Source organism: Amphiura filiformis, chromosome 2 (assembly GCF_039555335.1).
Source record: "Amphiura filiformis chromosome 2, Afil_fr2py, whole genome shotgun sequence".
Classification (NCBI taxonomy): domain Eukaryota; kingdom Metazoa; phylum Echinodermata; class Ophiuroidea; order Amphilepidida; family Amphiuridae; genus Amphiura; species Amphiura filiformis.
Genome location: NC_092629.1, coordinates 26,443,531 through 26,940,774, shown reverse-complemented (window position 1 = coordinate 26,940,774; position 497,244 = coordinate 26,443,531). Strand labels below are relative to the sequence as shown.

At 37.8% G+C, this 497,244-nt stretch overlaps 6 protein-coding genes and 2 pseudogenes across 6 annotated transcripts; all 8 read right to left on the bottom strand.

Moving 5' to 3' along the window:
- Positions 1 to 1,942: 1,942 nt before the first annotated feature.
- Positions 1,943 to 9,885, bottom strand: LOC140146037 (uncharacterized). The gene has a single exon (XM_072167779.1). It carries the CDS (start codon positions 8,747 to 8,749, stop codon positions 7,364 to 7,366), a length of 1,386 nt encoding a protein of 461 aa, XP_072023880.1. The 5' UTR covers positions 8,750 to 9,885; the 3' UTR covers positions 1,943 to 7,363.
- A 47,683-nt stretch (positions 9,886 to 57,568) lies between these two features.
- On the bottom strand, positions 57,569 to 249,432 carry LOC140146039 (zinc-regulated GTPase metalloprotein activator 1-like). Its single transcript, XM_072167781.1, has 13 exons — positions 248,857 to 249,432; positions 219,461 to 219,547; positions 217,614 to 217,710; positions 215,397 to 215,488; positions 214,450 to 214,509; positions 213,606 to 213,690; positions 212,417 to 212,503; positions 211,597 to 211,641; positions 209,945 to 210,001; positions 201,698 to 201,839; positions 192,665 to 192,730; positions 86,534 to 86,660; positions 57,569 to 58,697 (listed from the first exon to the last, which is right to left on the bottom strand). The coding sequence occupies exons 3-13, from the start codon at positions 217,688 to 217,690 to the stop codon at positions 58,630 to 58,632; spliced, it is 906 nt and encodes a 301-aa protein (XP_072023882.1). The 5' UTR covers positions 217,691 to 217,710; positions 219,461 to 219,547; positions 248,857 to 249,432; the 3' UTR covers positions 57,569 to 58,629.
- LOC140139484 (uncharacterized) lies at positions 248,803 to 305,929 on the bottom strand. Its single transcript, XM_072161223.1, has 16 exons — positions 305,723 to 305,929; positions 304,115 to 304,212; positions 303,322 to 303,414; positions 301,309 to 301,642; positions 297,977 to 298,261; positions 297,053 to 297,166; positions 296,390 to 296,437; positions 293,037 to 293,087; positions 291,758 to 292,126; positions 290,961 to 291,133; positions 289,203 to 289,353; positions 287,928 to 288,094; positions 262,941 to 263,067; positions 261,284 to 261,307; positions 249,393 to 249,598; positions 248,803 to 249,150 (listed from the first exon to the last, which is right to left on the bottom strand). Exons 1-16 carry the CDS (start codon positions 305,820 to 305,822, stop codon positions 248,803 to 248,805), a joined length of 2,688 nt encoding a protein of 895 aa, XP_072017324.1. The 5' UTR covers positions 305,823 to 305,929.
- A 12,794-nt stretch (positions 305,930 to 318,723) lies between these two features.
- LOC140139472 (zinc-regulated GTPase metalloprotein activator 1-like) lies at positions 318,724 to 351,178 on the bottom strand (annotated as a pseudogene).
- A 30,961-nt stretch (positions 351,179 to 382,139) lies between these two features.
- Positions 382,140 to 402,680, bottom strand: LOC140139459 (uncharacterized). Its single transcript, XM_072161209.1, has 3 exons — positions 402,638 to 402,680; positions 394,073 to 394,123; positions 382,140 to 382,951 (listed from the first exon to the last, which is right to left on the bottom strand). Exon 3 carries the CDS (start codon positions 382,926 to 382,928, stop codon positions 382,140 to 382,142), a length of 789 nt encoding a protein of 262 aa, XP_072017310.1. The 5' UTR covers positions 382,929 to 382,951; positions 394,073 to 394,123; positions 402,638 to 402,680.
- A 24,059-nt stretch (positions 402,681 to 426,739) lies between these two features.
- On the bottom strand, positions 426,740 to 427,663 carry LOC140139446 (uncharacterized). The gene has a single exon (XM_072161203.1). It carries the CDS (start codon positions 427,661 to 427,663, stop codon positions 426,740 to 426,742), a length of 924 nt encoding a protein of 307 aa, XP_072017304.1.
- A 7,983-nt stretch (positions 427,664 to 435,646) lies between these two features.
- On the bottom strand, positions 435,647 to 445,528 carry LOC140139413 (filamin-A-like). Its single transcript, XM_072161178.1, has 8 exons — positions 445,234 to 445,528; positions 443,675 to 443,693; positions 442,698 to 442,757; positions 441,966 to 442,123; positions 440,218 to 440,347; positions 440,109 to 440,179; positions 437,184 to 437,281; positions 435,647 to 435,805 (listed from the first exon to the last, which is right to left on the bottom strand). The coding sequence occupies exons 1-8, from the start codon at positions 445,526 to 445,528 to the stop codon at positions 435,647 to 435,649; spliced, it is 990 nt and encodes a 329-aa protein (XP_072017279.1).
- Positions 445,529 to 449,459: 3,931 nt separating this feature from the next.
- LOC140139403 (zinc-regulated GTPase metalloprotein activator 1-like) lies at positions 449,460 to 476,567 on the bottom strand (annotated as a pseudogene).
- Between the last annotated feature and the right edge of the window lie 20,677 nt (positions 476,568 to 497,244).

Genomic DNA, 497,244 nt, shown 5'->3' with positions numbered 1-497,244 from the left:
CCACCACCAGCTAACAGCACCACCAACACCACCACCAGCAGCAGCACCATCACAACCAACACCGCCACCACCAGCAACAGCACCACAAATACCACCACCATCAGCACCACCACCACCACAACCAACACCACCACCAGCAACAGCACCACCAACATTACAACCACCACCAGCACCACCAGCACCCCCGGGGCAGCACCACCACCACCATCATTATCACTAACATCACCATCACCACCACCATCGTCGTCGTAGGTTCTATGAAATTGCAAGAACCCCAAAATGGTTCTTTCTGGATTTTAAAGAACCTTTCTTATGTCTTCTTTCTGGTCTTTGCAGAACGTTTTTTGAGCTCTTTGTAGAACGTTACTATTTTTAAATAGTAACGTTTTAAAATGTTCTACATAATTAATAGGACAACTTAAGGACCTTTTTTAAGTTCTACTTGGAACTTTTTTTCTAACAGTGTCATATTATGAACTTGGACCTTATCTCTGTGTGGAATCAAAATGATGAGAAATATGTTTTTATACACCATCCACAACATGCTCATTTATCAGGGCACAGTTCTTTAACCCCAATACATTGGCACGTTCACTGAATGACCTTTGAAAATTTGGGTACAAAAACTCATACTCTGCAACTTGTAGTTAAATTTTGTACTATATGATTGTTTAATTGCGGTTATTGAACAATGCCATTGGGATGAGGCCATTGTGGTCCATAGTGGTAGCTAGGACTATGAGCAAACACATGCATGTCATTGTACAAAGGGGCAAGGGTAATTTTGACTGAAACAATCGAGGCGCATCACTAGGATCCAGAACATTCTCATCTATCAGGGCACGGTTCTTTAACCTTAATACATCTGTACATTCATTGAATGACCTCTGAAAATTGGAGTACAAAAACTCATACCCTGCAACTCGTGGTCAAATTTTGCACTATGATTGTTTAAAAATTAAGGTTATTGGACTATGCAATTGGAATGAGGCCATTGTGGTCCATAGTGCATGCAACTATAATATACTTTAATTACATCAGGTCAATAGTCCGAATGGTCATAGTTCGAATCCCTAACCTAGAACCTATAAGCTCTAATCCGGATACAAACACTGTAAAAACAACGGATAACACTTTATGAGGCGTTGCATACGATTAACACACCACACTGTACGATTATCACTATAACACGTTTATAGAGGGCTATTATTGATAGATTATCAATACTTTAACATATTTATATCGTTGCTATAAACCGGAGTGTTTATATTTTTATCACAAAAACCTCTATAAACGTGTTAATCGTAGCCTATGCAACGCCACATATACTTTTACGTTAAGTGTAAAATATAAAAAATAAACGTGTTTTAGTGTTTATTAAGTGTTATCAGTTGTTTTCTACAGTGTATAGCCTATAATCCCTGTCAACACTAACCTTAAATGCCCTACACCCTAACTTTAACCCTTTCAGAAAATGACTCCTAATGGCTGGTTCCAATATTTCAACACCATGTTGCCATACTTAGCCCTACTGTAGGACATTTTAGCTCTATTGTAGGACCTTTTGAGCGTGACAATCCCCCCAATAAGCGCGTTGTATCATCAGAGAACTGCTAAACCCCACAGTGACGCTGCTAAACCCAGTGACGGTCACTGGGTTTAGCAGCGTCACTGCGGGGTTTAGCAGTTCTCTGATGAATACAACGCGCTTGGGGGGATTGTCACGGTCAAAAGGTCCTACAATAGGGCTAAGTATGGCCACTGACCGCCCCACCCGACAAAAAGTACAGCAGTCGAGTCACTATCTTTTTAACGGTTCTCGGAGAACAGCGTGTTTAAAATGCCTTATGGTAGGGCTAGCTATACTTGGCTTTATCAAGGAAATAAGTAGAGAATTCAACATGCAAACAAAAAGAAAGACATCAAGACACGTATTTTTCCATACAAATTCTTGTTGTATTCATTGTACATGTACATCCATTTTTTTCATCAATTAATCATCAACAATAATTAATTAATATAACAATACAATAAGGGCCACAGAAACATTCATAATTGCACGATCATTTACATATATCGCTGTAGCCCAACTTTGTGTAATTGTTTTCACAGATTTGTGAAAACATATAGTTTGTATACAATATACCTATCCCGTCACATGTAAAAAATCTTATTTTATGACTACTTTCCTTTCACCATGGATCACAATAACCTCATCCCAATGGCATAGTCCAATAACCTCAATTAAACAATCATAGTGCAAAAATATGACCTCAAGTTGCAGAGTATGAGTTTTTGTACTCAAATTTTCAAAGGTCATTCAATGAATGCACAAAGTATTGGGGTTAAAGAACTGTGCCCTGATAGATGTTGTGGATTTCAATTCTCCTGAAAATTTTGAATTGAAAAAAAAACACTTGTCGTCGACACCTATGTGAAGATAATTAATTATTCATGTACCGATATTTAAATCGCATTAAGGTATGTAAAAGGTGGGCTAAATTGGCCAAGCCAGTAATAGTGATGGGCGAGTAGAGATGGCGTTAAGTTGTGTGCGAAAGTAGAGGGTTTTGTCTCTTTGAAATAAAATCTTTTTCACGACATTCAGAAATGGATTTAGGGAGTGGAAATATACCACGAATTTTAGACCATAATATGGTAAAACACAATACATGGGATAATGTGCAAAAAAAGGTCTAGCAGTTCTTAAGATGCGGGTCAAAGTATGAAACACATTGAATTTTGGGACACTTTTCACCATAGTTCTTAAGAACTACCAAAACTTAATGACATAATTTAGCCCATGAATATTCACATATTCATAATGAATATTCATTAATTAAGCCTATGTGAATATAAGGAAAGTAGTCAGAAGATACATTCTTTTACCATAAAAATGACTTGAAAATAAACACTTTCTATACGGATCCAGTGGGCTATTCTAAATGAAATCCACACTCCCCCGTGGAAATACCTTCCACAAGGGGAGTAGGCCTATGTTTTTCAAATATAATTCAGGGTAAATCATTTTGAAACCCATACTCCTCCCGTGTTATGGTTTTACCAATATCTTTCACAACTGGAGTGAGTATTTCAAAATGGAAGTTACCCAATTGTCTATTTCTACATGCATTCTATTCGAAACTTATACTCCCTCTGTGGAAGACTTTACCTAAAGCTTCCACAGGGGTAGTGTGGATTTTAAATGGAATAGCCCATATATGACCCTGTGTTGTCACCAAGTAGCAAATTGTCACTATTAGTATTATATTTTTCTTTGTTTTCTTTTGTTTTCATTGTAAAAGAAATACATTTGTAAAAAAAAAACATGCACTGACGACTCAACCAGACGTTACGTAACACAGAGCAATAAAAACGAATTTGAGCAGATTTTGTATCGTTTTTGTTTAAAATTATTTATAAAATGTACATTTGTAATTTTAGCCAAATCAATTTTGAGGGACATAATATAGCCGTACTTTGACCATAGCATGTCAGTACTGTTATTAAAGCCAATGCTATTATGCATTTGAATCTGTGCATACACAAGTGACGTGTCGCATACCATCTGGGGCTTTGTCAGCATAGTGCTTTCTTGATCTTGCCATTCTCTATATAAATCATGCTTAACAACAAACAATGCCTAAGAAACAATACGTTTTTGTCTTTAAATTTTAATTAAAGGGTGGTTTTATATTTGCAACTTGAATCTTTGCAACTTGCCATAATCGCTGTTTTAATAATTTGCACGTATAGGGCCTAAATGTACGGTTTTCAACAGTCAAATTTACTTTAGTATTGGTCCATGTCTTGAGATCATTGATATTATAAATTATTATTAATTAATCACATTTTGTGATGTCATTGTGTTTATAAAATTACCCCACCAAACAGTTAATCATTAGCCAAGAATTACAATAACCACTTAATGTACAGCATTAATGAATCCACGCTTAGAGGAAATCGACTGTTCACTTCCACAAGTGGCGGGTGAATGCCATGAATTAAGATATTATAGAACGGGTTTGTGACCCTTAACACGCCAGACTCATGCACTGTGCTCCATAACATGCGGATGCACGTATGACTGAGTGATGTGCATTTAAATATTCAACATGTTCAAAGAGCCTAGCTGGTGATTTTAGCATTGTCTCAAAGCATAGAAAGTACACTGTAAAACAGGGCTTACAAAATAATAAAACTCGGTATTTTTATATGCCAAAACAAAGTCTTCGATCTAAAAACTTCCGAAACATTATGAGAGCTATTATTGTCTTTGTGAAAAACGTAGATTTGTATTTCAAACCTCAGCGAAACGTTGTGTTTTTTGTTATACATATGTTATATTCTAAAACGGCCGTTTTACAAACAATTATAGAGTACGACTTGCTTTTTTATTATATTGTGTCTAGATTTGACATAAATCGTTGCGGAGCAACCACTCAAGTTTTTGTAAACATCGGTTTACCATCCATGTTTACACGAAAGAGCTCAACACCATATGATGATTTAGTTGTCTTTGCAATATTGGAGCTATGACAAAATGCTGTCATAACAAAGCCACATCACTTGATCTTTTATTTTTATCCATTTCATCTTCCTCAGTATTTTGTTTTCAAGATGCTTTTAATGTTATTTGATGTTCGTAGTATATGCCCCAAAACAAAACTTAACAAGATATTTTTAGACTAAAAATGTGGCAAAATCAAATTAAAATAGAAATATATAAAGATGATTACTGAATGATGGACTTTTTCTGTAGGTATATATATCTGTATATATATATACACTACATGTATTATAATGTATATTAATATGTAAGACCAGAATGGTGTTAAACAATAGTAGTAAAACACATTTTAGCCTCTATATCCTCTATTATAAACATTATCTCGAATTAACCAAGTGCTACGACTTTGAGAATTATACATTTTCATAACCAACATGTTTTAAAGACCATCAGTCCATCATTAAGTAACATTTTATTGAAAAAAGTGTTGTAAGATTGTTAATGATCCAATCTTGTGGCAAGTTATTAAGATTGAGATGGCGTTCAACACTAACTATAAAGTACGGATGATTGCGTTCAATACAATTGCATAAATCCACTGTCTTAATCTGTTTTAATTAAACACATCTGTCAGAACAGTAGCCGGCGACAAACTTGGGATGGTGTTAATACACATATCTTTTATCTCTTCCTTTTACAATAAAGCATCTTGTTACAACCATTTGAATTTATTTATATGACGGTCCTGACCGGGGTCCTAAGTGCAACATGATTAATACAATTCGAGAACAAGCCAAAAATGCAAGTGTTGACTATATCTCTTCTCCGCAAAACCCCGGCGGCTCGTGAGCAATACATCGCCCAAGGCAATTAAGGTTAAACATCACCAATATTAGGGTGGAGAAGGTGTTAGAATTAGCTCGCCAAGTGTGAGGTTACATGAAGAAAACCACAAGTATTATGTTTAAAGTGAAATGATATCATTATACCTTGAATATTATGTACTATACCGTCGTTTTTTTTATAAATTAATAATTAGTACTTTTAATTTAAATTTGATGTGTGCACATTAAGACATTGTAGACGTACGGGACATCTTTATAAAACATGTCTGACAACGCATTGGGGTGTTTGCTTACAAGTCGCTATACATAAACCCACGCTCGAGTATTTGAACATGTTGAATTGAAATAGTGTTGGCATACAAAGACAAGAGTGTCCAGTTTTATGTACGAACAGACGAGAATTGTTACTGTTTATCAGTGGGTATGCTTCACGTGTATGCCGTGTTCGGGAAATCACCAGTAATTGCTCAACGCTGTACAGTGAACTTTAGTTTAGCCTTAAAATGTTTAACAAAACCCGCTCTCTCATTGACATAGCAAATTTGCAAGCATAAAAACTATTGTACTTTTTGTACTAAACATACATTTTAAAATACAAAATCAAATCTGTTTTTAAATTGATAAAGTAGATGAATAAAATATGGAAAACTTCAAGTCATCATCTTTATAGTGCTCGTATGTACGTGAATTCCGGTTGGTCCAGCACAATACAAACGAAACAAAAAAAAAACAATGATGAGAAATTCTTGATTTCTCTTCAACTTTCATAATATATATATTGAAAACATTATCCACTTTGAGCTTTGCTAAAATGGTTTTGTCAAAATGTTATTACAAATCTAATAATTTTTCACTTCTTATTTTGTCATACTTCACAATCTTTTTATATTATAAAAACTCCGAATGGAACACCAACTATATAATACATAGAAGTGAAACATCGACGACTAATTTCTCGACACCTCGACACCACTACATTTAATAGACATTAAAGTCAGAATATATATATATATAGACCCATTTTCTTCCAAAACTTGCCACCGTTTTGTTTAAATAAAATACCTGTATAACTTATAAAAGATTTTTTTCTTTTGTTTTAACATCAACTTTGGCAAAGGTATTATCAATTTACTAAATTCCCATGTTTTTTCGTACGCTACGTTCAATCTTTTTACCAATCTATTATCTACAATCTCTAGAGTTGTAAGAAATTTGGCCAAATCGGAACAAAAGCATTTTTACTTTAAATGATAATTAATAATAATAACAACATCATCAGATATTTTGTCAATTCTATTCTGGTAAACTTGAACTATACATTACGGTGAAAACATTTTTGGCTAAAATGTTATAAAAAACAACAACAAGTTCATCCTTACAAGAAATGAGAATAATTTGAAGTTACAGTGACTGAGTTTTAGACATAAATAAAAATTATAAGTTTTGGTAAAACTTACATTTGACTTAATGTACGGTTCTACACACACATGTAAGAACACACAGGTCTTGTGTCAAGTTCATAAGTTGTTGACCCCATAGTAGTTGAGCTGTTGATAGCGAAACATGATGTTACACCAGAATAGTCAGGTACTTTGGTATCACATTCGATCAGAGTCAAAGAAGTCAGAATCTCTGTGCGGTTGAACTTATATTGTTCTGATTAATGTTACTTCAGCAATTTGGCAAGGTACGAGTTCTTTGCAAGAAGATGCTGCGTTTCGCTTTGCACAATGACTCGGCGAGTTCATCAGTTTTGTGGGATGTTTCAATCTTGTGCTAGATGTAGTTCTTGTTGTTTGTAGTTTCGTATAACTTCTGAACCCGTTATTTATTGAATCATGAAGATAATTTAGTAAGCTGCCATTTTACTAATGTTATATATACCACATGACTTCACCATACACTGTCTGGTAAGTTTGTGTTAGTTAATTTGGTTGGTAACTTGTTGAGCAAAGTCTTTTAGTTCAAGTCTCACAAGTTAGAAATCAGTGGTATAATAACAATTCTATTAGCGCCATGTACATGTTGTGGGAACTCCGTTACATTGTAGACATTGTCTATATTTTTCTAAGTCTAAAGATAATGTTGAAGGCACGGGCGCGGTAAATGCGCTCGTAGCACCGCCGGACGCTATGTGCGAGTGCAGCCCTGGAATGGGTGCTCTCAACCCAAGCAAATTACTCATGGGGGACGTAACAGTTACTGATGTCGTTGGGGTGACTCCTCCCGTGCTACTACTACTACTACTGCTGTTGTTGCCTATAAGAGATTCAATAGAAAACCCTGATCGAACTGGGGTGTTCGTTGCACCAGCTGAGATGAGAGAGCTTAACGCGCTACCTTGGAGACTGGGTGATGCGGATGCGGGGAGAGGAAGAGGCACGGGAGGGGGAAGCGGTGACATATATGGGTACGGGAGCATGGCGTGTGTAGAGAAAGCAGGATGACCAACTCCAATACCGTGGATACCATACGCACCTGCAAAGTGATGTCCATACGGACTTGCCATGAAAGATGAAGCCTCACGCAACATCATCTCGTGTTGGGCGAAAAGTTGTTGTCTCTTGTAGCGTTTTCTTCTCCTCAAGAAAGACCCGTTATCGAACATGTCCTCACTTGCCGGGTCTAATGTCCAGTAGTTTCCCTTGCCGGGATTGCCTGGTTCACGGGGAATTTTCACGAAACAGTCATTCAATGATAAATTATGTCTGATGCTGTTCTGCCACACGGGAAATTTCTCTCTATAGTACGGGAATCGGTTTATGATGAACTCGCATATTCCGCTCAGAGTTAGTCGTTTTTGCGGTGATTGTAAAATTGACATTGTAATCAGCGCAATGTAGGAATATGGCGGTTTGACTAAAGAGTTCGACTTTGGTTTTTTCTCGGGATCCGTTTCATCATCGTGGACCGTGAGTCCATTACTGTCCGTCTTAAGGCGATTTTCGCCCGTTTTTGAGTCAGGCGAATGTTCGCCATCATGAAAACCCGAGACTGTGTCTGTATGTATTGCACTATCGTCATCATCACCAAACTCGGAGTTATTTTTCAAGTCACTATCATCACAGTCAATGATGATATCGTTTTCAGAATTCGCTACTGTCGCAGCCGCAGCCAATCTTTTTGCTTCTGCGTGAAGGGGATTAATACGTTCATGTCGGTCCCCACTTCTGTACACATCAACATGTGCATGGTGATGGGACACAATGTCTTTTACACGGATATGATCTGGTCCTGTACCATTTACGGTGATGTGATGATGAGCAACGGGCCGAGCGTCAACTTCTCCCCCGCCTCCGCCTGCCGGTGCGGATCTCACTGCGCCTCCGTTACCGTGTTCAACAGGAGCCGAAACCTTAGTTTCTTCCATTCCTTCAGCTGAGCTGACAGTCATAGTTGAATCAATTGTAAGGGGTAAAAGGAAGACAACTAGAAGTTGCTGTCCCCCTCACCCAAATCCACTTAGTAAAAAAAAGTCACAAGTCGCTGCAGCTTGCAGGTAGCAAATGAATAGTTAAGTCCACACACCACTGCCGCCGACTTAACACTGATTGATTGAACTGCCACACAAATTTCACTACCACACACACGGCTATGTATAATCAGCACGGAGCGTTACACGAGCGTGTCGTCTCACTGCCACTGTTCACTTTGTTATGACTGGCGGAGTGTAGGTAGCTCTAGTAGCAGGCTTCTGCTGTGACGGTGACTTGCAGCTTCCCATTCATAGAGTTGATGAGATAAGTTCTGACGGCCGGTATTGAGGTCGCTGTTGGCTACACTGCTAAAAATGTAGGACGCGCGGTGATACTGGTAACGTCACTTGGGCTAGGATTGAACCTATTCACGTAACACAATTGTATTGTGAAGTGAATTCGGCACGGTAAAGTCCAGGGATAGTGGGTTTGAAGCAATTGTGATAGTAAATTAAAGTCAATGAAAAACTTAAGCTAGAAGTTGATCACAAAGAAATTGTCATGTAGAAGCCTCGAAGATCCTTAGCGTAGATATATAGATAGATATATATACCGCGTAGATATATAGATAGATATATATACCGACTTAACAGCAGTACAATAGATGACGATAGTAGATATGTTGTGAAGATGCACTCAGGTGAACGTTGTGGCAACAACTGATAAAGCAGATACAGAGTGATCGCTTCTTCACTCAAATTTAAATCCAGGACGGGTTCAAAGTGTGTACTACTACTACTATTATGCTACCAATACAACAGCGGTGGCGGTCTTCACTTAAAAAATAAGATTTAGTCACGTGGTTTACAAATGTTATCATTTGTCGGTTGGCTATCCGCTCATTAGCATATCATTGAATTTTTCACGACTTGGTGCTATACTAATAATTTACACGATTTTTCAGTTGAGCTGGTACGATGTACTTATCTTGATCAGTTGCTGAGAAAAATGTGCAAGAATTCTTCTAGTTTATCCGCAAGAAACGAAAGATCGGAGCAAAAAATCTACGCTTCTTGTCAGTAAATTGGACGGCTGTCGCTTTCCATAGAGTTATTGTACCGAACGATAACAAAATCAGCTAAATATCTCAGTGCGAGCATGTGTATGCTGTGTGGCGTTAAACGGTAAAGTAGGTGGGGTCACAAGAGCGTAAGCAGTGACAACTTTACGGTCTCGTGATATACTGCCGCCTAGTGTCATAAAGTGGAATTGGTATTTTCTGGTAACCAACAATAGACGGCGCTCTTCCCCTCCCTATTACGGTATTTTTTATTGCGTAGGTTGTTTGGTTTCGACTGAACAGAAATTGTAGTTGCTGAAGGTATGGTGTATACCTACCCGGTATACCTGTCTCATTGTGGCTTCATTTTTGCCGTTAATTCTTGTGTAGTCCCAAGTAAGTTTACATGACAAGTTTTATTTTAAGAATTTTAGGAAAACCAAATTCATTAATACCGTGTCATTATCATTAAGGATAGCCCTATAGTGCCTGTATATCGAATGCCTTCGTATAATTGGGGCATGGAAAACGAGGGCTAAGAGCAAATCGTTCACTTGATTGCTATGGGGTGGCCTTTATTTTTCTGGTTCTTTTTAATACTTCAATTCTATTTGTCCTCTTTCCTATACAGGTCAGCATGAAGTAAGACATGTCCCATTCTGATCCTATAATTAAGACATGACTTAAGGCAAGCTACATAGGCCTACTTTGTTGATGTCTTGTAGCTAGTCATGTCTTGGATAAGGACATAGCTCAAAGTCCTGTCTTTCCACAAGCCATGTCTCCATGCAAGACATGACTTGCATAAGGACATGGCTAAAAAGTGGCTTCAAAGTCGCGTCTTAAAATAGTGTCCTCAGGTAAGACACAATTTTTGCAGTGTAGGTACGAAAAGCCAAAAATACACGTCTGGCAATAATGGACTCGTGGAATTAGGCGGGTAATGCTGCGGGATGAACTTGTGTTATACGAAAAGAAATATAGGCACTACCGGGGGAAAAATAATGGTTTTGTTCTGGTGCCGAATCACAATGATATTTCGATGGAATAGGGACGGGAAGCCAATTTTATCCCAATAAGTTCCACGAGTCTTTAAAAAAAATGGAACAACCAAAATCTTTATAATTTCGAATCCTTCATATTCTGTCAAATTACCTAGAAATGGGAAAGGATTCATTATTGTGTTTGGCGACGTACATAAAAAATATGGACCAACAAATTCACCGGGCAAATTCACTTCTACACAGTCCCGTATATCCGATACATGATATATCTATCATGCAGACAAGTCTAAATCGACTTCTTCGCATGTCACAAATAGCAACATTAATTTTTTTTTATAGATGATATGATTCTATTTTAAAATAATTATGATAATAATGGGATACTTTTTAGTAAATAAAAGCTATCAAAATGCCACGTACTGCGCTTTTCATTACGGTGTTACATACCATGCATACGAGCCATTTACAAAATCCAATGCTGATATCGTTTTAGCAAGTCATATTTTGATTGAGTGAATACCCGGGGTCGGGAATATACCTCTTTCATAGTGAGGGCGCTAGACCATTTTGATCGCCAGCGCTTTCGCTGAAGACATTCCCACAACCCAATGGGGTTTCTGACCTTGTATGTCTGGCTTTTGTACACATGTTGCATAGTTGACCATACCTTGCATTGAGATTGTGTGCAAATATCTGGCGTTTTTATCCTATTATTTAACATTCAAAACATCGAGACTTAGGAATAAAATTAATGTAGTGGGACAATATGAATGTTTCCTGCAAGAAAATCAAATATCATTCCTAAGTCTCAACTATTAGCTCGTTGGCTGCAGTTTTAAAATTACCATTTTGTGTGTGTGGCAATGGGGACTTTGCCTTTAAAATTAGGTTATATTGATCAAATTTCCCAATCATAGTGCATTGTAGGAATGCCTTTAAGCCTCCTCTGCTGACGTTCGGTATATGACATTAAGGTGACAATGACCATGTTTTCTTTCTTGGCTTTTTCCTCCTATTTTCTTTTCTCATATTTTTGCTGGACCTTGATCGAGGCTACATCAAGCGCTCCTCACGTCACTATACTAACTCACTTATTTTGAAAGGATTTCGTAATTTTTTTTTATTATTAGGCCTATTATTTTGTATAAAAATGTACTTAATATTTTTTTATATTAAACATATCTAGAGATTTGATGATTTGTGTTTACGAATTCAACATTGTGATGTCAGGTAATTTTTAGGTTTTAAACTCAACAAATTGGTGTTTGGGTGTTTACAAACGATTACATCGAAAGTCGAAAGTTTTTAATCTTTAAACACTCTTTTTTGGGTTATCGAAAGAGGGGTTCAAAGTCAACCTGGACATGCTGGATCGTCAATGATCTGGCGGGGAGGGAAGGGAAGGGGGATCTAGAAGGAATATTGATATTCTCATGTCCGCACTCCGATGAGGTTCTTATGTCAGTGGCAGTGCCACGGGGCGGGGGCATCAGACAGAACTTTTACCCCAGATGCCCCCTCTTTGCCCCCAGGTTAAACCCAAAATTACGAAATTTCAAAATTTGGTGACCCCCTCTGAAATTATCTTTACCCCCCCCCCCCCTACACACACCCCACAAGAAGATTTGAAGCCTAATAAACCTGAAAGATGAACTGCGTCATTGAAATGATAACAATTGTAATTATGAATCCCTTTGTTATTAATTAATCTAATTTAATAATATAAATATTTAGATCGTGGGATCGTTTTTATGAAATAGTATTATGTTTTTAAAATAAATAATTTAGGCCTAATACAGAAAATATAATTAACAACTTGTAAAAACTATCCTTCAAAATGTGTGAATTCACATAATTATAGTCTATTGTGTTAGGGCCATCATATCTAATTACGCTTCAAAAATAACGCATGGTACATGTAGTGACAACATTTATAAATGTCGAGCGGGGTAGGGTGGCTCAAAAATGTTTCGGCTCGTTTCGCTCGCAGAAATTGATTTGTTTGTCTGTTTATTCATGTTATTTGCTTGTTTAAACGATCGCTTCGTGCGGATATGTACACTTGGGTCCTGATTGGACCAGGCTAAAGCAAAATGCATGCTAGCATAATGGAGGGAACATAATTGAAGCTGACCCATATTGTGCATGCATGGTCACTCTAGGAGGAACTTGAAGCCCTCGGATGATCGATTATTTTGAAAAAAATCCGCACTCACTCACTCACTCACTCACACCCCCCACTCACTCACTCACTCACTCACTCACTCACTCACTTAATCAGTCACTCACTCACTCACTCACTCACTCACTCACTCACTCACTTAATCAGTCACTCACTCACTTACTCACTCACTCACTCACTTAATCAGTCACTCACTCACTCACTCACTCACTCACTTAATCAGTCAATCACTCACTTACTTAATCAATCACTCCACATTCATCGATCATTAACTCTATCAATCGATCGATGTATAATCAGTCAATCGAAGGATATATCAATCGATCAATCAATCAATCAATCAATCGCTAAATCAATCAATCAATCATTCATTCAATCAATCAAAGCAACTAGTAAATGTTAGATTGATTAATTCATGATAATAGTAGACCTAATCAGTGGCGGCACAAGAATTTTTTTTGTTTTAACTGGGGGCATCTGGGGCCAAGAGTTCTAACTGGGCCCCATGCCCACCCCGTGGCGCCGCTATATTGGATATAATTTATAAGACTAGTGTATATAATGGCTGTTTGTTTGTTGTTTTTTGTCTACATGTTCTAAGAATGGCAAAAACAAACAAAGGAGTATTTTGTGATCATATCATCCTCCTTTTATGACATATTTAAATAGATATTCACGGAAAAAGCTTATTCCTACAATTTCAATTGATTCATATTTTGCGTTTGCGAGTTAATCACGATACACCGCTCCATATGCCGCTGTGTTGAATTACGTTCTGGTACAATTCAAATTTGGCGATATATTTGCAAAACTAATTTAAATTCAAATTTGCAAGAATTTTTTGTACATAAACATTATATTAGCTAGAGGTTCCAGTGGTATAAAAATCTCAACTTTTTTTGGACAAAAGTGTGTGTGCGTGGGGGGGGGGGGGGTGATCATGAAATGCTATAAATAGGCCTATGATATGCTATTTAATTTCACAGTTACTTGCAGTGAAAAGTAGCCCTACTATAGGGCCTTTAACTGCTAGTGAAAAGAGGGGTCACCATAAAATTTACTGCCGAATTATAAAGAAGCTTTTCGACACAAGATCGCCGATGTCCTGTCACAAAATTTAAATCCTAATACTTATATTTTACATTTACTGATATAATACTTCAGTAGGTACTATAAGAAACGGTATGAATTGCGATTATTGTGCGCCAAATAAGCACGTTTTAGTGGCAAAATTCTGTATGAATGTAACACTCCAGCACGTACAGTCACCCACGGAGAGGACTCGGGTTGAGAGTCGGTATATTTTCAACAGAGGCTTTTAGTTTTAAAACGAAAAGTTATTCTGTTGAATCACTTTTGTCTAATGCACTTAAAACGGCAGATCTTTTGTCCATGATTATTTTTATTTGATTTTCCCATATAGAAAGAACTCTGGTCGAATAATGTTTTTGTTCTGTGGAAATTGCATTTAATTAACATAATACATGTAATATGTCAGCAGACTATGGCCGGCTAAGGAGACAAGAGAGAGAGAGGAAAAGAGAGAAAAGGAGAAGCTAGATGGAGAGGAAGGGACAGAGGAACAAGTGAGAGGGGAGAGAGCAAGAAAGACAGTAGCGTAGCCCCGGGGAGCAGGGGGGCAGAGTGCCCCCTGACAAAAAATTAAAGAAAAATGTGCCTCTCTGACAAAAAATGAAAGAGAAAATCTGGAAGGCAAAGGAAAAAAAAAGGGGCAAGGAGCCCTTTATCCACCAAATTCACCCCATGGGCCAAAATAGTGCAAAATACAAAATTTTGTCACACATTGTCACGATAAAGCCCCCTTTATCCTGATAATGGGCGAAAATAGTGTAAAATAAAGCCTTTTATGGAAGCTCGAAAAACAAAACCGGTATTATGTATTGTGCAATTTTTTTCTTCTGTGCCCCGAAATGTTATTTTGCCCCCCCACCAAGAAAACTGGCTACGCCCCTGAAGAGAGAGAGAAGTGAGAATTAGGAGTGATATACTTAGTAGATGGAAAGCATACAGTGGCCGGCTGAAACGGGGCATCGAGAATTTCCCCAGTCCGAGTTCTTTCCCAGTTGCCCACCTCCCTTAAACATAAAATCAATTTACAATTTTTGCGGCAATTTTGCAAAAACTCCATGATTTTTGATCCCCTGAAATTCACTTTTTACCTCATGCCCCCGGAAAATTAAAAGTGTCTGATGCCGCCACTGCGGACAGAGACAGAGCAATACTTGGAAAAGACGAATCGTTTTAATTTGTATCACTTATTGTATCAATGGGTATTCCCGCGGGAGGTTAAAAAGAAAAGCAAGCAGTCATTTTTATGTTATTTTAGAAATTAAAATAATTAACTAGCCTTTTCTAAACAAATTAGGCGTCTGTATTAATAATTAGCCTATTTTAAACCAATTAGATGAATTAATCATGATATTCATGACGTAAACCGCTGACCTTCTGGTATCATCTGCGACACATGTGATCACAAAATCACATGTCACCGTCATAATCAAGCATGTTTTGGGTATTGTGACTCGTTTAGGATGATTAGGGTTATGTGGTTAAAAGCACAATCAGAAGATTGCCTATCGAGAAGGCGCTTGAGTTGACACGGGGTAACGAGTTCGAGTCTTGACAGTGTCGTTAGTTTGTTCACCTGGTCAAAGAACTCACTGCTAAATGTTGCAACCCGTACGAAACTCGTGGAACTGATTCTGGATGGAAGGGTTTATTGTGGTATGCATAGGGTGTGCGCTTCTTAGCTATACTTCCACAAATCAAGAAGTAAGAACTACCACGATCCCTTCTTCTCATGGAGCACCGCTCAGGAAGACAGGGGCGTAAGACCGTATATCCATTCTTTACATAACCCCCTCGCCCTCCAAGCGAGGTCCCCCGAGCCTTTGTTATATTTGTTTTAAAAAAGTCCATGAGTTGTTGCATAGTTTATGGAATAAATGGGGTCATTTATTATTTTTATAGCATACTTAAGGAGTCGGTCACCCACTTTTGCACAGTATTTTTGTGGAGCCTGCATGAGAGCACATCAGACACGTCAAATTGCATTCTGAATACGAGGAATGTCCTTTTGATATCAAATAATTTTAATTTTTCGAATAGGCCCAGCCTGCCATAGCATGGCAGAGTTGGCAGTATATTTTATTCTTATTATTTCACAGAGAATAAAACTTGTTCAGTTAAATTTCAAGGAGTTCAGTCAGAAATGTACAATATATTCTTACAGTGTATATATACACAGCAGCGATTTCCAACATCTCTGCCATCTTGCGCTCATTAAATTCAGTTGATTATAAGATACAAAATTGAAGCTTAGCAGACAGAGTCACAAGAAGGATGCATAAATAATATCTGAAAAAATGACATTATATATTTTGTTGTACCATCACAAAATTAATGCGGTTCATTTGCTACATGTAACCTTATGAGACACCTTATAATGTATGTTTTCAGGTTCTCGGCACTCCACACAAAATGCTCGATTTTCCGACCAACCCACCCTCCACACCTACATCGCCCGGTTAATAATTACATTATACAGCAGATACACTGAAATGAATACCCAGGATTGATACACGTGAATGTGCTATGCACGATTTTATATTAGACGATAAATCTTTGAATATACCGGGGTAGAAAATGATGAATATCTCCTGTAATTGATTTAGTCTAAAGAAGCCAGATTTGGTTCCTTGCACTTGAATATACATGTTCATTGGATATGATAGTCGTTAGCTAGCGTCTTGAGAAAGAAGCGTGCGTCTTGAACTCAAACACTGACAAAAATATTCTGATTTTATATGTGCCGAACTATAGTGCAGCGTAGGCTAGCTGCACTCACTCGTGCAAGCAGTCTAAAAGCATATGACCATTGACCTCATAATGGCGTATACATGCTCACTCACACACAGAGAGGCCAATTACCAGGATATTGTCAGTAGCCTTAGTCGGAGTCCCTCGGTTCATTATGCGTCTCAAAGGTCGGAACAAAATGGCCATGCGTGGCTGTGGATTCAACCTACCATGGCGATTTCTGCCATGAAGATATCAGGGCGATGACACTGCGCCCTCCTCTTCCTCAATCCTTTTTTCTTCTGTTCCACTTCGCCTCTCCTTTGATTTACCTTCCTTATCAGCACCAATTTCCTCCAATACCTCCTCTTTTTTTTTTTTTTTTTTTCCCTATACTCCCTGTTATTATTATTTATCTCTATTTCTCGTTCTTCTTCTTGCTGTTCCTGTTTTCTTCTTTTTCGTTCGCCTAGCTGTCGTCTCATTCTCGTCCTTTTCCTCCTTCGTTTTCCTTCTTTGTCAACTTTTTTACCTGTACTTGCTTCTTCGCCTTTCCTCTGCTCCTGCTTCTCCTCCCCCTCCTCCTCCTTTTTTCTCTCCCTCTTCTCTTTTCCTCCTTCCTCTTTTTAGTTTTTTTTTAAATTTTAGATTTTTATTTATCATCTAAATCTTTTCATCTAATGGACTAAATTGACCAACGAATACTTGAATTTGCACAATTCTGGCAAGGACTTATTATATGAGAAACGCAATGATAGCTAGCACGACATTCCCCCTTTTAAAATTTTTTATACACAAAAGTACTTTCCCAATCCTGTAGGCCTTTTTGGTGGTTTTCATTGTGGTCCTATCACTAATTAGGTGCAATGGCTCGCAGTGTTTAGAGACTCGCATAGGAGTATTAAAAAGAAGTATACACAGGCTTAAAAATACACCGGGAGTCATTTATGACGCTTTGACAACTTTGCGATGTTCACTTCTTGTTTTGTTGTTGTCATATAACCTGAGGATGCGCCCTTTATATCTTGTCCACATTTTAATGCTCTGCATGCTAGCCATAGGTTTCAACATAAAAACTCCCAGTTTTAAAAGAGCTATCTCAAGAACCACTGAACCAATACTAGGCTTGTTTGTACTCATTTGAATGCATTTTTCATGCTGATTCCAAATATGGTCATGAAAATGTACAATTCTGAAATTTTTGAATTTTTGTAAAAAAATTGTAACTTGTCGTCTGCAGTCCACACCTGTGTGGAAAGGGGTAATTCCCATAGTATGTTTGGTTTTTATTCATAGTCTATATCGACAAATTAATTTGCTACCTCTTCAATGTTCTTTGGGATGAGTATGAGCATAGACGTTTTCACAACATCTTTTGGGAATGTGAGAGAGGGGGAAATATTCGTCTGTCATTTTGTGTCGTACGTGCTTGAAGGAATTAAAGGGAATGTATTGTACATGTACATGGTAGTACTGTCAATGCAATGCAGGCTTCTTATCTTACCAGTTTGTCTTTGCGGGTCCGCGACGGCTGCAAAGTTAGTTAAGTTTGAATGACCGGCAAAATCGTTAATTTTTATCAACATTATAGCGTTTGTGGAAAATGGAGGAAGGGAAGAAAGAGCGTCACAATCCGTACCAAACTTGGGGTGCTGATCTGGCTGCGATGGTAATTTTATATGTAAGCTGATTGAGGTTCTGCGAAGATGAAGAAGAAAAAGAAGAAGAAGACGACGAAGAAGACGGGAGGAGGGGGAAGGAAGAGAAGGAAGACGGAGATTATATAAAAAGGAAAGATCAGTAGAAGAAGTGGAAGAGGCGGGAGACGAAGGAGGAGATAATGAGAGAAAGGAGGAGGACGACGAGATAAAGGAGGAGAAGGAGGACAATCGGATGAAGGAGGAGAGACGGACACGAGAGGAAAGATAGAGATTTGTTGTCCAGCCTTCAAAGAAGGGGAGGCCAAATGATAGGCAAGGAAAGGAATGAAGAAGATAAAAAAAGGGAGAAGGATGGTCCTCCTGGAGGAGGATCATCGAGGATGAGAAGAAGGGGAAGAGGAGGACACATAGAGGAAAGATGGTGAGTTTTGGTTCAGCCTTTAAACATGTTAAAGAAGGGAAGGAAAATGAGAAGGAAGGGAAAAATTATGAAGAAGATGAAAAGGAGAAAGGAGGAGGGTCCTCCTGGAGGACGATGAGAAGAAGGAGAAGAGGAGGATACATAGATTAAAGATGGTGAGTTTTGGTTCAGCCTTCAAAGAACATGAAGAAGGCAAGGAAAATGAGAAGGAAATTTATAAAGAAGATCAAAAGCTGAAAAGGAGAAGGAGGGTCCTCCTGGAGGACGATGAGAAGATTAAGAAGAAGGAGGAGGAGGAGGAAAGGAGGACATAATAAGACAAAAGATAGAGAGTTTTAGTCCAGCCTTTAAGGAAGGGGAGGAAAATGGGAAAGGGAAATGAATGAAGAAGATGAAAAGGAGAAAAGAGTCCTCCTCCTCCTGAAGGACGTTGAGAAGAAGAAGGAGGAGGGGTGGAGGACATTATAGAGGATAGATCATGTAGATATAGAGACTTGATGGGCCAGGTAATCCAAGCAATTTATGAGTCTATTCAACATGTTTAATACCAATAAACATGATAAAACGGACACTTCAATTATTTGCAACTCGTCCAAAAGTTGCCCTGGGAAAAATCCAATAATTTTGTATCATCTCCGCAGCACTCGTTGATCAATTATGAAATTAAGTTTTTCTCCCCCTTGAAGATTAAGAAAAATATAGTGATAAAAGGTAGAAAGATTGACGATATTGAAAAATAGGCCCCTAAAGGGTATTGATTGAATCTTGATTCGTATAGAGCCGTCGTTATGACCCGATGTCGGGGCGGAAAAACGTGCGCCAACAATGGAGTCTTTTCACTGCTACGCTGAATCGGGCAAATTGCCGATGTGAACAAATTTTGAGATGTACAATTTTGAGATTTATTTTCTTCTTCGTCTTGTGGCTTGAGAAAACTGTTGCTGAATACTAATCAATTCTCATGCGAAGTGTGGATACAAGTATAGCCCATTCACTGCTGCATGATGTTCATGGTAAAGAGAGGTCCCCAAAACTGAAAACGGCGTGTGAGCAAAATGAGTAACCTGCTTGGTGTTTGGAAAGTTGTTTTTGCAATAGCTCTTTCATATTTTCAGAGACCTGTTGAATCTTTTAAATTTCAATAATAATGCTCTGCGTGCTAGTCATACAGGCTGCAAATCTGTGCTGCAACATAAAAAGTCCTAAGTTTTGAGACATTTTCTCAACATATCAAGGCCTATCTTAAGAACCACTGAACCAATATTAGGCTTGTTTGTACTCATTTTAATGCATTTTTCATGCTGATTCCAAATATGGTCATGAAAATTTACAATTCTGAAATTTTTGAATTTTGATTTTTTTTAAAAACTTGTGTCGACACCCGCATGGAGGGAGTTAACATTATCTTCTCGTAGACAAACCCATAAAAGGATGATTTCGAAGGGATTTTGTCTCCCACGGGCAATGTCTTTGCCGAGAGGACAAAAACACTCAGCTACACCAATTTACATGTTTTTGTCAAATATGTTTACTCTCTTTTCTACTACTATATTCCCTCATCTTCCCATGTTTGTTAAAGATGAAATTGGTTTATCTCCAAACCCGATTCGTCAATTTTAACTTTTTTGTCACATTTGTTTATCTTTCGTTGGACTACTATTTTTCCTTTCATCCCCAAGTGAGAATATATTCACCTCAAACCCCTTTTCAAACTTTTCATTGTTGAAAAAGAAATTACTTTCTCACCAAACCTTCTTCGTCAATTGTAACTTTTAATCAAAGTGGTTTACCTTTCTTTGGACTAGTATTTTTTCTTTCCCTCTCTCGGTTGTTACAAATGAGAATAGTTTCATCTCAAAATAGCCCCTGCACCTTTAAGTGGCCCTGATACCCAAACCAGTGGCGTAGCCGGGGCAGCTGCTCCCTGCGGTCTTTCCCCCTTCTCCCCCCCCCCCAGTGGCGTGCGCAGCACATTGAAAGTGGGGCAGGCTGTTCGGGTCCCCGAATGGAATCTGATTATGCGTGCAAGGTGCGGGCGAAATCAGTCATTTCGGGGGAAATGACTGATTTCCCCCGAATGACCAACAAAAGTGCCCCCCCCCTTTGCGCACGCCACCTCCCCGTGGGAGGCCTTTTTGTAACTTTTAGCCCATTTTTGGCCCCTGGAAACTTGCCTTGCCCCCTCCCCTCTGAAAAAGTCATGGCTATGCCACTGATCCCAACCAGTGGCGGCAGTGTCATAGGGGCGGGGGACACGCGCCTCCATTGAAAATTTAAAACACCCGATAGGAAAATTGCCAAAAAACCCGGCTTCACATTATAAATCAGTGCGCTTGTTTAAAAACCAATTTGAAACACCCTGTATATTTTTGATCAGCTCGTAATCGGCGGGCCTTATAACATCGCGGATTAATATCAATTATTTTATTTTGAGCATTGTCTAGTGAGTAGTGACATCTCGCCAGAAGCATCTCAAATTATTAATTCAAGTCCTATAATTTGTCTATACTTCAACACGTAAAATAAAGACCAGACATGCCAACTCTAGTACTCTTAACGTGGATCTACTTTTCGGCGTAGTGTATATAAAAAGCCGTACAATTCCCGCCGATACTATAGCTGATCAAAGTAGGCCTATAGTCTGCCATCCTAAGGCTGCGTTCACATAGAAGTATACTATTCGGGTATACGGTGCACGTTTTGCAGGTACACGCGTAGGCCTATATAGTTAAATCGAGCAAGGCAATTTCATAGTACCGGGTCACATAAGGCTACGATCGCATAGAAGTATACTATTCGGGTATACAATGCACGTTTTGCAGGTGCACGCGTATAGATTAAATCGAGCAAGGTAATTTCATAGTACCGGGTCACATAAGAGCTATTCGAAAAGGCCGTATACCTGCGTATAGTATAGTATAGTGGGAATCGCGCGTGTTCGATTTTAGTGCAGCGTATACCGTCCAAATTTTAAAAACCTAAACCATATGTGGGCAAATTCATTTTTAATAGATGCAATCTAATTCTGCACATTATGACACCTCATTGAATGCAATGTGAACTCAAGAAGTAAAGTTACAAGCATTTGATAAGACGAAGAAAATGGGTAAACTGACATACTCGTATTCGCTATACGAAATACGCTCATTCGATCAGGCTGAGTTCACATAGTATACTCCTATATGAACTCAGCCTGAACGAATGAGCGTATTTCGTATAGCGAATACCGTATACCGTATACTTCTATGTGAACTCAGCCTTAAGCCACTAAAATCATCACCTTCATGTTATGAAACAGGGCATGACGTTTTTGTAAATAAAGAAACTGTGACTATATCTATAATCTTGTATTTGTCTGATTTTTGAGCTTGCTAGTTTAACAATGGTCTATCAGACATAAACAAAAACATTTCTGGGGAATATCTATCAGCATATCAACACTAGACATTGCCAATGATAACCGAATTTTAGGGCAAAAAATTGAATTTGGTCCATAATTAACACTGAATAATTCCCTGTTATCAAACTGTCTGTGTATCGCCTTTAAGCATTTAATGTCATATGACAAATATGGTTTGCAAATAGACTTATATAGGCCAAGATTCGCTTTTCAGCTGCGACCGTCGAAAAATGCATGAACAGGGTATAAAACATTTTAATGACATTTAGGCCTAGCAAACATTTTTGAAAACTTGATGGTAAAACATTCTAACAATATGTTATTAAGTGTTGAAAAAATATTTTGCACAAAATAATGTTTGCCAACAACTATTTTACAATAACCATGATAACATTTTGACAATTTTAAAAATGTTGTTGCATATAATGTTTTTCATATAAACGTTTTCAATGTTTACGACCTTTATACCCGACAGTTAAGTTATGAAAACGGTTTGACCAAAACCAAAATGCGTTTATAACACGTTTATATCGTTTTAAACACATTTTTGTGTTTGCTGAGTATATCATTATTTGGCATATTAATGTTCTTTTGTTTTACTTGAATCACCACGGTATTAACCCCATGAGAACTACCTGCCGATTGGCCAAAATGAATATTGTGTCCAATTTTGAACCAATCAAGGAGGGTATTAATAAAATCTTCTGTAAATACAAGTTTGATCGTAAATAGTTTAAGCCTATAGTCATAATTAGCAATTGAAATGAGCATTTCAAGTTATTAACCAATCAGAAATGCTGTTATATGACCAGTAGTGTCCAGGGGGTTAATATCATCACTGTAGAAATAATAATATTAAACTGCAATATATAATATTTATTATTCCCACAACAAATGACGCCCATACCATATCCAATAATGCAATGCGTTATGTAAATACATGATGTTTCTTTTGGGAAATCTTAAGGAAACTCGTACAGACGAGTATTTCCTTAATACCTGTGAGGGAGATGATCAGGTCATTGATCCATGGGATATGGTTAGCTTACGAACTCATAGGCGTAGATCCCGGGGGTCGGGGGGGGTAAATCCCCACACTTTTGCCAGGGGTGGTCCATACAACCATCCCGCCCCCAATGTTGACACCTGAATATGCGTTGTAAACGGCTGTCAAGTTAAATTAGGGTAAAACCGAATAGAAATGACATAATTTCTAAGTTATGTGACCAGGGCGTGTATACTGCCATTGTGGAGCACTCCCTTTTAAAGGAATTTTTATTAATATTATTCTTGCTTGGAGCGTATTACATGTAGGCCTATTACCGCTCGGGTTACCGCTATCGAAATAGGTACGATATCTTCCAAAAACGGTTTGCTGAAAAAAGTAAAAGGACACACATTAAAACATTAACACCTGATATAGGCCTACTAACCGGGAAATTGCATGAATGGAAAAGATAATAAAATGTTTCAATAATGGAAATGGACAAAAGACTTTTCAACAAGCATGCCTTTGAAGACATATTTTCAAAGGTCTGCTTGAACATATCTAGGCCTACTTCACTTCAATAATCTACAGATGTCGAGTAAAGAGTATTTGCTCAAGATATACGGATTTGTCATTTCAATGTTTTAATAAAATAACTCGAGGTATAATAAATAAGGACAGTAATTCTTAAAGCTGGCGTGAGTAAGCTTCTTGATGTTATGAGAAAATTGAATTTAAAGGACAGATGGCGTGTATATACCTAGAATTACCCCCACTTACGTTACACGGGTCGTATTTAGATATGATTTATGTATTAATTTCAAACTGGAATATATTATTATAGTCGTCAAATTGAGGCTATATAGAACATGATAAATCAAGATTGGAAAAGTTCGGAAAATCGCTATATTTATTTTACTAGTAACCTAGGGGGTCAAATTGGCGGACACGAAATGTTAAGAATTTAGGTACCCTTTCGCGTGAAAATAGGGTCATCGGTTGAAACAATTTTTTGCTCTTCACTTTTTCAAATCACCGAAAAAAAATTGGGTCAACCTTTTCGGGCTGTTGAGGATGGGGCAGCAAAATTGAATTTCCTTCAGGCCCCCGGGGTAGGAGCGGCCACGGTACGCCACTGGTCAGTGATGATCGTGTGAGCCAACGCGGAGTGTGACCGCACTGAAAACGCATCACTGATTTAAAAAAAAACAACAAAAAAAACGCCTACGTTGATCCACAAGCCTCAGCACACTTTAGAGATTGTCGCTGACCACTACGGCCCCACATCATTCCACAAACCACATGGACTTACAGCTAAGAAGCGCACACCCTAGACATTCCACAATTGACCTTCGCAGCCAGGATCAGCTCCGCGAGTTTCGGACGGGTTACAAAGTTGAAACAACTGTATGCTATAGGCTATGATAAACACTTATTTGCTCAATTTGGGCGAAAAACAATGTGTCGTACAAAATGAAACACTTTGTTATAAAAAAAAAAAATATAAAGAGCAGGAATAATAACGTTTAATATTTAAAATCAAATTATCTGTTTAATTGACTGAATGCTGGTAAAATTAAGTTGCAATACTACTATAACGGCATATAACTTCAAACAAACTCATGATATCATCTTTGGCGACATCCTCTCTCTCCCCCTCCACTCTCTCTTACACACCCTCTATCCCTCTCCTCGATTTTCCGGTGGATTTCCACAGAAAAGGATTCATTAAATACAAATAATACGACTGGAAATCAAAGACAAATAATTGCGTGTCGGAGCAAATTGCTTACCACTCGGGAGCAAACACCCCCGGGTCGCAATATAAGCCGTAAATATTTTCGCAAGCCTAACGTACCGTAAGTCCAACTCTTAATACCGTGAATTTTCTTGTTTTTTGATCGCAACTCGATGTATTCTGACTAAATCCTGCCATATTGAGCCGCGTGAGTATATGACTTTAGCTTTCTACCCTTATGGGTAAATCCTCCGCGTAATGAAGATGAGATCTTAAATTTATCGGAAAAACAAAAAGCGCGCGAAATCCACGTCGTGTTTTGTCACCTCATGTTGTTCTTTTTATTTTTTCGAGCTTCAAACCCGCGCGCGAAATTGTGATCGTCTGTTTTGGATGGCTTAATTGCAATAGGATAATTAATCGCTTAAATGTTGTTTTGTCCCGAGGTCGACCTATAAATTGTTTTGCTTGGACGAAGTATGTACTTCATAATGACGATGTTTAAATCTCTAGGCCTTTAGCTAAATTAGTTGATTTTGACTAGGCAAATACGTAATTAATAAGATGATACATGGTATATAATGCGCAGAACAATAATAATTATACAGGGTGTGTCAAAAAACACCAACCAAGTTCGAATTGATCAAACTCTTCAAGAACTTTATTATTATTATTATCCGTTGTGTGCAATAGGTAAATTTACCTTTTAGTGTTGCTTCATACATATAAATGATTATTTCATCTGGCCTTTTGGGTGAGCATATGCTCTGCATGTTGGGCATAGGCTTCAACATAAAAAGTCCAAGTTTTGAGATATCTCAAAATACCAAGAGCTAACTTGCTGCTGAACCAATACCGTATCTTAAGGGCTGGGGTATGAACGTTTGGACAGTATTTATTGTGGGACATTAGAGCACATCAGACATATCGAATTGCATTCTGAATACGAAGAATGTCATTCTGATATCAAATAATTTTGATTTTTGAAATTCGCAATTTAATACACATTTGATGGCAAATCATTAAAAATTGATATTTTTGATATTTAACAGTACTTGAAGTAAACTTTATATATCTGATGATTTATACTTAAAGTGTATGTAGGTGGGATGAAAAGCCGACGATCAAATGAAAATTTTGACCTTTCGTATTGAAGATATGGATTTTTTTCCCAAAACACCAAAAAAATTAGGTCTTTTGGGAAAAAAATCCATATCTTCAATATGAAAGGTCAAAATTTTCAATTGACCGTCGGCTTTTCCTCCCTGCTACATACACTTTAAGAATATGTCATTAGATTTATATAATTTACTTCGAGGACTGTTATATATCAAAAATTTGAAAAATATCAAATTTTTATAATTTGTCATAAAATTTGTATTATATTGTGATTTTCAAAAATGAAAATTATTTGATATCAGAAAGACATGCTTCGTATTCAGAATGCAATTCGATAGGTCTGAGGTGCTCTCATGTCCCACAAAAATACTGTCGAAACGCAATAAATGCTCATTTTAGATCCCTTAAGCATTTTAAATCGATAACCATATACCAATTCAATCAATTCTGAAGAGTTTTCTCCATACTCTAGAAATTACTTTCCGCTAAATATATATTTCCATAGTTCCATAATCCGTATTAGTAAACATAACTGAATACATACTTAAAGTACTCCAAAACAAGTGGTTTAATATAACGGTTTAACTGACAATTGAAAAATGTATACAACAAAGGCGTGGTTGACAAGAGCTCCACCAATTACCCTTTGTCCATCCCCATTATTGGCTCCTTGAAACCTTTTATTGTATCTTCTATTGTTATCTATTGTTATAATTTGTCAGTTATTGTAGCAGGTGTGAACCAATAATGGGGGTTTATTGTACTAATCCCCTATTATAAAACCGTTAGTTAATTTGGATATAACAGTTCGGTTAATCTGGGTTTAATATGCCTTATCGGTTAACCGCTACAATGATCGACAGTCGTGACTATGTAGGGATTTTTACACGACCAAATTCTAGACCGTGATATGATTCTGTGTGGGACCAGAGACGGGACAACAGGGCCGTAGCAAGATTGAAAATTGTGGGCGACCATCAAAATGTTGGGCGGCCAAAATACATAATACGTCAAAATTAGAAACCTATAAAGAAAAACATAACAAATTTCTCAAAATGTGGGGCGGCCAAGGGGACAGCATTGTTTTCTTAGAACTCAGTAAGAAAATCATTTTAATTAACGCGATCAAAAATTAATTAAAAATCATCAAGTTTTCAGTATCTTTCATCTTACAACATGTACAAGGCAGATAAAAATCCATTTAAAATTTAACCGCTCACAAAGTTTCCCACCAGCAATAATCCTAGAAATCCCTCTTTTCAATGTTAACATGTTAAAGTTTCACGGTCGTCGACCGAGTGGTTCTCCACGCCTCACATGAGGCGAAATTAGCCGATGCGTACCCGTATCATACAATCCTAGGTTGATGTTGTTATGCCATGTATGAAATTATTTTCCTACACTTATCAGCTCCCGGGGAAACTGACACTTTACGCAAGAAAAACTAAGTGAAAAACCACGAGTCTTATAGAGTGTATACAATCAAAACATGGGGTGTATTGGACTCTTCCCGTTGAAATCCACACACCCCCTATGGAAGACAAGACCTTAATATATCTCACAGGGAGTGTGAATTTCAAATGGAGTCACCCATTCAGGGTCGTCTGCTCCAAAATGGGCTATTCCAGTTGAAATCCATACACCCCCCCCCTATGGAAGACGCGTGACCTTAATCTCCTACACAGGGAGTGTGGGTTTCAAACGGGGTTACCGGAATGGGTGATGACTCCATTTGAAATCTACACCCCCTGTATGAGAGATTAAGATCATGTCTTCCATAGGGGGTGTATGGATTTCAACTAGAATAGCACATTGATAGCTATAACCGCTAGGATCCACAATATGCTCATCTATCAGAACACAGTTCTTTAACACCAATAATAGGCCTACATGTGTACATTCATTGCATGACCTTTGAAAATTTGAGTATCTTTCATTCATGCATATATCGTTTCTTTTCTGTTGATAATTATTTATTTTTTTCCTTTCATTTTTTCATCGTTGTCTCTATTTCCTTTCTTTCTTTTATACTTGTCCTTCTTTCTTGCAATCATTGTTATTCTTTCTTCCCTGCCTACCTTCTTTATATGTTCACTTTTCTTTCTTTCTTTCTCTCTGTCTGTCTGTCTGTCTGTCTGTCTGTCTTTCTTTCTTTCTATTTTCTTTCTTTCTTTCTTTCTTTTTTTCTTTCTTTCTTTCTTTCTTTCTTTCTTTCTTTCTTTCTTTCTTTCTTTCTTTCTTTCTTTCTTTCTTTCTTTCTTTCTTTCTTTCTTTCTTTCTTTCTTTCTTTCTTTCTTTCTTCTTTCTTTCTTTCTTTCATTCTTTTTTTTTTCTTTCATTCTTTCTTTATCTACAGTGTTCATTTTCTCTCAAGAAAGTGGGTTAATTTGGTTACACACGAATGCACACCCCCATACACAGTTACACACCGGGGGGTGTCCAGGTTGTGTGAAAAAACACACCAGCTTTTAATTTTCGTATAAATTACATTTACCAATGTTTATGAAATACACTAACTTTCAAAATTTATTAAAATAAGTCTAACATACCGAGTATTAATTAATTCAGTGGCTCTTTAGATAGACATGATAATTATAGACCCTAAGACAATGAAGAAAATATTTTATCTTAAGCATTGAATGGCATTTGGTACGGTGTACCTGCAGCAACAAATCGCGCGTATATACATGTACAAGCTCGATGTCAACAAAATAACATTTCTCACCAATGGAGTATCCAATCATCCATATTGCGATATCTCTTCCAACTTAAATATTGAATATTTCAGTTCTCCCATCTTAAATACTTAACTCAAATGAAACAAAACCAGATGTGGTAATGGGGTACGTTGTTTTCATTTGTTGAATGGTTTTATCTTCCACGAATAAATTCTTAAGTTTGGAAAAACAGAAATGTTTGAGATGATGTGATACGCCGGAGGGCGAAATGCCTCGGCATCTGCTCAGCCAATCGAAGGCGTGAAGATTTTCTACCCCGTAAGGTTTTTTGTATCTCTTACTTTATAAGGGGGATAGGTTGAAGGGGGTCAAAGGTGACGGGTCAAATAGGGGACACATTTGGACGTGAAGATATGATATGAAGTGGTTACAAATCCCATTTGGATTAAAAATATGCTTTTGTTCATTTTTTGGCGGAGAAATGATGCGGTCGTTCGCTTTTGTAATGTTACGTTACACAAGCGTTTTTTCCTCGAACAGTCATGACAGTATGGGTCAACTTAGGCCCGATGTATCTCACACTTTTTAGACATGTTAGAAGGGGCTATCGAATTGATAGATTTCCAGTAAATAACATCTCACAAGATTTCTAGTAATTTCAAATTTGTCAAATTGACACCATTTGGGTCGGTCCAATTTGACATGATTTCTGCATGTCAAAGTTGACAATTAGCGCCAATCCGGCTTGAAATGTGGGGGGGGGGGGGGGGACAACCATGCAGCCAAAATTGTTCAAAAGTGGCAAATGGGTAGTTTTGCCGAAATATGGGGGGGGGGGGGGACGTTCCCCGGATTGACGCCCATGGCTGTGTCACACGACGTTGAAGGTGTTTCTTTCGACAACAGTCGTGGATGTTTGCAAACAACAACAACTACAACAAGTTAAGCTGAGGTTACAATGTATCGAAACATTTCTATAAACCCGAAAAGATATTAACATCAAAACATTTGGCATCTGTAATAATCACACCACTACAACGAGGAATTCTTTCGCATGATGACTCTTTGCGTAAATTAGTCTCTCCATTCAGCCGTAATGTTTTTCTAGGCCTTCTACAACAGTTTGGGTTTCAGTCACTGAATTGTTAATAGTATAGAAACATTATCCAGACTCTGATCAACTGTTTTACCAGCTGATCCATACATGGATGGGTAGATAGCAATTCCATAACCCGGTTGTGAACTTGCGATGGCATTTTTTAATTCATTTGTCACTGATTTTTATAGAAGTTTCTTGTTTTTCATATCATGTCCATCTGTTATCGTGGTCATTGTCATTGTGGTCATTGTCATCGTGGTCACCGTCATCGTGGTCATTGTCATCGTGGTCATTGTCATCGTGGTCATTGTCATCGTGGTCATCGTCATCGTGGTCATTGTGTCATCGTGGTCATTGTCATCGTCATCGTGGTCATTGTCATCGTGGTCATTGTTATCGTGGTCATTGTCATCGTGGTCATTGTCATCGTGGTCATTGTCATCATGCTCATCGTCATCGTGGTCATTGTCATCGTGGTCATTGTCATCGTGGTCATTGTCATCGTGGTCATTGTCATCGTGGTCATTGTCATCGTGGTCATTGTCATCGTGGTCATTGTTATCGTGGTCATTGTTATCGTGGTCATTGTCATCGTGGTCATTGTCATCGTGGTCATTGTCATCGTGGTCATTGTCATCGTGGTCATCGTCATCGTGGTCATTGTCATCGTGGTCATTGTCATCATGGTCATTGTCATCGTGGTCATTGTTATCGTGGTCATTGTCATCGTGGACATTGTCATCGTGGACATTGTCATCGTGGTCATTGTCATCGTGGTCATTGTTATCGTGGACATTGTCATCGTGGTCATTATGGTCATCACGTCTGAATCATGAAGTTGGTGCTGTGGTAATGCATAATGGTGATTAATTATAATAAAAATACAAATACAGGATTTATAAAAGTGATAAAAGATTAACACTACTTGAGTAACACTTTTTAAACACGTTAAACCGTTAATGAGTTAAGATTAACACTACTTGAGTAACACTCTTTAAACACGTTGTGTTAAAATATTAACATTTGTGTTAAAATATTAACAATAATGTGTGTTTAGTTTAAATATTAACAATTTCACACTTTTATTAACACATTAACACTAAATTTGTTTGTTTGTTTGTTTAAACGGTCGCTCCGTGTGGAGACACGCTTGGGTCCTGATGGGACCAGGCTCAAACAAAATGCTCAAGCCAGGTTAAAATTATAAGAATGATTTGAAAGTTCGTTGTCACGATCAAAAGTTTGTTGTCACTATCGAAAGTTAGCTAATAATGAAATACAATAAAGAAGAGGGAAAATACTAACTTGTTAAATTGGGTTAAATTATCTTGTTATGTAATAAGGATGATAAAAGTGGAAACATTAGTAATAGTGATCATGATCAAAATAATGGCGGGAAATAATACGCCAATATTAACTCTATCCAGACGGGTGTATAGACTGCATGATAAGTTTCAAATGCAAATATTTCAGAATTGTAAATTTTCATGACCATATTTGGAATCAGAATAAAAAATGCATTAAAATGAGTACAAACAAGCCTAGTATTGGTTCAGTGGTTCTTAACATAGCTCTTGGTCTTTTGAGATATCTAAAAATTTTTATGTTGAAGCCTATGGCCAGCAGGCAGAGCATAATGAAATCACACCCGAGATCTTCGGCTGTCATTGTCATCATTATTCCCACACCATCCTCAATAATCATAATAATATGATATTTGTAATAAACACGATAAACCCTTGCTCTCAGCCTCGAATAAGTCTATGTTTTATCTTTCGCGAAATCTAAACATTTGAAAAGCCATTTTGTATCATCCAAAGATCTTAATTCAACATAATCCAAAAGTTCTTCAGTTTTTGGCGGCTTTTAACAACGCGCGATACAGATCTAATTCCTCAAAGTGAGCTCAAACGTCCCCTTTAGAATCAAAACTAATTTCCCCTTGAGTTGGGCGGCTTTTGACAATGATACCAATCTTGTTGCCTAAAACCAGTTAAAAAGCACTTGTCTTGTCCCCCTAGATGATTGAAAATCAGCAAATTTTAAATATTAATAAATCCCTGTGTTGACTACAGATGGCATGTAAAAATTGTCAGATTGTAAGAAACTATCAGATTCGGCAAAAATGTAAATGTGCATGATAATATTTGGTATTTACACTCAATTTGGTACAAACATGCCTAGTTAATAGTTTGTAGATATCCATAGCCGTGAGATATTTAGGATTTTCTGAAATACTGTGTGATTAGGAGTAGCCTATGTTCAATTCGAACGTTATCAAAATGTATAATACTGTGAAAATGGCGCCTTTGGTGTCGTATCATAATGTTGTTCTGTAAAGGGCTCTTCTATTTGAAATCCATACACCCCCTGTAGATTTCAAATAGACTTACCAATTTAGGTAACCCATTTGAAATTCACACCCACTGTATGGAAGATTAAGGTCATGTCTTCTATAGGGGGTGTATGGATTTTAACTGGAATAGACCATTTTGGAGCAGACGACACAATGGGTTATTCTATTTGAAATTCACACCCCCTGTGTGGGAGATTAAGGTCATGTCTTCCATAGGGGGTGTATGGCTTTCAACTGGAATAGCCCATTTTGTAGCAGACGACACTGAATGGGTGATTCCATTTGAAATTCACACTCCCTGTGTGGGAGATTAAGGTCATGTCTTCCACAGGGGTATATAAATTCAAATGGAACAGCACAAAGCCCATACGACTGACTCTACTATTATATCTTTTCATCTCTAAGCACAAATGTTCATCCCATAATGATGAGAAAGAAACAAAAATCACTTGATCCGCTGAAGACGTTTTTCAAATATTTACGAACGTCTTTTCTCAACATTCCTTGTGTTAAGTATATCTCGAGGCGTGATAGAAAAGGAAAGAAAAGCAAATATAATAATTTTCGATGGCAATTTTGAAGGCGGATGGGAGTTTGAGATTATAGCGGATAAGTAGTCAAGTACATTATTGACGAAAGAGACATGTAAGCTGGATTTCATCTTTTACACATATTTTCTGATTAATATCGTTATTTTGTGTCCCAATTGGATATTGCTGTATCTGAGTGCACTTCAGAAACACGTGATGTACTTGAAATAATTATAAACGGTTTAAGCGCGGTATTTCAAGTTTTGTAAGTGTTTTAAATTGCAATCAATTAATAGTTGTTCCTTATTTATTATTAGTATTATTTTAGTATTAAGATGGAAACTTAGACGGCTGTGAAATCTTTGTCACAAGTGACGTCATCATAATCCTTCCATCATCCATCGTCGACATCAAAAACCAAATTATCATCATCATCATCATCATCATCATCATCATCATTATCATCATCATCATCATATAATCATCATCATCATCATCCGACCATCATCCGTCACTGTCGTCGTCATCATCAAAATTATCAACCTCACCATCTGTCGTCCTCGTCGCTGTCATCATCATCATGATCATCATCTCCTTCATCATCATCAATATCATTATCATCATCGTCGTTGTCATCATCATTATCATCATCATTATCATTATCATCATCATCATCATCGTCGTCGCATCATAATCATTATCATCGCCATTATCACCATCATCATCATTGTCGTCGTCATCATTATCACCATCACCATCGTCATCATCATCATCATCATCGTCGTCGTCGTCATCGTCATCATTATCAACATCACCATCATCATCATCATCATCATCATCATCATCATCATTATCACCATCACCATCGTCATCATCATCATCATCATCATCATCATTATCACCATCACCATCGTCATCATCATCATCATCATCATCATCATCATCATCATCACCATCGTCATCATCATCATCATCGTCATCATCATTATCATCATCATCATCATCATTATCACCATCACCATCGTCATCATCATCATCATCGTCATCATCATCATCATCATCATCATCACCATCGTCATCATCATCATCATCATCATCGTCATCATCATCATCATCGTCATCATCATCCTCATCATCGTCGTCGTCATCGTCATCATCATCATCATCATCATCATCGTCGTCGTCATCGTCATCATTATCACCATCACCATCGTCATCATCATCATCATCATCATCATCACCATCACCATCGTCATCATCATCATCATCACCATCACCATCACCATCGTCATCATCATCATCATCATTATCACCATCACCATCGTCATCATCATCGTCATCATCATCATCATCATCATCATCACCATCGTCATCATCATCATCATCATCATTATCCCATCCTTCCTCTTCACATTTATATCGTGATGCCACAAATAAGCACGCACATCTGAGAGAATTACCTTTATTGAAGTGCACAAAAAACTTAATGAAAAAACAATATTTCTCTAGTTTTCATCAACTGAAAGCAACAAAGCAGATTGGACATATTCTGCCAACTATGTCAAGTGGAAATACCTAAACCATTCTCCGATTATTTCACACAGCAGTAGTCACCATGGTCACGATGCTGAAAATGAGTTAGATAAAAGGAAGGATGATAATATTGGGCTATTCCATTTAAAATCCACACTACCCCTGTGGAAGATTTAGCTAAAGTGTTCCACAGGGGAGTATGAGTATCAAATAGAATAGATAGTTGGGTAACTTCCATTTGAAATACTCACTCCAGTTGTGGAAGATATAGGTAAAGCCATAATACAGGGGGAGTGTGGGTTTCAAAATGATTTACCCTGACCAGTTACATTTAAAAAACCCTACTCCCTCTGTGGAAGACATTTCCAAAATCTTCCACAGGGGTAGTGTGGATTTCAACTGGAAAAGCCCATTGAAATAGTTCATAAAAATAAAACATTTCAAAATCGTTCATTTTCATCGTATTTTTATAATTATAGTCATAAATTGTCATGTTACCATGGTTACCTACCAAATACGACAGGTTGTAATGGACTATTCCAGTTGAAATACACACTCCATACGGAAGACATGACCTTAATCTTCCACAGAGGAAGTGTAAATTTTAAATGTGGTGACTCCATTTGAAAGCTACACTCCTTGTGTGGGAGAATCTCAAGGACATGCCTTCCATAGGAGGTGTATGGATTTCCACTGAAATCGTCCAATAGTTGATCTCTATGAAGACAAATCACAATTGTTATCTACTGAAGAGGGCAGCTTATAATTACCGTGTCAGCTGAAGATAACAGCTTATTTCTGACATGTTATGTATAAAGATAACATCATTTTATTATCCCATTATCTACCGAAGACTAACATTAATAATAATATTACTAAAGACCAAAATTTATTACTGTCCATTATCTACTGAAGAAATAATTTATTACTGTCCCATGATCTACTGAAGACAGCAGCTTATATTGTTACGTTATCTACTATTTTAATTATCACACGATCTACTGAATACATCATGTTATCTACAGATACCACATTGTAATGTTATCTTCTGTAGACAGCAGTTTGTAATTGTCATGCTATCTACTGAAGATAGCAGTTTTATTATTGTCATGCTATCTACTGATGATAGCAGTTTTATTATTGTCATGCTATCTACTGAAGATAGCAGTTTTATTATTGTCATGCTATCTACTAAAGATATCAGTCTTATTATTGTCATGCTATCTACTGAAGACAGCAGTTTTATTATTGTCATAGTATGTGCTGAAGATAGCAGTTTTATTATTGTCATGCTATCTACTGAAGATAGCAATTTTATTATTGTCATGATATCTACTGAAGATAGCAATTTTATTATTGTCATGCCATCTACTGAAGATAGCAATTTTACTATTGTCATGCTATCTACTGAAGATAGCAGTTTTATTATTGTCATGATATCTACTGAAGATAGCAGTTTTATTACTGTCATGCTATATACTGAAGATAGCAGTTTGATTATTGCCATGCTATCTACTGAAGATAGCAGTTTTATTATTGTCATGCTATCTACTGAAGATAGCAGTTTTATTACTGTTATGCTATCTACTGAAGATAGCAGTTTTATTATTGTCATGCTATCTACTGAAGATAGCAGTTTTATTATTGTCATGCCATCTACTGAAGATAGCAATTTTATTATTGTCGTGCTATCTACTGAAGATAGCAGTTTTATTATTGTTATGCTATCTACTGATGATAGCAGTTTTATTATTGTCATGCTATCTTCAGAAGATTGCAGTTTTATTATTGTCATGCTATCTACTGAAGATAGCAGTTTTATTATTGTCATGCCATCTACTGAAGATAGCAATTTTATTATTGTCGTGCTATCTACTGAAGATAGCAGTTTTATTATTGTTATGCTATCTACTGAAGATTGCAGTTTTATTATTGTCATGCCATCTACTGAAGATAGCAATTTTATTATTGTCGTGCTATCTACTGAAGATAGCAATTTTATTATTGTCGTGCTATCTACTGAAGATAGCAATTTTATTATTGTCATGCTATCTACTGATGATAGCAGTTTTATTACTGTCATGCTATCTTCAGAAGATTGCAGTTTTATTATTGTCATGCTATCTGCTGAAGATAGCAGTTTTATTATTGTCATGCTATCTACTGAAGATAGCAGTCTTATTATTGTCATGCTATCTACTGAAGACAGCAGTTTTATTATTGTCATAGTATCTGCTGAAGATAGCAGTTTTATTATTGTCATGCTATCTACTGAAGATAGCAGTTTTATTATTGTCATGCTATCTACTGAAGATAGCAATTTTATTATTGTCATACTATCTACTGAAGATAGCAATTTTACTATTGTCATGCTATCTACGGAAGATAGCAGTTTTATTATTGTCATGCTATCTACTGAAGATAGCAGTTTTATTATTGTCATGCTATCTACTAAAGATATCAGTCTTATTATTGTCATGCTATCTACCGAAGACAGCAGTTTTATTATTGTCATAGTATCTGCTGAAGATAGCAGTTTTATTATTGTCATGCTATCTACTGAAGATAGCAGTTTTATTATTATCATGATATCTACTGAAGATAGCAATTTTATTATTGTCATGCCATCTACTGAAGATAGCAATTTTACTATTGTCATGCTATCTACTGAAGATAGCCGTTTTATTACTGCCATGCTATCTACTGAAGATAGCAGTTTGATTATTGCCATGCTATCTACTGAGGATAGCAGTTTTATTACTGTCATGATATCCACTGAAGATAGCAGTTTTATTACTGTCATGCTATCTACTGAAGATAGCAGTTTTATTATTGTCATGCCATCTACTGAAGATAGCAATTTTATTATTGTCATGCTATCTACTGAAGATAGCAGTTTTATTATTGTTATGCTATCTACTGAAGATAGCAGTTTTATTACTGTCATGCTATCTACTGAAGATAGCAATTTGATTATTGTCATGCTATCTACTGAAGATAGCAGTCTTATTATTGTCATGATATCTACTGAAGATAGCAGTTTTATTACTGTCATGCTATCTACTGAAGATAGCAGTTTTATTATTGTCATGCCATCTACTGAAGATAGCAATTTTATTATTGTCATGCTATCTACTGAAGATAGCAGTTTTATTATTGTCATGCTATCTACTGAAGATAGCAGTTTTACTATTGTCATGCTATCTACTGAAGATAGCAATTTTATTATTGTCATGCTATCTACTGAAGATAGCAGTTTTATTATTGTCATGCTATCTACTGAAGATAGCAATTTTACTATTGTCATGCTATGTACTGAAGATAGCAGTTGATAATTGTCATATCAGCCGACGATACCAGCTTATTTTGTTATATTATCTACTGATGATGATGATGATGATAATGATGATGATGATGGTGATAATGATGATGGTAATGATGGTGATGATAGTGATGATGATGATGATAATGATGATGATGATGATGGTGACGATGATGATGATAATGATGATGGTGATAATGATGATGGTAATGATGATAATGATGGTGATGATGGTGATGATGATGATGATGACGATGATAATGATGATGCTAAAATCGCCGAAAATCACCAAAATATCTGTTAAGAACTTAAAATCTACAAAATGGCGATAAATTTAGCAAAAAATAATGTGCGATTTACCGCGTTTTCCAATGTGACATGTGGCCTTACTAGCGTAAAATCATTATACGCGTGTGCATCGAAGCAATATGCAGTAGTACTATCATAACTATCCAAACATGTTCGGTCTAATGCTTATGTCTTTTCAAGCTAGAGAAACAATTTACTTGAATGTGTAATAAATAGGTGTAATAACAACGTATCATGTTTAGCTGGTACCATTAATCTTTTAGATCTGATTTAATTTGTGCCACCCTATACTATCCAAACATTTTCGGTCGAATGGTTATATCTTTTCAAGCTAAAGAAACATTTGGCTAGAAATGCGTAATAAATGCGAGTAATGAGAGCAAATCAAGTTTGGCTGCAAATCAACTTCCTAAACCCTATTAATTTGATGTCACTGATATCATCAGATGACTGAACACGTTTATGTATAAGGTATTGAAAAGGAGTGTGTTACGATCAGGATTCAAACATTTTGAACAATTTTTTGATATAAATAAGCAAGAAAAATTCTTAACATTTGGATATTTTCAGAACGTCACAAAGTGGCGTTTTTGTTCAACAGCGAGACAGGTAAACTACACTGTGCAAATCGTGATACATGGTTACGGTTACTATCTACGGTAGATAGCACTTATGAAGCAGTGACGTAGATTTCTTCTTGACATTGGGGGATGGGGTTAGGAAAAAAATATCTTAAAGTATAGTGAATCTAGCACCTTTTGGCGACAGAATAGAAAATGTTTGCCTCATTCAAGCTAAACTGATGAAATATCATGGTACGCCTATGTTTTATGTATGTAGATTTTTCTCTGGTAAACGTAACAAACAAATGGCTGCTATCTACTGTAGATAGCACTAGCGTCAGTAACATTTTAATATCAAATTTTATTGAAAACTTTATGTAAAATATTCTAACATAATGTTATTAGTGGTGACAAAATATCGTCCAAACCTGTTTGCCAAAAAATATTTTACGATAACATTTTCACAGCATTTTAAAAATGTTCTTACAGTGTTTTGTCATATAAAACATTTAAAAATGTTTTCATGACCTTTTATATAACCAGACATTAAATGTTTAAAAAACCGTTTTGTCCAAAACCGAAACGCGTTTATAACATGTGTATAATGTTTAAAAACATTTTTGTGTTTGCTACCTACTGACTGCACGCGGATAGCTTGGAATCTCGCTGTAAGTATAAAACCACAGGAGCATCAAGCTTTTTTACGGGCCGTTGCCTTACCTAAGCTTACTCCTATCTTTCCTTGTATATTAATTTACTATATTTATACACTGGATATATTTTGCCAATGAATTCGGATAATCAAGCGAAAACATGTATTATTACTATGGATGAAGTAAATCACCGTACGCGAGAGTTGGAACGCTTGAGACAAAGCCGGCTTAGGGTGGTATTTTCTTCATAGTTATAATGCCTATGGTGGTGTTCACACTGGCGTGAACCACTAAGGTATTTCATGTCCACATGTGGAAGTTTAAAACTTCCACATGTGGACATGAAATATGAAGTCACTATGGTCCGATTTCTCGAAACTTGGCTAGTGGACAGGCTTCCTAAGCCAGCAGTCAAGCCATACCAATGTTGATCCAGTTTATTGATTTATCTTTCTAGTTGATGTACGATGTGAAATTGTAAGCACTGGTATATAGGACTAATTGGGCTTAAGCCTGATTGTTCAGGAATCCTGACCACTAGCCATGCTTCGAGAAACCGGCCCTATGAGTCCACGTGGTGCTTTTGCCAGATGAAATGAGCTATCCCATGTGAAATCCATACACCCCCTATGGAAGACATGACTTCAATCTTCCACACAGGGGGTATAGATTTCAAATGCAGTCACCCATTCAAGTAATTTCATTTGAAATTCACACTCCTGTGTAAGAGATTAAGGTCATGTCTTCCATTGGTGGGGTGTGTATGGATTTCAACGGGAATAGCACAATCTCTGAGCCCTCACCAGCAAACACAAAACGTTTTCGACAATCACATTATTTGCAAAAGGTTAGAAAAAGTTACCAGAAAACGTTTAAATGTCGGGTTATATAAACATGATAAAGGCTATGAAACGTTTTCATAACATCCATTTTTTTTAAAAACTTACTGCAAAAATATTCTAACATAATGTTATCTACGTGTTGACACAATGTTTGGCAAAAACGTTTGTAAAAACTAAAGAAACAGGAATTCTTCAAAATTTCCTCTGAGTGTACTTGGAGTTTAGGTTCAATGCAGTGGCATCAATCCGTCTTGAAATATGGGGAGGGGTGAAGTTGACCTAAATTGTCAAAAAGTAGCTGAAAATAGTCACCCCCTCCCCCCCAAAAGGGGGAAATGAAGCCCATAATGCTCTGCGTGCATAAGCTTCAACATAAAAAGTCCAAGTTTTGAGATATTTTCTCAAACTATCAACTTGGAGCTCTTTCAAGAAGCACTGAACCAATGCTTGTTTGTACTCATTGTAATGCTTTTTCATGCTGATTCCAAATATGGTCATGAAAATGTAGGCCTACAATTCTGAAATTATTTTAATCTTTTAAAAAGTTTCACTCAGAGCTGGAAGCCCTAGCTGAACCATCAAGGATTACGATCCTTTGAGTATCGGCATTTCCGTGTGAATACAACTATTGATAATGCTTATGTTTTGTACAAAATCCTCACTGTTTTATCGCCACAATATTATTACTACGGCACCCATAATTTTCGCGTAAATATATGTTTGCGTTGAATTGATTACAGATGATTTTGCTTTGCTTTTAAATTAATTGTATTAACAGTTTCATATAATTGTGTTTATATTTAACATATAGTTTATGAGGTTTAAATTTTTCTAGTAGTAAGCTAATGTCCGGAAAGTATGAAATTAAAATAGCGGGAAAATATCTACTTTTGTTGATTATGGTTGAGACATAATATTGATAAAGTAAGGAAAATTGGGAAGTGAAAAGATTTAGAGAAAATCGAGGAGTTAGCGCTATAAAGTCTCGTCTGCAATAGCTGCCATTTGTCATATTCTTACACGTGCACAATATAGAATACAGAAATGGTCAATTGTCTATAGGGCAGCTATTGCAGGTAGGGCAAACGTAGGACAAATGTAGAAAAGGACGTGAGGAGTTGATGACCGCACGAATATATTATGAGTTCTGTTCACTTTAGCTTCTTTCGTTTTCGGTTGTACAGGCTGTATCAAAATGATTGGTACCCATCGGTTTGAGTGCTTATTGAAAAGCATGAATCTACAACCTAGAAGGATCTTACAGGGGACGTGGATATGACTTTTATCCCTTCAAACTTGTAATTTACTTGTCCGGATTGATATTGCCTTACAACATCATAGCAATATTAGTCCTTAAATATGCCAAAATTTGGTTACTCCTTCATGTAATTTTACGCGAAATTAGGGTTGGGGTTAAGGTTAGGATGAAGGTTAGTTTAGGGTTAGGATTAGGGTTAACATTAGGGTTATGATAGGATTAGGCTTAGGGTTAGGATTAGCTTAAAGTATTACATGAAGGATCGACCCAAAATTGAGTGAATTTGGAACGGAAGACATTAGGGACGCACCATTAGATATTATCGGGGGGCTAGGGAGTTTGGGTCAGGCAGAATGGGTTTTTTTTGCCGCCGACGGTGCATGATTTCTGGACCGGCACCGGCTATCGGCCGCCACTGTTGTGACTAGTTCTGTCCATAATTATTACTAGAAAGTGCCGGGTACCAATCCCCGGTACCAATCATTTTGATATAGCCTGTATACGAACAAATGGTAACCGCTTCAAATGAATCAAAACGTACAGGTTATTTACACCAACAGAGTCTATGATCAAAACCATAGAACATGTTCAAAACAATACAAATGTCATAACCGGATTTCCATATCAAATATTAAAGTCATTTTAAATTGAATTTAACGACCAAATGCATTGTAGTGCGTATTAACATGTATGCATTTTAATCATTAAATGGAATGCAAGTATTTCAGCATGCTCAGTGACAGTATATTGAAAATTCGAAAATAACTTGAACTCAAGAAACAACCGGTTTAGGAGAAGTAAACTCGTAACGATATCACGGACTATGAACAGAGTGTATGTTAACAAAAATAAATGTGAAAATAAATTTAAAAAGAAACAATAAAATTATGTCCATATAAACAAACTCAGACTGCAAAATATTAACTTGGTGGATGAAAATAAAAGTATACGGTCGTACGTTTATTTTGTTGAATATAAAGTACATTTTACTTTCTGTTGAGACGATCAGAAACCGAATTAATATGAATCGAGCCAAGATGTTTAGGTCCGATTTCTCGAAGCTTGGCTTAGTGGTCAGGCTTTTTTAGCCAGCAAGCTAGCCCTACCATTAAGGGACGCACCATTAGATTCTCAGGGGGGGGGCATGGGAGTTTGGGTCAGGCAGAATTTTTTTTTTTCGCCCCCGAAGGCGGCGGAATTTTTTTTTTTTCGCCTCCAAGAGCACCAAATTTTTTTTTTTCGCCGCCTTTGGCGGCGAAGTTATTTTTTTTCAATTTTAATGTACATTTGTATACAAAGTTGGGTGGGGGAAATTTTTTTTTTTTACTCATCAGTGAGGCAAAATTTTTTTTTTTTTTTCTCACTAGTGGGTAAAGTTTTTTTTTTTTTTTCTCACTAGTGGGCAAAGTTTTTTTTTTCAAAAAACTCCCATGCCCCCCTGGAAATCTAATGGTGCGCCCCTAACGTGGATCCATTTTATGTTTCTAGATGATACGATGTGAAAATAAGCACTGGTATATATATGACTAATTGGCCTTAATTAAGCCTGATGGCTTAGGAAGCCTGTCCACTAGCCATGTTTCGAGAAACCGGCCATTAGAGAGAGAGAGAGAGAGCTTATACTAGTAAATAATAATGTGACTCATGATATGTCAGAATATATAATAACTTCTTGATTCTATATCATAAATCCGGCATCTCCCCAAACATCGCGATAATATCTAAATTAAATGCAATTATTGGTGTGACTGTTGTTTTAATTTTACGCGAGATTTACGAATAGGATTTAGTAGTTTTCAATTAGTAAGCGTAGTGGCAATTGTGACTTGCGGCTTTGCACTTTCATTTCCTACATTTGAGTCTCTTGATTTTATATGAAGTCCCCGGATGAAGTCGCATTGCAGACCAGTGCATATTCGCGAATCACTAAATTGTATTAAAAATACACATATTTCTTTCAAATCAGTCGGCATAATGTTAATTTGTTAGGCCCTATCTAGTGTTTTAGCCAGCACTTTTCAGAGCGGGGGGGGGGGGGGACAAGGAACCTTTCAAGGGGTAAACTTTGATGAAAATGGTCAAAATGGGCTAAACGGTACAAAGAAGATCTGGAAATCTTAAATATCAGGGCGGCTTGCTTCCAATTGTGTGGGTGTGTGTGTGGGGGGACTTAATAAAATACTCCAAATTAAAATTGCATTTAATGTATAAATACTAAAATAGAAACCGCTGTATTTTGTTTTGTAAAAATGTGGATACTGCGTTCTGTTTTTACGTGGGCAAATTGGGCTAGTCCAGTTGAATTCCATACACCCCCATGGAAGACATGACCTTAATCTCCCATACAGGGAGTTTGAATTTGTAGCCTATATTTGCTGTATAAGAAAGCAAAACAACACAACAAATTCGTTTTTCTCGTTCAACTGTGATGGATGGGATAGCCTAAGTCTTATTAACGTTAATGTGTTATTGAGCATTTGCTGAGTGGTGGTTACAAATGTTGTTATCGCATTACTGGTGGTCCCTCAAATCTCCCTTATGGAAGAATTAGACCAATATTGATGGAATACAACTCGGCACATTGCTTAGTTTATTCAATTTAAAATGCTAAATCAAAAACTAACGATTTGTCCGTCGTTAATGCCGTGCACAGTATTTAACTTAATGAAGACTTTTGAAGATAGGCCTATTTCTAAGGTGAATTGAACCAAAACAAAATAAAGTAAAGGCGTGGGTATAAGGCGACGAAAAAAAGAAAACCCTCAGGCTACGGGCCAGACCGACCCAGACTTTGAACAAATTGGGAAAAAAAATTTCCTGTACAATTGAATGCCGACCCAAATTTTGGAAATTTCAGGAACAATTTTTTTTTGTATTTCCTCAAATTGCAAATTATTTACAGATTTTGGTAATTTTTTTGGATTATTTCAAAAAAAGAATAAAATAAAATAAAAAGGCCGACCGACCGACCCTACTTGAAGGTCCGCCCGCCCGTAGAACAGGGTTTCTTTTTTTCGTCGCCTAAAGGTACATTTATGGCTGAAAAATACTCATAAGGCCAGTGGCGTAGTTGGGATTATTTCAGGGGGAGGGGGCGTGGAAGGGGGCAATGGGACTTTCAAAGGGGGGGGGATCATTTAATGAAAATGGTCAATAAAGAAATTGAAACCAGATGCCAGAAAGCAAACAACATCACCTTCATGCTTGGGCCTATACTTTCCCACCCAGCTGTGCCAATGGATGCAAAAAAGAACAATCATCAACGCAATCTATACTCCGACTCTCTGCTACCAGGCACAAACATGGGCTATGAACAAAGACTGAACGGAAGATCACCACCTGTGAAATGAAATGCCTACGAAAAGCTGTAAACAAGACACGACGGGACAGAATTAGAAATGAAGTCATCAGAGACATGGTTGGCACCAAGCCTATGCTAGACCAGATTGAAAGCCATCGCATCAAATGGTTTGGTCACCTTATGCGCATGCCCACAAATCAACCAGCCCTGCGGACCTACAACAGCAAACTGTCCGGTACCAAGCCTGTAGGAAGACCAAGAAGAAGATGGATTGAGGGGGGCAAGAAAATCCTGACAAGGCACAATACCAACCTGACAGATGCTACCCATGCAGCCCAAGACAGACGTCCCATCATTTCCCCGCGACTCTGAGAGGAACAAGCGGAGGACAAAAGTAAAGTAAAGTAAAGTAGGTCAATAAAGGCCTGAAAATCTAAAATATCACGACGGCCAGCATCGGAGGTGGGGTGGGTGGGGGAGGGGGGGGGGAGGGGAGGGGAGGGAGCAAGAAGTTGCACAGGTTTTGCCCCGTCCCCACTGCACAAATGTCTAGATAATAATTATGGTGCGTTTGGGTGAGATGAAGAAAGACAGTATAGAGACAGAGAGCGACACAGAGACGTAGAGAGATAGTGACGCAGAGAGAAAAGTGGATACTTAGAGGGAGAGTGCAGTAGCATACCATGATATTTACAGGGGAGGGAGGTGACTGGGAGCCAAGATTGAACGAAAATGGTTAAAAATGCCGCAAAATCTTTAACATTCCGGCGACGAGCCTGCCACCGCGGGGATACAGCGAGGGCGAGGTGTTTGGGGGGCAGCTGTCCCCTCACTGGGCTACGAGAGACAGGGCGATGGAATGGAAGACCATATACACACTTAAAACTACGGGGTCAAAAAATGACCCAAACGGGGTCATTTTTGACCCCAGCATAGTTATCAACTAAACACCATACCACTAACGGGGTCATTTTGACCCCATTGGTCGGGGGTCATTGCAATGACTACGTATTTGGGTCAAATAGTAACCCCATTGGGGTCAAAATATTACCACATTTCGGGGTTAAATGAAATTACCCCTTCAAAAGGGTTGCCTTATTGGGTTACTTAATGACCTCATTTCGGGGTCAAATGAAATGACCCATTTGAAAGGGTTGTTTTATAGGGTTACTCAATAACCACATTTAGGGGTTGTTTGGATTTTTTAGTAGGCCTATGGTCATGCTGGTCCCACCAGGACATAAGTGTGTTTCTGCACAGAGAAAGCATTACATAAACAGCAAACTGCAAAATGCATCTGTGTATCACACTCACACGCAGTCAGTCATCGCCTATGACAGTTCACGTATTATAAGCTTACATGATATAAGCTTATAACAACTGCAGCCAAGACACCGGCCACGACAGCATGAAATTGGAATGAATCTGTGTGCATAGACAAGGGTCTATGCATCCTTGCAGTCTCACTTTTCAACTAACTTTTCATATTCCATCATGCAGACAAGCACACACGACAATCCGCTGAGCTGCACAATCAGAACAAATATGGCGCTGATGTGACCACGTGGGAAGCCGATGCACACCGTGTGTGCAAATAGTTCCGAAATGCAAGTCATTATAAAGTTGACAAATTGGGTAACTTCGGTCAAAAATTAGTTTTATTTATTAATCAACAAACATTAATTGCAGCTCATGTTTAAACTCATTTATGAATTGAGATTTTCAAAGCGGAAGATTGAAACTGATATCAATGCGCGACGGTATCGGCAAAATGACCACTAAGTTTTTGACCACGTTCGTCGTGGCTAAAATGACCTCGTGAATGTGGTCAAATTAAAACAGTACAACCCCCTTGAAGGGTCAAAACAACCCCAAACGGGGTCAATTCAAAATGACCACGGAAAATATAACCCCGTAGTTTTTAGTGTGTAGACATGATAGAGTAGACCGTTCATTTGTACGGTTTATATTGGGATGACAAAAGGCTGAAAAGGGGAAGATATAGCGTAGAAAAGAACGATTTGTGACCACCATAGTTGCTAGTAATTCCCGATATAACCATCACCATACACTGAGGTTAATAATGTTAACACGTTTCGGATGATTTCCATATTGAAAAATGTCGAAACAATCTTTATCGAAAAAGCTCGTCACAAAAGTAATCCTTGTTTTGACAATCGGAGATGACTTTGCATTGCTTTGGCACACGGGTCACTGGGGTTAACCATGAGCTTGGGGAGGGGTAAAGGCTGGACTTGACAAATACAACTACAGACCTATTACTGATTACTTGTGACGGATTTCAACCATTAATGAACAAAACAGACGTGTTCTTGTCAAAGGATACATTAAGCGAACACCCGTAAGATATGATTTTCGTTTTTGATAGACAGATGAAAAATTGCCTTGCAATGTAAATTTTGAAATTTTTGTATAACCCCAGCAATTTACCATGTTTACGATGAATATTAAAATCACTTCACTTCCAAATATAGAACTCGAGTTTTCAGTAGACATATGCATGCAGATATGGCTATATTTAAATTGCAATCGGGATGACCGGCAGATAAACCCTCCACCATGCCCAAAATATAAGTACACCCCACCGAAAGACGGAACAATCCCATAATGGCATTTGCACAGCTCTATTTAAGTTAATATCTTTTCAGTCATAACTTGAAATATCTCCAAACAAATGATCCCGCATTGTCTTCAAGCTACGTTTTTCTCTCCTTCACCTAGTCTCACTTAGCCCTATAGCTCAGTTCGGACAGTTCCTGTATCATTCTCCACTCTGAACAAACTGATAGCCCCAATAATGAGTTATCAGTCTGAGCAACCTCGGACTAACTTAGCCCCGGCACTCTGCTTTAGTATCCCGGTATTATAACGATTTGAACAAGCCTTAATTTCTTATTGACTTGCATGACTTTCTAGGTCTTTCTTACCCTCTTCTCCTCTTCTGCATGTTTCTTATCATTTTCGTCATCTTGTTTCTCCACCTATTCTCCTTCTCGGATCCAATCATTGACGCTCTTTTCGGCGGGAACAGTTATAAAGGAAACCATAAAAAAATTACAATTATTGGAAACATAACAGACGTGAGAGCTAAAATTTTAAAATTTATCTACTTTAAGAATTACTATTAAGTTTGACATATAATGAAAACAAAGACCTCGTAGGTTCTATTTTCAAGTTCATCGCCTATGATTTCGCTGCAGGCTCTTGGTGGCCCATCACTACAGAAGTAACCGGTCGCCAATGCATGGAATTTTATGGAGTAAAACACTTTGCGGATTTTCTTCACCAATGACCTGATTTAGCTCTACCATGTCTATGGTTTTCCTAAAACTTTCACTTCCATGACGGGACATTTTAACAATGACAAGCCACTCACTTTTAACCGCAACTATTAATTTATTATAAGGGACAATGTATTAAATCTTACAAAAGTCACCCAAAAGGCGTAAAATCCGAGGTATTGGCAACATAGCTTCTTGGGTGTCTCCCAACGATGATGATGGGTTAATGGCAGTGCCACAATATTTTGTTTCTTTTGAAGTGATTCCTCCTAATGATGCGGAACCGCTGCAACATGGAAGAATTCATTTACAAAAACAATCTATTCTTGAGTTGAACACCTCGTGAACATTTCCCACGATTTCTTACCGCTAACAAGACATTTCGAAACTTTTTTTTGATAAAACAACAATGTTTTCAAACCAGATGTGGTGTACGCAAAGGGTGCGCTTTTAACTCTTTATTGTTATGTATCTATGCAGGGAAAGACCTGGAAAAAGTAGACCACTACATTTATCCAGGGAAGAAGATCAGCCTCAACAATGAAACCGGTGTGGAAATAAGAATCCAGCTGGTTGGATGAAGTCTGGCTCACCATGCTCGCTCAGCTACATCTTTCGAGAAACTTCTCTTCCTATATCCTGGAAGAGACCAGAGCATTATACCTGTTCTCTCTGGGAGAAGGGGACACATCATCATTTTTTGGTGAGAATGCTCCCCCGAAATTCGGAGATGGTGGGTCTTTGGGAGCTGACGATGTACATGTCTTTCGGAGCTGAGAGCGATCAAAATCAAGGGTCTGTTCTGGCTTTCTGCGCCATGAATTTTTTTCGGGGGGGTGAATTTCGGGGAGGTAAAAATCAACAAATATAATTGCCGCAAAAAGTGGAAATTTTGGTAATTTTGGGTTTTACTGGGGGGGGGGGGGGCAACTGGGATAAAAAGTTATACCATACGGACATGATACACAATTAATAAAGCTGATGTCAGAGTATGATTGTTCGACTTTCCGTTCGACTGCAAGTTGTTACACCTTGTCATTCGGTATATGGAGTTGTATTTGATATGGCACGTATGGGGCTAATCGAGTAATTTGTTCTTTCTAAACGATCAAAAAGCTTTTTTTTGGCAGAATTCCCTGTGAGAAATTATAGACATTCAATATATTTGAGCGGTTCTATACAAAGAAATAGTTTGTTTCTATAATAGTACCATTTTGTTTTGTTACCAAATCCATTTGATCATGTTTATAAAGGCGTCCAATAGATTGCCCTCATCATGCTCATCCACTATCAAAAGTTGAACTAAGAACTGACGCTATGAATCAATCGCATCTCCAAAGGCACATGTCATTGACCTCAATTCAACAATCATATCTCAACATCTGACCTCAAGTTGCAAAGTACCCAGTGTATATTTAGAGAGGGTGTCGACTGCAGACGACAAGTTTCAATTTTTTTTTAATTCAAAAACTTCAGAATTGTAAATTGTCATGACCATATTTAGAATCAGAATGAAAAATGCAATAAAATAAGTACAAACAAGCCTAGTATTGGTTCAGTGGTTCTTAAGAAAGCTCTTGATATTTTGAGAAAATATCGAAAAAACTTCGGACTTTTTATGTTGAAACCTATGGCTAGCATGCAGAGCATTAATATGAACGTACAACATAATTGGGGTTAAAGAACGTTGCCTTAGCATATGAGGATACATTATGGACCACAATGGCCTCATCCCAATGGCATAGTTCAATAACCTCAATTAAACAATCATAGTGCAAAATTTGACCTGAAATTTTTAAGTATGAGTTTTTGTACCCAAATTTTCAAAGGTCATGTGCAAATGTATTGGGGTTAAAGAACTGTGCCTTGATAGATGCGCATGTTGTGGATCCTTGTGATATGAGATGAAATCAACACTTCTGTCACTAAGTTTCACACATGTTCGTAATCTTTGGACTAGATTTAACATTTTTAAGTGTAACAAGTTGAGAACGCGCGGGCGGGCTTATTTAGGAGATCCTCTGGAGGATACCACTATGCTTAGGGGGTTCTTATGTTCGGCTTTTTGTCCAGGGTAGATGTTTGTTTTAACAGCACAATTCCCAAACACTTGGTATGACCCTAAAATTACCTAGCGATGACCCAGAAGGGATTTCGTTTAGATGTTTCACAGTTTAGATTTCTAAACTGAGTCCGTATGTTCAAAAAACTTGGATTGCCGCGAGCCATTTTAAAACTTTGCGGACTGATACCAGGTAGTGGATGGTCCACACTCTAAGAAATAAAGGTTCTAAAAAGGTTCAATGGTTGTCATCTCATGAGATCCCTTAGAGGTTCTCTAGAGAACCAAAAATTGTTCCAAAACCATCGAAAATGGCCCAAAATGTGATATAGAACCGTTTTCGGTTCTTTAGAGAACCTTTAAAGGTTCTCCAAAATTAAAGAACATTTTTTAGAGGACAAAAAAGTTCCATCTATAACCTTTATTTCTTAGAGTGTAGAATCTGAAAAAAGGTCTAATTAACTGTGGGGGTGTGTGTGTGGGGTGGGGTGGGTGGGTCCGAGCTGTAGAGTCATTGTATCCACGAAAAGCAAATGGGCTTTTTCAGTTGAAACCCATACACCTCATATGGAAGAAGAAGCTGGAAAAAAGTGGCCATGAGAAACCCGCTATCAACTAAATTGATATTAAGGGCGTTGTTCCTTGTTATGCAAATGAGACAGTTTACGCTTAATTCCGTAGCTTCTACACGGAGATTTCGGGGCTATCTTTTTGTTATTTCCCTGTTTCACGTGCATCAAGACCGTTTCTATACAGTTGAATGAGCATGAAAAGAAGGCTTCCGCACGACTATACAGTGCGAAGTAAATATCGTGTTTGTATACTCTTGATATGCAATGTAGAAATAATGACAAAGACGAATGAGCTTAGGAGGCAGAAGAAGCTCACATCCTCACTCTGGTAAAGATCAGCCTCTACCCCTGATGGAAGACATGACCTTAATCTTCCACGTAGGGAGTGTGAATTTTAAATGGGGTACCGGGTTACCTGAATGGGTGACTCCATTTGAAATCTACATTACCCCTAGTTCCAATGTTGGATGATGTTTTCATCGGAATTTGGCTTCTATTAAACATGACATTCGTGCTGGCTTCAACATGAAAAGTCCGAAGTTCTAATATAATTTTCTTAAAATATCAAGAGCTATATCTCAAGATCCACCGAACCAATACTATGCTTGTTTGTACTCATTTTAATGCATTTTTCATGCTGATTCCAAATATGGTCATAGTAATAGTGAAATAATAGTGAAATTTCTGAATATTTAAAGAAAATTTGAAACTTGTCGTCTGCAGTGGACACCAGCGTGGAGAGGGTTAAAGATGAGAAAGTTTCAATTTGGACAGATCTGGGACAATGATGTTCCCATCTCGGGATAACATCAACACATGGTTATATGATAACACAGCCGGCCACGCAGCGCGTTTTGGATCGGTCAAGTTGAAATGCGTTTGATCACTTTATGGGTGTTGTTTTAGCTATAGGCAAATCGATGAGGGCAAATAGGGGGCAATGTGGGGTAAATGATGTCCTGGAAAATTGGTCAGATACAAAATGTATACGATGTGTCCTGTAGATGACCTTTGGTAATGGGATGAATGATCCACAAGTGGTTAGTGGACGCAGAGATATGGTAGAAGCATGAGTGGACGAAATGGAGAGGAGATAGATCTCCTCTGAGGAGATCCATAGATTTTATAAGTAGCAAGATGAAAAACAAATGGCACTTGGGCATAACTGAGGTAGGAGACCACTGGTATCAGTAGCGTAGCCAGCGGGAGGGCAGGTGCAGAGTGCCCCCCCTGACAAAAAATCAAAGAAAAAGTGCCCCTCTGACAAAAAATGAAACAGAAAATCAGGAGGGCAAAGGAAAAGAAAAAGGGCAAGGAGCCCCTTTTCTAGCAAAATTCAGGGCCAAAATACAAAATAGTGTAAAATACAAAAAAAATTTCGCGCTACGCGCAAACATTGTAACAATTAAGCCCTTTTCAGCTGGATAATGGGCGAAAATAGTGTAAAATACCATTTTTTTTCGCGCTACGCGCGCAAATCATCCAAATAAAGCCTTTTCTGGGAAGCTCGAAGACGTAGTATTGTATAATGCAACTGCAATTTTTTTCGTCTGTGCCCCCGAAATTTTATTTTGCCCCCCTGACCAAGAAAGCTGGCTACGCCCCTGACTGGTATACAGCGTATGATGAAAGGGAGAAATTATTAGGGTTTCTTACAGAAGATAGATGAAGAGCTCTTAGAGGAAGTAGGGATGATGAAGTCATGACGTGTCGAGAAAGATGGGAGATACTGAAGGAAGAAATAAGACGTTGGATATTCAAAGAGAGGGATGAAAGGAGGTAGAAGTAATTCTTGGCGTTCATGTCATGTTTTATTGCTCTGTGTGCTAGCCACATAGGTTTCAACATAAAAAGTCCACAAGTTTTCACATATTTTGTACTCATTTTAATGCAATTTATTGTTGATTCCAAATATGGTCATGAAAATGTACAAATCTAAAATTTGTGAAATTTTGACTTTTTCAAGACAATCTGAAACTTGTCGTCTGCAGTCAACACCCGCGTGGAAGGCAAGAGAAGGTATAAAACAATCTGAAGAAGAAGGTTTAAGGCGGAGGTGGGATGAAGTAGTGACGAACTGCGTATGGTAGGTGATAAACCAAGTAATTGGTCAGATCCGATGCCTACATTGTCGATATGCCCTGCAGATGACCTCAGCAATTAGATGACTGCTCTACAAGTGGTTCTATCGATGTATACAAGAAGATTCGCTGATGATACAGAGCCGCAGGGTAGCTTAACTCCCCGATTTGAGGAATTCACCATTGGCTGTCCACAATGCCATCAAACCAGATAGCTTTAGGGACGCACCATTTGATACTCAGGGGGGGGGGTAGGAAGTTGGGGTCGGGGAAGAAATTTTTTTTCTCCGCCGAAGGCGGCGAAGTTTTTTTTTTTCACCGCCGAAGGCGGAAGTTTTTTTTTTTTAATTTCATGCATTATACACAGTTAGGTGGGGAAGGGTTTTTTTTTTTTTTTCAGTGTTGGTGGGGAAAGTTTTTTTTTTGCTCATGTAGTGGGTGAAGTTTTTTTTTTTTTAAACTTCCTACCCCCACCCTGAGAATCTAATGGTGCGTCCCTTAGTGACATATTGATACTAGCATGGTTATCACTGCTCACCCAAAGGTGTTCATCCTTTGCCCTTCAGATGACCCCCGTATAAGCTTTAACATAAAAAAGGCCCAAATTCTGAGATATTTTCTGAAAATATCAAAAGCTATCTTAAGAACCACTGAAACAACATACTAGGCTTGTTTGTACTCAATTTAATGCATTTTCATGCCGATTTCAAATTAAATTTACAATTCTGAAAGTTTTGAATTATGAATTTTGTTTTTGAAACTTGCTGTCTGCAGTCGACACTTGCGTGGAGAGTTAAAAAGGTGTTCATCCTTTGCCCTTCAGATGACCCCGACCATGCCAAATTTCAAACCGTTTCAGTCATTTTACGCTTCTCAATCCTGATACAAGAGCCCTTGTCCTCCTCCTTCTCGAAACGTCGCTAAAGGTGAACGCCACAGACCAATCTCTAGTCTTCCTCCTGGCTTATCAAAACTCCTTAATTCGTTGATTATTTTTGCTGTGGTAACAAACCGTAAACCCCAATCATTAGCACATCATCGCCCCGGAATGAGGCTGTCGTCTTTCACCGCAAATTCTGTCAGGGTCTGCTTGACCACTGAGGTCCACGATAATGTGTCAGTTACCACCGAGGTCCCCGATAATTTGTCAGCTCATATCCCTGGTGTAAGTTACCGCTGTGGTACGATTCCGGTTACCTCTATGGTCTACCACTGAGGTCCCGATGTGTCAGTTACAACTGAGGTCCCCGATGTGTCAGTTACCACTGAGATCCCAATGTGTCAGTTACCACTGAGATCCCTGATAATGTGTCAGTTACTGGTCTCCGGTAAAATACCACCGAGGTCCCGATGTGTCAGTTACCACCGAGGTCCCGATGTGTCAGTTACCACCGAGGGCCCGATGTGTCAGTTACCACCGAGGTCCCCGATAATTTGTCAGCTCATATCCCTGGTGTAAGTTACCGCTGTGGTACGATTCCGGTTACCTCTATGGTCTACCACTGAGGTCCCGATGTGTCAGTTACAACTGAGGTCCCCGATGTGTCAGTTACCACTGAGATCCCAATGTGTCAGTTACCACTGAGATCCCTGATAATGTGTCAGTTACTGGTCTCCGGTAAAATACCACTGAGGTCCCGATGTGTCAGTAACCACCGAGGTCCCGATGTGTCAGTTACCACCGAGGTCCCCGATGTGTCAGTTACCACCGAGGTCCCCGATAATTTGTCAGCTCATATCCCTGGTGTAAGTTACCGCTGTGGTACGATTCCGGTTACCTCTATGGTCTACCACTGAGGTCCCGATGTGTCAGTTACAACTGAGGTCCCCGATGTGTCAGTTACCACTGAGATCCCAATGTGTCAGTTACCACTGAGATCCCTGATAATGTGTCAGTTACTGGTCTCCGGTAAAATACCACTGAGGTCCCGATGTGTCAGTTACCACCGAGGTCCCGATGTGTCAGTTACCACCGAGGTCCCCGATGTGTCAGTTACCACCGAGGTCCTGATGTGTCAGTTACCACTGTGGTCCCCGATATGTTAGTTACCACCGTAGTCCGATGTGTCAGTTACCACTGAGGTCCCCGATAATGTCAGTTACCACTGAGGTCCCCGATGTGTCAGTTACCACTGAGGTCCCAATGTGTCAGTTACCACTGAGGTCCCGATGTGTTAGTTACCACCGAGGTCCCCGATGTGTCAATTACCACCGAGGTCCCGATGTGTCAGTTACCACCGAGGTCCCCGATGTGTCAGTTACCACTTAGGTCCCCGATGTGTCAATTACCACTGTGGTCCCGATGTGTCAGTTACCACTGAGGACCCCGATATGTCAGTTATCACTGAGGTCCCCGATGTGTCAGTTACCGCTAAGGTCCCCGATTTGTCAGTTACCACTGACGTCCCCGATTTGTCAGTTACCACTGAGGTCCCGATAATGTGTCAGTTACCACTGAGGTCCCCGATGTGTCAGTTACCACTGAGGTCCCAATGTGTCAGTTACCACTGAGGTCCCGATGTGTTAGTTACCACCGAGGTCCCCGATGTGTCAATTACCGCCGAGGTCCCGATGTGTCAGTTGCCACCGAGGTCCCCGATGTGTCAGTGACCACTGAGGTCCCCGATGTGTCAATTACCACTGTGGTCCCGATGTGTCAGTTACCACTGAGGACCCCGATATGTCAGTTATCACTGAGGTCCCCGATGTGTCAGTTACCGCTAAGGTCCCCGATTTGTCAGTTACCACTGACGTCCCCGATTTGTCAGTTACCACTGAGGTCCCGATAATGTGTCAGTTACCACTGAGGTCCCCGATAATGTGTCAGTTACCACTGCGGTCCCCGATAATGTGTCAGTTATCACCGTGGTCCCGCCCCGATAATATGTAAGTTTAGGAGATACACAGAATCTTTCAAACATTAAAGCCATACATATTGCAGTTATGTCCACGGCAAATTCACCGTGACCTTTCCAGCCATAAACCCGCTTAGTGAAGATTAAACCGAGATATGCAGTTAAATATGCAGCACTAAACCATTATATTAATCGATTGTCCAATGCAAATTTATTACCACGTGCTAATATTAATCCAATGAGCGATCGAATTGTCCGCTACGGTCGACTAATCCAATCGATAATGACGCTATTGACATGTACGGGCGGAGCTCCACTGACCGAGTTTTGGGGTATTTTTCAATGGTTTGCTGTCATTTACTCATCAAGGCGGTCCCCGTTATATTATAAGGACTATGCTAATGATTTAAAGATTGACATGTAGAGAATAAACCATACTTGATTGACAGAAAGTACTAAATGTGTACCTATTACGGTTTCGTGACAACCCTCTTCCAAATGCGACCAAGCCAGGGCGGCACGGTGAAGCAAAATGTGCATTGGAATAACACGGATATAACGGTAGGATTTCTTTCTCATACAAATGTATGGTCCCCCGTTATTAAAGCTTGTACCGGATTAAAAATGCAGATATTTTGAAAAGAATAGGCAATTGAAACACAGAGAAAGTACTAAAATCATAGCTTTTATACCTTTTGATATATGACGCTAACTAGTTCATCTCCTATATCTACAACACAGCGCTACCAGTAGCGGCCAATTGCCTATTGTGAGTGCCCCTGTGTTGTGTGCATACATATAGGCAACAATAACTGCATGATGAATGTACGATTTCAATTAAATTTTAATTCTGAACCCAAAATGCTGAAATAATATCTTTAGTAATAACTGTCAGGAAAAGTATGTGACCATTTTAAGCGGATATAACAAGGTAAAGTGAAAGAAACCCCACTTTCTGTTTTGGACGTTTAACGTGCAGTTCTATGGGGAACATAACCTATGACTACGACACTATATCAAAATCGCTCTGTTAACAAAAAACAACGAACTTCGATGATTCCATTCAGGGACATGTGTAAGCATTTCAAATATGCCGTTAAAACTAATTTCATCGCGAACATAGTCGATATGACAGTCTTAAAGTGTTGGACAACATCGTATGTAAAAAGAAACTACGCATTTGGACGTTAAAGTTGGTTATATCACCTGATGTAAAGAAAAATTCTAAGTCATGCCTGTAGATGATCAAAATGGTTTATAAAGTACTAAGCCTACCCATCTCCGGAGATCATTCGATGTCTATAGGGCCTATCAAGGAGTGATTTTTCCTAATCTTAATCAAATAAATAGTTGACTTAACACCGGTAGGAAGTTTTGAGTAAGAAACTAATATTGACCAGTGATATATCCAACTTAATTCTTGCATCAACATTATGTATTTCCCATCCTAGTTGTCTATAAAGCTGAATCTATACTTCATCGCTGAGTGACGAGCGATTGGTATTTGACCAATAAGGTAACGCGCTTTTCCCAACGCAATAAAAAGCGAGCTACCTCACTGGATAGAAACCATTCAGCGATGGGTATGAATTCGGCTTAATAGGTCTAGACGCGAAATTATTCGGAACTTGAGAGTGGCAATGTCCCTGATCAGGCTGATCTTGGGTGGGAATAAACATTGAAAGAAGAACGCATGGTTATTAAACGTTTTGATCAACTTGCCCACTAATCTCCCCGGACTAATCCTAATTGGACGAGTTACCGTCTGGATATTTTTTAACAACTTGTCCGGATATTTTTTCAGTATTATCTTTGGTATTATGAGGCAGTGTGACGCCGCATGGGGGAGCCCCCCCCCCCCCAACTTGGCCCTCGCCGTGTTCACCGTTTTCCTTTCCCTATAGTCAGAACAAAAATCACTGAAAATTCCATTATTTGGGCAAAAAGGCCAAATATAGGTAAACCTTTAGAATTTGCCCTATCAAAAGCTTTAGAAATACCGGGGCAAATAAAACCACACCAATGATACAGTGACGAAAAAAAAAGAAAAAAAAAGAGAAAAAAAGAAAGAAACGAGACCAGTTTTCATTCTGCATGTTCAGTACATTTTTTTTATTATGATAATAATTAACTAAAAACCTAGTTTGTTGATGAATTGATGCTACGTCAAAGAACTTGCAATAGACCATTAGACCATTTCGAAAAATCCCGAAATCCTTTTCGAATTAAACCCCGATGACGTATATCATCAATGCGCACATCTTCACTGCGCAAATTCAATAGCTTTTCGGTAATTCCATAATTCGTCGTGACGTCAAGTGACGAGATCTCGGGTCTAACCGCAAGGAATTATGGAATAATACAGAAAGGGTCAATTACTCGGTAAAGAAGAGAGTAGAGAAATCCATGCACCCTATGGAAGACATGATAATCTCCTACACTGGGGGGTGTAGATTTCAAATGAAGTCAAACATTCAGGCAACCCCATTTGAAATCTACACCCCTGTGTGGGAGATTAAGGCCATGTTTTCCATAGAGGTATATGGATTTCTCAACTGAATGAACATGATGTATGATTTGCATTAATTTGGTACACACGACTTTGTAAAATCGTGAAAAGTGGTGCAAATTACATTATCTTAATACATTAACTAGGACCTATACATGCAAAATATAACTTTTTTGTCTCATATACAGCACCCTAAGAAAAGTTCTATTAAGAACCTTAAAGATTTAAATAGGCCTAGGAACTTTCTTATTCATTAATTCAGAGATTCATCGCAGAGTTAAGAAAAGCGAAAAACAATTCATTTTCTTGGAAAAAGAGCCCTTTCTTTATATAAGGATTCTTTAAGGGTTCTTCAAGGTTAAGGTTCTATTTTCTTGGCAAAAGAACTTTTTTGAATCTACAAAGAACCCCATTGGTTTTCCATGGCGCACATTTGATTAATTAATTAGAAAGTCCCTAGGTCTATTGAAATCGTTAAGGTTCTTCATTAAAAATCAAGACGAAACTTTCAAAAATTGTGCTACAGAATGAAACCAATTTTGGTCGAATAAACTAACTGGACATGATTTTTTTTAAATTATAGAAAAATGTTGAATTCATTCAGGATGGTTACGCATCTGCTTCCATGTTAACCCACGTGATTACGATGATTCGTCGCACATCAAATGACGAAAAGTCGTCTCCAGCACCGTCTTGTCCAAATTTCGACCTAAAAATACACATAAGTAAAAAATGGTAAGTAAGTATTCTGTATCATCATCATCGTCGTCATCCTCCTACTCTTCTCCTCCTCCTCCTCCTCATCTGCCATCAATGTCTTTATCCTATGCAGCAAACACAAAAATATTCTTAAAATGTTTATTCAGAACGTTTTAATAACGGGTTGCATAAAGGTCGTGAAAACGTTTTTAAAACGTTATTGTAAAATATTTTGGGCAAACATTTTTGATTTTTGCAAAATATTTTTTCAACATTTCTTTTGCATCAAGTTTTTAAAAATGATTTTGAATGTTATTTTAAAAAACGTTTTTATACCCTTTATATAATCTTCTAGCAAAACGATTAGCAGAGGAGGAGGAAGAAGCAGATTGGACACTTCAACAGTATATCAGTCGACAAAATCGCCTGATATAAAAAGATATCTATATCTAGACAGATAACTGGACAAATTCTGCCGATTTATTGTGACCTACTTCACATAACCTATGTCCGCGTCATGCAAACCAAACCAATCATATGGATATAAAAATTCATTAATGTGTACGATATTAGATAACAATATCATTTGTAAGTACAGCTGTATTAGCGGTGTGGATGATTTGCAAATTTTATGACGCCACAATTTATTATCTTTTTCGGTCAATTGTAGCACATTGTTTAAAATATACAATTAATTTGACACATTTGGGACTTCAGAATTCGGTAGTGTATAAGAGCCAGTTTCTCGCAGCATGGCTAGTGGTCAGGTTTCCTAAGCCATCCGGCCTAAGCCCAATAGTCCTATACCAGTGCTTACAATTTCACATCATACATCACCATTAAGAAAGATAAATCAATCAAATGAATCCGCATGGCAATGTTGGTAGGGCTAGCTTGCTGGCTTTGGAAGCCCAGCTTTGAGAAATCGGACCTAAGTGTTCTGTTACCTAAGCATTACTGAATAAAATGAACCCTATGTGATTATTAATGTTAATGCTGCCTTTGAAAAATGCTAATAACATACACGATGCATCGCTAGTTCAGCACCAATGCTTTCTTCAGTAGATAGCAGTGACCGTAATCTTCGGTATATGTGCTGTTTTCAGTTTATTTATCACTAAAGAATGTAAAGTGTATACAATATTATAGGACATAACAGGGGCGTACCCAGCTATTTAGTGTGAGGGGGCTAAGCCAATTTTTCGTCCCCATTTGTAAATTTTGTGTCCCATTTTAGTTATTTTAAGGACACTTCACTCTTTGCCGTCCCCATTTTCGTGCGGGTCAGAGAAATAGGGCACTTCGACCTTCAGAAAAAGGGTACTTTGACCTTTGGCCTAGATCTGGTACTACCTTAAAATGTTATGTATTATAAGGAAATTGATAACTATATTAATATTTTAATGATTCTGATATTAATTTCAGACGCATTAATCACCTACCCAATACCCATCCGTGGGAATAATATTTAATTATACTTGCTTTTTAATCAAATGTCTAGGTCATTACATTAAATGTCATATAATTATAATGTTTACGAAACAAAAACGGGGGTATCTTAACAATATTATTAACAAGATAATCAATTATTATACACTCAGTTCTTTGGGTTGATGGGACTAATTACTACAGATACAGGGAGAGCAAGTTATAGGGGAGTTAAAAACAGGTGAGTTAGAAAAAGCCGAGTTGAAATGACGGGCGAGTTGTGAATTTGTTTCCACAATTTATAGCCCTTCATGACTTTGACTGATGACTATGCTTGCTGGTATATGGTCCATGTTTCTGTAACTCGTCCGGTAGTGTTTCTGCATGTAACTCACCATTAGGACTAACAGGTAACTCATGTTTCGCGATGGGACTTGCTACATAGTGCTACCAGTACTTTTTTCTGACTCACTATTTTTCTGACTCGCCTGTTATGTAACTCGTTCATAACCTGCTCTCCAAATGCAGGTGTGCAACATTTACGTGACAAATATGGAGGCATGTATCTAAACAATATCAGACTGTATTCATAATCATCCCTAGACTATGCCATAACCGATTTTTTGATAAATAAAAATATGTTATTAATCATGATGAACTCATTCAGTAGATCTCGAAACTTTACTGATGTTTATTAGGAAATTGTTACATCAAAATACTAGTAAATGATTGTAAAAAAGTTTATATAATTAGTGCAGTAAAAGTAAAGTATACGTATAGGTCATAATATATTATTGAATGCAGCATATCATATAATGGCATAATTATAATGGCTCACTTCAATACTGAACAATTCTGATTTGAGAATCTACCAGTTTCGAAAAAGCCCGAGTAAAAAATCACTTGAGAAGCTAACTATCAGATGGAGTACGGTGACTGAAAAGATCAGATGTGAAATTCTATCAATGTGCACAAATTGATACAAATCAGAGTTTTATGCTTAAATGTAACAGCTAGAGTATGCACAATGGACATGTGGATAATACGGAGAAGTCCAGACCTTTGAAAGCGTGAACATTTCTGCACACCAAATATGAAGTTTCTACTCCATTTAGTTTTAAAGAAATAGCCATAATGTGACATAATTATTGGGTTATATAATACAAATCCTTGAATAGCGTGACCGTTACCATGGAAACGGAATAGAACTCGCGGGTTACAAATTTGACAACATGGCCGAATAGATTCTCCAGACTCTTCTGAACATTTCGATATATGATTTGTCCATTTGAAATATTTGTCCTACGAAACCACCTTGAAATAGAGCACTTTTGGCTGCATGGCCTCTATACTGTATCAGACCTGCCAATCTACCGAAGTCGGAAAGAGGGACATTGAGGCCAAAACCTTGTGCACTCTTTTTCGCCAGCCCATCGGGCTGGTACCTATTTCTGGGATGGGGTCAGTTTGCTCAAGAGATTAATTTTTATTGGTATTGGAATGACCTTTGTTTAAAACTTTTTGTGGTTGAATTTTTTTAAAAATATTTTAATTCGATTTGTAAGGAAAAGTAAGTATGTTTTGCCGTTTCAACGAACGAAAACGAGTGAGTATTACCAAAGTTATGTTTGAACTAATTATGACTTTAAAAGTTCTAGGTATAGGCCTAAATGTAACAATAATAGTTAATATATAGCATCATATGGTCAGCAGAAGAAAATCTGACATCAAGTTCAAGTTCAAGTTCAAGTTTATTTCACCATCATATCATAATAATATTATATACAGTAACAAAAGGTTGAGAAAACGATGGTAGGACAATCACAAGAGCAAAGCTCGAAAGACGTGATTGCCCTCAGTGACAAAAAAAAAAAGACGCCTACAGACAACAGACAAGGACGGGGGTGAAAAACGACAGACTGACAGGACTAGTGCAGACAGACAAAGACGTTGGCAATGACAATCATGACATATAAAAAGTCAATGAGAAATGTAAAAGTAAGTGTCTTAACTTACAGTACAATGATACAATTTTATGATAAATGACATTATTGAATACAATAAATTTATGAGTATAAAGAAATCAAGTAATCTTTGTAACTGCGTTTAAAAGAATTAGGAGACAAGGCAATTTTGATATCATCGGGGATGGCATTCCAGAGCAATGGACCTTGCCTTCTAATGGTATTTCTAGCCAAATCATATTTGAATATTGAAGGACGAAACAAACTCGATGAACGAGTGGAATAATTGTGGATGGCCATATTTTTAACAAAATAATTGGCAAAATTACAAGGCATGTTGTTAATACTGAAATTATACATAAATAAAGCTTTGATAAGTTTATGAATATCAAAAATATTCAAGGCATTTAGCTGAGAAAATAAAGGTGATGTGTGGGCCAGCCACGTAGAGTTGGTACATAATCTGATAATTCTCTTTTGTTTAACAAAAATAGAGTTCAAATTACAGTTGTTAGGATCTGCCCAAATTATATTGCAGTAGTTTAAATGAGGTAGAACTAATGTATTGTACAAGGTAAATAACGTATTACACGAAAGAATATGCTTAAGACGATACAGAATTCCACTATACCTTGAAACAATATTGGTAACATAAGAATTATGATCATACCAAGTCAGAGATTCGTCAAGAATAACACCCAAAAATTTAGTACGAGTTACTTTCATAAGTTCATTGGCATCAATAAATATATGTGTATTGTGATATGTGCGATTGCTATGACGGTTTTTAAACATAATATAATTCGTTTTTTGAACATTAAGGGACAACTTGTTAGCTTTGAACCAGACAGAAATATTAATTAATTCATTATTAACAGAACAGATAAGTTCATCAAGGTTCGGATTGGACATAATAGCATTTGTATCATCTGCATAGATAAAAAAGACAAATCTTTCGAAGAATATACAATATCATTGAGGAAAATAATAAAAAGAAGGGGACCCAATACAGAACCTTGGGGAACACCGCAATGAACAGTACTTAAATGAGATTTACAATTATTGAACACAACATATTGTTTTCTGTTTGTAAGGTAACTCATGAACCACTCCAAGGCCTTTCCACGTACTCCATAATGGCGAAGTTTCTCAATGAGAATATCATGATTGATCGTATCGAAAGCCTTGGAGAGGTCCAGGAATATACCCAATGTATGGTGACCTTTATCAAGATGAGAAACGATCATATTGTATGCCTCTAAGACAGCCATGTAGGAAGAATAATTTGTTCTAAAACCAAATTGACTTTGATGAAGTAATAAATGATATGTTAGAAAATTATAAAGTCTCTTATGAATAATACGCTCAAATATCTTTGAAAACACAGGAAGGATTGAAATTGGGCGATAATTGTTACATAAATTGGAGTCGCCAGCTTTAAAAATAGGAACCACTTTAGCGTGCTTAAGCTCATCTGGAAAAATTCCAGTAGAAATGGACAAATTAAATATGTGAACCAACGGAGAAGCAATCAGGTGCTTAACAGCTTTAACAATATCAGGTCTAATTTCATCATAGCCAGGACTAGCACCAGATCTAAGAGAAGCACAGATTTTGATAACTTCATTTGTATCCGTAGGTGTGAGAAATAGTGAATTCTGTGGAGAAGGAATTTTATTCAAAAATTGATCAAAAGGAACGTGTGTAGAAGGAATATTTTTAGCTAACTTAGGACCAATGTTGGTGAAGAAATCATTAAAACCATTGGCAATCATGCTAGGATCAGTTGTTGGAATGTTATTTATATTAAAACAATCTGGAAAAGGTTGCTTACGCTTCCTTCCTAAAAGATCATTTAAAATTTTCCATGTTTGTTTGAGATCATGCTTGTGTTCACTGAGTAGATTACAATAATACATTTTCTTAGAATTACGAATTAGACTGGTAAGAGTATTTCTATAATTTACTAGTAAACGCTTATTAGCATCTGTTGGAGAAGATTTGAATTTACGATACAGCTTGTCCTTACGTTTGATGGATGTTAAAATGGCAGTTGTGATCCATGGTTTATGAGGAATACGATTGTAACTTTGCTTCACTTGTTTATCCCTAATGGGAAAACAACGATTATATAATACAGACAGTTTATCAATAAATAACTTATACGCTTGGCTAACAGATTCCTCATTAAGAACATGATTCCAATTTGTTAATTCCAGGTGATTTGTAAAAGAATGCATATTACGTTGAGTAAATGAACGACCATGAGTGGATCCAACAAAATTATATTTCATTGAAATAGAATCAGTAAATTGAAAAATAGGATAATGATCCGTGATATCAGACACACATATACCAGACTTAATTTTCTTATCAAAGACATTAGTGAAGATATTATCAAGAATTGTGGCAGAATGTGACGTAATCCTGGTGGGGCGATCTATAAGCGGAAACATATTATGATCAAAGAAACTTGTGAGGAAATTCTGAATTTTTGAATCAGTCTCGTGCTGTAAAAGGTCTAAGTTAAAATCACCCGAAATATAACAATGTTTGTTTTCATTAGCAATAACATCAAGACAACGGCTTAAATCAGAGTTAAATAAATCAACATCAGTTCTATGAGCACGATAAACATTACCAATAATGATATTCTTACACTTTGAATTCAAAATTTCAATGAAGATAGACTCGGAGTGATCAATGACATTAACAGAAGAGTCATGCTGAACTAAATCAAGATCCTTTCTTAATTTAAAAGAAAGCGAATTGTGAATATACAAAGAAGCACCACCACTTTTCCTGTTTTTCCGTGGTACACTAATTAAATTATAATTGGGAATATCGATTAAATTAGATTGATCCTCCTTAAACCAGGTTTCTGACATTGCAATTACAGAAAAAGTGTGTTTCAAATTGGATAAGAAAATTTCTATGTAGTCACGGTTTTTGTTAAAACTACGAGAATTTAAATGTAAAATTGAAAAACTGTCACTAAACGATGCATCAATATCCAGTGAATTATCAAAGTAATAGTTACAAGAGTTAACACAGTTGGGTTTAAACAGATTCTTTGGCATAGCATTATCAACAATATCATCATATAAGAAAGGATTCAGTTTCAAACTTAGCAGCTTATTATATTCAATGGAGTTATTAAAATAAAAAGATTAAATTTAAATTCATTATCATCAAGAATGTGATTGAATGGAAATAAATTACCGGTACAACTAAAACACATCCAGTTATTAACACCAGTATTACCATAAACACATCTTTTATGATAGAAACAATTACAGTATTTACAAGTTATCTTAACATTTTCATGAACAATATTCTTGAAACATTTATTACAATTTGCCATACAAACCAACGTCAACACGAAAATACACAAAAATTACACTAAACAAAAGGGGTATGAAAAATTAAAACAGTAAGGCCACAAAACATGAAAGCCATAGAGAGCCCCGGCAAAACCACCAGGGAAAACAAAATCATGTAAAAGGAAAAATAGATAATATAAACAGAAAATTAATAAATACCAAATCAAATTATTTGGATAAATGAATAAATAAATTAATCAATTAATTAACCAATCAATTAACTAATCAATTAATTAATCAATCAATTAATCAATCAATTAATTAATAATCAACCAATTAACCAATAACTAAATGATAAATGGATGAGTTAAATAAATTAAACAATTCAAGTGAAGTTCAATCCAACGCATCAGAGATCAAATGGGAAAAAGAAATTAATGAGATTAGAAATCTAAAATAAGAAATAGATTACGACATGAACATATCGTTTTCACAAACTGAGCGAAGAGCGAGCAGGAGAAGGAGCAATGGTGAATAGGAGAAAAGGATTCACCCGCTGACTCAACAAAGCTCAACCATGAACGAATAGAACTGGAGCACACAATATGTCATGTCTTGAGTTAGAAAAAAAAATTAATATTAAAATAATAATAGTATATAATATAAAGTATAAACAAATTAAATTAATAAAAATAATTTAAAAGGGGATTAAAATAGAGAGAGGAGTGCAAATAAATTAACTGATCCATGGATAAGCAGTGTAATAAACAACATGGTAAAAAAGAAGATGGTCCCAACCATCGAGCTACAATTAATAACTCGATGGTCCCACAAACAGATGCACTGATAAAAACCAGTGAATGGATGGGATAGCTAAACAGCGAAAAGGGCATTGAGACCAAGCAAAAGAGGTACCAATCGAACTATGGCAGCTGTGAAATGTGGGAATCATCTTCAATAAATAAAAACATGAATGAAAAAAAAAAAAAAAAAAATTGTATAACTCTTTGCCGTCGTAGTGAGACGTCAAAATCGATCGAAAACCAAGTTAACTGGTCTACTCACGAACAACAGTGCTCACGAACCATGAACAAAATGAACACAACACAAAGCCAATGGGTCGCCAACAGGTGAGCAGACAAGGCGTGAACCATTAACTGAGCTGTGACGTATACACTACGACAACAAAGATAATTACAGAGCATAATATATGGATAATAATAAACAAACCATCGAGCTAATAATAGATCGATGAATAAACACTATAATTTTTTAATTATTAGAAACATATTAAGAAAGTAACTTTACGGTACCAGCAAAAGCTATAGTCCAGACACAAAAATCAGTAATGATGTCATATCAGTGTCCTTGACCGGGGGTCCTTACTCCTTGACCACTGAACAGCGTGATATCATGTTGATAACAGATCTATAGAATCAAAATCTTCATCATATCCCCGGATCATATCACAGATTCTCAACAATCTGTGATCATATGGACCATATTGATGTGAAAGTAGTTATCTATCATATCCTGTGTCGTTTTATGGATAAAAATGACTCAAAATGTTATTGATGAAATGGTTGCTATCATAAACATCAGTTTTGTCTTTTCAACGGGAAAAATCCGATGCAAAATAAAGTTTTTAGGGCCTAGCTATAATATGGGCATAATTTATGCATGTAGGCCTATAGTATTGAACAATGTACCCCATTTGACATGCACTTATAGATAAATAAATTGTCTTACTTTATTAATTTAATAACTTCTTTATTATAAATAAAATGACACATAACTATTTGATTCATAAAATTACATTCAACAAAATGATTGAAGAGAAAACACACAAGGCACTAGGCAGACTGTTATAGAATGGAGTATGTAAGATGCCATGTCCATAGCTTCGCATGAGTTTCCGACTAGCAATCAACATGATCAGCACATTCAGAAAAACACAGTTTAAGAGTGAAGATTGTAGTGAGTAACCAGTCCTTAATAAATGTGCTGGCCACTATCTATTATAATATAGTAGGCTTAAACTATACATTGCGAATTAATTAAGTTATTTTAAAATAAAATGTACATGTAAGTTAACTCAAACCGGCAGTGTATTTGTGAAGTGGTATATCGAAAGCAGTGAAATCGGACATTCCTAAGCGAAGATATTGAGTTCGTAAGTTCTGGTATTACAAAATTGGAAATTGAGATATCGTGGGTAAAAAGCTGAAAAGACAAAAACAACAACAACAACAACAACAACAACAACAACAAAAACAAAAAAAAAAAACAAACAGACCAGAACAATTTGGAGTAATGAATTAAAAGAGTTGACATGAGATTAGGAATTAATGTTTTCTGCTGTTTCAGTGTGCATGTTCTCATCGTTGATGGTTTGGTGGACTGTCATGTAGATGTAAGCGTGATCTTAAAAATGCCTTTCACATTGACCAAAACTAATTACAAGACCTCTTCTACATTGAGGCTGGCTTTCCCTTTTAAAGGGAATTTTTATCACCTTTAATGTGAACACATTCTTAATGAATTCTAAAAAGATTTAAAAAAATATTATAGCCGTTTAAAACTATCTTTTCACTTAAAAAACATAGGCCAAGTCTCAAAACGCACTTCAAGAAGACTGCTACGTGACCGCCTCATGACCTTTAGAATTTCTGATATACACGATCTGAATGATGGAGGTAATGATCCCAATTTTAACATTACACCATGTAATTGTATCCAAAATAAAATTAATAACTCAAACACCACGAGCTCATCAGATCATCATCAACCAATTTAATTTTATCAATTTTTCCAAATTATTACTACAAATCCTATTATGTTTCTCGGGTTATGTTTTAAATGCAATCAAGTTCATTACAGTAATTAGATGTGAACGCAAATTAATCTAAACGTTGTTAGGCCGTATAAAATTAATGTTTTGGTTCTCGTCCAGAGGATTTTCATGAATTGATGAGGGAGGGAGGTGTTTTTTTTTTTTTTTTTTTCAATGTAAAATTAGCATTGTCAGTAGTTTTCGGTCTTCTCCAACAGTGCTCGAGGAAACGATGAGGCCCTTTTTTTTTTCAAATTTGACATTCTGAGGGATAAAACCCCTAGAGTACCACAAAAAGACTTGGAAGTGATGCTTGTTCTCTAATAAACTTATTTACATGTATGAAGATTTCATAAATCATTCCAAAGTCTAAAAAAATTGAAAAATCTATAAAAAAAAAAAAAAAAATCTGACAAATCCCAGAAATTGAGGAGGGAGGGACGAGAACCAAAATATTAATTTTACACGGCCTTATTAATCATTATACACACTGTGTCATAGTTTACACAGACATGTAGACAAGCCCATAGCCTCCGGCACAGTCTGATATGATGAAGTACAAAGAATCAAAAGGCTTCGGTTACTCAGTTTTTTGTCATAGACTAAACCCTCTCTGTGCGATATGTTAGGTACATTACACAATCATGAAGAAGTGGTATGTATTAAACATGTTAAAGAAAATTAAAAAGAAGAAAATTAAACCACAACAAAACAAACATTAAACAAAGCAAAGCAAAATAAAAGAAAAGACAAAATATAGTAAAGACTTCCAATTTTACTGTCCTTCGTTCGTTGAAAAAGTTAAACTAACCATTCAGCAGTGCTTGTGGCGGTCAACTCGCCAAAGGCATCGATGCTGTAACTAATTACCGCTTGTTAAAAACGCCCTACCTTTAACGACATATTCACGGACCTAATCGAGATATTACATAGCTATAGGGGCTATACAGAGCTTTAATCAAGATATTGATTTGGTTACGTTATTTTTCGCCTGGTTTAAAAAGTATCAAACCTAATGAATTGTAAAATTAGTAGAGTCGTGATAATAGAAACGATCCGGCCAACAAAAAGTTCAATAAAAAAGAACATCGCCATAAATGAGTCCCTTGTCCCCAAAGGACGTATTGAGTAGATATTTCCAGTTCATTGAACACTCTAATTAACGATCGAGTGCAATCATGATTCTAAATGAGTAAACTCACTAGCCTATACTCTATACTCATGAATAATTCATACATTGACAAAAATTACAATTTGTTCATTTTTTTCAATCATTTTCCCAAGATATGGATAAAAAAATATAAAGTGGGTGTCTTCTGTGGGTGGGTGCTTGTGATTTATTGGCGCTGATCGGTTACTCAGGCTATTTGCACCGTTTCCAATCATATTTCGATACTTTATTTAATATCATATTCAATATACGGTATACACAAGTCGAATCAATATACTCCGGGACAAAAGCTCAATTTCAGATGCAGAAGGAACACTAGAAAACCCGAAGAAAACCTGTGAGAGCGAGTACGGACTGGAAACCAAATGCACGTAAAGCTGACCGGGACTCGAACCCATGACCTCAATGGTGCCTATAACGCAAGGTCAGTACCGATACGCTAACGTGCTTCTCCTTGATGTTTTCTGTGACCGGTAGGCCGCCAATGGGCTATTCCAGTTGATATCCATACTCCCTCGTCTCACACACAGGGAGTGTGACTGTGAATTTCAAATGGGGTCACCCATTCAGGGAACCCCTTTGAAATGTCACACTCCCTGTGTGGAAGATTAAGTTCATCTCTTTCGTATAGATGTATAGGCCTAGATATCAATTGGAATATTTACTTCTGTCCTGGACTTATTATAAAGGACGGTTTAGCCATGGTTTAGCCAATAGAAATAGCCAGATTTCGGAGTTTACAGGGCACATTCACGCACAAAAATGACTATTTAAGGGACGTCACCCCCATCCCCGCGAAGACTACCTGAGGGACAGCCCCTCCGGAGGCGCGGGTACCTGTAAAGGCATACAAAGGGCACCGGTATGATCACCTCTAGAAGGTATCGCTGCGTGGTGAAAGCAGCGTCTGGCTAGGCAGGAAAACACTAATTCTCACTCTGGTAGTTATTAATTTACTTGCGGTATAATTATCACTACTTTGTGCTTGTTAATTCGTTTGTGTCACACACTAGTCGCGTGTTTAGACGTGCAACCCCCTCTGGGAGTTTAGGAGTGGCCGATGCCCAAGGGGTGTGTTGACGGGTGCATGCCCTTACCCCTCGCGGGGATTTACTGCCGCGTAATGCATGCGGAGTGGTGCGTAGGCCAGTTAATCGCCCATCAATATGTCGGAACTTTCAAATTAAGAGTGTTGTAAAAGCTGTGCATGGTTCATGGGTTTTTTTAATTGTGGGGAATTATTCAGAAATGAAGCAGGGCGTGACAGTGGCGTGACTGTGACAATTTATTGCACTGATGAATATCGGAGCAGTTATAATGAATGAAAATGATCGGTAAGGTGACAAAAAGGCTAATGATGACTAATGATGACCATTTTGGTAGTAAAATGTGATTTGCAAAGTATCAAATCAAATTTAATACAAGTAAGCTATATCAATATAGGAAGGGAGTGAGAGAAATAGAAAGAAAAACAAAAACAGAGAGGAGAGAAAGAAAAGAAAAAGAAAAAAAAAAGAAAGAAGGAGAGAAGGAAAGAAGAAGAGAAGGAAAGAAGGAGAGAAGGAAGGAAGCAAAGAAATAAAGATAGAAAAAGAAAGAAAGAAAAAGAAATAAGGAGAGAAGGAAAGAAATAAGAAAAATAAGGAAAGAAAACCAAAGAAAGCCAAAGAAAGAAAGAAGGAGAGAAAGAAGGAAGAAAAAGAAGGAAAAAACCAACAACAAAAAGAAAGAAAGAAAAAGAAAGAAACAAAGGAAGAAAGAATCAAAGAAAGAAAGAAAGAAAGAAAGAAAGAAAGAAAGAAAGAAAGAAAGAAAGAAAGAAAGAAAGAAAGAACGAACGAACGAAAGAAAGAAAGAAAGAAAGAAAGAAAGAAAGAAAGAAAGAAAGAAAGAAAGAAAAAAGAAAAAAAAAAAAAAAAAAAAAAAAAAGAAAGAAAGAAAGAAAGAAAGAAAGAAAGAAAGAAAAGAAAACATGCGAATCAAACACAAAATCATAACCAGTAAATTTCGATCAAAACTATACTGTTCAATACAAAGTGCGAAGCCTTTTAGAGAAGCATTCTTCCCAATCATCCGTTTAAATCTCAGCAAACTTAATCCTTGAAACAAATTGTTCATGACACGATCATCCCCAGAACTCTCAAAGTCAACATTAACTTCATTGTGCATTTCATAAAGTGACGTTAAATAATGAAATTAATAATGTTATAACAAGTACAGTTAGTAATCATCATGTCGATAAGCCGAAGAGGTGTTTAGAACAAATTGAAGACGGGAATTAGCACAAAACCCCATGTTATATTTGTTTTTGGCGCGATGTAAGATTTACTCATTATCTGTCGCTTGGCTGCTTCCATCAAAGCTCGCTTCGGATTCTCAGCAACGGTCATACAGGCCTTTATGAATCCACATTACTACACTTGTCCAAAATCGGGATTATATGACGTGACGCATTGCAAGTGCGTTCCGCCGGATACGCAATGCGCATCCGCCGTAGAGGCTTATCAAATTTAGCCTTTTTCGAATCGTCATCATCGTGTGAACGCATCATGGATGACGTGAATCTACGGTCCGAACCAATTTGGATTGAATGTATCATGTTGATACCCCCAATCGTTCATAGCCTCAGTACGGATTTATGAACGCTTGATTTCATCAGTTGATAACATTGCTGTAAGCGCATTGGGATAACGTAATGGAAGCCAGCAAGCATCACAGATTGCGAGGCTATAATCTGATAGGCTTTATTACAGTTTTACATCATTATTATCATTGTGGTATATTTTGTAACTTAGACTGCCTGATGATATAATATTTGAGTATAGGGTGTCAGCAATGAGCACAAAATTACATAATTTGTAAGTCGTCTGGGACGATTCCATAGAGGGACATGAATGCATTGGGAGAGAATTAAGCATAAAATACGTTCTTCTGCCGACCGTACTTGTGATCAAATTTTATTTGCAAGTGGGTGATATTCGATGTATCTTTCAATTCAAAAGGCACACCACGCTGTAAACAAATGTACAAAAACATAAACCGCGCAAATAGACAGCTCAAACACCCAGATATGCAGCGCGATATATATAGAAAACCTACAAAGAATGGGAGAGGAGAGTTCGAGCGAGCGACAGAGCATTGACGCAGGTTTTTTCAGGAGGGGGAAAGGGAAGGGAGGGGTTGCAAGGGGGAAATTTAAACGCAAATGGTCAAAATAGGATCAAGGTCTAAAAATCTGACATATCAGGGTGGCAAGCGTCCGGGTGGAGGGTGGTGGTGGGGTAGGGGAAGATTTCTCACAAGGGCGAAGCTGTCTCTCCTTGCCCGCTCCTGGGCTAGAGGGAGGAGAGAGAGAGAGCGAGAAACGGAAAGAAACGGAGCGAGACACGGACCATGCGGACAATCACCCCACAAACAGAAAAACACAGACTGCAGGACAGGATGACAAAGACAGAGTCAAAGTCCGTCGAGATTGAGGGTGTGATCATAAGCTTTTATACCGTACTAATAATCAATCAGCACTTTTTCAAAACATTGACCTCTCATATAAGCATGATAAGCCCCTTGCTATCATTGCAATTGCTATCGCCTCTTCTCCGTTTATTTTGGCTAAGTTAACAATTTTGTGCGCAGAAAAATTAAGCAAAAACAAAAAGCATTATTAGTAGGGATAAAAACTCGTCTAATTTGCACTTCCCCCGTTCTCATAATATTTGGCCTCATGAGGTGACAAGCCCTACAGGTAAAATTACACGTCCAACTATAGGATTTAACATGCACACAAACATTCGAATTGATATACTTTTTTTCGAGAAGATAAAGTATTATTAAAAAGAACTTTTGAACCAAAATTAATGCATGTTGGTACTTATTCCATATGGAAATATCCCGCACATTCCAAAAGATGTTAGAAAAATGTAAAAATACAATTTGTTTTGACATTTTGTAATTTTTTTCACTACCCGTCCGCAGACGATAATATTTGGCGCGCGCGGGAAAAGGGCTAATATTTCGATGGGCAATGTTTGCAGTGATTAAGGCAGGTTTATTTCGAAATGGTGCTTTCTATGTAAACAAATCCAAGGGAAACTCGCTGATGAGTTATTTCATCAACAATATTGGCATTTAAACACAAATTGGGCACCTAGTATATAAACTTATTCTTACCACACGATAATACGCTGTCTACATGACATGATTGAAGAATGATGTACATCATTGTACATGAAGTATTGCCTCCATCAACGCCGCTGTCTTTGTTTTCAGCAACTTTCATCATGTTCATTATGTTTTTGTTTGTTCTTTACTATACGTATTAATCTCGAATGATATACGGTTTCAATTTGCAATCTATACACGTTTATTGAATGATACAATCTTAATATAAATAATAGTATCTTATATTAAATAGGCATCCGTGCCACAAAATTGCTGTCCAAATGAATGGGCCCTTTTGGATGCAGCAAATTGGGCTATTCCAGTTGTTCCCTCCGAATGACGGAGAACACTGTGGTTCATTTTCGTTAATACCAAAATGCAGGCGGGATAGCGAATAGTGATAACTAATTCAGATTTAATTAATCATTTGCAGATACTTCAATGACATCAAACGCCTTTTTAAAATCAATTCTTGTCGTGTTAAGTATAAAACGGTTTAACAACAGCACGTTGTCCATCTGTTTTTAATTAAATACAAACAACTAAACACCAACGTAAAAATCAAATCAAGACCCTGTGTGCCGACCGACACTTCACACCAAAAGTACCTGCAGTGTCTTTTTTCAAAGCAATTCTTGTCGTTTTAAGTAGAAAAGAACAGGATTCAACGGCACGTCGCGTCTTTTGGTTTTGATTAAATACAAACAACTGAACACCACGTAAAAACCAAGACCCTGAGTGTCGACCAGAACTTCACACCAAAATTACCCGCGGTGTCTTTTTTAAAATCAATTCTTGTCGTTTTAAGTACAAAATGAAGAAGGTTTCAACGGCACGTCGGTTCATATGTTGTAATCAAAATAATACAAACAACTGAACACCAACGTGGGGTGATGAGTGTCGACCAGAACTTCACACCAAAAGTACGCCTACTCGCAGTCTCGCAGTGTCTTTTTTCAAAGCAATTCTTGTCGTTTTAAGTATAAAAAGAACAGGTTTCAACGGCACGTCGCGTCATTTGTTTTAATCAAAAACAAACAATACCAAAGTAAACTATAACCCTAAAGTGGGTGCTCTCGTCACCCTGAACCAGTAATAACCCAGACAAGAAGAGCTACAACTAAACAAAACATACACCACTATTCCTTTTGGCAAAGTTTCAACGGCTGGGCTGGGGGAAATAGGGGAAACTGAAGCTTGTTTCGACAGACGTACATCCATCAATAACGGCTCAATATTCACCGCGGTACCCAGGGTGTAAACTATCGCCTCGGTTTGTTGCCCTTCCTACTCATAACCATGTTGTACACCAGAGTAACAACTTGCTGATCAAAAACACGCATGTTAACTCTTTACTAGTGAACAAAAAAACACCGTCATGCACAGCATATTTTAGAGTGTACATATGGGCGGCCGTGAGGGCCAAAAGGGTCTCAAAACTACACAAGGGTCTCAAAAGTACAATAAGGTCTCAAAAACACACAAAGGTCTCAGAAATAAACATACAGTAATGTCTCAATAGCACAATAGGTCTCAAAAACAGAGAAAGGTCTCAGAAACAAACACACAACAATGTCTCAATAGTATAATAAGGTCTCAGAAACAGGGAAAGGTCTCAAATACAGAGAGGTCTCAAAAACAGAGAAAGGTCTCAAATACAGAGAAAGGTCTCAAAAACAGAGAAAGGTCTCAAAAACAGAGAAAGGTCTCAAAAACAGAGAAAGGTCTCAAATACAGAGAAAGGTATCAAAAACAGAGAAAGGTCTCAAAAACAGAGAAAGGTCTCAAAAACAGAGAAAGGTCTCAAACACAGAGAAAGGTCTCAAAAAAGAGAAAGGTCTCAACTGAAACAGAAAAAGGTCTCAAAAACACGTTATGGTCTCAAAAACACGTTATGGTCTCAAAAACACGTTATGGTCTCAAAAACACGTTATGGTCTCAAAAACACGTTATGGTCTCAAAACACGTTATGGTCTCAAAAACACGTTATGGTCTCAAAAACACGTTATGGTCTCAAAACACGTTATGGTCTCAAAAACACGTTATGGTCTCAAAAACACATTATGGTCTCAAAAACACGTTATGGTCTCAAAAACACGTTATGGTCTCAAAACACATTATGGTCTCAAAAACACGTTATGGTCTCAAAAACACGTTATGGTCTCAAAACACATTATGGTCTCAAAAACACATGGTCTCAAAAAACACGTTATGATCTCAAAAACACGTTATGGTCTCAAAAACACGTTATGGTCTCAAAAACACGTTATGGTCTCAAAAACACATTATGGTCTCAAAAACACGTTATGGTCTCAAAAACACGTTATGGTCTCAAAAATACGTCAAGGTCTCAAACCAGGTATTACAACCGACCGTTATATGTGCAGTACCACATGCAGTACTATACTGCACACATCAGAAGGCGAAACTACACATTCCGTCACGCACTTCCACATGAGGAACTACATATCCCAACTTGCATTTCCGCATGCGGTTATGCAGGTCAGGATGTGCAGTTCCGCATGGGGAACTGCAATATTTTTGGTGTATTTCCGCATGGGGAATTTCGGTATAGGCCTATGGATGGGTCATTTTGTTTTCAAAATTTTCTTAATTTCTTTTGGAAAATAGACCAACTTTGCATCACTGCAGCCAAAATGTTTCTCATATTGCTTGCGGTTGTAAGTTGTAAAAACTAAGACAATTTGTGTTAGACAATTTGTGTTAGATTTGGCCAAAACTTGTGTCCAAATTTCTTACAAAATTACAAGTTGGACTTAAACAGTCTTATCATATAATGCGATTGAAAAGAAATTTTGCATATTTGAACACGTTCCTAACGTTTTCTTACACCTTTTAGGGTGTAATATAGAAACGTTGCTCAAAATATATGTGCCAAAAATTGCTTGCTCCCCCCCCCCCCCCCTTTCGACTTGCCAAAAATTACTTGACCCGCCCTTTCGCCCTGCCAAAAAAATGCCCCCCCCCCTTTGACATGCCAACAAATCTTTGCGTCCCCCCCCCCCTATAATTCACCATCCCGGCCCCGGGGATACAATTTATTGCACCACCCCTAACAAGTTCAGGCGCCTATAGGTGTAAATTATGAATTGAATAGAAATTTAGTATGAAATGGGTCTATTGAGAAGATTTATCAATTTTGTCCAGGTATTTGGAACATGGGATCACTCAGGGTCCACCCCATATCCATGTTGGTATATCACTGTGGAGGATGAATCTTATTCAAAAATTGAGTTTTATTGAATTCAGCAGCAGGCATTGCATTCACTAATTTGGACACTTTCAAAACAACTTGCACCTCCCTCATCAAAACAAAACTTCACTGAAACCCTCAGTTTTTGGCAAAAATCAATGCCTGTTTTACACCACAGAAAAAAGGTCTTCTTTGTGCAAGGGGTAAATGTGAAAGATAAAAAGCATCACAAAGATAATATTTTGAGGCAATTTATGAATTGTTTTCAGCTCAAAAACATTGACATATTTTGCTTAAAATTGTTTTCCTTATAAATTTGGGTTTTTTTCTTGTTTCACCCAATAAAATTAAAAAAGCTCAACAATTAACTTGTCTAATATTGATCAGCCCTTACACCAGTCACCATGAAAACAAACACATAGATACATGTTAAATTGTATTCTTATTTATAGTCACTTTTATTTTTCTAAACACACACAAGTATTCCAACATGTGGTCAGTATACATGTATGATTCAAACAAAAATACACAAAGTTGTAAAACCTAAAGCATGTGTTACATTTTTAGAATTATTAATAAATTTGTTGTTTAAAATTATCAAATTTTACTAGCAGTGCCCGTATTATTTTGAATATGCATAATTAACATTAAAAGTTTGGTTGTTTGTCTGTCACTTTTTAATTGATTTAAGGAATGTCAACAAGGAATTACAAGAATCATAACAAAGCAGTCATGAAAGTGAAAATTTTAGCTCTTTTGACCTTGGGAACTCAGGCCTGTACATGGGGAGTGGGGAGGGTGCGACCACACCTTCACCCCCAAATTTGTATATACAAGTATACACAAAGTACCAAAATATCGCATTTTTGTGAGCATAGCAAGCAAAAAAATCAGGTTTTTTTAACGCTTTTTGGTCAAAAAAGGTGAAAATTCCACTTTTCACAATATCACCCCCCTGAAAAAAGTGCACTTTCTCAAAATCAGCACCTCCAAAAAAATCCTGCGTACTACGGGCCTGAGGGAACTGTGACAAGCCCTCTAAACTAAAGAGCATTACTTCTTGTCATTTATATAAAGCACTTATGTTTTAGAGCTAATAATTCTGTTTATACTGAATTTATTCCTAAAAATCACGGAATTCACCTTTAATGCCAAATTTGAGTACTTTCTATGAAAGTACATAAAAGATTCTGAATCAGCACCCCAAAATTGACTAAGAACACTTCTCAAACCTTGTATTGTATAGCTCTCTGTGTAGACCCCAGTCCGAAACCCCGTCAGTCCGACACCAGCGCCTTATCCGCTCGGCTATCAAGGCTTGATGGTGTCATGATGAAAATTTTAAAATATAATCGCAACTTCATTACTTCAACATACCACGTGACAAGCAAATACAGAAAACGTACCATATTTTGGAATTTTATTTGTTTAAAAACATTAATGTGTGTTAATAGCGCTAAATTGTTGATAACTGCGTGTTTTATATACAGAAATAGGAATGAGGCTATACACGCACAATAGTATAATCGATTTTGATTCACACGTGCGCTACGAACTCGTCGTATACTAAAAGCATAGATTATCAATGTGGCGTGGCCTACCATTTTGCTTGTAGCTTCTTTTATACACGTCGATGTTTTCATCAATTACACAATTAATCCACATTAGACCCATAATTTTATTTCAGGAAATAAAAGATTAGATTACCATAAAAACGAAACAGTTATCATTGGTTGGGTCTAATGTAATTTATACATGGAATTTTCAACGTTTTTCTATCGCCATTCTCGCTCAATTAAAAAATATTTTGGCGTATATAAAATTGAAATAAAATTTTCTGCCTCATAAACGACATCAAATGTGCCACAATTGGGTATCACGAATCGTTATATATGATGTGCAGTTAATATTCATATTTTCTTTTATACAGAGGATGCTTCAGTTTTGACAGGAAAAATATTTTCTTGAAAACCCTCTCACTCGGTTATTTTAAAAGGTAACCACGCTTCCCTAGAATGTGCAATAATTACAATTAAAATTTTTCTTATTCTAACAGCAAGCGTTTCTAAAATGCAGTATGGCGAAATGTGGTGTAGATATTAACAAACCATCTAACCCAATAAGTATGATAGGGCCTATATTGTGACGAGTTTAGTAACTTAATTTAGCATGTGATCCTAGCATCCTTTTTTATGACATTTTTCAGTAGATATCCACGAAAAAAGCTTATTCACAAAATTTCAATCCGATTTTGCGTTTGTGAGTTATGCATGATTATGTGTATTATTCCATAGGCCATTGTAATTTCGATCTGGTATACCGGTACCAGAACAAAATTCAAATTTTTCATGTCACGATATTTTTGCTAAATGAATTAATCTGCAAGAAATATTTAGTACATAAACATTATGTAGCCAAAAGTTCCCAATGGTATAAAAATCTCAACTTTCTTTTTTGAAAAAGTGGGGGATGAGGCTGTGGATCACGAAATGCCCTTTTAACTGCATGTCAAAGCACGTAGCCATTTGACTTAAACTTCTGATTAATACATCCAATTCGGAAATGTACCAAAAATTGCATTTCCCCATGCGGAAATACACCAAACATATTGCAGTTCCCCATACGGAAATACACCAAAAATATTGCAGTTCCCCATGCGGGACTGCAAGCGGATCAGTACTGTATGCGGTACTGCATATATACGGTCGGTTGTAATACCTGATTTGAGACCTAGACGTGTTTTTGAGACCAAGATGGGGTTTTGAGACCAAGACGTACTTTTGAGACCCTTTTGGCACTCACGGCGCGGCCGCCGGGGTCAAAAGGGTCAACGCCGAGGAATACTATGGGCGGCCGTGTGTGTCAAAAGGGTGTAAAAACACGTTCATGTCTCAAAAACACGTCTAGATCTCAAATCAGGTATTACAAAGTCAACCGACCGTTATGTGCAGTCTATGTCTCTGAGGTATATGTCTCTGAGACCTTTCTCTATTTTTGAGACCTTTCTCTGTTTTTGAGACCTTTCTCTGTTTTTGAGACCTTTTTCTGTTTGTGAGACCTTTCACTGTTTTTGAGACCTTTTTGTTTTAGAGACCTTTCTCTGTTTTTGAGACCTTTCTCTGTTTTTGAGACCTTTCCCTGTTTTTGAGACCTTTCTCTGTTTTTGAGACCTTCCTCTGTTTTTGAAACCTTGACGTATTTTTGAGACCATAACGTGTTTTTGAGACCATAACGTGTTTTTGAGACCATAATGTGTTTTTGAGACCATAACATGTTTTTGAGACCATAACGTGTTTTGAGACCATAACGTGTTTTTGAGACCATAACGTGTTTTTGAGACCATAATGTGTTTTTGAGACCATAATGTGTTTTGAGACCATAACGTGTTTTTGAGACCATAACGTGTTTTTGAGACCATAACGTGTTTTTGAGACCATAACGTGTTTTTGAGACCATAATGTGTTTTTGAGACCATAACGTGTTTTTGAGACCATAACGTGTTTTGAGACCATAACGTGGTTTTGAGACCATAACGTGTTTTTGAGACCATAATGTGTTTTGAGACCGTAACGTGTTTTTGAGACCATAACGTGTTTTTGAGACCATAATGTGTTTTTGAGACCATAATGTGTTTTTGAGACCATAACGTGTTTTGAGACCATAACGTGTTTTTGAGACCATAACGTGTTTTTGAGACCATAACGTGTTTTTGAGACCATAACGTGTTTTTGAGACCATAACGTGTTTTTGAGACCTTTTTCTGTTTCAGTTGAGACCTTTCTCTGTTTTTGAGACCTTTCTCTGTATTTGAGACCTTTCTCTATTTTTGAGACCTTATTGTACTATTGAGACCTTGTTGTGTGTTTGTTTCTGAGACCTTTCTCTGTTTTTGAGACCTTATTATACTTTTGAGACCTTATTGTGTGTTTATTTCTGAGACCTTTATGTGTTTTTGAGACCTTATTATACGTTTGAGACCTTATTGTGTGTTTAGTTCTGAGACCTTTGTGTGTTTTTGAGACCTTATTGTACTTTTGAGACCCGTGTGTGATTTTGAGACCCTTTTGGCCCTCATGGCCGCCCATATGTACATGCATGGCGTATACTATTATGTGCGTACATTAAGACCATTGGCAGCACTGGGATTTCTAAGGGTAAAATTCTCGCCAAAGAATCGTCGAACATTGACAATTTTTGCCCCAAAATACGAGTTCCAAAATTGTTGCTGTCCTGACTGGGCTATTTTTGTGAGGGGGGTGTCCCATACCCCCCCCCCCCGTTGTACCGTCATCATCATTGATTACAATTTAACAAAATATAGCGAATAAAGTAGTAAATGGGTAACATGAATAAGACGGTGGATGAACGCGGCCTTGTACGCATGACGCGTGTGATGACGTAATATTGACGTCACTACTCCGTGTTGTTATATCTGCAAAATACAAGTATTGTATACCAGCGCGAAATGTTTATAAACAAATAAGAAAGCAAACACACAAACAAACAAACAAACGAGTTTGGAGACATGTTGGTTCTTTAGATTTCCAAATGGGAGGCTTGAAGTGCTAAATGAGCAACAACAACAATAAAATTTAAATAAAAAAACACTTTATCTATTGTCACTATAACTGTGGATTCAGTAAATCGCTTATATTGTATTTTATCATTGGGCTATTCCGCACCCGCCCCTGTGGAAGATTTTGGAAATATCTTCCACAGGGGAAGCATGTTTTTCAAATGTAATTGGTCAGAGTTATTAATTTTGAAACCCATACTCCCCCTGTATTGTGGCTTTACCTATATCTTCCACAACTGGAGTAAGTATTTCAAATGGAAACTACCCAATTATTGTGTATTCTATTCAAAATTTATACTCCCTCTGTGGCAGAGCTAAATCTTCCACAGGGGGGGGGGGTGGATATTAAATGGAATCATGGACTGTAGAAATAATAGCCCATTACAGCTCCTCATTTGCACCTGGGTGGAATGAGGCAAGCATAATGAAGCGCTTTGTTAAAGTGCACACCACGATCATGACGATCGTGCTGTAAGGATTCGAACCCACGACCATGCACAGACTACCTCATAATCATGAGTTGAATTAGATTTTGGCCACGTACCCTCATTCAACGCATATAAGGGTTAACTTTGCATACACGTAAAGCCTGCTTAAGGCAAGAGATGTGATATTGAAGTTGCAGCTTGAGAGATGCGTAAAAGCTACTGTGATAAGTGTAATGAAATACAAACACTAAGTTGTCGGCGCTTCTGCACAGGTGTGACTGTACGGGAGTGATGCCGCGAAGGGGTCGCGAAAGGGTCGTGCAAAGGGTCTTGGCAAAGAGTTACGGGTGGGGTGGAGTTAAGTCGCCGGTAGCCGCTCCCATCAGACAGGTAAGAAGATGGCGTGTTGTCAGCGGATTTCCCCTGTTGGTACCTGTCCCATGTTCAAGTGATTATAGCTTATTAAATGGTGGTCAATTTTGGACTTGTCTTGTCTAAAGATTAGCAAATGAGTGAAGATTGATTGGGTGCGTGACATCGCACAAAGGGGTTGACCAACGTGACCCCGGTGTTATAAAGAAATAAAAAGAAGAATGAAGGTAAAGAGAGAAAAAGGAAAGAAATACAGAAAAGAAGGAGATTGACCAACATAACCTCGATATTTATTTAAAGAAATGAATAAAAAGCATGAAAAGGGTAGGGTAGGGTAGGGTAGGGGAGGGTAGGGTAGGGTAGGGGAGGGGAGGGGAGGGAGGGAGGGGAGGGAGAGGAGAGGAGAGGAGAGGAGAGGAGAGGAGAGGAGAGGAGAGGAGAGGAGAGGAGGAGGAGGGAGAGGAGAGAGAGAGAGGAGAGGAGAGGAGAGGAGGAGAGAGAGAATAAAGAGAAAAGGAAGAAGATGAAAGAATAAAGGAAGGACAAAGAAAGAAAATGAAAAGAAAGAAAGAAATACATAATTATGAACACATGAGATATGCAGCAAAAACAAAAATTAATGTATTTAAAACGTTAAAAAGGTGTTGTAAATGCGTTTTGGTTTTGGTCAAAACATGTCAGGTTATATAAAGGTCATGAAAATGTTCTTAATACGTTTCATATGAACAAACATTACAATAACATTTTATAAATGATGTTAAACTGTTCTCGCAAATGTTTTGGCAAACATCTCTGAAAAAATATTTTGGCAATACTTAATAACATTATGTTAGTATGTTTTGCAGCAATTTTTCACAAATCAATGCTTTCTGAATGTCATTTTATATGTTAATATACCCTTTAGGCCTATATAACCCAGCATTTAAACGTTTTAGGTTTGCTGGGTAAGCAACAACACAAAAACGAGTCACAAATGGAGTCGAGTTATTGAAGTCGACTCACCAAGTGGTCAAGTCGAGTCAACAAGTGGTCAAGTCGAGTCGCCAAGTGGCCAAGTCGAGTCACCAAGTGGTCAAGTCGAGTCACAAAAGTGGTCAAGTCGAGTCACCAAGTGGTCAAGTCGAGTCAACAAGTGGTTAAGTCGAGTCACCAAATGACCAAGTCGAGTCACCAAGTGGTCAAGTCGAGTCACCAAGTCGAGTCACCAAGTGGTCAAGTCGAGTCACCAAGTGGCCAAGTCGAGTCACCAAGTGGTCAAGTCGAGTCACCAAGTCGAGTCACCAAGTGGTCAAGTCGAGTCACCAAGTGGCCAAGTCGAGTCACCAAGTGGTCAAGTCGAGTCACCAAGTGGCCAAGTCGAGTCACCATATGGTCAAGTCGAGTCACCAAGTGGCCAAGTCGAGTCACGAAGTGGTTAAGTCGAGTCACCAAGTGGTCAAGTCGAGTCACCAAGTGGTCAAGTCGAATCACCAGTAGTCAAGTCGAGTCACCAAGTGGTTAAGTCGAGTCACCAAGTGGTCAAGTCGAGTCACCAAGTGGTCAAGTCGAATCACCAGTAGTCAAGTCGAGTCACCAAGTGGTTAAGTCGAGTCACCAAGTGGTCAAGTCGAGTCACCAAGTGGTTAAGTCGAGTCACCAAGTGGTTAAGTCGAGTCACCAAGTGGTCAAGTCGAGTCACAAAGTGGTCAAGTCGAGTCACCAAGTGGTCAAGTCGAGTCACCAAGTGGTTAAGTCGAGTCACCAAATGACCAAGTCGAGTCACCAAGTGGTCAAGTCGAGTCACCAAGTCGAGTCGAGTCACCAAGTGGGGTCAAGTCGAGTCACCAAGTGGGGTCAAGTCGAGTCACCAAGTGGTCAAGTCGAGTCAACAAGTGGTCAAGTCGAGTCACCAAGTGGTCAAGTCGAGTCAACAAGTGGTTAAGTCGAGTCACCAAGTGGTCAAGTCGAGTCACCAAGAGGTCAAGTCGAGTCACCATGAGGTTAAGTCGAGTCACCAGTAGTCAAGTCGAGTCACCAAGTGGTTAAGTCGAGTCAACAAGTGGTCAAGTCGAGTCACAAAGTGGTTAAGTCGAGTCACCAAGAGGTCAAGTCGAGTCACCAAGTGGTCAAGTCGAGTCACCAAGTGGTCAAGTCGAGTAGCCAAGTGGTCAAGTCGAGTCTCCAAGTGGTTAAGTCGAGTCACCAAGTGGTCAAGTCGAGTCACCAAGTGGTCAAGTCGAGTCAACAAGTGATCAAGTCGAGTCACCAAGTGGTCAAGTCGAGTCACCAAGTGGTCAAGTCGAGTAGCCAAGTGGTCAAGTCGAGTCTCCAAGTGGTTAAGTCGAGTCACCAAGTGGTCAAGACGAGTCACCAAGTGGTCAAGTCGAGTCACCAAGAGGTCAAGCCGAGTCACCAAGTGATCAAGTCGAGTCAAGAGATCATCAAGCTCGAGTCGAGTCATTTGAGGTTCGAGTCAGGAATCGAGTCACAAATCACCAAATGCCAAGTCGAGTTATTCGAGTCCACAGTCAAAAACCTGCTTGTAAAATGACAAGAGACTAGTGGGCAGTGGCGTAGCCAGCACTTTTTCAGAGATTGGGCAAAGGGGGGCAAAGCAACTTTCAAGGGGGAAAAACTTTGACGAAAATGGGTTAAAAATTACAAAAAAACAAAACTAAAAATCTTTAATATCAGGGCGGTCAGCATCCCACGGGCGGGTGGGTGGGGGGGATTCTTACAGGAGGGCCTTTGCCCTCCTGGCTATGCCACTGCAAGAGACACCGGCACCGCGAAATAAAGAACGAAGAGGGTAATAAATTCGAAATGCTACCAATAAGAAGTTGTGACAATGGATCATTACAGTTAACAGATACACCCCTAATGAAGGAAGACACGACCTTAATCTCCCACACAGGGGTGTAGGTTTCAAACAGAAACTCACACTCCCTGCTTGGAAGATTAAGGTCGTGTCTTCCATAAGGGTGTATGGATTTCACCCTTAGAACCGATAGAATAGACTAGACCGACAGACGACAAGAAAAACAAGCTAGAAATGCTCCGTCTAACATTATTAATGGCAATATCAACATGATAGGTCTTTTTCGCCTCCTGGTTAAAACTGCAAAATGTGTAATACGAACGCCTCGAACGATTTGAAAATTCCATATAATGTCGAAATAACTCCGTCTTTCAATACCTTGCGTGTTTAGACTCAAATACACAATACAATATAACTAAAAGCTGCACAAGTTGAAACTATTTTCAACACTTCATCGTGTTGAGATTGCAATTTGAAGCTTGTCCAAAAAAGATATCTCGTCCAGTTCCCAACGGTGCCATCAGAAACCATCAGATTTAACCTTTGCATGACACAGATGGTAGCACGGTGACTGAATAATGTTTGACTAAACTTTAGACTACCAAGGGATTCTTTATCTTTTAAAAGTATTTGGGTTTGGTGGATCACAAATTATTGCTTGGGGTTGATACATGCCTTTGTCAAGCTGTTGATTACATATCTTTCATAGATAGCACATCTGTAAATGTCCTTTATGTTATACATTTAACGCGTTCATCGTGTATTTTCAAGAGTGTTTGGTTGTTGGTGAAGATAGGTAATAACACCAAAGCACACTCTCACTATATGTATCAAGCGAGCAATTGTAGGATATAAACAAGGTAAACAAACAAATAAACAAACAAATAACACACCCCAACAACAAAGTTTATACATAATATAACAACTTCACATCTGCACATATCCACCGTTTGTGACTCACTGGAAAAAAGACTTTAAGGTGGTATACACCCCCTGATCAATTTTGTGACTAATTTTGCATGTTTCTCAAAAAATAACTACGCACTGGTAACAAAATTTATGTATATTATAGGGCAAGGAATCCAACTACTTCACTGAAATTTCGGTGATTCAAGACAAGTGGTTCATTATATTTGTTAAGAAATGAGGTACATTCTAGCGGTACCTCTTTTTTTTAATCATAAATAACGTATACCGCTAGTCTCGAGTCACTGAAATTCCAGTTAAGTAACTGGATTCCTTGCCCCTATACTTTTGTTACCAGTGTGTTATTAGTTTTTGAAAAAAATGCAAAAATAGTCACAAATTTATCAAGGGGTGTAGTACCACCTTAAAGCAAAGCAAAAAGGTAAAAATAGATAAAAACGCTATAGTATAGGTAATGTTTGAATGTTTCTATGTTCCAGTGTACGATGTGTAAGCCTCTTCCCTAAAATAAAAAAAAACACCAAAAAAACAAATGTGGCGATTTAAGCACGTGTCCTACTTTATCTGTTTTATTTTATCATTGCGTACAATGCAAAAAGGTAAATAAATCAACAAACAGACACTCGTCCACCACAAAACAAACAAACAAACAAACCTATAAACACCATGGTGCACGTTCTCCGAGTTGTCGACTCCCAAGTTGTGGTAAAATCCTGGTCATATAATTCATGCACGGCCTGTACAACAAGTCTATTTGGGTTGTCTTGTATTGAGATCTCGCCCTGAAAAATACAACAACACAAATAAAACAAAAGATATAAAATATTAAAATTATTATAAACATGATAATCCTATATATAAGTTGACTTCTGATGTCAATGCCTGGCAGTATTCGCACGCATCATCACAATTTCTAATTTTTGTTTTTTGCCTGTCAGTATGCGCGCGCATCATATTTGTTCAGGGCTCGTGTTTTTAAAACTCCCGCCACATCACAATAAGGCAATTGAACAGTGTAGTGGTTGCATGGGATTCACTCAAGCATATCAATATACCAGTCCCTTGCCTTTGTTGATAAATATTGAGGTCAACTCATCTACAGCCTTTATACTTAGATAGCGAATGTCGTGAATTATGTTGTGTGGACAAAATGTTTTTGTAACATTAAAAAGGTTGTCAAAAAACGTGCAATATCGGGTTGTATGGAGGTTATAAAAACATACAAGGTCGTGTGTCTTGAGCTCGCCACCAAAAAAAGGTGGCGACGTTACATTTTGCCAAAGTCGACTCAAAGCAAATGATGATATCTCTGTCAAGCAAGAAGGTATTGTCATGCTGGTGGTCTCATTTTATTGCTAAATAAAATGCACTTTCAACCCTGTAAAAAGAAATACTTGAATTTTTTAATACTGACACTGTGCTTCATAGAATTCAGAATGGGCAGGGTGGCCCTGGCGGTGGTGGGGGATGTGGTGGTGGGGGATGTGGTACACACAAACTCTATGGGATTGGTATTTTTAGTGCGTAATCTGCTTCTGTAAAGGCTGTAAATTGGATTTGGACTCTATTTAGCATCTAAAACACTCATGGCCTTACAGCTAAACAATTCTACTAATTGTTTTTAATAATTTATGATTGGTTTAGTATAGAAAATACAAACTTTTCCATACAAAACTACCCGTTGTCATATTAAACACTGTAGTAAGTAATGCAGATGTCTTCAAAATCTAAAAGTTACTGTAAAATTTTAATTACTTATCATATCATAGTCAAAGTATAGATTTTCTGAAGAGAAAATTCACGAGGAATCTAAATATAGACATATTTTTTCTGTATGGGTTAGGGGAAAATGTTTAGGTTCAAAATATGTTGAATTGTAAAAAAATCTAACATACTTTGGGACACCCTATATTCCGAGATTACCAAACAGCTGTGATTTTGGTTTCTTCCAAAGTCAGTTGGCTCTCCATATCCTCTAACCAAATGAATGTTGTTTACTTCCAGTTTATTACTGTAAGTTGGTGATAAGCAATGCATTGAGTGACCCATTTTTATCAAAATCTTTTTATTCCACCCTGTATAACTTGCAGGTCACACTGTATAATGAGTTGAAATGTATATATTTGAATTGCTGATGCCTTCAGCTTTCCAAAAATGTATACTTTTGCTAGTTTAGGGTTGATGATTATTGAGATAATCTAATTAGAAACCGGGTTGGTGTAAAAATTCATAATATTTGTCATGTAACGCTAAGGGTGGCGAGTTCAGGACACACGGCCACAAAACGTTTTAAAAGTGGGCACAAAACATAATTGGCAATATAAATGTTATTATATGTTATGTAGAATGTCTGATAGAAATATATTATAGATTTTATGTCATCAAACATTCGTTAGAAGTTAATAGAATGGGAATAGATTGAATAACGAAGACATAATAACATTCTACATCCACTTAAGGGATCTAAAATGAGCGTTTATTGCTGTTTCGACAGTATTTTTTGTGGGACATGAGAGCACCTCAGACCTATCGAATTGCATTCTGAATACGAAGCATGTCTTTCTGATATCAAATAATTTTCAGTTTTTGAAATTCACGATATAATACAAATTTTATGACAAATTATTAAAATTTGATATTTTTCAAATGTTTGATATATAACAGTCCTCGAAGTAAATTATATAAATCTAATGATATAGTCTTAAAGTGTATGTAGCAGGGAGGAAAAGCCGACGGTCAATTGAAAATTTTGACCTTTTATATTGAAGATATGGATTTTTTCCCAAAAGACCTAATTTTTTTGGTGTTTTGGGAAAAAAATCCATATCTTCAATACGAAAGGTCAAAATTTTCAATTGATCGTCGGCTTTTCATCCCACCTACATACACTTTAAGTATAAATCATCAGATTTATAAAGTTTACTTCAAGTATTGTTAAATATCAAAAATATCAATTTTTAATGATTTGCCATAAAATTTGTATTAAATTGCGAATTTCAAAAATCAAAATTATTTGATATCAGAATGACATTCTTCGTATTCAGAATGCAATTCGATATGTCTGATGTGCTCTAATGTCCCAAAATAAATACTGTCCAAACGTTCATACCCCAGCCCTTAAAAGTCTGTAGCGGCCCTAATAGACATGATATAGGCAAAATGTTACTATGAACGTACGCCCGCTATTCAAATTGCTAGGATGAATGTTGGAAACAAGTCATATCTTTCAAATAATGAAAAATAGGGGAGTGGGGTCGTCCCAAAAAATCCCCCATATGCGTAGTTTTTGGCCGGCACTGTCTCATTTTTCAACCGAGTTTTTAAAGGTGTCATAATGCTGAGGAAGTGCATGCTTCAATCTAGCTGGTATCCTAAGCTTTTGGAAACATTCATGCCTGGAGGGGGGGGGGGGGGCAGTACAGCCAAACACTATTACTATATGAATTTTGGAAACAAGCCATGAAATTTTCAAAATAAAATGTCAGAATCCTTAGAATTGAATTCTTATAAAACGACCTTCCAATACCACTCAAAATGTCCTCGGGATCAATATCCAAAAATGCTTTTATTTACTTTATCATGAACAACAAACTAATGTTGTGGTTACTAACTCTACAAATGTTGAATAATATCACTCAAGTATCATCACTTTATCAAACTCAATGATTTTAATCGTTTCTTCATTCTTAACAAGCCTGTATTCATGTATTCATATCATGAAAACCGTTTTATTGAATTAATAAGAATACAATTTTTCCCACACCCTTCTTTTTGATATCCACCGCTTCTCCTTTCAAGTTAGGGGTAAATCTTTGTATTAGCAATTGTCGGGGGTAAATTATAGAATAAACAATAATGATAAAACGTTTACAATTGATAAAACGGTTCCTTCTGTCAAACACTTCTTGAGTTTGTAAACCCTCTATATGCGAAGATGAACGTATCACTAGATTATTAATGCTCTGCGTGCTAGCCATGGGTTTCAACATAAAAAGTCAATGTTTTGAGATATTTCACAAAATATCAAGAGCTATCTTAAGAACCACTGAACCAATACTAGGCTTGTTTGTACTCATTTTAATGCATTTTCCATGCTGATTACAAGTATGGTCATCAAAATGTACAATTCGAAATTTTAGAAATTTCAAAGAAAATTTGAAACTTGTCGTCTGCAGTCAACACCCGCGTGAAGAGAGTTTAAGTGCAATAAGTTGTTAAAAGAAATCTATTTAAAATAAAAGTGCAAACATACCAATGCTTAGGTCAGCTGATCTTGAAATATATTTTTCGAAACGCTTATCAAATTTCCCGACTCTTGCACGTTAAAAATATATCTATTCTTGAAGCTACTTGGAGTGGTGGGTTAAACGAATTCCAATATTGGTTCAATATATGGGGATCACTCGAGTACGTCCTTAACGCAGAAACAGATTACATAATTTTGTTTTAGGCTCCATAACTTTTTAATTTCTATGTGTTTTTTACCTCCGAAAATTCCCAAACTTATAGAATCAGTTCATATTATGTAAGCCTATATGGTACGTTTATTGTAAAGATAAAATCACTGGCGATAGAAAATATTCTTTAATAGTTAAAATTGCCGTATTTGAGATCTGTGTTCGGCGCTATAGGGTTAATAATACATGATAAAGCAAATTTCAATATTAGTTCGATCCTGGAATGATGTAAGTATCCTCCTTAAGCACGTACAGGTGCGCGGACTAAACGTCCCTATCCACCGTCGATAAAGACACAGTAGAGATAAGCACCACTTGAGAGCGTAAAAATTGACTCACATTTAAGACGGTCCATTAGCTTTTGTCACAACAAATGTTATGCTAAACTGTTTAAAAAGGTATCTAGCCAAAGACAATAATAGCGTGATGGACAAATTTGTCAGAGGTCCAAGTGACTGCTTCAGGGGGTGTCAGTCAGCCTATGTGGGATGACATCGGTGCCGAAAGGGGTCTCCCCGTCAATCCGAACCTCCGTCAGTCCGAAAATCTAATTGAAGTTAGGGTTAGGATTAGGGCTATAGGGTTAGGGTTGACGTCTTTTTCAATTAGATTTTCGTACAGACGGGGTTCGGATTGACGGTGTTTCGGACACACGAACTTAACCGCCGAGGTAAGAACGATTCGTACCAAACAATTAATGTTCTACTTTACAACACTTTAAAGTTGTGTCTTAGCAATGTCTTCAAATTAGGCATGTCTTGATCAATAATAAAAAAAAACACAAGACACAAAACCATGTGTCCTGTCCTGCGAAGCCGGTGTTAAGACACATCTCCAGAAAGACGTGACTCAAGACGTCTCGCAGTCATGTCTTGATGCAGGACATGTCTAAAATGTATAAGACATGTCTTTACAGCCGGTCTTGATGTTGTGTCTTCTTGTTATACATGAAATGCTGAAAGACATGTCTCAGTAGAGTATGGGTCTTAGCTTGTCTTTACCCTTAAACCCGAACAAATCGAGTTTGAACAGATTTGGGTAATTTTTTTTAAATGTGTACTTTTTCCGTTGCCAAGAAGTATATGTCTAGGCATAATATAGTTTTATTATAATTGAAATACATTTTGTACCCCGTGCAATGCATGGATACCATCCCTGATATCCAAATCGAGAGCACCCCCGATATGTCAACATTTGTGAAGCAAGTTGAAGCTTTCGATTAAACACACGCAGGTGCTCGCTCTTCATCACTGACATACAGGACTCATAGGACTGTCTTTTCATTGTTAGCCACTTGAAGATACTTGAAGACCCATCTATAAGCTTACGGTGAGGCTCTTCACTTCTTGATATCGATGGGGAACTAACCCTCTGTCCGCTGTAGAAAATATGGTTCTATTTTACCATTAAACATAAAAAGCGTGTGATTGAAAGAATAGAATAATAAACCTGCATCAAGTGATATGTTTTTTTTTAATTTAAAACTCAGTGTCGTACATAACACAGTGTTTGCTCATTTAAAGTCCCAACACAATCGTAAAAAAGTGAAATTGTTTATAAATTGCTTAAAAGTGAAGGATAAGTCATTCAAATTGTCATTTTATACTTTTGGAATGAAATATTTGGAAAAACCAAAAAAAAAAAAAAAACCACCCAGCAGTATTGATGAAGTTGAATGCCTTATTTTGTTCTAAATACACGGCTTTCGGCTGAACCACTAGCAGGCTATGTTATAGCATATGACACAATGACAAAGGTACCAAAATTTTAATTTTTTACCAATTCACGACCTTTATGCGAATCCGCCAGCAGAGTAGGTAACTTTTAGTGTGAAGGGGCAAAGCCTAATTTTTCGTCCTACTTTTCGACTTTTTAGTCATTTTAATGACAATGACTCATTACTTTTGCCGTCTCCATTTTATCCCTGAAAATTTTATGTGGGGGAATCCCCCCGGCTACAACCTTTACTATTATAATCATCAGAAAGCGTTACTTACTATCTGATGACATTCGGTTGCAATATACCCGTTAAAACTTCTGAAGGGTCAAACCCATAGGCGTAGATCCGGGGCGGATGGGGTGGGGATAAATACCCCAATATTTTCCCAGGGATGGTCCATACAATCATCTCCTAATGTTGACGCCTGTATCTGGGTTTCTGACCAAATTAACCTCATATTTTGCCATTTTAGCTCCCAAAGTGCCCATTTTTACGCGCTTCGCGCGAATATATTAAACTTTTGCACCATATTTCATCATTTTAGCTTCAATATGGCAAAAATTTGGCGCATTAGTACCATAAACTTATTTGGTGGCCAAAAGGTGCCGGATTCACTATACTTGTACTTCAAGCTTGAATTTTTTCCAACCCCACCCCCCCCCCCCATGTCAAAAAGAAATCTACGTCACTGGTCAAACCCTCGATTAAAACATTCGAAACGTCATGAACACGAGCGTATATATTAACTCTCTTCACGCGGGTGTCGACTGCAGACGACATGTTTCAAAAAAAAAATTAAAAATTCAAAAATTTCAGAAATTTAAATGTTCATGACCATATTTGAAATCACCATGAAAAATGCATTAAAATGAGTACAAACAAGCCTAGTATTGGTTCAGTAGTTCTTAAGATAGCTCTTGATATTTTAAGAAAATATTTCAACTTTTTCCGTTCAAGCGCATGGCTAGCACGGAGAGCATTAAGAAAGATAAAATAAAGGTTAATAATAATAGATTGTTGGTGTGTACTCTAGATATATTCAATATTAACAAGAGGTTTGAAAGCTGCTATAGAATTTGTAAAAATAGATTGAGTGTGTTTGTTTTTGAATTTAAAATACCAATCTGTCACTTGAAGCCAGTAATAGAAATAAAGCATTGTAAATTATAGATCAGATTATAATATTTGACTTTCACAAAGCAAACTATAAAATGTGGTTGAATTTTGTATATTTTTCAATCGAATTATGATTATGTGATATTGAGTCATCAAAGCTGAAATTAAATATTTTTTCAATTTTCTTTTCAATTGAATTCAATTTTTATTTCCATAATTAAGAACAAGTAAAATACCTAAAAATTACACATCAAGAACTGTCTTAAAAGACAACGCCATAGATGGGGGCAAAGCCAAATTTTCGTCCCCATTTGCCAATTTTTTGTCTAATTTTTAGTCATTTTAAGGACACTTTACTCTTTACCGTCCCCATTTTACCCCTGAAAATTTTCGGGGGCGGGCGGACAGCTTGCGACCCCCCCAAAAAATTCTCACTGGCTACGCTCCTGAATTTATTACTTTTTTTTTCAAATTCTCACCTTCTTCTTTCTGAATGTTTTACTTTCTTCCTTCCTTCTCTCATTGTGTTTTCCATTCGTCTTCTTTTTCACGTCATTTCCTTCTTTTTTCGTTTTTGCCATCCTTATTTCCCTTCTTTCCTTCATTACAAGCCGACGACGAACGTCGGCTTGTTCTGTCTTCTTCCAATTCTTTCTTTCTTCTTCTTCTTCTTTCTTCTGGCAACCAATCAAAATGCTCTAGCTCCGCCAGGCATTGACAGATTTCAACCATATTTGACCCAAATGACCACTGGGTTAGGAAAAACCTTCCATTTGACTTTGACCTGGCTGTGACCTTTGACCTTGACCTTATGGTCAAAAATGTTGATTTCACAAAAAATGCTACTCCTTCCACAAATTACATGCAATGATCACGTGACTCATGCATATGAATCAACGTTAACCAGTGCTCAAAACTTGTAAACAGATTTGAGGTCAAAGTTCATTAAAGGGTCATTTCCGGTAAAAGTCTGAAAAATTTGTAAAAATATTCAAAAATCACTGTCTTTACAAATTACATAGCAGAGAGTCGCCATTAGCACACATGCATCGCTAATAGCCAGGGTCTTTAGGATGCCTACAGTTTTGGGGTCAAAGGTCATTAAGGGGTCACTTCCAGTCAAAAACCAAAATTATCAAAAATGTTCAAAAAAATTTTATCTCAAAAGATAAACAGACCAGAATAATATAACCATCATACATGAATCAGTGTTTCCTGATGTATGCATGGTATTTTTATTTTGGGGTCAAAGGTCATTAAGGGGTCACTTCCTGTTTTTAGCTGAATAACTTCAAGAATTTTTATCTCAAGAACTAAACATGTTAGAATTTTTTAATTAAAATTGGAACAATGCATTTTATCGTTGTACATAAAGGTTTTTTTTCATTGAGGTCAAAGGTCATTAAGGGGTCAAAAGGTCAATCAAAATTTTAAAAAATCAAAATCCATGTATAAGTTCCGATTAAGCTGAAATTCACCAGGAATCTTTCTTATGACATCCTAAGCACAATGTAAGAGCAGTTGATTCCCATCCGTGACCCAAGGGTCAAGTTATAGGGGTCAAAGGTCAAATTTCGAAATTGGTCCAATCGAGCTCAAATTCAACAGGAATTATTCTTACGACATTCTAAATATGTTAAAAATATTTATGACCCCAAAGGTCAAAGTTTAGGGGTCAAAGGTCAAATTTCTAAATTGCTCAAACTTGACCCATTAACAGGTCGGCTTGTGTGTCATGTCTCGCATGACTTTCTATATAGCTCTTGTTCTTTCTTCCTTCCGTTCTTTCTTTCTTTCTTTTTTCTTTCCTCATTATTTCTTCCTTCCGTTCTTTTTCTTTCCTCCTTTCTTTCTATCTTTCCATACCCATAAATTGTAAATAAAATTGATATTGTTTTATGTAAGGAAAACCCAGGAAGTGGAAAGCACACTCTTGTATCAAATTTTTCTCTTTCTCCGCTCAGTGTACTTTTCCAAGTTCTTAGCTTGAACTTTTCTCATTGTTTACTTTGTTCTTTCATTTTCATTTATAATCTTTCTCTCATTGTCTTTTTCAAGTTTTCCATTCCTTCCTTATATTCCAACTTCTACATAGTTTTGTTTCCTACATTTTCTGTTTTATTCTTTACCTGCGTACTTTTCTTGTTTTTTTTCATTAACTTTTATCTTCCCATCCTATCCTTTCGTTTAGTTTTCATCCTTTTATATTTTTATTTTATTCTTTTCCTTTCTCTTTTTCCGCTTTTCTCCAGTCTCTTCAGAAATTATAGAAAAGTCATTTTTTTGTACCTCGTATAAATCAACTTACCATTGACGGTTGAACAACCGCGTGCATTGATGTATTTTTCAACAAGCCGAAGTTCGTTGCCCGTTTTCTCTCTAAAGTTGCCTAAATAAAATCATGATATACCATCTCATACCAAGATTGAATTTCAAATCGGTGCGAAAATTAATTTCACGGAAACAATGTTGCAAAATAAAAACAAGACATGATCGTGATAAAAAAGAGAGCGAAAAGAAAAAAATCAGTACCCGTCAAACAGACGGCTTGCGCACACATTTATTGAGATGGATGCATTATTGGTAACATATCACAAATATCTCACATTACTTGCAAGCTATAAAAAAGGAAAAACAGTAACAATTTTCTCAGGTTTAATTCTTCTCTCATCAGAGGCTCCATCGCACCTGGAAGCTGGATCGGGCCAATGTACGTTTCAATTTTCCGCACCCAATTTCGTTTTCAAAACTATTTTCTCAAATTGAAATAATCTCACCACCCTCCGTGGATCAATGAAACAGCGCAATATGGTAGAATGTTTGCGATAGATACTCATAAACACACAGCGAGAAATAGATATATTTGTGTAATATGAGAGGGTGGTGTAGTATTAACGAGATGTTTAAACCTGCATGTGTTGTTTTATCATTGTCCTCACAAGGGGCTATTCCAGTTGAAATCCATACACCCCCTGTGGAAGGCATGACCTTAATATCCCACACAGGGAGTGTAGCTTTCAAATGAATGAAGTCACCCATTAAGGTAACCCCATTTAAAATTCATACTCCCTGTGTGTAAGATTGAGGTTATGTCTTCCATATGGGGTGTAAGGATTTCAACTGGGATAGCCAATGTGCTCTATGATATGATGGATGCATTCAGTTGTATGCGATGGAGTCAATTTGATGGACATTGTCGGGTTCATGTTACAGTCGCTCATTAAATCATATACGAGTAACAAGTCTATATCAAATAGCACGTCTTTTATTTCCCTCCAAGATCGCGGACAAAGTGGAGAACATTTTATGTTGAAATAATGATTATGAATTAAATAACAATAAGATTGATGTTGATCAAGCTGCCGATGATCTGAAAGAATGGATGGAATGAATCAATAGAGGAAAATAGTAAAAATTTAACAAGAAAGAATGAAAGAAGGAAAGAAAGACGGAACGAAAGAAAGAAAGAAAGAAAGAAAGAAAGAAAGAAAGAAAGAAAGAAAGAAAGAAAGAAAGAAAGAAAGAAAGAAAGAAAGAAAAGAAAGAAAAGTAAAAAAGAAAGAAAGAAAGAAAGGGAAGAAAGAAAAGAAGGAAGAAAGAAAGAAAGAAAGAAAGAAAGAAAAGAAAAGAAAGAAAGAACGAGGGGAGAGGAGAGAGATAGAAAGAAAGAAGAATGAATGAAAGAAAACAAGAATGAAAGAAAGACAAAGAGGCAAACAAATAGTTGTTAAAATGAGAATTTTTCATTATAGCTGCTGTTTTCATAGAACAGAACAATATCTTTCCAAGACAAAGTGCTATCTTCCGTAGATAGCAGAATGCCATGCCAACTCCAGTAGATAGCACCATCATTTTGTTAACTCATGCATGCGAAAGAGATAAACAAAGAGAGGAGGAGAGAAGGAGAGAGAAATATTGCAATACTTAAGTCCAAGCTTGTTTTTTTACTCAATAATTTATTTAAACATGTTCAGGGGAGAAAAACCCTCTATTTCACAACGTACGTGTTGACGATGCTTGTCGTGTCTCAAATCATTGCATCGTATTCAAATAATAGCACAGCTCGAGTTTTAAATACTACTACTGTATTTCCAATCTAAAACCACTGCGTTTCCAATAAGCTTACATATATATTTTTATTTGATAAAATATACAGTCGTCATTGTAACCCAACTCCAAATTCAACGTGGCGATAATGACTACTGGTGACTTTCGCGACACCGTCATCGTCATTCTGGCAGAAGGCGAGCGAGCGGTAGAAACCACCTGTGTCCTGAGGGCGAAATTCTGAGGGACGATCGCGTCAGTGATACGCAACAAGACACGCTACCAGTTTCCGAAAAGCAGACGTGTGTTGATACGACAGGAAAATGTTAGCCTTGTAGTTTCACGCTACATGCGTAAGGTTTCATGTAAAGAAGAGGTAGTCTAAAAGTCAACATATTTTGAGATTGTAAGATCATTTTATGAAAGGTTGTCTTTAAAAGGAGGTACCAATTTCAAACATGTTTTTTCTTCATCCGTGAACCTTTTTCATAAAGATTTTAAATAATAATCAAAACTTTTTCTGGACTAGGAACATTACAATGCGATTAATTGTGCATTATTCTGCCATTATTTGAATTGCTTCAGCACGTAGAAGGCTAAACGATCAGTCACAACTATACAGGAATCGACAAAGCACGAGTAGCATTCATTTAAAAAAACACATTTCTTTTCCAACTTTTTCATTCTTTATTTCGATGTTCATATCAGAATTTCAATTGTAACGTCTACATGTCTCCACCTTGCCTGCCCAGCACACACATTAAACATACTGCTACATTGTTCAAACATTTTAATAAGATTATGAATATAGCATTTTATTGAAATTTTCATGGAAGAATTCCCACCTTTCTACTACACTTTGCTGACATTTAATTTAAGGAAAAAAATGCTATCTACTGAAGATAGCATTTTATTGACTTATTTTTATGGAAGAACTGTCAGCTATCTACTGAAGATAGCACTTTGCTGACATCTATTTATGGATAAAACTGCTATCTACTGAAGATAGCACTTTACTGCCAACTGTGTTAAGGAAGAATTAACTGCTATCCACTGAAGTGCTACCTTCAGTAGACAGCAGGTAGCTAAAAAGACGACAGTAAAGAGCTATCTTCAGTAGATAGTAAGTAAGTCTTCCCAAAAAGATGACAGTAAAGAGCTATCTTCAGTAGATAGCAAGTAAGTCTTCCCAAAAAGATGACAGTAAAGAGCTATCTTCAGTAGATAGCAAGTAATTCTTCCTAAAAAGATGATAGTAAAGAGCTATCTTCAGTAGATAGTAAGTAAGTCTTCCCAAAAAGATGACAGTAAAGAGCTATCTTCAGTAGATAGTAAGTAAGTCTTCCCAAAAAGATGACAGTAAAGAGCTATCTTCAGTAGATAGCAAGTAAGTCTTCCCAAAAGATGACAGTAAAGAGCTATCTTCAGTAGATAGCAAGTAATTCTTCCTAAAAAGATGATAGTAAAGAGCTTCAGTAGATAGCAAGTAAGTCTTCCCAAAAGATGACAGTAAAGAGCTATCTTCAGTAGATAGCAAGTAATTCTTCCCAAAAAGATGACAGTAAAGAGCTATCTTCAGTAGATAGCAAGTAAGTCTTCCCAAAAAGATGACAGTAAAGAGCTATCTTCAGTAGATAGCAAGTAATTCTTCCTAAAAAGATGATAGTAAAGAGCTATCTTCAGTAGATAGCAAGTAAGTCTTCCCAAAAAGATGACAGTAAAGAGCTATCTTCAGTAGATAGCAAGTAATTCTTCCCAAAAAGATGACAGTAAAGAGCTATCTTCAGTAGATAGTAAGTAAGTCTTCCCAAAAGATGACAGTAAAGAGCTATCTTCAGTAGATAGTAAGTAAGTCTTCCCAAAAAGATGACAGTAAAGAGCTATCTTCAGTAGATAGTAAGTAAGTCTTCCTAAAAAGATGACAGTAAAGAGCTATCTTCAGTAGATAGCAAGTGTAAGTCTTCCCAAAAGATGATAGTAAAGAGCTATCTTCAGTAGATAGTAAGTAAGTCTTCCCAAAAAGATAACAGTAAAGAGCTATCTTCAGTAGATAGCAAGTAATTCTTCCCAAAAAGATGACAGTAAAGAGCTATCTTCAGTAGATAGTAAGTAAGTCTTCCCAAAAAGATAACAGTAAAGAGCTATCTTCAGTAGATAGCAAGTAAGTCTTCCCAAAAAGATGACAGTAAAGAGCTATCTTCAGTAGATAGTAAGTAAGTCTTCCCAAAAAGATGACAGTAAAGTGCTATCTTCAGTAGATAACAAGTTTTCCTAAATATGATGTCAGTAAAGTAGATAGAAAGCAATTCTTAGTAAAAAATTGACAGGTAAGTGCTATCTTCAGTAGATAACAAGTTTTCCTAAATATGATGTCAGTAAAGTAGATAGAAAGCAATTCTTAGTAAAAAATTGACAGTAAAGTGCTATCTTCAGTAGATAACAAGTTTTCCTAAATATGATGTCAGTAAAGTAGACAGAAAGCAATTCTTGGTAAAAAATAATGTCAGTTAAGTGCTATCTTTAGTCGATAGCAAGCAATTATTCCTAAAATTGATGTCAGTAAATTGCTATCTTCAGTAGATAGCAAGTAATTTTTCCTAAAAAAGTGACAGTAAAGTGCTACCTTCAGTAGATAGCAGATAATTCTTCCTAAAATGATATCAGTAACGTGCTATCGTCAAGAGATAGCAAGTAAGTCTTCCTACAATGATGTAAGTAAAGTGCTATCTTCAGTAGATAGCAAGTATTTTTTCCTAAAAATTATGTCAGTAAAGTGCTACCTTTAGATAGCAGGTAGCTAAAAAGATGACAGTAAAGAGCTATCTTCAGTAGATAGCAGGTAATTCTTACTAAAAAGATGACAGTAAAGTGCTATCATCAGTAATATAGCAAGTAAGTCTTCCTAAATATGTCAGTAAAGTGTTATCTTCAATAGATAGCAGGTAATTCTTCCTAAAATTGATGTCAGTAAAGTGCTATCTTCAATTCAATAGATAGCAAGTCATCCTAAGAATGTCAGTAAAGTGATATCTTCATAACCTAGCAGGTAATTCTTCCTTTAAATAGATAAAATAACTTTTATCTTTATTTCTTCTTTATACTGGGTCCATATTCAGGGGAAAATTTAAGTATTCCCCTGAATATGGACCCAGTATAAAGAAGAAATAAACAAACAAACAAACAAACAAAATATCTGTGATATATAAATTCTTCTACACATTCGCTATGAATGATCAATGCAATTTTTGCCAAAGCTCACTAACATCGCAAGATGTTGTTAACTACAAAATCGCAAAAGTTTAAAATAGTTGATAACCTTAAGGTAATATGGGAGTAAAGCTGTCTTCAGCATTCTTTCTTTCTTTCTTTCTTTCTTTCTTTTCTTTCTTCTTACATACTTTCTCTCCCCTATCTATATATGGCACTTAAAATCATTCACATTTAAACTTTCGTAGCAGGACATTGGAACGGTCAATAACATCTATAAAACACCACGACAAACACCGTCTGAAATCTATCCACAAATGCGTGGCAATCTAACAGCCACACACATCATAATATTTGACACTATCTGGCTAGTGTGTCTCGATATCTCTACTCCGCTAGCCAAACGTTATGGCAAGGTAAGACAATCTTGTTTGTAAGTTAATTAATGCTCTGTGTGCTAGCCATAGGCTTCAACATTAAAAAGTCCAAGTTTTGAAATATTTTCTCAAAATATCAAGAGCTATCTTAAGAACCACTGAACCAATACTAGGCTTAATGCATTTTTCATTCTAATTCCAAATAAGGTCATGAAAATGTGCAATTCTGAATTTTTTATTAAAAAAAAAAAGAAAATCTATAACTTGTCGTCTGCAGTCGACACCCGAATGGAGAGGCTTAATAAACCTTTTCCCTGCCTCTGAAGTTCACTACTATCAACAAAAAACAAAAACAAAAAAGTTTGAAAAATTTTGCAAAAATTTTAGAATTTTGCATTTTTATGACAAATATTGGAATCACCATGAAAAATGCATCACAATGAGTAGCCTACAAACAAGCCTGGTATTGGTACAGTGGTTCGTTAGACATGATTTAAAATTTGAGTAAATTTTGTCAAACTTCGAGGGACGCAACGCTGTAGCCGTATGGCAGAGGCACAACGGATACTGATTTATATAACATAACCAATATGTTAGTAAGCAAGAGAAATAGTTACGGATGAGTACCGTCGATGGCTGCGAGGCGTCGAGGTCGTACAAACCTACGTTTTTCCGGAATTTTGCAACCGATCTGATCCAGCGTGATACCATCGTAGTTTGTATAAGTTAGTACCGTGTATACAATGCAGTGATGGGGTTATACATATATTTTCAGCCAATCCGGATTAAATTTACACCTTGTTCGGTAAAAATCGGATCAAAGATGCAGTTGAGTTTTTTAGCAATCAAAATTAAAAGGACCATGCACGAATTCAGCATAAATGACCGGTACCGGCCCACGTAGGCTACCGTACATCATCTGAAGGAAGAGTTATCTGCTATCTACTGAAATATAACATTTTATTGATTTTTTTTCGTGGAAGAATTTCCAGCTTTCTACTGAAGATAGCACTAAGCTGTCATCTAATTTGAGAAATAATTTTCTGTTATCTACTGAAGAAGCACTTTGCTGGCATTTGTATTAGGAAGAGGACCCGCGATCTACTGAAGATAGTAGGCCTACTTTGCTGACATCATCTGAAGGAAGAATTATTTGTTATCTACTGAAATATAGCATCTTAATGGCTTTTTGTTTTATAGAGGAAGAGTTACATGAACCTGCGTATAAGACGCGGTTTGTCCGACTTTTGAGACAATTTTAGTTGGCTTGATATCTCGACCGCCAACTATACGTATTCTCAACCTCAAACCTACTAACATCTCACGGATTCTCACCAGACCTGACCAACACGACCATTATTTCTGGCAATTCCATTTAAAATCACATTCCCCTTGTGGCATATATTTCCAAAATCTTCCACAGGGGGAGTGTGGATTTTAAATGGAAGTGCCCAATGGTGTGTTCCACTCTTTGTTGTATAACCATTTTATTCACGAGTAACTAGAAAAAGTGGTATTTGAATCGCAAAGATCTTTACCAAAATGAGCAAAAATATGTTAAAAATTCAATAATTTTAGAATTGTAAATTGTCATGACCATATTTTATCAGCATGAGCAATTCATTCAAATGAGTTCAAACAAGCCTAGAGGCTCTTGATATTTTGAAAAAAAAAATATCTCAAAACTTTGGACTTTTTATGTTGAAACCTATGGCTATATCAACTTAGCAAGCAGAGCATTAATCCGTTTTCGGCCTCTCAGATCAATCGGCATTAACTTTCATCGTGTAAATAACTACAGCCTTGTTTGTAGATACATGTTGATGTTTCGAATTTGTGTAGCATATAGGCCTATAGATCCAAACTACCGTTAGTTAGCATATGTGCTTACTATCGAGCGCTTTTAAAACATGCAAACATGAAGTGTCCCATCCACATAAGTGTAAAGGTTTTGAGCAATTCATCGATACACATAGTTATATACGAACAAGTAAACCTGCAAATTTGTGTCTCAACCCCATTAGCTCAGTTGGTAAAGTGCCGGACTTAAGTACAATTTCATGTTTTCAAAAGCGCTCGATAGTAAGCACATATGCTAACCATTGAGTTTTTACGGTAGTTGATTACATTTTCTCGTTTTTTGTAATTCCTTGCAGACCCTGATGTGAATACTTATGGAGACGCGACGCCAGCGAGTAAAGTCTTGCTTTGTCAATTTTAAACACATTGCAGAAACCATAGGTATTCAGGAACGTTTACACAGATGACCTCCAATAGTTGAAAGGCGATAATCATTTATTGCTATCTACGGTAGATAGCTAAATGGTTATCGACATAAAACTATCGGACGCTATTGGTAGGCGTCAAGTAGTTTCCATCATACAATATAGATAACCGTATATTTTCTGTCGGTAGTATTTTCTGTAGCTCCACATGGTTGTCAATTGCAGATGGTAAGTGCCATTTTTTCCAAATTTGTTTGGAATCGGCATGAAAAATGCATTTAAATGAGTACAAACAAGCCCAGTATTTGGTTTAGTGGTTCTTGAACTAGCTCTTGACATTTTGAGAAAATATCTCAAAACAAAGTCTATGACCAGCGCGTTAAGCATTAATTAAAACCGTCATTTATGACTGGCTTATGACAACTACAAACATGTTTATAAAATGTTATAAACACGTTATCAACGGGTTTTGGTCAAAACATATCAATCACATTTAAATGTTATGATAACGTATATGAAAACACACTACAACTTCATTTAAAAAATGCTGTCAATGTACTATCTCTATCAAATTTGTTATTCTTTACTCACAATACCGGTACTGAAGTAATATTAGTAATAACAGGAAAAGTTTCTGTCCATTTTTAAGCCAAAATAAAACGGTCAGTGAAAGAAGCCCCACTGACTATTTTGGCTGTTTATCGTGGAGTTCGGGGAGCTTTATAATTAACAAATATGTCAAACATCTAAGTTTGAAAGATATTAACCAATTTCATTATAAGATCGTTCATTATGGTTCTAAGAACTGTTCTGTGTTAAACAGCTCTGAATTAGGTCCAAAATTTCCATAACTATACAAATGAAGTTATCTACTGAAGATAGCATTCACTCGCTGAAGATATAAATACTTCTTTATGGGAACGACCATGTGAACAAGAAACACTATAAAATGCCCATAACTATATAATAATCCTCAATTCCCCTTAAAATGTACCTTATGTCACTAGATAAGTTCGCACCTGCGTGTCCATATTCTTCTAGCTTTCATTTTTTTTCCCACACGACCTCGGGATAAATTTTCCACCATATACCAGGTATACCTGTCGATTCAACAACTTCCGCCCCTTACTCGGCTGTCATCCGCCCCTGTCTTTAGATGCAAACATTGAAGCAAGTAAAAAATCCCCCCGTCTCCGATTGCACAACACGCTAGTATGTCGTGCTGGGGCATTTCCCGCCTCAAACACACAGTGTACATGAGCAGAGCTAATATTATTGCTGTCAAATTGGGCTTAAGATTTTACCCGCCATCATATCGTCTGCTTATATTGAGCCGTTAAATCTTTAAAAAATATCACAAATTCCACCATTCTCTTTAAATTACTGACCCAAACCTTGCAATGTTTGTACTCGCGCTGCTGTATCTTTATACAAATCTTAAAAATCGTGTTAAATATTTTAAAAATGCTATTTTTTTACACATTTTGTAGCATTTTTCTGACAAGACGCCTGCATGTTTATGGTTGAGCCAACAGGGCCTATTGATGTATGGATGATGTTACAACGCGAAGGCGTGAAAAAGTACGCGAGGCTGCTGCTTCACGAAGAGGCTATAGGATTTCAATTAAGACAAAAATACATGATGCTTGATTAAAAATCACCCTGAATCTTTGTGAAACCCTCAGCGTGCGAAACCCAATTGCAGACGATGTCAAAAATATTATCACAAAATTGTAAAAAGGCATCGAATTTTTAATTTTTTTTTAGGACCAAATAATTCTTCATTAAACATATTTTACATCAGCACAAATGCGTTCCATTTTGTTCAGTAGTTTGCTGGTGTATTCCTGTTGAAAGATAGCAAACTTGGTTGATGATCGAGGTGACTTTTTGGTAGTGTGCAAGCCATAGCCATCAAAATTATTAATAAGTCCTAAATTGTGAGATATTTTCTCAAAATATTAAGAGCTATCTTAAGACTGAACCAATACTAGGCTTGTTTGTACTCATTTTAATGCATTTTTCATGCTGATTCCAAATATGGTCATGAAAATCAACAATTCTGAAATATGTGAAAAATTTAAACAAACTTGTCGTCTGCAGTCGACACCCGCGTGGAGAGAGTTAAAACATGGCGCTGAATCATAAGGGGACTCGGGCAGTTTGTTATGATAAAATAAACCTATCTTGGGGTAATAATCATAGTTAGATGACAGCAAAGCGGTTTATATGAACAACACTGAAGAAGATGATGATGGTGGTGAAATGATAATTATGGGCTTTAAAAACAATTTTGCTCATCAATTTCTTTTACGTGAACAAAGGCGTGTGCCAGTTATGTACCCTTTCCTATTTCAAATATTATGACGGCAATTTGATACGCTGAGATGTTTATATGCAGAGGCCTATCGAAAGATGAGCAATCTTTTTACTTAACTAGCGAAAGATTAACAGCCCTGTTTTTTAGAGTAGCGTGGTAACTAATAGAGGTTATCCGTTTTCTATAAGTTGCATATCCTATCAGCGACTGCTATACCTTGTTTAGGACTTTCAAAAGAAGTACCTGCTTGTGCAACCATGACTGTTTCAAAATAGCCCGCCAAAGTCATGCAGGCAACTCCGAGGTCGTGCATTGAATTGATTTGAATGAGGAATACTAAGGGAACCAGCGCCTTTTGTTAAATGTCACGCATGAGTAACGTGGATAACCTCTATGTACTGTTACCATTTATGTTCGCTCCAATTTTGGTATGCCCTTTACATCATGATATGCCCTTTCCATCATGATTTCCTTGCATTCCAGTTGAAATCCATACACCTTCTGGGAGACATGACCTTAATCATCCACAGAGTGTGTATTTCAAATGGAGTCACCTTTTCAGGTTAACTCTGCATTTGCAAGTCACACTTCCTATGTAAGATTAAGGTCATATCTTCCATAGGGGCGTATGGGTTTCATTTGGAATAGGCCGTTATACGCCAGGGTAAATGGTAGAAAGTCGTTCGTATAACCTATTGTCTCAAGACATCAGGAAAACCCAACACCAAAGCATTGATTAGACTCCGCATTGCCCTCACGATCATGAGGACCATTTATTAAGCTATTTATGACCATTCAACAATTTATATTCATATACATAAATATAATTGAGATACATAATGATAGATTTCATAGCACTTTCATAGCAATTAAGACCTGACATAATATAAATAGAAATAACCATACTGAATTAGTTATCTTCCAATAAATATTATTAATAACACAATACAAGAATTATTGGAAATATGTGTACAACAAGCCAACCATACAGGCTGGACATGCAAGAATTGACTTCTGTATCACATTTAACCAAATTTCATCTTAAGCAAATACAGATACCTCTTTGGATCAAACAGAGGATTGAATTGGAAATCAATATTTATAACGCAATTATTAAATAAACAGAAATCTCCAAAAGAAGAAACAATGCCAACTCTATCAATGAATTAAACCTTTAAATCCCTATATAAGCTGGTAATTATTGAAAAGTGAGCCAAAATTTACTATAAAATAATATTAATAAATGAAATAATCCACTGACAAAAACAATCAAGCCAAAAAGATACTTCAAATAAGCATAAATTACTCTACATAAAGTGTAGTAGAAAGTGGAGACAATCTACTGACGAGATTCCTCAGGATTTGAAGAAACTCCAGACAACACAGCGTAGTAGAAAGTGGAGACAATCTACTGACGAGATTCCTCAGGATTTGAAGAAACTCCAGACAAAGCAGCATAGTAGAAAGTGGAGACAATCTACTGACGAGATTCTTCAGGATTTGAAGAAACTCCATACAAAGCATTTATTAAGCCAGCACAAAGCGTAGTAGAAAGTGGAGACAATCTACAGACGAGATTCTTCAGGATTTGAAGAACTCCATACAAAGCATTCATTAAGCCAGCACAAAGCATAGTAGAAAGTGGAGACAATCTACAGACGAGATTCTTCAGGATTTGAAGAACTCCATACAAAGCATTCATTAAGCCAGCACAAAGCGTAGTAGAAAGTGGAGACAATCTACAGACGAGATTCTTCAGGAATTGAAGAACTCCATACAAACCATTAATTAAGCCAGCACAAAGCGTAGTAGAAAGTGGAGACAATCTACAGACGAGATTCTTCAGGATTTGAAGAACTCCATACAAACCATTCATTAAGCCAGCACAAAGCGTAGTAGAAAGTGGAGACAATCTACAGACGAGATTCTTCAGGATTTGAAGAACTCCATACAAAGCATTCATTAAGCCAGCACAAAGCGTAGTAGAAAGTGGAGACAATCTACAGACGAGATTCTTCAGGATTTGAAGAACTCCATACAAAGCATTCATTAAGCCAGCACAAAGCGTAGTAGAAAGTGGAGACAATCTACAGACGAGATTCCTCAGGATTTGAAGAAACTCCAGACAAAGCAGCGTAGTAGAAAGTGGAGACAATCTACTGACGAGATTCCTCAGGATTTGAAGAAACTCCAGACAAAGCAGCATAGTAGAAAGTGGAGACAATCTACTGACGAGATTCCTCAGGATTTGAAGAAACTCCAAACAACGCAGCGTAGTAGAAAGTGGAGACAATCTACTGACGAGATTCCTCAGGATTTGAAGAAACTCCAGACAAAGCAGCATAGTAGAAAGTGGAGACAATCTACTGACGAGATTCCTTAGGATTTGAAGAAACTCCAGACAACGCAGCGTAGTAGAAAGTGGAGACAATCTACTGACGAGATTCTTCAGGATTTGAAGAAACTCCAGACAAAGCGGAGAGTAGCATAATTTGACATACTTTTATTGAAGCATCTTTGACAAATGAGATAACTGATTTACCCTTCCAGCTACTGGGAGGGCGGGTGGGATTTTTTTGTCCAGCATTATCGGAGGAGCAAATGCAAGTGGCTTACTAAGAAAGGTATGAACACAACAAAAGAAATGGAATTAAAGCAGATACCTGATTGGCTGCACCCACTAAAGTGCCATCTGAATGGCCAGGAATCTGGGATTGTTGTTATAACAACACAACAACTCCTACAACATTCCAATACCATGACCCAAATCAATAGCATAAGTTTCAAGAGCACTTGATATGGCTCAAGTGGAACTGATAGGATAATTGTCCAGACTTGGCTGCACATGAACGCCCAAGTTTCCCTGATGCTGAGACAATCTGGTTTTTAAAAGATTTTCAACTTTGAAAAACGTCATTGTGCGCATGTGTGGCCTAATAATAGCGACCCATTTTGCGCATATGACTTGGATAACAAATGTTCGTACTATTAGATTAATTGATTAAAAACAGCAACAGCAACAATAATGTACTCTAAACCCTCTTCGTTACTCAAATTTCGGTTATTCTTCATGTAATTTTACACGAAATTAGGGTTATAGGATTAGGGTTAGACTTAGGGTTAGAATTAGCTTACACAAAATAATTACATGAAAAATGATGAAGGATCGACCCAAATTTCTAAAAAGTAGGCTAGGCCTATATCGCTTACTTGTGTCCTGTCCAAAAACAAACCTCCTCCCATGTAAATATATCAACCATCTGAGCCTACTTAACTTCTATCATGTTTTAAATACAAAGGTGCTTATGTACATTATTTATCTTTAAGTTCAACAACATCTTTAAAATAGAAACACATCTGGAATCCTGATGATGAGCTTTTTGTAACGAGACATTTTGCACCTCGGAAATCGTCAGCAGAAGAGCTTCTCTGCTGACTGATCTGCAAGTACACACTAAAAACTACGGGGTTATATTTTCCGTGGTCATTTTGAATTGACCACGTTTGGGGTTGTTTTGACCCTTCAAGGGGGTTGTACTGTTTTAATTTGACCACATTCACGAGGTCATTCTAGCCACGACGAACGTGGTCAAAAACTTAGTGGTCATTTTGCCGATACCGTCGCGCATTGATATCAGTTTCAATCTTCCGCTTTGAAAATCTCAATTCATAAATGAGTTTAAACATGAGCTGCAATTATAGTTTGTTGATTAATAAATAAAACTAATTTTTTGACCGAAGTTACCCAATTTGTCAACTTTATAATGACTTGCATTTCGGAACTATTTGCACACACGGTGTGCATCGGCTCACGTGGTCACATCAGCGCCATATTTGTTCTGATTGTGCAGCTCAGTGGATTGTCGTGTGCTTGTCTGCATGATGGAATATGAAAAGTTAGTTGAAAAGTGAGACTGCAAGGATGCATAGACCCTTGTCTATGCACGCAGATTCATTCCAATTTCATGCTGTCGTGGCTGGTGTCTTGGCTGCAGTTGTTATAAGCTTATATCATGTAAGCTTATAATACGTGAACTGTCATAGGCGATGACTGACTGTGTGTGAGTGTGATACACAGATGCATTTTGCAGTTTGCTGTTTATGTAGGCCTAATGCTTTCTCTGTGCAGAAACACACTTATGTCCTGGTGGGACCAGCATGACCATAGGCCTACTAAAAAAATCCAAACAACCCCTAAATGTGGTTAATGAGTAACCCTATAAAACAACCCTTTCAAATGGGTCATTTCATTTGACCCCGAAATGAGGTCATTAAGTAACCCAATAAGGCAACCCTTTTGAAGGGGTCATTTCATTTGACCCCGAAATGTGGTAATATTTTGACCCCAATGGGGTTACTATTTGACCCAAATACGTAGTCATTGCAATGACCCCGACCAATGGGGTCAAAATGACCCCGTTAGTGGTATGGTGTTTAGTTGATAACTATGCTGGGGTCAAAAATGACCCCGTTTGGGTCATTTTTTGACCCCGTAGTTTTAAGTGTGTATACCGACACTATAATAGCATCACATGCAGTGCGCAGTTCTTTAACCCTCAATGCATAGTATATTCACGAAATGACCTTTGAATGTGTTGGGTACACAACCTCGTACCCCACACCTTGAGGTCAAATTTTGAGCTAACAGGTTTGGCTGAAGGTTGTCGAACTATGCGACTGGTAATGCGATCTTGTTTGGGTTCATAGTTCGATGTTTGATCACGACACTCTGGGTCACAAGGGGTCAAGAAAACGTAGTCCGCCTATGTTTGTCTTGTGTTTCTCTACCCCTTGCCGCCATATTTGTCTAACATTTCTTGGTGTTATTTCAAATCATGGTCAACGACAAAAGAGATGCGTGTGTGGAGACTTGCGGGGATAATATGATGCGAAGCTGTACATCGGGAACAAAATTCTCTGAACAGTAAAAGCTTCACATCGACTTTAACCCAAGTCCCTAACTCTCCAAGTACTCTTTGGCGAATGGAATGGAAAGAAGGAATAAAGAGAGAGGACGAGTGGGATTCGAACCCGAGACCCCTCGCATGCCAAGCACTATAGGTCGCTCACCGGTAGTTATTGGTGCGTGTTTTGCTGGCATGTTTGTCTCCCCTTCCCCATCTTTATCCCACAAACTCCCTACAAATTACCATAGCAACGTATCTTGTCATCAATTGTTGCTCATCACTCATCCCTCCTCGCATCCTATTTGATGTATGATTTATTTATCTTAGCCGAGTAATTATGGTTAGAGTTTACAAAATATTGCTTAGCACTTGAGCTACGGCCGTGTCGGCTTTCTTGGCGCGGAGTGAGGCACTTTAACCGTGTCACAAGAAGATAGAGGAAAACAGGTATTCGGAAATCATTTTTTTCTATTATAGGGGTATTTCACCCGGCAGATTTTGATCCACAATGGATCTAATGTAAATCGGCGTGGATCTATAATTCAATTTGGCGTCACATAATGCATAATCACAAGGGTTCATCTGGCAGATTTTAATCCATTCCAAGGTGAATATGATGTGGATCGAATTTGGATCTCATAAGAAAGTAGAAACAATATAAAGCGTTTTTTCACCGTGCAGATTTTGATCCAAGATAGGTCTAATGTGAATCGATGTGGATCTATCATTCAATGTGGTATTCACACGCTGTACCTTGACTATCATAAAAACAACAACACAAAAGTACACCCTCTCCCCAGCATATGAAATTGTTCATTCAAGGGTTTACATTTGCAGCGAACAGCGATCTGGATTCATGGTCATGATGGTTATTCAATATTACTTTAACACGATGAATCTTGTATATGTAAAAGGTTAAACGTTTTAAAGTACGATATAAAAGATATAAAATGGGTGTTCGTTAGCCATTCTTTAAAAAGTGAACTTAACAGTACTTTTCATGAAACGTTTCACATATTTCAAGTAAATTAACATGCTTTTTGCGTCTGCAACTGAGCTCCACAAATACGAGGATTTCTCCTTTGTAAGCAATTACATTTTCCGCGCAAAAATGATCATAATTCCTCCACACTATCTTGTAATATCTCAAATATTGCCATAATATTGTTGAGTTCTTTTAGGCAAGGAAAAAAAACCATGTTTTGTACCCTTTGTAATAATCGTTACATTTTCAACGCAAAAAACTATCACAATTTCTTGACTCTATCTTGTAAGCCTTGTCTATCTTCCCATAACATTATGCCAGCAGTAATTAATTAATTTATTAAAAATACCACTTTTCCCTTTGAAATTGATGTAAATCTGAGAAATTTTCTAAACCAGATATCGCCGCACGGAGAGCGTTTGTGAGGAAGCAACACGGTACCTTTCCGATTTCCGATTTATCCATCACGCCAAACAATTTGCCCAAAGCTTGCGGGTACGTAGCTTCCCTTTAGTACGGGCATGTCCTGGGCGAAGGATAGGTTTCACTCTTAGTGCAAAGTACAAAAGTCAGTTATAGTAAACTGAGTATGAGTAAATGTACATTATAAGGTTATTATAAAATTCATTTGGCGTGTTTGTAAGAAGTTTGCTTGATTTTTATATCTAACATGACACCAATATGGTTGTTTTAAACTTGCTTTCATTTGCTATAATAGCTGTTGCGTACGGTGGATTTTAAAAGAGAGCCTGAGATACCTAGCTTGTTAGCAATAAAATGCTTCTATATCTAACATGTCTAAGGTAGACTCATAGAATACATGTATTTGTCTTCAACCTTCTTGTTGTTCTAACTACAAACAATACATGCTTGACTTATATTCCTTGTTTGTGAGTTATCTACGGTAGATAGCAATACATGATTTACTTTGTTTGCGAGCTATCTATACGGTAGATAGCAATACATGCCTAACTTATATGCCTTGTTTGTGAGTTATCTAAGGTAGATAGCAATACATGCTTAACTTATATGCCTTGTTTGCGAGCTATCTGCGGTAGATAGCAATACATGCTTAACTTATAGCCTATGCCTTGTTTGCGAGCTATCTGCGGTAGATAGCAATACATGCTTAACTTATATGCCTTGTTTGTGAGTTATCTAAGGTAGATAGCAATACATGCTTTACTTATATATGCCTTGTTTGCGAGCTATCTACGGTATATAGCAATGCATTCTTAACTTATATGCCTTGTTTGAGAGCTATCTACGGTAGATAGCAATACATGCTTGACTTATATACCTTGTTTGCGAGCTATCTACGGTAGATAGCAATACATATTTGACTTATATGCCTTGTTTGTGAGTTATCTACGGTAGATAACAATATATGCTTAACTTATATGCCTTGTTTGCGAGCTATCTACGGTAGATAGCAATACATGCTTGACTTATACGTCTTGTGTGCGAGCTATCTACGGTAGATAGCAATACATGCCTAACTTATATTCCTTGTTTGCGAGCTATCTACGGTAGATAACAATACATGCTTGACTTATGGGATTTCCCAAGTATATTATTAACGTATGGTAAAAACGCATCGTTTAACCACCTGTAAAATGTAATGAGACCCGATGCTTTATAGTGAATAATAATCAATTTGACTTGTACCACAAAAGAAATTCAACATGCTCATTTTAAAAATGTAAATCTTTCCCGGTTGTCTGTTATTGTATAATATTGCAAAATATTTCTGCAGTGTATCATATAAAGTAACTCATACTTCAAGGCGTTAGTTTGGAAAAGATACAATTTGACTATCAACTGACGCATGCAGCTCATTGCTAAGTTATGAAACTCATTTGGTGTGCGCAAATTTGCTTATAAATAACTTACTATGGTACCCCTGCTGTATATATTATATACTTATGAAGCGAAAATGTCATCTTAGCGATATGCGTGCTGCTATAAAACACGTGGAGAAGCATATTACCACAATTTGATGATATATTCATGCTCATAAAGATACACCCCATACACGTGGTCATTCATAATGCAAATTCAGAGTCACCGGGTTTCAATACTAGTTCGACACTCTGTACTAATTAACATGGTCAGTCAGCTACGGGGGGATGTACTGGTTCAACGTACGGGTCTTCATTTCGACCAAATTTGGGAAGCCATTTCAATATAAAATACAAACTTCCCAGACGAATAGAGGAACCAGAATATCACACATGATCCAACACGAACACCTCTAAAAAGATCTGCAACCGATCACAAAATACCCACCCAACCGTGGACTCCCACATACCGACATAAAACGCTAACCAGAGGACACCCACCGAACACTCCAGACCTTATTCCATGGAATCCTAAAATTGTGGACATTAGTTTAAACGGTAAATCACACAGTCCTTTGCATTTGGCTGATTCCGACATCCGTGGACGTCCTCGGTTGCAGGTGTGTCCTTATTTAGATGGTACAAAGTCAGCTAAAGGTCCACATTTAAAAGTCTTTATAAACGCACGAGGATACACAATTCTTTATAAAGCTCTCAGAAATATAATCAATCAATTGGTCTTTTTTTATCGTCCCCCGTTTGAAGTTCTAAATCTGTAAATCGTCATCTACGCGATAAAAAGGTTTGCGATATTTTCAAGAACTATCTTAAGAACCACTGAACCAATAATAGGCTTGTTTGTACTAATTTTAATGCATTATTCATGCTAATTCCAAATATTGTCATGACAATTTATAATTCGGAAATTTTTAAAATTTTAATAGAATTTTTGAAACTTGTCGTCTGCAGTCGACACCCGCTTGGAGAGCGTTAAGGGTTAGAAACTCAAGCAACATTTCAATACAACCGTGTGCTAGAGAGAATAATTGTTTGCTGTAATTTATTACTTCGGCAAATTGGGATTTGGTTTATGCCATGTAAACTATAATAAAGAAAAAAAAGGATGGTTTTCATTCGTGAAAGCGCGCCAAATCCGCGCGGTCATCAAGCCTGAAGACGTGCCTTATTGCTGGGATACAATCCAGTGTGGTCTGTCAGAGATCACGAAGTGATATTCCTTTGGTAATTGTGTTATGATGCTACCGTGATAATGCATCGGAAAAAGAAACAATTGTGGCGAATGGAAATCTAGAAATTAAAAAAAAATGGTGCTCTTTTGTTGTTAATTTGACGAAATGAACATTGGGCTATTCGAGTTGAAATCCATACACCCTATTAACGACATGACCTTAATCTTCTACAAATGGGATTACCTGAATGGATAACGCCATATGAAATCTACATCCCCCACATATGTCTTCCATGAGGGGTATGAATGACAACTAGAATAGCGCATACCCTGCAGTTGCTGACAAAGCCGCCTTTTCCTAGTCCAGACTTTGCGATAAGTTATATTTTAACAATAACAAAACAAATGGAAAACATGTATATACAGGACTTTGAGGGCTTCAATCAAAATTATTATGCATATTGACATCCTTGTCAATTGTGATTGAAGTCATCTAGAAATATAAACTTTAAACACTTTACAAATTTACACTTTTTGCGGCAATATTGATATAAAATTGGATCGAGTTGAGCCCATATTTATTGGTCGAGCTATGAGTTTTAAAATATTGGACGAGACGTAGTCGAGTCCAATATTTTACAACTCATAGCGAGACCAATAAATATTAAGGTAAAGCATCAATTTTATCATTATTATGTTTTGGATCCAATATTATCACAACTTGGATCCATCAAAACATAATAATGCGCAAAATTGGTTGATTTTTGCCAGAGAGAAGGGAGGGGGCGGAGGGGGCGGATGAGAGGGAGCGGAGGGAGAGACAGACATGTCAGACAGATAAATGGTGAAACCGAAAGATGGGATGAGACAGAGATATAGGACGAGACAGACGAGAGATGTGCAATTCAACATGTTCAAGGAGTAAGATAACTGATTCGGATATTTACAATGAGTAACAGAAAAATGTTATATAAATGTCGATAAAGAAATAAACAAAGATATAAATTCGAAAGGCGTTTATTACAACAAACTAAAAAGCTTTGGAGAAATAGTTTGACAAAGAAAGTACACATAGTTTGGAATAAGAATAACTCGTCTAAAAAAACTGTATATGACATACTCCCCAGCCAAAATATTATTTAATAAACTTACTCATACAATCATGTATTTCTTTTCGATCCAGTCCTACTTTTAATCGTGTTTTATTTGTGTTTTTCATGATTTGTCAAAGGCAAATAATCCCGAATAGAGGTGTCTACTTTTCCGGCTCCGTCTTGCCGCTCAAATTGGCCTACATATATATCTCTTCCTCTATCACAATATTAAATTCTCGAAATAAACTTAATGCTCTGCGTGCTGTCCATAGGATTCAACAGTCCCAGTTTTCAGATATTTTCTCAAAGCTATCTTAAGAACCACTGAACCAAATACTAGGCTTGTTTGTACTCATTTTAATGCATTTTTCATGCTGATTCCAAATATGGTCATGAAAATTTACAATTCTAAATTTTTTGAATTTTTACAATTTAAAAAAAAAAACTTGTCTGCAGTGTGAAGATGGTTATTAAATTCGGAGATAAACTTAACCCCGTATATCCCGTAAGTAAACTGTTGACGCTTCAGTTTTAAACCTGATTTTAAGATGTTTTAAACCGGTTTTAAGCGGTTATGGTTTTACCATGCGTAATTCATAACACACACAATACAATACTGACGTATAGTCAAAGTATAATGTAGTATGGTTCAGCAGTTCTTATAAGATGAAAGATTTTAGAAACAATTTGTTCTTATCAGGGAAAATGAAACAACATTTCGTTAACCGCATACAAAGGCGTAACGTTGTACTTGTTTTGATGGTCGCACTTATAGTCAAATATACAATAAGTATATTGGAGGTGAGAAAGTGTCAATAGAGCGACGTGGTTAAAAAGGCTGCCGTCTATATAGAGTCATCAGCATCATCCTTCAGAGTGTAGTCCTCAAGTACGCTACGAGTGGTTCTCAAAAGCTCTGCGTGCTAGCCATAGGCTTCACCATATTAAAAAGTTTTGAAATATTTTCTCAAAATATCAAGAGTTATCTCAAGAATCACTGAACCAATACTAGGCTTGTTTGTATTCATTTTAATGCATTTTTCATGCTGATTCTAAATATGGTAATGAAAAAGTACAATCCGGAATTTTGAATTTTTAAATTTGAGAGTTGTCATCTGAGTCAACACCTGCGTGTAAGGTCCCTCGATTGTTGAATATTTGAGAGAGAGGTTGCGATTCCTTATACGCCTTGGTGCAGCCAACGCCCGTCTAACTATTCAAAATATGCACTCTCCTGACGTGATTTTGAATACTTCGGGCGTAAGCCGCAAGTCGCAACATGGTGTAATGAATCACAATTATGTCTCTTACAATTGAATCTCGGCCAGTCTATTTAGCTATAGTTGTATGTCCACTTTGTTTTATCTTATAAGTTTGTTATTATATATGAAGAGGAGAGGAGCAAAATGAGGGTCCGGAGTAGTGGGATAGGGATGGTTGTTGTCAGCATTTCAGTATAGTTCAAGCAGGAGTGTAATGTGCAATCTGAAAGCCAAAATTCTTCTCGAGATGTTCTTATGCATGGAATTATATTGAGGGTTGTAGAAATACGATCCTACCTAAAATATGATATCTGCAATAATTATAAGGCCCTATACCTTAAACATTCCAATTTCCAAAGCTCACGCAAAAAGCCCACAAAGCAGCCTTTCAACCCTCTTCAGCTTAGCAATTTAAGTCTTCACGGTTTTACGATATAGCTTACTCACTGAAGACCCTCCAGTTTGCTCAACACACACCGAGTGACCCTACCAGTAAAGTGCACGAAAGAGCGCTATACAGAACCAACATTTACTCTCATATCGTTCCATCATATACACACACAACCATTAACCCGTACGAGTGACTTAGCAGACGACACGACCAAAAAATGTTACAAATAATTTTTTTCTTGAAAAGTTTCTAAATTCCACATTTTCATCAAAATATTTGAATACTATAACAGAAATGCATTCAAATGAGTACAACCATGCCTAGTATTGGTTCAGCGGTTCTTGGGATAGTGGTTGAAATTTTGTGCAAAAATCACTCAAGTTGATGACTTCTAAGACAGTGGAAACCACAGTCGCGTAACCAATATCCAAGCGTTCGTGTTTAAATTACACATTGATTTTTCCTGCCTTTGCATTTGGAATTTAACTTGTACGAAACATGACCCCCGTGTGTGTTTTTATTGCACTAGCTTGGTGTACAATATAAGAGTGCACAAACAGAAAACTGCGTGTAAACTGGGGAGTTTTTGAGATGGGGTTCCCGCATGGAGTCGTGGAAATTGTGCAACATGTGTGAATATTTTGGTAGACAAGTTGTTTGAAAGAAAAACTTTTGCTTACAATACTTTCTCACGTATATTCTGACGATTTGACTTTTTACGATTTGTGCGGAGTTGAAAATAACTGTAGTGAATGTGATATACCCCAGGGATCAAGTTTGGGCCACGAGCATGAATTATAGTGACCAAATTACGGATGGTTCTAATTCGTTTGCAGTGAATGTACATGGTATACCACAGGGATCATGTTTGGGCCATGGACAGTGTGCCTAATCACCACCGCTTTTTATATTTGTATTTATTTTACAGTGACTGCTGCATTAACGAAACCGGGGCATATTCATTAACCATTGAACAAACATTACCATGGTTATGCATGGTAAGAATTAATACATTCTTTCTTTTGCAACATGTGTGCCACAAGGCTCAATTTAGGGCCCTAAACTCCTATACCAAGAAAATCTTAAGAAAGTAACTGTGAGTAATATTTGGATTTGACAATCAGAAAATCACTATAATCCTACTACTAATAATGCATCTTTTCATGACTTATAGGTTATCAAAACCATGCTCACCACTATTTAACCTCTGCCTTAATTTGACCTTAAGTTGTAGATTACGAGTTTTCGTACGCAAAATATCCAAAGATCATTCTTTAAATATACAAACATTAAGAACTGTGTCTGCTATTATAGATGAGCGTGATTGAGATCCCAGCGAAAGCGTCATACATCACACTGCAATGGAATTATAAGACTACTCCCATAAAGTTATTGTATTAAAGTTGTTGAGTACGACGCCCGACATGTACGTATTCGATCCGTTGTCGCATAAATGCAGCTATAGATTGACTTGGCTGGTTTTGTACGTATCATTGGAACTCGTCATCAAATGAAATTGAGAGAATTAGAAATCAGTGCTCTTTTTCAAAGTGGCGTGGTGTTCTGAGATGTATCAGATAGCATCAACATTTAAATCATTGAAGTCATACGGTACCGTAGATTACACACCGTTTCAATTAAGCCAAGTTAAACACGCGAAATGTTACCAATTTCGTATATAGATAGCACCGACATTATAATCAAGTAAGTTATCCAGCAATTTCAAAACGTTTTTGACATTATTCGCAAAAGCTTATAAAAGGTTACCAGAAAACGTTTCAGAGTAGACAAGGTACTGTTGGTCGAAGCAGCCAAAAAATATCGATTTTCATTATGTAAATCAATATATTATTGAAAAATAACAGTTTGATGTTTTGCAAAAGTTCATTCTACAAACCATATACTTTCAAACCTTGCTTGATTTATCGTTGTTAATGAGTTATGTACGTTTATGTAAGTGTTGCAGGTGTTTCAGTCCTCCTACAACATAACTCAAGAACCACAGGACCTACAAAAGTACATCTGTGATATTTGAATTCTTCTACACACTCGCTATGAAGAGCAATGCGATTTTTGCTAAAGCTGACTACCATTCGCAAGATGCTGTGAACTACCAAATCGCAACACTTTAAAATTGTCAAACCTTAAATGTCGGGTTATATAAATGGTATAAAACATTTTCATAACATTCAAAAAACATTTTTTGAAAACTTACTGCAAAATATTCAAACAGAATGTTATTTAAGTATTGACAAAATATTTGGCAAACAATGTTTGCAAAAATGATTTTGCAATAACATTTTGACATTTGAGAGCTCTCATACAAAACGTTTTCAAACATTTTAATGACCTTTAAAAAACCAGACTTTTAATGTTTTAAAATCGTTTTTACCAAACCAAAACCCAAAATCTAATATATTTATAACGTTTTACAAACATTCTGTGTTTGCTGGGCAGACAATGCAGCAAACATACGCCCTGTGCTATCTACCGCATTATATAGCACCGACATTAGTAAGTAAGACATATATTGCTATCTACCGTAGATAACATCAAGATTATAAATACGATTGTACGGTAGATCAAATTATATAATTGCAAATTCATAGTTTTCTAGTAGATATAGCAGCACACAGTTTCAATTAGCAAATTAAAGACACATGTGCTACCTACCATAAACCGTGGAAAATCGGAAAGAAAAATCGGAAAAGTTCGACACAGTCATGCTCTGCTATCTACCGTAGATAACATTGAAATGCCAATTGGCAAAGCTCAACACAGTCATGCTCTGCTATCTACCGTAGATAACGTTGAAATGTCAATCGGCAAAGCTCGACACATTTATGCTCTGCTATCTACCGTAGATAACATTGAAATGTCAATCGGCAAAGCTCGACACATTCATGGTCTGCTATCTACCGTAGATAACATTGAAATGTCAATCGGCAAAGCTCAACACAGTCATGCTCTGCTATCTACCGTAGATAACATTGAAATGTCAATTGGCAAAGCTCGACACATTTATGCTCTGCTATCTACCGTAGATAACATTGAAATGTCAATCGGCAAAGCTCGACACATTTATGCTCTGCTATCTACCGTAGATAACATTGAAATGTCAATCGACAAAGCTCGACACATTTATGCTCTGCTATCTACCGTAGATAACATTGAAATGTCAATTGGCAAAGCTCGACACATTTATGCTCTGCTATCTACCGTAGATAACATTGAAATGTCAATCGACAAAGCTCAACACAGTCATGCTCTGCTATCTACCGTAGATAATATTGAAATGTCAATCGGCAAAGCTCGGCCCATTCATGCTCTGCTATCTACCGTAGATAACATTGAAATGTCAATTGGCAAAGCTCGACACAGTCATGCTCTGCTATCTACCGTAGATAACATTGAAATGTCAATTGGCAAAGCTCGACACATTTATGCTCTGCTATCTACCGTAGATAACATTGAAATGTCAATCGGCAAAGCTCAACACAGTCATGCTCTGCTATCTACCGTAGATAACATTGAAATGTCAATCGGCAAAGCTCGGCCCATTCATGCTCTGCTATCTACCGTAGATAACATTGAAATGTCAATTGGCAAAGCTCGACACAGTCATGCTCTGCTATCTACCGTAGATAACATTGAAATGTCAATCGGCAAAGCTCGACACAGTCATGCTCTGCTATCTACCGTAGATAACATTGAAATGCCAATTGGCAAAGCTCAACACAGTCATGCTCTGCTATCTACCGTAGATAACGTTGAAATGTCAATCGGCAAAGCTCGGCCCATTCATACTCTCTATCTACCGTAGATAACATTGAAATGTCAATCGGCAAAGCTCGGCCCATTCATGCTCTGCTATCTACCGTAGATAACATTGAAATGTCAATCGGCAAAGCTCGGCCCATTCATGCTCTGCTATCTACCGTAGATAACATTGAAATGTCAATTGGCAAAGCTCGACACAGTCATGCTCTGCTATCTACCGTAGATAACATTGAAATGTCAATCGGCAAAGCTCGACACAGTCATGCTCTGCTATCTACCGTAGATAACATTGAAATGTCAATTGGCAAAGCTCGACACAGTCATGCTCTGCTATCTACCGTAGATAACATTGAAATGTCAATCGGCAAAGCTCGACACAGTCATGCTCTGCTATCTACCGTAGATAACATTGAAATGTCAATCGGCAAAGCTCGACACAGTCATGCTCTGCTATCTACCGTAGATAACATTGAAATGTCAATCGGCAAAGCTCGGCCCATTCATGCTCTGCTATCTACCGTAGATAACATTGAAATGTCAATCGGCAAAGCTCGACACATTCATGCTCTGCTATCTACCGTAGATAACATTGAAATGTCAATTGGCAAAGCTCGACACAGTCATGCTCTGCTATCTACCGTAGATAACATTGAAATGTCAATCGGCAAAGCTCGACACAGTCATGCTCTGCTATCTACCGTAGATAACATTGAAATGCCAATTGGCAAAGCTCAACACAGTCATGCTCTGCTATCTACCGTAGATAACGTTGAAATGTCAATCGGCAAAGCTCGGTCCATTCATACTCTCTATCTACCGTAGATAACATTGAAATGTCAATCGGCAAAGCTCGGCCCATTCATGCTCTGCTATCTACCGTAGATAATATTGAAATGTCAATTGACAAAGCTCGACACATTCATACTCTGCTATCTACCGTAGATAACATTGAAATGTCAATTGACAAAGCTCGACACATTCATACTCTGCTATCTACCGTAGATAACATTGAAATGTCAATCGGCAAAGCTCGACACAGTCATGCTCTGCTATCTACCGTAGATAACATTGAAATGTCAATCGGCAAAGCTCGGCCCATTCATGCTCTGCTATCTACCGTAGATAATATTGAAATGTCAATTGACAAAGCTCGACACATTCATACTCTGCTATCTACCGTAGATAACATTGAAATGTCAATCGGCAAAGCTAGACACCGTCATGCTCTGCTATCTACCGTAGATAACATTGAAATGTCAATTGGCAAAGCTCGACACAGTCATGCTCTGCTATCTACCGTAGATAACATTGAAATGTCAATCGGCAAAGCTCGACACAGTCATGCTCTGCTATCTACCGTAGATAACATTGAAATGTCAATCGGCAAAGCTCGGCCCATTCATGCTCTGCTATCTACCGTAGATAACATTGAAATGTCAATTGACAAAGCTCGACACATTCATACTCTGCTATCTACCGTAGATAACATTGAAATGTCAATCGGCAAAGCTCGACACAGTCATGCTCTGCTATCTACCGTAGATAACATTGAAATGTCAATCGGCAAAGCTCGACACAGTCATGCTCTGCTATCTACCGTAGATAACATTGAAATGTCAATCGGCAAAGCTAGACACCGTCATGCTCTGCTATCTACCGTAGATAACATTGAAATGTCAATTGACAAAGCTCAACACAGTCATGCTCTGCTATCTACCGTAGATAACATTGAAATGTCAATTGGCAAAGCTCGACCCATTCATACTCTGCTATCTACCGTAGATAACATTATTGAAATGTCAATTGGCAAAGCTCGACACAGTCATGGTCTGCTATCTACCGTAGATAACATTGAAATGTCAATTGGCAAAGCTCGACCCATTCATACTCTGCTATCTACCGTAGATAACATTATTGAAATGTCAATTGGCAAAGCTCGACACAGTCATGCTCTGCTATCTACCGTAGATAACATTGAAATGTCAATTGGCAAAGCTCGACCCATTCATACTCTGCTATCTACCGTAGATAACATTATTAAAATGTCAATTGGCAAAGCTCGACACAGTCATGGTCTGCTATCTACCGTAGATAACATTGAAATGTCAATCGGCAAAGCTCGGCCCATTCATACTCTGCTATCTACCGTAGATAACATTATTGAAATGTCAATTGGCAAAGCTCGACACAGTCATGGTCTGCTATCTACCGTAGATAACATTGAAATGTCAATCGGCAAAGCTCGGCCCATTCATACTCTGCTATCTACCGTAGATAACATTATTGAAATGTCAATCGGCAAAGCTCGACACAGTCATGCTCTGCTATCTACCGTAGATAACATATAGAAATGTCAATTGGCAAAGCTAGACACATTCATACTCTGCTATCTACCTATGGCTGTTATAGGATTTATATTGCCAAAGTACGTAGCATCAAGACAGTGCAACAAACCGTTCAGCCATATGTTCACAACTACATTACCCGTTGCAAAATTTAGAATATCACAGAAAACCTAAATTGTAATAAACGTCATAATCTTCAAACACACGTCGAGTGGTTATTGCAAACAGATCACAACCGCATTAATGTCCGTGATATAGCATAAAGCCATCGCTTGTTTTTGTCTTACGCATTTCTCGCAATTTGGGCTATAAAATAATCCTCGATATGACAAAGTACCTGGAAAATCTACCATAAACAACGATACTAAGATGCTGACATATATAGTATACGCATGAAATATTTCCACTAAAGTAGAGCTCGTCTTTATCTTCCTGTGTCGTTGTTGAATCACGCGCGAAAATCTCTTAAGACTTAGTGTATAAGGAGGGGCATGACTGAAAGGGAGATGATGAGGGGAATGAAAGGGGTGGAGAGACAATGAAAAGAGAGGGGGAAGACACGGAGGGAGCGAAAGGGAGAGAGGGGAGGGAGAGAGAAAAGGGGAGGGAGCGAGAGGGATGGGAGGGAACGAGCGAGAGAGAGGGGAAACGGGAAGGGTGAAAGGGTGAGGGATGGGGGAGAGGGGAGAGCGGAGAAAGAAGGGAGATGAGGTGAGAGAGAGAAAGGGAGAGACAGAAGGGGGAGAGAGGGGGAAAGGGGAGATGAGGGGGGGAGAGAGGGAGAGAGAGAGGGAGGGGAGAGAAAGAGAGCGAGAATGAGGCGGAAGTGTGACGGAAAGAAGGAGCAAAAGTGTTAAAGAACGGAAGACTAGGAGAGATGGTAGAGAAAGAGGAAATGGAAATAGTGAAAGAAAGGGAGAGGTGAATAGAACTAAAAGAAGAGAGAGAGGAGAGAAAGAATTGGAAAGACAAAAGATGCAGAACGCGGGAGAGGAGAGAGAAAGAAATTGAAATGGAAACAAAAAAAGACGAAAGCTAGAGAAGAAACCGAGGAACAGAAGGTAATAGCGAAAAAAGAGAGGGATAGCCTATATAGGTATAATAGAGAAAAAGAGATGGGAAGAGCGAAGGAAGGAGAGATAAAATAAAGAGAGGAAGACAAAGGGAAGAGCAGCAAAAGTTAATCTTGAGGTAGACATGGCAGAGATTAACAGTGCAAATGGACGAGGAAGAATAAACAAAGATGTAGAAAACTAATTAGAGTATCAAGGCCGATAGTCCACCAGTTCCCCCTATAGGGTATTCCATTTAAAATCCACACTCCCCCTGTGGAAGATTTAGCTGAAGTCTGCCACAGAGGGAATATCAATTTTGGATAGAATAGACATGGTTAACTTCCATTTGAAATACTCACTCCAGTTGTGGAAGATATTGTTTAAGCCATAATACTGGAGGAGTATGGGTTTCAAAATGATGAACTCTGACCATGCAATTACATTTGAAAAACATACTCCCCCTGTGGAAGATATTCCAAAATCTTCCACAGGGGGAGTGTGGATTTCAACTGGAATAGCCAAATGTCATTGCATTAAGGTAATTGCTGTGTTGATGTGTACAAATATTACCATTACGGCAGATTTGTAGCAAATCCAGTAGCATCAACAACATATCACGGAAAGAAAATCTTCAACATACTCTTAAGGCCTGTAGTCCACCAGTTCTCTCTTAATGTCATTACATAACCCAAACTTCGAAGGTAATTGCTGTACTGATGTGTACAAATATTACCATTACGGCAGATTTGTAGTAAATCCAGCCGTATCAACAAGACATCACGCACGGAATATCTTCAACATAATACTCAGTATATATCACAGCGCCCGTTTAAAACTCTCTCCACGCGGGTGTCGACTGCAGACGACAGGTTTCATTTTTTTAAATTCGAAAATATCGGAATTGTAAATTTTCATGATCATATTTGGAATCAGCATGACAAATGCATTAAAACGAGTACAAACAAGCACAGTATTGGTTCAGTGCTTCTTAAGATAGCTCTTGACATTTTGAGAAATATCTCAAAACTTTAGACTTTTTATGTTGAAGCCAATGGTTAGCACGTATAGTATTATTAAATGCATGATATAATCTGATAATCCCACATGATCAGAGATACGTTTTACTTCTACAAACGCAAACAAAAGTCACAGCGATTTATGTTTATATCACAACGTGATTTAAAAAAATCAAGAAACAAAGAGACTCAACTGTGGAATATCATAAAATCATGCTTTGGAATACCTGCAGGAATAGGAAACATTATTGGCTTTATTTTGTGTCTTTTGTAAGTTAATCTGTCTTCTGTGCTTCTACCCATGTTCCACATAATACATTATTTTACTATTAAAGCTTATATATGTCTAATAAAATAGCATTCAGAATTACACTTTTGTTCATTTACGGGCACCGTTATATCAATATCGTGTGTTTTATCCCCTAATAAAACATATATTTTGTACCAGTTTATGTTTTCCTTACGGACACAACATGATCCAACACGAATGTACGAAAAGATAACGAGTGATACTAATATCGATATTTAAATACGGTATATTAATTCAGGTTTTATTCGTTTATTTACCTATTTATTTATTTATTTATTTATTTATTTAATCATTTCACTGATTGATTGATTGTTTGATTGATTAAGATATGTATTTATGTAAATCCAGGGAAAACAAACATATTATGCCTTATCTCAACACTCGTTGCAAATGATGCGGTCCACAGCCTTCGTTCAAGTTATCTTCGGCAGATAACAGCTATCTTCTGTAGATAGTACTATAGGGTTATCTTGGAGTGGATCGTACTATCACCGCTATCTTCAGTAGATAGTTAGAAGCGTTATTTTAGAGAGGATCGCAATAGCAGTGTTATCTTCAGTAGATAGCACTATAGTTAATAGCGCTATCTTCAGTAGATAGCACTAGTTAATAGCGTTATCTTAGAGAGGATCGCACTAACAGCGCTATCTTCGGTAGATATCACTATAGCGTTATCTTAGAGAGGATCGCACTAACAGCGCTATCTTCAGTAGATAGCAATATATTAGTGGTTAGTACCGTTATCTTGGAGCAGATCGCAGATCTTCAGTAGATAGCACTAGCAGCGCTATCTTCAGTAGATAGCACAGTAGATAGCACTAGTAGCGCTATCTTCAGTAGATAGCACTATAGCGATATCTTCAGTAGGAAGCAGCGCCATATTCAATATATATTATAGCAGCACTATATTCAGTAAATAACAGCGCTATCTTCAGTAGATAGCAGTGGTTATTGAAAACGGTTGTTCGATAGAAGGTGCTGAAATTAATCACATTTTATATCAAGATGCTCAAATCAATCAATCAATCAATCAATCAATCAAACAATGATTTCAAAATATCAATCATTCAATCAAGCAATAAAACAATAAAAATCGACTGTAATATGTAGCCTATATAAAGCAGAAAAACCATTTTCTATAGAGTGGACATACATTTATATAAACTGTTTGAGCATGGATGATTTGCCAAAAGTGCATCTGCGTAAGTATCATTTATTTTACACCACAAATGCCCTAACATCACAATTATCTCAATTATAACAACAAAGACGAACTATGTTAATTAATGATCTGCATGCTAGCCACAGGCTTCAACATAAAAAGTCACAATTTTTGAGACATTTTCTCAAAATATCAACAGCTAAGAACCGCTGAACCAATACCAGGCTTGTTTGTACTCATTTTAATGCATTTTTCATGCTGATTCCAAATATGATCATGAAAATGTACAATTCTGAAATTTTTGAATTTTTAAAGAAAATTTGAAACTTGTTGTCTGCAGTCGACACCCGCGTGGAGAGGGTTATAAGCTGTTATCAAGAGACTGATGCACAAACATAGTGACGTTTTCATGTATTGGTTGAAGAAAAAGGGTGAGCATTTTGTCCTCAACTACGTTTGACAAACTGATCGAATGGGATGGGCCATAACGCTAATTAGCCCACACCATCCTCCCGGCGTTTCAAATTGGCCAATAGAGGTGTGCTAATTACGTGATTTAGTACCTCGGGTTCCTTTTTGCACCAGGCTACCCCTTGCCAATGCTTGTCAAACATTGTCAAACATGGTTATTTCACATTACAGTGGACAATGGTATCGCTTTGAGGGCGCCTATTTATAACAATGTACGGGAGATGGAAGTTGAAAGTTACATCAAGTGGTCTTTTATCATTGCCATGGCAATTCATGCAGATGTGAAGTACTGATACTCGGCAACATTTTCAGTAATTTGTTAAGTTTTATCTAGATTTGTGACAATACCATTAGTGAAATAGGCCAGAAAATACATAATAAGAACTTGTGTTATTTTTGTTGCATCATGTTTCCATCAAAAGATTGAAAAAAAAAATCGGCATTTTTGACACGCCTCGGAAAAAGACATTTAATAGGCCTATACCACATTTTCACGAACGAAAAATGATTCGAAACCTGTTTCGCGATCACCGGCCGAGTCCACAAGGGTATTGAAATGTGTTACCCTTACAGGTCCACATTCAACGTTGCGCTTTGGGTATATTGCGATACTTTTGTTGGTCGCATGCCCCGGGTCGCATGTCACATTCATAGCCAATGTGTTTCCCCCCTTATATACCAATAAAGTTCATTAAATCATATCTGAAAACATAGTGTACGATGCATTTTTGTATTCTTATTTTGTAGCCTACAGCTCCCTACAAAAGCTACGAGGAGATCGCTGTATGTCTTCTATGATGATAGTTCATGTGGTAGATCTGATGGGCTGAAACAACATGCGCGAACATCATCATCACTATGATGATCATCATCATCCGCCATGCTCATCCATGTCCTTTTTTCAAGTTCAATGGGAAGAAGGGAGCAACTGTCACTTTCTTAACCCACTCCACGCGAGTGTCGACTGCATACGAAAAGTTTCAAATTTGTTCAAAAATTTCAGAATTGTAAATTTTCATGACCATATTTGGAATCAGCATGAAAATGCATTAAAATGAGTACAAAATGAAACAAGCTTTGTATTATATAATTCAGTGGTTTTTGGGATATATCTTGATATTTTGAAAAGATATTTCAAAACTCGAGACTTTTTTTATGTTGAAGCATAAATAGCTAGCATTTTTGATAACCACTCGCATAATAGGCCATCGCTAGAAAGTATATGCTCATCACTTTAATATCATCTTTTATACAAATAACTGCTAAATTGGATCGCAATAAAAGTTTAAACCGTCATGGTTCAGAACTATTTGTTATCATTGCAGTTACGATAATCTTGTCTTGTTTTGATTGTGCATTTTCATTTTATTTTCAACCAATTATCATCTTTCTTGTGGTGATTCATGTCATTTATGTATCACCCATGTGTACGGTGATGATATCTATCATTTTCTCTGTCCAATCCGGTCATCTCTTTGTCCGTCTATGTTTTTGTCTTGTCTCTGAGTCTGTATGTCTGTCTCTGATGCTGTTCTTATGCCAAGTGGTCGCTTGTTTTCGTCCACTTTACACTTCCCATGAACACTTTGCCTCCCTCTTCATCTCAACTCGGGTTCGGGCTAAAGAGGAAGATGCATAGGGTAATTATTGCTTTTTTTATATCCTTCTTTTATCTTTTCTATTTCTGTTAGAATTTTAGAGGGGACATGGAAAAATTTAGGGGTGAGCCCCTTTCCGCCTGTGTTCGAATCTCGCCATTCTCTTCCCTCACTAAATCCATTCCCCCCCCCTCTCTCTCTCCCTCTGCCATTCCGCTGTCTACCTTTGTCCCCCCTTCCTACTTCTCTTTCGGTCGTATTAGTTAGTTTATGAAATTGTTACACTCGACTCGTTAACTTAAGGTCGTGTGTCTTGAGCTCGCCACCAAAAAAAGGTGGCGACGTTACATTTTGCCAAAGTCGACTCAAAACAAATGATGATATCTCTGTCAAGCAAGAAGGTATTGTCATGCTTGTGGTCTCATTTTATTGCTAAATAAAATGCACTTTCAACCCTGTAAAAAGAAATACTTGAACTTTTTTAATACTGACACTGTGCTTCATAGAATTCAGAATGGGCAGTGTACGGTGATGATATCTATCATTTTCTCTGTCCAATCCGGTCATCTCTTTGTCCGTCTATGTTTTTGTCTTGTCTCTGAGTCTGTATGTCTGTCTCTGATGCTGTTCTTATGCCAAGTGGTCGCTTGTTTTCGTCCACTTTACACTTCCCATGAACACTTTGCCTCCCTCTTCATCTCAACTCGGGTTCGGGCTAAAGAGGAAGATGCATAGGGTAATTATTGCTTTTTTTATATCCTTCTTTTATCTTTTCTATTTCTGTTAGAATTTTAGAGGGGACATGGAAAAAATTAGGGGTGAGCCCCTTTCCGCCTGTGTTCGAATCTCGCCATTCTCTTCCCTCACTAAATCCACCCCCCCCCCTCCCTCTCTCCCTCTGCCATTCCGCTGTCTACCTTTGTCCCCCTTCCTACTTCTCTTTCGGTCGTATTAGTTAGTTTATGAAATTGTTACACTCGACTCGTTAACTTTTAAACTGAGAATCGTGTATGTCATGACTCGCAGGGAAGGGGGGGATAATTGTATGGATTGAAAAAGTTACAAAATTTGATTGTTCTAGGTAAACATGGTAAAAGAGCCTCATAAAAAGTCAACAAGACACACGTGGCTCGTGATAGCTCGTGTGGTTAAGAAAAAACAAAACTATGCACACAAAGCATTGAATGAAAAAAAGGTAAACTTGTTGTGGCATCGAGTTTCCGCGATAACTTGGCGAAAACTGTTTCGGGACTTGTTTGAAAGGGGATATTTTGTAAAATAATAAGTTAATGTATACAGACAGCAGATGCGTGAGCCATGAATGACACATTAGTGAGTGTGTTTATTGTGCGAGATTGCCACCGTTGGGATGGACCCCGGGGATGGGGATATGGGGAAGGGGGTAAAGAAGACTATATATGGACTTACAAAATGGGCTTTTAATGACAGTTAGGCCTCGTTTTATAAACGTCATAATGCTCCAAGGGCTAATGAATCTTTCTGTCGTTTTAAAATCATTATGTCCATCGTTTTAAAATCATTAACTGTTAAAATTATAAAATCAATAACAATAACATGCCCCATTTCCCTTTCTTCTTTCATTCCTCCCTTTTCTCCCACCATTTCCTTCCATCCCTTCTGTCTCTAATGCTGGCGTAGCGATCAAACCATATCATGTCCTATTTCCCTTTCTCCTTTCATTCCTCCCTTTTCTCCCACCATTTCCTTCCCTCCCTTCTGTCTCTCATGCTGGCGTAGCGATCAAACCATAATGTCCCATTTCACACTTCCCGGGTGTTAACGTAAGCTCACTTAACTGAAATTGGCTGGGTAGACCATTGTGAAGGGGCAAGTTGTTGACTAAAAATAATACCGGGATGCTTTGCTGCATGGGGAAGAGCTAAGTTTAATATCGACCCGAGTTTATCAACTATAATCTGAGACAGAATTAAAAATACTAGTTTGCGTCTGACGTCAATGTCAATCAAACTCCACAAGACCCGTGATTGGTTAGAAGCGCGTTAAAGGAATGTTGAGAAAATGGCGAAATATTACGGTACTTTGAAAAGGCAAAATGCAACTCTTCCTTGTATTGTTGACATGGTGTTTCCTATTACTATATACCTAACTTTTGAGACGTTTTGTATGTTTTAACCCTAACGGCCTAAGGGCTTTTTGGCGACGGGAAGGGAAAGAAAGAAGGAATAAAGAGAGAAAACAAAGAAAGAAGTTGTTTGCTATGGGTGGGATTCGAACCAGAGACCCCTCGCATGCCAAGCACTGGGTCGGCGACACTTTGCCACGGGTGTTAGGCTTACTGGTACGGTTAGGGTTAATTAAGATGCTAAATTAACCATAAAGGCACACTGTTTTACCATGTTTACCGCTGTTGTATAGGCATATCCCCGGGAACAATCATCATGGTCGATGGCCCAGCTAAAAGGTTTCACGCAATGAATTATGGGATATATACTGTGGACCACAGTGGTCTCATCACAATGGCATAGTTCTTTAACCTCAATTAAACAATCATAGTGCAACATTTGACCTCAAGTTTCAGAGTATGAGTTTTCGTACCCAAATTTTCAAAGGTCATTCAATGAATGTGCAAATGTATTGGGGTTAAAGAACTGTGCCCTGATAGATGAGTATGTTAAGCAACTTGTCTTGAAGACAACTTGGGCTTATGTCCCGTACACTTGCGCTCAAACTAAGCTAACATAAAATGAAAGGTAAACACAAGCACGCATACACCCCGGGGGTAGGTGTGCCCTACCCTAACCCCAGCAAACATGGGTAAAGGGGTCTAAATCCAGCCACTTGCCCAGTAATCCTAGTCAATATACGCCCAGCTTAGCCATGGTCTACCCTGAAAATTGGAAGATTTTATTGGATTTTTAATATTTCTACATTAGTTTTTCTTCCGGTTCCTTTAACCAAAAACCACACCGATCACATCTTTTTCAACTCCTTTATTCACATACTTCTTTCGTCATATTCAGGTTCAAATTAAAGCTATACCAGTTGCTTGTATGATTTAGGCCTAGTATAGAACTTTGTACTACAAAATTTATCTCAACTTCTCGGTGGCACTTAGACGCTTCCGTAGTTATGTCTGCATAGATAGCTGAATACATGTAGGGCCTATTACATAAATACATGTATACATGGGAATAGCAGGTTTTAGTACATTTCTTGTGTGAGAAACGAAGGGGTCTTTGAATTTTTGCTAAAGTAAAAAATATGTTAGTCAGGGGAAAAAGTATGTGAGCAAGGCAACTTTCAAGGGGGTCGCAACACAAAAAAGGCATAAAAGTCTTAAACATCAAGGAGGTTAGCATCCCAGGGGGATGGGAGGGGCAAGTCTTCTCATAGGGGACAGCTGCCCCTCTTCTCCCTGGCTACGCCACTGGGGAGGGGAACTGTCGCAACACTATATTACAAAAGCCAACTCTCTATGCCTACAATATGGTCGCCTCCATGCATGCGCATCACGGGCTAAAATCCTCTTGAGGACACTTTTATCCAAATGGTTACATTTCAAGAAATCACATCAAAGTTCCCATTGGGGCCATTCCATTTTTAAAGGAATTTTTATTAAAGAAACTCCTAAAAATTTAGAGAGAAAGGGCTATTCACTATATGTTCACTGTGTACAAGCAAATACTCATGGAATACACGCAAACATGACACGACTTCCCAATTTACACCTGTTGGGATGCGGACATCTCCAACCCAAATGTTTTCATATCCACACTTTGATCCTAGCTATAAAACTGTTGTTGTTTCTGTGATATTGCTGAAAGTTTGTTTATGGAAAAATCGGCAATTGGCGCTTGTATTATAATGGACGGCAGCGCGCAAAGCAAAAAGGGATGCATGGATAAAACATCGTGAAAGGAGTGTCCAAACTCTTGGATAAACACTGAACGGTTAACTCTTTGCAGAAGGATGATGTACCCAGCAAACACAAAATTCGAATCCCGGGGTACCAAGTGACTTGTTTTGTTCATCTTCTCTCCTTTTTCGTTTCTTCTTGAACTTCCGATAACAAAAAGCAGTGTCCAGTGTTGGGGTTAAAGTCCCACCAGAGCAGGTCTTCTGGGGTGAACCAAACCTGCTTGATTATCAAATTAATCAGTGACAATGTTATCTCTGAATTGGACAGGTGCTAATTAATGTTTTAATGTTATTGCATCAATTACCACCTGACAAATTCAGAGATAAACTTATCACTGATTAATTTTATAACCAGGTAGGCTTGGTTCACCCCAGAAGAACTGCTCTGGCAGAGCTGCCTCGTTAAGAGAGTGGAGGAACTGAGGAATTCCCCCAGACCCCCACACAATGTTGGGTTATGTCTCACCCAAACAAGAAATGGGAGAAATTTAAAATGGGGTGGGGCAAAATTGTGCCACTTTTAAAGCAAATATTCGGATTTTTGCCACTCATCATGAATTTTTCTCAGATTGTTCTACCTTCAACATGTTCAAACACAATTCTGGCTCTACGTATTTCCATTCGCTGACATGACTGAGATGCTTACAAGTAAAGTTTGTGACAGTGACGACCGGCCCCTCGACCCCGCACACTGAGGGTTAAAAACATCAGGATGAAGTGGGGATTGGAAGTAGGGGTCAAAAGGTGTAAAAGCAGAAAAACAACAAACAAGCTGCAAAAATAAACCATGTGATTGGTTCGGAATCCTAACATAACTGATTTGTGTTTACCATACTCAAAAAATGGGCTATTCCAGTTGAAAGCCATTCACCATCCGTATGGAAGACATAGGGTGTGTGAATCCCAAATGGAGTCACCTGAATGGGTGGCTCCATTTGAAATCTACACCCTATGTGTGGGAGATTAAGGTAATGTCTTCTATGGGAGGTGTAAGGATTTCAACTGGAACAGCCCAATATGGGTTGAAAAGTTGAACACTGACTGCATGGGTATGGGCAGATTTTTTATGCGCATCGTTTTCCTACTAAAACATGAAAAACCCGAACATTCTTGTTTTTTTAAACAAGTTTGAAATAAAGCGTTACAATCCTATTCCTAACAAAAGTAAAACCTTTTTTAAAACATTTTACTTCAAAAAGGGTTTTAAAGGAATATATAGGCATAGGGCTATTATAACGGGTATAAAACGCCACAATATTCAAAAAACATTTTGGAAGACTATTGAATTGCAATGTGCGGGAAGCACGGTGGCCTAATGGTTAGGGAGCGAGCTTCATAATCGAAAGGTTGCGGGCTCGAGCCACAACACGGCCAGCGTGTTGCGTCCTTGGGCAAGACTGTTTAATTCCCGATTGCCTCACTCCACCCAGGTGTAAAATGGGGAGCTGCTGGGGTAATCACAATCTAAGTCGGCTGAGAGTACCTGCGCATCAGTTGCGGACTTGTGGAAGTGGAAATGATTCTGATAAATGACCAGCAGCGGAATACTAGTATTATTGTTGAAGTGTGCTGGTACTTAGGTGTTGCGCACGCTAAATCACCGACTTATTTATTTATTTATTTATTTATTTATTTATTTATTTATTTATTTATTTATTTATTTATTTATTTATTTATTTATTTATTTATTTATTTATTTATTTATTTATTTATTTATTTATTTATTTATTTATTTATTTATTTATTTCACTGATTGATTGATTGATTAAGTTATGTATTTATGCAAATCCAGGAAAAAACCTATTATTATTATAGTTATTATTATAGTTACTATTATAATTACTATTATGCCTTATCTCAACACTCGTTGCAAATGATGCGGTCCACAGCCTTCGTTCAAGTTATCTTCGGCAGATAACAGCTATCTTCGGTATAGATAGTACTATAGTACTATTTCATTGTAAAATATCCCGTTATTTTACGGCACTTTCCTGTAAACTTAACGGTTATTTATACCGATAAATTGAATTACTATTTCACTGAAAATAGGCATAGTGCCAAATTTAGATAAAAGTTACGGTTCCCGCACAGAATTATAGATGAGTATGTTGTGGAACCTAAAGTATGTATAGGCTAATTGAGATTCTGATTCTAGCAAATCAGAGGGCAAATAAACATTTTTGTCAAGCTGACTTTCAACATGATTTACAAACAACGGCGCATACCCCATAATGGTTTTATGCGTCATACCTATGGGACATTATAAACATTAAATCATATTAATGTCCTCGATTTATCATGTTCATATGTCAATATTATCATAGCTATCGGCAGGAAGTAATTCATTAAAATTAATACCACTGGCATTAATTATATAACATTGACATGATTTGTAGTTTACAGAAATCTGATAACTGGATAAATATGCCACATGTCGGTGTACATTTATGAGTTTAATACGGCTTTCTGGTTCTCAACCCTCGATTTCTCTTTTGTGAACGAAAAGGCAAGAGGAGAACGGGAAGAAGGAGGAGTTGGAGGAAGGAGTTGGAGGAAGGAGTTGGAGGAGGACGAGGAGTTGGAAGAGGATTAAGATCGAGGAGGAGAGGATCGAGGAGGAGGAAGAGGAGGAGGAAGAGGTAGAAGAGGAGGAGTTGCATGACGAAGAAGAAAAAGAGGAGGTGGAAGAGGAGGAGGAAGAGGAAGAAGTGGACGAATAGGAGGAGTTGGAGGAGGAGGAAGAGGTAGAAGATGAGGAGTTGGAAGAGGAAGAGTGATTGTGATGATTCACCATGGCAGCGAAATTACAGCGCTTTGAATCCTTCAAAATCTAGCTGGAAAAGGCGCTATTATAAATCCGAAAATTATTTATTATTTATATAAGAGGTGAAAGAGGAGGAAGAAGAGGAGGAGGAGGAGGAGTTGGAGGAGGAGGAAGAGGTGGAAGAGGAGGAGTTGGAGGAGGAGGAGGAGGAGTTGGAAGAGGAAGTGGAGCATGCCTGGGATGATGATGGTTCTGATGATGAGTTGGAGAAAGAGGAGTTAGGGGAGGAAGAGGAGTTGAAAGAGGAGGATTGAGGAGGAGAGGATCGAGGAGGAGGAGGGGGAGGAAGAGGTGGAAGAGGAGGAGGAGGAAGAGCAGGAGGAAGAGGTGGAAGAGAAGGAGGAAGAAGAGGAGGAGGAGCAGAAGGATGCCTGTGCTGATGGTGGATCTGATGGTGAAGATGATAACGCCGACATCTTCTTCATCGTTGACGTTGACGACAACTATGGAGGAGAGGAGATAGGATGAGGAAAGCGTCTCTACCTGATATTAATGCTATTGCTATCTACGCAAGATAGCTGAATGTATTGATATTGGCCTATAGGCCTACATCATAGTTGACTCAAACACACTATCTTCATGACGATGGTGATGATGATGATGATGACTACGATGGACGTCGATAAATGACGCCGATATTTATGCTATACGACGCGGGATACGACGTCCCCTCCTATCTGGCAAACACTTGTCTGTCGGCATAGAACCAATCTGCAACACTATCATGTCAAAACAGTCATGTCAGTATATAATCGTCGAACTTGACATGTCATACTGGTTGATTGACATCGTCAACAATTCTTTTCTTAATTTGCCTTTAGGTAACATATCTATCTTCATTAAGCCCGGAGAGCTGTTAAAAGCCGAACATTTATGGGACATACTACCGTGGAGTGATTTACGATTACTTGAGTTTGAAACATGACCTTAGAACAACAGTTGTTGTCTGTTTTCACAATTGTGGCACAATTACTCAATTAATGTTTCCGACTTGAATGTTTGGTGATGAAATTGAGATAATGTGTTCGAATAAACATTTTTGCTCATTCATTTCCGTGTCATATCATTTATGCATTGTGTAAAAATGTATTTCATTAAAACGAACAGCGATACTATTTTAATAGTATCGTGAAAATATGAAATATGAAATATTGACTTATACATAAATCATGATTTAATATGCAAAATAAAATAGTATGCCGAATTAACCGCGTCTGCATGAAATTCAAAAACATCAGCACGTTTCATGATGAATTTACCATTGTGTTTTTGGGTGGGGCGGGGCGATATAGGATGGGGTGTGTGGGGATCATGAATCCATATAAATAAAGTCCTTTAACGAAATGTCCGAAAATATGTAAAATCATAAATGCACTTGTAATATTTGAAACCACAGATGTTGAAACCATACATGCCATCACATTTTAATAGTATACTGAGCTGACGATTGAAAGCCGTAATAACATTATGTAACCATGATGTAACATTAACGTAACATCATCCGGCACCCGCGGCGCACCCATGTCTCCAATTAAAATGTTTTCGTTTCTTCTTCCGTTTTCCCACAGATAAAACTAGGCAATAAATAATTTGTTATTTTTATATGAAACACTGACACCTGAATTAAGGGCTTTACCTGCTTGGCAAATATTCTCCAGTGTCAATTTTGATTTTAAAGGGCCCATGCTTCAAGCCTATTCAAAGACGACAAGTTGCAGAATGAGGTGGATATTACCACCATCAGACATTTATCATGATGGAACTATTTATGCGGCCTATGATTTTATATTTCCCTATGTCGAATTCGTCAATCTGTTTAAATTATTTTTAGATACAAGAAGGATCGAAATAAAAAGTATAAAAAAGTGAATATAAACGCTATGCCTGTTTAAATACCTTTTATTAAATGGGAAAAAACCAACACAAAAATTTTCTCGTCGCGTCGAGATTACTGTATATCCTCTGAAAAAAAGTTACCAAAAAATATAATCCTCTGTGCTCCTTCAGTATATATGATTTAACATACACGGGCTGTATTCTCGACGCGTCGAGATTTAACCCTTATGCTAAAGGGTTTTTAATTTATTATGTTTGAGGAACATATACTATCAAAACGGTAACCAGTTTAATAGCAGTTGTCAATTTATTTTAATTACGTATTCGAAATAATATGCCGGCGAAGTGAAGGTCTCGGATCTGAATCCTGGACAGGGAACCCAAAGAGTCAATCTGTTGAATATCTACCGAATCCATTGACCACTTATACAGGATAGACTCACAGGGGATACATGATATATCGGACTCGTTTTCCGAGGGTCGGGGGGGGTTCAATACCCCGTACAGTCATGCAAATACGCCGGTAGTTATTTTCTATCTTTGGCGTGTCTGCCATGATCTGGAATGGGAATAGCCTATTACAGCCTACACTAACAGGTAGGCCTATTTGGTGACATATCAATGTTTCAATATAAAGTCGTGCAGAGCCCCTTTAATATTGCCAGTAAATCAACTCAACACTATTATACGTGATTAAGGTAACACGTCAGCTGTGATTTCAGGTGTAGTAGCGTGTCCCTGGAGTGACGGGGTTTTATGTGACACACCTTTTCCACGACAAGCGATCCATCGGAAGTTTACGATCCATATAATCTATCATGTCCGAATGTCCACACAAGTTTTTTGTTTTTTACAGCACATTTTCCTTGGCATGATGGATTTATGTTGACATCTATGAAAACCAATTTGTCGTGTTAAACTCACAGATATTGGAACACAATATCTGTGGTTAACTCTATTTGAACATGGTTTGAACACAGATATTGGAACACAATATCTGTGGTTTGAAGTAGTCCGAGTCGGAGTAGTCTTTACGTCAAAGACTACTCGCGATCCAAGAGAGGGGGGAGGGGGTGAGCGGCGAAGCCGAGTGCGGGCAACGGAATTGTGCAACTTTCATATTATCACCATGATCACTACGCTATGCTATCCATAATCCTAACCTAACCCTAATCTCCTCATCAAAACCATAACTTCTTGTCTTGGCAGCCCGGTCCCCGCTTTCCGTGCATCCGCGGGTATTCATGCTCGTCGAAAATTTCGCGAAATAATGGGTGTTTTCAGATGAAGAAACGCGATTCGCGAAACACACAAAAAAGGGGTGTTTTTTTCATAAACCACGTGTTCGCGAAATTAAAAAAAAGAGGATATTTTCATCGAGCAGTCTACGCGTTTCTGCCAGAAAAGGGTATATTAGAAATATCGTTCGCGTTTTAGCGAAAATAGGGGTATTGTCGTAGGGCAAATAATTCGCGAAATCGCTAAAAAAGGGTGTTTTCCCCCTAAAAACTTCGCGAAATGAGATGCAAAAGGGGGTATTTTGAAAGTTCACCGACAAGCATGAGTACCCGCGGATACACGGAATGCGGGGGCCGGGGTTGGCAGCAGTGATAAACAAGCCCGTATAGCCTGGGTAAGGGGGGGGGGTGCGGTGGGGCGACACACACCACATAAATCTGCAAAAAGGTCTGTTTTGTTTGTTAAAATAGCAAAACTGGGTCAAAAATATCAAAATGTATAAATATACCCAAATCATGAACTTTCTGTGAAATTTGTTACAAAAATATGATCCAAAAATCAATTGCAGATGGTATAAACGTCTTCTTTTGGCTGGAATGAAGATTTCTCTTAGAAAAATAATTCTAGCCCTTTCCGATCGATGTATGACTATGATTTCAATATTCATGATATTTACAACATAAATAGTTGCAATTGCTAGTGTAGTATATGATAGTTTGTTGCATTCAACTCCAACAAAATACCATATTTATGATGATTAAATTATAGCCAATATCATCAAGTACCATTCCAAATTTGCCTAAACGGCGGCGTTTCTCAAAACAACAAGAAAATGTCTTTTTTCTCAATATTATTGTATTAAAGCGATGAGCAAAGAAAGGAAAATAGAGGAAAAAGACAAACGGATTCGAGTTACATGCCTTAGTACCACGAACCATTCAAAGAGCTTCACAGTTGGTATTTCTTCTCATTTTAAACAATTGACGAGAACGCATCGCGATTGTCTGTTTCCGGTTCTCCATCTATCACCACATCTTTCTCATTTTTATGGGCTATCTAGTGGCTTTTTGTTTGTCTTCAGAACTACTACGAGTAAACACACACAGAGATAAGAAGTTTCCTCGGTTTACACATCTTTAGTGTGCTTACAGATGTCAGTGTAAAGTAAAAGTTTCTATATCAAATTCCGTCTACTATTTCAAAATTGCTGGGAGCGTACTTCCACTCAGCAGCGCCGCCATTTTGATATCCTTACCAAAAACACGGAAATAACGAGCTTCCGAGTCTGATTAGATTCCCTGTTCACTTCTCGTAACTTCTCGTCAAAACTGAAAAATGACACGGAACGTACGGTAGAAAACGTCCGTGGGTCACGGATAATCGCGACTTCCGTGGCTAAGAGCGGACGACGTGCTAACTACCGGAACTATTTTTTTTTCTTTTTTAACATGCCAATCATTGATATTTTCCCGCTTTGCAACCATCTAAGTGCCGATATGATCGTCTGAAAAAAAGCCAAAAATTACTCCAAAAATGACAATTTTTTTAAAAATTTGGAACTATCATCATGATCATAGTTGAACTTCATGTTATAAATACAGTCAATTGGTACACAAATGCCTAGCACTAGAGGCGTTCTCGAGATGTGAGTTTATTGAATTTTACCGAGGAATTTTAGGCATAAACTTTGAAGTAAATGCTTTTGCTGGTTAAAATCTACTCGAATCGTGACAAACATATATGTAACAAAGACGATTCTACGATTTCCCGCGAGGAATTCGATTCTATCTCTTCCAAACACGCTCTCTGTGATGACCCTAACTTGTAAGAAAGATAATAATTGAAGAACGACTTCATATTTCTCGATAGCTTTCTTGGATTCGTGTGTGTTGCTCTCGATTTGAGAAAAATAACCGTTTGTTTTTTAACAGCAAATATTTAAAAACCAGATTACCAGGCGTGGTCCCCGAAGGGTGACCTATTAATTTGGTGAGAAATTGGAGCAAATTGTTTATTACTTTATATAAGAAAAGCAAATATGAACGGAAATCTACCAGTTGGTGTTTATCATGTTGTTAAACCGCTTATATAAGTCATAGAACGAGATTCTCGAAGGGAAACGTTTCACGCGTTCTCCTTCAAAAGTTTTCTTACTTTCATTTTTACACGTTAGTTTCTGAATTCTCCACATGTTTTAGTTAACATGGTTAAGTTGTGATTTAAAGATTTAATAATACATAAAGAAGTACATATTGACTGCGCAGTGGAAGCTCTTCAATAAGAAAAAAAACCCTTTGTTATCTTCAGTAGATAGCACTTTCATTTCAATTCATTTTTGCTCTTTATCTTCAGCATAAACGTTCACATCTATAGCATTATCTGTTTGCGTAGCCATGGTAGTAAAACATTCAGATGGGGCTGTCTTCAGTAGATAGCCCTTTCATTTTTGCTCTAATCTTCAGCATCACACCTAGCATTATCCGATTGCTGGATATTATGTCCATATGAAGCTCTTCAATAAAATAACATCTATAGCATGATCTGTTTGCGTGCTAAAACATTCAGTTAATGCTGTCTTCAGTAGATAGTATTTCAATATCAGTTCTGCTCTTTCTTCATCAGAAGACAGCATTTTTTTGCTCTAATCTTCACCATACGCGTTCACACCTACCATTATCTGATGCGTGGTGAACATTAGATATATTATAATGCTGTCTTCAGTAGATAACATTTTCCAATTTCTGCTCTTTCTTCTTCATCAGAATTAAGACAGCATTTTTAGTTCTAATCTTCAACATACGTGTAAATACGGATAAACATTTAGATAATACTGTCTTCAGTAGATAACATTTGAATATCAGTTCGTTTTTGTTCCAATTTCTGCTCTTTTTTCTTCATCAGTAGATAACTTTTATTTCATTTTTGCTCTTATCTTCAGCATAAACGTTCACGTCTATAGCATTATATGTTTGCGTGGTAAAACATGCAGAGAATTATACTGTCTTCAGTAGATAGCCCTTTCATTTCGATTCATTTTTGCTCTTATCTTCAGCATACGCGTGCACACCTACCATTATCTGATTGCTGGGTATATGTCCATATGAAGCTCTTCAATAAAATAAATAAAAAACAAACAAAACAAAACCCTTTGTTATCTTCAGTATAAAGCACTTTCATTTCGATTCATTTTATCTTCATCATACGCGTTCACACCTAGCATTATCTGTTTGCATGAATATTTAGATAATGCTGTCTTAAGGGAAGGGGTATGAACGTTTGGACACTATTTATTGTGGGACATTAGAGCACAGCAGACATATCGAATTGCATTCTGAATATGAAGAATGTCCTTCTGATATCAAATAATTTTGATTTTTGAAATTCGCAATGTAATACACATTTTATGGCAAATCATTAAAATTGATATTTTTGATATTTAACATGCTTTAACGTTGCTATTTTCATCAGTACATGCGTTTACATTGAACTTTTCTTCTTTGTCACAAAACACTTTAACGTTGCTATCTTCATCAGTACAGGCGTTACATTGAACTTTTCTTCTTTGTCATAAAACACTTTAACGTTGCTATCTTCATCAGTACATGCGTTTACATTGAACTTTTCTTCTTTGTCACAAAACACTTTAACGTTGCTATCTTCATCAGTACAGGCGTTACATTGAACTTTTCTTCTTTGTCATAAAACACTTTAACGTTGCTATCTTCATCAGTACAGGCGTTTACATTGAACTTTTCTTCTTTGTCATAAAACACATTAACGTTGCTATCTTCATCAGTAAATGCGTTTACATTGTCATAAAACACTTGAAACTTTATAAATCTGATGATTTATACTTAAAGTGTATGTATAGGTGCTAGGTGGGATGAAAAGCCGACGATCAATTGAAAATTTTGACCTTTCGTATTAAAGATATGGATTTTTTCCCCCAAAACACCAAAACAAAAAAGGTCTTTTTTCAATTGATCGTCGGCTTTTCCTCTCAGCTACATAGGCCTACACTTTAAGAATATATCATTAGATTTATAAAATTTATTTCGAAGACTGTTATATATCAAAATTTGAAAAATATCAAATTTTAATAATTTGTCATAAAATTTGTATTATATCGTGAATTTCAAAAATGAAAATTATTTGATATCAGAAAGACATGCTTCGTATTCAGAATGCAATTCGATACGTCTGAGGTGCTCTCATGTCTCACAAAAAATACTGTCGAAACGCCATAAACGCTTATTCTAGATCCCTTAAGTAGATAGCATTTTAATATCAGTTTCGTTTTTGTTCCAATTTCTGCTCTTTTTTCTTCATCAGAAGACAGCATTTAGATAATACTGTCTTCAGTAGAAAGCACTTTCATTTCGATTCATTTTTGCTCGTATCTTCAACATACGCATTCACACCTAGCATTATCTGTTTGCATGAATAAACGTTTAGGTAATGCTGTCTTAAGTAGATAACGTCCTCAGCATAAACGTCCAGACCCAGCATTATCTGTTTGCGTGGTAAACATTTAGATAATACCGTCTTCAGTAGATAGATAGCACTTTCATTTCGATTCATTTTTGCTCTTATATCTTCAGCATACGCGTTCACACCTATATAGCATTATCTGTTTGCGTGGATAAACATTTAGATAGTCTTCAGTAGACAACATTTTAATATCAGTTCGTTTTTGTTTCAATTCCTGCTCTTGTTTCTTCATCAGAAGACAGCATTTAGGCAGCATCAGTACATGCGTTTACATTGAACTTTTCTTCTTTGTCATAAAACACATTAACGTTGCTATCTTCATCAGTACATGCGTTTACATTGAACTTTTCTTCTTTGTCATAAAACACATTAACGTTGCTATCTTCATAAGTACAGGCGTTTACATTGAACTTTAACTTCTTTTTCATAAAACACTTTAACGTTGCTATCTTCATCAGTACATGCGTTTACATTGAACTTTTCTTCTTTGTCATAAAACACTTTAACGTTGCTATCTTCATCAGTACAGGCGTTTACATTGAACTTTTCTTCTTTGTCATAAAACACTTTAACGTTGCTATCTTCATCAGTACAGGCGTTTACATTGAACTTTTCTTCTTTGTCATAAAACACTTTAACGTTGCTATCTTCATCAGTACAGGCGTTTACATTGAACTTTTCTTCTTTGTCATAAAACACTTTAACGTTGCTATCTTCATCAGTACAGGCGTTTACATTGAACTTTTCTTCTTTGTCATAAAACACTTTAACGTTGCTATCTTCATCAGTACAGGCGTTTACATTGAACTTTAACTTCTTTTTCATAAAACACTTTAACGTTGCTATCTTCATCAGTACATGCGTTTACATTGAACTTTTCTTCTTTGTCATAAAACACTTTAACGTTGCTATCTTCATCAGTACAGGCGTTTACATTGAACTGTTCTTCTTTGTCATAAAACACTTTAACGTTGCTATCTTCATCAGTACAGGCGTTTACATTGAACTTTTCTTCTTTGTCATAAAACACTTTAACGTTGCTATCTTCATCAGTACAGGCGTTTACATTGAACTTTTCTTCTTTGTCATAAAACACTTTAACGTTGCTATCTTCATCAGTACAGGCGTTTACATTGAACTTTTCTTCTTTGTCATAAAACACATTAACGTTGCTATCTTCATCAGTACATGCGTTTACATTGAACTTTTCTTCTTTGTCATAAAACACTTTAACGTTGCTATCTTCATCAGTACAGGCGTTTACATTGAACTTTTCTTCTTTGTCATAAAACACTTTAACGTTGCTATCTTCATCAGTACAGGCGTTTACATTGAACTTTTCTTCTTTGTCATAAAACACTTTAACGTTGCTATCTTCATCAGTACAGGCGTTTACATTGAACTTTTCTTCTTTGTCATAAAACACTTTAACGTTGCTATCTTCATCAGTACAGGCGTTTACATTGAACTTTTCTTCTTTGTCATAAAACACTTTAACGTTGCTATCTTCATCAGTACAGGCGTTTACATTGAACTTTTCTTCTTTGTCATAAAACACTTTAACGTTGCTATCTTCATCAGTACATGCGTTTACATTGAACTTTTCTTCTTTGTCATAAAACACTTTAACGTTGCTATCTTCATCAGTACATGCGTTTACATTGAACTTTTCTTCTTTGTCATAAAACACTTTAACGTTGCTATCTTCAACAGTACATGCGTTTACATTAAACTTTTCTTCTTTGTCATAAAACACATTAACGTTGCTATCTTCATCAGCACATGCGTTTACATTGAACTTTTCTTCTTTGTCATAAAACACATTAACGTTGCTATCTTCATCAGTACATGCGTTTACATTGAACTTTTCTTCTTTGTCATAAAACACTTTAACGTTGCTATCTTCATCAGTACAGGCGTTTACATTGAACTTTTCTTCTTTGTCATAAAACACTTTAACGTTGCTATCTTCATCAGTACAGGCGTTTACATTGAACTTTTCTTCTTTGTCATAAAACACTTTAACGTTGCTATCTTCATCAGTACATGCGTTTACATTGAACTTTTCTTCTTTGTCATAAAACACTTTAACGTTGCTATCTTCATCAGTACAGGCGTTTACATTGAACTTTTCTTTGTCATAAAACGCTTTAACGTTACTATCTTCATCAGTACATGCGTTTGTATTAAAGTTTTCTTCTTTGTCACAAAACACTTTAACGTTACTATCTTCATCAGTGCATGCGTTTACATTGAACCTTTCTTCTTTGTCACAAAACACTTTAACGTTGCTATCTTCATCAGTACATGCGTTTACATTGAACTTTTCTTCTTTGTCATAAAACACTTTAACGTTGCTATCTTCATCAGTACATGCGTTTACATTGAACTTTTCTTCTTTGTCACAAAACACTTTAACGTTGCTATCTTCACCAGTAGGCCTACATGCGTTTACATTGAAATTTTTCTTTGTCATAAAACACTTTCACGTTCCAATCTTCATCAGTACAGGCGTTTACATCGAACTTTTCTTCTTTGTCATAAAACACTTTAACGTTGCTATCTACATCAGTACAGGCATTTACATTGAACTTTAAAACACTTTAACGTTCCTATCTTTTTCTCCGGGCGCTCCGGTTTTCCTCCTGCATCTAAAATCGGACTTCTTTCCATATCCCTGTCCCGTCATATCCGGATGGCATCCCTTGAATTTAGTTGCCTCTGAGCACTATTGGGATTAGCCTGGCTTCGGCCGAATGTTATAAATAAATAAAAAAATAAATATCTTCATCAGTACATGCGTTTACATTGAACTTTTCTTCTTTGTCACAAAACACTTTAACGTTGCTATCTTCATCAGTACATGCGTTTACATTGAACTTTTCTTCTTTGTCATAAAACACTTTAACGTTGCTATCTTCATCAGTACATGCGTTTACATTGAACTTGTCTTCTTTGTCACAAAACACTTTAACGTTGCTATCTTCATCAGTACATGCGTTTACATTGAACTTTTCTTCTTTGTCACAAAACACTAACGTTGCTATCTTCATCAGTACATGCGTTTACATTGAACTTTTCTTCTTTGTCATAAAACACTTTACTGTTTTGTTGAAATCGGTCAAGAAATAAAGACACGATGATCCAAAAACTCAAGGAAGATGCAAATTCAAAGGTTGAAGATTGCTTCATTAGATTTAATACAAAGCGTTCTCGAACTAGAGAAATAACACCGTCGTTAAATTGATTAGAACACTAATGAAGATGCCCGTTTCATTTCGTTCTTTTTTATACGTGGGTTTTCGATCTGCGTTTCATCCATTTTCAACCGATTTCAACAAATGAGGTCTTTTAAAAATGTTAAAATCAGAGCTAACGAGGTACAGAAGTTGGCTGTTGGTTTTAATTTGCCAAATTTGTCTTTGTTTAGGGTATATAGGTTAAATACCACTAAATAGGCCTGGGCGATACATTGAAATACGATGAGGAACTATTTGTTTTCATGGCATTCGAAAAGACTGCATTAAAATCGCTGAAATTGATCAAGTTATATAGCCAAAAAGTACTTTTTAGAGTTTGATGCTTCAAAATGGTACATTTTCTCTCATTATATGACATTTTTGATGTAATAGTACCAAAATTCATACGCACGGCTTCGGTTTTTAGTAAATAGTCGCCTTATCATATTGTAACTTTCAGCTTCGAGGGCGCACTGTCATTTTAAGGTGTTTACGGTTCAGTGCGTTAAAACAAGAAAAGTCTCAGGTCAACCTATGTTGAATTTTTGATCATTTGGCATCTAAATCATATAGTTTCACCTGATATTGGTGGCATTGAACTGTGAGAGTTCTGAATATGAGAAAATTCCACCCGAAATTAGGCATTTTCCCATTGAAACACGTGTTGTACATAATTAGTGGTATTTAACCTATATATACAGGGGTGAACATAACTGGTACCTTAATTCTTTTGTAGTCTGTAATTAAAATAGTTCTTGCATGACGTTGCATCGAACAGTTTGCATTATATCTTCATATTATTTCATGATGTAAATGCAGAAATACCATCCGATCCTACATCATCAGTAACGGGCCTATTGATTACACCCGATGACGGACAAGTTACCATTACAACGATATGGTTTTGTAAATCAATGAAAAGAAATCATCACTGTTTTTGGAAAGATAATCCTCCTTTCTAAATATTATGGCTTTTAAGTAATATGTTTTGACATTTTCAAATGAGTGCATCTTTATATTTATATTTTGATCCGTTCAAAACCGTATCGTAGTCATTAGAGCTTCATAAACCATTACCCAGCATGCATTGCAGCATGCGTATTGTACGTAAGTAACTTTCTTTATATAACCATTGACGATCTATGAGATAACCTATAAGCATGGATGGAAGCATGGTAAGTGAAATGATACATGTATTTTGCTCAAATGAAACAATAAAATGAAGTTTACTGTGACAACATTGACATTGTGAAATAAAATCAAAAGATGTGATTTGTGGTGTCCCCCAAGGATCGATATTGGGTCCACTTCTTTTATACTTAATATGTTAAGGGAGGTCTAATGAGCGTGAACCTGGTTTGGATGCAGAGGGAGTGTGCCTGTAACAGACACAGCCACCAGAAAAGGACCAGCTCAGATCGCGCGCCAAATAAGTTTGCAGTCCAGAAATTTCATTTTTTCAGCCTTGCAAAAAATAGGCAGAGGTGGGAATCGAACCCGGGACCTCGGTGTTGTAAAACCTACTGCGTTACCACTGAGCCAACTGACAATCAGCTATGAGAAGTTTGATAGTAATCCTTGATATTGCTGAATAGAATAAATCAATACTGATAGGTCTATTTATCTAATGTACGATGTTATTCAAATTGGCCTATAAACTAGGAATATAATGTGAAATGACTATCAATCGATCAATCAATCAAGTTGTCAAGTTATCAACAATCAATAATAAACCGACGTAGGCCTATCATGGAATATTACTAACTAGGCCTACTAACTAATATACCAAATAAATAAAATAAATAAATAAGTCAGTAAATAAATAAATAGGCATAGGCCTAAATAAATAAATAAATACATAATGCAGAATGCAGTTAGTATTTTAGTTGCAAAATTCCAAACATTCTATTCACACATTCTATTATAATTTTCTGCTATACACGCAAAGGACCTGTGCCTTTAATATGTCCGCGCCTAATCAATAATGAGTCTTTCACCATGCTCACACACCATGTTAAACTATTGTATCCCTGCAAGTATTATACTGACCAAGTCCTAACACCTCAATGAAATGGATGCTATAACGTACCCAATCAAGCGAACATATCAAGGTCATATCAGGGCGTTATACAAAGAATGGTCAAAGGTCAACGTTTCCAAAGAAGTATAGTAATAGATGTAGACACAAGCTTTCGTGCGGGAAACATAAACACATAGTCGTCAGTCGTGTGGTTTTTATGAGATTTGATACGGCGCTGAAGTCTATTGGCTGTCCCAAAATCAGTACCAGACCCGGTTTCCAGACGGCAATGTGTGTGTTGTTACAAGGAATGCAAACTCATTTTATCAATGAGTGAACCACATAGAGGAATACGACATCTATCGTGAGCCAATCTGCATTCTGTTGCCTGCAAAAGCCGACGATCAGGTAAAAATTCTAAAAGCAGCGTGACTAGATATTTGCGTTAATTTCATGATACGTGTAAAACGCATTGAAAACGCCAAATTGCAGTCATAAAATATATAATATTAGTAAATCACCCAATCGAATGTTAACGTAGGTATGTGGAAAAGAACTGCAATAACAATAACAAACTATGTGCCCAAAGAGTTGTCTTTGGCATGTCGCTTTTTTGAAATATGACCAAAAATATCAAATTTTGGAAAAACGCCCCAAAATTTAAAACAAACACGAACCTTCCAAAATAAATATATATTAGCACTCGGCGGCCCAGTCACTACCTGCCGCTGTGATTTGAGGTAACTCATTGCTTCCCCTCTCCAGATACCGGAACTTCAAGGTCGCTCATACCCCAGCCCTTAATGATATAACGAAAATTATCCCATACTATACATTGTATTCCATCTCACATGAAAACCTTTTTTGAAAATGGTATACACTGCCATGACTGCAAAAACAGTGTTTAGAAAGTTTGACACATGATGTTTAGCTTCTAAACGTGTTTACAAAGTGGAGGCAAAATTGTGTTTAGAAAAGTGTTTAATTTCTAAACACTGTTAAAAGAATCTGAATTCAAATTTCTGATTATCAAGATGTGACATGGGATAGCATACACTTTAACCATATGCCTTGGCATACTTTAGTCATAACTATGCACGGGACTGCAGACAGTTCAGGGCGCCAGAACTGCGCGGGAAAATGGGCCTTAAATTGCAACAACCCAACCTCTTAAAAATCCGTGATGACAACATGGCTCTCATTTGGTTATACGTTTACTGATGACATCACGTCATTAATGCTGCATTTACGATGTCAGCACAAGAACTCATCAAACTACATGGAATTCTGTAAAATTCCAATTGCAAACTTAAGAACCACTGGCCCAATACTAGGCGTGTTTGTACTCATTTTACAGTATTTTTCATGAACAATCCAAATTATGAACAAATTATTACAAGTATCTGAAATTTGACACAAATTATTAGAAATTTTGGTTTGTATTACAGACACATGTTCGTGCGTAATGGGGTAATGATGACTGCAGCATTATAATGAATGAATAAAGTATTATAAATGATTTGATATACACTTAGAGATAGATAAGCATAACATAGCGTGCTGTATTTGTACACTTTCGTCATCGACATTAGAATCTAATTTGGCGGGAGATTGAATGGCCACACCACTAGCCTCAAAAATAGTTCGTTTGGTAAAAACGAGCGTTTAAAAATTCCAAATATCGGTAGTTCTGCGCTCTTGACATTGATATGTGCAGTTGCGTATAACATCAAGCATGTGTGGAGCAGATTTGGATGGATGGGGTAGGGGTGGGGGTGAACTGTCGGTGGGTAGGGTGTGTGGTAAAATCTTTGGTGGTTTGAGCTGGCGTGTAGTTTTCAGGTATACAAGATAATTAAAATGGTATTATCATCCTTATTAAATACTGTCTTGGTTTGACTTTGAAGTGCAGTTCTAATCTGTTCGGTGAGCCTGGTATTCCCGGGGCATTCCACATAACTAGATCAGGTTACTGTAATTAGTTGATAGTCTCCTTCTTCTCTGTTCATGCACATTTGCTTCAAGTCCTAACGTATCACACACAAATGAAATGCTGCAAACATTAAATTGCCTTTGTCACTGACTGTTTGTGATTAACTTAATTTGTTAAGAGACGGTTTGAAAATGGTGGTGGTTTTGAAAATATTATTTTCTTGGGTTTTAACACTAGAAACACTCCCACTTTACCCGCCGGTGGTGTGCATCCAAATGTAGTTCAGTGGATACAAACGTATAGATGAGTAAAAACTAATTTCGTTAAAATGAAGACTAATCTCTTAAGCAGTATGAATAACGGGCATTAGAGTTAATTTTAGTGATCGTCAATCGGGTGATGATAGACCGGTCACGGAGACGGATGCAACTCGTTACCAGCATGCTTTGTAGAAGTGACGTTAAAAAAAATATTATTATTACTTTTTAATGTCCTTAGCTCAACAGAACCTTATCCTTATCATAGAACAACTCTTAGTATATTATGATAAAAGCTATAGGCCTACATAATTATATCCACATTTTAGACACTGTATGCATAAAACAAATTAGACCCGGTCTAACTTTAGACCTGGTCTAACTATGGCGGTTAGACTTAGGGAGGGATCGCTTTTGATCTTCTCTTTTCCTCCTTTACTCTCGAGTCCAAAACGTAAACTGCATGCATTTGCAATCTACAATGATATAGGATAAGGTATGTATATTACCCGTTCTTCTCCGTAGACTAATCTCCAAAGTTGCACCAGGTCTAAAGTTACTAGGTTGCGTGTCTCAAACCAAGCTCTAACGCATCGTATATGTGGCAGTGGGTTCCCCGCACGAGAGAAGGGATTCCCATTAAAATGCATTTATTCCTGGGATGCGTTTCAATATGATCCACCTGTAGAGTCTCCCTTGATCAACATGATCAAAGGCCTTATCTAATACCATTTGCGTAAGTGTAAAATATTGTTAAGTATAACGTACTAAGTCTGTAGTCAATGGGCTATGTAATGTAGTCTTCTTAAAGATCATCAAGCAAACAGTATAATATGAATATAATGTTTAAACACGCTTCTATTTTCTAGGATTACATATATAACAAAAAAAAATGTGTTTATAAAAATGATCCAATAAGGAGTATACCACAATGAATTATGGGTACATATTGCTTGCCCTCCTGGACCTACCCAGTTTGTCATCTACTGGTGTTAGGCTCGTGCTATTCATTTAGACTCACAGCACATATTAATGATATCCCATCATGCCTTATTGCAATACCTCTATAAACATTAATATTAAATTAAAACAATTGCTTTGTCTGGGGTTTTAGATAGCGGATTCGATTGTAACATACATAATTGACTTTAGATAGGGTCTTAGTTTTTGGGTCTTAGGTCTTAGTTTTGTAGACACCCTACATGTAATGCATAATTTAACTCTCTCCACGCGGGTGTCAACGACAAGTTTCAAAATATTTCTTACCAATCATGGCTATTAAATTGTTTGCTGAATTAGACATTAAAGGTACGAAATTAGTTAGGGTAAAGAATTTTACTTATTTAAACTCTCTCCACGCGGATGTCGAATGCAGACGACAAGTTAAAAAATTAAAAAATTAAAAAATTTCAGAATTGTAAATTTTCTTGACCATATTTGGAATTAGCATGAAAACTGCATTAAAACGAGTATAAACAAGTCTAGTATTGGTTCAGTGGTTCTTGAGATGGCTCTTGATATTTTGAAGGAAAAAACAAACATATCTTTAATCTTGGACTCTACTGGTCATTTAACACCGGGATCTAACAGCATTTCTGATTGGTTGATAACTTGAAATGCCCATTTCAATTGCCAATTATGACTAGGCTTTAAACTATTCATGGTCAAACTTGTATTTGCAGATGATTTTATTAATACCATCCTTGATTGGTTCAAAATTGGACACAATATTCATTTTGGCCAATCGGCAGGTAGTTCTCATGGAGCACAATTTGAGCAATGCATCCTGGGAAGGCATGACTTGGTGCTGTGATTTAGACTAGTTTGATTTGTGTTATTTGTAGCCGTATACACACAAATGCGTTACCTAGTTTTGAGAAGTGGAGCATCACTTAATGCGAGTAAAATACCCATTATATTGACAATAAATACATAATTTATGGGTGAAAATTACATGTGTCATGTGACTGGAATATATTGTGGCATGTTAGTTTTTAATTATACAAACTTTCAATGTTTCCCTTATAGAGGATTTTTGTCATTTGATTACCTCTGTTACATTGTCTTATTTTTTCTCTTCTCTTCTTTCACTTTTTAACTTTTTTTCTGTAACTTTAAAATTATACTCGAAATGCTATCTACTGAAGATAGCAATGGTACATGTGCTATTCCAGTTGAAATCCATACACCACCTATGGAAGATCTTTTACAATCTCCCACACAGTGAGTGTGAATTTCAAATGGGGTTACCTGAATGGGTGTCTCCACTTGAAATCTACACCCCCTGGGCGGGAGATTAAGGTCATGTCTTCCATAGGGGTGTATGGATTACAACTAGAATAGCCCATTTTATCACATCCCCTCAATCTGATATTTCAATAGGATGGTGCTGACACTATGGATCACAATGGCCTCATCCCAATGCCATAGTTCAATAACCTCAATTAAGCAATCATAGAGCACAACTTGTCCCCATGTTGCGGAGTATGAGTTTGTGTACCCAAATTTTCAAAGGTCATTCAATGAATGTGACACTGTATTGGGGTTAAAGAACTATGCCCTGCATAGTTGAGCATGTTGTTGATCCTAGTGAGATGCCGTCCACATCCCAACAAGAGCCTATTTTGCACATAACTTTCGTTCATCCTGTGTTGTTGGAGATAAAAATGTGCTGTTCATTATAGAAGATGTGCAGGTTGAGTCTCAAAATCGCTGTCAGGACTCAGGAGTTGGAATTTCATCAGCAAGGTTTGATCCAAAATTGGCGAAGAACTTATTACATTTGGTGGCAATTTCAAGTGAATCAGTGGTCATTAAGGCCATTTTATTTAGAGACTTTATACCACTATAAAGGTATCTATTCCAGTCCAGGTGTGACTGTTTTCTCTACAACACAAACATTTCCTTACTGTGTTATTTTATCACACCATGCGTTCCTGACATCTCAACATCTTGGCCTCTTTCTTGGCCTCATCATTAACAATGATTAACATGATTAAGGTCATTTTTAAAGTTATCTTTCCCAGTCCAGGTGTAGTTGCTTTTTCTACAAAACAACGCAAAATTTTACCTTGATCATACTACTAGCCTCACTCCTTCCATCAGATCATCTTGGCCTCATCATTAAGGTCATTTAGAGACTTTATACCACTATTAAAGTTGTATATTGCAGTCCATATGTGACTGTTTTCTTTACAAAACAAACCTTTACATTCTGTGCTCTTTGATCACACCAATGACACCACTCCTTCCATTTCAACACCATGGCCTCATCATTCAGGTCATATAGAGACTTTATACCAATATTCCAGTTATATTCCAGTCCATATGTGACTGTTTTCTCTATAAAACAAACATTTACCTTCTGTGTTCTTTGATCACATCACTGGCATCAATCCTTCCATCAGACCATCTTGGCCTCATCATTAAGGTCATTTAGAGACTTTATACCATTATTTCAGTTATCTATTGCAGTCCAGGTGTGCCTGTTTTCTCTACAAAACAAACCTTTACCTTCTGTGTTATTTTATCACGTCACTCATCCCTTTCTTCTATAACCATCCATCTTGGCCTCATTATTAAGGTCATGCGGAGTCTTTACAGACATTAATTCTTATGATTCAACTTATGCATGTAAGAAGTTGTCAAATACTGGGGAAATATCCTGATAAAGTCAAGGGATAAGAACTACAAATCCTTAACTTACAATGGTTTTCATTGTGAGTTAAGGCTTTCTGCTGGTTCTCAACCCTTGAGTGTAAGCAGACTGTTGGCAGGGTGTTAATCTTTGGTATGAAGGTATGTAGAACTGGCAAAAGTCTCCACTTTTGAGTGCTTTTTTGTTTGTTTGTGTGTTTGATTGTCTTTGCTTTTGCTAAATTGGCAGGATATATTGTGTACCCATCAAGGCTCCTACTTCATGTCTCTTTAATGTTTCTACACAATATGAATGGGTGAAATCTACACCCGCTTTGTGTGAGATTAAGGTCATGTCTTCAATAGGGGTAGATGGATTTCAACTGGAATAGCCCAACATGTGCAGGGTAAAAGTTATGATCTTAGACATCAGGCTGCATATAGTATACAAGTATGGCTTCAATGGTCTACGTCCTATTCTTAAAAGGTGATCTATAGGTGCACTAGTCGGAAAAGTCTGATGGTACCCTAATCCGTAACCCTTACACATACCCTAAACCTAACCCTTTAAACCCCTAGCCTAACTTTTCGTAAAAGCATTTTTACGTTTTGGACTAGCGAGCCTTAGGACTAGTGAAGCTTAGGACTATAGCGAAGCTAATATGACTAGTGAAGCTTAGGACTGGCAAAGCTTAGGACTGGTGAAGCATATGATTAGTGAACCTTAGGACTGGTAAAGCTTAGGACTGGCAAAGATTAGGACTGGTGAAGCTTAGGACTGGCAAAGCTTAGGACTAGTGAAGCTTAGGACCAGCAAAGCTTAGAAGCTTAAGACTAGCAAACCTTTATAGGACTAGCACTTAGTACCGGTATCTGCACTTCAACACACCCTCCAGTTGTCCTTAAACAAGGCATATGGTAGACATTGCATTATAGCAGAGACTACATTAACACATTGACCTTTTTACCTGTGTAGTTAAGCAGTAAGAGGTGTTGAATTGTCAATCATTATTACGCCTATCATGACCTATTGAGATAACAATTAAAATGACATACAACTTCAATGTTAAAGGAATACTTTGAAAAATCATTTTCGCAAAATGAATTTGGTGCACATTCTTACCCCATTATTGGTTATACCATGTAGGCCTATACTGTGCACAAAAAATAACAAAAATGTCCCCTACCACACATTTTGGCCTGTAATCATAGAGTCACATGGAGATAAACCCAGTAAAATGTGCACTACATGGGTTCAATTGGGGCTTCATTTTGAAAGAAATCTAACTTCTGAGGGGCACATATTTCCTTGTGAATCTATGATTACAGTTGTCAAATGTGTGATGGGGACATTTGATAAATAAAAATTCCCTTTAAAAGGGAAGGCCAGCCTCAATGCAGAAGAGGTCTTGTAATTAGTTTGGGTCACCCTGAAAGGCATTTTAAGGATCACGCTTACATCCATGTAACACAACAGTCCACCAAACCATCAATGATGAGAACATGCACACCGAAACAACAAAAAACACTGGGGGGAGGGGAGAGGCTAAAGCTTCATATAAAATGCACCATGCACATCACCCCTATGGAAGACATGACCCCCAACATGACCTTAATCTCCCACACAGGGGCACTTAGGGGACGTGACAGAAGTCATGTCAAAAACCACAGACCTTATCTTTTTTCTAGGGTCTGCGCAAAAACTGACCAACTGTTACTGGTGAGGGAAGAAATCAAAACTGACCGCCGGTTCTGGGTTTTGAGATAAATAAATTTCTCAAAATATCAAGAGCTATCTCAAGAACCCTGAACCAACACTAGGCTTGTCTGTACTAAATTTAATGCATTTTTCATGCTGATTCCATATATGGCCATGAAAATTTATAATTCTCATTTTTTTTAATTTAATTTGTTTTTTAAAACTTGATGTCTGCAGATGACACCAACACAGAGAGTGAGTGAAGTCAAATTCTTCACAAATTTGATACCTTGAAGGTGCAATTTAGCAGACAATTAGCCAGGATTGGTAAGAAATGTTTCCTCCCCTTCCTTGTGGTTTGGATTTACCATTTGATTAGGTGATAGTTATGTGCTTATACAGAGAGCAGAAAATCACGACCAGATTCTCAGCTGCCACGTGAACTGTCTAGAGGACTTCAATTCCTAAGTTTGTCCCCAAATTTATCCCCAAGAAATTTATTACAAATGGCTGGAAGATTTTGCTTTTTGGTTTGTATTTTTTAATTTTTTACCTATTTCTTTCTCAAGAACCACTCTTTCGTTAACTGAGAACAATTATTATTATTATTTATTATTACACAATATTTATAGTGCGCTCCACGGAGCACACAGTGCTTTACAAAAAACAACAAGCATCAAAACACAATACAGCAATTATATACAAGTATGTGCAAGGAATAATACAGGACACAGGAAATTGGCTATTCCAGTTCATGAAATTCACATTACCCCTGTGGAAGATTTTGGAAATATCTTCCACAGGGGGAGTATGTTTTTCAAATGCAATTGGTCAGGGTTAATCATTTTGAAATCCATACTCCCCCTGCATTGTGGCTTTACAAATTTCTACCACAACTGGAGTGAGTATTTCAAATGGAAGTTACCCAATTGTCTATAATCTATTCGAAACTCATACTCCCTCTGTGGAAGATTTTAGCTAAATCTTCCACAGGGGTAGTGTGGATTTTAAATGGAATAGCCCAATGCAGAAAAAATTAACCCTGGTAATGAAATGCAACAAAAAGGAAAAAACAATTGGTGGACTCCATTATTACTACCTGACACTAAAACTTTAGAATAATACGCCGGTTTTAAACACAATAGGTTAATTGTTACAAAATATCAAATTTTACTGTTAAAATATTTTTCATTCATATTTGTTCAATCTGGAATACTCATTATACCATATTGCACAGTATGTCATGCAATTCTGTTTTCACAAATACCACAATTGACAACAAAAAATCCCATGTTTCTTCCCTCTCTCTCTGTAGCGTACTCTGCGGGTAATGCTTCTTTACAAACATAGCGACATATGCTAGTATGATGATACACTATTGTATTCCAATTTAACGGTTACACGCCAAAACGGTGCACAGGTTTTTATCTGATGAGTCCCTGCATGATAAGCCAAGCAGATGGACTATTAGCGGGCACTTCAAGTAAGGGGCTTGCACATTAGTGCCTCTAGCCTTGTATAACCCCCACCCAAGATATATACATGTGTATGTGTGTGTTCGTCTTATGGTTTTATATACCCTCTGGATGAAATAACACAGATTACTGGAGTTATCATCATCATCACCACCAAAACATATTTCATCACAGTCATCATCATCAATACATTCAGAATTGCCTGAAAACTCACAACCAACAGTCATAATGCAATTACTGATGAGATACCAAGATGCACAGGTAACCACGGTAACATTACACCACATCAAATGGGTTTACAGATACGCCCCCTGTCAATAAGTCGGCTTATTTTTACTGAGAGCTTGTACATGGTGTTACCCCCTTCCTCGCAAATATTCAATATATATAAAATGGTGTTTGTTTATTCTTTCAAAACAGTGGGGATATCATGCACGGTCAAAACCACATCTAAAGAGTTTTCACAGCTACGCCCCTCATCATTCGGGCCATTTCTTATGGATGTAGCAGTGAGAACTACATGGATACAGTCAAGGTTACACTCCTACTGATTACCACAAAAGATGTCAGAAAAACAAAGTGTGATTTTGTTTATTCATTAAAATGAACAATGGTGCTTTCTTAGATGGTACCAATAATGCCTTTTATCTGTCTTTCTTTTTTTGCCAACAGGTAGTTTGCTTTCAGCACAGATGCTGGTGGTCTGTGCTTATAGAGAACCCCAACCTTTTTTTACACACATAACAAAACCTCACATGGATTTTATTGTTCTTTAAACAATAGTATTAAACAATAGTTTATTTTCTTGTTATGATTTGTATTGTCAACAAATAAAAGACAATTGTATTAACTCTACAGAAGTTGCTAATCATAGTGGTCCAAGACACACTACATGTACTGTAAAACTTTGAATGTGCAGGTTGCACTAGTCCAAATTATTGTGTAGCCAACTAACATACCGCATCATACTGCATCGTCAAAAAATGTGTTTTTTGACGATCTGTGGTTGGATTTTATAAGCTAAAAGCGCCTTCATGCATTTGTTTTTCCTAGTGCGTCCATTTCAGCTGAAATGGCAAACTTCTTCTTCTTTTTAGCTTTTTGCCATAAAGTCATGAAATTCTGAGAAATATACATTTTGAAGAAAATTTACTTGATTTGATAATAAGTTTAAAACAACTGATATTTGTACTTCAATTGTGTAAATGAAATAAAATTTTATGCTGTGTACTTTTGAACACTCACAAATGAGATCTTAATTCAAAATTAAGTTTAAAATCTTTAAAAACACCACCAGATTCCATATTCGGTTTGGGAACTGCCAAGAGCTTTTAGACATAAAATTATTTTTGTTCAGCCTAATGCAAGTTGTTTTCTCTCACATACCCTCATCACATTTTCATTTAGGGACAAAATGGGGACGGCAAGGAGCAAAATGTACTTTAAATGACCAAATATGGGACAAAAAATTGACAAATGGGGACCAAAATCTGGCTTTGGCCCCCAAATAGGGACTAATATCTGGCCTTGCCCCCTAAATGGGGACCAAAATTTGGCTTGCCCCCTCACACCAAAATCCTGGCTACTCCACTGAAAATCAGTGATATTTGGATCATATTTTCCCTCCATTTCTCAATCACTATACTATTCAGCAAATTACTTCAGCGGTGTCTGTCTCCCCTGGTTATCGCATAAGAAGAACAAGGTCATACATTGCTACGCAGCTTGACCAGCGAATGAGATGCCGACGTGATTCAATTAACCAATCAGAATCCCACTTCCGTATACGCCATCAACTGCACCAAATTTACAGACCACTGAAGTTCTCTGCTGAAAACTCTAGGTTTTTGCATCTTTGGAATAACATATCTGCACTCAATATTGTCATATCCATGATACCCACTATCTAGTTTGCCGACTCCCAACAAGTTGAGACTTGGTTAGTTACCCTATTATTGTAATCTCCAATTATCCGCATCCTCATTCATGTTACAAAATAATAATGATATTTGATCAATGAGAGCTGGTAACAAGTCAGCAAAAATTTCCATTAGAATTTTTTATTACAAAACCTGTGCTGCAACATCTATATATATGTCTATATATCTATTAAATTCTGATAAAAAAGGAAATAACAATACTTATGCTAGTTCAAAAAATTCAGCAAAATCATCCTGGGAAATCATCACAAATTACTTTAATGGGTAAATATATACCTTTCTATACTGCGCCAATAAAGTATCCTTACACTTGGAAAAATAATCACAATTTCAAAACTGAACAATATTGGGGTAAATTTGTTTTTTAATAGATGCACATCTAATCCTGCACATTATGACACCACATTGAATCCAATGTGACCTCTAGAAGTAAAGTTACAAGCAATTGAATAGACGAGGGTCCAGTTTTAAAAGTGACAAACTGTCCTATAAAAAAAAAAAAAAAGATTCCAACAAGCGAAACAAAGAGACAACACACTTTCTTCAATGAAGCGTTATTTAAAGCAGTTTTTATTTCAGTACTTCTCTATATTTTTCATAACTTGCATTTTATTTGTCAGTTCTTTTGTTGTTTCAGTTTTCTTTTGTTCCTTTTGTTTAAAGCCAAACGCATAAATTAGCCATTCACCACTCTCAAACCAGATGTCTAGTCTGTGAAGTTTTGAATAGGCCAGTTTGTCACTTTTAAAACTGGACCTTCGTCTAATCAAATGCTTGTAACTTTGCTTCTTGAAGTCACATTGGATTCAATGTGGTGTCATAATGTGCAGGATTATGTAGTGCATCTATTAAAAAAACAAATTTACCCCAATATTATTCAGTTTTGAAATTGTGATTATTTTTCCAAGTGTAAGGATACTTTATTGGCGCAGTATATATACAGAATTTCTTTTATTCAAATAGATGTTTATGCATTACTTGTAAAAGCATTTCATTAGAATTTTCTTTTCTATAAACCATGATAAGAAGAATAGTAACACCTGTTAAATTACTATAATGCATCATGAAAACAAGATAATAGTATACAGATAATTCACTGAGCAGAGTGCATTAGTCTACTGGCCACAGTTGTTTGATGGGATCATTTATTAATTACTTAATTTTCAATTTTACCTCACGATACCAACAGCTATCACCCTAATATAAATGTATATTTTTTAGCTATTTTTAACAAGATTTTTGTTTTTTATCAACATTTTTATCTTTATCTGCCTTTTAAGTGGTGTAGTGTCATAGGGGCGGGGGGGGGGGGGGTGCGAGCAGTGAGCGTAGTGTTTGTTAAAGACTACTTGCTATTTAGAGGGCCACGAGTCATGAGTCACACACCGTGATGCCCCACAAATCGCGAGCGGAGGGAGCAGCGAGTGCTCACTATGGTTTCCAAGAGTGTGTGGTTCCCAGTAGTTAATCTCTCTATGGGTAATATAGGTACACGGTCTGTAGCACAGACTATGGGCTTAAAAAAGCCCAAGTTTTGAGATATTTTGAGAACCACTGAACCAATACTAGGCTTGTTTGTACTCATTTGTAAGCATTTTTCATGCTGCTTCCAAATATGGTCATGAAAATCTATAAAAATTCATTTTCCCCAAATGTTGTAGTAAATTAAACTTTCATAATTCATTGTGCTGCATAGAAAACATAGCCCCTGCAAATAATATAATCAAGACATTGTGCAAGTCTTCGCTGTAACATTGGCATATAGCTTTAATAACTATTTTCATTATTATTATTATTCAGACTTTTAGATCATGATGAAACATGCTCAGGTTTATTCTACTTTATTTTCATTTTATTTGATTTGCACAAAGATAAAAATCTTGTATATTGAAGTAACAGCATTAGATGAACCGGTTTTATTATTATTGCTTCATCATTATAACTGATTAACCCCTCCACGCGGGTATCAACTGCAGACAACAAGTTTCAAATGCAAACATTGCAGAATTGTAAATTGTCATGACCATATTTGGAATCAGCATGAAATATGCATTAAAATGAGTACAAACAAGACTAGAATTGGTTTAATGGTTCTAAAGACAGCTTTTGATATTTTGAGAATATATCTTAAATTTGGCTGGAATCATGCTCAGTAGCCAGGATTTGGGGGGGAAGGACACTATGCTTAAAAGTGGACCTTTTGTGAACTCTCCCTTCATAAAAAGCAGATTTCAACATTTTTAGCAAATAGGGGCAGATTTTCTACTTTACAGAAAAAGAGTATTTTTTTATTGTCCTTTTGGGGTGTGTGTGAGTAAAATGCCTACAATTGTCAACTTTCAAAAACTCAGAACTCCTTTTGCGGATTTCTTTCTTCAAAAAGGGCTGATTTTCAATGTTTTTACCAAAAAAAAGTTTTTGCATAAAATACAGATCTTTTTATTCGGATTGGTGGTTTTTCTTTTTTTGGGGGGCATCCTGATTATAGCTTGGTGCTATGCTGGGAAAAAAGTTGACACACTTGTACTAATTAATTGAAATGGGTGCCTTATCCCAAAATTGGAGAGGTGATTGAAACTGAAACATGCATGCAGTATAATGTGAAGCACAGATCCCCCGCCCCATATCTCACCCTTCCCCACTCCCCTTCTTTCAATGTTGGAAGGTTTCACTGACATGTTTATAACATGGCTTGGTCCAACATTGAATTTGGGGAGCAGGGGCAGAGATATACCAAAAGACAGGCAAAGTGTGCCAACCCTTTTTCCAGGATTGTAGTTTTAGATGTACTGTAAAAAGTCACTTTTATGTTACGTGTTCAACTCTATAAATCCGTCAGAAATTAATTTTCTTTTAAAAGGGCATTTCGTGATCCGCAGCCTCATCCCCCACTTTTCTCAAAAAAAAGTTTAGATTTTTCTATCACTGGAAACCTCTGCTGGCTATATAATGTTTATGTACAAAATATTTCTTGCAGATTAATTCATTCAGCAAAGATATCGTGAAATTTGAATTTCAACACATCGTCTATGGAGCAGTGTAATACACATAATCATGCATAACTCGCAAATGCAAAATCGGAATCAACTGAAATTTTGGGAATAAGCTTTTTTTGTGGATATCTACTGAAAAATTTCATAAAAAGAGGATGCTAGGATCACGAAATACTCCTTTAAGTAAAAATTTTTTTTTCCAAAAAAACAAACAAATCTTTGGTGAAACAAAAAATTAACCCTCAGACCATGCTAAGATACTGCCAACAATTCTCCTCCCCAAACATAAAATGCTGATTTAGAAATAAAGGAAATTACTATTTGCATGTATGTTTTCTAATAACTCTTTTTTTAGACTCAATCTCTCTCTTAGTGCACAGAAATGGTTAAACAGAACTGACTGGTTGATAATGAATAGCTTTTTTCTATATACTCAACTAAAATACACTTGATATTGTAAATAAATTAAACAATGTGTCACTTGAACAGAACCGCTTAGAGACAGGGGACAATGACTAGAGGACACCTATTTACTGTGCATTAGTGCAAATTATCCACCGTCATATCTGATTTAGTCCCGGCTAAAATTGCTCAAATTGCACTTGCATACCTATTAGTAATCGCACAACCTAAACAGATTGTAGCCCCAGAGGGCACCTTATCTTTGTTTGCGATTAATCTACTAAAAACTTGTCTTTATTCCGTTACTTTCTTATTTTTTATCGACGTGAGCAATCAGGGGTTATTATCGAATCAGGAGAATGCCACAGAAACAAGTCCAAAGGTGGTTGTGTATACAAAAAAAGATTTGTGTTTAAACATTGTGGCGAAATGGAGAAAATTGCTCGAGTCCGCTATCAAAAACTACACTTGATGATCGTTAATGTCAAATAGGGGCGGTTTTAGAATCCTCTCGGGATTGAACTTAATATGGTGTTATAAAGCACGGCGTGTATGTAAAACTAATACTTTATCCGACTGACTTTTTGAGTGAGTAAATAGCATTACACATCAATAGATAGAGCATAATAGCTGCAAACTGCATGCTTAACCCCTTGGTGAGTGATTACTGAGCAACATTGAAAAAAAAAATAATCAAAATTTTACAAAATTGTCAAAAAAATGTCAGAATTTTAGATTTTCACTACCAAATTTGGATTCTACATGAAAAATGCATTCAAATGAGTATAAACATGCCTAGTATTGGTTACCTTTGAAACAGCCTTTGTAAAATGGCATTTCCTAGCATTTTATGTGTTACCATGGTTATATAGCAGTATGCACACATTTATAATCCTCTGTGGACTTGCTTGTTTTACTTAGTAACAAACTTGCCTTTTTCTTTTGATAAATTGTAAAAGTAAATAAATGCCACAGAAAGATGTGTAATTCCATTACACATGATAGTAATCTGAATTCTTTTTCATCATTGATTGAAGCAATGTCTTTTGTATTCGCTTTATTGGTGGCATGTCTTTTTCGATAGGAGATTTAGTTTTTGGTAAAACCAGACTGGTTTGGTTTTTTTCTTCCCGATTTTTTGAGGTACAGGGAAGGGGTTTGTAATTTGTGTGAAACATTAGGGGCATGTTATAAGTGCCTTAGGGAGAATGGGTAAAGGGTAATGCCCTATCCTTTACACCCAAATGTGTCCGAGACAGTAACAACGTAAATAATGGGCGAGGCCCAGCCAAACCCATTATTAAACATTTTTACTGCTGAGAATGAGGATGTACGGATTTCAACTGGAATAGTCCAATAACCAGACTTTTGCTGGAATTTGCCCCCGCAGCTGATTAATGTTCTGCGTGCTAGCCATAGACTTCAGAATAAATCAAAGGTCTCAAGTTTTGAGATATTTTCTCAAATTATCAAGAGCTATCTTAAGAACTGCTGAACCTAGGCTTGTTTGTACTCATTTTAATGCATTGTTCATGCTGATTCCAAATATGGTCATAAAATTTACAATTCTGAAATTTTTGAATAAAAAACACTGAAACCTGTCGTCTGCAGTCGACACCCACACAGAGAGAGACAATGGAGCATCCGGTAAAGAAGCCATTTTACCATTGTATAACACTATATATTATTTTTTCACATGTTTGCCTCTCTAATCTTCCAAGGAGGTGAAAATATGACAATAACAACTCTACCAACATGATATCTCTGACATTATTCCAATTTACCCCCTTTAAACAAAAGAAAATGAAACCTTTTTTGCCACCAGGAAGTGAAGCCTTCAAATCCAACACTGCAACAGTATATGTACACTCTCAGAATGCCGGGTAAAAATATATTGGTTAAAAAAATGGTTATGTTTCAGAATGCTGGGTAAAAATCTATTGGTTAAAATGGTTACACAACATTTTACCCAACATTGAGAGAATAAAAGATATGATTTTGTCTTGTTGGTATCGGGATCGTATTTGATAGATAGGTCCAATATTTTGATTGGTGGAAGATGTGATAGCGCTGTCCACCACGCTAGATGTTGACATTTATACAGCACCTTTTACAAAGCACTTTACATTTATTCCACCGTCGTTAGAATATGTCAGCAGCTGCCATACCATGCCCAAGGCATGCTCATACCTTTAAGCGGTGCTCAATTGACAATATTACTAACAGCTCCCCATGTAACCCCTGGGTAGAGAGAGGCAAGTGAGGTAAAGTTCGTTTTTTTTCCTAATGTATTAAATTTTGTTTTGCTTATTGTAAAATTGAAACATTATGTATAGGGTGCCACGTCATCACGCTGTGCGTTTGGTGGCATCCTCATCCTCTGTTTCTCATACTTTTGTCATATAATTTAAAATGTTCCACACTGTTTTATACAAGAAAATATTATTCTGTATTATGTTAACATGTATTTTGAATGGATGAAATAAACTGAACTGAACTGAACTGAACTGAACTGAACTGAAAGCACCTTGCCCAAGTGCACAACACAATGGCATCGCTGGAGCTCGAACTCGCAAGCCTCCGATTGAGAGGTACAGGTGTTTTAAATGATGTGGTTATGGAAGAAAAAAGTGTATTCAGTATACTGCATATTGCGACCAAAATTATGGATTGCAGCTTAGATGGAACAAAGCACCCCTGTATATAAAATATACAATTCTTATTTGATTGGATAACCCAATATTAGGTAAAAATTTACTTTCACGAGTGAACAATCCAACACTTATTTTACCAAACTGTTTTAACCAACAAATTAACAACCAGCTTTCTGAGAGTGTAAGTGGCTGTGACAAATATACTGATTAAGATAAAGGCAACTCTCTGTGAGGATGATTACATGTTATGATATACAAACAAGTGAGAATGAGTCTATATATGGATTCATATTATATTATGATAATAACACCACACCAGAGCGCAATCAACATTCAGTGTGACCTCCAATCAAAACTAGAGACAAAGTAATAGAAAACTAATTATTATTGTATGGGTTCATTTTCCGGAATTTGACTTAAAGATTCACAGACACACCGGAAGAACATGAACGGCTTCAGTAATCTACAGGAGGGCATTGATGTATAAGAAATGGCTTGCCAGTGATGCCCGTACGCAGTGATTTCATTTGGGGGGGGTGCTGATTTTGAAAAAGTGGACTTTTTTCCGGGGGGGCAATTTTGTGAAAAGTGGACTTTCTTCCCAAAATGTGGACTTTTTTGTCCAAAAAATCGTGGGGGTGAGTCGCACCCCCCTGCATACGGCAGGTACATTTTACGGAATTTAAATTAAGGTGGTACTACACCCCCTGATCAATTTTGTGACTAATTTTGCATTTTTCTCAAAAAAATACACACTGCTAACAAAAGTTATGTATATTATAGGGGCAAGGAATCCAATTACTTCAAGACAAGTGGTTCATTATATGTTAAGAAATGAGGTACATTCTAGCGGTACCTCTTTTCTTATGATAAATAACGTACATCTTGTCTTTAGTCACTGGAATTCCAGTGTAGTAACTGGATTCCTTGCCCCTATAATATACATAACTTTTGTTACCAGTGTTAACATTTTTGAGAAAAATGCAAAAATAGTCACACAGAAAGATCATGAACGGCTTCAGAAATCTACAGGAGGGCATTGATGTAGGAAATGACTTGCAGTGGCATTGCATGAGTCATTCTGGGGGAGGATCGACCATGATGGGGTAGGGGTACCAGAGATGCAAGTAGTGGGGCAAGAGGACCCCCTACATACAAAAACAATTTTTTACTCCGCAAAAGTACAAAATAAGTATATTTTAACATATAGTTTTAACATATATTTCCTGTACACATGTGTGCATGGTGAAAAAATGATACTATCTTCATTTCCAAATTAAAATCATTTCATATAAGTTAAAGCTGAAATCTACAGTAGACAGAATTCCCTTGCTAAAATTGAGTCTATGATGCTATCTACAGTAGATAGCGTTGGTTCACTTACCAATTAAAATCATTTTATAAACCAGTTATACCTGCTATCTACAGTAGATAGCATTCCCTTGCTAAAATTCAGTCTATGATGCTATCTACAGTAGACAGCATTCGCTTGCTAAAATTCAGTCTATGATGCTATCTACAGTAGATAGCGTTGGTTCACTTACCAATTAAAATCATTTTATAAACCATTTATACCTGCTATCTACAGTAGATAGCATTCCCTTGCTAAAATTCAGTCTATGATGCTATCTACAGTAGACAGCATTCCCTTGCTAAAATTCAGTCTATGATGCTATCTACAGTAGATAGCGTTGGTTCACTTACCAATTAAAATCATTTTATAAACCAGTTATACTTGCTATCTATAGTAGACAGCATTCCCTTGCTAAAATTCAGTCTATGATGCTATCTCCAGTAAATAGATTTGGAACACTTCCAAATCAAAATCATTTTAGAAACCAGTTATACCTGCTATCTACAGTAGACAGCATTCCCTTGCCAAAATTCAGCCTATGATGCTATCTACAGTAGATAGATTTGGTTCACTTCAAATTAAAATCATTTTATAAACCAGTTATACCTGCTATCTACAGTAGACAGCATTCCCTTGCTAAAATTGAGTCTATGATGGTATCTACAGTAGATAGTTTTGGTTCAGTTACCAATTTAAATATTTTTTAACTTGTACAATAGATAGCTGGTTCACTTCCAAATTCAAATCACTTTATAAAGCTAGATATATCGTACTTACTACGATTTATATTCCCACTCCAGTCTTTTTAAAGGCATTCCATCAGTGATGTGTATCAGACAAACAGTTTTGATGTAAACAAAATAAAGCTAGATATGTATACACTTTTAGCGCTGAAGTTTCCACCTATAATCACCATAATCATACTGATCCAGGGGGGTATTCTGATACCAATGAGACCATCCCCTAGGTAGTTATTACGTAATTACATTGTCAATGACAGCATCTCCTGATCATTTTAATTACATACACGCACTAATTATTTGTTTTACACTTTCACAGTTTTGATGTAAACAAAATGAAGCCAGATATATTACTTTTCGGGCAGAAGTTATCGCCTATTAAATCACCACAATTATACCGATCCTGGGGATATTCTGATTTTGATCCGCTATTTTCTGGGTACAAAATATCAATCATAATCCATTACCCAGCTTGTAGACCAGAAAGATGTGTCTCGCTCGATGCACTTCATTTTTCCTGTAAACCGGAAGTACAGAAAACAGATTTTGGGGAGTGCAAGGCATGACAGTTCTATCTAGGCATGGCAGCTCATGGCATAGGGCAAGAGTAGGGCCTACAACAACAATTTAGTATTTTCATTATTCATGTTGCATTAATTTACCAGTGGATCTAGTAATTGGCTATTATGATGATTAATTTACAGCCAAATTATAACCAACTCATTAACTATGAAGATGTACAAAAGTAAAGTCATATCCATTTTACTTCATGCGAGTCACACATGGGGCCAGTGTATGCAGCAATAAGGAACCTACTATAATAGGCCTACTCAGGGGCGGATCCAGGAATTTTTAATAGACGGGGCGCTGAGCCACCGCCGCTGCGGCTCGGCGCCCACACAAAGTCAGGCACCGCCCTGCAAAAATACACAAGAGTCAAGCGCCGATCTGCAAAAAATAGAGGGGGCGCGCCGGGTATAATTTGCATACTTTTTAGCCATCAAGCTTTGACCCGGCATGATCCACCTCAAAAGGTGGATCATGAAAGGCGTGTATGTGGCCCGGCATGACAAGGCACGGCAACTGATTATGCCCAGTGTCATTTCTACTGAGCTTGTTACCCTCCATTACCCAACATGGCACGGCACAGAGTTTGACCCTCAGTAGAAACACGCCAAAGAGAGGCATCAATGAGGACATCTCCCAGGTAGTTATTCAGTGATCCCAGCGCAAGTGTAAAAAAATTAAAATTGTTTATAAATTGCTTAAAAGTGAAGGATAAGTCAGTCAAATTGTCATTTGGTATTTTTCAAATCCAGATACTGTGAGTATCTAAATTACAGATTCATGTAAAATGTCTTATTTTGTCTTAAATACACGGCTTTCGGCTGAACCACTCGCATGCTATGTTAGCACATCTATGACAATGACAAAGGCACCAAAACCTGAATTTCAATGATTTTTACGATCGTCCGGATGAGCAAATCACTGAATGGGCCTTTAAGTAATTTTCATTGTCAATGACACCATATCCTGATCATTTTAATTACATACAAGCACTAATTTTTCAAGCCATATTATTTGTTACGGCCTAATCATCATAATTATACTGATCCAGGGGGTATTCAACATCTCCTAGGTAGTTATCATGTAATTACATTGTCAATGATAGCATCTCCTGAGCATTTTAATTAGGCCAAGTAAAAAAAAACCAAGTATATTGTCCGCACTTTTTCAAAAATCTTTTTTTTTGTTATGTTAATTCATATTTGTGTAAAATTGCAATTGCAAAGTGTTTGTCAACACATCATAAAATCAGGGAGGCCCCCTAATATTTTTGTTATTGTTCCAAAGCCCTACCCATAACTTGAAGAAAGTATTTGCCATGTGTGAATATAAATAACTAGATTTCGCAGTTCTCGGGTCGGGCGCTTCTCGTGATAGGCCTATTTCTAATTACCCAAACCCATTACCCATACACCTGCCCAGACCCTTTAAACTAACATGAAATATGTCTCTTAATGATCAAGACTCAACTTGACACAACTTAATCAACTCTGTTCGGTAGGCCTACCCATAATCTGGAAACCTATCATTCGCCTCTTCCAAGCCCTGTCCTGCTACCACATTGGAGGACCCAAAATTAGTATCTGGACGTGAATATAGGCCGTTACTAAAGTAATGAAATCAATCGAGAGAAACGTGAACGCAAATGCGGTTATAGGCCTTACCATAACTGATTATTTTTTATGTTAACCATTCTGGAGGACCCCGGAAATAGTTATGTTCTGTTGAAATAGGCCTATATGCACGTGTTCCGTATTGAAATAATTATGTGTTGAAAATAGGCCTATTGGTCCGATGAGATGCACCTGTCAGTCACACTTTAATGCTTTCCGATGCTCGCACTGTACTCCGCGCACAGTCCCGTTGATACTCCGCGATAGCGCACTGCGAGAACGCGATAATGCCATGCGCGAACTCGACAGCACACGGACGGACGGACACGTTGTGATTAGTATTATGATAACCAAGAACATGTCTTTTCATCACAACAATTTTAGAAACAAAAGTAAAGAAGCAAATAGGAAAAATAACAAAAATATTTTAAAATCTCCAAAAATCGGTGAGGGTGGGGACGATATACATGTTATTTTTTTACTTGGCCTTACAAGCAAGCACTAATTTTTCAAGTTTTCAATATTATTTGGTTTACACTTTCACAGTTTTGATGTAAACAAAATGAAGCTATAGATATACACTTTTAGCGCAAAGGTTACCGCCGGCGCCTATAATCACCATAATTATACCAATCCAGGGGGGTATTCTGATGCCACAAGAAGCATCAATGAGGACATCCCCTAGGTAGTTATTACGTAATTACATAGTCAGCGATAGCCATATCCTGATCATTTTAATTACATACAAGCACTAATTTTTCAAGCCATATTATTTGTTTTACATTTTATGTTCAAACAAAATGAAGCCAGATAAACACTATTCGTGGAAGTTACCGCCTAAAATCACCATGAATTATACCGATCCAGGGGGTATTCTTGACACTGTCAGCGGCGTTAAGGAGGGTACCTCCTTGATAGTTATTTATGTGATTACAGTCAATGACAGTATCTCCTGATCATTTGGTAATAATTATTTGTTTATTTCAGTTTAGATGGAAACCCAGGGGGAATACTCAGTACAAATGACCAAATGGGGAAGTGCCGTGAACATGGATATCATTATCAATTACCCCTTTTTCTAGGCTGATTTTGGCATATGGATGTATTTTCAAAATTCTCTAAATTTATTTGGAAAAGAGCACAATTTTGCCTCACTCACTGCAGCTAACATTTTTTTAATTTCCCCAAAATTTGGAGGAAAATTTGTAAAAATTAAGACAATTTGTGTTAAATTTGGCTAAAATTTTGAATTTTGGTATATCGATGAGTCCAAATTTCTTGAAAAAATGGTATATTGATGGGTCCTCTTTCCAATTCTTGGCAACACACCCCTACCCAAACCAAACTTTAGTACCCCCCCCTCCGATGGAAACCACTAAAATGAAGCCAATTATATAATTTAGTGCAAAGATTTATCCTGTTATTAGTTCATCACCGATCCAGGGGAGTATCCTTGATGCAATGAATAGCATCAATTAGAACATCTCCTAGTGAGCTATCATTTGGTAATAATTACATTAAAAATTCCTTTATTTTTCAAAATTTTGATTTTTACATGATTGTTGTACTTTTATAACATGTGAATTAACCCCAGACAAAATAATGAAATTGGAAGCAATGATTTGCGTCTTTGTCAGACGTTCAACAGACATATATGATTTATTTGCAATAAGTATGTAACACAAATATATAGCATGCATATAAGGAATCAGCACCCAAAACCTGGACTTATTAGCAAAACGATATTTAGATTTACAAAGGACCCTGATGAACTATCAAAAGTCACCACCCCAGTGACCTACACAGTAAGGGCTTATAAATATCTTAAAATAAACAAGAATATTTTAGAGGACCTAGATGAAACCTATCTTAAGTCACCACCCTCGTGACCCCCCTACAGAGGAGCTGAATAATATCTTGTTAATAGAAAATATAAATATAAATACGGAATATTTAATATAGCACCCCAGATGACCTATCTGAAAATCACATCCCCAGTGAACTACAAAAAGGGAGATTATAAATATCCAAACAAAGAGCACAGCCAGTAATATAAAATGACATGGGCTGAAACCTTTAACAATATTTGTGCATGCAAAATATACAATATATATTCCTGTAAGATGGTTTCCAGGAATCGTACATTCATATAGGGAAATCCTGACAGGTTAAATTGGATACTTGATCCATACTAAAATGTCTACATACTTTAATTTGTGTGCATTTCTTATCCATACTTAAATAGATATATGTTTCAAATTAGAAAATCTCTGCCAGCGGATTTTAAATTTGTTTAAAGTGATGCTAATGCTTTAGCATTGCTCACTTCAAATGACATGGTTAGACATGTGTGTATTTTTAATCAACTACAGCTATCTCTTCCTTTTCTTTTAATTTATTGTTTGAAAAGCTATAACATATGAGATAACATTTAACTATATGCTTATTAGCCCAAGGAGAGAGATTCCGCCGAGATGTACATTTTACACAATGAAGTTCAACTATCAACAGGAAGTTCTTGATTGATATAGCAAAGGAAGGCACCTATCAAGAGTTTCATGATTTGAGCAATTTACCGCTCTCAAAAGGAATTAGACGACTGCACCAAACCAATCATCAAATCACGAATCGTGACCCAATCTTTGCTCTATCAATTACGTTAGAATTGCTTCTTTAACTTTAACATACAAACTTAAAATTGTCTTTATAAATTTTTCCGCACCACCACTATTATACTCTCAATATGAAAAATTGCAAAGGGAGTGGTGGGTGGGAAAGAAAATTTTTTAAACACAACCTAGTCTTGTTGAATCTGACAAAATAATGACGAAACAAGAAACGATCGGAATGCAAAACATCGCCTGTGTACCACGTGACTTAGCAACAGTACACAAATTCACACAATAGGCCTTACCAACGGGGACTACAGCATTTATTCTGCAGGGGTTAAATTGGTTTTCAATTGATGGGATTGAAAACGTTATTAACCCCAGACAAAATAATGAAATTGGAAGCAATGATTTGCGTCTTTGTCAGACGTTCAACAGACATATATGATTTATTTGCAATAAGTATGTAACACAAATATATAGCATGCATATAAGGAATCAGCACCCAAAACCTGGACTTATTAGCAAAACGATATTTAGATTTACAAAGGACCCTGATGAACTATCAAAAGTCACCACCCCAGTGACCTACACAGTAAGGGCTTATAAATATCTTAAAATAAACAAGAATATTTTAGAGGACCTAGATGAAACCTATCTTAAGTCACCACCCTCGTGACCCCTACAGAGGGAGCTGAATAATATCTTGTTAATAGAAAATATAAATATAAATACGGAATATTTAATATAGCACCCCAGATGACCTATCTGAAAATCACATCCCCAGTGAACTACAAAAGGGAGATTATAAATATCCAAACAAAGAGCACAGCCAGTAATATAAAATGACATGGGCTGAAACCTTTAACAATATTTGTGCATGCAAAATATACAATATATATTCCTGTAAGATGGTTTCCAGGAATCGTACATTCATATAGGGGAAATCCCTGACAGGTTAAATTGGATACTTGATCCATACTAAAATGTCTACATACTTTAATTTGTGTGCATTTCTTATCCATACTTAAATAGATATATGTTTCAAATTAGAAAATCTCTGCCAAAGAAGTTAATGGATCATGCAAGAACTGAATGAGAAATAAACTTCCCAATCCCCCAGATTTTTAAACATATTCTATTTATTCTTTAATTTTCATCAGTTAAGCCTGGGGATATGGGAAGCTCTCTGGATGTTCTTTTGCCTGATATATAGGAGACCAAGCGGTGACTGCGAGTGCAATCCCCTACCCATTACGCATATCTGGATGAACTATATCTGTGGGTAATGACACGTTAACTCTGCTCTACAAATTTTGTGTGCCACTTGTTTATATTTCTGGTACAACTAAGCCCCGCACCATTTTTTTAAATCATCAAGCGAGAAGTGTGCCATGCTATAAAAGTGTACAGAGAACTAGGATAACATGCCTATTCTATATACAATATGTCAACATACTTCTTGAATCAACGTGATAACTAGGCGGCTGCATGACCTCACGAAAAAACTTGAACACAATTTTTGATTTTGAATTTAGTTGAACAAGAAAAATTTGAGGGCATAGTACTTGGCCCCTGCCTAGGCTATCCCATGCCAACCTGGAGTTGATTCCTTCCTTAGTATTACCAAACTTAATCGATCAAATCCCACATGCTAGACCGGCTTTCAATAAATATTTGTTAAATAAAAACAATAGGGCAATTCATGGTTCTGAACAAGATGATCGTTTAAAACAATACAAAACAATACAAAACAAACATTCATGCTTCTGAAGCAGCAACTTGACACGTTCCTTGCTTATTAACTTATACCAATCTGACAATTGAATTCTTAAGTGTTCTTGTACTTAGCCTTAAATTTACATCTCCTTAATCCACTATATCATGTGCACATATTCAGTGTGCATTCCAAATGTTATGCATACTTTCATTAAACAATTTTGAGTACCTAACAACTGAAAGTATAATTGATGATGCTGTACAAGTGTACATACCTGTCAAATGTTCAGAATGTCAGAAGATTGATTGCAGCAACTGCAGGACTTTGGGAACAGAGGTCTATTGGTCAGATGACATTCAAAAACCAAATAGACTGTCCCTGTGAATGCTCAACATGCAACATCTTGGATTGGACAGGCAGAGTTGAAACAACACTCTTAAATCGCAATACCAGGTCAGTCATATTACTTATGACCCACAAGACAACGACGACGTACAATTGTACGTGATTTGTGATTCTTACCAGATTGTACACCATTTTATTGTTTTTAAAAGCACTTGACATGATTCTTCCATTGTACGTAGTTTGTAGATAAAGCAACGTGCAACATTCAATGTTAATTCAAAATGTTAATTCAAAATATAAGTCATTGATTGCTGCAATGTAGCTGTTACGTGGCTCCATGTCTAACTGAAGTAAACCCGTTATATGCTTGATGATGAGATCACCGTCAAATATTATTGTGGTCATAAACAAATCTCCAGTCTCACGACAAGCAACACGTCTTCCCTCCTGTTACCTGATATAATCTGCAATGAAGAACACAGAAAAAGGGAAGCAAATTGTGCAAGCAAAGGCTTTTGCATATATACAAGCCTGATTATTAATAAAACTACTTTACTATATACTAAGGAGTTGAAAATTGAATTGATCTTGAACATTTATTTATTTACCTCTTTATTTACTTTTCAACTTTTTAAATATGCCAGAAGGTCCAAGTGGAAAGGCAGTGTGCACTGTTCCCACTATCTAGGCGAGCTTCACAAAGATGCTGCCAAGTAGAGTAAAACCAAGTCTAGTAAAAACTATGCCGAGTTAATTTGGGCAAGTAAAAGGAATCGCACCAAGATCCACCAAACTTGTTTTACATCAGATGACTCTACAATTTTGCTTTCCTGATGATACATCTTCTATGAATTCCTTAAATGCCAACACCTATGCATATGTCAGAAAACCAATTGTTAATATTTTCTGTAATTTACATACGAAAGACTCTAACTTTGACCTTCACCGATTGCCTTGAATGACCAAAATCCAACAACCTTTGCATATGTCAGAAAAACGATCCCCAAAATTGTTAAATTATAATGCTGCCCTTCGATGTTAGTATTTTATGCCAGAAAGGAAATCTGTTCACATATCCTAACCCTTACCGATTGCTTCAAACAATTTTCCAGGAATTTTCATGAAAATCCAACCAAAATTTGAATTCCAGTAATTTCAAGCTTTTCCAAGAGCCACTAACATTCTTTAATCAGACTAAATGATTCACGAATATCCCACTTGTAATATCAGGATATCATATACCGCGCATCACTAATGCACATAGCGATGTTACTATATTGCATATCGCCCAACACTTGTCTCATTTAACTCTTGGCCATATTGGCCAAGATTCTATCGTATTTTTTTATTATTTTCAACTTCGGAGGGGAATTCAAACTGCTTGTCAATGTTTCCGACACTAATCACCGAAAATACGCATAACGCCCCCAAAAGCGCGGCCTGTGAATGACTCCGTCCCCACGATTGGACAAAGCAGGGGCATTATGCAAAGCAGGAGTCACAGCACACCTCGCATGGCTCCGCCTCTTTACCTTTTCAGGACTGAAACCCTGGGATTAATTTATAATCCCTGCAATGCCCTGGAATTATTGCAGCAACAACAATACAGTTTGTTTATATCTAAAACCATCAGCATGATTATATAAAGTTGCTGTTTCTGATCCATGTGTTTTTAACCAGGCATTGATCTTTCCCGTCCATGGATTCGATAAATCAAGCATGTCGAATTCTGCAATCTATACCACGCGCCTATTTCATCCTGCAGAAGTCCGATGTTTTTTCTCTCAATTAAGTTGATACATTATGTGAACGATGCAAATTATATGTGAAAACCCACTAATTAAACTAAATAATAAACATTTTAATCATAACTGCTCCTTATTGGCACTCAAATTTCGATTCGGACACAGCTTGATATCGCAAGTTCCACAATGTAAATATCTTTGTTTATGTGATACATGTTCGAATGACGTCATTCCATTTAAATAAATAACTTATGTAATTTCTCGTAAATGGGTTGATCAATAATAATCTGTTGATAGCACGCCACAGAAATTGGCTATTTGCAAAATCCCCAGGACTGATTGACGGTAAACAATTTACGCAATCATCGAGACCGCCATTTAGTATTGCCAAACCCGCGATTTGGTAGCCCAATTGGGCGAATTTCGATTTTTATTTATTTATTTGCGACTTTTGACAATTTCCTGGCCTCAAAAAAGCAATGATTAAGGAAAATTTTTACGACTTTTTAACATTTGGCTCCCATAAAGTTAAACCAAATTAAACCATTCTTGGAGACTTTTTGATTATTTGGGCAGCAATTCAAGCAGAAATTTTTTGCAATCTTGTTTTGCGTTCTGCTTGTGTGAATATCACAGTTTGAAAAACTTAAAACCGTGTCAAGTGAAATTATAAAATAAATCGCTTTTCAAATGTTATTTATACTTCCAATGCCCAATTTTTACAAATGTGTTCTACCTATAGGCTTTAGCCTTAGGCCTAGGCCTGCTATTAAAACCCGGGATTGATTATAAAAGCAAATTTCTCACCGAATCAACTCATCATCTTGACTGCTCTCAACACCGCTGCGGATAACGCCCGACGCTGGGTGACCCACGTAAAATTGTCACATTCCGCATTTAAAATACCAGCAACTTCGCCTCTCTATCACTCGGGTTAGTTTTGTCCAACTATTTTTATTATTTTATAAAATATTTAAGAGAATCCCAGACAATGTCACAATTTCCACTTGCCGCAGTACCATCACTATGATAATATTGACGACTTTACTTGATTGCTGCAGCTAGTTGTTTCGTATGCGTAAATTAAACAACGATTTTCCGTTCATGTAAAAAAGACTTGAATCGTAAGGGAACCAAACTGGAACTATATCATTAGCCTATGATCGCACTTGTACTTTCATAACTGATGAATTATCAGCCATGCACCTGGCGAGATGCTCTCGGTGATAGCGCAAATAGACATAAAATTCGATCCAGCTGGTGGTATAGACTCCTTTTCTCCCAATGTTCCACTCAAAGTTCTTGAAATTCCAAACCGCCGCACATATTTTTGTTGTATTTTTCCGATGAAAACCATCAATGAAAACATGGTCCACGCCACGAAATATTGTTGTAAATACACTTCCAAATTAATATAAGCTACTGGGATTACTACTTGTAAAATATGCAAACTAAAAAACTTCCAAAAGAAAATTTTTTAAACACAACCTAGTCTTGTTGAATCTGACAAAATAATGACGAAACAAGAAACGATCGGAATGCAAAACATCGCCTGTGTACCACGTGACTTAGCAACAGTACACAAATTCACACAATAGGCCTTACCAACGGGGACTACAGCATTTATTCTGCAGGGGTTAAATTGGTTTTCAATTGATGGGATTGAAAACGTTATTAAAATACCCTGTGAGAAACAACACATATTCACATTCCCATTAATACAGCATTAAATTTTTGGGATTAAAAACAATTATCAAGTTCTGCCAAATGAAACATGGCTCAATCCTAATCATTCATTTTATAGCACTAACTGGAGATAAAAGACAATGTCGGATAATCTAGTCACAAAATCAAAGATTTGACCAAATATTAAAATTTGACTTTCATTGCCAGTTAGAACTAACTAAAAGATTAGGATTTAGCCACGTTTCATTTGGCAAATTGATAATATTATTTTAACCCAAAAACAAAATGAAATAGCAATTTCTTTTCATTATTTAGCTCATTTGTTTGGCTGAAAAATTAAACGAGCTGATAGTGAAAACATTTTGTGACAAAAGTAATATTATAAGCCTTCATGTGTAAAATTTCCAAATGGCACGCCCAAAATTGCATTCCCCCCTGGCCTGCCAAAAAGTGCTCCCAAAAACATTTGCCCCCCTTTGCACATGCCAAATGTTTGTCTTCCCAATTTGCAATGCAAACCTTAATGGTCTACAGCCTAACAGGGTGTCCCCCCAAAAAAAATCAGAACCCTCATTGTGCCCTCTTTTTTCCCTATTTCGGAAAAGTTGATCGAATATATTTTGGTATGCAAAGAAACCTTGAATTGTTAGCTTTAATAAAATATTTCAATCGGATCACTACTTTTGAAGATTATATGCTCTTTTTTAAAGAAATATACCCATTTTCACTCTGTCCATGGAGGAAGTTGGCTACTTCAAAGATTCAAAAGGAGTACATGTACCATGCATGAATATCAAACATTTCTTAATGAAAACTTTATCAAATAACTTTATTCAGGGAATGGGCTTTACCGGTGAACTTATAGGCTATAGCTTTTACCCCGGAGGAAGAAATCAGATGGTGTGAGGTCTGGTGATTTTGCAGGCCACTCCAAAGCATGACCCATCCCAACCCCGGGATCCCAACCTCTCTGGTTGTTATCCGTGGACAGAGTGAAAAACAGGTACATTTCTTTAAAAGGGCATATCTTCAAAAGTTATTAAGGGATCTGGAATGAGCGTTTTGAGCGTTTCGACAGTATTTTTGTGAGACATGAGAGCACATCAGACATATCAAATTGCATTCTGAATACGAAGAATGTCTTTCTGATATCAAATAATTTTGAAATTCACGATATAATACAAATTTTATGACAAATTATTAAAATTTGATATTTTTCACATTTTTGATATATAACAGTCCTCGAAGTAAAATTTATAAATCCAATGATATATTCTTAAAGTGTATGTAGCTGGGAGGAAAAGCCGACGAACAATTGAAAATTTTGACCTTTCATATTGAAGATAAGGCCCTTCACAATTAATTCTTAGTTTCCTGTTTCATGGTTGAAAACCAGGGATGAGGCGACTTTAATTATTAATTATCTTTTATTTTTTTTATTTTAAAATAAGTGGTCGCAACCTACATCAAGCCATTTTGACAAGGAGCATGCACTTAATTATTTTACTACTATGTTTGATTTTATACATAAGTAATGGTACAATTAGGTTCTATGTTTATTCATCATTATAGATGATATGATCAAAGTCAGAAAGTAGTCATTAAAAGTTATTTTTAAAGAGAAAATCCAAAATATAAATAAAATAATTAAATATTTTGCAATTCTCTACTTTGGACGCGGGCCAAAACAGGAAACTAAGAATCAATTGTAATTGGCCTAAGGATTTTTTTCCCAAAAAGACCTAATTTTTTTAATGTTTTTTTTTGGTGTTTCATGGCACTAGTATTTAGTAAGCATTTCAATCTTCCACACAGTTTCATGACACTGGTAAGCATTTTTTAGTTATGACCTTTTGGTTAACCAGTGCATAGGTCCAAAATAATATAGGATAAAATTGAATACCTGAGTGGAAGAAGGGCCCAACTCCATCAAAACTGTTTTCGAGATATTAAGAAAAAACTTAATATTTGGAAAAGTTTTATAGGCAGAATGTTTTCATCTTCAGAGGACCTTTAATACATGAACATACAATATTACATACATTCAAATTATAAAAGATGTTTCCATGGCAACGCGTACAGGTCTTAATACTGAGCTGGAGTTGGGCCCTTCTTCCACTAATATACTGCAACTACCAGTTTCGTAAGCAGATGTGTTATAAATAGCTACGGAAATTTGGTAATTATCCATTAATTACACAAATAGAAGCATGTAATATGTTAACAAGAAAGTTTATTGTAGTGAAAAGCAGATTTCATGGATGAGCAAAATTCCTCTTTAACCCAATATTTGTGGAAGAAGGGCCCAACTCCATGGAGTTGGGCCTTTCTTCCATGAAAACCACGATTAAGTGTATGTGGAAGACTATTTAGAGAGTGGATTTTGGCTCATCTTTCACACACAAGGAAGAACAATCTGCTGGCAATAAAATGCTGGATCTAACTCATTTTTGTAAAAAATTGGAGTTGGGCCCTTCTTCCACTCAGGTATTCAATTGTATGCATTACACATTTGGTACTAGTATTTGATGGGGACACTGCTCTGTGTGCACTTCCCAATGCTCCGTGTGCACTGCCCCATCAAACACCCAAATTCACCTTCATTTTGGGCTCAAATAGTTTGAAGTTTACATTTTTTTGTATGCCAATGCAACAAACTATGCTCATCCACTCCTAAACTTTAATGCTTCTGCTGCCACCACCACAGCACAAAATAACATGGTGATTTTATGCTCTCAAGAACTGATTTACACCCTGAGCCTACTTTTTGACATTTTGCCCTGGCACAAATATTGATCATTAACAATTATTGATTAGATGAATCACATAGTCATGATATCCAAACCTGAGACTAAAATATTAGTCTCAGCCCAAACACATGCATATATGGTCGAATCCAACCAAAAGTGTCCACGGGCCAAAAATAAAAGTCCTAAATAAAAATGTCTCCACAATTTGTTCCTTTTGCCCATTGATTGATGACATATTGGCCTTATAGGAACCAAAAGTGCCATTACTAATCTTGAAAAATAAATCCAGGACGTGTGATAGTAAATGTGATATCAAAACCCAATGTTACCTACGAATACCACTAGGATGCTTTCACTATCGCAATACTAATCAACCTAAAACAAATGGAATATTCCCATTAACGCTTTTTTTGTTTAATGTAGACCACATGGTGTCAGGAAAATGCTAACTCAACCAGAAAATATTTGTTTTTATTTTTATAACGCGATCAATATGATCTTAGTCAATTTATGCTAGTTTATTTTTGAAAATGAAGTTTAGGTCAGTTTCTGTATTTTATTTATCAAATGAGTATGAATCAATTTACACATTGTATAAGAACGAGAATGATATATGTTTTCAAGAATATTAGGAATTTTACGCATACACCTAACGCTTTATACAATGAAAAAGTGAAGAAACCCGGGTATTCGTAGGTAACATGAGCGATTTAACAATATCTATATTGAGTTTATAGGTTTAAATTTTGCTATTATGGTAATGAATTAATAAAATGGTAGTTTTAGATCCCTTTCAGATGGTACGTCCAAATGAATAAATGCTATTACCTTAGATCAAATTTTTTTTATGCTTTTAGCAAGATTTTGACCACTCCATTTTGATATACAAGTAGTTAATCAGCAATTTTACATAATAAATAATTGTTGAATGAATCCATATATGGGTAATAATAATTTCCTAGGGAACAGCTTAAAGTTTTTGACAATTAATTTCCATTGGTAGGGACACTTCATTACACATGTCATGTATTATCCTGTATTCGTAAGTAACATTTCAGTATTTGTAGGTAAGAATTAGACTTTTGGTGGATATCGCAATCAAAACTTCATTTTATAAAGCACTTTGAATGTATTATTTTCTTTATGTGCATTTATTGATACTTTAGACCCTATCATGTATTAATAATGTCGGTTCACAACGTTGAAAGAGGATTGAAGTAAGAAACAAAGGCACTAAAGTGACTTTAATTTGCTTAATTGCACACAAATCGCTTAAAACCGTTATTGCAGACTTGTGAAGTCCATCTTGGAGTCAGTTACGCTTGTGGCCTTTCGTTTGAGGGCAACTACAATTAGCTTTATACCAGGGTCCATCAATGTGTTGTCTAGATCATGAGACAATGAGAACAGTCGTTTTTTCCATGGTATTCGTAGGTAACCTTAGCGAAAACGTCAAAAGTTACCTTCGAATAAATCAATTTGGACACAAATTACTAAGAAACCAGAAGGTCGGTAAACATTTAAAATGAAGCACACATGACAGTTGACAAATCCAAGTATTTATCCCCTTCTAATCTTCTTTGAATCTGATTTTTCTTTCAAATGAGCAGACCGTCGTCTATTTCAGTACATATTTTTCACCAATTAAGCCGTATTCAGTTTGGCATGGTGGGCATGTGTGTGAATTCGCAACTTTCATTGACATATGATTTGATAGCAAACATACAGGCCTTCGTTATGTACCAATATGGGCATTGGCATGAATGGCGGTGTTTCACAATACTGTCATGATGTCAAAGTGTATTCGTAGGTAACATTCGGTTACCGAAATTTACCTACGAATACTTGCTTTTATTGTTGACATCTCAGAAATATTTAAACGCAGGTTATTGAAACTCGGTAGAAATAAAGAGTGTATTACCCTGCACCTATTGCTTAACTATTGTTTACTATTCTCTCACTTTGTGGAAATGGCACAGCTTTTAACATGTATTCGGAGGTAATGCATATTTTTTACCACCCCTCCCTTTGTGCCATTTAGAATTTCTGGCAGCTAAACACAATAATAAAGATGTCCGAATGCAATGCATTTCAGTATTGGACATATCAAAGCTTGTATCAATTATGCATTTATTAGTGATTTCCATTTTTAAAGATATATCTAGTGCTATGAAAAATTGTATTCGTAGGTAATGTAAAAAATACCACTCAAAAATTATCACAAAAATTCATAATTATGTACAAATATGTGAAAAATTGAACAGGCAATCTTTGAATACACACCTTTCAGGAAATCAATTTAGATTCAATCCAATGACTTCTTTTCATAACTGATTTAGATGTTTTAAAAATACTTTAAGAAATATTTTGAAAAAATGGGTAAAAATAGCATGTTTTGGGGTCTCTGTGTCTAAATTTTTCACAGAAGGGGTCTTATTATATATGGCGCGAAGCGTATGATCAAGGCGAATAAACACAATACAAAAAACGAATGCCAATTGATTAATACTTTTAAGTTATGGCCCTGAACATGCCGTGTACACTTTTCGTTGGATTCGACCATATATACAACATTCATACAGTGGCGGCGCCAGGAATTTTTTTCAAGGGGAGCATGGGGGGCAAAGTGAATTTCAGTTGTTTTTCGTCTGTGCCCGTAATTTTATTTTGCCCCCCCCCATGACCAAGAAAGCTGGCTACGCCCCTGATACATCCGTGAAATAACTTGTGAGACCTGGTTTGAAAGCAAGAATTATATTCTATGATGTCATGAACTTAATATGGACAATTTAGGCCTATAGTATTATAGACATAAGGCCTGTAAGAGTGACACTGATAAAAATGATAAGTGTATTGCAGATCTTTTTTAAAAATTTGTAACAAAGTTGAAACTGCTTTTGTAAATAAGTTTAATCCACTAGTAAAATAAAGCATTACCTATAGTCGAAACAATCAAATACAGACGGGGGGGGGGGGTCGAAAAAGTATGACATACCAAAATCAAAATTTTCCAGCCCCCCTACCAAAGTATTTATGGACGTTCCCCTGCTTTTACATGATTCACTAAACAACCCACTAGAGTTGTTTGTCAGGTTTGTACAGGCAATTTGCTGGGGTCACCTCCATTGAGGTTTGCAGTAAGTGTGGTCCCATATCTTCCCCTTAGTAGATCAACTCAATGAGATGTCTGACATTATGGAGGCTTTGGTGCAAGAAAAGCCTATCTGCAATAGCTGCCTTATAGACAATTTGACCATTTATCTTACTATAAATAGGGGAATGTTGTATGTATCTATCTATGTATCTATGTATGTATCGCTATAAAGGCTCCGTCAGTTTCGATCCAAATGTCGCCAAATTCATACGGGAGATCGAGAAATATACGGGAACGTGTTTAAACTTTATTTGGTTGAAAACGGTCAAGAATTGGCTGCAAAAACAGTGAAAATATGGGTAAAAACGGGTTTTTGTTATGAAAATCGGTTACCAGCCTACGCGTCACTGCAGCTGGCGGCGGCGTGCGTAATGCGATGATACGCCAATGCGCTTGCAGAACGGCGCAGAGCCACACGATTTATGAGCCAGAGACCAGTGGACATGATAATAGGAAAGAAGGAAAAATAATAATGGACAAAAAGGTACATGGACGGGTCACGGGATGAAGCGGTACTATAAAGAAAAATTAAATTAAAATGAGGACAAAGAGGTACGAGTAATTAGACCAACGGGTTAAAGTAACTAAATATAACATGGAAACGGAAAATCACAAGCTAAGCAAAAGAAACTAAAAAAGAAAATGTAAGAGACAGGTTTAGAAAAATAAAATGTACCTTTTCAATGATTTTACCTGTTCAGTAATTATTCCTGTTATGGTGAACGCTCCCATCTAGAGGGGACCCGCACGAAGCGCGGGTATCCCGCTAGTATAATTAAAGACCAAATTAAAAAGACTAGTTTGCATCTGACATCATGACAAAGGCGCGCGCAGTATGGCATTTTTGGTCTGATTATTTCGGTCTTCAATTATAGTGCAATCTATATAGTACATATGACACCTGGCAGCTATTGCAGAAAGGCCTTTCTTGCTTTAATCCGCCGATATGATGAATATGATATGGCATATCTGCAATAGCTGCCCTATAGACAATTTGACAATTTCTGCATTCTGTAGTGTACACATATGACACCTGGCAGCTATAGAAGGTAGGCCTTTCTTGTTCTACACCCTGCCCAATATGAATCTAACAGGGTTATGACATCAAGTAAACATTGTTGTAGAGGATGTGGAATCCAGTCCTGCATGGCTACCATTAAAGTGGCCATGTTCAGTAGCATAGCCAGGATTTTGTCAAGAGTGGGGGGGGGGGGGCAGAAAACTTACAAGGGAGATTTGATATGGGTGACATGATCTGAAGATGGAGAGGTGAAGTGAGGCCGGGCTTCTCTTTGGTGAGATAATTAAAAACAACAACAGCAACAATGGGCCAATCAATATAGACACCAATTGAATTAAGATACCAGTTAATTTCTCCCCTGTATGCCCCTATATCCTAAAAACAAAGACAAAAATGTGAAACTAAACTAAATCAAAATTAAAACCAACAGCCAATTATACCTGTACCCTTAACTCTAAGATCTCATTGTAGAAATCGGTCGAAAATGCAAGGACGAAGGAAGAAACGAAATTAAAAGTTGCATTTTAATGTTCTAATCAATGGAAAGCACGGCGCTCACGCTAGTTATCTTGTTCAAGAACACTTCGTGAACACATTAATCATCTTCCTTGGGATTTTAGTTCATCATATTTTTATTTCTTGACCAATTTCAACGAAAACGTTCTGAAACGATGCAAATAGCTAGCTGCTGGATCTAGTTATGATATATCCATCTTTATTTAGGATATAGGCCTACAGGGGTGAGAATAACTGGTACCTTGATTCTTCAGCTCTCTGTAGCTATCGTAGCTCGTGTATTTTGTAATATAATAATATATAGATAAATTTCGGATTTAGGGCCTATATAGCGCCTTTTTCCAGGTATTGACAGATTCAAAGTGCTGTAATTTCGCTGCCATGGTGAATCATCACAATCAGATCGCATCAACTAAGCCAGTTGCAGCCGAATCGGTAGCACTACTTTTAGGCTCTGTTGCTTTTATATCGGGTGCAAACCTATCTGCACTTAGATTGTAACATCCACCAATTATCTGTGCAGCTCCCCAAGTTCCAATGGGTGAAGGAAGTTTTTGATAACCAAACAAATAATCACTGATTTTTTGATAGCAGGAGGAAACTGTAGGTCCCGGAGAAAACCTGTGAGAGCGAGCATGGAATCAGGATAAACCAAATGCCCATACAGTCCTTGGGCCCAGCCGGGGTAGTCCGACGAATAGGACCTGGTTTTTTTCTCAGTTACCAACTATCACTGCTCAGGCTCTGATTGCTCAAGAAAGATTGATCGCGAAAGTCCAGTGACCACGCCGCCCGAAAAAAAAAACTGAAGGCCTCCCGGCATTATTTTAACCATCGCCTGTCAAACAAAAAGTTGGTGATTTTCTATCATCAATTTGTGAGGTAATCAGTGGTGTCAAGTTAACTTGTACCGAATCTCGGTACACCAACGTCGATATTGTAGGACCTTTTTTTTTCGGGCGGCGATGGTCACTGGACTTTCGCGATTCGTCTTTCTTGCGCCATAGATATGAGATAGTGGTCATAGTCTGAGGTGAATATTGTCTGGGAAATAAGAAAAAAAGGTCCTACACGTCGGACTAAGCCGGGGCTTGAACCTGGGACCTCAGTGGTGCAAGGCGAGGGAACTACCTGTGCGCCAACTCACTTTCCTAAAAGACTGGACAATGAATTTTCCCTGGACCCAAGCATGTTTACAACAAATAAACAATAACTTTGCATAGACCTCACCAATATCCCTTTAAATAAGTAGAGGGTTGCATTGCCAATTGTTGCATTTGTTGACAGAGGCTTCATTACCATGATGCTGAGGCAACATCTGTTACAAATGCTGGAGATGTTTGGATAACCTTCCATGATTGGGGTTCCTCTGTCATCACTAACTCCTGTCTTGGTTCTTTGGTTTGGTGTGTCTATATAGATGGAGATGTGTAAACTTGCTTGGCCTAGTCCCTAGCTGTTGCCATGTTTAAAAATCAAATGTTTAGGCATTTATAGACTGCTTTGCATACACCACAGACACAAATCACTCACAGCAAATCTCCACAACTCCTGGGCCCCAGCCAGTGGTGTGTGCAAAGGGGGGCTTTTGTTGGTCATTCGGGGGAAATCGGTAATTTTCGGCGGAAATCGGTCATTTCTTACACCTTACACTCCTAATCAGACTCCATTCGGGGGAACTGAACAACTTGCCCCCCCCCCACTTTCAATGTGCTGTGCACGCCACTGGCCCCAGCTATTCCCTTCCATAAAACATAAAACACATTTACATTTGTTTAGATGGCAGTGATTCTTGTTCTGTTATCATTGAGAGATGAGTTGGTGTTGAAGTAAGAATTTCAAAAGGGGCTATGAAGTAGACTGGGCATCTAAATACGAGTACAGCAGCTGTGCATACATAGCTGCTATGTATGCTCTTTTGGATTGTCATGTATTGGCACAAAAACTCCTGTATTGGTCTTGGTTCTTGAAGGGTCTTTACACACTGAGATATCTATACTAACTTACTTGGCCTAGGCCCTGTTGCCGTGTTTGAAAATCAAAGTTTTAGGTGTTTTAATACAAGCAGAGCTTCCTAGGCGAAATGTCAACCGTGCTAGCATGGTCAACCATGGTCAACCATGGTCAAAACATGGTTGACCATGGTTAACTATGGTCAGCGATGATCAGCCATGGTGGCTTGACCATGGTCACCATGGTATACCATGGTCGACCATGCTTTAGCATGGCCGAGCATGGTCAGCCATGGTCTTCACCTCACTTGACCATGGTTGACCATGGTCACTTTTAAGTATACCATGGTCAACCATGCTTTATCATGGGTGAGCATGGTCAGCCATGTTCATCACCTCACTTGACCATGGTTGACCATGGTCACTTCAAGTATACCATGGTCAATCATGCTTTAGCATGGTCAGCCATGGTCATCACCTCACCTGACCATGGTCACTTCAAGTATACCATGGTCAACCATGCTTTAGCATGTGTGAGCATGGTCAGCCATGGTCATCACCTCACCTGACCATGGTTGACCATGGTTACTTCAAGTATACCATGGTCAACCATGCTTTAGCATGGCTGAGCATGGTCAGCCATGGTCATCACCTCACCTGACCATGGTTGACCATGGTCACTTTTAAGTATACCATGGTCGACCATGCTTTAGCATGGCTGAGCATTGTCAGCCATGGTCATCACCTCACCTGACCATGGTTGACTCTGGGTAGTGAATGAGAAAAAGCGCCTCTGTTGTTATTAATCGTATTTAATGCGATTTACAACGCTTGTGAATAAATATTTGACACCATAGAATATAAAAACTAGTAATTTGATAAGTTAAAATAAGATTTTCAACGGAATAAATCTAAATAATTATAATGATTATGCAGTTTATTCCGTTCAATATTTACCCCATAATTTCCCTCATTCTTCAGGCCCTGCCCTCTATCGGGTGCTAATTTAAAGTTTAAGCTTGATTGCTATTGTTTCTTTCTATTGTTTCTTCCTTGATTGCTTAATTGTTTCTTAACCATGGTCAAACATGCAAATTTTTGACCATGGTTGACCATGGTCACTTTAGATAGACCATGGTTGACCATGGTCACTTTAGATAGACCATGGTTGACCATGGTCTCTGGCCGTGGTGCCATTTTTCAAAAACATGGTTGACCATGGTTGACCATGGTCAAAAACATGGTTGACCATGGTCAAAAACATGGTTGACCATGGTCAAAACCCTGGTTGTTGAACTATGGTTGACAATGGTTCAACCATGGTCAAACATGCTAAGTTTTAACCATGGTTGACCATGGTCACTTTAGATAGACCATGGTCTCTGGCCGTGGTGCCATTTTTCAAAAGCATGGTTGACCATGGTTTGACCATGGTCAAAACCCATGGTTGAACCATGGTTGACCATGGTTAACCATAGTTCAACCATGCCTTTTTCGCATAGGTTAGGACTTGATTAGTTCCTCAGATGTCGATGTCCAAACAGCAAGCAAGTTAGCACCGACATCGAGGCTGAAGGCCTAGGATATTAATATTAATATTAGAGTAACTCTGGCAGTTATCAGTAAAAATCCTAAATCGAACAGTTGGCATCTTTTAGCTTACAAATGTTTGTGCATACTAGTAATGCTTAAGGGGGTACTACACCCCTGTGGTAAATGTGTGACTATTTTTGCATTTTCTCAAAAATAATAACACACTGGTAACAAAAGTTATGTATATTATTGGGGCAAGGAATCCAATTACTACACTGAAATTTCAGCGACTCAAGACAAGCGGTTCAGTATATATGATAGGAAATGAGGTACATCCTAGCGGTACCTTATTTCTTATCATAAATAACGAACTGCTTGTCTTGGGTCACTGAAATTCCAGTGTAGTAATTGGATTCCTTGCCCCTATAATATACGTAACTTTTGTTACCACTGTGTTATTAGTTTTTGAGAAAAACACAAATTTATCGAGGGGTGTAGTACCCCCTTAACGGAACACATAGGCCTACATGTTTTCACTTTGATGGGCGCATGGCTAAATTTTAATCTGGAGGTACTAGCTAATCTCCATGACGACACACCACAAACAAACAAACATGTCCAAGTGTAGACTCCTAATTAGGTTGCTCCATAAACCAACCAATAGGCCTATTTGTCACCCAATATCAAACAAAACATCACAGAACAATGTACTATACCTATAGGTTTGAGTAGTGTTCAAAGGCCATTTTCATGCACCACCACCCCCCCACCCAGTAAATTATTTTGCCCACCCAGTAAATTCAACTTGCCCATTGCTCAAAAGTGCCCATCCAGCAAAGTATTTTCCATAATTTGAGGGCAAAAATAAATTAAATTGTTAACCCAGTTAATTATCAATATTTACCTCCCTGGTGCATGTGCAGTATGATGGGGAAAGGGCACATTTGAACAGGTATAAATGTATTCTTCTCTATGCAAACTAGCTGGCAACCCTATCACCACCATTCAATGTGTTACCACATCTGGTTTTATCATGAGTGGCTTGCCATACCCTCAGGCTGTACTGTATATCACATGTATAAATTTCAAATTTACTACAGATTATGTTATTTTTGTCAAGAAAATCAACAAAAAGATGAATTATCCAATCACCTGTGTATGACACTTTGGGGGATTCTAGCTTTACCCAGCTAGGATTTAGAGGGACTTATGCAACCTGTAAACTTTTGGCAAGAAAAAATAGTTGGTAGTAACTAAATCCATTTTGTGTACACTTGGCTTATGAGTTGGAAATCTCTCAAATCTCTTCAAGATGAGAATGGTGGTGTGATGGTGGTAAATGTATGAAGGGCAAAATGGTTCACTTCACATGTGAGCTGTTTTTAGTGGGGGGGGGGGGGTACTAGAGGTGTAAATTAACGGTTATTTGTCTAACCGTTTAAACGGACCACAATCCGGTCGGTTAACCGTGTTAACGTATGTACGTATTTTTCAAGTTTTCGGCGACTTTGGAGAACCACTGGACCTACCGTATTGTCTGTAATAAACACTCTCCCTCTGATAAACGCCCCCTCCATTGAAATATTGACAAAAATGCAAACATTTCCATGCCATATTGTTTGACTTTGAGTAAGCTTAAAACTTGCATCAGTCATGTCATTGACGATCACTAAATTAAATTGCATGGACAAAACCTACTACGACTCAAACTTCCATCCATTTCATTGCCTAATTATGGTAGAATTTCACCAGATTGTTGCTTGATGATGTACTTACAGGTGTAAATTTGTTGTATTTACCACAAAAATATCATTAACACGCTGTTTTGTGGGCGCCGCCTTTATTAGGTCCTTTCTACAGGAGCACCATCGTGAAATTTCACCCGATTTTAAAGTTTTTTCACTTTTTTCAATTCATTTCCAATCAAAGCACCCCTTGTGGAAAAACAATACGGTAGGTCCAGTCGAAAAAAACTTTCGAAAACTTTGAAAAAAAATTTTTAAAAAAGAAAGATTTTTTTACGGTAGGTTAAACGTGAAACGTGTAAACGTAGACACCCTTAGGGGGTACGGGTAGCTGCAGAATGTGGTCTTGCGAACATGTAGACCCTGAACCCCAACTTGTGGATCTGCCTCCACACAGATAATATTTACAAGTGGAACTTTCAAACACAATTATTGTTCTCCAAATTGTATCAACTGTTCATCATGTTATGTAAGTTAAACTAAAGTTGATTTTGTGTACCAGGGGAGTACCAATGCAGCACCACTGCTGGTGGGGCCTGTGCAGTAGCAGTATTGGTACTATGTAGGTACTTAGTGTGTACCAATCAGGTACCTTGGTGATGGTGTATCTGTGCAGGCGACCATAATAAGAATCTAGTTGTGTACGTCTGTAGAAACAATGGTGGTGCCAAGCCCGGGATGTCAAGCGGGGGATGGGGAATTACCTCCAAATTTGGGTTTGCTACCCTCCAGTACCCATATTCGGAATTAAAAAAATGATGAAATTCCACTATTTTGGGCAAAAATTTTTTGCCATTTTTTTTTTTTTTTGATTTCACTCCCCTGAAAACAAAAAATCCTTGTGGTGCCACGCTGTAGAAGAGACTTTCCTCAATTCCGTAAAACATGTTTTAAGTAAATGAGTAATATTGCAAGAATAATGTGACAACAAAATAATTATGTCAAGCGATGGCGCTCTTTCACTTTCACAAACGATGCAACAATTCAATGTCATTTTCATGATCTAATAAATGCTGCTGCTCTCATAATAAGCATTCTCAAGCAAGTTAGTACACAATTTGAATGGGTATGACTCTATTTCACCCACATACTAACAATAACCAGAAAACATACAACATGATTTTGTGAGGGGTGGGGAGCATCTTACATATTTTGTTGCTCCCCAAGAATTAAGAGATTCTGGGTCTTTGGGAGCTGACAGCATACCAGTAGAAAGGGGTCTTTCGGAGCTGAGTGTCAAAAAAAAAATCAAGTGTCTTTCTTTGCTTTCTGGTTAAAAATTGCTTGAAAAAAAAACTAGAAATGTGAGGAATGAGCAATTTAGGGGTCTTTTAGAGCTGAAATGATCAAATCAGGGGTCTTTCAGCACTCTGTTTTGTTCAAATTCGGAGGTCTTTCAGAGCTGCACAGTCCAAAAACAGGGGTCTTTTCAGGGGAGCATACCTGTATGGTCAATTTAATGTGTTTTCCAGATACTTGGAGCGGCCTTTAAGTTTCTCCCTAATGTTTTTATTATTGTTATAAATATGACAAAAAAATCTGTGTAAATCAGTACCCAGCTGTTCTACATGTACAACCATGGTACAACATTAAATTATAGATGGCGCTATTTCATGCTAGTGGACAGTCAATATCAGAACTTACAAAGTCACAGCTAGAGGGGGCTATTACACTCTTCTATATGGGCTCCATCTGAATGATTTCAAATGGACAGTCAACATCAAAACTTACAAAGTCACAGCTAGAGGGGGCTATTACACTTTTCTACATGGACTTCATCTGCGTGATTTCAAATGGACAGTCAACATCACAAAGTCACAGCTCCCAAAAGCCCCTGCCGAACAACTAAGGTAAAGCAAAGAAAATTGAAATTTACTACCAGTGCCGATGTTACCAATGTGTATCACTCCGCTACAGTCCTTTGATGTGTGTGAGACCATCCCACAAACCATGTACATACTGAGTTATGATCATTGCATATGCATTCGACTAATATTTCCATCATAATATTTAAACGATGGTTCCTGGGCTTTATTCAAAATCCTGGATTTTCATAAAACTACAGCACCTAAATTCTTGATTTTTGCAGGGTATATTAGTGCAATAAAGTACATAACAGTCATGTAAAAAAAAATATTTTGAAAAATATTGAGGGCAACCGCCTCAGCAAATGTTTCAACGTGGCTTTAAATACTGATTTTGCATGAAAATGATTATCGGTTCAGTAGGTCAGCAAATGAAGGGGTTTTTCCTGACCAATATTTTGTGCATCTCTAAAATATGGTCCACAAAATATGGCAACAAAAACAAAATACAGTCTTACCTTGAGCCTGAGTATTTCCATAATTTCATTTTTGCTGTTTTGCACATTTTTCTCCCAAATTAGGTTCTAGAAAAAGAAAAGAAAAAGCTTGCATTAGGCAAAAAACAAACAACAAAAACAAAACAAAAACGGTCTATGTGCAGATTTTAAGAAATTGGGGAAAAACCTTTCCTGTACAAATGAATGCCGACCCAAATGTCGAAAATTTCAGGATTTTTCTTTCTTTCTTTTTTTTTTGTTGCAAATCACCAAATATTTTGAAATAAAAAAAAGAAAGAAAAATCCTGAAAGGTCCGACCGACCGACTGTACTTGAAGGTCCATCCACCCATAGAACCATCGCCTTAACTATATATTTATTTTTATACGCTCTCCCTTTTGGGATTGAGCACTTTATTCAAAAGATAGTCTAACTTGAGTAAAATGTTGTTAATACGCTCCTGTTTTGCAGTTGAGCACTTTCTGACTATCTCCGATAGACAGACTGACTCTGAATAGTCTTTGGCTGTGTTGACACCATGGAATGTATATTCTTTTACATTCCCAAGTGATGGTAGTCCACCCAAAGCATTTCATTGTGTCGTCTGACGATTGCCTTTTAGGCATGAAACTCAGAGTAACGACTACCTATTCTGGAAGGTCTGTTCTTTGAATTTTTATACGCTCTCCCTTTTGGGATTGAGCACTTTATTCAAAAGATAGTCTAACTTGAGTAAAATGTTGTTAATACGCTCCTGTTTTGCAGTTGAGCACTTTCTGACTATCTCCGATAGACAGACTGACTCTGAATAGTCTTTGGCTGTGTTGACACCATGGAATGTATATTCTTTTACATTCCCAAGTGATGGTAGTCCACCCAAAGCATTTCATCGTGTCGTCTGACGATTGCCTTTTAGGCATGAAACTCAGAGTAACGACTACCTATTCTGGAAGGTCTGTTCTTTGAATTTTTATCGCTCTCCCTTTTGGGATTGAGCACTTTATTCAAAAGATAGTCTAACTTGAGTAAAATGTTGTTAATACGCTCCTGTTTTGCAGTTGAGCACTTTCTGACTATCTCCGATAGACAGACTGACTCTGAATAGTCTTTGGCTGTGTTGACACCATGGAATGTATATTCTTTTACATTCCCAAGTGATGGTAGTCCACCCAAAGCATTTCATCGTGTCGTCTGACGATTGCCTTTTAGGCATGAAACTCAAGAGTAACGACTACCTATTCTGGAAGGTCTGTTCTTTGAATTTTTATACGCTCTCCCTTTTGGGATTGAGCACTTTATTCAAAAGATAGTCTAACTTGAGTAAAATGTTGTTAATACGCTCCTGTTTTGCAGTTGAGCACTTTCTGACTATCTCCGATAGACAGACTGACTCTGAATAGTCTTTGGCTGTGTTGACACCATGGAATGTATATTCTTTTACATTCCCAAGTGATGGTAGTCCACCCAAAGCATTTCATCGTGTCGTCTGACGATTGCCTTTTAGGCATGAAACTCAAAGTAACGACTACCTATTCTGGAAGGTCTGTTCTTTGAATTTTTATCGCTCTCCCTTTTGGGATTGAGCACTTTATTCAAAAGATAGTCTAACTTGAGTAAAATGTTGTTAATCGCTCCTGTTTTGCAGTTGAGCACTTTCTGACTATCTCCGATAGACAGACTGACTCTGAATAGTCTTTGGCTGTGTTGACACCATGGAATGTATATTCTTTTACATTCCCAAGTGATGGTAGTCCACCCAAAGCATTTCATCGTGTCGTCTGACGATTGCCTTTTAGGCATGAAACTCAGAGTAACGACTACCTATTCTGGAAGGTCTGTTCTTTGAATTTTTATACGCTCTCCCTTTTGGGATTGAGCACTTTATTCAAAAGATAGTCTAACTTGAGTAAAATGTTGTTATATATTTATTTAATTAAGCATATTTGGTAGTTAAATTAGGCATATTTTGTAATCTAAATACATTTGGTATTTTTTGCTAATAACCCTATCTCCCTTTTAAATCCATGTTTCTTTCTACTGATCAGGGAGGAGGTGGTCTGGAATTGTGAGTCTCTCTGGGGATGTGCATCAATGTTCTGGAATAGCACTAACAAGGTGCTGCACACAGCGTACACCGACATCGCCTGGCTAATAATTACTTGGTACAGCAGAGATACTAAAATAAATACACGGGATCGATACACGTGAATTGCTATGCACGATTTGATATTCAGACGATAAATCTTTGGATACCGGGGTAGAAAATGATGAATATCTCCCATAATTTTTTTGTTCTAAAGAAGCCATATTTAGATCATTGCACTTGAACATATGTGTTGAAAGGATATGATAGTCATTAGCTTGAGTATTGAGAAAGAAGTGTGCGTCTTGAACTCAAAACTGACCAAAATTCTTATTTTATATTGCGTTGGTCCTGTATGGACTACAGCGCGTAGGCTATATAGCTGCACTCACTACTCCCGTGGAGGCAGTATAAAAGTCGATGACCATTGACCTCAATGGCATATACAAGCTTACTCACACACAGAGAAATCAATTGCCCGGCTATTGTCAGTAGCCTTAGTCAGGTCCCTCGGCTCATTATGCGTCTCAAAGGTCGGAACAAAATGGTCATGCGTGGCTGTGGATTCAACCTACCATGGCGATTTCTGCCATGAAGATATCGGGCGACGACACTGTGCAGCGTACACATAACACATTAACCATGACCCAAATAAAGCAGTCAATATTTGTTTTTTATATAACACCTAAGTAGATCCTTGTCATTTGATTGGTTGATTGTTGGTCCATGACATTCAATAATTAAACTATTTTACGGCCTACGTCACTACCGCGGAATTTGGTTATATGCGCCGTGTATTTTCGTTATATGCAACATGCATTTTTGTTATATTCTGTACGTTCTATTGCACAGCTACAATGTAGATTGCATGTTTTTTTTTCTTTTCTGTCCAATCGGCCTACCGGGTTACAGGCGATTTAAAACAACAAACCTAATTTGCAGCAATTCCTGATGATTAATATTACCCTTTGAAATATATAATCCACATCTCATGATCTACAGATAAAGCCACTAATATGCTAGAAAGAAAAGTAGAAAACAAGGAAGTGAAAAGGTAAGCTTACAATAGGCCTATGCATTGGTTAGGCCCGGTGACTAGGTAAGCTTAAATTCTATTTTACTTCGTAGTAAAGGCCTGATATAAATGATAATAGGTCCTTATAATATTACTTTTGAATGGCTTATTTTTGGATGATACATGAATATATTGCTAAAAAAGGCCTACTTGTCTACGATTCATACGATATTGATTATTTTTTTCAACTCGTGCAAAGCCATTACAATCAACCAATCAAATGACAAAGATCTACTTAGATGTTATATAAAACAAATAATGAATGTTTTTTCATTCGTGCAATGGAAAGAATATCTTTATTCGTTGAAAAATGGAATGTTCCATTCAACTCAGCTTCGCTTTGTTGAATAGAACATTCCATTTTTCAACTCATGAAAATAGTCTTACCATTGCACTCATTAACATATTTAGTAGTTAAAACAATGCACCCACTTTTAACCAATCTGATGACAGGAATCTATATATGGGGGTAGGCCTATATAATATAGCACTATGTCGATTAGTTCCACCAAGCTTCACTTCTGGTCAGCATAAACATCAACTTCCACTTCCGGTGTTCCTGTGAGTGACCCTTCCAACCACGCTAAATGTAATTGCGTAGCAATGTTCACATTGCAACATATGCCTGGCGGAGATTACACTTAGCTCACTAATCCTGACTTTTGCCAGGAGTAAATCATCGGACGTACACCTGGCGGAACTTACGCTGCACATCATTCACACTGCCACTACTCCTGGCAATGCATATCGCGGTAGCAACTTGTGCCAACTAAGTTCCGCCGGGTGTACGTCCGACAATGTGAACACAGCTATTCATTCTTCTAGCAGTGATGATGACTTGAAGAAGTTTACCGAAGTCAAAATCACTGAACTGAGTGATATACCAACCTCAGATTTTTTTGGTGGGTATGCTCCCACAAAAATAATGGGTTTTGGAAGCTGAGGACATATATACTGGTAGTTGATAAAACTTCTAGCGGTGACAACTTGGAGACTTGAAGTTTACTTTGCAATCATGTAAAAATTTGAAATTTGAAAAGAATTGAGAGTGTCCTCCTCAGCCAATGTTACAATATTGCTCTAACATTCTTCGAATTCTACATTACTCTTTATTTTGCTTTAACTTAGTGCACACGTAACTTTCCTCATTTCCCCATTATCCATGAATCTGCAACACTACACTACTGTATTAATTTTGTTTAAAAACACTTGAACTAAAACCCAAATTTGCAACAAGATCAAATTTTGCTTGTATAAACGTAGGACAACTTTATAACACATTAATTCAGTTCAGCTTACTGTCAATTGACTTAACATCTGCATAAACACTACAGACGTCAAAGAACATAATTTCCATCAACACTCCTATGAAAGAAATAATATTTTACTACAATTAATCAGAATTTTAAGTGTTGTTCTGTAAAGAAGTCAAAATGTTATTTCTTGTGAATGTACCTGGTGCAAAAATACAGTAATTGTTATAAAAATATAATTGTTAGTTACAGTTATGGTTCCTATCTTAGATGGCAACAAATGGGTAACTCCACTTGAAATACATACACCCCACTATGGAAGATATGGGAAATAGACTTCCACACAGGGAGTGTGAATTTCAAATGGGGTTACCGAAATGGGTGACTCCATTTGCAATCTACACTCCCTGTTTGGGAGATTAAGGTTATGTCTTCCATAGGGATGTATGGATTTCAACTGGAATAGCCCAACTTTGGAGCAGATCACACTGAATGGGTGATTCCATTTGCAATCTACACTCCCTCTCCCTATGAGGCAGATTAAGGTCATGTCTTCCATGGGGGTGTATGGATTTCAACTGGAATAGCCAGATCACACTGAATGGGTGATTCCATTTGCAATCTACACTCCCTCTCCCTATGGAACAGATTAAGGTCATGTCTTCCATGGGGGGTGTATGGATTTCAACTGGAATAGCCAGATCACACTGAATGGGTGATTCCATTTGCAATCTACACTCCCTCTGTGGCAGATTAAGGTCATGTCTTCCATAGGGGGTGTATGGATTTCAACTGGAATACTAGAAGGCAGTAGCCCATTTTAAATTTGCCATCTTAAAAATAAATTCTCTCTATAAACACAGTCTTTCACAATATTCATACCAATCGGAGGTTGGCTGAGGCGTTCCGCTTTACAAGGGCAAAGATACGATATTCTATCTGTCACGATAAATCACCAATCTGTGGATAAATACAATCAAATTTTGACAACCTGTTGACAACATGTTTCTAAATGTAACCACCGATTCATTGTCCATTTTGACCACATTTAGTGTGATAACTTTATCTTTGATATTTATAGCATCATTTATTGGCAACATTTTAGTTTTGGTCACATCTTTACGAAAACCGTTTTTGTTGTCGGTCTCCAATCGCCTCATCTTACAATATGCGGTGTGCAATATCTGTATGACTGTTCTGATAATACCATCTGTAGTCATAGCAACTCTTCATGATGACTGGGTGTTCTCCAATGGATGGTGTGTGTGTGCCGGATTCCTGATGGTTTTCTTCTTCGCTGCCACAATTTTCACTCTTCTTATGATCGCAGTGGACCGTTATGTTTCCGTTAGAACACCACTACTTTATTATCAACGTATCACAAGCACACACAGCTATATCATGTTGATTTCTGTTTGGGTTATTGCCGCAATGCTCGCACTACCAACGCTCATCATTCAAGATTCAATTGATTACCATGCATATCGATATTCCTGTACCATCGGATCAAGGTCAAATCAGAGTTTTACCAATAGGTATAACCTAGTTTTGATTCTTTGTGGATTTCTTGCACCGCTATCTTTGATGTCATTTGCTTATCGCCAAATCCATATCGCCGCTCAAGATAATGTCGCAAAAGATCGACATAAATGGACAGAGATATGTCACAAACACCGCGTAATATCAACCACGTTTGACTCTTGTGAAGGGACTGCAGAAGGCATGGAACATGATGAAAGCTATGCCACCGCATTACACTATCGCACATCATCATGGAGATTGAATGTATTTATATCTGGATTCACCGTAAGTTCAGGATTTCTAAAAACTCTACATACTCATGTTAGCGATGAATGGCGGGTTGCTAAGAGTGGACTTGTTGCATCCATCATATTTGCGCTGATGTGGTTGCCGTTTTTTGTTGTAATTGCAAAAGAATTAGTACTAGACGGTGACCAACATGTGTCACCAACTTTGGAATGGGTGTCACTCTGGCTTGCCTTCTGTAGTTGCGCATGCAATCCTTACGTCTATGCATTCCGTAGCATGAGGCCCTGCACCTTATCAAGTTGTTGTATGGGACATGAAAGGATCCAAGAAATGGCTTTTCATCAAGCGTGGGCTGTGTCTTATGGAGAGAGAAGAGCTAGTGCTTTCAAAAGATCTACAATGATGCCGCCACCACCATCCTGTATGAGACCATATGATATCGCATGAGGAGCATTTCATTTATTTACGCAGATGTCAACTGCAGCCGACAAATTAAAAAATTTTCAATCCAAAAACTTCAGAATTGTACATTTTCATGACCATATTTGGAATCAGCATAAATATGCATAAAACTGAGAACTAACAAGCCTAGTATTGGTTCTTGATATTTTGATATTTTGAGAAAATATCTTAAAACTTGGACTTTTAATGTTGAAGCCTATGGCTAGCATGCAGTGCATTTACCGTTCTGAATTTGTATACTGCACTACCATCACCGGAACATAAGAATAGGGTTACCTAGATATTTTGAAAAATTTGCATAGCATCCAAATGCTTTCAACCAAATTTTAAAAAAAAAGTCCCTTTAAAAGAGAAATCAATCCTCAGTCTACAATGTAGAAGGGGTCTGTTAATCAGTTGGTGTGAAGTTTCAGAATAATCAGTTATAATAGTGACTCTGTGTTACCCTTTGTTCTAAATTAAAGGTGTGCAATGTTTAGGTAAAATGATTGCATTATGGGTAATGATATTATTTAGGAGACAAATTATGACATTTGACACTTTTGGTAAACTTGTTTTAGTATACAACTGGTTTGTAAATACATGTTTGTTGGCAGTTGTAATTTGTACATTGCTGGTATAAAAATTGGATTTATTGCTTTACAGCCATAACAAATGTATGATCTTATAATATGAAATGGGATAATTTTTTGGCACATTTACACATATCCCAACTTGCTTACACTAAATGGAATCAGCCAAAATGTGTTGTGTTTGTAGGTCAGCAGAGCAATTTTGTTAAAGCCAAGATATTCAGTGGGTTTTTTTTTTCACTTTACCTCGATGGCTTAAAATGGACAGAAACACTTTCTGACCGTTATTACTAATATTATTTCAGCTTTTTGGTTAAGAATAACAAAATCAAAAGTTGAACGAAAATCATACATTAGGGCTTTAACTTTAACAAAATAGTTGTATATACATTGTATGTCTAACTATTAAAAAAGTGCATGATTGTTTCTTGAATGTAATATATACGTACAATGGTCTGTATTGTTGGAGTTAACTCTTTTGATTGGCATTTGATAAACATATGTAGTGAAAGTTGATTATACAAGTTTAAATCATCGGAATTTTGCTTAAATACATTATTTTGATAAAGGCCAATTAAGTGGATGTTTCTTTGTGGTGATGCTGATCGGCACAAACACTAGGATCCACAACATGCTCATCTATCGTGTCGCAATTCTTTAACACCAATACATTTGCACATTCATTGAATGACCTTTGAAAATTTGGGTGCAGAAACTCATACTCTGTAACTTGAGGTCAAATTTTGCACTAGTGTTGAAGTATGCCATTGGGATGAGGCTATTGTGGTCCATAGTGAAAGTGTCACACTTGTGTGACAGGAGGGGGAGTTTAAGGGAGATATTGCCCCCTCAGAAGTGAGACATTTTGAACTAGAATTACACGGTTCATAATTACTGTGGCCCCAACAACAAAGATTTGTAAATAACAAAGGTTTGTAAATACAAATAATATGCAAATGAAGTCATTAATATTTGTAAATGTGTAAAAGTAACACAACACAAACTATTCAACATGTGTTTTTTTACAAATAATAAAATATGATTGGATCACACGCATCGCATATATTCATGAGATTATGAATGAATGTTAACACCTGTAAGTTGCACATGTAAATTTAATAATGATTGAAGTATAGGCACATGTAAATTGTAATGTAATGTTTTATAAGAGTATTATAGGCACAATGTAAATTGTCTTGTGAACCAAAATACAATAACTGTTTGCTCTTTGGTGGAAAGGGGGGAATTTTTTCCCCCTTAATTTTTTCTCCCTCTTGTCAGGACAAAAATGAACAGAAAATCCACTAATCAGGGCTAAAATCGCCTAATTTTGAGCTATAATCACCAAATTTTAGGAAAACGTTATTATTTTAACCCCTCATCAAATTTCACTCCCCACCACCTAAAAAAATCCTGTTACCGCCACTAGTGGGTACAGAAGAGTATAGGGTAATCTATGAAGTTTTCAATGATGGGATATCTGCAATGTTTACAAATACAGCTAACCTGTCAATCAATTATTCCCAGGGGCATATAGGCTACTGTACTGCTGTAATGTTGCAAAATTGGAGCTAACAATGCATATGGCGCAATGTTCATTCACACATTTCCACTCGGTAAAAGCAGATCGCTTCAGCAGCCAATCAGAGACAAGTGTGTTTTCAACGCAGTAAATATGTGATGTACGCTTTAAAATATCAAAGTTACAGGAAAAGATGGGACCCTTACCTATGCACAACTATATGTAAGTCACATTCTAAACCGCAAACTTGACAAGTGATCAGAGAGGTCTATGATTTGACCTTTGTCCTGGGCGACAGCAAAAAGTAGTATACATACCTGAATATATACATCTAAATCGCTTGTTTTAATATTGCCACAAAGCTGGAAGGTCACAGTGGTCACTGAGGGGTCAATGTGATGACTTGACCCTTGACCTGACCTTATATCCAGTCCTCTATCCTTCAGTTTTTCGATTCCACTGAAATGAAATAAAGAGAGAAACAGAACTTTCAAAGATGATTACAAACTTTCTACTCCTACATGTATAATAAAATGAAATAAAGAGAGAAACAGAACTTTCAAAGATGATTACAAACTTTCTACAAATTCATCACATGCAAATGGCTATTCCAGTTGAAATCCATACACCCCCTAAGGAAGACATGACATTAATCTCCTACACAGGGAGTGTGACTCCTACATGTATAAGCAATAGAGGAGGATCCAAATTCATCACATGTAAATGGCTATTCCAGTTGAAATACATACACCCCCTATGGAAGACATGACATTAATCTCCTACACAGGGGTGTGACTCCTACATGTATAAGCAATAGAGGAGGATCCAAATTCATCACATGCAAAGGGCTATTCCAGTTGAAATCCATACACCCCCTAAGGAAGACATGACATTAATCTCCTACACAGGGAGTGTGACTCCTACATGTATAAGCAATAGAGGAGGATCCAAATTCATCACATGCAAAGGGCTATTCAGTTGAAATCCATACACCCCTAAGGAAGACATGACATTAATCTCCCACACAGGGAGTGTGACTCCTACATGTATAAGCAATAGAGGAGGATCCAAATTCATCACATGCAAAGGGCTATTCCAGTGGAAATCCATACACCCCCTAAGGAAGACATGACATTAATCTCCCACACGGGGAGTGTAAATTTCAAATGGGTTACCTGAATGGGTTCATTTGAAGTCCCTCTGTGTAAAATATTAAGGACATGTCTATCATAGACCTTTGACTTGGGATAAAATAAATATCACTGAGGAGCAAAAGAAGTGACCCTTGACCCTGGGGGGGGTCACTCGAATATTTAAGTACTACCCATGCTCATCAATCACCCCTTAACACATACTGTAAAATGGCATAACTGATGGCAACAAATTTGCTACCCTAAATGGCATAAGTGTCAAAATTTATTACCCTATGTCATAACCACCATATTTTACCCCTAAATGGCATATTCTCACTTTTTAAATCATGATGGTAAAAAATACTATTTTAACACTAGGCTTAAGGCTATAGGTATGTAGAGCCTGTAAAAAGTAATTTTCAAATTTATTTTAAAATCAGAAAATGTTACCATGATTGAACAGATTCATCAGGATCGGTATAGTAAACTGGTTAACAAAGTTCCTTGTATCTGATCCAGAAAGTTCACTTACTTGTGTATGTTTCAACAACACCTGTTGTCTTTATCAACACTTGATTGGTAGTGACTGCTACTGACAACCGACGCTAGAAGTAGTTCCAGCGTTGATCTTAGAGTTGCCAGTTGATTTTCCTCCAAGGGATTTTTTAGGTCCCTGTTTCAGAAAGTCATCAACAAAGATTGCGTCCAACAGCTTACCGACCACATCAACCAAGTTGACAAATCGGGGTCAATAAAGTTTACTTTTGAACAAGAATCCCAAGGTAGCCTCCCGTTCCTAGACACGTTGATAGTGAAAAAAGACGACGGCACTGTAAAGCTACTGGTCTATCGTAAGCCAACACATACAGACCAATACCTGAACTATCAGTCTCATCACCCGTTAATACATCAAAAACTTGGTGTGATACGCACATTGTACAATAGGAAAGACAGCGTTGTGACTGAAGAGGAAGACAAAGTGGAAGAAGAAGAGAAAGTCAACGAAGCCCTTAGAACATGCGGGTATCCTGATTGGACCTTTAAGAAAGTCAAAGACCAATTACAGTGTGTCAAACCCAAGAAAGTTAACAAAAAGACTGATGACAAGACCAGAAGTAAAGGCATGGTTGTGCTTCCCTATGTTAAAGGTGTTACTGAAAGAATTTCTAGAGTCATGAAGAGTTACAACATTTCTACTGCGATGAAACCGCACGACACTCTCAGAAAACAGCTGGTACATCCTAAAGACAAACGCGATCCTAACAACACCACGGATGCGGTATACAAGATACCCTGCAAGAACTGTGAATTGTCCTACATAGGCGAAACAGGTAGGAAGTTTGGCACAAGACTTGAAGAGCACAGAAGTGAGGCAGAGAAAATGAGCAAAACGGTTACCACCAGAGCAGGTAGAAAGGAATCTCTGTCAACTATACACAAGTCGGCCATCACTGACCATGTCGTCGACAAGAATCACATCATTGGATGGGGGGAAGCTGAGGTCAGCGGCACGGAGCAAAATAGATACACTCGCTGGATAAAGGAGGCTATAGAAATAAGAAAGAGGAGGGGCACCACCATGAACAGAGATGAAGGACAGTACCAACTATCTCACATATATGATATAATATACATGGCGCTGGCTGAGTAAACACGTACTCGCTGCATCTCTCATCAAAATCAACTAATTTCATAACAATATCCTGTTATGGAATATATTTGACAACCTATTTGATCTTGGTTTGATCTTGGTTGGCTAGTCTCTACAATACATCACAATTTGGAAAGAAAAACCGGCTAATTTGGATGAATTTTAGTCTGAAAAGTGGACCCGTGGATGGCCGCAGTGGCGCGGGATTTGTATCGCATTGTTTGAGGCGTGACAACCAGCTACCACACCGTATACCGCTAGCCTTGGTCACCGGGAATTGGTCAGCACGTTCTGTGAACGAACATCAACACAAAAGCACGATTTCATCAGATCATAGAGGTAGGGTCGTTCTAATTAATATTAATTAAACAAGTGAACCAATCCAAATACCAAGTTCGTCAGGAATTCAAAACACAATCCAGAAGGGGTCCGCTACTGATCAATAGCATAGATCAAAAAAAGCACGATTTCATCAGAAAATAACGGTAGGGCTGTTCTAATTTTTCTTTGCATCCTGATCAATACATCATGATGGGGCAAGGCCGTACGTTATTGTTGAAATTAATTCAACCGTATGCAGTACTCGTCATTCTTGTTGGGATAGCTTTGTGTCTACCAACGGTTCTACTGTATAGAATTGACTCACACGGCTGTTCTCTGAATACCTCCGTTGATACTACCATCAATACTACCGGGGAGTATGTTCACACGGTACCATGATACACGATTTCATTACCCACCCATTGCCAGAAATTAACGATTGGAAGATGACATCGCCCAATTGGGTAGACTTTAGGCATAGTTTACTTGTTACATCAATGACTGTACCACTAAATATTCCGAAATGTAGGTATATAAACTGGAGCTCACGTTACACCAAGAGCCCAATCACCCAGGTTTTCTTTGTATTGTTTCTAATGCTTTCGGAGACATACAATGTAATCCAGGTCCCATGCCACATTGTATGGTATGTGAATCTAGCATCAATATCAATGATCAAGCTCTAAATTGTCACGAATGTGACAACTGGACACACATAAACTGTGAGGGAGGAACATTCAACAGCCTCACAAATGGTAAATGGTTTTCATGGGAATGTCCAAAATGTGCTTTACCGAATGTATCAAATTCATTCTTCTCATTATCAGATCTAAGTTTGTCAAACACATTTTCAATTCTGGATTCTGTAGAGGACATAGATATATTTAAAACGGGAGAATTCACCACATCTAGTCCTAAACTAAACCGCCAAAATCAAGCCGGTAGTAAAGGGAGTACAAACAATAGGATGCAAGGTTCAATCAAAGTACTGATTGTCAACTGTCGTAGTTTAAAGAGTGAAAGAAAACAACTTGATCTACTTGATCTGGTCGAAACCCATAATCCCAATGTTATAGTAGGTCAAGAGTCGCATATTGATGATACCTTCAGTAATGCGGAAGTATTTCCTGTAGGTTTTAATGTATCAAGAAAGGATAGAAACGTAAATGGAGGGGGTGTTTTTGTGGCAGTTTCAGAAAACATTGTCGCCAGCACAGAGTATTAAGCTTGACACCAATTGTGAGATCCAATGGTGTAAAATCAGTATTGTAGGAGCGAGGCCATTATACATAGGATCGTTTATAGACAAACAAATAACAGCGCCGAGTCTTTGATAGAACTAAATAGATCAATGAGTTCCTTATCAAATAATGGTACTCTACCAAATATCATACTGGGGGGAGACTTTAACTGTCCTGATATCAACTGGGATAATATATCAATCAAGCCGAACCCCAGTATGGATATAAAGTCTGCAGAAGTCTTTTAGATATTGTTGAAGAGTATGGGCTGCATCAGCATGTCCATAAGCCAACTCGTAAGAACAATATTCTTGATTTACTATTTACCACCTATCCAGACCTTGTAAATGATATTCAAGTTTCATCTGGTATGAGTGACCATGGTGTTGTGACTGCTGATATTAATATCAAATGTCAGCTGAACAAAAACGAACCAAGAAAAGTTCACATTTTCAAGAAAATGAATTTGGAAAATCTTAAAAAAGAAGCCAATGCGTTTCAAACTCAGTACCACAAGGAAAGTGCCAGTCACTCGACACAAGAAAACTGGAAATGTTTAACTGAAAACATAGATATTCTAATGAAGGAAAATGTACCACAGAAAACCATTCAAAAAGCGATGGGATGTCCCGTACATGACACCCCGGATAAAAAAAGCTCATTCAGTAAAAAGAAACGCGTCTATAATACCCTCAAAGTATATGACACCAGCCAAAACAGAGAAAAGTTTAAAGATCTTAGGAAAACTGTTCAGAAAGAGTTGCAACATGCAAAGAATGAATACCTAATGGGCCTTCTTACAGAAGATAGTATAATGGAAGTACATCTTGTCCACAGGTTGGTAAAAGATTCTGGCAATACACAAAATCATTGAGACAGAACAACAGTGGGGTAGGAACACTGTTGGTTGATGGGAAGGAATTTCCTGATGGCAAAGGGAAAGCGGAAGCTTTGAGTAGTCAATATAGTAGTGTTTTCACAGATGAAGATTTGTCTCATTTTCCTGTAATGAAAGGCAATCCTTCCCAGCAATTGGGGATATAATCATTGATACTGAAGGTGTAAAAGATCTTCTTCAAGAGATAAATTCCAAAAAGGCCTGCGGCCCTGATGGTGTTCCCTCGCGAAACTTAAAAGATCTGAACGAAGAACTTGCACCCGTTATAACGCACATCTTCACACAGTCAATCCAAACAGGAACACTGCCCCGAGACTGGCTCACTGCGAATATCACTGCCATATTCAAGAAAGGCAACAAATGTGATCCCGCCAACTATAGACCGGTTTCGCTAACATCAGTTACAAGTAAATTAATTGAACACATATTATTCCGTCACATAATGAACCATCTTGAAAAGCACTGCATTTTATCTAATTTTCAGCACGGTTTTCGCTCCCAACACTCCTGCGAATCTCAGCTCATAGTAACAGTTGAAGATCTGACTAGAAACCTGGACAGTGGGCTACAAACAGACACACTCATACTCGACTTTCAAAAGCGTTCGATACTGTCCCTCATCAACGACTGATCCGGAAATTGGAATTTTATGGTATAAAAGGACCCATCTTGGATTGGATAGAATGCTGGTTAACATCTAGAACCCAGCGGTCGTCGTTGAGGGAAAACATCTGACCCAGTTCATGTAAAATCTGGAGTTCCCCAGGGAACAGTATTGGGGCCACTCATGTTTTTAATATATATTAACGACATTGCCGACAGTATTCACAGTGAAACACAAATAAGACTATTTGCTGATGATTGCCTACTCTACCGAGTTATTAAGTCACCAATGGATACCGAGACTCTTCAGTCTGACCTAAATACCTTGGTGGAGTGGGCAAACATGTGGCAAATGTCTTTCAACACAAAGAAATGTAAAACTTTAAGAGTCACTACCAAGAAAAATCCGATTATGCATACCTACAAGATGGCATCTGATCAACTAGAATCCGTTTCACACCAACCGTATCTTGGAGTTGAATTGTCATCCAATATGAAATGGTCTCACCACATAAATAATATCACAGCAAAAGCAAACCGAGCATTGTTGTTCCTCCGCAGAAATCTATGGAGATGTCCAGTAGCGGTAAAACAACAGACGTATTTTGCTCTGGTCAGACCCTTGCTTGAATACGCGTGCTCGTTTGGGACCCCATACAGCATCGGATACTCATAAAATCGAGATGGTCCAACGTGAGAGCCGCAAGGTTTGTTACCAGAAATTACAAAAAATCACCAGGTACAATGACAAACATACTGCACCAACTTGAATGGCCCACACTTGAACAAAGAAGACTGGAATCACGATTAACCGTTATGTTTAAAATCAAACAAGGTCTCATTGCCATTCCCATACCGGATTATGTTCAGAATCAGACAGCATCCCAAACCCGCCAATATCATCCGGCCAAGTTCAGAGTCATGGGACCCAAAAGCAATGCTTACAAATTCAGTTTTTACCCACGCACCATTCTGGACTGGAATTCATTGCCAACTTCAATACTCAATATTCAAAATATCAATGGTTTCAAAAATGCACTTGTAGATCTAAGGGTGTAGAGTAAGGTAATTTAAGATTATAGTTTTGTAGTGTAGTATTTGTTTTTCATCCAGTGCCATGTTATTTCTCAGCGTGATATTGCTTCGGCAACTTTACTGAGTATTTGTATAGAAAAATAGAAATTTCTGAAACGGACCTAAAAAATCCCTTGGAGGAAAATCAACTGGCAACTCTAAGATCAACGCTGGAACTACTTCTAGCGTCGGTTGTCAGTAGCAGTCATTACTATACCTCATAAATATTTATTAGGTAATCCAGACATCTTATTGGTTAATAACGCCAGCGTCCGAGTACGGTATTTTGACTACTTCCCCGCGCCTGTGCAATTACGCGCATGCGGGGAAGTAGTAAAAACTTCCGCACCCTACTACCACACGGTGTCTCGACCCAGCAGCGTCGCCGTTCCTTCAGACGTGGTAAATGCTGCTAACGGCAATTCTGCAGACGCGTTTATCGTGAAAATGGCGTCTGCTGCAGTTATTTTGCTGAGATTACCGATGGATAATTACACGCTAATTTGACATTTTATGAAACAAAATGCTATTTATGGAATGTTAAAAAGAAAATTAGAATAATATAAGTCAAAATGTAAATTGATTGAACAGAAATCCTCCAATAAAATCAGGTAAGCAAAATATTAAGCTTATTTACCATGCTGGCCGGCACGCTTGACTGGTGTGTGTTGACTTTTGTTTACGATTTTACCGTGATAGTGAAAATATTTATGAGGTATAGTATAACAAATACAACATGTTTTGAGGGGAAGTAGTCAAAACTACTGGTCCCTCGGTGTTGGATGATTTGACTACTTCCCTCCGCTGACGCGTCGGGAAGTAGTCAAATCATCCAACACCGAGGGACCAGTAGTTTTGACTACTTTCCCGAAAACATGTTGTATTTGTATACTACCAATCAAGTGTTGATAAAGACAACAGGTGTTGTTGAAACGTACACAAGTAAGTGAACTTTCTGGATCAGATACAAGGAACTTTGTTAACCAGAAAATGTTACCCTAAATGCCAATTTTCTGGTTCAAAAAGAGCCCTAATTAAGTGTTGATATAGCCACAGGTGGATTCCTAAACGTCTATGTAACCAAAAAATGACCCCAAAATGTCACCGCCGCTGTATGCTTAAAATCCGCCCTTTTTGATGTTTATATTAAAGACATATTACATGTATACATTTCCATACAAAATAGATTAGTATTTATTTGCCATAAAATGTTAGCTTTTATTATCAGATATGTCCCTTTTAATTTTGAGCCGAACAACTGAGGTAAAGCAAAGAAATTTGGAATTTACTACCAGCGCTGATGTCGATAATGTGTATCACTCCGTCGGTTGTGTTATGGTACTATCCTTTGATGTGTATATCTGTCCCATGCACGCTGTGTACCTGTGTTATGAATATCGTATGCGTGTTATTAATAATATCTGACGGTTCCTGCGTTTTGTTCAATATCTCGGATTTTGACAAAACTACAGCACCTGTAGTCTTGATTTTTGCAGGGTATATTAGTTTAATAAAGTACAATATAATCATGTAAAAAACAGAATTTTGAACAATATTGAGGACCTTAGCAAATGTAATAATATGGCTTTAATGAGAATGCACAGTACTTTTATATTGGAGTACCTCCCTGGTTTATTACTCACCTTTGACCTAGATTTGAGTCATATGCATGTAAATCTAATATGTGTTCAAGATTGAGCCTGTAATAAAAAGAAAAGAAAAATAATAACATTTCATGAACAACAGTGAAGCATAATTGAATCCCTTTACAACAAAAATAAGATAAAGATCATCTAATTCACAGGACTATTTCATGACAAATGTTCAGTTTAGTCATTGCTACTCAACATTAGAAGATCAATGATTTTTTTATGCGCTTTGCGTAAATAGCTTATGAGCAATCAAGCATACATGCACATATCCTACCCGCAAGCGTCCATCGGTTCTAGCACGGCTTGTTTATGACCGGAAAGCCGGGCACCCCTTTCGACCAATCACATATGCTATGCTGTTATATAGCGCGTATGTATGAATGTATTTTCAGACTGAGAGTTCTATGTATGAGAAAATTGTGCTTGAAATTACTATTTTTCCATTGAAAACTGTGTTATAGAGAATTAGTGGTAGTGAACCATAGGCTACTACAGCTTCATTGTAGTTTAGGGTAACAAAATTTGATTGTTTTATAGGTTTACTACTAGATGATGAACTGACAAAAGGTCAGGTCATCTAAGGTCATTCTTGTTCAGTGCTAGCATGTTATTAATTCAGTATTTTGGTGTTTATATACGTATAGTAAGTGTTTCCGTCGCCTTATCCATCAGTGTAAAGTTGGCAAGGATTGACCTTTTTGATAAATCCCACAAGCCTTTGCAGGTAGACATAAAATGTTGTCATTTGACGTCACGCCAATGTGCACATCGTTAGGGAACATCGTTACTGCGTATTGCAAGTCAGTTTGACATCTCAGGTCTAACCCCAATGAATTATTGGATTTACTGAAAGGTCAATTGGCATTTACCATTAAAGTGCTTCAAAAGTAACATGGGTATTGGGCAATTCCATTTTTAATCCACACACCCCCTGTGGAATATTTCACTGCCATCTCAAATCCAGTTGCACCTTACTGTCAATCCAATTGATCAGAAATTCCAGCTGAAAATTGTTGCAATTTATCGAATCCAGATGAATACTGCCCAATTTGGCGTAAAAATAGACAATCTTGATTGGAATTCCAAAATCTTCCACACCTTTCCTACTTTTTATGGATGAAAATGGTTGGATCTGGACAAATTTGAAGTTGAATTTGTTGGAATTCCAAAATATTCCACAGTGGGGGTGTGGTTTTTAATTGGAACAGCATATTTTGTGTTACATAAAGTAGGTTTACATAAAGTTAAATTAGTTGTGAGATGTATATATTAAACTTTTCTTCTATGTTAAGTTTACACATTGTAATAAATGTTTATAATGTTCTAGTGTGTGATGTGTAATTCTTTCTTACTATCGGGCTATGCAGTTAAAATCTTAATTCCCTACCCCTGTTAAAGATTTAAGTAGTCTTCTACAGAGGGAGTACATTTTTCAAATGGAATTGGCTAGGGTTAATTAGTTTGAAACCCATACTCCCTCTGTATATGGCTTTACTATATCTTCCACAGCTGGAGGATTGTAAATGGAATAGTTACCCACTGTCTATTCTATTTGAAACCAATACTCCCTCTGTGGAAGACTATAACTAAATGTTCCACAGGTGGAGTGTGGATTTTAAATGGAATACCTCTTTTATACTTACTTTGATTTCTGTGTTTCTACCAGTTTACCCAAACTGTTAATGGATCTGTTGAAAAGAAAACAAAGAAACTCAAGTGAAATATAGCCTGCTAAAAGGGGGTTAGACCAGGGCATCCCAAACATCCCTAAATTACATGAGAAAACTATGGCACTATTAAACCACATCATAATAAAAATGATTACTTCAACTAATGTGATGTGTGTGTCTGCTTATTTGTGACCTGCTATCACGAAATATGCGTAAAGTCGCAAGTTAGTAGTTTTGAGATGCCCTGGCTGCTGCAGTTCTTTGTTTAACATGCACCTGATCAAGCCAATAAAATGTCTGTATGTCCTTTGTGAATGGGCCATTACCACTGATTGTAATCAGGGTTTTCTTTAATGCACAAATCGGGTGTATATACACATTTAAATCCAGAGCGTACACATTCAAATATTCCATGATTTGATATAGAAATACCTGATATTTTCATCTGGGGATGATGGAGTGTACTTCTGCCTTCATGTAAGCATTGAATCATTTGAATGTCACCCAAATGATGAATTACTACAGGGGGGGTGAGATGGTAGTTACAAACAGTAATTACTAATTAATAAAAAAACATTTTTTTAGCCCAAAAAATATTGAAAATACCCCTTCAGCAAAATGCTTAAAGAAAACCCTGCTGGTCACTGGGTCAGCGGTTCTTGAAATGGAGGCATAATGATATTGGGCAGTACCTAATGTGGTTAGTTATGAACATTTCCATATAACTGCGTAAGATAAAAGATATATACATATACATAATATAATAGATATGCATATATAGTTTTTTGCCTACCTTATATGGTCAGTAACTTTGTGTAGATATGCCTGATCAACTAAGTCTATCTTGTTGACAAGAATTAAATCAGCTAGAGCCACCTGTCTGTATGTTTGGATTGAGAAAATAAGACATTGCGTTAAGTTAAGGTATTCTTCATTTCATGTCTATTAGACAATAGAAACAAATTAGTTTGATCCTTCGATCGACCATTGATGCTTGGTCGATCCTTATTATTATGAAATCAACTACTATTGTTAATTGTGATAACATATGAAACTTTGCCTGTATTGATATTGACCAATATGAATTAAACATTAATTCTGATTAATTAGTTGTTAGTTCATTAATAACAAGCATCGAAACAGCATCAACTGTTGATCCAAAGATCAAACAAATTTGTTTCTGATGCCTTACTAGTTTGAGGCTCCTTGCATATGGTGGAACCGTGCAATGGTTGAATAGACAAATTTCTTTCCTGAAGGCACCATGTCAACAATGCATAGAAAAGTTGCTTTTTGTCTTGTAAAAATATCAACAAATCTTTTTCTCCGATTAAGGCACTAGATGAATAAACCTAGCTTTTACATGCTACTAACCAACACACGGACTGTGGGGAATTGATCATCAAATGGCAACTAGCTATTTTTGTAACACAATCCACACACTTCCCGTGTGGTTACCACAATTCACCACGTTTTTGTTCACAACATTTAAATGAAAAATATCTCAGGTGTCAAATTTTACTGCGGTAATGGGAAAAAGATGATGATTTTGATTTAAACTTTTGATCATGAACTTTTTTTCAAGAACGTTAAAGAAAAAGATGATCCTTTTTCTGATACCAAAATTGCAGAAAAATTGGGGATAAGGCTGTTGATCGGGTCAAGAACTTTTACAATCGAGCTTGGGAACTGGCAAATTTTCCTCTGATTTAGATGTATGACCACGATTCAAAACTTTAAGTCCAGTAAAATATATTCAAATTCTGCAGATGTTTTAGGCCATATTTAGCATCATCAACCTAAATAATACAAAATAAATAGATTAATAAAAACTCTGGCAAATTGAAGTTTGGCAAACTACAAAACAAGTCTTCAGAACAGAGTAAGAAAAACAACAAGGCTCAAACTCAGGACCTCTCACACTGAAGTGATGTTCTATCAATCTGTTCAACTTGTATCAAATTAATACCACATCAATTTACCTGACAGCTTCATTGACCACTCCATCCGGTTTGACCTCCTCCAGATGTTGTAAGCCATATTTAGCATCAACCACAGTAACTATACCTAAATAATAACAAATAAATAGATATTTGTAAAAAACCTTTGGCAAATTGAAGTTTGTCTTTAGAACAGAGTACCAAATATCTTAATGCAAGTAAAATAGTTGAATATCTGCAATTGGCAACATTTTGATGTTGTCAATAAAATTGAATGTATATCAGCAACTCCTGAACAGTACATTTATTGAACATACTGGATATACCAACATGAAAACAGATGTAACTTTTCATTGAATTAAACAGCAGATTTGGATGTAAGTAGGCTTGAAGAAAAAATACTGAAAACCTGCAAAAAATCTGTAAAATGTATGTGAATTTGGGCTAAAAAGCTGCAAAACAGGCTGAAAATAAATAAAAGTGCAGAAATGCGGACCAAAAAAAACTGGAATTCTAGATGAATCCTGAAAACTTACATCCCTGAGCAGACATGTTGGATCTTGAGATGCATATCTGTGTGAGCTACAATAGCAGATTTGGGCAGATTTAAACTGTCAACAAAATATTATAATAATATTTTCAAAACAAAACCTTGTACATCTTAATTACCCAGAGTACTATATAAGGGATAAAATTGTCCATATTTGAGCTAAAGAGCTAAAGAACTGGAGCATTATCCAAATGTGGGTTTTAAGGAACTGCCGGAGAGCCTGAAAAGGGACCCTTGACCGCTGCACATATACCATCTTTTCATGTGAGTGAATCCCCAGGCTTCAGAACTCAACTACATGTTTGTATTAATTATCTTAAACAAATAAATGCTTACCATCAAGATAGATATCGCTACCCAGCTCATCGTCCAACCAAAATATAGAGGCTATCGGACCTGCATTAACAATTAATAAAAAAAACATGGACAGTTGTGAACAATTAAAAAACCATGGGACAGTTATGAAGAATAACTTTCCAGTTAGTAGTGTGTAGACTGTTATTCTATATGGCTAATACGTAAATCGGTTGATTAAGCACCCACTCCAAATGGTAAAAGTCACAGTTTTTATGTGTATTTTAACATAAATGGTCATGAAACTGTTGAGGCCAAAATTCACCTTGATTATGAAAAACTAGTTATATTTTGGTAAATCTTTGCATGTTCAAGCAGGTTGGCTGTTTTTCCCCCTTTAAGAAGGGAGTGTCCCAGATGCCTAGCCTTTTGACAAGGTTTTGTCTGGAGTCTTGGGGTGGAAGCACCCTCTTTCTTTCACGCTTGGTGTCACACCTTTGCCGCTCCGCTCGTGGCAAACACCCCCCCCCCAACAAAGACTACCAGATGCCACAAACCCTAGCTACTTCCCTGGGCTTTGTGCCAAGGCAATCGTCATGTGTACTTCACACACTGTGCTTTCATTTTTTAGGTCGAACAGGGAAATGTGGCATCCTGCACACGCCACTGGACACCACATCTAATTCTACCAGTTCCAAAACCTTTTTTGACATCAAAAATGTTTTCTTTTAGTTTTTGGGAGGTTTTTTAACAGAATTTACGCTGACTTTCTGGCAATTTCATATCAAGAGTCTCCTTTCATGTGATCACACTATCAAAACTTCTTTCCATCATCAAAGACTTCTTTTCTGGTATGTGACAAAATGTATTGATGAATCATGATGGAGCGTCAGACGATGGAGCTTCAGACGATGGAGCGTAGACGATAGAGCATCGGACGATGGACCATCAGACGATGGACCGTCAGTCCAATTAGGGAATTACCTTACCTGGATCAGCCAAACCTGTAGTCTCCAGCAGAATGTAGTCAAATGTACCTCGCTTTGTCATCAGGTTTTCTATGGCCTTGACTCCATTGTCTCTGTTAAATAAAGTCATCAAAGATATTTTCTCAGTTTTTTGTTTGTTTAAATTGTCACTCTGTGCAGAGACGCATTTGGGTCCTGATGGGACCAGGCTCAAGCCAGGCTAAAAAGCCTACCATAATTATTCTCTCTTACCCCAACTCCCAACCTGCTTTTTGCCTAAGTGGAAGTAAAGAAGAAAGGAAGGAAGAAAGAAGATGAATAGAAAAGTTGTTTTTCCCACCCGGGAATTGACCCAACGACACCTCGGGTGCCAACTAGTAGACCGGGCATAGGCGGGCACACGTGTGACTGTGGCCCAGCCAATAGTTTCGTGCCTATATGTAGTTTGGCAGAATTATGCAATTGGATCACATGGGATGCATGGTCTTGAAGTGACTTTGTGCTGTATGGTTTTGTATGGTATAGTAGCATTAGGCTTAATGCCCCCGGGGCGTTAATTTATTAGAAGTGAACTATGTCTGTAGTTGACTTAATCATGCAAACGTATTATCTCCAGCATGAGCCCCAAGAAGCATCAACATCTCAGCATGCCTTACTCTGCTTTTACACATTATATGGCTACACAACATCTTTTCTTTAAGGTACTTATGTTATTTTTTTGAAAATTGCAGTCACACATGTAATACTAGCCCTAACAAAAATAAGAGCATCCGGTTACATTTGCAGCGCTGGACAGAGTCGAGAGTAGAGAACAAATGGGTTCCAGTACTGTTAGTCACTGATCCAGTACCAGTTCTGCAGCAGAAACTCAGAAAATTGGAACAGTGTAACAAAAAGAACTCTTTAAAACTCTGTAAAACTCAGAAACTTTCCAGCAATTCCAGGCACTGATCCAGCACGAGTCCTGGAGTGGAATGCCCTTGACAACACTGTTGTAAATGAAACATGATTTAACACCTTCAAACAGGAACTTTATCAGTAAACCTCATACCCCTGCACAAGCCTGGCATCATACTCTAATCGAGCCCAGCCAGTATAAGACCTAAGAGCAGAAGCAGAAACCCTCCCAAAAAATTTAACATTAGCAGATAGGTCAGGTCTGCTTGTTCTCTATTCAGTGAACGGCTCTTTTCAGAGCCATCAGTAGGCAAGGGCAGCCTACATGTCTCATTTTTAGGTACTTTGTCCTGAAGAAGTCATAGCTACTCCTGACCCCACTAAACTTACTAATAGCAGGGGTGTGAGTGACCTCTATTGAAAAAAGAGGAACTTTATTCAAAAAAGAGGAAAAGCACTGAAATATGCTCAAAATGGGCTGAAAAGAAAAGAAAAAGCTAAAATTTCCAAAAAAGAGGAATTCAGCTTAAAAAGAGGAGATTTCACACCCATGTAATAGTTGTAAATATGAACTCCTGTTGTAAAAGCCTATCCTACTAAGGACCATTATTAATAAGGCAATTAGAGTATCTTCAGTTATTAATGGAGTGGTTCAGGACAGAGCTCTCTGTTCAGAGATTGAAGTGGATTTACCAGCGTTTCGCATTGAAATTGTGCTGCTCCTGTTATCTTGAGGTTTCCTGAGTTTAAGCTCAGGACCACCACTGGAAATAGCCTGGAGTTACTCATTGCTTTGTCAGGAAATTGGGACAAGGGCAAACATATTTTAAAAGCTACATTCAAGGAAAATAATGTTAGCACACTTATAGTGTGTTAACATCAGTTGTTCCCCCCCCCCAAGCCATGTTGGTAGCACACCTGTGATCACTGATCAGACACCTCCACATGTGATTGCTGGTGAGTGTGGCCTAACAGGGCTGATTCACATGACTTGTGTAACTCTTCTGCAGAGTTGTGATATGGTATAAGTATTCATCATGTGAGTGTAAGAAAGTCATGCCTTTTGTCACTTAAAATGTGCACATTGTTGATGAATTAAATCTTGTGGGGTAATGGGGTTTGAGATGCTTCCAGGAGCAATTTTCATCACCTGATGAACACTCTCAAACCCCAATGCCTCATCAGGTAGGCCTAAACATTTGTCAAGTGTTTTGCATCCCTCTGCAAATGCGATTTCATGTGGCAGCCATTGCACTCACATGACAATATTTATTTTCCTTTACTGTAACATTCACATTATTCTATCATGATTAATCATAAGAATGACCTTTGACATCTTACTTGACAGAGCAGCATAGGCATCCATTTCGTAATTCCAACCACTCTTCATACAGCTCACCTGATTGGCCAATAGACATTGATTTCTCAATGGCAGTGCCTGTATATATGTGAACAAGAAAACAACATCTCAGTATTGTATAAAGGGAACAAAAATGTGTATCACTAGATTGTTTCACTATGTGTAAGCAACTCAGTATGGCATAGTGTAAACAGACCCATATGCTTATCATTACGTTTATCATCAAGGACTCTGTTGCACTTCTCTCAGCATATACAGCTTTATACCCTGCCCTCAAAGGTACAGCGGCTCTGCACATAGACTCAGGATGACATAGTGTACACAGACCCTAACCCTGATGAGAGGCCTGAAGTATTCATTATGCTTATCATCAAGGACTCTGTTGCAATTCTCAGCATTCAGCTTTATACCCTGCCCTGAAACGTACGACGGCTCTGCACACAGACTCAGTATGGCATAGTGTACACAGACCCTAATCCTGATGAGAGCCCTGGAGTATTTATGCTTATCATCGTGGACTCTGTTGCAATTCTCTCAGCATATACAGCTTTAATACCCTGCCTTCAAAGGTACAGCAGCTCTGCACACAGACTCAGTATGACATAGTGTACACAGACCCTAACCCTGATGAGAGCCCTGAAGTATTCATTATGCTTATCATCAATCCTCTGTTGCAATTCTCTCAGCATATACAGCTTTAATACCCTGCCTTCAAAGGTACAGCAGCTCTGCATATAGACTCAGTATCGCATAGTGTACACAGACCCTAACCCTGATGAGAACCCTGAAGTATTCATTATGCTTATCATCCAGGACTCTGTTGCAATTCTCTCAGCATATACAGCTTTAATACCTGCCTTCAAAGGTTCAGCGGCTCTGCACATAGACTCAGTATGGCATAGTGTACACAGACCCTAACCCTGATGAGAGCCCTAAGTATTCATTATGCTTATCATCAAGGACTCTGTTGCAATTCTCTCAGCATATACAGCTTTAACACCCTGCCTTCAAATGTACAGCGGCTCTGCACATAGACTCAGTATGGCATAGTGTACACAGACTCTAACCCTAATGAGAACCCTGAAGTATTCATTATGCTTATCATCAAGGACTCTATTGCAATTCTCTCAGCATATACAGCTTTAATACCCTGCCTTCAAATGAACAGCGGCTCTGTACATAGACTCAGTATGGCATAGTATACACAGACCCTAACCCTGATGAGAACCCTGAAGTATTCATTATGCTTATCATCAAGGACTCTGTTGCAATTCTCTCAGCATATACAGCTTTAATACCTGCCTGCAAAGGTACAGCAGCTCTGCACATAGACTCAGTATGGCATAGTATACACAGACCCTAACCCTGATGAGAACCCTGAAGTATTCATTATGCTTATCATCAAGGACTCTGTTGCAATTCTCTCAGCATATACAGCTTTAATACCTGCCTGCAAAGGTACAGCAGCTCTGCACATAGACTCAGTATGGCATAGTGTACACAGACCCTAACCCTGATGAGAGCCCTAAGTATTCATTATGCTTATCATCAAGGACTCTGTTGCAATTCTCTCAGCATATACTGCTTTAATACCCTGCCTTCAAAGGTACAGCATAGTGTATACAGACCCTAATAATAATCGATCCTCTGCTGCTTTAACATCTTATCTTGGAAGATAATTCATTCATAAATTTGATGGAATTTTGTTGTACAGGTGCATTGAAAAGGGGGAACTTACACATTCATTATTCGTAAAACTCTGTTTAAGGGCGCTTATTAGGGAAAGGGGCCTATTACACAGTTACTACATAAGTGTATACATGCATACCTTCACCAAATTCATTGAGTATAACAGCAATTTTCTTGTTGTGTTGTTCTGTCAGGATGTAGTTCAACAAAGTCGTCTTGCCAGCTCCTGGTAAGAATGAAAGATATAAATAATCAAATGTTAGTGCTACTACAATCAGTCAAAACAATTCAAATGCATTTCATAACCAATAGTATGAAGGCTCCACTTGGTATCCCCCTCATTTGTCAATGTTGGAGGGTCTCATACATTGTATACCTGTTGGAGGGGGGTCTCACAAACCTGTTGACAACATGACTTTGTCCAACATTTCATAACCAATAGTATGAAGGCTCCACTTGGTATCCCCCTCATTTGTCAATGTTGGAGGGTCTCATACATTGTAAACCTGTTGACAACATGACTTTGTCCAACATTGAATAACCAATAGTATGAAGGCTCCACTTGGTATCCCCCTCATTTGTCAATGTTGGAGCGTCTCATACATTGTAAACCTGTTGACAACATGACTTTGTCCAACATTGAATAACCAATAGTATGAAGGCTCCACTTGGTATCCCCCTCATTTGTCAATGTTGGAGGGTCTCATACATTGTAAACCTGTTGACAACATGACTTTGTCCAACATTTCATAACCAATAGTATGAAGGCTCCACTTGGTATCCCCCTCATTTGTCAATGTTGGAGCGTCTCATACATTGTAAACCTGTTGACAACATGACTTTGTCCAACATTGAATAACCAATAGTATGAAGGCTCCACTTGGTATCCCCCTCATTTGTCAATGTTGGAGGGTCTCATACATTGTAAACCTGTTGACAACATGACTTTGTCCAACATTGAATAACCAATAGTATGAAGGCTCCACTTGGTATCCCCCTCATTTGTCAATGTAGGAGCATCTCATACATTGTAAACCTGTTGACAACATGACTTTGTCCAACATTGAATTTGGAGAGCAATTTTTCCTTGATGGTTGCTATGGCAACATAGGAAAAAATAACAACAGCACTTTATATAATGCAAATGATGAAAAAAATAGTACTCAGGAGGTTGTGCTGATCGTCTCTGAAAGACCTGAAACCTAATTGAAAGTCAAACATGCCTACCCGCTGATATACAGAGTGAAGGGGATGTGCACTTCCCCCTCGAAACTCAGTTATGATTGTGACTGGTGTTATGAGTCGTACTTGACTCAAGGCCAAAATCACCTTTTACCCGAACTCACACGAATGCACAACACAAATACACTGTTTGATTAAGCTAACATAATCTAAGTCTTTAATTGAAAACAAAGTATGCTTGGTACATATAACAACAATATACACTAAAATCACACAATCAGTTTTACTCTATCGGTACTTAACCAGCGGTCTTCTTGTTGGTGATTCTAGAGTTCTTGCAATGTTCTGGACGACTGATGTAATATATCCTTATTCACTTGTCCTGCGAAAATCAGCGAAGTCCATAGTACACTTGCATTTATAAATCCTTGCGTATAAAATCCTCATACGAAAATGATGGTGCTTCCTCTGATCATGATTATAACTCCTTTGCGCTGCTATCTCCACAAATAGTGTTTCTTTCACCGATCACTCTTTTCCCAGGGAACAGGTTTCTTTAACACAGCTCCGCTGTTTTTTGACAGATGCGTGGCCTTCACAAACCCAGCAAACTCCAGCAATTTGACAAAAGAACTTTTAATCCTTTGATGAGGAAGAGCACTTTTGTGTGCTCGCTGTCTTCTTCGTTGCTGTATTAAAATTAGCTCAATTATTGGCTATATAAACTGGTTAAAATGTACTTCTTTTTTGAAGCATGAAGACCATCGCACACATGTGGAGTTTCTCAATCTCCCACAGCATTCTGTAAAGTCCCAACAAAAGCCTCCAGCTTTTTATATCAGTACTCATGCAAAAAACCCATCATCTATTAATAAACCATTACTTCAATCACATTTTCACAACATTGCTGCAATCTTGGGATTTCCCAATATTAATTATACACATTCACCTTTCACATTACATCACTTCCTGGGGGGTTTCTGACTATGGTGCAATATACTGAACTGGGGATTTCCAAGTTCCAAACATAGATCTGACTTTGTTTACAATAATTTGGGGGAATACCAAAATGACTTTCCACACCATTGTCTTGCACGCATAAGGGGTTTCCCATCTCATGAAATACTTTCAGCTTGTAAACAAAGTTAAATAATTAAATTAAATCAAATTACTCAGGGCACATCACACTGGTATCTTCTTTGTTGACACTGGAGCAGTTATGATTCTTTGTTGATACTGGAACAAGCTCAGGGCTCTCTGACATGCCTGCCTACACCATTGCCCCCTCACCCAGGCCCTCACCCAAGACTTGCCTAGAAATCCAGTTATGATTGGGACGGGAGAACTTCGCTATTCCGAAGGTTCGCTATTCCGAAGGTTCGCTATTCCGAAGGTTCACTATTCCAAAAATTAAGAAGGTTCTCTATTACGAAGGTTCTCTATTCCGAAAACAGAAAAGGTTCTCTATTCCGAATATGAAAAAGGGTTCTCTATTCCGAATATGAAAAATGGGTTCTCTATTCCGAAAACGAAAGAAGGTTCTTTATTCCGAAATAAGTCACCGTGTTCTCTACTCCGAATATGTAAAAAGAGTCTCTATTCCGAATATGAAAAAAGGGTTCTCCCTACCAAAATCAAAACAGGTTCTTTATTCGAAATGAGGCCCGAAAAGGAAAGAAGAGAGCTTTAGTGAGTATGTAATTGTAAAACAGCTTAATAAGCAAAGAAAAGATGGACCCATAAAAAGAGAGACCTCGGAGGGCCCGTAAAAAGCAAAGAAGAGATACCTAGGCCTAATGGACAAGAAAAGAGACCTTTGTTGGCCCGTAGGCCCTAAAACAAGGTATCTTTTCTTTACCTTTTACGGGCCCCTGAGGTCCCTTTTCTTTGCTTGTACTGCCCCATAGTAAGGTATGTTTTCTTCACTTTTTACGGGCCCCCTGGGCCCCCGGATAACGCACCCGGTTACCCCCCTTTGTCGGTGACACTGGATGTAGGCCTACATAATGGTAAAATTATGTTGAATTTTCAGTTCGACTGATTGGCAATACTTGATGACCATGCATGATGACGGTGAGGTGACTACCTTATATGCAAATTGTATGCAAAGTAGCTAATTTTCTATTGTTCTTCACGTGCAAAACGTTGCAGACTCCACAGTTACAAACCTCAAACTGTTCTCTACTTTTACAAATAATTAGAAGAACTCAAAGTAAAAAAAAAAAAAAAACACATGACACATTGTAAAGCGGAATTGGTATTTGGAATAGAGAACCATTTTTCATATTCGAGTAGAGAACACGGTGACTTGTTTCGAATAAAGAACCTTTATTCGTTTTCGAATAGAGGACCCATATTTGAATATTCGAATAGAGAACCTTTTTCATATTCGAATAGAGAACCTTTTATTTTCGGAATAGAGAACCTGTTTGTGTTTTGGGAATTTTCGAATAGAGAACCTTCGTAATAGAGAACCGTTTTTGAATATCGAACCTTTAATTACATTCGAATAGCGAATGGTAAAATTACACGCTTCGAAAAGCGAACCTTCGAATATCGAACCTTCGAATGGCGGACCTTCGAATAGCGAGAGAGACCCCATTGGGACTGATATCTTCTTTGTTGACACTGGAACCAGCTCACGGCACTCATGCATCTTCTGAACTGTCTGACACGCCTGGCTACACCACTGCCCCCTCATCCAGGCCCTCACCCAAGACTTGCCTAGAAACCCAGTTATGATTCTTTGTTGATACTGGAACAAGCTCAGGGCACTCATGCATCTTCTGAACTGTCTGACATGCCTGCCTACACCACTGCCCCCTCACCCAGGCCCTCACCGAGGCACTCACCCAAGACTTGCCTTAAAACCCAGTTATGATTCTTTGTTGATACAGGAACAAACTCAGGGTACTCATCTTCTGAACTGTCTGACATGCCTGCCTACACCACTACCCCCTCACCCAAGCCCTCACCCAAGACTTGCCTAGAAACCCAGTTATAATTCTTTGTTGACACTGAAACCAGCTCAGGGCACTCATGCATCTCCTGAACTGTTTGACATGCCTGCCTGCACCACTGCCCCCTCACCCAGGCCCTCACCCAAGACTTGCGTAGAAACCCAGTTATGATTGTGACTGGTATATTCTTTGTTGACACTGGAACCAGTTCAGGGCACTCATCATCTGAACTGTCTGACATGCCTGCCTACACCACTGCCCCCCCCCCTCACCCAGGCCCTCACTCAAGACTTGCCTAGAAACCCAGTTATGATTGTGACTGGTATCTTCTTTGTTGACACTGGAACCAGCTCAGGGCACTCATCTTCTGAACTGCCTGACATGCCTGTCTACACCACTGCCCCCCTCACCCAGGCCCTCACCCAAGACTTGCCTAGAAAACCAGTTATGATTGTGACTGGTATCTTCTTTGTTGACACTGGAACCAGTTCAGGGCACTCATCATCTGAACTGTCTGACATGCCTGCCTACACCACTGCCCCCCCTCACCCAGGCCCTCACTCAAGACTTGCCTAGAAACCCAGTTATGATTGTGACTGGTATCTTCTTTGTTGACACTGGAACCAGCTCAGGGCACTCATCTTCTGAACTGCCTGACATGCCTGTATACACCACTGCCCCCCTCACCCAGGCCCTCACCCAAGACTTGCCTAGAAACCCAGTTATGATTGTGACTGGTATCTTCTTTGTTGACACTGGAACCAGCTCAGGGCACTCATCTTCTGAACTGTCTGACATGCCTGCCTACACCACTGCCCCCCCCTCACCCAGGCCCTCACCCAAGACTTGCGTAGAAACCCAGTTATGATTGTGACTGGTATATTCTTTGTTGACACTGGAACCAGCTCAGGGTACTCATCTTCTGAACTGTCTGACATGCTTGCCTACACCACTGCTTCCCTCACCCAGGCCCTCACCCAAGACTTACTTAGAAACCCAGTTATGATTGTGACTGGTATCTTCTTTGTTGACACTGGAACCAGCTCAGGGCACTCATCTTCTGAACTGTCTGACATGCCTGCCTACACCACTGCCCCCTCACCCAGGCCCTCACCCAAGACTTGCGTAGAAACCCAGTTATGATTGTGACTGGTATATTCTTTGTTGACACTGAAACCAGCTCAGGGCACTCATGCATCTCCTGAACTGTTTGACATGCCTGCCTACACCACTGCCCCTCACCCAGGCCCTCACCCAAGACTTGCGTAGAAACCCAGTTATGATTGTGACTGGTATATTCTTTGTTGACACTGGAACCAGCTCAGGGCACTCATCTTCTGAACTGCCTGACATGCCTGTCTACACCACTGCCCCCCTCACCCAGGCCCTCACCCAAGACTTGCCTAGAAAACCAGTTATGATTGTGACTGGTATCTTCTTTGTTGACACTGGAACCAGTTCAGGGCACTCATCATCTGAACTGTCTGACATGCCTGCCTACACCACTGCCCCCCCCTCACCCAGGCCCTCACTCAAGACTTGCCTAGAAACCCAGTTATGATTGTGACTGGTATCTTCTTTGTTGACACTGGAACCAGCTCAGGGCACTCATCTTCTGAACTGCCTGACATGCCTGTCTACACTGCACTGCCCCTCACCCAGGCCCTCACCCAAGACTTGCCTAGAAACCCAGTTATGATTGTGACTGGTATCTTCTTTGTTGACACTGGAACCAGCTCAGGGCACTCATCTTCTGAACTGTCTGACATGCCTGCCTACACCACTGCCCCCCTCACACAGGCCCTCACCCAAGACTTGCGTAGAAACCCAGTTATGATTGTGACTGGTATATTCTTTGTTGACACTGGAACCAGCTCAGGGCACTCATCTTCTGAACTGTCTGACATGCTTGCCTACACCACTGCTTCCCTCACCCAGGCCCTCACCCAAGACTTACTTAGAAACCCAGTTATGATTGTGACTGGTATCTTCTTTGTTGACACTGGAACCAGCTCAGGGCACTCATCTTCTGAACTGTCTGACATGCCTGCCTACACCACTGCCCCCCCTTACCCAGGCCCTCACCCAAGACTTGCCTAGAAACCCAGTTATGGTTCTTTGTTGATACTGGAACAAGCTCAGGGCACTCATGCATCTTCTGAACTGTCTGACATGCCTGCCTGACACACCACTGCCCCCTCACCCAGGCCCTCACCTGAGACTTGCCTAGAAATTCAGTTTCAACCCAGGCAATTCCGTAATTACGTAAAAAAAAATAAAAAATTGTCAAAATTTCAAAATCGTCAAAATTTGATTGTTTCATATCGAAGGATAGAATGTAGTTTACTGATCTACTATTGAATTTCATCTGACATAATAATAACGTTGTGGACGTGCGTAGAAACCCAGTTATGATTGTGACTGGTATCTTCTTTGTTGACACTGGAACCAACTCAGGGCACTCATCTTCTGAACTGCCTGACATGCCTGTCTACACCACTGCCCCCCTCACCCAGGCCCTCACCCAAGACTTGCCTAGAAAACCAGTTATGATTGTGACTGGTATCTTCTTTGTTGACACTGGAACCAGTTCAGGGCACTCATCATCTGAACTGTCTGACATGCCTGCCTACACCACTGCCCCCCCCCTCACCCAGGCCCTCACTCAAGACTTGCCTAGAAACCCAGTTATGATTGTGACTGGTATCTTCTTTGTTGACACTGGAACCAGCTCAGGGCACTCATCTTCTGAACTGCCTGACATGCCTGTCTACACCACTGCCCCCCACACCCAGGCCCTCACCCAAGACTTGCCTAGAAACCCAGTTATGATTGTGACTGGTATCTTCTTTGTTGACACTGGAACCAGCTCAGGGCACTCATCTTCTGAACTGTCTGACATGCCTGCCTACACCACTGCCCCCACACCCAGGCCCTCACCCAAGACTTGCCTTGAAACCCAGTTATGATTGTGACTGGTATCTTCTTTGTTGACACTGGAACCAGCTCAGGGCACTCATCTTCTGAACTGTCTGACATGCCTGCCTACACCACTGCCCCCCACACCCAGGCCCTCACCCAAGACTTGCCTAGAAACCCAGTTATGATTGTGACTGGTATCTTCTTTGTTGACATTGGAACCAACTCAGGGCACTCATCTTCTGAACTGTCTGACATGCCTGCCTACACCACTGCCCCCCTCACCCAGGCCCTCACCCAACACTTGCCTAGAAATCCAGTTATGATTGTGACTGGTATCTTCTTTGTAGACACTGGAACCAACTCAGGGCACTCATCTTCTGAACTGTCTGACATGCCTGCCTACACCACTGCCCCCCACACCCAGGCCCTCACCCAAGACTTGCCTAGAAATCCAGTTATGATTGTGACTGGTATCTTCTTTGTAGACACTGGAACCAGCTCAGGGCACTCATCTTCTGAACTGTCTGACATGTTGGCAATCAATTCACTGATACTTGCAACTTATGAAATCTAGATGTAGATCTGCAATGTACAAACATCAACAGTCAAGAATTACATACGGAAAACACAACAGAGCCAAGGCCAAAGAAAAAAACAAACATTTGTCTCCTGCACGCATAGCTTTAAAAACTGCCCTTTTTCAGCATTTTTTCCATAGATTGCGGAAAAATGTTTAAAAAATGAAATAAATAAACAAATAACGCTGGTGTCGCTCTTTTTAAAGGATTTTCTTGTAGATAAAATACAGCCCGTATTTCAGGAAACTGTGCCTGCACATTGATAACCTTACAGATGCTTCGGCATACTGCGACAACACACAATATCGATAGCGTGAACACTAGGGTTGCAGTACTTAGAGCCGGTTTGACAGCTCTGTTTACCTTTCAGAGAACTCGGTGTGCAGCTGTTCCCCGAAAATTTGACTGCCAGGTAAAGGCTTTGGAAATACACAAATAAACATGATTGTTCATGTCAAAATCAGAAAGAAAACTGGCAGCTCCATACCCCAATGGGCCCTGCATAGGGTGGAGGAGCTTACTGAAATCTTCTTTGATGGGAGTAGCGGTTTATTAATACATATTTTATATTTATTTAATTTTTTCATTGCACTGTGGTGTTGTCACATTTAGATCCATGGGGAAAAAACAACAAATTCACATTGCCCAAAAATGTTTAAAGAAACAACACATAGCAAATACCAAAACCTCTTCTATGGGCCCAACTGATTTATGTTTTGGAGATTTTTGGTTGTTGCTGCTATATAATGCATGTAAAATCAGGCGGGTTTGTTTGTGTGCAAAAGTAGATTGATTTTGACTGAAAAAGGTGAGCGATGCAAGTGAAAAAAATTGGAATTTTTTTTTACAGATTGTGGTGATTTTTTTAGGATAGGCCTCATTTGAAAAACAACCAAAAAGGCCCGCAAAAATGCCCAAACTACAAACCCTACCTGGAAGGTCCATCCGCCAGGAGAACAGGTTTTTCCAAGTCACTTAATACTTGAACTTTTTATTAATAAGCCCTATGCCGGGGAGGGGAGTACTCACATGTCACAGCTATTCTACGGGTATGTGCCGTGGCGGTGACCTCATTACCCCCCTTTTCAGGTCTGACAACCATTCCCTAGGCCCCCCAAATTCTCTCTTGCCTCACAATTCAAACCGTTCCCCAGACTCCATAATTCATTTGATTGCAGCTAGTCTCAGTCTGGATCAGCATGTTGTCTACAGGCATGAAAACTGGTCTTGAAAAAAACACTGAAAACCATGTTTTTTTTTAATTTTCTGTTAATTTGATTCAGAAATAGGCTGAAAAAAACTGAAAACATATGGTCATTTTCACGGTAAAGGGTGTAACTTTGGATTTTTAACATTTTGATCCGTAGTGTTCTAATAAAGCGACAGAATTCCATGATTTTTGGCCATATAAGTCATCTAGTTAGCAGCTACCTTGGGTAGCATAATCATCTTTGGGAGTTACTGCGTTCAGTTTTAGCAGGCTTAAATGTATGTGATATTGCCATTTTGAAAAACTATAAAAAACAGTAACATTTTTGTAAAACCCTGTGTTTTCTTCAGTTAGTTCATGGATAATTTTTCTTATCCTGAAAGTACGGTCATATGTTCAGTAAACACTGCTACATTAGATTTAATTGTGAACAGCCCTGTATTTTTGAGAACCGGACTTCGATATGTGTCGTTTCGGAGGCTTGATTTTCCGTTAACAATTGTTAACAAACTTTGTGGGTATAGCTTTGGTTCATAATTCTTGGTTATTTCTTCACTTCTTCTTGATTCATAACAGTTCATATCTGAACTTGAAATGGGTAACAAAAATTAGTTGATTTGCAAGCTTTTAAAATTTTTATAAAATCTTGACTTCAAAGAGCCGTTTTTCCGTTAACTTTTTGGAAGCCTCCGAAACAAACTGTTCAGCAAGCTTTGGCAAATATAAATAAAAGAGCTCATCCAATTCTATTTATCAAAGTGTAGCAAAGTAGATCCTCAAGTCACTTGTTATTAAATCGTGGAGATATACATGTATATCACCGTTTGAAAATGGGAGCCAATACAAACTTTCCGTTAACAATTGAAGCCTCCGAAACAAATGAAGCCTCCGAAACAACAATAAGATTAATTATCATCTATGCATATCTAAATTGGTGTGTTTCATACTGATATCTGCATTGTAATTATTACTTGATATGTGCAGAATGTCATAAATTAAAAAAAAAATTGATATTATGGTTAATGTTTGAAAAATATACTGATATCCAACAAAGCCTGTTTCGGAGGCTTCACATGCAAGTTAACACCACACTTAACAAATGGGTGAAAAAATTAACATGTGATAAATCTACAATATCTGCCGCATAGAATCATTGATTCAATACACACAAGGAAATAACAGCTTAGATGATCCCAACACTGTTGTTTTCAAAAAAACTACTTCTGTAAAGTTTAACAATTGTTAACATGAAGCCTCCGAAACAAAAAAAAAAATGACTTGCTGTGATAATTTAATTTTTGTCACAACTGAAATTCAATACTTAGAAGCAAAGCATGAAAATTGGTAATTGTGATATTTTTACCTATTTTTTTATGTCAACTTGTAGTAGTTAGCAATGTATTTTACTTTTATGATCACCTGTGTTGTTAACTGAAGCCTCCGAAACACAAATCGCTTGAATTGCCAATTCTAAAAAATAACTCTGATTTCTGTGAAACTTGGCTGGGAGGTTCCTGTTATCAAGTAGTATTTGTACATGAAGTTAGACATTCAAATTATTTTAGGAACCCAATTAAAACTTAAAAAATATGTTTAAGGTTTGGAAATTTCCATTGTAAATGACATTTGATGTTAAAAATTTTCAAAACTGCAATTACAAACATAGCAAAACATGGTATAAAATTTAACTTATATTTGTTGACTTACTTTGGAATGGGATTTCACATGTATTCCAGCTTTCATGTCATAATTTTCTGAGGTTATGTAAAATACATTTTTTCTTAGATGTTAACCAAAATGTTATGGAAATGTCAAATTTTTATTAGAAATCAAAAGGTTTAAGCCTTGAAACATTATTTTACTGGAATTTAAGTTGCTTCTATGCATGATTTCAGTAAATAGAAACATATTTAAGTGGTTTGAAATTTTGACCCTAAAAATCAAAAGTTACACCCTTTACTGTGAAAATGACCATATACAAAAACACTGAAAGCAGCTAAAATGCTGAAAAACCTTCAAAAAGTGCTTTGTCATCAATTTCTTCTATTGAAACCATTGGGTTTTTTTAAGGTGAATCTTTATCGCCACGCCATTGCATGTCACTGTGGTACAATGAAAATCACCAGACTTTTCAGCTGATGGTGACCGGGATGGTGACATGCTTATTTGGATGGAATTAAATTGCAGGAAAATGTTATGACCAAGTAACTAAAATATTTGCACTACCTTCAGCTGACCATATTGCATAGTGAATTTAGAGGTGATTTACAATCTACCAATCTTGTGGAAAGACTGCTGAATTCTGCTGAATATGGTTAATCCTAGCTCGTGTCTCGAGATACTCTATCTCACAGTTATAGCCAGCAGCCCAGCACAATTGTGTAAGGAGGGAGATTAAGAGATGAATTTGTCCGTGTAGGGAGATTAAGAGTAGGGATGCCCACTGTAAATACAGTTGCCACTAGAACGACTTCTCATTTACTGTGTGCGTGCACTCACAAATGTATTGTCTATGAAGAAACTGATCGATTTCATACAGGAAATCCCAGGCCTGTTAAATGGCGTACATACTTGTTGTGATTCAAATGTAGGCCTATATCAGGGTGTTTCAAGAAATTCCTGATTCCACCAGAAAACATTAACTAAACTTTTGCCTGATTGGTCAGTAAATAGAGAGGACCTTCCTTTATGAAGAGATCAACTTTTTTTAAAGAAAAATTTAATGAGATGAGAACTACAACAGGTTGAAGTGACACCATTCTGTGCATCACATGTTGAAACACAATTATCTCCGAATTTGGATTGATTCAGACAAGCAAACTTACATACTCATAAAATTTAACTATTTTTGAAGACAAAATGTACAGGATGTTAAGAAATTAAAGAATGTTTAAGCCTGCCGAAACCCATCTCAAATTATGCACTTCTCACCACCATGTCCATTTTAGATATGCTACATCATGGCTTCCATGCACACACACAGTATATGTAGTAAAGATAACCTTTGAGTTGGAGCAAATTTCTGAAAATTGGTAGTGATTAGTGTTACCAAACTTATATCATGATGAAATATAATCATTTTCAAGATAAAATGTGCTGACCTTAAAAGATTGAACAATGTTTAAGACTGCTGCTATTCATTTGAAAAAAGGCACTTATTGTTCAGCTCCTCTTTGGAGATATTTTCCATGGCAGCCATCTATGATCATACTAGACTACCCCGTAGTCCACTTGCCCATTGTGCATACTCTGGATATTGTATTTAAGCTTAAAACTCTGATTTAATTAATGTGTGCACAATTGATAGATTTTCACATCTGATCAGTCACCCTACTCCCTCTGTTTGTTAGCTTCCCAAGTGGACTACTGACATTGCCTTGCGGTCAGGGACGGATTTAAGCTGTGGCCCGGTGGCCCGGGGCCAGTGGATTTTGCGTCGGGCCAGTACACTTCCAACAATGCTGGCCCGGCGGGCCACAAGATTTTTGAGCCTGATATAACACTTACGCGACAAGATATCAGTGATGGTCATATTTACAGTTGTCTGCTCTGACTGTCACTTGAAAATTATATCTTTATTCAATGTTTTTTTTTTTTTGTATAATATTTATATTCTTATTCTTGCGTTGCTAGTAAGCATGGTAAGTTGGAAATATACGGCCGCTTTTTACGATGATAGTAGGCCTATGTACTACTTAGCTCTTCCATGCGCTACATAATTATATCTGATGATGATAGCGATACCGCAAATACCGCCTAGTTTGAAACTTTTGGAACTAAAAAAGGCAGGACTACTGACTGAACTTGTGTTAGTGACTACACTCTCTACATTGAGTACATTCAGTACAAAACAAATTAAAATGTTAAGGTTTGCTTGACTTTAAGGGCTCGGACAGTGATGTTTCCACATATTTTTTGTGGGGCCTGAGTGCACATCAGACATATCGTCTACATATATTATTTTTTGATATTTGCGATATGATACACATTGTATGATGACAAATAAATGATTAAAAATTGATATAGATTTTTCCCCAAAAGCACCAACAAAAGTTGGGGTTTTTTTTTAGTAGAACATATTGAAAAAGCTGGGCCAGTAAATTTATTGCAGGGCCACTAGATTTGCCATTTCACTGGCCCGGAGGGCCAGTAGAAAACTGAAACCTACATGTAAGTCTGTCCCTGCTTGCGGTTAAGATTTTTAACACGGGACTCTATGGAGAGTTAGGCCAATTTCTGGCCTAACTAAAATTGTCCATGATGTAATGCATCTTTAAATGTATCTGCCTTGTGATTGGTCGCCCATACCTCGCTATGGTTTAAATCGCCTGGGCCAGCGCCATTACCATTAACTACACCGTAAACAACTGTCTGTGGTATTTATGCGCTTTTGTGTTGACGCCGAAAGTTAATCTCTCATCAAACATCTAGCGCGTCCATGCTTAGTACTTGTAGTTAATGGACTGATAAACAAGTATGCTTGACAGTGTGTTTTTAGAGAGCAAAGTCCAGGGGGTAAAGTTCTGCTTACAATTCAAAGTTCATAGTCGAAATTTCGGGGTTCGCTATCAATAAACTGGTAGATTCCAAAATCAGAATTGTTCAGTATTAAAGTGAGCCGTTATAATTATGCAAGATAATGTTGCATTCAATTACTTTTATTGTCACTAATCGTCTGATATTTTTAACTCTTTATGACCATTTTACTATTGAATACTTTAATTTTAATAAACATCAGTATAATTTTGAGTTCAACGAAATGGGTTCATCATGACTAATACCGTAACCACCGGTATAAGCCCACCTTCGCTATAAGCCCACCCCTAATTTTCAAAACATTCTGGGAACAAGGGTGCACTCAGGTATAAGCCCAGTACTAAATTTTGGCTAAGTTCTTAAATCAAATCAATGCTTTGCTCTCATATTTAAGAACAAATATAAAAAAATATCAGTTGATGATTAACATTCCACACTAACAATTTTAAGAAATTGACATAGATGATAGAAATTACTGGTACATTGGGCATATATACTATTGGGGGATGATTGTTCTTATTTTTAAATTCAAGCACTAACCCTTCCCCGGTTATAAGCCCACCTGCATTTTTGAAGTGAAATCTGCCATCTAGGGGGGTGGGCTTATACCCGAGTGGTTACGGTAATAACATATTTTTAATAAAATTCGACTATGGCATAGTCTATGATCATACTTGAGGTTCCACCAAACAAACCATGGGTTTTGAGGTCTTATATTTTTTGTTGTATATCAACAAAATCGTTTAAATTTTCAGGATGATCTTATTTTCATATGGTTATAAGCAAATATAGTGTTCCAGATAACGCTAGTTAAAATACATTGAGAAAAATGCACCTTAAAATTGTACTTTCTGTTAGTATTCCATTTTAGACTTAAACTTTTTAACATGTTCTAGCAGCCCTATATAAAACTGTGACATTCGAAAGGCCATATCTCTGGAATGAAACGTCCGATTAAAATGATTTAAACGCCAAAATGTTTCTTTCATCAATTCCCAGCCAACACTTTAGGTCTGAATCAATTTAAAAGTAGGGGAGATTGGGGTTAGTTGAAACATTTTTCACAAAATCGTCTTTTTAACGCAAACCGATTACTTTCAAGAAACACTAACCATATCAGTATAAACATATACATACATGCTACAAATACAGCCTTAAACTTTATTGGACCTGCTTATGATTATTCATATAATCCAATTTGAAAATTTGAAAAAAAGTGTTTCAACTAACCCCACCCCTGGGGTAAGTTGAAACATAGGGTGGGGTTAGTTGAAACACGGCTTGTAAAAATTTCAAAATAATTATTATTGTGTTGTTAGGGTTATACTTCCCTTGAAGGCACCCTTTAACATACAATCAGTGTGAAAAAATGAATAAATAAATATGTGGGAGTGCGGGTCAATACTTTGGACACAAGGTGACGTGTGTCACCATGGACCAAAATATGAGAAGCCTAAAATATTATAAAATGTACTTTCTGTGTGCACTTTTTGCTTGTATTATTGCTTTTTAACCATATTAAAGCAATATTGAAGAAATGGTAAACATGTTACAAATTTTTAGATGCAATTTTCATGTGTCAACTAACCCCACCTCAAAAGTTTCAACTAACCCCGATGCCTATTTTTACATTTCAAAGTTCATTACACAAAATAAAGAATACAATAAAACTTTTATTTAACATTATTCTGGGACTTACTACTAGTGCTTATGATACTCAAAAAATAATCCCCTGAATCTTCAAACAACATGGAGATAATGCACCTTTTCTGAGGGGTATAAAAATTAGTCAGTAAGTCAAAAAACAGATATTCCTTTCCCAAGCCAACACTGGTGGGGCATCAGTGCTGTTGCTAATTTGGTGGATGACCCTTACTAATACCTATTACTAGGTGCCAGTATTTTACCAAATTAATTGTTTGTGTCAGAAAAAAATACAATGTTTCAACTTACCCCGCGTTCCAACTAACCCCAATCTCCCCTACTTCAAATTTTAGTGGACATGCCTATTAAGAGATGAATTTGTCCGTGGTGTAGCAGTTCTCCCTTCTTACACACTGACCACAGACGAATTCATCTCTTAACCTCCCTACACAGACGAATTTATCTCAACTGTTCTCTTGCAGCATGTAAAAAACACAACATCTTGGTTGTAACTTGTGCATTTTCTGTGATATCAAAGATTTTTTGTGCCGGTCGGTGACTAATATATTTAAGCTTAGTGCCGGTCGGGAAGACTCTGTGCATGGCTAGAACACTGATCTCACCGATAGGTTCACATTCGAAGCTAAAGACCATTGCATTTGAAATCTAGTTGGATTCACTGAAGCATGACACTATGTAAAGCAATTGATGTTCAGAAGTAAACACAGCCGATTACGACAAGCAATTGCATCTAAAATTGCAAAAAATTTTAGACTGTTAAAAATACCTTTTTAATTCAAAAGATACTCAATTCCATCAAATGTTGAAAATTAACATCTTAACATTCCGGAGTAGATAATGATCATATTCATAATTATCATTAATTGTCATTATGATGAATTGCTTTTCATAATTTTTAGCGACCCTTAACTCAAAAACTCTAGCTTCAAATTTGCACACGATAGTTACGCATTCGATGCTAGAGTACTTTACTATGGTTTTTCGGTCGGACAGCGGCGCACTTTTTTACACCGGAGGTTATTTATTTTGTTAATGTTGAAATTTGGATGAAAGTTATTTCGATGAGTCAACTGTATCTTTTGAGCAAGATTTGCGTATTTTGGACAGTCTAAAATTTTGCTGAAGTGTAAATTTAGCAACATTTTTGTTGCAATCGCCTGTCGTGATCGGCTGTGTTTACTTCTGAACTTCCGTTGCTTTACACGGTGTCATGCTTCAGCGAATCCGACTAGATTTTTAATGCAATGGTCTCTGGCCTAGAATGTGAAGCTATCGGTGAGCAAATTCTTGGCTAGACTTCTCGAGCAAGCGACCCTCAACTCAATATACATATCATGATATTCTTACAAATGTACCCATCCCATGAAATGATCATTACTCCCTTATATGGCAGGTTTCTTATTTCTAAAGATTGGTAGCGCATTCATGAGATGCTAATTTCTATTGTGTTCATTTCTCTCTCACTTCAATGAACATGGTGAATAAAAATGAGGGCCATCGAGTTCGCGTCCCTGAATGATAGATACATGGGTCAAATCCATGGGTTCCTACATGTACAGTCTGAGGGCCGATGACACACATTCCATGGGTGTAAATGATAGATATGTCATTATGTGTTTGTATTGTTCTCAGAAAAAATCTGGGTTTTCTACCGATGGCACTCAAGCTGAAATACAGCAAGATAATGTAAAATAGTAAAATGTACCTGTATTTTAGCTAAGGTATGATGTGTTTAATATTTTTGGTGTAAAATTCGGAACCAATTTTAAGCTTACTTACTTAACTTACAATAACAATAGTGGAAATACAGCTTGATACAGCAACTTGACATAAAATAAACTACTTGAAATGGAAACATACAATACCTTCGTACTTGCTATAATGTTTGAACAGTGAAAACGTACGATTTTGTGACGAATATCGTGAATCTTTGACAGCAAATTCAGGTTTATTTTGATTTGGGGCACCGAGTGGTAAAAACAGCCCATCACCCTTTATTAGGATAGCTCGTCGTATGACACGCCACAGAGCTTCACAGCCAGCCGGGGGGGGGGGGGGGTCTCACTAAAAAGTCTAAAATGGGTCATGGGGATGTGCGGATACATTGACCCCCATTTCTAAACTCCCTCTCACCTAATGACCAACTGTTTTGATGAACTGAACACCTCTCATTTTTTCTTGTCACCAAAAGACCTTCCCTATTTTCAAGAATTTTGGACAAATGAATTTCTGATTAATCTCTCACCGAGGCTGTTTTTTTAGTTTCAATTTTGATGACCTTTTTGAAAATTTTGTATCAACTTTTATATTTTGACCCAAAATTTGTCCCATGCTAACGGAAAGACGCCCCAGTTTTTATTTTCCTCAGTCCGAACCCTTTTTGAGAGCGCCCCTCTTTTTGGTGTCTAGGCTCTCACCGAAACTTGACCCCTAGCCTATAGTTTGGAACCGATGTCCGTACATTCCCGTCACTTTCAAAGGCAACTGGCCTCCGGTGTTGTGCAATAAGCCTACTTACCCCCCCCGGTAAAATTCCACTCGGCGTATCAAAAAATGCTGGAAGTTGAATTCTCGGTCTGCCAACAAATATTTGCCCCCACCCCCTGCACACGCCAAACATAGGCATTGTGATTTGTGTGCCAAATATCGCCCCCCGGCTTGTAAAGAGTTACGTGTACCCCCCCCCTTTTTTTTTTTTTTTTCAGGGCTGGCCAAAAAATCGTTTGTTTATTTATTTGCTGGTGGGGTTAAGTATAAGTTGATTGCCAGCCGAGTTAGGTTTTTTGTATGCTGCTCCATTGTTGGTTGTCATCAAATCTTGAAGTAGCTCAAAACATCCAGACTCAGGAAAGTCTATCTTGATCCTCTTAAAGGCATATTCAGTGACCCCAGCGAAAATTACAATTGTTTATAAATTGCCTAAGAGTGAAAGATAAATCTTTAAAATTCAGGTATTTTTGTTGATTTAGTTTAGTTTTGTGAGGGCATCCAGAGTCGGGAAAGTCTACCTTGGTCCTCTTGATTTAGTTTTGTGAGGGCATCCAGAGTCGGGAAAGTCTACCTTAATCCTCTTGATTTAGTTTTGTGAGGGCATCCAGAGTCGGGAAAGTCTACCTTGATCCTCTTAATTTAGTTTTGTGAGGGCACCCAGAGTCGGCAAAGTCTACCCTACCCTGGTCCTCTTGATTTAGCTTTGTGAGGCCATCTAGAGTCGGGAAAATCTACTTTTCTTGATCCTTTTGATTTAGTTTTGTGAGGGCATCCAGAGTCGGGAAAGTCTACCTTAATCCTCTTGATTTAGTTTTGTGAGGGCATCCAGAGTCGGGAAAGTCTACCTTGATCCTCTTAATTTAGTTTTGTGAGGGCACCCAGAGTCGGCAAAGTCTACCCTACCCTGGTCCTCTTGATTTAGCTTTGTGAGGCCATCTAGAGTCGGGAAAATCTACTTTTCTTGATCCTTTTGATTTAGTTTTGTGAGGGCACCCAGAGTCGGGAAAGGCTCTCACCGAAAGACCCCTTGTTTGGAACTGATGTCCGCACATCATCCGGTCACTTTCTAAGTCAACTGCCCCCCCCCCCCCCCGGTGTTGTGCAATAGGCCTACTGCCCCCGGTTAAATTCCAAACGGCGTATCAAAAAATGCGGCTGAATTCTCGGTCTGCCAACAAATCTTTGCCCCCCCGTGCATACGCCAAACCTAGGCCTCACAAAGTTGGGAAAGTCTACTTTTCTTGATCCTCTTGATTTAGTTTTGTGAGGGCATCCAGAGTCGGGAAAGTCTACCTTGCTCCTCTTGATTTAGTTTCGTGAGGGCATCCAGACTCAGGAAAGTCTACCTTGATCCTCTTGATTTAGTCTTGTGAGGGCATCCAGATTCGGGAAAGTCTACATTGATCTTCTCGATTTAATTTTTGTAAGGGCATCTAGAGTCGGAAAGTCTACCTTGCTCCTCTTGATTTAGTTTTGTGAGGGCATCTAGAGTCGGGAAAGTCTACCTTGGTCCTCTTGATTTAGTTTTGTGAGGGCATCCAGAGTCGGGAAAGTCTACCTTGCTCCTCTTGATTTAGTTTTGTGAGGGCATCCAGAGTCGGGAAAGTCTACCTTGCTCCTCTTGATTTAGTTTTGTGAGGGAATCCAGAGTCGGGAAAGTCTACCTTGATCCTCTTGATTTAGTTTTGTGAGGGCACCCAGAGTCGGGAAAGTCTACATTGGTCCTCTTGATTTAGTTTTGTGAGGGAATCCAGAGTCGGGAAAGTCTACCTTGGTCCTCTTGATTTAGTTTCGTGAGGGCATCTAGAGTCGGGAAATTCTACATCTCGATCCTCTTGATTTAGTTTTGTGAGGGCATCCAGAGTCGGGAAAGTCTACTTTGATCATGTTGATTTAGTTTCGTGAGGGCATCCAGAGTCGGGAAATTCTACATCTCGATCCTCTTGATTTAGTTTTGTGAGCTCCAGAGTCGGGAAAGTCTACTTTGATCATGTTGATCATCTTGATTTCGTTTTGTGAAAGTATATATCCAGTCGGGAAAGTCTACCTTGATCACGTTGATCGTCTTGATTTCGTTAGGGTATCCTGCATGCAAAGATAAGTCTACATCCTCTTGATGTTTCCCTTGATGACAGACACCAATATGCAAGTGATGCTGTTGTTGGGCTGTTTTTTTAAGGAAAGACTGTCTTCTAATTTAAAGACATAATTTACGATTTCGGTCAAATATTAGTTTTGTTCTTTGTCATAAATAATGAAATAATATTAGTAGTAAATATGTCAGGAAGATATCTGGTCATAATTTTGAGGTAAAAAAGGAAGTTAGAATCCCCACTTACTATCTATCTTGGCCGCTTATTAAACTACTGTGATTTAGGGGGAATTTGGCTGATTCTAATTAGGTGTAAGTTGGGAAAGTTGTATAAACATGACAAATATGCCAAAAAATCTGGTTTGAAAAAAATTATACATTTATGGCGTATAAGTCTTTGCCATATTTCTAAACATGCGTACCTTTAGACCAACAATGTAACAGTTATGAGGCCCAAAAGGTTCCATAATTCCAGGGTTAGACCAACAATATAGCAGTTATGAGGTCCCAAAGTTTCTATAATTCCAGGGTTAGACCAACAATTTAGCAGCTATGAGGTCCCAAAGTTTCCATAATATTCCAGGGTTAAGACAAACCTTAAAGAATAAATAGGGGTAGGGGTGTTACGTGTATTGCTGGTTGGCGTCGTGTGCATGTGTTTTCACGCTCATACGTAGGCCTATGGAATATAATGGTTTATATTGATGAGGCCGATTCATTTTGTGAGAGTATCCATAGTCAGGAAAGTCTACCTTATTGTATAATTTGCTGTCAATACAGTTAATTGGGTTTGCACAAAGTGCAAGTGGGTGTGGGGTGTACCACCATAAGCTGTCTTCAGTACACAGACTATGAATGTGTACCACCGTGAGCTAGCTGTCTTCATTAGACAGCACACACATGTGTCACCGTGAATTAGCTATCTTCAGTGGGCAGCACAATATTATGTGTATCACCGTGAGCTAGCTATCTTTAGTCAACATTACAAGCATTTTTGTGGAACCATGAGCTAGTTATCTTCAGTAGACAGCACCCGTACCCATGTACCACCATGACTTGTTTTCAGTAGACAGCACATGCATATAATTATTATGTGTACCCCTGGGAGCTAGCCATCTTCGGTTGACAAAACACGCATGTACCACAGTGAACTTGCTATCTTCAGTAGACAGCAAACGTATGCTATGTGTACCACCATGAGCTATCTTCAGTAGACTGTAACTGTCTACTGAAGAAAGCTCAGGGTGGTACATATCTGCATGTAATGTATACTGAAGATAACTCACAGTGGAGTGGTTCACATGCCTGTGCTGTCTATTGAAGATAGCGTTTGATTTGATTTGATTTGTTCGGGTTTTTGACAACCCTGGATAACCCAAGAAAGCCTCTATTGAAGCTTATTTCCATTGGGGTCCATTTGAACACCGGGACGGGTTGGGAACAGTCAGGGGTTAACACCCTACTCTTTTCGAATCTGACTGCGAGATACATGTACAGGTATGGCTCTCTGCACATGAGACCGACGGCTTAACGTCCCCTCCGAAGGACGGAGTACTTTCATGATTAATTTACCCAATTCTAAATGAACCATGGGGAGAGCGGAAGTCTGAATTTAATCTACAGAGGTTGCCAATTAATTTCAGACTTTTTTTCCCAAGTCAATATCCCAGCAAATCGCCACCACCGGGAATTGGCCCCGGGATCGGGACCTCATGCACTAAAAGCAAGTACCCTAACCATTGCGCCACGCTCTCCCTAGCTCATGGTGGTACATGTGTGTTTGTGTTATCAACTGAAGATAGCTCAGGATGGTACACATACGTGTGCTGTCTACTGAAGATAACTCACGGTGGTACGCATGTGTACAACCGTGTGCTAGCTGTTTTCAGGGGACAGCACACACACATATTTTCAGCAGAAAATACATGCATATGTGTACCACCGTGAGATATCTTCAGTAGAGACAGCACCCGCATGTGTACCACCGTGAGCTATCTATCTTCAGTAGACAGCACACACACACACACTTGTACCGCCAAGAGCTAGCAAAATTGTGAAATGACGGCCCAATTGAAGACAAGTGTTCACTTTGTGTAAATAATTGCTTTAAACATAAAGTGTCGGGTGTCCAAAGCAGAAGCGGAAAGGGCAACTGGGGTGTTCACCCTGAAAATGGAAAATCTTGCAAATTCAAGGCTCAATTATTGTGTGAAATTTTAGTTGGAAAAAGTCAGAAATCATGTAAAAATGTAAAATGTAAAAATGAAGGCCCAATTAAAGCCACTCGTGGACCATTATTATTGTAGGCCTAATTACTAAGTTATTGCATAAAGTTACAACATAAAGTGTACAGGTGTCCCAATCAGAAGTAAAAACGGCCACTTGTTTATCCATTTCTTGTCTTAGGTGAGATGAGAGACACTATTATCATTGCTTTAAATAAAAAGGACCCAAACTCAATTTGCAAAATTTTAAATTTTACACTGGTCCACGTACACTTTATAGACTTGAGACTCGCAATTACTAACGCATGCATGGATTGATGTTATAGTCAGCACCGAGTCCATCTTAATCGGACTTCGGTGACAAAAAGTGATGGGCCATGCGTATCGTCAGTCCCGCAGTCATTTTAGTCGCAAAAAGGATCCGCAGTCATTTTAGTCGCAGTCATCCGCAGTCATTTTAGTCGCAAAATGGATCCGCCCCTGCCGTAGACAGCACACACACGCGTGTACCTGTGTGAGATAGCTATCTGCAGTAGACATCACCTACATGTGTACCACTATGAGTATCTTCAGTATACAACAAACATGTGTGTACCAGTGTAATAGACAGTACACGCATGTGTACAACCGTAAGCCATCTTCAGTAGACAGCACCCACATGTGTACCACTATGTGCTAGCTGTCTTCAGTAGATAGCTCACACACGTGTACCAGATTGAGCAAGCTATCTTCAGTAGACAGCACCCACATGTGTACCACTATGAGCTAGCCATCTTCAGTAGATAGCCCACACACGTGTACCAGAGTGAGTCTTCAGTAGACAGCACCCAGATGTGTACCACTATAAAAAAAAAGCTATGAGCTAGCTATCTTCGGTAGACAACACACAAGTGTGTACCAGCATAAGCTAGCTATCTTCAGTAGACAGCACCCACATGTGTACCACTATGAGCTAGCTATCTGCAGTAGATAGCACACACATGTGTACCACTATGAGCTAGCTATCTTCAGTAGACAACACCCGCATGTGTACCACTGTGAGCTAGCCATCTTCAGTAGACAGCACACTCATGTACCACAGTGAGCTAGCTAACTTCACCGGCCACCATGAGCTATCTTCAGTAAGCAGCACACACATGTGTACAACCCTAAGCTCTCTTCAGTAGACAGTACACACATGTGTACCACAGTGAGTTAGCTATCTTCAGTAGACAGCACCCGCATGTGTACAACCATGAGCTAGCTATCTTCAGTAGACAGCACCGGCATGTGTACCACCATGAGCTAGCTATCTTCAGTAGACAGCACCGGCAAGTGTATCACCATGAGCTAGCTATCTTCAGCAGACAGCACACTCATGTACTACCGTGAGCTAACCATCTTCAGTAGATAGCACACTGTGAGCTATCTTTCAGTATACAACACAAGCACGCTTTTACCACCATAAGCTATCAAAGTAAACAGCACCAGCATATGTACCACAATGAGATAGCTTTCCCAGTTTTCGGTTCCGAAACCAAACATTTTTTGCTGATAAACATGTTTTTTTGATCAAAAAAGCGGGTCTCACGATTAATTTTCTGTGTGGTCTAAGAGCCTGTTCAAATGTGCAATATCTGGCATTGGAGGTCAAGCTGCCACCTAAGTGTAATATCTGCCCCACTCCTCATCTCCCTCTTCCCGTGAGATGATGGGTGCTGTTGTTTTAGATTTTAAACCAGTTAGACCAATATGTCAAAGTTTGCCACCCCGGCCCCCACCCTTTAAGGCAATAGAAACAAATCAGTTCGATCTTTCGATCGACCATCGATGCTTGGTCGATCCATATTATTTATGAAATCAATTAATTGACTATTGTTAATTGTAATAACATATGGATCTCTGCATGTATAGATATTGACCAATATAAATTTAATTCTAATTAATTAGTTGTTATTTCATTAGTAACAAGCATCGAAGCAGCATCGACGGTCGATCCAAAGATCGAACAAATTTGTGTCTGTTGCCTAAGTCAACCAAAACTAATCATTTTATTTTCTGGAATCAGCCTTCATTTTGGATCCATTAATAGTAATTATAATCACACAATAAGAAAATCTTCAACACAAAATATTGCAACAAAGTAGACATTGTTGAGTTGGATACAGAATATTTATGGATTTATTTTCACCAATTATTTCTTTACTAAGATTGATTATAATATAACATATATCTATACAAAAATGTACACAATGAGCACAGAAATGGAAAGACTGTTGAAAGAGAATTGAATTGGACACACATACCCGCACTCAACTCAACACCCCACCCACACACACAAAGTAATAATAAAAAAAAGAGAGAGAGAAAAAAACCTACCTAAATATTATGTCAGAGAACACAAGTTTAGATAGTCAAGTATATTTCTCTTACTAGTTTTTAAAAAACCCTTTATGGCCAAGATTCAGATGAGCTTTGTTTCTATCTACGCTTTTGTTTCATAAAATAATTAGGGTATAATAAATATCCAATTAAATTGGAAGGTGGAAAAGCATCCTTTCCTTTTGACTGACTTGAATCTGTCACATATTTCATGCGCATATTTTTGGGGGCGCGGGGGGTGGCCAAAACGAAGGGGCGGCGGAAGAAGAAGAAGGGACGGCAAAAAGAATCAGTAAAGAAAAAAGGGCGGAAAAACTTTGAAAAGTATGAAAATTGTGAAAAATGGTACTATACATCAAAATGTGTTGCTTTTAGGGCGCTAGCGCCTATAATCCTTTTTTTTTTTTTGTTTTTTTTTTTGCTCTTCACTTTTTCAAACCACCGAAAATAATTGGGTCAACCTTTTCTTCAGACCCCCGGGGTAGGAGCGGCTACGGTACGCTACTGTATTTGATCTAATTTGCCCTAGAATCTTCAGACATCATCATAATAAATTGTTCATTAGTTAAAATCAGTCTCATTTAGGAGAGACTATGATATCTCACTTAAGATAAAATCAGTCTCATTTAGAAAAGACCATGATAAAAACCAAATATTGTCATTCTTGAAGGCAATTTCAAAATCCCTCAATTTCATCATCATGACTTTGTGACCCAAATTTGACACTGTGGTACACGCACATTACAAATTTGCCATCAACACTAACTTACTAACTTTGCATGTTCAATGCACAAATGTTTCCATTTCACTTTCATCTATAACCTAGTTTTTTGGCCTCATTCAAACTTTTAGAGTAAATATTATTTTACAGTTTCTACAACATTAAAAAACTTCCTTTTATGTATTGTAACTGTTGCAATAAATATATTGGTAACTATTTGATTTGGTTATAACATGTGATAATCAAGCAAAACAATGTTTTATTTAATTGGTATTTGACTTTAACCCCAGAATGTGACAATTAGACAGATAGTAAAGTCAAACTTCAAATAATACATCAAATGCAATTCATTGTAATTGATGTCAAATCAGCTCATAATTCAAAAACTATTTTTTGACATTGTTCATATTTTGCTTGATATAATCACATGTTAACAACAAAAGCTATAGTCTGTCCAAGATAAGAAAAGCTCCTTTATAATAAATGAGTCTTTAGTTTAACAGATACAACATAGACAAATTCACATTACAATATTATTACTTGTATAAGTTTTGACCTTTCAACACCACTACACAATGCATTTTTATGACAATGATTGGATGCAGCAAAGGGGACAGATTGGCTAAGATTAACCCTAACCCAACTAGGACTCACTAAAGCTCACTATTAAAACCACCCTGCTTGCATGCATTCCACGTGACTTGATGACGCAATCAGACCAAGTCATATATACCCAGGGAATCGCTGGCGGCCAACGCCACCTGTGTAGCTACATGCTGGGGATCTTCTGCGTGGCATGCGAGAGGTCCGAGGTTCGCATCCCGGGGGTGCCAAGTGACTTTCTTCTTCATCTTCTCTCCTTTTTCGCTCCTTCTTTCCCTTCCGATAGCCAAAAACCACGGGTAGGGTTAGGGTTGTAAATTGAATGCCTTCTATTCCTCACCCATCAAAGCCAATATCCTTAAATGTAGGCCTACTACCTCATAAAATTCATTCATTGCACCCCAAGCATACACCCAGCACTATCTTGCAAAGTATCATATTATGTATTCAGTGTTGAAAGGTTAAAGGTTAAAAATGGAGACTTGGAGTTCCAAATACGGTGAAGGCGTGTCTCTGATGATGGTGTCCTCTCACCATGGCGATGGATGACGGCTGGTAACGATGCCAAATTAGGCCCCTAAATTTGGCAATGCATAGCAATCCAACAATGGAGTATAACAGTGCAGATTTGTTTACAACAATGGAAGTACAGGCTACTACAGAATGTGTCAAAAGAATGTTACCCAACATGATTGGCAAATTTATCATCAAGATTCAATCAAGATTACAATACATCAACACAATAATACAAATATCAATAATATGAAACAAAATATGCAATAATATCAAAGTACGAGAACAATTACATTAACATTGGGTAACATTATTTTTGAATCACCCTGTAGCATGATACCACACAATGAGTTACAGACAAGACAGTATGTCAAGCATTTCAGACGAAGATAAATAAATTTGTGAGTAATAAAAGTGAGGATAAGTAAACTCAAAAAGTAAACTCAAAATTAGTCCCAATCATCAAGCAAATGAATGTTGTTCTTGATTTATTTTTTGAATTATGAGCTGATTTAACTTTAATGTTGTTGTTTTTTTGATGGAATTGTTTTGTCACATTCTGGTAAAAGAAGGAGTAAATGAAAAATACCCATGGAGTATCTCACATCTCAGGCATGGGGTATAAATGTAAATGAGCTATCCACCTGTGATAATAATCGTGTCACCTTCTGAGAGTGAAGTAAGCTCGCCTAAGGATAATAGGCCTATCCTATAACTCTCCAAAAATGTTGATTTTTGTAACATTTTGTTTACTGGCTTGACTTTGGGTCAAATGTTGAGTTTACATTCAAAGTTTCTGAATAGGTTATAATATAATGCTATACTCTGGTAAGTACTGATGGTAGTAAATGTAGTAATGATATCAAATGCAAAGCTAAGTGGAATTTGGTAAAGCAGAGGTAATAAGTGGTGTGAATTTTATATCGAAAAAAGGAGTCAAATTAAGAATCCAACTCCTAAAGGAGTAAAATTGGAAGTAATGTAGAAAGGGTGGAATACATGAATACATCTGAAATTACTCTTTCAAGAGTTGAATTTCTACTCAATATGAGTTACATGGTGATTGTTTAAAAAACTACCAAACAATTGCTAAAACATTCCAAAAATAAAAAAAAAAGAACATAAGTAGATTGGTAACAATGTCCCCACACTAATAAATATATAAGTAAACACACAGGTAAATATGATATGAAAAAAAATCCACCAAATAATGAAGAGTTAAAATGATACACAGTCATTTGTGGATCATACCAAACAAATACTTTTTGTGGCATTAATAAAAATACACATCCCAAAACACAGTATTTAAAAGAAAACAAATTAAAGTCAGAAAAAAATGCAAAAAATTGATAAAATTGAAAGGTGGTAAAACTTAATCAATTTTAAATTTACTTTTCTATTTCAAATTATGACACAAAGATGATATAAAATACTACAGAAAAATTGTGAATTTTGAAGGTGAAATCAATAAGAGCAGAATTGGATAACAAACCTGTCACAGACAAGATAAAGCATCATCTCCAATCAAGACATGAAACATGTGTGGGTGTTGTTTCAAATAGTCAATCAAATAAAGCAATGAGCGGTGCAAATTCACATAATCATGAAATAATCTACTGAAACAATTATTGATCAAAGTGCTAACAAGAAGATTAAATCAAACAATGTTAATAATATAAAGTACCATAAAATTGGCCAAAGAGCAAGATCTATAAATGATCAACTGGTAACATATTGACAAATTAACAAAATAACAAATAAACCATGGAAAATCAATAATTGATTCACTCACTCACTCAATCAATTAACCAATCAAGCCCTCAATCAATTGATCAAACAATCAATTGATCAATCAATCAACCAACTGATATTTTTAAGTTTTAATATCCTGTCATAATGATGTATTGTTTACATGGATTTGAATAATGCCAATTAAACATAATATAAAGTTCACACAAGAGCTTCACTGGAGAGTCGAGGTGTATAGGCCTAATAATATTATTTTACGACGCAGAATTTTTACGAGGCAAAAATTCACTTTGAGTTAATGTAAAATATGGCCAATTTGAGCTGGAATTTTAGTGCTTACATTAAGGGATCTAAAATGAGCGTTTATTAACTTCGACAGTATTTTTTGTGGGACATGAGAGCACCTCAGACCTATCGAATTGCATTCTGAATACTGAAGCATGTCTTTCTGATATCAAATAATTTTCATTTTTGAAAATCACAATATAATACAAATTTTATGACAAATTATAAAATTTGATATTTTTCAAATTTTTGATATATAACAGTCCTCGGTAAATTATATAAATCTAATGATATATTCTTAAAGTGTATGTAGCAGGGAGGAAAAGCCGACGGTCAATTGAAAATTTTGACCTTTCATATTGAAGATATGGATTTTTTCCCAAAAGACCCTTTTTTTTTTGGTGTTTTGGGGAAAAAATCCATATCTTCAATACGAAAGGTCAAAATTTTCAATTGATCGTCGGCTTTTCATCACACCCACATACACTTTAAGTATAAATCATCAGATTTATAAAGTTTACTTCAAGTACTGTTATATATCAAAAATATCAATTTTTAATGATTTGCCATAAAATGTGTATTAAATTGCAAATTTCAAAAATCAAAATTATTTGATATCAGAATGACATTCTTCGATTCAGAATGCAATTCGATATGTCTGGTGTGCTCTAATGTCCCAAAATAAATACTGTCCAAACGTTCATACCCCAGCCCTTAATCGCCCCTCATCCAAATCTCAACAATTTTGGAATTTTAAATTTTTGTTTCCAGATTTTTATTCAACATAAAAAATGCAATAAAATAAACCTAAACATGAAATGATTTCAAACTGTGGTAAAATCCTATAGGAGTATGCACTGTACCTATATGCCCTATTGAATTACACATGAATTTATGAAATAATAAACTATAAGAACCGCTAACCCAAGAATAGGCATATTTGTACTCATTTTGCTCGATTCATTATCCTGATTCAAAATCCATCAACGAAATTATCAAAATCTAAAATTTTTATGACGCGTTATTCAATTTATTTGCATCTGAGTTACCACCAGAATCACTGAACGCGCCAAAAAAACACCAAAAATTTTGGAATTTTAAACTTTCGTCCCCGTATGTGGATTAAGCATAAAAAATGCAATTGAATAAGCACAAACATGACTCGGTTTGGTTCAGCGGTTCTTCAGATCAACTACGCAATTTTTTTGGAAATGATTTTGCCCTATTGTAAAACCCTATTAGAAGTATGCATGAAAATTAATTAAATGTGAAAATAAAAAAAATATCCATGAAAATTAACTAAATGTGAAAATAAAATTAATTTGAATAATTTAATGTAATTAGCATAATCCCATTGATATGTTAATTTAATGATGTTGATAAATGGATCTATTTTTTACGTGTATACACTTCAACTCTGCCACTACCCTCCCCTCTACTTACAATCAGTTTGCTGTTACTCTTTGCCATGCCATAGCATCCACCCCACCCATCACGTTGTTGTTTAGCATCTATTGGGATGGTAGTAAGATGTGTAGCATCTTGAGTAAAACAAAAGATATTGGCACTATCCCTATCACATATAAACAACACACCACTATGAAAACAAACACCATATGGCACACTCATGCCAGGACATTGAACCCTATGTACTAAGCCATGTTGATTGACAATTTGTACTACACTGTAATCAGAGATGATGACATTATTATGTGATGTGACAGCCATGTACTTAGGCTGTATGCCAACATTAAAACTATTGATGTGTTTCCCATCACCTGTGTGTTTACTTATGTATTTACCCCACCTATCACCTACCAACAGATTACAATCTGTGTCCACACATATTCCCCATAGCGATGCTTTATCATTATCTACATTGTGACCTGGTTCAACAGAGAGCCAACTACCACAATACTTACCATCATCAGCATTATAATACCTGACATATGCTGACTTGTCTGTAACATAATATTTACCTGAGGTGTAAACAACACCCCGGGATATTCCAGTTTTTGTGTTGTATCAAGATTAAACCTGTACTCCCCTTGTGTATTGTAAACAAGCACACATTCTGCAGCGCTGTCTGCAATTGCTATATCTCCATTCTCATGGATAGCTATGTCTGTTGACCATCTCAATTTGCCTTCACCAATCACCATTTGTTTCTCCCATTCACCTATATCTGAAATGTAACAAGTAAAATATACAATGAGATTTATAGATAATAAAATAATTGCAAGAAATATAATTTATTAAATACTAATGATAACATAATGAATAACAATAATAACAATGTTAATTAATAAATAATTAATTTAAAAACAATTCTATGGCTATACCCCCACTAGCATCCCCTCTAATTATAATCAGTTTGCTGTTACTCTTTGCCATGCCATACATTGTAGCATCCACCATTCCTATCACCTTGTTGTCCAGCATCTATTGTGATGGTAGTACAATTGCAGGAAATATAATATATTAAATACTAATGATAACATAATGAATAACAATAATAACAATGTTAATAAATAAATAATTAATTTAAAAACAATAAATTCTATCACGAGAATCCCTGAACGGAAAATAGTCAAGTTTGGATTCATTTCGATGCAATTTTTATGCTCATTCCAGATATGTCATTGGAATTTTAAAAATCCAAAATTTTTACGACACAATAGTTCACTTGATGAATCCTATTGATGGGCCTATACTGTAAATCTATGGTGTATACTTGGATGTGATATTTTATTTGGAGAATGGCTTAACCAAAACTGGGCTTGCCCCGGTTGTACTCATTTTGATGCATTTTTCATACTGATATCAAATATGATATCGAAATGTGAAATATATGAATTTTTTATGACGCAAAAATTTGTGAATAGATCCTAGGCCTAGCCTATGTATTGAAATACATGTAGTACAATGCAATGTACATGCTTGTGTATAGCCAGAGTAATTGCGGGAGTAATGGGAGGGAACATGGACCTTTTTGAGCATCATTATTTCTGAATTTTATGTCCAAAGTATATAAAACTGTAAATTTTTGGAATGGAAATGAGTGGAGGAATCCCATGGTGACATCAGATTTTTTTTTTTTTAATCTTTAGTTTTTGAAAAAATCACAAAAATACACTTTTTAACCCAATTTTTTGTGACAACTTAAAAAAAAAATAAGTTCAGAAAAAAATTTTTCAGTTAGCTTTTCATGAAGAAGAGACATGAAATTAGGGAAAGTTTTTTTAATTTAAATTCTATTACCCCCACGACCCATTATTTAAAATCGCGCACTGTGATTTGTTGAAACACGTCACGTGACAGACCATTAATTAGCGATAAAGTGTCAAGGGCAACAAACTTTATGTTCTTCTATCATCACAGCGCACAGCACACCTGCTTATGTAGGGGAGAATGGAATGTCAAGGGTGTGTTATTGTATGTGCATACCTGCTTATAGGGGAGAATGGAATGTTAGGTTGTGTTATTGGAATGTGCATACGCTTTGGCTACGCATATGCGCTCCACCTTGAGGTAAACAACTTGAAATATTTGGGCAAAAAATTTAAATTTTCTCTTTAAATCACACTATTTTGTGGTAATATAATAGAAATAAAGGGTGCAGCATTATCCTTTACATATCGAAATAATGTGTCTCGGCAGTAAAAGCGTTTAAATAATGGGTTCGGCTGCGCCTCACCCATTATTTACGTTTTACTGCCTCGACACATTATTTTTGTGTAAAGGATCATGCATTACCCTTTATTTCTTAAATATAAGCTAAAAATGGCAAATAATGGTGTATATTTTTGTTTAAAGCAAATATTTTGAAAAAATGAGAACACTTTTCCAAGACTTTGATGAGCTCTAAACGATAGTGCAAAAAGTGCACTGTTGTCAAAAGTGAACTTAAAGCCATATTATAACATTTGCGGAGGAGAACGCCCTCAAAAAAATTTTAAATTCAGGTTTTTGCACGATTGTAATGTACTTAACTGAAAACAAAGATTCTCTGCAAAAATCAAGACTTCAGGTGCTATAGTTTTGTCAAAATCCGAGATTTTGAATAAACCGCCTGAATCAGCATTTTATTATTACGATGGAAATATTAGTCGAACGCGTATTCAATGTCAACACAGTACTACGTACACGGCGTGCGTGACACACACACATGCCAGAGGATCGTACCATATTACAACCGCCGGAGTAACATGCATTGGCGCTAGTAGTAAATTCAATTTTCTTTGCTTTACCTCACTTGTTCGGCTCAAAATTAAAAGGAACATATCTGACAGTAAAAGCTACCATTTTATGGAAAATAAATACTAATCTATTTTTAAAGAAATGTTATAATATGGCTTTAACTCTGAAAATTCGACGTTTTAGTAAAAAAATGTCAAAATTATGAACAAAAAATCTTTATAATATTATTTGAAAATGGTAAAAATTTCACGCTTGTAAATAAAAAGCTGTATCTGGAGCATGATATAAATGTGCATCTTTTTGCACCAATGAATCCATTATGTCTGCTTTTAGTGTGCCAAAATTCAAAATAATTGAAAGATCTGAGTGGCATTTTGAGCTATTTTGCAAGTCTTGGTTTTGTTTACAAATGTTTTGCTGGCATTAACAACATACCGAATGTGAATCGCGTGTGTAATCACAATATTTTGCATTCTCCAACTTCCTGACTCATTATTACCGGTAATAAAATTACTTGGTTAGGAGTCTACAAAACATAGTTTTGCCGGTTGCATAGCGTCAGAGGGCACGGGGGGGGGCAAGTGCCCCCAAACAATCTGAAAATTTAAAATATCCCATAGGAAAATTGGCGATAAATGGCTCATGTCCCCCAACCACGCCTGGTGCCCATCCAAGCATGGTCCGTGCCCCCAATAGGTTGACTCATGCTATGCCGTTTCTTGGACTAGAATCCATTCACGGATAATCTTATCCTTTCCCATGCTGATGGTGGCAGCGCCAGGAATTCTTCGGGGAGGAGGAGTGATTTTTGGGGAGGCGGCATTTTCATAATTTTGGGTGTTTACTGGGGGAAAGAGTTCTGATGGGGGTCTTTGGCCCATGCCCACATCCCCTGGCACCCCCACTTGATGTTGATTAAGATAATTCTTGCATCAACATCTGAAAATCGATATATGGCAAGTAACTGAACAGATGTAAGTACAGGTTAGGGATGGCTCGACTCGACTGTCGGTTGCCCGCCGGTTCCATCTGGTGGGAGCTGATTTTTATTGCTCTAAACAATATCAACCAGCGGTCAACCAGCGGTCAAGTTTTGAAGCCGCCCTTAAGTATCTTGATCAGGGATCGGAATAATAGTACTGAAGAGCAGGACTCTTAAATTTTGTTGTCTCGGTTTTCTGCTCAGTGACCTACTTTATCCGTCTTCATGGCCTGTGTTGGTCTCGGGGGTCGGGCGTGGCATGTTGCTGGGTGGGTTGGTTGGGTCCAGGTGGGCCGGGAGGAGGAGGGGGGTAAATCCATGTGTCTGATAGGTAGGGGTCACTGAGCAGATTTCCATCTTGTAATAATGTGTACATCCATATCAGGAGGGTGGGCTTGTCGGCTGCTGCATGTGTCTCTTTTCATTTGTTGGCTTTGGGTGGATGCCAGACTCGTCCCGGGTCCCGGTCGTTTGGGGTCGTCCCTGGTTGCCTGGTTTGGGAATGTTTTCTGTATTCCTTCATGTGGGCAATGTGGCTTGGGGATGATTTGGAGTGGCCTCCACGTGGCATGGGTCTGGTTTTTGTTCCTGGCTGGTAGGTGGGGGGAGACACGTGTGGTGGCTGGCGGGTGCATCCTTGTGATGTGGATGTACACACAATGTGTTTAAGCAGTGCAATAGTATATCTCTTTATGTAATTGCCCCAATGGGTTGGAGGAGTCACACCTTTTGGTGACAGTGTCTTGATGCTTCTGACTCTTCTTGGCTAGCCCATTGGGTCTATTTATTTTACTTTTATGTCCTTTTGTATGTATTATGTAATTTTACTTTGCTTTTTGATGTATTTTAGCCGAATTTGTAAAATAAAATAAATAAATAAGCATATCCGTGATAGGATGTCGTCCTATTTCTCTACCCAAGAGAAAGACAGACACTCCCTTGACAACAGTAAGCCCCAAGGGCTGCGAATAACCAACATAATGAATCCATTTTTTAGTCTTTTGGAACGGATATCGCTGCACTGGTATTGCTCTAATGGACCCAACTTTTCAAGGTGACTGGAAAACTGCCCTCTAATGACTCCGGTCCTGTACTGTTTCGGACATCAACAAGTATATCGAGTCACATGTACTCCAGAACAGCAGTAATGTCCCCTAGAGGGGTGATTTTCCTACTAGCGGGTGGTTGTGAGCATTCCCTTGAGGAGGTTGAGGAGGAGACACGGTTGTATCGTCTCCATAACCTCGATATATGGAAAGAGGATCACAAACTTGTAGATCCTGATTGTTGCTGGTCAAATCCTGATCCAAGTTTCTCAGACAAGAACTCTGTAACTTGTGTCACAAGGGCTGTGTAAAAGGAAGACACACCTGCCTCATCACTCTAACCATGGCATAGAATAAGTGTATGCTAGGGAGGAAGACTCTTGTCTCCCACCAGCGATGACCTCAGCAGATCTTTCTGAAAACTCTTTCCTGACTGCGTTCCTTAATAAAGGGCTATATATGCATGTTGTCAAGTGCCGGTGCACAGTTGATAGACTGTTGCTCTGATCCCTGTGCCTCCAGGAAGAAGTTGTTGGAAACCCACAAGCAGTGCTGCTGACAAGGGGGTTAAGGGGGTGAGTTATCCCCGGGCCCAGGGTACTATGGGACCCGTAAAAATAAAGAAAACATGGTTTCATAAAAGCAAAGAGAAGAGACCTCAGGGGCCTGTGAAAAAAAGGGGGCAGTCGATCATTAATTACCCCGGGCCCGCAAAGGCTCTCGGCGGCACTGCCCACAAGAAGATCGACCATTGGCCTGAAACAGAGGAACCTTGGCCAGCATGATGTGATCAATATGACAATTGCAATCCTCCCCTCACGATCCTGTCTATCAGCCTTGGTACTATTGAGATCGGCGGGTCGGTAATTAAGCCTTCATTGCTTCTTAGTCTATCTCTACAGCATCTATTGCAAAGCCAGCCATACCATTGGCCAACAAGACCTTGCGCGAGGAGAATAAAGTCACTCCTGCAATTTGCAACGTCCTGACGGTGATATCTCCATAAACATGAAAAACTCGGTCTTCAAGTACTCTTCTTGCCTCCCCCAACCTAGCTATGATGCTGCCAATGGTAATTAAGTTGGGGTGATAGTACCACCACTCGAGCTCTTCCCTGTCAGCTTCTGATATCAAAAGTGCTTGTGAAAACGGGTGATGACTAGGTGCTGTGCAAATGGATGGAATTATTTTCAGGTGAGTATGCCTCATGGGAGATGGCGATAGCTCTACCACACTCGTCCATTGGCCAGAACTTTCCGTCCTACTACAGCCAGACTGAGCCAGTGTGCTCTCTGACCCTGTCAGGAGCCTCGAAAACACCTAGTCACCATCATCCATTCTGCTAAGTGTCCAGTAGCCCCCTCTTTAAGGTGAGCTTTGCCACTAGAAGAAGTGTGGTGAGATCTGAACTACTGGTTGGTAATGCATCAAGCTGATGGCCTTGCATAAAACCTACAGGTGACGGGCACTACAGGTGACCCCCAAGCGGTGGACCCTGCATAGATCCATATTCTTACTGTATAAGAATTTTACACTTTTTGCAGCAGGGCCTCCTTGGAAATCAGTGCATTAGCATTGAAGGGGCTACCCTGCCTAAAGAATGAATAAGTAAATAACAGCTGTATCAGGATACTCTGGTCAGCCGAAGCTTTGCTGTGTATCCCTGCACTTGTGAGGTACTGCATAGATCCCTGTTAAGGGACCCTACTGTGTATCAGGTAACCTGCAGCTACTGCAGAGATCCCTGATACAACTCTGACTATGCACTCAAGTCCCCAGCAACCACTAAGTCGGTGCCAGCTAGCCCGATTAGCGCGCTTGTACGTATAGCTCCCCCGGGACTCAGGCTTAGGCCTGCAGCAAATGGTGGATATGGCCTCATTGGCGATGGCGACTTTCTTGGCATGCTCTACGATGATCTGACAGAAAGGCTTGTTAAATAAGTACCCCTGAGTCCCTTAGAAGGGACAAGCAGGCGACCCCGACGACTGATGGATATCCTATGGGCTAGGCCCATGGCGTTTCCGTTGAAGTTGGCTGACAGCACCATTAACTCCGTGGAAAAGGTCCGATGTTGCCACGTGATCTTTAGCCAGCAGCCTACTGAGGCAAAGGTAGTGGTAAAACTTGACACACATCCAAGCACGCTTGTCAATGTGCTTGAGTTCATAAAGATCATCATCCCTTTGAGGGAATAGGACACGGATGCCTTTGTTTAAAGGAGCAGTTGTTTGGCAATGTCAGGGTCCATCAGTAGAACCTTCAGGAGGGTATTGTAATCTTCATCCATAACACATAAAGGGACTGTGCTAGAATGAGACGTCTGGAGAAACAGAATGATTGTCCAGTGTATGGAGTCTAGTTCAAAACTATTGTAGACTCCTAAGGGATGGCTTCAAAATTGTTTACACCAATAGAAACCGGCTGCAACTGTACGGAATCGGCGGTTGAGTTTTGAAACCGCCCCTAACTGAAGAGCCCGACTGCCTTACGGTACCTCAACCTGATTTCGGATGGAAATGTGAGAGCAGGTGACCCATCCTACTGAAAGGATGTCCGAGTCATTTCCTGATGACGAAGAAGACAGAGAATGGGCATCACTTCCCTGAGCACTCTGCACCCCTTGGGTAGCAGAATGTGAAGCAAGAGAAGATGGAGTACTCCCGTGAGACCCGGCAACGGTACTCCTTGGATGAGGAATATCCGGGTCACGTAAGCCAGAATCACCCCTTGACAGCTGACAAGAGCAACAGCTGACTGCAAAAAACACTAGATGGAATAATCTGCCACAACCCTAGGTCATGAATGAAAGCACCCTGTGGTGGGTACCATGGTACGAAACTCGCAGAAAGCTGACCCTGCATTGGTCCGACACCCAGGTAACCCATGGTACGACAGAACTGGCACCACCTCCCCGCCCCGGTTGCCACAACGGTTGTGTCAACCAGGTGGGTATTCAGGTACTGACACAGTCTCAGCTTGGGTACTTACATGGGAACCTAGCTGTGCACTGCTGTACCCGGAGTCTCAGCTTGGGTACCCACATGGGAACCTAGCTGTGCACTGCTGTATCTGGGAGGTACTGCATACATATAGCTCCCCGCGAGGGGATCTAGCTGTGTACCCGGGTACCCCTCAGTAAGCCCAACTGTTCCCTGTCTTAGGGAAGTTAGCTGTGTACCATAGCTGTCAACTGGTTTTGTAAACCCTACCTGGCCAGTCACCCCAAGCTGCCCATAACAGCTGATGCCATGAATGGGCTGCATTGATCTGCAAGATCGAACCCTGTTGATCGATATGCGATTGACTAGCCTGATTGGGAAAATGTGTCCGTCACAACCGATTGACTCCCCATAGCCGGGATGGGTCACTACTTGTAGTCACACGGCCCAAACCAGCACCACCAATAGATGCTTTCTCCTCTGTCAGCCCAGGAATACCTGCCCACCTGACTGAGTAAAAAACATAGGGGTGTGAATGGCAGAAATTAACAACCGATGCAAGCTCATGGCCTGAGTGCACTGAAGGAGCTATGGTCCCACAAGTGCAATCCCTCTCATACCCGGAGCATCACTAGCAGCTCGCGACATATGATGGTTGCATGTGGAAGAGCCCCCACTGCAGAAACACCGAATCTGCTCTGATAGTCTTACCTCCTGACACAAATGTTTTCTTCTTTGTTTTAGAATGATGGCATAGTCCTAGCCTAGTGCTATTCTCCAAATCGTCAAAAATGAACCTCGAAGAGGCCCACGCAGAAAGAAGATCAACAAGCGTATTCTACTGCGAGCACCCCCGGTGCTCATAACAAAGGGGGTGCGGGTCCCATTCCAGAATCGGGGATGGACAATACCCGCATTGGCAAGACATGACCGAGTGTAATAGTGTGAACAGCACTACCCCGAGACACGTAGCCATTTTGTATTGCACATGCCTTTTAAGACTATTGATGGCATGATTTGCAGCTAAGTTTTGGATCATTTTTTGTAACTTTTTCGGCCCGAAAATGTCAACGAAACTACCCCTAGCCATCAATATTGGTTTGGTTTTACCTATAGGTTGAAGCAACAACCACAGCTCTGAATGGTATCAGCGTGAAAAAGCTCAGCTCGGAGCTACCGATAAACAAGTCTTCATCACACAAGACCACAGAGAATAAGGGTTGATGATCAGCGGTGAGGGGGCCAAGTCCCGGCTGCCAAGTAGGCGATCACACCAAGGGATTCTTAGCTTTTGTAATTATTCATGTGGGGATAAATGACTATCGGTTTTTTCGATGCAATTAGTATCTTAATCAACATCAGAAACGGTAAGATTGTCAGGTGTATGTAGTCTAAATATGCACACATTTGGTAAACACCTTGACTTGGGTATATAGAATAGTGCAAAATTGCACATTTTTGCACACTTTACACGCAATGAACCATTGTGTTTCATCTGTTACTGTCACTTCAAATAATATAAAACTGAAATTTTATCCCCTTAAAATTGGGCCGAACTAATGCTCACTGGGCAAATTCTTTTTTCTTTGCCTCCCCTGACAAAAATGTCATGAGAATCCAACAATTTTAACTTATTAGAGCAACCCTTTGATGAGATTGACATTTTTTTGACACATTAATGATGATCATTTTCAAGTTTCAAGAAAGTCCAATGAAATTTACTTCTATGAATTCAGATGACCACTATTTAAATTTAAATGTAACTTTAAAAAGAAGTGACATATCCTGGATGGTACCAAATTCATGTTTATGTATTAAATTTCAAATTGTGGCACAGTCAAGCAAAATGAGCAGTCTAAATATTATTAGTTGTACAGCAGCAGTAAGATGAAAACTTGAACTTGCTGCTAAAAACAACAAAATAGAATAGAAAAGGGGAGGCAGTGCTTAGCACTGCCGAGAGCTGAAAGTTACCCTTACCAGCACCTTTTGGTGCTGGGTTTCCCATGGGTGTTTTTTCCCAATGGGTGCTCCGTCTGTCAGGTCAGGTTTGGAAACCTGCTACTGGAAACCTGTATCCAGTACAACCTGCTCAGTACAATCTGCTCAGGGTCGAGCTGTCGGTGACTGAACCAGCTCCCCCACCAGTTTTCTTTGGTTATTGGTGAGGAGGGTGGCTGAACACCCGGTTGAAACGAAATACAAGATTTATCTTAAGGGCGTCGGCTCTGGAGAGCCAACGGCGACCATTCAGCAAATCCATTAATGCAGAAGGACCCGCCACCCATTGCATTTACTTTTGGCCAAGATAGTTTATATGAGAGGTCGTAATCAATGTAGAAACCCGGCATCCAATGGTGGGACCCGCAGGCCAGTCGATGTGTCAATGGCTACTGGGGAAGAGGAGCATGTTGTTCCGACTAGGCACAGCTGTAATGACGCAGAGTGTACTGCCGACAATCCTGAGCATGAAAGGAGCAGCATGACCCTAAGAAAACATCAAGTCATAGGAACATGGAATGTTCAAGGTATGACTGCTGGGAAGCTGGAGATCGTTACAAAAAGAATGGGAGAGCAACACATTTGTGTACTGGGCATCTCGGAAACATGGTGGCTCAACCAAGGACGTTTTACCACAGACAACGGATACACAGTGATTTATTCAGGCAAAGATGAAGGAAAGCGGGAGTTCGGAGTTGGTTTCATCTTGGACAGGAATACAGCTAGATCCTTCCTGGGCTTCAACCCGATCAGTGACAGAATCATCTCTCTCAGACTGCATGGTCACCCTTTCAACATACCAATTGTCCAGGTTTATGCACCAACATCCACTGCATCTGATGTGATGTGAAGTGATGGAAAACTTTTATGGTCAGCTCCAAGATGTCCTGGATAAGATTCCAAGCAAAGATATGCTTATCATCTTGGGAGATTGGAATGCAAAAGTTGGCAAGTTTGACATCAAATCAAGGTCAATTGGAAAGTTTGGATTGGGAGAAAGGAACGATCGTGGAGACAGTTTGGAAGAGTTTTGTCAGGCAAACGACCTGATTGTTGGAAACACCCTCTTTCAGCTGCACCCTCGCAGACTATGGACTTGGAGGAGCCCTGGCAGAAATGTGAAAAATCAGATTGATTATATTTTGCTTAAAAGAAGATGGCGCTCTTCATTGTTCAGTGTACGAACCAGACCAGGAGCAGACTGCGGCAGTGACCACCAGCTACTTGTCGCACGGATGAAGCTGAAACTTAAAGCAAAGAAGCGAATGACACCACCAATGAGATTTGATGTGGACAAAATCCCAGAGCAATACACAGTTCGTGTGGGGAACCGATTTGAGGCACTTCTTCGAACGGATGAGGAAGAACTCTCTCCAAACGAATTGTGGAAAGAAATGAAGGAAGCAGTGCTAAGTGCAGTAGAGGAAACCATCACAAAGAAGAAGAAAAAGAAGCAGCCCTGGATATCTAAGAAGACAATAGAGCTTGCTGATAAGAGACACATGGTGAAGCTCATCAGTACGCTATACCAGGATCAGGAATCTTCAGTCAGGACGAGTAGAGGTGACTCAGAGTGCTTCCAAATTGGCAGAGGTGTGAGACAAGGGTGCATTTTGTCTCCTCAGCTCTTCAACATCTATGCTGAGAGCATCATGAGAGAGGTTTTGAAAGACTTTGGAGGAGGTGTTACCATAGGTGGTCAGTGGATCACAAATCTCAGATATGCAGACGACACAACCCTGGTTTGCAGTAGCAAAGAGGAATTGATGGATCTATTGAAAGCAATAAAATCGGCAAGTGAAAAGAGGGGACTGATCTTGAACACAAAGAAGACAAAAGTCATGATTGTAGACGTAGGGCGAAATGACACAGATGCAAACTTTTCCTTAGAGGGTGATTTCATTGAAGAGGTGGAAAGCATATGAATTTTTGGGTTCCATCATTAACACCAAAAGTGACTGCACCCAGGAGATAAAACGAAGATTGGCAATAGCTCGAGGTGTAGTCTCAAACCTGACCAAACTGTGGAAAAGTAAACTTCCTTCATCCTTCAAGGTTCATTTGCTAAAATCAACAGCATTTGCTGTGGCATCATATGGATCTGAATCCTGGACGATGAAACTATCTGACAGGAAGAGGCTGGATTCTTTTGAGCTGTGGTGCTATCGACGAATCCTGAGGATTCTGTGGATTGCGAGGAAAACAAATGAGTGGGTTCTCCAAGAGCTTGGAGTTCAGAAGACCTTGCGAGCCGATATCATTTCTAGAAAGTTATCATACTTTGGCCACATCACCAGACATCACTGTCTTCAGAAAACAATTGTCCAAGGAATGGTTGAGGGCAAACGCAAGAGAGGGAGACCTGCAGTGAGCTGGCTTGACGACATCAAAATTATCACAGGCCTGAGCATCATTGAGGTTACCAGGGCTGCCGCTGACCGCATTCGATGGCATACTCTCATACGAACCACACCTGCATACGTGTATGCAATGTGACCTTAGAGAGAGAGAGAGAGAAAAGAACTTGAACAGTTTCAAGTTTCAACAGTTTCTCAAAATCAGTTGACAAATTGCCTACTTTACTTAATTGTGTCATAATCGTGTAAAATAAAACAATGAGTATGAAAATTTATTCAAATCCCACACAATTGTGTTTACACAGAGAAACCCTAGTTGAAATAAAAATGTCTACAACTTACCAGAAGGGGTGATGACTTTTGAATCTACAGAAACAATGAAGCAAGCAAAAATTAATATTGGTTAATTGATAGACTCAGTTCACAGACATAATCATTATATTAATAGAATGTCAGAAGAATGCTAGTTGGATTTGCAATAATTAGAGAATAAAGGTATTGTTTTTAGCAGCTGGAGTGCATCTATCGTCTCATATAACATAGGCGACATCATTATTTTAAGTAAAACAACGAGGCGGCCGAGTTGTTTTACGCCAAAAAAATGATGTCGCGTGTTATATGAGACGATAGATGCACGACAGCTGCTAAAAACAATACCTTTATTCTCATTCTTAAACATTTCAATTCAAATAAATATATTAATCATAAGTATACCAAATTTTAATCAAATTAAATCCTACATTTTACAAGGAATTACCCAGGACTTATAATCGATCAGTCCTGTTGTTGCTATGCACCTTCGATTGGTTCAAATAGCGCGTACGAGTATCGCGTCGACACATACGCACTTAGGTGTGTGATATCGTGTCATATCACACGGGTAAGAACCAATAAGATTGCAAGAATATTCTCAAAGGTTTAAGAATATTCCTATATCAAATTTGTTCATTTATGCTGGTATCAAATGGTTTGTCTATTTCTGGTGGGGTTTCAAAGGAATCATGAAATTCTAGCTGGACGGTTTCACTCCTGATTTCTCCCGATCTTCATACTGATCTCTATCGCTCTCTATGTGCTTTCTGATACAGATTTTAATACATTTCCACACGAAGTTTTTATTTATGTGGTATGCAATATGTACAGGGTGTCCCTAAAGTTCCTCTACCATATTAAAATGCTTCATCTCTTGTACATATTGCAAAGAAGAATCTTGTGCAATGTTATGTATCTAACTTGACTAGTTTTTGGTCAACGTTAGATGCAAAATACAGAAACATTTAATCGCATAAGAAAAGCATACATAAAGATATTACAGCATTACACAGAAAACTTTTCACTGGTTTTGTCAAAATCATCACTGATACATATTTTATAATTCTCATATTCAATTACATACAACAGACAAGATCAATAGCATAATGAAGCTGTGGTCATACAAGCTTTTCCCCAATTTGAACTAGATCTATACCCCCTTGGTATTTACATTGATAAGGGGGTAATAATAATCTCACCTTCCTTCGCTGCTGTTTGCTCTGGCTTACCAATTGAAGATGATACACCAGTATTGAAATTATAAAAAAATGAACAGAATAATAGGCCAAAAAAGTAGCTTTGTCTCAGAAGACGATGCAAATAGTGCTTTTAAAATTTGAATGGTAGCATATAATTTCCTTTCTTTCTTAGTTGCCAGAGAAAAAAATCTGAAATTTTGAAGCGGTCAGAAAAAAAGAGGGCAAAAACACAATACATTATACAAAAAAATACTGTGCTTCGCACATATCACATAGCCTCCTTTAGTCCAAATACCGCTTTGCTGTTTTTCCATTTTAAGAACCTCTTTTTTGCCTTAAAGGGCATGATTTTCCAAATCACAAACCTTACCTTATTGCTCTCAAATTAAACAGGGGAAACCAAAGAAGTTAGTTTTTATTTGGAATTCTCTCTTATGCTATCCAAGTTTCTGTACAATGTTACTGGAGCAATTAAAAAGATACCTTACCTTCTAGAGCAATGACTTCTGATGGTTGACTTGGGTCACTACGTCCTCCCATGTTCTCAGCGTATACTCGGAATTGGTATTGTGTGCCTGCCTTGAGGTCTTCTATGGTATAACTGGGCTCAGTAACCTAATGAAAACACACCAACACACAAGATTCAACAGGAAAAATACAACATACTGATAGTGTGAAATAAGTATCAGTCACAGAACAAACTAGATGTTAGCATAGACCGACACAATGCCATAATAGACATTGCATTTTCCATTTTTAGAGAAAAACTGTCACTAAAAATGGACCAAATTGCCAATGTCAAAAAGTTAGGCATTTTAGACCAAAGTTATATAGCTATGCAGATTTATGTTTCTACTGTGAACAAATATACCAACATTCTAGGTGATCTTAAAATTAAGCTGAGCAAAATGTAGCTGATGAGATGAATAAAGTCTTGATCACCATTAATCGAAACACGGCGGGCAATACGAACGATACGCAAGTGAGCGTGACTAATGCTGAACTGAAGGACATAATAATAAGAATGGAAACAATGCTGTCAAAACGAATGGATGATTTACAAGCACAGATCAGGGATATAAATGAAAAGGCAAACAAAAATGAAAAGGACATCAGTGAAATGATAGAATCAGTAGAACAAAATGCTGCGGATATTAAAGACTTTGTGAATAAGACCTTACCACAGATATTAAACAAGGAACGAGATGACTTAGAACAAAAGATTGAACGTGAATTTATGACGAGAGAGTTACATGACAGAAAACAAAATCTGGTATTTTATGGTATCCCGCAAACAAAGCATGAGACGGGACCACAAGCTGGTGAGAAAATTAGAAAAGCTCTACAAACCGATTTCGACTTCAAAGAAAGGGAGAGCAAGAACATATTTCTAGTAAATGCCCATCGCTTACCAAGACGTAAAATAAATGGTCAAGATGGAGAGGAGTACGGACAACAACACCGTCCAGCTCCCGACCCGATTATAGTTCGGTTTGGCTGTGTGTGGGATAGAGATTGGGTTTTACAACAACAGAGAAATAGACCATACATAAAAGATAGAAGACCGGTAATGGCGTATCCTGACCTACCCGCCAAAATGAAACGGGACAGAGGGAAACTGGTTCAGCACTCAAAACTCTTACGATGTGAAGGGAAAATGACTCGCATCAGAACTGTTCATCTTGAAGTCATTCTGGAGTTCAAGGAAAAGGGCAGAGGAGGAGTTTGGAAGAAATGCGTTCCAAATCAGTTATTAAAGTGACTTTTATGTAGCCCCAGATAGGCTAAACTTTCAATAATTGCATATAAATGGTTAAAATAATTCAACTTGTTCTACAATAATTACTTTGCTCTGTTTTGATTATGAAATGTTTCTTTCGGATTTCCTTATCCGTTTTCTGATATTTTTTGTGTATTTTAAAAGATAGGTCCAAAAATTTTATCAATGAATTGCCGGGGTTTAAATGCTAAACAAAAAGAAGAGATGTTTACATTATTTGCGGAACAAAAGTGTTTCAATATTGTGTTTGCAAGATGTTCATTTTGATAAGAATATGGAAATAATGGTAAAAGCTGAATGGGGAGGTGAAGCTTTTTTTAGCTCTTTTGCCTCAAATTCAAGAGGAGTTGCAATATTTCTCAGTAATAATTTAGATTTTAAAGTTCATACAACACAAAATGATGAAGAAGGAAATTGGGTTGCTTTAGATGTATCTATTAACAATGTTCGTATAACACTTATATCAATATATGGTCCAAATGATGACAAGCCAAACTTTTATCACAACATCAAAAGGGTAATAGAAGCATTTGATAATGCCCATTGTGTGTTATGTGGTGACTGGAATTTGGTTCAAGATCCAAAATTAGATACCTCGAATTATATTCGCATATATAATCCAAAAGCGAGAAAAACTGTTTTAGAAATGAAAGAAGAACTTGGATTGATAGACCCGTGGCAACTTCAAAACCCAAACTCTCGCAGATATACCTGGCGTCAACCAACTCCTTTAAAACAGTCCAGATTAGATTTTTTTCTGATATCGGAAGAGCTTACAACATATTTAGTGAAATCTAAAATAGACCCTGGATATCGATCAGACCACTCTCTTGTTAGTCTTTCGCTAGACATGTCTCCTATTAAACTTGGGAAGGGTTTTTGGAAATTCAATAATACGCTATTAAAAGATATTGATTACATAGACAGGATTAAGAAAAAAATTAGTGATGTTAAGAAACAATATGCAGTATCACCATATAACTTAAACAATATAAATCAAATCCCTGCAAGTGAGCTCGAGTTTACGATAAATGAACAACTGTTTCTTGAAGTATTGCTCATAGAGATAAGGGGGGAAACGCTCAAATATGCATCAGAAAAAAGCAAAAAAAATAAAAATAGAGAAAAAATACTTGAAAGAGATATAGAAACTTTAGAAAAAGAGCTAGATGAATCAAACAATACAGAAGTTTTAGAAAATGTTGAAATTAAAAAGTCTGAATTAGAGGAGATGAGGAAGGAAAAAATGGAAGGAGTAATGTTACGATCCAAAGCAAGATGGATAGAACAAGGAGAAAAACCATCTAAATATTTTGTGAACTTGGAAAAAAGAAACTGTGTAAATAAAGCAATCGTTCATTTGCAAAATTCAAACGGGGATGATATAAAAGATCAATACCAAATAATGGAAGAAACGTTTAAGTGTTACTCGAAACTGTATGAATGTAAAGACAACAATTTATGTTTGGAAGAATTCGACCAAAATCTTTCAAGATCAGATTTACCTCAATTAACTCAAGATCAATTAGAAAAGCTCGAAGGCCATTTGACTTACAATGAACTTTTAACTGCCTTAAAGAAAATGTCAAACAATAAAAGTCCTGGGTCTGATGGGTTTACCACTGAATTTTGGAAAGTTTTTTTTCAAGACTTGGGAGGTTTTCTCTTACGTTCTCTGAACTATTCATATGAATCAGGGGAATTGTCAGTTACGCAGAGATTAGGGATTATTACCCTTCTTCCTAAAGGAAACAATTCTTAAAGAATTGGCGTCCTATTACTTTGTTAAATATAACCTATAAACTAGCTTCATCGTGTATTGCTGAAAGAATGAAACAAATCTTACCAAGCCTAATAAATGATGATCAAAAAGGTTTTATGAAAGGAAGATATATTGGAGAAAATATAAGATTACTTTATGATTTAATTTTATACACAAAATTACATGACAAACCAGGTATGCTTTTGCTTATAGATTTCGAAAAAGCGTTTGATTCCGTTTCTCATAAATTCATTTTTAAAACATTAGATTTTCTAAATATCGGTCCATCTTTTACAAAATGGATCAAACTTTTTTATAACAAAAGTAAATCCTCAGTTTTAGTAAATGGAAATTCCTCAAAACAATTCGATTTAGGTAGAGGTTGCAGACAGGGGGACCCTTTGTCCCCTTACATCTTTCTAATTTGTGCTGAAATGTTGGGCTGTCTCATACGAAAAAATACTAATATATGTGGTATTACAGTTGAAAATATTAATTGTAAAATCACCCAATACACCGATGACTCGACTGTGATCTTGAATGGAAGTAATGAGAGTTTAATACAAACGTTAAAAACACTGGATTTGTTTGAACGTTTGTCAGGTTTGAAAATAAACGAAGATAAAACAAATGTTGTGTATATTGGGTCACTTAGAGGTAGAAAACCAAACCCTGGCATTACAAAAGATGGAAAATTCTCTGCATTGGGAGTACAATTTTCAACCAATTTGGTTGAAATGGTTAATTTGAACTATGATAAGGTTATGGAGTCGGTGACAAAGGTAATGCATCATTGGTCTAAAAGAAACTTAACAGTTTTTGGAAGAATAACTATAGCCAAATCCCTACTGATACCAAACCATCTTGTTCTTTCAATTCCTAACCCGTCTGAAGAGTTTATAAAAGAGTTACAAAAGAAAATCTATAATTTTATTTGGAAAGGTACAAGAGATAAAATAAGTAGAGATCAATTGTCAAACGATTATTCTGAAGGTGGATTAAGATTGGTTAAAGTAGATTTATTCTTTGAAGCACTGAAATGTACATGGATATGACGAATTGTAAATGGAAGTATTGATGCTAAAGGATTGATGTTTTTTGCTATTTTAACTGGTATACATATTAATGATCTTGAAAAGGGCGCAAATTATACACTAAAAGTAGCAAATAATTCCCAAAATGTTTTTTGGAAAGAAGTTCTTTTAGCTTGGTCTAAGGTAAAGAAAAAGCACAATCCTAATACAATTGATGATGTTTTAAGATCATGTTTATGGGAAAACGAATGGTTTAAGATTGGTGGTAAAGAAATAAATTATAAACAAGAAATGTCTTTAAAAAAGACGGCGCAGTGAATGAAGAAAAAATGTTGGATTTCACATTCACTGAGAGGACCTTTGGCTTAAAAATGAGCTTTTAGAAACGACACTGTAAAAAGGAGAATGATGTTTGTTTCCTTTATTTTATTTTGTCTTAAAAATCCACAATGAGGGCACAAATTAATTTATATGCTGAGTACTTAGTTCATTTCTTGGTATACTTAATAACATATGATGACATTTACTTAAAATGAAGAACATATTCTCAAGTTTGTACTTAACATAAATGAGTTAAAAAGTTGTATGCATCTGAGCCTTTAATAAGGCCTAGGAATGATTATAAACATAATACTGTGGTATGGGGTAATAGCAATTCCTCATTGATAGCATGGATAGTGTCTATTATGCACATTTACAAAAACATAGGCCTACATTTAAACTGTTAAAATACATCACGCATTTTGACTATAAACTCATCTATACCATTTTACTAGAAATGTACTATCTCCAAGGACGCTACGACCAACTCAACGAACTCATGCATATGCAAACGAGCCCAATCCCTATGCTAAATCAGGGGTGTGAGAGTAGAAATTGACAGGACGCATGCTCAGCTAATGCTTGTAGCTAATATTCCTCATGCAAGGAGCCCAGGTTGAGTGTGTTGTTGAAAATCATTGCATTAAAAAACACTTCTTTCAATGAAATCGCATATAAAATCAATGGATACACAACCAAAATTCTACAAAAGTCAATCTTTATATTAATAAAGCTATCGATGTGTACGAAAAACTTCAGTGGTACAAAATGCCTTTCACATTCGAAAATTTCAGTATAGTAACACCCAGCCAATTCAGAATTAATGCAGCACTGCTGCAAAAATGGCGTACAGCAGGTATTGACTTTGTCTCTGACCTTGTCCATGTTAACCAAAACCGTTTTCTCTTTCTTCATGAAATTGAAACAAATTATGGATTAAGGCTAAATTTTTTGGAATACAACAGTGTAATTTGCGCAATTAAGAGTAATTTCAAGCATCTATTTCAGGAAAACGCTACATTTATTGCAATTCCTAAGCCGTTTATCCCATTTCATTTCAGTTTTATTTTAAAAGATAAAAAGGGTTGCAGATCAATCTGCAAACAACTTATGTCCTCAAAGATACCAAAAGCAAAACAAAAATGGGAAGTAAAATTAAATTGTAGCTTTTCAGATGATGAATGGAAGATATACTCTTTGTTGCCATTTAAATGTACAATGGATACGAAATTACGATGGTTTCAGTACAGAATTTTAAATGGAATTCTTACCACAAATACATTTATGTTTAAAATTGGCAAAAGAAATGACAATATATGTACTTTTTGCAACGAGGAACCCGAAACGATAATTCATCTTTTATCAGATTGTAAAAAGGTTAAACCCATTTGGTCTCAGCTCGAAACCTGGTGTTTACAAAAACTTGGTATTCCTATCACTTTCAACCGAAATCATATTCTTTTCGGGACAGATTTAGGAAAAATAAATAGTGCTCTAAATTTAATTCTCATTTTAACTAAGTTTTATATATACAGAAAAAGATGCCAAAATTCAACCTATTCTTTTATCCCTCTTCAGAAGGAAATAGAATATTATCATAAATGGGAAAGGTTCATTCTTTTAAGGGGGTACTACACCCATTGGATTTTTTTGCGGGTTTTCTGCATTTTGTGGAGAAATGAGAAAAAAAAATTGGTCAAAGTGGTATGCAAAATGAAGGGGCAAATCTTCTCGTTCTATTGGTGGCATCGGTATCAATGTAGCTTACATGCTTTTAAAGGTAGAAGCTCGGAAGAGGTACATAGACCTCGATTCACAAAATCGAGTCTCTTTAGAATTTCAGAATCGATACCGTTAATCCAATCACACACACTTGTGAAGCATTTGTGACAGACGCTAAAAGTTTCAAAATTATTTTTTGGGGGAAATTAATTAATTATGCACAGCTTTGAAAACATTAATATGCATCAATTTCATGTTATCAATGAAATTAAACTTATTTCCCCCTTCTAGTTGACAATGATATGCAAAATTTGTGTTCGCAAGGCAGCATATTTGTTTCAGGTTTGATAAGGTTGAAATTAAAGAACAGTCAATGCCTTGGTTTTCAGTATTAGGTGAATTTTTGCTCAGTTTTCTGAGGAAACACGGGAAGCTTACAAAACATGATTGTGGGGATTTGGGCTCCTTGCACAAAGTCCACACAAACAGATGTCTCATGTGTTTCTTGTATACAAAAAAGCAGACAAACGAAGTATTTTTTTTTCAGTGACACTTTCAGGATATGTCAAGTGTGTGCTAATGATGAAACCTATTAAATTTGAATGGTAGTCGACATCTACAAAAAGAATAACGAAGTATTCAGAATTGTACTAATTTAGTTGGACGTTCACAAAGTCACCCAATATTATACCTTATTAATCTGCATTGGCAGCTCTGTATTCCGTGCCATCCAACCAGAGGTTGGTCCATATAGTCGTGCACATAGTCGTGCATAGCCGGTTTTGCCTACCGTTGCCATTGGTTACGAATTTATACTTCTATCTCAGACTGGCTGAGGGCCAATCAAGTGGAAGTTGCCCAATAGTCATGATAGTATATCCCCCATTGACTCGGTCGCTTTTAGAGTCGTAACGATGTGGTATAGACTTGCCAGTCTCACGTACGCCGTTTGTACACAGAGACTGGCTTATGCCACTGTGTGTGTCATTGGGATCTATACAAACGTAGCAACATTTTTTTTGCAATTGAGTCAATTTATATAAAATTGGTACTCACATATCTGATTTCTAAATCATAATTATCCTGTTTAATGTATCCAAGTACCTTACACTTGGAATTTGTGATACTTCAAAGATAATTTTTGAGCCATCGACCTTACGAGATGAAACAATGCAAGTCACAAGATCTCGCGAGATGACCCACCTCTTTTACAGCCGGTTTCTGTCTTCAAGTCATGTTCGCGATACAGCCACGTTGCACTCTGGGGTCGAGACTAATCAGTTACGTCGTTAAACAACGAGTAAACTAAATGGCTGGGAAAACGGAGGAAATTGTGTCCTTAAAAGTGTTTCAGCGTGACGATCAGAAACCTCAAAAAACTATTTTTGTTGGGCCGCGCTTGATATGCTAATGATATACAGGTACATTGTAGGATATAAATTGGATGGTAAATAAGCCAAATATTGCAAGAAATCTACTCGCTAGAATCCTAGCGACCCCGCAAAAAAAATGACCGTCCATGCGAATGTAATATTGAAATCGTAAAATCCCTACTAGTAATAGACCTACTTGTCACTAATCGTGGCGCGTGATCAAGTCGTGATAAAAAGGTCAAAGTGGCTGATCAATGTGTGGGCAAATGTTCAAGTGGCTTTTGACCAATCGGCTTTCTAGCAGTAAAATATGGGGACCAATCAGGTTGTATCAATGTGATACCAATAAACTATGATGTATGACTCATCTTGTTAGGCCTACTAAAAATAAAATTCGGTTTCCGGTAACCCGCCCGCCCTCTTTTTGGTGCCGCAAAAAAATAATTTATGCCACTTTTGGAAAAAATAAAATTTTTCAAGAGTCGTCAGTGTCGAAATTCTGACATGAAATAATTTATGCCACTTTTGGAAAAAATAAAATTTTTCAAGAGTCGTCCGTGTCGAAATTCTGATATGAAGTTGTTGGAAATCACATTATTTTATTTTCCCCGACTTTCTGCCATTCAATGATTAAAGAAATACAGTTGAATTGATAGATAATATTTATCGCGATATAGGCCTAGGCCTATGCACAACTATTTTATTTATGAAAACAGCGTGCAGCAGGACTCGTAATATTAAGTAGGCCTACAACTATTGAAAAACTATTGAACTACCCAGCAAACACAAAAACGTTTTAAATAAGTTATATTTTGGCTTTTGGTTTAGCTAAAAACGTTTTAATAACATTAAAATGTCGGATATAAAGGTCATGATAACGTTTTAAAACGTTTTGTATGAAAACACAATACAACAATATTTTTCAATGTTTTCAAAAAATGTTATTGTAAACTATTTTTACAAATATTGTGTCAATACTTAAATAACATTATGTTAAAATGTTTGAACCCAGCAAACACAGAAAAACACAGAAATGTTCTTAAAATGTTTTTTCAAAACCTTTTAATAACATTTAAATGTCGGGTTATATAAAGGTCATGAAAACGTTTTAAAACGTTATTGAAAATATTTTGGGCAAACATTTTTTCGCAAATATTTTTTCAACCCCAAAATAACATTCTGTTTAGAATGTTTTGTATCAAGTTTTCAAGAATGTTTTTGGAATGTTATTAAAACGTTTTTATACCCTTTATATAACCCGACATTTAAACGTTTTCTGTAAAACATTTTTGTTTGCTGAGCAGTAGATTATCAAAAATGTTTTTTAAGGTTATGAAAATGTTTTATACTCTTAATATACCCTTTATATAACCCGACATTTAAACGTTTTCTGACAACCTTTTATAACCTTTTGCGAATGATGTCGAAAACGTTTTGTGTTTGCTGGGTATTTTGTCTGTGTCCGCAAAAATTTGATAAAAACGGTAATAGTAGGCCTAACACTATAAGACAAAGGCCTAACGCTCATTAAATCGGTGTTGTTGTCGAACTAATTCCCATAAAGCTCGTATTAAAAAGAGCAAGTAATAAAAAAGTTAAAATGCTAAAAATGATGTAGGCCGAAAATTTGTGTAATCTTGTCCTAGACACTCAACGATAAACCCCTATCAAGTATGAATAAAAGACTGTTCATTTCAATTTATAAACGTTGAGGAAGTTGTGCATTTTGTCAGCACCGATATAATAAAAATTAAAATAACTAACCTGGCAGATTTCAGGATTAACCAACATTTATTTTCTCATGCCGCTCGCCCAGGCCTGCATATTATCCCGTCAAGAAACTCAACCCTAGGCCTACCTTTTTCAACATTCCATAGCGATAAATAGTGAACGTTGCATTGAAGATGAGGATACTTGGATGATACAGATATTAAGCACATGTTAAATGGGGGGTATGGGGATGTCCCAGTTTGTTTTACAAGGGCAATTATTATTTGACCCAAACTTTTTGGTGGGTGGGTTCATCATGACCCGAGACAGAACAAGTTTGTATTGGTTAATGGGTCAAGGTCATCCAGGGGTCATCTGAGGTCAAATTAGTAAAACTATCATATGGGCATGAAACTTGATAGGGTAGATTCAATATTTAGAGCCAAATTTGTGGAGGGTAATTTCAGGGGTCACCAAAGGTCAAATTAGTAAAACTGTCATATGGGCATGACAATTGGTTAGTACAGTCAACATTTAGAGCCAAATTTTTGAAGGTCATTTGGGGTCACCAGAGGTCATCTGAGGTCAAATTAGTTAAAACTGTCATATGGGCATGAAACTTGGTTAATACAGTCAACATTTAGAGCCAAATTTTTTGAAGGTCATTTGGGGTCACCAGAGGTCATCTGAGGTCAAATTAGTTAAAACTGTCATATGGGCATGAAACTTGGTTAATACAGTCAACATTTAGAGCCAAATTTTTGAAGGTCATTTCAGGGGTCAACAGAGGTCATCTGAGGTCAAATTAGGTTAAACTGTCATATGGGCATGAAACTTGGTTAATACAGTCAACATTTGGAGCCACATTTTTTGAAGGTCATTTCAGGGGTCATCTGAGGTCAATTAGGTTAAACTGTCATATGGGCATGAAACTTGGTTAATACAGTCAACATTTAGAGCCAAATTTGTTGAAGGTAATTTTGAGGTCACCAGAGGTCATCTGAGGTCAAATTAGTTAAAACTGTCATATGGGCATGAAACTTGGTTAGTACAGTCAACATTTAGAGCCAATTCTTTTAAGGTCAGTTCGGGTCACCAGAGGTCATTTGAGGTCAAATTAGTTAAAACTGTTATATGGGCATGAAACTTGGTTAATACAGTGAACATTTAGAGCCAAATTTTTAAGGTCATTTCGGGGTCACCATATGTCATCCGAGGTCAAATTAGTTAAAACTGTCATATGGACATGAAACTTGGTAAGTACAGTTTACATTTACGCCAAATTTTTTGAAGATCATTTGGGGTCACCAGAGGTCATCTGAGGTCAAATTCGTTAAAACTGTCATATGGGCATGAAACTTGGTTAATACAGTCTACATTTAGAGCCACATTTTTGAAGGTCATTTGGGGTCACCAGAGATCATCTGAGGTCAAATTAGTTAAAACTGTCATATGGGCATGAAACATGGTTAGTACAGTCAACATTTAGAGCCAAATTTTTTGAAGGTCATTTTGGGGTCACCAGAGGTCATATTAGTAAAACTGTCATATGGGCATGAAACTTGGTGGATACAGTCACCATTTAGAGCCATATTTTGGTAAGGTCATTTAGGGGTCACCAGGGGTCATCTGAGGTCAAATTAGTAAAATGTTGTATTGGCAAGAAACCTCTGTCGAGATTTGATCCCCAAGTCAGGTAAACTTAAAAAATTGGTTTGATTTACACTTATTGATTTAACGTTCAAGTCATTAACTGTTTACAAGTTAATATTATATTTGACTATTTTTTTTTCTTAAATTTTTGGTTATGGACCCCTATTTTTTGGTTTTAAGACAAGAGGGTCCATTTGGAGTTTGGACTCCTTACTTTTTTCTACCCCTAATTATGGTCATTTCAAAATATTATTTTATCTGTTTAGTGTTTTGTATTGCATACATTTCCAAATTGTATGTAGCAGTTTTCTATAATTGCACAAACAGAAAAAGCTTTTATATATAGACAAGAACAGTGAATGACAGAGAGTAGGTAAATGATATTGGACAGTACGACACACTTGTGTAGTATGAGAAGAGCTTTTGCGATTGAGACCCCGAGTCATACTGTTTTTCTATTGGCTAGCCTTCAAGTGTTAAATTGGGTCGAAATTTCAGTATGTGTAAATAATTTTTTTTTCCTTCCTTCCGTCCCAATTTTTTCAGAGCATGTTACCGGAAACATCATTTTATTTTTATTTAGCCTTATTTATATTATGGCGTAGTACGTTTTGTGCATTGCCGTCCACGGGATATTATAAAAGAAAAATCGATTTTGCCCAAACCTGTATAATAAACACATCAAGGAAATTGGTACTTGACTTGATGAATGACTCATCGTGTTGAGCGAATTGATGATGATGATAGCGATTACGTAACGCTATGACACAAGTTTTTGTACATTGAAACGCCTACAATGTTGTATGGGTAAATAATAATTAATTTAAATGATGTTGCGCACGCCTATGCTATATTCCATGTTTTTGTTTACACCACGCCAAAGAAAGCGTCACATGCGCCCGTCAGTGAGTGAGGATTGCCAAACCCGCGATTTGGTAGCCCAATTGGGCGACTTTTGAAGATTTTCCCGCGACTTTTGACAATTTCCTGTCCCATAGAAACCAATGGTTAAGAAAAAAATTGGGCGACTTTTCAACATTGGCTCCCGCGACTTCCGATCATTTCATGTCCCATAGAAACCAATGGTTAAGAGAAAAATTGGGCGACTTTTCGATTATTTGACCCGCAATTCGGGCTGAAATCTTTTGGCAACCCGGGCCGTCACTTCCCTTCAAAGTATCCACTGCAGACAGACGTGTAATTAATTCGGTCAAATCGGTCTCATTCATCAACAAACATTATACATTCAACTTCTATTCAACAACTATTTCACCAGGCCAAGTGTCCATGCTCCTAATCCTATGTTTTCCCTTCAACCTTTACAAACCTCTACCGTCTACCTCATTTTAACTCTCTAACCTCTCACTTTCCCTTCTTACAAACATTTAACTAATTACCCCCACCCATCGACTCGCCAAATCCCCACAAGGTTCTGAACAGAAACAAAACATACATCACCCAACCTAAACCAATCAATCACAAACACCATCAATGATCACCCAAACACATGTACCATTCAGTACCAAAACAAACCACCAAAGCAGAGAACCGCGAAGCCCGAGAACCGCTCTAGTTTATAATGCATTTGTAATGTGAATCGGTATGTTCACAATGATAACAAACAAGGCGGTTCTCGAACCACGAGTCTCGCCTGCTTTTGTGACCGCCTGCTTTTGCGATAACTGTTGGTAGAGAGGTAAATGAATTTGGCGGTTATCGGCTGGGCACGATTATCTGGCTGATGGTACATTTGTAACTGTACTGTACCCACCAAGTTTCATGCCCATGCAACAGTTTTTACTAATATGACCTCAGATGACCCCAGGTGGCCCTGAAATGACCTAAAATTTTGGCTCTAAATGTTGACTGTACCCCTTGTGCTAAGTTTCATGCCCATACGAGTTTTTACTAATTTGACCTCAGATGACCCCTGGTGGTCTCAAAATGACCTTCCAAAAATGTGGCTATAAATGTTGATCAAGTTTCATGCCCATACGACAGTTTTTACTAATTTGACCTCAGTTGACCCCTGGTGACTCCGAAATTACCTTCCAAATATTTGGTTTTAAATATTGACTGTACCCACCAAGTTTCATGCCCATACGACAGTTTTTACTAATTTGACCTCAGATGACCCCTGGTGACCCCAAAATGACCCCAAAATGACCTTCCAAAATGTGACTTTAAATGTTGACTGTGTACCCACTAAGTTTAATGCCCATCCGACAGTTTTTACTAATTTGACCTCAGATGACCCCTAGTAACCTCAAAATGACCTTCCAAAAATTTGGCTTTAAATGTTGACTGTACCCACCAAGTTTCATGCCCATACAACAGTTTTCACTAATTTGACCTCAGATGACCCCTGGTGACCCCAAAATGACCTTCCAAAAATTTGGCTTTAAATGTTGACTGTACCCACCAAGTTTCATGCCCATACGACAGTTTTACTAATTTGACCTCAGATGACCCCTGGTGACCCCAAAATGAACTTCCAAAAATTTGGCTTGAAATGTTGACTGTACCCACCAAGTTTCATGCCCATACGACAGTTTTTAATAACTTGACCTCAGATGACCCCTGAGTGACCTCGGATGACCCCGTAATGACCTTCCAAAAATTTGGCAAAACCAAACAACTATTTTATCAAAGTAATAAATCAAAACAGAAAGATGCTTCCTTTACGAGTTATCACTCATTGAAAGTGCTACTTTGCTATAGTTTACATGCAAAGCGACTATCTTAAAGTCGTCATATTTCGTTAATTACATGACCGATCAAGCTGTTATTTGGATATGTGATACACAGTTGAAAATTAATTATTAAAAGATTTGGTGACCTCAGTTGACCTTTGACCTTGTATGTGACCTTTGACCTCACGAAATTGGATAAAGTATGTTGCTCTGAAAAATCAAATTTGGCAATAACAAAGAACTATTTCATCAAATAAATCAAAACAGAAAGATGCTTCCTTTACGAGTTATCACTCATTGAAAGTGCTACTTTGCTATACTTTACATGGAAAGCGACTATCTTGAAGTCGTCATATTTCCTTAATTACATGATCGATCAAGCTGTTAGTTGGATATGTGATGCACAGTTGAAAATTAGTTATTAAAAGATTTGGTGACCTCAGTTGACCTTTGACCTTGTATGTGACCTTTGACCTCACGAAATTGGATAAAGTATGTTGCGCTGAAAATCTACTCAGGTCGAGTACCACTGGCCACGCAACTCCCCACCAAGTTACGTCACTGTACCCCATACGGATCTCCAGATAATCTGTTCATTAAAGGTATTTTGCTTATTACGCATATATTATGCAAATTAGGTACTTAATTACCATATTTTACGCTCAAAATCTAATCAGGTCAAGAACCTCTGGCCCCACTACTCCTCACCAAGTTACGTCACTGTACCCCATACGGATCTCCAGATAAGCTGTTCACAAGGGTTTTTTGCTTGATACGCATCAAATACGCATAAATTGTGCAACTTAGGTACTTAATTACCATATTTTGCGCTGAAAATCAAATCGTGTTGAGATCCTCTGGTCATACTACCCCCTACCACGTTATGTTGACCGTACCCACCAAGTTTCGTGCCCATACGACAGTTTTAGTCATTTGACCTCAGATGACCCCTGGATGACCTCGGGTGACCTTGACGCACTAACCAATACAAACTTGTTCTGTCTGGGGTGAAGATGCACCCACCCACCAAGTTTGAAGAACGTGCGACCCTAGTCTCCGAGAAAATAGGTTTTTGCATTTTATGCATAAATTATGCAAATTAGGTACTTAATTACCATATTTTGCGCTGAAAATCAAATCGGGTTGAGATCTTCTGGTCATACTACCCCCTACCACGTTTCATCATCATAGGGCTTATGGATCTTACGGATCCCCAGATACAGCTCCATAAGGCGGATTTCTTCAGATTTCCAACCATATTTGTAGAATCGTTCCGCATAAATTATGCAAATTAACAACTAAATGCGCATACTTTTCGCCGAAAAACTAATCAGGTGATCAGCAGGTGTGTATCATTCCTGTCACCAGGTTTCGTTACCATGCGCCCGACGGATCTTGAGATAGTCTGTCCACAAACTCCGCTATTAATTTGCGCTGATTTTCGCATAAATTATGCAAATTAGCTATGTTAATTTGCATATTTTTCACCGAAAACATACGGTTACGGAGCAAACTTGGATACCCTTCCTCCCACCAAGTAGCGTCGCCGTAAGTCTTACGGTTCCCCAGATACAGCTCCGGACGGACACACATACATCCACACACACACACACACATCCACACACACACACGGACGGACGGACGGACGGACGGACAGACAGAAATAGTGATTACTAAGTCCCATCCTGAACAAAGTTCAGGCGAGACAAAAATGGGACACCCTACCTGTTCACGTGTAGTAACAGTTTCGTCACTTACCTGTACCGCATGCTGAAATCATTCCACTTTAAACAAATCCAGTATAAATCCATGAAACTCACTGTATTCGCTTGCCGAAAGACTTCCGCATACATTTTTGTACAGACGCCATGATTTGGTTTTTCTAGCGGTGGGCGATTCGATACCATTTTGGTATCGGTCATTTTCGATACAATACTTTTATTTTTATGGAACGTAGGCCTATTGAAAACAAAAATAATTATTCGAAAATTGAAAACAAATATTAAAAAAAAATCTTTCATTCTCTATTAGCGACTTCATATAGCGAATAAATTGTGTGTGGTAGGCCTATAGGGACCGTCGACCGTTCACAAACACTTGTTGGGGGGGCTGAAGCAAAAAAAAATTCATCACAAAAATTTTTCAGGGCGCCCTTTAGCCTACAGACCTCCTATCATTCACATTTAAAAGTGTATAGAAACTAGTTTACGCTAGGAATCCTCATTTATACAATTTTTAACAATGTTTCACACACCCGTGTGTTCTTGAGCATTGTAAAGTTGCAATGTTCGAATCCAATCAAAGTAGGCCTAATTGCAAATCTTTTACAAAATATTTTACAAACACCACGGTTATATGTTATGTAAGATTTGAAACTATAGCCAATGTATTGGTTTTGTTTAATGTTGTGATGTCCCCTGGTATATCATAGGATTGATTGAGGCATTGAGCATCAGGCATCAGACACCCCCAGCCAGCTAATTGGGAGACAGGCTTAATTGCCTACAAGTTGGGAATAGTAGGAGATCAAAATGGCAGCCTGCATGAGCAAAACGGATGGCACACATGTGCCAAGATTGTTTCCGTTTTTATACCTAACATTTGCAGAATAAATGCAAGAGTTTCAATTGAAAGACTTATCAGTTATTGAGGAACCCACTGGTGGTGAAGTTGGTATGGAAACATCCCAAACAACTGTTAAGCTAGTTAAGGTGGCTGTGTACTCTCAGACATGCATGTAGCAAAAGTGCAATAACTTTGTAATTATTCGCGCAAGACATATAAAAGTATACATTTTTATGAAGGCAAGACATCAATAAATCTTAATATAAATACAGATTTGGGGTAAAAACAACAATTCTGAAGAAAATCACAAAAAAGTGAGTTTTTGGCAATATTTGTTAGGTACGGTACATCATAACAAAATAACACTCTTTCCAAAATATTTTATTTTGTTTTTAGCTCAATCTTGAGGCTCCATTCCAAAAACGGTTTTTTTATTTTTTTGATATTAGCCTTATTTTTTGAGATATTGACCATATAAGGCATCAAATTGAACTTTTTAAAATTCACAAACGCTTATTTGCACAAAGTGATGCCTAAAATCGGAAATAGACCAAAATATAAAAAAATGAGAAAACCGTTTCTTGAGTCGATCATGCTTTTTACAATGATCATATTTGCTTACCTATAGATGCTGTATTTATTGAGTTATCGTGTACCTAAATCGTCATTTTACCGAGAAAATGAACATTGAAATAATGGCCGTTGAAGTTTAAAGTGGTCACATTTTGCACTTGGATCGGAGCTCACAGGAGAATGCGGCATTTCTCGTTTTTCTACCTTACATTACATGAACATCGGGTAAATACACGGCCCCTTGAGAAGTTTGAGCGAAATCCATTCATAACTTGATATTTAAATCGGGTTAAAGAACTTGAAAAAACACACATTTTATCAGCTAAAACGGAGCCATTTGACCACTAGGTTTTTGTGAAATCAGTCTCCGTGGTGTTTCCATATTGACGCGCCACGCATGCAGATAAGCGTCAGCGTATCGTAAGCGTATTTGTGCGTTAACAAATTGCGCGATACGCAACGCGATACGCTGTTGCGCGCGTGTACCCTGGCTGGTACAACAAAGATTTTCTTTCTTTTTCAATTTCAAACACGAGTGGAATAGTGAAATAAAATCCTTAAAATATTGCAGTTGGAGTTTACAAATCTGGATTTTCATTCCTTGTATTTATAAAAAACATAACAAAGTATAAACATATCAAAAAACTCAATTTCGCGAAAGAAACAATGTCTATAGTACACAGTAAGGCTGGCATTTTCGGTCGGGTAAACGGGTACCCGCCCGAGATTACATTACCCGGGTAGGAAATACCCTCCCCGGGTACCCGAAATTCAAAAAAAAAAAAAAAAAAAAAAAAATTTTTTTAATTTTTTTTTTTTTATTTTTTCGGTTTTGTAGTGTCTCTATACCTAGACCTAAATGCTAGGATCATTCATGGTTGACCTAAAAAAAAAAAAAAAAAAAATTCAAGATATTTTAATATTTTTAATATGAAAATTGATCATTTGTATTCATGTCATAGTCTATTAATGATTTCAAAATGCATTCAAATTCAATACATTTTGAAATCATTAATTTTTTTTTTTTTATAGGTCAACCATGAATGATCCTGGCATTTAGGTCTAGGTCCAGAGACACTACAAAACCGAAAAATAAAAACTTTAAAAAATTTTAAAAAAAAATTTTTTTTTTTTTTTTTTTTGTATTCAGGTACCCGGTTACCCGCCCGAAAATTGCGGCGGGTACCCGGGTACAAAATTACCCGAAAATGCCAGGCCTAGTACACAGCCGCGTTAAGCAGTGAGTAAAAACTGTAGACTTCAAGCAAGTTAAAGCTAGCTGTGGTATTTCTGTCATGACATGACTTTTGAGTATTGTGCACAAAAACGCGAGCTGCATGCATGCATTATCTGGTCAACTGGCTACAGAGTACAGACTAGTCTTCATGGAAACTATAAATAGAGATCAAAACATGATATGGATAACAAATGACTCTAGATCATCTCATGCCACAATGATGGCACTGTCAATGATAACATATTAATATTATTGCTCTATGCTATACATGATATGATTGTGTATGTGTATTATAACTTGTGAAGCAGGTTAACATGGTTAAAGCCCCACCTGATGATGTAATTAACCCCAAAATAAATGTTACTAGTGTTTTATGGTTTTGAAATAGTAATTACAGTGTACTGTGTTTACTTTGTGTGAACCTGGTAGTAAAGGGTATTCTGTCCCTAGGCCATCAGTAAGGTTGGTGCATACGTTGGTCATAACAATGTTTACAATTAATTTCAACACAAAAATTGTGTTAATAATGTTTTAAACTTAAATTGTCAACAGAAAGAGTCAGCTTATCATCAGGTTTTATGTCTTCTTTTAACAAGAGTGGAAACAAAGGAACCCGAAGAATGTGCAAAGTTATTGACTTCGGCTAGCATCTTAAATTTAAACTCTGAGTCAAAAATAAGCTTTGTTTCATTAATTAAAAAGAAAGTTGTAAAGTTGTTGTATCTTGTTGGTAAAGTGAAGTTTGCTACTGGTTTTATTATTACCTGTGTTGCGATCCGAAATCCCACAAAGAGTAAGTAAGTTCGTTATTAAATGTGGTAGGCCTCAGTACCCCTCTCCAATCCCCAACATAGGCCTACACATTGACTCAATTATTAAAGGTGAACCTCATTGAAAATAAAGTTATATATCAATGGAAAGCTTATGATGTCAGGATACTAAAATTATTTTTCCGATTTTTTGATGGCCAATAAAGCTGAAAAATTAAAAAAATGATTGTAATTTTTGGTCTTTTTTAAGGCGCCCAATAAGAACCCAAATCAATCGTCTATGACCTTGAGAATACTCGTGGCGTAAGCTCAGGGTTCGCAGTCACGTGATCCTACTCGGAAACATGTAAACAAGACTTGCTTCTGTACTTTGCAAGCTGCCCGGCAAGTCTGATTTTCACAATAAAGCTTGAAATTAGAGGAATCTTCAAGTTGCTGGTTCCTTCTATATATATTAGAAATAATAGAATTATTGTCAGCATATAAATTTTCCGTAAAGTTTTGACAAAATCAGTCATAACTCGCTGGGTATAATTGGGTAATTGAGTTTGAATTTCGCTGGGATCAATTCCATGCGCAAATGCTTGCTACCGCTCATGTCATGGACTGAATAAACATGATCGAAAAACAAATTACATACTTGTTTGTGACATTCCTATTCTTGATTCATTTGAAAATATCTGATATTTAAAAATATCGTCTTGCAGTAATCAAAAATTTAATAAAAAAAAAACGCCGATTTCATCAAATCCAGCCCATAAAGGTTTTTTCATATTTAGCGCATTATGGTAAATACATTCTTTCCACGCAATCACGATTGAAAGAAACATACTTTTTTTTTATAAAATAAGTACAATTTAGGCTTAGTAGATGGAATTCTGAAATCTGAATAAAATTAAAATATTGTCACTTGTGTCACGATTCTTTAATGATAGTACAATCAGTGTACGGTACTGAAAAAGTGAAACATTCATGTTTTATGGATTACCGAACACGATCGTAAATTACTGCTGAAGAAATAGCAGGCACCCGACCAAGGTGGATATGCGCAAACACAGCGAGTCGCCCAGTTCATCCTCTGGTATCACTTGCGGTCCGGTGTGTGTGTGTTGCAGCAGATTTGATCTCCGGGATTTGATCAAGTCTGCTTGTATGCATTTTCGCAATTAAGCTTGAAATTAGAGGAATATTCAAGTTGCAAATAATAGAATTATTTTCAACACATAAATTTTCCGTAAATTTTGGACAAAATCAGTCGAAACTGGCTGGGTATAATTGGGTTATTGAGTTCGAATTTCGCGCTGTGATCAATTCCATGCGCAAATGCTTGCTGCGACCGGTGACCGGTCATGGCATATTAAATAATATAAACATCAAATTAAATACTTGCTTATCAAGTAACATTCCCTGTTCTTGATTCATTTTAAAATATCTGATTTCTAAAAAATATTGTCTTGCAGTAATCAAAAAAAGATTTCATTATAAAATCCAGCTCATAAAAAGGTTTTCATATCTAGCGCCGTGATCATTCCCGATCGGATATCATTCATTGCGGAAAATATTCTTTCCATGAATTCACAATTGAAAGAAACAAATACTTTATAAATACAATTTAGGCTTTATAGACCGTTATTTGATGGAATTCTGAAATCTAAATTATAATATTGTCATTTCTGTCACAGTTCTTGATGATAGCACAATCGGTGTAGCCCTACTGAAAAAGAAAAACATCTATGTAATTGTTGTATGGATGATGGTAGTAGCGAAATACTGAAGAAATTGCAAGGAGCTGGTGTCTGCGAGGCGGATATTCCCAAACAGCGCTAGCGCTTCTCGTCTTCCGGGAGCACTGTGTATTAGCTGATTTGATCAATCGTTCCTTGATATTTGGAACATTTACAGGAATAAATTTTGCGGACGAAGTAGCAATAAGTTGGAAATATCAGAATGTGAATATCAAATCGGTCATTTTGTCTGCAAGCAGTACAGTCGCGGATACCGAACACTTTCGGCGACTGAGTTCATCCCGTATGCCCGGCCCGTATGTATCTACGAAGTTCGCCTATCATACATGACCTGTTGTAAAACTAAGAAAGAATTAAAAAATCCTGTACATGTACCTTATTCTATTCCTTCATTTTCTCATTGTGATAAGTTCATCTCAAGTTGGTGTGTGATATGAACTGGTAGCACTAGCAGTTATTTTTGCAATCTGTTTTCATTCCGGTTCTTCGCTGAATCTTCGCTCTTGCTTTACTGTAATATTCCCTGTGCATCTCGTGGCTGGCTTTGCCTATCTCATATCACGCCCGCTAGCACTTTTTCCATTTTTACCCACACCCTTTATTCAGGAACTTCATTCTTGATTTGATCATGATGTTTTCTTCATGTTATTCTTATTTTATTGAAGATATTTTTCATGTAAAGTAAGTTGACAATGACTGAATTCGTACATTGGCCCGATGCATGCCACAGTAATGCATGGACATTGTGTTTACAATCAAACCCGGAAGTAACTGTGTGTCCCCCAGCTGACGTCATCAACGAAAGCGCCCAATTTGAACGATTTCGTTTTGTAATTTAGGGGGGGGGGTGCCAATATCAAATCTTTGAGATTGTGTCTAGCCTGGTACGTTTGGCAAATAAAAATATTCTTTTCTGCTTCCTGACATCATAAGCTTTCCATTGATATATAACTTTATTTTCAATGAGGTTCACCTTTAAGGCACGGATTCAGGTGGCTGACGCCCCAGGGACGCCCCCCAAAAAAAAAAAAAATAAAGAGAAGAGAAGGGAAGAAAGGAGAAAAGAGAAGAGAAAATGGAGGAAAGGAGGAGAGAAACTAAATTGCACGTAATTGAGTAGGCCCATGTGTAAATAACCGCACAGTCGGGACGATTGGAAATAGGTCCTATATAGGCCTGCGATTATTTTAGGCATTGCTTGAAGGCGGGTCCTCGTCCTAAAACCATGTGAAAATTACTGCGGGTCTGCCGATATGCAGGGCCCCTCACATTTTGCCACCAAAGTCAGTATTAAGGTTAAATACAATTGATTTTCAAGGCTTGATTCCAGAGGGGCGTAAGTTAATAATGGAAACAGCCATGCAGAAAAGAATGAACTCACACGTACAATAGTGTATCAATCTGAACTAGGGCCATGGACAAACCGCGGCTCGTGAGTCATCCTATATGTTGCAGGGATGGGGAGGGGGCGACCATGATAGGACCATATGGGCTGATGGGGGGGTGATTGTGGGTAGCCGTTTTCGGCAATTTTTCTTTGGATTTTCTAAATTTTCAATTTTTAAAATTATCCTGGATGATATCTGTCGTGAAATAAATCAATGCTTCTATAGGCTATAATAGGCCTAGTATGCCTATTTATACCCTGATTATGCAATATATAGGCCTACAACAATAACTACAACAACAGTAACAAAACCAACAACCAATATTTTGTTAATCTAATTTGTAAAAATATATTCATAGGCCGCCTATTAGACTATAGTATAGCTTAAAAATTCCTGAATTATATAATGAAAAAAAAACCGGGCAAAAACAATCAATCGCTGCAGTCAGAAAGAAAGAAACAAACAAGAAAAAAGAAAAAAGTGAGAGAAAAATAAAATAAAATAGATGGAATGGACCACATAGGGACTCGAACACGTACCAAAGTTTTCCATCTCAAAACTATAGTTTAATATAGTCGAACGTGAGTCCGGCGCGCTAACGGATTGAGCTACTGAGTGAACTGTGAAATCGATTGATCTCAAACTGACTATTATGGAATAGTGCATACCAGGCTCTTATGATAAACAATCTCATCACCGCTGTAAATGTCGGAGGTATCGATGGCGAAAAACCTCGATTTTTGCAAAAGTAGCTTAAATTTGGAGTGAAATTCAAATGGTAAAGGAATCGTCATACTGTTGAGAAATAATGTAGGCAGTTAGAAATCAAAATTAACGTTCCACAATCCAGATATCGATAATGTAACATAACAGTGTTTTGTGGTACAAGATTCTCGAAAATTGTTCCCAAAAACGGGCTAATAAATTTAATCGGTACTGTACTTGGTTCTTCCCCATGGCAACATTATTTCTTTGGTCGATTTGTAGTACAATACAAAAAAGGAGAAAACAACTGCTCGGCGTGGTTTTATACGGAGCGAATATTTGAAAAAAACTGCATGGAACGTGTTTTTGATCTTGTGAACATGGTGCGTAAAAATGATTTAAACGAAGGATTTTCAAACGGATTCTAAAAATTTGTATAAACACACAAAAATAATGTTAAGATACATCCATGCACCAACATTTGACTCACTGCAATATTTGATTGCTGAGAAAACGCGGTTTTAGAGAACAACTTTATACGTCTTTTATACGTTTTTTATACGTTTCTTCGTGTAACCTTAAGACGGACTCCATACCGACTTCATCGATTTATGCATGCTTTAGTAATTGCCAATCTCAAGTTTTGCAAATTGAGTTCGGGCCCTTTTTTCTGTTTAAAGCAATTGATTCAAATAGTAGTGTAAAAACAATGCAATCCGAATGGCTTCAATTCGACCTTCATTTTGCAAATTTTTTCAAACTTCTCAGGGGGAACATCCCCTCAGACTCCCCATGCGTAGTGGATAAACATATGATCATTTTCGCTCTTCTTCCAACATTTGCAAATTTAAGCCCAATTTGCGGTATAGGCTTACAGGGAAAACTTGTCCAAGGAAGGTTTCATGGACCATCATTTAACAAATTTGCGGCTTTTTCAAACTAAAATTTTACACACTAGTTCCAAAATGGTCCACCAAAAGTCCAAAACACTTCAATTTTCTTCATTTTCGATATACAAGTGGCCATTTTCGCTTCTTCTTTCGCCGATTTATGTTTAAAACAATTTATAGGCCTACGACAATAGGGAAACTTGTCCAAGAAAGGCTTCATGAACCGCACCATTTCACAAATTTTCGCCGCCAAACTAAAATTTTACACTAGTAATAGTGCCAAAATTGTCCACCAAATCGCTTCAATTAGATCTTCATTTTGCACAAGTTTCTTACTTCTGAGGGGGGGGAACATCCTCCTCAGACAACCTCCCACGTCGCGCAAGCGTGCTCCGCGGCCATTTTTTTAAAATTGTATTTTATTTTTTTCTAAAAATTCGGCCCCCACCCCTGACTGCTCTAGATCAACATTCGGTACCAAAAGCTGGTATCGCCCATCCCTATGGAGATTGACATCACAGACCAGGCGGTGACGGAAACGATATCGCCAATTTTGAGGTAGCCATAAGATCACATAATCATGAAATCGTCACAAACAATTCTTAATTTGTTATGTGGTGTCAAAGCAAAATTATCTTACTCCAAAACCGTTGGGGTACGACAAAGTACCCCACTGCAAGTATGATAATTTTCTATTTGTAATTGCTAACCGTGTATTTTGAATGGGGCTGTCAGTGTATCTCACGCCAGCCTCGTACGTCACGTGTTGCGCTTCCTACGCCGCCTGTCACAGACGTAAAAAGTGGATCGCTAAAAAAATAAGCGTCCTTACCAACCAGTCAACTTTGAGACAAATGGGTGAAAGAGGACACTTTTACGAAGTTTTTTCATAATTATTTTTATTTCACATGATCCGTGCATATATCGCCTAGCTATAAATGAAAAAATATTTTTTTAGACCAATCAAACCAATATATGGGTGTAGTACGGCCTTAAAGGATTCAAAATACCGAATTTATCAAAATAAATGGCAGGTTTGGAAGGGACTTTTCAACTAAACATTTTGTTCTTATTGTAAAAGCTAGACCATTCAAATGCTATATAAATATGTATGTGAGAGAGTGTGTGTGCGCGCTGGTATTGTTTATGTATTGTTTAATATTTAAAAAAAACCTGGTGTATAAAAATGAAATTTCTGTATTTATCTGAGTAAACTATGATTGTAAAATGTACACAGGAAAAAAAGAAGAAAAAAATTAATCGAAACACGTCCTACGATAGCTTTCTACAGTTTCTCAAAAATAGAGAAACTCAAGTGTCTTTTTTCCTATACGGAATAAATGGCCTTTTGGTTGGAATTTCTTCACAACCACCCATATTACAACATCTATAGGAATTTTTTTGCAATCAAAAACATAGCTTCTTTTAACCTAAAACTTAGCAATTAATTTGCATGAAGGTAAAATATATAGCTATACCAATCTATTCTCTAAAAATGCCTTTTCCCTAGAGACTTACGCTGATATGACGTCTCTGATTTACAACAACACTTACCTTCTCTTTACTGACTCTAGTCCACTGCTCACTTTGACCAAGACTTTGCTCTATGACATATCCTGTTATAGGAGAACCGCCATCCTTTTTCGGAGCTAACCAAGTGATCCTGATGCTTGTCCTACTAATGATCTCTCCTTCTGGTTTACCAGGTTGGCTGGGTGAATCTATATTTAAATAAAACATTTTGGTTTTAAGTCTTTTAATAAGAAGACATTAAAAGTGATCACAGAAGAGGCTCATACAATTTTTGGTAAACACTTCTGCAGCTGCCAAGAAATACTAAATAGAATTGGTGCTAGCATACACCCCTGCTAGGACCCTGACAGCAAGTTCAGAAGTATGTTACTGCGTGGATCCCCGAAGCGGCCATTGACCCTGTCATCGCGTATCAGGAACTACCGGTCGCTTATATTACGGCACACTTGAATGCGCCCTATACGTGTTATTGATCGCGTAGGATGCTTGTGTGCTGGTGACTCGTTCGTAAGCACCCCGGCGACCGCCCACGTTGCTGTTAGCACCCCATGGCAGCTCCCATACGTGTGTCAATTTGTGATTTGCCGGATCTTATTTTTCAGGCTCTGTAGTGTGCAAATTTGGCTGGTCCGATTTTTACAGTGGGGGACTTGCTATTGTATCACCATTATCTAGCACAGTCAGATGTATCCCATCATGAAATTCACAAAAGATCTTGACGAAGTAGTTTCCAAAGTAGTTCTCTATCCATGGTGTTGAAATGAAGACCATGTAATGTGGATTCTGCTGCCCGCTCGTTTTCACCTGGAGCTGGTGCAGCGTAAAAATTGGATCAATAATGGATCAACTGGATATGAACCCACATTGGCTTTCAGGCAGTATCTTACTGGCAGCTTGCAACAACTTTACCAACAGTAGAGTAAGGATATATCCCATGATAGTTTCCACACTGAGTGTGATCACCCATCTTAAAAATTGCGACAATCATTGCATCCTTGCCGTAGTGATGTAACAGGATTTTTGAATGTATTGCCCGCACTAGACGATACAATGTTCCTCTGCATTTTACCAGATTATAATTATCAAAGAACAGGGATAAGACATATATCGTAATACTATAGAGATTTCACTTGATGCTGAGTGTTTCAGTTTATACCTGTAAGGTTAGTGTCTTTGAAAAGAGCGGTATAGTATTCCATCTATGATTCCTTGGTTTGGTGACAATGAATCACATGTTGAACATTTAACTGACAATGTGCTATGAATTTTGACTAAGAAATTTAAAACAACTCTTACCAAATAATGAATAAGGAGGCAGTTCTTTAGCTGTAATTATATCTATTGGTGCACTTGCTTCTCCAACACCTGCTGCATTCACAGCTCGGATACGAAATTGGTACTGATTGCCTGGAGTCAGATTCTTAATGGCATAACTGCTCTCACACACCTAAAGATTTTATTCAATTAGGAAAAAATAGAGAGTGTTAATTTTATCAAAATCTCATACATTCACAAGTTATTGGGTCAAAGGCCAACAATTATGTAGTAAAGCTTGTGGCAGCATGAATGATAGGAATTTGATGTATTTTAGCCAAATTTGTTAAATAAAATTAATGAATGAAACAAATCCTTCATTCTAATTCCACCCAAAGTGATTGAAAACCCAACAACATATATTTGCCAACAGTTTGACACAGAGAGGGGAAACTGTTGGCACAATCTGGCTCCGGACTACCTCACAAATAGCATCACCATTTTCACACACCATTAAGACAAGGTCTCCGCTCAGGATGTAAACTGTCTTGCGACTCTGAAATACAACAGGAGGTTCAGCGATAGAGCTTTCAGTGTCTGTGGTCCCAAATTGTGGAATGACCTTCCTATAACCATCCGTTCATCACCCACTGTTAGTGCCTTTAAAGCCAGTTTAAAAACCCACTTGTACTAGTTTTTCATTGCATATGTTTCCCTTGTTCTGCATTGCTGTGGTCATTAAGTTTCTCATTTATTTAATTTTGTTGCATGTAAAGCGTATTGCTCATGTCTGGAAATGCGCTATATTAAGTGTTGTTTGTATGTATCTCCTTTTCATAGACATGCTACACATTGAAGTTGGGATACCAAAATATATTAGAGAGATTGCGATTTCCAAACGTAGGTATCGAACGTACGTTGATCTATTCAAAATCACTCTCCTGTATCGAAGCGAGGTCATGTATTTAGCCAGTTTTGTAGATACATCGTTGAAAATGCACAAAATTTGTCCATTTCATAATATGTTAAAAACAGTCAATGATAATGAACATACGAAGGAAAGTCTAATTACTATTATGATCCTTTTTGTTTGTAACAAATCATTATAATAAAGGTACAGCGATGTGTTGAAAATCGACTAAATTTATATGCGATGTCCATACGCAGAGATACGCAGAAATGTGTGTGATACTTTGAGAAAAAAAAATGACATTGCGATTTCCCATTTTGGATTCCAACGTAGTATAAAACGCAGATGCTATGTTGAAATATGCTGATTTTACCTCATGTCGAAGTTCATGCAACGCGCCCAATTTTCAGGACAAAAAAAAGTCTCATTTTGAAAGTAAAGTCATGATATATGGATGTAGTGATCTTTAATCTACCAAAATATATATTTTTGGGCAACTATAATATTTGGGGAGCACAAAAATACAATTAAGTTTAAGCAGCATGTTTAGTCAAAATTTTAGTCAAAATCAAAAGACTCAGTAGCCTGCGCTTACTATTAATTTTTCAATCACTATGCCCTCTATCGACCTAGATTAGATGAGATCAAATATTATAGTCTTTATTCCAGCCGACTTGTTCTCCTTCGTGACGAATGAGCACAATCCAGTTTGGAACCGAGACTAGCAATATTTAACACCGTGATAATGTATGTAAAACGTACGTGAAAACATACGGTCCACGTGCTGCGTTTTGGAACATCGCAATCTCTCTATTAGAACACGACTTACACATTTACTCTCACTCAATGGCTGGCTGACTACTCGTTCAAGGCAAATGTAAAAAACTAACCTTCTTGTTGACTTGAGACCAATATCCTTTACTGATGTCACATTTCTCAACGATATATGCTGTCACTCTAAACTTGCCACTCTCTTGGTTTCCTTCAGGAGGTGACCAGGTAAGCTTTACACTTGTCTTGTCGATGTTCACAGCATTAGGGGTACTTGGTATACCAGGAAGATCTATACATTATAAAATCAAATTAACTCAATTTGGGATTGAATCAAATTATTGTAAATTTGTGTAATTTTTTGCAAATGTATCTTTTTAAATACCTTGAAGTTACACATCTGTGCACATAAATGGATTATACACACAACAATGTCACTATTTGTCTTTGACATTTCTCAAACACAACCTTAAACACAACCTTAAAACAATCGTTGAGAGAAAGGCATTAAAATACGGGAGGGGGAAGTGTCGAGATGTTGGTTGATCATCTTAGCTAAATCATGGTTACATTCAGACATTAAAAGGAATATGTAGAATGACTTGAACTTGTTTTAAAATGATTTATTTGATTGATTAACTTTTGTCATGCTCTCTCCTCGTGCCATTATCTTGAATGGCGTGATCACACTGATCCTGCGTTTATTGGGGTACCAGACCCTTATCCAATCAAATTCATTGTGCCCATACACCATAAATCAGATAAAAGGAAATTAACTGGCAACACTAGGACATAACAGGAAGAATGAAAAGGTTAATTTGGACTGAGAAAAAAACACAGAAAGAGAGAGATAAAGAGGGAAGTGAATGCCTATCCTACAAGGATATATATAGCATTAGCTTTAAATATTTCTTACCCAATTTCACAAGTTTTTCTTCAGCCTGTTTGAACTCTGCCTCATCTATCTTGGTCTTAATTGTTATACCCACTTCTTCGCCAATTACGTCCTTTGTAAGCAATGCCCTATCCAGTTGTTTGTCCAAAGAGCTGTCTTCAGTACTTTGGAAAGTATCTTTCAGAACTATTACATCTGCACATTGGACACTATACTGGATAGAACCAGCAGGAATTGTAATGAACTTCACCAATGTACAGCCAAGAGGATTGAACGTATTGTTGACTAGGTTGGACAAGATTTGAGGCTTTAACATCTGTGAGAAGATTGTATCAATCATTTTCAGGTGGTCTACAGGGCCTCCTTGAAGATCCATTTTTATTTTGATGTCTGAGAATCATAAAAAATAGTAACATGTAGTAAATCATTTAAATAACCACTACATTATGAATTAGCCATTACTGACCAAGTCATAAATAACATCATTTTAATCGAAGAGTGACAACAAATGGTTTTACAAAAGGCAGCAGTTACATACAACAAAAAAACAGCACAAAAAGAAAGTACACACAAATTCTTTAAAACACAATGATTAACATGGAAAACGGTGGCTTTTTTCGACGGAAATAAGTAAACTATGATGAAATTTTATCAGTTTTGCTGTCGAGCCATGATTAAAGGAGAAAAGAAGGAAAAGTGATCCTGCACGGGAATTGAACCTAGGACCTCTTGTTTACGAGACCAGTACCTTAACCACTTGGCCACGGGAGTTTCATGATTTGGCAGACTGGGAATTCAACCTATAAGTGGTCACTCAACCCTACCTCCTTTGTCTAAGTCAGACTTTTAGGACCAGAAGGATCAGGCAAGGGTTGATTTCAACTATCATAGCTGTGGCTAAGAACTGAGTCAGTCCTGTGAAGAAAAAATGTTTTCTTGTTCAGGTGACACAATAGAAATAACATTAATTTGTTTTTCTTAAAATCTAAATAATGAAGACGGCCTATATGCTTCACCCAGACACAATGCGAGACACAATTAATATATGCAAGGATTGGAAATTATTAGTCCTTTTGCGTTCACAAAATAACAAGAGGTTATCAACTGGCAATTTTTGCTTGATAAAACCAACAAGTTACTACTTACTAATATCTCATCCATCTTATCGGAGGACTTCATCCGATCTGAGCATCTGATCCACTTTCCCGGGAAACTGTTGTGTGTAGTCTCTTTGCCAGTCTTACAGGTTGATTTACAGACATATTTTTAATTTTGAAAGTAACATGGAACATGATCTTACCATATTGCGTTCGTTTAGGGACGTCCGCTTCTGAAGCTGTACCTTTGTTTCCTATAGGATAGATGAGAGACATGATGTTCTATTACTTTTAGCATACTGGTTCAGTGAATGCTATATTATAACAAACATACCGGTTATTTGAATAATTATAATAAACCTACTTTGATACATAGCGATATATTGAATGCTGTTGATATGCAAAATGCTGTTTTCTTTGACCTATCCACAGCATTTGATACCCATTGGGTATTACCCAAACACAACACAAAAAGAAAATACTCACTAACCCGTCATAAGTCTAAACTTGATGACAATTTGATTGACGCAGTCATGTGCAGCATCTTGTTAGCTCTTTAACCACCTTTGCTACAAAACCTCTAAATTGATAAAGATTGATACCAGTATATGAAATTTAGTACATTTGCAAAATTGTAAATTAAAAGAGGAGCACGCAGAACTGTAGAGGTAAATTGCAGAGCAGAACCATTGGCATAGCCTGAAACCACCGCCTGGTAATATCGATCACATCATGACCTAGAAGAAAGCATTGTAACAATCCATGCATTTTAAATTAACAATAGAATAAACCAGGTACTTGGGACAGTCGACAGGGGCTGTACGCAGACATTAAACGAGCTTGGCCATACACAGAATTCCAACTGAGTAATCCTTTTGATTCGCCACTTTTGAAAATGCACCAAATTTTATATACTGATATAAATCGTTGTAAATTTAGAGCTTTTAGTAGCAAATGCGGCATCAAATTGCGTGACCTTGGTTTAACCCCATAAATTGCCTCATTTATCGAAGCTCTGCCCTCCTTCCATTACATTACACTTTGACACCATTTAGTGTTTGGCAACTGTTTAATAATAATAATAAATAAGCATTTATATGCGCCATTTATCTAGAAAATTAAACCTAATCCAAGGCGCAAAAAACAAGATACACATACAAGTAAACATGAAAACAAAGTTAACAAAAAGTATAGCTGATTAAAACAAATCAACTATCCAAATTGTTAGCTCAATACAATTTCATACAAAATACAATCAATGTGAACCAAAGAATACTTAATACATGTAAAACAAAAAATACAGAGCAGTATATAAGCATGATATTAATCAAACATTAGTTGACATTATACCCAGCATTGAATTCGCTGTCGTAGTGCACGTTACAATATGACCGTTGCCAGGTCAAATGGATCACGCTTTCTTTGTTTATATAAACCACTGATCGAAATGATCACAACACAAAGCCTATGGCATATCAAAATTCAGAACTGGTGTATGACCCCAGGCTTGGAGCAGTAACCAATGGTTACTAACGTTCACTACGACAGCGAATAAGAAAGTCTGGAGTACAGATTTGAACTGATCAATAGAAATTGATTGTCTTAGATTATATGGAAGCGAGTTTCAAAGTTTTGGTGCAACAGTAGAAAAAGCACGGTCTCTCAGAGAATAATTAGATCGTTGAATTTTTAATAGAAATCTGTCTGACGATCTTAGAGTACATGCAGGTGTGTATGGAACGAGAAGGTCAGTGACAGTAGCGTAGCCAGCTTTTTTGGTCGGGGCACAGACGAAAAAAATTATAGTTGCATCATACAATAAATAGAGAATGTATGTCTTTGAGCTCGTGCGATGTGCACGTGTAGCGCTCAAAAATTGGTATTTTACACTATTTTTGCCCATTATCAGGATTGAAAGGGCTTTATCTTTACAATGTGCACACATAGCGCGCAAAAATTTTGTATTTTTGGCCCATGATCGGGCTAAATTTTGGTAGAAAAAGGGCTGTTTGCCCTTTTTCTTTTCCTTTGCCCTCCTCATTTTCTCCATTATTTTTTTTTATCAGAGGGGCACTTTTTTCTTTAATTTTTTTGTCAGGGGGGCACTCTGCCCTCCCCCCCCCTGCCCCCCGCTGGCTATGCTACTGGTCAGTGATGTAAGAAGGTGCAATGTTGTTTAATCCTTTCCATGTGAGAAGAGTTTTAAATACAATTCTTTCACATACGGGAAGCCAGTGAAGATTCATAAGAATGGGTGTGATATGATCATATTTGCGAGTGTTTGTCTAAACGCGTGCGGCAGAGTTCTGTACAAGTTGAAGTTTTCTAAGCTGTTGTTCAGTAATTCCATTTAGTAGAACATTTCCATTGTCTAAGCGCGAGGTAATGAAGGCGTGAAGTAGTATTTCGGCAGTATCCTTTGATAGAAGTTTCCGAATACTACGTAGGTTCCGGATTTGAAAATAAGCAGATTGACACACTTTTTTAATATGATTATCCATTGAAAGTGTAGAATCAAAACACATGCCTAAATTTCGCACACTGTTTGAAGAAGATATAGTGGAAGATACAATTTGAATACTGTTACGCTGAATCTTACTTTGAGAGTTTTTGGAAGATACTATGAGCAATTCAGTTTTGTCATCATTAAGTTTTAGTTTATTTTTTGTCATCCATGATCGTATATCAGAAATACAGTTTTCAATACCGAGACGAGCTAAGTCTTCATCTTTGGGTTTGTTTACATCAAAAGAAAGGTAAAGCTGCGTATAAGTATGAACATTCAAGTTATGATGACGAGCAATTACAATAACAGGTGATGCGTATATAGTGAAAAATATGGGGCCTAACACAGAGCCTTGTGGTACTCCAAATGTTTAACCCTGATGCAAAATTAAATCTAGATGCAAAAGTAAAAAAATTAGTCCTTATATAGCGAGGGTGGTCTAAAAGTAAGGACCACCCACGATGGGTTCACTTGTTGGGTTCATATTGATGGCATATACTAAACAGAGCCGTATAGTTTGGACTTGCGCTACAAAGATCTGTCGGCAAAATATTATTTTGCAATAGATACACTCCTAGCATTAAGTTTATAGCCAATTGGAAAATAGATTTGAGATGCTGAGAGTGTATTGATAATTTTTTAATGCACTCCAAATACTAAGTTCACTGGTGTTTTAAAATGTGTTTTACCAGGTCCAATTTATTCATTACCTCGTAGCTCTATTCATATGTTCATATTAGTCTGACATACAAAATAGCATTTCTGCCATAGGCTAAATTATAGGCTAAAGATGACATACTTGTTACTTGTTGAGATGTAGCTAAATAAACATACTTACCATGAATGTTGGTACGACACATGTATGCCAGATGCACTTGCTCCTGTGGAGCGTGCACATCAATTTGTTCAGGCGAGACAATAAAAATAACATAAATTCATTCATCTTGAAATCTATATACCCCAGAATATTAGTCCTCTCGATTTTGTTTTCACAAACTATTAAGAGGTTTGGTTTTACCGTACACACATTTGAAAGTAACATTGTCTTACCATAACGTGTTCGTTTAGGGGCCGCTCCTGGCACTGTATTTTCATTACCTATAGGATAGATGAGAGACATAATGTTGGATACTGGTTTGAACAATTCCCTTGGGGAATAATTATAATAAACCATAGCGATATATTGGATGATATGAATATATAGGCAAAATGTTATTTTCCTTGTTTTGCTTGACCTATCCGCAGCATTCAACACTATCATTTTATTCATTCATTCATTATTATTCTGGTAAGCTCTCAAGAGGTCCAGATCAGGCAATATAAATCAGACAATAAGTACAAATTAAAAATAATACCTATATTAAGCTACTTGCACGGTTCCGCCATTATGCACTATATGCGGGGAGAGCCTCGAACTGGCAGCATACATGAAAGGAAGAATTATGTAACCTTACACAGAACGTTATGACTAGTTCAATTCCCATTCATGTATGCTGCCAGTTCGAGGCTCTCCCCCACATAGTGCATAATGGCGGAACCGTGCAAGTAGCGAATAGCAATGAAATAGCCATTAGAAATGCAATTATCCTAGCAAAGAACAAGAGCATTTGCCCAATTTTAAATTTAGCATATCTACACTGTAATACAAGTGGGCCGCCAACCTCAAGAGTTCAATTGTAAGTACATGATGAAAAAAAAGTCTCACCGTCTTACCTTTAGGCCTAGGCCTCTTACGTGGTTCATGTACTACATTAGCTTTTCTTGGTCCATCTCCTTTGGTCACTTCTAAAGCTTTTGGTTGGCTAAATTTAGAGTGTAGCTTTGGTGCTGCAATTATCACAATAAGAATACAATTTCATTCCCGTATTTTGGGGTAGAATTATTTATTTATTTATTCATTCATTTAATCTATCTTTATCAAGGGTAAAACTGCATTCAGTGACTAGCACTGCTTTCCAAGCAGGTCCCTATACAAACTGTTTTACCAAAAATATACAAATATAACTTTTCATACACTCCTATAATTATATACCAACCAATCAGAAAAGCTGTTCAAAAATACATGGAGTTTATTAACAGTATCTTATTGCACTCTGCATACTACATTCAGTGTTTTTAAATGCATTTGCCACATTATGATTTATTCATTTTCCTTGGAGGTGGATGCATTTTATATTTGCTTGTATTTCAAAAATCATAGGTTTTGTAAGAAATAGGTGAAGAACACTCTCCCCTTCAGAGCTCGTCCATAGATGCATTTTAGCTCAGGTGCATTATATTATCCAATTTCACTCCCATCACTAATATATGGAGTTATTGACCTACAAATATATAATGCACTCTAAATTCTTAAATAGAAGTATCTTCATACACTACTACAAGATTCATATTGCGGTCGCCTGTACAGGTACACCGTCTTCAAGATAGCAGACTTGTGCAAACAAAGTACCTCACATAGTACCAATGGTGCTACTGCTCAGGACCCATCAGCGGTGGTATTGCACTGGTACTACCCTGGTACTACACACTACACAGTACCAGCCAAGTACCTTGGCGACAGTGTACCTGTGAAGGCGGCCCCAATAGGAATCTTGTAGTGTATGACTTAACAAATTTATAAAACAAGGAACTTCTTACCTTTGGTAAATTCACATTCTATATTAACAACTTCCCTGAATAAATCATCACGTTCTTTACACAGTGCTGACATAAAAACAAAATATGCTTTTGCCTCTTTTCGCCTCAATGTTTGCAGCAAAAAATCAACCTTATCGGAAAAAGCTTGTATGCTTTTTATTTTCTGCTTGTCAGCAAAGGAGAGCATGCGCCGTGCATACATGTTTTCAATGACATAATAGGGATCCAAAAAGCCGCAGAGTTTTTCTGTAGCTTCCATAAGTATATATCTAATGTTGCTCAAGTCTGTAATAAAAACATACCGAAATAATAAGTAATAATAATTCTCTATAACAATGAAATTTTGACAATGACAAAAACATTGAAAAGTGAAGAGGGCAACTAAGAAATTCAAACTTTTTGCGCGCTTCACACGCATTTCAGCAAAAAATTATTTGAAAGATCAATTTAAGACCGATATTCAACTTCCTTATAACCAGACTTTTTGGTCACTTGTCCGATATCAGAACTAAAACAGACAAAGCCGTTGCCAATCATTTTAATTCTCCCAATCACAGCATCAATGATCTCTCCATTACTGGCATAGATGCCTCCCACAGACAGATGCCTCCCTCAGACCCTTCCTCTCGCCTCACCAAAGAAAGTTTTTGGATCCAGCAGCTCCGCTGTCTCACACCCCTTGGGCTAAACATTGACGAGTAACACTTCTTCCTGATCAATATTTATTGATATATTGATTTGCTTTTTTCTTTCATCATTGTGTAGTACCTGTAGTTGTGTAAGTTTAAATATTGCAGTTATTTCTGTGATTGCTGTTGTAGAGTGTAGATGATATTGTATCGAAAGCTTTGTGCATAACTCTAAACCTGTGGCCTGTTTAAAAACCTTTTTGGAACTCATATATTTATTAGTATCTCACTCGAGATACAGGCCCTCTCTCCGGCTTGGGAAGGTAGCGCCATTATGTATCCTTAGCTCTGGGCACCAAAGCTAGCTACGCCACTGCAATAAACATCTGCCAAGTTTGACTGGTAACTGTCTACTTATGATCGCATATTTCCAATTTTTACAATCACACGATTGTTGCGATTGTACTGTTTTAAGTCAATTCTGCTTCCTGTCAATGTTATAACGAGCCATCGTAGCCATATGCTTTAGACCAGTTTGGCCATATTTGGTCACAGGGACCACTGGGTGGGGGCACATGACCGATTCTGGGTCAAAGGTCATTGAAAGGTCATTATGGCCAAAAATATGATTTTCACTAAAAATGCTTCTTCTTCCACAAAATACATAACACAATGACATCACTTGCACATCTGTATCGCCTTTAGCCAGTGTCTACAAGTTGTACACAGAATCAAGGTCAAAGGCATTAAGGGGTCACTTCTGGTCGAAAACCAAATATGTTCAATATTTTTTATTAGCCCGAAAAAAACATAAGACAGTAACTGTATGTTCACACATGACTTCTTATTTCATAATAAATATATGGTATTTTTTTATTTGGGGTCAAAGGTCATTAAGGGGTGACTTCCAGTTTAAAACCCAAACATTTCATTTTCACAAAAATGCTTCTTCTTCCACAGATTATATATCACAAAGACATCACTTGTACACATGCATCGGCTTTAGCTAGTTTCTAAAAGTTGTACACAGAATCGAGGTCAAAGGTCATTAAGGGGTCACTTCCTGTCAAAAACAAAATACGTTCAACAATTTTATTAGCCAGAAAAAACATAGCACAGTAACAGTATTTTCACATGTGACTTGTTATAACATAGTAAATATATGGTATATTTTTATTTGGGGTCAAATGTCATTAAGGGCTGACTTCCGGTTTAAAGCCAAAAACCTTGAAAACCATTTATTGCATTCACATATGTATTGCTGCCATCCAGGATATTTCTAGATTTGGGGTCAAAGGTCTTTAAGGGGTCACTTCCGGTCAAAAACCTAGTACCTTCAACATTTTTTATTAACCAGCAGAAAAAGTAACGGTATGTTTACACATGACTTGTTACTACCCAGTGTATATGTGGTATTTTTGATTTGGGGTCAAAGGTCATTAATGGGTTACATGCCTTGCGATTGTCTGCGCTCTGAGCGCAAATTACCCCTAGTTTATTTGTTTTCGTTTCAACATGTGCTGTTTCCACCATGTTTGAATGACTTCCCACTTGGTCAGTCCCCACCGATGAAGTTTCATTCTGATATTTCAATCCCTTTTGAAATGAGAGCCAAAACTGTGCATTTGAAGGTTCCATATAGAATACTGTGTGAATAATAATGGGCTAACCCTAGAACTACGAAGCCATATTTTGTAACACGGACTGCAAAGATGGGGGAGGGGGTTGTTGCACCCCTAAATTTCGATCATAAACCTCATATACCACTATATTTGGTACTAATGAATAGCTATAGGTCTCTTTTATCCAGTGATACCAAAAAAGTACAAACATTCCCCACATAATGTCGCTATGACTTCATAATGTGAGCGCCCTCTTGCAAAACTGGGAAATTCTGGCTATGTAAAAAAGTATAGGCAAAATCGATTTTTGGCTAAAAATTCAATGAACATGCGATTTCAACCAAATTTTCATCTTAATATAAAAGGAAATGGAAAAAAGATTTTACTGTAGAAACCTATGTTGGGACTCACCAACCCCCCATGATCATCTTTGATGGTTGGTCCTACCGCTGGGTAAGGTGTTGGAGTAAAAATCTTATCACTAAAATGAGTGGAAAGGATGGATCTACGATTAGCTTAAGTCGTTTGGGGTAAAGACACACATTTTTTTTTATGACGGATGAAAAACTTTAGTTCTACGGTTAACCCACTTTTGATGCACTTTCGGGAACATTATTTCCACTGATACCGAAATCAAAACCTTGGCTGTATAAAGTGGGGATAAGTTTGATTGGAACATCTTACTTTAAAGCTACAGATTGGAATTCTCTGATTCCCAGGAAAATGGGAATAAGAACTGTTCCCACGAATCCCACAAACTGTTTCACCATGTTGATATACTTATTTCAGATCTTTTGAAATTGTTGTGTCAAGCGCCATTGAGCGTCGAAAGGCGGATACCGGCGCTATATTAAATCGTCATTATTATTAATTGTCATTATTATATTTAATGGTAAAAGAGTAACATGAGTAGGTGTAAATTTCACCTTTAGCACATGAATAGTCTTACAATACACCCTACATTAGTAGGACTACAACTGGTCAGTTAGACCCTCACTTCCACATCTGTTTGTTCAAGTGATGGCTTAAAACAAATTAACTTTATATATAATATAACTGCTTCAAATGCATGTACACTTACCAAGGTTTGGTGTTGTTATGGCCAAATCAGAAAGAGGACTTATGGGCCCATACTTGGAACCATCATGCAGACCTCGTACACAAAAGCCATACTCTTGGTAGTGTTCTAAATTCTTTACTGTACAGGTAAATATAGTGTTAGGAATTTGATCGGGATGCTTTTTCCAGTGACCAGCTGGTCTACCTGCACGTCTACCTGCCCCCTCTATATACTCCACCTGGTATTCCTGTACAGGCTGTATTACTGGTCTTGGTCTATGGCACCAGTTTACTGTCATCTCTGTAGTTCCAATATTGATTTCATTTACAACAGGTTTTCTTGGTCCAATTGGTACCTGCAATGTTATCATACATCATTACACAGCCTAAATTCAGACAGACTGTCAATAAGGTGCTATATCGTTAGAATTCACAAAGTATATCACAATATAGATTCATCAGGTTTGTTGATAAAATTTCTTTTGAGCGTAATCCAAAACTTTTACTCACTTATCGACAGTTTTGCCTATCAGCTCCTATCACGGTCGATAGGCACGATCAGGATGATGGTTGGTGATCCTTACTTAGAGTGGCCCATATCCTGACTGTAGAAGGTGTATTTTCCAACCAGAAAAAGGGATCAACTGCAATTTTTATGATGCTTATCATGCAACCATGATAGGCGAAACCGTCAATAGCGAGTGAAAAGTTTTGGTATTGTCTAAAAAAGATGTTCTTACTTCACAAAGTATATTTCTTCAAAATTAATTATCAAGTTTTTTTTTTTAATTTGATATAACATACTTCACTACAGGATGATGCAATAATAATATAATGTGTACCTCTGGAATGAAATAGGGGGGGGGCAAGAATTTGTTGTCAGGTCAAAAGGGGGAGGCAAAAATGTTTGGCACAAAATTTTGAGGAACATTTTCGATAGTAGCCTTAAATCAGTGGGAATATATTTAAATATCAAATGATATGGAGAATATAATAAGGTTTTAAGTATGGGTTCCTAAAAATGTCAAGGTGCTGAAATGGGCTATTCCAGTTGAAATCCATACCGTACCCCTGTGGAAGATTTTGGAAATAGCTCCCAAAGGGGGAGTATGTTTTTCAAATGGTCAGGATTATTCATTCTGAAACCCATACTCCCCCTGTATTATGGCTTTACCAATATCTTTCACAACTGGAGTGAGTATTTCAAATAAAGTTGCCCAACTGTCTAATCTATTCGAAACTCATACTCCTTCTGTGGAAAAATTTTAGCTAAATCTTCCACAGGGTAGTGTGAATTTCAATTAGAATAGCCCATTGTTTTGAAATGTTGAAAGGGGGCCAAAGAATATCAGCCACATTGAAAGGGAGGCTAGGCGATTTTTGACAGGTACGCTTGGGAATTCCCCTTTATGCATAATGAAACAACAAAACCACACAAGGCAAAACAAATTGATAAAAGTATACTGAATACAAAATGTAACCGTAAACTAAACACAAAGCAATTTCTTAAAGACACTAAAACTAAATTACAAAATAAAGTAGCTGATACAGATGGAGAATTTTGGTCTGCGTACTTTGATATCTCATTCGGCACGATTTATTCCATTAAGCTATAATACGCATTTGTATGACAAATTTCTAATTTGAAAAGTGAATTTGGATATTTCCTTCTTCATCCTTTTGTTATGTGTTCATTACACCCTGGCAGATGAATGCTCACTTCACTATGTTTGATATCTGCATGCTGCTGAGGAAAAGCTTGATGTAAATTTGTGTCACTTGCAAATAATCCAAATTACTATAAGTTAAGGAAATAAAGTTGTATCATGCCGAATACGCAGAACAAAACTCTCCATCTACCATCATATTTTCTAATTTAGTTTTAGTGTCATTAAGAAATGGATTTTGTTTCAAGTGTATAGCATACATTATGTCATTATTAATACAATTCAGTCATTAACCAATATGTAGTATGGTTTTAACACTTCTAATACACAAATACAAGATTAGAAGTGTTGTAGAAGATCATACATACCTCAGTTTCAGTGCATGAACAAAATTGAGCAAGGTATGCCATCACACATATTTCATCTGCTTTTCCACTTTGCATATCACTTGCTGTAATGACCTATTGAGATATAGTAATAAAAAGAAATGAAAGTAAATTGTACAAATGGTTACCTATTACTCAGTAGTATACAAATGTTTGTGAGGACAATGGTAAGAATAATTTCATCAGGTGAAAATATGGACTGTTCCATTCAACGATGCTTTGCTGAGTTGAATGGAACATATTACACTGAATGAAACATTCTTTTTTTTCCTTCTGACTAAAAACATTCAATATTTGTTGTAACGCATATATGAATCTACACTATATTTATTTTAAAAGTAACACCCACACCTAGTAACACCCACACCTAAGTCGAGGGGGTCACTGCAAACTCTACACTCATGTTTAATAGTGTTGTCATGGTAGCTGCGAATGAGTGCAACAGATATGGACTATTATACTCGCACGTAGTGCAATAGTCTTTTGCAAAAAATAGCAAAACTAATCAAAAGTAATTGACCAATCAAATGACAAGAATCTTTGTATGAGTAATATAAAATGAATTATCTACCTCTGACTGACTTTCTATCCTAGCTAAATTTATCAAACAAATTATACACCGGAAGAGACGAAATAACCCTACAAAATCATAAGAAGCTTGAAAATTGTAAAACTTTTTGCTTTTTAAAAAACTGTCAAAATCAATCCACTTCTAGATCACATGTTTTGCACCTGATTTCAAGATATCACTTTCAAGAATACTGCATAAACTAACCTGTGCTACTTGAAGCCAGTCTTCTGCCATTTTCATTGCTTCTTCTATATTCCGTTTAGCATAATCTTCTTCCCAAGATTCCCAGTCACGACATGCTCCTGATTTTCGAATGAAATAACAACAAAAAACATAATATTTTCAACACTTTATTTCCAATCATATCACAATAAAGTCTAAAGAAAAGTGACCGCTTGATGATCATAATCATAAAAGCTTTCCTCTAATATGTGATACGATCAAGGGAAATATGTATAATGTTGAAAATGGGTTGAGCACTTTTCTTTTGGATGGTTTCAAATTACCTGAATTATTAATGTTGAAAATATTCAACTTCAAAGTTTTTACTAAAGTTGATCTAATTGTTAAATGGTTCTTATTCTTATATGATATCAATTTACCTAAAGCATAGAAAATACGAACAAGGGACGAGTCTTAAGCATCATACACTGGAGCATAGAAACATTATAAACTAGCGCACAAGATCAAATTAATGATGCTTAATAGTTATTCTTAATATATAGGCTTAGAGGGAAAGAAGAATCAGGGAGAGTATGTAGCTCAGTAATTAGAGCATTCGCCCCGCAAGCGAGAAGTCTGGGGTTCAAATCCTATCACAGGCAGGTATTTCCGGAGTCTTAACTCTGGTATATCTGTCTATGCAGGTCATGTTTCCATTTGTAATTTTATGTTTAATTGTGCTATATGCGATGTGTGATTCTTCTCTCCCCTGTACGTAGAAAATACACTTTCATGTGTGTGTGTTTAAAAATTCATATCAAATATCAATTTGATATTCATATCAAACTTATAAATAAATATCTCAAACAGGTCATGGTGATCATACCTGCATTTATTAATGGTTCACCACTAGTGTGCTTAAGTTTGTTTGGCATATAATTGGCCAAAAAAAATAATGAGATTCATAACATGGTATATTGATATAGAATGGCATGCATACAAGTTAGCACATTACTTGCTCTAGTTCCATGTTGCAGTGAGTGATTGGTATGTTCTTATGTGAATTTATGCGAACGGAAGTTGGGACTTTATTGCTGCACAGTATCAAAAACCGAATAATTATCGCTAATTATAAGCCAAACAAACTTTAGCATTTGGTGGACAGATCCTTAAAAAACTGAAGCTAAATTACCCCCGATTGTCACTAATCAGGGGTAATAAATTTGGTTCCAGTACCAGGGGAGTTGGCCTACCAGCTTAATACCGGTGCAGTACTATACTATGATCAGCTCTTAATAGGCGGGAATTATTCGGTTTTTGTTACTGCGCGAGTCAATAAAGTTCCAACTTACGCACGCATAAATTCACAAAAGCACGGGTGTTCACGCAAAACGCAAAGCGCAGTTCGCGTAACTGCTGCGCCCAGCTGTGTGTACGCCGTTCTATATCAATCCACGATGTTATGAGTCCCCGGCTATTAAGAGCTGATCAGAGTATATTTCTTGTGGGTCCTGTGCAATAGCAGCATTGGTACTATGTGGGTACTTTGTGTGCACCAGATATCTTGGCGACGGTGTACTTGTGCAGACGGCCGCAATAAGAATCTTATAAGACAAAAAGTTACATTTAGAGTCTATCTAGGTTACTTACCTGGAGCAAATTTATTCACCAAAGCACCAACAGCCTTTCCATCAGTCCAGTCACTAGTAAAATTTGTGATCTTGCAGTCTGAATCTGCTCCTGCATCCATGAAAGCAACTGGTCTCTTTTACTTTCCATTGTCTGTGAAGCATCAGCTTTACTCCCAAAAGTTGTAAAACTTAAAAATAGTTGCTGCATCACTGTTAGCATCACTGTTTTTTGGTTAACTGGATCCATCTCTTTCTGTCCTGTAAATAATAATACGTGTTGTAAATATATAATAATAGTAATAATACATATTAGTGGGAGCACGATGGCCGCGAGCAGAATGAGCGCCGACTCATAATCGGAAGGTTGCGGGTTCGAGCCCCGGCAACCCCATCGTGTTGTGCCTTTGAATAATGCACTTTATCTTGATTACTCCTCTCCACCCAGTGTATAAATGGGGTACCGGCATTCTTAAATGCTGGGAAGGTAACAGACTCGCTGTGGAGGTGTAGCGATCCCCCTATAGCAACATTACATATTTATACTTAGAATGCTTAAAGGAGTATTTCACGATCTTAGCATCCTCTTTTTATGACATTTTTAATTCCCAAAATTTCTGTTGATTACGATTTTGCGTTTGTGAGTTATATAATGATTTATGTGTATTACATTGCTCCATAGGCCACTATGTTGAATTACGGAATTCAAATTTGACAATATTTTTGCTAACCTTGATCACAGGGGCTTTCCAGGCTCACAGCATCTCCTGTGGGAACTGGAAGTCTCGTCCCTATGATGTGATGTGTGCTTAATTTGTGGTTCATGCGGGAGATGCAGTGAGCCTGGAAAGTACCTATTTCTACCATGTTTTAAACTGTACATGTAGTCATGTTCTAAAAATTGTCCATTGAATAAGAAATGACTACTTCTGATACATATATCTATACATTTTGATATCTACTGTACCTTTCTGCAACAAAACTTCAATTAAGGCAGTCAGTTTAGATCCATCCCAGAAGTCTTCTTCCAAATTGTCCATTTCCTCATTGACATTCTTCAACTGTGTGTTAGCCCATTTTGTAAATGTCTGAATCAGTATATCTTCCTTTTCATTCGACTGTTGGCTGAAACATTAAGCATGATTGGCAAAAACTTTCAAACAACCTTTAACATAAGTCATGAAGAAAAATGTGAAAAATCATGAACATTTTGCGAATGGAACCAAGGAATAGTCTACAAGAGGTTTTGACTTTTGATACTTTAGTATTCAACAAGGTCTTTCAGCGGTGTCTGACTGGTCTTCCTGATTATCGCATCAAATGAACTACAATCTTGGAAATAAGTCTTGGAACACTTGCGTGTAAATAACGGAAAACTGTCACCCCTTTCCCCGTGCAATGTTGAGAATTGCCAATGTCTTCAGCGGTTTCCCAATGTGTTCAACGTTGATAGATGGGGAGGGGGGGAGGGTAAATCATTGTTGTAGATGTCATGTTTGTTCCCAAGCGCAATATACATCATTTCCATGATCATAAGAAATTCTGCACGGATTACGACGGAGTGTGCCAAGCGTTCCAAGTACTTTTTTCCAAGATTGTAGGTCACAGCTTAATTGGTGAATGAGGTGCCGATGTGATGATGACATGATTCAATTAGCCAATCAGAACCCCACTTCCATGTTTACATGATTTATACATACCTGCCAGATAAGTTAGATTGGTCTGAAGTCTGATTTGTAGCTTCAGCAAAGTCACCATAACTATATTATAAATAAAATAAATTTGAAAAAAAAAAGTAGAAAAATAGAAAATAGTGATCCAAATGCTTATACAGTGTACACTGTAAGTATATAATACAGTGTCCATCCACAAAAGAAAGCTATCAAACATACCAAACATATAACACAAACAGAAATAAGAAACCTCAATAAACAAAAAATAAGAACAGAATGTTGAAGAATTAATCCCATTTACAATTACAATTAGATCAGCTTTTAACAATAAAAGCTGATCTAATTTAACAATAAAAGCTGAAAACATGCCCACAAATGGCTTTTAATTTGGCCTTCATTGTACCAATTTTCTACTTTTTCAAATTTGTTTACATAATAGTACTAAAATGGTCCACCAAATGGCTTTAAGTTGGCCTTCAATTTGCAAAGGTTTCTCAATTTTGAGGGTGGCACATTCCCCCTAGCTAAACACCCCTATGTAAGTTGCTCAAGCGTGAAGCGATGACTGCTTTACGGACATTATTTACATTTTATACATACGCCACCCACTGGCTCCCCACCACTTTCAAAACTACCGCTGATATCACATTTAATACTTTAAAAATGGAAATAAAAGTAATATACATTGTGCGACAAAAATAATCCCTCCCTATTCTACAGGTGGACACACTTTCCAAGACAGTAGTCTTCGTCGGTATGGAATTTCTCTTAGAGGATAAATGATCCTAAAATATAATAAAAAGCTTTAAAAATCTGAACAGTTTTTTTGCAAACATATTTGAGTATGTTTTTCTTCAAAAACTGTCAATCAAAATCAATCCACTTTGGGCAAATAACAGCTGTTATTACTTGCACACAGGGCTGTCAACTTTTTGGAATTGCTTGGCTTGAGAAAGAGGCGTACCGGGATTTGCCGACTCCAATGTTCATTGTACCATGATTATTTTAGCCACGGTGCTCGGGAATGTGAAAAGCGGGGGGGGTAGGAGCAACAAATTATTCATGACGATGCGTGAGATTTTACTAATTTTCCAGCTTTTTGCGTGAGATTTACTACCTAGGCGTGAGATTATACCACCTTGGCGTAAGACCGTGAGAAAGTGACCCAATCGCGAGACTCACGGCCAATGCGTGAGAGTTGACAGCCCTGCTTGCACATGACTAACCCCCACCAACTCCCCCTTGCAAGATCTGGATTGGTCAGGCCCATAGAACAGGGGGATATTTTGTCGCCTAATAATAACTTCAGTAAACTCACTGTTGGGCAGCAGGTGGATCTGAAGAAGAAATTGAAGAAAAAGCAAAATTTAGATTAATGTTCTCATCAATGTGTTGAAAATATTACAAAGGAGTCTTAAATTCTAATTCATCCCCCAGTACTTTGAATTGACCAGGTACTCATGAGCACTACAAAATTAAAATGTTGTAAACATCGCTGTATTAAATATTATTATATTACACATTTATTTAAATATATTATCATTTGAAATTTCAGCAAAGAAAGTTACTTGGCATGCCATTAATAACATATTTGGATGCACTAAAATAATTGCAACCAAACACATTTTTTTAATTAGGCAATTTATTTAATCCTCGAGAAATTTCAAATTTTAATAATTATTTTGTAAGTATTGGTCCTAAAATTGCCGATGAAACTGGCATTAAATGTCAAGAATATTTTACCTAATTCATTAAACAATAATATGTATATTTGAGAACAAAATTATTAAAATAATTGACAACTTTAATCATAATAAAAGCCCAGGTCATGATGAAACTTGTAACTCTCTGCTCAAAACTATTGGAATATTCCAGTTGAAATTCATACACCCCCTATGGAAGACACAGGGGGTAGAGATTTCAAATGGAGTCACCCATTCAAGTAATCCCATTTAAAATGCACACTCCCTGTGTCAGTGGAGATTAAGGTAGTGTCTTCCATTGGGGGTGTATGGATTTCAACTGGAATAGGCCATTGCCAAAGAAGTGTATCTCTATTGACTAGGATTATTACTAGTACTAAGACTCTACTAAATGAACTTTTTGAAGTTAAATTAGCTTAAGTCATCCTGGTATCAATAGTAGTTGTTGTTATTAAGGATTGTATTCATGTGTGCTCTTAAGTCCTCTTTGAAAAACACAGGCCGGGGGGAGGGGTAACATATCCCCTTTATGGGCCTAGGCTTGAACATAAAAAACCTACATTTGAAATATAAAAATATATATATACTAGATTTCGCGGTTCTCGGGGTGGGGCGGTTCTCGTGATAGGCCTATTTCTAATGACCCAACACCCGTTACCCATATACCTGCCCTGACCTTTTAAACTACTATGAAAAACTTGTAGCTGTGATACTTAGGCCTACTGCTACTTCGGTAGTTAGGTAGGCCTACCCATAATCTGGAAACCCATCATTCGGTTCTTCCAAGCCTTGTCCTGCTACCACATTGGAGGACCCGAAATTAGTATCTGGACGTGGATATAGGCCGTTACTAAAGTAATGACATCAATCGGGAGAAATAGGCCTATTGGTCCGATGAGATGCACCTGTTAGTGTTAGTCACACTGTAATGCTTTCCGATCGCGCACTGTACTCCAGCTACCATTGATACTCATGAAAGCACACCGCGAAAGCACGCGAATGTGCACACCGCGAACGGGAACCACGCGAACGCGATAGCACGCGGACGGACGGACGGACGGACGGACACGCCATAATTAGTATTAAGATATACCAACGTAGGAATAGATGTTTCATGCATTTCTTATATTAAAATAACTTATAACAATAAAATAACAATATTAGGGTCACAATATGGGTTCCTGGAGACTTAAAAGGGGAAGTTGTGAAAATGTTTTTCACACTGTCAAGGGTGCTGAATAAGAATTTTTGGGTCCACTGGGACAGGTTGGGAACTCCACTACATGGCAGATTTTAAAATACCTAGAAGTCTGCTAATGGGATATATTGACTGATTTTTTTTCTTTGATGGCTGTATAAGTATCTTTGGGTCCAACCTCAGGGAAATATAGGGATTGAACTCCCGCTAGAGTGAGGTTTTTCAAAATGGGCGCAATAATACATTATATTCTAAGCCCCCATTCTAGAATGTCATTTAACGGTATTTTGATAGCCATTTGAAAACCACTCTCTACGGAAAGTTCAACAAATTTCCCCAAAATTGGACTCCAAAATTCTTAGTCAGTTCACTCGAAAGTACAAAATTCAGTCAATATATCCCATCAGTAGGATATTTTATGTAATGGCTCTAGAATGTCATTTAATGGTATTTTGACAGCCATTTTGAAAAATGGGTGGACCCAAAAATTCGTATTCAGCACCCTCAAAAGAACAAAAAGAAACATTTTCAAAACTTCTCCTCCTCTTTAGACTCACAGGAACCCATATATTCTGACCCTACTATAAATGGTATACTTACTGTAATTGTGCTTTCTCTCTATGACTTTCACCTTCCAATGGAGCTGTTTATCTACTTGCTCCAAAGTCTCCATAAATAAAGCATACTTAGATTCAGGCTTGAAACGTAGTTGATCCAGCAATGCTATAACTTTCTCTGCATCCGTTTTTTCACTCATTATTTTCTGGACATCGTCTATATCTAGTACACCGTTCTGTTGCAGACATACCAATATTTTTTCTGGCTTTAATTTATCACACAAAACGTTTGTAGACTCTTGTAGAACAACTTGCATAAGCTTTAAATTTGCCATCATCTATCTGAATTTAATAATGATAAAATAATAATAATATTAATGGTGATTACCCAGGAATGATAAGGTCTAAAAAATTGAATTGCCCTGAGAGCTCCAAAGCCAGGGTCGGTCAGTCGCTTTACTTTACTTTTCTCTTGTTCTTGTTTTTTTCACCACAAAATACCATGGTAAACAATGATTTATATGGTGTTTTAGGTTTGCTTTTTAATACATTAGAGTTGTGCTGTACAAACTACAAACATGCAAAACATTTTCAAAACATTTGTTGATTTTAGGGTTGGTCGAAAAGGGTAATACAAATCTTTTTATTAGGCTTAATGATATTGATGATAGCAATAGTAGTAGTCCTGGAGATCGAACTATTTGTACCACTTGTATCATCTTACCTTGAATACCTTCTAATAAACACTCCCCCTGCTCATTATTATTGCACAGCCCCTAATGTCTACTATGGTGTCATAAAATTATACATGTACCATAGAACCAATTGTGCAACTCTCCTCAAATGATCACTTCTAGTAGTCCTAGAGATCAAACTACTTATACCACTTTTATCATCTTACATTCTAATAAACACTCCCCCTGCTCATTATTATTGCACAGCCCCTAATGTCTACTATGCTGTCATAAAATTATACATGTACCACAGAACCAATCGTGCAACTCTCCTCAAATGATCACTTCTAGTAGTCCTAGAGATCAAACTACTTATACCACTTTTATCATCTTACATTCTAATAAACACTCCCCCTGCTCATTATTATTGCACAGCCCCTAATGTCTACTATGGTGTCATAAAATTATACATGTATCACAGAACCAATTGTGCAACTCTCCTCAAATGATCACTTCTAGTAGTCCTAGAGATCAAACTACTTATACCACTTTTATCATCTTACATTCTACTAAACACTCCCCCTGCTCATTATTATTGCACAGCCCCTAATGTCTACTATCCTGTCATAAAATTATACATGTACCACAGAACCAATTGTGCAACTCTCCTCAAATGATCACTTCTAGTAGTCCTAGAGATCAAACTACTTATACCACTTTTATCATCTTACATTCTAATAAACACTCCCCATGCTCATTATTATTGCACAGCCCCTAATGTCTACTATGGTGTCATAAAATTATACATGTACCATAGAACCAATTGTGCAACTCTCCTCAAATGATCACTTCTAGTAGTCCTAGAGATCAAACTTCTTATACCACTTTTATCATCTTACATTCTAATAAACACTCCCCCTGCTCATTATTATTGCACAGCCCCTAATGTCTACTATGGTGTCATAAAATTATACATGTACCATAGAACCAATTGTGCAACTCTCCTCAAATGATCACTTCTAGTAGTCCTAGAGATCAAACTACTTATACCACTTTTATCATCTTACCTTCTAATAAACACTCCCCCTGCTCATTATTATTGCACAGCCCCTAATGTCTACTATCCTGTCATAAAATTATACCACAGAACCAATTGTGCAACTCTCCTCAAATGATCACTTCTAGTAGTCCTAGAGATCAAACTACTTATACCACTTTTATCATCTTACATTCTAATAAACACTCCCCCTGCTCATAATTATTGCACAGCCCCTAATGTCTACTATGGTGTCATAAAATTATACATGTACCACAGAACCAATTGTGCAACTCTCCTCAAATGATCACTTCTAGTAGTCCTAGAGATCAAACTACTTATACCACTTTTATCATCTTACATTCTAATAAACACTCCCCCTGCTCATTATTATTGCACAGCCCCTAATGTCTACTATGGTGTCATAAAATTATACATGTACCACAGAACCAATTGTGCAACTCTCCTCAAATGATCACTTCTAGTGGTCCTAGAGATCAAACTACTTATACCACTTTTATCATCTTACATTCTAATAAACACTCCCCCTGCTCATTATTATTGCACAGCCCCTAATGTCTACTATGGTGTCATAAAATTATACATGCACCACAGAACCAATTGTGCAACTCTCCTCAAATGATCACTTCTAGTGGTCCTGGAGATCAAACTACTTATACCACTTTTATCATCTTACAATCTAATAAACAATCCCCCTGCTCATTATTATTGCACAGCCCCTAATGTCTACTATCCTGTCATAAAATTATACATGTACCACAGAACCAATTGTGCAACTCTCCTCAAATGATCACTTCTAGTGGTCCTAGAGATCAAACTACGTATACCACTTTTATCATCTTACCTTCTAATAAACACTCCCCCTGCTCATTATTATTGCACAGCCCCCAATGTCTACTATGGTGTCATAAAATTATACATGTACCACAGAACCAATTGTGCAACTCTCCTCAAATGATCACTTCTAGTGGTCCTAGAGATCAAACTACTTATACCACTTTTATCATCTTACATTCTAATAAACACTCCCCCTGCTCATTATTATTGCACAGCCCCTAATGTCTACTATGGTGTCATAAAATTATACATGCACCACAGAACCAATTGTGCAACTCTCCTCAAATGATCACTTCTAGTAGTCCTAGAGATCAAACTACTTATACCACTTTTATCATCTTACATTCTAATATACACTCCCCCTGCTCATTATTATTGCACAGCCCCTAATGTCTACTATGCTGTCATAGAATTATACATGCACCACAGAACCAATTGTGCAACTCTCCTCAAATGATCACTTCTAGTAGTCCTAGAGATCAAACTACTTATACCACTTTTATCATCGTACAATCTAATAAACACTCCCCCTGCTCATTATTATTGCACAGCCCCTAATGTCTACTATGGTGTCATAAAATTATACATGTATCACAGAACCAATTGTGCAACTCTCCTCAAATGATCACTTCTAGTAGTCCTAGAGATCAAACTACTTATACCACTTTTATCATCTTACATTCTAATAAACACTCCCCCTGCTCATTATTATTGCACAGCCCCTAATGTCTGCTATGCTGTCATAAAATTATACATGCACCACAGAACCAATCTTGCAATTCTCCACAAGGGATCACCTCTAGTAGTCCTGGAGATCAAACTACTTGTAGCACTTTTATCATCTTACCTTCTAATAAACACTCCCCTGCTCATTATTATTGCACAGTCCCCAATGTCTACTATGGTGTTATAAAATTATACATGTACCACAGAACCAATTGTCCAACTGTCCTCAAATGATCACTTCTAGTAGTCCTAGAGATCAAACTACTTATACCACTTTTATCATCTTACATTCTACTAAACACTCCCCCTGCTCATTATTATTGCACAGCCCCTAATGTCTACTATGGTGTCATAAAATTATACATGTACCACAGAACCAATTGTCCAACTGTCCTCAAATGATCACTTCTAGTAGTCCTAGAGATCAAACTACTTATACCACTTTTATCATCTTACATTCTAATAAACACTCCCCCTGCTCATTATTATTGCACAGTCCCTAATGTCTACTATGGTGTCATAAAATTATACATGTACCACAGAACCAATTGTCCAACTGTCCTCAAATTATCACTTCTAGTGGTCCTAGAGATCAAACTACTTATACCACTTTTATCATCTTACCTTCTAATAAACACTCCCCCTGCTCATTATTATTGCACAGCCCCCAATGTCTACTATGCTGTCATAAAATTATACATGTACCACAGAACCAATTGTGCAACTCTCCTCAAATGATCACTTCTAGTAGTCCTAGAGATCAAACTACTTATACCACTTTTATCATCTTACATTCTAATAAACACTCCCCTGCTCATTATTATTGCACAGCCCCTAATGTCTACTATGCTGTCATAAAATTATACATGTACCACAGAACCAATTGTGCAACTCTCCTCAAATGATCACTTCTAGTAGTCCTAGAGATCAAACTACTTATACCACTTTTATCATCTTACATTCTAATAAACACTCCCCATGCTCATTATTATTGCACAGCCCCTAATGTCTACTATGGTGTCATAAAATTATACATGTACCACGGAACCAATTGTGCAACTCTCCTCAAATGATCACTTCTAGTAGTCCTAGAGATCAAACTACTTATACCACTTTTATCATCTTACATTCTAATAAACACTCCCCCTGCTCATTATTATTGCACAGCCCCTAATGTCTACTATGGTGTCATAAAATTATACATGCACCACAGAACCAATCGTGCAACTCTCCTTCAGTAATTACCCCTAGAGATCAAACTATTTGTACCACTTTTATCATCTTACATTCTAATAAACACTCCCCTCATAATCATTGTACAGTTCCTAATGTCTACTATGCTGTCACAAAATCATTACAACAAGTTAACATGGGCAAGAGGACAAACTATAATTAGCTGATACCCCAATGCTTAATTTACATATAGCCAATCACAGTGCACTGCTGTTTCAGTAGTAATGAATAAACAACCGTTGTTCGTTCAGCTATCACGCATTGACCTGATGTGACCCCATGCGAGTAATCAATTTCGTATGTAAATGAGATAGAGAGGATCGCACCGCGCATGCACATCTATCAGACTGCTGTGGCAACGCACAAGCAAATGAGCAGAAACTACAATCATTATTTGGGAGGGGTGACGTAATTAAATGATGCCCTCGTCCAGATCCGGGCCCCGCATGTTATTGCAAAAACGCAAAATAAATGGAATATTTTTTCTTCTTAATATCTGTTCGTAAATTGTAAAGGCCTACGGAAAAGAAAACCAATAAACAGCATTTCCAAAATACAAAAACTAGGCCTATAAAACCCCGGTATAAAACATCCAAGTCCCGGGATCCAAGTCCGGCCATTACATTGTATCCCGGGGGGGGCACTCACATTTCCCAGCTATACGGGTATGTGCCGCGGCGACGACCCCCTTTTTCAGATCCACTGGCCGTTCCTTAGACCCTCTGAATTCATTGTTTGCCCGCTCTGAAGCCCCAAAATTTTTCTAGCCGTTCCATAGACCCTCAGATCAACGATTTCCGCTCTCATCGGCATCTTGAGAGACGTGTTTTCTGTCCTACTATTTCAAGCCCAAAAGCAGACCCAAAAGCTACTTTTATGCGAGCCCAAAAACTTCAAAGGAATTTTCCATTAATTTCTTCCCCATTGAAACACATTGTAAGGAATAAGGTGAACTTTGGGTGGGATTTTGGGCTCCTTTAGTAGTGGCAACACTGGTTGACTGATAATAAATAAACATTGCAGCAATGCCGATCGCGAGAGTCCAGCTGGTGAACATTTAGCTAGAAATAAATGATTTTGAGGTCTCTTTTTGGAATAAAATTGCCAAATATGAGGAAAAGTACCTTAATAATTATGTACACATCCTTGCAGCTCTCCATAAACAATGAATTAAAAGGTAATTTACGATCTACTGGTCTAGTAAAATCGGGAGTGGAATGGCTGTCAAATTCTGCACACTTCACTCAATCATCTCATGGTATAAGCATGACAGTTCAATGTAGTCTAAATGTTTTTCTATTCGGCACTGAAAAAAATAATTCTTGTGGGTTTGTTTTTATGGTGGGCTTTTGTAATGCTGCTATAATTAGCAGTAGGCTAATAGCATAGATTGTAGGTCTACAGGGTCTAGTAATTTTGATTTGAATGCTGTTTTGCTTTGTTGAGGTTTCCATCGTAATGGGCCAAACCAGACCTATTTTGCATTAATGATTTTCCTGATTAATAATTTAATGCACAATTCAAAGTGAAATCGATTCCTTCAAAAAATCTGTGGCAAAACGCAACAAAATTGAACCCTGGTTTGGCCTCTGGGTTTAGTTTCCGAGATTTTTCAGATTTTGGCGGCCGATCAGTTCCCAAGACCCCCCTTTTGGCCAGTCAATCAGTTCCCAAGACCCCCCTTTTTGACCGGTCAATCAGTTCCCTAAGACCCTCCTTTTTGGCTGGCCGATCAGTTCCTTAGACCTCAAGTTCGAAACTGGCGGTGGCACACCCCTACCAAAAAAAAATTCGAGTGCCCCCCCCGGGCATTGTATGTGTATTATAGTAAATGAATATTTTATTTAGTTTATATTCACATATTTTATTTCAACGTAATATTTCCCAAATTTTAAAACCTAATTTTGGAATACTGATAATAATTCATAAGTCCTAAAGTAAGTCACGATGCACGGAAAAAGAGAATAAAAACCAGGAACAAATTGCTTTAAACTATCAGTGAATATTATAGTACCATTAAAATTGCACAAAAGCGATATAAAAGAAACCCCAATTGAAAATGCGTTCACCCAGATCCCATTGTGTATATAATGACGTCATGCCATTCATAACGTAACTATCACGCCCTGCACGGTGGGTCATTAGCATGTTATTTGATGGAATGTTTGAGATCGAAAGATGCCTATGAATATTGGACAGGTACCTATGGTAAAAATATGTCGAATGCCTTGATATTTGGCTCGAATGTGCTTTAGGGTCGACAGGAACTATTAGGCGTGTTACTATGACTTAGGAGTACATGAGTGACACATAAATCGACTCTGGCCGCTGAGGTCTTGCTTCATCGATGGGCAGTTCTCATAGCATGTGTTTTCAATGGAACTTGACCGGAACAGAGGGTGGCGAGTTGTAAAAGTTATAGGTTTCAAGCAATGGGTACATGCATATTTTTTCACAAAAGAATACATGTTTGGTATTGATGGTTAGAGGAAATATTGAATTTACATAGGAAACAGTTACTTTATCAAAATTTGTTTCTGTTGGGAACAGGAGATTCTCAAAAACAGGGTACATGCATTTAGCCCATACCAAGCTATGCATGAAAAACGGCGTGTTATTGACAATGTGTTTTGCATTGAAGGATGTCCATTTACTTGTTGTAATGTTATACATGTACCACAGAACCAATCGTGTAACTCAAGTGACCAAACTATATATACACCACTTTTATAATCTTACCTTCTAATAAACACCCCTCCGCTCATAATTATTGAACAGCCCTTAATGTCTACTATGGTGTCATAAAATTATACATGCACCAAACCAACCGTGCAACTCTCCTCCAGTGATCACCTCTAGTCAGTCATGAAGATCAAACTATTTATACCACTTTTATCATCTTACCTTCTACATAAACACCCCCTCCACTCATAATTGTTGCACAGACCTATGTCTACTATGGTGTCATAGAATTATACACATTCCAAAGAACCCGCACAGCCCCTAATGTCTATTGTCTATGGTATCATGGAATTATACTTGTACCATGGAACAAATCGTGCAACTCTCCTCCAGTGATTACCTCTAGTAGTCCTAGAGATCAAACAACTTGTACCACTTTTATCATCTTACCTTCTAATAAACACTTCCCCTGCTCATAGTTATTGCACAACCCCTAATGTCTACTCAGCCCCTAATGTCTACTATGGTGTCATAGAATTATACATGTACCCGGACATGTAACTCTCCTCCAGTGATCACTTCTAGTAGCCATAAAGATCAAACTGTTTGTACCACATTTATCATCTTACCTTATAATGGAAACTATTCATAAAGTAGACTGTAGATAGAGTGGTGTTGTACCTTGTTTCAAATATAGTCAAAGATGTAATCAAAATGGCGCCCACAAAATGCACACAGCAGCTGATCTCTTTGATGAACCAGTCACATTATTTGAACATAACTGTAGGAAGGTAAACAAAAAGACTAATTGCAATTAGGGTTGACCTGAACTCAAGGGTTATTCTTTGAATTATTCACCTTTGTATTATTCATGTTATTATCTCTGTCATTACCCGTCAGTTGTTAAGGCATTACTATACAAAAGTTTTTTCACAAAGCTAAACTTTTATTTGTCAAAGTTTTTGTGTGTAGGTTTAACTCCAGCAAATACAGGGAATATTTACATTGCAATCTTATCACAAATGATATCATAATAATTCAACCTTTACACCTAATAGATAATTATTGATATCATGTTGACTCAATTTTGTGCCACAATTCACATCATCATTTCAAAAATATATTTAAGTCATTGAATTGTGTCCTCTGATATGAGTACAGGCTAGAACTATCAGCTATTTGTGCAATAATTATGTGTACCTCAGGGTGGTGAACTAGATGATTGAATTGTCTAATCACTAGAATAACTTCCCAACATGTTTCTATACCTTTTTAGGGTGTAATAATTAAGTGGTGCCCAAACTATATGTACCAAAAATGCTTGCCACTTCCCCTTTTGACCTGTCAACCCCCCCCTTTGGCCTGCAAAAATCTTTGCCCCCACTAAAATTTGAGACCATGCAACTTTTATATCCATATTTTGTGATATTGTGACTAACACAACTTGACCCTGCTGCTGAAATATATTAACTACATGTAGGGCACCTATAGTTGTGAGGGCACCTGTAGCTCTGAGTGCACCAGCAGAACAATAGCGATTATAGTTGCCAGTCTGACGAAACCATTAGTGCAGTGGTGAAACGTCACTAAAAATGTGAGTAGTCAACATCATTTTTCACTGGAATTGTTCACAATGAACCTTGTTAAATATGTTAACAGTAACCTCAGACTTGTGTTGGTAACAAGTCATTTTCGTCAAGTCCAAGTCCAAGTCATTTTGTCTAAGTCACAAGTAAGTCAAGTCATTTTGCAAAAGTTGCAAGTCAAGTCTAGTGATTCGAGTCCGACTCGAGAGTCCAAGTCACACGACTCGAGTCTACAACTCTGGCTATAACATGCTTCTATATGGGCTCCACCTGAATGATTTTAAAATGAACAGTCAACATCAGAACTTACAAAGCACAGCTAGAGGGGCCTATTACACACTTCTATGGATGCACTCCACCTGAAAGATTTCAAATGGACAGAATTTACAAAGTCACAGCTAGAAGGGGCTATTACATTCTTCTATATGGGCTCCATCTGAATGATTTCAAGTTTGAACTAGCACTTGTTCAGTGCATAGGGGATACAAAATCTACCAGTCCTAGCCAAGTGCCTCGTTGGCCGCTTTGCAGTCGTGCACGCTTCACACGCACCCCCCCCCCCTTGAGGAACTGGAACTACTTCAAGTTTGAACCTTAAATACTGATTTTGCATGAAAATGATAATTAGTTCATTAGGTTGACAAATTAAAGGATTTTCCCCAACCCCGATTCAGAAATCGGCCCAATCTGGAATTGTACATCCCTAAGATATGGTCCACAAAATATGGCAACAAATTAGTAAATACAGTCTTACCTTGAGCCTGAGTATTTCCATAATTTCATTTTTGCTGTTTTGTACATTTTTCTCCCAAATTAGGTTCTAGAAAAAGAAAAGAAGATTGCATTAGGCAACAAAAAAAAGAAGAAAAGGTCTACGGGCAGATTTTAACAAATCAGGAAAAAACTTTTCGTGTACAAATGAATGCCGACCCAAATGTCGAAAATTGCAGGATTTTTCTTTTTTTTCTTCAAAATATTTGGTAATTTGCGGAAAAAAAAGGGTCCGACCGACCGTCTGTATTTGAAGTTACGTCCACCTATAGAACCGTCGCCTTAACTACATATTTTTTAATTAAGCACAATTGTTATTTAAATTAGGCATATTTTGTAATCTCAATATATTTGGAATTTTTTGCTAATAACCCTATCTCCCTTTTAAATCCATGTTTCTTTCTACTGCTCATGATCCGGGGGGAGCTGGAATTGTGAATCTCTCTTTTAGGGGATGTGCACCAATGTTCTGGAATAGCACTAGCGAGGTCCTGCTCACAGCATGGAAGAAAGAGATAAGATCTCATCTCTTTCTTCCATGCTCACAGCGCACACATAACACATTAACCATGACCGGGAAAAGCAGTCATTATTTGTTTTATACACCTCGTGATTGCGTAGAGTTTGATCAGGACACACACCAGTCAATAGTTTGTTTCCATGAACCGGGCATAGTTCATTATGATGAAATTCTCTCAAATACAGGGCATACATTTGTAGTTAAAACAATGCCCCCACTTTTAACCAACCAGATGACTGGAATCTATATAGGGGTAGGTCTATATAATATAGCACAATGTCGATCAGTTCCACCAAATATCGAGTACCACTTCTGGTGTTCCCGTGACCTATTTCAACCATGCGAAATGTAATTTCTTAGCTTCCGACCATAAAAATGTCAAACTTACACCGGGTGCCACGCGTAGCAATATTCACATTGCAACATCCACCTGGCAGAGCCAAGATTACACATAGCTCGCTAATCCTGACTCGGAAGTAAATTGTCGGACGTACACTGGCGGAACTTACGCTGCACATCATTCACACTGCCACTACTCCTGGCAATGCATATCGCGGTAGCAACTTGTGCCAACTGCCGGATGGACATCCGACAATGTGAACACAGCTATTCTTCTAGCAGTGATGATGACTTGAAGAAGTTTACCGAAGACAAAATCACTGTGAACAGAGTGATATACCAACCTCAGATTTTTTTTGGTGGGTATGCTCCCACGAAAATAATGGGTTTTGGAAGCTGAGGACATATATACTGGTATCCCCTACTGACATAGTTTATAAAACTTCTAGCGGTGACAACTTGGAGACTTGAAGTTTACTTTGCAATCATGTAAAAATTAGAAATTTGAAAAGAATTGAATGTTACAATATTGCTCTAACATTCTTCAAATTTTACATTACTCTTTATATTGCTTTAACCGAGTGCAGGTGGTGGTCGCCGTGCATCCTCTAAAATTCAGTAAATTTTCATCGTCAACCGTGTAATTGAATGGGATTATTTTGAAATTTTAAAACGCTTGAAATATCACATAGGCCTATGTTAATAAATAATATAAATACAAGCTAAAACCGTTGGGGTTCGATAATGAACCCCACAAAACTAACCGAGTATATAGAAAATGCCATATGGCCGGGCGGTTTCACAAGTTGCCGGCTCTATCATGCCACTCGCCGCCTGACCGAGTGCACATGTAACTTTTCCCCATTTGCCCATTATCCATGAATCTACAACACTACACTACTGTATTAATTTTGTTTAAAAACACTTGAACTAAAACCCAAATTTGCAACAAGATCAAATTTTGCTTGTATAAACGTAGGACAACTTTATAACACATTAATTCAGTTCAGCTTACTGCCAATTGACTTAACATCTGTATAAACACTACAGACGTCAAAGAACATAATTTCCATCAACACTCCTATGAAAGAAATAATATTTTACTACAATTAATCAGAATTTTAAGTGTTGTTCTGTAAAGAAGTCAAAATGTTATTTCTTGTGAATGTACCTGGTGCAAAAATACAGTAATTGTTATAAAAATACAATTGTTAGTTACAGTTATGGTTCCTATATTACATGGCAACAAATGGGTAACTCCGGTTGAAATACATACACCCCACTATGGAAGATATGGGAAATAACTTCTACACAGGGAGTGTGAATTTCAAATGGGGTTACCTAAATGGGTGACTCCATTTGCAATCTACACTCCCTGTTTGGGAGATTAAGGTTATGTCTTCCATAGGGGATGTATGGATTTCAACTGGAATACTAGTAGGCAGTAGCCCATTTTCAATTTGCCATTTTAAAAATAAATTCTCCTCCTATAAACGCAGTTTTTCACAACATTCATACAAATCGGAGGTTGGCTGAGGCGTTCCGCTTTACAAGGGCAAAGATACGATATTCTATCTGTCACGATAAATCACCAATCTGTGGATAAATACAATCAAATTTTGACAACCTGTTGACAACATGTTTTTTAATGTAACCACCGATTCATTGTCCATTTTGACCACATTTCGTGTGATAACTTTATCTTTGATATTTCTAGCATCATTTATTGGCAACATTTTAGTTTTGGTCACATCTTTACGAAAACCGTTTTTGTTGTCGGTCTCCAATCGCCTCATCTTACAATATGCGGTGTGCAATATCTGTATGACTGTTCTGATAATACCATCTGTAGTCATAGCAACTCTTCATGATGACTGGGTGTTCTCCAATGGATGGTGTGTGTGTACCGGATTCCTGATGGTTTTCTTCTTCGCTGCCACAATTTTCACTCTTCTTATGATCGCAGTGGACCGTTATGTTTCCATTAGAACGCCACTACTCTATTATCAACGTATCACAAGCACACACAGCTATATCATGTTGATTTCTGTTTGGGTTATTGCCGCAATGCTCGCACTACCAACGCTCATCATTCAAGATTCAATCGATTACCATGCGTATCGATATTCCTGTACCATCGGATCAAGGTCAAATCAGAGTTTTACCAATAGGTATAATCTAGTTTTGATTCTTTGTGGATTTCTTGCACCGCTATCTTTGATGGCATTTGCTTATCGCCGAATCCATATCGCCGCTCAAGATAATGTCACAAAAGATCGACATAAATGGACAGAGATATGTCACAAACACCGTGTAATATCAACCACGTTTGACTCTTGTAAAGGGACTGCAGAAGGCATGGAACACGATGAAAGCTATGCCACCGCATTATACTATCGCACATCATCATGGAGACTGAATGTATTTATATCTGGATTCACCGTAAGTTCAGGATTTCTAAAAATTTTACATACTCATGTTAGCGATGAATGGCGGGTTGCTAAGAGTGGACTTGTTGCATCGATCATATTTGCACTGATGTGGTTGCTGTTTTTTGTTGTAATTGCAAAAGAATTAGTACTAGATGGTGACCAACATGTGTCACCAACTTTGGAATGGGTGTCACTCTGGCTTGCCTTCTGTAGTTGCGCATGCAATCCTTACGTCTATGCATTCTGTAGCATGAGGCCCTGCACCTTATCAAGTTGTTGTATGGGACATGAAAGGATCCAAGAAATGGCTTTTCATCAACCGTGGGCTGTGTCTTATGGAGAGAGAAGAGTTAGTGCTTTCAAAAGATCTACAATGATGCCGCCACCACCATCCTGTATGAGACCATATGATATCGCATGAGGAGCCACCACCATCCTGTATGAGACCATATGATATCGCATGATGAGCCACCACCATCCTGTATGAGACCATATGATATCGCATGATGAGCATTTCATTAATGATGCCGCCACCACCATCCTGTATGAGACCATATGATATCGCATGATGAGCCACCACCATCCTGTATGAGACCATATGATATCGCATGATGAGCCACCACCATCCTGTATGAGACCATATGATATCGCATGAGGCCGCCACCACCATCCTGTATGAGACCATATGATATCGCATGAGGAGCCACCACCATCCTGTATGAGACCATATGATATCGCATGAGGAGCCACCACCATCCTGTATGAGACCATATGATATCGCATGAGGAGCATTTCATTTATTTACGCAGATGTCAACTGCAGACGACAAATTAAAAAAAAAATTTCAATCCAAAAACTTCAGAATTGTACATTTTCATGACCATATTTGGAATCAGCATAAATATGCATAAAACTGAGAACTAACAAGCCTAGTATTGGTTCTTGATATTTTGATATTTTGAGAAAATATCTTAAAACTTGGACTTTTAATGTTGAAGCCTATGGCTAGCATGCAGTGCATTTACCGTTGCGAATTTGTATACTGCACTACCATCACCGGAACATAAGAATAGGGTTACCTAGATACTTTGAAAAATTTGCATAGCATCCAAATGCTTTCAACCAAATTTTAAAAAAAGTCCCTTTAAAAGAGAAATCAATCCTCAGTCTACAATGTAGAAGGGGTCTGTTAATCAGTTGGTGTGAAGTTTTAGAATAATCAGTTATAATAGTGACTCTGTATTACCCTTTGTTCTAAATTAAAGGTGTGCAATGTTTAGGTAAAATGATTGCATTCTGGGTAATGATATTATTTAGGAGACAAATTATGACATTTGACACTTTTGGTAAACTTGTTTTAGTATACAACTGGTTTGTAATACATGTTTGTTGGCAATTTGTACATTGCTGGTATAAAAATTGGATTTATTGCTTTACAGCCATAACAAATGTATGATCTTATAATATGAAATGGGATAATTTTTTGGCACATTTACACATATCCCAACTTGCTTACACCTAAATGGAATCAGCCAAAATGTGTTGTGTTTGTAGGTCAGCAGAGCAATTTTGTTAAAGCCAAAATATTCAGTGGGTTTTTTTTCACTTTACCTCGATGGCTTAAAATGGACAGAAACACTTTCTGACCGTTATTACTAATATTATTTCAGCTTTTTGGTTAAGAATAACAAAATCAAAAGTTGAACGAAAATCATACATTAGGGCTTTAACTTTAACAAAATAGTTGTATATACATCGTATGTCTAACTATTAAAAAAGTGCATGATTGTTTCTTGAATGTAATATATACGTACAATGGTCTGTATTGTTGGAGTTAACTCTTTTGATTGGCATTTGATAAACATATGTAGTGAAAGTTGATTATACAAGTTTAAATCATCGGAATTTTGCTTAAATACATTATTTTGATAAAGGCCAAGTGGATGTTTCTTTGTGGTGATGCTGATCGGCACAAACACTAGGATCCACAACATGCTCATCTATCGTGTCGCAATTCTTTAACACCAATACATTTGCACATTCATTGAATGACCTTTGAAAATTTGGGTGCAGAAACTCATACTCTGTAACTTGAGGTCAAATTTTGCACTATGAGTGTTGAAGTATGCCATTGGGATGAGGCTATTGTGGTCCATAGTGAAAGTGTCACACTTGTGTGACAGGAGGGGGAGTTTAAGGGAGATATTGCCCCCTCAGAAGTGAGACATTTTGAACTAGAATTACACGGTTCATAATTACTGTGGCCCCAACAACAAAGATTTGTAAATAACAAAGGTTTGTAAATACAAATAATATGCAAATGAAGTCATTAATATTTGTAAATGTGTAAAAGTAACACAACACAAACTATTCAACATGTGTTTTTTACAAATAATAAAATATGATTGGATCACACGCATCGCATATATTCATGAGGTTATGAATGAATGTTAACACCTGTAAGTTGCACATGTAAATTTAATAATGATTGAAGTATAGGCACATGTAAATTGTAATGTAATGTTTTATAAGAGTATTATAGGCACAATGTAAATTGTCTTGTGAACCAAAATACAATAACTGTTTGGTCTTTGGTGGAAAGGGGGGAATTTTTTCCCCCTTAATTTTTTCTCCCTCTTGTCAGGCCAAAATGAACAGAAAATCCACTAATCAGGGCTAAAATCGCCTAATTTTGAGCTATAATCACCAAATTTTAGGAAAATGTTATTATTTTAACCCCCTAATCAAATTTCACTCCCCACCACCTAAAAAAAAATCCTGTTACCGCCACTAGTGGGTACAGAAGAGTATAGGGTAATCTATGAAGTTTTCAATGATGGGATATCTGCAATGTTTACAAATACAGCTAACCTGTCAATCAATTATTCCCAGGGGCATAGGCTACTGTACTGCTGTAATGTTGCAAAATTGGAGCTAACAATGCATATGGCGCAATGTTCATTCACACATTTCCACTCGGTAAAAGCAGATCGCTTCAGCAGCCAATCAGAGACAAGTGTGTTTTCAACGCAGTAAATATGTGATGTACGCTTTAAAATATCAAAGTTACAGGAAAAGATGGGACCCTTACCTATGCACAACTATATGTAAGTCACATTCTAAACCGCAAAACTTGACAAGTGATCAGAGAGGTCTATGATTTGACCTTTGTCCTGAGCGACAGCAAAAAGTAGTATACATACCTGAATATATACATCTAAATCGCTTGTTTTAATATTGCCACAAAGCTGGAAGGTCACAGTGGTCACTGAGGGGTCAATGTGATGACTTGACCCTTGACCTGACCTTATATCCAGTCCTCTATCCTTCAGTTTTTCGATTCCACTGAAATGAAATAAAGAGAGAAACAGAACTTTCAAAGATGATTACAAACTTTCTACTCCTACATGTATAATAAAATGAAATAAAGAGAGAAACAGAACTTTCAAAGATGATTACAAACTTTCTACTCCTACATGTATAAGCAATAGAGGAGGATCCAAATTCATCACATGCAAATGGCTATTCCAGTTGAAATCCATGCACCCCCTAAGGAAGACATGACATTAATCTCCCACACAGGGAGTGTGAATTTCAAATGGGTTACCTGAATGGGTGACTCCATTTGAAGTCCCTCTGTGTAAAATATTTAGGACATGTCTATCATAGACCTGTGACTTGGGATAAAATAAATATCACTGAGGAGCAAAAGAAGTGACCCTTGACCCGGGGAGGGGTCACTCGAATATTCAAGTACTACCCATGCTCATCAATCACCCCTTAACACATACTGTAAAATGGCATAACTGATGGCAACAAATTTGCTACCCTAAATGGCATAAGTGTCAAAATTTATTACCCTATGTCATAACCACCATATTTTACCCCTAAATGGCATATTCTCACTTTTTAAATCATGATGGTAAAAAATACTATTTTAACACTAGGCTATAGGTATGTAGAGCCTGTAAAAAGTAATTTTCAAATTTATTTTAAAATCAGAAAATGTTACCCTAAATGCCAATTTTCTGGTTCAAAAAGAGCCCTAAGTGTTGATATAGCCACAGGTGGATTCCTAAACGTCTATGTAACCAAAAAATGACCCAAAATGTCACCGCCGCTGTATGCTTAAAATCCGGCCCTTTTTTGATGTGTATGTTAAAGACATATTACATGTATACATTTCCATACAAAATAGATTAGTATTTATTTGCCATAAAATGTTAGCTTTTATTATCAGATATGTCCCTTTTAATTTTGAGCGAACAACTGAGGTAAAGCAAAGAAATTTGGAATTTACTACCAGCGCTGATGTCGACAATGTGTATCACTCCGTCGGTTGTGTTATGGTACTATCCTTTGATGTGTATATCTGTCCCATACGCTGTGTACCTGTGTTATGAATATCGTGTATGCGTGTTACGTAATAATAATACTGACGGTTCCTGCGTTTTGTTCAATATCTCGGATTTTGACAAAACTACAGCACCTGTAGTCTCGATTTTTGCAGGGTATAGTACTTTAATAAAGTACAATATAATCATGTAAAAAACAGAATTTTGAACAATATTGAGGACCTTAGCAAATGTAATAATATGGCTTTAATGAGAATGCACAGTACTTTTATATTGGAGTAAAAAAAAAGTTTATTACTCACCTTTGACCTAGATTTGAGTCATATGCATGTTAATCTAATATGTGTTCAAGATTGAGCCTGTAATAAAAAAAAAAAAAAAAATAATAACATTTCATGAACAACGGTGAAGCATAATTGAATCCCTTTACAACAAAAAATAAGATAAAGATCATCTAATTCACAGGACTATTTCATGACAAATGTTCAGTTTAGTCATTGCTACTCAACATTAGAAGATCAATGATTTTTTGCGCTTTATGCGTAAATAGCTTATGAAAGCAATCAAGCATACATGCACATATCCTACCCATAGCGTCCATCGGTTCTAGCACGGCTTGTTTATGACCGGAAAGCCGGGCACCCCTATCGACCAATCACATATGCTATGCTGTTATATAGCGCGTATGTATGAATGTATTTTCAGACTGAGAGTTCTATGTATGAGAAAATTGTGCTTGAAATTACTATTTTTCCATTGAAAACTGTGTTATAGATAATTAGTGGTAGTGAACCATAGGCTACTACAGCTTCATTGTAGTTTAGGGTAACAAAAATTGATTGTTTTATAGGTTTACTACTAGATGATGAACTGACAAAAGGTCAGGTCATCTAAGGTCATTCTTGTTCAGTGCTAGCATGTTATTAATTCAGTATTTTGGTGTTTATATATAGTAAGTGTTTCCGTCGCCTTATCCATCAGTGTAAAGTTGGCAAGGATTGACCTTTTTGATAAATCCCACAAGCCTTTGCAGGTAGACATAAAATGTTGTCATTTGACGTCACGCCAATGTGCACATCGTTAGGGAACATCATTACTGCGTATTGCAAGTCAGTTTGACATCTCAGGTCTAACCGCAATGAATTATGGGATTTACTGAAAGGTCAATTGGCATTTACCATTAAAGTGCTTCAAAAGTAACATGGGTATTGGGCAATTCCATTTTTAATCCACACCCCCTGTGGAATATTTCACTGCCATCTCAATTCTAGTTGCACCTTACGGTCAATCCAATTGATGAGAAAGTCCAGCTGAAAATTGTTGCAATTTATGGAATCCAGATGAATTCTGCCCAATTTGGCCTAAAAATAGACAATCTTGATTGGAATTCCAAAATCTTCCGCACCTTTCCTACTTTTTATGGATGAAAATGGTTGGATCTGGACAAATTTGAACAGTTGAATTTGGTTGGAATTCCAAAATATTCCACAGTAGGGGTGTGGTTTTTAATTGGAACAGCATATTTTGTGTTACAAAGTAGGTTTACATAAAGTTAAATTAGTTGTGAGATGTACATATTAAACATTTCTTCTACTATATTAATAAGATTACATTTTAATAAATGTTTATAATGTTTTAGTGTGTGCTGTGTGATCCTTTCTTACAATCAGGCCATTCAGTTTAAATATTCCCTACCCCTGTTAAAGATTTAAGTAGTCTTCCACAGAGGGAGTACATTTTTCAAATGGCATTGGCTAGGGTTAATTAGTTTGAAACCCATACTCCCTCTGTATATGGCTTTACTATATCTTCCACAGCTGGAGGATTGTAAATGGAATAGTTACCCACTGTCTATTCTATTTGATACCAATACTCCCTCTGTGGAAGACTATAACTAAATGTTCCACAGGTGGAGTGTGGATTTTAAATGGAATACCTCTAGCCGATTTTATACTTACTTTGATTTCTGTGTTTCTATCAGTTTACCCAAACTGTTAATGGATCTGTTGAAAAGAAAACAAAGAAATTCAAGTGAAATATAGCCTGCTAAAAGGGGGTTAGACCAGGGCATCCCAAACATCCCTAAATTACATGAGAAAACTACTGCTAAAAGGGGGTTAGACCAGGGCATCCCAAACATCCCTAAATTACATGAGAAAACTATGGCACTATTAAACCACATCATAATAAAAATGATTACTGAAACAAATGTGATATGTGCGTCTGCTTATTTGTGAATTGCTATCACGAAATGACCGTAAAGTCGCAAGTTAGTAGTTTTGAGATACCCTGGCTGCTGCATTTGTGTTTTTCGTTTCACACGCACCTGATCAAGCCAATAATATGTCTGTATGTCCTTTGTGAATGGGCCATTCACAAAAGACATTACTGCTGGCTTGTACAGTTACACAGCAAACGAAGAACATCATCTCCACGATAAAGAAAAGGATGTCTTGAAACTACCAACTTGCGACTTTATGCTCATCTCATGGTAGCAGGTAATATTTGCGCAAAGTATGTCAAACTTCGGTACTTATTGTGGAAAGTGCCCATCTCACTGAGGTCTAAAGCCAACTGCCAGCATTGACCAATAGCATTTCCCCTGACTCCCTGAAGAAGTGCTTGCAACCATTGTTTCAAATAAGGCAGGCCCTTGGGCCCTCAGCCTGTGAAAATCTGTGAGGGCACCACTAAAAAGCATCTGTGCGGGCCTGAAGGGCCCGTAGAAATTCTGGCTGCACATCGAGTCGTCATGATCGCACTGATTACTTACCTTGTTGTGAATAAAATGTTCAATAAATACTACAAAATGAAGTATGTGTGTGTGTTCCTTATTGTTTTATAGATACAACTAGAGTTGTGATTTCCTATAGATTTGGGTGAATTTATTCGGGCCCGTGAAAAAAAGTGAGGGCGCTTAAAGTTTTTAGAGCAAGGGCCCAAATGGCCCGGGGCTTTTTTGGCTTGTTAGAAACACTGCAAGTTGTGTCCCATATTTGGATCATGATCAACAGCTTGGAAAGCCCTGGATCAGGATGCTAGCTAACCACCCGCCCCACCATGGCCCCCGAATAATTGGGCTATTCCAGATATTTTCCACACACCCCCAAAGATGACAAAGTTAAATTTAAAACAAAACGTGGGATTTCCCACAAATGATTTCGCAAAATTATGTGCAATTTCCCGAGCCACCCATAACATAACAATGGGATTTCCCAGCCAATATTTGAGTGTACATTTGGGAATTGGGATTTACAAGCATTTACACCAAAGCATGATCGGAATTTCCAATTTTTTACATTCCGATGTGCATCTGGACGGGAAATGGGATGTTCTTTCTAGATTTCATGATAGGAATTCCCAAGCAATATTGAGGGGGAAAGCTGTGGGAAATCCCAATGTCATCTTTGGGGGTGTGTGGAAAATTTCTGGAATAGCCCAATCAGGGTTTTCTTTAATTATATACACATTTAAATCCAGAGCGTACACATTCAAATATTCCATGATATAGAAATACCTGATATTTTCATCTGGGGATGATGGGGTCTACCTCTGCCTTCATATAAGCATTGAATCATTTGAATGTCACCCAAAAGATGAATTACTAGAGGGGGGGTTGAGATGGTAGTTACAAACAGTAATAACTAATAAAAAAACATTTTTTAGCCTCAAAAATATTGATAATACCCCTTCAGCAAAATGCTTAAAGAAAACCCTGGTGGTCACTGGGTCAGCGGTTCTTGAAATGGAGGCATAATGATATGGAAAAGTACCTAATGTGGTAAGTTATGAATATTTCCATATATTTGCATAAGATATCATTCCCGTTTTGTGCGGTATTTTTGTCTGTGCAAAATTTTATTTATTTATTTATTTATTTATTATGCTTCATCACTGGCTTATATACAATTACAAAGATAAATATATTATATAAATATTGCACATACTAATAATCAAGACAAAGTAAAGAATAAAATGCCAGCGAAAAGAATGGGACAAACAGGTGCAAAATCACCTCTAGGACCATCCCACCTTTCGATTTTTGAAAATAAATTATTGGAAAAAAAAAAACCCATCACAGCCCCATCCCAAATTAAATAAGCCTGCAATTCGAGCATCTGCAGTAAGAGCTCCAAGAGCATGTTTTCAAAGAACAAAATTTTGAGTAAAATGAGAATTCAAAAATTCAACCACCCCGGATTTGAAGGAAGAAAAGGAACCGGCTGTCCTTGTAGACAAAGGCAGCTGATTCCAAAACTGCACAATGCGATTAAAATAAAAATTCATGTGCGCTTCGGTTTTGCAACGTTGAATTTTGAGTTTAAATGGATCGGAAGATAATCTAGTGGTGGGATGGTCCTTCCCATTCCCTTGGCTGAATTTAACATAATTATTGACATTAATATCATAGTGACCCTCCCTACATCTGTAAAAAAAAACAAGAGATCACTTTTGTCTCTCCTGAGAGTAAGGGGGAGTAAGTCCAAATTGGTTAGCCTCTCCTTATAATCCTGATCAGGATAATGTAAAATGAATTTGGTAGCTCGTCTTTGGACTCCTTCCAACATTTGGATGTTATGTTTGGATGTACCGCTCCAAAGACAGCTACCATACTCAAGATCACTCCTGATCAGGGAACTATAAAGAGTTCTGGTAACTTTTACTGGGGCATTGAACCCTACTGTACGCATGATCATGCCCATCTTACGATTGCATTTTTTGACAACTCTATTAATATGGGTATCCCAGACAAGTTTAGTTGATATGTCAACACCCAAATCTTTGATGGTATCAATTTTACTGAGAGTTGTGCCATTCATATTATAATCATAAAGGATGGGTTTCCTGCATCTTGTCAAGGAAATGACCTGGCATTTGGAAGGGTGAAAATTAAGCTCCCAGGTATTACTCCAATTGACTAGTGCATTTAAGTCTGACTGAAGCTGCTCACAATCTGAAGGTTTTTTTTACATTAATAAAACACTTAGCATCATCGGCAAATAAAGCAATCTTAGAATGTTGGGCAACACTGGGCAGGTCGTTTATGTATAAAACAAAAAGGAGTGGCCCAAGGATAGAGCCCTGTGGAACCCCGAAACCACTGGAAGCCAATCAGATTGGGCGCCATCAACAACAACACGGTGGTGGCGGTTTGTAAGATAAGCTTTAAACCAATTAAGTAGACCAGAATGAAAACCAAAAGACCTGAGTTTGTATAAGAGTAATTTATGACTAACACTGTCGAACGCTTTGGAAAAATCAAGATAAACCATATCGACCTGCCCAGCGTTGTCCAAGGCTGCACTGACTTCATGAAAAACTTCAAGCAACTGTGTTAGTTGAACGCCCTTTTATAAAGCCATGTTGAAGATGATAGAGCCTCTCTTTTATATGAGGAAAAACCAAGTTGACAATTGCTCTCTCCATGATCTTCCCACATATATACAAAGTAAAGATACTGGCCTGTAATTTCCAACCTGTTGTTTGTCGGCCTTTTTATAAACCGGTATTACATTGGCTTCAAGCCATTCCTGAGGTAATTTACCTTCACTCAGAGACAAGTTAAAAATATGGCATAAGGGAGATACAATTTGATATGCACATTCCTTTAGGACACGTGGTGATATACCGTCCGGGCCTGATGCTTTGGAAACATTCAAATTTTTCAGAATATCAAGTACATCATCATTTTGAAGTTCAAAATTGCCCAATGATTCATGTTCAAAGATGGGAATATTTGGAAAGTTCAGATCATTCTTTGGTTTGGTAAATACAGAAAAGAAATAACTGTTAAAGAGAGTAGCCTTTTCTTTAGCAGTGGAAGCGGTTACACCATTGGTATCACTGATGACCTGGGGCAAGGATTTTGATCTGGTTTTGGATCTAAAAATGACCAAAAACGTTTTGGATTTTCCAGAAGCGTGAGACCCAAAATCATCAATGAACTGGTCATATTTAACAGCAATCAGATTTTTCAGGCGATTCTGAAGTTTCCGAAACTTTGACCAGTGATGCTCAGAATTTGATTTCTGTGCTCGCTTCCAGGCTGTGAACTTACTTTTCTGTAAATGACGAACTTCAGAATCAATCCAGTCTGGAGTAGTGCTATCCTTGATTTTGATTTTAGGAATATGTTTGTCAAGAACATTTGTAAAAATTGTTTTAAAATTTGACCAAGCAGTATCAACAGTGCCAGCACTGTAAACACAATCAAATAAGTCAGCATTATCCATCTCATGTCTAACATTATTAAAATTTGCTTTCTTGAAATTATACACTTCACGACAAATTTTTTTAAGTCTTTCAACTTTGGTTAAAATACGAAATTCTAAAAGTTTGTGATCAGTAGGAAACGTTTCACTCGAGAGAACCACAGTTGATAACCTATCAGGAGATGTAGTTAGTACAAGATCAAGAATATTTTTACATGCATCACGGGATGGAATAAAATTAAGCTGGGTCAGTAAAAAGAATTTATGACATCACAGAAAGACAGTTCAGCAGGGGGTACATTATTCATATTTCTGCAGCCATCGATCTTGGGCAAGTTGAAGTCACCAATAACATGGAACTGATCAAATTCAGAGGCAACTTTGGACAAAACAAGCTGCAGATTTTGAACAAATGTATCCACACAACCATCTGGCTCTCTGTAACATAATACAATGACCATTTTTTTACACTTGGTAGGTCTTATTTCCAACACCATGATTTCATCATTATCAGGTTCAAGATCTGGTCTATGTAGCGACATAATATTATTTTTTATTGCACATAAGAGACCACCACCTCTGGTCTTCCAATGATTAGATCTGTCTTTACGGTACAAAATATAGTCCGAATCAGAGAGTTCAGCATCATTAACATTGCTGTTCAGCCATGTTTCCGTGGTACATATAATGTCATAGAGTTTTTTTGATTGAATTGCACAGTAATCCCTGATTTTATTTATATGTTTCTTTTTTCTTATGGTTTTAATACTACGTGCATTTAAATATAAAATGTCAATCCCAGTCCCACGTTGAGATCCATCGTCAGGTAAATTAAATGAAAATTCATCGGAGGAAAGTCCGTCATCACTCGTCTGACTATCAAAGCTCAAGTTCAAATCTGAGAAATGGGTAGGTCCCGGGTTCAAATTGATGTCACCAGCCAATAAGTTGACTATGATGAACAGGGGAGTTTACCCCTTGGGTAGCCAAGAAACGGTGTAGAACTAACCTTCAGTCCTCTACCCTGATGAGGATTCAATGCACAACTGAATGAAATGGTATAAGCTTCAGATAATGTTGGTATGTGTGCATCAAACGTAGAAAAATATGGGTTCTTGATTGGGTTGAATGTTGTGTCGAAGAATGGAATTAGTCTACCATTGTAATTCAGGCTATCAGAATGAAGTACTTGTAGCTCAGATGTTACACATGTTTGTATACGATGGCAGATTGTAAATATACCAAGAAATAGCAAAAAGTACAAACTTGGAGGAGTAGCCTTAGAAGTCATTTTAATAAGCTAATGTTGAGTTGGCAGACCAGCTGCAGCTTTAAAAAGTTTGGTAGTAATCTTAGTTCAATGAGGAACAGAATTCAGCAGTCATGTAAGCTTAAAATGTTCAAGGTTGCAGAATTTTGATACCTTGATTCAGTTGAGTCTTGGAACTTATCCCAGAAATCCAGATTTCACAGATGACAAGAAGGTACACTATTATAAGATGATAAAAACAGCTACACATCACTAGATGATAAAAATTACTGGAAAATATGGTAAAAAACACCAAAAAAGTTGGAGTGAGCCAGAAGCATGTCTCACTGGTACAGAACCCAATCGGAAAAAAAAAAAAAAATCTATCTGTTTTTTTAAAGTTATTTCTCCGACGTCCAAATCGTATTTTGTGCGGTGTTTTTGTTTTGCATCAACTATCTGGTGCTTAATTTTTTGCTTATTTCTCAGACGTCCGTGTTTTGTAGATATATATCGTGCATTTTGTTCGTATTTTTTCTCTACAATCCTGCATTGCTTTTTTCACCTGAAGAAGGGCTAGGCCCGATACCGGTTGTGTAATTGAAATATATTCACGGCAATTCTGTCACTTGTAAACGCTAATTAACTTATTGTAAGATAAAAGATATAAACATAATATAATAGATATGCATATATAGTTTTTTGCTTACCTTATATGGTCTGTAACTTTGTGTAGATATGCCTGATCAACTAAGTCTATTTTGTTGACAAGAATTAAATCAGCTAGAGCCACCTGTCTGTATGTTTGGATTGAGAAAATAAGACATTGTGTTAAGTTACAGAAGAAAGTCAACAGGGTTCAAGGAAGATTAAAAATAACATTAACTAATTTGGGGAAAAATGTATAACTGGAACATGTATTAAATTATGTTTTATGGTATTATTGGGTGGGTGGGTGAATTCATCAAGTGTCATTTAGGGAAGAATTATAATGGGTACATAACATTAGCATATACATGTAGTGGTCCCTTGGCTTTTACCTATTCCCATCCCAAAAATAATTATTTGAGGGAAACCATGGACTTTATCATAAAACAGGGAAAAGTTGTGTCAGTAATTCTTCCCTGCCTGGGCAATAGTGACTAGTGGTCATACTATAGGTAATAATGCACAGTTTGCACATTATAGGTAATAATGCACAGTTTGCCCCGAGATAGCAACCAACCTAAAATTTGTCCATTTTGGGGGTTTTCAGTTGGGGAAGAATCTGGGGACGGATGTGACACAGTGCGGTAGGGTGAGGGAATAATTTAAATTTTCTGGAAGAAAAGACACCCCTGTTTCATGTCTATTACTAGTTTGAGGCTCCTTGCATATGGCGGAACCATGCAATGGGGAATAGAAAACTTTCTTTCCTGAAGGCACCATGTCAACAATGTATAGAAAAGTTGCTTTTTGTCTTGTAAAAATATCAACAAATCTTTTTCTCCAATGAAGGCACTAGATAGATAAACCTAGCTTTTACATGCTACTAACCAACACACGGACTGTGGGGAATTGATCATCAAATGGCAACTAGCTATTTTGTAACACAATCCAAACACTTCCGGTGTGGTTACCACAATTCACCATGCTTTTGTTCACAACATTTAAATGAAAAATATCTCGGGTGTCAAATTTTACTGCGGTCATGGGAAAAAGATGATGATTTTGATTTAAATTTTTGATCATGAACTTTTTTTCAAGAACGTTTCAAGAATTCTGATATGAGTTATGAGCATGATGATTTTGAATTTGATTTTGTAGAACCTGAATTTGTTTTTAAACAGATTTGTAATTTCTCTAATAATAAGTCTTCAGGTATTTGTAATGTTAGTACATACATACATACATACATACACACATAAAGGTATTTATATAGCGCCTTTAAAATTTATCAAGGCGCTGAACAAGGAGAGAAAGGATGGGGAAAAAAGAAACACAGTGGAACAAGAAAGAAGCTAACTGAAAAGGTGAGTTTTCAGTTTCTTCCTGAAAACTGGAATTGATGGAGACTCCCTGATGGCTTTAGGGAGTTTGTTCCATTCCCTTGGGCCAGAGACAGAGAAGGTATTTAAACCAGATCCTCTATGTGCCCTAGGCTGACTAAGCAGAGTCTTATCGGAAGAAGATCTCAATTCTCTTCCGGGAGCATAGGCTGAAAGAAGCTCACAAAGATAATTGGGGGCACGGCCCTGAGAGCACTTGAAAACATAAAGCAGAAGTTTAAAAAGAATTCGGTCCTGGATTGGAAGCCAATGCAATTGAATGAGAAGGTCGGAGGTACCAGTTGAGCGAGGGACAGAGAAAATCAAATCAAATGCACAGCACTATTTGCAGCTTCTGCAGTCTATTTCTTTCACCTTGAGTGATACCATAGAGGATTGCATTGCCATAATCAAGTCGGGACAGTATGAGAGAGCGAACAGCATGGTGACAGGTATCCTGGTCAATGAATTTACGGATGCGGTAAAGATTACGAAGATGGAAATTGACAGACTTTGTGAGGGTGGTAATGTAAACTTTTGAAACTTGCTGCACCGATTATTTGTCATCCCCTTGCATATATTTGTAATCTTTCTATGTTCACATCCACTTTTCCTAATGAATGTAAAAAGGCAAAGGTTACACCTATATACAAGGAGGGTGACAGAAGTGATGTCAGCAACTTTAGACCTATCTCAGTTTTACCCATTATTTCTAAGATCTTAGAACGTGCTGTACATGACCAACTGCATAATTATTTCACATGTAACAATATTTTAAATCCATGTCAATCAGGCTTTAGACGTAATCATAGTACTAATACTACTCTATCAGATGTGACAGATCACATATTAAATAACATGAATAATGGCAAAGTTACAGGTTCAATCTTTTTAGATTTAAAGAAGGCCTTTGATACTGTTAACCACGACCTTCTTATTCAAAAACTTAGTTCATATGGTATTAAAGCTCTTATTTGGTTTCAATCATATCTAGATGGTAGATCTCAAGCTGTAAATATAAATTCTTCTTTATCAAATTTTAAAAATATTAATATTGGTGTTCCACAGGGCTCAATTTTGGGGCCCTTGTTATTTATAATATTTGTTAATTCATTACCAGAAGCAGTAAATAGTAGCTGTAAGTGTGTAATGTATGCAGATGATACTACTCTTTTAGTAAGCTCTTCTTACCCCACTGTTCTGGAAAATAATCTTAATGCAAATCTAAAGAAAATTGCTGACTGGTTTCAATCTAATCATTTAACTCTAAATACTAAGAAAACTAAGTTGATGTTGTTTGGAACAAGGCAAGCTTAAATTAATTATAAAAATATATCCCTCATTTACAAAAGTGAGAGCATTGAAAGAGTTGATAAGTATAAGTATTTAGGAGTTACATTTGATCCACATCTTTCTTGGGATGAGCATGTTAATTATCTTTCTTCTAATGTATCAAAACGTATTGGTGTTATTTGTAGAGTGAAAAAGTATCTTCCCGTTAGATCAGTTAAAACACTTGCCCAAGCCCTTGTCTTTCCTCATTTTGACTACTGCAGCTCTGTTTGGTCAAATTTTAGTGCTTGCCACAAAAATGAGCTTCAGATTTTGCAGAATAGACTTGCCCATATTTTACTTTATGCAGACATAAGAACACCAGTGGACAAAATGATGAAAGACCTGGACTGGGTTAAACTTGATAGTAGGTGGGAGAATCAGTTACTTATTTTAGTTTTTAAATGTCTAAAACATTGCTCCACATTATTTGTCGTCTCAATTTACCTTCACCTCCTCTACTCATTCTAAGAACACTCAAGTCAATCACATAACAAATTGGTCGTTCCAAGGTGGAAATTATCTTCTGGGCAGAGAACATTTCATTATAGAGCTGCCACTTCATGGAATAGACTTCCTTATAATCTCTGTGCCAATTTGGATTCTCTAAGCTTGAATGAGTTCAAGAATGCCTTATAATTTTGAATGTATTTTAAGTTAATAAGTTGTAGCCCTCCTCATTAATATGTTAATTTGAACTTGTTCTATATTTACATGTTTGTATATTAATTATTCATATTCTTATAATGTTATTTATATATGTTATCAGGGCTTCCAGGGAGACCAGTACTTTTGTATTGATGGAATTTTCCTGAAAATGATGATCCTTTTTCTGATACCAAAATTGCAGAAAAATGGGGGATAAGGCTGTTGATCGGGTCAAGGACTTTTAAAATCGAGCTTGGGAACTGGCAAATTTCCTTCATGATTCAAAACTTTTAAGTCAAGTAAAATATATTCAAATCCTGCAGCTGTTTTAGGCCATATTTAGCATCATCATCAAATAATACAAAATAAATAGATTAATAAAAACTCTGGCAAATTGAAGTTTGGCAAACTACAAAACAAGTCTTCAGAACAGAGTAAGAAAAACAACCTCACCAAGGCTCAAACTCAGGACCTCTCACACTGAAGTGATGTCCTATCAATCTGTTCAACTTGTATCAAATTAATATAACATTAATTTACCTGACAGCTTCATTGACCACTCCATCCGGTTTGACCTCCTCTAGATGTTGTAAGCCATATTTAGCATCAACCACTGTAACTATACCTAAATAATAAATTATAAATAGATATATGTAAAAAAAACCTTTGGCAAGTTGAAGTTTGTCTTTAGAACAGAGTACCAAACATCTTAATGCAAGTAAAATAGTTGAATGTCTGTAATTGGCAACATTTTGATGTTGTCAATATAATTGCAAGTATATCAGCAACTCTTGAACAGTACAACTGTTGAACATATACTGGGTACCAATATAAAAAACAGGGTAGTATTATAACTTTTTATTGAATCAAACAGCAGACATGCTGGATCTTGAGATGCACATCCGTGTGAGCTGCAATAGTTATAACATACACAAATAAATCAAACAAACAAACACAAACAAAAGCTGCACATGAAGCACAAGTTTTTTTTCCCCAGAGTGATGGGTGTCATGTACACATGGCCAGATTTAAATTGACGACAAACTAATAAAATATTTTCAAAATAAAAAATTGTACATCCTAATTACCCAGAGTACTATGGATTGCTTCAGTGGGTGTACAGTGCACTTTGGGCACTAAGAACAAAATAGGGGCTCAATGAACTTAAATTTCAACATTTTTTTGGGAGGGGGGGTCTAACTAAAATTGGGCCAAATTATAGGCTGTGGAGCTATAAAAAAATGCCAAAATTGTCAAAATTTGAGCTAAAGAGCTACATTTTTTGAGAGTTTGAAACTAAAAAAACTAGAGCATGATTCAAATGTGGGTCTTACTGAACTGTTGGAGAGCCTGTAAAGGGACCTGAACCCAACTATGTATTATCTTTAAAAGCAAATAAATGCTTACCATCAAGATAGATATCGCTACCCAGCTCATCATCCAACCAAAATATAGAGGCTATTGGACCTGCATTAACAATTAATAAAAAAAAAACATGGAGAATTGTGAACAATTAAAAAAACATGGGACAGTTATGAAGAATAACTTTCCAGTTAGTAGTGTGTAGACTGCTATTCTATATGGATAATACGTAAATCGGTTGATTAAGCACCCACTCCAAATGGTAAAAGTCACAGTTTTTACGTGTATTTTAACATAAATGGTCATGAAACTGTTGAGGCCAAAATTCACCTTGATTATGAAAAACTAATTATATTTTGGTAAATCTTTGCATGTTCAAGCAGGTTGGCTGTTTTTCCCCCTTTATGAAGGGAGTGCCCCAGATACCTAGCCTTTTAACAAGGCTTTGTCTGGAGCCCTAGGGTGGAAGCACCCTCTTTGTTTCACGCTTGGTGTCACACCTTTGCCGCTCCGCTCGTTGCAAATGCCCCCACCCAGCAAAGACTACCAGATGCCACAAACCCTAGCTACTCCCCTGGGCTTTGTTCCAAGGCAATCGCCATGTGTGCTTTCCTTTTTTTAGGTCGAACAGGGGAATGTGGTATCTGCACATGCCACTGGACACCACATCTAATTCTACCAGTTCCAAAACCTTTTTTGACATCAAAAATGTTTTCTTTTAGTTTTTGGGAGGTTTTTAACAGAATTTACGCTGACTTTCTGGCAATTTCATATCAAGAGTCTCCTTTCATGTGATCACACTATCAAAACTTCTTTCCATCATCAAAGACTTCTTTTCTGGTATGTGACAAAATGTATTGATGAATCATGATGGAGCGTCAGACGATGGAGCTTCAGACGATGGAGCATAGACGATAGAGCATCGGACGATGGACCATCAGACGATGGACCGTCAGTCCAATTAGGGAATTACCTTACCTGGATCAGCCAAACCTGTAGTCTCCAGCAGAATGTAGTCAAATTTACCTCGCTTTGTCATCAGGTTTTCTATGGCCTTGACTCCATTGTCTCTGTTAAATAAAGTCATCAAAGATATTTTCTCAGTTTTTTGTTTGTTTAAATTGTCACTCTGTGCAGAGACGCATTTGGGTCCTGATGGGACCAGGCTCAAGCCAGGCTAAAAAGCCTACCATAATTATTCTCTCTTACCCCAACTCCCAACCTGCTTTTTGCCTAAGTGGAAGTAAAGAAGAAAGGAAGGAAGAAAGAAGATGAATAGAAAAGTTGTTTTTCCCACCCGGGAATTGACGCAACGACACCTCGTGTGCCAACTAGTAGACCGGGCATAGGCGGGCACACGTGTGACTGTGGCCCAGCCAATAGTTTTGTGCCTATATGTAGTTTGGCAGAATTATGCAATTGGATCACATGGGATGCATGGTCTTGAAGTGACTTTGTGCTGTATGGTTTTGTATGGTATAGTAGCATTAGGCTTAATGCCCCCGGGGCGTTAATTTATTAGAAGTGAACTATGTCTGTAGTTGACTTAATCATGCAAACGTATTATCTCCAGCATGAGCCCCAAGAAGCATCAACATCTCAGCATGCGTGCTTGGAATTGTCCAACTTCTTACTCTGCTTTTACACATTATATGGCTACACAACATCTTTTCTTTAAGGTACTTATGTTATTTTTTTGAAAATTGCAGTCACACATGTAATATTAGCCCTAACAAAAATAAGAGCATCCGGTTACATTTGCAGCGCTGGACAGAGTCGAGAGTAGAGAACAAATGGGTTCCAGTACTGTTAGTCACTGATCCAGTACCAGTTCTGCAGCAGAAACTCAGAAAATTGGAACAGTGTAACAAAAAGAACTCTTTAAAACTCTGTAAAACTCAGAAACTTTCTAGCAATTCCAGGCACTGATCCAGCACGAGTCCTGGAGTGGAATGCCCTTGACAACACTGTTGTAAATGAAACATGATTTAACACCTTCAAACAGGAACTATATCAGTAAACCTCATACCCCTGCACAAGCCTGGCATCATACTCTAATCGAGCCCAGCCAGTATAAGACCTAAGAGCAGAAGCAGAAACCTCTCAAAAAATTTAACATTAGCAGATAGGTCAGGTCTGCTTGTTCTCTATTCAGTGAACGGCTCTTTTCAGAGCCATCAGTAGGCAAGGGCAGCCTACATGTCTCATTTTTGGGTACTTTGTCCTGAAGAAGTCATAGCTACTCCTGACCCCACTAAACTTACTAATAGCAGGGTGTGAGTGACCTCTATTGAAAAAAGAGGAACTTTGTTCAAAAAAGAGGAAAAGCACTGAAATATGCTCAAAATGGGCTGAAAATGAAAGAAAAAGCTAAAATTTCCAAAAAAGAGGAATTCAGCTAAAAAGAGGAGATTTCACACCCATGTAATAGTTGTAAATATGAACTCCTGTTGTAAAAACCTATCCTACTAAGGACCATTATTAATAAGGCAATTAGAGTATCTTCAGTTATTACTGGAGTGGTTCAGGACAGAGCTCTCTGTTCAGAGATTGAAGTGGATTTACCAGCGTTTCGCATTGAAATTGTGCTCCTCCTGTTATCTTGAGGTTTCCTGAGTTTAAGCTCAGGACCACCACTGGAAATAGCCTGGAGTTACTCATTGCTTTGTCAGGAAATTGGGACAAGGGCAAACATATTTTAAAAGCTACATTCAAGGAAAATAATGTTAGCACACTTATAGTGTGTTAACATCAGTTATTTTCCTCCCCACCCAAAGCCATGTTGGTAGCACACCTGTGATCAGACACCTCCACATGTGATTGCTGGTGAGTGTGGCCTAACAGGGCTGATTCACATGACTTGTGTAACTCTTCTGCAGAGTTGTGATATGGTATAAGTATTCATCATGTGAGTGTAAGAAAGGCATGACTTTTGTCATTTAAAATGTGCACATTGTTGATGAATTAAATCTTGTGGGGTAATGGGGTTTGAGATGCTTCCAGGAGCAATTTTCATCACCTGATGAACACTCTCAAACCCCAATGCCTCATCAGGTAGGCCTAAACATTTGTCAAGTGTTTTGCATCCCTCTGCAAATGCGATTTCATGTGGCAGCCATTGCACTCACATGACAATATTTATTTTCCTTTACTGTAACATTCACATTATTCTATCATGATTAATCATAAGAATGACCTTTGACATCTTACTTGACAGAGCAGCATAGGCATCCATTTCGTAATTCCAACCACTCTTCATACAGCTCACCTGATTGGCCAATAGACATTGATTTCTCAATGGCACTACCTGTATATATGAGAACAAGAAAATAAGATCTCAGTATTGTATAAAGGGAAAAAATGTGTATCGCTAGATTGTTTCACTATGTGTAAGCAACTCAGTATGGCATAGTGTAAACAGACCCATATGCTTATCATTACGTTTATCATCAAGGACTCTGTTGCACTTCTCTCAGCATATACAGCTTTATACCCTGCCCTCAAAGGTACAGCGGCTCTGCACATAGACTCAGGATGACATAGTGTACACAGACCCTAACCCTGATGAGAGGCCTGAAGTATTCATTATGCTTATCATCAAGGACTCTGTTGCAATTCTCAGCATTCAGCTTTATACCCTGCCCTGAAAGGTACGACGGCTCTGCACACAGACTCAGTATGGCATAGTGTACACAGACCCTAATCCTGATGAGAGCCCTGGAGTATTTATGCTTATCATCGTGGACTCTGTTGCAATTCTCTCAGCATATACAGCTTTAATACCCTGCCTTCAAAGGTACAGCAGCTCTGCACACAGACTCAGTATGACATAGTGTACACAGACCCTAACCCTGATGAGAGCCCTGAAGTATTCATTATGCTTATCATCAATCCTCTGTTGCAATTCTCTCAGCATATACAGCTTTAATACCCTGCCTTCAAAGGTACAGCAGCTCTGCATATAGACTCAGTATCGCATAGTGTACACAGACCCTAACCCTGATGAGAACCCTGAAGTATTCATTATGCTTATCATCCAGGACTCTGTTGCAATTCTCTCAGCATATACAGCTTTAATACCTGCCTTCAAAGGTTCAGCGGCTCTGCACATAGACTCAGTATGGCATAGTGTACACAGACCCTAACCCTGATGAGAGCCCTAAGTATTCATTATGCTTATCATCAAGGACTCTGTTGCAATTCTCTCAGCATATACAGCTTTAATACCCTGCCTTCAAATGTACAGCGGCTCTGCACATAGACTCAGTATGGCATAGTGTACACAGACTCTAACCCTAATGAGAACCCTGAAGTATTCATTATGCTTATCATCAAGGACTCTATTGCAATTCTCTCAGCATATACAGCTTTAATACCCTGCCTTCAAATGAACAGCAGCTCTGTACATAGACTCAGTATGGCATAGTATACACAGACCCTAACCCTGATGAGAACCCTGAAGTATTCATTATGCTTATCATCAAGGACTCTGTTGCAATTCTCTCAGCATATACAGCTTTAATACCTGCCTGCAAAGGTACAGCAGCTCTGCACATAGACTCAGTATGGCATAGTATACACAGACCCTAACCCTGATGAGAACCCTGAAGTATTCATTATGCTTATCATCAAGGACTCTGTTGCAATTCTCTCAGCATATACAGCTTTAATACCTGCCTGCAAAGGTACAGCAGCTCTGCACATAGACTCAGTATGGCATAGTGTACACAGACCCTAACCCTGATGAGAGCCCTAAGTATTCATTATGCTTATCATCAAGGACTCTGTTGCAATTCTCTCAGCATATACAGCTTTAATACCCTGCCTTCAAAGGTACAGCGGCTCTGCACATAGACTCAGGATGACATAGTGTACACAGACCCTAACCCTGATGAGAGCCCTGAAGTATTCATTATGCTTATCATCAAGGACTCTGTTGCAATTCTCTCAGCATATACAGCTTTAATACCTGCCTGCAAAGGTACAGCAGCTCTGCACATAGACTCAGTATGGCATAGTATACACAGACCCTAACCCTGATGAGAACCCTGAAGTATTCATTATGCTTATCATCAAGGACTCTGTTGCAATTCTCTCAGCATATACAGCTTTAATACCTGCCTGCAAAGGTACAGCAGCTCTGCACATAGACTCAGTATGGCATAGTGTACACAGACCCTAACCCTGATGAGAGCCCTAAGTATTCATTATGCTTATCATCAAGGACTCTGTTGCAATTCTCTCAGCATATACTGCTTTAATACCCTGCCTTCAAAGGTACAGCATAGTGTATACAGACCCTAATAATAATCGATCCTCTGCTGCTTTAACATCTTATCTTGGAAGATAATTCATTCATAAATTTGATGGAATTTTGTTGTACAGGTGCATTGAAAAGGGGGAACTTACACATTCATTATTCGTAAAACTCTGTTTAAGGGCGCTTATTAGGGAAAGGGGCCTATTACACAGTTACTACATAAGTGTATACATGCATACCTTCACCAAATTCATTGAGTATAACAGCAATTTTCTTGTTGTGTTGTTCTGTCAGGATGTAGTTCAACAAAGTCGTCTTGCCAGCTCCTGGTAAGAATGAAAGATATAAATAATCAAATGTTAGTGCTACTACAATCAGTCAAAACAATTCAAATGCATTTCATAACCAATAGTATGAAGGCTCCACTTGGTATCCCCCTCATTTGTCAATGTTGGAGGGTCTCATACATTGTATACCTGTTGGAGGGGGGTCTCACAAACCTGTTGACAACATGACTTTGTCCAACATTTCATAACCAATAGTATGAAGGCTCCACTTGGTATCCCCCTCATTTGTCAATGTTGGAGGGTCTCATACATTGTAAACCTGTTGACAACATGACTTTGTCCAACATTGAATAACCAATAGTATGAAGGCTCCACTTGGTATCCCCCTCATTTGTCAATGTTGGAGCGTCTCATACATTGTAAACCTGTTGACAACATGACTTTGTCCAACATTGAATAACCAATAGTATGAAGGCTCCACTTGGTATCCCCCTCATTTGTCACTGTTGGAGGGTCTCATACATTGTAAACCTGTTGACAACATGACTTTGTCCAACATTGAATAACCAATAGTATGAAGGCTCCACTTGGTATCCCCTCATTTGTCAATGTTGGAGCGTCTCATACATTGTAAACCTGTTGACAACATGACTTTGTCCAACATTGAATAACCAATAGTATGAAGGCTCCACTTGGTATCCCCCTCATTTGTCAATGTTGGAGGGTCTCATACATTGTAAACCTGTTGACAACATGACTTTGTCCAACATTGAATAACCAATAGTATGAAGGCTCCACTTGGTATCCCCCTCATTTGTCAATGTTGGAGCATCTCATACATTGTAAACCTGTTGACAACATGACTTTGTCCAACATTGAATTTGGAGAGCAATTTTTCCTTGATGGTTGCTATGGCAACATAGGAAAAAATAACAACAGCACTTTATATAATGCAAATGATGAAAAAAATAGTACTCAGGAGGTTGTGCTGATCGTCTCTGAAAGACCTGAAACCTAATTGAAAGTCAAACATGCCTACCCGCTGATATACAGAGTGAAGGGGATGTGCACTTCCCCCTCGAAACTCAGTTATGATTGTGACTGGTGTTATGAGTCGTACTTGACTCAAGGCCAAAATCACCTTTTACCCGAACTCACATGAATGCACAACACAAATACACTGTTTGATTAAGCTAACATAATCTAAGTCTTTAATTGAAAACAAAGTATGCTTGGTACATATAACAACAATATACACTAAAATCACACAATCAGTTTTACTCTATCGGTACTTAACCAGCGGTCTTCTTGTTGGTGATTCTAGAGTTCTTGCAATGTTCTGGACGACTGATGTAATATATCCTTATTCACTTGTCCTGCGAAAATCAGCGAAGTCCATAGTACACTTGCATTTATAAATACTTGCGTATAAAATCCTCATACTGAAAATGATGGTGCTTCCTCCGATCATGATTATAACTCCTTTGCGCTGCTATCTCCACAAATAGTGTTTCTTTCACCGATCACTCTTTTCCCAGGGAACAGGTTTCTTTAACACAGCTCCGCTGTTTTTTGACAGATGCGTGGCCTTCACAAACCCAGCAAACTCCAGCAATTTGACAAAAGAACTTTTAATCCTTTGATGAGGAAGAGCACTTTTGTGTGCTCGCTGTCTTCTTCGTTGCTGTATTAAAATTAGCTCAATTATTGGCTATATAAACTGGTTAAAATGTACTTCTTTTTTGAAGCATGAAGACCATCACACACATGTGGAGTTTCTCAATCTCCCACAGCATTCTGTAAAGTCCCAACAAAAGCCTCCAGCTTTTTATATCAGTACTCATGCAAAAACCCATCATCTATTAATAAACCATTACTTCAATCACATTTTCACAACATTGCTGCAATCTTGGGATTTCCCAATATTAATTATACACATTCACCTTTCACATTACATCACTTCCTGGGGGGTTCTGACTATGGTGCAATATACTGAACTGGGGATTTCCAAGTTCCAAACATAGATCTGACTTTGTTTACAATAATTTGGGGGAATACCAAAATGACTTTCCACACCATTGTCTTGCACGTACAAGGGGGTTTCCCATCTCATGAAATACTTTCAGCTTGTAAACAAAGTTAAATAATTAAATTAAATCAAATTACTCAGGGCACATCACACTGGTATCTTCTTTGTTGACACTGGAGCAGTTATGATTCTTTGTTGATACTGGAACAAGCTCAAGGCTCTCTGACATGCCTGCCTACACCATTGCCCCCTCACCCAGGCCCTCACCCAAGACTTGCCTAGAAATCCAGTTATGATTGGGACGGAGAACTTCGCTATTCGAAGGTTCGCTATTCGAAGGTTCGCTATTCGAAGGTTCACTATTCGAAAATTAAGAAGGTTCTCTATTACGAAGGTTCTCTATTCCGAAAACAGAAAAGGTTCTCTATTCCGAATATGAAAAAGGGTTCTCTATTCCGAATATGAAAAATGGGTTCTCTATTCCGAAAGCGAAAGAAGGTTCTTTATTCGAAATAAGTCACCGTGTTCTCTACTCCGAATATGTAAAAAGAGTCTCTATTCCGAATATGAAAAAAGGGTTCTCCCTACCAAAATCAAAACAGGTTCTTTATTCCGAAATGAGGCCCGAAAAGGAAAGAAGAGAGCTTTAGTGAGTATGTAATTGTAAAACAGCTTAATAAGCAAAGAAAGATGGACCCATAAAAAAGAGACCTCGGAGGGCCCGTAAAAAGCAAAGAAGAGATACCCTAGGCCTAATGGACAAGAAAAGAGACCTTTGTTGGCCCGTAGGCCCTAAAACAAGGTATCTTTTCTTTACCTTTTACGGGCCCCTGAGGTCCCTTTTCTTTGCTTTTACTGCCCCATAGTAAGGTATGTTTTCTTCACTTTTTACGGGCCCCCTGGGCCCCCGGATAACGCACCCGGTTACCCCCCTTTGTCGGCGACACTGGATGTAGGCCTACATAATGGTAAAATTATGTTGAATTTTCAGTTCGACTGATTGGCAATACTTGATGACCATGCATGATGACGGTGAGGTGACTACCTTATATGCAAATTGTATGCAAAGTAGCTAATTTTCTATTGTTCTTCACGTGCAAAACGTTGCAGACTCCACAGTTACAAACCTCAAACTGTTCTCTACTTTTACAAATAATTAGAAGAACTCAAGGTAAAAAAAACCAAAAAACACATGATACATTGTAAAGCGGAATTGGTATTCGGAATAGAGAACCATTTTTCATATTCGGAGTAGAGAACACGGTGACTTGTTTCGGAATAAAGAACCTTTATTCGTTTTCGGAATAGAGGACCCATATTTGAATATTCGGAATAGAGAACCTTTTTTCATATTTGGAATAGAGAACCTTTTTATTTTCGGAATAGAGAACCTGTTTGTGTTTTGGGAATTTTCGGAATAGAGAACCTTCGTAATAGAGAACCGTTTTTTCGGAATATCGAACCTTTAATTACATTCGGAATAGCGAATGGTAAAATTACACGCTCGAAAAGCGAACCTTCGAATATCGAACCTTCGAATGGCGGACCTTCGAATAGCGAGAGGACCCCATTGGGACTGATATCTTCTTTGTTGACACTGGAACCAGCTCACGGCACTCATGCATCTTCTGAACTGTCTGACATGCCTGGCTACACCACTGCCCCCTCACCCAGGCCCTCACCCAAGACTTGCCTAGAAACCCAGTTATGATTCTTTGTTGATACTGGAACAAGCTCAGGGCACTCATGCATCTTCTGAACTGTCTGACATGCCTGCCTACACCACTGCCCCCTCACCCAGGCCCTCACCGAGGCACTCACCCAAGACTTGCCTTAAAACCCAGTTATGATTCTTTGTTGATACAGGAACAAACTCAGGGTACTCATCTTCTGAACTGTTTGACATGCCTGCCTACACCACTACCCCCTCACCCAAGCCCTCACCCAAGACTTGCCTAGAAACCCAGTTATAATTCTTTGTTGACACTGAAACCAGCTCAGGGCACTCATGCATCTCCTGAACTGTTTGACATGCCTGCCTACACCACTGCCCCCTCACCCAGGCCCTCACCCAAGACTTGCGTAGAAACCCAGTTATGATTGTGACTGGTATATTCTTTGTTGACACTGGAACCAGCTCAGGGCACTCATCTTCTGAACTGCCTGACATGCCTGTCTACACCACTGCCCCCCTCACCCAGGCCCTCACCCAAGACTTGCCTAGAAAACCAGTTATGATTGTGACTGGTATCTTCTTTGTTGACACTGGAACCAGTACCAGTTCAGGGCACTCATCATCTGAACTGTCTGACATGCCTGCCTACACCACTGCCCCCCCCCACCCAGGCCCTCACTCAAGACTTGCCTAGAAACCCAGTTATGATTGTGACTGGTATCTTCTTTGTTGACACTGGAACCAGCTCAGGGCACTCATCTTCTGAACTGTCTGACATGCCTGCCTACACCACTGCCCCCCTCACCCAGGCCCTCACCCAAGACTTGCCTAGAAACCCAGTTATGATTGTGACTGGTATATTCTTTGTTGACACTGGAACCAGCTCAGGGCACTCATCTTCTGAACTGTCTGACATGCTTGCCTACACCACTGCTTCCCTCACCCAGGCCCTCACCCAAGACTTACTTAGAAACCCAGTTATGATTGTGACTGGTATCTTCTTTGTTGACACTGGAACCAGCTCAGGGCACTCATCTTCTGAACTGTCTGACATGCCTGCCTACACCACTGCCCCCCCCCCCCTTACCCAGGCCCTCACCCAAGACTTGCCTAGAAACCCAGTTATGATTCTTTGTTGATACTGGAACAAGCTCAGGGCACTCATGCATCTTCTGAACTGTCTGACATGCCTGCCTGACACACCACTGCCCCCTCACCCAGGCCCTCACCTGAGACTTGCCTAGAAATTCAGTTTCAACCCAGGCAATTCCGTAATTACGTCACACACTTTCAAAAATTGTCAAAATTTCAAAATCGTCAAAATTTGATTGTTTCATATCGAAGGATAGAATGTAGTTTACTGATCTACTATTGAATTTCATCTGACATAATAATAACGTTGTGGACGTGCGTAGAAACCCAGTTATGATTGTGACTGGTATCTTCTTTGTTGACACTGGAACCAACTCAGGGCACTCATCTTCTGAACTGCCTGACATGCCTGTCTACACCACTGCCCCCCTCACCCAGGCCCTCACCCAAGACTTGCCTAGAAAACCAGTTATGATTGTGACTGGTATCTTCTTTGTTGACACTGGAACCAGTTCAGGGCACTCATCATCTGAACTGTCTGACATGCCTGCCTACACCACTGCCCCCCCCCTCACCCAGGCCCTCACTCAAGACTTGCCTAGAAACCCAGTTATGATTGTGACTGGTATCTTCTTTGTTGACACTGGAACCAGCTCAGGGCACTCATCTTCTGAACTGCCTGACATGCCTGTCTACACCACTGCCCCCCTCACCCAGGCCCTCACCCAAGACTTGCCTAGAAACCCAGTTATGATTGTGACTGGTATCTTCTTTGTTGACACTGGAACCAGCTCAGGGCACTCATCTTCTGAACTGTCTGACATGCCTGCCTACACCACTGCCCCCCTCACCCAGGCCCTCACCCAAGACTTGCCTAGAAACCCAGTTATGATTGTGACTGGTATCTTCTTTGTTGACACTGGAACCAGCTCAGGGCACTCATCTTCTGAACTGTCTGACATGCCTGCCTACACCACTGCCCCCACACCCAGGCCCTCACCCAAGACTTGCCTAGAAACCCAGTTATGATTGTGACTGGTATCTTCTTTGTAGACACTGGAACCAGCTCAGGGCACTCATCTTCTGAACTGTCTGACATGCCTGCCTACACCACTGCCCCCCACACCCAGGCCCTCACCCAAGACTTGCCTAGAAACCCAGTTATGATTGTGACTGGTATCTTCTTTGTAGACACTGGAACCAGCTCAGGGCACTCATCTTCTGAACTGTCTGACATGTTGGCAATCAATTCACTGATACTTGCAACTTATGAAATCTAGATGTAGATCTGCAATGTACAAACATCAACAGTCAAGAATTACATACGGAAAACACAACAGAGCCAAGGCCAAAGAAAAAAACAAACATTTGTCTCCTGCACGCATAGCTTTAAAAACTGCCCTTTTTCAGCATTTTTTCCATAGATTGCCGGAAAAAATGTTTAAAAAATGAAATAAATAAACAAATAACGCTGGTGTCGCTCTTTTTAAAGGATTTTCTTGTAGATAAAATACAGCCCGTATTTCAGGAAACTGTGCCTGCACATTGATAACCTTACAGATGCTTCGGCATACTGCGACAACACACAATATCGATAGCGTGAACACTAGGGTTGCAGTACTTAGAGCCGGTTTGACAGCTCTGTTTACCTTTCAGAGAACTTCGGTGTGCAGCTGTTCCCGAAAATTTGACTGCCAGGTAAAGGCTTTGGAAATACACAAATAAACATGATTGTTCATGTCAAAATCAGAAAGAAAACTGGCAGCTCCATACCCCAATGGGCCCTGCATAGGGTGGAGGAGCTTACTGAAATCCTCTTTGATGGGAGTAGCGGTTTATTAATACATATTTTATATTTATTTAATTTTTTCATTGCACTGTGGTGTTGTCACATTTAGATCCATGGGGAAAAAACAACAAATTCACATTGCCCAAAAATGTTTAAAGAAACAACACATAGCACTTACGGTTTTTGACCTGAGACAAAGGGTTTTTTTTGGCCTAAGATGGCAAAAATACCAAAACCTCTTCTATGGGCCCAACTGATTTATGTTTTGGAGATTTTTGGTTGTTGCTGCTATATAAAATGTAAAATCAGTCGGGTTTGTTTGTGTGCCAAGTAGATTGATTGCTATATAATGCATGTAAAATCAGTCGGGTTTGTTTGTGTGCCAAAGTACTATATAATGCATGTAAAATCAGTCGGGTTTGTTTGTGTGCCAAAGTACTATATAATGCATGTAAAATCAGTCGGGTTTGTTTGTGTGCCAAAGTACTATATAATGCATGTAAAATCAGTCGGGTTTGTTTGTGTGCCAAAGTACTATATAATGCATGTAAAATCAGTCGGGTTTGTTTGTGTGCCAAAGTACTATATAATGCATGTAAAATCAGTCGGGTTTGTTTGTGTGCCAAAGTACTATATAATGCATGTAAAATCAGTCGGGTTTGTTTGTGTGCCAAAGTACTATATAATGCATGTAAAATCAGTCGGGTTTGTTTGTGTGCCAAAGTACTATATAATGCATGTAAAATCAGTCGGGTTTGTTTGTGTGCCAAAGTACTATATAATGCATGTAAAATCAGTCGGGTTTGTTTGTGTGCCAAAGTACTATATAATGCATGTAAAATCAGTCAGGTTTGTTTGTGTGCCAAAGTACTATATAATGCATGTAAAATCAGTCGGGTTTGTTTGTGTGCCAAAGTACTATAATTATAATGCATGTAAAATCAGTCGGGTTTGTTTGTGTGCCAAAGTACTATATAATGCATGTAAAATCAGTCGGGTTTGTTTGTGTGCCAAAATACTATATAATGCATGTAAAATCAGTCGGGTTTGTTTGTGTGCCAAAGTACTATATAATGCATGTAAAATCAGTCGGGTTTGTTTGTGTGCCAAAGTACTATATAATGCATGTAAAATCAGTCGGGTTTGTTTGTGTGCCAAAGTACTATATAATGCATGTAAAATCAGTCGGGTTTGTTTGTGTGCCAAAGTACTATATAATGCATGTAAAATCAGTCGGGTTTGTTTGTGTGCCAAAGTACTATATAATGCATGTAAAATCAGTCGGGTTTGTTTGTGTGCCAAAGTACTATATAATGCATGTAAAATCAGTCGGGTTTGTTTGTGTGCCAAAGTACTATATAATGCATGTAAAATCAGTCGGGTTTGTTTGTGTGCCAAAGTACTATATAATGCATGTAAAATCAGTCGGGTTTGTTTGAGTGCCAAAGTACTATATAATGCATGTAAAATCAGTCGGGTTTGTTTGTGTGCCAAAGTACTATATAATGCATGTAAAATCAGTCGGGTTTGTTTGTGTGCCAAAGTACTATATAATGCATGTAAAATCAGTCGGGTTTGTTTGTGTGCCAAAGTACTATATAATGCATGTAAAATCAGTCGGGTTTGTTTGTGTGCCAAAGTACTATATAATGCATGTAAAATCAGTCGGGTTTGTTTGTGTGCCAAAGTACTATATAATGCATGTAAAATCAGTCGGGTTTGTTTGTGTGCCAAAGTAGATTGATTGCTATATAATGCATGTAAAATCAGTCGGGTTTGTTTGTGTGCCAAAGTACTATATAATGCATGTAAAATCAGTCGGGTTTGTTTGTGTGCCAAAGTACTATATAATGCATGTAAAATCAGTCGGGTTTGTTTGTGTGCCAAAGTACTATATAATGCATGTAAAATCAGTCGGGTTTGTTTGTGTGCCAAAGTACTATATAATGCATGTAAAATCAGTCGGGTTTGTTTGTGTGCCAAAGTACTATATAATGCATGTAAAATCAGTCGGGTTTGTTTGTGTGCCAAAGTACTATATAATGCATGTAAAATCAGTCGGGTTTGTTTGTGTGCCAAAGTACTATATAATGCATGTAAAATCAGTCGGGTTTGTTTGTGTGCCAAAGTACTATATAATGCATGTAAAATCAGTCGGGTTTGTTTATGTGCCAAAGTACTATATAATGCATGTAAAATCAGTCGGGTTTGTTTGTGTGCCAAAGTACTATATAATGCATGTAAAATCAGTCGGGTTTGTTTGTGTGCCAAAGTACTATATAATGCATGTAAAATCAGTCGGGTTTGTTTGTGTGCCAAAGTACTATATAATGCATGTAAAATCAGTCGGGTTTGTTTGTGTGCCAAAGTACTATATAATGCATGTAAAATCAGTCGGGTTTGTTTGTGTGCCAAAGTACTATATAATGCATGTAAAATCAGTCGGGTTTGTTTGTGTGCCAAAGTACTATATAATGCATGTAAAATCAGTCGGGTTTGTTTGTGTGCCAAAGTACTATATAATGCATGTAAAATCAGTCAGGTTTGTTTGTGTGCCAAAGTACTATATAATGCATGTAAAATCAGTCGGGTTTGTTTGTGTGCCAAAGTACTATATAATGCATGTAAAATCAGTCGGGTTTGTTTGTGTGCCAAAGTACTATATAATGCATGTAAAATCAGTCGGGTTTGTTTGTGTGCCAAAGTACTATATAATGCATGTAAAATCAGTCAGGTTTGTTTGTGTGCCAAAGTACTATATAATGCATGTAAAATCAGTCAGGTTTGTTTGTGTGCCAAAGTACTATATAATGCATGTAAAATCAGTCAGGTTTGTTTGTGTGCCAAAGTACTATATAATGCATGTAAAATCAGTCAGGTTTGTTTGTGTGCCAAAGTACTATATAATGCATGTAAAATCAGTCAGGTTTGTTTGTGTGCCAAAGTACTATATAATGCATGTAAAATCAGTCGGGTTTGTTTGTGTGCCAAAGTACTATATAATGCATGTAAAATCAGTCAGGTTTGTTTGTGTGCCAAAGTACTATATAATGCATGTAAAATCAGTCAGGTTTGTTTGTGTGCCAAAGTACTATATAATGCATGTAAAATCAGTCAGGTTTGTTTGTGTGCCAAAGTACTATATAATGCATGTAAAATCAGTCAGGTTTGTTTGTGTGCCAAAGTACTATATAATGCATGTAAAATCAGTCAGGTTTGTTTGTGTGCCAAAGTACTATATAATGCATGTAAAATCAGTCGGGTTTGTTTGTGTGCCAAAGTACTATATAATGCATGTAAAATCAGTCGGGTTTGTTTGTGTGCCAAAGTACTATATAATGCATGTAAAATCAGTCGGGTTTGTTTGTGTGCAAAGTACTATATAATGCATGTAAAATCAGTCGGGTTTGTTTGTGTGCCAAAGTACTATATAATGCATGTAAAATCAGTCGGGTTTGTTTGTGTGCCAAAGTACTATATAATGCATGTAAAATCAGTCGGGTTTGTTTGAGTGCCAAAGTACTATATAATGCATGTAAAATCAGTCGGGTTTGTTTGTGTGCCAAAGTACTATATAATGCATGTAAAATCAGTCGGGTTTGTTTGTGTGCCAAAGTACTATATAATGCATGTAAAATCAGTCAGGTTTGTTTGTGTGCCAAAGTACTATATAATGCATGTAAAATCAGTCGGGTTTGTTTGTGTGCCAAAGTACTATATAATGCATGTAAAATCAGTCGGGTTTGTTTGTGTGCCAAAGTACTATATAATGCATGTAAAATCAGTCGGGTTTGTTTGTGTGCCAAAGTACTATATAATGCATGTAAAATCAGTCGGGTTTGTTTGTGTGCCAAAGTACTATATAATGCATGTAAAATCAGTCGGGTTTGTTTGTGTGCCAAAGTACTATATAATGCATGTAAAATCAGTCGGGTTTGTTTGTGTGCCAAAGTACTATATAATGCATGTAAAATCAGTCGGGTTTGTTTGTGTGCCAAAGTACTATATAATGCATGTAAAATCAGTCGGGTTTGTTTGTGTGCCAAAGTACTATATAATGCATGTAAAATCAGTCGGGTTTGTTTGTGTGCCAAAGTACTATATAATGCATGTAAAATCAGTCGGGTTTGTTTGTGTGCCAAAGTACTATATAATGCATGTAAAATCAGTCGGGTTTGTTTGTGTGCCAAAGTACTATATAATGCATGTAAAATCAGTCGGGTTTGTTTGTGTGCCAAAGTACTATATAATGCATGTAAAATCAGTCGGGTTTGTTTGTGTGCCAAAGTACTATATAATGCATGTAAAATCAGTCGGGTTTGTTTGTGTGCCAAAGTACTATATAATGCATGTAAAATCAGTCGGGTTTGTTTGTGTGCCAAAGTACTATATAATGCATGTAAAATCAGTTGGGTTTGTTTGTGTGCCAAAGTACTATATAATGCATGTAAAATCAGTCGGGTTTGTTTGTGTGCCAAAGTACTATATAATGCATGTAAAATCAGTCGGGTTTGTTTGTGTGCCAAAGTACTATATAATGCATGTAAAATCAGTCGGGTTTGTTTGTGTGCCAAAGTAGATTGGTTTTGACCGAAAAAGGTGAGCAATGCAAGTGAAAAAAATTGGAATTTTTTTTACAGATTGTGGTGATTTTTTTAGGATAGGCCTCATTTGAAAAACAACCAAAAAGGCCCGCAAAAATGCCCAAACTACAAACCCTACTTGGAAAGTCCATCCGCCAGCAGAACAGGTTATTTCCCCATCACCTTGTACTTGAACTTTTTATTAATAAGACATATGCAGGGGGAGGAGAGTACTCACATGTCACAGCTATTCTACGGGTATGTGCCATGGCGATGACCTCATGACCCCCCTTTTCAGGTCTGACAACCATTCCCTAGACCCCTAGACTATGCCATAGTCGATTTTTGATAAATAAAAATGTTATTAATCATGATGAACGCATTCAGTCGAAATTATACTGATATTTATTACATCAAAATACTAGTATAAAATGGTTATGAAAAAGTTTATATAATTATATTTGTGACAGTAAAAGTAAAGTATAGGCCCTCACGAGGCTTATATTATTGAATGCAACATATCATAAATGGCATAACTATAATGGCACTTCAATACTAAACAATTCTAATTTTAGAATCTGCCACTTTATTATCCGAAAAACCGACTATGGACTTTCACTTTTAAGCAGAACTTTACCCCGACTCACACACTGTCAATCATACTTGTTTATCAATAAAATCTAACCACAAGACTAAGCATGGTGGTACAATACGCGCTAGATGCATACGTTCATCCACCAGCACAAAAGTGCCGCAGTCCCTAGATAGTTGTGTACCATGTATAGTTATAATAGTACCAGTACGCGTCGGGAGGATTTAAACAATAACGAGATCTGGGCGACAAGCCAGATTCATTTTTAAAGATGCATTACATCATGACCAATTTTAGTTAGGCCAGAAATTGGCCTAACTCTCAATCCAAAGTCAGTAGTCCTCTTGGGAAGCTAACAAACAGAGGGCGTACGGTGACTGAAAAGATCAGTTGTGAAAATCTATCAATTGTGCACAATCAGAGTTTTAAGCTTAAATGTAATAGCCAGAGTATGAACAATTGGCAAGTGGACTACGGAGAAGTCTACTAGACCCCCAATTCTCTCTTGCCTCACAATTCAAGCCGTTCCCCAGACTCCCATAATTCATTGATTGCAGCTGGTCTCAGTCTGGATTGGCATGTTGTCTGCAGGCAGGAAAACTGGTCTTGAAAAAAACAACACTGAAAACCATGGGTTTTTTTAATGTTCTGTTTTAATTTGATTCAGAAATAGGCTGAAAAAACATGAAAACATATAACAAAAAACACTGAAATCAGCTAAATTTTCATGAAGGTGTCTGTGCTACTCTTGCAAGTCCAAAACCTTCAAAAAGTCCTTTGTCATCAATTTTTCCTATTGAAACCATTGTTAAGGTGAATCTTGATCGTCATGCCATGGGCGGGGCAACATCAGGCAATGCATGTCACTGTGGTACAATGAAAATCACCAGACTTTTCGGCTGATGGTGACATGCTCATTTTGATGGAATTAAATTGCAGGCAAATGTTATGACTAAGTACCTAAAATATTTGCACTTCCTTCAGCTGACCATATTGCATAGTGAATTTAGAGGTGATTTACAATCTACCAATCTTGTGGAAAGACTGCTAAATTCTGCTTGTACCTGACATGGTTAATCCTAGCTCAAGTCTCGAGATACTCTATCTCACCCAGAGTTATAGCCAGCAGCCCAACACAATTTTAGTGCCGGCTAATTTTAATACAGAGTGTGTAAGGAGGGAGATTAAGAGATGAATTTGTCCGTATAGGGAGATTAAGAGATGAATTCGTCCCTGGTGTAGCAGTTCTACCTTCTTACACATCTCTTAATCTCCCTACACAGACAAATTCATCTCTTAATCTCCCTGACAAATTCATCTCTTAATCTCCCTACACGGACAAATTCATCTCAACTGATCTCTCGCAGGTAAAAAACACAACATCTTGGTTGTAACTTGTGCATTTTCTGTGATATCAAAGATTTTTTGAGCTGGTCGGGAAGACTCTGTGTCGGATATCCCTGACCGGTGCCGACTGGCGTGGCTAGAACACTGATCTCACCGATAGCTTCACATTCGAAGCTAAATACCATTGCATTTGAAATCTAATTGGATTCACTGAAGCATGACACCATGTAAAGCAATTGATGTTCAGAAGTAAACACAGCCGATTACGACAAGTGATCGCATCTAAAATTGCAAACAATTTAGACTGTTAAAAATACCTTATTCAAAAGATACCTGTACAACTCAATTCCATCAAATGTTGAAAATTTACATCTTAACATTCCGGAGTAGATTATGATCATATTCATAATTTAATATCATTAATTGTCATTTATGATGAATTGCATTTCATAATTTTTAGCGAGCCTCAACTCAATACATAGGCCTATCATGATATTCTTACCCATCCCATGAAATGATCATTACTCCCCCTCCCACCTATATATGTCAGTTGATGTCACACATGAGCTCATGATCCACATCCCATCTAAAAGTGGGGTTTCTTATATCTAAAGATTGGTAGCGCATTCATGAGATGCTAATTTCTATTGTGTTAATTTCTGTTGTGACCAACATGCATCTTTTCAATACTCTCTCACTTCAACGACAGCAACCTCTTCAAGCAAGCAGTAACAGACCTCTACCTCAAATAATTTACCTCAAAGCACACTACCCGCATTACCCCTCCACCAAGGGGAGTTGGGTAGAACAACTACAAGACAAGACAAGACAATGAACATGGTATGGTGAATAAAAATGATGGCTATCGATGATCGAGGTCGAGTCCCTGATTGGTATGAGTATTTATGTGTTTGTATTGTTCTAAGAATAAACCTGGGTCTTCTACCTATGGCACTCTAGCTGAAATACAGCAAGATAATGTAAGATAGTAAAATGTACCTGTATTTTAGCTAGGGTATCTCGAGCTAGTTCAGACGTGGTCTAATTCTGCATTAAACTGGGCAACGTTATTTGTATAGATCTGCTGCGCAATTTAATGCCATTGTATTGCATCGTAATTTCATTTGTGTCCATGCTAATTTATGTTATAACACCATTGTGCACGTAACACATAAACACCAATGATTGGCAGATATCAATAACTCACGTGTGTGCAGAAATTTCCTGATAACAGGTGATCAAAAGCGATCGGAATGTTACAAAAGTACAAATCGCGTTTAGCTTACTTCGTTTAGATGATTCGGATGAAAATTGTGGCATCATTTCCAATGATACTTGCAGAATTTCTTGCAGTTTGTGACATGAAATACTACTTCATGTTTATCGATGAAGACGGCTAAAGATGTCAAAGGTCAGCTGGGTTGTAGCATTTTATAAGAGGGGTACGGATATCCTATTTCATGGGTGCAATATAAATCGACAATACTCAGGCGCTTCCACCACCGCCTCACCTGCACATCAAAACACAAGTTTGCTCCAAACACCCATATTATCTGCTATTGCATTTTTACCAATGAAGTGCGCAAACTCCGCAATATTGAAATTAATGCTGGTTTCATACTACCCTGCCGTTTGCCGCTGAGCGCCGTGGCGCACGCGCATTTTGGAAAAACGGATACAATCAAGGCTTGTCATTGATTGATACGCCCTGCCGCTTGCCGCAGCGGCATGACGGGAGCTTTAATCGCCATTTTCAAAATATTGATGTTGTCGAATGGAGAATTCACACATGGAGGTGAAAAAGAAATAGACAAATTGCAGGGGTAAGAGTGCAACGATAGCCGATTTGGTGATGTCAGGAGTTAGCGTAAGTGCATAGGAACAGGACAGGCTTATATTTACATCTGAAAATGATGAATTAATGTCATTTAGGGCGCAATGACCATGCGATTATGTAAGCTTATGTAATAGGTTATTCATAGTCATGAGCAGGCGGGCTTCTTCTAGGTATGCCAGGCAAACACATTTGCTAGTCAGCCAAATTCGCCGACAATGTCAATGCATTTTTACATAGAAATTTAAAACAACTGGCCGAAGAAAGAAACCTACATAAATATGTTTTCTATACTTCACTTGACCCAAATATATGATTTTTTATGGTGAGAAGTCACTTTCGCACATGGAATTTTAGAGGATTTTGATAGCAGTTCCATTAAAAAAGCTGCTATCATATTGAGACTAAGATCTAGAAACACCCCCGAAATGCCGTTTTGGGGAATTTTGCTAGCTGAATCTTGTTTGATGAAAGTCAATCTTTGACAAGATGTAACTTTGCTATGGAAAGTGCTATGAAAAAAAGGTTTTCAGTTTTGGCTTTGTTTACTCAAGGGCTTTAATTTGATATATAAAATGATGCAGTTTGATGGCAAATTTGAATTCACCTAGCATACCTACTTCTTCTTCGTCAATATGTAACAGTATTGTTCTCCAAAAAATGGAGCGCTAGCTGAAATACAGCAAGATAATGTAAGATAGTAAAATGTACCTGTATTTTAGCTAGGGTATCTCGAGCTAGTTGATGTGTTTAATATTTTTGGTGCAAAATTCGGAACCAATTTTAAGCTTACTTACTTAACTTACAATAACAATAGTGGAAATACAGCTTGATACAGCAACTTGACATAAAATAAACTACTTGAAATGGAAATATACAATACCTTCGTACTTGCTATAATATTTGAACAGTGAAAACGTCCGATTTTGTGACGAATATCGTGAATCTTTGACAGCAATTTCAGGTTTATTTTGATTTGGGGCACCGAGTGGTAAAAACAGCCCATCACCCTTTATTAGGATAGCTCGTCGTATGACACGCCACAGAGCTTCACAGCCAGCCGGGGGGGCTCACTAAAATGGGTCATGGGGATGTGCGGATACATTGACCCCCATTTCTAAACTCCCTCTCACCTAATGACCAACTGTTTTGATGAACTGAACACCTCTCATTTTTTCTTGTCACCAAAAGACCTTCCCTATTTTCAAGAATTTTGGACAAATGAATTCTGATTAATCTCTCACCGACCCTGTTTTTTTATTATTTTTGTTTCAATTTTGATGACCTTTTTGAAAATTTTGTATCAACTTTTATATTTTGACCCAAAATTTTTCCCATGCTAACGGAAAGACGCCCCAGAGTTTTTTTTTTTTTTTTTTTTTTTTCATATTTTCCTCAGTCCGATCCCTTTTTGAGATCCTTTTCTTTGTATTCCCCTCTTTTTGGTGTCTAGGCTCTCACCGAATCTTGGCCCCTAGTTTGGAACTGATGTCCGTACATTCCCGTCACTTTCAAAGGCAACTGGCCCCCCGGTGTTGTGCAATAGGCCTACTGACCCCCCCCCGGTAAAATTCCACTCGGCGTATAAAAAATGCTGGAAGTTGAATTCTCGGTCTGCCAACAATATTTCCCCCACCCCTGCACACGCCAAACCTAGGCTTATTGTGATTTGTGTGCCAAATATCGCCCCCCCCCCCTCGGCTTGTAAAGAGTTACGCGTACCCCCCCCCTTTTTTTTTTCAGGGCTGGCCAAAAAAATCGTTTGTTTATTTATTTGCAGGTGGGGTTAAGTTAAGTTGATTGCCAGCCGAGTTAGTTTTTTGTATGCTGCTCCATTGGTGGTTGTCATCAAATCTTGAAGTTGCTCAAAACATCCAGACTCAGGAAAGTCTATCTTGATCCTCTTAAAGGCATATTCAGTGACCCCAGCGAAAATTACAATTGTTTATAAATTGTCTAAGAGTGAAAGATAAAGCTTTAAAATTCAGGTATTTTTGTTGATTTAGTTTAGTTTTGTGAGGGCATCCACAGTCGGGAAAGTCTACCTTGGTCCTCTTGATTTAGTTTTGTGAGGGCATCCAGAGTCGGGAAAGTCTACCTTGGTCCTCTTGGTTTTCGATTTAGTTTTGTGAGGGCATCCAGAGTCGGGAAAGTCTACCTTGATCCTCTTGATTTAGTTTTGTGAGGGCACCCAGAGTCGGCAAAGTCTACCTTGGTCCTCTTGATTTAGCTTTGTGAGGGCATCCAGAGTTGGGAAAGCCTACCTTGATCCTCTTGATTTAGTTTTGTGAGGGTATCCAGAGTCGGGAAGTCTACCTTGATCCTCTTGATTTAGTTTTGTGAGGGCACCCAGAGTCGGCAAAGTCTACCTTAGTCCTCTCGATTTAGTTTTGTGAAGGCATCCAGAGTCGGGAAAGTCTACCTTAATCCTCTTGATTTAGTTTTGTGAGGGCATCCAGAGTCGGGAAAGTCTACCTTGATCCTCTTGATTTAGTTTTGTGAGGGGACCCAGAGTCGGCAAAGTCTACCTTGGTCCTCTTGATTTAGCTTTGTGAGGGCATCCAGAGTTGGGAAAGCCTACCTTGATCGTCTTGATTTAGTTTTGTGAGGGCATCTAGAGTCGGGAAAGTCTACCTTGGTCCTCTCGGTTTAGTTTTGTGAGGGCATCTAGAGTCGGGAAAGTCTACCTTGATCCTCTCGATTTAGTTTTGTGAGGGCATCTAGAGTCGGGAAAGTCTACCTTGGTCCTCTTGATTTAGTTTTGTGAAGGCATCCAGAGTCGGGAAAGTCTACCTTAATCCTCTTGATTTAGTTTTGTGAGGGCATCCAGAGTCGGAAAGTCTACCTTGATCCTCTTGATTTAGTCTTGTGAGGGAATCCAGATTCGGGAAAGTCTACATTGATCCTCTCGATTTAGTTTTGTGAGGGAATCTAGAGTCGGGAAAGTCTACCTTGATCCTCTTGATTTAGTTTTGTGAGGGCATCCAGAATCGGGAAAGTCTACCTTGGTCCTCTTGATTTAGTTTTGTGAGGGAATCTAGAGTCGGGAAAGTCTACCTGGATCCTCTTGATTTAGTTTTGTGAGGGCATCCAGAGTCGGGAAAGTCTACCTTGGTCCTCTTGATTTAGTTTTGTGAGGGCATCCAGAGTCGGGAAAGTCTACCTTGGTCCTCTTAATCTTGATTTAGTTTTGTGAGGGCATCCGGAGTCGGGAAAGTCTACCTTAATCCTCTTGATTTAGTTTTGTGAGGGCATCCAGAGTCGGGAAAGTCTACCTTGATCCTCTTGATTTAGTCTTGTGAGGGCATCCAGAGTCGGGAAAGTCTACCTTGATCCTCTTGATTTAGTCTTGTGAGGGCATCCAGAGTCGGGAAAGTCTACCTTGGTCCTCTTGATCTAGTTTTGGTGAGGGCATCCAGAGTCGGGAAAGTCTACCTTGGTCCTCTTGATTTAGTTTTGTGAGGGCATCCAGAGTCGGGAAAGTCTACCTTGTCCTCTTGATTTAGTGTTGTGAGGGCATCCAGAGTCGGGAAAGTCTACCTTAATCCTCTTGATTTAGTTTTGAGAAGGCATCCATATCCAGAGACGGGAAAGTCTACCTTGATCCTCTTGGTTTAGTTTTGTGAGGGCATCCAGAGTCGGGAAAGTCTACCTTGATCCTCTTGATTTAGTTTTGTGAGGGCATCTAGAGTCGGGAAAGTCTACCTTGGTCCTCTTGATTTAGTTTTGTGAGGGCATCTAGAGTCGGGAAAGTCTACCTTGGTCCTCTTGATTTAGTTTTGTGAGGGAATCTAGAGTCGGGAAAGTCTACCTTGGTCCTCTTGATTTAGTTTTGTGAGGGCATCCAAAGTTGGGAAAGTCTACTTTTCTTGATCCTTTTGATTTAGTTTTGTGAGGGCACCCAGAGTCGGGAAAGTCTACCTTGGTCCTCTTGATTTAGTTTTGTGAGGGCATCTAGAGTCGGAAAGTCTACCTTGCTCCTCTTGATTTAGTTTTGTGAGGGAATCTAGAGTCGGGAAAGTCTACCTTGGTCCTCTTGATTTAGTTTTGTGAGGGCATCCAGATTCGGGAAAGTCTACATTGATCCTCTTGATTTAGTTTTGTGAGGGCATCTAGAGTCGGAAAGTCTACCGTGCTCCTCTTGATTTAGTCTTGTGAGGGAACCTAGAGTCAGAAAGTCTACCTTGGTCCTCTTGATTTAGTCTTGTGAGGGCATCTAGAGTCGGAAAGTCTACCTTGCTCCTCTTGATTTAGTTTTGGAAAGTCTACCTTGGTCCTCTTAATCTTGATTTAGTTTTGTGAGGGCATCCGGAGTCGGGAAAGTCTACCTTAATCCTCTTGATTTAGTTTTGTGAGGGAATCCAGAGTCGGGAAAGTCTACCTTGATCCTCTTGATTTAGTTTTGTGAGGGAATCCAGAGTCGGGAAAGTCTACCTTGATCCGCTTGATTTAGTTTTGTGAGGGCACCCAGAGTCGGGAAAGTCTACATTGGTCCTCTTGATTTAGTTTTGTGAGGGAATCGGGGGCTATTTTATGAGAAAAAAGTCACTGCACGTTGGCGATGTAAAGTCTTGGTAATCAACCAGCTTGCGGGGAGAAGCGTTGGAGGCAGGGGCGTAGGTAGGGATGCCCACTCCCCTAATCATCAAAGACCAAAAAGGCCCACTTTGCGAGCGTAGCGAGTGAAAAAGATATGTTTTTATGCTTTTTCGGTAAAAAAAAAAAGGTCCAAATTTGCCCAATAATAGCGTGGTGGTGGTGGTGGGGGGGGGGGGTTGACGATACTAGCGGTTCGAAAACTATGTGTATAATGCATGAGGCCCTTTGAAAATGGGAGTTTTCGAGAAACATTAGGAGAGGGGGGATGAAGTGTTTGCGCGCAGCGCGAAAATTTTGACATTTTACCTGAAAGTGACCATACGGTAGGTGCTATAATTAAAGCATCTATATTGAGTTTGTCGAAATGCATAGAAATATTTTAAGCACGGATTTTTAATTCTCACTGCACGGAATTTCAATCTCACTGCACAAACGTGCCAGGAGGCACGTTAAAATAGCCCATGGAGGGAATCCAGATTTAGTTTCGTGAGGGCATCCAGAGTCGGGAAATTCTACATCTCGATCCTCTTGATTTAGTTTTGTGAGGGCATCCAGAGTCGGGAAAGTCTACTTTGATCATGTTGATTTAGTTTCGTGAGGGCATCCAGAGTCGGGAAATTCTACATCTCGATCCTCTTGATTTAGTTTTGTGAGGGCATCCAGAGTCGGGAAAGTCTACTTTGATCATGTTGATTTAGTTTCGTGAGGGCATCCAGAGTCGGGAAATTCTACATCTCGATCCTCTTGATTTAGTTTTGTGAGGGCATCCAGAGTCGGGAAAGTCTACTTTGATCATGTTGATTTAGTTTCGTGAGGGCATCCAGAGTCGGGAAATTCTACATCTCGATCCTCTTGATTTAGTTTTGTGAGGGCATCCAGAGTCGGGAAAGTCTACTTTGATCATGTTGATTTAGTTTCGTGAGGGCATCCAGAGTCGGGAAATTCTACATCTCGATCCTCTTGATTTAGTTTTGTGAGGGCATCCAGAGTCGGGAAAGTCTACTTTGATCATTTTGATCATCTTGATTTCGTTTTGTGACAGTATATATCCAGTCGGGAAAGTCTACCTTGATCATGTTGATCGTCTTGATTTCGTTAGGGTATCCAGTGCAAAGATAAGTCTACATCCTCTTGATGTTTCCCTTGATGACAGACACCAATATGCAAGTGATGCTGTTGTTGGGCTGTATTTTTATTTTTTTTTAAAGGAAAGACTGTCTTCTAATTTAAAGACATAATTTACGATTTCGGTCAAATATTAGTTTTTTCTTTGTCATAAATAATGAAATAATATTAGTTGTAAATATGTCAGGAAGATATCTGGTCATAATTTCGAGGTAAAAAAGGAAGTTAGAATCCCCACTTACTATCTATCTTGGCCGCTTATTAAACTACTGTGATTTAGGGGGAGTTTGGCTGATTCTAATTAGGTGTAAGTTGGAAAAGTTGCATAAACATGACAAATATGCCAAAAAATCTGGTTTGAAAAAAATTATACATTTATGGCGTATAAGTCTTTGCCATATTTCTAAACATGCGTACCTTTAGACCAACAATGTAACAGTTATGAGGCCCAAAAGGTTCCATAATTCCAGGGTTAGACCAACAATATAGCAGTTATGAGGTCCCAAAGTTTCTATAATTCCAGGGTTAGACCAACAATTTAGCAGTTATGAGGTCCCAAAGTTTCCATAATATTCCAGGGTTAAGACAAACCTTAAAAAATAAATAGGGGTAGGGGTGTACGTGTATTGTTGGTTGGCGTCGCGTGCATGTGTTTTCACGCTCATACGTAGGCCTATGGAATATAATGGTTTATATTGATGAGGCCGATTCATTTTGTGAGGGCATCCAGAGTCGGGAAAGTCTACCTTGATCCTCTTGATTTAGTCTTGTGAGGGCATCCAGAGTCGGGAAAGTCTACCTTGATCCTCTTGATTTAGTCTTGTGAGGGCATCCAGAGTCGGGAAAGTCTACCTTGGTCCTCTTGATTTAGTTTTGTGAGGGCATCCAGAGTCGGGAAAGTCTACCTTGGTCCTCTTGATTTAGTTTTGTGAGGGCATCCAGAGTCGGGAAAGTCTACCTTAGTCCTCTTGATTTAGTGTTGTGAGGGCATCCAGAGTCGGGAAAGTCTACCTTAATCCTCTTGATTTAGTTTTGAGAGGGCATCCAGAGTCGGGAAAGTCTACCTTGGTCCTCTTGGTTTGCTTGTGTGAGGGCATCCAGAGTCGGGAAAGTCTACCTTGGTCCTCTTAATCTTGATTTAGTTTTGTGAGGGCATCCAGAGTCGGGAAAGTCTACCTTGGTCCTCTTGATTTAGTTTTGTGAGGGCATCTAGAGTCGGGAAAGTCTACCTTGGTCCTCTTGATTTAGTTTTGTGAGGGAATCTAGAGCCGGGAAAGTCTACCTTGGTCCTCTTGATTTAGTTTTGTGAGGGCATCCAAAGTTGGGAAAGTCTACTTTTCTTGATCCTTTTGATTTAGTTTTGTGAGGGCACCCAGAGTCGGGAAAGTCTACCTTGGTCCTCTTGATTTAGTTTTGTGAGGGCATCTAGAGTCGGAAAGTCTACCTTGCTCCTCTTGATTTAGTTTTGTGAGGGAATCTAGAGTCGGGAAAGTCTACCTTGGTCCTCTTGATTTAGTTTTGTGAGGGCATCCAGATTCGGGAAAGTCTACATTGATCCTCTTGATTTAGTTTTGTGAGGGCATCTAGAGTCGGAAAGTCTACCGTGCTCCTCTTGATTTAGTCTTGTGAGGGAACCTAGAGTCAGAAAGTCTACCTTGGTCCTCTTGATTTAGTCTTGTGAGGGCATCTAGAGTCGGAAAGTCTACCTTGCTCCTCTTGATTTAGTTTTGTGAGGGAATCCAGAGTCGGGAAAGTCTACCTTGATCCTCTTGATTTAGTTTTGTGAGGGAATCCAGAGTCGGGAAAGTCTACCTTGATCCGCTTGATTTAGTTTTGTGAGGGCACACAGAGTCGGGTAAGTCTACATTGGTCCTCTTGATTTAGTTTTGTGAGGGAATCAGGGGCTATTTTATTATATTTTATTACAAGCATTTTTGTAGAACCATGAGCTAGTTATCTTCAGTAGACAGCACCCGTACCAATGTACCACCATTATTTATTTTCAGTAGACAGCTCATGCATATAAGTATTATGTGTACCCCTGTGAGCTAGCCGTCTTCGGTTGACAAAACACGCATGTACCACAGTGAACTTGCTATCTTCAGTAGACAGCAAACGTATGCTATGTGTACCACCATGAGCTATCTTCAGTAGACTGTAACTGTCTACTGAAGAAAGCTCAGGGTGGTACATATCTGCATGTAATGTATACTGAAGATAACTCACAGTGTAGTGCACATGCCTGTGCTGTCTATTGAAGATAGCTTTTGATTTGATTTAATTTGTTCGGGTTTTGACAACCCTGGATAACCCAAGAAAGCCTCTATTGAAGCTTATTTCCATTGGGGTCCATTTGAACACCGGGACGGGTTGGGAACAGTCAGGGGTTAACACCCTACTCTTTTCGAATCTGACTGCGAGATACATGTACAGGTATGGCTCTCTGCACATGGGACCGACGGCTTAACGTCCCCTCCGAAGGACGGAGTACTTTCATGATTCAATTACCCAATTCTAAATGAACCATGGGGAGAGCGGAAGTCTGAATTTAATCTACAGAGGTTGCCAATTAATTTCAGACTTTTTTCCAAGTCAATATCCTAGCAAATCGCCACCACCGGGAATTGGCCCCGGGACCTTATGCACTAAAAGCAAGTACCCTAACCATGGCGCCACGCTCTCCCTAGCTCATTGTGGTACATGTGTGTTTGTGTTATCAACTGAAGATAGCTCAGGATGGTACACATACGTGTGCTGTCTACTGAAGATAACTCACGGTGGTACACATGTGTACAACCGTGTGCTAGCTGTTTTCAGTGGACAGCACACACACATATTTTCAGCAGAAAATACATGCATATGCGTACCACCGTGAGCTATCTTCAGTAGAGACAGCACCCGCATGTATACCACCGTGAGCTATCTATCTTCAGTAGACAGCACCCGCATGTGTACCACCGTGAGCTATCTATCTTCAGTAGACAGCACACACACACACTTGTACCACCAAGAGCTAGCAAAATTGTGAAATGACGGCCCAATTGAAGACAAGTGTTCACTTTGTGTAAATAATTGCTTTAAACATAAAGTGTCGGGTGTCCAAAGCAGAAGCGGAAAGGGCAACTGGGGTGTTCACCCTGAAAATGGAAAATCTTGCAAATTCAAGGCTCAATTGAAGACATTATTGTGTGAAATTTTAGTTGGAAAAAGTCAGAAATCATGTAAAAATGAAGGCCCAATTAAAGCCACTCGTGGACCATTATTATTGTAGGCCTATAATTACTAAGTTATTGCATAAAGTTACAACATAAAGTGTACAGGTGTCCCAATCAGAAGTAAAAACGGCCACTTGTTTATCCATTTCTTGTCTTAGGTGAGATGTGAGACGCTATTATCATTGCTTTAAACAAAAAAGGACCCGAACTCAATTTGCAAAATTTTAAATTTTACACTGGTCCACGTACACTTTATAGACTTGAGACTCGCAATTACTATAACGCATGCATGGATTGATGTTATAGTCAGCACCGAGTCCATCTTAATCGGACTTCGGTGACAAAAAGTGATGGGCCATGCGTATCATCGGTCCCGCAGTCATTTCAGTCGCAAAAAGGGGCTGACTGCAACCCCCATGGATCCGCCCCTGCCGTAGACAGCACACACACGCGTGTACCAGTGTGAGATAGCTATCTGCAGTAGACATCACCTACATGTGTACCACTATGAGTATCTTCAGTATACAACAAACATGTGTGTACCAGTGTAAGCTAGCCATCTTCAATAGACAATACACGCATGTGTACAACCGTAAGCCATCTTCAGTAGACAGCACCCACATGTGTATCACTATGTGCTAGCTGTCTTCAGTAGATAGCTCACACACGTGTACCAGATTGAGCAAGCTATCTTCAGTAGACAGCACCCACATACATTGTGTACCACTATGAGCTAGCCATCTTCAGTAGATAGCCCACACACGTGTACCAGAGTGAGCTAGCTATCTTCAGTAGACAGCACCCAGATGTGTACCACTATGAGCTAGCTGTCTTCAGTAGATAGCACACACATGTGTACCACTATAAAAAAAAAGCTATGAGCTAGCTATCTTCGGTACACAATACACAAGTGTGTACCACCATGAGCTAGCTATCTGCAGTAGATAGCACACACATGTGTACCACTATGAGCTAGCTATCTTCAGTAGATAGCCCACACATGTGTACCACTATGAGCTAGCTATCTTCAGTAGACAGCACCCATATGTGTACCACCATGAGCTAGCTATCTGCAGTAGATAGCACACACATGTGTACCACTATGAGCTAGCTATCTGCAGTAGATAGCCCACACATGTGTACCACTATGAGCTAGCTATCTTCAGTAGACAGCACCCATATGTGTACCACCATGAGCTAGCTATCTGCAGTAGATAGCACACACATGTGTACCACTATGAGCTAGCTATCTGCAGTAGATAGCCCACACATGTGTACCACTATGAGCTAGCTATCTTCAGTAGATAGCACACACATGTGTACCACTATGAGCTAGCTATCTGCAGTAGATAGCACACACATGTGTACCACTATGAGCTAGCTATCTGCAGTAGATAGCACACACATGTGTACCACTATGAGCTAGCTATCTTCAGTAGATATCCCACACATGTGTACCACTATGAGCTAGCTATCTTCAGTAGATAGCCCACACATGTGTACCACTATGAGCTAGCTATCTTCAGTAGATAGCACCCATATGTGTACCACCATGAGCTAGCTATCTGCAGTAGATAGCACACACATGTGTACCACTATGAGCTAGCTATCTGCAGTAGATAGCCCACACATGTGTACCACTATGAGCTAGCTATCTTCAGTAGATAGCACACACATGTGTACCACTATGAGCTAGCTATCTTCAGTAGACAGCACCCATATGTGTACCACCATGAGCTAGCTATCTGCAGTAGATAGCACACACATGTGTACCACTATGAGCTAGCTATCTTCAGTAGATAGCCCACACATGTGTACCACTATGAGCTAGCTATCTTCAGTAGACAGCACCCATATGTGTACCACCATGAGCTAGCTATCTGCAGTAGATAGCACACACATGTGTACCACTATGAGCTAGCTATCTGCAGTAGATAGCCCACACATGTGTACCACTATGAGCTAGCTATCTTCAGTAGACAGCACCCATATGTGTACCACCATGAGCTAGCTATCTGCAGTAGATAGCACACACATGTGTACCACTATGAGCTAGCTATCTGCAGTAGATAGCCCACACATGTGTACCACTATGAGCTAGCTATCTTCAGTAGATAGCACACACATGTGTACCACTATGAGCTAGCTATCTGCAGTAGATAGCACACACATGTGTACCACTATGAGCTAGCTATCTGCAGTAGATAGCACACACATGTGTACCACTATGAGCTAGCTATCTTCAGTAGATAGCCCACACATGTGTACCACTATGAGCTAGCTATCTTCAGTAGATAGCCCACACATGTGTACCACTATGAGCTAGCTATCTTCAGTAGATAGCACCCATATGTGTACCACCATGAGCTAGCTATCTGCAGTAGATAGCACACACATGTGTACCACTATGAGCTAGCTATCTGCAGTAGATAGCACACACCACTGCTAGCTACCACACACACATGTGTACCACTATGAGCTAGCTATCTTCAGTAGACAGCACCCATATGTGTACCACCATGAGCTAGCTATCTGCAGTAGATAGCACACACATGTGTACCACTATGAGCTAGCTATCTGCAGTAGATAGCCCACACATGTGTACCACTATGAGCTAGCTATCTTCAGTAGATAGCACACACATGTGTACCACTATGAGCTAGCTATCTGCAGTAGATAGCACACACATGTGTACCATTATGAGCTAGCTATCTGCAGTAGATAGCACACACATGTGTACCACTATGAGCTAGCTATCTTCAGTAGATAGCCCACACATGTGTACCACTATGAGCTAGCTATCTTCAGTAGATAGCCCACACATGTGTACCACTATGAGCTAGCTATCTTCAGTAGATAGCACACACATGTGTACCACTATGAGCTAGCTATCTTCAGTAGATAGCACACACATGTGTACCACTATGAGCTAGCTATCTGCAGTAGATAGCACACACATGTGTACCACTATGAGCTAGCTATCTGCAGTAGATAGCCCACACATGTGTACCACTATGAGCTAGCTATCTGCAGTAGATAGCCCACACATGTGTACCACTATGAGCTAGCTATCTGCAGTAGATAGCACACACATGTGTACCACTATGAGCTAGCTATCTTCAGTAGATAGCCCACACATGTGTACCACTATGAGCTAGCTATCTTCAGTAGACAGCACCCATATGTGTACCACCATGAGCTAGCTATCTGCAGTAGATAGCACACACATGTGTACCACTATGAGCTAGCTATCTGCAGTAGATAGCCCACACATGTGTACCACTATGAGCTAGCTATCTTCAGTAGATAGCACACACATGTGTACCACTATGAGCTAGCTATCTGCAGTAGATAGCACACACATGTGTACCACTATGAGCTAGCTATCTGCAGTAGATAGCACACACATGTGTACCACTATGAGCTAGCTATCTTCAGTAGATAGCCCACACATGTGTACCACTATGAGCTAGCTATCTTCAGTAGATAGCCCACACATGTGTACCACTATGAGCTAGCTATCTTCAGTAGATAGCACACATGTGTACCACTATGAGCTAGCTATCTTCAGTAGATAGCACACACATGTGTACCACTATGAGCTAGCTATCTGCAGTAGATAGCACACACATGTGTACCACTATGAGCTAGCTATCTGCAGTAGATAGCCCACACATGTGTACCACTATGAGCTAGCTATCTGCAGTAGATAGCCCACACATGTGTACCACTATGAGCTAGCTATCTGCAGTAGATAGCACACACATGTGTACCACTATGAGCTAGCTATCTGCAGTAGATAGCCCACACATGTGTACCACTATGAGCTAGCTATCTTCAGTAGATAGCACACACATGTGTACCACTATGAGCTAGCTATCTTCAGTAGATAGCCCACACATGTGTACCACTATGAGCTAGCTATCTTCAGTAGATAGCACACACATGTGTACCACTATGAGCTAGCTATCTTCAGTAGATAGCACACACATGTGTACCACTATGAGCTAGCTATCTGCAGTAGATAGCACACACATGTGTACCACTATGAGCTAGCTATCTGCAGTAGATAGCCCACACATGTGTACCACTATGAGCTAGCTATCTGCAGTAGATAGCCCACACATGTGTACCACTATGAGCTAGCTATCTGCAGTAGATAGCACACACATGTGTACCACTATGAGCTAGCTATCTGCAGTAGATAGCCCACACATGTGTACCACTATGAGCTAGCTATCTGCAGTAGATAGCACACACATGTGTACCACTATGAGCTAGCTATCTTCAGTAGACAACACCCGCATGTGTACCACTGTGAGCTAGCCATCTTCAGTAGACAGCACACTCATGTACCACAGTGAGCTAGCTAACTTCACCGGCCACCATGAGCTATCTTCAGTAAGCAGCACACACATGTGTACAACCCTAAGCTCTCTTCAGTAGACAGTACACACATGTGTACCACCGTGAGTTAGATATCTTCAGTAGACAGCACCCGCATGTGTACAACCATGAGCTAGCTATCTTCAGTAGACAGCACCGGCATGTGTACCACCATGAGCTAGCTATCTTCAGTAGACAGCACCGCAAGTGTATCACCATGAGCTAGCTATCTTCAGCAGACAGCACACTCATGTACTACCGTGAGCTAGCCATCTTCAGTAGATAGCACACTGTGAGCTATCTTTCAGTATACAACACAAGCACGCTTTTACCACCATAAGCTATCAAAGTAAACAGCACTAGCATGTGTACCACAATGAGTTAGCTATCCCAGTTTTCGGTTCTGAAACCAAACATTTTTTGCTGATAAACATGTTTTTTTGATCAAAAAAGCGGGTCTCACGATTAATTTTCTGTGTGGTCTAAGACCCTGTTCAAAGCAGCAATATCTGGCATTGGAGGTCAAGCTGCCACCTAAGTGTAATATCTGCACCACCTCACCCCCATCCCCGTGGGATGCTGGCCGCTGTTATGTTGTAGATTTTAAACCAGTTCGACCAATTTGTCAAAGTTTGCCACCCCGGCCCCCACCCTTTAAGTCAACCAAAACTAATAATTTTATTTTCTGGAATCAGCCTTCATTTTGGATCCATTAATAGTAATTATAATCACACAATAAGAACATCTTCAACACAAAATATTGCAACAAAGTAGACATTGTTGAGTTGGATAAAGAATATTCATGGATTTATTTTCACCAATTATTTCTTTACTAAGATTGATTATAATATAATATATATCTATACAAACATGTACACAATGAGCACAGAAATGGAAAGACTGTTGAAAGAGATTTAATTGGACACACACCCGCACTCAACACCCCACCCCCACACACAGATACAAAGTAATAATAAAAAAGAGAGAGAGAAAAAAAAAACCTACCTAAATATTATATGTCAGAGAACACAAGTTTAGATAGTCAAGTATATTTCTCTTACTAGTTTTTAAAAACCCTTTATGGCCAAGATTAAGATGAGCTTTGTTTCTATCTACGCTTTTGTTTCATAAAATAATTAGGGTATAATAAATATCCGATTAAATTGGAAGGTGGAAAAGCATCCTTTCCTTTTGACTGACTTGAATCTGTCACATATTTCATGGGCATATTTTTGGGGGCGCGGGGGGTGTTCAAAACGAAGGGGTGGCGGAAGAAGAAGGGGCAGCAGAAGAAGATGGGACGGCAAAAAGAATTAGTAAAGAAAAAAGGGCGGAAAAACTTTGAAAAGTATGAAAAATTGTGAAAAAATGGTACTATACATCAAAATGTGTTGCTTTTAGGGCGCTAGCGCCTATATTCCTTTTTTTTTTTTTTTGCTCTTCACTTTTTCAAACCACCGAAAAAAATTGGGTCAACCTTTTCTTCAGACCCCGGGTAGGAGCGGCCATGGTGCGCTACTGTATTTGATCTAAATTGCCCTAGAATCTTCAGACATCATCATAATAAATTGTTCATTAGTTAAAATCAGTCTCATTTAGGAGAGACTATGATATCTCACTTAAGATAAAATCAGTCTCATTTAGAAAAGACCATGATAAAAACCAAATATTGTCATTCTTGAAGGTAATTTCAAAGTCCGTCAATTTCATCATGATGCCGCTTAGTGACCCAAACTTGACAAGTTGCTACATACACATTACAAATTTGCCATCAACACTGACTTACTCACTTTGCATGTTCAATGCACAAATGTTTCCATTTCACTTTCAACCTAAGCTTGTTTTTTTGCCTCATTCAAAGTTTTAGAGTAAATATTATTTTACATTTTCTACAATATATATAGAGTAATAATATTGAAAACTTACTTGAAATAAATATATTGGTAACTATTTGATTTGGTTATAACATGTGATATTCAAGCAAAACAATGTCTTATTTAATTGGTATTTGACTTTAACCCCAGAATGTGACAATTAGACAGATAGTAAAGTCAAACTTCAAATAATACATCAAATGCAATTCATTGTAATTGATGTCAAATCAGCTCATAACTCAAAAACTATTTTTTGACATTGTTCATATTTTGCTTGATATAATCACATGTTAACAACAAAAGCTATAGTCTGTCCAAGATAAGAAAAGCTACTTTATAATAAATGAGTCTTTAGTTTAACAGATACAACATAGACAAATTCACATTGCAATATTATTACTTGTATAAGTTTTGACCTTTCAACACCACTACACAATGCATTTTTATGACAATGATTGGATGCAGCAAAGGGGACAGATTGGCTAAGATTAACCCTAACCCAACTAGGACTCACTAAAGCTCACTATTAAAACCACCCTGCTTGCATGCATTCCACGTGACTTGATGACGCAATCAGACCAAGTCATATATACCCAGGGAATCGTTGGCCGGGCCAACGTCACCTGTGTAGCTACATGCTGGGGATCTTCTGTGTGGCATGCGAGAGGTCCGAGGTTCAAATCCTGGGGGTGCCAAGTGACTTTCTTCTTCATCTTCTCTCCTTTTTCGTTCCTTCTTTCCCTTCCGATAGCCAAAAAACCACGGGTAGGGTTAGGGTTAGGGGGTAAATTGAATGCCTTCTATTCCTCACCCATCAAAGCCAATATCCTTAAATGTAGGCCTACTACCTCATAAAATTCATTCATTGCACCCCAAGCATACACCCAGCACTATCTTGCAAAGTATCATATTATGTATTCAGTGTTGAAAGGTTAAAGGTTAAAATGGAGACTTGGAGTTCCAAATACGGTGAAGGTCTGTCTCTGTTGATGGTGTCCTCTCACCATGGCGATGGATGATGGCTGGTGACGATGCCAAATGAGGCCCCTAAATTTGGCAATACATAGCAATCCAACAATGGAGTATAACATTGCAGATTTGTTTACAACAATGGAAGTACAGGCTACTACAGAATGTGTCAAAAAGAATGTTACCCAACATGATTGGCAAATTTATCATCAAGATTCAATCAAGATTACAATACATCAACACAATAATACAAATATCAATAATATGAAACAAAATATGCAATAATATCAAAGTACGAGAAAAAACATTAACTTGGGTAACATTATTTTTGAATCACCCTGTAGCATGATACCACACAATGAGTTACAGACTAGACAGTATGTCAAGCATTTCAGACGAAGATAAATAAATTTGTGAGTAATAAAAGTGAGGATAAGTAAACTCAAAAGTAAACTCAAAATTAGTCCCAATCATCAAGCAAATGAATGTTGTTCTTGATTTATTTTTTGAATTATGAGCTGATTTAACTTTAATGTTTTTTTTTTTTTTGATGGAATTGTTTTGTCACATTCTGGTAAAAGGAGTAAATGAAAAATACCCATGGAGTATCTCACATCTCAGGCATGGGGTATAAATGTAAATGAGCTATCCACCTGTGATAATAATCTTGTCACATTCTGAGAGTGAAGTAAGCTCGCCTAAGGAGTATAGGCCTATCCTATAACTCTCCAAAAATGTTGATTTTTGTAACATTTTGTTTACTGGCTTGACTTTGGGTCAAATGTTGAGTTTACATTCAAAGTTTCTGAGCAGGTTATATAATGCTATACTCTGGTAAGTACTGATGGTAGTAAATGTAGTAATGATATCAAATGCAAAGCTAAGTGGAATTTGGTACAGCAGAGGTAATAAGTGGTGTGAATTTTACATCGAAAAAAGGAGTCAAATTAAGAATCCAACTCCTAAAGGAGTAAAATTGGAAGTAATGTAGAAAGGGTGGAATACATGAATACATCTGAAATTAGACTCTTTCAAGAGTTGAATTTTTTACTCAATATGAGTTACATGGTGATTGTTTAAAAACTACCAAAAAATTGCTAAAACATTCCAAAAATAAAGAAAAAGAACATAAGTATATTGCTAACAATGTCCCCACACTAATAAATATATAAGTAAACACACAGGTAAATATGATATGAAAAAAAATCCCCCAAATAATGAAGAGTTTGTTTGTTTGTTTGTTTACCCAGGTTGGTCCGTGAGGAACACATGCTAATCCATGGAAAACCATGGACCGTTCCAAGCTCATACAAATGCACAAGCCTGGATAGCCAGTGTAGGCTAATATATGCATGCTGGCCTAGATAGCTTTGATAAACAAAGCAAGAAATAGAAGAAAATAGCTAGGAAAAAGAGAAAAGAGAGAAGGCCACTCCCAAACACAATTGTACAATTTTACTCTTAGCCCTTACTTCGTGAGAAAGGAAACTGGAATTCCAATCTCAGGCCCCGATGCAAAGGCTTAAAATGATACACAGTCATTTGTGGATCATACCAAAACAAATACTTTTTGTGGCATTAATAAAAATACACATCCCAAAACACAGTATTTAAAAGAAAACAAATTAAAATCAGAAAAAAATGCAAAAAATTGATAAAATTGAAAGGTGGTAAAACTTAATCAATTTTAAATTTACTTTTCTATTTCAAATTATGACACAAAGATGATATAAAATACTACAGAAAAATTGCGAATTTTGAAGGTGAAATCAATAAGAGTAGAATGGATAACAAACCGGTCACAGACAAGATAAAGCATCATCTCCAATCAAGACATAAAACATGTGTGGGTGTGTTTTCAAATAGTCAATCAACTAAAGCAATGAGCGGTGCAAATTCACATAATCATGAAATAATCTACTGAAACAATTATTGATCAAAGTGCTAACAAGAAGATTAAATCAAACAATGTTAATAATATAAAGTACCATAAAATTGGCCAAAGAGCAAGATCTATAATGATCAACTGGTAACATATTGACAAATTAACAAAATAACAAATAAACCATGGAAAATCAATAATTGATTCACTCACTCAATCAATCAATTAATCAAGCCCTCAATCAATTGATCAAACAATCAATTGATCAATCAATCAATCAGTCAACCAACTAATATTTTTCTGAACACAAGTTTTAATATCCTGTCGTAATGATGTATTGTTTACATGGATTTGGATAATGCCAATTAAACATAATATAAAGTTGACACAAGAGCTTCACTGGAGAGTCGAGGTGTATAGGCCTAATAATATTATTTTACGACGCAGAATTTTTACGAGGCAAAAATTCACTTTGAGTTAATGTAAAATATGGCCAATTTAAGCTGGAATTTTAGTGCTTACATTAATCGCCCCTCAAAAATCTCAACCATTTTGGAATTTTAAATTTTTGTTTCCAGATTTTTATTCAACATAAAAAATAAACCCAAACATGGTGGGTATCCTGGTACAGGGTTCTTGAGATGACTACAAAATTTTTGGAAATGATTACAAACTGGTAAAATCCTATAGGAGTTTGCACTGTAACTGTATGCCCTATTGAATTACACATGCATTAAAGGGGCATTTCGTGATCCACAGCCTCATCCCCCCCCACTTTTCTCAAAAAATGTTGAGATTTTTATATCACTGGAAACCTCGTTTAGCAAAGATATCGTGAAATTTGAATTTCGTTCTGGTACACCAGAACGAAATTATAACGCATTGTCTGTGGAGCAGTGTAATACACATAATCATGCATAACTCGCGAACGCAAAATCGGAATCAACTGAAATTTTGGGAAAAGGTTTTTTTCGTGGATATCTAATGAAAAAAGACATAAATAGAGGATGCTAGGATAACGAAATACTCCTTTTTGGAATGTTATTAAAACGTTTTTATACCCTTTACATAACCCGACATTTAAACGTTTTCTGTAAAACATTTTTGTTTGCTGAGCAGTAGATTATCAAAAAATGTTTTTTAAGGTTATGAAAATGTTTTATACTCTTAATATACCCTTTGTATAACCCGACATTTAAACGTTTTCTGACAACCTTTTATAACCTTTTGCGAATGATGTTGAAAACGTTTTGTGTTTGCTGGGTATCTGGGGATGTGCCACGGTTTTAGGGTACCTTTTCAGCGATTTGGTACATCGATGGGTGGGCTTTCATTGGGCATTGGGCAAAAGTGCACATAAAAGCGCCCAATTAGGACAAATTTGGGCACTTTTTGGGTGTTTTTGTGAAAAATTGGTATACTGATGGGTGGCAAACTAGCAAAAAGTAGGTATAGAGAAAGTCGGCATACGAAAGTCTGCGTGGCACATCTCTGTACAAATTTTTCATAGACCCCCTGGAAAATTGGTCAAAAGAGCCAGATCTATAATGATCAACAAGAAATATATTGACGAATTAACAAATAACAAATAAACCATGGAAAATCAATAATTTATTCACTCAATCAATTGATCAAATCAATCAATTAATGAATTGATCAACTAACCAAACAATCAATCAATCAATCAACCAACAAATATTTTTTTTAACACAAGTTTCGATATCCTGTCATAATAATGTATTGTTTACATGGATTTGAATAATGACAATCAAACATAATATAAAGTTGACACAAGAGCTTCACTGGAGAGTTGAAGTGTAGGCCTAATAATATCGTTTCATAAGGACTTTTTGTCCAATACACAGCTTGTTTGGACTTATTTTGATGCATTTTATATCCCGATTCCAAATAAGTCGTCAAAACTTTAAAAATCTGACATTTTTTCGACGCGAAAATGGACTTTGAGATAATGTAAAATATGGCAAATTTGAGCTGGAATTTTGGTGCTTACATTGATTGCCCCTCAAAAAACTCAACAATTTTGGAATTTAAATTTTCGTTTCCATATTTATATTCAGCAAAAAAAACCCAGAAAAGCACGAACGCGCCTGGTGTCTGGTAAAGTGGTTCGACTTGAGATGACTATGACACTTTTTGATAATGATTTTAAACTGAGGTAAAAATCCTATAGGAGTATGCACTGTAACTGTATGCCCTATTGAATTACACATGCATTATGAAATAATAAACTAAGAACTGCTAACCCAAGAATAGGCATATTTGTACTCATTTTACTCGATTCATTATCCCGATCGCAAATCCATCAACGAAATTTTCAAAATCTAAAATTTTTATGATGCGTTATTCAATTTTTTTGCATCTGCGTTTACCACCAGAATCACTGAACGCGCCAAAAAAACACCAAAAATTTTGGAATTTTAAACTTTCGTCCCCGTATGTGGATTAAGCATAAAAAATGCAGTTGAATAAGCACAAACATGACTCGGTTTGGTTCAGCGGTTCTTCAGATCAACTATGCAATTTTTTTGGAAATGATTTTGCCCTATGGTAAAACCCTATAGAAGTATGCATGAAAATTAATTAAATGTGAAAATAAAAAAATAGCCATGAAAATTAATTAAATGTGAAAATAAAATTAATTTGAATAATTTAATATAATTAGCATAATCCCATTGATATGTTAATTTGATGATGTTGATAAATGGGTCTATTTTTTATGTGTATACACTTCAACTCTGCCAGTAATATGCTGTACACAAGCATCCCCTCTACTTACAATCAGTTTGCTGTTACTCTTTGCCATGCCATTGCATCCACCCCACAAATCATGTTGTTGTTTATCTATTGGGATGGTAGTAAGATGTGTAGCATCTTGTGTAAAACACAAGATATTGGCACTATCCGAATCACATACAAACAACACACCACTATGAAAACAAACACCATGTGGCACACTCATGCCAGGACATTGAACCCTATGTACTAAGCCATCTTGATTGACAATTTGTACTACACGCTGACCAGAGATGATGACATTATTATGTGATGTGACAGCCATGTATACAGGCTGTATGTCAACATTAAAACTATTGATGTGTTTCCCATCACCTGTGTGTTTACTTATGTAATTACCACTGATATCACCTACCAACAGATTACAATCTGTGTCCACACATATTCCCCATAGCGATGCATTATCATTATCTACATTGTGACCTGGTTTAACAGAGAGCCAACTACCACAATACTTACCATCATCAGCATTATAATACCTGACATATGCTGACTCGTCTGTAACATAATATTTACCTGAGGTGTAAACAACACCACAGGGACTATTTAGTTGTTGTGTTGTATCAAGATTAAACCTGTACTTCCCTTGTGTATTGTAAACAAACACACATTCTGCATCGTAGTCTGCAATTGCTATATCTCCATTGCTCTCATGGATAGCTATGCCTCTTGGGTTCCTCAATTTGCCTTCACCAATCACCATTTGTTTCTCCCATTCACCAATATCTGAAATGTAACAAGTAAAATATACAATGAGATTAATATGTAATAAAATAATTGCAAGAAATATAATTTATTAAATACTAATGATAACATAATGAATAACAATAATAACAATGTTAATTAATAAATAATTAATTTAAAAACAATAAATCTGGCAGTATGGCTACCCCCACTAGCATCCCCTCTAATTATAATCAGTTTGCTGTTACTCTTTGCCATGCCATAGCATCCACCATTCCTATCACCTTGTTGTCCAGCATCTATTGTGATGATAGTAAAATTGCAGGAAATATAATATATTAAATACTAATGATAACACAATGAATAACAATAATAACAATGTTAATTAATAAATAATTAATTTAAAAACAATAAATTCTATCACGACAATCCCTGAACGGAAAATAGTCAAGTTTGGATTCATTTCGATGCGATTTTTATGCTCATTCCAGATATGTCATCGGAATTTTAAAAATCCAAAATTTTTACGCCGCGAAACTTCACTTGATGAATCCTATTGATGGACCTATACTGTAAATCTATGGTGTATACTTGTATGTGATATTTTATTTGGAGAATGGCTTAACCAAAACTGGGCTTGGTTGTACTCATTTTGATGCATTTTTCATGCTGATATCAAATATGTCATCGAAATTTTTATGATGCGAAACTTAACTTTGTGAATAGACCCTATGTATTGAGATAGTGCAATGCAATGTAAACTACATAAAAAAAGTTTCTTTATGGTTAGAATTTACCCACTATTAAAATCTAGCGACCAATTATATGCGTTTGCTAAATAATTGCATGTGGGAGATTGTCCTGCTAGATTTTAATAGTGGGTAAATTTCCTAACCATAAAGAAACTTTTTTTTGCGTAGTGTACATGCTTGTGTATAGCCAGAGTAATGGGAGGGAACATGGACCTTTTAAGCATCATTATTTCTTAATTTTATGTCCAAAGTATATAAAACTATAAATTTTTGGAATGGAAATGAGTGGAGGAATCCCATGGTGACATCAGCTTTTGAAAAAATCTTTAGTTTTTGAAAAAATCACAAAAATACACTTTTTAACCCAATTTTTGGTGACAACATAAAAAACAAAATAAGTTCGAGTAAACATTTAGGAAGAGACATAAAATTAGGGAAAGTTTTTTATTTTTTTGAAATTCGCATCTTCTTGGAAAAAAAGCAATTTTGTTACTTTATTACGCTAAAAATGGCAAATAATGGTGTATATTCCATAGCCATCAGACAGGAAAAACAAGTCAAGCTCAACAGATAGAGACGGGGGCCGGGATCTTCCGAGAATTTACGACTGTCTTCTAGAAACACCAAAATCATCCAAGTGTGAAGAAGACAGTCAGCCAGTCATTACTGCCTGAGGATGGTAACAGTTAGTTACCGAAAATATTAGCAGGTAAATATTTATTTATTTGCCTTCAGTTTCCGTTGAAAATTTTCTTGTGTATATTTTTGTTTAAAACAAATATTTTGAAAAATGAGAAAAAGTTTTCTAAACTTTGATGAGCTCTAAACTATAGTGCAAAAGTTTAACTTTTGCTTGCATATTTTTTAGTTATCTTGTCACAAAAATCGTGCAATGTTGTCAAACGTGAACTTAACTCTGAGAATTTGACGCTTTTATTTAGTAAAAAATGTCAAAATTATGCACAAAACGTCCTTATATTTGAAAACGGGAAGACTTTCACGCTTGTAAATAAAAAGCTGTATCTGGAGCATGATATAAATGTACATCTTTTTGCATCAATGAATCCATTATGTCTTCTTTTAGTGTGCCAAAATTCAAAATAATTGACAAATCTGAGTGCCATTTTGAGCTATTTTGACTTTGTTTTGTTTACACAAGTTTTGCTGGCGTTAACAACATACTGAACGTGAATCGCGTGCGTAATCACAATATTTCGCATTCTCGAACTTCCTGACTCATTATTTCCTGCCAATTTACTAAGCTGTCTTCAGCCATGTGACTTTTTGAAAAGAGTGCAATAATGATTTTTAAAAAAAGCAAAAATGGGGGGAAATATCAACAGTTGTATTTTATCAATTTCAAATTAAAGAATACAATAAGTGTTCGTAAGTATCACGAAATCTCAAATTCGGGTGTGGACGAATGTGCCCCCCTTAGTCTGCCCTTAACGCGGCTGTGTACTCTAGCCATTGTTTCTTTCTCAAAATTGAGTTTTTATGATATGTGTGTACCTTGTTATGTTTTTTATAAATACAAGGAATGAAAATCCAGATTTGTAAACTCCACCTGCAATATTTTAAGGATTTTATTTCACTATTCCACTCGTGTTTGAAATTGAAAAGGAAAGAAAATCTTTGTTGTACCAGCAAGGTACACGCGCGCAACAACTCATCGCGTTGCGTATCGCGCAATTTGTTAACGCACAAATCGCGACGCTTATCTGCATCGCGGCGCATCTTATGGAAACACCACGGAAGCACTGATTTCACAAAAACCTAGTGGTCAAATGGCTCCGTTTTAGCTGATGAAATGTGGGTTTTTCAAGTTCTTTCCCCGATTTAAATATCAAGTTATGAATGGATTTCGCTCAAACTTCTCAAGGGGCTGTGGATTTACCCGATGTTCACGTAATATAAGTTTCAAAAACGAAAACTGTCGCATTCTCCTGTGAGATTCGATGAAAGTGCAAAATGTGACCACTTTAAACTTCAACGGCCATTATTTCAATGTTCATTTTCTCGGTAAAATGACGATTTAGGTACACGATAACTCAATAAATACAGCATCTATAGGTAAGCAAATATGATCATCGTAAAAAGCATGATCGACTCAAGAAACGGTTTTCTCATTTTTTATATTTTGGTCTATTTCCGATTTTGGGCATCATTTTGTGCAAATAGGCGTTTTTGAATTTTAAAAAGTTCATTTTGATGCCTTATATGGTCAATATCAAAAAAAATAAGGCCAATATCAAAAAAAATAAAAAAAACGTTTTTGGAATGGAGCCTCAAGATTGAGCTAAAAACAAAATAAAATATTTTGGAAAGAGTGTTTTTTTGTTATGATGTACCTAACAAATATTGCCAAAAACTCACTTTTTGTGATTTTCTTCAAAATTGTTGTTTTACCCCAAATCTGTATTTATATTAAGATTTATTGATGTCTTGCCTTCATAAAAATGTATACTTTTATATGTTTTATGCTGAATAATTACAAAGTTATTGCACTTTTACTACATGCATGTCTGAGAGTACACAGCCACCTTAACATAGCATTAACACGACTCCTTTGATGTGTGTAGCAGACACAATGAACCAACACGGGGGAGGGAGGCACTCAACTAAAATTTTGGGCAAAATGGGGGCTTGATGAACTGACATTTTGGCCAAATGATAAGATCACTTCGGTTAGGAGTCTACAAACATAGTTTTGCCGCAGTTGCATAGCGTCATAGGGGCACGGGGAGGGGGGCATCTGCCCCCAAATCGATTTGAAAATTTAGAATATCTCATAGGAAAATTGGCAATAAATGGCTCATGTCCCCCAACCATGCCTGGTGCTCACCCAATAATGGTCGGTGCCCCCAATAGGAAGATGCAAGGTGAACAATAGCCCGATAGGAATGACCAAGTCAAGCACTTACATAGGCAACAGGGCACTATATTAGTAATCCTTATGGACTAATCAATGGTTCACAGCAGCTTAGGGGAGTGACAAGAACCCTCTGCTAAATCATGATCCCAAAAGATGTTGATGTACACGGCTCTTGAAGGATTGAGCTCCATAATCAGTGATTCCAAACATGGACTGCAACATGGATGAAAGTTCTGCCAGTTGACAAGGTTCTTGAGACTGGCTCAGTCAGTGCATGACTTGGCATTGAGAGACTGGAGCGAGTGGCTCGTCTGATCACATAAGGCTTGGGCAGCAATGCTTTCAAGTCTGACGGGCACAAGCTGGTGTGCATCTTGTAGAGCACAGATGCAGCAGCCACCTTTCGTCTGTGATGTAAAGAGGGGATGTTAAGATCCATTCTTGCCGGCTGCTCGTCAACACCAATAATCCTCAATGCTTTGCTCTGTATGGCGTCCAAGGAGCTTCAGGGTGGTGGTTGCATGAGGCACTCATCCAGCACAGTGAGGCATACTCCATAACACTGCAATTCTGGGCCTCGTAAACTGTGGCTCTCCCTTTAACATCAAGCTTGTTTGCTACCCTCCTTAGTGCTCCAAGCTTCTGTCCAGCTCTAGCAGTAGTGTTGGAAATGTGCTTATCATAGGTGAGTTTCTTATCAATAATAGTAACACCCATGATTTCCAGCTCATCCATCTCTGCCAGTTTGGTGTTTCCAAAATAAAGGTCTTGTCTAGTTGGATTCCTCTTTCTTGAGATAGTCAGGGCTTTAAACTTGGAGGGCTCAAAGGTGACTTTCCACTTGTCTGCCCAGATCCTCATTCTCTCCAGGTCCCGGTTGAGGCTCGCTGTTGCAGCCATGCTGTCATCACTTGATCTGATCTCGCATAGGGTGGAGTCATCATCTGCATACAGATACAGGGTGTTCTCGCATTCATCTCCCAGATCATTAATAAAGACAGTGAATAGCAGCGGGCCCAGCATTAAGCCTTGTGGTGCAGAGGCATTGATGGACGTACTGTTTGAGGATTGGCCAGATAGAACCACTTTGATGGACCGGTTGGATAGGTAGCTCTCAATCCAGGTCAGAAGCTTGCCAGAAACTCCTTTGCCTTTCAGCTTGGAGCAAAGTCCTTTGTGCCATACCTTGTCAAATGCTCCTTTGATGTCCAAGGCAATTAGACGCACTTCATGACCTCTGTCTAGAGCGTTAGACCATTGCTGAGAGAGGATGGTTAAGATGACGGCTGTGTTGTGACGGGGTCTAAAGCCAAACTGTCTGTCTGAAATGAGATGGTGCTGCAACAGGTACTTCTGAAGCTGCTTCTGTACCACTGCCTCCATAACCTTGCTGATGTTGCTAAGAAGAGAGATGGGGCGGTACATGGATGGATTGGACTTTGAGTCCCTCTTATGGACCGGGATGACTGACGCACACTTCCACTGGCTGGGAAACACTCCCTTTGCAAAGCACGGGTCAAATAGGCGGCTGAGAGGTCTTGCTAATTCAGCCCTGCACTCTTTCAAGATTCTATTGGGGAGCCCATCAGGTCCATTAGCTTTATCAGGTTCCTCCTGATGTCCTTGGCTTTGAAAACTATGGAGTCCTTAGAATTTGGTGGTGTCCCCTTTACTTCTGGAGCAGGTTCTTCTGCATTCTCAAGTTGGCATTTCCTAGCAAAAGTCTGTCCTAGTATTTCAGCCTTCTCCTTTGCCGTAGTGTAGACCTGGTTTTGATCTTTTATTACAGGTATGTCTGCCCTAGCTTTTCTTCCAGACAGAGTATTAACTGTGTTCCACCACTTTTTGCTGCTCAGGCTTCCATCTGAAAGCTCTTCACTCAGCTTGTTGTTGTTGTACTTCCTTCTCAACCTGATTTTATTCCCCTCTGGCTTCTGCAAACTTATTCTTGTTTTCCTTAGTGTTGTTTTTCTTTAACCTCTTGAACAGGCAACACTTCCTATTTGCAGCTCTCTTGCAGCTGTCATCAAACCAAACTTTGTTGCCAGTTTTTTGGTGACAAACTTACTCGAATGTATACGCTTACGCAATTTTTGGACTAGACTCCATTCACCGGTGGGGAGTGATTTTTTTTGGCGGTCATGTTCATAATTTTGGGTGTTTACTGGGGAAAGAGTTCTGAGGGGGGCTTTGGCCCATACCCACACACCCTGGCACCCCCACTTGATGTTGATTAAGATAATTCTTGCATCAACATCTGAAAATCGATATGGCAAGTAACTGACCAGATGTAGGTACAAGTTAGGGACGGCTTCAAAACTCGACTGTCGGTTGCCCGCCGGTCCCATCTGGTGGGAGCTGGTTTCTATTGCTCTAAACAATTTAAAGCGGTTCAACTGCCATCAACCATCCTTAAGTATCCTGATCAGGGATCGGAATAATAAGCATATGTGTGACAGGATGTCGTTCTATTTCTCTACCCAAGAGAAAGACGGACACTACCTCGACAACCGGAAGCCCCAAGGGCTGCGAATAACCAAAATAATGAATCCATTTGTTAATCTTTTGGAACAGATATCGCTGCACTGGTATTGCTCTAATGGACCCAACTTTTCAAGGTGATTGGAAAACTGCCCTCTAATGACTCCGGTCCTGCACTACTACCTAGTGTACTGCCTCAGCTGGACTGCAGTATATAGAGTCACATGTACTCCAGAACAGCAGTATGTCCCCTAGAGGGTGATCTTCCTACTAGTGGGTGGTTGTGAGCATTCCCTTGAGGTGACGTAGTAGTATCGTCTCCATCACCTCGATATATGGGAAGAGGATCACGAACTCGCAGGTCCTGATTGTTGCTGTCAAATCCTGATCCAAGTTTCTCAGACAAGAACTCTGTAACTTGCTTCACCAGGGCTGTAAAAGGAAGACACAACTGCCTTATCACCCTAACCACGGCATGGAATAAGTGTTCACTGTATGCTAGGAAGGAAGACTCTTGTCTCCCATTGGTGATGAGCCCAGTATATCTTTCTGAAAGCTCTTTCCCGACTCATGTTCCCTAATAAGGGCTATGCTGTCAAGTGCCGTGCACAGTTGATAGATTGTTGCTCTGATCCCTGTGCCTCCGGGTATCTGAGGAAGAAGTTGTTTTGAAACCCACAAGAAGATCGACTATTGGCCTGAAAAAGAGGAACCTTGGCCAGCATGATGTGATCAATATGACAATGCAATGCAATGCTCCCCTCACGATCCTGGTAGTATTGAGATTGGCGGGTCGGTAAAGCCTTCACTGCTTCTTAGTCTATCTCTACAGCATCTATTGCAAAGCCAGAGGACCCACCAGGCAGGATGCATACAGGTATATCACTTAATGGAACATCACTGTGTATATTATCTAGACAACTCCCAGAGCAAGGAGCCCTATCATCTGCCAACAAGACCTTGCGCGAGGAGAATAAAGTCACTCCTGTAATTTGCATCGTCCTGACGGTGATATCTCCATAAACATGAAAAACTTAGTCTTCATCTAAGTACTGTTCTGGCCTGCCCCAACTAGCTATGATGCTGCTAATGGTCATTAAGTTAGGGTAATAGTACCACCACTCGAGCTCCCTGTCAGCTTCTGATATCGAAAGTGCTTGTGAAAACGGGTGATGACAGGTGCTGTGAAAATGGATGGAAATATTTTGAGAACGCCTCATGGGAGATGGCCATAGGTCCACCATGCTCGTCCATCGGCCCGAACTTTCCGTCCTACTACAGCCGGTGTGCTGTCTGACCCTGTCAGGAGCCAAGCACACCTAGTCACCATTATCTGTTCCGGTAAGGGTCCAGTAGCCCCCTCCTTGAGGTGAGCTGCCCCACTTGAAGCAGTGTGGTAAGATCTGGAGTAATGCATTGCTGATGGTAGGCACTACGGGTGACCCCAACTGGCAGACCCTGCATGGATCAATCACCTGGGTACACATGGTAACCCTGCAGCACCGGTACCCCTCCTCCTCCCTGTTGATCCAGCTGCATGTGAGAACTCAGGCTGAGGGTACTGAGGCACCAGCGCAGTACTAGCAGGAGCCCAGTGCCACTGACCTAATGAGGCACTACATAGCCCCCCAGGGGACCTTGCTGTGTACCAGGATACTCTGGCCAAAGCTCCTTATGTAAAATAGCATTGCTATGTATCCCTGCACTCATGAGGTACTGCATAGGCCCAGGGGCTGGGGTACTCAACTTTGGTTTTGGTAGGGGTGTGAAGCTGAGAATTTGAAAGTGGACCCATCAATATACCGATTTTTCAAGAAATTTTGACACATCGATGTACGAAAAGTCTAAATTTGCGGCCGAATTTAACCAAATTAGTTTTTACAAATTTCCCCAAAAATATTGGAGAAATTTTGGCTAGATTGAGGCAAAAGTGGGCTATTTTCCGAAAAAATTGAGAAAATTAAAAAAAAGTACCCATTCACTGCCTGAACAGAATTAATCATGTCTCACCTCCTTTTTCAACCAAATCGACGGTAATAACTCTTGTAGTGAGGGATCAACATTTATCCACAAATTGCATCAGGCAAAACTCACTTCCTGGGAACTAAATACCACACATTTTTATGTAACTCATTGAACCATTTGAGTCATATACTGACTCTAGCTATAATGACAACCTGAAGATCTGGTCAACTCATTGAACTTAATGCCGACCATATACCAACATTGGCTTTAAAAGGGGTCATTGATATACCAAAAGGCGAAAATGTTACCCACGTTAGCGCTGCACGCCCCATATGGTCATTTGTACTGTGTACCCCCTCGGGTGCATAGGTTGCTGTTAAAGGACCCTGCTGTGTATCAGGTAACCCACAGGGTGGGGACTGCAGAGATCCCTTGCACGATTAGCACACTTGCGCTTGTAGCTCGGAAATAGCTCCAACCGGGTGGGGGAGGCAAATATGGCCTCATTGGTGACTTTCTTGGCATGCTCTACGATGAGCTGACAGAACGCCTTGCCAAATAAGAACCCCAGCGTCCCTTAGAAGGGAAAAGCAAGTGATCTCCGGACGATGGATGGACATACTGAGGGCTAGGCCCATGGCGTTTTTGTTGAAGTTAGCTGTCAGCACCTTTAACAGATTAAGTTCGCGGAAAAGGTCAGATTTTGCCCCGTGATCCTTGGCCACTAGCGTAAAGAGGCAATGGTAGTGGTGAAACTCTACACATATATCCAAGCATGCTTGTTAATGTGCTTGAGTTCATCCTCCCTTTGGTGGAGTAGCTAGGACACGGATGCCTTTAGCTAAAAGTGGCAGGTGTTTGGCGATATCGGGGTCCAATAGTGGAATCCTCAGGAGGGTATTGTAATCCTCATTTGTAACATGTAAAGGTACTGTGTTAGAACAAGGCTTCCGGAGATACGGAATGATCGTCCGGTGTATGGAGTCTAATCCAAAGACTCCTAAAGGAAGGCTTCAAAACTTCTACTGCCTGTTGACCAGCGGTGAACCTGCTCCATTGTTTACAACATTCTTAAACACTTGAGAACGCTTCCTGCAATCTTATTAGTTCTTACCAGCTTTACCCGTGTGATATGACAGGATATCACACGGTCAGCGCTGCAAAGGCCAACGCGATACGCATACCCGCTATTTGGACCAATCGGAGGCGCACAGCATCAACAGGACTGATCGATTTTAAGCCCTAGGTAATTCCTTGCAAAATGTAGATTTAATTTGATTAAAATTTGTATAATATTTTTATTTGAATTGAAGTGTTTAAGAATGAGAATAAAGGTATTGTTTTAGCAGCTATCGTGCATCTATCGTCGATATAACACGGGCGACATCATTATTTTTGGTGTAAATCAACTCGGCTTCACCTCGTTGTTTTACTTACAATAATGATGTCGCCTGTGTATATGAAACGATAGATGCACGACAGCTGCTAAAACAATACCTTTATTCTCTAAATAGAAACTTGATCCAACCAAAGAGCCTGACTGCCTTATGATACATCAACCTGATTTTGGATGCGAATGCGAGAGCCAGGGGCGTAGCCAGCTTTCTTGTTGTCCAGGGGAAGACTGGTGCTGGTCATTTTCTCAACGGGTAGCGGAGGAAGGAGAGCTGGAACTCCGTCTTCAGACTCATCAGACTGAGAATCGCCCTCTGACTCCGAGTCATTTTCTGATGACGAAGAAGACAAAGAACAGACATCGCTTGCCTGAGCACTCTGTACCCATTGGGTAGCAGAATGTGAAGCAAGAGAAGAGGGAGTACTCCTGCGAGACCCTGAATTATCTAGCAGCATGTGGTATATCCGGGGTACTCAGTACAAATGACCACGCAGGGACGTGCATAAACATGGATAGCATTTTTGGCTTTTGGTATATCAACATGACCCATTTTTCTAGACAGCTGATGGTGCTGCAAAACCACTAGGTGGGAATAATCTGCCACAGCTTTAGGCCATGAAGGAAACCACCCTGCAGTGGGTACCATGCTACATAACTTGCAGACGACTGACCCTGCATTGGTCTACCACCATGGTAACCCCATGGTACGGCAGCACCGGTGCAACTTCCCCCTGCCACAATGGCTGTATCAACCTGGACGGGCAACGAGGTACCGCAGTCTCAGTTTGGGTACCCATGTGGGAGCCTAGCTGTGCACTGCTGTACCTGGGAGGTACTGCGTAATTACTTGCAAGGGGCTCTGTATACCCGGGTATCCTGCTGTAGGCGCAGCTTTTCCCTGTCGTAGGAGCTTAGGGAAGCTAGCTGTGTACCACGGCTGTCAACTGGTTGTGTAAATCACCCTCAAGCTGCCCATCCATAATGGCTGAATGGGCTGCATTGATCTGCAAGGTCTAACCCTGCTAGATCAATAGGTGATTGACTATGGCTGGGAAACGGATTTGTCAGCCAAGCCGGTTGTACCGTCACAACTGATTGACTCTCAATAACCAGGATGGATTGATGAGCACAACTTGTATTCACATTGCCCAAACCAGCTCTTCCTCTTGCTGTCAGCCTGGGAATACCCACACTGCTGACAGAAAGAATAGAAGTGCCCATGGCAGAAACTACCGAAGCAGGCCATAGGCTTGCATTGAGTAATCACCAAGATTTTCATGATGGTTCAACACACCAGTGGTAAAGAGATTTTGGACACCCTTATGTACTATTGCATCTCTTAAAGTTTGGATAATGCGATACATGCTCCTCTCTAAGTAACCACTGAATAAACTTATGCAGGTTATGAAGTATAAATCCAACAGACATACTGAATGCTAGAAGTATAAAACTCAGTGGTATAGCAACTTGCCAATGTTCAAAATTTGCAGACTAGTGTGTGAGCACAGATCCTGTATCTGTGGTGTGGTGTGAGCTACTTTCTGCTGCTGTTTTTGTTTTTTAAGAATCTGAGCTGAATTTCCACAGGACAAGGAACACAATTTTCCACAATTGACAAGTTTTTACCCATTTTGAGGTATTTTCAATTTGAGCTAGATCTATATTTACATTTTTACATTATGTTTATGTCTCACCTTGTTTTAGGGCGGTTGCCTCTGGCTTTCCAGTTGAGCCGGATGATACATCTGATTATTAAAAGAAAATAAGTTTTTTATTTGTATTTCAACCTGTATCTGTGTAAAGAGACTTTCAAATGTACTCTAAACGAGTACTCTTATATCTTTCGTAACATCGCACAATAAATAGTACAATGTGATGGTTTTATTGTATTTGTCATTTTTCACAACTTAAAATCTACATTTTTTGTTGATTTGATATCAGTGTGATTGGCAAAAGAATGCATGTATCTACTTGGGCCATATATTTTCAGGGCCGTATTGCATTGTGAATAACCATACTTTTTGTTTGGTAAATTCTTCTAGATCTTAAGCTTGTCTACCTGTTTTGTAACAGCCAATTACAAGCAGTTTGCTTGAGTCAAGAATGGCCCAAGGTCTGCCTGTTGAAACATTTTTCATAATACTCAGGTTAAATTACAACAGACAAGAGCCCGATATAAGAGTCAGATCAACAGCATAATGAAGCTGTGGTCATACAAGCTTTTCCCCAATTTGAACTAGATCTATCATACCCCCTTGGTATTTACATTGATTATATTTACTAGCGATCACCCGTCTTGCGCGGTCAGAGTCTTTCGCGGTTTGTAAATTTTTTATATTTTGTGAACATGTAAATGTTTTATTTAATGTGATTAATGGTATGAGAGGAGATTATATATATATCATTTAGAAATATAATTTGTAGTATCCTTTCCATATAAATCAATGGCTTGAAATTGCAATTACATCGTGATCGAAGCAAGTCTTCTTGCCACCATATCATATCACTGCATATCCACCGTGAGAAGTCTTGCCCTGTTTGATGTTGGCCGTCCTGATATTTAAGATTTTTATGCATTTACAGTACTTTTTAGCCCATTTTGGACAAATTTGGTGTACCTTTTGGCCATTTTGTACCATTTTCGTCCAAGTTTGTCCCCCACCTTGAAATGTACCTTGCTGCCCCCTGCAAAAGTCCTGGCTACATCACTGAGCGGATTAACACAATTTTATTCAATTCCCTCTTGGCCCCCTGTGGTATGCTGGCTGACAGATATTTAAGATTTGTATGCACATACTTCTTGTACTTTTTATTTGTTAGCCCATTTTGGATAAATTTGTTGTACTTTATACTTTTTAGCCCATTTGTGACAATTCCCCCCCCCCCCCCGCATGATGTTTGCCTTGTCCCCCCCCCCTCTCTCTCTGAAAAAGTCCTGGCTACACCACTGTGCAGATGAAACAATTTTATTCACATTTCCTTACACTCTGTTTCATATTATTAAGTTATGCTGATAACATATAATAATAATTTTATTAGAACAACGCTTTTATAACAGCGGCACACGTCTACCCGACGGTGCGTTCTTACATTAATATACGAGGAAACAAACAAATTTAAACAATAAACAACAACAAAATGAACCAAGAATAAAATAAAAAATGATCAATGAACTTCGTTGCCGATCCATCGAACACGTCTTTCCGGCGTATTGCAGTGTTCCAAAGCAAATTGAATGAAAAAAAAAATATCATTTTGGGACCCCACAATGCACCAGAAAGCGAAAATCGATGGGTCAACAATAAAGTTTTGTAACGTGACAAAAGGGTAATCACTGGCTGTTTCATTAACGACGCCTCTCTCCACTCAATGCAAAGATTCCATCGAATTGAAGACGCAAGAGGGCATAGAGCAATGGGTTGGAATTGGCGGAGAAGATGCTCGCGGGGCATAGGAAATCAAAGGTAAAGGCGTGTTATTTGAACAACCAGAGAAGATTCTCATCTTCTCTGGAACAACCAAGTGATTATGTAAATGAGAACAAAAGTATATCTACTCTACTTGAGGCATTCACTACGATAAGACCAAGCTCGTTTAAGGAGTGATTTACAAGTTAAATCAAAAATATTTAGCATACAATCAACATCGATACTATTAACATCAAACAATATTTCACTTGAAATCCCAAGCATGAGACATGTTTTTACATTTAGATCACTGCATATAAAAAATTGCCATATAAGATCTAAGCTATTTACAATAAGTTGATACTCAAGATTATAGTATTCGGCAGTTCTGATATTTTGGAGTGCTTTACATACAAACATGAAATGTCTTATATCTTCAGTTCCATTATTACATAAAGGACAAGTACTGTCCGCTCCATTGTTCCATAAACGAGTTCTACCGTTGAGCGGTAACGTATTTGAACGTGCTTTGAACTTAAGAGATGCAGCATAAAAGTCAAAGTTACATAAAAGATATTCTTCGAGACTAGGCGTGGATTTAATCAATTGGTAATCAATCAGGGACGATTTAGAGGCAACATTTTTCAACCAATTTTAAGTGAATTATCCAAAAGAATGTTAGTCAAATTATTAACCCAGTCATTGCTCACGGAAACATCGTTAAATACATGATCCATACCACATTCAATAAACACATTTTGTAAGTAGGATAACCAGCGAAGTTGTTTAGGCTTTGTTGAATTATAAAGTGTGCTTGTGACATTAAACATCAATTTTGGCCAACGATGCAAAGACATACATCTTAATCTATCAAAGTATTTCACACGTACTTTGTCTTGGAGAACAGAGATTGGTTGCCAACCAAGATCACCCAGTAAACATTCAATCGGTGTATTCCTGGGCGCTTTTAAAATTGAACGAGCCATTTGATTTTGGAGACGCTCAAGTTTTCTAGCATCATCTAGGCTATTAGGTACCCATATAGCGGCAGCATAATTAATACTCGAGATACCCAAATTTTTCCATAAAAGATCTCCGTAATACACACGCTTAAAATCATCCTGGTCAGCTATAAGCGAATTTATATAACCAATCATACGATTCCCCTTTTTAATAATGTCTTCGATATGGTAATGACTTGTCATGTTTCTACTGAGAGTGACACCTAGGTACTTATACCTGTCAACTTCGTTAATAACACTCTCTCCCAAATTCCATATTCTATTGGGATTCGATCGTTTGCCAACAATCAATACATTGGATTTACTATGATTAAAGCTTAGTCTCCACGCGTTAGCAAAGTTAGCCGCAAGATCTAACATCCTTTGTAGTTCATGATCGCTATTTGCAATAAGTACAATATCGTCAGCCCAAAAGAGGCTACCAGTTCGGACATTACAAATATTTACCCCTAATTTATGATGCTCGAGTAACTTTGTGAATTCATTTATATAGATACAGAATAAAATTGGAGAAAGTACACATCCTTGTTTAACACCTTCTTCGATCTCGAAAAAATCGGTATGAATATTGCCAAATTTTACCATTGATTGAACATTTCTGTACAAAGCATCAATGAGCTTCCAAACATTTCCTCTAATGCCAATATTCCATGCGGAATAAAGGAGTCCATCCCTCCATACTGTGTCAAATGCCTTACGAAAGTCCAGGAAGGCCATATAGGTAGGTTTACCCTCAGCAAGTCTTGTAGCTGCAATACTCTGAATGGTAAATATATGGTCTTCACACCTGTAATCCTTTCTAAAACCTCCTGGACTTCCGAAAGTATATTATCTTTATCCAGAAAGAGAGAAATTTCATTTGCAATAATTCTATTAAAGATTTTCGAAATGCAGGACGTTAACGTTATCCCCTATAATTATTGAGATCTTTGTGGTCTCCTTTTTTGAAAATAGGAATGATAACACCTATATTCCATTCTTTTGGAATTATATTTGTTGCAGCAATCTTTTTAAATAATTTAAGTAAAGAATTTATTAAACAACTGCCACCATTTTTAAAAGTTCATTTGAAATACAATCAATACCTGGTGACTTATTATTCTTAGACTTCTTTATAGCATCATATACCATTTCATAAGTTATCTCAAGTGTATGAAGTTGATTATCATTAACAGGATTATTTTGAATCCTATATTGATTTACCATCTTTTTAACATTACGAGTCGATACGTCATTATTACAATCTTTAAGTTCCCTATTCATTTTACCAAGAGTACGCCAATAATATAATACACATTGTTTCATTTTGTTATTATCGTGAATAATCTCATTAGTACCTGGATCTTTCAAAGAATAGATATCCTGCTTAGGTTTGTTTCCACAAAGTGATTGCCAGAAATTGCGCCAATGGGGACCTCCCTCATTGGCAACCTTGATCGATTTCTCAACACGTTTATGCATGATCTTTTCTTTGATGATTGATTTCACATGGTGCCTCTTTGTTTGGTAGTCATTCCAAAGATCTTGACCTAGTTCTTTATCGTTCTTATCACCCTTACACCAAATTCTATGTTTTCTATTAGCCTCTTTGCTATCTTTAATACATTTATCAATATCTTTATCCCACCAATTACGCAGTTTTGAATTTATTTTACGGCTACCGATGGTTTTTGTTGCTGCTTGAATAACTTTATCTTTCCAAGAGTGCCAAATAGAGTCCATGTCATCTAAATGGTCAATATTCCAATCCGAAAAATTACAAGAGATTTCATTCTGAAAATCAGACCAGTCTTGGTCTGGACTAATATCCCATATAATACGATTTTTCTGATTTTGATCATGGTTATAAGTTACTGGTTTCTTAAAAGCACACTTCATTAATAAAATATTATGATCACTACCCAAATTCATATTACGATCGTCATCTACAATAAATTCTTTAACATATTCAAAAACACTATCCGAGCATAAAAAGTAATCAATTGCACTTTTCTGATCGTGCCTAAACCAAGTAAATTTACCTTTACATAACTTTGTACAATTCATAATAAGTAAACCAGAATCGTCTCTAAAATTAAGTAGACGTTGACCATTAACATTAATATCCTTATCGCAAAACGGAATCTCTTTACCAATTCTACCGTACAATCACCCATAATTATGATTCTAGGATCATTAATGTTGTCAGTAACACACATTTCCTCAATTCTAATGCAATCAGAAAGTAATTGACTATAAAGTTCATCTACACGCTCGATGTCAACGCCTTCTACTGGAAAATATACAACGGCAATAAAAATGGGACCATTTTCCATAGAAATTTTAACCATAGTCTTTCAATCTCATCACTACTAGAATCAAGAAAATTATCATCGATTACATTTAATTTATCTGACACAAGAAAACCTATTCCGCCACCACCTTTGTGGGATCTATTCTTACCAAACCATTTATATCCCTTGACTTCAATACCATCGTCATGTTCAAGAAAGGTTTCGCCAAACCCATAACATCTATATTTTCTTTATTCAACAGATCACTTATGTCATAAATTTTGTTCTTAACTCTGTTAACGTTATTAAACGCAAAATTACACCCGATAACAGGCCTATTACTAACACGTCTTTTCCCTTTACCTCGCCTGTGTCTTTTACCATGTTTACTAGTCTTATTACCTTCATATGACTTGTTGGTAGGCCTATGTGATATTACATCTTGAGTAATGTGATCACTACAAATAGGCATGTTATCAGTTCCAGAGACATCGTCTTCATTTACATGATAAAAATCAGTACATTTTACATTACTTATATTTGAACGAGTGCATTCATCATACAAATTGAATTTGAGACACCAATATCATTGCCGCCGAATACAAAATTAATACTTTCTCTGGCTTGTATACCAGAAGCGGCATCAGACACTACTTCTTTGCCTAAAATCTAGAAATATTTACACATGTTCAGACTCTGTTTATGACCAAAGGTACCGCATGAAAAACATTGTATAGGTTTTGTGTGCTTACAGTCTTTCCTCTGGTGATTTTCCTCTCCACAAAAATAGCATCCACGAGCACGACTTCTGGGAAATGCTTGCGATCACGATGTTCAACTGCATGCTCATGAAACTTATTATATTGTCCGCGTGAATATCCATTATTTATAGGCCTGTCGCGTCGGCCTTCTACGCGAATATGATCAAAACGACCATGGTAGGAAGATCCAGAATGTTTACGTTGATATGTTGACTTGCGTTCAGTGTTTCCACGTTCAGACCGATTTCGTGAGGAAGGTTTGACGACGGTGTGTGTGGCATTAATGTTCATGAGAAGCGCTTTGGTCCCCACCTTTGAAAGATGAAGCTTACCACCATTGAGCATGTCCCGTTAATTTCGCGTCTTTGGTAAACGCCTCGTCGTTATCCACAATTACACAGTTCGCTGTTTCCGCTGCTTTTTCTTTCAGACTCGCATTTAGTTTCTTAACTCTTTCCTGGTGTTCTTTGTTGTCTCGTCTTGGGCATACTGTTGATATTATCTTAGTCGCGTTTGGAGCTCTTTTGGTGATGTCCTCTAAAGTTTCTTTGATAGTGTCAACAGCTGCTTTCACGTCCTCATCATTGGTGCAGTCATTCGTCCCCGCGTGTATGATCACAGTTTTGTATGGCATAGGTTTGGAGGCAAGAGATGATCTTATGTCTTCCATTTTTTGCGCCAGGAATGCACCTTACTTCAGTACTTGTCAGTCCTTTTTCGTTGATGTGCTTAATAATAGAGTCTCCAACAAGTAAAGTATCCATATGAGTATGATCGCGAGGTTTGTCATTCCTTATCTTCTGAATGTCTGCGGGTTGTGATGGTTTGTCTGTCGCCATGGCGATGCTGATGCTGCACTCATATTCATAGCTAATTGCTCAGACAACGTTGATATCAAACTTGCTTGTTGTTCAATCGTTGTTTTCATAGATTCATTTTCAGCGACTTGATTTGCTAGTTGGCTTTGGAGGCTACCAATAGTCTTAGGTATGTTCTTACATGAAGAGCAAAACCAAACGGCTCTCGTCCACTGGTACTAATTCCAACACATTGCGGGTGAAATTCCCCTTGGCATAAACTACATGACACTGGTTTGCCTTTCACCTCTCCCTTGGTTAACTTGCAGGAAACAAGACAAGCGATAGTTTGCTCATTGACGGATGCTATAGGGTTTAAATTACGTAGTGGCGTAGCTTGTAAAAGTCTCTCAGCAAAAGATGCAGGTGACAAGGTGTCCTTGTTGAGGGTGGTAATACTGGCTCTGAACACAGTTTACAAGCTCATTCAGAATTGTTATGCTAGTGTTGGCGATAACAGTTGGGTCATGACCCAAAGGGAAGAGAGAAGCTAGTGTCCCTTGTATTGAGTTGCGGGTTGCATCTGCGTCAAGGCACGGAGTTGTTGCAAGTTCATAGTTCCTATGGATTTTCATGCGTCAGTTTAATCACTTTAGCAGCATCTTCCACGGTAATGATCTTGTTGGGTGCAGGTTTCGCAGTAGTGATCTTGTTGGGTGCAGGTTTTGCAGTTGTCTTTGGCTTTACAGCTGCCATCTTAGCTTCTCTTATCGCCTCACAATCATTACAGAGATAATAGTCACATTGTCTACTTGCCACATCTTTCTTAGTCTTTTTACAGTCATAGCATTGACGCATGATGCTTATTTCAGTAGATAGATGATATAGATGTAAATATTGATGCAAAAATATATAAAATCCAAAATGATATTGATGACAAATAGTCGGACGCAAAATATAAAATCCAATTCACAATATCCACATGTATAGTAATAAGCAGCAAAATCGATCGGTATACGGGAGCACAGCGTAGGCACGTCTTACCTCAACGGAAGTCTCTACAAAAAGCAGAGTATGCCTATTCATGGTAAATAAAATTCAGTGGTTTGAGAGGCAAATAGGCAATTGCACCATATTATAATTAGCACAATTGAACTATAATACCCTCCTCACTATAATACCCTCCTCACTTTGCTACACCAACAGCCCTTAGGGACGATCATTAGATTCTCAGGGTGGAGGTATGAAGTTTTGAAAAAAAACTTCACCCACTACATGAGCAAAAATCCCCACCAACACTAAAAAAAAACCTTTCCCCACCTAACTGTGTATAAATGCATGAAATTAAAAAAAAAAACTTGCCGCCAGGCAAAAAAAAAAAAAAATCGCCACCAAAAACAATTCACGACAAAAATTTCTTTCCCGACCCTAACTTCCTACCCCCAACCGAGTATCAAATGGTGCGTCCCTTATAGGTATGAGATGTTCATGATGGCAATCTTGACCTACAAAAGGACATTATGAGATGTTGACAATCTTCCAAAAAGGACATTTCATCCTTTTGAGTAAATGTTGACTTTATTGATGTGACTAATTAGGTGTTCATAATACAGTCCCTGGTATTATATAATACTGTGTGATTGTATAATAGGTAATTCAATGACCATCCAGACTACAGCCATAGTATCTTCACACCAATGCCAAAACAGAAGGCCAATTTCTGGCTATGTCAACATTAGTGTATTGTGTTGGCGTTAACATTTTTAGCATGCAGTTCTGCCACTGCCTTTGCCCTGCCTTTGAAACTAGTTAACATAATTTGACACCCTTAACGTAAACAAAAACAAAATTGGACGTTTTATTGGGGTGCGGACAACTTTACTCTACGCAACGCAAAAAATCCGTTTTCCGAAATAATGTAAAACGTAGAAGTTTTTAGCCTTACCAATTCGCCAAACTCAGTAATTTATTATAGATAAGGGGGTGATAATAATCTCACCTTCCTTCGCGGCTGTTTGGTCTGGCTTATCAGTTGAAGATGATACACCAGTATTGAAATTATAAAAAAATGTACAGAATAATAGACCAAAAAAGTAGCTCTGTCTCAGGAGACGATGCAAATAGTGCATTAAAATTTGAATTGTAGCATATAATAAAAACACAATACATTATACAAAAAATACATACTTCGCACATATCACATAGCCTCCTTTAGTTTTCCATTTTAAGAACCTCTTTTTTGCCTTAAAGGGCATGATTTTCCCTATCACAAACCTTACCTTATTGCTCTAAAATTAAACAGGGAAAACCAAAGAAGTTAGTTTTTATTTGGAATTCTCTCTTATGCTATCCAAGTTTCTGTACAATGTTACTGGAGCAATTAAAAAGATACCTTACCTTCTAGAGCAATGACTTCTGATGGTTGACTTGGGTCACTACGTCCTCCCATGTTCTCAGCATATACTCGAATTGGTATTGTGTGCCTGCCTTGAGGTCTTCTATGGTATAACTGGGCTCAGTAACCTAATGATAACACAACAACACACAAATATTAATCAGGAGCAAATGCAAGATTCAACAGGAAAAATACAACCTACTGATAGGGTGAAACAAATATCAGTCACAGAACAAAATGTTAGCATAGGCCGACACAATGCCATAATAGACATTGCATTTTCCATTTTTAGAGAAAAACTGTCACTAAAAATGGACCAAATTGCCAATGTCAAAAAGTTAGGCATTTTAGACCAAAGTTATATAGCTATGCAGATTTATGTTTCTACTGTGAACAAATATACCAACATACTAGGTGATCTTAAAATTAAGCTGAGCAAAATGTAGCTGATGAGATGAATAAAAGATCAACTAAGTCTTGATCACCATTAATCGAAACGCGTCCTACGATAGCTTTCTACAGTTTCTCAAAAATAGAGAAACTCAAGTGTCTTTTTGGCCTTTTGGTTGGAATTTCTTCACAACCACCCATATTACAACATCTATACGCATTTATTTGCAATCAAAAACATAGCTTCTTTTAACCTAAAACTAATTTGCATGAAGGTAAAATATATAGCTATACCAATATATTCTCTAAAAATATAGGCCTACCGATATCTGAACATTAGATTGCGTAACTCTATATCACCACCCTCACCAAATAGTTAAGTCCCCCAAATAAAATGCCTTTTCCCTAGAGACTTACGCTGATATGACGTCTCTGATTTACAACAACACTTACCTTCTCTTTACTGACTCTAGTCCACTGCTCACTTTGACCAAGACTTTGCTCTATGACATATCCTGTTATAGGAGAACCGCCATCCTTTTTCGGAGCTAACCAAGTGATCCTGATGCTTGTCCTATTAATGATCTCTCCTTCTGGTTTACCAGGTTGGCTGGGTGAATCTATATTTAAATAAAACAACTGGATATGAACCCACATTGGCTTTCAGGCAGTATCTTACTGGCAGCTTGCAACAACTTTACCAGCAGTAGAGTAAGGATATATCCCATGATAGTTGCCACACTGAGTGTGATCATCCATCTTAAAAATTGTGACAATCATTGCATCCTTGTCGTAGTGATGTAACAGGATTTGAATGTATTGCCCCGCACTAGACGATACAATGTTCCTCTGCATTTTACCAGATTATAATTATCAAAGAACAAGGATAAGACATACCGTAGAAACCCGTCTATAAGGAATAGAAGCGACTGTGATGATAGCATATTTCACGCTAGCGCCCTCCACAATATTATATCATTATGGAATTTGAGCAAATCATTTACCGACACAAGCAGGTATACAATGTATTATTTTATCTTTATTTCGCATCTCACGAGCATAGCCTCATCACGGTCACACAAACTTTTATAAACAAAATATTGTTCAAACTTGCATTTTCTAAAGACTCCTTTCGTGATAATTTTTTTTCATATTTAGTTTAATTTATTCTATTGTTTTTCTTTTATTGTTTCTTTTCTTTGTCTTTTTTTCTTCTTTAATTTTATTTTTTCTTTATTTTTCTTTGATTCATATAATATTGGCAGGATAAGGAGAGGAGGGAACTAAAGACCCATTCAGTGATTTGCTCATCCGGACGATCGTAAAAATCATCAAAATTCACCTTTGTCATTGTCATAGATGTGGTAACATAGCCTGCTAGTGGTTCAGCAGAAAACCGTGTGACACATAATATACATTTGGCTACATTTTATTATACGATAAATACGAATTTATTAAACATGGTAACAAATATTCTCTAGCAGATCGGTTATACGATGGAACTGGTAGGCATAGGCCTATTATAAATTCGGGATATTAAATATCTTCCTGACGAGACAGATCTGCGCATGTGGTCAAAGACGATTCCTTACTAGCCACAGACCGTCCGCTGGAATTAGTTGAATCACTATGGCTGTTGGTCGGACCTCTCATCTCTCCACATCGATTGTGACCTATCCCGACATTGCCCTTATGAACTCACATCCTCCTGTTTTATTTCAATACGCTGGCGAAGTTACGTAATAATCGGATTAACTACCATAGCAATAGGTGAAAACAATTTTTGAATATACCGCGTTATACACTGATACGTCAGGCGGTACCTCTTCATTGAACCATATCATGCTGCACCTGTAAGATCTTTGAAAAGACCAGTATTGTATTCAATCTATGATTGCAGACATACACAGTACAGGTGATGAGTGTAACCTGCTTGTAGCGCAGCGCGATATGTTCAAAATTGTTTTCACCTATTGCTATGGTAATTAATCCGATTATCACGCAACTTCACTAGCGATAATGGCTTAATAAATTCTGACCATCACTTGGCTTGTTGGATTCGTCTATACTACAATTCGCTGTCGGTGACGTAATAATCGCAATAACTACCATCAAGCAGATTGCACTAATCACCCGCGTATGTCACCAAACATAGATTGAATACCACTCTTTTCATAAATACTAATCTTACATGGCGAGTGATTAGCATTTCTTTGACAACTATGGTTTAATGCATAGGTGCCACGTGAACGATGAAGTGCAGGGCTATATATTCGAAATTGTATTCATCAATTGCTATGGTAGTTAATCCGATTAATTACGTCACATCGACAGCGAATAGCCTATAGTATGGGTTCAAGTGGAACAAAAAATAGTGTATGTCCATTGCTAGCTATGGTAATTAATCATGTTAGTGTTTACATCACTACTTCGGTGAAGACAAGAGAAGTGTGCCTTCTCTACCAACGCCTGTGATATAACAGGTGCAAGCGAAACAAAATTGAATGACCAGAATAGTTTCCTTTGTCAGATGAATTGATTGAAGTTTTTGAAGACACTCTATTCTTGATGGGACAATAGATTCAAATATGGAATAATTATTATTCCTCATCTATTTTATTTTATTGAAAAAACTGCAATTGTGGCAACAGAACAATATTTATTTTGATTTCATTTCAAGTAGAAACAAAATCGTGCTTAAGCCAAAAACGCACCCTACCTCAAGAATTGGGATGGCACAAAGGTGCAACATAGGTTTTTATTGCAAAGACGAGGACAGACAAGTAGTTACAACACATCTGTCTAACCGTGGGTTTCGCTATTATTTAGAATAAATGCTTTTACTAGTTTCTAAAAACCACAAAATTACTAAAAAAATTATAAAAAAACTATAAAAAAAAAACGCACCTAAAATTAAAAGTAGAAAGGTAGATTTGAAGAAAGATAAAAGAACATGTCAATAAGTTAGAATTAAACGAGAATGAAAAAACGGAACCGGTGCCCGGACCATGCTCTCTTCAGCATGTCTTCAGTTCCAAAGTCTGACGCTCTATCAATTGAGCTATACGATCCTGATATACGAAACAGTCGTTATTATGTCAATACAATTGATTGGTGTTACAACATACTTAGATGGAATGCATAGCCACCCAGTGCCAGTATATATTTGCTCAAACTCCAAATACAACAAGCAACCAATTTTATTGAGGGCGTTTCTTAGGTATATCCTTGTAGACGGGGTTTTACGGTATATCGTAATACTATAGAGATTTCACTTTATGCTGAGTGTTTCAGTTTATACCTGTAAGGTTAGTGTCTTTGAAAAGAGCGGTATAGTATTCCATCTATGATTCCTTGGTTTGGTGACAATGAATCACATGTTGCACATTTAACTGACAATGTGCTGTGAATTTTGACTAAGAAATTTAAAACAACTCTTACCAAATAATGAATAAGGAGGTGGTTCTTTAGCTGTAATTATATCTACTGCTGCACTTGCTTTTCCAACACCTGCTGCATTCACAGCACGGACACGAAATTGGTACTGATTGCCTGGAGTCAGATTCTTAATGGCATAACTGCTCTCACACACCTAAACATTTTATTCAATTAGGAAAAAATAGAGAGTGTTAATTTTATCAAAATCTCATACATTAGTCGTGTTCAGACGGTGGCTTACCATCGATGATTACTAATCATCGATGGTAACTTTTAATCCCCTAATCAACGACGAGCGTCCACATGACGGCTAACCTTCGACAATTGCAATATTTATCAACAAGCCAACCCCTTGCTCGTTGATAAAAAACCGGAAGTGGACCGTATACCACGGGAAAATATCAAATGAAACATTGATCTTCCAAGATGTTGAATAAATTTCGTTGGCATGGTTGGTGGAAATTCATAGGCTTAATCATATACTGCTAGTAAAGAAAATGTCAGAAAAATATTTATAATGAATATACATAATTTATTCCATGCTAAATATTTAACGTGATTTATTTAGCCATGAAATAAACAAATCAAAAATAATAAAAACAAGCGCGGATGAATCCACCAGTGCAACTAAAAATAAATCAGCTCCAATTAAAGACTCGCGGTGGCTTTAATAGTGAAAAAGATCTTTAAAAAGAAATAAAGATTCCATGTTGTTGATGTTGTTACCAGCTCATTAAAAGAAATATTACTTGAAATTAAACTGTGAAAGATCATATTCCGAGTTTTTAATTTTTATTTCTTGCGCGCAACAATATACTGAATCCTTAGGTCGAACTGCGGGGTTTCCTTTTGGCGTAATGTGACACGAGAACGAATGACGATACCAAAAAACCATCATAATTTTTATTCTAATCTTCTGTCTTCTTTTTTCAAGTTTGCTACTTCATTTTTAAGCCAAAAAATTAAGAAAATACTATAATATGCCTACTAAAAAATGCAATGATTTGGAGTCGATCCAGACCTTTCGCCGGCAAATTTTCTTGAAGTTTAGAATCTTTAGACCTGCTGTGATCCGGGCGGTTGAGCTTCGGACTTTGCTATGGAAACTCCGTCTTTCGCTGCTATTTGACGGCGCGGCGAACAGTTTCCAATAGGAAAACATGGTAAATGCAAGAAGATCAAGAAACATGCTATGAAAAGACACCATCAGGTCATTTGAGGCAACGCTTAACTACGACTTCGAAGATAAGCTTGTCCACACGGGCACTATCATCGACTACTGCTCGTGGTTTAGGTCTAAACCATAAGATTTCTTATGGTTAGAAACTTGAAGTTTACTCGTTGATTACTAAACCACGATTGCGTCCACACGGTCATTAACTACAAGCTAATCATCGAAGTTTATAACTACAAGCTAATCAACGACTAATCATCGACCGTCTGAACGTGCCTATTCACAAGTTATTGGGTCAAAGGCCAACAATTATGTAGTAAAGCTTGTGGAATGAATGAAATAAATCCTTCATTCTAATTCCACTAATCACCCAAAGTGATTGAGAAGCCAACAACATATATTTGCCAACAGTTTGACACAGAGAGGGGAAACTGTTGGCACAATCTGGCTCCAGACTACCTCACAAATAGCATCACCATTTTCACACACCATTAAGACAAGGTCTCCGCTCAGGATGTAAACTGTCTTGCGACTCTGAAATACAACAGGAGGTTCGGCGATAGAGCTTTCAGTGTCTGTGGTCCCAAATTGTGGAATGACCTTCCTATAACCATCCGTTCATCTCCCACTGTTAGTGCCTTTAAAGCCAGTTTAAAAACCCACTTGTACTAGTTTTTCATTGCATATGTTTCCCTTTTTCTGCATTGCTGTGGTCATTAAGTTTCTCATTTATTTATTTTTGTTGCATTTAAAGCGTATTGCTCATTTCTGGAAATGCGTTATATTAAGCGTCGTTTGTATGTATCTCCTTTTCATAGACATGCTACACATTGAAGTTGGGATACCGAAATATATTAGAGAGATTGCGATTTCCAAACGTAGGTATCGAACGTACGTTGATCTATTCTAAATCACTCTCCTGTATCGAAGCGAGGTCATGTATTTAGCCAGTTTCGTAGATACATCGTTGAAAATGCACAAAATTTGTCCAGTTCACAATATGTTAAAACAGTCAATGATAATGAACATACGAAGGAAAGTCTAATTACTATTATGATCCTTTTTGTTTGTAACAAATCATTATAATAAAGGTACAGCGATGTGTTGAAAATCGACTAAATTTACATGCGATGTCCATACGCAGAGATACGCAGAAATGTGTGTGATACTTTGCGTACAAAAAATGACATTGCGATTTCCCATTTTGGACTCCAACGTAGTATAAAACGCATATGCTACGTTGAAATATGCTGATTTAACCTCATGTCGAAGTTCATGCAACGCGCCCAATTTTCATGACGAAAAAGTCTCATTTTGAAAGTAAAGTCATGATATATGGATGTAGTGATCTTTAATCTACCAAAATATATATTTTTGGGCAACTATAATATTTGGGGAGCACAAAAATACAATTAAGTTTAAGCAGCATGTTAAGTTAAAATTTTAGTCAAAATCAAAAGCGGGCTGTTTGAATTAGGCAGAGACTCAGTAGCCTGCGCTTACTGTTAATTTGTCAATCACTATGCCCTCTATCGACCTAGATTAGATGAGATCAAATATTATAGTCTTTATTCCAGCCGACTTGTTCTCCTTCGTGACGAATGAGCACAATCCAGTTTGGAACCGAGAGTAGCAATATTTAACACCGTATTACCATACGTAAAAATGTACGTGAAAACATACGGTCCATGTGCTGCGTTTGGAACATCGCAATCTCTCTATTAGAACACGACTTACGCATTTACTCTCACTCAATGGCTGGCTGACTACTTGTTCAAGGCAAATGTAAACAAGAGCACCAATGGCGCTGTGGCTCTACGCTTTTTTTGTGGGAAAGCAATTGTTCTTGGAGTCGAATGCGCAACAGGTTGGTAGCTGTATGGAAAGGTTGGTAGGTCGGCCAATTTTTTAAACCTTCAGTTTGAAAAATTCCCCACAAACATTCAATACGGTCCTTGAAACTCGATGCGGGGGTCAATCTTCCTCCGCCGCATTAGTATTTTTTGCCGCATTACTATTAGTTGCAAAATCTGAAAATAATTCATTATTGTGCAAATTACTACTGAACCAGCAAGAATAATTTGTTCTGCAAAATTTTAAAATCCCTTTTTTAGTATTTTTAGTTTTCAACAACTATAGAAAGCCTTGGCAACTATTAGAATTCATCTAAATTGACCTCAGATGACCCCGAAATGACCTTCCAAAAATTTGACTTCAAATGTTGACTGTACCCACCAAGTTTCATGCCCATACGACAGTTTTAGTAATTTGACCTCAGGTGACCCCTGGCTGACTCCGAAATGAGCTTCCAAAAATTTGACTCTAAATGTTGACTGTACGCACCAAGTTTCATGCACATACAACAGTTTTTAGTAATTTGACCTCAGATGACCCCTGGATGACCCCAAAATACCCTCCCAAAAATTTGGTTCTAAATGTTGACTGTAGTGTACCCACCAAGTTTCATGCCCATACGACAGTTTTTGCTAATTTGACTTCAGATGACCCCTGGATGACCTCTGGTGACCGTGACCCACTAACTAATACAAACTTGTTCTGTACGACCCCACAAAATTAGGCTCCAAATGTTGGCCGTACCCACCAATGCCCATACGACATTTTTAGCAATTTTACCTCAGATGACCCCTGGGTGACACCGGTTGATCCTGAAATGACCTTCCAAAATTTGACTCCAAATGTTGACTGTACCCACCAAGTTTCATGCCCATATGACAGTTTTTGCTAATTTTACCTCAGATGACCCTGGATGACCTCAGGTGTCCTTGACCCACTAACCAATACAAACTTGTTCTGCCTGGGGTCAAGATGCACCCATCAAGTTCAAAGGAACATGCGACCCCACAAAATTTGGCTCCAAATGTTGACTGTATCCAGTTTCATGTTCATACAACAGTTTTTAGTAATATGACCTCAGATGACCCCTGGGTGACCCCAAAATGACCTTCCCAAAATTTTGATTCCAAATGTTGACTGTACCCACCAAGTTTCATGTCCATACGACAGTTTTAGTAATTTGACCTCAGATGACCCCTGATGACCCCAAAATGACCTTCCCAAAATTTGACTCCAAATGTTGACTGTACCCACCAAGTTTCATGCCCATACGACAGTGTTTAGTAATTTGACCTCAGATGACCCCTAGGTGACCCCGGATGACCTCAAAATGACCTTCCCAAAATTTGACTCCAAAGGTTGACTGTACCCACCTAGTTTCATGCCCATACGACAATTTTTAGTATCTTCCCAAAATTTGACTTTAAATGTTGACTGTACCCACCAAGTTTCATGCCCATACAAGTTTTTAGTAATTTGACCTCAGATGACCCCTGGGTGACCCCGGATGACCTTCCCAAAATTTGACTCCAAATGTTGACTGTAACCAGTTTCATGCCCCTACAACAGTTTTTGCAAATTTGACCTCAGATGACCCCTGGATGACCTCAGGTGACCTTGACCCGCTAACCAATACAAACTTATGCTGGGGTCAAGATGCACCTAGTACCAGGGATCTATACGCCCGTCTATACGATGATTTTGTTTTTGGGTGGATCACCGCATTTTACACATAAAATACACGTAACCCACACACAACGCAATTGAATAACAGACCGGTACTGCACAGTGCCGCTGGTTACCAGTTGTTCTCATTTATGTAATCAGCAATTGGAGCCTACAAAATCTGGTGCATTTATAGTGTACGGTACTAACATGTGATATCGGGAATTGACACAAATTTTACGGTAACAAAATCAGTCATAGGCCTACCCAGAAAGGATAAAATTCGAATTGAGAAAATATTGTATGTGACATGGTGTACTAAAGATGCATCCACCCACCAAGTTTGAGGAACATGCTTCCCCTACTATAACTATGCTACTATTGCTAGTCTGAGGTGCTCTGACGAAAACACTCCGATCGCCATGCAATCTAAGTTTTGTAGGCCAGTGGGACAACGGAATCACTACGTGAACGAGCTACTACTACAATAGTCTCTGAGAAAAGAGGCAGACACAGACAAACAAACAGATAGTGAATTAAATAGTGATGATCAGTTGAGTTGTAGCAACTACAAATTTCGAACGTTTGTCAGGGGTCAAACCCCACCATTTATATTTCCCCACACTTTTTTTATCAAAATTTGATCCCCCACCCTTATGCAGTGTTTGTGACCAAAGCTTACAGCATTACTTATCAAATTCGGAAGACTGAACATCGTCGGCGCTATCGCCGTTTCATACAGTCACTTCCGGGTCCATTTTAGCACTATCTGCGCCATCAATCCATTTCAGAATCCGAATTGATGCAGAATTTATCCTCATCTATCAAACACTCATGATTTTCTTATTCATCTGAAACATCTTTCGAAAAGATACGACTTTAGATTGTTTACAGCATTACTTTATCAAATTCGGAAGACTGAACATCGGCGCGCCGTTTCATACAGTCACTTCCGGGTCCATTTTTATCATTATCTGCGCCATCAATCCATTTCAGAATCCGAATTGATGCAGAATTTATCCTCATCTATCAAACACTCGTGATTTTCTTATTCATCTGAAACATTTGCGACATATTAAATGTTGGCAAAACTGCATCACTGCAACTGCATCGAAAAGATACGACTTTAGATTGTTTATCATAAACACATGGGCAAATTGTAAAGGGCTGAGATACCTGTGAGATCCTGAATTCATGAAAACGTCAGTCTATACTCTCTACACGGCCGCTGTGGTTCGGATCGCTCCACATCTAGTGTGAGCGAGCGGGCCAAAGCGGCTGATGTAGAGACTGAAAATAATATTCATTCATAAAACTCACGGCGCGTCGATTCTTCTAATGGTGACGTCCGTATGAATTGAAAACATCAGCAAATTAATTTTTGACATTTTCTTTCCAGATTTATGAAGAAAATATGAATGTTTTCAACAGATCATCAAATTACTTTATTATATTTTTTTTCAATTGGTAGCGTTACCCACACGCTTTATAATTATATATTGCGCTTTTTAGAAACCCACCCTTTATTCCGCAAAATTGTAATTTTTACAGATTTTCAGAATTCCCAACCCACGCTGTAGAAAGCGGTGCCAGACAAACAATGATAATGAATAGCCAGATGTGACCTTCGCTGTCGAGACGTTGTTTTCAGGGTTGTCAAACCCGCGATTTGGTAACCCAATTAGGTGACTTTTGAAGATTTTCCCGGACAATTTCCTGCCCCATAGAATGCAAAGGGTAAAGAAAAAATTGGGCGACTTTTCGATTATTTGACCTGCGATTCGGGCTGAATTTTTTGGCAACCCTGGTTATTTAGCGTTAATTTAACTAAATTACTACGCCGCTGGTCTCTAAATATTTTGAAGTGTTGTCCCATGGTAACAAAACTCCCGAGAACTCAATAAACAATCTGGACAAAGGAATCATCCAATCACGTTTCTGTCCATGTGAGATCACCGCAAAAATTCATGATTAAAGGTCACTTTCCCAAAGAAAAATAGTGCAATCCGTCAATTCCCGCCATGATCTCACAACTTAAATTACTCAGACCAAAATAATCTCTAGCGCATACAGGGAACCAAGCAAAACGATAGAAATGACTTGTTTCTCATGACGACTTTTGACTTTTCTCACTTCAAAATAAGTACTTTCCCCACCCAAATTCAATTCTAAAGGAGTGCAATCGATTGCTAAATAACTAAGCAAACCTTGGAACGTAATTTCAAAGCCAAATATCATAAACAAAAGAAACCTTAGCATAAAAAGCAAGAACGCAAGTGGCCAAAATATGTAGCAAAAATACAGTCCTCACTGACTGCAATGACTCAGGCTCACCTAGCTACGCTAAGAGCCAAAAACTAACCTTCTTGTTGACTTGAGACCAATATCCTTTACTGATGTCACATTTCTCAACGATATATGCTGTCACTCTAAACTTGCCACTCTCTTGGTTTCCTTCAGGAGGTGACCAGGTAAGCTTTACACTTGTCTTATTGATGTTCACAGCATTAGGGGTACTTGGTATACCAGGAAGATCTATACATTATAAAATCAAATTAACTCAATTTGGCATTGAATCAAATGATTCTAAATTTGTGTAATTTTTTGCAAATGTATTTTTTTAAATACCTTGAAGTTACACATCTGTGCACATAAATGGATTATACACACAACAAGGTCACTATTTGTCTTTGACATTTCTCAAACACAACCTTAAACACAACCTTAAAACAATTGTTGAGAGAAAGGCATTAAAATACGGGAGGGGGAAGTGTCGAGATGTTGGTTGATCATCTTAGCTAAATTAGCATTCAGACATAAAAAGGAATATGTAAAATGTCTTGAACTTGTTTTAAAAGGATTTATTTGATTGATTAACTTTTGTCATGCTCTCTCCTCGTGCATATCTTGAATGGCGTGATCACTCTGATCCTGCGTTTATTGGGGTACAAGACCCTTATCCAATCAAATTCATTGGGCCCATACACCATAAATAAGATAAAAGGAAATTAACTGACAACACTAGGACATAACAGGAAGAATGAAAAGGTTAATTTGGACTGAGAAAAAAGGAGAAAACACAGAAAGAGAGATAAAGAGGGAAGCGAACACATATCCTACAAGGATATATAGCATTATAGCTTTAAAGATTTCTTACCCAATTTCACAAGTTTTTCTTCAGCCTGTTTGAACTCTGCCTCATCTATCTTGGTCTTAATTTTTATACCCTCTTCTTCACCAATTACGTCCTTTGTAAGCAATGCCCTATCCAGTTGTTTGTCCAAAGAGCTGTCTTCAGTACTTTGGAAAGTATCTTTCAGAACTATGACATCTGCACATTGGACACTATACTGGATAGAACCAGCAGGAATTGTAATGAATTTCACCAATGTACAGCCAAGAGGATTGAATGTATTGTTGACTAAGTTGGACAAGATTTGAGGCTTTAACATCTGTGAGAAGATTGTATCAATCATTTTCAGGTGGTCTACAGGGCCTCCTTGAAGATCCATTTTTATTTTGATGTCTGAGAATAGTAAAAAATAGTAACATGTTGGTAACTGAATTGATCATTTAAAGGTGACTTAACCATTACATTAGGAATTGGCCATTACTGACCAAATCCTAAATAACATCATTTTAACCGAAGAGTGACAGCAAAGGGTTTTACAAAAGGCAGCAGTTACATACAACGAAATAAACAGCACAAAAAGAAAGTACACACAGTCTTGTTTGGAATACTACAATTCTTTAAAACTTGATTGAATGATTAGTATTGAAACTGATATGCTAAGAACCTTGCATTTGATAGCAGGCAAAATAATTTTCGGGAACATTTTTATGATTTGAGAATTGCAAATTCAATCAAAACATGCAGTGTGAAATTGCTTAGCTAATTGAGATGTTTTCCCGGGGATGTTTTAGTTGCCTGAAGTGAGTGGCCATCAACATGTATCATCGATAAGAACATGCACTGACCGCGGCCTTTCCAACTTTAAGAGCTTAGTGAGTGGCTGATTTCCATAAGGCGTACCACATATTGATTGTTAACTTAACCATGAATTTATTTTATCTTCATGGTTTCAACTTGTTCTCGTAAAATGGCTTCTTTCCTCTTTTCCCTCAGACCAAATCCAACCTTATTTGCTTTTTAAACCAAATTCCACTTTAATTTAGTTTCTCTCCTGCACCCTTTGTCCCGTTCGCACCATGCCCGATTTGTCAACTTTCATGTCAGAGCACAAATTCACTCCGTCTAAATTTAGTAGCGTACTCAATTCACATTCCCAAACTTCAGATAATTCATGTAACATTGACCTAAACCTGTGCTGCAAATGCAAATATTACGACACTAATTCAATTATTAATGAAAATGCCCTCCGCCAAAATAAATTTTCTTTATTCCACCACAACACCAGAAGTATTAACAAAAAGGCTAGTACTATTGTGGATTACATTTCGATTCTAAATCATGATTTTGACATTATAGGTTTTACAGAAACCTGGTTCAATTCAACCGATGAATCCAATTTAATTGACCTTGACAACTATGACAGAATAGACTGTATACGCCCCGATAGATCTGGTGGAGGTGCGTCCTTATTTATCCACTCTAAACATAATTTCATTCAAAGACCTGACCTTAAAATAAAAGCCACTCACTGCGACTCTGTTTTCATCGAAATCCTGATAAAAATATAATCGTTGGCGTCATTTATAAACCAGAATATGTCGATTACCATCAGTTCATTTCTGACCTAGAATCAGCCCTGAATACCATCTCTAAAGAAAAGAAAAAATGTTTTGTCTTAGGCGACTTCAATATCGATCTCCTAAAATTTGACCATAACCATCAAGTCAATACATTCGTTAATCTGATGTACGCCTATTCATTTTTCCCCTGTATTGATCGACCCACCCGAGTCTACACAACCAAGACCGGTACTACAATCTCGCTAATTGACAATATTTTTACAAATGATACTGATAACCAAATAACTTCTGGCAACTTGGTTACAGACCTCTCAGATCATTTCCCAAATTTTATTTCTGTTAAAGGCTCTCGTTTTGACAACATTTCTCAACCTATAACTAAACAAACAAGGCAATTCAAACCAAATAATATTAAAGGTTTCAAAAACTCCCTGTCTATTGTCAATTGGGATTTTATACTCCACGACGATAATCCTGAAAACTCATACACGAAATTCATTAATAAAACCACTGGCCTATTAGACATCCACTGCCCTATAAGAACAACTAAAATGTCCAAACGTAAATCACCACGTAAGCCCTGGATCACTACAGGCCTTGTTAAATCAATTAGAACTAAAGATAAACTATATAAAAAGTACATCTCTAAACCTACATCAGAAAATAAACTTAAATATACTAAATATAGAAATATATTAAATAATTTACTACGTACAGCCAAAAAATCCCATATTACCGCCCAAATTGAATCAAATAAATTTAACATGAAAGAAACTTGGAAAACATTGAATAATCTTCTAGGTAGAAACAGACGTACCAAATTACCCGACTTCTTTAAAGATAAAGATGGCAAAAAAATTACCAATTCAACTGAAATAGCCGATAACTTCAATAATTTTTTTACCAACATAGGCACTAAGCTAGCTGAGAAAATAACTACTCCTGACGATGACTACATCTCTCCACTAAATTCATTAAATCAGCATAGCAGTATGTTCTTAAACCCAACATCCCCTGACGAAATAATTAAAATAACTAAAAACTTAAGGCTAGCAACAGTAGTGGCTTTGACAATATAAGCACTAAACTACTCAAAACAATAATCAATGAAATAGCCCTGTTCTCTCACATATTTTCAATAGGTCCCTACTCACAGGCATTGTCCCATCTTTACTCAAGATCGCAAAAGTAATACCAATTTTTAAATCTGGTGATAATCAGATTTGTAGTAATTATAGGCCGATTTCAATATTACCTTCTGTCTCGAAAATACTTGAAAAAATAATATACACCCGGCTTTCTGATTTCATTGCTAAAAATAATATCTTAAGTTCCCACCAATATGGTTTTAGACCAAACCGGTCCACATACATGGCAATAAATGACCTTTACTGCAAAATTACAGGTGCGTTAGACGAAAAATTGCATAGTCTTGGGATATTCTTAGACTTAAGCAAGGCCTTTGATACCCTCAACCATGATATACTTCTCCAAAAACTAAATAGCTACGGTATCAGAGGTCTTGCCAATCTATGGATAAAAAATTATCTTTGTGAAAGAAAACAGTATGTCGTTTATAACCACCAGAAATCTGCAGAAGGTGACATAATATGCGGTGTCCCCCAGGGATCAATCCTTGGGCCACTTTTATTCCTTTTATATATAAATGACCTCCCACTTTCATCTCCTTCCTCCCATTTTATTATTTTTGCTGACGACACCAACATTCTTTTTTCCCACAAAGACCCAGAACAACTTGAAGAATTAATAAATAAAGAACTCAAGAAAATTTCGAACTGGTTTAAATTCAATAAGCTTTCATTAAATATAGATAAAACTAACTTCATGATCTTTAAAAATAAATACAACAATAAACCTGACCATAATTTTAACATTGAAATTGATAATAAAGATATCGAAAAGTAGAAGTAACTAAATTCCTAGGTATTTTAATTGATAACAACCTTTCATGGAAGACCCATACATCCCATATATCAAAAATTGTTTCAAAATATAACGGCATAATTAGGAAAGTCAGACCATTTTTAAACCAGGATTCCTCCAAACACTTTACAACACTCTGGTGCTACCATACCTATCCTATTGTACAATGGTATCGGGTGATAAAAATAATAGGAACTTGGAATCCCTTTTCGTTATGCAAAAGAAAATCATCAGAACATGCACTTATTCACTTTGGCTGGATCATTCAACCCCTCTTTTCATTACCTTAAAAAAACTAAAAATTCGTGATATTTACACGTTTCAACTAGCAACTCATATGTATCGTTACCACCATGACCTCCTCCCACAGGACTTACCAAATAATCATTTCATGACAAATTCTGAAATTCATAATTATGAGACCAGACAGGCCCTTGACCTTAACATCGCGACGACAAACACACTGCTAGCCAAAAACACAATTAAAACCCAGGGACCTACCACTTGGAATTCACTGAACGACGACATTAAAAACTCTTGCTCCCTATCCTCCTTTAAAAAACGAATGAAAAATTATATCCTGGATCAATACCACTCTGAAACCGTCAATAACGAGTACGCATCAATCATGTAAATTTCCTTACCCCCCCCTTGATGCTTTTTTTTTTCTGCACCCTCATTTTCATGGATGTTCTAGTTCATATCAAAGTAATTTTTGTCAAATATATTCATGTGGTATATGTATATGTACCTAATATGACATCCATTTACTGTTTTTCTTTTCTTTGAAAAATGTTATTTTCATATTTAATAAATTATTAAATTCTATGTTTTTCATTGTAATATTTTCATGTAACCTTGGGTGCCATCAGCCACACGCTCAGCGTTCTTGATGGCATCCACATCTCATATAATTTATAATGTATTTGATTATCTGTATTTAATAATAATTTGTATATATGTGAGAAGAAACCAAATAAACTTGAATTGAATTGAATCTTTCTGCACGCTTGTTTTTCAAATTGCACCAATGTTCACATAAAGACAGTAATAGCTAGTTTAATTTTAAGAAATTGGATAAATCAATGTACTTGTCCTGAATATTGATACATGGGTTTGTCAGATGCTCTTGCCCCTGTGATGCACCGTGCATTAGATGCATCAACATATCCTTTAGCACACACGAGTATTCATTAATTTGTTCAGGTGAGACAATAATAATTTGTTCTTTTTGAAATCTAAATAATGAAGAAGACGACGGCCTATAATCTATATATGCTTCACCCAATGCGAGACACAGTTACTATAGGCAAGAATTGGAAATTATTAGTCCTTTTGCGTTCACAAAATAACAAGAGGTTATCAATTGGCATATTTAATTTTGCTTGACAAAACCAACAAGTTTTTACTTACTAATATTTCGTCTGTCTCCATGGAGGACTTCATCAGATCTGAGTATCTGATCCACTTTGCCGGGAAACTGACTTCCGGTTGTGTGTAGTCACTTTGCCAGTCTTAAGCTGAATTCATACTTGATCGCTTTTGCAGAAAAGCGATTCTCACGCATGCTCAGTGTTCACTTACATTTCCAGAGCGTCAAGCCGATCAATCGATTCAAATCACTGAAGCAAAAACGACATCGCTTTTGCAAGTTGAAGAAATCTCAACTTTCCAGCGATATCGCTTGACACGTGAATGCGTCAACCAATCATATACAACCAACTGGATCTATTATTTTGCTAATTAATTTACCTTTCTCGATTATTATTTTCGGTGATGAATTAATTCAAAACAATAATTAGGCCTATTGACAGCAACTAATGTTTTAAAAATGTATTTTGTGGCGTTTAGAATATTTAAATTGTCGCCTGCAATCGCTACCGCCATGATAAGTATAAATGCAAAAGCGACGAGAGATGTATCGCAAAATTCGTTTCTTCGCAATCGCTCGGCGATCAAGTATAAATTCAGCTTTACAGGTTTTGTTTTACAGACATATTTTTAATTTAAAAGTGACATGGAATATGGTCTTACCATATTGTGTTCGTTTAGGGACGTTCGCTCCTGAAGCTGTACCTTTGTTACCTAGGATAGATGAGAGACACGACGTACTGGTTATTTGAATAATTATAATAAACCTACTTTGATAAATAGCGATATACTGGATGCTGTTGATGAGGAAAATGTTTGTTTTCTTAACCTATCCGCAGCATTCGATACCGAAACTTAACACAGAAAGAAAGTAATCACTTCTGTAATCCGTCATAAATCTAAGCCTACTTATATTGTGCCCTCCTTCCATTACATTACACTTTGACACCAAAGTATTTGGCAACTGTTTAACCCTGGTGCAAAATTAAATCTTTATGCGAAAGTAAAAAATTAGTCCTTATATAGCGAGTTTGGTCTAAAAGTCAGGATGATCCATTAGGGTTTTAAAAGTAGAACTTGTTGGGTTCATATTGATGGCATTTACTCGGGAGCTGTATATTCGGGACTTGTGCCGCAAAAATAAGTGTAGTGATTTATAGTGCGCTACGCACAGGCACATCGCCTAGACATTGATACACAAGCCTCAGCACACGTACATTGCAGGTTGTCGCTGACCACGGCCCCACATCATTCCATAAACTATTTAAACAACAACATATGAAGAGCTTTGTTTCAAAACCTTTTTTTAATTGTGCAAGTATTACTTGTTCGATTTGATTCAATTTGGGTTCGGATAAAGTGTTGATGAATAGAAACTAAAATAATAGTGTTGGTACAATTGTCAAGCCTTCCTATTTATTTTATTATTTCTTTAATATCGCGCCTTTTGTGGATGTAAGGGCTTTTGCAACAAAATAAATTTACCTCTTTTCTTTAAACCACCTTTGCAATCAAATTTGAGCCCATTTGTTTGCATTACTTTATGTAACTTGACTAATGCTTTCAAAATCAAAAGGAAAAATTGAATTATCTCATTTACTTTTTTAATTATGAATTTTTAATCAAATCCGGGAAAATTATGTTTTTGAGCATTTCCGAAGCTACAGCTTTTGTTAATTACAACAATTTTTTTAAAAACATAGTGACCCCAAAATAGTTCTTTTTGGTTTTAATAGTTAAAGAACATTCAAGGCTACTATTAGACATCAAAAAATTATTTTCCAAAACTTTTATATTCATTTTAAGTTCCGATATAATTCAAAATATGATGGAGGTCATTTCAAGGTCACCAGAGGTCAACCAAAGGTCAAAAGGGGTTGCCGAATTCGGCAACCTTGCAATGTGAAAAATGCATTATACAGTCATTAAACATAATAGTATGAGCAAGAATTACGAACACAGTGACATACAGTGGAAAACAAATTATTTTGATGATTTGGACTCACTCAAGATGCTTATCTCTACTTGTCAGTGATTTTTCCTTTTTTCACCCAAATTTCGGGATTTTATTCCTGATTTCATGATTTTTGCTCCCAATTTCAAGATTGGTTCAAATAGTCTGGGTTTAGGTAAACGTAACTCACCTTTTAAAATATATCTACTACAAGTGAATAATTGCATGATAGTGGCATCTACTTTTGCTGTGACATTTTTAAATACAGTGTCAGATTAAGGGATCTGGAATGAGCGTTTTGACAGTATTTTTTATGGAACATGAGAGCACCTCAGACGTATCGAATTGCATTTTGAATACGAAGCATGTCTTTCTGATATCAAATAATTTTCATTTTTGAAAATCACGATATAATACAAATTTTATGACAAATTATAAAAATTTGATATTTTTCAAATGTTTGATATATAACAGTCCTCGAAGTAAATTTTATAAATCTAATGATATATTCTTAAAGTAATGTAGCTGGGAGGAAAAGTGACGATCAATTGAAAATTTTGACCTTTCATATTGAAGATATGGATTTTTTTCCCAAAAGACCTAACTTTTTTGGTGTTTTTGGAAAAAAATCCATATCTTCAATACGAAAGGTCAAAATTTTCAATTGATCGTCGGCTTTTCATCCCACCTACATACACGTTAAGTATAAATCATCAGATTTATAAAGTTTACTTTGAGTACTGTTAAATATCAAAAATATCAATTTTTAATGATTTGCCATAAAATGTGTATTACATTGCGAATTTCAAAAATCAAAATTATTTGATATCAGAATGACATTCTTCGTATTCAGAATGCAATTCGATATGTCTGATGTGCTTTAATGTCTCACAATTTGTTGTTGTCTTTTTTTGTCTAAACATGTTGCTGGTTTTGGGTAAAGACATAGCGAACTTCAAGGTAACCCCCAACTTTTATTTTGTCAATGTCATCATTGTCACTCTTAAGGTATTGTTCCTTTTCTGCAGCACTTGTAAATGGTCCTCCCATTTTTTTCAGTGTATCCAAATCTTTGTTCCTTCTTTTATTAACAGCGACATTTAATAGCGATTTCTTTTTTCTGCAGTCCTTCTTTCACAAGTGCTTCTTGCTTTATCTTGTTCCATTCCCTGGTTATCTCTGGTATAGTGCTGTGTGCCACTTTAGTATAATCTTGGAATGACCCACTAGGCCTTCCTTCAATCATATCTGTCGATTTGCATTTAACTTGTGATGATGAGGTGCTTTGGAGCTGCTTTGCACCCCTACGGCTTAATTCATATTTAATGAACCCCACACTTCTCTCAGATGGGATATTATTGACTGGTGCTTGATCACGTTTCTCCTTGTTCACGTTTGATAGAGAATGCTCACTCTCTTCTGCGAAACCAAAAATACCACCTTTCTGGTGTTGAAAGCCAGCAGCTATAAACTGTTTGAGCTTAATTTGCAGAACCTTGTCAACTTGAGTCCGGGGGTATGTTCCCCCGGAATTTTGAGGTGGTGGGTCTTTGGGAGCTGACAGCGTGCCGGTATAAGGGGGTCTTTTGGAGCTGCAAAGAAGTAAAATGGTGACTTTTGGAGTTGAAAACAGTCAAAATCAAGGGTCTTTTTGGCTTTCTGTTTGAAAATCGCATGATAAAACCTTTTAGAGGTGAAATTATCAAAATCAAGGGTCTTTCGGAGCTCTATTTTGGTCAAATATAGGGGGTCTTTCGGAGCTGCAAAATCCAAAAAAGGGGGCCCTCCGGGGGAACATACCCGTATGGTCACCCCTTGGGTCTTGTATGCCACCACTGCTTGCTGAATTACTTGGCATATATCTTCATCATTTTGCATCATGAGAAACCAATCACGAGATATGAACTTGAATGGGATCTGTGAATCATACAGTTGATGGAAGGCTGGAATGAGCTTTGACCAGTATCGGATGCAATTGTTAGAGAAACAAAAGGCTCGATGAGATGAAGATACCTTGAGAGTGACAATGATGACAAAACAAAAGTTAGGTTTTACCTTGAAGTTCGCAATAGGGATACAGCGTTATCTTTACCAAAAACCAGCAACATGTTTAGACTTCTAAAAGGCTACAAAATTATCTGCAGAAACATATGCTATACACTGTATTTAAACAATGTCACAGCAAAACCAAATGTCACTATGCAAGACTTTAATTCAGCTGTTGATGTAATTCTTCACTTGCAGTAGATACATTTTAAAGGGTGAGTTACATTTACCTAAACCCAGACAACTTGAACCAACCTTGAAATTGGGAGTAAAAATCATGAAATCAGGAATAAAATCCTAAAATTTGGGTGAAAAAAAAGGAAAAATCACAACCCTGACAAGTAGAAATGAGCCTCTTGAGTCAGTTTAATTCACCAAAATAATTTGTTTTCCACTGTATGTCATTGTGTTTGTAAATCTTGCTCATACTATTATGTTTAATGACTGTATAAAGCATTTTTCACATTGCAAGGTTGCCAAATTCGGCAACCTTATTGTCAAACTTTCAGAGGGCATGTACAGGGGGGTTACAATATTCAGATTTCACTGAAATTGTTGTTTTTCTAGTTTATATTGGTTGTCTCCATATTTTGAGCTGAGGGTTTATTTTTTTTAAAAATTATCACACCCCCTAGACTACTACAAGGATCTGTCAGCAAAATATTACTTTGTTCGCAATAGATACACTCCTAGCATTATAGTGTTTAGCCAATTGGAAATAAAAATTCCTTTAAAAGGAATAGGGCGGGCAAATGAAAAATTGTCAAGAGAAATGAAAGAATGAGTAACTCTTCACAATTAAAATAGGAAAATATGACACAACATCGATTTCCAATGGGGAATAACACAAAACGTATAAACAAAGTTAAAAGAGTTTTTAACTTTATACGTTTGTTATTCACCCATTGGAGGTTGTGTCATATTTTCCCTGATTTTAATCTTATCTATTGCTTATCCTTTGGTTCCCTGCTGGTCAGTTGGAACAGATTTTCCCTGTTTTTATATTAACCCTTCACATCATAACAGAAGAAGACGTTTTATGTTAACATTTTATATTTAAACATTGTTATAAAACTTTTGTAGATAATATTTATTTAAAACATTTTCGTAATCATACCTAGAGTTTTTTTTATCATCAGATAGAAAGACTTCTGCTCATCTTCTCTAGTGAGACAACAGGGCTGGGGTATCTTTCCATATCAAAGTTTAAAAATCTGTCATATCAATTTCCTCAATATGTTGTTTTGATACAACTTATGAGGGAAAAGTTTGATTTTACAATATTTCGATATTATTTTTTAACCTTGTAACTTTATTATGATTAATAACATAACTGTATTTCAAAGCGTCAAACTATATCATTATTTTGTCCCAACAAATATAATCCAGGGAATAAAATATTCATTCATATGTTTATTTATTTTATTCAACCTGGGCCATTTCTACTGGTGCACATGCATTCTGATAATTTGTCTATAATACCTTATACAAGCATCGAGATAAAAAAATAGATCTATTTTTATCTCGATGATACAAGCATCAGCAAGCACAATTTGTCACAAGATTTGAAAAGTAAATAGCCTATGTACACACTGAACACAATGCACATACAAGCTGTAAACTGCATACCGTAGCTGTTAGTATAAAATGATATATATGACCTTCACGATGCTATTAATTTAGCCCAAAGGTTAGGAAAACTAGCAAAACTGGTGAACTGGTACTGTTCAAATAAAAACATCTGCAAATCTTGCTGCAATTTCCAAATAGTATTTCTATTACTTAAATAATTATTTTTGTTATTTCTTTTAATACAAATACATTACTGTCTATGACGACTTTATCGTATTACTTACATATCAAAATCAAGTAATAATTACAAAACTCGCCGTAAACTATCACCTTTGTGGGTGTTTGGGTATATAACCGGCACAAATATTTTCTCAACACTGCGGGATGTGAAAAAGTAGGTCAATAGTCAGACAAATATAGAAGTAGTGCACGCGCACTTTCCAAAAAAAAGATTTGAGATGCTGAGAGTGTATTGATAAATTTTTAATGCACTCCATGCAAATACTAAGTTCAGCGGTTGTTTAAAATGTGTTTTACCAGGTTCGATTTATTCATTTACCTCGGGGTATCTATTCATATGTTAATATATATGTGACTGGACGCGGCGAATCAACCGTAAAGTCGGCCCCGGTCAATTTTGTTTTATTTCGTGTTTAGAAAATATATACCATAAGCTTTAAAATGATATATCATTTGACTTCAAACGATATCCAAAAGCGGGGTTATGATTTGTTGAACTCTGTTCCTTAGACAAAATTGTATTTTTTATCGGTTCTACATGTGCCTCTTTTTCTACACTTCTGGTAATAAATATCCAACAGTCATAATTGGCGGTCATTTCAAATCATCCCCAAGTCAAGAGGTACAGAAATATCCTCTCATTGTTCATTGTTGATTATACATACCTAGACAAAAATACAATGCTTTGTTATCTACCACTTGAACAGGTTTTAGCCAAAGCAAACAAAGACAAGAACTATTCTATAGAAATAGGTAGAAGCTTATTATCCTCTTCAGCAGTAGTATTATTGATTGATTTAAACAGCGTTTGATAAGATACTTGTCACAACGAATTGATACACCTATGAATACGACCTTCACATACATTTTACACTTTAACTCAGAACACAATTTGCCGAGTTTACGGCTGATTCGCCGCGTCCACTCACATATGGGAAGCACGGTGGCCCAATGGTTAGGGCGCGAGCTTCATAATCGAAAGGTTACGGGTTTGAGCCCCACCACGGCCAGTGTGTTTCGTCCTTGAGCAAGATAGCTTAATTCCCGATTGCTTCACTCCACCCAGGTGTAAAATGGGGAGCTGCTGGGGGTAATCACAATTTAAGTCGCTGAGAGTACCTGCGTATCAGTTAAGGACTTGGTGAAGCGGAAATGATTCTGATATATCCTAATGGCAGTGGAATAATTGCTGAAGTGTGCTGATAATTAGGTCATGCCTAGCTGAAGCGCACGTTAAATCAAACAACATTTTTGTTATTGATGAATTTATGCCTATTCTCACAACAAAAATGTTCACTTACGTGAGCTTTCGGCTTGCGGTCGCTAAACCTTTTTCAAACTGATGTTATTGATCTTGATGAGTGTCACATGACGAGTTGTTGTCAACAACGTCATGTGACAGGATGTTCCGGTAGACGGGTGCCAGGTCGTGTCGTCCCTTGTCCTTGTTCAGGTTGCTGGGGTGTCTGTGAATATTAATAGCTTCCCTCACTCCTCTGTTGTACCAGTTGGAGTCTTGATCCAATACTTTGACATTGTTCCAGTCGATGGTGTGTTTGGACGCTTTGACATGTTGGGCCACAGGGGAGGAGGTACTACTAGGTCTTCGGTGCTTAGCTAACCTAGCTTTTAGTGACCGTTCCGACTCTCCGACATAGGCCGCGTCGCAGTCATCACAAGTTAATGTTATGTGATAGACTGTACCAGATCTTTGATCTGTTTTGGTCTTGTCCTTTGGCGCTACCACATGTTGCCGGATGGAGTTCACGGGTTTGTAATGAGTCCTGATGCCTTTAGCTTGGAACAAGCGAGGCATTGTCTCCGACACCCCCTGGATGTAAGGGAGGACTACATTACCCTTGGCAGGTGGTCTATTTTTGTTCTTTGCTTTCTGAAGGTCTTGTTGCTTATTGTCACTTACATTAAACACCCAAGGCTCGTACCCACATTTCTGGAAGCTTTCTTGAATGTGAATGAGTTCTTGTTGTTTGTCTTCATCCTGCGTGATGATGGTATTGGCTCTGTGCGTGAGTGTTCTCACGACACCCAATTTATGCTGGAGGGGGTGGTGGGATCTAAAGTTTAAATATTGATCCCTGTGGGTCGGTTTCCTGTACACCACACACGACAATGAGCCATCCGGATGTTTACGGATCTTAGTGTCCAGCATAGCTAAGGAACAGTTCTCCTCTCTTTCGATGGTGAACTTTATGGCTTTGTTCACACTGTTGATGTGTTCGGTGAACTCATTCACGTGATTTTGATGCATTACCGTGAGGGTATCATCAACGTAACGATACCAGATCTTCGATTTGTTATTATTTATTTTATATTAGACTGACATACAAAATAGAATTTCTGCCAGTGTTTTTGTATATTAATTATAGGCTAAAGATGGCACTCTTTGTTACTTGTTGAGACATTAGCTAAATAAACGTACTTTACCATGAATGTTGACACAACACACATTATGTCAGATGCACTTGCTCCTGTGGAGCGTGATCGAGCAGCACGTGTACATCAATTTGTTCAGGCGAGACAATAAATATAGCATTAATTTCCCCCGGGGAGGGGGGGGGGGCACTCAAATATGGAAGTGACAGGGATGTGCAGACAAGACTCCAAAAGTAGGGGTTTTTCGGTGACAGACTAAATAAAGAAAAAAGGGGGTCTTTCAGTGAGAGAACCAAATAATAGGGGGTCATTTGGTGAGGATGATAAAATAGGGGCGGGAATAGGGGGTCATTCAGTGAGAGCATTCATTTTTGAAAATTTGGGCATTCAGTGAGATCATTTCCTAAAATGGGGATCTTTCAGTGAGAACATATATTTCTGAAAATGGGGTCATTCAGTGAGAGCATTTTGTTCTGAAAATGGGGTTTATTTAGTGCTCGAGCATTTATTTGGGAACCTGATTGTCATTCAGTGAGAGCATTTATTTTAAAAAATGGTGGTCATTCAGTGAGAGAGCCTTTTAAAAATGGGAGTCATTAGGTGAGAGCAAAATGAGCAAAATAAAAAGAGGGTCATTTTAGTGACAGGTGGTTTGAAAATGGGGGTCAATGTGCCCGCACATCCCCGTCACCTACTAGTATTTTTAGGGAGCCCCCGGATTAATTCATTCTTCTTGAAATCTACCCCAGAATATAGTCCTCTCGATTTGTTTTCACAAACTAGTTTTGGTTTTACCGTGAGACAGATTTGAAAGTAACATGGTCTTACCATAACGTGTTCGTTTATGGACTGCTCCTGGTGCTGTACTTTCATTACCTATTGGATAGATGATAGACACAATGTTGGATACTGGTTTGAACAATTCAATCGGGGAATAATTATAATAAACCATAGCGATATATTGGATGATATGAATATATAGGCAAATGTTATTTTCCTTGTTTTGCTTGACCCATCCGCAGCATTCGACACTATCATTTTATTCATTCATTCATTATTATTCTGGTAAGCTCTCAAGAGGTCCAGATCAGGCAATATAAATCAGACAATAAGTACAAATTAAAAATGATACTTATATATAGCAATGAAATAGCCATTAGAAATGCAATTATCCTAGCAAAGAACAAGAGCATTTGCCCAATTTTAAATTTAGCATATCTACACTGTAATACAAGTGGGCCGCCAACCTCAAGAGTTCAATTGTAAGTACATGATGAAAAAAAAGTCTCACCGTCTTACCTTTAGGCCTAGGCCTCTTGCGTGGTTCATGTACTACATTAGCTTTTCTTGGTCCATCTCCTTTGGTCACTTCTAAAGCTTTTGGTTGGCTAAATTTAGAGTGTAGCTTTTGTGCTGCAAATATCGCAATAAGAATATAACTTTTACTCCCACATTTTTGGTTAGAATTATTTATCTATTTATTTATCTTTATTAAGGATTAAACTGCATTCATTGACTAGTACTGCTTTCCGAGCAGCTAGGCCCCTATACAAACTCATACTCATAAACTCAAGATGTTTGACCAAAAATATACAAATATAACTCTTCATACATACACTCCTATAATAGCCACCAATCAGAAAAGCTTTTCGAAAAATACACATATTGTTAATACATGGAGTGTATTACCAGTATCTTAGTGCACTCCGCATACTACGCTGCTTTTAAATGCATTTGCGTCACATATGTGACCAGTTCTGACAAAACCAGGAACAAGTCACATTATTGCATTTCATGATTTGAATAAAAATGTAAGCATGGGACAATAGGCTTTAAAATGATACCAAAATTATATACATAGCATCAATACTTTTTAAGATATGGATATTTTGTAAATGATACCTTGGATATTTTTGCCACATTGCTATCGGAGTATTAAATGGGCTAATTAGTTTCCTGCATTACACAGGATTGAATAGGGATTATCATAGTTCAATTGTTATTTATTGATTAAATAAACCTCTATTTAATAAGTACTTTCAAGGATTTGAAGGTCCATTTAGTCCCAAGGTCAAATACCATGAAAGTAAGAATTCCAAAATTTGTTTTTTTATGTGAATGTCATCTTTAAAGGCCTTTAACTCAAAAACACGCCTAGCGACTTGTTCTGGGTTTTGTTGGAACTGGTCACATATATGATAGATTCATTTTCCTTGGAGGTGGATGCATATATATTTGCAGGTTTTTTATGAAATAGGGCTTGTGCATTAGATGCATTTTAGCCCAAGTGCGTTATTTTATCTAATTTCACTCCCATCAGTAATATGCAGTTATTATTAACCTACAAAATAATGTACTCTAAATTCTTAAATTCATCATACACTACAAGATTCTTACTGTTGCCGCCTGCACAGGTACACCGTCACCAAGGTACCCGACTGGTGCAAACGAAGTACCTTGCATAGTACCAATGGTGCTAATGCACAGGACCCACCACAAGTGGTATTGCACTGGTACTACCCTGGTTACCACACAGTACGAGCCAAGTACCGTGGCGACAGTGTACCTGTACAGGCAACCACAATAGGAATCTTGTAGTGTATGACTTAACAAATTAAAACAAGGAACTTCATACCTTTGGTAAAGTCACATTCTATATTAACAACTTCCCTGAATAAATCATTACGTTCTTTACACAGTGCTGACATAAAAACAAAATATGCTTTTGCCTCTTTTCGCCTCAATGTTTCCAGCAAAAAATCAACCTTCTCTGAAAAAGCTTGTATGCTTTTTATTTTCTGCTTGTCACCAAAGGAGAGCATGCGCCGTGCATACATGTTTTCAATGACATAATAGGGATCCAAAAAGCCGCAGAGTTTTTCTGTAGCTTCCATAAGTATAGCCCTAATGTTCCTCAAGTCTGTAAAAAAACATATCGAAATAATAAGTAATAAAAACTATATGCAAACTACAGTTTATACTATGAAATTTTGACAATGACAAAAACATTGAAAAGTGAAGAGGGCACAGGAGGTATGTGCCCTGAGCGCCACCCGTGGGGGGCACCGAATTGACCAATTCAGCATCGATTCTGCGCCCCCGTCTAGCTATGAAAGTCAAACTTTTTGCACGCTTCACACACATTTCAGCACAAAATCATTTGAAAGATCAATAATATTTAAGACCTATATTCAACTTAATTATAACCAAAATTAATTAGTTATAGGCCCTATTTGTGCAAATGTTCGCGCGTGTGGAAAGGAGGCGCCATTATGTATCCTTAGCCCTGGGCGCCAAAACCCTAGCTACGCCACTGCAATAAACATCTGCCAAGTTTGACTGGTATCTGTCTACTTATTAGCGCATATTTACAATTTTTACAATCACATGATTGTTGCGATTATACTGTTTTAAGTCAATTCTGCTTTCTGTCAATCTTATAACGAGCCATCATAGCCATATGCTTCAGGCCAGTTTGGCCACAAGAACCATTGGGTGGGGGCACAAATGTCACAAGACCAATTCTGGGTCAAAGGTCATTGAAAGGTCATTATGGCCAAAAATATGATTTTCACTAAAAATATGATTCTCAACAGATCCTGAAGTAGACAAAGTTCTTAGGATCAACCAGAATGGTTTCAGGGTTGGGCGAACAACAGTAAGCCACATACTGGCCCTAAGGAGAATCATTGAAGGAGTGAAAGCTAAAACCTGCCTGCAATAATAACTTTCATAGACTTCAGGAAAGCCTTTGATACCATTCATAGAGGAAAGATGCTGAAAATTCTCAAAGCCTATGGAATCCCTTATCAATTTGTGGAAGGTATAGCAACTTGTACGAAGATTAAGGCAAAAGTAGTTTCGCCATATGGAGAAACTGAACTGTTTGATATTCTTGCTGGTGTAGTACTGCAAGGAGACACCCTTACTCCATACCTCTTTGTGGTGGTATTGGACTATGCATTGAGGGAGGCAGTCGAAGGCAAAGAAGAGCAGCTTGGATTCCAGCTGGAGAAGAGAAGAAGCAGACGAATCGGACCTGAAGTGCTAACAGATTTAGACTTTGCAGACGACATAGCCCTACTGTCAGAGAAAATCCACCAAGCGCAAGAGTTACTGCAAAGGGTTGAATCATCTGTTGGAATGGTTGGCCTCAAAATGAATGCTTCAAAAACAAAGTTCATGTCTTTCAACCATGGTCAAAAGATATCTATCCAGACAAACAATGGCACCAAACTAGAAGAGGCGAGGGACTTCAAGTATCTGGGTGCATGGATGGCTAGCACGGAAAAAGACGTAAGGTGTTGGAGTAAAAATCTTGTCACTAAGATGGATCTACGATTAGCTTAAGTCGTTTGGGGTAAAGATGCACATTTTTTTTAATGACGGATGAAAAACTTTAGTTCTATGGTTAACCCACATTTGATGCACTGGGTAACATATTGAGAAAAATGTTTATTTCCTCTGATACAGAAATCACAATCTTGGCATCATTTCACTGTCATCTCTGTAGTTCCAATTGGTACCTGCAATATAAATTATGTAATCATAACCATTACACTGACTAAATTCAGACAGACTGCAAATAATGTTCTATATTGTTAAAATGGGGATAAGTTTGATGATTGGAACATCTTACTTTAAAGCTACAGATTGGAATTCTCTGATTCTCAGGAAAATGGTAAAACAGTAACATGAGTAGGTGTAAATTTCACCTTGAGCACATGGATAGTCTTATAATACACCCTAATGTAGGACTACACATTACTGCTCAGTTAGACCCTCACTTCCACATATGTTTGTTGTTCAAGTGATGGCTTTAAACAAATTAACTTTATATATAATATAACTGCTTCAAATGCATGTAAACTTACCAAGGTTTGGTGTTGTTATGGCCAAATCAGAAAGAGGACTTATGGGCCCATGCTTGGAACCACCGTGCATACCTCGTACACAAAAGCCATACTCTTGGTAGTGCTCTAAATTCTTTACTGTACAGGTAAATATACTGTGAGGAATTTGATCGGGATGCTTTTTCCAGTGTCCAGCTGGTCTACCTGCACGTCTACCAGCACCTTTTATATACTCCACCTGGTATTCCTGTACAGCCTGTATTACTGGTCTTGGTCTATGGCACCAGTTTACTGTCATCTCTGTAGTTCCAATATTCAGTTCATTTACAACAGGTTTTCTTGGTCCACTTGGTACCTGCAATGTAATCATATTTAATTATACCATTACACAGCCTAAATTCAGACAGACTGTAAATAATGTAATGGTTAGAATTCACAAAGTACATGTATATTACAAAATAGGTTCATCAGGTTTGTTGATCAAATTTCTTTTGAGCAAAATCCAAAACTTCTACTCACTACTGACAGTTTTGCCTATTATGGTCGATAGGCATCATCAGAATGATAGTTGTTGATCCTTACTTATGGTTGGACATATCCTGACTGTAGAAGGTGCATTTTCCAACCAGAAGTAATGATAAACAACAATTCTGATGGTGCTTATCAACCATGATAGGAGAAACCATCAATAGCGAGTGAAAGTTTTGGTTTTGTTTAAAAAAATGCTCTTAATTCACAAAGTATATATATTTTTTCAAAATTAATTATCAAAGTTTTTCAAAATGTTAAATCACATGTTTCACTATGGGGTGATGTAATAATTATGTGTACCTCTGCGATGAAATAGGGGGGGCAAGAATTTGTTGTCAGGCCAAAGAATATCAGCCACATGCATTGAAAGGGAGGATAAGCGATTTTTGCCAGATAATTTTGGGCATTCACCTTAATATGTATAATGATCGAAACAAATAAAACATACAAGACAAAACAAATTAATAGAAGTATACTGAATACAAAATGTAACCGTACACTAAACACAAAGCAATTTCTAGAACTAAATTACAAAATAAAGTGGTCGATATAGATGGAGAATTTTGTTATGCGTACTTTGTTCTACGTACACTAATAACTTAAGCTATATACGCATTTGAATGGCAAAGTTAGAATTTGAAAGTGACAAATTTTGATATTTTCTTCTTCAAGGCGGTTTCTGCATCCTTTTGTTACGGGTTCATTACAGCCTGACAGATGAATGCTCACTATGTTTGATACCTGCATGCTGCTAGGGAAAAGTCAATGTTAGTTTTTGTCACTTCTGAAGTATTCAAATTACTATAAGTTGAGGAAATAAAGTTCATCATTATCAGCCATTGTCGGTCCACTGCTGGACGAAAGCCTTAGCATGTCTCCGCCAGGTAGCTCTGTCTCTTGCCTTGCTGAACCAATTTACTGTTCCCCAGTACTGATCTATCTCGTCTCTCCATCTCTTGCACTGTCTTCCCCGGTTTCTGTTTCCCACCATCGGTCTCCATACAGTAATTGCTGTAGTCCATCTGTTGTCTGTTCTTCTGGTGATATGCCCTGCCCAATTCCATTTCCTGTGTTTGGCTGTTTCCAAGATGTCTTGAGTCTTTGTTTGATCTCTAACCATTTGTTTGTCTTTCTGTCTTTGTAGGTGATCCCTAAACATGTTCCGTTCCATGTTGTGCTGTGCCGCTTGTAGCTTCTTTTCCATTTTTGCAGTAAGCATCCATGTGTCAGCCCCATATGTAATAGTTGGAATCATACATTGGTTGAACACTTTCCTTTTCAGGCATATTGGTATCTCTCCTCTCATGATATTGCTAAGCTTTCCATATTGCCTCCATCCAAGCTTGATTCTTCTCTTTATTTCCTGCTCTTGTCCTTTTTCCTTCAAGCTGAACTGCTGTCCCAGGTATATATATTCATTGACTTCTTCTATGTTGCAACCATTTACAGTGACTATTCTTTGCTGGACGAGGGGTCCTGTTATTATTTTTGTTTTCTGCATGTTCATCTTCAGGCCACATTCCTTGCTAGCTTCAGCGAGCTTCCTGACCATGGTTTCAATTTCTTCCAGGCTTTCTGTTATGATGATTATATCATCTGCAAATCTGAGATGGTTGAACTTCTCTCCATTGATATTAACACCTTTTTCATCCCACTGAAGTGATTGGAATATGCTTTCCAGACATGCTGTAAATAACTTTGGCGAGATTGTATCTCCCTGTCTCACTCCTTTTTTGATGTTGATCTTTGCACTTTCTTTGTGAAGATTTACTGTGGTTGTGCAGTTTGTGTATATATCTCTCAGTAGGTTTATGTATTCTTTGTTGATGTAATGCATCCAACACAGACTGGGTTTCAACGGAATCAAATGCCTTTTCATAGTCTATAAAGGCCATGCAGAGAGGTTGATTATACTCATGACATTTTTCCTTCAGTTGATTGATGGTATGTATATGGTCCATGGTGGAATAGCCACTTCTGAACCCTGCTTGCTCTTTGGGTTGGTTACTATCTAGAGTGTTTTCCAATCTGTTGGTTAGGATTCTTGTGAAAAGCTTGTACACATTTGAGAGCAGGCTGATGGGTCTGTAGTCTTTGAGGTCTCGTTTGTCTCCTTTCTTGAAGAGAATGACCATATTTGCCTCTTTCCATCGTTGTGGTACCTTTTCCTGCCTGATACAAGCTGTGAAAAGCTTGGCGAGCTCTCCTGTGATGGAGTCTCCTCCTTCCACAATTGTATCAAGAATCACATTGTCTGTTCCTGGCACCTTTCCTCTTTTCATACTATTAAGTGCATGATTCACTCCCAACTTGTGTAAAAAAAAAAGTTGTATCTTGCCAAATACACAGAAAAAAATAATCCATCTACCTACCATCTTATCTTCTAATTTAGTGTCTTAAGAAATGGATTTTGTTTTAAGTGTATAGGTTACTTTTTGTGTACAGTATATATCATTACAAATACTATTCAGTCATTAACCAATATGGTTAAATACATACACAAATACAAGATTAGAAGTGTTGTAGAAGATCATACATACCTCAATTTCAGTGCATAAACAAAATTGAGCAAGGTATGCCATCACACATATTTCATCTGCTTTTCCACTATGCATATCATTTGCTGTGATAACCTATTGAGATATAGCAATAAAAAGAATATGAAAGTACCAATGGTTACTTACTTAGTATACAACTGTTTATGAGGACAATGGTAAGAATATTGTCATGAGGTGAAATATGGACTGTTCCATTCAACGATGCTTTGCTGAGTCAGTTCATATTACACCGAATGAAATAAAAACATTCAATATTTGTATAAACTCATATATAAATCTTTTTTCACTAATTTTGAAAACAAGGAAAACAAAATAAGTATCTACACTATATTTATTTTAGAAGTAACACCCACACCTAGAATTGGCGAGTCAAGGGGGTCAATGCATGCTATACGCTCGTGCTTAACAATAGTCTTTTGCAAAAAATAGCAAAACTAATCAATAGTAAATAGAAAGCAAATTTATACTTCTACGCTACTCAAATTTGGTACACTCACCGGAGCGCTTTCACCGGGTCAACCGGCGTCTGAAGATTGTTGTTGCTAGTGATGTAGTACTAGGACACCTCCGATGACGTCACAGATGTTGATGACGTCAAACTTGAAGATGTTGTGCCGCCCCCTTGGTTCCAGGGGGTCAGGAGGTTGTCCCAGACAGTAGGGTCGATGTCCAACCCTTTGTCACGGTTCAGTCTGGGTCTTTTAGTTCTGATGTGGATTGCTTCCAAGACCTTGCGAGGGAAGTCCTTGGACTCCCTCTCTAACACTTTTACGTTCTCCCAGTCAATCTGGTGTCCTTTGCTCCTGTCGACGTGTTCCTTAATTGCTGACTTGGAACTGGCCGCTTTGGATTTGTGTTCTGTTAGCCTCTTTTCAAGCTTGCGTCCAGACTCGCCAATGTATAGGGAGTCGCAGTCTTTGCAAGGGATGCTGTGCACGACACCAGATTGCTTTTCTTGTTCAGTTTTGTTTTCAAGTTTGACGTCATCAACATCTGTGACGTGACTGACGTCATCGGAGGTGTCCTAGTACTACATCACTAGCAACAACAAGAGCAGAGCAATAACATCCGCTGAAGACGCCGGTTGACCCGGTGAAAGCGCTCCGGTGAGTGTACCAAATTTGAGTAGCGTAGAAGTATAATCTTGCATTCTATTTACGTTTACCGCTACACAGTATGAATATACATCATTATATTAATCAATAGTAATTGACCAATCAAATGACAAGAATCTTTGTATGAGTTCTATAAATTGAATTATCTACCTCCGATTGACTCTCTATCCTAGCTAAATTTATCAAACAAATTAAACACCGGAAGAGACCCTTCTAAATCATCAGAAGCTTGAAAGTTGTAACAATTTTCAAAAACTGTCAAATTCAATCCAGTTCAAGATTGCATGTCTTGCACCTAATTTCAAGATATCACTTTCAAGAATACTGCATAACCTAACCTGTGCTACTTGAAGCCAGTCTTCTGCCATTTTCATTGCTTCCTCTATATTTCGTTGAGCATAATCTTCTTCCCAAGATTCCCAGTCACAACACGCTCCTGATTTTCGAATGAAATAACAAAAAACATAATATTTTCAACACTTTATTTCCAATCATATTACAATAAAGTCTAAAGAAAAGTGACCGCTTGATGATCATAATCATAAAAGCTTTCCTCTAATATGTGATACGATCAAGGGAAATATGTATAATGTTGAAAATATTCAACTTCAAAGTTTTTAACATCATACTAAACTTGATCTAATTATTATTAAATGGTTCTTATTCTTATATGATATCAATTTGCCTAAAGCACAGAAAATATGAACAGGGAAGAGGCTTAAGCATCATACACTGGAGCATAGCAACATTATAAACTAGCGCACAAGATAAAATTAATGATGCTTAATAGTCATTCTTAATATATAGGCTTAGAGGGGAAAGAAGAATCAGGGCGAGTATGTAGCTCAGTAATAAGAGCGCTCGCCCTGCAAGCGAGAAGTCTGGGGTTCAAGTCCTATCACAGGCAGGTATTTCAGGAGTCTTTACTCTGGTATATCTGCCTATGCATGTCATGTTTACATTTGTAATCTGTACATAGAAAATACACTTTCATGTGTGTGTGTTTAAAAATTCATATCAAATCAATTTGATATTCATATCAAACTTACATGTATAAATAAATATCTCAAACAGGTCATGGTGAATAATTTTCGCCAATTAAAAGCCAAACAAACTTTAGCATTTGGTGGACAGTCGGGGTGGACAGATCCTTAAACAAGGCGGTTCTCGAACCACGAGTCTCGCCTGCTTTTGTGACCGCCTGATTTTGCGATAACTGTTGGTAGAGAGGTAAATGAATTTGGCGGTTATCGGCTGGGCACGATTATCTGGCCGATGGTAACTGTACCCACCAAGTTTCATGCCCATGCAACAGTTTTTACTAATATGACCTCAGATGACCCCTGGTGGCCCTGAAATGACCTTCTAAAATTTTGGCTCTAAATGTTGACTGTACCACTCGTGCTAAGTTTCATGCCCATACGACAGTTTTTACTAATTTGACCTCAGATGACCCCTGGTGGCCTCGAAATGACCTTCTAAAAATTTGGCTTTAAATGTTGACTGTATCCATCAAGTTTCATGCCCATCCGACAGTTTTACTAATTTGACCTCAGATGACCCTGTTAACCTCAAAATGACCTTCCAAAAATTTGGCTTTAAATGTTGACTGTACCCACCAAGTTTCATGTCCATCCAACAGTTTTTACTAATTTGACCTCAGATGACCCTGAAATGACCTTCCAAAAATTTGGCTTGAAATGTTGACTGTACCCACCAAGTTTCATGTCCATACGACAGTTTTTACTAATTTGACCTCAGATGACCCCTGGTGACCCCAAAATGACCTTCCAAAAATTTGGCTTTAAATGATGACTGTACCCACCAAGTTTCATACCCATACGACAGTTTTTACTAATTTGACCTCAGATGACCCCTGGTGACCCCAAAATGAACTTCCAAAAATTTGCCTTGAAATGTTGACTGTACCCATCAAGTTTCATGCCCATACGAGTTTTTAATAACTTGACCTCAGATACCCCTGAGTGACCTCGGATGACCCGTAATGACCTTCCAAAATTTGGCAAAACCAAAGAACTATTTCATCAAAGTAATAAATCAAAACAGAAAGATGCTCAGTTGAAAATTAATTATTAAAAGATTTGGTGACCTCAGTTGACATTTGACCTTGTATGTGACCTTTGACCTCATGAAAATCTAATCAGGTCCGAGAACCTCTGGCCACGCAACTCCCCACCAAGTTACGCCACTGTACCCCATACGGATCTCCAGATAATCTGTTTACAAGGTATTTTGCTTATTACGCATATATATTATGCAAATTAGGTACTTAATTACCATATTTTACGCTCAAAATCTAATCAGGTCGAGAACCTCTGGCCCGCTACTCCTCACCAAGTTAGGTCACTGTACCCCATACGGATCTCCAGATAAGCTGTTCACAAGGGTTTTTTGCTTGATACGCATCAAATATGCATAAATTATGCAAATTAGGTACTTAATTAGCATATTTTGCGCTGAAAATCTAATCAGGTCGAGAACATCTGGCCACGCTTACTCCCCACCAAGTTACGTCACTGTACCCCATACGGATCTCCAGATAAGCTGTTCACAAGGTTTTTTTTTTGATACGCATCAAATACGCATAAATTATGCAAATTAGGTACTTAATTAGCATATTTTGCGCTGAAAATCTAATCAGGTCGAGAACATCTGGCCATGCTACTCCCCACCAAGTTACGTCACTGTACCCCATACGGATCTCCAGATAATCTGTTCACAAGGTATTTTGCTTATTACGCATAAATTATGCAAATTAGGTACTTAATTACCATATTTTACGCTCAAAATCTAATCAGGTCGACACCCTTTGGTCATGCTACCCCCTGTAAAGTTTCATCATCATAGCACTTACGGTTCTCAAGATAACGCGTTCACAAGCTTTTTCCGAACGCACACACGCACACACGCACACCCCCACACACACACACACGGACACACACACACCATAGTGATTACTAAGTCTCTCCCTGAACATTCAGGCGAGACAAAAACTGAAGCTAAATTACCCCCGATTGTCGCAAATCAGGGGTAATAAATTTTGTACCAGGGGAGTAGGCCTACCAGCTTAGTACCAGTGCAGTACTATTGCACTGGTACTAGCAGTACTATTGCTTGTAGGTAGCAGCATTGGTACTATGTGGGTACTTTGTGAGCACCAGATACCTTGGCGACGGTGTACCTGTGCAGGCGGCTGCAATAAGAATCTTATAAGACAACTAGTTAACATTTAGGTTACTTACCTGGAGCAAATTTATTCACCAAAGCACCAATAGCTTTTCCATGAGTCCAGTCACTAGTAAAATTTGTGATACTGCAGCTTGAATCTGCTCCTGCACCCAGGAAAGCAACTGGTCTCTTTTACTTTCCTTCGTCTGGGAAGCATTAGCTTTACTCCCAAATGTTGTAAAACTTAAAAATAGTTGCTGCATCACTGTTAACATCACTGTTTTTTGGTTAACTGGATCCAGCTCTTTCTGTCCTGTAATAATAAGTGTTGCAAATATATAATAATAGTAATAATACACATTAGTGGGAGCACGGTGGCCGAGCGGAACGAGCGCCGAGGTTGCGGGTTCGAGCCCCGGCAAAGCCATTGTGTTGTGCCCTTGAGTAAGGCACTTTATCTCGATTACTCTTCTCCACCCAGGTGTATAAATGGGTACCGGCATTCTTAAATGCTGGGAAGGTAACAGACTCGCTGTGGAGGAGGTGTAGCGATCCTCCTATAGCAACATTACAAAGAGGAGTCTGGCCCAATCGCCAATGAAAGAGAGATGGGCACTCTTATTTCTGTTTATACAGGATCGTCTCCTTTACCTTTTTTTTTACATATTTATACTTAGAATGCTTAAAGGAGTATTTTGTGATCTTAGCATCCTATTGTTATGACATTTTTCAGTAGATATCCACGAAAAAAGCTTAATCCCAAAATTTCAGTTGATTCCGATTTTGCGTTTGCGAGTTATATAATGATTATGTGTATTACACTGCTCCATAGGCCACTATGTTGAATTACGTACACCAGAACATAATTCAAATTTAACAAAAATTTGGTCTAGCAGTAGAGTACAGGCCTTTATCATGATCATAAGATTGTGGGCTTGGGCTTGAACCCTGCCGTGGCCATGCATTTTGTGCCCTTGAGTAAGGTGCTTTACCTCATAATTACTATACCCAGGTGTATGGGTACCGGCATTCTTTATGCTGTGAAGGTAACATATTCACTGTGGAGGCGGTGTAGCGATCGATCCCTCTACAGTAACATTACATGAAGGAGTCTGGTCCAATGACCAATGATAGAGATATGGACACTCCGTTCACTGCTTATATGCAGGTTCACCTCCTTTTTTACATGCTTAATATCATAGGAATAAATAATTGCAAATTAATTTTAATTAAAGAGGCATGGTCCGATTTTTCATGTTCTCTTTTCTATTTAGATTGATGCCTACCATTAAAACAATAGATGCAGAAACGTGTATAACAATGCCCCATAGGATATTAACAACACTTCCGGTGTGGTAACCACAAATCACTACATTCACACTATTTAAAACAAACATACCTCAGGCATTAAATTTCACTGGGGTAATTAGAAAAATATTAACATTCTTTTGATACTAAAATCACAGTTTTGATGAATAAAAAAATGGGGGATGAGGCTTTTGATCGGGTCACGAACCTTTTAGCTATGATATTAGACAATGTAGGATATCACCCTTACATTTTTGCAACTGTTTCTACCATTGAATAGTTTCAACTATGGATTGTTCATGAAATTATTCAATTTTTGATAGACAAATTCAATGATTTAAAACTCATGTTTCTTATATAATTAGCTTTCGATAGCAGGGTATGCCATCTTGATCACAGGTGCTTTCCAGGCTCACAGCATATCTTGTGGGAACTGGAAGTCTCGTTCCTACGATGTGATGTGTGCTTAATTCGTGGTTCCCGCTGGAGATGCAGTGAGCCTGGAAAGTACCTATTTCTACCATGTTTTAAACTGTACATGTAGTCATGTTCTAAAAATTGTCCATTGAATAAAAAATGATTACTTCTGATACACATATAAGACATTTTGATATCTACTGTACCTTTCTGCACCAAAACTTCAATTAAGGCAGTTAGTTTGGATCCATCCCAGAAGTCTTCTTCCAAATTGTCCACTTCCTCATTGACACTTTTCAAGTGTGTGTTAGCCCATTTTGTAAATGTCCGAATCAGTATATCTTCCTTTTCATTCGACTGTTGGCTGAAACATTAAGCATGATTGGCAAAAACTTTCAAACAACCTTTAACATAAGTCATTATTACATGAAGAAAAATCATGAACATTTTGCGAATGGAACCAAGGAATAGTCTACAAGAGGTTTTGACTTTTGATACTTTAGTATTCAGCAAGGTCTTTCAGCGGTGTCTGACTGGTCTTCCTGATTATCGCGTCAAATGAACTACAATCTTGGAAATAAGTCTTGGAACACTTGCGTGTAAATAACGGAAAACTGTCACCTCCTTTCCCCGTGCAATGTTGAGAAATGCCAATGTCTTCAGCGGTTTCCCAATGTGTCCAACGTTGATAGATTGTGAGGGGGGAGGATAAATCATTGTTGTAGATGTCATGTTTGTTCCCAAGCGCAATATACATCATTTCCATGATCATAAGAAATTCTGCACGGATTACGACGGAGTGTGCCAAGCGTTCCAAGTACTTTTTTCCAAGATTGTAGGTCACAGCTTAATTGGTGAATGAGGTGCCGATGTGATGATGACATGATTCAATTAACCAATCAGAACCCCACTTCCATTTTTACATGATTTATACATACCTGCCAGATAAGTCAGATTGGTCTGAAGTCTGATTTGTAGCTTCAGCAGAGTCACCATAACTATATTATAAATAAAATAAATTTGAAAAAAAAGTAGAAAAATAGAAAATAGTGATCCAAATGCTTATACAGTGTACACTGTAAGTATATAAATACAGTGTCCATCCACAAAAGAAAGCTATCAAACATACCAAACATATAACACAAACAGAAATAAGAAACCTCAATAAACAAAAAACAAGAACAGAATGTTGAAGAATTAATCCCATTTACGATTACAATTAGATCAGCTTTTCTAATTTAACAATAAAAGCTGAAAACATGCCCACAAATGGCTTTTAATTTGGCCTTCATTGTACCAATTTTCCACTTTTTCAAATTATTTTACATAATAGTACCAAAATGGTCCACCAAATGGCTGGCTTTAAGTTGGCCTTCATTTTGCAAAAGTCTCTCAATTTTGAGGGTGACACATTCCCCCTAGCTAGACACCCATACGTCACGTAGCTCAAGCGGGAGCGATGACTGCTTTACTGGACATTATTTACATTTTATACATACGCCACCCACTGGCTCCCCACCACTTTCAAAACTACCGCTGATATCACATTTAATACTTTAAAAATGGAAATAAAAGTAATATACATTGGGCGACAAAAATAATCCCTCCCTATTCTACAGGTGGACACACTTTCCAAGACAGTAGTCTTCGTCGTTATGGAATTTCTCTTAGCGGATAAATGATCCTAAAATATCATAAAAAGCTTTAAAAAGCTGAACAGTTTTTTTGCAAACATATTTGAGTATGTTTTTCTTCAAAAACTGTCAATCAAAATCAATCCACTTTGGGCAAATAACAGCTGTTATTACTTGCACATGACTAACCCCCACCAACTCCCCCTTGCAAGATCTGGATTGGTCAGGCCCATAGAACAGGGGGATATTTTGTCGCCTAATAATAACTTCAGTAAACTCACTGTTGGGCAGCAGGTGGATCTGAAGAAGAAATTGAAGAAAAAGCAAAATTTAGATTAATGTTCTCATCAATGTGTTGAAAATATTACAAAGGAGTCTAAAATTATAATTCATCACCTAGTACTTTGAATTGACCAGGTACTCATGAGCACTACAAAATTAAAATGTTGTAAACATTGCTGTATTAAATATTATTATATTACACATTATTTATAAAATATATTATCATTTGAAATTTCTGCAATCAAAGAAAGTTACTTGGCATGCCATTAATAACAAATTTCGATGCACTAAAATAATTGCAACCAAACACATTTTTTTAATTAAGCAATTTATTTAATCCTCGAGAAATTTCAAATTTTAATAATTATTTTGTAAGTGTTGGTCCTAAAATTGCCAATGAAACTGGCATTAAATGTCAAAAATATTTTACCTAATCCATTAAACAATAATATGTATATTTGAGAACAAAATTATTAAAATAATTGACAACTTTGATCATAATAAAAGCCCAGGTCATGATGAAACTTGTAACTCTCTGCTCAAAACTATTGGAATATTCCAGTTGAAATTCATACACCCCCCCTATGGAAGACACAGGGGGTAGAGATTTCAAATGGAGTCACCCATTCAAGTAATCCCATTTAAAATGCACACTCCCTGTGTCAGTGGAGATTAAGGTAGTGTCTTCCATAGGGGGTGTATGGATTTCAACTGGAATAGGCCATTGCCAAAGAGGTGTATCTCTATTGACTATGATTATTACAACTAAGACTGTACTAAATGAACTTTTTGAAGTTAAATTAGCTTAAGTCATCCTGGTATCAATAGTTGTTGTTGTTAAGTAGTGTATTTATGTGTGCTCTTAAGTTCTCTTTGAAAAACACAGGCCGGGGGGAGGGGTAACATATCCCCTTTATGGGCCTAGGCTTGAACATAAAAACCTACATTTGAAATAAAAAAAAATATATATATATACCAACCTAGGAAGAGATGTTTCATGCATTTCTTATATTAAAATAACTTGAAACAATATTAGGGTCACAATATGGGTTCCTGGAGACTTAAGAGGGGAAGTTGTGAAAATGTTTTTCACACTGTCAAGGGTGCTGAATAAGAATTGTTGGGTCCACTGGGACAGGTTGGGAACTCCACTAGATGGCAGTATCTGTGAGTCCAACCTTAGGGAAATATAGGGATTCAACTCCCGCTAGAGTGAGGTTTTTCAAAATGGGCGCAATAATACATAATTCTAAGCCCATTCTAGAATCGCATTTAATGGTATTTTGACAGCCATTTGAAAACCACTCTCTACTGGGAGTTCCACAAATGTCCCCAAAATTCTTATTCAGTTCACTCGAAAGTACAAAATTCAGTCAATATATCCCATTAGTAGGATGTCATTTAATGGTATTTTGACAGCCATTTTGAAAATGGGTTGGACCCAAAAATTCTTATTCAGCACCCTCAAAAATACAAAAAGAAACATTTTCAAAACTTCTCCCCCTCTTTATACTCACAGGAACCCATATTCTGACCCTACTATAAATGGTATACTTACTGTAATTGTGCTTTTCCTCTATGACTTTCACCTTCCAATGGAGCTGTTTATCTACTTGCTCCAAAGTCTCCATAAATAAAGCATACTTAAATTCAGGCTTGAAACGTAGTTGATCCAGCAATGCTATAACTTTCTCTGCATCCGTTTTTTCACTCGTTATTTTCTGGACATCGTCTTTATCTAGTACACCATTCTGTTGCAGACATACCAATATTTTTTCCGGCTTTAATTTATCACATAAAACGTTTGTAGACTCTTGTAGAACAACTTGCATAAGCTTTAAATTTGCCATCATCTATCTGAATTTAATAATGATAAAATAATAATAATATTAATGGTGATTACCCAGGAATGATAAGGTCTACAAAATTGTATTCCCTGAGAGCTCCAAAGCCAGGGTCGGTCAGTCACTTTCCCTACTTTTCTTTTCTCTTGTTCTTGCTTTTTCACCACAAACCATTTTCAAAACATTTGTTGATTTTAGGGTCGGTCGAAAAGGGTAATACAAATCTTTTTATTAGGCCTAATGATATTGATGATAGCAATAGTAGTAGTCCTGGAGATCGAACTATTTGTACCACTTGTATCATCTTACCTTGAATACATTCTAATAAACACTCCCCCTGCTCATTATTATTGCACAGTCCCTAATGTCTGCTATGGTGTCATAAAATTATACATGTACCACAAAACCAATTGTGCAACTCTCCTCAAATGATCACTTATAGTAGTCCTAGAGATCAAACTACTTATACCACTTTTATCATCTTACATTCTAATAAACTCTCCCCCTGCTCATTATTATTGCACAGCCCTAATGTCTACTATGGTGTCATAAAATTATACATGCACCACAGAACCAATTGTGCAACTCTCCTCAAATGATCACTTCTAGTAGTCCTAGAGATCAAACTACTTACACCACTTTTATCATCTTACATTCTAATAAACACTCCCCCTGCTCATTATTATTGCACAGCCCCTAATGTCTACTATGGTGTCATAAAATTATACATGTACCACAAAACCAATTGTGCAACTCTCCTCAAATGATCACTTATAGTAGTCCTAGAGATCAAACTACTTATACCACTTTTAGGTCGCTTAGTAGTCAACTACAAACTCAAAACTGAGCATCGTATTCAATTCGATTGAAATCGATATTCTATTATTGCTGTAGATAAAGAGAGTGATAGTGTGTCAATAATGTACATTGTATTGCAGCTGGATTTTACATGCATTCTTTTATATAAATTTTTTCTCAAAGAGTTGAATATGATCAAAATTTTTACTCAGGATTTCAAATTTTTTACCCGCAAAATTGCAGTTAAACATATCCACAGCAAAATACCGGTCCTCACTAATTAGTGTATTTAATTTCCAGTTAGTGTATTTAAGATAAAACCTGACAACAAATAAAATTTTCTTGCAATAGAAATATCATATGGGATACTGATATGGTAGGCCGCAACCGCCACAACGTGGAGCTGCTACGCGTTGCTGACTTTTTGCTCCGTGGAGCCAAATTGACCAATCATGATCATGTTAGAGTTTTTCATTACTCGGAGGTAAAACTGACTAATTAAGTACGACTTACTCATTACGTGAAGCGAATTTATTCATTAAGAATTTGCCAGACGAACGTCAATGTAGTTGCAAGATATCCTCGGTCACGAAAGTTATGATTCAAAAAGTAGTTTATGAAAAGTACGAACTGACTTATTATTAAGATGGACATGCACTCATAAGAAACTCATACAGTATTGTACATAACTATATAGCTAGGCAGAGTGGTGGTAAACTATGCACACAGTTCTGCGATCTGCAGTGTATCGCCGGAGCTAATTTGTATAACTTATGCGGTGTCCCTCAAGTGAATTCGACCTTCAGCAAACTGCAAACCAGTTCGGATTTACTTTATATACTAGTAGTAGGCCATACATACTGTAGTTACTGTCCGTTTTCCTAAACACAATACTCAGTGCGCTCACCATTGACGCGTGACCTCTACAAATAGTGTATGTTAGAAGTATAGGCCATTGCCTAGTTGACGTCACTGTGTAAAAAATAACCGCCAATATTTAAAGTATTCTCTGAAATTCTAGAAAATATAGTTTTGTAACATGTCCTAAATTTTAGCTAATTTAGGTGTTTGGAAATATTGGTACTTTAGTGTTTTAGGAAGGATATGTAAACGACAGATAACACCAAAAAATATGAAGAAATTATTTCTAAACCGTGTTAAGTCATTAAGCTTCTCATTTTCAAGAACGCTGGTTAACAATAAGCAGACTATTGTCTCATTTCGTAAACAAAAGCCCACAGTATTGTTACCTTGCGTTAAGCTTTATAATCGTTCACCCAACTGAAACTATAATACCAGCTCATTGCTCATTGCACAGGTAAAACAGACACAAGTGCAGTGTGTATTTAACCAGAGAAGATCTGATGTAACATAGTTGAGCTGTTTTCATTGAGTGTTATCTTGGTTTAATAGCTTTTAATAGGGTTTAAGTCCTTCAAAGGTCGTGGTGAGTTCTACTGTAGACATGACTGCATCATGATTATTTTTAACAACAACATTCAACAATATGATCACCGTGATAGTATAAGAGTATCAGTACCGTGGGTGTCAGTGATCCTGGCCTGACACAGTAGACAAACAAACAAACAAACAAACACGCCACACACATGACACATGCATGCAAGGTAACATTGACTATACACTAATCAAACAATGGTATTGATCCTGTACAACTGGTCGTGGTTTATTTACAATCGATTCATTTAAAATCCCCATAGTAAACATTAATTTTGGCAAGAGTTTTCTCTCTCTGGAACGAGGATGCATCCACTGGCTCCGCGTAATGAAAAGATCTAACATGATTGGTCAATTTAGCTCCGCTAAAAGTAAGCTACGCGTAGCAGCTTCACGTTGTGGCGGTTACGGCCAACCATATATTGATCATGCGAAAATCGTAAAACATAGAATAGAAACAGTGTGGCGGCTCTCAAAATCTCAAATTGTATGCTTAGCCTGAATCGCACGGGCTATCTCGAACAAATTCACCATGCGTAGTTGTTGAAAAACGTGAGGATTCATCGTACTATCACGGCAATTTTTAACACGAAGATATAGGGATGATGACGGTGTGTACCACTTTTATCATCTTATATTCTAATAAACACTCCCCCTGCTCATTATTATTGCACAGCCCCTAATGTCTACTATGGTGTCATAAAATTATACATGTACCACAGAACCAATTGTGCAACTCTCCTCAAATGATCACTTCTAGTAGTCCTAGAGATCAAACTACTTATACCACTTTTATCATCTTACATTCTAATAAACACTCCCCCTGCTCATTATTATTGCACAGTCCCTAATGTCTACTATGGTGTCATAAAATTATACATGTACCACAGAACCAATTGTGCAACTCTCCTCAAATGATCACTTATAGTAGTCCTAGAGATCAAACTACTTATACCACTTTTATCATCTTACATTCTAATAAACACTCCCCCTGCTCATTATTATTGCACAGCCCCTAATGTCTACTATGGTGTCATAAAATTATACATGTACCACAGAACCAATTGTGCAACTCTCCTCAAATGATCACTTCTAGTAGTCCTAGAGATCAAACTACTTATACCACTTTTATCATCTTACCTTCTAATAAACACCCCCTCCACTCATAATTGTTGCACAGACCTATGTCTACTATGGTGTCATAGAATTATACACATTCCAAAAAACCTGTAACTCTTCTCAAGTGATCACCTCTAGTTAGTCCTGGAGATCAAACTACTTATACCACTTTTATCATCTTACCTTCTAATAAACACCCTCTCCACTCATAATTATTGCACAGACCTATGTCTACTATGGTGTCATAGAATTATACACATTCCAAAAAACCCGTAACTCTTCTCAAGTGATCACCTCTAGTTAGTCCTGGAGATCAAACTACACTATTTGTATCACTTTTATCATCTTACCTTCTAATAAACATCCCCCTGCTCATAATTACTGCACAGTCCCTAATATCTACTATAATTGTTGTCATAAAATTATACATGTACACAAAACCAATCGTGTAACTCTCCACAAGTGATCACCTCTAGTAGTCCTAAAGATCATATATAAATATTATATTTGTACCACATTTATCATCTTACCTTTTAATGGAAACTATTCATAAAGTAGACTGTAGACTTCAACAGTTAGTTGTACCTTGTTTCAAATCTAGGCAAAGTTGTAATCAAAATGGCGCCCCACAAAATGCACGCAGCAGCTTGTTCCCTTTGATGAACCAGTAAGTCTTGGCGGACAGATTATTTGAATATAACTGTATGTAGGTAAACAAAACGACTAATTGCAATTAGGGTTGACCTGACCTCAAGGGTTATTCCTTGAATTATTCACGTTTGTATTATTCATGTTATTATCTCTGTCATTACCCATCAGTTGTTAAGGCACTATACAAAAGTTTTTTTCACAAAGCTAAACTTTTATTTGTCAAAGTTTTTGTGTCACATAATGTAGTAAACTCCAGCAAATAAGGTGAATATTTACATTGCAATTTTATCACAAATGAAATCATAATAATTCAACCTTTACACCCAATAGATAATTATTGATATCATGTTGACTCAATTTTGTGCCACAATTCAGATCATCATTTCAAAAATATATTTAAGTCATTGAATTGTGTCCTCTGATATGAGTACAGGCTAGAACTATCAGCTATTTGTGAAGAGATAACAAGGCCCTGCTGTGCACTAATTATGTGTACCTCAGGGTGGTGAACTAGATGCTTGAATTGTCTAATCACTAGAATAACTTCCCAACATGTTTCTATACCTTTTTAGGGTGTAATAATTAAGTGGTGCCCAAACTATATGTACCAAAAATGCTTGCCCCTTCCCCTTTTGATCTGTCAACCCCCCCTTTGGCCTGCAAAAATCTTTGCCCCCCCCACTAAAATTTGAGACCATGCAACTTTTATATCCATATTTTGTGATATTGTGACTAACACAACTTGACCCTGCTGCTGAAATATATTAACTACATGTAGGGCACCTATAGTTGTGAGGGCACCTGTAGCTCTGAGTGCACCAGCAGAACAATAGCGATTATAGTTGCCAGTCTGATGAAACCATTAGTGTAGTAGGGGGCTATTACATTCTTCTATATGGACTCCACCTGAATGATTTCAAATGGACAGTCAACATCACAACTTACAAAGCACAGCTAGAGGGGGCTATTACACTCTTCTATATGGACTCCATCTGAATGATTTCAAATGGACAGTCAACATCACAACTTACAAAGCACAGCTAGAGGGGGCTATTACACTCTTCTATATGGACTCCATCTGAATGATTTCAAATGGACAGTCAACATCACAACTTACAAAGCACAGCTAGAGGGGGCTATTACACTCTTCTATATGGACTCCATCTGAATGATTTCAAATGGACAGTCAACATCACAACTTACAAAGCACAGCTAGAGGGGGCTATTACACTCTTCTATATGGACTCCATCTGAATGATTTCAAATGGACAGTCAACATCACAACTTACAAAGCACAGCTAGAGGGGCTATTACACTCTTCTATATGGACTCCATCTGAATGATTTCAATGGACAGTCAACATCACAACTTACAAAGCACAGCTAGAGGGGGCTATTACACTCTTCTATATGGACTCCATCTGAATGATTTCAAATGGACAGTCAACATCACAACTTACAAAGCACAGCTAGAGGGGGCTATTACACTCTTCTATATGGACTCCATCTGAATGATTTCAAATGGACAGTCAACATCACAACTTACAAAGCACAGCTAGAGGGGCTATTACACTCTTCTATATGGACTCCATCTGAATGATTTCAATGGACAGTCAACATCACAACTTACAAAGCACAGCTAGAGGGGGCTATTACACTCTTCTATATGGGCTCCATCTGAATGATTTCAAATGGACAGTCAACATCACAACTTACAAAGCACAGCTAGAGGGGCTATTACACTCTTCTATATGGATTCCATCTGAATGATTTCAAATGGACAGTCAACATCACAACTTACAAAGCACAGCTAGAGGGGGCTATTACACTCTTCTATATGGACTCCATCTGAATGATTTCAATGGACAGTCAACATCACAACTTACAAAGCACAGCTAGAGGGGGCTATTACACTCTTCTATATGGACTCCATCTGAATGATTTCAAATGGACAGTCAACACCAGAACTTACAAAGCACAGCTAGAGGGGGCTATTACACTCTTCTATATGGACTCCATCTGAATGATTTCAAATGGACAGTCAACATCACAACTTACATAGCACAGCTAGAGGGGGCTATTACACTCTTCTACATGGACTCCATCTGAATGATGTCAAATGGACAGTCAACATCACAACTTACAAAGCACAGCTAGAGGGGGGCTATTACACTCTTCTATATGGACTCCATCTGAATGATTTCAAATGGACAGTCAACATCACAACTTACAAAGCACAGCTAGAGGGGGCTATTACACTCTTCTATATGGACTCCATCTGAATGATTTCAAATGGACAGTCAACATCACAACTTACAAAGCACAGCTAGAGGGGGCTATTACACTCTTCTATATGGACTCCATCTGAATGATTTCAAATGGACAGTCAACATCACAACTTACAAAGCACAGCTAGAGGGGGCTATTACACTCTTCTATATGGACTCCATCTGAATGATTTCAAATGGACAGTCAACATCACAACTTACAAAGCACAGCTAGAGGGGGCTATTACACTCTTCTATATGGACTCCATCTGAATGATTTCAAATGGACAGTCAACATCACAACTTACAAAGCACAGCTAGAGGGGCTATTACTCTTCTATATGGACTCCATCTGAATGATTTCAAATGGACAGTCAACATCACAACTTACAAAGCACAGCTAGAGGGGCTATTACACTCTTCTATATGGACTCCATCTGAATGATTTCAATGGACAGTCAACATCACAACTTACAAAGCACAGCTAGAGGGGGCTATCACACACTTCTATATGGACTCCATCTGAATGATTTCAAATGGACAGTCAACATCACAACTTACAAAGCACAGCTAGAGGGGGCTATTACACTCTTCTATATGGACTCCATCTGAATGATTTCAATGGACAGTCAACATCACAACTTACAAAGCACAGCTAGAGGGGGCTATTACACTCTTCTATATGGACTCCATCTGAATGATTTCAATGGACAGTCAACATCACAACTTACAAAGCACAGCTAGAGGGGGCTATCACACACTTCTATATGGACTCCATCTGAATGATTTCAAATGGACAGTCAACATCACAACTTACAAAGCACAGCTAGAGGGGGCTATTACACTCTTCTATATGGACTCCATCTGAATGATTTCAAATGGACAGTCAACATCACAACTTACATCCCACAGCTAGAGGGGGCTTTTACACTCTTCTTTATGGACTCCATCTGAATGATTTCAATGGACAGTCAACATCACAACTTACAAAGCACAGCTAGAGGGGGCTATTACACACTTCTATATGGACTCCATCTGAATGATTTCAAATGGACAGTCAACATCACAACTTACAAAGCACAGCTAGAGGGGGCTATTACACTCTTCTATATGGGCTCCACCTGAATGATTTCAAATGGACAGTCAACATCACAACTTACAAAGCACAGCTAGAGGGGGCTATTACACTCTTCTATATGGACTCCATCTGAATGATTTCAAATGGACAGTCAACATCACAACTTACAAAGCACAGCTAGAGGGCGCTATTACACTCTTCTATATGGACTCCATCTGAATGATTTCAAATGGACAGTCAACATCACAACTTACAAAGCACAGCTAGAGGGGGCTATTACACACTTCTATATGGGCTCCACCTGAATGATTTCAAATGGACAGTCAACATCAGAACTTACAAAGCACAGCTAGAGGGGGCTATTACATTCTTCTATATGGGCTCCATCTAAATGATTTAAAGTTTGAACTAGCACTTGTTCAGTGCATAGGGGATACAAAATCTACCAGTCCTCGCCAAGTGCCCCGTTGGCCCCTTTGCAGTCGTGCACGCTTCACACCCCCCCTTGAGGAACTGGAACTACTTCAAGTTTGAACCTTAAATACTGATTTTGCATGAAAATGATAATTAGTTCATTAGGTTGACAAATTAAAGAATTTTCCCCAACCCCGATTCAGAAATCGGCCCAATCTGGAATTGTACATCCCTAAGATATGGTCCACAAAATATGGCAAAAAATTAGTAAATACAGTCTTACCTTGAGCCTGAGTATTTCCATAATTTCATTTTTGCTGTTTTGTACATTTTTCTCCCAAATTAGGTTCTAGAAAAAGAAAAGAAGATTGCATTAGGCAACAAAAAAAAAAGAAAAGGTCTCACGGGCAGATTTTAACAAATCAGGAAAAACTTTTCGTGTACAAATGAATGCCGACCCAAATGTCGAAAATTGCAGGATTTTTCTTTCATTTTTTTATTTCAAAATATTTGGTAATTTGCGGAAATTATTTGGTAACTGTATAAAGGGTCCGACCGACCGACTGTATTTGAAGTTCAGTCCACCCATAGAACCGTCGCCTTAACTACATATATATCAATTGGTATTTAAATTAGGCATATTTTGTAATCTCAATATATTTGGTATTTTTTTTGCTAATAACCCTATCTCCCTCTTAAATCCATGTTTCTTTCTACTGCTCATGATCCGGGGGGATCTGGAATTGTGAATCTCTCTTTTAGGGGATGTGCACCAATGTTCTGGAATAGCACTAGCGATCGAGGTCCTGCACACAGCGTACACATAACACATTAACCATGACCGGAATAAAGCAGTCATTATTTGTTTCATATACCTCGTGATTGCGTAGAGTTTGATCGGGACACACACCAGTCAATAGTTTGTTTCCATGACCGGGCATAGTTCATTTTGATGAAATTCTCTCAAATGCAGGGCATACATTTGTAGTTAAAACAATGCCCCAACTTTTAACCAATCAGATGACAGGAATCTATATATGGGGTATATAACATAGCACTATGTCGATCAGTTCCACTAAGCTTCACTTCTCGTCGGCATAAACATCGGCTACCACTTCCGGTGTTCCCATGACCTTTTTCAACCATGTGAAATGTAATTTCCTAGCTTACGATCATAAAAATGTCAAACTTACACCTGGTGCCAAGCGTAGCAATGATCACATTGCAACATATGCCTGGCGGAGTCGAGATTACACATAGCTCACTAATCCTGACTTTTGTCAGGAGTAAATTCTCAGAGGTACACCTGGTGGAACTTACGCTGCACATCATTCACACTGCCACTACTCCTGGCAATGCGTATCACGGTAGCAACTTGTGCCAACCAAGTTCTGCTGAGTGTACGTCCGACAATGTGATGATGACTTGAAGAAGTTTACCGAAGTCAAAATCACTGTGAACAGAGTGATATACCAACCTCAGATTTTTTTTTTGGTGGGTATGCTCCCACAGAAATAATGGGTCTTTGGGAGCTGAGGACATATATGTGATGCGATCAAGCAAAAACAGTCGGAACTCAGAAATATTAAATTTTCAGTTACTTATAGGATAGTAAAAACATTTACAAGGCTGCATTTTGTTAAAACCCCTATTGAAATTGATCAACCTGTTCCAAAGATATGAGCAATTAAAGAGTTTCCAAAACAAGGGAAAACAAAAAGGAAATATTTCCTTTGTTTGGCTATATCTCAAAATCAATACTTCCGAGTTCCGACTGATTTTGCTTTATTGCATCACATATACTGGTATCCCCTACTGGCATAGTTTAGCAAACTTCTAGTGGTGACAACTTGAAGACTTGAAGAAGACTTGAAGTTTACTTTGCAATCATGTAAAAATTGAAAATTTGAAAAGAATTGAGGGCATCCTCCTCAGCAAATGTTACAATATTGCTCTAATTAAACATGTTAAACTTCTACACTACTCCTTAATTTGTTTAAACCAGGTGCACACAGAACTTTTCCCCATTATCCATGAATCTACAACACTACACTACTGTATTAATTTTGTTTAAAACACTTGAACTAAAACCCAAATTTGCAACAAGATCAAATTTTGCTTGTATAAACGTAGGACAACTTAACAACACATTAATTCAGTTCAGCTTACTGCCAATTGACTTAACATCTACGTAAGCACTACAGACGTCATAGAACAAAATTTCCATCAACACTCGTATGTAAGAAATAATATTTTACTACAATTAATCACCTAGTGCAAAAATACAGTAATTGTTATAATAATACAATTGCTAGTTACAGGAACGGTTCCTATATTAGACAGCAACAAATGGGTAACTCAACTTGACATACATACACCCCCTATGGAAGGCATGGCCTTAATCTTCCACAGAGGGAGTGTGAATTTCAAATGGGGTTACCTAAATGGGTGACTCCATTTGCAATCTACACTCCCTGTTTGGGAGATTAAGGTCATGTCTTCCATAGGGGGTGTATGGATTTCAACTGAAATAGCCTACTTAGGAGCAGACGACACTGAATGGGTGATTCCATTTGCAATCTACACTCCCAGTTTGGGAGATTAAGGTTATGTCTTCAATACGGGGTGTATGGATTTCAACTGGAATAGCCCATTTTGGAGCAGATGACACTGAAAGGGCGATTCCATTTGAAATTCACACTCCCTGTGTGGCAGATTGAGGACATGTCTTCCATAGGGGGTGTATGGATTTCAACTGAAACAGCCCACTTTGGAGCAGACGACACTAAATGGGCGATTCCATTTGAAATTCACACTCCCTGTGTGGGAGATTAAGGTTATCTCTTCCATAAGGGGTGTATAGTTTTCAACTGGACTAGCCCATTTTGGAGCAGACGACACTGAATGGGTGGGTGACTCCATTTGCAATCTACACTCCCTGTGTGGGAGATTAAGGCTATGCCTCCCATAGGGGGTGTATGAATTTCAACTGGAATTACTATTTCAACTGGAATACTAGTAGCCATTTTTAAATTAAAAATAATTACTCCTCCTATAAACGCAGTTTTTCAGAATATTCCTACAAATGTTCAATGTTCAATTTATTTCACCGAAAATACATAACATGATAAATATACAAAACAGTTCATTGGTAGGAAAACCAAAAGAGAGCAAAGCTCGTTAAAATTGGCCACCTTGACATTTCATAAATATGCAAAGTAACATGAAAAACTTGCTACAAACAGTGGACAGGACAAAGTGCAGACAAACAGGACGAGACAGGTGCAAACAGAGTGTTGTTGGCTTATGTGATGGCAATATAATTCACATATTCATGATCAACTGGAAAAATATAATATTAACATGATTAATACCGAGACAATAAATGTAACTTAAACCCTTTCTTAAAAACATGTACTGACTTAATATTTTTCAACTCCAAATCAATCGAATTCCAATACAAAGGACCCTGTCTTCTGATAGTGTTCCTTGCTAAATCATATTTAAAATTATAAGGACGATATAGTAAAGAATTAAGAGTAGGATAATTGTGAATGGATCTGTTTTGAACAAAGTAATCTGAAAAAGTACCAGGAAGGTTGCAGTGAGAGTAATTATACATAAATAAACCAAGCGTTAATTTGTGGATGTCATGAATAGTCAAAGCATTGAACTTCTTAAATAATGGCGGGGTGTGTTCAAGCCAGTGGGAATTTGAGCAGATTCTCATAATTCGTTTTTGTTTTAGGTGAACAGTGTTAAGATGGATGTTGTTTTGATCTGCCCAAATCAAATTACAATACAAAATATGAGGTAACACTAAAGTGTTATATAAAGAAAATAACGTTTTGCAAGGAAGAAACTCTTTGAAACGGTATAAAATGCCACAGTATTTAGAAAGAATATTAACAATGTTAGCAGTATGCTTAGACCAAGTTAATGATTCGTCTAGGATAACGCCAAGGAATTTAGTATTGGCAACTCTGGAAACCTTAATACCATTTATACAAATATCAAGTTGATCATCCTCATACCTTCTATTACTGTGTCTATTTTTGAACATGATGAAATTAGTCTTATCGATGTTAAGTGATAACTTATTGCATTTAAACCATACTGAAAGATTTTCCAACTCAGTGTTTACAATAGTAATTAGATCAGAAAGATTTGGATGTGAGACGATGACATTAGTATCATCTGCAAAAGTTACAAAATTGAATTTGTCAGAGGAGAATACAATATCATTTAAGAAAATAATAAAAAGCAGTGGACCTAACACTGAGCCTTGTGGCACACCACATGATACAGAACGAAAAGATGATTTATGATTTTTGAAGACAACATACTGAGTTCTGTTCAAAAGGTAATTCTTGAACCACTCAAGGCACTTCCTCTGATCCCATAGTGATTAAGTTTGGACAGGAGAATGTTATGGTCAATGGTGTCGAATGCCTTCGAGAGGTCCAAAAGATTCCCATGGAATGAAAATTCTTATCTAGGTCAGAAACAATTTTATCATATGCAGTGAGAAGTGCCATGTAAGAAGAGTGATTATGTCTAAAACCAAATTGACAATTTTGAAGTAAATTGTGACGATCGAGAAATCCAAATAATCTTTTGTGAATAATTTTTCTAAAATTTTAGAAAAAATGGGCAAAACAGAAATTGGACGATAATTGTTACATAAAGTAGAATCACCAGATTTATAAATGGGAACAACACGGGCAATTTTGAGATCATCCGGCGCAACACCTGAACTAATAGATAAGTTAAAAACATGGCTTAACGGTGTCTTAATTAAGTGAATAATATTCTTAATTATGTCAGGCTTAATATCATCATAACCACAACCTGTACCAGACTTGAACGATGAACAAATATCAACAATTTCCTCCTCATCTGTTGGCTTAAGAAAGATCGAGTTCATTGGTGAAGGAGCAGATGTGAGAAAATCAGTGAAATTTGTTTGAACATCAGGAATTTTACTGGCCAAATTAGGGCCTATGTCGGCAAAATAGTCATTGAAGCCATCAGCTATTTGTTGTGGATCAGACACACTGTTACCATTAATAACAAAAGAATCCGGAAGACCTTTCTTACTTTTTACCCAAGAGGCCATTCAAAACTCCCCATGTCTTCCTCATATTTCGTTTGTGAATATCAAGTAAATTACAAAAATAACTTTTCTTTGATGCACGAATGATTGAAGTAAGTTTGTTCCTATACTCAGACAGTGCAAGCTTGTTTGAAGCTGTTGGAGAATGTTTATATTTGCGATAGAGCTTATCCTTCCTCTTGATGGACTTAAGGATGGCTTTAGTAATCCAGGGTTTGTGAGGGACTCCATTAGCCCTAGAAACTCGCTTGCGCTGTACTGGAAAAGAACTATCATAAATATCCTTAAACTTTAAAATAAAATTTGAATATGCATCAGTGGGTGAATTATCGGATAAGATATGGTTCCAATCGGTCAATTCAAGGCGATTTGTAAAAATGTCCCTATTACTCTGATTGAAGGACCGAGTGTAAATAAATTTAGGAGCATCAATATGAATATCAACATCATCAGTTATTTGAAAAATAGGATAGTGGTCTGTGATATCATTGATGAAAATACATGACTGAATCTTTTTGTCAAGTACATTTGTAAAAATATTATCAATAATAGTGGCGAAGTATCGGTGATACGAGTAGGACGATCAATAAGAGGGTACATATTGTGAGAATAAAAGTTATTAACAAACTCATTTATTTTACGGTCTTTGTCAAAATCGAGAATGTCTAAATTAAAATCGCCAGAAATATAAGACAACTTATTTTCAGCTAGAATCTGATCTAAACATATAGATAAATCAGAATTGAAAACATCGACATCGGTATGATGGGCTCTATACACATTACCAACAACTATATTTTTAGATTTTTGATAAATTATTTCAACAAAAACAGACTCCGAATGATTAATAACATTATGTTGGTTTTGTGTTAGATTTAAATCAGAACGATCAATGTAAGACAACGACTCATGAATGTAAAGAGCAGACCCACCACTTCTTCTACCATGTCTAGGAAAATTAAGCAAGTTATAATTGGTAATATTAATCAAATTAGAGTGATCTTCCTTAAACCAGGTTTCGGATAAAGAAATAACTGAAAAGGTAACATTTAAATTGGAAATAAAAGCATTAATAAGATCCTGGTTTTTATTAAAGCTACGAGCATTTAAATGAAGAATTGAGAAACCAGATTTGATGGACAGTTTGAAGTCTGAATTTGGATCAAAAATATAATTACATGAATTCAAGACATCACTTTGCAAATAATCATTGGTATGATTGTTCATACCAATTTCAAATAATAAGGGATCAAATTTTAATTCTAAAACTTATTATAAGTATGGCAATTATTCAAAGATTGAATTGTAAATAAGAACTCATTATCATCAGCAATATGATTAAAGGGAAAATAGTACAAGAACATTTGAAACAATACCAGTTGTTAATATCATCATGATTTGCATCAACACAACATTTATGATAAATTGATGTACACAAATTACATTGAATAGAATTTGTACCATAAATATATTTGTAACAATTATTGCATTCAACCATCACAGTGCCAACAGTTCAAAAACAAAATAAAAAAACACACAAACAAACAAAAACTATGAAAATTTAACAAACGAAATAGAAAGTGCTACCAAATTTGAAATTTGATACAAATATGGCTCAACGGCGAGAGAGCACAACGCAAAACCATTTCACTGGATATGATAAAAAGAAATTAAATTAGGGGTAGGCCTATACAATTGATAATCAGCAAGGTGAGAAAAAAAGAAACATATGCCGAGTAACATGATTTGACAATAAGTAAGATAAATGCAAAATGTATAGACCCAGAATCAATTCAAAATAATTTTAAATTAATAATTTAAATCAAAGGCAAAGACATATTATGTAGAGTCAAAGTCCAACATGAGTTCTGAAAAAAAGACAATGATGGCATGGAAAATCATATACGATTACAAACTGCACATAAACCGAGTAACGTGATACATGAGATAAATGCAAATGCATAGACCCAGAAACATTTCAAAATGATGTTAGAGACTACTATTTTAAGTCAAAGCAAGTTCATATTATGTGGAGTCAAAGTCCACATGAGTTATGTAAAGGATGAGACAATGATGGCATGAAAAAAATCTTTTATGATTTAATTCAAACTGCACAAAATTTAGATGCAGAGTCTCATCTCAATCTAGGAATTAAATGGAGAAATAGTTTATGGTCTATATAGTTCATTGTCTATGTAAAGTTTCACTTCAATCCCAGTGGTCTTGATGTAGGCACGCTTCCCATCTTTAATGGCTTGTTGCTTGACTGGCAGGAGTTGGGCTCTTGCTGTCTGCATTTCAGCAGGTAGATGCGGACTTATACCAATCTTCTGCGGAGATTTCTTCAGTTTCTTTGCCTTGTCCAATATATCATTACGGATCTTCATTTCTAGAAACTTGGCGATGATGGGACTAGGTCTAGTATTCTCCAAATTCTTTGATGGCAATCTATGGACATTGGCAAATATTACTGTCTGAGCTCTTTCATAGTTCAGGTGTACAGTCAGAAAAGTGCGAAGGACAGCTTCAGTATCTTCAAGGGGACTTTCTGGGATGCCGTAAAACAGCAGATTTGATTTTTTGGTGTACAGTTCGGCAGTTATTCTCGCCTTCTTTAGATTATCAATTTCCTTCTGCATTTGCTTGCGCAGGTCAGGAATCGTTTCATCTTTAATCTCACTTACTTCAGCATCTAAATGCTCGACGCTTAAAGTTAGATCAGTGACGTCGGTTTTCAGTGAAGAAAAGTCCTTTTGAAACTGATCAAGCTGACTTGTTATTTTAGCAAAGTTTTGATGATTTTCTAGTTTCATTGCCACAAGCATGGTACGTAGTTCCTCCATGTTTACAAAATCAGACAAAACTAGAAGCCGGAGTATGATGGAAAATAAGTCAAATGCAAAACAAACGGAAACAAATTATGCGAAGGGCGATGAATGCGTAAACAGTTCAGTTCAATGGAACGGTGTAAACAAAGCACGCAGAGAGTTGAACTGGAGGCGGATTATTGAACCGTACAGGCCTGTGCGTGGCTGGATGACTGTACTATAACTAGCTTACTACATGTAGTACAGCAAAATTTGAAGACAGCTAAATATTTTTGCCACCAAAATATCAATTAATGATGTAGTTCATGCTCGTGAATTATTGTTCAGAATGGTGTTGGTACATTACCATGCATGTTGGTTGGGTTATATGATGAAAATGGTTGGTAAATCCCAGTAAAACGGTGGTGCAACCGAGAGCTCTTTACAGCATGATGTGGCTGTGCTGCGCCATTGACAAATCGGAGGTTGGCTGAGGCGTTCCGCTATACAAGGGCAAAGATACAATATTCTATCTGTCACAATAAATCACCAATCTGTGGATAAATACAATCAAATTTTGACAACCTGTTGACAACATGTTTTTTAACGTAACTATCGATTCATTGTCCATTTTGACCACATTTCGTGTGATAACTTTATCTTTGATATTTATAGCATCATTTATTGGCAACATTTTAGTTTTGGTCACATCTTTACGAAAACCGTTTTTGTTGTCGGTCTCCAATCGCCTCATCTTACAATATGCGGTGTGCAATATCTGTATGACTGTTCTGATAATACCATCTGTAGTCATAGCAACTCTTCATGATGACTGGGTGTTCTCCAATGGATGGTGTGTGTGTACCGGATTCCTGATGGTTTTCTTCTTCGCTGCCACAATTTTCACTCTTCTTATGATCGCAGTGGACCGTTATGTTTCCGTTAGAACACCACTACTTTATTATCAACGTATCACAAGCACACACAGCTATATCATGTTGATTTCTGTTTGGGTTATTGCCGCAATGCTCGCACTACCAACGCTCATCATTCAAGATTCAATCGATTACCATGCATATCGATATTCCTGTACCATCGGATCAAGGTCAAATCAGAGTTTTACCAATAGGTATAACCTAGTTTTGATTCTTTGTGGATTTCTTGCACCGCTATCTTTGATGGCATTTGCTTATCGCCAATCCATATCGCCGCTCAAGATAATGTCACAAAAGATCGACATAAATGGACAGAGATATGTCACAAACACCGTGTAATATCAACCACGTTTGACTCTTGTGAAGGGACTGCAGAAGGCATGGAACACGATGAAAGCTATGCCACCGCATTACACTATCGCACATCATCATGGAGACTGAATGTATTTATATCTGGATTCACCGTAAGTTCAGGATTTCTAAAAAATCTACATACTCATGTTAGCGATGAATGGCGGGTTGCTAAGAGTGGACTTGTTGCATCCATCATATTTGCGCTGATGTGGTTGCCGTTTTTTGTTGTAATTGCAAAAGAATTAGTACTAGACGGTGACCAACATGTGTCACCAACTTTGGAATGGGTGTCACTCTGGCTTGCCTTCTGTAGTTGCGCATGCAATCCTTACGTCTATGCATTCTGTAGCATGAGGCCCTGCACCTTATCAAGTTGTTGTATGGGACATGAAAGGATCCAAGAAATGGCTTTTCATCAAGTGTGGGTTGTGTCTTATGGAGAGAGAAGAGCTAGTGCTTTCAAAAGATCTACAATGATGCCGCCACCACCATCCTGTATGAGACCATATGATATCGCATGAGGAGCCACCACCATCCTGTATGAGACCATATGATATCGCATGAGGAGCCACCACCATCCTGTATGAGACCATATGATATCGCATGAGGCCGCCACCACCATCCTGTATGAGACCATATGATATCGCATGAGGAGCCACCACCATCCTGTATGAGACCATATGATATCGCATGAGGAGTATTTCATTATTTACGCAGATGTCAACTGCAGACGACAAATTTAAATTTTTTTCAATCCAAAAATTTCAGAATTGTACATTTTCATGACCATATTTGGAATCAGCATAAAAATGCATTAAACTGAGATCAAACAAGCTAAGCCTAGTATTGGTTCAGTGGTTCTTAAGATAGCTCTTGATATTTTGAGAAAATATCTTGGACTTTTAATGTTGAAGCCTACGGCTAGCATGCACTGCATTTACCGTTGCGAATTTGTATACTGCACTACCATTACCGGAACATAAGACTAGGGTTACCTGGATACTTTGAAAAATTTGCATAGCATCCAAATGCTTTCAACCAAATTCAAACAAAAAGTCCATTTAAAAGAGAAATCAATCCTCAGTCTAGAAGGGGTCTGTTAATCAGTTGGTGTGAAGTTTTAGAATAATCAGTTATAATAGTGATAATCCTGTATGAGACCATATGATATCGCATGAGGAGCATTTCATTTATTTACGCAGATGTCAACTGCAGACGACAAATTAAAAAAATTTTCAATCCAAAAACTTCAGAATTGTACATTTTCATGACCATATTTGGAATCAGCATAAATATGCATAAAACTGAGAACTAACAAGCCTAGTATTGGTTCTTGATATTTTGATATTTTGAGAAAATATCTTAAAACTTGGACTTTTAATGTTGAAGCCTATGGCTAGCATGCAGTGCATTTACCGTTGCGAATTTGTATACTGCACTACCATCAACGGAACATAAGAATAGGGTTACCTAGATACTTTGAAAAATTTGCATAGCATCCAAATGCTTTCAACCAAAAAAAAAAAAAAAAAAGTCCCTTTAAAAGAGAAATCAATCCTCAGTCTACAATGTAGAAGGGGTCTGTTAATCAGTTGGTGTGAAGTTTTAGAATAATCAGTTATAATAGTGACTCTGTGTTACCCTTTGTTCTAAATTAAAGGTGTGCAATGTTTAGGTAAAATGATTGCATTATGGGTAATGATATTATTTAGGAGACAAATTATGACATTTGACACTTTTGGTAAACTTGTTTTAGTATACAACTGGTTTGTAAATACATGTTTGTTGGCAGTTGTAATTTGTACATTGCTGGTATAAAAATTGGATTTATTGCTTTACAGCCATAACAAATGTATGATCTTATAATATGAAATGGGATAATTTTTCGGCACATTTACACATATCCCAACTTGCTTACACCTAAATGGAATCAGCCAAAATGTGTTGTGTTTGTAGGTCAGCAGAGCAATTTTGTTAAAGCCAAAATATTCAGTGGGTTTTTTTTTTCACTTTACCTCGATGGCTTAAAATGGACAGAAACACTTTCTGACCGTTATTACTAATATTATTTCAGCTTTTTGGTTAAGAATAACAAAATCAAAAGTTGAACGAAAATCATACATTAGGGCTTTAACTTTAACAAAATAGTTGTATATACATTGTATGTCTAACTATTAAAAAAGTGCATGATTGTTTCTTGAATGTAATATATCGTACAATGGTCTGTATTGTTGGAGTTAACTCTTTTGATTGGCATTTGATAAACATATGTAGTGAAAGTTGATTATACAAGTTTAAATCATCGGAATTTTGCTTAAATACATTATTTTGATAAAGGCCAAGTGGATGTTTCTTTGTGGTGATGCTGATCGGCACAAACACTAGGATCCACAACATGCTCATCTATCGTGTCGCAATTCTTTAACACCAATACATTTGCACATTCATTGAATGACCTTTGAAAATTTGGGTGCAGAAACTCATACTCTGTAACTTGAGGTCAAATTTTGCACTATGAGTGTTGAAGTATGCCATTGGGATGAGGCTATTGTGGTCCATAGTGAAAGTGTCACACTTGTGTGACAGGAGGGGGGAGTTTAAGGGGAGATATTGCCCCCTCAGAAGTGAGACATTTTGAACTAGAATTACACGGTTCATAATTACTGTGGCCCCAACAACAAAGATTTGTAAATAACAAAGGTTTGTAAATACAAATAATATGCAAATGAAGTCATTAATATTTGTAAATGTGTAAAAGTAACACAACACAAACTATTCAACATGTGTTTTTTTACAAATAATAAAATATGATTGGATCACACGCATCGCATATATTCATGAGGTTATGAATGAATGTTAACACCTGTAAGTTGCACATGTAAATTTAATAATGATTGAAGTATAGGCACATGTAAATTGTAATGTAATGTTTTATAAGAGTATTATAGGCACAATGTAAATTGTCTTGTGAACCAAAATACAATAACTGTTTGGTCTTTGGTGGAAAGGGGGGAATTTTTTTCCCCTTAATTTTTTCTCCCTCTTGTCAGGACAAAAATGAACAGAAAATCCACTAATCAGGGCTAAAATCGCCTAATTTTGAGCTATAATCACCAAATTTTAGGAAAACGTTATTATTTTAACCCCTCATCAAATTTCACTCCCCACCACCTAAAAAAAAATCCTGTTACCGCCACTAGTGGGTACAGAAGAGTATAGGGTAATCTATGAAGTTTTCAATGATGGGATATCTGCAATGTTTACAAATACAGCTAACCTGTCAATCAATTATTCCCAGGGGCATAGGCTACTGTACTGCTGTAATGTTGCAAAATTGGAGCTAACAATGCATATGGCGCAATGTTCATTCACACATTTCCACTCGGTAAAAGCAGATCGCTTCAGCAGCCAATCAGAGACAAGTGTGTTTTCAACGCAGTAAATATGTGATGTACGCTTTAAAATATCAAAGTTACAGGAAAAGATGGGACCCTTACCTATGCACAACTATATGTAAGTCACATTCTAAACTGCAAACTTGACAAGTGATCAGAGAGGTCTATGATTTGACCTTTGTCCTGGGCGACAGCAAAAAGTAGTATACATACCTGAATATATACATCTAAATCGCTTGTTTTAATATTGCCACAAAGCTGGAAGGTCACAGTGGTCACTGAGGGGTCAATGTGATGACTTGACCCTTGACCTGACCTTATATCCAGTCCTCTATCCTTCAGTTTTTCGATTCCACTGAAATGAAATAAAGAGAGAAACAGAACTTTCAAAGATGATTACAAACTTTCTACTCCTACATGTATAAGCAATAGAGGAGGATCCAAATTTATCACATGCAAAGGGCTATTCCAGTTGAAATCCATACACCCCCTAAGGAAGACATGACATTAATCTCCCACACAGGGAGTGTGACTCCTACATGTATAAGCAATAGAGGAGGATCCAAATTCATCACATGCAAATGGCTATTCCAGTTGAAATCCATACACCCCCTAAGGAAGACATGACATTAATCTCCTACACAGGGAGTGTGACTCCTACATGTATAAGCAATAGAGGAGGATCCAAATTCATCACATGTAAAGGGCTATTCCAGTTGAAATCCATACACCCCCTAAGGAAGACATGACATTAATCTCCCACACAGGGAGTGTGACTCCTACATGTATAAGCAATAGAGGAGGATCCAAATTCATCACATGTAAAGGGCTATTCCAGTTGAAATCCATACACCCCCTAAGGAAGACATGACATTAATCTCCCACACAGGGAGTGTGAATTTCAAATGGGTTACCTGAATGGGTGACTCAATTTGAAGTCCCTCTGTGTAAAATATTAAGGACATGTCTATCATAGACCTGTGACTTGGAATAAAATAAATATCACTGAGGAGCAATAGAAGTGATCCTTGATCCATAACTGATGGCAACAAATGTGCTACCCTAAATGGCATAAGTGTCAACATTTATTACCCTATGTCGTACGTAACCACCACATTTTACCCCTAAATGGCATATTATCATTTTTTAAATCATGATGGTAAAAAATACTATTTTAACACTAGGCTATAGGTATGTAGAGCCTGTAAAAAGTAATTTTCAAATTTATTTTAAAATCAGAAAATGTTACCCTAAATGCCAATTTTCTGGTTCAAAAAGAGCCCTAAGTGTTGATATAGCCACAGGTGGATTCCTAAACGTCTATGTAACCAAAAAATGACCCCAAAATGTCACCGCCGCTGTATGCTTAAAATCCGGCCCTTTTTTGATGTTTATATTAAAGACATATTACATGTATACATTTCCATACAAAATAGATTAGTATTTATTTGCCATAAAATGTTAGCTTTTATTATCAGATATGTCCCCTTTTAATTTTGAGCCGAACAACTGAGGTAAAGCAAAGAAATTTGGAATTTACTACCAGCGCTGATGTCGACAATGTGTATCACTCCGGCGGTTGTGTTATGGTACTATCCTTTGATGTGTATATCTGTCCCAAGCACGCTGTGTACCTGTGTTATGAATATCGGTATGCGTGTTCGTAATAATAATATCGACGGTTCCCATGCGCTTTTGTTCAATATCTCGGATTTTGACAAAACTACAGCACCTGTAGTCTCGATTTTTGCAGGGTATATTAGTTTAATAAAGTACAATATAATCATGTAAAAAACAGAATTTTGAACAATATTGAGGACCTTAGCAAATGTAATAATATGGCTTTAATGAGAATGCACAGTACTTTTATATTGAGTACCTCCCTGGTTTATTACTCACCTTTGACCTAGATTTGAGTCATATGCATGTTAATCTAATATGTGTTCAAGATTGAGCCTGTAATAAAAAAAAAAAGAAAAATAATAACATTTCATGAACAACGGTGAAGCATAATTGAATCCCTTTACAACAAAAATAAGATAAAGATCATCTAATTCACAGGACTATTTCATGACAAATGTTCAGTTTAGTCATTGCTACTCAACATTAGAAGATCAATGATTTTTTGCGCTTTGCGTAAATAGCTTGCGAGCAATCAAGCATACATGCACATATCCTACCCGCAAGCGTCCATCGGTTCTAGCACGGCTTGTTTATGACCGGAAAGCCGGGCACCCCTATCGACCAATCACATATGCTATGCTGTTATATAGCGCGTATGTATGAATGTATTTTCAGACTGAGAGTTCTATGTATGAGAAAATTGTGCTTGAAATTACTATTTTTCCATTGAAAACTGTGTTATAGAGAATTAGTGGTAGTGAACCATAGGCTACTACAGCTTCATTGTAGTTTACGGTAACAAAATTTGATTGTTTTATAGGTTTACTACTAGATGATGAACTGACATAAGGTCAGCTCATCTAAGGTCATTCTTGTTCAGTGCTAGCATGTTATTAATTCAGTATTTTGGTGTTTATATATAGTAAGTGTTTCCGTGTCGCCTTATCCATCAGTGTAAAGTTGGCAAGGATTGACCTTTTTGATAAATCCCACAAGCCTTTGCAGGTAGACATAAAATGTTGTCATTTGACGTCACGCCAATGTGCACATCGTTAGGGAACATCGTTACTGCGTATTGCAAGTCAGTTTGACATCTCAGGTCTAACCCCAATGAATTATTGGATTTACTGAAAGGTCAATTGGCATTTACCATTAAAGTGCTTCAAAAGTAACATGGGTATTGGGCAATTCCATTTTAATCCACACACCCCTGTGGAATATTTCACTGCCATCTCAAATCCAGTTGCACCTTACTGTCAATCCAATTGATCAGAAATTCCAGCTGAAAATTGTTGCAATTTATCGAATCCAGATGAATTCTGCCCAATTTGGCGTAAAAATAGACAATCTTGATTGGAATTCCAAAATCTTCCACACCTTTCCTACTTTTTATGGATGAAAATGGTTGATCTGGACAAATTTGAAGTTGAATTTGTTGGAATTCCAAAATATTCCACAGTGGGGGTGTGGTTTTTAATTGGAACAGCATATTTTGTGTTACATAAAGTAGGTTTACATAAAGTTAAATTAGTTGTGAGATGTATATATTAAACTTTTCTTCTATGTTAAGTTTACACATTGTAATAAATGTTTATAATGTTCTAGTGTGTGATGTGTAATTCTTTCTTACTATCGGGCTATGCAGTTAAAATCTTAATTCCCTACCCCTGTTAAAGATTTAAGTAGTCTTCTACAGAGGGAGTACATTTTTCAAATGGAATTGGCTTGGGTTAATTAGTTTGAAACCCATACTTCCTCTGTATATGGCTTTACTACTGTATAAGTGGTAATTTTCGTGTACAGTTATTTTCGCGATTTGTGTGAGAGACACATTTTTGCGAGTTATTTTCGCGATTTCCCAGTCCTTCCCTATACTTGTAATACATTATTGCATACATTCGCAAGGTGTTATTTTCGCGGTTGGAGCTCTAATCCCGAAATTCGCGAAAATAAAACCCTCGCAAAAATTACCACTTATACAGTATATCTTCCACAGCTGGAGGATTGTAAATGGAATAGTTACCCACTGTCTATTCTATTTGATACCAATACTCCCTCTGTGGAAGACTATAACTAATTGTTCCACAGGTAGAGTGTGGATTTTAAATGGAATACCTCTAGCCCATTTTATACTTACTTTGATTTCTGGGTTTCTACCAGTTTACCCAAACTGTTAATGGATCTGTTGAAAAGAAAACAAAGAAATTCAAGTGAAATATAGCCTGCTAAAAGGGGGTTAGACCAGGGCATCCCAAATATCCCTAAATTACATGAGAAAACTATGGCGCTACTGAAACTAATGTGATGTGCGTGTCTGCTTATTTGTGAATTGATATCACGAAATGAGCGTAAAGTCGCAAGTTAGTAGTTTTAAGATGCCCTGGCTGCTGCAGTTCTTTGTTTAACATGCACCTGATCAAGCCAATAAAATGTCTGTATGTCCTTTGTGAATGGGCCATTACCACTGATTGTAATCAGGGTTTTCTTTAATGCACAAATCGGGTGTATATACACATTTAAATCCAGAGCGTACACATTCAAATATTCCATGATTTGATATAGAAATACCTGATATTTTCATCTGGGGATGATGGAGTCTACTTCTGCCTTCATGTAAGCATTGAATCATTTGAAATCACCCAAATGATGAATTACTACAGGGGGGGTGAGATGGTAGTTACAAACAGTAATTACTAATTAATAAAAAAACATTTTTTTAGCCCAAAAAATATTGAAAATACCCCTTCAGCAAAATGCTTAAAGAAAACCCTGCTGGTCACTGGGTCAGCGGTTCTTGAAATGGAGGCATAATGATATTGGGCAGTACCTAATGTGGTTAGTTATGAACATTTCCATATAACTCATAAGATAAAAGATATATACATATACATAATATAATAGATATGCATATATAGTTTTTGCCTACCTTATATGGTCAGTAACTTTGTGTAGATATGCCTGATCAACTAAGTCTATCTTGTTGACAAGAATTAAATCAGCTAGAGCCACCTGTCTGTATGTTTGGATTGAGAAAATAAGACATTGCGTTAAGTTAAGGTATTCTTCATTTCATGTCTATTAGACAATAGAAACAAATTAGTTTGATCCTTCGATCGACCATTGATGCTTGGTCGATCCTTATTATTATGAAATCAACTACTATTGTTAATTGTGATAACATATGAATCTTTGCCTGTATTGATATTGACCAATATGAATTAAACATTAATTCTGATTAATTAGTTGTTAGTTCATTAATAACATGCATCGAAACAGCATCAACGGTTGATCCAAAGATCAAACAAATTTGTTTCTGATGCCTTACTAGTTTGAGGCTCCTTGCATATGGCGGAACCGTGCAATGGGTGAATAGACAAATTTCTTTCCTGAAGGCACCATGTCAACAATGTATAGAAAAGTTGCTTTTTGTCTTGTAAAAATATCAACAAATCTTTTTCTCCGATTAAGGCACTAGATGAATAAACCTAGCTTTTACATGCTACTAACCAACACACAGACTGTGGGGAATTGATCGTCAAATGGCAACTAGCTATTTTGTAACACAATCCAAACACTTCCGGTGTGGTTACCACAATTCACCACGTTTTTGTTCACAACATTTAAATGAAAAATATCTTGGCTGTCAAATTTTACTGCAGTAATGGGAAAAAGATGATGATTTTGATTTAAATTTTTGATCATGAACTTTTTTTCAAGAACGTTAAAGAAAAAGATGATCCTTTTCCTGATACCAAAATTGCAGAAAAATGGGGGATAAGGCTGTTGATCGGGTCAAGGACTTTTAAAATCGAGCTTGGGAACTGGCAAATTTCCCTCTGATTTAGATGTATGACCATGATTCAAAACTTTTAAGTCAAGTAAAATATATTCAAATCCTGCAGCTGTTTTAGGCCATATTTAGCATCATCAACCTAAATAATACAAAATAAATAGATTAATAAAAACTCTGGCAAATTGAAGTTTGGCAAACTACAAAACAAGTCTTCAGAACAGAGTAAGAAAAACAACAAGGCTCAAACTCAGGACCTCTCACACTGAAGTGATGTTCTATCAATCTGTTCAACTTGTATCAAATTAATACCACATCAATTTACCTGACAGCTTCATTGACCACTCCATCCGGTTTGACCTCCTCTAGATGTTGTAAGCCATATTTAGCATCAACCACAGTAACTATACCTAAATAATAACAAATAAATAGATATTTGTAAAAAACCTTTGGCAAATTGAAGTTTGTCTTTAGAACAGAGTACCAAATATCTTAATGCAAGTAAAATAGTTGAATATCTGCAATTGGCAACATTTTGATGTTGTCAATAAAATTGAATGTATATCAGCAACTCCTGAACAGTACAATTATTGAACATACTGGATATACCAACATGAAAACAGATGTAACTTTTCATTGAATTAAACAGCAGATTTGGATGTAAGTAGGCTTGAAGAAAAAATACTGAAAACCTGCAAAAAATCTGTAAAATGTATGTGAATTTGGGCTAAAAAGCTGCAAAACAGGCTGAAAATAAATAAAAGTGCAGAAATGCGGACCAAAAAAACCTGGAATTCTAGATGAATCCTGAAAACTTACATCCCTGAGCAGACATGTTGGATCTTGAGATGCATATATGTGTGAGCTACAATAGCAGATTTGGGCAGATTTAAACTGTCAACAAAATATTATAATAATATTTTCAAAACAAAACCTTGTACATCTTAATTACCCAGAGTACTATATAAGGGATAAAATTGTCCATATTTGAGCTAAAGAGCTAAAGAACTGGAGCATTATCCAAATGTGGGTTTTAAGGAACTGCCGGAGAGCCTGAAAAAGGGACCCTTGACCGCTGCACATATACCATCTTTTCATGTGAGTGAATCCCCAGGCTTCAGAACTCAACTACATGTTTGTATTAATTATCTTAAACAAATAAATGCTTACCATCAAGATAGATATCGCTACCCAGCTCATCGTCCAACCAAAATATAGAGGCTATCGGACCTGCATTAACAATTAATAAAAAACATGGACAGTTGTGAACAATTAAAAAAACATGGGCCAGTTATGAAGAATAACTTTCCAGTTAGTAGTGTGTAGACTGCTATTCTATATGGCTAATACGTAAATCGGTTGATTAAGCGCCCCCACTCCAAAAGTCACAGTTTTTATGTGTATTTTAACATAAATGGTCATGAAACTGTTGAGGCCAAAATTCACCTTGATTATGAAAAACTAGTTATATTTTGGTAAATCTTTGCATGTTCAAGCAGGTTGGCTGTTTTTCCCCCTTTATGAAGGGAGTGCCCCAGATGCCTAGCCTTTTGACAAGGCTTTGTCTGGAGTCTTGGGGTGGAAGCACCCTCTTTCTTTCACGCTTGGTGTCACACCTTTGCCGCTCCGCTCGTGGCAAACACCCCAACAAAGACTACCAGATGCCACAAACCCTAGCTACTTCCCTGGGCTTTGTGCTAAGGCAATCACCATGTGTGCTTTGCACACAGTGCTTTCCTTTTTTAGGTCGAACAGGGGAATGTGGTATCTGCACACACCACTGGACACCACATCTAATTCTACCAGTCTAAAATCTTTTTTGATGCCAAAAATGTTGACTTTTTGGATGTTTTTTATAGATTTTACACGGACTTTTTGGCAATTTCATATCAAGAGTCTTCTTTCAGGTGACTACACTATTGTATTGACGAATCACAATGGACAGTCAATCAAATGGAATTACCTTACCTGGATCAGCCAAACCTGTAGTCTCCAGCAGAATGTAGTCAAATTTGCCTCGCTTTGTCATCAGGTTTTCTATAGCCTTGACTCCATTGTCTCTGTTAAATAAAGTCATCAAAGAGCTTTTCTCAGTTTGTTTGTTTAACTGGTTGCTCTGTACAGAGACACACTTGGGTCCTGATGGGACCAGGCTCAAGCCAGGCTATAAAGCCTACTGCATTCTCTCTTATTAATGCCTCTGGGGTATTAATTTATTAGAAGTGAACTATGTCTCTAGTCGACTTAATAACGCAACCGTATCATCTTCTGCATGAGGCCCAAGAAGCATCAACATCTCGGAATGCGTGCACTGAATTGTCTAACTGCTTGCTGCGCTTTTACATGTTATGGCTACACATCATCTTTTCTTTAGTTCTTGGTACTTATGTTATCTTTTTGCAAAGTAAAATTGCAGCAAATCATGAATACTAGCCCTAACAAAAATATTAGCCTTTGAGAAGAGAACAAATGGGTTTTAGCAGTGTTAGTACACTAATCCAGCATCAGTCCTGAGAAAAACTCAGAAAAAATTGAAACAAAGAGTAAAGACACTCTACAAAGCTCTGTTAAACGCAGGATGTTTCTATCAATTCAAAGCACTGATCCAGCATCAGTCCTGGAGTGGAATGCCCAACACCTTCAAGCAGCAACTTTATTAGTAATTTTCCATACCCCCTCCTCCCTGCACAAGCCTGGCATCATACTCTAATCGAGTCCAGCCAGTATAAGACCTAAGAGCAGAAGCAGAAACCCTCCAAAAACTTTTTACATTAGCAGATAGGTGAGGTCAGCTTGTTGTCTGTTGACAAGGGGTAATTTTCAGTGAACCATTCTTTTCAGAGCTATCAGTAGGCAAGGGGCGGTCTACATGTCTCATTATATTCTTACGAACTTTTTCCTGAAGAAGTCAGAGCTACATTGTATTCCTGACTCACTAAAAACATACTAATTGTTATGAAGTTCGTTGTAAAAAGCCTATCCCATAATAAGGGGATATTTAAATAGGCAATTAGAGAATTTTCAGTTATTACTGCAGTGGCTCATCAGGCCATAGCTCTGTTCAGAGTTTGCTGCACAGCGTCAGCACTCCGATATCTTTGTGGCAGAAATCACCATGATAGTAGGCCGAATCCACTAGTTCTTAAACAGCTATGCATGGCAATTTTGTTACACCATGTTTAATAGTTTCAAGAGAGGGGCCGATGGACTCAGGCCAAGTTAAAAATATGTGCCGCAGCCACTCATCAGCTTAAAGGACTCATATTTTATGTTTTTTCGCATATACAATTACGCATCTTTCATGTTAACAGCTCTATAAAATTCAAATTTGTGTCAGTTTCTGATTTCAATGCACAGACAGAAGCTTACCGTAATCTTTCAATACACATATTCAAGGGCAAGCCTTACAATAGGTTTTTATAGAAACCAAACAAACCGAAAAACATTTTGTCATTTAAATTGTGTTGCATGTTAAGTCTTGTGAGACAATCTCAAAACCCAATGACTCATGAAATAAACATTTGTTCAAGTTTTTTGGATTCCTCTGCAAATGCAATTTCAAAATCTTATATGGGCAGCCATTGCACTCTCATGACAATTTATTTCCCTTAATTATAGCATTCACATTATTCTATGATGATTAATCATAAGAATGACCTTTGACATCTTACTTGACAGAGCAGCATAGGCATCCATTTCGTAATTCCAACCATTCTTCATACAGCTCACCTGATTGGCCAATAGACATTGATTTCTCAATGGCTGTGCCTGTATATATATATGTGAACAAGAAAACAACATCTCAGTATTGTATAAATGGAACAAAATGTGTATCGCTAGATTGTTTCACGATGTGTAATCAACTCAGTATGACATAGTGTACACAGACCCTATGCTTATCATTACGTTTATCATCAAGGACTCTGTTGCACTTCTCTCAGCATATACAGCTTTAATACCTGCCTGCAAAGGTACAGCGGCTCTGCACATAGACTCAGTATGGCATAGTGTATACATAGTGTACACAGACCCTAACCCTGATGAGAACCCTGGAGTATTCATTATGCTTATCATCAAGGACTGTTGCAATTCTCTCAGCATATACAGCTTTAATACCCTGCCTTCAAAGGTACAGCGGCTCTCTGCACATAGACTCAGTATGGTATAGTGTACACAGACCCTAACCCTGATGAGAGCAGTGAAGTATTCATTATCCTTATCATTAAGGACTCTGTTGCAATTCTCTCAGCATATACAGCTTTAATACCTGTCTTCAAAGGTACAGCGGCTCTGCACATAGACTCAGTATGACATAGTGTACACAGACCCTAATCCTGATGAAAGCCGTGAAGTATTCATTATGCTTATCATCAAGGACTCTGTTGCAATTCTCTCAGCATATACCGCTTTAATACCCTGCCTTCAAAGGTACAGCAGCTCTGCACATAGACTCAGTATGGCATAGTGTACACAGACCCTAACCCTGATGAGAGCCGTGAAGTATTCATTATGCTTATCATCAAGGACTCTGTTGCAATTCTCTCAGCATATACAGCTTTAATACCCTGACTTCAAAGGTACGGCAGCTCTGCACATAGACTCAGTATGGCATAGTGTACACAGACCCTAACCTTGATGAGAGCCCTGGAGTATTCATTATGCTTATCATCGTGGACTCTGTTGCAATTCTCTGAATATATACTGCTTTAAAACCCTGCCTTGGTAGATAATTCATTCATAAATTTGATGGAATTTAGTTGTACAGGTGCATTGAAAAGGGGGCACTTACACATTAATCATTCGTAAAACTCTGTTAAGAGCGCTTATTAGGAAGGGCCTAATACACAGTTACTACATAAGTTTATACACGCATACCTTCACCAAATTCATTGAGTATAACAGCAATTTTCTTGTTGTGTTGTTCTGTCAAGATGTAGTTCAACAAAGTCGTCTTGCCAGCTCCTGATAAGAATGAAAGGTACAAATCAAAAATAAAATGTTAGTGTTACCCAAGACTTGCCTAGAAACCCAGTTATGATTGTGACTGGTATCTTCTTTGTTGACACTGGAACCAGCTCAGGGCACTCGTCTTCTGAACTGTCTGACATGTCTGCCTACACCACTGCCCCCCCACACCCAGGCCCTCACCCAAGACTTGCCTAGAAACCCAGTTATGATTGTGACTGGTATCTTCTTTGTTGACACTGGAACCAGCTCAGGGCACTCATCTTCTGAACTGTCTGACATGCCTGCTTACACCATTGCCCCCCGCACCCAGACCCTCACCCAAGACTTGCCTAGAAACCCAGTTATGATTGTGACTGGTATCTTCTTTGTTGACACTGGAACCAGCTCAGGGCACTCGTCTTCTGAACTGTCTGACATGTCTGCCTACACCACTGCCCCCCACACCCAGGCCCTCACCCAAGACTTGCCTAGAAACCCAGTTATGATTGTGACTGGTATCTTCTTTGTTGACACTGGAACCAGCTCAGGGCACTCATCTCCTGAACTGTCTGACATGCCTGCCTACACCACTGCCCCCCTCACCCAGGCCCTCACCCAAGACTTGCCTAGAAACCCAGTTATGATTGTGACTGGTATCTTCTTTGTTGACACTGGAACCAGCTCAGGGCACTCGTCTTCTGAACTGTCTGACATGCCTGTCTACACCACTGCCCACCTCACCCAGGCCCCCACCCAAGACTTGCCTAGAAACCCAGTTATGATTGTGACTGGTATCTTCTTTGTTGACACTGGAACCAGCTCAGGGCACTCATCTTCTGAACTGTCTGACATGCTTGCCTACACCACTGACCCCCTCACCCAGGCCCTCACCCAGGCCCTCGCCCAAGACTTGCCTAGAAACCCAGTTATGATTGTGACTGGTATCTTCTTTGTTGACACTGGAACCAGCTCAGGGCACTCATCTTCTGAACTGTCTGACATGCCTGCCTACACCACTGTCCCCCACACCCAGGCCCTCACCCAAGACTTGCCTAGAAACCCAGTTATGATTGTGACTGGTATCTTCTTTGTTGACACTGGAACCAGCTCCGGGCACTCATCTTCTGAACTGTCTGACATGCCTGCCTACACCACTGTCCCCCACACCCAGGCCCTCACCCAAGACTTGCCTAGAAACCCAGTTATGATTGTGACTGGTATCTTCTTTGTTGACACTGGAACCAACTCAGGGCACTCATCTTCTGAACTGTCTGACATGCCTGCCTACACCACTGCCCCCCACACCCAGGCCCTCACTCAAGACTTGCCTAGAAACCCAGTTATGATTGTGACTGGTATCTTCTTTGTTGACACTGGAACCAGCTCAGGGCACTCGTCTTCTGAACTGTCTGACATGCCTGCCTACACCACTGCCCCCCACACCCGGGCCCTCACCCAAGACTTGCCTAGAAACCCAGTTATGATTGTGACTGGTATCTTCTTTGTTGACACTGGAACCAGCTCAGGGCACTCTTCTTCTTGTCTGACATGTCTGCCTACACCACTGCCCCCCACACCCGGGCCCTCACCCAAGACTTGCCTAGAAACCCAGTTATGATTGTGACTGGTATCTTCTTTGTTGACACTGGAACCAGCTCAGGGCACTCATCTTCTGAACTGTCTGACATGCCTGCCTACACCACTGCCCCCCCTCACACAGGCCCTCACCCAAGACTTGCCTAGAAACCCAGTTATGATTGTGACTGGTATCTTTTTTGTTGACACTGGAACCAGCTCAGGGCACTCATCTTCTGAACTGTCTGACATGCCTGCCTACACCACTGCCCCCCCCCCCCCTCACACAGGCCCTCACCCAAGACTTGCCTAGAAACCCAGTTATGATTGTGACTGGTATCTTTTTTGTTGACACTGGAACCAGCTCAGGGCACTCGTCTTCTGAACTGTCTGACATGCCTGCCTACACCACTGCCCCCCACACCCGGGCCCTCACCCAAGACTTGCCTAGAAACCCAGTTATGATTGTGACTGGTATCTTCTTTGTTGACACTGGAACCAGCTCAGGGCACTCGTCTTCTGAACTGTCTGACATGCCTGCCTACACCACTGCCCCCCACACCCGGGCCCTCACCCAAGACTTGCCTAGAAACCCAGTTATGATTGTGACTGGTATCTTCTTTGTTGACACTGGAACCAGCTCAGGGCACTCATCTTCTGAACTGTCTGACATGTTGGCAATCAATCAACTGATACTTGCAACTTGTGAAATATAGATGTAGATCTGCAATGTACAAACATCAACAGTCAAGAATTACATACGCAAAACACAACAGAGCTAAGACCAAAGGAAAAAACATTTGTTTCCTGCACGGATACCTTTAAAAACTGCCCTTTTTCTGCAATTTTTTATTTTCATAGGTTGCCAGAAAAAATTTTAAAAAATGAAATAAATAAACAAATAATGCTGGTGTCGCTCTTTTTAAAGGATTTTCTTGTAGATAAAATACAGCCCATATTTCAGGAAACTGTGCCTGCACATTGATAACCTTACAGATGCTTCGGCATACTGCGACAACACACAATATCGATCACACGCTGCAAAGCGTGAACACTAGGGATGCAGTACTTAGAGCCGGTTTGACAGCTCTGTTTACCTTTCAGAGAACTTGGTGTGCAGCTGTTCCCCGAAAATTTGACTGCCAGGTAAAGGCTTTGGAAATACACAAATAAACATGATTGTTCGTGTCAAAATCAGAAAGAAAACTGGCAGCTCCATACCCCAATGGGCCCTGCATAGGGTGGAGGAGCTTACCGAAATTCTCTTTGATGGGAGTAGCCAGCTGCGGTTTATTAATACATATTTTATATATATTTTTTTTTATTGTACTGTGGTGTTGTCACATTTAGATGGAAAAATGTAAAAAACAACAACAAAAAAAACCGCATAGCACTTTGGGTTTTGACCTGAAGGAAGCTGAAGACAAAGGGTGTTTTTTTTTTGGCCTAAGATGGCAAAAATACCAAAACGTCTTCTATAGGCCCAACTGATTATTTATGTTTTGGAGGTTTTTGGTTGTTGCTGTTATATAATGCATGCAAAATCAGTCAGGTTTGTTTGTGTGCCAAAGTAAGTTGATTTTGACTGAAAAAGGTTAGCGATGCAAGTGAAAAAAATTGGAATTTTTTTTACAGATTGTGGTGATTTTTTTAGGATAGGCCTCATTTGAAAAACAACCAAAAAGGCCCGCAAAAATGCCCAAACTACAAACCCTACTTGGAAAGTCCATCCGCCAGCAGAACAGGTTATTTCCCCATCACCTTGTACTTGAACTTTTTATTAATAAGACCTATGCCGGGGAGGAGAGTACTCACATGTCACAGCTATTCTACGGGTATGTGCCATGGCGATGACCTCATGACCCCCCTTTTCAGGTCTGACAACCATTCCCTAGACCCCCCAATTCTCTCTTGCCTCACAATTCAAGCCGTTCCCCAGACTCCCATAATTCATTGATTGCAGCTGGTCTCAGTCTGGATCGGCATGTTGTCTGCAGGCATGAAAACTGGTCTTGAAAAAAACCCACTGAAAACCATGGTTTTTTTTTAATGTTCTGTTAATTTGATTCAGAAATAGGCTGAAAAAACATGAAAACATATAACAAAAAACACTGAAATCGGCTAAATTTTCATGAAGGTGTCTGTGCTACTCTTGCAAGTTCAAAACCTTCAAAAAGTGCTTTGTTCAATTTTTCCTATTGAAACCATTGTTAAGGTGAATCTTGATTGTCATGCCATGGGTGGGGGGGGGGAGGGCAACATCAGGCAATGCATGTCACTGTGGTACAATGAAAATCACCAGACTTTTCGGCTGATGATGACATGCTCATTTTGATGGAATTAAATTGCAGGCAAATGTTATGACCAAGTACCTAAAATATTTGCACTTCCTTCAGCTGACCATATTGCATAGTGAATTTAGAGGTGATTTACAATCTACCAATCTTGTGGAAAGACTGCTGAATTCTGCTTGTACCTGCCATGGTTAATCCTAGCTCAAGTCTCGAGATACTCTATATCACCCAGAGTTATAGCCAGCAGAATTTTAGTGCCGGCTAATTTTAATACAGAGTGTGTAAGGAGGGAGATTAAGAGATGAATTTGTCCATGTAGGGAGATTAAGAGATGAATTCGTCCCTGGTGTAGCAGTTCTCCCTTCTTACACATCTCTTAATCTCCCTACACAGACAAATTCATCTCTTAATCTCCCTACACAGACAAATTCATCTCTTAATCTCCCTACACGGACAAATTCATCTCAACTGATCTCTTGCAGGTAAAAAACACAACATCTTGGTTGTAACTTGTGCATTTTCTGTGATATCAAAGATTTTTTGAGCTGGTCGGGAAGATTCTGTGCGGGATATCCTCGACCGGTGCCGACTGGCGTGGCTAGAACACTGATCTCACCGATAGCTTCACATTCGAAGCTAAAGACCATTGCATTTGAAATCTAATTGGATTCACTGAAGCATGACACCATGTAAAGCAATTGATGTTCAGAAGTAAACACAGCCGATTATGACAAGCGATCGCATCTAAAATTGCAAAAAATTTAGACTGTAAAAATACCTTATTCAAAAGATACCTGTACAACTCAATTCCATCAAATGTTGAAAATTTACATCTTAACATTCCGGAGTAGATTATGATCATATTCATAATTTAATATCATTAATTGTCATTTATGATGAATTGCATTTCATAATTTTTAGCGAGCCTCAAATCAATACATATCATGATATTCTTACCCATCCCATGAAATGATCATTACTCCCCCTCCCACCTATATATGTCAGTTGATGTCAGACATGAGCTCATGATCCTCATCCCATCTAAAAGTGGGATTTCTTATATCTAAAGATTGGTAGCGCATTCATGAGATGCTAATTTCTATTGTGTTAATTGTAGTTGTTCTACCCAACTCCCCTCCACCAAGGGGAGTTGGGTAGAACAACTACAAGACAAGACAAGACAATGAACATGGTATGGTGAATAAAAATGATGGCTATCGATGATCGAGGTCGAGTCCCTGATTGGTATGAGTATTTATGTGTTTGTATTGTTCTAAGAATAAACCTGGGTCTTCTACCTATGGCACTCTAGCTGAAATACAGCAAGATAATGTAAGATAGTTAAATGTACCTGTATTTCAGCTAGGGCATCTCGAGCTAGTTCAGACGTGGTCTAATGCTGCATAAAACTGGGCACCGTTATTTCTATAGATCTACTGCGCAATTTAATGCCATTGTATTGCATCGTAATTTCATTTGTGTCCATGCTAATTTATGTTATAACACCATTGTGCTCGTAACACATAAACACCAATGATTGGCAGATATCAATAACTCACGTGTGTGCAGAAATTTCCCGATAACAGGTGATCAAAAGCGATCGGAATGTTACAAAAGTACAGATCGCGTTTAGCTTACTTCGTTTAGATGATTCGGATGAAAATTGTGGCATCATTTCCAATGATACGTGCAGAATTTTGTGTAGTTTGTGACATGAAATACTCCTTCATGTTTATCGATGAAGACGGCTAAAGATGTCAAAGGTCAGCTGGGTTGTAGCATTTTATAAGAGGGGTACTGATATCCTATTTCATGGGTGCAATATAAATCGACAATATTCAGGCGCTTCCACCACCGCCTCACCTGCACATCAAAACACAAGTTCGCTCCAAACACCCCTATTATCGGCTATTGCATTTTTACCAGTGAAGTGTGCAAACTCCGCAATATTGAAATTAATGCTGGTTTCATACTACCCTGCCGTTTGCCGCTGAGCGTCGTGGCGCACGCGCATTGCAGACAAACTGACACAATCAAGGCTTGTCATTGGTTGAAACGCCCTGCCGCTTGCCGCAGCGGCAAAGCGGCAGGAAAGTATGACGGGAGCTTTAATCGCCATTTTCAAAATATTGATGTCGTCGAATGGAGAATTCGCACATGGAGGTGAAAAAGAAATTGCAGGGGTAAGAGTGCAACGATTGCTGATTTGGTGATGTCAGGAGTTAGCGTAAGTGCATAGGAACAGGACAAGCTTATATTTACATCTGAAAATGATGAATTAAAGTCATTTAGGGTGCAATGACCATGCGATTATGTAAGCTTATGTAATAGGTTATTCATAGTCATGAGCAGGCCAGTTGTAGTAACTACAAATTTCGAACGTTTGAGGACTTGTTCTCAAGTTGTAGAAGGTGCCATAGGGTGTCTACAGTGTTAATTATTTCCATTATAAATGTCGCAAAATATTAATATTGACAATAATTAACAACCTGTTTCACCTCTCCATTAGTTCACCACGTAAACTTGTATGGCTCAAAATTCGGACCGCTCGCCAATAAGTTTACTGACATAGTGTATTTCCAGGCGGTTGATGTTTTTTTCATACTCACATACAGTCCACTGGTGTTCCAGAGAAAGTCATTAATATATCCTGCTACTTCACAAAATAAAACAAATTCTCATTACGGAGAAATTTCAGTGAAAAATACGTGCCAATATGACTCTACGGCACTAGACCAATCGCCATTCTAACTTCCGGTTTTTGAGAGCAGTTTTGGGACACTTTGACCTCTGACATATAGGCCTATCGGAAAAATTGACGTAATTATTATTAATTTTCTTAATATTGTCATAATGATGATCATTAAAAATACTAAATAATTAATTTATACAATACTAATATTTTTTATATTTGTTTTAATTATTGTAAAACATTTTAGATTATATTTTGTACGCATACAAAACCCAATATTTCTGAATTCAGGTCATTTACGTCCATGACGTCATTGATTGAGGTCAATTTCCATAATTCGACGAATGGACTTACATAGGATTACACAGAGAGATATTTTGCCAAAATTTGACCATTTCTATTTAGCTTGGCCCTACTTTGTCTGCGTTATATGAAAAAGGCAGTCTTAAGTAAGTAAATGTACAATGCTTTTGATGTTTTGGGAGACTGGGAGGGATCAGAACAAAAAAATTATGGAGCCTATTCTTGACTGTGTAATATTCCTTCAACGAGTTTCCGTGCGGTAATAACCTTATACGATGGATAGATAGTATCAGTTTGTGAATGAGGACATCGTATAAGTTCCTTGTACTACCTCTCCATATATTCATACATTGCTCACCTGTGTTTTCATATATATCATATTTTGTGGTGAAAAATGATTACAAATGTGTAATTTGCAATCATTTTTGGAGCAACGATTTCTTCGTACCGACAGCTAAGTGTGTATGTGAATGCACATTAAACACATACAAACACATACACAGCACCTTTTGGAACTCCCCGTCGGAGCGGGGAGTTTCAATTATTGGAACTGTGTCTGTGAGCAGGCGGGCTTCTTCTTCGTCTTATGTAACAGTATTGTTCTCCAAAAACCCAGAAGCGCTACAAATGGAGCTCTAGCTGAAATACAGCAAGATAATGTAAGATAGTAAATGTAAACCTGTATTTTACTTTAGCTAGAGTATCTCGAGCTAAGCTAGTTGATGTGTTGGTGCAAAATTTGGAACCAATTTTAAGCTTACTTACTTAACTTACAATTACAATAGTGGAAATACAGCTTGATACAGCAACTTGACATAAAATAAACTACTTGAAATGGAAATATACAATACCTTCGTACTTGCTGTAATGTTTGAACAGTGAAAACGTACGATTTTGTGACGAATATCGTGAATCTTTTACAGCAATCTTTCTGAACCAACCAATTTCAGGTTTATTTTGATTTGGGGCACCGAGTGGTAAAAACAGCCCATCACCCTTTATTAGGATAGCTCGTCGTACGGAGCTTCACAGCCAACCGGGGGGGGCTCACTAAAATGGGTCATGGGGATGTGCGGATACATTGACTCCCATTTCTAAACTCCCTCTCACCTAATGACCACCTGTTTTGATGAACTGAACACCTCTCATTTTTTCTTGTCACCAAAAGACCTTCCCTATTTTCAAGAATTTTGGACAAATGAATTTCTGATTAATCTAGTCTCACCGACCCTGTTTTTTTTATTATTTTTGTTTCAATTTTGATGACCTTTTTGAAAATTTTGTATCAGCTTTTATATTTTGACCCAAAATGTTTCCCATGCTAACGGAAAGACGCCCCAGAGTTTTTTTTTTTGGGGGGGTAATAGGCCTATTAGAGTCCTCAGTCCGAACCCTTTTTGAGAGCCTTTTCACTGAAAACCCCCTCTTTTTGGTGTCTAGGCTCTCACCGAAACTTGACCCCTAGTCTGGAACTGATGTCCGTACATTCCCGTCACTTTCAAAGGCAACTGGCCCCCCGCTGTTGTGCAATAGGCCTACTGCCCCCCCCCGCGGTAAAATTCCACTCGGCGTATCAAAAAATGCTGGAAGTTGAATTCTCGGTCTGCCAACAATTTGCCCCCACCCCCTGCACACGCCAAACCTAGGCTTATTGTGATTTGTGTGCCAAATCAAGTCGCCCCCCTCGGCTTGTAAAGAGTTACGTGTACCCCCCCTTTTTTTTCAGGGCTGGCCATAAAAATCGTTTGTTTATTTATTTGCAGGTGGGGTTAAGTTAAGTTGATTGCCAGCCGAGTTGGTTTTTTGTATGCTGCTCCATTGTTGGTTGTCATCAAATCTTGAAGTATCTCAAAACATCCAGACTCAGGAAAGTCTATCTTGATCCTCTTAAAGGCATATTCAGTGACCCCAGCGAAAATTACAATTGTTTATAAATTGCCTAAGAGTGAAAGATAAATCTTTAAAATTCAGGTATTTTTGTTGATTTAGTTTAGTTTTGTGAGGGCATCCACAGTCGGGAAAGTCTACATTGGTCCTCTTGATTTAGTTTTGTGAGGGCATCCAGAGTCGGGAAAGTCTACCGTGGTCCTCTTGATTTTCGATTTAGTTTTGTGAGGGCATCCAGAGTCGGGAAAGTCTACCTTGATCCTCTTGATTTAGTTTTGTGAGGGCACCCAGAGTCGGCAAAGTCTACCTTGGTCCTCTTGATTTAGCTTTGTGAGGGCATCCAGAGTTGGGAAAGCCTACCTTGATCCTCTTGATTTAGTTTTGTGAGGGCACCCAGAGTCGGCAAAGTCTACCTTGGTCCTCTTGATTTAGATTTGGGAGGGCATCCAGAGTCGGGAAAGTCTACCTTGGTCCTCTTGATTTAGTTTTGTGAGGGCATCCAGAGTCGGGAAAGTCTACCTTGATCCTCTTGATTTAGTCTTGTGAGGGCATCCAGATTCGGGCGGGAAAGTCTACATTGATCCTCTGTCGTGTTCTCACTACAGACATGGGGTCTTGTACCCTAGGTCCGAGTCCACATATAATATAAGTGGACTCAGTCCACATTGATTTCGCGTTCTCACTAACACCAAAATGCTGATGTACATGTAGGATCGACTCCACTTACCGGATATCAAGCGCTTCAATGCATGACCATGACGTCACGAATTCTGTTCCAATGCATGTTTTGAGCCGAACTCACAGCACAAATCAAATTTTACTATATAGACTATCAATTTGGAAAGATCATGTTTTATTTCCAGGCCCCCTGAATATATTCCTTCAATCTATGGATATGTTATTTTGTGATATATGCATGTATTTGGAAAGATCTGAAATAAACACCTCTAAAACTGTTATTTTATATAGGCCTATGTACGTGTAAAATGAGAGAAATACATCGGGTTGTTATTTCTGATTTTGGTCAAGCACGCCGATTCACACGCAACACAACCTCTATAAAATCACCATCAAAAATACTATTTTTGATTGGTAATTTTAACTCAGTCTAGAGCTGTCTAGCAAAATGTACACCTCAAAAACGAATATTACATCTGAATATCCTTTTGTATTATACTGTAAAGCCCAATGTCGTTTTGTTTAATTCTGAAACTGGATAAAATCTGTATCTTGCCGCGATGCCGTTGTTTTCACCTTGCACGAGAACCATGCTAGGCTGCTCATCAAAGTACGGCAAGCATCTCGAACGAACCAACGTCCGTGTATACCCACTTTCCCCTCGACTTTTCCGCATAAAAAATAGATATTGTAAATTACATGAAATAAAGCAAATTTGTTCTATAATACCAGCTACGAATTTGTAAGTTGAAAATGCATGTTTAAATTTTATCATGGAAAATTATATAATGTAGACATGTGCAATTCCATGCAAAAGTGGACATGACCCAAAACATGAAAAATGCTCAGAAATTTAAATTTAGTCGACTTGCAGTTACATTATTGCATGTTTATCATGAATTTTCTTTGAAAAACCTGTTTTTGGCCAAATTTGTTACTTTTTTAAGTGAAAAAAGACATATATTTTGGATCTCATTTGCACATCTTCATTAAGGTTTTATTTCATGTTTTTTGTTTTAAATTGCTCAAGGAATATTGAAATTTACATATTCTATGATGTTTTTCATGTTTTTTATCTTGTTAATGTATTTATTACGTAATTTGTTTCCATCTTTTTGGGCGGACAAACTGTAGCACGAGTTACCGTAGCACGAGTTACCATGTTTTTTGCAAGCCAAAGTAAAACTATGAAGGACAAATCTTTTTTATGTATATCAAGATCAAGCTTAACATAGTAGTTACTTATCATAATCAATTAGGCTTGATAGTGTTTTTTGTTTTAGGACACCATCCAAATTAAAGTGATCGATTTTTTTGGCATGTCACGGCTCGTAGCACGAGTTACCGTTTTTCACAGCTGTCCCATACGTATAAAAGTTGATATCTGCATTTAGCAATACTATGAGGATCTAGCCTTGAATGTTGGGTATTAAAATACAAAAAATAAAGATTCCACTCAAATGAGTTTAAAGGTTGGAGCATAAAGTTTGTCAAAGGACGCGATAAAGTGTAGCACGAGTTATGGAATTGCCCACATGTATATTGACGACGGCCATCAAGGGACCGTTCATTATTTATAGGGGAGGGGGGGCCGGGAGGATTTCAAAATTGAGTTCATAAAGTTACACAACCCCACCTATTAGCAGCATCTAAAATTACATAACCCCCCTATTGCTGCCAAAAAATACGTAACCCCCCCTCACATCGAGAAATACATTTTGCTGGTATACCGTACCGTACCATGGCCGGATTCACCTTTTGATGGCCCCTGGGCATGGCAACATGATTGCCACCTCTGGCTCTTCGTATAGAAGACACCCCTCTCCCCACAATTGTAATCCAAGTTTTTTTCCAAGCTGTCCCCAGAAAATATGCTATTTCAATGCTAAACTTCAAAGAGAGATGTATCGGAGTCACCCAGCCAGGTAGACCCTCCCTCGGGTCCGTGGAGAACGACTGGTAATGTAGATTACATAGCATTAAAAATCAGAATCAGCGCTCAATGGACTTTCGCGTTCACTTATAATACGAGTATATTTCTATATTGCTGCATGGTTGACTGTGGTGGGTGTAATTAGTGGCGTCGATTTGTGGATGAAGAGGAATGGGTTTTGGCATTGAAGAAAATAAGGGGGGGAGTTGGCATTTTTTTCATAAGGCATTACGTAATTATTTATTGTTACATTATCCAGAGATGGAACCGAACCGAGACTGGGGGCCAGTCTACCAGCCAGGGGGCAAAATTTCCAATTCGTCCCACTGATCTGCTACTAACAGAACATAATAACCGGGACAAATGCGCTCGAAGCGCGCGAAAAAAAAAGCTAAATGAACAAATTAAGGACAATATGTGCCCTAAAATCATTCCAAAGGATGATGCATATGGCTTTCACAACTTTTGGTTAATTTAGTCCCAGTATTTTGATCCAGTATACAAGTTTTATGCTTTTTCCAAGCATCAGAAGCTATCAGAGGAGCTGCCCTAGCACTCATATTTATGATTTACATTATAGAATGGATGGAATTATAACTCTCATTTTTGACATTCGTGTTCAAGTTCAAGATGAAAAAACACCAGAATTTACAAGGGCACGTCTCGCAGATCTACTCACAGAATGGTTTTTCTGAGATTAATGCGCGCGAAGCGCGCAGCAATTTGGCATTTTGATACTAAAAAAATGGGATTAATTTAGGGTCTAAAATAGACCAAAAGGAAGATGCAAATCATAAGTTTTGTCACAATACATCTGTCGACTGAGCAGGGGAGGGCACTGACTTGCCACCCTGCCATATGGCTAATGTGCTGATGAACAGTGGCGTAGATTTCTTTTTGACATCAGGAAAAATAAAATCACATAACCCCCCCTGTTTGTTAAAGTGAAAATCACATAGCCCCCCCCCTACATTTTTCCCGGCCCCCCCTCCCCTTTAAATAATGAGCGGTCCCCAAGGTTGTTCTCACTATGCCTGTTTGATACCAGGACGTGGACTCGATCCTACATCGAGTTCACTTCCAAGCAAAGTGAGAACGCGAAATAAGTGGTCTCGATCCCACATCCAGGATGTAGCATCGAGGACGTGGTATCAAACAGCATAGTGAGAACGCGTTTACAAGTGGACTCGATCCACTTTACTATACCGGAAATGATGTCATGCACAACCTTGATGACCGTCGCGTCGTTGTACTATAGGCCTATACAATATACATGTCTATATTATAGAATTTTCCATGATAAAATTTAAACATATGCATTTTCAACTTAAAAATTCATAGCTGGTATCTCTGGCTGGTATTATAGAACAAATTTATACAGGCTTTACTTCATGTAATTTACAACATTTATTTTTTATGCGGAAAAGTCGAGGGGAAAGTGGCTATACACAGACATTTGTTCGAGATGCTTGCCGTAGTTTGATGAGCAGCATGCTTCTTGTGCAGTGTGAAAACAACGGCATCGTAAGATACAGATTTTTATCCAGTTTTAGAATTAAACAAAACGACATTGGGCTTTTAACAGGATATTACAAAAGGATATTCAGGTTTAATATTCATTTTTGAGGTGTACATTTTGCTAGACTGAGTTAAAATTACCAATCAAAAATAGTATTTTTGATGGTGATTTTTGATGGTGATTAGACTATGCCATAGTCGAATTTTGAGAAATTTAGAAATAGGCCTATGTTATCAATCTCGATAATATAATGTAATAAATAGTCTATAAGCAAATCTAGTTGCCCTAGATGTAGGCATTCTAAGTGATCATTTGTGTCCTGCCTTACTTTTGTTTTTTAATATTTTTTGAAAGAGGGATCCCTTCATGCCTACCAGTGATTTTCTAGCAGTCTGTTTTATTTTCATGATTTTGGAGAATTGCTCACGTTACTCACGAAAAATACACTTGGGTATCAAGCTAACAGAAGGCGTACGGTGACTGAATAGATCAGGAAAATCTATCAATTGTGCACACAATCGGAGTTTTAAATGTAAAGGTAATTCTGAATATGCACAATGGCAAGTGGACTACGGAGAAGTCTAGATGGTGATTTAAGGTTGCGTTGCGTGTGAATCGGCGTGCTTGACCAAAATCCGAAATAACAACCCGATGTATTTCTCTCATTTTACACGTATAGGCCTAACAGTGTTGTAGGTCTCGAGACCGGCCTCGGTCTCGAGACCGGTCTCGAGACCAGCTAAGCCTGGTCTTGGCCTCGGTCTCGGACCTGCTGGTCTCGGTCTTGGTCTCGGTCTCGGCCCTCCTGGTCTCGAGGTCTCGGCCCGAGACCGGGTTCGAGACCGGCAAAATAGCACCATTTTGGTTACATAGCAGCAAATTCTGTTCAGACATTTTTCATCAATTGAATCATTCATGATTACTAAATCCCCATTTAATTTTCTCAATCTTACATCAGGACCTAGTCATTGATTTTCAATTAGATCCATTTAGTAATTGTTCAAAAACATTAATTGTATGAATTCATTGTAAGCAAACTCTATCTCAATCTCTAGAATCCAATTCTGTTAAAATCTATTTTTATCTAATCTATCCCTCCCCCAATATTTTGCCAGGGGACGGTCCATACAATCATCCCCAATGTTGATGCCTGTACATGAATGTGAGTTTCTGACCAAATTAACTTCATACATTGTATTTGGCCATTTTAGTCCCAAAATTGCCCATTTTTGCACGCTTCACATGCATGAATATATTCCACTTTTGTACCAAATTTCATCATTTTAGCTTCAGTATGGCAAAATTTTAAAAAAATTGCTGGATTCACTGTACTTTAATAACTTTTTCCAACCCCCCACCCCATGTCAAAAAGAAATCTACGCCACTGCCCAATATTATCATTTTGATGTTACTAATGGGTCATTTGAACCGCTTTAATTATATCTCTTGTTTTATTATCCTTGCTTAAAAACCTAGCACTAAAAATGGATTATATGACCCATCATAGGCTATACCAGTCACCGAGATAGTTTTCATTTATTAATGATATTACTTTCAAGCCCGGTCTCGGTCTCGGTCTTGGTCTCGAACCTGCCGGTCTCGGTCTTGGTCTCGGTCTCAGACCAGGCGGTCTCGGTCTTGGTCTCGGTCTCGGACTGCCTGGTCTCGGTCTCGGTCTTGGTCTCGGCTAGGCCGGTCTCGACTACAACACTGAGGCCTAATATAAAATAACAGTTTTTTAGAGCTGTTTATTTCAGATCTTTCCAAATACATCACAAAATAACATATCCATACATGTAGATTGAAGAAATATATCAGGGGCCTGGAAATAAAACATGATCTTTCAAAATTGATAGTCTATAGTAAAAGCTAGTAAAGTTTGATTTGTGCTGTGAGTTCGGCTCAAAACATGCATTGCAACAGAATTTGTGACGTCATGGTCATGCATTGAAGCGCTTGATATTATAACATCCGGGTAAGAGGAGTCGATCCTACATCAGCATTTTGGTGTTTGTGAGAACGCGAAATCAATGTGGACTGAGTCCACTTGTATGTGGACTCGTACCTAGGTACGAGACCCCATGTCTTGTGAGGGCATCTAGAGTCGGAAAGTCTACCTTGATCCTCTTGATTTAGTTTCGTGAGGGCATCCAGAGTCGGGAAAGTCTACCTTGATCCTCTTGATTTATTCTTGTGAGGGCATCCAGAGTCGGGAAAGTCTACCTTGGTCCTCTTGATTTAGTTTTGTGAGGGCATCCAGAGTCGGGAAAGTCTACCTTGGTCCTCTTGATTTAGTTCTGTGAGGGCATCCAGAGTCGGGAAAGTCTACATTGATCCTCTCGATTTAGTTTTGTGAGGGAATCCAGAGTCGGGAAAGTCTACCTTGATCCTCTTGATTTAGTTTTGTTAGGGCATCCAGAGGCGGGAAAGTTTACCTTGATCCTCTTGATTTAGTTTTGTGAGGGCATCTAGAGTCGGAAAGTTTACCTTGATCCTCTTGATTTAGTCTTGTGAGGGCATCCAGAGTCGGGAAAGTTTACCTTGATCCTCTTGATTTAGTTTTGTGAGGGCATCCAGAGTCAGGAAAGTTTACCTTGATCCTCTTGATTTAGTCTTGTGAGGGCACCCAGAGTCGGGAAAGTCTACCTTGATCCTCTTGATTTAGTTTTGTGAGGGCATCTAGAGTCGGAAAGTCTACCTTGGTCCTCTTGATTTAGTTTTCAGTTGTGAGGGCATCCAGAGTCGGGAAAGTTTACCTTGATCCTCTTGATTTAGTCTTGTGAGGGCATCCAGAGTCGGGAAAGTCTACCTTGATCCTCTTGATTTAGTTTTGTGAGGGCATCTAGAGTCGGAAAGTCTACCTTGCTCCTCTTGATTTAGTTTTGTGAGGGCATCCAGAGTCGGGAAAGTTTACCTTGCTCCTCTTGATTTAGTCTTGTGAGGGCATCCAGAGTCGGGAAAGTCTACCTTGATCCTCTTGATTTAGTTTTGTGAGGGCATCTAGAGTCGGAAAGTCTACCTTGCTCCTCTTGATTTAGTTTTGTGAGGGCATCCAGAGTCGGGAAAGTTTACCTTGCTCCTCTTGATTTAGTTTTGTGAGGGCATCCAGACTCGGGAAAGTCTACCTTGGTCCTCTTGATTTAGTTTTGTGAGGGCATCCAGAGTCGGGAAAGTCTACATTGATCCTCTTGATTTAGTTTTGTGAGGGCATCTAGAGTCGGGAAAGTTGACCTTGATCCTCTTGATTTAGTTTTGTGAGGGAATCCAGAATCGGGAAAGTCTACCTTGGTCCTCTTGATTTAGTTTTTAGAGGGAATCTAGAGTCGGAAAAGTCTACATTGATCCTCTTGATTTAGTTTTGTGAGGGCATCCAGAGTCGGGAAAGTCTACCTTGGTCCTCTTGATTTAGTTTTGTGAGGGCATCCAGAGTCGGGAAAGTCTACATTGATCCTCTTGATTTAGTTTTGTGAGGGCATCTAGAGTCGGGAAAGTTTACCTTGATCCTCTTGATTTAGTTTTGTGAGGGAATCCAGAGTCGGGAAAGTCTACCTTGGTCCTCTCGATTTAGTCTTGTGAGGGAATCTAGAGTCGGAAAGTCTACATTGATCCTCTCGATTTAGTTTTTTGAGGGCATCTAGAGTCGGGAAAGTCTACCTTGATCCTCTAGATTCAGTTTTGTGCGGGAATCCAGAGTCGGGAAAGTCTACCTTGGTCCTCTTGATTTAGTTTCGTGAGGGCATCTAGAGTCGGGAAATTCTACATCTCGATCCTCTTGATTTAGTTTTGTGAGGGCATCCAGAGTCGGGAAAGTCTACTTTGATCATGTTGATTTAGTTTCGTGAGGGCATCCAGAGTCGGGAAATTCTACATCTCGATCCTCTTGATTTAGTTTTGTGAGGGCATCCAGAGTCGGGAAAGTCTACTTTGATCATGTTGATTTAGTTTCGTGAGGGCATCCAGAGTCGGGAAATTCTACATCTCGATCCTCTTGATTTAGTTTTGTGAGGGCATCCAGAGTCGGAAAGTCTACTTTGATCATGTTGATCATCTTGATTTCGTTTTGTGAAAGTATATATCCAGTCGGGAAAGTCTACCTTGATCATGTTGATCGTCTTGATTTCGTTAGGGTATCCAGTGCAAAGATAAGTCTACATCCTCTTGATGTTTCCCTTGATGACAGACACCAATATGCAAGTGATGCTGTTGTTGGGCTGTATTTTTTTTTTTTAAGGAAAGACTGTCTTCTAATTTAAAGACATAATTTACGATTTCGGTCAAATATTAGTTTTGTTCTTTGTCATAAATAATGAAATAATATTAGTAGTAAATAATATTATGTCAGGAAGATATCTGGTCATAATTTTGAGGTAAAAAAGGAAGTTAGAATCCCCACTTACTATCCATCTTGGCCGCTTATTAAACTACTGTGATTTAGGGGGAATTTGGCTGATTTAATTAGGTGTAAGTTGGGAAAGTTGTATAAACATGACAAATATACCAAAAAATCTGGTTTGAAAAAAATTATACATTTATGGCGTATAAGTCTTTGCCATATTTCTAAACATGCGTACCTTTAGACCAACAATGTAACAGTTATGAGGCCCAAAAGGTTCCATAATTCCAGGGTTAGACCAACAATATAGCAGTTATGAGGTCCCAAAGTTTCTATAATTCCAGGGTTAGACCAACAAATTAGCAGTTATGAGGTCCCAAAGTTTCCATAATATTCCAGGGTTAAGACAAACCTTAAAGAATAAATAGGGGTAGGGGTGTACGTTGGTTGGGCGTATTGTTGGTTGGCGTCGCGTGCATGTGTTTTCACGCTCATACGTAGGCCTATGGAATATAATGGTTTATATTGATGAGGCCGATTCATTTTGTGAGAGTATCCATAGTCAGGAAAGTCTACCTTATTGTATCATTTGCTGTCAATACAGTTCATTGGGTTTGCACAAAGTGCAAGTGGGTGTGGGGTGTACTACCATAAGCTGTCTTCAGTACACAGACTATGAATGTGTACCACCGTGAGCTATAGCTGTCTTCATTAGACAGCACACACATGTGTCACCGTGAATTAGCTATCTTCAGTGGGCAGCACAATATTATGTGTATCACCGTGAGCTAGCTATCTTTAGTCAACATTTCAAGCATTTTTGTAGAACCATGAGCTAGTTATCTTCAGTAGACAGCACCTGCACGCATGTACAACCATTATTTATTTTCAGTAGACAGCACATGCATATAAGTATTATGTGTACCCCTGTGAGCTAGCCGTCTTGGTTGACAAAACACGCATGTACCACAGTGAACTTGCTATCTTCAGTAGACAGCAAACGTATGCTATGTGTACCACCAAGAGCTATCTTCAGTAGACTGTAACTGTCTACTGAAGAAAGGTCAGGGTGGTACATATCTGCATGTAATGTATACTGAAGATAACTGACAGTGGAGTGGTACACATGCGTGTGCTGTCTACTTAAGATAGTTTACGGTGGAATACACAGGTGTGCGTCTACTGAAGATAGCTAGCTCATATGGTGGTACACATGTAACAGGGATTATTCTCGACATGGACTTAAAAAAATCCACTTTTTTTCTTAAATTAAAAAAGGGGAGAAAATGGAGAAAAAAATACATCTGCAAATTGCAACAGATTTTGATGATTTAGGCTACTAGGTCTAGAGTTCTGGCTATAAGACATAAGGTTCGGGTTTGAAATTATGATTTAGGGTTAGGGTTTAGATTTAGGGTTATGTCATAGAGTTAGAGTGTAGGGTTATGATTTAGGTTAGGGTTTAGATTTAGGGCTCAATGCTCTAGAGTTAGGATTACACCCCCCTGTATAAAACATTGTTCCATGCATCTCACAGGTACATGTATGCATGGCTGCATATTGCCTGGCTATATAATAGGGCTATATAAACAATGACATGTATCTGTGTGTTGACACTGCACAAAAAGGTGTGAAGTGGCTAGAGTTCATGTTGGCTATTACATAACAAAGCTAATACTGATATAATGGGAAAGTCAATGACTTTGAAATTTTGTGGCAAATTTGCACTCATTTTTAAATAATTGTCACTCTGACTGTGTGTGGTTTTTGTGGTAAATCCACAGGCCTTTTGCCAATGACTGGTACGTCAATGTTTTCCGAGTCGTAACATTATGCGGCATGTTGAACCGTAAAATTGTGCGTATTTTCTACAGAATGACGAAGCACCTTTAAACGAGTCGTAACATTACGCGGCATGTTGAACCGTAAAATTGTGCATATTTTCTACAGAATGACGCAGCACCTTTAAACGAAGTCGTAACATTACGCGGCATGTTAGACCGTAAAATTGCGCGTATTTTCTACAGAATGACGCAGCACCTTTAAAAGAGTCGTAACATTACGCGCGTGTTGAACCGTAAAATTGTGCGTATTTTCTACAGAATGACGCAGCACCTTTGAACGAGTTGCAACATTACGCGGCATGTTGAGCCGTAAAATTGTGCGTGTTTTCTACAGAATGACGCAGCACCTTTTTTGAGTCGCAAACATTACGCGCGGCATGTTGAACCCTTAAATTGTGCGTATTTAGCAGATATGCTCATTATGCACTCGATTTCACATTGCTATGGCAAGCTATTATTCATCTAAATAGCATTTATAAGGGGGGGGTCAGAAACCTATAAGCTTACCAAATATTTGTGTTCAGCCCTGTCATACCCCTACACGATCCTAGTTTATAATACTCACATGCCTATAGCAGACTTCCAAATGTCCGTAAATCCATCATGAACATGGAATTTAACAGGCTTTTATAATGGTTATCCTATCTGATATCACGTCCATGTTCATACACTTTGTCATGGAGCTGAATTCGGCAGCCACGACCTCCACAACCGTATCAAAATAAATTTTAATTTTCCAACTGAAAAATATTATGTCAGTCTGATTGCAAATAATTATAATCATGCATTATATTTGAAAGCAAAACAAAATCACCAAAATGCAGATTGTGCTTCAATTCAATGAGTTTAAATTCTGCACTATACGAGTTGCACAAGTTTGCATTTCCGTGTGGAAGCTTGCCCATTTCACCCCCCTTCACTTGCTTTTAATACGCTTCGCACACCATTAAATTCTTTAGAGTACGGTAATTGCAAAGATTTGTGCCAAGTCTACATATTTTACAATAAGCAATGAACTTTTTAGACTGCGACAAGCCTGTTTTAGGCTGATTACATGTCTGTCCTTTAAAAATATAAACTTGTTTTCATTTTTTATATGATCAAAATAAATTGCAATTTTTAGGTAATTTTTTTGTTTTGATTTCAAATCTGGACATTTTTGAGTCCGTGTTGAAAATAAATTCTGTTATGTGTGATGTTGTCTATTGAAGATAGCTTTTGATTTGATTTGATTTGATCGGGTTTTGACAACCCTGGATAACCCAAGAAAGCCTCTATTGAAGCTTATTTCCATCGGGGTCCATTTGAACACCGGGACGGGTTGAATCTGACTGCGAGATACATGTACAGGTATGGCTCTCTGCACATGGGACCCGACGGCTTAACGTCCCCTCCGAAGGACGAAGTACTTTCATGATTCATTAACATTTACCCAATTCTAAATGAACCATGGGGAGAGCGGAAGTCTGAATTTAATCTACAGAGGTTGCCAATTAATTTCAGACTTTTTTTCTAAGTCAATATCCCAGCAAATCGCCACCACCGGGAATTGGCCCCGGGACCTCATGCACTAAAAGCAAGTACCCTAACCATTGTGCCACGCTCTCCGTAGCTCATGGTGGTACATGTGTGTTTGTGTTATCAACTGAAGATAACTCAGGATGGTACACATGTGTACAACCGTGTGCTAGCTATTTTCAGTAGACAGCACCCGCATATTTTCAGCAGAAAAACACATGCATATGTGTATCACCGTGAGCTATCTTCAGTAGACAGCACCCGCATGTGTACCAACGTGAGCTAGCTATCTTCAGTAGACAGCACCCGCATGTGTACCACCGTGAACTATCTATCTTCAGAGCACACGCATGTGTACCACCGTGAGCTATCTATCTTCAGTAGACAGCACACGCATGTGT

Excerpts from the sequence above, each read along its gene's own strand:
- LOC140146037 (XM_072167779.1), bottom strand. The coding sequence starts at position 8,749 with ATGACTGTCAGCTCAGCTGAAGGAATGGAAGAAACTAAGGTTTCGGCT.
- LOC140146039 (XM_072167781.1), bottom strand. The coding sequence starts at position 217,690 with ATGTCTATTGGCCAATCAGGTGAGCTGTATGAAGAGTGGTTGGAATTA. Across the intron at positions 214,510-215,396 it reads TACAGGTTTGGCTGATCCAG|GTCCGATAGCCTCTATATTT; the intron begins GTAAGGTAATTC and ends TTGTTAATGCAG. Across the intron at positions 213,691-214,449 it reads TAGCGATATCTATCTTGATG|GTATAGTTACTGTGGTTGAT; the intron begins GTAAGCATTTAT and ends GTTATTATTTAG.
- LOC140139484 (XM_072161223.1), bottom strand. The coding sequence starts at position 305,822 with ATGGATGCAGGAGCAGATTCAGACTGCAAGATCACAAATTTTACTAGT. Across the intron at positions 304,213-305,722 it reads GGTGAATAAATTTGCTCCAG|GAGCATGTCGTGACTGGGAA; the intron begins GTAAGTAACCTA and ends TTCGAAAATCAG. Across the intron at positions 263,068-287,927 it reads CTAGAGTCAGTAAAGAGAAG|GTTACTGAGCCCAGTTATAC; the intron begins GTAAGTGTTGTT and ends TGTTTTCATTAG.
- LOC140139459 (XM_072161209.1), bottom strand. The coding sequence starts at position 382,928 with ATGGTGATTGGTGAAGGCAAATTGAGGAACCCAAGAGGCATAGCTATC.
- LOC140139446 (XM_072161203.1), bottom strand. The coding sequence starts at position 427,663 with ATGCATCAAAATCACGTGAATGAGTTCACCGAACACATCAACAGTGTG.
- LOC140139413 (XM_072161178.1), bottom strand. The coding sequence starts at position 445,528 with ATGATGGCAAATTTAAAGCTTATGCAAGTTGTTCTACAAGAGTCTACA. Across the intron at positions 440,348-441,965 it reads TGAAGTTTTGGTGCAGAAAG|GACAGAAAGAGCTGGATCCA; the intron begins GTACAGTAGATA and ends TTATTATTACAG. Across the intron at positions 435,806-437,183 it reads ACTGGCTTCAAGTAGCACAG|GTTATCACAGCAAATGATAT; the intron begins GTTAGGTTATGC and ends ATATCTCAATAG.